Source organism: Camelus ferus, chromosome 7 (genome assembly GCF_009834535.1).
Source record: "Camelus ferus isolate YT-003-E chromosome 7, BCGSAC_Cfer_1.0, whole genome shotgun sequence".
NCBI lineage: Eukaryota > Metazoa > Chordata > Mammalia > Artiodactyla > Camelidae > Camelus > Camelus ferus.
The window spans coordinates 59,737,005-60,160,457 of record NC_045702.1 but is presented as its reverse complement, the minus strand read 5'-3'; the positions used below and the strand labels follow the sequence as shown (position 1 = coordinate 60,160,457).

The 423,453-nt window shown below is 39.0% G+C and overlaps 1 protein-coding gene across 3 annotated transcripts; it reads left to right on the top strand.

Annotated features, from left to right (window-relative positions):
• Positions 1–39,531: 39,531 nt before the first annotated feature.
• DYNC1I1 (dynein cytoplasmic 1 intermediate chain 1) lies at positions 39,532–417,573 on the top strand. 3 transcript variants are annotated; one of them, XM_006178522.3, is made up of 18 exons: positions 39,532–39,845; positions 75,387–75,506; positions 153,621–153,738; positions 160,244–160,358; positions 163,069–163,159; positions 178,097–178,156; positions 194,051–194,166; positions 288,696–288,785; positions 295,019–295,181; positions 297,373–297,472; positions 304,811–304,936; positions 337,444–337,590; positions 341,548–341,661; positions 344,449–344,582; positions 348,275–348,419; positions 383,999–384,139; positions 388,287–388,412; positions 416,639–417,573. In XM_006178522.3, the coding sequence occupies exons 3-18, from the start codon at positions 153,631–153,633 to the stop codon at positions 416,747–416,749; spliced, it is 1,887 nt and encodes a 628-aa protein (XP_006178584.1). In that variant the 5' UTR covers positions 39,532–39,845; positions 75,387–75,506; positions 153,621–153,630; the 3' UTR covers positions 416,750–417,573. The 3 variants fall into 3 exon arrangements, with proteins under 3 accessions (XP_006178584.1, XP_032339866.1, XP_032339867.1); XM_032483975.1 differs by lacking the exons at positions 39,532–39,845; positions 75,387–75,506 and adding an exon at positions 117,440–117,643; XM_032483976.1 differs by lacking the exons at positions 39,532–39,845; positions 75,387–75,506; positions 178,097–178,156 and adding an exon at positions 117,440–117,643.
• Positions 417,574–423,453: the final 5,880 nt, after the last annotated feature.

Genomic DNA, 423,453 nt, shown 5'->3' with positions numbered 1-423,453 from the left:
TATCATAAAGAATTCTACTGTTTAATCTGCAGAGGAAAGGCAATGGAAATGATGCATTATAAGCAGGTCTAATTTAGGAAAGCCTCACTGAGCACTTAGCCTGGCTTACCCAGCACTACTCCCATGTGTGTGGTGGGTTGATTAAAGATTAGGTGAAGTCATATGATGTTCACACAGATGGCTAAGGGCTAAATGTGAGCTGAGGTTACCACACTATTTTGTGCTTGTTATCCCATCCAATAATATTTACCAGGTTACTCTCACAGTGCATTACATTCTCCTAGGTCATTTCTCTATGACAGGAACTCTTGTGACTGGCAACGTTTATGGTAACTGGGCTGGAATAGACAGGTCAAGCTGTGTACCTAGTTGGCTAAGATGCTATGTATTACTGTGATTAGAATGTGACCTGGAAAGAGAGTTGCACTTTTTTCCTTAGGCTGACCTCAGAACTTGGAGGTGATACAGTTACTACAAAAGTAAAGCAAAGGTGCAGCCACTATGGAAAACAGTGTGGAGATTCCTCAAAAGACTAGGAATAGACTTACCATATGACCCAGGAATCCCACTCCTGGGCTTGTATCCAGAAGGAACCCTACTTCAGGATGACACCTGCACCCCAGTGTTCATAGCAGCACTATTTACAATAGCCAAAACATGGCAACAGCCTAAATGTCCATCAACAGGTGACTGGATAAAGAAGATGTGGTGTATTTATACAATGGAATACTACTCAGCCATAAAAACCGACAACATAATGCCATTTGCAGCAACATGGATGCTCCTGGAGAATGTCATTCTAAGTGAAGTAAGCCAGAAAGAGAAAGAAAAATACCATATGAGATCGCTCATATGTTGAATCTAAAAAACAAAAACAAACAAACAAACAAACAAAAACAAAAGGTAAATACAGGACAGAAATAGACTCATAGACAGAGAATACAGACTTGTGGTTGCCAGGGGGGTGGAGGGTGGGAAGGGATAGACTGGGATTTCAAAATTGTAGAACAGATAAACAAGATTACACTGTATAGCACAGGGAAATATACACAAAATGTTATGATAACTCACAGGGAAAAAAGTGTGACAATGAGTGTGTATATGTCCATGAATGACTGAAAAATTGTGCTGAATACTGGAATTTGACACAACATTGTAAAGTGATTATAAATCAATAAAAAATGTTAAAGAAAAAGTAAAGCAAAGGGAATTATTTGGGAGGAATGGGTATGGACAGATCTGCACATTCATTTAAGTAAAGGTAAACCATGAAAAGACTATTAACTGATTTTGTGCTAATGAGTAGGGAGGAGTACCATAGCTTCCCCCTTGTCCACAGTGCTGAAAACAGCCTCCCTACTTGAGGCACCTGATTCCTGCAATTTTCAGGAGCACATTTACCTAGCATCAAATGAATTCTGTCCAACCTAGAAAAATCTAATAACATAGGGCCACTGGTAGAGCTTCAAGAATGCAAGTCACACTTTTGCCAAAGGACTGGGCATGTTCAATTTAACAAAATGCAATAAAGTCCTGAAGAAATGCCAATTCAACTTTTCCACCACGAGGAGCATATTCCAAGGAAGCAATGAAATATATACGTAACAGGAACTTCAAAAGCCCTGATGGAAAGATGAATAGATTTGACTACTGAATATTAAAAAAAAAATAAACAGCAGACTTGGAGAATATATTTTCAAATGATTATTTAAGAAATGGCTATTTCAACAAGGAACAAAATAGCCAGGATCTGTTTCCTCATGGAGATTATAGACTTGTGGGGGAAACAGGCATTACAAAAGCAATTGGACAACAAGGGCTATAAAGAAAATTCATATGAAGATACAGTGAGGCTGGAACTACCTTAGATTTTGTGGACAAGGAAGGTCTTTCCAAGAAAGCAACAATTACAGGAGATGGTGCAGCCTTCCATTGGGATGTGAGAAGGGAATATTGGTGAAAGCATATTGGTGAAGAGATTGGGGAAAGCAGGCCTGAATCACTATTTGGTCTCTGATATTTCTTATAATCAGTGATTTTAGATGATACTAGGTGCCAGTAGCTGAAGGAGAAGCCTTGATGGGTGCAAAAACATTTTTCTCAAGTACCTCTGACTGATAGTGGGTAATGGAAAACAGTGGTCATTTAAAAAAAATAGGACTTTAATCCTCAGAGCAAAAGAAGTTGCAATTAATGCATTAACAGTTCATAAAAGATATTTGACCAGTGTGTCATGTTGGTGGTGATAGTAATGGTGCTGGACAGTGATGATGCTAACACTGCTCAGAGGTGTTTGGAGAAGAGCTATGTTGAAGATCAGGGACTACTTTCTTTGAGGACTGGCTTTTGGGATGATCTTAGAAGGATGAGGAATATTTTGATAAATTGTTGGTAGACAATGGGGAAGGATGTCTAAGCCTGAGCAAAAGCACAGCTGGGGATATGGCAGAGAAATAATAACTAATTTAGTCTGGTTGATGTTTAGAGTACCCAAAGGGAGGAGGAAATGGAAGATTGGGTTCTATACCATGAAAGCCTTAAATGCTGGTATGAGGACTTTGAGATTTCTGGAGTAGGCAATACAGAATTGCTGAAGCTTTTTAGGCAGGGAGCAATGTGCTTCCTGCTCAAATTTGTTGGCAGTTAAACAATTCAAAGCAACTAAACTTCAATGAACACCCATTGTGTACCAGGCACGATAGGTGCTGGGGTCATATAGATGAAAAAGGCATAATCTCTGTTGTCAAGGATGGGAGAAAAACATGTATGTAATTGAAAGAAAAATAGTGTGATGCATATAAGGTACGTGTTGGGGTCGAGGGAGGGCAAGCCATCAGCAAAGACTTCCTTGGCATGTCTGAGTTATAAAGGTAGAATGGAAGTTCCTAGGCAGGTGTTGGGGCAGTGGAGAGAGGAAATAAAAAGAGTCATTTTGTTGGTAAAATCTCTAGCTTTTGCCAAATCGAAGAAGGAAGAATTAAAAAAAAAAACAGTTCTCTGATGTTGTAAGCCTGTGCTACTGGGAGGGGATGACTTCATTAATAGAAGCAAGAAGACAAAAAGGGTCAGGAGGAGAGAATAAGTTGACTGAGGAGGGGGGAACACAAATAATAAGTTTGTTTGGGAATACTCTGAGTTAATGAGAAACTGCTGGGGAAACAGTCAAGGCTGTAATTACTGGTGAAGGGAAGATGAGAATTCAAAGGCTATTAAGCCATTGCTGGGAAGTGAAGATAGATGAGTAAGAGTCTCTCTCCAGTTTCTTTACAAAAGGTTCCCCTCTTCTATTAGGCTGCAGCTATGTCTCACTTTTTCCCTATGCACAGTACTTCCTTCTGGAGCAGTCTCTGGTTTCATTCTTGGCCTCCCTACACTTATCAAGGTCAAAATCCTTCCCTTTGTGAAAGCAACACCAAAAGAGTTCATTCTTTTTTTGCATCTGTAGCTCCAAAGTTATCAGAAAAAAGCAAGTGAATCCTGAAGCTAACATATACTACTTTTTGTGGGAAAACAAGAAGAATTTTTGCCTCAGCTCTAAATACAGGCTTAGCTTTCATTTCCCCCTAGAAATTTCTCAGTTGTGTTTAATGTTTGCTTTTACAAAACAATAAGAGAAGGTGAGCAAAGGGAATAAAAAATTAACCAAAGGAAAAAACGTAATAGACATATGGAGACATTCTGAAACTAATGAGTGTGTAGGAAAATGAAATTAATAAGATAATGAGACATCACTGTTCTACTGTTACCTTGGCAAATAATGAAAATGGGAAGTCCTGGGGAAATGAGCACTCTCCTATACGATTTGTGAAAGTGTAAAATTGGCAACATTTTTTGGAATCTATAAAACTTCTAAGGATACTTACCTCATGTTTCAGCCATTCCACTTCTAGAAACTTACCCTATGGTTTTTCCAACAGAGAGCATAAAGATGTGTGTACAAGATTGTTCATTGCAGCATTATCTGTAAGAACAAAAATTTGAAAACAAAACAACTTGTCTACTCATGTGGGAATGGATAAATAAATGATACATCCACACACTAAAATACTTGCTGTTAGTTGCAAGGAATGCAGTTAGCTGGCAGCATCTAGCTGCAGCACCTTTGGGATCCACAGAGTGTCTGGACCAGTGCCGCATTCTTCCCATGTAGCCCCCTGTGGTGGATAAGCACCCAGGATTGGCCATTTCTCTTCAATGTGAGACTCCACTAATGGGAATTCTTGGCTCTGAGGGCCTCTCTGGGTTGGCTGAGGTTTTGTCAGATTTACATCGTGGTCTGAGTCTGTCCCCTTTCCTTTCACAGGTGTCATACAGGCACAATAGTCTGAAAGCTCTCCCTGCCTAATACTGCTTCCTTCCCCTTAGCCTTTCACAGGCCTTCCCTCAGGCAGCCCATCTGGGCGCTCCTTAGCAAACATTTCGCATTGGAAGAATCCTACACTGGGCAGAGATAGAGATCATTTCCCTGGTCCTCGAATGTATAACTGGGATTTACATACTTGGCACTGGCATCTGGAATAATCCCACATTAAGTCCTTGGCTGATGGGGTCACAGCTGTCAAAGTGGGCAAAGTCAAGTATAAGCTTCTGAAACAAGTGTGAAACAATATGGTATCCTGGTGGGATTGATGGAGATTACCTCCATTCTCATGAGTATCTCAAGGGTGGTGGTTCCATCAGATTTCCGCTGAATTCATCTGTGGAAATGAGATATTTCCTTGAGAACAGCTATAGATTATTGTAAGCCAGTGGAGTAGTAGCCCTGATGGGAACTGCTGTGCTGGACATGGTGCTTTTCCTAGAGCAGATTAATATGGTCTCAGGTGTACACATTATACAGCCATGGATTTGGTGGATGTATGCTTTTGTTTCTATAAAAACAAATAAACAGAAAACCCCAAACCTGTTGCACTCCTGTCTTTGCATCTGCTTATCAAAGGACCTGCACTGACATTGTCTATATATTAGAATATTGTTCTTTATATTTTGTTATCTGTAAAAAGCATGTTGAAGACTAATATGTATATAGTATGGTCCAATTTTTATTTAAGAAAGAAAGAAAAATAATAAAAACTGAATATTTGAATATGGGTTGATATATGCATGTAAAGAGTCTGGGAAGGAACTACACCAAACATTCAGTCATGGTACTGTGGTGATGTGGAGGGAAAAGCTCTCACTTCTTACTTTATACTCCGTATTAGATTTTCCATGATGCATGACTCTGTGCTTTATACACGAAAGCCAGTAATAGTTCTTGACCAAAAAAACAGTATATGAAATAACACTGCTCTGGAAAAGGTTGTCCCTGTCACCTGTTTGCCCCTACATTTTTCTTCTCCTGTGGGTTACAGGATGAAGCAACAGTGGTTTGAAGCAGCTAGAAACTAGACCACTGCAGTTGCTACCTATGCTACCGTCAGTTCCAGCAGTCCTGTGTGAGACTGTATTTTCCCTGAGTGCAAAAGAGGGGGAGGGTAAGGTGGAGAGAACATTTATAGAAACAAATGCTGTGCAGTGAGTAATGATGTTCCAGCCCTGGGTGCCCTGGCCTACAGCCACTAAGTTGGAAGGTAGAACTGGGGCTCTGGGAAGTGCTATAACCCTACACAACCTAGCTGGTCATGTGGATGAGTTGTCTAACTCTCTGTCCTCATAGTTCCTTGAACTCTTTAATCCCCAGTGACCTTGACGCCTGCGGCATTTCTGTTACTCATTCTCATGGCCACTTCACATGCCTGATTATTGGTTGGGCTACTTCACCTCTGAGCACATGAAGGCCCTTGATTTTCTCCCTGATCCCAACCCACCATCTCCTCTTTTTCTATTTGGCTCATTTCTTCAGTCACTCTGATCCTGTTGTGGCATTCATGAAGCTCTTCTGGGTTTCACCATCCCTTTAGCTAACAATAGGCCATTCATCTTCTGTTTTCCATTTCTTCCCTACCCAGCCTAGATGCCCTGCTTCATTACTTGTTTCACTCTCATTTTTATCCTTTTCTTGTTCTTCTGCTGCTTCTGTTTTACTCTCTCTTAACCAAGGAACAAACATCTTTATTTTATCTGTGAATTTTTTTCCCCCTGTCTACCACACCATAACACTGCAGGAAATAGTAAGCTCCCAGGCCTTCCCTAAGTCTTGTGTTCCTGGTGGGATCCTACTCCCCAAGGCTGTCGTAACACATCTCAGTGCAGGAGTGAACCATGGCCATTTGATTCCACATAGTCCAGCTAAATGTCTCCCCAGACTCCGTGTTGTATGCTGGACCTCAGAGTCTACCGGAATCAGTCCTGCCATGGCTCAGGTCATGATTTAACTCAGGTACCACCTGACGTTCCTTCCTCTCAGTTCATCCATCCATTCTTCTCCAGATTGTTTTTTGTACCTCCCAGTCTGACCTAGTCTCTTATGCTCTTTGCCCTTCTGCCAGATACTTCCATTTTGCCTTCTGAGACTCAGCATTTGTCTTCAGATTTCCTGCCTCCTCAATTTCCTCTCTAAATACTTCCTTTATAGTCATGCCACAACATGTCTCACACAACCTCTTAAGTGTAGGTGGCTTTTTTCCTCAGCTCAACTTGAAGGTGAGATGGGTGCCCTCCTCTTTCCTCATCCTGTTTTTCACCTCTCTGCATCCAAAACATTAATCCTCCATTTTCCTTTAAAATCACAGGGCCTTTGAAGACAAGGCATCAGACAGTGCCACCTACTACTTTTTTTTTAATCACTGCCTTTTATGGAGTACCTGTTAACTTCCTTGCCAGTATGATTACTATTAACATTCTTGTTGATTCCAGCACTGCTGTGAATGATCCATCTACCCTTTCACCTCTCAATTCATCAGTGTCTTCACTTTATCAGTATCTATCTACAGCCCAACTCAGCTATCCATCCCCATGATCAGACCCTAGAACTTATCTTCACAAATAACACCACCACATCTAAAATATAAAAAACAAGTTTCTCACTCCCTGTATACTACTTCCCATACTCCTAGCATGTTTGACTCAACTGTCATCTCAAGTACAGTATCTCAAACTCGCTGAGACTCCCATTTTGTCTTTCTTCTTATGTCTTCTCTCCTCGTCTTATCCAGCATGTACTCCATCGTCCAACACCATAATTTGTTTTACTTACTGGTTAAACCAACCCTAGTTTAGCCATTCTAAATACATAGATTGGGTACAAATTTCAGTCCACAAGTGCCAAATGTGCAAGTGTTAACATTTTCTTTTCTATAAGTTTAATGTCTATTATAAGGCCCTTTGGTAATGGGAGATTTTACCCTTCTTTCCCCCAGGGCTGCATCTATGTTCTCAGGAGCTCATATAGACCCAAGGTCTCAGGGCAGGTAGAGATCTATTGCTTGGTGTTGTCTAGCCATGCTAGCTTCTATTGAGATACTTCTCATTATATCTAATCCCAGATTGGTTCATCTAAACTGCTGCAGCTTCTTCCCTCAGTCCCATCCAGAAGTCCTGTTTGGATCTGTTTCTCTTTCTCTCTGTGGCCTCTGTCTGCTCTTGGGTATATGGGCAGCATTTCATCTTGCTGTTCCTAAAACCTACTAGACTCCAGTCTCATCCCAGGTACCTCAGTGCCCCTCTGCTGTGACTGCACCATTCTGGGTATCAGGAGCCTCTGGAAGGCTGATTCATGCCTGTCCACCTAATCTCCCATGCAGCCATTTCTACTCCGGAAATGTTCCTAGGGTCTTGGTGCAGAAAATGAGTTTCAAAGTCCTAGGCCTTGAAGGACTTTAGAGCATAGTGAATATGTTATAAATCACTTCAAGTTTCCCACTATTATCTCTCAAGCTAGAAGAGATTCTTTGGTTTGGGGAGTACAGAAGAAAATAAAAGTTTAAGGAAACTTGACAACAACTCAAATGAACCTTAAGAAGGAGTTAGTGGTTGGATCATAGAAACTGCACATAGGTTTTATTGATATAAGAAAAAGAAAGCATACAGTCTCAATTTCTCAATGAAGCAAATCTCCCAAAATTGTGTAAGTATTTTTGGTTTCCTCTGTGAGTCACGGTCCAGATGCCCAAATGAGGGAGCAGATCATGGGATAATAAGAAATGGTGGAAAACATAGATGGTTAACATTTTGAATATTATATGCACAAACATATATATAAACATATGTATAAAGAAAATAGCCCAAACGGTCCACAGTGGTTATTTTTGGGTGGTAAAATTATCAGTATTTATATTTGCTTTATTTGTGCTTTTCAAAATGTTAAACAATGAAACGTGTTACTTCTTAATTATGAAGAAAATAAAGGTTATTTCAAAAGTTGAAATAAAACTATTTGTGGCAAAAGAACAGGCAGAAGAACTTGGCAGAGATCTGTTCAAAATAGTCTTTTGACCAAATTGTAAGGCAAAATCCTGACAAGGAATTGGGTTAGTTGCTCTCTTGCCTTCTATTTGCTAACCCCTTGAGCTACCGAGAGGCTTGGCGACACCAGAACTTGCAGCCCTAAATAATCTCTTTCTCTCCCTTATCTCTCCTGTCCATTGTCTTCTGTGGACTGATGCTGGGCTACTGTCAGCTGAAACTTTGCTTCTGGTTCTGTGACTTGTTTCTTTTCTCTGATTGCTGATCATTGCCTAAATTTCCTGAGATTATCACCAAACAGGATATTTCTCCTCCCACCCCCAGCCCACACCCAACAGAGTCCAAATAGAAATCTCTTACTTGGAAAGCTCGAAGTTTTGCCAAGGTCCAGTGTGCAGCACTGACTGGCTGCTTAGAGAACCTTTTTCTGGTGTTCCAGGTAATAAAAGGAACATAATCAGGCATCAGGTCATCTAGAAGACAAATTTTAGAGGTCACTTCCTTATGTGGTTTCTTTACTTATCCCAATGCAGGGTATTATCAAAACTGTATCAACATCCCACCGAACATCCACTTAAAAATGGGAAAATATCTTCAGTTATACAAACATCCCTTACTACCTGGTGAATTCAGTCAATTCACGTATATTGGCCTATTAGTATATGCAGTGCAGTAGTATAGCATTGCATGCTCTGTGCTTAGTGGTGAAAAGACAGATACCCAGATGTTACACTAAATTTTCTGTCTGTTTGAAAATACCAATTTAAGCAAGTACATATTGTACAAGTTGTTAGTCCCTCACTTTCCAGCTATAGCAGATACCACCAATAACAGATCATAACATCCTTTCCTGTTTGGTCTGCTTTGGCCTCAGGATTCTTTTCAACATAGCACCCCAGATATCACAGAAGCAGGGAGTCAGGTTTGGGAGATGCACCCCCTTGTTATTCCTGGGCTGGGGATCAAGCAGCGTCCATGTTTCAGCCTGCAGCTCCACCCCTAACTCTACCCTCTCCTTTCCATTTGGAAGAACTGCCCTTTTGTGAGACTGTCAAAGCCAGACTCGGAAACCATCCATTTAATCCAACACTTTCACTTACAGATAGAAAACTGAGGCAGAGGGGATATTAAGTCACCTGACTTACATAGTTAGTAGGAAACACGTGTTTTCTAAATCTCAGTTTGAACAGGAATTTTTGCCATGTTCTTCTGGGGCTTGGGAATTCTAAGACTTTTTTTTTTTTTTTTTTTTTTTACATTAGCCTTTCTGACCTTTTAGAAGTGAGAATGCCTGTTTGTCCTCTTGGCCAAAGCCAGACAACTGTGTGAAAGTGAGTTTGAAAAACAAAAACAAAAAGATGCTGGAAATTCAACAGCTTGTTTCTTCAAGGACATGGATTTTTTTTTTTTCTGGTGTCCTCTCATATGTAGGGCATGGGTTAGACTTTGCTAGAGAGAAAATTAGACTGTGTTTAGCTTTAACAGTAGTCATACAGACACACACGCCCTTCCCCTTTCAATCCTTGCCTTGTGAAAATAAACTTCAGGTTTGGGCGACCTGCTTGTGATCTTGGTTGATGAAGGGGCCTAGCTGTGTTTCAGTAGTCAGTGCTGGGTCCAAAGAGGGAAGGTGTGGGGCTCCCCATCTTTGTTCTTTCACTCCTTCCACAGTAGGGTTCTCCTACTTCTGCTTTCCACAGATGGGCACCTCAAACTGTACTGTGTATTGGAGCAAAACGATCGTTTTCCTTCGCTAAGGCACTAATTCGTAAATTCATTTCTCGTTTAAAAATAAAAATAAAGTTACTCTCTGCCACGCACAGTTCTCATCAACATCATGTTGGAAGGAAAAAGCCTAGCCTGTCTTGTGGAAACTAAGCAGATGCTGGGCCTCTTGATGGCAAGCTAACTGGGTGAGAGGTCAGCCCCATAAGCACAGCCTGGGCTGCCCCGCCTGGCAGTGGAGTCAACAAGGAGAAGTTTAGTGGGTGAAGGGTCGCCGCTGTGGAGCTGCAGTCACTTCCTATGCGTCACTCTCGGGCACCTAGTTTCTGTTCAGGGAAATAAAGCTCAGTAGGGAAAAGGTCACACAGACCAGAGGCAGCTCTATAACAGCCCCCTCCTGCCTTGATGCTGTGTCCAAGGCAAGAGGCCAAGCTCTCAGGCCTCTTGGCCTTTAGGAATTGTGCCGCTCAAGTGGAAAAACAGGGACTGTGAAGTGCTTTAAAGATCATCCTGTACTGAATATGGCAAACTGATAAACAACCTATTGAGTGGCTAATTCATATTGTGTAAAATAACATTATAGGAAGAGATTCTTTTTAAAAAACTGTGATAAAGGAACTTGCAGGTTCTCTGATTAGTTGCTCTAGACTACTGTGATGGTTCCTGATCCTGGCCACACATTGGAATTACCCGGAAAGCTTTTACAAATGACTGATGCTTCATACCCATTGAATCAGAATCTCTTGCTGGGGCACCTCACCATCTTAATTTTTATAGTGTCTGAGGTGAGGAGGGTCTAATGTGCAGCATTGCTTTAGAATCTTAAAACCATGGCCATTTGAAGTGACTCCAGATTAGGAGAGATGTTCTCCATGTTCTAGAGCAGTGCTGTTTAGACTGTGGGTGGTGACCAATTAGTGGGTCATAAGATCAGTTTAATGGATCAAAACCAGTTTTAAAATGAATTAGAATAGAGAAAAGCATGCTTGTGATAAGTGAAATTTTGAGGGGAGGGTGAAACTTTTGTTTCAGACCTCTCTGGATGATGATATAAGAAGACCAGTATTCTAGAATCTAGAAATAAAAGTTTTGCTGCCTTGAGCCTCCAATGAATTGTTCTAATTTGAAGTGGTTTTTGGCTTTTTAAACAGCTTTGTTGATTCCACAGGATGTTGTGGCTGTGAATTGGGAAGCCTGCCATGATATTATTTTGAAAAGTGCTGTGTAAACAGAGTTCCTTCCAGATGGCTCTCAGAGTTAGTTCAGTCTGAGCATTTCCTCTTGAAACATTACAAATGTAAAGAGAGGTCGTGACCAACATCCCAAGGTGAATTACTGAGAAGTTCAAATGAGAAAGAAGTTGGTTGCTTACAAGTCTGGATGGAACCTTGCCAGTGTGAGCTCTGCTCTAAGAAAACTAAGCTAGCTGAGAGGGAGCCATGATAGTCTTTCTGACCCATGGTATGAGGGGCGCTACACAGGCTGTCACTGACAGTGTCTAGAATCAGCCAAATGGTAGGATTCATACTCGGATAGGAAGGGGTGTCTCCACTGGAGATGATGAGTAACAGAAGAGAGGACTGTCAAGTTGCTATTAGAGAGTGAACCCAGAAATTGTATGGTGAAAATAGGAATATGGATGGCTGCAAGTTGTGTGGGTACAATTTTTGGATGGCCTCTTTTTCCCTTTCCATTAATGTCCTTTCTTCTTTAATATTTTTCTTTTGATTTTCTTTCAAATGAGTGCTTCTGTGTTATGCTACTTCCTTGGCTGCTGTGGACACTATGTTTTAGGATGGTAGCAGTTAGAGAATCTATACCCTACATCTATTTGAAAGGAAGTGGGAGGCTGCAAAATTATTAGATGTGTATGTGAGTGAGGTTTCCATGTTTTATCTCGATATTTTGACACAAAGTTTAAAGTAACTCTTACTTTTTTTCTTCTTCCTTTGTATTGAGGGGGAAGAATTAATATAATATACTCTGTCCTTCAGAGAAAGCTGTCTAATAGTTTGATTCACTAGTTTCAATATTTTGATTTATGAAAGAATTGCTCAAAAGCAGTGACTAGTAGTGTTTGCCCTTCCTTCTCAAGAAGAGAGGGTTTGCTGTTTCTGCAACCAAAGGAATAATTATAGCTAATTTCTTCATGGACCTTGGAAAAAGTGGCAACAAATAATGGGTTTGTCCGTGGCAAAATGTTTCAAGCAAACACCTTATCAGTCACTGATCAGCTGCAAATCCATTTAAGGCAGAACCAGACCAGCCATGGGTGATTTTTCTCATTACAGTAGTGTTTAAACTGTTGTTTCCAGATGACATAGGAGACATATCAGACAAATAACACCTGCAAAAAGAATTTGTGAAATATTGATTTTTCATCAGTCAAAAAAGTTTACTAAGCAGATGAAAAATAATTTGCCTTCACAGTGACATTTTCCTAAAGTCTTGCTTGTAGTCAGAGGCATTGTTTTTCCTTCAACACTCAAAACTTTAATTACCAGAAAAGGTTAGGATCAAAACCGAGGACATGTTGGTAAATTAGAGGTCACATCAGAAAAATAGATTCAGTTAGGTTTGAATGAATTTTTCATCTTGTCTCCTCCTCCCCCTGTAACCTCTTCTCCCTTCCCCACATGACCATACTTTCCTGTGTTCACATTAATTCTGTTAACAACGAGTGATATTTTGACATAATATTTTGATCTCAGTAAATTTTACATTTCTATCTCTATGTGAGATGGTTCAATTTGAAAGGGAGTCAGTATTTTATAATAGAGAAAGATGGGTTAAAGTAATGGGGGTCCTGGGTTCATTTCTTTTGATACTCACTGAGAGGCCCTCAAAAAATCATTTGATCTCTCTGGGTCATAGTTCCCATGTTGATAAAGATCAAGAGCTGTTGAAGATGACCTCTAATGGTCATTGCACTCCTAAAATCTCCTTGTTTGCCCATTATTAATTTTAAAATTCTCACTGAATGAGTCTGAGTAATTGTTTCCTTTTAGACATTGAGAAAGAATCTTTCATAACAGTTCAATTAGTATAAATATTACCGGATGCAAGTTCATGTGTCTGATGCACCATGAGGCCAAAGAAACCGAAATCTCATAGTGTGGAGCAGAGAAAGGTTTATTGCAGGGCTGAGCAAGAAGGATGGGGTGGCATATGCTCAAGAAAACACCTGAACTTCCTGAAGGGTTTCAGCAAAGCATATTTAAAGGCCAGGTAAGGGAGGGAGGTGGCAGGATACAAGATCAACTTGTGCACAGTTCTCTGATTGGTTGATGTTGAGATAACTGGGTGGTCAACCCTATCAGCCCCTAGCTGCCAGAAGGTCTGGGGGCCAGGTGCTCACCACCATCAAGTAGTTAATTTTTTCCCATCGGTGGTGTTTTTAGCATCTGAAAAACTCAGGTAATATGCATGAGGTACTATTATCTGGGTACTTCAGAGAGGAGCTACAGTAGAGGATGGAGGGCGGGGTTCTGTCCTGGGAAGGCCCACAGGGTCCAGCTTGGTTACATAAATTCTCTTTCCAGGCAGGGATATTCTTATATTGTCCCAGAGCAACAACTGTCTCCCTGTGGCTAGTTCTGTTCTCTGGAAGAACTCAAAATAAATCCAGCCATGGCTAGGCACAAGATTTTGGTCCAACTTATTGAATGTTCTCTAATGGGGTTTTGAATCTTGAGAGAGGCTGCAGCTGCAAGAACATGGAGACAGGTGCTGATCATCCATCATTAATGATAGTTGATGAGGTGTGGGGATAAGATTTTTCCTGGGTCACCCTGCTTGGCTTCTGGCTGCACTGTCCCTGAGCTTCCTCCATCCTTTCTGAACCTGATCCTCCTGTGTCATGTGGATTTTGTGAACAGATTTCCATTCTGATTAAGATAGTCCTAGTTAGATACAACTGGAGCTTTTAAAAAAAGATCTAGAAGGTGGCAATCAAGATGCTTGAGTGATTTTCCATGAAATTTCCCCCCAAATTTGGAGGCAAATACTATTATGCCCATGTATGCTTTTCCTTAGAATTTGAACACTCTTCCTTTGACATTCCTGGACCTTTCGCCATCTTGTAGATGTACAGTGGTACTCACCTACAATGGTTCTCTTACTTATTATTCTTGACACCATTTGCTTAGTTGTGTAAACTAATGTTGAATTTGCTTTTGATGACACAACATTATATTTTTGGTTGAGTTTATTGTCAACTAAAACTCCAATGCCCACTCCCCTCTGTCCCCCATAAAACATATATACACTTAATTGATTTTTCAAACCTAGTAGTTTTTTTCAAAATTTCATCAATCTTGCCTATCCAGATCTCAGTGAATTAAAATTCTATACTATTGCCTATCTTAAGAAAAATTGTTTAATTGCTTCTGTCACCTCACAATTTGACAATCCTATATTTGCTATTTGGCCAAGTTGCTTATAAGGAAGATTGAGTCAAGGACCAAGCTCTTTGTAAGAACCCTAGAAAACTGTTTTTGGAAGAAAATAGAGTAGAACACCAATTTTGCAAGATGCAGCTGAAAAAGAATACCATCCTCAAATACATGTGAAAAATGCTACATACTAAATCATACCTTTTGAGATTTAAAATACACATTGATGATTTAAAAACTCTGAGAAACTTCCCTCTAGATCGACACTGATCAACTAAATTAGCATTTCCCAAACTGCTCCACTAGGTATTCCTTGATAAAATAAGTTAAGAAAGGCATAAATAAAATTTATTTACCCGAGGACTTACAAAACCGTATTTATGGTAATGCATAATGTGAACCTGTAGAATATTCAGTCTTTGTACAATCCACTGGACCACAGAGACTTCTTCACAGAGCAGTCTTTCAAGACTGGTATGGTAAGTTTGGTAAAACCAAGTCAGTGAGTATTTTGGGGCCATGGTTATTTCATTGGTTCTACGTCTGCCTAGCTTTTTCAAGTCTTAAATTTTGTGAATTGATCTGAGTGACATGCCTCCACCAGTGCTAAGAGCAGACATTAAGGTCACTTTTTGAAAGAACTCACTTTAAAAAATCAAGTTTATTGAGTCAAAACTAACTTTATTATTATTTATGTACAATAAAATGTGATCCTTTTAAGGGTACATTTTTAGAGTTTTGACAAATGTATTTATCTGTGTAACCACCAACACAATTAAGATATAGAACATTTCTATCACCCCCAAAATTTCTCTCATGCCCTTTGCAGTCAATCTACTGTGACCCCTGTGCCCCGGCAACCACTGATCTGCCCTTCATCACTATAGGTTAGATTTTCTTTTTTCTAGAATCTCATATAAACAGTATCATACAGCATGTACTTTTGTTCCTGGCTTATTTTATTTAGGATATTTTAAAGATTCATCCATGTTATTATATGCATTAGTAGTTCATTCTTTCTTCTTTTGCATTTATTTTTTTTTTTTGCTGAGAAGTATTCTACTCTGTGGGTCCAATACAACTTGTTTGTCCATCTGTCTGTGATGAGCTGTAGGACTGTTCCTAGTTATGAACATTGTATACAAGTTTGTGTGTACCTCAGAAGTGTATGAGTTCCAGTTTCTCTACATCCTCACCAACACTTGATATGGTTACTCTTTTTCACCTTGGCCATTCTAGTGGGTGTGAAGAGATAGCTCGTGATTTTAATTTGAGCTTCTCTGATGACTAATGGTGTTGAACATTTTTTCAAGTGCTGTTAGCCATTTGTGTATCCTCTTTTGTGAGGTTCATGTTCTAATCTTTTGTCCATGTAAAATATGGGTGTTTGTCTTTCTTATTGATATTTAAAAATTCTTTATATGGTCTACATGTCCTTTTTGAGATATGATGTATGAGGCACACATACGTGCTATGTTATATTTATGTATACATACACATATGTGTGTGTATACATATATACACACATATTATTAGATGTACACACATAATATTTTCAATTATATTAGATATATTCTCCCAGTCTGTGGTCTGCCTTTTACTTTCTTAAATGGTGTCTTTCTAAGTGATAAAGCTTTGAATTTGGAAAAAAAAATCCAGTTTTCCCAATATTTTTCTGTAATATTCTTGCTTTTTTGGCCGTTCTTAGGAATTTTTTGCCTACCACATGGTCATAAAAGAAGAAGTGAGTTTTCCCCTTGTATTGTTGTATTGGCTCATTTTAGCCATTGTGTTAAGACATTCCCCTATTCCCTTCCCTTCCTTTCCACAGACTCATCAGGAGTTGTCTGGAAAAGAGAGTAATCTTCCAGTTGTTGGGAGTCTACATCAGCCAGTGTGGCAGAAGCATGGTTAGAGCCTATTTTAAAAGGACACAGGACATTTGTAATATGTAAAACTCTTAGAAGACTACTCTGAAAGACCTTTCTTAACCACTTTATTAAATGTCTCCTCAATTTACTCTCTGTCACACCTATCACCTTGGGAGTTTTCTTCAAGGCACAATTATGTCTGACAGTTTGTTTGTTTGTTTGTGTACTATTTCTCATCTGACTCTGACATTAGACTGTCAACTTTTCTGTCTTGTTCACATGTAGTGAATGAGTGGATGAACCACCCAGTAGAGGCCAGTTTGCAGTGTGGCTGGCAGCAATGATGTCGGTTTGGGTTTTGTGGCTTCCATCTCTTCAGCCTCTAGAAGCATCCCCTCCCTGTCACTTTCACTCAATACATTTGTAATTACTACATGGGGGTAAAGCCTTTGCATAGAATTGCTGAGCCCATTTCTTTACAGAGGCAATCTCTCTAATCCTCACCTTAAATGAGAACAGATTCTCTGACACCTCTGTGTTCACCCTTTCATGAGTAAGAGATGATTCAGGATGGGGTAATGGGGGGATTATTAGGAAGATTGCTTCTTTCTGTAATTTCCTCTCTAGCCTTTTAGATGGGTAATTAGCAACAGAATATTGGTTTTCTTAGACTGTTGCCTAGTAGCATAAACTTGGTTAAAGCAGTCCTGCTGGCATTCTAGGAAAGGGTTTCTTTTACTTGTGTTTATCATTCAGCTGCTGAAATTCACACTGGGTTAAACTTGGCATGACAGCTCTCAGCTCAGTTGCAACTTAGAAGAAAACAGATTCTGCTTTGCTTAAATTGTTTTCGATTGACTGGGTAAGAATAAATTAAAGGTTCTCGTAGGTAATAGCTTCTGAATTCAATTAAAAATATCATCAGGCAGCTGCTTTCTTTTTTTTCTGAAAGTACAGAAATGATTTTGAGCTACTTAATTGATTTTCTTATGAAGTTTTTTGACTGACAGATTTAGTTTAATTCTTCCTCAATATTTTTCACTCATAGCAATATAGAAATAGAAAATGGGAATCAGGAAAAAAAATTCTAATTACCCTGCTATGGTAAAAATCTCACAGTTACAACATCTTAAAGGTCAGTCAGTTCATCTCTTCATTTGTTCATTCATTCGAACATGGATTCATTGATCAAACATTTATCTCTTAATTTGTGCCAGGTTCACTGCACAAGTGTTTAATACTTGGCACACTTGGGATTTTTTTTTTCCTTGATTACAAGTGATGCTAGTTGCTAGTCTACAAATTTCAAGCAAGCTAGGGCTATGTCTGTTTTATTTGCTGCTGGATTGTAAGTACCAAGAAGAATGGGTGGTGAATAGCAGACTAGTGATAAACATTTAGTGGAAGAAAGAAAGGACAAAAGGAAGGGAGGAAGGAAGAAAGGAAAGAGGTGGCTAGGAACATACTTAGCTTACTTAGAGGCTAAGGTTAGCCAAACTCTTCTTTCTCTTCAGTACAGATCAAGGAAGTTTCCACAAGATGTTTCCTTCTTAGCCATGTAAGCAAATCATGTCTTTTTTAAAATATATTTTTTTATTTGAAAGTAACTTGTTCTGATACTATACTATGAAAGAGAATTGGAGAAAATTCTGCATGTTTCAACCCCCAAAAGACTATGTAATTGCCAAAAAGAGGCATTGTGAAAGAAGCTAATCCCCAAGCTTTACATACTATATGATTCCATTTATCTCAGTGTTAAAACCAGTTAAACTTAACCTTTACTGCTGGAAGTCAAAGTGTAAGGGACAGGGGGGACATGAGGGGTTTTGGGGATGTTGGCAGGTTTTATTTCTTTACCTGATTAATGATTATGATGACAGTTATATGTGATAATTAATTGACCTATACATTTATGTTTTGTACCTTTTCTTTATGTGTGTCATACTTCAATATAGAAGTTTAAAATATGATACAGAAAATGATTTTTAAAAATCACCCAAAATTCAACCACTTTGATATAACCACCATTAACATTTTGGTCTCTGCTCTTCTAAACTTTTTTTTTTATATACAAGTATATCTACATAGACACCAACCTCTTCCTTCCCCCAGAAAACTCCTATAAAAACATTTATAAACACAGAAGCACAGTTACACACATCTTACTTTTTTTTTTATGGAACAAGATTCTCCTACATATATAGTATTGTTTTATAACCCATTTTTAAAAATTAGTATGAAAAAGGCTTTGATGTTTTTCCTGATAACTAAAAAATGCTCAATAAAATATAAGGAATACAGAATACATGCAAAGAAGGTACTATTCACTTTTAACCTCATCACTCAGAAAAAAATGAGTCTTACAAATTTTCTGACAAATATGACATCACAAGTGTTTCCCAGAGTACCTTAACAAAGTAGAGTATCTGATTCTGTCCTTCAGATTGAATTCTGCAACTTACTGTAGTAAAGATATTTTGAAATAATAAGAAGTTCTTTCTGCTAGACATAATGGGATGTCTGCATCTGAGTCAAGTCAATAATGCATTCCTGAACTTGGCTCTTGGCTTTATAAGTTCACAAAGTTAATATTGTAAGTTAACTGGTATCTGAGAGCCAAATTCAAAAGACTCAGACTTCAAAGATGCAAACTATCTGGAATGCTAAACGTGCTCTCTCACTTGTGTACCTGATCGAGCTCTTTGCCTGCAGCTCTCTCCAGTTACCTATGTGCCTCTCTCCCTCCATTCAGATCTCTGCTTAAATGTCCCATATCTGAAGGCTTTCTTGACCAACCTTTGCAAAGTAGCACACCTCACTCCCCAACACTGTGAATCCCCTCTTTTATGTTTCCTCTAGGCACTTACCGTTACCTGACATTATATTAAGCATTTAGATTTTAGAGTATTCATTAGGACCTCTCTGTTTTGTCCACCCATGTCTGGCACACAGTATATGCTTAATCAATTTTTGTAGAATGAAGGAATTGTCCCCCTAAATGTTGCACAGCAAGTTAAGTGCCCTTTTTTGCTCCTTCTTTACTTCTTGAAAAATACCTTTGGGAAAAATGATCATGAGCAGGAGTTATGTGTCACCATAATGGTATCACCATGAAGCATGCACTCTACAGACAGTTTTGTTTTATTGATGTGATTTTAAAGACACTTTCATTTGCCAGTTACCAACTTGAGGCTCATGAGGCCAGAAAGGTTCTTGGAGCTCTTTTTAAAATTTCAAAACTTCTAATGAAACCCATGCAGTTATCTTTAATTAGGCTGTGGGGGAAATAGATAAATCCAGATAATCCAGAGGTTGCAAAATCTTCATAGGTCATGGTGATTTGGTATTTTTTTCATAGTATCATAAGCGAAAAAATTTCCTAACAGCCCTGTTTATTAAATATTTATATCCATACCACTTGTAGTAATTGTTTGTCTGAGATATGCTGCCATGGTTCTCTAGAAAATTTTAAGTATCTTGCAGAAGTCTTGTGAATTTGTTGCAGCACTCTGAGGTGACTTGGCACACAATTTGGGAACCATGGAGCTGACCAAAGCTTCTAAACTGTATGTTTACCATATTACTAAGACCAAGTTACTATAATTCCAGTTTAATTTGGTGATTGACGATATCATCAGAATTCCCAGCACAAGACTGCTGAGATAAATGCAACTCTCAGAGCACAAGTTGAGTGGTTATCATGTTTGACTTGAATGGGTTAAATCCTGCCATGGGGACAGCCAAGAGTTCTGTGTTCTAAGGAACTAGATTCTTCTTACTTAATATTGTTTATTAGTAGCCTTATGGTCCTGATACCAATTTATGTGATTTTATAATACTGTTATAAACTTTGCTGCTGATAAATCATTTGTAATTTGGATTAACATTGACCAAAAAAATAGTGATAATATGGGTAGAACAAACTGTTTATTGTTTAATGTATATGAAGTTAATTTGGTAGACAAAATCTTTTAAAGACTCCACTGACATTGGGTGGGGGCAGATGAAATAAATTTTTAAAAGTCCCATTGGTGTTGAAAAGTTGGTAAACAGTTGCTCTAGTCCTTTGGTTAAATGGGATGCACCTTAGCCTGATTAATGAAGCATTTATAAACTTACCTTAGAGGGAAGGTTGGAGGCCCTACCTCTGCAGAAGACTACTTGATTTCATTATGTGATGATTTTGATGAGGAGCACTGTCAAAAAGTAACATTTTTTGATTGTCCTCCCAGCCTTTGGATTCCAGACTCCTATACACATAAAAGATAAATAATAACAAGCATTGGAAAAGATGGGGAGAAGTTAGAACCTGCATACACTGCTGTTACGAATGGAAAATACTACACTTTGGAAAGCAACCTGAAAACTGCTCAGAAAGTTAAACATACCATCACCCTATGGCCCAGCAAGTCCATCCTACATCCAAGAAAACATATGGCCACAAAAAAAATGTTGTACATAAAAGATCATAATAGCATTATTCATAATAGCCAAAGAGTAGAAATAACCCAAATGCCCAACAGCTGATGAATGGATGAATAATAAGTGGTATAGCCACACAGTGGAATATTATTTGGTAATAAAAAAGAATGAAGTACTGACACATGCTACAACATAGATGAATGTTGAAAATGTATTAAATGAAGGAAGCCATTCACAAAACCACATACTGTATGATTCATATGAAGCATCCAGAATGGGCAAATCTATAGAGACACAGGTAGATTAGTGGTTACTGACGGCTGGGAGTGTTGGGGAAGTGATAACTAAAGAGAACATGGCTCCTTTTGGAGTGATGAAAGTGTTCTAAAATCAATTGTGCTGGTGTTCACACAACTCTGAGAAAATACTAAAAACCATTGAATTGTACACTTTAAATGAGTGAATTGTATGGTATGTGAATTATATTTTAATACAACTTCTGCCAAAAAAGTAAATAATGTATTAACAGTAGGCTACACTCATTAAAGAGGAAATTAGTGAACTGAAAGACAGACCTGAGATAATCACTCTGAATGTAGCACAGAAACATCAAGAAATAGAGAATATGAAAGAGATACATTGTTTGACAATCTCTGTCATATGTCCAGTGGAGTCCCAGAAAGAGAATATAAGGAATAAAGGAAAAGAAGATACTAAAAAGATATCATAGCTAATGATTTTCCATAATCTAAGATAGATCAAAAGCTCAAATGTAAAGGTGCTCATGGAGGAGGAGCTTTTGAAAAACACAAGCTGAAGGCGCTTTTGCAGAATAGGCAAAAAGAAAACCTTAAATGCTAATCGAGAGAAAAATCATATTGCTTATACATGAATGATATTTAAATTGACAAAACAATAATAATGGATGGCATAAAACAATGAAACAGCTTTAAGGCACTGAGGGAAAATCAACTTTTACCTATATGTACTTTAATACTCTATATGTCTACTTTAACCTACCATTGAAGAATTAAAACAGAGACATCTCAGACATCTAAGAAGTAAATTTTACTACTCATAGATTTTTGCTTTTGAAATACTGGTTGATGTAATTCAGCAAGAAAGGAAGTTAAATCTGAAAGAAAGCTATGAAGTCGAGAAACAATGGTAAGCAACAAAATTGTATAAGGTAAGCCAGACCCAACCATATATTTTATATCAAGGTATCAGGCAATATGATCAAACTTGATATTGAATGGATTTGGGGTCTTAGGCAATATGAAAAATCTTTTTTTCTGGCTTAAAAGGACTGAATTTTTACAAATAGAACTGAGACACATTTAAAATATTCCTTAGGGGTGTGTGTGTGTGGGTATCTGTGTTTCAGGGCAGGCATGTCCAGTTTGCCAACAAGTCTTTCCTGTCTCCACTCAGGGAGTTTGTGGTCAGCAGAAGACCGTATTATTGAAATGCAAGCACCAGTGTCGCCCCCATGGGTCTTTACCCCTACCTCCATTCTCTGGGTCCTCCACTTCACTCTTGTCACTCCCGTTCCCTGTTCTCTATCCCCACTGGTAGTGATCCCTACAGTGATTGCTAGGCACTAGCTGAGAAGGAAAAAAAGCCATTCATTATATCTACGTTGTGGGACCATTTTGGCAATTAGTCACATCTAATATAGAGTCACTGATAACTATTAAACGTGAATTTTTGCCTCTTTTTTAAAAATCAAAGCACATTCAATATACAACTTGAATAGGAGATGAAATGGCCACTGTTGGCCAGACTTTTGAGAAGCAAGTCTCCTGCAAATTACACAATATACCTTGCTCAAAGGCTCAGAGAATACACGGATCATTGCTCTTCTGATATGAATATGATACTGCTAAGTGCCTCTTCAGACCATCCACCAATCCCCTTTCAGGAAAACCCACTTTCCCAGGGTCCAAGCAGGGCCTCACTCGATGGTAACTGTTGGTACAGTGAAGTGTTATTCCTGCCTCAATGACCTAATGTATTGCCTCAAGCTTGGTTTTATTCAGGTCATATTGTGTACTTTTCCCTTTTATCTTGTGAGGGACTACTGCTTTCACAGCACATCCCATTCTGAGCACTGACGTCAATGATCTGATGGCTTCCATGCAGTTGCTGAAGATCAGCTTACAGTTCTATTCCTCATCCACTTGAACAATCACAAACAGAAAGTCAAGCAGACCCCACTTCCGTACTTGTACTATATTTATTCTTAGCACTCTACTGAGACTTGGCAACAGCCAGTGGAATCAGGAGTTACTTTGTTTGGATTAGGTCAACAGTCATCCTCCAAGTTTTTCATCTGTCTTGTTTGTTGTGGTGCAGTGGCCCCTGTTCCAACATTCCATCCAAAACACAAATGGCATGGATAAATCCATCTTGATAAATGACATAGAGAGCTGAATCACTGGTATTTATTTACTTTAAAATTCACATTTAAATCAGTCATTATTAATAAAATGACACTGATGTGTGCCTACCAACTTAATTTTCTTAGTTAAGAAAACTCTCAAAGAATTCTATTTTCTCCTAAACTGTCCAGAGATGCGTAAATATGTAGCTGCTTAGAAAGGCCATTCGCACTGCTCTTATAATTTCAATTATTCTAAAGAAGGTGTTAGTATTTTTTTCAAATATAAAGTTTGCAACTTTAAAGAAAGAGTATAGTTACAGAAATGAGGTAAACTCTTGTAGAATGAAGCTAGGCTCCTCTTATTAAAGTTCCTGCATAGATCTCTAACCATGCTTTGTATTTTGACTTTCATAAGTTCCTTCTCTTTAAAAATATAAGTTTTCCATATCAGATATTCAGATTCTTTCTTAAGTTCTAGTACCTTTGCAATATACCTCTCATTCCATCATCACACCACATACTTCCCTTATTGTACAGCACTTCACAGTTTTCAACCTCTGGTATCTACTTTGGTCTTCGCAACCATCTTGTGAGGTAGGGTCATCAGATATTATGTGCCTTTCCATTTTACCTCTAGTGTGAAATGTTTTTCATCTTATAATTAGTGTACTTACAGTAAAATTAATTATATTTCAATAATTTTGCAATGCCCTGTGAAATGGTGAGAAAAAATGGTAAGGTGTTGTAAAAAATAGACTGAGGAGTTTCTGACTTGAGTCAGAGCCATTTTACTTGTACAGTGAAATAAACCTGGAATCAAGCTAATGGGAAAGAGGGTGGCATCCAGTAAATGCAAAAAAGCCTGGAGCTACACATAAAACAGTGCTATATTTGGCTTCTTGGCTTCTTTATGTTTTTCATGCATGCCTTTCAGGCCACATGTTGATCTTTAATTACATTTTTTCCCTCTCCCCTGACCCCATCCCCAGGAATAGTGTGCTTTATTTTAAAAATTTTTTACCTCTATGAGAATTTGGAGACATAGGGTGTGGAGGAGTTTGAGTACTATATAAGTCAGGGTAAGTAACTGCTAGCTGCTTTAACAGTCAGACTTTAAAATCTCATTTACCTAATACAACAAAATAATTATTTCTTATTCTTGTCACAGTCGAATGCAGGCCAGGCACATTTTCTCCACTGGTATCCCAGAGATCCAGGCTGCTTCCATATTACATCAGTACTATCTGAAAAATCTTTGCTTCTAGTTTCATCACTGAGAGATGGAGAGGGAGAGAGAGAGAGATTGTGGAGAATTCACACATGCTTATAACTGTTTTGGACCCAAAGAAGCACATCATTTAAACCACAGAACTGATTATAAGGTCCCAAATTAATTACAATGCTGAGAAATGTAGAGGAACACATAGAGTATTTGGTGAGTACTAACTCTATTGCCTATGAATGTATAGAATGATTTCAATTCATAGAAAATTAGAGCTGAAAAAGATTTTAGAGATCATCTAGTTTATAGAATCAGAGGTTAGAGACGTTGAAGGACTTGGCCAAATTTGCACATCCAGGATGTGGCAGAGGGAAGAGTATATCATATTAAGTAGTATTTTGTAGGTTGTTCTTATGTACCAGGCACTGCGTTTACACATCTGTATACCTTATCTCCTGAACCAACGCACTAGCCCTGTGAGACAGACACTGTTCTTATCTTCATTTTAAAGATGAAAATTACAGTTTATAGAAGACAGTTGAAGCATCTCAGGTCACGCAGTTAAACTGCAGAATGGAGATCCAGACCCAGACTGCCTATCGTTAAAATGCTGATGTGCAGCTATCACTTGGTGTCCACCGTTTTTGCTCTGGTACCCAAATCCTTCTTCTGGTTATACCAACAGACTACGTAGCCTGGGGATCAAATATAGACGGCCTCATCAAAGAACTGTGCTACAGGGGCTTTACGACTGAAACTGCTCCAGTATCTCTACTTGTCTGCAAGAGAGGTTGAAGTTGCTTGTGGGAGCGTAGAGACAGTAATGCCATCAACATAGCCAGATCACAGTAGATTATCATGGTGAAGCTTGCTCCTGGCTTTGAACAAGGGTTTTCCCATAAAGCATATGAGTACTTTCTGTCATGTGAGAAGTAGCCAATACCTCTCAGAGAACCAGGTAAAAAACATTAACTTACACCTGCAGGGTAGATGAATGGAAAAAAACAGATGTTGCAATGTCTATTTAAGAAGCAAATATGAAATCAGATAGCATGATCATTTCTTATAGTTCTTGTTCTTCTACATGACAGCAATACTGTGAACTTTAACCATAATTGTTCACATCTACCCATTAGATCAGGTTTTAGGCATCAAAGCCTAGAGTTTCCTTTTTTTTTTTTTTTAAGTTAGCTATTTTATCATCAATGCGAAATTTTTCATTTCTAGTGAAAAAGACAAAAATAGATTTAAAAAATTGTTTCTAATTAAGGTTAAATAATGATGTGTTCAGCATAATGCCTGGAGTATAGTAAGCGCTCAGTAAATGGGATCTCTTGCTATTCTTCTCACTATGGTTACTCTTACGCATCTTAGCCAGTGAGTTGCTACGGGGCCAGTTTTTCATCACTTTCAATCTCACTGTTATTGCCAACTTCTTTATATCAGGAGGGAGTAAAAATTTCACCAGGGAGAGGGGGCGGTTGTGACAGAAAATTACCCATCCTATTTATTTAACTGAAATGATCGCTTGCTTGATTGACTTCGCAAAACTGCCAGGTTGTTTTAGACCCAGCTTGCCACCAATAGGAAGGCATGGACCCACAGTTTCTAAAACATGTGGGCGCAGGCCAGGTGAAACATGAGATAATTAACTGAATATAAATCCAAATAAGTGTTTTGGAGGCAAAATGAGTTACTGTTATCTAGTCTTGTTGAAGTCTTCTGGGGAAGGAAGCATGCTGTCCAGGAAGAATCAGTCTAGTTGCCATCAGAAGAACTAGTAGGAGTCCCAACTCTTGTTACTGTATTAAGTCCCTTACTTTCTTCACAAGTGTGAGATTTCTTTTCCACTGTTAAATGGGGTGATTATTTTGAGAGTCTAATACATGTTACAGGACTTAAAAAATAATTTCATATTCATATAAACTGCCCCCGTAACATGATATGTGAGGTCTGAAAATTAAGTTGCGTAAAGTATGAAGTCACTTTATTGCATAATTAATGAAATGCAGCATGTTCCAGGGTCCAAGTGTGCCATCCACACTACCCAGAACCTGCTGAAGTTTGGAGTTTTGTAGTTACCCATTTAATTGGCCAGTTTGAGATTGTTTATTGTTTCTCCTTCTGGTTTTGCCCTTTTTTCCTCCCACTCAAACTTTAGCTTTCTCTGACTCAGAAGGAGCTAATCAGAGGATGGAAGTCAGTGCCAATCATGTTATATACAAATTCATGTTTGGGTGGGAATTTCACTCTATTCCCTTAGATTTAGAAAGGTTAAGTAAGTTACCCATGGCCAGTGTGTAATGGAATAGAGAAAAGTTTATTCTTCTTTTTCTTAGGAAAAGCACTGCATTTACATGAAGAAATAATTTGAAGCACTATAATACATGCTATGATGCTATGCATGAACTGAGAGGAAGGGCTGGCTAGCATTGTTGCTGAAGGGATGGTTGGGCTTGAGGAGGAGTGCAGAGAGGAGAAAACATAAAAGGAAAGCAAGAAAAGAGAGTAGGAGGAAAGGGACTGGCAGAAGGCTATGCTGTGATCCCTGGATCTTCAGTGTGTGTACAAAACCCAAATATATACTTGAAGTCATTGGCATTCTTGTGGAAATCTGGGAAGGGGTTAAATTTTGAATCTGGGTTTTTACCGGGTTGATATAGGAAGAACATAGATGAACATAGGCATTTAGGTCCAGTTCTGACATTCAAATTATTTGTGATAGGTCCCAATACTACTTAATAAGATAATTGCTCATGTTCAAGTTATTAAAAATGTGCACTAGATGTCTCTGTGAAATGGCCTCAATTTAACATCAACTTTTGAGTCTGGGTCCATATAATCTGCAGAAAGATTAGTTTATGTCTTCTGTTTGATCTAATTCTAGAATATGGTTAAGTTGTAAGACTTAGAGCTGAAAACACCTCTTTTCCTTAAATCCCTTTAAGATTGGAAACTAAGCTGGAATTCATGACTGGTTCCTTCACTGCACATCAAATACGCAGGACTCTGTTGAGTAGCATTTTTAAACTCTTAGAATTCTTTGCATGAAATTGAAACTGCAGAGAATTTCATTTAATGGAAATAAATCCATCCTGTGGCCATTGCATGTAAGTTTTCCACGTTGTTCTTAAGCCATAAAAGGAACATTATTTTCAGCTTTTCATCTACATGTAGTTGATACATGGAGAAAAAAATTCTCACTTTGATAGCATATAAAATATTTATTATCTAGGTTATTAAAACATTACCCAAGAGCAGTGGTTCCTCCTTTGCTCAAATAAACTCTGAAAATTATCACACATTCTCATCAGTAAGAGTGGCTTCCAAAACCATGATACTCCATTAGGGATTGGGGCAGGCAGGGGAATAAATGTGTCCATTTTTAAGAAATATGCGAAGAGCAGGACAGATTTTTTAGGGCTTTGCGTGCAGTTGGAAAGAGCTCCTTCTACTTATGTTTAGAATCTGACTGTTCAGGGTTGAATTGCGCCCTTCCAAATTCATATGTGGAAGTCTCAACCTCCCCATTACTTCAGAATGTGCCCTTATTTGGAGATGGGGTCTTTATAGAGGTAATAATAAAGCTAAAATGGGATCTTCAGGGTGAACTCTAATCCAATATGACTGGTATCCTTATAAAAAGGGAAAAATCAGAAGACAGAAAACAATGTGAAGTTATAGGGAAAAAAACATACGAACATGAAGAGGGCCACCTATAAGCCAAGGAGAGATGTCTGGAATTGACTTCACTCACAGCCCTCAGAAGGAGCCAACTCTGCCAACATGTTGGTTTTGAACTTCTAGTCTCCCAAACTATGAGACAATAAATTTGTTTAATCCGCCTACTCTGTGGCACTTGTTAAGGTAGCTCTGGCAAACTAATACACTGACTTCCCATCACTGAGGAAAACAAGAGATATGAAGCTAACCCTGTTTCAGTTATCATAACTCTGAGAGTGGGAAACTGTTAGAAGGTAAATCATGAAGTTTGTCCCAGATGACTGTAGTCCAATGGGTAGACTATACTGGACTGGAGGTAAAAAAACAACTGACTCACATATACTTTACTCAAACCATTCATTGTTATGGCAAAAATAATACAATTGTAATATTCTGTTACTCCAATTCTGACATTTTTTCCTTACAAATTTTTATTTATTGAGAATTTATTTTAAAAAATAATTCAGAATCCCCCACCTTAGTAAATCAATTCTCCAATTTTTGTGTTTAATCTTTGTTCTGATCTAGACGTGTACTTAATTTCACTAAGATTTAATCATAGCATAGAAGCAGTTTTGTAGTTTGATTTTCCCCTTTAACAGTAGTTCTCAACCACAGACACTTTTTCCACACATCACTTACAGCCTGTGACTTTCGGCAATGTCTAGAGACATTTTTAATTGTCAGCTCGGGTGGTGGTGCTACTTGGCATCTAGTGAGTGTAAACAGGGATGCTGCTGAGAATCTTATGACACGTGAAGTGGCCCCTCACCCAAAACAGCGATGATCCAACCCAAAATGGCAATAGCACTGAGTTGAGAAGCCTTGCCTTTTGACACGATGTCATAAATGTCTTCCATGTTGTTGCTACGTGGTCTTCATAATCTTTACTTTTATGGCTGCAAAATGTTTCACTGAATTGGTAGATTATAATATATTTAACCAATAAACATGTAATGTGTTGTTCAGATAGGTTCTAACTTTTCACCATTATAAATACTGGTGCAAGTATTTTTTTAATATAACTTTTTAGATGATAGGGAAGAAGAATCCAATAATGGAATTTAGATTAAAGGCTATAAATAAGCTAAATGTCAATTATTTTACTTAACATCTACTTTACTTACAGATATACTTCACTTACATATATATATGTGTGTGTGTATATATATATATATATAAAATACATATACACATACACACACCCATATGCTTTCCTTTCTAGGGAAACACTTCTGTTTTCCTCATTTCTGAGCTGCCTGAAGACTTTCACAACTATGGTCCAGTTTTGGCCGTAACTCTTTTTCATACCTAAATAAAGAGTAGTCTTATAAAAATTTCCTAAGACCGTTAATTGCTCCTTACTTCATTTTAGAGGGCACCTTGGCCTGCTTCTCACTGATTCAACCTTGTAATCATCACTGCTTGTTGGCTCAGAATAGCCTTTCTTAAAGTGGAACCAGGTAACATCTATTGGATTCCTGTGCTCTTCCCATCTCACTCATCCAAAGTCAGGAGTTAAATTATCACAAGTTATCACAGACTACTTTCTTGAAGGGGTTTCTCCCTTTGCTTTTGGAACAGTGTAGAAGTTATTTTATATTATAAGAGGTAAGACAATTTATAGAGTGTTAAAACTCTTAAGTGAAATCATACGGTATCTCTCTTTCTCTGTCTGACTTATTTCACTTAGCATAATTTCCTCTAGGTCCATCCATGTTGTCACAAGTGGCAGTATTTCACTCTTTTATGGCTTTTATACAATATACATATATATCTCACATCTTCTTACCCATTCATCTATCATTAGACACTTAGGTTGCTTTCAAATCTTGGCTATTATAAATAATGTTGCGATGAACATAGACGTGCATGTATCTTTAGAATTTGTGTTTTCATTTTCTCTGAATTTCTAGAAGTGGAATTACTGGATCATATGGTAGTTCTATTTTTAATATTTATTTATTCATTTATTTTTGGCATGGGAGTAATTAGGCTTATCTGTTTTTTCATTTTTAGAGGAGGTACTGGGGATTGAACCCAGGACCTTGTGCATGCTAAGCATGCTCTCTAGCACTTGAGCTATACCCTCCCCCCCTTATTTTTAATTTTTTGGGGAGACATCATGCTGCTTTTCATAGTGGCTACAATACTGAAGTGAGGACCCTTTAATAGCATGAAAAAAGGACGAAGGTGCTCATTTGTGGTTACTAGAGGCAGGGGGTGGGGGGAGGTGGAATTGGATGAAGGTAGTCAGAAGGTACAAAATTCTAGTTATAAGATAAATAAATACTAGGGATGTAATGTACAACATGATAAAGATAATTAACACTGCTGTGGGTTACATATGAAAGTTGTTAAGAGTAAATCCTAAGGGTTCTCATCATAAGGAAAAAATACTGTTTTCTTTTTCTTTTGTTTTGTGTCTATATGAGATGATGGACGTTCACGAAACTTATTGTGTGTTATTCATGATGTATATTAAGTCAAATCGTTATGCTGTACACCTTAAACTTACACAATGCTGTATGTCAATTAGATCTCAGCAAAAGTAAAAAGAAAAAAAGAAAACAAAAGTACAAAGATAAAACAAATGCTTAAAGATGATAAAAGGTGAATTTTTTGTGTGGCCCTGAGAAACAAACTGCCACTTCATACCCTATCCCCACTGCAGCACTCTAAGTAGGTGAAAGATTGTGATGGCCAGCTCTCCAGGCAGGCGGTATCAGCACCACACTGAAAATATTTCCTTCTAAGTACAGCAGTAGAACAGGAGTGGTGACAGCTGCTGAATGATAAATATGAGAGCAAACAAATGTGGAGTGATGAAACAGGTACAAAGACTTGCCTTCACTGGCCAGGTGGAAAGGAGCAATATTCTCACATCCAGACTCGGAATGTTAGAGATACTTGTTACCTATTTACCCCATCCTCATCACAACTGACAGCTGAGATATGTCATAATTACTTAGTTTTGACTCTCCAGATCCCATTTCCACGGAATCCCAGAAACCAGGCAGCAGGCGCAAAGAATAAATCCCAAGTCTTGATTGTCCTCAAGCATCTCAGGTCTTTTCTTTTTGTTTTAAAGTATAACGAGGACAGGACATGCATTAACAGCCAGAATTTCCAGGAGGGCAGGAACTCCAGTAAACTTGACATCAGGTTCTATCAAAACCATCTCATATAATCCATAAAAACAAGTGCCAAGTATAAAACTAATTCAACAAACTATATAGGAATAAATATTAAGCCAAGTCTAAAGTAAAATTAAATGATAAGTGGAAAGTTCTGTTTACTTTAAATTGTCAGAGTCAATACCAAGTGCAAATATTTCAAACATCTATAGATTATTTTTTGAAATGCAAATGAAACAAATTAATTAGCAGTTAAATTGATCCACATGACAACATTTTATGTCAGGCAATGAAGAGGTGTCAAGGACAATCTGTCATGCCATATGTTTAAATTTAAATCCTTTCTGGATTTCTTGGGGGAGAAACTGTAAAAGAAGAACAGCAAAATAAACATCAAATTATTTTATTTAAAAGCTGACTGTTGCTTCACTAAGGTATAGTTTGCTTAGCATGATTTTCCCCTCAAAAAGCAAGGGCTTGTATGTAGACAGTTCATTTTGGGAAGTGGTCCCAAGAAACAGGAATGGAAGGCAGTGGGGAATAAAGGAGGGATGGAAGGAGAGCTGGTATTAGGGTGTGTTCTTGAGTTGGTCACTGCTCTGGGCAACTGGAACACTGACAAGCAGTGTAGACTGTGCCTCAGAGTGGACCACCCAGAAGATGGGAAAGGGGGCACTTGGCACTAATCCACTGGCTTGCATTCCCCATTGGTCAACAGTTGCCCTCGGGGTATTAACCCACTTTGTGCTTCCAGTCTGCACATGTGAGGTAGTGTGACAGATTCCCAAAGTGTCTTTCAAGGTGGTGGAAGAACAAACCACAGATGAGAAGGTAAGAGATAAATGGTGAACCTAATGTGAGGGACTATCAGGAAACATCTGTGAGCAGAGGCATTGGCTGCAGCAATGTCTGGAGTAAAAGGTGATCTGCAAGGAAGAGACAAGGCACAGGAGGAGTTCAGTACATCTCCCATGCCTGTTCTAAATCACTCATAGTCACTGCTGGGAGTCTGGTGCTGATAAGAACCTAGAAGCTGAGTCTGGACTTACCAACAAAGAACCCAATGTCTGTGAGGTGGGAGTTACGGCGTTTCCCGAGTTCAGCCTCATTTTATGTCATATGGATATGGAGAGTCATAACTTTGTCTCCTTACTTCCAGTTCTGAAAGGAATAAGGGAAGGAGAACTGTGGCTAATGGAGCAGCGAGAAGCCAATATAGTTCAGCTCTGTTCTCCCCTCATAGGAATGTCTAGATAGCGCCAGAAGGTGTAACGCAGAACAAGGTTCTTTTGTCAGTGTCGAACGAAACAAACCTTTCATGAGTTGGACTGGCAGAGAATAACCAGTTCCTTTGGATGAGTTTGCTTTTGATTGAAGAGAGTAAACCATAAGAAGCATGGCAAGGAGTGTTTCCCATATAAATATCATCAGAAAGTGAAAACATACTGACTTTTTAGAGAGGAAAGAAGAGATCTGTGTGTTATACATAATTCATCTCTGAGTCTTCTTGTATTCTGAGTGCGTGTCTGATCTCAGCTACATCCTCTTGCCATGTAGCTTTGGAGAGTTCAGTTCCTTGTCTAGTACTTGGGAGGCTCCTAGGATGGGAGAAGTGCACATTATTCTGGTTGTTCTTTGTCATCTGTGCCTCAGAATTCCTTCTGGCCTTGCCTTGGTCACTCTTTCATGTCTTGTCTCCACTCTTGCTGCCTGATCTTCTTTTCATCATCTTTGCTCCAAATGTGCATAAGCCGCCCTTTCCTTCATTCCCTAAGGCAGCTCTACCACACAGCTGCTATTGTCGTGAGTTTTAATAAAGACTTGGCGATGACAGAAGGATTACAGAATAGATGAAGAGGCTAACACTATTCCTAAAGAACTTGGCCAGTCTCTACACAGAGGAATCCATCAGAAGCCATCTTTCTCTTCAGCTGCAAATGCCTCAGGTTACTGGGGTCTTCAATTTCCCATTTTCCCACTTTCCCACTTCCTCACATTTCCTGGGGTCCCTAATACTTCCTTCCCCTCTAGTTGCCAAGGACAAGTCAAGAATCCCTGTAACTTCATGATGCAACACAAGTCAGCTCCTACTTTTTCTCAGCCTCTTTCTTCCAGACTAGCCCACAGGCAGTTCTTTAACAGAATAACAATAATACCCAGAAACAAGTCTTCCCAAATAAAAGAGAGAAATCCCGTTACTCATTAGAACACAGCTCCTGTATGTTTACTTTTTTTAAGAAGGCATTTTTATTTTCCTCATATATAAACAAAAATACAATTCTTTAAAATAGGCTTGGAGCTAGTTTAAGTTTGAAGCCCAAGGAGTATTGAGAGAAATGTCAGGATTTTGAATGGCCACAGAGGCTGAAGATGGTGGAAACAGATTTTTTAATGGAAGAATATTTAAACTTATGCCTAAGCCAGAACAAAGGAAGGACATAAGGATATTTTTCCAAAGTACTAGAGAAAACCCAACACCAGAATTGACGATTATGATGACTTGACTTCTGAATCTTGTGGCTTAGAGATGTCATATGTGGTGAAATAAAAGGTCATTTTAGAATAAATTGAATATTTAACCAGGCAAAGGAAATGGTGAATAGAAGAACCACAGACCAGTATTACTAACTAAAAGGCTTGAGTTATGCACCAAGACATTAAACCTTTTACACTGGGATTGGAAAATCCAGTTACTCCCCCCAAGAGTTTCTCCCCACTCTGACTTGAGATGGAATAAACTCCCTGGTGTGGGAGGTAGAATGTGAGGGGATTTCTTTCTTCTCAAGTTGCAGGGTATTTAGAAAAAGGAGACTTTTGTTATTAATGCTCAAAAGCATCCAGGTGATTTTTGGGGGGGCAATTCTGATGATTAATTAAAGCGATTACGAATGATTAGAGGAAAGAACTACTGGTCCTACCAAACGTATAATCAAAGCACTCTTTGGAGCCCCGAGTAGGGAATCATATTTAAGCCAAGCGATAAACTGCATCTCAGATCATAATGAATGTGCTGAAATTAAAGCGATAGAGTAAACCTAAGCAGCTGCAAGCAAATAGTTGCCATATTAGAACGTTTCTAAGGTCCTCAGTGAGAAGTAAACTAGGAAGAAAAACGATCTCGAAAGTTAATTCTGAAATTGGATTCATTTCCCATTCAAGGAATACAATTGTATTCCCTTCAAAATGATTTTCCAAGTCAACGATACGTATAGAACTCTTCACAGTACTTTGAAATGACACACTCTTTTGTACAGAGTTCTTTCAGGAAATTGATTTTTATTTTTCAAAGACCAAACTTGCATCCAGCATACTCAGGGGCAGACATCGCTGTAGATAACATTTTGCTCTGTCATTCTTAAGAACTAGTAAAGAACTGGCTCAAGCTAAGGCGTGTGGGTTTGGGACTGGGGCATGCTATGGGCATCAACTCCGCTGGGGGCCCTTATTGCCAACTTTTGCCATTCTGAAAATGGGGTGTGGTTGGCTTCTTGCAGATAAAGCCCCCTCATCTTTGCAACTAAGACTTGTAGACATCTGCACAGTGGTGGCAAACAAATTCTGTGACTTTGATTGTTCCCATCCACGTGTTATTTCTCAAGCCCCCACACATCCTATAAAATGCCATCTGTAGAAACCTTTGCTAGCACAGCTTTTTAAACCTGCTTTCCATCCTAATGCCTAGGACTCTGCCTGGCCCTGTTCTGGCTGGTGTAGCTGGCCGGCATCTAGGTTTTGTCCAGCGTGCTGCCTCACAGAACGTTTCCCCCTGCTCTGTGTACTGCAGCCCCAGATTAAGCAGTGCTCCATCCCCTTTGCCAGCATGAATTCCCCAGACATTATACCCCAAGTCAGCACAGAGCTCCTGAACATTCCTTTCCCAGAGGAGAGAATGATTACTTTAGCCTGGTTGGAACATTTAAGAAGCTAGAGCCAGCTCTGCATCTATCAGCTTTACACTGATCTTGTGACCTGTTGCTTTGACTATGTGATTTAATACTTTGGCTTATGCCACAGGTCCACCATCTATGTCTCCATCTTGGCTGACTTCCAGCTACACCTGGGTCAGAGTTTTTATCCTGGTCACCCTTCTGCTACTCAAGTTTCTCTAGGACTGACTGGCAGCAATGCTTCTTCCTACCCTTCTTTCCAGTGAGTAGAGATCTGTCCTCAGGTAGAAGTCTCCATGTCTGGGTCGCTGATGCCCACTTCCTCCTGACTTTACAATACGCGGCCCCTTAGAGCCAATGACTGCTACTCCTTCTCTGCCTTAGCTCATGCAATGGCCTATGCCTGTAACTATACCTCTTCCTTGTCCCAAGTCTCTCTGGCTCCATTTCCTAGCCATCTCTGATCTTGCTTTTTTTAATAGCAAATCAACGTCCAGAAACAATAATATTACACAAGCTGTGTTGAACACTTCCTAAGTGTCAATAGTGGGCTTATTATCTCTAAATCTCATGACTTAGAGAGGTCTCATACCCTGTTTTATAGATGAGAAAAATGAGTCTTGGAAACTAAATAACCAGAAGGTGGTGAAGCTGGAATCAGTCTACGGTCTGGCACATCAAAACTGAAACACCTCCATTTTACCAAGCTGCCTTCCTTTGAGAAGAGCTGCAGTATATTGTCTTTAATCATCACCAGTATTGTTAACATTGTTTACAGGAGAATATGTGGAGACATCATGAGTGAGGAAGTCAGTATATGAGTCAGATTTGACTCTGAAAACTTTGCTCTTTCCACTACAGAATGCTGTCTTCCACAATGGCACTTACTACTTTATAAATTATATATTGGCTTTGTAAACACTTAAGTTTCAGCCTGCAACCCGTTTAAGTGCCCCTATAATAAAGTCTCTTGTGATTGCATCTGAAGTGTGGCTTGGGTGACACCTTCCTCCCTTCTGCTTCTCTGCCTCCTTCTCAGCTTCTCCCTGCAATGATTCATCTTTCCATCTTCTCTTTGACAGGCATAGATTGTCCCTGAGGAAACTTGTAGAACTTGAAATAACAGCCAGAATGCCAGCTTTAAATTACGGTGAGGAGTGGAGCTATCAAGCTTTCTGGTGACTCATGTCTGTTGATTAATACCCTCTCTCCCTGTGGGCAAATCTGTGTGGGATGTTAAATTTATAATTGGGAGATGGATTGGCAAAAGAAAAATTGCAACATGAGAAATTAGATGAGGTGACTGGGTGTGACAGGCTAGAATGGTTAGATGCATCCATGTATGCGTTTGGGATTTTGGCAGTCACCAGCCTCAGCTGGTTGAATTCTTGGACCAGGGCATAGACTCTCTCAGGTGGTGCTACTGCAGAAGGTTGAAAAGTTATTATTCTGCTTGATATACTTCAACAATTTTTAAGAACTTTAAAACTGAGATGTTCAGTAAATACAAAAATATTTATGGAATATGTGTAAGGTGTAACGATTATATACAGTGAACATCTACTTATCCACTGTCCAGGCAAGAAACAGAACATGACCAAGAAGGTAGAAGTTTCTTATGTGTTCTTTTCTCTTCTGTGTCCTGTTTCCTTTCTCAAATAACTACAACCCAGCATAACTTCATTTCTTTCCATAATAGCATTACCTTTTCCTTGAATCTCTAAACAACAGATTGGTTTTAAATGAATGGAATCACCCCATACATATTTTTATCAAATTGTTTTTTTTTTAAGTCATGTTGTTTTTGTGTAGCAGAAATTCACTTAATTTCACCAGTCCATAGTAATCCAGTGCAGTAACACACAACTTATTTATCTATCATCTATCCAATTGTGGATAGGTATTTGGGTTATACAGAATTTTCTGAAATTATAAACAGTACTAACCATGTACATTTGAGGGTATTTCTCTTGATGCATATGTGCAAGGATTTCCAGAGTGGGGTATGCGTATTTTCAATTTTATTAGAAAATAAAAAATTACTGTCCTAAAGTGGTTGTAGCAACTGTGGACGTTTCTTTTAACTATAAAATCCATCTTTTCCCACATCCTCATAAGCGTGTAATGCTGCCGGACTTTAATTTCCATTGTGGGTGTGATATTTGCTATCTCACTATAGTTTGAATTTACACTTCATCATTTCTAATAAAGTTGAGCATCTTTTCCAAAGTTTATTTCCTTTTATTATTATTCATCTGTTAAGTTCTTGTTCAAAATGTTGCCCTTTTATTGAATTATTTTCTTTCTTTCTTGTGAATTGATTTGTAAAGGAGAATTTTTTATGTTTTTTATTTTTTAAAACATATTCTGGATACTAAATCTTTTGTCGGTTTTGAGTGTCAAAAAGACTCTTTTCCCAGGTTGAGTATTTTCTTGTAATTATTTTTATTCCTTTTGAATGAAACAGTTTAAATTTTCCTTTATGCTTTGTGTGTTTTAAGAAATCCTTCCCTATTTGGAGGTTATAAAGACATTTTCCTCTGTTGTTAGTTTTGCCTTTCTCATCCGAGAATAATTTAATGAAACTAGTTTTTGAACACAGTGTGCGAGAGGGATAAAATTTTATTTTTTCATCTGTGGATACCCAAGTGTGACAAGATAATTTATTGAAAAGTACATTCTTTCTCTAATGACCTGCTATATACCTTCTGTCATATATCAAAGTTTTACGTATGAGTAGACCTGTTTTTAAACTTTCTATTCTGTTTCATTTGAGTATACAATGACAAGACCCTCTGTCTTAATTATCATGGCTTTATAATAATTCTGAGGATGTGATAAAATAAATATCTTTTCTTCTTCTTCTTGGCCCTTTGCTCTTCCATATAAAATTTTTAATTAGCTTGTCAAGTACCACAAAGTGCCTGTTAGCACTTTGATTTTGTTGGGAATGTCTTTAAAATCACCAATCAGTTTGAGAATAATTAGTATTTCTATGGTATTAAGCCTTTTCATCCATGTATGTAATGTATGTATTTAGGTTTACTTAGGTTTTCTTTGTCTTTCAATAGAGTTTTATAATTTTCTTCAAAAAGTTCTTGAACAGTTTTGTTATCTTTATTCCCAGATACTTTATAATTTTGATGTTACTGTAGATAAATTTTAAAACTTTAATTTATGTTTGTTGAAATTTATTTTTGTATATTGAGTTTTAAATTTTGCAACTGTGCTGAATTTTCTTATTAATTTTAGTAATTTATCTGCAGTTTCTTTTGGATTTCTAATACACATTGTATCCACAAATAATGACAGTTTTCTTTTTTTTGATCATCATACTTTTTGTTACTTTTTCTTGCCGGATTACTGGCTAAGCCCTCCAATATAATACTATACAAATGATGCTAGAAGATAGCCTTGCTTTTTCTTAAGCTCAGAGGGAATGCTTTAAATATTTCACAATTAAATCTGATGCTAGCTGTGGTTTTTCTGTAGCTACCCTTTGTCTGTTTAAGGAAGTCCTTTTTAATTTCTAATTTATTTTCATTTAATCTAGAAAAGGATGGGGAATTTTATCAATTGCTTTTTCTATTTCTATTGAGATGATTATATGTATTCTCTTTTCATCAGTTAATGTTATGATACATATTAAGTGATTTCTTATGTAAAATCAAACTTGTACTCCTGGGATCAATCAATGTATTATCTCAAAATACACACACACTTCTGGGTTATGTTCGTCAATATTCTAATTTTTGTCTCTGTGTTCATGAGCAAGACTGAGTTGCAACTTTGTTCTCATGCTTCATTGGATTGTGTTTCAAAGATACACTAACCTAATGAACTGAGCTAGGGATATCCCTAACACTTCTATACAGTTTGTGTGAGATTGGAATTTTTTTCCTTGAATGTTTGCAGACTTGTTTCTTCCTTGACTATTCACTGGAAATTGCTAGCCCCACTGACTGGACTTGGTTTCTAGGTAGGAAGATTTTTAACTTCTGATTCAATTTCCTTTGTGGTTATATGACTGTTTACATTTCCTGTCTCTTCCTAAGTAAGTTTTGGTAAATGATACTTTTTTCTAGAGGTCTGTCCATTTTATCTGAGTTTTCAAATGTATCACATAAAGTTGCTCTTTGCCTACATACTATCTTTTTAATCTTTGAGGCATCATATATTTCTATTCCTAATATTATTTATTAGTGTCTTTTCACCTATTCAAAAATTTATCTTGAGAGATCTTTGTTCATTTTATTTGTTCTGAAAAAAAGTATTGATAATATTGATAAATTTTTTACCCTGGTATTTTTCCAGGCAGTGTTTCTACTCTTATAAAATTATTTCCTCTATCAAGTAATGGCATTCAGGATTTGATAGTATATTCGACACCTGAAATATCACTTTTTTTCCTCACAAGTTCTGTAAATGCTTCTGAAGTACAAATTTGGGTAAAACTCCACTTGGAAAAGTAGTTATGAAACCAGTTTAATTGAGGTTTTAGGATATTAAATGTTCCCTTGTACAGTCTTAAGAAGGAGACAAATTTGGTGTTCATACAGACCTTTCACTACTTTACCTCCATAAGCTTTTGCAGACAGGTCTGAACAGGTTGGTTTTCAAATCCTCTAAGCAATCTACCAGGACAAAACACGGCAACCATCAGGAAAGGACAAACAGAACCTTGGCTGCTTTAGCCAGGGGGCAAAGATGAAGACTGGGATTAGGTTTGAAGGTCAGAGAATCTGTTTCCAACCTTATTTTACACTGCATTCCCTCACTTTCCCCCTGTTGGCTGAAGAGAACCATGTATTGATATCCAGTCAGGACCTGCACTTGCTTGTTTTGCTTCTGTTCTTTCCTCTGTCTGGAATTCTTTTCTCATATCTCTTTTGCCCCAAACAAATCTATCCTAAGAATGTATGATGTTTACCTGTTAGGGTTTCTGCCTAGCGCATCTGGTAATGGAATTGGTTTTTGAATGTAGTGTATGATAGAGATAGAATTTTATTTTTTTCACCTGTGGATATCCATGTGTGCCAAGATAATTTATGGAAAAGTACGTTCTTTCTCTGATGACTTGCTATATATCTTCTGTCGTATATCAAAAAATCCTTTCAATCTGCTAAATCGTGACCTTTGCATTTGGAAAATTTCTCTTGTTATTTCTTTGATAGTATCTTCTTTTTTCCTTTTTCTCTGTTCTCTCATGGAATTCTGAGTAATTAAAGTTTGGACCTTATGAACTAACCCTCTAGTTTTCTTTTCTCTCTGTTTTCCACCCCTTTATCTTTTCAACTTAACTTTCTGGGAGATCTCCTTATCTTTATCCTCCAAGACTTCTATTGAAGTTTTAAAAATTTCTTTTCTCTCCACCTTTTTTTGAACTTTTATAGGTTCTTTCTTATTTATTTAATGTTCTTTTTTATACCATCTTCTTTCATCTTCTTAATATTTTATCTTAGGTCTTTAAGCATATTAATTATAGTTGGGTTACTGTGTATAGGTGTGAAGTTTAAGTGTGTAGGGTTTTGTGTATAATTGTTCATAGTAGAGATTTCCCTCAAATATCTGATGATCTTATTTTTATACGTTTAAGAGTGAGTTACTAAAAAGCTGATTTATGATTAGAAGCTCTGTAGGAGGAGAAGGGCTTGCTGACTAGTGGGACTCCCCTTAGGGCAGTGAAGCAAAAACTTGACTGTATTTTGAGAAAGTACATCAAATTTCCTCCTGGGCTGGTCAGTTTTTCCCAGGAGAGGTCTCCTAATATCCTGCTTAGGGTATAAACCTCATTGTCAGTATTCTGGAAATCCATGAAGCTTTTCCTGAAAACTCCTGTTTTCAGTTTCAGAACCTTATTCTTGCCTTCAGTTATGCCTGGAGTTCCATATCCACAGTCTTTTGATCCTTCTCACCAAAATATGTCTCTGGTTTTCTCCTGAGGTTGGGAGCAAGGGAGTTCAGGGTTTGGAAGCAAATCTGGGGATCTAATTGCTTTTTATGCAATCTTCAGCCAGTTCTGTTTTCAGTCCATCCTTCTTGGACCCATTTTTTAAAATTTGGATTTTCTCTTTATTACTGAGCTGTACAGTTTCTTTCTATATTCTAAATTGCTTATCAGATATATGATTTGCAGATATTTTCTCCCATCTGTAGGTTGTTTGTTTACTTTCTTGATGAGGTCATTTCAGGCACAAAAGCTTTTAATTTTGCTGAAGTCTAATTCACTATTTTTCTTTTCTTGATTGTGCTTTTGGTGTCATATCTAAGAATCTACTGCCAAACCCAAAGTCACAAAGATTTACATTTAACATGTATGCTTTATTTTAAGAGTTTTAACTTTCTGGAAGTTGCTTTATTCTAAGAAACGTGTATGCTTTATTCAAAAGTTTTATAGTTTTGGCTCTTACACTTATGTCTTCGATCCATTTTAAGTGAATATTTTGTATGGTGTGGTGTAAGGGTCAAAGTTCACTCTTTTGCATGTGGCTATACAGGTTTCTGTGCATCATTTGTTGAAAAGACAATTCTTTCTCCATGAATGATCATTGTATCCTTGTTGAAAATCAGTTGGCCTAGGTAAATGAGTTTATTTGTAGGCTCTTAATTCTTTTCTGTTGCTATTTATATCTATACATATGCCACAGCCTCTTTGTTTTGATTATTGTTGCTTTATAGTAAGTTTTGAAATCAAGAATTGTAAGCCCTCCAACTTCGTTTTTCTATTGTTTTGGCTATTTTAAGTTCCTTGAATGTCATATAAATTTTAATATGAGCTTATCAGTTTTTGCAAAGAACCCCGGTGAAATTCTGATAGATTGCATTATATTTGTAGATCAAGTTAACGAGGTCCTCAGCTCTTCTATTTTCTCCGTGAAATGTTTCTTGTCTACAGTAATATCTGTGTCTTCTTTTCTGAGATATTTTAGAATTAGGGTAGAAAAAAATCAAATTCTGTGACTTTAACATGTAAAACCTTTATACAGGGGAGAAAATTGTAGGAATAGAGAAATACATGTTTTTTAAAATCATATTTTAAACTAAAGAGATATTATTACATGATATTTTTCTAGGATCTTCCCTTTTCCTTAGGGACCAGAGTATGGAAACAGGGAAATTACCATATTTAACATGCAAATCCTTTATTGAGGGGGATAAATGTCCTCTATAAGAAAGAAGGATATATATATATATAATTTTTAATTCAGTTTCTATTCTGAATGAAGATGAGATGAATTTTTAAAATGTTCTTTTCACTTGAGTGGAATTCTAGAAACTTCATAAAGCCTGGCAAAAAATTATTTTCAAAAGATAGTAAATATTATTATTTACACTTTAATATTGTTAATAGTGATAACAATAACACCATTGTCTACATAACCCTTTTACAGTTTATAAACTAAGCTTACATATGTTATATCTATTCTCTATCTATTTTAAATTAATTTTATTTCACTACCACAGCAAATAATCCCTTTTGTGTTTACATTACTAAATTTCTGTTAATGTGTGTTTTGGAGCTGTTTGACCTATAATATCTCAGCATGTGGAGTTATTAGTCTACTTTGTGCTGTGGACCCTTTGGCAGTACGAAACAGGCTCCTAAATCAGGAAAATATATTTAAAAACAGAGTAAGAGACATAGGATTTCAAAGAAAACCAATTGTATTAAAATACTGCTATTAAAATATTAAAACCACATTTGTAGTATAGTACTGTATGTTCTTTTTAAAATAAATATTTTAAATAACAAGATTTTATGACAGGTCTAATAACTTCTGTGGTTTTCAGGTAGGAAATAGTACAAACATTATTTTAAAATATTTTCAAAAAGTTAGTATAATATGAAAATAGCTATGCTTCCTATTGGTGAAAAAGATGCAGATTTGTTACCTACATCCAAAATTGAAGAAAATGCTAAATTTCAGTTAGAGGTTAATGGAAATAATAATGTAGTTTTTTTTTCGTATTCAAGTTCATGGACCTCTGGATTACATTCGTATACCCCTGAAGAGGAAAGAGATACAGGAAGAGAAATTAATTTTGTTACAAATAAAATTCAAGAAAATCTTAACTCACCATTGCATTGCTCTGGGTGTGTGTGTGTGTGTGTGTGTGTGTGTGTGTGTGTGTGTGTTTTAGATTGAACTTTGAGATTTAGTTTGTACTCAGAAGGTGGTTTGCACAGCCATAGGAAATACTCAGGCTACTCTGTCTGATCTTTGTGAAAGTGAGATTCTGAGACAGACATTATACATATTAAGAACCACTCGGATGGTTGGTTTCCTCAACCGATTTGTTATGCAATTTTTGTCAACTAACTAGTTATGTTACCCATTACCCAGTAAAGGCAGTTAAAAGAGATGACTGCAAACCTAGAAAACTATCTCTAAGCATATCTCACATTACTGGTTGAAACATATTTTTTAATCTTTGCTAATTTCTTGCCTCTTCCCTTTCACTAGTGCAAAGAACTTCAGCACTAAATAAATATTTATTAGCTAGTGCAACACCTAGTGTTTCCTAATTTCATAATCCAAATTCAAATGTAAAGTCAAAGAAGATGTGATATATTTATACAAGGGAATATTATTCAGCCATAAAAACTGACAACATAACGCCATTTGCAGCAAAATGGATGTTCCTGGAGAGTGCCATTCTAAGTGAAGTAAACCAGAAAGAGAAAGAAAAATGCCATATGAGGTCACTCATATGTGGAATCTAAAAAAAAAAACAAAAAACATAAATACAAAACAGAAACAGACTCATAAGACATAGAATACAAACTTGTGGTTACCAAGGGCGGGGGGTGGGAAGGTACTGGGATTTCAAAATGTAGAATAGATAAACAAGATTACACTGTATAGCACAGAGAAATATATACAAGATCTTGTGGTAGCTCACAGAGGAAAAAAATGTGACAATGAATATATACACGTTCATGTATAACTGAAAAATTGTGCGCTACACTGGAATTTGACACAACATTGTAAAATGACTGTAACTCAATAAAAAATGTAAAAAATAAAATAAAATAAAAAATAAAGTCAGGGTGGCCTTTACTGAGGTAAGAAAAATGGAATGAAAGGGAGGAACTAGTAGACAAGAAATAAAATAAATAAATACCAGTTTAAACCTTTTCCCCATGGCATATATGCGCAATATTCAAAAGACACAGAAAATGCTGAAATTTGGAAATAGATCATGTTTCCCGGACAAAACCTTAGCTCAAATTGAAATATATTACAAGCAAGCAAATTAACTGAGTAAATGTAATTTTGGATTAAGACCCTCTGAAATTACATGTCATTGAGAACAGTATGCAGGATATCTCTGTAGGGTCAGGATTAGAAGTTTTGTGTGACATTAAGAGATTAAAAATTGCTTTATTTTGTTTTTGTCCCTCTTCTTTCAGACATACCACATAAAGTAATCAATGACTTGCTTTTGAGAATGTGAGTTAAGGGGAGCATTGGGTGGGGTTCCCTGGCTAAACATGTCAACCCCTACAATTTGTCCTTTGACAAATCATTCCTTTGGATCCTAAAGTATTTTTTTAAATGTTACCATTTTCCATATTTTTAAGTATCTCTGGGAAGCATAAGTCTGGACACCTCTCATTAGTTATTATATAACTACTAGAGGTTTAACTAACATAAAGAGCTGACAGACAGGTTCTAGGACCCTGAGACAGCAGAGCAGTGTCTGACAGGAAAGACACAGGATGCATATTAAAATTACTTGGATCAAATTCTTGGCTGCACTATTTTCTCAGAGCATCAGTTTCCAAATATTTGCAAAGATACTGATTACAATGTCTGCCCTCCCTATGTCATAAGGATATTATATAAAATTACACTATAATTAATAAATGTTACCTTGTTCTTTAGTGCTTAGTGTGGGTCAAAGAGTCAGAAAGGCAAATAAAAAGGGAAGTGAAAAAGAATATTAATTTTTTATGATTTTGCCCAGGATGGGCCTGCAGGGTCAAAAGTACAAGAGAAATTAAAAATGCAGTTTCTATGGGAAGTTTACATCTGGAGGATGTCATCTTTAATTTATCTACCCATTTAATCAAACTTCAGCAAATAATTACCAAACACTCATCCCATGTCAGGCGTGAAAGAACAGAAACTCATTAAAAAAAAACCTGTCCCTCACCCCCTGGTCTAGTTTTAGGAGTCCCAGAGTTAATGGGTTTTACTATCCTCATTTATTGACTTTCCTTCCATTTAGCACTTTCTTTTGGGGTGACTTTTTTGGGGGGGGGGAGAACACTGTTTCCCAAAATGACCTGACCCTGATTGAAGAGATTCTTCTCTGTCAAAAAACCTAGGTTTTCCTCAAGCCACAGAAGAGGTAATTTTGGTGGAAGAAACTAGAAAATTATCTGACCAATTGTAAATTCTCAATACATGCATGCAAATATTTATTATTTATTTATTTGGTAGGAGTGGCACAGCAAGTAGCACAAGCCTCTGACATGTGAAGGGTTGTATGGCAATGTGGTAGTAGGTCGTTAAAAACAAGCAACTGAATATTTTTACTTCAATGCCTTTTAAGGTGCTTACTTAAAGGTTACAGTAAAATTATCAAAATTAACTTAATTTTAATTACAGGAAGATTATTCAGTGGATACCATACGTTGATCTTAGTTAGATGATTATTCAAAACCAAATGTGTGAACACAGTACATTATAGTTTTATGCAGTTCAGAGAACACTATTTTAGCGTTTTCTTCTTGTCTGTCCTTAACACTTCACCTAGTCACAAACTCCATTTGAGAAGGTAAGACTCAAAATATTAGTAAAGCAACATAATCAGTGGAATGTTTTTTGTCTGCCTTTTGCATACAGAAATATTAGAAAGAGAACTAAAGTAGGAATCAGAGCTTGAGCAATTCACTTAACGCCTTAACTCCTCTAAATATCTGGAAAAATGGCAGTATGTGTAACCTGCCTACATACCGCAAGAGGTTGTGAAAATCAAAAAAATTCACAAGAAGGGTCTTTTTTCTTTTTACCAAAAAAATGCTGTACAAGTGTAAGAAGATATTATTATTAGTTTGACTGGTATCATCTGTGCTTCTCAGTCTGCTGTTTTGTTCAATATGTGTCTTCCTTATTGTAACCCTTTTGGAAGCTGCTCCATGAATAGAAACAGATCTTCTTTTATTGATTGTTATATCTAACTGTCTAATGGAAATGTAGTGACACGTGTGCTGGAGCACCCTCATTATGCCCAGGACAGAGTGGTGTAGCCTTGTTATAAAGAGTGTCACTGTTCACAGATTACCTGAGGATCCCACCCTGTCTTCTGTCTGCAGGATGATTTACAGTGCGTGCTGTAATGGGAGATTATAATGCTGCAATCAGAGAACAGAGCTCCCACTTGCATTGCAGAATAGGCCATACATTATTCTGTTCACAGGATGCACCATCTTCTCTTAACGGTCTGAATAATGTAGTAGCAGAACAGCACAAGAAAGTAATTTGGGAAATAAAACCAACCTGTTAATAAGTGATGCATAACACTGATAGTTCCCAAACTACCCTTTGTTCTCCTTATATTTTTATCTTTCTATGAGAGAAATTAACAACAGTAATACCTTACGCATGCATGCTATGTTGCACCTTATAAAGAGTTTTTATGAAATATACTTTAATCCTTAAAGCCTCTTAATAAAGTAGAAAGAACATAGTCTCATTTTAATTCTATAGAAAAGGATACACTTTAAAAATTAGATTAAAAAGCTTGCTCTAGTTTATATACCTCACTAGTAGTAATTGTGAATCAAACTCAGGCTTTTGATTCTGTTTTTGTTTTTATAGTTCCCCTGCAGACCATGCTCTAAAAGTTTGTACAACACTGTGAACATTCTGGGTGACCATTAATAATACATCCAAGAGTTCTTCCTGTTTGAAATAGAGAAGTGTCTAACATTTCTCCACCAGTGTTACAATCCTGAGCAAATTAAAAGCAAAGTAACCACAATATCACACAAAAATAAAACATCACTATAATAATTTTTAAAAATCATTTTGTCAAAAGGAAAAATTCCTGATTTTCTAGTTGGATATATATCAGTTCATTAGGGAAAGTATCAAAGTTGCTATCATCTTTTTCACTTACGGTTTAATTATTCTTTTTCTGCAGGTGGTACAAAATGTACTCATTTTATTTTAAGAGGGAGAGTTGCAGAAGATTTGCACTGAGCTCAAGTACATTCTTTGTTTCCCTGGTGATAAAAAAGCCTCAGCCCTGAGGACTGCTCTGTCAGCTGAAGTAGCCAACGCAGCAGTAGAGGGAGGATTTTGCCTTCCAGTTCAGAGTTGTTATTACAGGTACCACTAAGGCAATCTTGTCAGAGTCCCATTCACATTTGTCTATGATCTCTGTCCTTCACTACGTAAGAGGGCAAAGCAGAGGCACTACTTTTATTACATCAGAGAAACTAAAGGCTCTACCCCATGGTTATGTAATCTAAAGCAGTTCTAACGGTAGGGGCATGACAGAGAGGACTGCTTTAAAAATTGTGAAAGAAGTTTATGTGGAAAGGGTATGTTATGCATTAGGATACATTGTCCTTACTTTCACATTATGCTGCATTTACACCGCATAAGTAAGACGGAGATTTGGCAATTATCTAGCTAATGGGATCAGTGTTAATAGACAGTCTGGTTAATTTTGCTTTTATAAGTAGATTCTTAGCAACAAGAAGTGAAATGCCAAGAGAGCTCTGAAACAAATTTCCTTTAATTTTTAAGTTGAACTGCAGTTCCTGATTTTATTTTCCAATTGGCACATGATGTTTTCAATAGTATTGTTGTAATAATAACAGTTTGTTCTTAAAGAATCCCTTGCATTCAATTAGTTCAGAGTAGATTTGGGTATAAGTAGGTTATCAGTTTCCATCCAGCCTTACAAGTAGGTTATCAGTTTCCATCCAGCCTTACGAAATGTGTATGCACTGCAAACATTGGTGACTCTTCTTTTCACTATCCTTATTCATCTCTGAATTCCAGTCATAGTGATTTCTGATTTCCTTGGGAAATTTCATTTACTCTGTGAGTGTGTATATACACTGACAATTCTTCATACATTTAGAGGGATAAAATTAAATTCTTCTTATGAAAGTATTAAGCTAGACTCATCTTTCATTGTTGGACTTTTTTGCTTATGTTTGTCAAAATATTCATTCACTCACTTCAGTGAATATTAGGCACATACTAATTATATGCAAAGCACTGAACTAGGTTTTAGTTTGACTCGTATAAAATTGCCAATATACAACCACTTTTGACCTATATAAATGTCAATCTCATACGGTTCAGTCTGATACATAAGGGATGATATGAGTACTAGCAAAAAAAGGCTAAGGTGAAGAGGGAAGTTTTTTTGGAGGTAGTGACATTTAGTATTTGGCCTGCATCATTAGATTTCAAGAGAGATAACAGTAAGGACATGATTTCAGAACATAAATGGGATGTGCAAGAGTATAGAAGTAGAAAACTATGCAATGTGTTCAAAGATGTGCAAGTTGTTGAGTTGGCCTGATGTCTGTGTAGAGTGAAACAGAAGCCTGAAAAGAAAGCCTAGAGGGAGATCGTGTGGGACTAACACGACAACTGGTTAAGGAGCCTGGAGTTTCTCTATTGTGAAATGTGAACTTATGGAAGGTTTCTTATAAAGGGCATTCAGCAATGGAGGCAATGCCCAGAATGGACCAGAGAAGGAAGATCACAGAGCAGGGGAGCCCAGGCCAAGGGTCATAATGGTTCAGATGAAAGTTGACTAAGTTGGAAGATGTCAATCCTATGAAGGAACTGTTAGGCACTGATTATACTGGATGGAGAAGAATCGATGGTGATTTTATGTAATGTGAGTAATGCCTGAGAAAATAGTGCTGGTTCACAGATAACTGACAGGAGGAGGAACTGATTCATGACAAAAGACTCTGACTTCAGTGATAGAGGTGCAGGCATATACATCCACGTGGAAGGGTCTAACTCAGTAGAAGTCAGGAATGTAGCACTGGAGATGACAATTCAGCCATGCCAGTGTATGTTACCAAGGGAGAAAACATACAAAGAGAAAAGAATTCCAAGGACAGAAGCCTAGCTAATAATAACCTTGCAGGGTGAAAGAAGGGCTAGAGGGTACAGGAGAGAGAGACTTCCATTCTGGGACTAAGGTAGGCCAATTTGTTGTGACTAATACCTTACTGAACTAAGTAGTCTGTATCAAATACAAACATCTCCCACAACTGAAAATTTTAGATCAAATAATAATTTTAAAAAATCTTAAAGGCATTAAAAAGCTGATGATAAAATAGGGAATTATGAAGTCTATGAGGAAAATGGCAGCCCAGAGATTCAGTGCCATTGCCTTCAGGGCCTTTAGCCAGTTTCTGCAAATTTGAACTTTGATTTTGACATCAGGTTTTTGGGCTTGTTCAAGGGGGGAGTCAAATAGGATCCCTTCCCACATTAAGCTGAGATTCCAAAGGGCTGCATCATTGTGGTAGGGATGACAAGAGATAAACTCATGTAACGACCACCACCCAAAATAATCAAAGGTGCCTGTATTGGTGGTGACCACCCACCAGAGTGGAATAGAATCTTTCCCTTAGAAGCTATGATTACAGACTGGTCTTTGTGTCAGTTTGTAGTCTGCATTCACATCATTTAAGTAGTTCAAAAAATATCAAGCCATGAATTTAGTTTTAATTTTAATCTAAATTGGTCTTAGACTAGTAATGCCACTAGGTGCTGGTTAGAAATATAAATGAAAATGCTTTCTGCAAAAAAGTACTTTCATTCAAGTCCTCAAAGATTCTCCATAAATAATGTTTCAGTGAGAATATTCAGCCCACAGTCTAAAATCACAAAGCATGTAAGAAAATAAGTTATTATCCATGAGAAACAGTGAAAAATAGCAGAAACAGACATACAATAGCAGATGAGAATTACTAGCAAGTAATTTACAATAATTATGTTCCATAAGTTTAAATAAGTAAAGGAAAAGCTTGAAAATACCTGAAGGGAATAGGAAACTATAAACAATTAGCATAGCAGATTTTTAAAAAAATCAAATACAACTTTTAGAAATAGAAATTGCAGTAGCTATTAACAAAGTGGACAAACTTTTAAAACTCACTACAAGAAAATAAGTAACAGAATTAAAAAGATCTGAACAGAAATCTCACTAAAGATACGCAGGTGGTAAATAAACATATGAAAAGATACTCAACATCATATGTCATGAGAGAATTGCAAATTAAAACTGCAGTGAGATACTACTACACACCGATTAGAAGGGCCAAAATCCCAAACACAGAAATCCCAGAATACTGGCTAGGATGTGGAGCAACAGAAACTCTTTATTTTTTGCCAGTGGGAATTGATAGCCACTTTGGAAGATAGTTTGTCACTTTCTCATAAAACTAAAATATTCTTACTATGTGATCCAGCAGTCATGCTCCTTAGTATTTATCTAAATAAGTTGAAAACTTATAGCCTCACAAAAACCTTCACATGAGCGTTTATAGCAGATTCATTCATAATTGCCAAGACTCGGAAGCCACCAAGATATCGTTCAGTATGTGAATGGATCAGTACACTCTGATACGTCCAGACAATGGAATATTATTCAGCATTAAAAAATGAGTTTTATTCTGTGAAAAGATATGGAAGAAACGTTAAGTGGATATTACTAAGTGAAAGAAGCTAATCTGTAAAGGCTATGTACTGTATAATTCCAACTGTATGACATTCTAGAAAAGAAAAAAAACTTTGGGGACAGTAAAAGGATCAGTGATTACCAGGGGTTAGCAGGGAAGGAGGAATGAATAGGTATAGCACAGAGGATTTTTAGGGCAATGAAACTATTCTGTATGATTCTATAGCCATGGATACATGTCATTATACATTAATCAAAATCCATAAAAATGTACAACAAAAGTGAATACTAGTGTAAACTATGGACTTTGAGTGATTGTAGTTCATATTAAGACTCACTCTGAATATTCTGTTCTGGTGAGGTTTCTGTTCAGGTCTTCTGCCCATTTTTAAATTGTGTTGTTTATTTTCTTACTGTTGAGTTTTAAGAGTTCTTTATATATTTCGGATAATAGTCTTTCATCAGATATGTATTTGTGAATATTTTCTCCCAGTCTATGGATTGTCTTTTCATTTTCTTGGCAGTGTCTTTTGCAGAGCAGAAGTTTTTAATTTTAATGAAGTCTAACTTATCAATTCTCTCTTTCATGGGTTTTTACCTATGGTAATGTATCTAAAAAGACATCAATCACCTTACAGAAGGTTGTCTAGGTTTTCTCTTATGTTATCTTCTGAGAGTTTCTAACATTCTTTTTATTGGAGTTCAATTGGGGTAGGAAAGAGAGAACAAATTAAAGGCAATGTTTTGGGGGAAAATGACTAAGAGTTTTTCAAAAGTGAAGGTGGGGAAAAAAGATACCAGAGGAATAGAACCACTGACTGTGCACCCACTATAAATCACATCAGTGAAGGAATTAGGGGTGGGGAATGATGAGTTAAATGATAAGGACTGTTTTTTTTCTTTTCCTATTGCTTATTGAGAATGAAAGAGTTTTAACACCTGGTCTGAGATCCATTCATTCACTTTCTTTGAGGGTGTTGAAACTATACCAGGGGAAAGAAAAAGGCAGGTTAATCTATTCTATTCTCTTTGTCAAGTGGAACTCCAGATAAATAGACTAACAATATTTGCTAAAAGGAAGGGTTTTTATCCATAAAATGTCTTAGCATGGTGTCTTTGCTAAAGATTACTTAGTAAATAAGCCCAGAGTCTGTAGATCTATAATACATGGTTCCCTGAAGAATTTCTTGTAAGTTATGCAACTCTCTGGAGTATAAAATGGAGATTTCATAACTTAAAGACTCCACCTGCTATGTGGGGTAAACCTGTAAAACCTTATCTGAAGCTTCATCTGTTATTCTTGGTAAGGGAGAACATGTCAGGGACCCATGGGGTCACTGTTGATGTCCTTGACCTCTGCTTTGTGCCTCTTGATTGCCCATATGCTGAAATTATCAATAAAGCTTGTTACTCTTCAGATGAGTCTGATTTGACAATCTGATCTTGTGTATTAGCCTACTCATAAAATCAATAAAAGGAGTTTTAAAATTAAATGCATGCTGTAGAACGCTTTATTCTGTTAAGTCATGTGGGTAGACTAAGGTGAAATGAAATAGGCAGCAAATTACTAGCTTTTAGAAATTATTCTGCAACATTCTATAATCTGTGAATATCTGTGTTAACTCTGCTATAAAATCAATAGACATGATATAATAACTTAAGAAAATAGCCTAGAAAAAGATTGTAAAAACATATGCCAAAATATTAGTAGTTATCTGTGGGTAGTGCCATATGGGGGTAATATCCCTTTTTTCTTTATCTATTTTCCCAAAATATTTATAATTGCAGGCATATTTCCTGTTATAAATCATAAAAGATAAACTTTAAAAACTATAATTAATCTTGTCTTATGCAAATTTATTTCAACTGTGTTAAAAAGATACCCAGCAAAAGAGACTGAACAGAAATACACCATATGTTGCTAGAGATTTTCTTGAAATGGCTGGGATTTGAATGATTTATTTATATTTTTCATTGTTTCTAAAATTTCTGTAATGAAGATGAATTATCTTTGTAATCAAAAAAAGCTAATTTTTGATGAGAGTGTGCATTATGAAATAGATTTGAACAGGGTATTTCCCTCTTCCTTTCTGCCCGTTTTCAACCCAATTGCTCCTATAAAATAACAGTGTTTAATAGGCATAGAAAAAGTACAAACCTTATAGACTGCAGCATTAAGAAGTAATGATCTCAAAGCCACCAGTGTCCTTTTGTTCCTATCAGATTCTCTGAAACTGCTGTTAATTCTATAATCCTACATATACTTATTTAATCCTACCTACACGTTTTATTTTGGCTATTTACAATGATGAAGAAATTAAGAATTTAAAAACATGTCTTCTTCACCATCATCTTTACAATTGACTTTTTATATGCTTTCTTTAACCTTTTTGATCAGCAGAGAAGAAATGTGACATTTCTGGTTTTCATCTCCAAAGATACAAGGCAGAATCTCCTCTCTCTCTTTCATCATGCTCTAAGCACTACAGCAACTTCCTGAGAATTGTTAGTCCTGTGCTTACTTTTTATTTTCTTGCATAGCAGTTTTAGGGAAATGGTTCAGTGATAAACTAAAACTTCCAGTCTAGTGCCAGAGCCAAGAGCATAGACTCAAGCACATGTAATCATATAGCTTTGCTCAGCTCAGATATACTAACCTTAGCTGGTGTCTGCTTAAAAAGATGATGGAACTGCACACATCTGTCACTATTCTTTCATTCATTTATTCAACCAGTAATCCATAGCAACAAGTATGGGGGCAGGGGCAGGATTCAGGAGTATCCAGTTGTGAGTAAGACCAACACAGTCGCTGGTATTACTGAATCTTACATTTTAGTGGCAGAGGGGGAAATTAGATGAAGACAATCAAAAGGTACAAACTTCTAGTTATAAGCTAAATAAGTACTAGGGATGTAATGTATAACAGGATAAAGATAATTAACGTTGCTGTATGTTACATACGAAAATTGTTAAGAGAGTAAATCCAACTTGATCATAGTGCATGATCTTTCTTATGTGTTGTTGGATTTGGCTTGCTAATATTTTGTTGAGAATTTTTGCATCTATATTCATCAAAGATATTGGCATATATTTTTCTTTTTTGGTAGTGTCTGTGTATGGTTTTGGTATCAGGGCAATTATGGCTTCATAGAATGAGTTTGGGAGTGTTCCTTCCTCTTCAGTCTTTTGGAAGAGTTTGAGAAGGATTGGTATAAACTCTTCTTTGTATGTTTGGTTGAATTTCCCAGGGAAGCTATCTGGTCCTGGGCTTTTGTTTGCAGGGAGTTTTTCTTTATTATAGATTCTGTTTCACTTCTAGCAATCAGTCTGTTTCAAATTATCTATTTCTTCTTGATTCAGTTTTGGTAGGCTGTATATTTCTAGAAACTTGTCCATTTCTTCTAGGTTATCCAAGTTGTTGGCATATAATTGTTCATAGTATTCTTTTATGGTATTTTGTATTTCTGTGGTATCAGTTTTAATTTTCCCCTTTCATTTCTTAGTTTGTTTATATGTGTCCTTTCTCTTTTCTTCTTGGTGAGCCTAGCCACAGGTTTGTCGATTTTGCTTATGCTTTCAAAAACCCAGCTCTTGGTTTGATTGATTTTTTTCTATTATTTTAAATTTCTGTTTTGTTTCCTCCCTCATCTTTATTATTTCTTTCCTTCTGCTGACTTTAGGTTTTGTTGGTTCTTCTTTTTCCAATTCTTTTAGATGGTAGGTTATGTTGTTTATTTGAATTTTTTCTTATGTTTTGAGGAAGGCCTGTATCACTATGAACTTCCAGCTAAGGACTGCTTTTATTGCAACCCATAGATTTAGTGGTTGTGTTTTCATTGTCATTTGTCTCAAGGTATTTTTAAATTTCCTCTTTGATTTCATCATCAACCCATTGGTTTTTTTTTTTTTTTTTTTTTTTTTTTGTAGATTACAAGTTTAATTGGGTCCCATTTATTTATTTTTGCCTTTATTTCTATTGCCTTGGAATACTGCCTTGGAGAACGTCGCTAAGATTTATGTCATAGAATGTTTTGCCTCTGTTCTTTTCTAGGAGATTTATGGTATCCTGTCTTATGTTTGTCTTTAAGCCATTTTGAGTTTATTTTTATGTGTGGTGTGAAGGAGTATTCTAACTTCATTGATTTACATGCTGCTGTCCAGCTTTCCCAACATCACTTGTCAAAGAAACAGTCTTTCCTCCATTGTATATTCTTGTCTCCTTTGTTGAAGATTAATTGATTGTAGATGTGTGGGTTTATTTCTGTACTCTCTATTCTGTTCTTTAGATCCATATGTCTGTTTTTGTGCCTATACCATAGTGTTTTAAGTATTGTGGCTTTGTAATATTGTCTCTAAGTCTGGGAAGGTTATGCCTCCAGCTTCATTCTTCTTCTTCAGTATTGCCTTGGCAATTCTGAGTCTTTTGTGATTCCATGCAAATTTTAGGATTATTTGTTCTATTTTTGTGAAAAATGTCCTGGATAATTTCATAGGGATCACATTAAATCTGTAGCTTTTTTTGGATGGTATAGCCATTTATTTTAGCAATATTAATTCTTCCAATCCAAGAGCATGGGATATCTTTCCATTTCTTTAAATAATCTTTAATTTTCTTTCCCAATGTTTTATAGTTCTCAGCATATAAGTCTTACCTCCTTGGTCATATTAATTCCTAAGTATTTTTTTTTTATGAGATTTTAAAAGGGATTGGTTTACTTTCCTTTTATGGTATTTCATTGTTAGTGTAAAGAACTGCAGCAAATTTCTGTATATTAATCTTGTGACTAACAAGGGCTTAACTTCTAGAATATACAAACAGCTCATACAGCTCAATAACAAAACAAAACAAAACAACTCAATAAAAAAAAATGGGCAGATGACCTAAACAGACATTTTCCCAAAGAACACATACAAATGGCCAATAGGCACATGAAAGATGCTCAACATCGCTAATTATCAGAGAAATGCAAATCAAAACTACAACGAGGTACCACCTCACATCTGTCAAGAATGGCTATCATTTAAACGTCTACAAATAATAAATGCTGGAGAGAGTGTGGAAAAAGGAGAATCCTCCTACACTGTGGTAGGAATGTAAATTGGTGTAGCCACTATGGAGAACAATATGGAGGTTACTTAAAAAACTGAAAATAGAGTCACCATATGATCCAGCAATTCCACTCCTGGGCATATATCTGGAAAAGACAAAAACTAATTTGAAAAGGTATACGCACCCCAATGTTCATAGCAGCACTACTTACAATAGCCAAGACATAGGAGCAACTTGAATGTCCATCAACAGATGAATGGGTATAGAAGACATGGTATACAGACACGTATATATAATGGAATATTACTCAGCCATAAAAAGAATGAAATAATGCCATTTTCAGAACATGGTTGGACCTAGGGATTATCATACTAAGTGAAGTAAGTCAGACAGAGAAAGACAAATACCATATGATATCACTTATATGTGGAATCTAAAAAAAATGACACAAAAATGAACTTATTTATAAAACAGAAAGACTCACAGACATAGAGAACAAACTTACGGTTACCAGGGGAGAATGGGGGAAGGGAGGGATAAATTGGGAGTTTGTGATTGGCAGATACAAACTACTATGTACTGAACAGATAAACAAAACTGTCCTACTGTATAGAACATGGAACTATATTCAGTGGCTTGTAGTAACCTGTAATGAAAAAGAATATAAAAAAGAATATATATATAACTGAATCTCTATGTTGCACATAAAAAACTAATACAACATTGTAAGTCAACTATACTTCAATGAAAAAAAGAAAGTCTTCTATGGAAATGACATTTAACCGAGGCTGCAGGTGTAAGTAGGAGCAGAGAGAATGTCTGTGTCAGAGGGAAGAAGATTGGAGAAAGCCCAGAGAAAGGAAACACTGTAGAGTGTTGGAGGAGCCATGGAAGGCCAGAGTAGTTGGACCAAGTGAATGAAGGAACCTGGAATGTGGAAGAGTCTACGTGTTCAGGAACTCAAAGATGTTGGAATCTTTATCCAAGAGCAAAGGAAATTCAGTCAAAGATGTTGGTCAGAGGAATAACTTCCCTGGAGAAATAAAAAAAGTGAATGCCATCTTCATGTTCAAAGTAGCCTCATGTCAGGGTTGAAGCACCAGGCCCCATCTTTTTGAGGACATAATTGTATGTGGTCTGTACAAACATCAGACATAAAGTATGAGTCCCTGGAACTAAGTACTTTTTATAATATGGTGGTTAAGAATTCAGGCTTTGAGATCAGATAGTCCTGCATCTGCCACTTCCCAAAAGCGTGACTCTAGGTGAGCTTCTAAATATGTATAATGGGAATGATAATTTGTTGTTGTGAGAATGAAATGAATAATGCATGTAAAAGGTGAACATGGTGTCTGGTACACTGTAAATGATAAAAAATAATAGCTATTATTTCCTGACTCACAGACATAGGAAAATAACAAAATCATCACACAGTGGACCTTTATGCTCCTTACATAAGCTAACGCTGGATGTGTTTTTAGTGAGCTAAATTGTACTCAGTGTTTTCAGAGCAATGAGCCAAATACATTAACTGTTCTGGTAACAGATGAAGCCTGACTATTTTGACTAAATATAGAGATAATTAGAGTCTAGACTCTATCTGTTGGTAGGGCTTAGGGTAGCATAATGAGAATCATCACGCCATAATAGAATAATACACAAAGCTAAAACAAATCAGAAATTTCACAACACTGATGAAAAACAACTAATTTTATTGATGAAAAACAACTAATTTTATTGATATCAGAAGTGCATTGTTAGCTGAGTCATCTTACAATCTTATGATATTTGTTTCATGTTGTAGCAGCTTCCTAATAGTGTAATCAATTATATCTTTCTGTTTTGCTCCTGAAGCCTTTTCTTTCCCCCACACATAATTTTTAGTAAAATTGTCAAGTGTCAGATAAAACTTCTTCTCTGTAGTTTTATAATATGCTTTAGAAGTATTCATTCTTTGATGTAGTTGAGTATAGAGATGAAAGGTCCTTACAGGTACTCTTTATTCAAAGCCAGAGAACTATTTTCGATAGGATAGGTATTGATGATTTTGCCTGGTATCAAGCCCTGACTACAAGTGAGCATCTTGTTAATGGAGTAATTCACATTACCAGGAAAGCTCCAATGTTATTGGACAATCCATTTGTAAATAGTTGTATAATACCAATGTGTTGCATGGAAAGGAGAAAAGGACAGACTATAAAATATTGTACTCTGTCCAGCTTCAGGACAGAGAACCAGAAGGCAATGTTAGAACTTCAGGGCTCCTGTTCATGCCCAGCAGTGTAGGGGGAAGTGATAGGACAACCAATGCTGAGACTGTCTTCATTTTATACTTTAGTTTTTAGAATCAGGGCGCAGTCCACAGTCTGGAATGCTAAACCTGACTATGGAGCAAGTGAAACGATTGAATCAGGTGAGCTGCATTAGGGCTAAACTTGGAAACTGATTGCTATAGGGAGTACAGTGCAGGTTTGCAAATATCACTGATCACGACCAGTCCATGGTTAATTTCTCACTAGTCCTGGGTAAAATGAAAAAGAGAAAGAGGGTGAGATTTTTATAGTATAAATTCTTCAGGGGAGTTTATTCTGAATTTGTGCTCTTCTGCTCTTTCTTGTGTAGCATAGTGGTGGCAGAAGGTGATTTTTTTTTTTTAATTGATGGTCTTTACTTGGCAAGATAGAAAGTTGATGAGGTTATGCCAACCTGTAAAATATTTCAACGTCGATTTATTTATATATTTAATCTGTGAAATCTAAAACTCTAGGATCCACTGTTATTGGAAGATGTAGCAACGATGGTCAGGAAGATAGGAAGTCAAATGGGCCTTTTAAGCCAAAGTCTAGAGCCCCCATAAAATTAGATTTAAAATCTATATATATATATATTGGAAGCATTAAAGGTTGGAACCTGGAGGCTCTGGTTCTGTTAAAGCCTGCAGGCTCAAGCTAGGAATATGTAAAACATTTAATCAATAGCACCATCTGATCAGAACAGACTCTAGGTCTAGTGCTTGGGTAGGATTCTGGGGTTGCTGTGCCAGCAGTGAATCTTTATTGTTGAGAAAGAGAGATGTGAGTTGGAAGGTGTGGGGAAACTAAAAAGAGACTTAAGTGCCCAGGGCACTTTGAACACTCAGGACAGTTGCTTTTTACCGACTGGTACAGAAGTCTCCATGTTTTAGCAACTGGTATGGCCTTATAGTTGGCTGAATATCATCATCCTTAGGTATTCAGAACGGAGACAAATCCCTTAAAAACCAGCAGGGAGAATGCCTGAGGGCTTTCATAGGCTGGCACTAATACTTAGTATCAGCTCCTTTTCTAGACTGTGTTTTGTGAATTAATCCTTAATGTTTAATCCTTAATGTTGAGCCTTACCTTTTCCAAAAGGAAGCCTGGCTTGAGTTTGAACTAATTCCTGTTCTGGAGGATACTAGGCATGCCAGTTTGATTCCATGATATTATCCCTGTTCTTGGAAGGATTAACCTAACCATGGATCTAAACCCCCAAACAGACTCTGCCTTTGTAAATTATCAGCTCAGTTTCCCCATTCTCCTTCCTCTCCAGGTACTAACCGCACTAGGTTTGAGCTCATGATTAACAACAAATAATCTTTACAATGAATCTTATTTTTCTTTGTTTCTAAGGAAGGCACAGGAGAATATGATCTATCCCGGAGCCACTGGGACAATAAAGAGACTCCCGGGCCCCTAACCAAGATTATTTGTATAGTTAACTCCTTCTTACTTTTCTCAGAACTCTTCACCCTTCAGGCTTTCCCTTTAAATGAACCACTATAATTAATCAACTCATGTCTTGAGAAAAATGCTCTTCTCTGCACCAATAGGATAACACTCTAGAAATTATACTTATAATCTTTAAAAAAAAGAGTCAATAACACTTAATTTACAGTCAAATCTCAAATGGTCTTTTATTGTTCTGTGGTTGCTGGGTTGGAAACATTCATGGTCTCTTCAAGGAGTTATAATGTAGTTATAATACACTTTAATATCCTCAGATAAAATGTGTAATATCAATGCATTATAATTAAAATGCATTATTAGAGAATCTCTATTTGCTTTTGCTATATTTAACATTTTTAATTTGCAACATATTGCTATCTCTAATTGCTCTTTCTCGGAATTACTGTATGAGATGAATGAAAATTATACTGTGTACTTCATCCTTTTTTAATAGGAAAGGAATGGAAACTAAGAAGACTTATTTAGAGCATATAAAAGAAAGAAAAAAGCCGGGTGTGAGAGATTTCTGGTGCTGGCAATAAGGTAACACTAGAAGACCTTAAGAACCCTAGACACGCTGGATAGTTAAAGAAAGCAAATGAAGTCACTAGGTTCCAGAAATTTAGTGGAAACGGAAGACTAGAGCACTGGTGGTGTGAGCAGGATGTAGGGTGAGTGAGGGCCCTGCTTTTGGTAAACTAGGAGTCTGGCTCTAAAAGCCACAAGGGGACAGCAACAAAGGATTGGGTCTATAACCTGTTGAATGCTTGTGCCCCCCCCCCCCCAATTCATACATTGGAGCCCTAACCCCCAGTATGATGGCATTCGGGGATGGGGTATTTGGAGCTACTTATGGTTAGATGAGTTCATCAGGTCATGAGGGTTACATGAGGTCATGAGGGCCTTAGCTGGGTCAGATTAGTGTCCTTTAAGTCGAGACACCAGAGAGCTTAGCAAGTGCTCTTGCACGCGCTCTCTGTCCCCACCGCCTCCCCCAAGTCCGTACTCGGGCATGTGAGAACACAGCAAGAAGGGAGCCGTCTGCCAGCCAAGAAGGGAACTCTCCCCGGAACCTGATCATGCTGACACCTTGATCTTGTACTTTTCAGTCTCCCCAGCTGTGAGAAAATAAATTTCTGTTGTTTAAGCCACCCAGTCTATGGCAGCCTGAGTAATCTAAAACAGGGCTCAAATGAAAAGTAAAGTTGAAACTACTTCCTACATGAAGCTGATACCCTGAAAAGACTGTACCATCAGAGAAATGGTGGACTAAGAAATACATCTGTTCCCTAGTAAAGGGAGACAACAGATACATTTATATATGTTTCCACCCAGGTTCTGGGTAAAGAAATAAAAACAAAAGTATCTCTGATAATTTAATACCACACACCTGGGCCTCAAATAGATTTAGAGTTTGAACTTAGCTACCCAAGCAGGTTAAACCCTCAACCCCAAGTTGAGGAATTAATATAAAATTGGCCTTAGGCAAAAAATATGCCAAATTCCTGCCCCAAACCAAACACTCTAAAGAAACACTCCCACAATGCAGACCATATTGATTTCTCATGAGAAGAAATAGTCTTGCTAAAGAAGAAATCTCATGGGGAGAGGGAAATAGCTCAATGGTAGAGCGCATGCTTAGAGTGCACAAGGTCCTTGGTTCAATCCCCAGTACCTCCATTAAAAAATAAAATTGAATTAAATTAAACAACAACAACCACAAAGAAGAGAGTTCATTATAAAAAAAAAAATTGCAAGCCACACAAGGAAGGCATTCACTACAAGTGAGAGTGAGCAGAAAAACAGTAGAATTATTACCCCAAAACTTCAGATAATAGAATGACTATCTGAAGCAGAATATAAATCATATTTAAAATAATTAAGACATGAAAGAATTGAAGCTCCGAGAAGGAACAAGAAAATATTTTTAAAAAGGTACATTAGATAAAAGAATAAGAAAGAAAAATGTAGTGGATAATTTTGTTTACAATTGATTAATAAACAGTAGATTAGACATTTGGAGACCTGGTGAACCCAAAGCCCTAACTGAGGATGTCAGGAAGAATGGAGCACTGGGGATTATGAGGTGGAAATAGAAATAGATTAATATTTAAGAAACATGGAGGGTAGAATTAGAAGGTCCTGGTACACCTATCAGGAATTTCAGAAGGATGGAATGGAGAAAAGGGGGAAGAAGTACTCTTGAAAGGCTGTGAGAATTTTCCAGAAATGATGAAATATGTGAATCCATAGATTCAAGAACCACATGATTTCCAAAAAACATAAATAAGAAAGAAATCTACACCTAAATCCATCACAGTGAAGCTATAGAACCTAAAATCTTAAAAGCAACAATGAGCAAAAGACACTTAGCCAACGAAGGCAGAACAATTACACAGAAGAAACAAAAATGTGTCAATAGCAAAAATAAAGACTGGAAAACATTGGAATAATGCATTTAAAGTGCTATCAACCTACATTTGCATACTCAGCTAAATTATTATTTGAGAATCTGTTTCAGGCAAAGAACTAGAAACATTTATCACTCAAAGACCCTTGCTAAAAAGAACTACTAAGTGATATATTTCACAAAGATGGAAATTGAACTCATGCAGAATGAGTGGGATGAAAGAAACAGTGGTGAGCAATCACATTCATGAACACGTGCCTAGGCATCAGCAATGACAATAGAGACAGATTTGAGGATATAAAAATAAAACAAAACAAAAATACTGGAAGACTATAGAATGCAAAAGAAAATCAAGTGTGAAGTTAAAGCATTCTAAGATCCTTTTAATTTTCAGGAGAGTAAATATTGAGTTTTGGTAGTATCATGTAAAGAATTGATGTTAATAGTTTAAAGATACCACTAAAGGAAAATACAATGTATAACTTGTAAACCGGGGCAGTGATAAATAAAGAAAACTATCCATTAAGTAGAGTGCTGAAAAAGAGAAATAGAGTATGCTAAATATAATGCATAAGATGGCAGGAATCAATATCTACAATCATAGTAAATATAAATAAACTAAATTCACCAGCTAAAAGACAAAGCAGATTTTTAAAAAAATCTACTCCACTGCTTTTAAGAGATACACTTAAAATATGACACAAAAAAGCCGAAACTTAGAGGGTGGAAGAATCATTCTAAGAAAATGCTAACCAAAATAAAGCTGGTATAGCTGTAATGTACCTGACAAAATAGTTTTTAAGTAAAATTTAAAATGTATATATTAGGGAAACAAGCACACTATTTAGTGATAAGGAACAGAATCACCAAGAAGATAAAAAATTCTAAAACTTAAAAATAATAACACAAAACAACAATAATTATTGACAAAACCATAATGAAAAATTGACAAATCCATAATCATATTGTAAGATTTTGATATAAGTTTGTTCTGTAATTCATGAAATAAGCAAATAAAAAATATAAAGATTTAGAATATGTTTCAGGAAATTTAACAAGTCTGATGCGATATGTTATATTGAATCCTATATCTAACAGTTAAAGGGCACATATTCTTTTCAAACATGTATACATCATTTATAAAAATTGACCACATAATGCTTTCAAAGCAAATTTTAGCAAACACCAGTGGATCTAGATTTCTACATCATGCAGATACTATTTTTAAATCTCAATGCAATAAAATAAAAAATGAATAGCTAGAAGATAGTCATTCTTCTCTGCTGAGAAATTTAGAAGCATACTTCTAAACAATTTATGGGTCAGTGAAGAGACTTACATCAAAACTTGTGGATTTGGGCTAACACAATCTTTTAATGCATTAATTACACACAACAGGGAAAAAAGACTGAAAATTTAAGATACATCTGTATAAATTCAAAAGTTAAGGAAAAGAGCACTTACAAGTTAGCAGGCAATAGAGGAAAGTTGAGCTTTCCATGCTTTGTAAATTTGTGGTGGTGACTTATCCTTAATTAACAACTAAAAGCACTTGACCCACCCCCTACACTGCTCAATGGTTAAACACCCAAGTTAGACTGCTTTCAAATTCTTGTATCACTTAGGAGCTGTATGGCTGTGGGTACATTGTTTGGCTTCCATGGGCCTCAGTTTTCTCATTTGTAAACTAAGAATCGTAAAACACAGGGAGCTCTCATCATTCCAGTATTTATTACCCAAGATTTTATAGGGAAATAAAACATGTCATAATATGAAAATATTGACTAATAAGTTGACCTCTTCAATTGACTTTCCACTCAAGGACTTTGGCCCTACCTATCCATGTCTGCCTTGGTCAGACTCTCACTGAGTCAAAACTTTCTGCACCATTCAGATAATGGTAATGATTATGAAGAATTATAATGCAAATGACCGTAAAATGAAAATGCAAATAGTGCAAATGATGCAAGTTGTCATGAAGTCAATAAAAGTGGAGAACTATCTGAATTACACACAAAGCCACAGACAACTATTTGGCAGACTTAAACATATTAACACTCGATGAAAAAAATTAATCAGAACAATAATTAATAGGTGTTTCAAAGGAGAAAAATTTGGTATCAGAAATTTGAGGAAATTCATGAAGAATTCAAGTAATTTTGCAAAATCAACCTTCTTTATGATCATGTGGAAAATATAAAGAATATTATATTATTGCAATCATGCAATTTTCTTTAACAAAATATACCTCTCTCCCTCAAACCTCATTTGAATTATTCTTTCTTAGTTTTAAGAATTAGTACAAACTTGCAATATAATGTGTATGTGTTGTTGATGAAAGAAACTAAATATTTCTCATAATATTAATCAGTTTTAAAGATAATATTCCAGTCTTTCCCCTGTAATTTACTATGAAATCATGAATTCCATTTCAACTGAGACCTTTTAACTCGTCTTTCCCAACATTAATTACGTTTTGATAAGAAGGACCTTATGAACCTATATAGGGGTTACTGGGAAACTTAATTGAGGTAATTTATATAATTACAATGTGTCTGGCCCATAGTAAGCATTCAATAAATATTAGCAGTTAAATATCCTGTGCTAAATCATCTAAAACTGACTCTCATGCAAACTCTCAGTGTCCTTTTCCTACATTGTTGCTCAGTGTTATCCTTCATAAACTCCAGATCTTGTCCAAACTAAACTCTTCTGCATCTTCCACACATCTCCAACACAGAACACCTCAGTTCTTCCTTTGCTCTAAATATCTTTTCCTGAAATATGCACACATCCAGATTCTTCAAGATTCTGCTTAAACGCAACTTGCAAAAGTTCTTTTCTAATACTCCAACTGGAAACATTCCCTTCTTCCCTTGTATTCTGTATTCTCATAGTAAAATGTGTAACTCTGGGATGGCGTTTACCACGTTTTCTCAAAAAGGGTTATTTATGTCTCGATTCCCTTGCTAGATTGCAATCTCTGTTAAGAACAGTTTCCATGTTTGAGTTATTTTCTTATTCTCATAGCACCTTGAACTTTGGCACATTATATCACTCATCTACCCATTCATCCACAAACATTTTGGAATGCCGAAAATAGTCAGTTTTTAATTACTATATATTCATTGAGTGAATGAACTTAAGATAGAGCACTTTATTACGTGAGCATAATAGGAAATTTTCTTTTGGCTTGCCTGTAAGGTATCTTCCCAATTTTTTCTAAACTACGAGAACATACAGGACCCTGGATGTGTGGCATTCCATAGATGCTCTTGAGGGAGTATCATGTGTTATTCATTACACCACATATAACCTTTTCAAGTTTACAGTCAGTCTTGCTTAGGGGCTCTGGTGTCATTGAGAAAGTACGGCAGTGTGCTGGAAGGAGAGACAATCTGAGCTAGGTACAGTCTGTGAATCCAAATACCCTATTTAAAGGTCCAAACAGGGAGAAGGAGGATGCACTAAACACACCATTTTCCTTCCAAGTGATTGAAAAGGGATGGTCCACTGAAGCTTTGTTGAATTTCTGTGAATTGATTTTCTCACTACCTTTTTTTCTCAGGTTTGTCTGGTACTTAAGAGTCTATTTCATGTTGCCTGAGGACTCCTTTTCCCATGTTTCTTGAAACTATTTATGATTAAATCACCCACATTGTCTTCTAGGCTCTAATGATTCTCTTCCTGCTAACCTTGGCTTTTTTCATTACTTTATTCTGTTTCTCACATCTTTGTTTTCCAATAGGCAGCTTGCTTTTGGTATCACTATCAATTTTTCTATTTTTTGAATCTCTGTACATTCTCATATTTGTTCATCTATTTGTTTATTCATTCAGCATACAGTTTCTGAGCACCTTCCAGCATTTGAAAAGTGCTCTGGTCAGAGATAGGGTCCCTGCGCTTAGGGAGATTGCAGTCTAAAGTGGTGATGGGAGATTAGGGAATGCAGTTTCACATGACAGAAGGAACAAGCACAGGACACCACCATGCATGTAATCTTGTAAGCGTCTCTATCAAAATGCTGAAGAAGTACCTTAATTATGGAGTAAAACTGATAGTTGAGGGTTCTTGGAAGAATTAATTTTAAACTGGAATTTCATGTCAAAGTGGGTAAAAAGAGGAATTCCAGGTGTACCAAGCAGAATAGCAAAGGCAGTGGAGGCATTAGTTGCAAAGAGACCTGAGGGAGGACGTTATTTCTTAGTGCTGTCTGTGGACCCCCTGCATCACGATCATCCAGAATGCTTTAAAAGTCACAGCTATGTGGACTTCGTCTTCAGATCTATTGACCTGAAGTCTGTTTTTTTTTTATTTTGAAAATTTTTGAATTTTTAAAATTTATTTTTATTGTAGTATAGTTAGTTCACAATGTTGTATCAGTTTCAGATGTATAGCAAAGTGATCCAGTTACGCATATACAGATACATATTCTTTTTCAGATTCTTTTCCATTATATGTTATTACAAGGCATTGAGTATAGTTCCCTATGCTATACAGTAGGTCCTTGTTGTTTATCTATTTTATATAGTGTGTGTATGTTAATCGCAAACTCCTAATTTATCCTTCCCCTCCACCCCCTTTCCCCTTTGGTAATCATAGTTTGTTTTCTATGTATGTGAGTCTATTTTTGGTTTGTAAGTTCATTTGTATCATTTTTTATGGAGTCTTTGAAAGTAAGTAAAGTCTGTCTTTAATAAGCACCTTGGATTATATATAGGCATGGCAAAGTTAGAAAGCATTCCATAGAGATACGGAAGCATTTATCCCTATACTATACTATTTAGCTGGTCACTTGACTGCCTAGAGTAAAAACTGTATTTCCCAGCTTCCCTTGCAGTTCTGTGTGCCCATCTCTTGAGGTTCTGACTGATGGGATGCCAAAGGAAATGATATGTGTATCTTTGGAGAAATGTTCTAAAAAGGAGAGAGCATGCCTTTCTTATATTTTATCTCCTTCCTGCTGGTAGAATGTAGATGAAACAGCTCTAACACTGGCTTGGACCATAAGATGAATTTGGGAATGGAAACATACATGACATGGGAACAAGATAGAAAGCTCTGGGGAATTGAAACAATGGAATGCCTTTCCAGACTGAACTGTCCCCAGACTTCTTGGGCTTCAGTGAGAAATACACTTCTGTCTTATTTAAGACAGTTCTACTGGGGTCTTTTAGCATCAGGGTCCTAACTAATATTCTACAGCAATGTGCCAGTCCTCCTTCACTCCTGATGTTGTTCAAGCTAGCAGTGGTTTTTGTTGTTGTTGTTACTCCTCAAGGCATATAACACTGTTGACCACTCTTCTTTTTTCAAATACTCTCTCTTTTGGATTTTCATGACATTATATCACCTGAATTTTTACCCATAGTCTCCTCTGCCTCTGCTTACTCCTTAAATCAGAGTTCTCAACTATGGCTATATATTGCAATAACCTGAAAAGCTTTGAAAAAATGTTGGTGCCTAGGCAAGAGATTCTGATTTAATTGGTCTTGGGTGGGGTCCTGGCATCACTGTTTTTTACGGGCTCCCCAGTGGTTCACAGCCACTGCCTTAACTATTGTTGGACTCTAGACTCTTTATTTTCTGCTTTACGCATTAACCCAGACCAGGTCGCATCTGCTCCTAGTTTCAGTCAGCATCTGCATGCTGCTGACTTTCAAACTGATGTCTCCTGGATCTCTCTCTTGAGCTTCAGACCCACATATGTAACAGTCAGTTGGACAGCACCGAGACATGCCATTGACAACCTGTGATTATCTTATGCAATTTTTCACATTATTTCTTCAACCTCCCCTAAATATTCTTGTTGCTCTCCCTGTGTTTACTATTTGTGTGGATAGTTATAAGAGTAGGAATTTCAGCTTCCTCCCCTATTCCCCTCCTTCTCTCAGTGACTCTGTCTAATCAGTCATTACACTTAGTTTCTACATTTTAATGTCTCTCTCATTTATTGACTTTTCTTCATTTCCACTGCCATTTCCTGGTTGAAGCTACCATTATTTCTTGCCTAGACTGGTTTCTCTACAGAGTCTTGCTCCCTTCCAATCCTCTGCACAGCAGCTGGAGTGAGCATTTTGAAACACACAATCAATGATGACATTTCTTTGCGTAGAACCCTTTAAGGGTTCTCCTTGCTTTGGGGAAGAAGCCAAATGCCTTTGCCCAGACCACCAAACCTTCATGCTATACCCATGCCTTACCTCTCTGAACTCATGACTCCTTATTCCTTTCCACTTTTATGCTGCTATTAATGTATAGGGAATTGTTGGTAGTCCCCAACTTCATGTTCTCATCTGCACCCACCTCTAGCTGCACTAAAATGTTCTGTTTTCTTGTCTGGTTGCCCAAATAGTTCCTAAGCTTCCCTGGGTGCAGGGAAAACTGTGTCTTGATCACCACTTGTACATATAGACTTTTACACAATGTCTGTTGTCTCTATAACAAATATTATGCCTGCCTTCTACGTTACAAATGTCATGGAGCTTACATTGTGGTGGACTCAATATTTATGGAATGAAAATAGATTCTTAATTATTTTGTATATGGGCTCAGAGAGGTTTGATAATTTATCAAGAATTACCAAAAAAATGTGACCAAGGCTGTGTTTGATCCAAGTTTACTTCTCTAAAGCTCATATTCTTCCCACACTAATATGTGTTCAGCTTCTACACAAAGATGCTTTGTGAGGAGACTATGATAAATATGCCATTTAAAGCAAACTCCCCTAATGCTTTGAAATATTTTCTAGGCTATCATGGATTTCCTGTGTTTTTTCCTAATTAGTCTATGATCTCTAACTAGCTTATAAAATAGCAGTAAGGTTGTGTTCATCTGAAAGCAAAACAGTTGGTCATTTAAACCATTTTAGTAGAAAAGAAATAAACAACTAAATTTTGGAGAGACATCAGTTTTCTTTTCAAATACTTTAGCGTTAATGTGGGCAAAGCCTTACGCTCCGCAGTGTTTTTTTTCCTCCTTACACTTGCACTTGGAATTTGAAAGTGTGGTTTTTCTAGTACTTCACTTTCACAAATTATACAAAAGATTAACTATAGGTCACAAGAACAGGCAGCTATAGGAGCCACGTTAAGTAAAGTAAACAAGTGGAGATGGCTCTGTGTAATAAATACAACAGCATATATATATATATATATATATATGCATGATGATAAATGTATGTTGTGCTGATTTTTAAAAGAAATGCAAGACTCTGCGGGTGGAGGGAAGAGATGAGTGCCGAAATGATTGGCCAAAAAGAAAGAAAGAAAGACCCTATTCTGGGGAATAGAACAGACGAAATAGAAGAATTTCAGTGGATTCTAATTCTGCTGGGGTCAGATTAAGGAGAAAACCTTATCTTGGGGTGGCACCAGATGACTACAGCAACCATGCTGAACTGGAGCCCAGGGCTGAGTATATTCTCTCTGTGAGGTGCTTCCTCTACAGGTTGAAGAAAAGCAAAGGAATGGGTAGAAAAATCCACTCCTAAGTGAAATGAGTCACTTAGTAACAAGTTCATTCTCAAACCTCTGTGCAATCTGTGTGCTCCAGCATCGCACAGTTGGTGGTTACTGTCAACATTTGGGAGAATAACAACCCCCTGACCAAGAAGGTGTCATTGTCCCTTTGCAGAGGGGCTGAGGGGTAGACCAAATCTAGAGGCTTCCCAGAGAGCTCCTTTACCTAGGGGTGAGACCTCAGAAGTCTGAATGGTGAAATGAAATAACTACATAACTTTATTTAAAAAACACCATTTTTTTTCTTTTAGCTGAGTGGTGTTTGGTTTTCTGATGATTTCAATTGAAAAAGCCCCAACTTTTCAACTGTCTGTTAAACTTATAAAAGGTTGTTTAACCTTATCCAAAATAAGAGAAACAGAGATGCTATTTTTCACTTATCAGATTAAAAATCTGAACATTCAATAATGTACTATGTTGGACATGCTGTGAGGAAGTAGGTACCCTCATACCTATCTGATGAAATATAAGTTGGTTGCAATGTTTATGAAGGGCAGCGTGGGACTATTTGTTAATGTTAAAAATGTGTGAACTTTTGCCCCAGCAAATCCACTTCTAGAAATTTATTCTGCAGATGTACTTAACACGTCTGAAAAACATCATATGGATGAAGTTATTCATTACAGTATTGTTTGTAATAATAAGAGATATGAATCAACCTCTTGAGAGAGATGAATAAGCCTATCAAGAGGTTAAATGAAGTATGCCACATCCATATGTGGAGTACTATAAAGATGTTTTTTAAAACTCAAGCATTTTAATTTCAACGTGTTATATTTCTAAGATATGTTGTTTTGCTAATCAATTTTATGCTATCATTTGTATAAAAGGGGAAGAATATATTCATATATATGTAAATCTCTGGAAAGATATGCAAGGAACTAATGAGTCATTACATATTTGGGAAGCAGGCATGGGAATTTAGCAGATGGGGACATGTTTAGAAGGGAGAATTATTTTTTAGTGAATATCCCTTTATTCTTTTTATTTTGGAGCCATGTAAATATAATTACTTACTCAAAAATTCAATAACTTTATTTTAAAGAAAAGAGTAACATCCTAACTAATTCGCTGGGACAAGGACATGTGGAGAGATCCTGGCACTGGACTGTTGACAATGTATATTGACTAACCAGGCTTCTTCAGCCTTCTAGAATTTCTGGTCTATTGTAGCTCTGAAAGATCAGGGCTGCAGTGCTTAAAAGAAATATTCCTTGATTAAGGTGGTGCCTACAGGACACATGGAGAAATTTTTGTTACTTTGTTCCCCTTTTAAAGGCAGGGAAATTTAGAATATACGGTTGGGGATTGTGAGCATGGATTTCCCTTTGCTGCTGTTAGAAATAGAAATTTTGATGTAAGCACCTAAATCAAAGCCATTTTAGAGAGCAGATTGAGATGGCAGTGTGCAAAAGAAGGAAACATACCCGGATTCGGACGCTCCCCCTGTCTCTCATACCAAAGGTCCCTAACCTCTTCAAGCCCTGCTTTCCTCACTTACAGAATGTGGATAACATTACCTTCCTTACCAATGTGTTGCTTTTAAAGCTCACGGCTAGTAGAGGTCAGTGATGTCCAGTCCCTAAGACAAGCTCAGTTCCCCCTGAGCACAAACCAACAAAGACCACCTCAAAAAAAAAAAAAATCTTTCTAGAGAAGAAAACCAGAATGGCCAGATTATATCACTCAGGCACTCAAAGACATATTATGAGTGATGTTCTAGTTGCCACTGTTGTTTTTCTCATTTTCTGCATTTGCAATAGAGTTTTTTTTTTATTATAATGATACTGTCCTTTCTCTGTTGGTGAATAGTCTGGGTATTGCTTGAGGGTGATTGATGTTATGATTTACTATAAATTATTATAGTATTTTATGTATAGTAAATGTAATATTTACTATAAATTACTGTAATTCCTATACTTAGAAGGAGCCAAGGCTATATTCGACCAAGAACCCGTATCACCTACATATATCCCATATTTGAAGACTAGATTGCCTTCTTCTAGAAAGAGGGTGAGTGATTTTTAAATGTTTCCATAGACATGAGCATCTCTTGAGATGTACATATGGTAAGAAGGATAAGCGTCATACTGTGTACTCATTTCACTCCTCATTCCTTTTCCTCTCTCTTATACAACTCTAATTTTCCTCAAGAAAGTCATAACCCTAATCTCTGAATCTTAACCCCAACCCTCAGTCCACATAGTATGGGTAAAGTTGACTCCACCCCTGGCTCAAAAAGAAAAATTTGGCTCAGACCTGGACGATCAGACCACTGTAATCTTTATATCCAGTAAAATGAACATGCAATCCAATTCAAGTTAATGATAAGAAAATCTGGTTCAGAGCTTTTTGCTAAACTTGGAGCTAGGAGGTTATAAGTCTGAAACTGCCGGGGGTCACCACCTGAAAGAAGCCTGTTGAAGATAGAAGCTGGGGCAGAGGGAGAGATCTAGAAATCCAAGCACATCCATGCCCAGTTATGTGAATAACAAATTTCTGCTTTTTTTGCTTCAGTTACTGTGAGTTGGGATTTCTAAACTTTGCAAGTGAAAAAATCTCAACTAAATGCAGTGGATCTTCAATAAGTGAAAAGATGCTTAATCTCACTTAAAATATAGGAAATACAACCACACAGACTAGTTTTCGACTATTAGATTTGCAAATATTTATCCAATACCTTGATAACTCACTGTAACTGACCAATTCATGGAGAAATAGGAATTCTCATACTTTGTTGGTGGGAGTGTTAAGATGATACAATCCATGTAGCAGGTAATTTGGAAATGTTTATCAAAATTGGAAGTGCATTTACCTTTTAGCTCAACAATTTCACTTCTAGGATTTATTCTACAGATATACTTGTACATATAAAATGAGGGAACATTTATTCATCACAGCATTGTTTGAAATAGGAAAACATCAATGTAAATGTCTATCAATAAGGACTGAATAAATGAAAAATACGGTACATCCATATAGGGGAGTATATGAAGCTGTAAAAAGGAATGAGGAATTTCTTTTTGTGCTGATAAGAACACATCTTCAACATATGTTAAGAGAAAAGATTTTAAGTGCAGACTCTTGTGTAAAAAATATGTATATAAATAGGGCTTAAAGGAAATATCTTTTCCTGTTTGCTTGTATATGTGTGGATATCTCAGGAAAGATAGAAGAAACACTGAGAGGAGTAGTTATCCTTGGGAAGGGGCAGTGGAACACTGGAAAAGGGGATAAGATTGGGAGGGAGGTTTTTTTCACTATATAACTTTCATTTTACTGTATTTAATTTGTTTTGGAACTACGTAAACTCTTCATAAATATTTTCAATGTATATGTTTTAGAAAGAAAGACACGATAACAACATAGCAGAATTTCAGAACTCTAAATTACATGTGAGGTGCCAGCACGAAATGTCAGTTGCATAAACTGAAAGAGCAGATTTTCTTCCATCCTCCAGAATTTCATCCTTAAAGTAACCTGTGCAGCACAGCTGAAAAGAGGCAGCCCGTGGTCATGGTGGCACCTACAGGCCACATTGAGAATCTTTCATTTGTTTCTTTTTTTATTCTGAGAGTCCGTGGTCAGGCATGGATAGGGGTGGTGATTGATTTTCCACTGGACGTCTTGGACAAAAGTATTTTGTTAATCACTGTATATTCGAGTATCGGATGATACACCTAGATACAAATACTGTCCCTAACATTTACCATCTGTGTAGCTTTAGGCAAAAGCATGTATATCTTTTAAAAGCCATAGTTTCTTCACTTGTAAAATGTGGATGATCTCGACATTATTGTATTGTTGCTTACTAATATTTTAAGTGAATTGTGTCGCATAAGGAATCCTGATGCTTCTCCCGCAGTGGCGACCCTGGGCTTCTGAACCTGCATCAGCAAGAGGTTACATGCTAAATAAATGCAGCCCACAGAAGGGGCTATGAGGATGCAGTCCAGAAGCCCCCCTGGCCAGCAAATGAAGGGAGACTAGGGAGAGGGAAAGAGCGAGAGAAGGAGAGAGAAAGCAAGTGAGGGCATCCTCAGTTGAACCCTCTTGTCCAGGGACCCTGAAAGCTCTGAATTTACCCCCAACTTTTCAGTTGTAAAGACAATAAATCCCTTTTTTTAAGCCAGATTGAGGGGTTTTGTTTTTGTTTTGGTTGTAATTGAAAGACCCCCAGTCATTTCTAATGCTGCATATTAAAAGTTGCTTAACCTCAATCATAATAAAAGTATGAATTTTAAAATGACATAATGTTTTCCCCCTATTACATTGATAAAAAATGAAATTAAAATTGATCACGTATTATGTTGGCCAAACTGTGGGGAAATATTTTATTTTACTAGTGAGGATGTGAATCCCTAAATAAGGTAAATGAGACGTATTTGTTAAACTGCCAATACATGTATCTTTTGACCCATAATTACGCTATTGTGTGATTTGTCCTACAGATACATAGCCTCGCTTGCAAAATGAGGCATGGACAGGGTTATTCAGTGCAGCATTGTTTGGAAGTGCAAACAAAAGGAATCAAAGTAAATGTTCATCACTGGAGAATCGGTTTCATTCACATCGTGGAGGATTCTAAATCTCTTAAATGAATAAATTTATTTAGGACATGATAATGGAAATCTTCCCATAATATATATAACTATGTAGAAGAAAAAGAGAAAAGGAACAGAAAAATGTGAATAGCTGCCTATAACTGTCATTAAAAAGATGAGAAAAGGAATTTGTGTTCATATTTATTTGAATATGTATTAAAATCTCTGGAAGAATAGACAAAAAAAGAATTACCATCATAAAGGCTACACAGAGGAAATTGCTGGATAAGAGACAGGGATAGAGGGGGATTTTTTTTTTTTAAATAAGATTTTTTTGTACATTTTAATTTTTGAAACCTGTAAATGTATAACCAATTCAAAAATGAAAAATTTCGGAGGAAAATAACTCTAACTTATATGATGGAGCTATAGAACTTTAGACTTGTGAGTGAGGGGGGTCCTTAGAATTATATTTAGGCAGGACTCCATCTTCTAGAATTTCTGCTCCTTTCCAGCCTTAAGAGGCAGACTCCAGAGCTGGAAAGAAATATCCTGTGGTTACAGCGGCACCTACAGGAAAAGCAGAATATTTCAGTTTGTTTCTTTATGCTTTCTGGGAGGGGAAGGTCGGGGTGTGGAAGGGGACATCAGAAGAGTGTAGCAGGGCACAGGTGAGGAATGGTGATTTTTCCCATTAGAATTGCTAGTTACTGTGAACGTAATTTTTCATAAAATCATATTGCAAACTTAGACCTTAGAGCTGGTTACAAATAGTGGCTTTGTCACTCAGGTTCCTCCCCACCTACTGTATGACTGTACGTAAAAGCACTTAACATTTCTGAGCCAGTGTCTACTCTTGGAAAGTGAGAAATATGCTGTCTATATTGCAGGTTAATGCCTCACAGTGTTTTAAGAGACTTATCTTGCTAGAGAAACTCAAAATCTGGCAAACAACAGCCTGTGATAATTTAATCCTTAAGGCAATTCTAAGCACCGCAAACCCATTCCAACAGGAAGAGAGCTGCTTATGAGATGTAACCCACAGAAGCGACCTCCTCCTCCAGAGTCTCCAGCTCACAGGGGCTGTGGAAGTACAGAACAAAGGCAACGAATCCAGAGAATGGACCAGAGTGCCAGGGTGGCTGAGAGTCTCGCATTACTGCGCGGTCAGGGACACCTTGCTATTCCTGTCCTCCGTGTGCTGGACCAGAGACCGCTTTGCCATTTCCCACTCTCCTCCTTACTAAATGGATGTTTTGTTGAATTACTCTGTGATTTCTCTGTCCTTTCATGTGTGCCTAATGGTTTTACTGGAACCACAGGTTGCCGGGCCAGGAGGAGCCACATCACGACCTGACCAAGAAGACTGCGCATCACTCAGAAATCTTGAACTTGGAGCGATAACCACCTGAGTTGCTGTGTGGTCTCCCTTTGGGAAGAGGGTGAGTGCAGTTTCACAGCCTGTGATTATAACTTCATTACAGTTACAGGATGGGTGTGTTTTAGGGGATGTGTGTGAATAGTATGTGGATGTTGAGCTGTCAAAGGGGTGATTACGGCACAGATCAGTGGTGTTCACCAGCCAGTGCCTATCCATCCTTCTTCACATAACACACTTTCACCTCTCACAGGACAGCCAGAATCCCCACTCCTCACTCAGTCCATCTAGTTTGGGAGGATTTGGGCCCTATCACATGACTCGGGCCTAGCCAGTCAAAGCACTGCATCCTCCATCCAGTGCAGATCTGTGAGCATCCAGCAGTCTGTATGAGGAGAGGGTCAAGGCAGAAGACAGCTGAGGCAGGAGAGAGAAAGGGAAGGGGAAAGGGAGCAAGTGAGTGAGCCAGACAGAGAGAGAGAAAAAGAGAGAGTGAGAGAGAGAGGGAAGTCACTGGTCTCGGTGACGTTTAAACCTTTAGTTTAAGGCCCATTGGAAATTCTCTGTCTACCTCCAGACTTTTTAGTCATGAGAAAACAAACATCTTCTTGCAGATGCGATGGAGTTGGGCTTTCTATTACTTGAGATCAAAAGGATTCTAACTCATTTAAATGACTCTTAAACCAAAGGAGGTTCAAACTCACTTGTAATAAGAGAAACAGAAAATAAAACTGAGATACTATTTTTTTTCACTCTCAGATTGATGGGCAAAAATCCAAAAACACACTATATTGGCCAAGCTTTGGGGAAATAGACAGTTTCATACATGGCTGGCAGGCGCATAAGCTGGTCCAAGACCCACAGAGGGCAATTTAGAAGTGTCAGTAAACATTGCAAATGCATGTATCCTCAAATACTTTCAGATACATTCACACATATGCAAAATGAACTATATGCAAAGCTACTTATTTTAGCATTATTTTTATTGGCAAAAAATCGACCTACATATTCATTACTAGAGAACCAAGTGGATATATTTAGGTATAGCCATACAGTGAGAATACTCTGAAGCCATAAAAAGAGAGAGAATTTTTTAGGTACTGATATAAAGGATTTCCAATGGAATAATCAAGATGGAGAAAAAATATAGTGAGCTATCGTGCAAGATAAAATAAGGTAGTTTTTAAAAAACATTTTCTTGTCTAGGAATAAAACATACTCTGGAGGTAAAAAATTAACTAACAACTGGTAACTTTTGGCATGGACTTGATGAAATGGAAATTTTTTCAACTATATTCTTTTTTCACTTTTTATTTGTTTTTGAGCCATTATAAATATATGACCTCTTCAAAAATTAAATGAATTACAAATTGAAAAAAAATGCCTGAGCTATTCAGTCCTGAGAGACCTGTGCTGCAAAGCTGAAAATACATGTTCTGTGATGAGGGTGGCACCTGCAGGACAAACTGAGAATTTTTCTTGTTTTTTTTTTTTTTCCCCATTGTTTTCTTCTTCTGACTGACAGAGAAATTTAGTAGGCTGGAAGAAGGGCAGTGAGAATGAATTTCCCACTAGAGTTGCTGGATATGAAAGTTTTGCTAATAATGATAGAGATATTGCAAATAAAACTATTTTAACATAAAGTACACAGGGAAGCAGTATGAAATCGAGGGGTAAAGGTAGACTCTTCTGGTTACAAGTATTGGCTTTGTCACTCCCCAGCTGTGTGGCTTTAGGCAAAGCTGCTTCACCTTTCTGAGCTGTATCTACACTATGAAATGAGAATGATAATACTTACCTTACAGGGGTGTTGCTTCCTAACGTTTCAAGAGAGATTCACGGCCAGAAAAACGTTAAACCCAACAAAGAGTAGCCTGCCTTTGTTCAATCTCCAAAATCATTCCAGCCCCTTGAAACTACCTCTTCAGGAAACGAGATGCTAAACAAATGCAGCCTATAGAAGGGGCATCCTCGCCAAAGGTCCCACCTCAGATGAGGCCATGGGAGGTACAGAGGAGAGAACCTTTGGGAGCTGGTCACATTATATGACTAGTGAGCTTACATCCCCTTAGGGTCAGGGGTCTTAGTAAGTATTCAAGGTCAGAGACCACTGTGGGCAGCTTCCCACTCTCCTCTTTTCCAAATGGAAGATTTTATTTCATTTGTCATTCTCTCTCCCTATAAGTGTATAATGTGAGTTACGGTTTTCATTTAATTATAGTTTGCTGGCTACGAGAAGCCCCATTATGACTCAATTGAGAAGAATGCTCATCACCTAGATATTCTGGATTGGAGCAATAACCAGTATATTTATGAGTTTGGGGTTGTTTATCTCATCTCCCTCTGGGATGTAAATGAGCACGGTTTTTATTGTGAGTAGCATAGCTGCATTGTTTTGAAATGGACCTCTTTGAAGATACATGCATGGGTAGAAGGGTGCCCGATCCCGTGACACAGTCCTGGGCAAATAGAGCAGAACATCCTGCTGTCTGCAGTGATGGCCCAAGGACAGGCACGTAGTACAACTGAAGTCACTGAGAGGCAGGCCTAGGTCTTTGTGCTGAACTTGGAGCTGTGAGGATGAATGCCTGGCGCCGCCTGGGGTCACTGCAAGAGGAGAGAACGTCTGAAGAGTAGAGCCAAGTAAAGGGTACATGGAGAGAGAGAGAGAGAGAGAGACCAAGAGACAGAGAGAGACTGGGAGAGACAGAGATACAAACAGGCAAAGGGACAGTGAGACAGAGAAGACAGGCTAGGCTTGATGACATCCTATGAGTCCTTGAATCAAGGCATGTCTCTAGATACACTCACTGATTTGTCTTATTTCTTCTCTGTAGCTTAAGCCAGATTGAATTTTCTACCACTTATAATTGAATGAGCTCTTATTAACTTATATGAAAAGATATGTTATACTCCCTTATAAAAAGAGAAATGTATAATAAAACTACACAGAAATAACATTTTTCACCTACCATATTGGCAAAAATCTAAACTTTTGATAGCACATATGTGGACAAGCTGTGGGATGAAAGTCATTCACATACAGGACTACAGAGAATGTAAACGGTTAAAATCCCTAAGAGGGAATGAGAAAATCTATAAAAATTACAACCTGTATCCACCCTTTGACCCAGTAAGTCCACTTCTTTGAATTTAGTGTAAACACACACTTGTACCAGAGAAAGAGCAATGGTTATTCTCTGTCTTCTCCTCTGCCCCATTTCTATTTTCACTCCTTTTGGGCCACACTTTTTGGTCCAGGAGGCTGACCTCTATTGAATGTATCACCCTGGCTCCTCTACCCTCTAATTTCTTTTTAGGTTGGATTAATGTAAGGGTAGGTTGTCAGCAAGAGATTGGAAGGGAGAGGAGGAGAGAAGTCAAGATATATTCCACTGACTCCTGTCTTGACAAGAGTGAGTCTGGGAGAGATTTTGTTTCTCTGTCACCACAGCTAATATCAGATGTCCTCTTCCATGCATTGCCATCACCAGAGTCTGATGACATCAGTTCTTCCCCACTGTCCCTGCGGGCCCAATGCTGGTAACAGATTGCTGCTGCAACAGATCCCTGCACTTTCACCATCTCTCTTCAGTCCCCTTAACTCCACCCATCTGTGATGGCTAATTTTATGCTTCAACTACTTGACTGGGCCGTGGAGTGCCCAGATATTTGGTCAAACATTATTCTGGGTGTCTCCGTGAAGGTGTTTTATGATGAAATTAATGTTTAATCAGTGGTCTGAATAAGGCAGCTTCCCTCTATAATGTGGGTGAGCCTTATCCAACCAGCTGAAGGCCTGAGGAGAACAAAAGGCTGACCCTCTACCCCAGGTAAGAGGAAATTCTCCTGCCGAAGTTCTTCAAACTAGAAAACCATCTCTTCCTAGTTCTGCAGAATCTCCTGATCTTCAGACTCAAACAGGGATATTGGATCTGCAGATTTTGGATTTGTCAGTTTCCTTAACCATGCAAGCCAATTCCTTGTAATAAACCTGTCTGTCTGTCTTTCTTATTTCAGTTTCTCCGGAGAGCCCTAGCTAATACATCACCCTTCTTAAAATATTTCATTCATTAAATTTTCTTCCATGAAACCCCTTGAGTATGCCATTTGTTTCCTGTGGGGGCCTTGACTGTTATAGTAATTGGTATTAAAAGTGGCTCAAGGAAACTCTCAAAATGGTATTCCTGGATTCCATTGCTCATACCTTTGGTAAGCTCACAGATACCCTCTTCCAGGAGAAAGTAGGATAATAGTAATCCCTGATACGTAGCAATATCTTGATTACTCCAGATACCCCTGTTGTAGGATACTATGCAAGTGGGTGGCAAGGAAGATCAGATGACTAAGGCTCTTCCTAATTGCTCTGGCAGCAGTGGTGGTTGTCATTTGTAACCTGGCTGCTTCTGACTGCTTTGAAGAGCTTACTGAAAAGGGTGGAATTTTACACTTAAGGACTTGAACCTTCAATTCAAGGAACAGAAAATTAATCAAAAAGCCTCAATAGTGGCCTTAAAAAATATTTTCTAAAGGGCACATGTGACCAAAAATTATGTCCAGAGACTAAACGTATGTGTAACACAGAAATAGCACTAGTTCAATGTTCAACCTCTCCAGGTATCATGCCAGTTAAGGCACTAGTTAATGAGGGTGGGTGGGATTCTGAGGCTTAGAGTAGGGATATTTGGAAAACTAAACATGAGGCTGAAAATTTTGAACACTCTAATCTCCCTAAATCTTCCTTGCCTGAGTGAGCAGCCCATCTCCTTCCCAAGAGAGCTTGACTTGCCTTTCATAAATTTCCTTTGTTGGCTTAACTTAGGACAGTCATCTCACAAGAGGAGCTAGTTCCTCCCCTATCCAGCCTGACCATCCCTTATTTACTTCCAAACTCATAGTGAGAATTAAGTGCCAGCATAGCCCAAAGAAAGAAATGCAAGGTCTTCTGTAGGAGAGAGAAAGTATACTTGCCCATTTGTATTAGCAGGAGTCTAGGAAACAGCACAGGTATTGATTCGAATTGCATTAGGTAAAACATATGGCTGTTTCAGGCCAGATGTATCGATATGAATCCTCACAAAGCACTGTGGTTTAATGTGTTGGTTCAAGCACCTGGGTGTGGTTCCTTGAAGCCTAGGTAATGGGCCTATAGTTAAAGAGACTGTGATGCTGGAACTTGCTGAGCAGGCTGTACAGGGCATACTTCAAAATTAAAGTTGGTAAGAGTGGTGAAGTGGACCTATTTATATATAAGTCGCAGAGCCACCTCCCATCCTCAATCATAACCAGCAAGAAGACCAGAGGATGTTTTATTTACTGAAGCATTAAGGAACACCTTGGTGAAGGGAGCACCAGCATCATTGGAAAGCACTATTTATTTATTTATTTATTTATTTATTATTTTCATTGACATTTAGTTGCTGTACAATATGATATGTTATAGTTGTACGATTAACAATTTTTAAATGTTATATTCCATTATAGTTATTATAAAATATTGACTATATTCCCCATGCTATACAATATATCTGTGTAGTTTCTTTTATACCTAATAGTTGGTACCTTTTAAATACTTAACCTCTATACTACTCCTCCCCACTTCCCTCTCCCCACCGGTAACCACTAGTTTGTTCTCTATATCTGTGAGTCTGCTTCTTTTTTTGTTACATTCACTAGTTTATTGTATTTTTCAGATTCCACGTGTAAGTGATATCATACAGTGATTTGTCTTTCTCTGCCTGACTTATTTTACTTAGCATCATGCCCTCCAAATCCATCCGTGTTGCTGCAAATGGCAAAATTTCATTCTTTCTTATGGCTGAGTAGTATTCTGTTGTATGTATTACCACATCTTCTACATCCATTCATCTGTTAATGGACACTTAAATTGCTTTCACATCTCGGCTATAGTAAAGAATGCTGCTATGAACATTGGGGTGCGTGTATCTTTTTGAGTTAGTGTTTGAGGTTTTTTTCAGATATATACCCAGGAGTGGATTGCTGGGTCATTGGTAGTTCTATTTTTAGTTTTTTGAGAAACCTCCATACTGTTTTCCACAGTGATTGCACCAATTTACATTCTTACCAACAGTTTACGAGGGTTCCCTTTTCTCCACATTCTAGCCAACATTTGTTATTTGTGCTCTTTTTAATGACAGCCATTCTGACAGGTGTGAGGTAATAGCTCACTGTGGTTTAGATTTGCATTTCCCTGATGATTAACAATGTTGAGCATCTTTTCATCTGCCTGTTGGCCATCTGCTTTTCCTCTTTGGAAAAATGTCTGTTCAGTTCTTCTGCCCATTTTTTGATCAGGTTGTTTTTTTGATGTTGAGTTTTATGAGCTGTTTATATATATAGTGGATATTAACCCCTCATTGGTCATATCACTTGCAAATATTTTCTCTGATTCAGTAGGTTGTCTTTTTGTTTCGTTGTTGGTTTCCCTTGTTGTGCAAAAGCAAAAAGCCCTATTTAAAAAGCTGCATTTAGTAGGCATGTGATAATGATGAGATGTGCCTTTATAGAACTGGACCTGATTTCAATGGAAATAAGAGGATTCTGGTAGATACCCAGTGGCTCTGCTTGACCATCAGAGAGTAAATGGCAGTAATTATTTTAATAAGTCACAGGGTCCAGGTGGTAATCAGAGTATTCTGACTCACAGATCCATTAAGTTGATATGATGGGTAACTGGAGCTGGTGAACAGGAAGTAGCAAGCACTGTCAGTGCCTTAGTAAGCCACATGTATGCTGTACAGTAAAATGTATAGTAGAAGATAAACCCTGTGAAAGCACAGTAGCATGCTCTGTGGATGAAGTTTCTAGGGGTCACTGGTCTGGGCACCTGTGTGAGAGACAAGTGGTTACACTTGGCAACATAACTGCAAATAAATAGAGACAATGCATAGCGAGCTTCTTTAGTGCCAAGATATTCCATGTTTGGCTGCTTTGCTCTAGACCCCTTTTTTGGGTAACTCATAAGATTACTGGGGCTTAGAACAAGGGATGGTCAAAGCCAGTGGCATACTGGTAGGTATTTAACAACCAACTCTCCAGAAAAGCAAAGAAGCCTGATTTGTAGCATTTGCTATTTTTACGGTGTAAATACTCCCATTGTGGCTAATTCTGAGCTACCAGTGTGACATCAACTAGCTCACAAAAGTGGGAGGGGGATTATTATACACCTTTTTATACCTTCTGATCTTGGCATCATGTAAAATATTCCCTATTCAAAAAAATTAGAAATGCCTTTTAAAACAAGGAAAAATGCAATCCTAATACATATATTAGAGCTTCAAAACTCTAAACACTTGGGTGGGTTTACCAGTATGAACCATCAGCCACATAAATTGGCTTCTATCTTCTAGAATTTCTGGTCTGTCGCAGCCCTGAGAAATCAGAGCTAAACAGCAAGAAAGAGATTTTCTGTGGTTATGGTGACACCCGCAGAACAAACTGAGAATTCTGGTTTGTTGATTTCAGTTTTCCAGGAGAGGCTTACATTAGAAGGAAGGAATGTTGAGTCCCCAGTGGAATAGCTAGGCAGAAAAGTTTTAATGATGACTGACGAAACTGTCCCAAAGACATACTACACAGATCACACCAGGTAGAAACTGCAGAGTGGTGGGACAGACACAGGCCGCAGAGCCTCACGCACTTGGCTTCATATTCTCTGTGTCACCTCAGGGAAACGAACTGCCTCCTGAGCATTAGTGTCTGCTCGTGGTGAGTTTCTTCACGGGCCCAGACTTGCCCCTTTTGCAGAGTTGGTGCACTATGAGAAAGCACACATGGAATGTGCTGACTAGGGGCCCCAGCACATAGTTTTAAGTAGCCAGTGTATTCCCAAACTTTATGTACTCTTCAGTATCATTGCACTCACAAGGCTGAGCACCCTATAAGGCTCATCCTGTTTCAACCCACCCCTCAACTTGACGCATATTCAGCTTTTCTCACCTTTCCACAAGTAAGCTCATCACACCGAGCACAACTGCACTTTCTTGAATCTCTTAATATCAAACTCAAATAGCCCCATATCCCCACTTCTCACTGCATTCATGATGTGGGGCCATTTTTAAAAAACTCTTGGTGCGCCTGTTTCATTTTTCAGGAAAAAATACCACAAATTATGTTTAAAGAATTTTTAACCTAGCTGACACTAACATGTATTTATCCACATAATAATGTGACATTTTCTCCTCCGGGATCATAATTAAACTTGAACCTGACCTTTCCTCACCTTCAGAACTTGAAGGTTCTTCTGAATCTCTGTTGCCCTTATGTATATATGCACACATTTTAGAGTGATATGCTCCCATATGTGTGTAAGTCTAAAGCAAAATAGAATTTGAGGTGAAAGGCTGAAAGAAATTCATTAGTAATTTAAAACCATGAATATGTTTAAAATGTTTTGTGGTTCAGTGAAAAGAATATTTGCCAGGGTAACAAACTAGGCAGGTATGATTATTTAAAGAAAATAGAGAGTTATATTTAAGCCTAAATTGAAAAGAGTGGTGATTCCCTGTCCCCATGATGTTTAGACCAACTAGACAAGAGAAAACTAGACAGTAAAGGATATGACGATCATGACTGGAGTAGTGCAGGATCTAGACAGAGTTAAGGAAAAAACAAGGGATTAAAGAACCCAGTGTTTCCAAGCAGATGCTGCTGCATATCATAAATATTATGATGAAGTTAACGACCCAGGGAGTTCTGGGCTGGTCAAATGACACTCTAATGGGGGATTTCACCAATCCAGATGACAGGGATTACAGAGAGTGACTAGTCATGGTTACTGAAAAATCTATAGTGGACATAAAATAAGCTCAATCACAGAAAAATGAATACATCTTACAACAAATACAGTGGTAATATATTGATAATTATAAAATATTGGTAAAGAATCAAGTTGGAGAGTCATAAACCACATGGCAATATATGGATATATGGATATCATGTTCCTTGATGTTACTCCACTAAATTTAAAAACAAACAGAGGGTTGACATCCAGACACCATAAAGGTCACAAGCCAGAGACCGTCATCACTGGAATGGATATTTATAGAATGGTAAATTAGATGGCCGACCCCAGACAAGTTTAAGAGCTAAACCATGGAAAGATTATAGAAAAGCAAAACAATATTGATGAAACTAGAATAGACAGCACGGACGTAATGCACACATATAAGACAGAATGTTCAGACAAGTACAGATGAAATGAAGATTAAAACATTTATAAGGCAGGATCTCTCCAGGAAAGAATTACAATTACAGGAGCAACTGAAAGTGTGGGTCGGGTATAATGATGTCCAAGTTAAGATAAACATGGTTAGAACACAGACTACTGAAAGATACGGAGATTATTGCAAACTGGAGTAGATTTACAAGGAATGAAAGGAATAGAAAGCATATAAGAAATCTGTAAGAAAAGAAAGGAAAGAAAAAAAAGAAAAGGGAAAAAAGACCTCTGCACACATGCATTTTATTATGGACATGAAAAGCATCATATTTGTCTTATGGACAGTCACCTCCAAGAGACAGAATAACAGACCACATAGGGACAAAGGGCTGTTGTGCAGCCCCAAAGAGCCTCTACCTTTCCAACAACAATCCTCTACCTTTCCAACACAACCAAAGGGCCAGGGAAAACTCAGAACCAGGATAAAGAGAAAACTCAGTGCTCCAAAATATGGACCTGGCATTGTTTTCTTCCTAGATAGAATTTTTTTTTCAGTATAATCTGTTAAAATGTAGTTGAATTAAAAATTTTAGGATTACTAGATACATAATCACAAGTAGCAATAGTTTCAGGGGAAATGCCCAAGTATACATAAAGGAAATATCAGATAAGATTTAAAATGTTTAGAAGAACCGCATCGATAGGAGTTTCGGTAGAATGAGACCTAAGGTCAGGTAGTTGCCTTACTGGAATTTATGAAGTATCCCTTAATACTAGACACTGACTGGATCATTGGAACAGACATAATTAAGAAATTACAGGATATTGGAGAAAACAAAATCAATTTAGCAGTATATAGCTCTATTGGAAAGACAAATTGGCACCAATGACATTACTCACATTGAGTTGTGAAGTGTCACAGCTTTATTCCCTTGAATAAAGTCTATTCTTGAAATTTTGTAGAATTTGTTCAGTGCTTTTATTATGGGAAATTTTTCTAGAAATTTGCCCATTTCATCCAGGTTTTCAAATTTATTGGCATAACATTGTTGTTGAGGTGACAGTAGTCGTAGCATCTCAGTGGTTCTCTTTTGATAACTTTTTGAAAAAATTATAGACTCACAAGAAGTTGCAAAAATAGTACAAAAAGTTCCTATATACCCTTCCCTCAATACTAGGAAATTGATATTGGCACAATACTACTGACTAGACATAGACTTTACTTGGATTGCATCACTCTTTAAATGCACTGATTTTTTTCTGTATGTGCATAGTTCTGTAAAATTTTATCATTTGTATAGATTCATGGAGCTGCCATCACAATCAAGATATAGAACCATTCCGTCACACAACGGCCCTTTATTTATGCTAAAATTTTTATAATCATACCCTCTCCCTAACCTCTGACAGCCCCTGATCTGTTCTCCATCTCTATAATTTTGTCATTTCAAAATTATGTAAATGGAATCATATGGTATGTAACCCTTAGATATTGGCTTTTGTTCACTCAACGTGGTTAATGATATTGAACATCTCTTCATATGCTAATTTGCACCCATACTACCTCTTTGGTTAAGTGTCTGTTTCAGACTGGATTTGGTGTTTTGTTTTGTTTTTCTAACTGGGTTGTCTGTGGTTTTTACCGTTAAACTCAGAGTTCTTTTTATCTTTTGGATACAGGTCCTTTGTCAGATTTGCAAATATGCTTTTCCAGTCTGTGGCTTATCTTTTTAACCTCTTAAAAGGGTTTTTCACCCTTTTGCTCTTTGAAAAGAGCAAAAGTTTTTCATTTTGGTGAAGACCTCTTCATCAATTTTTCTTTTATGGGTTGTGCTTTTGATGTCATATCTAAGAACTCTTTGCTTAGATTTTATTTTTTAAGATTTTTTTCTAAAAATTTTCCTCTGAAAGTATTGTCGTTTTACTTTTCACATGCAGGCTTGTGCTCCATTTTAAGTTAATTTTTGCATAAAGTGTCAGGTTTACATCAAAGTTCGTTTTTCTTGCTGTGAAGAAAGACGATTTCCTTCAGCACCAATTATTCCAGCACCATGTGTTAAAAACTGCTGTCTTTCCTTCATTGAATTGGTTTTTGCATCTGTTCTGGCCTGCTGATCTATGGAGATATGTCCATACTTGTTTATACTTCTATAAACCTGTCTTGATTACCGCAACCATGTAGTAAGTCTTAAATCAAAGTATTCTGATTTCTCCAACTTTATTCTTTTTTTCTCAAAAACGTTTTCGCCAACTCCAGTTTATAAAATTCCATATGAATTTTATATTAAGATGGACTATATCTACAAAAAGATTGTCAGAATTTTGGTATGAATTGCACCAGATCTATAGATAAACTTAGGAAGAATTGATATTTTTAGTACGCTGAGGCTTCCAATTTATGAGCACATTGTTTCTTTTCATTTTATTGGTTCTTCTTTTACTTTATCAACATTTTGTACTTTGCAACATGTAGTCTTGTAAATCTTTTATTAGACTTATGTCTGGTATTCCCTTTTTGGAGTGACTTTGATTGGTTGTGTATTCCTTATTTTGTTTTCCAGTTTGTTCATTACCAATATATAGAAATAGGATTGAGTTTTGGGTGTTGACCTTGTATCCACTGATCCTGCTCAACTCACTTCTTAGTTATAGGGTGCTTTTTTTGGGAGATGGGGAATTTTTTTTATGCAGTCATGGGCTCTAAAGACCATGATGTATGTAACAAATTCAGCCCGTAGCCTTTGTAAATAAACTTTTAGAAAAACATGGTAATTTGTTTATGTTTTGCCTATGGCTGCTTTCATGCTACAGCAGCAAAGTTGAACAGTTGTGGCAGAGACCAGATTCCCTACAAAGCTGAAAATATTTACTATCTAGTCTCTTTCAGAAGCAGGTTGCTGCCAGAGTTAGCATGATGTAGACAATCATGTCATATGTAAATAGGGACAGTTTTATTTCTTCTTTTATTATCTGCATGCCTTTAATATCCCCCCTCACCTTTTTTGGCCTAACTACACTGCCTAGGACTTACAGCACTTGTCGAATAAGAGCGGTAAGGGCGAGCATTCTTACTACTCAGCCATAAAAAAGAGTAAAACAATGCCATGTGCAGCAACTTGGATGGACCTGGAGATTGTCACTCTAAGTGAAGTAAGCCAGAAAGAGATAAATACCATATGATGCCACTCATATGTGGAATCTTAAAAAAAAAAAAAGACACAAATAAGACTTACTTACAAAACATAAACAGACTCAGCCATAGAAAGCAAACTTTATGGTTACCGGGGAAAGGTGATGGAAGGTGGTGGGAAGGGAGGGAGGGAGGAAGAAAGGAAGGAAGGAATGTTTCAGCAGAAATATAATGAGTTTCAAGTTTTTCAGGCAAAAACTTGAAAATGATAAATATGTGGGTAACTATAGAAGAATTTTCCCCAATTTTAAATTTCTTCGAAAGAAATCTGATGTCTAAAGTAACGATAATAACAATGTATCTTAGAGTTTATAGCATTTAAAGAAATAAAATGCAGGACAATAGTAAAAAAAAAAAAAAAAAAAGAAGGTGCACATTTTTCTCATGTTCAGTTTTAGAGAGAAAGCATTTAGGTTTTCACCATTCAGTATGATGTTAGCTGTAGGTTTTTCTGGATGCTCTTTATGAGGTTGAGAAAATGCCCCTTTATTCCTAGTTTTCTGAGAGCTTTATTGTGAATAGGTGTTGAAAAAATTTTCAGTGCTTTTCTGTGCCAATTTACATAATTGTGTGGGCTTTCTCCTTTACTTACTAATACATTGAATTACCTTGATTTTCAAATATTGAACTACCCATTTTTTCTGGAATGAATCTCAGTTATAAGACATAATTCTTACACACATAATCTATACATATCTTATGTGTACGAAGCTTATGTACACATACCTTATATGCATAAGATACAGAATTCTTATATATTACTGGATATAATTTGCTAATATTTTATTGAGGATTTCTGTGTTTGTAGTATTCTTGTTTTGTACTGTCTGTCCAATTTTGGTATGAGGCTGATATAAACTTTATAAAATGAGTTAGAAGGTGATTCCTCTATTATTTTCTAGAAAAGATTGTGGAGGATTGTTAATTCTTATTAAATGTTTGGGATGTCCACAGACACCATCTTGGCCTGCAGATTTTTTTTTCTCTGGAGCTGTTTAATTTATAAATTAATTTATTTAGAAGTTATGGGACTATACACATGATCTGTTTCATCTCTGGTGAGTTTTAGTAGGCTGTGGTTTTCCAGAAATTGATTCACTTCATTAAACAGTTGAATTTTTGTGTATATAGGCAATGGTAGGGTTCTTTAACATCCTTTTAATGTCTGCAGGGTTTATAGTGATATTCCCTTTTCTATGCTGGATATTGGTAATTTGTGTCTTCTCTCTCTCTCTCTTTTTTTTTTCTCTGTCAGTCCTATTAGAGCTTTATCAATTCCACTAATATTTTTAAGCAACCAGATTTTTATTTGATTGATTGATTTTCTCTATTGCTTTTCTGTTTTCAATCCATTGATTTTTATTATCTTAATTCTTTTCTTCCTTCTGCTTGCTTTAAGTTAATTTTGCTCTTCCGTTCTAGCTTCCTGAGTGGAAGCTAAAATTACTGATTTGAGACTTTTCTTCTTTTTTAATCTAAGCATCTGTGCTAAAAACTTCCTTCTAAGCACTCTTTAGTTCCATCCCACACATTTATTCAAATATGTTTATTTTTATTTTTATTTAGTTCAATGTAATTTTTTATTTCCTTTAGAGTTCTTCTTTAACCCATGGATTATTTTGAAGTGTGTGGTTAAACTTACAACTATTTGAAGATATTTTAATTTTCTTTTTAATTGGTTTCCAGTTTGATTCCATTATGGTCAGAGAACATATTTTGTATGATTTCAATTCTTTTAAATTTGCTAAGTCTTATTTTAAGAGCAAGGATGTGGTCTTGGTGAATGTTCCATGTGCAATTGAAAAGAATTTGTGTTGTGCTGTTGTTGGGTGGAGTATCTGTAAATATCAGTTAGATCCCATTGATCGATGGAATTTTTCAGTTCTGCTATATCCTTTCTCTCTGCTAGTTATATCAGTTCCTGAGAGGAGTGTTGAACACCCTACTTGTAATTATAAATTTGTCTATTTCTCTTTTTCAGTTCTGTCAGTTTTTTTTAAATTTTTTTGTGGGGAGGTAATTAGGTTCATTTATTTTTGTCTTGTTTTTTTGTTTGGGAGGGAGGTAATTAGGTTTATTTATTTGCTTATTTATTTTAGTGGAGTTACTGCGGGATTGAACCCATTTCTCATCCTCACATACTTTCTTCCCTTTTTCTGGGACTCTGATGACACAAGTGTTCTATCTTAGGTGGCTGTCCTATAAGTCCCCAAGTTTCTGTTCGTTTTTTTCAATTGCTATTTTGTCTGTTTTTCAAATTGTGTAATTCCTACCGATCTATCTTCAGGTTTACTGAAGACTGTTGTATCTATGTTCATGAAAGCTGTTGGTCTCTAGTTTCCCTTTCTTGTAATGTCTTTCTCTGGTTTTGTTGTTGGGAAATATTGGCCTCATAAAATGTGTTGGAAGTTTTCTCTCTGATTTTATCTTCTGAAAGAGAGTATCTTGGTGTAATTTCTTCCTGAAATGTTTGATAGAGTCCACCAGTGAACCTGGTGACTCTATCCTTGGTACTTTCTTTTTTAGAAGATGATCAGTTACTGATTAAATTTGTTTAATACATAGAGGCCTATTCAGGTTGTCTGTTTCTTCTTGTGTGAGTTTTGGCAGGTTGTGGGTTTCAAAGAATTCATCCATTTCATTTAGATTATCAAATTTGTGCGCATTAAGGTTGTTTATAGTGTTCCTTTATTATTCTTTTAATATCAAGGCCCTCTGCAGGGATGTTTCCTCTTTCATTTCTGATACTAGTAACTTCTGTCCTCTTTTTTTCTTAGTAAGCCTGGCCAGAGGCCTGTCAGTTTTATTGAATTTTTCAAAGAGCCAGATACTGGTCTAATTTATTTTCTCTATTAATTTTATGTTTTCAATTTTATTGATTTCTGCTCTAATTTTAATTAGTTGTTTTCTTCTACTTATTTTGGATTTAATTTGTTGTTCTCAGATATACAGGCATACTTATAAAGTGTAATTCTGTAATATGATGGTATGTTAACCACTTAACTATAATATAAATGTTAAAGGAAAAGAGTATTAAGAACCACTATAGCTGCTATAACTTGTGGCAAACATACAATATAAAAAGAGGTAAATTGTGATGTCAAAAACATAAAAGGAGAAAGGACAGTTCAACATGCAGAAATCTATAGATGTGATACACCGCATTAATAGGATGAAAGATAAAAATCATATCATCATCTTAACAAATGCAGAAAAAGTATTTGACAAAATTAAGCATCCTTTCAAGATAAAAAATTTCAACAAATTAGGTATAGAAAGATCATATCTCAACATAATAAAGGTCGTATATGACAAGCCCTCAGCTAACATCATGCTCAACATGAAAGTCTGAAAACTTTTCCTCTAAGATTAGGACAAGACGAAGGTGCCCACTCTCACCACTCATTCAACACAGTACTGGATGTCCTAACTAGAACAGTCAAGCAAGATAAAGAAATAAAAGCATTTAAATTGGGAAGGAAGAAGTAAAATTGTCTTTATTTATAGATGATATGGTCTTAGTAGCGAAAACCCTTAAGTCTCCATCAAAGCACCCTTTTATGTTACTAACAGAAATTAATTTGAAATGGATTAAAAACTTAAACATAAAACCTGAAACCCAGAAACTCTTGGAAGAAAAGTTAAGGAAAAAACCCCTGACATTGCACTTAGCAACAATTTTTTGGATATGACACCAAAAGCACAAACAATACAAGCAAAAATAAACAAGTGGAACTACATCAAACTAAAAAGCTTCTTCATAACAAAAGAAACAACAATAAAAAAGGCAACCTATGGAATGGGAGAAAGTAATTGCAAACCATACATCTGATAATGGTTTAATGTCCAAAATATGGAAAGAACTCACAAGCCATGACAGAAATGCTTCAATGAGCAATAGTGAGCTTGATTAAAGTAAATTTTTAAAAATATAAAGCTTCAGGAAGGAAATGGATAGTCTCAGCAAAGAAATACAAGTTGGTAATTAGAACTAAAAAATACAATAACAAAAAGTTCAGTGGATAAGCCCAACACCAGAGGGGAGAGGAAAGATCTGTAAATTGAAGATAGAACAATTGAAATTACCCCAACTGAACAACAGAGAAAAATAGACTTAAAAATGAACAAACCAAGAGGGACCTGTGGGATTATAAGGAAAGAGCTAACATTTGTGCCAAATAAGAGACGGTATGGAGACGGTAAGGAGGGAATGGTTATAAAAGTACTTAAAGAAACAGTGGCTGGAAAAATCCTAAATTTGGCAAGAAACATAAATCTGTAGATTCATGAAGTTCTGTGAACCCCAAACAAGATAAACCTGAAGAAATTCACACCAGTAGACATCATAAGTAAATGTGAGTTTGGATATAAAAGGGCAAAATAATGGATCCTTTTGTTGATGGAAATGTTCTTTACTTTGACAATATCCTGGTACAATATTATACTGCATTATAGTTTTGCAAGACCATCTAATTAGGGGAGATTGAGTAAAGGACACATAAGATCTCTATCATTTTTACAACTGTGTGTGAATTTACAGTTATGTCAAAAAGTTTAATTGAAAAGGAATATATGATTACAACTCTCAAAACTCAATAGTAATTAAACAACCCCCCCCAATCAAAAATGATAAAAATATTTGAATATACATCTCACCAAAGATACACAGATGGGAAAAAAGTATATGAAAAGATGTTCAACATCATTAGTCACTAGGGAAGTACAAATTAAAAGCACAGTGGGATACCAGTATACATGTATCAGAATAACCAAAATCTGAAAAATGACAATATCAAGTGCTGAGGAGGAGGCAGAACAGCCTGAACTCTCATCACTGTTGGTGAGAATGCAAAATGCCATAACCACCTGGGAAGGCATTTTGGTAGTTTCTTACAAAGTTTAAATCCTTATCACACAATCCAACAGCCCTACCCCTATGTTTACACAAAAATTAATCATAAATGTTTATAATGTTCATTTATGATCACCCCAAATTGGAAACAACCCAGATATCCTTCAGCTGTGACTGCATAGTCAAACCATGTTATACCCACGCAACAGGAAGCCGTAGAGCAATGGAAAAAGACTCCTGATAGGATGGTGTGGCTGTGTCTCTGAGGCATTAGGCTAAGTGAAACCCTAACTCAAAGCGACAATACTCCGTAATTCCATTTAGAACACATTCATAAAAAGGCAAAACTGTGGGAAAAGCAGAAAACCAGTGGTTGCAGAGGCTGGGGATTGGGGAGGAGGTTTGACTACAAAGTGACACAAGGGAATTTTCGGGGTGATGGAGCTGTTCTACATCTTGATTAAATGAGTGTATTTATCAAAATATGTCAAAATTCACAGAACTATGTACTAAAAATACTGAGTTTTATTTCACAGAAATTAAGCCTCCATAAGCCTGACTTCTAAAAAAAAGTACACACACAACATTCCCTTGAGAGGCACTCCTCCCTTCTCCCAACATAGCACCAGGTTTGAGAAAGGCAGTCTTTTTCATTCTTCCCATCAGCGGAGTGACTTGATTTTTAAATTCAGCCTTCCAACTGAGGGTTTACCCCATTGGGGTCCCTGCTTCATGCAGTGGGATCCTGTCTGAATTTCCATCTTTTGAAGTCCTGAAGGTTTGCTTCCTGCTCTGATGTCTTGTGAGATCACCAGATAGAAAGCTGGAGGTCACCATAATTCTGAGATGTCCCTTGAGCAGGCTATAGCCTTTGTATTTCTCACCTCCTTGATTACCCTGTTCGTTCCTTTTTGTCCTCTGAAATTTTCTGATACTTTCCTGCCTTCACTTAAAATTTTTCAACTTTCGGTTTCAGAAAATTAACTTTCCTGAACTAAAAATTTATTTAAAAATATTTTATCTAGAATTTTTAGTTTTTTCCTAAGAAGTGATTTTTAAAAGCCATTCTGCCAGTTTGCTAGAAATGAGCCCTTCCACATTATTGTAAAGTAGGATGTATTTAGTTCCATGTAGTATAACTGAAACAGCTGGGGATTGAAAACCAGGAGACAGGAGTGCTAACCTTGGCTCTGCTCTTTACTAGCTGTGTAACCCCAGACAGTTTGCTCTCATTTCTGTGACTCTCTTATCCCATTTAGAAATGAAGAAAATGGACTAAATGCTATGTGCTCTGCACTTAGCATATACTATTTTTGTATTGTAGTATATTAGAAAAACTGCTGGCCTGAACATCCAGAATCCTAAATTTTAGATTTGGCTCTGCATTTTCTAGCTATCTGCTTTTAGACATATCACTTTATTTCCTGCATCTTTGTTTTTTCATTTATGAAATGGAAGTGAATAATATGCCATCATATATATACATATATACACCACATTTTCTTTGTCCATTCACCTGTCAGTGGACACTTGGGTTGTTTTTATGCCTTGGCTATTGTAAATAATACTGCAACAAATATGGGGTGCAGATATCTCTTCAAGATAGTTATTTCATTTACTTTGGATGTATGCCAGTAAGTGGGATTGCTGGATCATATGGTAGTTCTATTTTTAATTTTCTGAGGAACTTCCAGACTCTGTTATATAATGGTGTACCAGTTTCATTGCCACTAACGGTGTACAGGTGTTCCCTTTTCTTCCATCCTCACCAGCAACTTTTATCTCTTGTTTTATTGTTGTTGTTGTTTGGTAATAGCCATTTGTGACAACGGGGATGAACCTGTAGGACACCACACTAAGTGAGTAAATGACCCCTAGACACAAGAAGAAAAATACTGTAAGATGTCACTTATCTATGGAATCCAAAAAAGTTGTTGAACTCACAGAACCAGAGAGGAGAATAGTGGTCGCCAGGGGGTGGGGGAAATAGGGAGGTTTTGATCAAAGGGCAGAAACTTTTGTTACCAGGTGAGTAAGTTCTGGGATCTAATGTGTATCATGGTGATCATAGTTAATAATACCGTATTTTATACTTGAAATTTGGTAAGAGTAGACCTTAAGTGTTCTCACCACACAAAAGGTAACTATGTGAGGTGATAGATGTGTTAATTAGCTTGATTGTGATAATCATTTTACAATGTATATGTATATTAATTAAATCATCACATTATGCACTTTAAAAATCACAATATACAATCTAAATATACACAATTTTTTGTCAGCCATACCTCAATAAAGTTGGGAAAAATTTAAATAAAATAAAAATAAACATAAAAATAAATTTAAAAAATCAAAATGAAAGTGGTAATATTTACCTGAAAGAATTATTGTGAAAACCAAATTAGATAGTATTTATTAAAGTTCTTGGACTATAAAAGGTGAGTAATAAGTCTTAGGAGAATCCAGGTACACAGAATTAAATTATCTCTAAATTCCTTTCATATTCCAAAAATCTATGATATCAACCAAAGTCAGCTCTTCAAGTAAAAAATAAATAAATAAATAAATAAATAAATAAATAAATAAATAAATAAATATTTAAAAATGTTTTACTGCAGTTCTAACATGAGCTCTCTAGAGGTCTCTGTTACCAAACAAACCAGCATATGTTTTACTGTTGGTTGTGGAAGTTCAGAAACTGAAGTTTTTTTTGCACTTTTGAGGCAACATCATTGATTTTCTGATCATATCTATCTTGTCTCATTCAGACTAGTGAGGGAGAATCTTCTTTTAATGCTCACTCCAACTTTGTACTGTGAATTGATACGACACTATCTACAACCATAGCATGATTTTTAAAAAGGTGAATCTGATTCTCACTCCATTTCAAAAATCCTTAGCCCCAAATAATAGTCTGTTCTTTTCCAAACTCAGGTTATCTGTCAAAGTAAATAATCAAACAAAAAACTGGAGGGGTGGTGGAAGAAGGAAGAAGAGAAAGAAAAACAAAATTCCAAGACAGTGTTTTTCTTAACCACTGTTACTCGCCGTAAGCTATATGTTTCAGGCTGTGCCCACAGCACACACGTGTATTTATTGAAACAAACATTTCACAAAGCAGTGGTTATCTTTACAGAGGGAGATGCACTTTTACATTTTCTATTCTATCCTGTCCTATACTTTTTAATGGTGCTTTGACACACTAGTTAATTCCATGAACCGTTAAGGGATGCGACTAGTGGTTTTTAAAAAGCTACTTCAAGGAGATGCAAAAACTAAAAGAAAGTGGTTGGGTCTAGTGTACAGTATGGACTGACAGACTTCAGAAAACTTTGTGAAGTGACAAGTGAAAGTGGCAGACAATATGTACCATGTGATTCCATTTCTACAAAGAATGAATATACATATATACTTATCTATTTAAAGAGGCTGGGTAGGGTGCCGTGCTGGCTTGTGCTTTCCTTTCCAATCCAGGGTAGAGTTGTCCACAGGGAAACTTGTGTAAGATTTGGAAGGCAAAAGCAAAACAGCACACATTACCCTGAGAAGGTTGCCATGGTCAGATGGCATTAAATCTAATGCTATGTGTGACCTGAGGTTGGATATTGTTTCAAAGGGTCAGGGGGAAAGTGATAAAAGTAATTGGAGGACGATTAGGAAAGTGAGAATGTGGACTGGATACTAGAAGATACAAAGTTGATGTTAATTTTCATGTGGGATAGTGTTATTGTGTTATGTGGAAGAGTGTTTCTCTTCTTAGGAAAGGCATCCTGAAGCATTCAGGGTAAAGTGTATGATGTGTGCAACTTTCCATGATTTATAGATAAATTTCTCATGCTGTCTGTAATAGAGAGAGAGAGATACAGATATAAATATTTAATAATTTATAGATTTTCCTGGAAGATACAGATAGGTGAATAAACAGAGGCAGAGAATGGTGAGTAAATGACTCCCAGTTGCCAGCAGTGGAGGTGAGATGTGATGTGCTAGTTTGGAAATGACAATGTTGCACTTTACCTGAGCCCTATGCTCCCAAAAAACTGCAGGTTAAGAAATCTTCTCATCCCCTTGTGGTCAGGGAAAAGGCTTACTGCAGAGAACCACCCTTCCCATATGACTTAAATAAGACTTACAGATGACCCCCCTCCCCATTTACTTAGGACAAAACCAGACACAGACCCTCCAGCTTTCCATTCTTCACCATAAAGGATTAGCTGAATCGTTTGTCCCCACTGACCAATTTGAACAAAATGCCCACTGACTTACCTCGACCAAACTAACTAGATAAAAGGATTTGGAGGACAGTTAGGAAAATGAGACTGTGGCTTCTGCCCATCCCCAAAGCCCTGAACTTTGGCCTCCAGGGGCTACGCCAACATTGAAATGTAGAACAGTTCCTCCTTAACAACATCACCTGCTCAGCTGTCTGATGGGATGGTGCCACCTAACATCCTACTCCTCTAGTTCCAGTTCTTCCTGGCCTTCTTTGCACCTCCCCATAAAACAAACATTCTTTTTACCTGACCATTGAGATGCTTATAGATTTTAGGGTCGGGATCTTTGTTCTCCTTATTGCAAAGCTCCCTCTCCCTGCTGCAATAGTCTTTTTGGATAAGGTTTCGGGTTGCTCAGGTCCACATTTGTTTTTTACTTGACAGAAGATACTTTTCTCTGCGTAAGTAATAAGTGAGAGAAGGAGGCGCAGCCTGAGAGTTCCTCGGTCAGGGCAAATCTTGGAGCAAGGACACAGGAGTCTCAGAAACCAAGTGCTAAAGGGAAAAAGGCCCTGGATAGGATCCCTGTCACTGCTCAGGTGACTCTGCTTTGTGGCTCTGCAGTATAACCTCAAAAATTATGTTGTACTTAGTGTGATTGCATTCATTGGGAAGGTAGTAAAGGGGCTGATTTGCAGCAAGCTGGGTATTTGGCTAAAGGAATCAGTTCAGCAGATAGTGGCTATTAACAATACCAATAGCTACTAGTTATTGAACTCTTAGAATGTGCCAGGAGCTGAGCAATGAACCTGACATACCTTATTTCAAATCCAGACAACTCTGAAAAAAATGGGCCTCATTTTCCATATTTTACACCAGAAGGAACAATGTCTCTGAGGCTGTTAAATGTTTTTGTTTATAAAGACATATCTAGTGATTAGGAAGTGCTTTATCCTAGATGTCCTATATAAACAAATGCATTTGTTTGCAGTATTTCCATTAGTTCTTATACAAAATTCTTTGTTTAGCAATTCCAATGAGAAATCCACCATCACCCCTTTAGGCATGCCCCAGGTGTAGTGCTCTGCTCAGCAAAGGTAAATAATTCGACAAATTCTCAGTTTGTCCTGCAGGTGTCACCCTTGCCATAAGATAGGTCTTTTGAGCTCAGAATTCATCTCAGTATTGCAATTGATTAGAACTTTTTGATGAAGAAAAAAAGACTGATCGTGCATTTTTATGCCATCTAGATCTCAGGATCATAACTCTTACACATAGATTGAGGGTTCCTCAGCTCCAATGAATTAGTTGAATTCCCTCTTTTTAAATTTTTTTAATATATATTTTTATTGAAGTATAGTCAGTTTACAATGTTGTGTCAATTTCTGGTGTACAGTACTATACTTCAGTCACATAAGAACATACATATATTCGTTTTCATATTCTTTTTCACTGTAAGTTACTACAAGATACTGAATATAGTTCCCTGTGGGATACAGTATAAACTTGTTTATCTGTTTTATATATATTAGTCTCTGCAAATCTCAAACTCCCAATTTATCCCTTCCCACCCCCTTCCCCACTAGTAACCATAAGTTTGTTTTCTATGTCCGTGAGTCTATTTCTGTTTTGTAGATATGTTCATTTGTCTTTTTTTTTTTTTTTTTTTGAGATCCTATATATAGGTGATATCATATGGTATTTTTATTTCTCTTTCTGGCTTACTTCACTTAGGATGATATTCTGCAGGTCCATCCATGTTGCTGCAAATGACATTATTTTATTATTTTTTATGGCTGAGTAAGTATATTGTTGTACAGATGTACCACAGCTTCTTTATCCAGTCATCTGTTAATAGACATTTAGGTTGTTTCCATGTCTTGGTTATTGTAAATAGTGCTGCTATGAACATTGGGGTGCATGTATCTTTTTGAATTAAGATTCCCTCTGGATATATGCCCAGGAGTGGGATTGCTGGATCATATGGTAAGTCTATTTTTAGTCTTTTGAGGAATCTCCATACTGTTTTCCATAACGGCTGCACCAAAGTACATTCTTACCAACAGTGTAGGAGGGTTCCCTTTTCTCCACAGCCTCTCCAGCATTTATTGTTTGTGGGCTTTTGAATGATGGCTACTCTGACTGGTGTGAGGGGATACCTCATTGTAATTTTGATTTGCATTTCTCTGATAATTAGTGATTTGAATATTTTTTTCTGTGCCTATTGGCCATTGGTATGTCTTCATTGGAAAATGGTTTGTTTAGGTCTTCTGCCCATTTTCGGATTGGGTTGTTTTTTTTTTTTGTTATTAAGTTGTATGAGCTGTTTGTATATTCTGGAAATTAAGCCTTTGTCAGTCTCATCTTTGCCAGTATTTTCTCCCAATACGTAGGTTGTCTTTTTGTTTTGCTTATGGTTTCCTTTGCTGTGCAAAAAGCTTGTAAGTTTAATTAGGTCCAATTTGTTTACTTTTGCTTTTATTTCTATTGCCTGGGTAGACTGCCCTAGGAGAACATTGATGAAATTTATGTCAGAGAATGTTTTGCCTATGTTTTATTTCATAGGTTTATAGTGTCTTATCTTATGTTTAAGTCTTTAAGCCATTTTGAGTTCATTTTTGTGTATGGTGTGAGGGTACATTCTAACTTCATTGCTCTACATGCAGCTGTCTAGTTTTCCCAACACCATCTTTTTTCATTTTTAAGGCATTTCCTATATTTTTAAATAAATAATGCTTTTACATGGTTCTTAAATTGAAAACTATAAAAATGTACAGTGAAAAATCTTTCTCCCACCAGTGTCAGCCACCTGCCAAGTTTTTATGCCCCAAATAGAAAAACTATTATTAGCTTCTTGTGTAGCTTTCCCAAGCAATTTTACTTATATGCAAGCAAATATAGTCTATAATACTTTACCATAGTGTTTTACACAAATATTATACAAGCTGTTCTGTAACTTCTCTAGATTAATATATTTTATAAGTCTTGTTCATTTTGAAGCAACCTCATGGTATACCATTTTATGGCTGTATTATAATTTAATTAATAAATTCTCTATATTTTAGGTTGATTTGAATCTTTTGCCATCTAATAATAAGTATTAAATATTTTATTTATAATATAAATATATAATGTAATACTAGTTATTATATACTATTATGTAAAATATATTATATATAATATTATAAATATATTAAATATTATTCTTATCATTATAGCAAACACTTACTGTAGGTTTGGCACTGTTCCCAACACTTTACTTTTAGTAACCCATTTAAGCAAAACCACAGCCATATAAATTGTGTTTTTATTATCACCGTTTTTTAGATGAAGAGCCAGAGGTGAAGAAAGGTCAGATGATTGGCCCAAGGTTTGCAGGCCTATAAGTGGTGGTCCCAGGATATTAAGTAGGAGAAGACAAAGGGGGTCTGCCATACTTGGGGGTTGGAGCCCACTATGTCTATAGATGAGAGTGAGGCTAGAAAGGGGGAGCAATGGAATATGTCCTACCATCACCTGGGAGAGGACAACCTACCTTCTGAAGATGATGTTCCTGTAGGTTGGGGATTGCCAGCTCTCAGGACCCAGACCAGGGTCTGGACATAGATGTGCTTGGTTGTGTCAGAGAAGAGGGGCAAGCAAGAACCTTTCCTTTCCTGGAATTCAAAGTAGAAGAGCAAGAAACAAAATGTCTCAGAGGGCCCAGGGAACTCTGCCTGACCTTAAAATGCATCAGAAAAGATAGGGATGCTGGTGGCAAGTACAGCCAGGCACCAGCAGCCCCTCTCACTAAGGATATCACCTTCACACTGTTACCCCGCCTTCTCCTCCACGCCAGGGACTCAACGGTGTTGCTGTTTGGCTCAGGTTTCTCCTCAGCCATGTCCCACTGTCAGCCTTAATTACTCTGGTATCTATTTTGATGACTGTCTTAGTCTGTTCAGGCTACTATAATAAAAATACCATAGACCGGTGGTTTAAACAATAAAGATTTATCCCTCACAGTTCTGGAGGCTGAAAAGTCAAAAACAAGGTACCAGCAAATTCGGTGTCTGGTGAGAGGTGGCTTCCTTATTCATAGGCAGCCTATCCTCTCCTGGCAGAAGAAATAGAGAGCTTCCTGAGGTCTCTTTTAAAGGGCTCTAATCCCACTCGTGAAGCCTCCACACTTATGACCAAAGGCCCCACTTCCTAATACCATCATTCTGGTGGTTAGGATTTCAACACATGAATTTTGGAGGGACACAAACATTCAGTCCATAATGATGATCCTTCAAGCTCCTTGCCTTCTTGACCCCACTGACCTCCCTTTATGCCACTTAAATGGGTGGGACTGCTGCTAGCACATAGAGTGCCTTTGTGTGAAGTTGGAATCACAGCTGGCTACATTATAAACTTGGGATCCAGAAAAAGAAAGCTGTTCCTCTCTCTCTCACTTGGTCTTCATTTTTATGGAGTGAGCATGAGAACGACTTTGACTCTGGCCACTTCTTACATGTGCAGCTTGGCAGCACCTTGACTAAGGCCTGCCCCTCACACCTAACCATTTCCTGCCCAAGGGCTTTTTTATGATGCTGTGTTGCGGGAAGGTTGTGGGAAACTGCTGGACTTTCATGCATGTACAACTCAAAAGTAGAGGGCCGTGTTCACCCTTTGGAGTGACCTTCACTAATATGAGATGGGAGTCAGTGGATGAAAATTCTTTCTTTCCCTAGACATACACTCTTGAGTTGCATTTTAGGTGGCAAACTGTATTTGTTTTCTCTTACTGTTGAAACAAATTGCCAAAGCTTAGTGACTTAAAACAATACAAATTTTTTGTCTTGAGTTCTGTTGGTCACAAGTGCAGTTTGGCTTGGGTGGGTTTGTCTGTTCTGGGTTCCACAAAATCAAAATCAAGGTATCTGTTGGGTGGGACTCTTCTCTGAGTGCTCTGGAGAATCTGAATGCAAACTCATTCAAGCTGCTGCAGTGTTGGCCTTTTTTGGTTGTCAGCATAATCTCAGAACATGTTCTGTGTACTAGTGCCCATCATTGTACAGAAGATAGATAGAGGCAGGGAAGTTGTGGAGGACGTTCAGATACTAGTTTAGATGGTTTTGTCCTTGGTAATTCTTTGAGGCCCAAAGAAGACAGGGAAATATTAAAGGTAAACCTGCAATCTTTGAGAAAAGGAATATGAATTTATAATTGGTCAACACAATAGGAAATATGATTGAGAAAAATTATCCTGAGATAAATGATTTAAGAGAACATATTTTAAAATTTGTAACTGAAGATAGAAAAATCATGCCTTGGAATTTTTTGGGTAGAATTAATATGGTATGCGTTAACTCTGGAGAAATTAGGATTTGGTAGTTACCATGAACTGAACAAAAGCTTAGCTGATAAATTGTACTTTAAATTCAGAGTATCGTACACTGGCTGGCTGGGATCTGTGGTTTTATATGAGTTTGTTGTCAGATACTCATGAATTCAGAGAATAATGAGAAGAGAGATATCATGTCTGGTAGAATTTTCAGATCTTAAGAGAGTGGTTTGAGGTATTTCCAAGGCCTAGCAACCTTTCAACAGAAGGAGATAGGAACTATTTGAAACTCCTGAAGCCCTCAGAAGGACTTTGGAGGAGGCTGAGTATGTAGACTCTTGCAGGAGGCAGGTTTGGAACTGACATTGATAAGGACTGGTGCTGCTGCAACTTTGTGACATATGAGGAACACACTGTTCCTCAACAGGGGGTGAGCTCAGAGCCAGGGAAGATTTCTGAGTTAGGAATACTGCCCACCTCTGGATCCTTCAGAGAATAAAAGTGGGAAGAAGCCTGGGAGCAGCCAGGCTGAGCATTTGTGTTGTCTACTGAATTTTCTCAGCCCTAATAATGTTTCACATTACCGCCAACTTAGAAGGCTCGAAGTGGTATTATAACAGTAGTACCCTCAGGTAGAAAACCCATCGAATTGGCTAAGTTGATCCAGCCTGAAAATTCTGCCTCACTCATAAATTAAAATTCTTTGATGTGAAGAAGGATATGGTGGTTAACTTTTAAAATTCATATGAATTGCAGTACCCTTGATAGTGTAGGCCTATGTCAAACCACTGCTGATGGCCTTGCCGGTGCTGAACTGGGTGTGAACAGACAGCAATGGATAGCAGCTCTGGAAACCGTTCTTTTTGGTTGTATGATTGGTCGAGGTTGAGAAAGAGAAATGTAGATGCTATATTCCCCTGTCAGGCTCGAATCTCTGATACCCTCTCCGTTGCCATTTGGGATGGGGAAGACTTGCATTCTGAAGACTGTACTATCGATCAGCAGCCATGAATTAAGTAACCTAAAATTTTGACAGTCATCCCAAATGAGAGTGGAAGTCTGGCCAAGAGCCCAGTGAAAAGATTCAAGGTGACAGAGAGTAGTGGAGCCTTCAAGTGCAGAAAGGGCAGATCTTCTGTAAAGGCCAGCACCCTACTGTGGGAATGGCAGGGACTAACACCAATGAATGAGCATTTCCAGCAGGTATTGAAATGCCTCATGCATGGGCTGTGGAAAGCTCTAGCACTTTCTCAGCAGTAACATCTCAGGGTACTTAGGGAATGCATGGTGATTGTACCTCTAAACTCCGGATAAACTGAAGAGAAAAGGAATTCATTACAACATTACTGAGTAGCTCACACATGTGACAGGAACGCTAAAGACCTTGGCTCAGATAATGAGCAGGATTCCTGCAAGACTGAGAAGCAGACAACAGACCCAAGGTTGTACCACAGGATCAGCCTGTTAGGATCCCACCGCAGTGTCTGAGCACCATAGTGACTCCACCACGGTGAATTATCTCTAACTTTCTGTGACTTTGTGTTTCTTCCTCCCAAATAAGGAAGGAGACATCTGGTATTCCTTAGTTTTCTTGGTGGGATAAAGTTTCTGCCTCCTACAAAGACTCATGTGCTATGAGTTCTTTTTGTTTTAAATAGCATGGATGGGATTTACTTGCTGGGTAGTCAAAGGTCACTAACAAATATCTATTCGCACCATCCCACTGACTGCCCAATATCCCACATGCATTCTTCCTCCAATAATTGCACTTTACTGGAAAAGCTTGTGAAGTATTGGAGTTATTTGTTACTTAGCTTTCAAAAAATATAACTTACTTGCCTATCAGAGCCTAGAGTTTTCTTTCTGGGAAGGATTTATATTAATGATTTAGTTTCTTTATCATTAGTCTGCAAAATAGAAATTGTAAATATTTGACTTAGAGATCTATTTGGGTATCTGTTTCTTCTGTAGGTTTTGATAAGCAGTATTTTCTAGAAACATCTATAGCATCTACATTTTCATATTTATTTGCACAAAATTATTTATAATATCTTAATGTATTCTTATTTATTTTTAATGCCTTGATGATCTCTAGTGGAGTCAGCCTTTTTCAGCCCTGATTTTCTCATATTTGTACATTCTCTCTTTTTTTGATTAGTCATGTTAGATGTTTATCATTTTCTACAAACTAACTTTCTTGTTGTTGATTTTCAGTATCAGAGGCTTGTTGTCTATTTCATTAATTTCTACCTTGCTTTTATTCTTCCCTTGTGCTTCTTTGGGTTCATTTTACAGGTTTTAACCTTAACTTCTTGAGGCTTCTGGTTTCAGCTCTGACATGTCAAGAGCTTGAAAGTCATCACTCTTACCCTTACATCAAAAAAAAGGATATACAGGGCCCAAACCACACTAACAACCAACTTATCCTAATTGTCAGCTTACCCTATGCAGCAACCAACAATAGCAAAATATGCGTTATTTTCAAGTGCACATGGTGTTTACAAAGATAGGCCATATTCTGGGTTATGAAACAAATCTCAGTACATTTTAAAGGGATGAAATATTTTAGACTATCTTCCAATTTATGGATTATCAAAAAATATAAGTCTAGTTTTCATTATCCAAAAAGAGTTTCAAAGTCCAAAAAATTAGTAGCTCTCCATTCAGGAAAAAAGACAAACTCATAAATATAGTTCCGAGTCCATGAAAACAGTGCTGCTAAGAAGAGATTTCTCTAGTTTCCTTTTCAGTTTTTTAAAGTTGCACCAGCTTTCCTTTAAAGTCTGTTTATGAGAGAAAAAAAATAATTTTACTCCCAGGTATAACTAAATTAAAAGAAAACCCCAGGAGACTTAGAGGTTTCCTATTGCTGTAGGTCTGTATAAAACTAAAAATCAAATACCTGATCACCCAGGAACAGTGCGAAGATCTCAGGTAGGCATACCTGACTGCTAAGAGAGCGCCCTAATAGTAAACGAGTTAGAACCTACGTTACCAAATAAAGGCTGAAGTGCAGTTGGCTATGCAGAAGCTTCCTACCCATGAGGGAGCTGGTAGGGAGGGAAAACACCTGTCTTCAGGACACCGACACCAACATCCATGACAGAATTGATATACTCTTGATGACGTCAAAGAGGAGCCCCTCTCACCTGTGAGGAGATGTTAGAAGATGAATGGTAAAGAGGAGCAAGAAGAGAGTGATGTGGGGGCCATGAAACCTCCACCCTGGGTAAAGACAGTGTAACAATCACCCCAACAAGGAGAGGAGGCCAGGCCTCCCGCAGATTTAAATCTCAAGCTGTAAAATTGAAACTTGCTGGACTTAATCAGTGTGATATAGAATAGCGCAAAGGAAAAGGTGGGGCACTGCTGGAGATGGGTAGATAGTTCAGATTCTGAAGCAGAGGACAAAGGACGGCTCCCTGTAGGGGATAGAAAGATATCTAGTCAAGACCTTATCTGACCTGGAGTAAACTGAGTATGCCTTACAGGGGTCACTCTACACTCTGTTCCCTCACCTATTTCTAAACCTTGAGTAAGGTAGAGGAAGAGAAGGAAACTTTTCTTCTTTATAAGGAAAACCATGAACAAGAGTTATGTTGAGATGAAGTCAGCGTGGCAACACGAAGGACTGTTTTTTCACATGCACTCCATTTGCAGTACCTCACTCAGCCTCACTTCATCCGGAGTGGATCTGCATGAACCCAAATGATTAGCAGTATGCTAAGGAAACTAGATTCTGGGGAAAGGGGCAGAAAGGTAAAAATTACAAGTTACTGATTAAGGGAGGAAAGGAGGAGAGAGATTTTCCCCAAGGATTACTAAGCCTTGGGCATATGGAATAGCCCTGTCAGCCTAGATTAAAAAGTCATAAATGTACGAGGTAGCTATGAGGACAAATAGAGGAGAATAAAGGGGCCATCTCCAAACTCTGTGCTCCTCTGGATTCATGTCCTGTTGGAAGATACAGTTCCAATATGAAATACAGATTTTTTTTTTAAACAATCTGTGTGTTTGACAACCAAAAAGCAAAAGCTGTTTAATAAATGACTGTATTACCTCTACTTCCACTATTAAGGAAGTCATATTGGGGTAATTGCTAAATATCCCCCAGAAGATAACAAAACATATATACCTTTGAGAGTATATTGTCTGTTTATACAGCTCCTGTCATCCTATATCCTACACTTGGTATTATTATTCTTTCCAAAGGAGTTATTTGATCCTGTTTTTAAATATTTAAAAATTTGATCCATAATATCTAGAAGTTTACCAAAGTCTAGATTTAGAAACTAAGGCAATTTGACTAGAGACAGTTGATTGTCCCCCAAACTCCAGTCTCCCTTTTCTGTAAGAGAGACTTGCCCCTGGGGTCCACGGGACCCTACTAGAGACTACATTTCCCAGCTGTTCTTTTCGCTACGTGAGGTCATGTGACTGAATTCTTGCCAGTGAAGTGTGTGTAGATGTGACCTGTGCTGTTTCAACATCTGGACCATAAGTCAGTGGGCTTGCAAGTCCCTTTCTCGCTTCCTGCAAACTGTACGCCCCTTGCCTTGGTTTCCAACCTGCAGGTGAAGACCTGCTCTAACAAAGCAACAGGGTGCAAGGGAACCAAGTCTCTAAGTGAGCACCGAACAAAACCACCTGGTGCCCCCCAGCCTGGAGTGCTCACTGCAAGGATTTAATGTGAGATTGATATGCTTCCGTTGTCTTTAAAAAACCACAGTATTTTGGAACCATTTGATTTTATTGCTTCAGCCTTTGACCAAGCTTATCATACATATTTTAGTAAAAAGTAGCCAGTTGGCAGGTGGGAATTTTACTTTCCTTTAATTTTTTATTTTATAAATTTATAACCTAGATGACTGAGTTTTTTTTTCAGTTTAACAAAGGTATTGCAATTTTTTATTGTTAGAAACTGAGTAGAGGTGCTTAGCTCTATGAACCATGAGAACGATTCTTATCAAATCATAGAAGCATCAAATTATAGAACCTGGCTTCTGGAAGTGATGAAAGAAATACAGTGCCTTCAGTGAGGAAGTGACCTGACCAAGATCTCAAAATTTTGCTCAGAAATACGTATTACAGTGTTACTATCTTTCTACATGCTCTTACCAAGTGCTCATGCATTTGGCAGGGGGCACACAAACACACACACACACAGAAAGGAAAGGCCCCCATATCTGGGAATCTTAGAGAGATCAAAACTTTCCATAAAAAGATAGTCAAAGTTTATCACACAAATGAAAAAAGTAAAAATTGAAGAAATAAATGTAGAGTGAAATTAAAAGTAGCCCTATCCTAAGAGGTCATTTCTAACAGCTTAGTTCTCACAGCCTCTAGAGGCTCTGAGCATGTTCTCCACTGTCTTTGTAATGGTTACTCATTCATAATCAGTCGCATGCAATTCACAGCTAGAACTGATATGTTTTCCTTCCATTGCTACAAAAGAGTCTATACAAATTATTTGCGAAGTTGGCCATGTTTAGGAATCAGAGAACTTCCCATGAGTTTGAACAGCTCCTCCCATGGTAGGAATACAGACTTAAGCATTAGTGCCTGATTAAAGTCTTTAAAGGGCCAGTGTGCAGCAGCACAGAGCAGAGTTAGACTGCGGAGGGAGGGCGAATGCTCAAGGCATGTACATGTGGTAGTGGGAGGTCAGAGACCCAGCAAACCATAGCCCTGAAGATGGCTGCCTTAGGGACAGGAGCAGGTGGCAAGGAAGAAATGGCTGAGAATGAGTGCTGGGGAGGCCTCTGAAGATGTGATTGTATTATTACATCCTGCTCATTTCCCCCAACCCCTCATACTTATTGTCTTGGCCTTAATGTGTTGATTCATACCATCAACTACCCAGGTTTTGATTTCTGTAGAGACAGTTATCAGGGGGTGCACACATGTGTGTGTGTTACTGTAGGGTAGCTTTTAGAAACTCTCCTGACATGGGATATTCTTTTTTTCCCCCTTCCTTTTGGTATCTCTTGAAGTAATTATGTTTTCCCATTGCCTTTTTGTGCAGCTTTCTTCCTTTAACACTAACAGCTGAATAGCTGCTACTATTTTGGCTTACTAACCATCCCCAACATGAGAACTAGAGAATTAAAAACAAAACAAGACAAAGCAAAAATGAAATATCGATGTAGAAATGAAAATCCATAGGAACACAGTTCTGAGAACACAATTTTAAATAATAAATAGTTTACAAGATTTAGTGATAGAGCTCACTACGTAGATGACATTCTCTAATGCTTCGTACATGCTAACTTAATTCTCAGAGCTGCCCAGTGTGGTGGGTACTGTTAATATCCTCATTTGACAGATGAAGAACCTGACACACAGAGATCTCAAGTAATCTGTCCAAGGTCAAGTGAATATTTATCTAATTAGACACCCTGGCCCAAATTCTAATTTTAAGAAGTCTGAGTACAAAATTCAGTTATAACAGTCCTAGTAGACCCCAGCGTAAGATTTACAGTGGTTGTATAGCAAGTGAAGCACTTGGATTCTGACATCAGGTATCTTGATTTAGGGTCCTGGCTTTATTTTCACACTGTGAGAGCTTGAGGAAATTACTTAACCTCTCTGAGTCTCAGATTTCCCACGCATCAGCCATGGGGAGGATGATTTAAAAAATCTAACACATAAGGAAGAGCATAGCACATAGTAGGAAGCTGTATCCCTGGGTCCAGCACGTAGTAGGTGCTTGGAAACATTTATTGAATGTCAGTTGTCATAACAGAACAGCACATATTGACAAGAGGAGCAGAATTGTGATTTATTAAAGCCAAGCTGGATTGCCTTTTTAGTCTTTCAAAACCCCCTCATTTCTCTAACACTTGATGTAGATGAATGGATCTTATCCATAAAGCATAAAGTACACTGGTATTGCTTTGATGATGATGTTTCACCCAATAAAAATTGTCTCCCTTGCTCTCCTCTCCTCCACCCTGGCATGCTCATTTATAGGATATTCAAAGGTTTAAAGAACAGTTGACAATTTATGAATAGTGGTTAAAAATACTGATTTCCCCAACTTTTTTCCTGCCTTAAATAATGTTGATCCATAAATTATGCCTGCTAGAACATGTGTAGAACAAAAATCTATATCTGATTTGGAGAAAATGGCTCAAAATACAGATTCTGACTCTGACCTTAGGCATTATGACGTGAAATGTCTATGCAGGATTTCACACAGGAAAAAAGAAATAAGGAAATCTAAAGAGCCACCAAGGCCCTTTGAGTATCTAGTAAATTCTTGAAAAAACACTTTTAGTTTTGTGAATGTGTCAACGCTAAGTTATTTCTTCACACATGGATAAAATCCCTGGAATTCCATTGGAAAATAAATCTTTAACAATGAACCTTTATGTTTGAAAATTAAAGCAAACCGCATGCTTCCTAAGGTAGATGGGAACGTTTAAAAACTGTTAGTAAGCCAATTAGCGTTGATCCAACATACAAAATTGTTTGAAATAATATGTGATAGGGTACTTTATCTTACACAAGAGCTAATCTCAGAGTTTACTGACTGCCTGTCTCTATTTTTTCTTTTGTTTTATTTATTTATAATTCTTTGGAACTTCTGCCAAATTTCCAACTTTTGGAGGACTTTCTCTGTTTTACACACTCCACTATAGAAATGAAATGTAATACACTCTTGTTTGTTCACTTTGTTGAACATAACTTGGATATTTATTAATTTGTTGACTTGAAATGTTTCAAAAAGATTTTTCTCAAAATATACATATTTATTTGTAGTTCTTTATAAAGAAAAAGTAAAAGGTTTTCAGACTTTTAATGATGGCTAATCATCCCATTTAACATGCTGTTGTATGATGTTATTCATTTTTGACAAGTTAGAATGTTATGAAACTATTTGAACAGTTCCGCAATTTATCTCCATCAACAGGAGCCTTTAGTGGGGGGGGGGGGGAGTTTGACTTAAAAATGATAATGTAACATTAAGGATGTCAAAGTAATGAAAGACATACAATAGCTTTAGACAGCTTATGATATTTTATCTTTATTACTTTTAGTTCGTGTGGTAAGAAAACCTTAATAAGAAAAAATATTTTAGAAAGAGACCTGTTAAATATAATTTCACTAATAAAAGATGAAAAATTGAAATTGAATTTTTAAAATACTCTGAAAAAAAGTTTATTCACTACTGTTACTAAATAATTTCATGCAAAGTAAAAAAAAAATCAAAGCAAAAAAAAAAAAAATGACCCCAAGGCCCAATGGTAAACGGACATACAGCTAACTTTTAAAAATATTTATGAATCATCCTTTATCAACCTCAGACTGTTATTCAAAATTTGACTATACATACATGTATATTTGCAACAATAAAGAGTTCACTTTAAAATACGAATTTGGGAGTCTTTCAAAATATGGTAGACACAACCAAGAGCCAAGGAAATGCTCCAAGTGAACCTCAAGATCTTTTTCTTATATGAGGGCATTAAAACATTAAAGGCTGGGGGCTGGGTGTAGCTCAGAGGTAGAGCACATGCTTAGCGTGCATGAGGTCCTGGGCTCAAGCCCCAGTACATCCGTTAAAAAAAAATTAAAAGCTTTCTAATGTGTTAATTGGTTTTCATGCTAGAAACTTAAATGGAAGATGATCTCTTTCTTTGACTATCTTCCCATACACTAAGTACACTCATATTTTACAGTTAGGCTATATTTTTAGAAATTGTCTGGTCAGTAATGTGAGCTGTACTCTTTTGTTTCCAACTGGCTCTCAAACAGAGGGCAAAGAGAGACCAAAGACAGAGACCACTCCAGATTGGTAGGTGGCAGTTTTAATGAGAAAGGGAGCTTACATGTGAAGCTTATCTTCGTGGCCACAAGATGAGTAGATCTCCACATCTGCCAGGTAGAATCTTGTAAGTTTAAAGAGAGACCTTAACTAGGTTCAGTCACCTATTCAGTCCAGGTGGGCTCAACAGTATGTTGCTCTCTCAAGGCTGCATCCTTGAAATGGCTCCCATTATGGGAACAGTGAGCAGAATGTACATTCCAAGGACCGGGGTGATGGTGAGGAACCTACTATTGCCCAATTGTCTGGGTCCAGCTGTTGGGTCAACAGGTGGTCATGCCCTGTCTATGATCACCTCCAACATGTCCTCCAGAAAGAATTTTATCTGAATACTTAGCAAACATAGGGGAGTAAGGACCTGGAGGTCACAAGGGCACTGCTGGCTCCATGGCTCTATCCTATCATCACTAGCATGGGGGGCACCTCCCTGGAGGATAATCAAGGGCAGTGTATATTTCCAGTTCCAGAGAAGACTGTGGCATATCATTATGAAATCCCTGGGGAGGGATTCCTTCATGGTTTATTGCATCTCAGAGGGAACCAGAGTGACACAATAACCACCTAAGTGGCATGTGCTAGAAGTGGTGTGCGGACAGAGAGAGAGTGTGATAGTTGGTATTTATCCAGAAGGTGAGAGGGCACAATCCTTTTATTCATCCTCACTCCATCCTTATCCTGACTCCTTTTCTAGCAAAAAAGTGCAGGACATCATGTATCCACAGCTCATTGTTTCTAATGTCTAAACCATATATCGTAACCACTGCCAAGGGATAAGACTTAGAGTATCTTCAGGGAATTTCACAAGAAAGAAGTTTATAATATAAACACCTATTGTTTGTAAGTGACTTCATGCTGTTACTGGACTATCCCTGGTATCTAACAGGCTTGTTGGAGCACATAATGCATATTCATCATAGAGCATTTAGAAAGTAAGGATAAATTCAAAAGGAAAAAAAAAAATCCGCACTCTTATCACCCCAAATAGCCACTGTTAACATTTTCCTGTAAACTTTCATTCTTTTTTCTATGCAATCCACATGATAGTTAACAGTGTCTAACATTAATTTAGTGTTAACTTGGTGCTGATCACTATACCTAGTTCTTTATAAGCATCATCTCATTTAATTCTTATTATAAACTTAAGATATGGGCACTATTATGCCCATCTTACAGGTGAAGATATTGAGGCTTAAAGCGTTTAAACAGTTTGCACAGAATCACACAGCTAGTGAATTGTAGCTGCCAGTTTTAACCCAGGTGTGCCTGACTCCAGGGCCTGTGTTCTTTTTTTTTTTTTTTTAACATTTTTTATTGATTTATAATCATTTTACAATGTTGTGTAGGGACCTGTGTTCTTGACTCAGTGTAGTATTTCTGATTTATACATGCCTTTAATACTAGAAGATTGTATTTTATATCGACAGTTTTATAATTCTTCTTAACTATAACTCTATAGTGAAGTAAGCATATGAAGGAAGAGGAGTGAGAAGCATGTAATATACAAAATTTGTATTCTAAAATACATAAAATATTTAGATTTCTCTTCTCAAATAGTCAAATGATACTAAGAGTTAGCATGTGAGAAATAACAAATAATGAAGCCCCATTAAAAAATGCTCAGAATTGCTGGTTAATGGCAGAAACGTAGTATCAATGTATATATATTTAATTATTTGTTAAAAAAACACAGATGACTTTTTGAAAGTGTTGGGAGAGCTATTAGGATCAGTCTTTCCAAGGAGCAGTTACAAAGAACTACGAAAATATGTTACTAGGAAATAATCTAGAGAAGTAATTCACCAAAAATGTGGTTTCATTTCTTTTGGCAAGGTAGGTTTATTTGATCCCTAGAAATATAAATTTGAAATAACAAGTAACAAGGCAGGACACAAAGGAGGATACAGATACTGATTTCACAGCTGGGAAAAATAAAGATTTATATTTAGACACTAATGGAATGTGAATTTAAAATGACATAAATAATTTATATCTTATAATCATTGGATTTTTTCCCCATAAGTTTAAGTGCTTAAAATGATTTTTTAAGATCCAAATATTTTAATTTTTCCTCTGTAGATATTTGCATGGTTGCATTTTGTCATTGATAGTTAAAAACACAGGCATTCTGGCTCAGCATCATCCTTGAAAAAAAAGCTAATGAAAGGAACTAATGTCAGCTAAATGAAAGCTAATGTGAGGAGGAGGAGGAGGAGGATGCAAAGAAACACGAAGGCAAAAGTGAAGTGGGTGGAAATAAGGGTGATTATAATATGATTATATTACAAATATAGATAATTACAGTATAATTGGAGTTATATTTGGAAGTTACTCAACAAGCATTTAGAGAAATCTAAAGCTATACAGCAGACACCTCTGAATTCCTTCTTCCTAAATTGAAGACAGATTTTATGTGTGTGTGTTTATTTATTGCAGAGACTTCACACCTACTTTATCAAGACATAGGCAATGTCCCTTAATGAAAAGTGTCCAGAAGACAAAAAGCAGTTGTTTTAGACGTTGGAATCATTAATTCCCCTATAAGTCACTCTTTGATTTCTAATAAATCTTCAAACACTAATAACGTACCTGTTTCAGAAAGTCTATTATTGTTTTAATTTGGCACCAACAGACCAACTTCAATTGTACAATAGGAAAATACATAAAATATATCCGACCCGATACATATCCCATACAAAACTGTGTATGACTTTGGGCAGTGGTTTAGTTGCCTCACAGGTTGTTATTCCAAGCATGATGTACAACACATGTCATCCTAACTAGAGAACATCTTCAAGCATTTTTTTCTTTAGGCACTTTACATTCTTAATAGCTCACTCTGATGGTTTGCATTTCTTTTCTGTGGTTTTAGAGCCTTTGGACTACTGAGGTGAATTTTCTGTTTTATTTCTTGCAACTAAGATATAATGAATGGAGGACTAACTTCCAGAAGAGATCCTCAGGCAGACATCAGGGGATCTGGTGTATAAAAGTGCGTTGGAACCTGTATGAAGCGGGGCCCTAGAAAAGTAAGTTAGACAAGGGAGCCAGCTGTGGGGCCCTGCCTGTATTCAGCACTAGTGAATGACACGTGCACGAAGGCAAAAGAATCTCTGTCTTGAAGGCTAGTAGTGACCCCAAGGTCTGAGTAGTCCCTCCAGTCTGGTAATGTCAAGATTGGACACTGAATTTAGAGGGTACAAAGCTCTACTTTTTGTACTTTTCATGTAGGCTGTATTAGTCATAGCAAATTATAGCTAAAATTTATTGAGTGTTTTTAATTACATGCAAGGGACTGTGCTGAGTGATTCACGTGGATTAACTCATTGAAGTATCACAGACCCCAAGTAGTAGTATTGCCCATTTTTGCCTTCTAGGGACTTGAGTCTTAGAGGAGTCTAGTAATGTATGCAAATATACAAAAGCAGTAAGTGGTAGACTTAAGCTTACACGCCGAGCGTCTGATGCCGGAATAGGGGAGCTTAGCCACACTGTTGTCTCTCTGGAGGGCTCTAAAGCAACCTCCTACTGGCTATAGCGAGTTAGGAATTTGCCCAGTATGTTTTATGGTAGCCATTTAATCCATTCTTGAAGACCTTTTTTCAAACTTTGAAGCAATAACTACACAGAAGTGAAGCAGGTTGGTTGCAATAAGCAGTTCGTAATTTGTAGGGGGTATATGGGAACTCTGTTCTTTCTGCATAACTTTTTTTGTAAACCTAGAAGGCTCTAAAAACTTGGGATCTGTCCATAAACATAAGGTCTATGCTTCTTTTTCTGCCTGTTTTCTAACCCCATTCTCAAGTGCTTATCACCTGATGTGCCAAAATTTGCATGTAACTGTACACAGATACTCAGACCTCTTCACCAAGACCTCCAAATCATAAGAATTCCAAATTGGAATGCATTTTCTCCTTCTTGATCTCTTGGCAAATGTCTTAAGTTATTTTATTTTTCTTAGTCTCTTGGGTATTACAGGCAGTGGTGAATTTTCTTTAGATTTTGAGTCTCTGGAATATAGAAACCATGTATTTCTTACTCATTTCCAGTCTCACACCCAATATATCTACTATGTTGAGTATGTGATAATAAAAAATAATTATAACAGCTTTTTATTAATTGCTTAATTTGTGCCAGTTCTGTATTTCAGGCTATTCACGATGAATACAGCTTGACAAATTCAAGCCTTAATCCTGGCCTGGATTCTCACAATGAACTTCAAACTGGTCTCTTCTGCCTTGCTTGTTCCAGATATCATTTGCACATCCAAGTGTCATTTCCTGCTCAAGCATGTGTAATAATAATACTCCATTATCTGCTCTTCAGCATCCCTTAGGGCCCAAATCTGCTCCCCTACTAGTCTGTTATGCACCGAAAAGCTAGCCCACTGAACATTTGCTAAGTACTCATTATTGCTTCTCTTTTTTGGAACTTGGTTGATGTGTGAAAATGTTCTGCCTTCCTCATTTCTACTGTTAAAAACCTTAATTATCCATTTCAAATATTATCCACATTCATAATTCTAATTTCCTCCTACTGTCTCCCCACTCCTACCAGATGGGCTCTTATTTGACTTCTCAACACATTGTACTGCTTCGGCCATTTCCTTATTGTTGGCCTTTACCTCTCCTTCCACCTTCAACTAGATTAACCTTACTTGTGGAAAGGGATTATATTCTCCTCAATTTTGGACCGTCTGACACTGCCAGCACAATGTGTTGCAGGTAGTGGCCACTCAGCAACCCCCATATTGGAGAGACTGTAATACCAGGTGGGAATGTATAAGCTGTGAAGTCAGGTGGACAGGGATTCCAATCTCAGATAAATCACTCAGTAGCTGTGGAATTTGGGCAAAGTAGAACTCAGATTCCTTTTCTGTGGGCATGGCATTGTATCTGTTATACAGTATTGTTGAAAAATTTAAAAGGAAAATATACATGGAGTTTGACATATGTTAAGTATCTAATACTTGTCAGTGGCAAGTATTTGTCTCACAGAAATTTTCTCCTGGAATATCTTTATTTCCTTCTATCTAAAGACATTTTACCTCTCTCTTTGTAGTCATACTTATGCTCACAATAATTTGCTAGGAAGGCAAAATTGGAACAAGAAAGGCCATTTTATAGATAGATATGACAGTGTATTTACAATCAGATCTCTATTTATTTTGAAATTACTGTAGTACTTGTCAATTAAATAGAGCCAAAAATATTTATTGAGCACCTATTATGCATCAAACACCATTGTAGGTACTGGGGATACTGCAGTGAATAAGATACAGTGCTTGTTCTCTACTTTCATTCTAATGTGTACAATGACACATGACGAAAAGCTGACCTAAAAATGGTACCAAACCTGCATTGATTAGAACCCCAAACTCCATTTCTGTCCCTTAAAACTTAGCTATTAGGGAGCTTTGGGGGCAGTCCAAGAATGGTTACCCAGATTATTTTTATTTTTATTTTTCATATGTTCTTTTTTAAACAGAAGTATAGTGGATATGTAATTGTTACTGAACTTAGGTCTGCTTACCCACGTGGAGTAAAGCCAATCTACTGACACTTGGTTGTGGTGAAAGAAAGTGCAGTGTTTATTGTAAGACATTATACAAGAAAAAAAAAAGGAGTCCAGAAGACCTAGTGCTCAAAAATCCGGAACTCCCCAGTAGGCTTCAGGAAAATGTTTTTAAAGGCAAGGTGAGGGAGGGGAGTCCTAGGATATGTGATCAGCTCATGCACAATTCGCTGAGTGGTTGATGGTGAGGTAGAAGGGATGTGTCACAGGGGTTAACCTCTCAATCCCCTACCTTTATACTGCCCCTCCCCTCTCCCCACTGGTAACCACTAATTTGTTCTCCGTATCTGTGAGTCTGCTTCTTTTTTGTTATCTTCACTAGTTCCTTATATTTTTTAGATTCCACATATAAGTGATATCATATGGTATGTGTCTTTCTCTGATGTATTTCACTTAGCATATGGAGGATACTGTTGTCCAGATTTTTAAAAGCTAGGACTTTAAGTAGCAATGTTATGGAGGCAAGCTAAATATATATTTTTTCTTCTCGGAAAAACTAAGCATAAATCTATGTCTTTGTGTGTAGCAGATGGACCCGAGCTTTCTCTATTTCTATTTAAATAACCTAAAGTAGTTGTCAGGGAGTGAAAGTTGTTGCGTGTTGCCGTGTCAGCAGGAGCTTCCATCCTAGCTCTTCAGTTTGCAGCCACTTAGGTGAGTCCCGCCGATGGCATAGGGATAGACGGATTGACCTTGACCTCCCCAGGACTCCTGCAGCCACCAGCCTCTGAGCGGGCGTCACCCGCTCCTTGAGAGACCGGGTGCGCAGGGCCCTCCCGCGGGAGGAGCGCGGGGCGTGGAGGGCGTGGGCCGGGGGCGGGGCGAGCCCCAGACTGGGTGCTCGCGGGGAGCTGTCAGTGTCAGGCTCGGGGAGAGAGAGGAAGTGCCTGGTCCCGGAGGAGCGCGAGCCGAGCGGCCAGCGCAGCGTGAGACAGCACATCCTGCGCGGGCCGAGCCTGTCTCCCTCTGGAAACGCTCGGGTGCTGACGCCACCGCCGCTCGGGAGCCACCGCTGCGCTCGCGAGCCCAGTTCCGCTGCCGCCGCCCGCATCCAGGTAAACAGGAGGGGGGTCGCGCTCTCCCGGCCCACACCTCCCCGCCCCTTTCAACCCTCCCCGCCCGGGGGTCGTCGGCGCTGGGAGCTGCGGGACACTAGTGCGGCCGCTGCAGCCGAAGCCGGACCCTGGCCTCTGCCCACTCCCCGGGCTCCTGCGTGCTCCGCGGCGCCCGAAAGCGGCAGCCCCCTATGGCAGCCCCCTGTCTCAGCTCCCCCGGCAGAGCTGAGAGGCGAGGGTAGAGGGGGAAGAGTCGTGGTGTCATCACCTTGTCGTCCACCTTGTAGGCTGGGAAGGGCGTCCCAGCGCGCCTCGCTTCGGTTTTCGCCTGGGGAGCAGAAGGCTAGCGGCGGTGAAATCCGCACCCCTCTGGGCCACCAGCTGACGGCTCCTAGGGGAGGGGGGAGCTGCAGAGGGAGGGGAAAGGATGCTTTTTGACTACATTTTCAGCTGTCTGCAAAGCTCTTAGATGCTGTTGCTACCCGCCAAGTCCGAGAAAACGAATGCACTTCCAGCAGGTCATTAATTAAACACTCACGCAAGAAGGTACCAGTTTCTCCCACTGCTGCAAAAAAAAGTGTGGCTGAGGGGATGTGTTTTCGTAAACACCTTCGCGGCCGCGTGGCTCTCCTTCCCCCACTCCCACTCCGGAATCGCTCTGGCCTTACAAATCAGTGCGTTGTCATCATAAGGGCAGTGATCCTGGCGGCGCTGATGGGAACTGAGTGTGCAGGAGTCTCATGACTTGTACCTTGGGTAATCAGAATAAACAGAAACCCAGGATCAGGACAGGAAATTACTTAGGAAATCAGAGACTCAACAAAATGCAGAAGATGGAATATATTAGTTATCCTGGCCTTTCCCACATCTAGGTAAGGAGCAGAACAAGTAGCCAGCCATTTTCTTGCCTGGAATGCCTTTCAAGAGGGCATTGTAGACTTATTGTAGTCAGGGTTATGCAAAATTGCTTCCATATACAGAAAGCATAGCTAACCCTAAGACATGGTAACTGCAGAAGACATCATATGGCTAAGATTAGCACAGATATGGGTGTAGCCTATGTATCTATTTTCATTGCGGAAATTATAGAGAAAGACATTGATCATTGTTAGTAAATTTGAAATGGAGCATTCAGTACAAGTTGTGTCCTGAGGGTACTAATGAGAATGTGATTAATAATTCCTTTGACTATTTAAAATGCCAGATTTTCTCCAGAAGTCTTGGTGTTTATAAAAAGGACCCAAACTCTGCTTTTCTGACTGTGTTTCTTAGTGAAATAAAAGCATACACTCCTACCACTAAATAATCAAATGTTCTCTTAGAACCAATTCCCCAGTATTTCTTAAGGTTTGAAGATCCAAAGCTCCAAGAGCTGTTTCTTTTAGAGATCTTCTAGCACCACTATGGGGATGTTTAGATAATATGGTGGGGGTGGGCCCAATGTAGGCTTTTTTTCAGCCTGTCCAGCTCTGGGCCCAGTTTTTGGCCCATATCTCTCTTTTTCTTCCCTGTCTCGAGCTTCAGGCACCAATGCACCTGCTGCTTCTCCCTGTGGACCTCAGAGTTTCTGAGCCTCTGCTGCACAGTGCCCTGGAGGAGAGGAATGGGTTAGCCCCTCCCCACACCCAGCCTTCCCAACTCTCCTACTGAAAACATGTCCTGTAGTTTTCTGGTGGTTTAAGTTCTATATCATTGGGTATAATCACTGCTAGGGACATGGCCGGAGAAAATAAATTCAACCTACAGAAAAATGAGGTAGAATTCTGACAGTGGTGGTCCTGGTCCCCTAGTTTCTGATGAACTGAGCTGGTAAGAGCAAGTCACCAGGCATTTCTGTCATCATGTTTTATGTCTAAGAAGGGGCTCTATGAACTTTCTTCCCACTCCTTCTACTTCCCCAAACACTCCTAGCAGAGTCTACATTTAATAAATGAGCCTTTCCCTTGACTCTAGTACTGAGTCAAGTAATTCTTGGAGATCTAGCCTGGGTGCTGTTCTGTTCATATTTAGAACAGCGGTATAGACCAGTCTTGCAAAATATGTGCTAAGTTTTTAAACCCAGCCATGTCTCTTAGCCCAGACAGTGTGCATAGGCTTCATCAACTGTTCATTGCCTCAATGGGCCTCTCATCCTCCCTGGTCACCCTATTTCTTTCTGTCACTTAATAGCATCAAATGAAAAGGTCACCCATATCCACTGCAGACTTAAGTATATCCCCTCATCACTTTGTTCTCCCTATACTTTACCCCATCAAATAAAACAAAAGTTAATAATATATTGAGCACTTTACCATGCTCAACTCATTTACTAAGTATATTTCACTGCCTCTGCTACATGTATTACATTACCAATACATTTACTAAAATATACTGAGCACTTGACTAGGCATTGCATTTTAAGCTACTTCTCATGGATTAATTTATAAAATCTCACAAAAATCTACTGAGGTGGATATTATTTGTAATCCCGTTTGACAGGTGCCAACTAAGACACAAAGATGTCAAGTAACTTCCTGAAAATTGTTTAGCTAATAAGTTGTAGAGCCAGGATTTGAACCCGGGCAGTCTGACTCTTCTATAGGAGAGTTATATTGGTTAATTTTCGTATATTGAATACTAGGCTCTTTTCTTGCATTATTTTAATCTCTATATTAATCTTATGAAGTAAACCTTATTATCTATATTTTACAGATGATAGAACTGAGTTAAGTGACATACTCAGGTCATAGTTAATACATAGCAGAGGTAGGATTCAACAGGTTTGACTGTAAAACCAGGAATCACCCATTTTAGCTAGCATCCCTGTGAGAAAGAAAAAAAAAAAGCTGATCTTGTCTGTTTCTTTTGAGTTTGATGCCGATTTTCTCTGTGAGCCATTGTTATTTTCTTTAAGCCATAAGTGTAGTCATAGTTCTTTGCCAGCTGATTGGTAGGTGTGGATGATGTGGCAAACCCAAAGGAGGACCACAGCTCTTTTGAAATCATATATTGCATTTATTCTGTCTGCTCGATAAAACTGGCTAATTCCCCATAATACTTTATAGATCTCAAATACCTTATAAATAGTTGTTTCCTTGATTAGGGACCCTTTTTACTAGAAATTTTTGCAGCTTCTGCATTCCCTAGAAAATGTGAGACAGTATATTCTTTTGGGAACTTTGCTGGGATAGAGAACTTCTGGGGTTCACTTCTTTTGAGAATTAATTGAAGTTAATTCTTTGACGTTTATAAACGGTTGCCCAGGTCCATATAAAAAATGATTCCTCTCGTCTGGGAGCTTCTCATCGGTATCCAGGACTTATTTCCTTTGCTTCCTCTCTGTAGGAAGCCTGGCACCAGAATGTCAGAGCAAAGCTTGCATTGTAACATAGATGCCAGGTGCCAACTGAGGAGCCACATGTTCATAAAGCATCTTCTGAGTCTTTGTTTAGAGGAAGCTTCTTAAGCAGGAGTTGTAGGCACCATGGAGGGCAGGCATATGAGAGTTTTCAGGTGGTCACTGAACCTGATAAATTGATGCAAAAGTTTATGCATTTGTGTAAAATGCAGTTTTCTAGGGAAAAAATAGGGTATTTGTGACTAAAAAGAGATTAAGAACCACTGGTTAAGTGCACTATTTAGGAAAGGGGTGGGGGGAGGAGCAGAGGCCACTCTGCTAAAATGTGTTGGAAACAAAGCAAAACTGTCCTGTTAGAGCCAGCCAAGAAAAAATTTTCTTGGCTATCAGGACATTGTTGACATTTCACTACAGAGGCACGCTCAAGTTCCCAGGGGTGGGTACAACATACATGAATGCATGCTGCAACCAAGTGAGGTCTCTAGGACCTCAGGCAGCCCTCCCACTGCTTGCCATTCACTGCGCACTTATCTTGTTCACACTCAGGCTTCAGTGAATCTTCCCAGTGTAAGGCTGACATTTTTATCATCCTTTGACAAACAAGGAATTGGATGATTTGGAAACATTAAGCCACTTGGTCAAGGCCACACGAGGCCAGTTAGTAGAAGGGCTGGATTTCAAATGCAGGTTGGCCAGATTCCAAAGTCTGTTTATTCTCTTCCCAACATATCTCATTGTTTCTCTATGTGGGTTGCCAAAAAGTTCTCTTTAGTGTAACTTTATTGTGGCAGGACGGAGAGTTCCTCAAGAACACTCTCACATACTGATAGGAAAAGTTTAAATGTGTTATCAAAGGGGAGCAAGAAAATGAGACATTTCTCAATGTCAGGGAGGATAAGTGAGCCCTGCTTTCCCGTGGGTTGTGCTCATGTCCCACACATTTGATTCTCAAGTGCGGCCAGGTATCTTGATGAGTACCAAATGCATAGCAGTCTACAACTAGACAGCGCAGGAAGTTGATTTTGCAGGGGTAGCAGCAAGACTTTATTCATCGAAAAGATGCTTTTACTTCAAAGCTGAGTCTGAAGCTGCTCCGTGCGTTGTGATCTGGAACATTAACTTGGTACTTAATCCTGGGAGGACCTGTGCTTACCAGATGGCCTATGTGCCCTTTAGTTTTCAGTTCATTTCAATTCTGTGATTTTTCCCCACTTCATTTCATTTTGGGGTACAGACCAGCTAATGCCGTCAGTATGGCAAACACACAAAGCAGAAATTTATGTTAGAGTCAAGGGCATTTTTAATAATAAAAATGAGTCTCAGGCACAGTAGAGGATAACTGCCCTTGATCAGCGGATTGGCCTGGGAACAGTTACCAGTGTGTTTGCCTTCGCTTCAACATTTTTTTCTCTCCTATAACCTCTAAGGGTTTTTACAAACTTTGCTGCTCCTGCTCCCTCGCACATTTTAGGTTGGCATCTAATGTTTTTTATCATAAATTTAAAGATTCACAATGAATGTGATTTCCAGAATATTGTAAACTTTGACATTTAAAAATAAAACATTGGTATCATTCTTTGAATCCAGTTAAAATCTAAATTCTATACAAACCTCTATTTTAAAAGTACCTGAAGAAGCTCTTCTACAAGAGGGTATTTTTAAATTTTGTGGTCAAGCATCACAGTAAGATCTGAGTTTCCTTCCCCCAACTCCCACCCCCGGTAATGTGAAAGAAGGGCTTTTGTGAAAATGGAGATGGAAAGGAGGCCCTGAGTGATTGTGCAGCCACAGACGCAGTTTTTGGTGGGTCAGTTTTTGGAACACCTACAGAAAGAAGCTCTGGGTCTTGAAATTAAAATGTTATTAGCTCTTTGCATTCCTGCACACTCTTCAGAAAGCCTCCCGGATGCCAGGGGCACACGATGCCAGTGTGAAGAGCACATATTTATCTAGCATGGTTGCTGGGTGTTACGGGTCGCTGTGGGGCCAGTGCTGGGAGAAGTCCATGATACCTGTGGTTCAAACTCAAGGTGGGCAAGGCCAGAAGGTGCTGCAGAGCCACTGGTCCCATCTTGCGCCCTCAGGCAGGTGACTGTGTGGATGGTTGTTTCTCCTCTATTTAGTGACTTACAGTAAGAGATATTCCCGTTCCAGTGTGTTTTCAGATCAGTAGTGCTCAACCAGGAGTGACTGTCCTTCCCAGGGGGCAATGTCTGGAGACAGTTTTGGTTATCACATCTGGGGAGAGAGGGTGGCTGCAGGCATCTGTAGTGGGTAGTGGGAAGAGGTAAGAGCTGCTGCTGGATACCCTACAATGCACAGGACAGCCAAGGGCAAGAAGCCCTGCTTTAGATGTTCTGGTTTCCTATTGAAATCTTCCCTGCTGTAATTTAAGTCTATTTCCTTGGTCTTCTACAAGAAAATAAGAGCATAACATATAAGAGGCAGCATAAGGTAAAGGGAAGAAGAAAACTGGTATTCCATTTACTGCTTGTGTGAGCCTCAGTTTCTTCATCTGTGAAGTAGGGATAACAATACCTGGCTTGCAGAATTATGCTAAGGGTTTCAGATAATGAGAATACTGGGTCCAGTACATGACAGATGCTCAATGTGTGGAAGATGCTTTTATTATCCAACAGCCATGATATCACTCTCCAGCCTTCTCTTCTCAGGGACCTGTGTGATCTTGCCCTGCTTTGAACCAAAGGCATGCTTTAAAAACTCTTTTATCTTGAATTATGCTTATGTGCATGCCTCCTTCTCCTTTTAGACTCTAGGCTCCCTGAGGCATCCTTGTGTCTTTCAGCAGAGGGTCTTACACATGGCAGATCTCAACAAGCTATGTTGACCTGTGAAATACTAGCCAGAATAAATCCCACTTAATTTTCCTCTTATTACAAGATTTAGTTCATTCCCCTTGGATTATTTTAATGTGTTTAGTAAAACATTCACTTCCTGTAATGTAGTCCCTATGGAACGTCTGGGCTCCATATGAATGTGGGCTTGGTGATGCCTAGAATTCTAGACCCCTTGCCTTCGTGAATCAGGATCACATTGATGGTTTCTGTGGGAGGACGGGCAGGTCTTGAGGAAGACCACCTTTCATTCTAGAACTGATGGGTAGGATGGTTTGAGTCTTGTGTGTTCCTTGAGTCCCTTGGTCTAAATCCTTTTGATCTGGCTTTGATCTGACACTCTCCTCTGAGCAGTGCAGTACTTTGGTTCCTTTCTGATGGGGGGAGGGGAAATGTTGACGCGATTGTCAGATTTCTGTTTTATGCTAAGGTATAGAATGAAGCCAGGAGAAACACATGTATTTTAAATAGTGCTTATGAATAAATGATGACACAGTATTTTATATCCTCTGCCTGCAACTGGTTTCCCTTGTAGGATACAGATTTTCCACTCTGCCCTGAAATAGTACCCATTTCTTTGTTTGACAAGCTGAAAATTTTAGTAATTGAAATGGAATGAAGTCCTCTCCTTTTGAAAGTAGTTTGGATCCTGTCATGCACATATGGAAGCCTTTAAAAGTTGATCAAGTTGTTGAAGGTTGCAGTGAGCCCATGTAGAGGGGATGACCACGGGATTCTGTTTTAGAGTCAGCTTGTGGGATTTTAGTAGTTGGTGGGTTTGAGTGGCTGAAAGGGTAGCGGGCCCTGTGGGGAATGAATGTTTTGACAGCGTCCCCTTTTAAAATGAAGCACATCTCCTGTTTCCCTTTCCGCCCCATTGGTATCAAAATAGCAAGGGGTTGTGGGAATTGGTGTGTATTTTGTGGAAGAAAGAATAACAAAAAACTTCTCTACTTGTTTCCTTGAAAAGTGTGACTTTGTTCACTTTCAGAAGGTATAGGTTACCGCTGGTTTGGAAAGAGGATCTTCTCTCTTTGAATGCTTTCAGGCTCAGAGGAAAGTGAGAATCTATTTACGTAAGTTAAAATGCCAAACTAAATCTCCTAGTGCAAATACGGACCACCCAGGGACATTGTAAAGGCCAGGTCTGGGGTTTTGAACACAGGTTTTCTTGCTTCCTCTTTTAAGCTTTTTAATATTTTTCAAGTGCTGCTGAAAAGTAATTGGCATATCAAACAAGGGCGAAATCCCATATCCTTTTGCTGTAGACTTTAAAGGAAGGAACTGTACTCATTTCCTTTGAGAGCCCCTTGTTTTTTAAAAAGAAGAAATATGCATGACTGAAATTTGAAGGCCAAGAAGTTGTAGATTTTAGTTTAAAGTAAATAGAAAAGTTGGGTTACCAAGCAGTTATAGGGGAGGAGAAAGATATCTCTCTTTGAGCGTTCTCTTTCCCAAGTATGTTCTGCTTAGACGGAGCTGTTTACCTCAGTAAACTGGGCAGAACTTTGTTTTGGGGGATGGACGACGGTATTGGAAACATCATCCCAGTTAAAAAACAAAATTCAACTGAGAAAGTTTTGAAGATCTTATTGGCTTTTTCTTTTTTCCCCAGCAAAACAGATGGACACATCCCATCTAGCAGATAGGAAGGCGCTCTGAAGAGCTGTACAAATGAAAGACTTTCATAGGCGGAAGCGGGCAGGACAAGGGAGTTCCCAGCAAAAGTAGATTGTTTGTGGCAAGATCACCTTCCTTTAGGGGATGGCAGGGGTCTGTGAGGCTGGTTACCTCCCTAGTGCTGATCAGTAATTTCAGATAGATTGGTTTAAGTTTCCAGTCCTAGGACAGGTTGAAACTGTAATTAAGTTAGGTGTTAAGTCTCAGTTTGGTGATGTGAGTTTAGCACAAGTGATTCCTTTTGAGGCCTGCTCTCTCTCTCTCTCCCTCTTTTTTTAACCAATTCCTGCCTTTTGATCTGACTCTTAACTGAGAAATATGATCAAAATTTAAGGCATTAGCACCACTCCCAGTTGCTCTGAAGTTCTCACAGGTTTTTTGCTCATCCTCTGTGTGGTATTCACAGGTCATAACTTATAGTTTACATTTTTTAGGCTGGTCATTCTCTTTGTGGCTTTTCTGACATTTCAGTCTTAGAGAAATAGTTTCCTTGGTGGTTGGCAGCTGCAAACATGCATTTAAAGATTTTGAGAGAATACGTCATGCCAGGGAGGTTACTATGACTGTTACATAAACAGGACAATTCCTGATGTCTGGCGTGCACTTCAGAGCTGTGGTCCTCAAGACCCAAACCAATCAAAAGCAAAGAAGTCAAAGACCCCACTGAAGGAGTCACTTTCCTAAGCCACCCGACTTGCTCAGTGACTGAACTGCAGCTTCCCTAGAAGTGTTAACACAGGTACAGCAGGTGGTGTTGGCTGCAGCACAGACAACCTTCCTTCTTGTTCAGCTAAATGGTAATCAAGAGTCATCCTATTATCAAGAACAACGTTGGCCAGAGAGTCTAAGGATTTTTCTTGGGCAGCTCTTTGCTTTAGCAGTTGATTCTGCAATATTTTCAAGAATTAAGGAGAGGTTCCCGATCAGAGCCTCTTTTGTACTCACTCTGAACCAGGGAAGTAGGGACCTGCCAGTGGAAGCAAATCCTGATTTATGAACACCTGCTGGTAGGTCTTTTCTAACTCAACAATGTAACTTCTGGGGAACTGATCAGTGAGCTGTCTTGGTCTGTGAACATTTAGGGGCACAGTTGGGTAACCTAAGAGGCATTACCGAGGTATGTGCCAGCCATCCAGGCATTCATAGGCCCAAGGAGAATAATAACCACCACAGACAAAGATAAATCCTGCGGGCGCACGGACTGCTGTCACTGGGGTGGCACTGTGGATGGATTCATTCGCAAGGATTGTTGCATTTGCCCACTCAAGCCAGGAATCAGGTTTCCAGTTCATTTGGTAGGTGAATCTCCTAGCCTGAAATAAAAAAGTTGCTCTAAATTCCTTGCAAAGATGGGTGTTATTGGTGAGATCTTTTCATGACTGGGGAAGATCTGATTTAGATAATTGCAAGAACCATGGGGGTACATACGTACTACAGTTTGTGTAGTTATTTGTGTCTAATTGGACAAGTAGAGTCATACATGGAGAAAAGTAAAGACAAACACTAGATATTCTGGCTGTAAAAGTTGGACTCTGTAAGTGCCTTCTAAGGGGAGTCAACTGTAGTTTGTTGTGACAATGAGAATAGAAGAATAATTGGTCACAGGGAAGCCCAGGGAGTCTCTAGCATCATGGACAGATCAGAGATTTTGATGACAAATGCAACAGTCTGAAAGATTACCCTCCTTAGCAATGGCCTGGAAGATATAGATGTTGGTGTTATCGTTCCGGGCCAATGACAGAGTAAAGGAAAGAAAAGGAAGAAGAAAGGGTTTATGTTTATTTAAAGTATGAAATCTTGATCTGGCATCTTGGTGGAAGCAATCTGCCTGGATGTTGGCTACTTTTCTTCCTAGGCAATTTGATTTGCAGATCTCCAGTGTCTGTACAGGACCAGACATCAGGTGGAACCTTCTAAAGCTTTGGGATATGCACCCAAGGTTCAGTGGCTTCTAGTTTTGCAGCAGTGTCAGCAGTCAGAAGCACTTGGTAAGGTCACTTCTGACTGGGTTCAAGAGCTGTCTTCCTCTGATGATGTTTCCAGAATACACAGTCACCAGGCTCCGTACTGTGACCAACAGAATCCTCTGAATTGGGATCTGGAAGAGCTTTTTTAATTTGTTGGTGATAAGCTTCAGCATAAGATATTAAAGACTTATAGTAGCTGGTCATGTTAGAGTGAGATAACAAGGGATCAACAGAAAGTTGTGCAGCAATAGACCTTTGTCTGCCAGTGACTGTCTCATGTGCAGTAAGTTTATGTTCCCCAAAGAGGATACTGATAATAGTCCGCAAACCAGAGGCAATACCTTAGGCCAAAGCAGTCCAATTATTTCAGCAAGTTTAGAGATTTTAAGTTTGAGGATCCGTTACTTCTCTCAACCTTGCCTGACGATCAGGGGGGTTAGGGACAGTGATATTTCCAAGAATTTTGCAAGGTTTTGTAGACGCTTACATGATTTGTCCTGTGAAATGGTTGACTCAGTCACTGGAGGTTGTGGAAGGTACATACCAAGTAGGAAACATGGTTTCTAAAAATTTCTTTGCCACGGTGAAGGCATCAGCCTTGCAGCAGGGGAAGGCTTCAATCTATCCAGAAAATATACATACCATAAGAAGAACATATTGATAACCCATGCCAACGGGCAGCTAAATGAAGTCCAGCTGCAGGTGTTCATAGGGTACAGAGGGAGGAGGTTTGAAGCCCCTGGGAACAAAAGTAGTTTTTCCAGGATCAGGGACCTGACAGATCAGATATTAGTGGTAACCTATTTTTGCAGTTTTATAGAAGTCCCCCCCATCAGTATTTATTCCTAATTTGAGTCATCTTAATTGCACTATGGTCAGTGAAGGAATGCAAAAAACCAAAAAATGGAGTTTGCCGGGGATCCGGGAAGAACGAAGTACCATCTTGGGTTTTCCATAGCCCTTGACTGTTCCTTGAGTTCACAACCATTGTTTGCCCATCATGATTGCTCTGACTCAGAAGCAGACTGTTGTCGGTTGTGAGGACATTAGGATGGCAAAGTCTGGCAGCAGGAGGTCATTCTTCACAGAAGCAGAATGGACTTCATCCACATGAGGCACAACCTTATTCTGTTGCTGCTGCCTTTGAATGAAAGCCAGCTAGGGCATTTCCCTGGTGCTCAGGTTCAGTCTTTTTAGTATGAGCCTCAATTTTGATGACAGCTATTTTCAAAAGGTAAGAGAATAGCAACAAGAAGGTCATTTACTTCTCCATTTTTATTGGGGTCCTGGTGGGGTCCTTTGTTTCCATAACGTTCCAAAATCATGGGTGACCCCTTAGACATACTGACTGTCAGTGTAAGTATTAACAATTTGTCCTTCTGGTAACTAGCATGCTCTGGTAAGGGCATGGGTCTTTGCTTGATGGACTGATTTTGCTTATGGAAATGTACTCTCTCAAAAGTTCATATTGGGGAGTTCATATTGGGTAGTAACAACATAGCCAGCTTGGAAATTTTTTTGTTTTGTTTACAGTATGACCCATCAACAAACAAAATCAGATCAGGATTCATCAAAGGGGCATTTTGTAAATCAGGACATGGTGTCAGGATATGGGACATTGCTACCTCGCAGTCATGGGGCTCTCCTTCAGGCAGAGGTGGTAACATGCTGGGATTAAGGACGTCATGTTTAGGATGCAGCTTAGGCAGTAAAAGCAGAAGGATCTCCTAGGAGATTAGTCTGTTTGCAGAGAAATGTTGAATCAGTTGAGAATTAAGAAGACTTTGGGAAGTGTGTGGAGTCTGTAGATAAATGTCATTTCCTAGGGTAAATCCACTGAGGCTTCTACTAACTTTGCAGTGACAACTGCTGCCTTAAGGCATTTAGGATCCATATGAGCCACTGGCTCAAGTTGGATGCGGTGATAAGCGTGAGGCCTATGCTCCCCACGTTCTTGCATGAGCATTCCCAGGGCTTGGCAGTCTCTCTTGTGCACAAATAAGGTGAAAGTTTTTGAAGTTGGGTAGCTCTGGGGCAGGCAGTTCTTGTGCACTTGTTTTAGTCTTATAAAGGAATACTAATTTTTATCTTCCCAAGGAACTGGTTCAGGGACTGAGCTTTTAAGGAGTTCTTAGAGTGGGGAAGCCAATGGAGAAAAATTAGGAACCCATAGTCTGTGGTAACAAGCCAGGCCTAGAAATCTACAAAGCTGTCACTTGGGTGTGGACCTAGGGAATTCTTGGATTAGTTTAATTACTTTTGGAGGTAGCTGGATTCCTTCAGTGCTTAGATTATGACCTAGGTAATATATAGTGTCTAGAGATAATTGTAGTTTTTCCTTGGAGACTTTATGTCCTTTTTCAGGGAAGTGGTGTGGCAAATACATATTATTTTTTATGGACACCTTTTTAGTAACCGAACATAGCAGAATGTCATCTGCATACTGTAGAAGGGTTAATTTCCCTGGGGAATTGGAGGGTACATGAATCTTGGGGGAGCATTTAGGGGAAAAACAAGAAAAGTTTTCAGTGAACCCTTAATGCATGACTGTCCAGGTATATCCAAGTAAAGGTGATAGGTCCTGGCTGTTGGGGTCTACAGGGATGCTGAAGAGATGTGTTACAGGAGCTGGTGCAGGGAGTGGTTAGCCCCTGAGTGAGCTGGTCTTCTGCTATTGGTGTGAAGCCTTGAATGGCCTCAGGCTTTAACAGATATTGAGGCATCTTAGGAAGAGGTTTAGTTATGTCTGTTGAGATTTTTATCAGCTCTACACTTTTTATTCTTCCAATGTCAGTGTTAGCGGTAGCCCACGATTTTTCGGGCACCTCAATTCAATTAGAGGTCTTTTGCTGGAGTTCTTCCTCTTCTATATCAAAGACAGATTGTAAAGAACGTAAAAGATCTGGTTCAGGTTGTTCAGGAAATTCTAAGGTGAGGTCTCCATTAGAAGCAGAATGTATTTGCCCTTTTAATTTAGAAAGGAGATCTCTACCTAATAGGTTGACTGGAACTGTACACATAGCAAAAAGGAATGTTTTTCAGTGAAGGATCCCAGAGTCATTTGTACTGGTTGAGATAAAATTTTATTAGATACCCACTATAGAAACTTCTTTTTTACTCCAAGAGATTTGTTGTCTTATGAGAGTGGAGTTTAAAGTAGAGTATAGCTCTGGTATCTGTCACAATTTGGCAAGGCTTCCCATTAAATTTTAGTTTCCCCTGGGCTACTTAAAGGAATTACTAGTGGCAGTTTAGTAGAGACTCCCTCGGAGTCCTGTCAAATCTTGGAGGGGCCCATATGAGAGCCCGCTTTAGGGTAGAAGTGAGAGAATTTGAGTTGATGTTGAAGAATTTTTACGGCATCTTTGAGAGCAATTTTTCCTTCCCAGTGTCCCTGTTGATTACAAGAGACATCAATCCCTGGGCTGGAGTTTTGATGATGGACCCTCTAGGAGGCTGCAGTGTGGGAGGCCCAGGTGTTATTTCGGGTCTCTGGCCTTGGAGCTATCATATTTGTAAAAGCTAATAGTTTGGCAGATCTTTGTTTACAGTCTTACTCCAAAGTCCTTTCAAAGGGCTCAGCAGTTGTTATGAATTCAATCAAACCAGCAAGCCAGTGGCCTCCCATCCTATTTTCTACCTTTTTAGCCACCCACTAATTTCAGGAAATAATCTGTTTATAAATAGGGCAGCTACAGCAGGTTGGGTGATACCACTTGTTGTTTGGTACCCAGAATGCCTTAGGAAGAGCGCTGCCGGACGGGCTTTAAAGTTGCCCACAGATTCATTTTTCTTTGGCTTGCATGTTTGAATAATAGACCAGTCATTGTGGGCAGGGAAGACTCTAGAAATGGCTTTTAAGAGGTCAGTTGCACTTTCCCTGCTTTTTCTGCACTAAGGGGACCATGTAGAAAACCGAGGATCTCAAACATCATCCGTAGGGTTCCGCCGTTCTGCTTTGCCATGTCCTACCAGCATGTGCTCAGGCTGATAAAGATCTTGCCCTGGTCATTGGCCCCACTGAGGGCTCTAAATTCTTCAGAAAACTTTTGGGGGTCCTCCCTGGGTTTAGGACATTCTTTAACTATGGTTCTTAGTTCAGTCTTTGACCAGGAGTGAAAGATATCTGAGGAGGATCTCTTGCAGCCTCGGGTGTGTGCTTTATTTTAAAAGGTAACTGTTCGGAGCAGAAAGGCAGTTCAGATAGAGAGTTGGTAGAGCATGAGTACTCAGGTAAAGGAGGAGAGAGGGGAGCAGTAGGAGTCATGTCAGTATTACTGTCTTTTATTTTAGTACCTCTTGCATCTTCAATTTTTCATTAGCCTTTTGCAGTGAATTTTTCATTGAAGCTGTTTTGGGATCTTGAAGCTTTATGGAAGCTTCTGCATACCAATTGAAATAGGTATCCCATTCTGTTTGTTGAATTGGGAGCCTTTGCTTTCAAGCATACTTCTTCAGTGAACAATCTTATCTAATTGGAATGTTCCCCATAATGGCCATTGTAATTCTAAATTGCTTTTAGTAAGATTTTTGCCACTTTTGTAGCTATCTACAGCTTCCAGGACTATAGTTCTTAAATATAAAATAAGCAGGTGTGTAAGACGGTGGCATATTCAACTCATTGGAACTTAAGGATCCTCCGCCCCTTTTTTAAGCTATTTTTTGGGTCACTTGGAGCCAAATTAATACCTAAGAGGGATGTGCTACTGGACTATGTGGTGTTTTAGAGTGTATCTTGTTGGATGAAAGTTTTCTTAAGGTTGGCCGGTGACCTAGTGTCAATCTAAGCCATTCTGTGACCAGCTTATAAAGTGCAGGAATCTTAGAGTTAGGTAGCAAGCACTCTAACAGCTTTTAAGTGCTCTATCCAGGCCCACCAATTTTGATTTCCCTCAGCAATAACCTTTATCTACATAAAACAAGACAAACACACATGTGCACATTAACACACCAGCAGTAACCAAAGATAAGTTCCTGTGGATTGGCCTTGTGCATACCACTAACAATTCTCAATGTGAAACTGGGGACTGGGGGAAGGACTGAGCCAGCAGATGCCAACAAATGAGGACTGCAGACTGGGATTCCAAACAAATGGGGAACTGAAAACTGAACTACCTACAGTTCCCAGCATGGAATCTGGGGACTGAACCAAGGGCTGGAGATTCCAGTCAAATGTGGAGTTGCAGACTGAACCATCAGCAGTTCCCAACATGGAACTAGGGATTTCAATCAAATAAGGAACTGTGGGTTGAACCAAGGGAAGAGATTCAGGTTCTGGAAGGAACCATCTGCTAGTTCAAGGTGACCCTCTAAGCTCTGGACTGGAAGGATTGGGAGCTCTGTACAAAGACAGTGGGGCTCAGAACCAGGAGAAACTTACCTATAGCCCTCAAAGATGAGGAAGAAGACAGGGAAGTGAAAGGATTTGTGAGTACCATGCCTGTGTTTCTCACTGTCCCTAAAGCAGTCAGAAGTTCCATTTGGATTCCACTGCTGCCACCAAATCTGTTAAAAAACAGAATTCAACTGAGTAAATTTAAAAGATCTCCCCTGCACCTGCCCCAATTTTAAAGATCTTATTGGCTTTATTCAACGATTCATGGATCAGGCTATATCCCATTTAGTAGACAGAAAGGAACTCCAAAGAGCTGTATAAAATGAAAGACCTTTACAGGCAGAAGAGGACAGGAAAAGGAAGTTACTAGCAAAAGAGTGGGTTATTTGTGGCATGGTCAACTTCCTTTAGGAGATGACAAATGTCCATAAGACAGATTACCTTGCTGGTACTCATCAGGTAATTACAGATTGACTAGTTTAAGATTCTGCTCCCTGGAGAGGTTGAAACTGCAATTAAGTTAGATATCAAGGTTTGGTTTGGTGACGTGGGCTTAGAATATGTGACTCCATTTTGGTCCTGTTGTCCCGTTTTTTTTTTTGTTTTTGTTTTTTTTTTTTTTAAATCCCTTACCATTGTCAACACCACCATTTCCTTCCTAAACGCTGCAAGGTAGATCCAGGCAGTACATGGAAAAGAGGATTTCGTAAACTCTCTGGGGAAAATTCAGAATGAAAGTTGCTTTAACCAGGACACATGTTCTGGCACCCAGGTGGTTAATAGTGACTCTTAGTGCTTTCTTAGTTTTTATACCTTTTGAAGAAAAAGTTATTCATGACACTTGTTAAAGAAGTGGTAAGGCAAGCTTTATTCAGGGGGACGATCATGATAGATGTCAGGGCCACTGGAATGGGGTTTTGCAACAGGGGAGAAAGATTGTGTTCAACTCGGAATACAATAAGGAAAAGTGGGACTTTATACCCAAGTGGCAGAGTGGGGGTCTGGGGACAGAAAATTATTAAGAGGCAGCATCAGCGTTAAGGGCTAGGATTCAGGCCAAACGGACTTAATAAGATTCTTGCTAAAGGCAGATCAAGGTGATTAGCTAGCACTTGGGAGATGGTGGGGCATGAGGGACCCAATCTGATATCAGTCAGGTATTTGGTGATCAGATATTGAGGGTGGGGGATTCTGGCTAAACTACTTAGCACAACTCTTGCTGAAACTGGGCTCTTGAGAACATGCCTACCACAGACAAGGCCTAGTTGGAAAACACTCAGAGGAACCTGACTAAGGTTTGGTCAAGGAGAGACTCTTTATGACACCCTGTTCAGAGGGCACGCCACAGCGAGCTTGGGAGGGGATGGTAAAGGAGGGGTACTTGCAGCTGCCAGCACCAGATCAAGGAAGGTGATAAGTAACCAGAATGCTGGACCATTGGAGTGTATATAGATCAGGTTAGGCTGCATCACAGTGCAATAAAAAGCAACTCCCAAGCCTCAGCAGAGTAACGCAATGAAAGGTTTTTCTCACTCATGTTACACGTCTAGTGTGAGTCAGTCAGGGGCTCTGTTGACCATACTCACTCAGAGACATGCTGAGAAGGGCTTCATCTTGATGTATATGCCCCAGTCCCTCACATTTCATTAGCCTAAGCAAATCAGATGACCTTGCTTGACTACAAAGGAGTTGGTAAGCATAGTCCTGGAGGAGGGCAACAGGAATTTTTGTGTTTAACCCAAATGACTATGGAAGGGAGGGACTTGCCTGAGTTGTGCCTATTTGTGCTACTCACCACAGATTCTAAAAGACATCTCTAGGAAACCCACTGAGACTTGTTAACCACACATATAGTGGTTTCAACATCCAACTTTAGCAGCATCTGAAAGGATGTCCATTTAGAATATAAAATGCACTTGAATGATTTTAGCATCTTGAGTAATAACAGGGTCCTGGAATTAGTAGGCTCACAAGTCTAGATTTTACTGATAATGAATCAAAGAAATATGTGTAGGGGTGAAAATTAGCTTCCTTCAGTAGTTTTTCAGTTCAAGTCAAGAACATTTATTTAGTACTTGTGGAGTGCCAACCGCGAGCAAGACTTAGTGCTTCGTGAGCACATGAAGATGAACAAGGCATAGACCTTAATGACTGATGTCTAAGCAGAGAAGAATAGAAAAGTTTAATACCCGTAACCTGCGGTTTTATGTTATCACATGGTTATCATATAAAGGGAAATGTGATAAACACCTGATAGAAGTGTAACCAAGTACAACAGGGGTTCAAACAAGGGAAGTTACTAATAATTAAGTGAATAATCACTTCATTGAATGTGCAGGCTGACCAGACACCAGTGTTGACCAGGCAAAACTATTTGTACTGATGTGTTATCTTCATTCTTCCTCTTTTGTGCTTGGGCCTGATTTGATCCCAGAACAATTCGTAACAGTGATTGAGAGGTCGTATGAGGGCATGACCTCTGGGACCAGAGTTCAAATCCCGGTGTCACCACTTGCTAGCTATGTGACCTTGACTAGTTACTTTGCCTCCCTGTACCTCATTTTCTTCATTTGTAAAACAAGACTGATTGGGATAGTAGTCCCTTGGTGATGAGGTTTGACAGAATAAATCCCACTTAACTTTTTCATTTTTTAACAGGATTTAAGTGTTTCCCCTTGGATCAGTTTGGTGTGTTTAGTACAAACATTGACTTCCTCGCATGCATTGCTTGTTGAGTGTCTGGGCCCACAATGAACGTGTGCTTGGTAATTCCTAGGATTCTGAAAGCCTTGCCTTCCTGAGTCAGGCTCATGTTGAACATTTCTTTTCTTTTTTTTTTTTTTTTAATTAATATATTTATTTTTTTGAGGTGGGGGAGGGAGGTAACTAGGTTTATTTCTTTATTTACTTTTAGAGAAGGTACTGGGGATTGAACCCAGGACCTTGTGCATGCTAAGCATGTGCTCTACCACTTGAGCTATACCCTCCCCTGAACATTTCTTTCTGTGCCCAGCAGATCAGTGCCAGGCTTGGGCTAAGTGCATTGTAAGGGCCAGATGCTCAGTTAGCATTTTCCTGGCCTGTGAGGCAAGCTTAGTCTAGAGACCTCTAGAATGTCAAGTTGGTCTCTATTCTAATCTTGGAATTCAGGTCTGCTGAGGACCTATTTCCTAGCCCCCTTATAGTGACTCCCAGCACTCCAGAGTCATGTTAAATTGAAATCCAACATGGTGCAAATCCATTGTGGCTAAATCCTGGGGGCATTCTGCTTATTTGAATCCAGAAAGTTAAAAAGTCCATGTGCTTGGGACCAGAACCACGGGTAAAGGCTTGATGAGCTAGAGACTGTTACGATGGAAGGGAGGCTGTGTGGTCCATCTTGGCAAATGCACACCCTCTCTCCCCTCTCTCTTCTTTGGCTCTCCTTCCCTCCCACTACTTCTTGAATACAAAGTGGATGAACTTGAGGTGATGCTGCAGAGAGCTTGTAAGCTGTAAGCAGGTGAAGGGGTGGACATGAGGACCCTATGTTTGGCAAAGAGATATGAGGACACCTATCTATTGTAGCCCTAACTTCTAGAAAAAAGAATTCGTATCAATATGATGGAGAGAACCTTTGGTTGCTCCAAGCTGTTTGAAAAAATAGGCTGGACTGCCTATAAGGTAGTGAGTTCAGTGCAGATTTTCTGTGAAAGAATTATTGTACCAGTGAGAGGTGAGACCAGAGATTTCCTCTGGTAAACTTTTACTTTTCCTCCAAATTTAAGAAGCTCTAATTTTGTATATTAGATAGAGCCTTGCATCACCCTTATCTCTGGCCAGGTTTTGCCATTCACTTGGGGCCCACATAAATAAGAGGGCAGGTGCCAGACTAGAAAAATAAACATGACAATCTCTGTCTACTTCCTTTCCCATGTAACTATTCAAATCATAACATTCATTCATTCATTCATTCCTTCTTTCAGCAAATGTTCCTTAAGCTCTTGCCAAACAGAAGGAGTGCTGTAGCAGTGTCAGGCCAGGTTGAAGGAAATTTAACAGCTTGTGACAACCGTTAAGAACAAACAAACAAACAAACAAAAATGCTTGGATCCAGCTTCATTCTAAACTGGCCACACCATCATGCGTTTGAGGGCTCATGCTTTCATTTGCTCATTTATTTGTTCTTTCAGTAATCTCTTAATGTACCCTGATGAAGTTCAAAGTCTGAGCCATCCTGCCAACAGCAGAGGCTAGACAGTTATGTCATTTCAGTGGCAAATGCCAGAAATCCCCAACTACCATATTCCTTTTCCAATGTGAAGAACAGGAAAATACGAGATTACTTAGGGAATAGAGTTTCCACCCTCAATGCTTATATTATGCAAAGAATGTGTTACAGATGCTAAGGTGTCTGTTTTGAGCACTTAATTTCTCACTTTTTCATTATATACAGCAAAGGCGTGATATGTAAGGGAAGTGTTCATTCTCGTTGTTTGCATTGCTTAACACATTTGAATGGATTGAATTGGTTTAACATGGAAATGTTGTATTATTTTCTTCAAGACCCTTATGTGTGTTTTAAAAATAAATAATTTTCTTCTGAAGCGAGGCAAAACCAAAGGGCAGAAACAGTTGACCTGGGTCCATTAAGACTGGAGAGTACAGCACCAAACACACACGCTTCCAGCTTGTCTCTGCCCGCACCCCTCGGGCCGTTTGACCACACCCTACAGTCCGGTTGAACTGTTTTCCATTCCCCAAACATGGCTGCTGCCTCTTGCCTCTGCCCTTTTACTCAGGCCCACTCTCCTTCCACGGGAAATGCTCCCCTGGCCTCCTCACACTCCACACACATTTCCAGATCAGGCTCTTGTGGCCCCTCCTTCCTGAAGCCCCTGCCTCCTCCGGTTCCTGCTCCCTGTCCTTCTGGCTTTAAACCTTTATCACGTACTTACCCCGTTCTCCCTTGAGATGGAGCTGGTGTTTTCAGACCCTACTATATTACAAGCTTTTTGAGACAGACTCTATTTTCAGATAATTTATTTATTCAACAAATATTTATGGATAGGTAGGTCATGTAATTCATTGTTCAGATCATGACTCTGCCCCTTTTTTATATCTGAAAAGAAAGAAAATGGAAAACCAGAAGAGACAAAAGGATGACCATTGTATTTAATAAGCGCCTCCTAGGTCTGTTCCAGACACCAGAGATTCAGCTGTGACCAAGACTGCCCAAGTCTCTGCTCTCCAGGGATAAGGAGGGACAGATCACAAACAAGCGAGCGAAAGTTAACCTGTGAAAACACAGTTTCCTGTACATTAAGCATATTTATTACAGAAAAAGTGAATTTCATAGACTTCTGTTGTTGTTTTTTCCTTTTATATATTAGTGTAATGATGGTTAAGGAAGTCTAAAGCCTAGACTTCCTGGGTTTGAGTTCTGCCTCTCCCGATTGGAATACTAATAAAAGATTAAATGAGGTAACACACGGAAAAGACTTAAAACAGTGCCCAGCACATAGTAAGATCTCCACAAGGAATACGTTACTGTTGTTATTACTTGGGAGGGCACTTCTTGATAAATCCTCTGAAAACCTGGAAATAAGATTGTTTTTGCAACACTCCTTCCCTCTCTGTCCTCTACTTCCTTCTGCAAAGGGTCCCTATGCAGCATGGGTCAGAACAGTGGGGAGAAGCATGCTCTGATCTGCCAAAGGAATTTGGGGTCAGGTGACTGCACGTGCGTGTTTGTGTGGGTGCATGCTCCTGTGCTGAGAACGTGAACAGGCAGCATTCTTGGGCACCGACAGTCTTATCTGTAGTCAGCTGTCATGTTGCAGCTGTGGAGACAGGGCCAGGCAGCAGTCATCTAGACAGACAGACAGACAGGATTAAGATCTGACTCTTAGTTTTGAGGGTCTAGCTATTAGATTGTTCTTATGTAGCCAGAATTCTCCAGCAACTTAGTGATGAATTCACATAAGCCAACGGGAGTATAGGGTATATACTAGGCTACAAACATAACTTGCCAGGAGAAACCTAACTTCCCATGGATCTCAGTGCCCTTGCCTACGGGTTGGTACTCTGCAGTCTTCTGACAACATGGGTTCTTAGGCCCTTGGTCTTAGATGTCTGAGCTGGGCATGGCTGGGGCAGTACTGGCCTGTGGGCAATAAGGGTGATCCTGAAGTTAAGTCCAGAGGTCATATGGGCATTGACAAATAAAGCAGGTGGTCTAATTAGGTAATATGTTCAAAAGGGCCAGGAAGGGAGGCAGAATCTAGGTGTGGAAATGATGTGGCAACTGAGGACATCAGATCACAGCAGAACAGTGGAGAGGGAGGACTGGGGAGCAGACCTACAAGAATCCCAAAGCCTGTGGAGCCTTGACCCTTTTTATAGAGAACAAGGCTGGGAAGAGAGGAAGGCGCTCACTCAGGCACATTTTTGAAGCCAAATTTGTCCGCTCATCCAGCAAGTATTCATTGAATATCTATTATGCACCAATCACTAGATACTGGCAGCACATCAGTCAACAATACAGACAAAATCTCTGCCTTCGCTGGAGCTAGGAGGAGGGGAAAACAATGAGAAATACTTAAGTATGTTACAGAATACGTTAGGTGGTAACACATAAGGGAAAAAATAAAGCAGTGGGAAGGACCTGGGAATGCGTGTCCCTTGGGGGAGTAGTTTTTCTTTTTTTTTTTCTTGTAAGTAGAGTGATCAAGTAAGACCTCAGTGAGATGAAATTTGAACTGAATTTTGAAGAAGCAAATCATTCAGATTCTTTACGGGGGAGGACGTGTATCAGGCAGAGGGAACAGTAGATGCAAAGTCCTGGGAGGTGTTATACTTGATATGTTAGAAGAACAGCAAGTAAGTGTGCCTGGAGGTGAGATTAGAAAAGTAACAGGGCTGGACTGTGTAGAGCCACAGAGGCCATTGCATGTCTCAGGCTTTTACTTGGAGATGGGAGCCACTGGAGAGCTTTATGCAGAGAAGTGACATGATTTGACTGGTGTTTTAATGAATTACTGTTGCAGCTGAGAATAGACTGTAAGAGAGGCCAAGGGTAGAAACAAGAGACCTTTAAGAGGTTTTTGCAATAATATGATGCGGGATGATGGTGTCTTGGACAGGGTGATGGCAGGGGAGGTGGTGAGAAGTAGACAGATTCTGGAAATGCTTGGAAAGTAGAGCCCAAATAATTTTCTCATGGACCTGTGGGGTTTGACAGAAAGAGAAATCAGGGATGACTCCAAGATTTTTGCTTAGAGTTAACCGGAAGGCTGGAGTTGCCTTTAACGGGAGTGTCAAAGACTGAAGGTTGGATATATATGGAGCCAGAGCATGGGGAGCAGTTGTCACAGCTGGTGCTGCAGGGTGGTCGCCTGGCGCCATCATGGTGACTCTCCTAACAGATGCACAGGAAAGACGATATCAGCTGGCCAGGGCATCTGTTTCCCTGGACACACCCCTTTCCCTGTCATTTAAGACTTCATTCTCCTTTAATTGTAACAGGATTACAGTTGTTCACTGCTAATTATGTGGTAGTTTTCCATTGCCTTTGGTCTATCCTGGCTTTGATGGTTTGGTGCTTTGTGTCATAGTTTTGACTTGGGAGATGTCCTGTCTTTGAAGATAAGGTCTAGTTCAACTTTCAGAAAGTGACCATGCTTTTTTCCCATTATTTCCAAATTTTTAGAGACTTCCTACTATTGTCTCCCCCACTCCTAATGTCACTCAAATCTGGGAAATCACTTTTATGTCTCTATTCTGCTGCTTCCCAAGGGCTGTGACTGGGTGGCAGTGATTTCAGTCAAGGAATAGGGGCAGCCTAACAGGTAGAAAAGGAGATAGATGTGTTCATGTAAGTTCCTCCTTACTTTGGATGTTTTATTATCCCTTACCATGGTCTTGAAAGTGGAGATACAATTCTTCTTCCACTGTAATTTTTTCTGCCAAAATTGGTTTTCTTCAAAAGCTCATATATGCAAGCCTGCCTCCTATTTTCACTTAAAGAGACAGATGGTTGAAACTGACTCTAGCTAAATTTTAAAAAAGCCTTAAATTAAAAAAAAATGCACATGAGTATGGGAAGGGTTTAAGCCTTTTAGGACTAGTTGAGAAATCTCTTCTGAATACTGCTTCATTCCACTGAGTTATCCATTCATGTGCAGAATGTGGCGTGCTGGCCAGGCTCGGGACTCTGCAGCCAAGCTTTTCAGATGGGTATTTGCTTCCTAAGAGGAATATAAAGGTTGTGCTGAGGAGACAAATGGCAAATATCCAAATCCTAGGGTCATTCAACATTTGTGCTGACGTGGTCTGCAGGAAATATGCCATGGTCCTGCATGTGTGACAGTACTGATTTTCTGCACTCTTCTGGGCATACTAGGGTAGCTGGAAAAGCGGGATAGTCATTGCCAGTACATCCATCTTGATGTGTTGGTGCCTTGAAGTATCCAGGGACTTATTTTGTATTTTTTTTCACTTTCTTTCACTGCAAGGCTTAAACAAATGTTGCTGAGCTTGCTTTTGGTCACTTTGTTGTAGTGCATCCTCACCAGTGCCCTGCAGACGGATTGCAAGTTACGTGTGTACCCAGATATTAATCTCTTGGCTTTCAGAGCCCAGGTCAGACGCCTGTGGTTGTGAACAGCTTTCTCCGTTCACCTCAGTGTACTGTGCAAATATCGTGATGGTTCGTGGGTGTGCTGTCATGCAAAATGTTGGCTGAGAAAAGACAAAGGTAGAGATAAATTTGTAATTTAAAGTTGATTAATCTTACAATTGATGTAGCCCAATATATTTCAAACTCTTTTAACTGCAACTAACAATAATGCATAATAAAAATGGGTAACAATGAATGTGTGTGTATCCAAAACAAAGTGTCATGAAACAACAGTTGTCCTTACCATGTGCAGTGCATTCCAGTAGTTCTGTTAATCACAAACATTGCTACCTGTGACTACTAACTTGACTTTGTAATTCACCAGTAGGTTGCAAACCATGTTTAAAAAGGCTGTGTGTATCACGTGCTAGGAATGAATGATTGCACTTGCACTTGGTTGAATCCTTCAGTGTTTTCCTGCTGCCTACAGAGAAGTTCAGAGCACTTTAAAGCAGGGCATAGCAGACCTTTGGCTGTAGGGTGATCAGCCTGTCCAGGTTTTCCTGGGGCTTTCCCGGTTGTAGGACTTTCAGTCCTACATCTGGGGAACTCCCTTGCCTCTGTGCAAACTGGGACCACTCAGCTTTTGGGATCTCATCTCTGACTGCACGTCCATCTTCATCGTCCTCCATCTTCTTCTGTGTGGAGTGTTCCATTTATACCCAATTACTTGTCCCACAGACTGGCCATTCCCTTTCCTAGCTCTCCATCTTTGTCCATGCTTTCCTCTGCGTAGGATGCACCACTCACCTTCTGCAGTCCTCAGATCTGGTCTTCTTCTGTGATGGTTTGAGAAGACACCCAGTCTGGAGAGCCTTCTTACTGCCTTTTTGTGAGCACAGTAGTACCGCAGACCGTGTTGATACGTGAGATCTTTAGTAGCTCTGTGTAGAACAAACATGAGAAAGAAAACTTCTGATCTAGAGTGTGTGACAACGGCAAAGAAAGAATACAAGGAAAACAGAATAACCCAGTATAGATGGGAAGGCCAGTAGAGGGGGGACAAGGGAAGATGAGAAAAACGTAAAGCTCTGGGCATAGGCAGTAGTTCAGAGCATGTTCTCTGGAGACTTGAGTTTGAATCTTGGCTTTTCACATGTCAAGTTGTTTGCTTCGTGTGAGGATAGAGTGTTACCTAGCAAGGTCCTTTTCTGAGTGAGTTTCTCCACTCACCGTTAACTTCAGCCAACATCAATGGCCCTTAAAATTAGGTAGGCTTGATTACAAATTCATAAGTATTTTGTAGTTAATTGGGGAGGATATTGAATGAAGTGGTTTTAAGATGTAGAGATATTTTAATAACTTATATTTTAGAAGGTTAAAAACAAATTAGCTTTGTGAATGTCTACATTGCTGATTTATATCGAGAAAAATCTGCTTTGACTTTATTATTTAAGCTTTAAAATTTTCCTTCTCATTCATATGTCTTGATTTTATTTCCTTTAGTATGATAGTTCAAATTTGTTCTCATTTGTGCATTGCAAGAACCTCTAGGTGGCTTGAATTTGCCTGCATCCTCTATCAGGATAGTGTGCCCACATTAGGCAGCCCTGTTGGGCAGGGCTGTCTTGATTTAACTTTGCTGCACAGAACATTTGGCCCATTTACGGGGACAGCAGGCAAGGACTTGGAGTCGAAGCTAAAGCTAGTCATGTCTGAAGATTTGCTTGTTACCAGGTATTTTAAAGATCAGCCCCACGGGTTACCTAAGAGTCATTTATTTTTAGACATGTTCATTTATCATCTTAGCAACTCAGAGAAAACACCCTCAAGTGCAATAGAGGGCTCTGTTCTAAAGCACTGATATTTTTACATCACTTTTAAAGAGAAAGCCCAGCTATCAGCGTGATGTGTTATGCTCAAGGTGTTTTGGGCAATAGATTCTACATGTCTGAATTTTTTGGCTGAGATGAACAGTAGAGGCTGTCAATTATAAATTGAATGGATTTTGCTAAATAATCCTTTTAGAGTCAAAAAACAGAGATTGAAAATGCAAGCCAGGCTGGAAAACACTGTGTCAATGGGCATATGATGTAGTGATTTAGGAAAAGATAGTTCAGTGGATGAGGCAATGCTGGGATGGTGTGTTTGTTGCACATTATTCTATTAATGGCTGAAAAACATTCAATTCCCACACCCCCACCCCCATGGGAATAAAGATTTATTGAGCACTCAACTGCTGGGCACTAGAAGTACAGAGATAAAATAGATGTAGCCTCTCCTTTAGAGGAGCTGCCAGCCTAACAGGGCCATCTTTAACCCATGGATAGAGCAGCAAGTGCTCATTGAACACCTGTTCTGTGCCCAGTGTGAGGCTGAGGAGCCACCGTGCCAGTTCCAAAGGAAACTTAGGTCTGTGACGAAGCTGCCACTTTGCATGTGCTCTTGAGAGTGCCCGTTTCTATTTGCTCTAAAGTGCTTTCGAACCGCTAGGAGCTCAGATACATGATCTCCTGTGAAGTGCTGTGGCAGTGGTAGCCTTCTTTATGTGGCGTCTTTACTGATACCTGGCCCAGGCAGGTGATAACATCTTTCCCATCTATTTTGACTTGAGATTAGGTGTTTCTACAGGATCCTTGGTGTAAGGCTTCACTTCTTTCTTCACTCTAGTTTCCCTTGTGATAGTCTCCAGAAGGCTCTCATCTCCTTTCTTCTGATTTTACTTTCCAGTCTCTATTCTACCCTGATTTTTAAGGACCCAGTGCCAAAACACTGCTCTCCAGTTGCCAAACTGTTCCATCTTTAGTTTTATACTCTTTCAAGGATGGTCCTTGAAATGCTCGTTTCCTAAGGACTCTTGATATCATCTGAGTGTTTCCAAAGGGAATGTCCTCTAGGATATGAATGAATGATTCTCTTAATTGAGGAACAATTCCTTTTCCAAAGAGAAGCACATTGAGTCTTTAAATTGATGGAATGCACCGTAGGAGTCAGAAATAACTCAAAACTTTCCAGAACTTTTTGGCGAAATGAATGACAATGGGTTTTGGAGTCCTTTAAATTTTAAGAGCTCTCATCTCTATTCTGTTAACTAGATGAGAGGGCAGATACCCTATGGGTTGATTTTTCTCTCTCGCATAATGGGCCTCTGTGCTGAGTGCTTGAGAGCCTCTCCTGTTTAATGTGCTACAACTGCCCCGGCTCCAGTTACAGCTTAAGTAGTGCAGTTTGAATAGCTCAGAATGGTGAAGTGATGAAAGTAGGGCCGGAGACAATATGCAGATGCAGCAATCTTAAATATAGCTCATACATCCAACAAGAGAGATGCTAAAGGCTTCATGTGGAAATGTTGCCTGATTTCCTAGTCAGGAACTAACCCACTATGAGCAAAATTGAGAGGAGCCTAGAAAATTCAACATAGATGTGTTACTATGTGCATGTACTAAGATTTTTTTTCCCCTTCTAAACCTATAGTTTTCTGTTGACATAAATAGGTCCTTCATATGTAGATGAAACTCATGGGGTGCTTGGGACTACCTAGCACTGACTGAGAGGTGTGGTTGGGAATTTCAGAGGCAAAGCCTTTTCTCGTTTCAGTGCCCCCATGTAATTCACATTTGCTGCCACCAGGCGGCGATAGAGAGTGATTGGCAAGATTGGCCTGGGAGAAGGGATCAGGATCCACCCCAAGTGCCTTTTTTAAAGAGCTCTCTTGTGACTAAGATGAGTGAAATCTGGAATAAGTGGACACTTACAGAGAAGTATTATTTAATAAAGGTATTCAAGAGTAAAGAGATCTGGTGTTTCCAGCTCTGACTTGTCCACTGAGTGGCTCTGAGCTTAGATAAGTGCAGCCCTTTCCCTGTTTATGGGTAAAATGCTGGTACATTTCTTATCCTGAAACAAACATGTGTGATTGTCATTGTTAAAACAACAAAGTTAAAAGAATAAAAGCTTTTCACACCACAGAGAAGTCTACATTTTATTGGCAACCATCTTAGTTCACTACAGCAAGGCAAAGACCCTTTAATTTTGTGTGTGTGTGTGTGTGTGTGAGAGAGAGAGAGTGTGTGTCAGCGGGGAGGGAACAGGGCTGAGAGAAGGGTTCTCAGTTTGTCTTCCTTGCTTATTACCTGGCGTAGGCAAGTGACGAATGAGAAATCTCTCACACATACCTCTATGGAACATTTTCTTCAAGGCCTCATCTCTCCCTAAACCTAGTTTTCCTAATGCTCTATCCAGATGTCTTAGATCTTCCTCGGATTTCTAAATCATTCTAGTCATATATTTCTAAACCATTATGCTTTCTTTACCCTAATCTGAATTTTCTGTGCTCAGTGATTTTATTCCTGCGTCTTTTACATTTTCTTTTCTGCAAAAGGAAGGGCTCTAACTGCTTCTCTTTAGGTTCTTTATATAAGCACTTAGCAAAGTTTTGTTAAGTAAATGTCTCTATAGAATCAACTCCATCTTATCAGAAGTAGGTTAGGGCACAGTTTGTTTTGAGGATTCTTGTGAATCCCAAGACGTGTTCCGAGATTTGTCAGGTCAAAACTGTTTTCATTTACACTAAAGTGTTATTTGTCCTTTTCATTGTATTGACATTTGCAATGATGGTGTGAAAGTAATGGTAGGTGAAACTGTTGACACCTTAGCATGAACTGAAACAGGGCACCAAACTCCCAGTAGTGGCATCAGACTTCACTGCCACACACGTGTAGCTAAAAAGACAAACCGTTTTTATTAAAGAATGTCCTTCATGAAGCAGAAAAAAATACTAGTTATCCTAAATCTTTAACCTTGAGCACATGTCTTTTCTGTGTGACAAATGGGGACATATAAGGCACTTCTGCTGCTTACCAAAGCCCAGTGATTGGAGAAAAGCATTTGTGCAGTGTTTTGAGTTGTGAGCTGAATTAGCTGCCTTTTTTCAAGAAACACTACTTTTTACTTGAAAGTACAATTCATAGACAGCTGTGGTTATTCAGGCTTGGTTATTTGGCAGACATTTGCTCAGAAGTCAATGACATGAGCTTCACTTCAAGTACACAATTCACAGTATTTGTTGCTAATGATGAAATTTGAGCTTCCAGCAAAAATCAGAGTTTGAGGAAACTTATATCTGCCACCATGAGCTGGCCGCTTTACCATACCTAAAGACTCTTCTAAAGAGTTTGCTAATGATAGTACCAAATTTGAAATTTGGGTACTGTACAATGAAATGTGTCAATATTTGAGAAGTCTGCATAATTTTCTAAATAACCGATGCATGTTATCAAATCATACAAGGATGAAAGATGCTTTCAGAGTTTAAAAGAGACCAATGGATTTTAATGTAATGAAGTAAAAGATTCATTGGTTGGTGTGGTTTCAAATTGAGATTACAGCGAAACTTTAGGAAATTGTTGATTTGAGTGTAATAGCAACGAATATTCACAATTACTTCAAGAGGCTATTCAAAAAATCCTCCTTTTTCAGAATACACATATATGTGAGACCAGATTTTCCTCACAACTCAAATAGTATTTCACAGCAGATTGAATACATAAGCAGCTATGAGAATCTGGTTGACTTCTGGATCAGAGAAGTGAAAGTATAAAAGAAATACCCTTTTCTTGCAATTTTTCTTGTCTTGGAAAGTATGGGTATTTTTTCACAAAAGTTTTATTTTTATGTAACAATCTTGTTGTTATTTTAAAATTAATTATTAAGTATTTAAAGGTTTATCTGTTTTAATTTTTAACATGCTTAATGTCAATGGATGTAACCCATGTAAACAAAAGCTCCTTGAGGTCGCTGATAATTTTTAAGAGTATCAAGGGATGCCAAGACCAAACATTTGAAAATGCATCTACAGCATAAGTAGACCGGGCCTGGGCACTCCCCCAATGAGATGGATTTTATGAAGAATTTTGTTTTCATAGTACAGTGGCTGTACAAATTTAGCATATAACTCTCCCACATCTTTCATCAGCCATCTCCCTCCCTAGACTCCTCTCACCCTCTTTTTATTGACAGTGTGATGTAGTTGTAAAAATGGTTGTGGTCCCATCCACCCCTTTGGAGTGGAAGGAGGCCTCTGTATTATAGAAGAAGCCAGGCAGGTGAAATGAGGTTGTGAAAGATCAAATTTCTTAGGTGTACCTAGTGACAAATGAAAAGTTCAATAGCTGATAGTGAAGAGCTGACAAGAGCAATTGTTTTCAGGCAGGAAAAGAGAACTTGTTTCTGGGTAGTTTTTTCAACGAGTCTGGCAACAGCTGGGCAGTGATTTAAACCTCATAGGATTCTGACTTAAAGCTTAAAAATACATTTGCATATGCTAGTATTAGAAATGGAATCTCAAACTGCTGCCAGCTTAGACAACCGAAAGGAAATAAAGATCTAGACGGTTCAAAAGCTAAGCCTCGGTTCAAGTTCGTTACATGGCAGCTGTGTAAACACAGCTAAACCCTTTGCTTCTCCTCTGCTGGGCCCTTGGTTCTAAACAGGACCAAACCACCCCATGATGATATGTGCAGAAATGGAAGCGACGGGTCTCACTGCTGGGTTCCAGAAAAGCCAAACATTTTCCTTTCTCCGTGAATGTGTGTGGACTGAGAAATGTGGAGGAGATGCAGTGTTAACTGAAGGCAAGGGCAAGTGTACAATGACTTTTGTTTCTTCCTTCCTCAGTGTCCATGTTTTTCTCTTAGGTTTTCCCCCTTCCTTCCTCTCCCTGTTCCTTCCTCATAAGACCATGAGCCATTTGTATGATGGAACAGCAGGAGCGACCCTCCCTGTAACTAACTTCTTAACCAGAGAAGACACCATTTCTCCATGTGCCTCTCCATCCTCTGGGGGAAGTGGTAAGACAGGAGAGGAAGCCTACCTGGGATGGCTTGATACATAATTCCTATGTTCAATGGAAAACAGAAGAATTTTACTACTGTTAAATTAAATGACTACATTTAATTGTTTAAACATATTTTTTCTTTGAGTCACACCTCTTTAATCGCACATCTTCCATTTTATAACTTAGATTGAGAAGCATGCTATATACCTTTAATGTATTTCTCACTGTAACATTTTCATTTTATTTTTTAAATGAGTATAGTTGACATACAACAGTATATTAGTTTCAGGTGTGCAATATAATGGTTTGATATTTTTACATATTGTGAAAGGATCACCAAAGTCTAGTTTAACATCCACCACCATACATAGTTACAGAATTTTTTTCCTTGAGTTGAGAACTTTTCAGGTCTGCTCTCTTAACAACTTTCAAATATCCAGTACAGTTTTATTAACTACAGTTGCAATGCTGTATGTTACATCCCCATGAGTTATTTATTTTCTGACTGGAAGTTTGTATTGAAAGTTTGTACTTTGGATCTCTTTCCCCCATTTCACTCACCTCCTCCTCCTCACCCCCCACCTCTGGCAACCATCAGTCTGTTCTCTGTGTCTATGACCTTGATTTGTTTTGGTTTTTTATTAATTTTTTTTAGATTTAGATCATTTGCAGTGAACTTTGAGTGATGGCTTTGGTTATTGAATTAGTGTGGAATTAGTGATGGGGAAAGCATTGGTGGGGTCAAAAATAGTAATAATAATTTAAAGAAGAGGAGGACAAGGAGCAGGGGTAGAAAGAAGAAAGCAGAGGAGGAGAGAGAAGAGAAGAAGGAGGAAGAGGAGAAACAACTTTTTTTAGGTGTTCAATATTTTAACCACCTGGTTTTAAGCTCTTGACTTATATCGATTCATTTACTTGGATCAAAAGGATGGCAGTTTACTGAGATCAGAGATGGGCTGGAGCAAAATTTGTGAGAACTGAGTCCTTTGGGAGGGTGGGTGGAGAGGAGGAGGAGTCGTGAAACAAGGGGATAAAGGGTGAACCAGGTGGAAAAATGAAATCGGAAGTAGGGTGTTGAAATTTGAAAAAGGTTACAGGGGTTGGAAACTGGTGTATGGAGTCCAGAGTAAATGGAGCAGCTGATTTGAACCTGGAGATATATGTTGTCAGGTTGGGGCAATCTGGAGGGCAAGAAAAGAAAGAAAAGAGGTGAAATGGGATGGTACTCAGTGATAGTAAAGCTGGAGGACTTGCAGGAGAGAAGGCGCAAAGATGGAGGAGAGAAGGCGCGAAGATGCAGATGTGAGAGGAGATGTGAATCCTGTGTCGGGCAGGTGAAGGTAGGTTTCAGGGAATGTGGGCAACAGGAATGTCACCTGTGGAAAGCACATTCAGAACATGGGGCTCTGCTGTGAGGAGAGCTGAGCAGGCGTCATACAAAGTGCATCCACTGACCCAGGGATGGACGGAGCTGTGGTGAAGGAGCTGTACTTTCTCCTGGGTGAAATTAAGCTGTAGTTGGCTGGTGGGTGGGAGAGTAGTTTGATGATCAGACAGGGAGGAGACTTACACCTCGAGGTGGGTTCAATTTATCTTCTTGACCCCTTGCCATTTGTTAATGAAAGAGACCAGCTTTTTATGTGTGTGAAGTAAGTGAGCAATAATTAGCAGCAGGTAGCTCTGACTCTTACTTTCCTAAATGGAGAGCACCAAAGTTGCCTTTGCAATGTTAGCCACAGGAAGCTCTATAACTCATGTCCCCGGTGCTTGGCTCCTCCATGTGCTCGTTTGATGTGCAGGGAGATTTAGTGGGTAGGACTGGCAAGCCCTCTGGGAAAACCTATGGAGCTCAGTGCTGACACTGCATTTAGTGCCACTGTTTCAGGCATTTCACCGTGTGGAAAGGCCCATTCATTTACTCTAATGTGTACTTTCCAAGCCTTTTATAAGGCACTCTCTTGAGATTTCTTGTTCTCCCAGGGGTTGATGCAAAGTGTCTAGTTTGGAATAGATCCAAAAATCTGTTAAGTGGAAGGTGCTCTCTAGCTGTCTTTTAACATAGTGCTTCCACTGCCTTTAAAAAGTGAAGGGTTATTTGAAACGTCACTATGTAATATAATTTTTTAAAGTTACCTTAGAGTTTTCATTGTTTATTTTAAAAATATTAGCTGTCTGGGTGGTTATTTAAATGACCAACATTGTCAGAAACCTTTATTAGTTGTAAGAAGACCTTTGCCTTTTGCAGAAATGTACTAAGAACACACCTTACTTCCCACTGGTGAATGAAGTCCTTTGCAGGAAAATTATAACAAATACAGTATATTCTTGTGATGTGGTTTTCTCAGTAAGGACCATGATATGTAGATGAAGTCGTGCCAGATACTTTTGGTGGACTGAGAAAGGTAGATAAAAGTTGGCCAATGTGGAGGAGAGGGAAACTTCTTAGGAAAAAAACCTTAGCGTTTCAGCATAGGATGACACAGCTATTGCTTTAACACTAATTTTTCTGATCGGACATTTCATTTTTGATAGCAGAAGAAAGTCAGAAACATAGATTTGATTGGGGAAGAATATATGTTAACTTCTCAGATGGCTTCTGGGCTTAGGTTCTCATTTTCTCCTATCAGGATTTTTGGTGTTGAAAATTATTGGCAAAGAGTATTTTAGTGGTAAACGTTACTTTGATCAGTTCTATGGCTTCTCCTGGGGAAAAAAAAAAACAGAAGATCTAACTACTTGGGTCCATATTCTTCCATGCCAGCCATCAAATTGGAACGTTCCTTCAGGCAGAATGGTTGCTTTCCGGCTGGCCTCAGTCACTGGTTGGTTTCCTCAGGTTGTCTACCTGGCACCTCTGGGACAATGAACTTGTGACTCAGGTTAAACAGTGCTTGGCAGGTAGATGCCGTTGAGCTCCATCCCACAGCCCCAGCCCCCGTCCAGCTTCTCCCTCCATCCGCACTACTGTGTCTCTGAATTCTTCCTGCCTAGAAGTCCTGTTGATACTTAAATTATGACATGCTGGAAGTTTTTTCATCATTTCATTCTTTGACTTCTCTTCCCAATTTTGCTGCCATCTTCTTGACTCTCAGAGTTGAATCATTACTGAATCTTCCTCTTTTGCTTTCACATCTAAAGGCTACCAAGAATCCCTTCTGCCATCTTGGCTGTGCTCCCTTCGGTCCATGTTCCCTCCGCATTCTGTCTGTACGTTCACCTACAAGACCAGCACACGTGCAGTCGACCCAGGTCGATGTTGGCACTGGCCTCCCAGCAGCTGGCTTTTTTCTAGTTTCTGCTCCCATCTGTTTCCCATGCAGGAACAAGAATAGGTTTAGGCAAACTTGTATTCTGTTTTCACTTTGTCACTTTCCCTTTCAGAGAGCTGCTGTGATTTCCCCTCCCTCATTGCACCCACTAGAACTCACTTTTCTATTTTCTCAAGTCTTTACCACTTGCCTGCACCTGTCCATTCTTACCAACTAAAGTTTGTATTTCTTGACTTGGATTCATTCACATCTCTGTCTGTTGCATGCAGCCTGCTGGTTCTCTCCTCCACAGTCCTTTGCGTATCCTGTCCTCCCGTCCTGTGCTATTTCCTGACCTCATTCTATATCCAGTTCAAATTCTACCACTTCCTCAAAGCTCAGCCTTGCTCGCTCCACCAGATCTTCATGCTTCTTTTGTTCTTCATCCCCTCTGAACTTGTACACTGGCCATCACTGGGGCATACGTTTAGAGCATGGACATGTTGAATTTAGGTTCTGCCATGGATGGGCTATGCAGTCAGGTCTTGCTGAGTCTCCTTCATCTGTATTGTGAAAAAGGCATTAGTAATAATATTGGTCTCCTTGGATTGTTGTGCTTAAGTGTAAAAATGTGCAGGTGTCTGGCACTCAGTAATCAGTAAGTCAGTCTCCCAGGGAACATCTCCAGGCACGTCACATGCTCACAAGTTTGAGTTATGCACTCCTTGAAGGAAGGAATCTGGTTCTGCTCATCTTTGTACTCGGATACCTTAGAAAGTGCCTAGCACAGATTAACTATTTAGCAAATATTTGTTGAGAAATGAAGAGTGTGCATGAATAGCAGAGATTGGTCATTGTGATTATGATTGTTATTACTTCACAAATCTTTGCCATCAGACCATGAGCAAGAATATGTACAGTAGGACGGACAGTAGGAATATAGTACTTCCCAACTGCATGTATTCATCTGAAAGTGTCTTCTTGATTACCTTCTAAAGACAGTGACAGGAAGTGTGAGCATTTTTCATGCTTGGCGTTCTTTGGTTTTTTGCCTTCATCTCTGTCGTCTACTTAGGGATACATTACATATTCATCCTAGTTGCATGCAAGTAATATGCAAATGAATACTCATAACATTATGGTTAGTTTTTTTTTTTTTTTACTTTATTTTAGGAATTTGGGTCAGAGAGAGTTCTTCGTTTTTCAGTATTTTCATTTTCTTAGCTTCTAGTTGGGAGCACAAAAGAGACAAATTGGTAATTGGTGAGAGTCTTCTCCAATCTCATTTTATTTGAAATTTCTGGCACCATCACCACTAGGATCACCTTCACCATTAACATTAAAAATCTCATTGAGATAAATTTTCTCAAGAACTTGCCATGGTGTTATCTCTTAATTCACATGTTCGCAAACCTCTTTTGCTTTGAAAAGGAAAAGTGCCAGGATAAGCAATATTGCATTCAGTATGCAAATGAAGGTTTTATAGAAATAGGGTTGTACTGGAGATGAAATTAATTGTGACAGTTGAGGAGGAGTTTTACAGAAAAAGCAAGATTAACATGTTAGGTCTTCAGTGGCTGTCTTCCCTGATATCAGCATATAATATTAGGTGAAGTGAAATCTCCATGTGCCCCAGCTCAGTGGAGGAATGTTTATTGAGCCTGTAGAAATTTGAACAGGGCACGTCTCTGAGAGTTTATGGCAGCTGATTTTCTTTCCTCGGTGTGGGGATAAATTGGTCCATTGTTGTCTAAATGGGAAGTCATGATTTCCATTTTTTGATTCTCTTATTTATTTTTTGTTTATTTGTTAAGAAACTTGTACAGAAAATGTGTTACTTATTATGAAGTAAGTTGCTATTATTCTTCAGACCAGAATAGACTATAACATTGTATTTTTTTTCAAATGTTATGTCTATATAAAAAGGGAAGATTTTATATAGAGGGAGACCAGATCTAACTTAATTTGGTTTTTTTTTGATTCTTTGACATAGGCTAAGGTATACAATCTGTAATTGCCAAGAAGTCATATTTTCAAGCTGGATTTCCTTTTGAATGATTTTTACAATGATAATACAGAAAAGTTATTTGTATATATTCACTTTTTTTCCTTTTCCTCCAGGGAAACCAGCATGTCTGACAAAAGTGACTTAAAAGCTGAGCTAGAGCGCAAAAAACAGCGCTTAGCACAGATAAGAGAAGAGAAGAAACGGAAGGAAGAAGAGAGGAAGAAGAAAGAGGTAAATACTGTGTGCTGGGGTGTTGTGGGGGAAAAGGAAAATCACTTGATTCTGAGGAGCTGGTTAAATAGATAAAGAGGACCCTCTAAAAGAATGCTGTTACAATACCTGAATAAAATGAGTGATGTCTACACACTCAGAATAATAAGATCATTGCCATCTGCTGTGTACTGGTCAGGCATCACCTAAGTGGTAGATTGCATTTGGTGCAGAGGTCCCCAAGCTCCAGGTTTACACCAGACTGGAATAGAACCCTGAAAATAATCTGTGATATCTCTGTTGTTAGAAATTCTTTAGCCTTTCTGTGTCTGTTTTCTTTCCTTAATATGAGAATAGCAGTATATTTATTTTGTCCAATCATGAGGATTAAAAAAGTTAATCCTATAAAGCACTTAGCAATTCCTAGGATATAGTTAGTTCTTAATTAAGTGTTAGTGTTAAGGGAAGGTTTTTTTTAAAAAAAAAAACTATTGGCCAGAACGTTTTAGGAGAAAATTAGAAAATGATGCCAATGGACTAACATGATTTCCCAAGTGTTTACATTTTTCAGGGTAAATAAGAATCTTAGGTCTGGTAAAGGGAAAGCTGTATTTTTCTCCCTGGTGAGAAGGTGGATAGTTGAGTAGTTCCTGCTCCATGGACATAGAATTATGAGCTGTTAAATCTAGAAGAGATTTTAGAGACCTTCCACTGAGGCCCCTCTTTATGCCAACAAACCAGCAGAAACCAGAGGTGGAATGTAGATTTTCTGTCTGCTGGACCCAGAACCCGGGACTTCGATTCCCAATTAAATGCATTGGTGCCTGAGCATGTTCTTTTTCCTACTATCTCAATCCAACAAATAGCTTATTTTTAATTCTCCAGTTTGCTGTGGCAGTGTAGAAGTAGCCCACATCTTGTACAAAAGCCAGATGCCAAAGATATTTTTGAGTACTTTTCTAAGAAGGAAACTTCATATAGTGTGATATGCTTGCTTGTACAGAAACCAGAGCTGCTTCCCTACTCAGAGTTTTTCTTTCAGGAAAAAAAGAATGTATTTTGATGCCTTACAATCTAAGCAAGTGTTGTTTCATACTATAAGGCTGGGAGACCAAGGTAAAAAGATTTATAACAATTATCTTCCAATGAAGTAAAACATAATTGCTGTTGCACTCTAGCCTCCTGCATCTCGCATCTCTTGGTACTGTTACAATTTGATTGATGCCGTGGTTTGTTTGTCCTTGACAGGGAGCATAATGTTTTTCCTTCAGAGATCTTTGCTGTTACATAGGCAGTCTTGAGTGAAGTAGAGGTGAGAACTGACAAGGAATGGCTATTCATTTCCATGCAAAGCCAGAAAAAGCATTAAGTTATTATGCTCCCTTTCCTTCAAATGTCAACACTTACTGGAGTTTTAAAGCACCTGTTATCCTTTACTAATAACCGGTTTCCTTTTAAACTGACATTCTAATATCCAACTTGAATTCCATAGAATTACCACGAAATGCGATGTGATATGAGAAATCTGATTCCAAATTATGCTGTCTGCTTCATCTTTGTCATTTTACACATTTTGGTGGGGATGGGAATTACAGGCAAACAAGACTGATTGAAACAGGCCACCCTTTTTGTTCCTACACCAAGCAGCTTTGCCTGATGGGGATTTAGCTTGTTATGCAGCAGACAGAGCCCTGGCAGATTGGGGGTGGTAGGTGGTAGGGAATGTGGAACTCCTGGACTCTAGGCATTCCTGGGCCTCTATCTGGTTCTGGAATTAAAGTCACATAGTCTTAGTTTCCTCATTTCTAAACTGACAGGGTGGTTTAAGACTGTGATCGATAGCCTGACTCTCCTCTACGGAATCCTGTGGCAACAGAGTCCCAGCCTCCCATCCCCAAAGTTTCTGATTGGAAATATCTAGATAGGGCCGGATTTTGGGGTCCATTGAGCTACGGGATCTTTGAGGTCTGTCCTGGCTTTAAATTCTGTCCCTCCACAGCCCATTTCCCCTGCAAAAGATCTTTCCTTGGGTCAGACTGTGATAACTCGGTTTGTTCTGAGAAGCCAGTGCTGTGAGACAGAAAGCAGTAAAACTCAGTGGTTTTATACCAGTCTTCAGGCTGAGTGTGACTAGGACACCTGGCTCTCCCTCTCACAGAACATCCTTGAGGGAGTGTGGGACCTCTGTGAACCTATTTTCCCTTCTGTAAAGAGGACAGACAAGTGGGTCCTTCCTCATGGAGTTCTGTGAGGATCCAAGGAAGTACTGTGGAGGATAGAAAGACACAGAGTCAGGAAGAAACAGCTGTTGCTCTGCTTCTGAGATGGGCCCTGAGTGGGGCCCATAGAACGGCTGCGTACATAGGTCAGGATCACTGCTGGTGAGATCATTTTTCAAAAATGCCCCATTATTGGAAGGGTCTTACAATTCAAAGCCCCTAGTTGCCTGGGATTATAGCATTTAGTAGCCAAAAGAAACCTGGAAGTAATCTATTCTGATCCTTCTTTTTCAAATGCCCTTAGGCCCCTGGGTACTAAGCTTCAGAAGCAGTCCCCCTTTATCTCCAGTCTCAGGAAAGAATGCCTTTTCCAGCCAGTGGTCCAAATCAGAAACCTGGGTGCATTCTTTCACCACCCCTTCTCCAGCTTACACTGATCATGGGTGCTGGACAGGCACAACAGCTCTGCCCTTTCCCCTCCATTTCCCTTCTCCCTAAAACTACGCTCCAGCCTGGCTACTCACGGTTCAACTTGTGGGACACCCTCTCTCTTCTTTCTGCTTTCACTGTTCTGTTAACCACATTAACCATGTGAATGTCTCTTCTTCTAGAAAGCCTTCTCTAAAACTTTTTTCCAGCTGTGACTGAGTTAGTCCTGTACCCTCTCCTTGACTTTATCAACATATTTAGCACCATTTGCCTGTTCATTTGTCTTTCTCTCCTAACAGAGCAACCCTTTTGGGGACAGGGTTAATATTTTTTCATCATGGAATCAGTGTCTAGCATAGATCCTGCCACATTGTAGGCCTTCAATAAAGGGTTATAGAATGAATGAATGAGTGAATGAATGAACACCTAAACTAGTTAGGTGGGTCTGAGATGCTGGTCACAGACATTCTTTCCAAGCATTTGGAATGCTTTTCTGCAAATTTCCTTGGAAGCATCAGATCCTGTCTGTGAGATGCTTGTAAACTGGCCACTGTTATCAGTTCCTGAGTTTAACATTTTCTAGTTTTTTGTTGTTTGTAGAGAGTGAGAAATAGCCTTAAGCTTGTAAGTTTGATTTAAAAAAAAAATCTGCTTAGGCTTATAATTTAAATAAAACAACTTTAGAATAAAAAGGAAACAAAATGCACTCTAACGCCAATCTGAGTGACTGTGTTTGCCGTGACTGAAAACTAGTGTGAATTGGGACCACCCAGATTGACTGTCTCCACAGGATCCAGAAGACTGTGGACATGTATAAAATTACCACTTACTGCATCTTTGGATGTTAACTGCCTTCTTGGTTGTGGTGTTATGGATGAAATCTGATTTTAAAATAAATATAGTGGCCACCATTTAAGACACAGAAAAAATTTCATGAAAAATTGGCTTTAGTGCAATGAGGTGTGCATAATGGGGCCACCCTGAAATTTCGTCCTGTCCTTGGCCTTCTGTTGAATTGCTGCAAGGAGGGGTTGACAGGGGTTTCCTGGCCTGTCCTCACTTGTACCTCTAACAACTATGGAGCTGTCTTTGGGAAAAGTGACTGACAATTCTCAGTTGACGGATTTTCTTTCTTCAATTATGTTCTCCCCTCTGAGTCTTAGCTGTGATGACTCTTAAACAGAAATACCATTCTCTGGGAAAGACACCTAGCATATTTTAAATTATTAGTATGCAAAATCACTCCTTATTGAGTCATTAAAATATATTGGGACTCTAGTATTTACATGGAAAAAAATCAAAGATTTCATGACTAGGGCACTTGGTATAACTGTCTTGGATGAAGTAACACATTGTTTAGTTTAAGGCGCTAATTGGTAACAGGAACTGCCTTTATTTCCAATAAGCCCCAGTTGCCTAAGTTCCCATTTTTCATGGTCAGCTTTGAGTGTTGATAGCTTTCCTAAGCTTCTGATAAATCTAGATGGACATTTATCCTTACTAGTATATGTCATTTTATTGTCTCTGTCCTTGAGAATTAAAAAAGGCAGAAGGCAGAGAATGAGTGGTAGAGGCACCTTGTATAGTGGGAGTGGAATTTTGGTGGTGGCATTCAGGTGGGCTATTTTTGCACAGTGTCTGTCCATGCATGTTGACATGTGATTTATGCTCTAGTATGTTTCTAGAACACTTAATGATTAAAGTTAGAATAAATTAAAAAAAACATATTCATAGGACATACATGATAGAAGGTTATAGATAACATGCCCTATGTTTATTCAAAAGGAAAAGATCAGACATCTTTTTCTGTTCAGTCGTGTAAGCTCCATTAGAACTTCATGACCATGGGGACTCGTTGAAAGGATGAGGAAGGGTTAAAGATTTTTTGTTGTAGTTGCTAGGATGTAGAAGTGGCTTTGCTATGAGCACTGGGTCACTGGAAGATTGTGTGACTCCTTCTAACAGTGGTGTTGTAAAGGGGCTTCCTGAGTGGGGTTTAGTTAACGTATAATTCTTATATTTTACAGCTATAGAATAACAATTACCAAAGGCAGAGTATTTGTTCATTTAACACGTTTTTGTATTGAGCACCTACTAAGTGTCAGACCTTGATCTAGATGTGGGGATATAGTGGTGAACAAAACAGACAAGCATCTGCTCTCAGTAAAGCTCACAGTCCAGGCGTGGCTTAGGTCTTCACTGTAAAGCCATGCTACTCCGTATTGGCTTCCTAAGACGAATTTTGCTTGTCTAAGTTTTTTCATTTGTATTTCAGTAGTGGCAGCGATAATTCCCTTTTCTTTCATTTCTCCACCCACTCTTTTCTTTGATCCTTCTTTTAACTTTATACTATGTGAATGTTGATATAGATCCTCACTCTGCAAGGTCCTTTTTCTTATCTTACTTCTGTCTTTGCCTCTGTAGTATGCATTAACTTTGGAACTTGCTAGTGTAAATGTTGAAATGGGAAAAGAACGTGAACTTTGATATCTTCAAAGATCAAGCTGCCATTTTAGAATTTTGGATTACATGAGAGTGCCTGAATGTTCCAGTGCCCTCGTTAGCCCTGACTGACCCCCATAATGGCAGCTTTCCCTCTGATGACAGATACACTTAAAAAATACGAGTGCGTTTTAAGCCTGAGGCAAATAATAGTGGAAGCATTGAGCCCAGAACTATGTGCATAGATGCATTTTGTTTATAATTGGGGTGTAGGTTACCATTTGGGAGTAAGTCAAAAGTTGCATGAACTCTTTCTGCTTTAGATACCAGGATAGGAATTACACTTCACTGCTTTGAAATGTACTTTGTGCTCCTGAAAGAGGTAATGTGTCTCTTAGATGCCCAGCTTGCCCCTGGGGAGGAAGGTGTGTCTGATAACTGGATAATTGGTTTTTGACAAGCTTTAAGACAGCTTCACTTCTGTAAACTCAAAGCCTTGTCATGAAGTAGCTGCACATCAAATAGGTTGTTACCACATTTCAGATGTAGGGCAAACATCTTGTCTTAAGTAGTAATTGTGTTATGAAAAAGAAAAGAGACCCAAATATTTAATTCCTTGGGAATCCCACCACTGACTTTCTTTAACCTGTATTTTGACTTGTCACTATCCTGCAAAAAGACAGACCGGGCATTGGATCTGACTATAAGAGGCTCCCACAAGATACATTTTTTAAGCAGAACTTGGGGAAAGAATGTCTCTCTCCTAAATGATTTTTTGTTTTATGTTTTTATACACAATAATTTTCTCCTGTGAGTTAATACGTATAATGGAAGCCTATGAGAATCAGAATTAAGTAACCATACTTACATCAGTATTGTTCACATGCCTTAGTAAACATTTTAGTTTGGCTTATTTAAACTATGGTAAACTTAGATTGCTGGTACAATCATATGTTTTACAGTTACAAATTTTCATACCTAATTTTACTTTTTAGCCAAATCCCAGTAATTCCTTGCTTGCATAATCCCAAACATAGGCCATGAATATTACAAACACATACTCATCAAGAAGTGATAATATGTTTTCCCAGAAGGGACAAGAAATCTAAAACAGCAGACAGTTTTTTTTTTTTTAATCCAAATCCCAGTTAGAAATACTTTGCCTTGATGGTTTCTTCCAAAACCGAATGACAGAAATTCTCATAGCATGTGATAGAGGCAGGAAAAAGCCTTTGACCGAAAGAGAAAGCACTGAGTTAGTAATTATTAAATGGGCCAGTTACAGTGTTTTTTCATCCTTTATACACATGATTATATCTATTTACGACGTTTGCCTGGTCTTTGCTGCCATGCATTTACCATTTTCAGTTTCAGACGGGAAAAGCATACCTTTAGTTCTGTTACTCACCTTTCTTTCTGGCATTTACTTTTTGTAGGCTGATATGCAGCAGAAGAAGGAACCAGTTCAGGACGACTCTGACCTCGATCGCAAACGCCGGGAGACAGAGGCTCTGCTGCAGAGCATTGGGATATCGCCCGAGCCCCCGCTAGGTACTTACAGCGCTTTGTGCCTCTATTTCCTCAGATTTGACTTGCATGGGATATATACCATGTCCAGTAGTTTACTGTTCTTTCATGTCTTTTTTTCTTTAAAGAAATGCTTTGACTTACGGTTCAGGTGTATTTATTTTTGGAATTGAGGGGGCTGGAAGGAGATAGGGGGGACAGGTTGTAGCGTTGTTGACAATTTGCTGCTTGTTGGCTGATTTCTGTGGTCAGCCTTCTCTACCATGTTACTATGAGAGTGTTTTGTACTTGATAAATGAGTGGCCATATGGTAAACACAGGAAATCTTGGAATTAAAAAAAAATTGTTCTTTATTTCCATTTCTGAATCCCAGCCTCTCTCTGCCAACCTAAATACTGTGAATCTGGTTATGAATTTCATAACTACCACCGGCATAGAGTTATTCCATGATGAGAACAGAATGCTTCTTGGGAAATTTGAAGGAAAAGTTAAAATGGTGACAGATTAGCAGCTAATTAACAAGTTTAAATCTATTTGACTTTGTTGTATATCTTGGTTTCATTGCTCATTGGCATTTTTACCGCAGCACCCCCCTTTCCAACTCATTCATTCCTACTTAGTTATCCCTGATCTCATTATATCACCAGGATTTGAATATTGAACTGTTTGTTTTATTTGTGTTGAAGGTAGCTTGTGCATAACATGTTTATTCTGTCACTTAGCTCTATGTCTCTCATGTGATGTTATTTTTCTTTATCCATTTGCTTTCCATACATTTCAGAATAATCCTAGGGTGTCTGTAAAACTATGTGATATCCAATATAGTTTAAAAAAACTTTAAAAATAATACATAACATATAAATAAATACAGTATCAGGTCCCCTTTTATAAATGACTCATCTTTTAATTCTATCATTGGCTTCATATTAAAATAAATTATTTATTTCCATAGTTACTTAACAATAAAAATTATCCCATGTACAACAAATTTGCAAGTATTTATATCAATATAAATAAGAAAAAGGAATATATAAGTCTACAAATTATTAAATATTGCTGGGTATAACTTAATGTATGACACAAAACTAGAACACCATGAAAAAGCATTTTATACTCAACCTTAATTTGTAGTAGGTAAAATCATATGTCTATGATGAGCCAGCAATGATATAATAAATCCCAATAAGATGTTGGTTATTTTTGTTAGCTTCTTTATGGTGTAGAAGATGTAACCTATGGGATATTTGAGTGATGGACCTTCTTTGAGGAGCTGATAAAAATTTTTATTACTTAATTGACATGTGATATAAAGTAGACACTTTGCAATTATATTTTTGCCTCAAAATAGCCTTCTAAGTTTTATTGCAGTGTGAACACTGGTTAAACACAGTAATAGAATGTCTGTTCTCTCCTGTCCTGCATAAAACCAGCAGTTAAACCTTAAGAACAAAACGGTTAAACACCCCTAAACCATCACCACATTCTGAACTATCCCTGCCAAGGGGCCCTGGCAAAGGTGGACCCCTTTTTCAGTTTTCATCCATCTCTCTGACTTATAGCAGAGGATAATCAGTGAATTAATTGTGGGACCACATGAAAATTCCTAGTTTCTTGACAGATCTGCCGTTGTGTTACAGGATTTGGACAAAATAGTTAAACCCTTTACCCTATTAAATAAATAAAAGGAAATTGCACATGATTGAAACCAAATGGGAATCTACACTTATGTACTGAAGTTTCTTTCTGCCCATATGGCTTTTTTGGCATTTGTGATATTGAGAACCCGTTCTCATCTGGCTTGGAGCCATCTTGGCTATTTGGTGTACCTTCTATCTGAAGGACATTTGGCTTGTGTCTGAAGGATAAAGAAAGTACATTTGCATTTCCTTTAGCTTTTTTCTTTTATTATCTTTGTTCTCAGATTTTCAGCCTGCACTGACCTCGATCTTTGAACTTGTTTCTCCTGTCTGCAGAATGGCAGTTTGCTTCTGCACACACGGCAGTGCTTTCTAGAGCTGCTGGAGGTGGAGGCGGAGGAAAACAACTCCCAAACACAGTGAACAGTGCAGTGGGATGAAACTATTAATTAAGTGTAAAAATAAATCAGCCTGGCATTCTCCTTTGTTTTGAAAGAGATTTTTAAATTACCAGGTTCAACATTTACCCTTTCTCTGTCAGTCTCTCATAGCAAATGCAGTTTATATTCCACGGACAATAGATTTCCCTTCAAATGCAGGCATGTAGCAGACTTTTCTGACTCTCCTTGACCATTTAAAATTGTTCAGTATCACTTGTAATCTTTTAAAGTTTTATAGACACCTCACTTTATTTTTTAAATGGGTCACATCTATACTAACAAAATAAAGTGGAGAATTAGAATTATCTGGATAGTTCATGCTAGAAAGATATTTGACTTGAATTATCTGGATAACTATTTTGATTCTCCATTTTACTTTGTTAAGGTGGACATGGCCTTAGAATCCCTAAGTTAATTCTGGCTAAATTCATTTCAAATTTTAATTTCCAAAATATGAAAAATTCACTTGACTTTCTTCCTTTTCTTTTCTTTCCTTTTTTTTTTTTTTCCTCTTTTTTCCTTTTCCCATCTCAATCTCTCCTGGCCATACAACCACTTTAATTTGGGCCCATTTGTTTTGATTTGTCTGACACTGCTCTTCCCCAGTGCAGTCGCTGCATTTTTTAACATGGGATACCTGTTATTTTCATTATTTAGTCCCAACCCCTATGTCTCCCTCCTCGAAATCAGTGAGCACTCCCAGTGAAGCTGGAAGCCAAGACTCAGGCGACCTGGGACCACTGACAAGGTAAGAATTGTCCCTTTACAAAGGCCATAGTGGGATGTCAATAATGCAAAAACAAAAAACAAAAAACCAACAAAAAACACCAAACAAAAAAAGGCTTGAAAGCCACACCACCCTATTGGACACTGTTAAATGTGCATGTATCTTCATGTATCAGTCATTTTATGTTTATATCTATGGTGGCTTGCTATTTTTGGTGGCAGAGCATTGATTTTGAGCCCTAGAAATGATAAACATTTATTATCCTTCCATGAATGGGCTACTTTAGCACTATATGTCTTATTTGACAAACACAAGTATATCCATTAGCTTAGGGCTTAAAGAAAGCAGGGACTGACCAACGACAAATGAGATATATATCCAGCTTTTCATTCTACATTGGCTTTGGTTTCCATGAGAATCTTTGTGAATGGAACACTGAGATGTTCTAATCCTAGATTTAATTTTTCAGACGTCTTGTTGGTTTGCTTAATAGAGTTGACTAATTTGAGAACTTGGTCCCCAAAGTGTTTTTATGATCATCAGGATTGACTGCTCTGTTTTTGTCCATGGCCAGATTTTTATTACACTAGGTATACTCAAAGATTATGTAACTAACTTCTGAAAGCAAATATAGGCATTCTCTAACTTGACCCCTGAAGGAGCATCCAAAAGTAAAAATGTGAAGAGAGAAAGGAGAAGGCTCATCATATGCACAGAGTCACGGTAACTTTCCTAATTCAGTTGTCTTCAGCAGGGTTCCCATGTGCAGGTGCCCAAGGCAGGTGATAGAAATGAGTGGGGAGTTGAAGGGCCAGTAGCAACTGGTTCGCAAGCACTCCCTTTATAAAGGTCTGATGGTCTCCTCACAGCTCAGGCCGGTTGAGCTCAGGTGGGAACATGGACCTAGGTTCTGCACATCTTTTAAGTTTTCATGAGAAGCTAAAAATTTAAGTATTTATTCACAGTCTCCTAAATGTTAATGACTTTGTTAAAAGTAGTTGTGGGCCAGATTTGGCCTGTGAGCTGGCAGTTTGTGACCTCTGTTTTTGACTCATTTAATTAAAAAAAAAAAACGTAAAATATGTTAATAAAATTCCAAATAAAAGAAACAATTATCCACAGCACCGCCATTCTAGCAAATCAGCCTTTGCCTCGTCGATGGACCTTTCAATCCTTGTCTACCTGTGTACATTTCTTGTTGCCATATATGTTCCTGGTAGAGCGGTATACAATTTTGCGTTTTTCTTTTCTCACTGAACACGTTATCATGAGCGTCACCTTCTGAAAGTACATTGTTTCCATAGAGGCCTAGGTGATTTTGGTAGAGAAAAATATGAAAATGAGAATAGTCTAGTATTAGCCTGAGCTGTAGGGTCTTTTGCTTTCTGAAACCAACATGTAAGACTGAAATTATCTCACCAATGTCTGTCTGTTGGTGTGTTTCAGACTTGAGTGTTGTTTTTTTTTAGGGGCCTTTTGAAAGCAGTTGACACTCCTTTTAATTTGAGAAAAATGAAAGTAGAGGCTTTTGTGGGCACCAGGCTGGTTTAAGTTAGTAAATCGCCTTTGTGATTTGGGGCAGCACACGCCTTCTCTCATCTTTCACTTTGAACATTTCAAAAGGTCTTTGGCAGGGAGGAAGTAATAATAACACAGTTATGTAAGAGCTAACATTTATACAGGAGCTGGCCCAGAACAATCACATTCCCCAGGGGGTCCACCGGCCTCTCATTAAGTTAATGTATTTGCCTGTTTCTGTACAGCGATGGCGTTGTGTCAGTCATCTTAGTGACAAGGGGTGCAGCGGGCAGGCAGCATGAAATACTACAGCTGACTTCATAGCTGATGAGCCCTTTTGAAAACTTTCTAGAGGAAGCTGGCCTACGCTTTTAGCACTCTGGGGACAGCAGCAGTTACTCCTTCAGGGAGGACATCACTTCATTTCTTTCCCCTTCTTATGTGATTTTTTTTAACTTAATCACTTTGGAAGAAGTGCTGTCTTCTCCCACCACACACAAACTCCAGCTAGCTTCAGTTCTTTATAGGAATGTTCTAGCAAGAGTAGGCAACTAGAAGTCAATGAGTAGATCCCTTGCTAAGTGCAGTTTTCATGGGGATGCAGAGAAATTGGCATTGAGCAAATGATGATTTTCAGAAAGACTGAGCATAAAATTGACTTTGAGGAGAAGGCATTAGGAATAGCTTAGTAAATCTTGAGCTTGTTTTGAACTTAGGAATGTTCCACACAAGTCTATGTTTTTGCTTCCATAAAATACACAGGAGAGTTAAATTTCAGAAGAATGTTATATATCTTTTTTTAAAATTCCTCTTGGAATGACTTTTTCTGTAGAAGAAACATCTTTGAAAACAGTTACTGTTAACTTTAACACTTCATAAAACATGAGACTGAGAAAAGAGCTTGGTAATTCCTAAGAATATAACTCTATAGTCATAAATTTGCATATTTTTGTGGAATTTGGACTTTCTGAAAAATGGAAAATCTTTCAGAAGATAACTTAGGAATCAAATGAACACATCTGGTCCTACCTAAAGGTGCACATAAATTCTGTCATTTGTTTGCCAAAACTTCAAACTAAAACTACAGTTTTCTTTACAGATCCAAAATTGGCAAACATTTCTTACATAATCCCTGTAAGCGATTAATTTGAAAATTGGCATACTTAATGTACCCTATTACAAAGGAAAGGTTAAAATAGTGCTTTAAAAAATCAAATATAACAGAAATTTCTTTTATTGATTTTTAAAGAAGTTGGGTAAATTTTCTAGAATGAGTGAATAGAGTAGAAATACTTAATAATTTTTCAATTATACTAGTATGATTTAACTTTTAAATTCAAAGTGTCACAATTTGTTTTCCAGTTTCTGCTTCAGTTGTTATGGCCTGCTTCTCATTTACAATTTACATTTGTGGTGCTTTTCTCTTTCTCTTAATTAGTTCTGGTAGAACCAATTAATCATTGATCATGTAATCATACTGGACGAAGAACAAGCTCTTGGGTTTCAAAAAACCCCAATTATATTAATAAAATTTTTGAAAGACAAGTTTTACATATAAATGTAGATAAAAAATTCTAAACATACTATATGCAGCTAGAATCCAACATAATATTAAAAGAATATGTTATACTTAATTAGGATTGACTCAGAAATTCAAGGATACTTTAGTATAGGAAAATATGTTACCATAATTCAGCATGTAAAAGGGTCAAATACGGAAAAGTATGTACTGAAATGGTACTTGTCAAATTTAAACATCTATTCCCATATTTTAAACTTAGTAAACTATGAATACAAATGGTTTTCTCAATATGATAAAGAATATTAAATTCAAACCAATAGCCTACATCTTTTATACACAAGAATAAAACATTAGTACTTTATAGCTCTTAAAGTACAATCATTTATGTTTAACTGAATATGTCTCTCTTCCTCAGGGAATGACAGGTTCCTTGAGAGCAGGGAGTAAGTGATATTTGTAGTTATATCCATATTGTAGGTATTTGTTAAATGCTTGTTGAATGAATAAAGTATCATCCTACTTTCTATGAATGAGGACACAGGCACAGAGAGAATAATTTTCTCAGGTTCACGCAGAATGTTAGCTACAGTGCTAGTTTTAACATTATCTCTAACAATAGTTGATAAAAGTGATACATGACCTACTCTATAGATTAACAGTAAAAAAATTAACATCAGTAAAGCACTTGGAAAGAAGTCAGGCACATGTTAGATATGTGTGAGTTTTAGCTGTTACTCTTATTTTTGTTCATACTTTGATTTAGGCCAGCCTTTAATCCCTAGCATCCAGATATTCAACCAGAAATGAATCTGTCTAAGAGATAATCAGTCCGCATTTGTTCTTTTCACATGGATGGCTCACAAGGGGCTTTGCACTAGGGCTTTTCTCATGTTTGGCTGAGGTTCGCTTGGCTTCTCAGTGACAAAGCTGTGTTAGAGGTCGTACTGGCCTGTAGACACTAGGAAAGGGTACTGACATCAGAAAGTATGCTGTACACCGGGGCATAGGCTCCACCCTGTCCCAAACCTGCTTCAGGAAGAAAACTTTTGAAATGATTTCAAAGGTAAAATATGTCTCAGTGTGATAACATATTGTGCAATCTCTTGTTACAATAACACCCATCCCATAACATCCATAACCAAATACTCAGAGGGGAGATTACTAATGTTTGTCTTTTGTGACAGGCAGCATGGGTTGGGTGGATAGTAATACGATTAATTTCTGTCTTCTTTTTGGACCCTCTATGGTCTTAACACCATCACTAAGTTCTACTCTCCAATCAATCAAGGACACTCAAGCTCCCCCCCACACTTTATTTTTAATAATCTTTTATTATTATAGAAACAGTATCTGTTTATTTTATACAGTTAGAAAATACAGACAAGCAAAAATAGAAAAATATATTCCTACCACCAGAGATTAGCACTCTTAATACCCTAGTGTATATTCTTTCACACAATATATATATCATGTATATGATAAATGATACTATACTATACAAACTTGCTTTTTATTCAGTTATCTCTATTTTTTCATTTCAATACATTTTCATCTTATCTAGCATCTACACTATCTTCAAATTTCCCATTGTATTTAAACTTGATGCCTATCTTCCCAGCTATCAGCATCTATTAATCAAAACCCTTATATCCATTGATTTTTTCTAAGAAGCTGAGGCTTCCTCCCAAGGGGACCTTAAATGCAGCACCACAAGAAATGTCTTCCAAGGGGGAGGGTATAGCTCAGTGGTAGAGTGTGTGCTTAGCATCCAGGAGATCCTGGGTTCAATCCCCAGTACCTCCATGAAAAAAAAAATAAATAAATAAATGAGTAAATAAACCTAATTACTCCCCCCAACACACACACACACACACACACACAAACACAAAAAAATGTCTTCTGTAACACTTAGCAGGAATACAGACGTACAAAGTGAGTAGATTAGATAGAGGTCTTTCGGGCTTTCAGCCTCATGTGTACTCCAGATGTTTGCTTGCTGTTCTGTTTGAATGTTAGGCCTCCATATAATTAAGTTTTATGTTGACAAAATTCCTTGGTAAAATTCAGATATTTGATAAACTCTGCCTTTTCCTGATCTATTTACTGCCTAGTGAACTCTGAATTCACGAATAAGGAAATTAGAATAATTTATTCATGGTTAACTTGTGCTGACTGCACCTGGTCACCACCTTTTTTTTTCTCAGTGATTTGAGGAGAGGAAAATGTGCTCAAGGGCCACATGGGCTTAATGCCCAACAGAAAATCCTCAAGACTTTCAACTTTATCCACAATTGGATTCCGTGGGATACTCTGGCACTATATGAACCTCAAAAGATTTTTAACTCTTTTTGGTGAAAACTTCACCATCTTTTAAGGTTCTCTGATGAATCAGAGGCTAAAGGGAAGACATTAAGGAAATTTATTAACATGTTAAAATACTGTATATACAAAATTATTGTAATTATCATTATGTAAAGAGAAGTTGACAGGATGCTTCCATCTAATTGACTAAAGGGAGACTGAAATCACTGATTCAAGGCTGATTAAAAGTCAATGTCTTTGAAAATTAGAGTGTATACTATAGGTTTTTCACTTTATGTAGCGCAGCGGCTGACTAGTTAAAAATTGTTGATACCTTACTGCTCTGTGTCAGGCAGAACATACTGTATATACCCATATGGTTATAGTAGCACGGTAAGCATCTATTTTTAACAAGGGGTCACTGAGCTTTCTTCTAGAGAGACTGCTTATTTGACAAGATTTGGGGAAAACACATCCTTGCTCTGTAATGGGAAGTCTCACATTTGTCTTTGAATCCAGCTCAGATGGATTTCCTGTACGGCTTAGTGTGGCCTTTATCACAGCTCTGTATTAAGGCTTTGCTGTTAACCAATAGAGGGAAGATTCTCGCACAGTAAATTAAGAAAGAGGCTTTTTAAAAAGAGCGTGGTATAAATATGTATTGCACTGTTAAAATTTTACTCCTGACATTGGAAAATCTTTATCATTATCATTGCCAGTCCAAAGTACGGAAATCACCGGGGCTGGGAAGTAAAACATTCACTCGTTGTTTAAATGTCATTCTTAATTAATTGACATCATGTTAATGACTATGACAGATTAAGTGATATGATGGATTTTAAAATGTCCTTATTATTTAGTGTATTGCCTTTAGAAATGGCTCTTAGAAAGATAGAAGTTGGGGATGACATTGACTGGAGATTTTCTGTTCAGCACTATGCTCACATTGGCCCAAACTGTTTCTTTATCTGATTAGTGACTAGTGATTTGTTTGACAGAGAAGACATGTGGAGGAAGGGTCCAGAGAAACTGTGGGACTCAGAGGGACTCAGTATTCTGCCCTTGAGCTGCCTCTCCACCCCAAAGAGAAAAGGAAAATATGAAAAGTTGAGTTCCAATGCAATTGCTTCAGGGACTAGCAAAAGTTGCTAAGTTCATTTGGTAGAGAAGGTAGCTGGACTTATTTTTATTCTCAGCACAAACTAGCATTCTGGCCAGCAATTTTTTCCCATTTTTATGGAAAAATAATTGACATCCATTACTGTATAAGTTTAAGATACACAGCATGGTGGTTTGATTTACGTATGTTGTGAAATGTTTACCACAGTAGATTCAGCTAACACTCGTCTTCTAATATAGATACAATAAAAAGAAAATAAGGAAAAAAAGGGAAAACATTTTTTCCTTGCAATGAGAACTCAGGATTTACCATCTTAGCAACTTTACTATCTACCACACAGCAGTGTTAGCTTTAGTCATCATGTTGTACATTACATTCCTAGTATTTCTTTATCTTATAACTTGAAGTTTGTATCTTTTGACCACCTTCATCCAATTCGCCCTCTCCCCACCTTATGCCTCTAGTAGTCGTAAGTCTGATCTATGAGTTTGATTTTTTTTTTTTTTGGATTCCACTTATCATTGAGGTCATATAGTATTTATCTTTTACTGTCTGATTAATTTCACTTACTGTAATGCCTTCAAGGTCCATCCATGTTGTTGCAGACTGTAGGACTTCCTCAATTTTATGGTTGAATAACATTTCATTATATATACATGTAGGTATATATATATATACCTACTCTTGTATGTGTGTATACATACCACAACTTCTTTATCCATTTATGCATTGAGGTCAACATTTTCAAGATAGGCTTTCCTTCTTCAGTGTGAAAGTGAGCCTGAAACTTCTCCTGGGATTGCGTGGTGACATCATGCCATACAAGACTGTGTTCTTTGTAAGTGGCTTGGTAGAGATGAAGGGAGTCAGGCAGACATGCCCTGATTTATTCTCTCATTTTTTCATAAAGAAGGTAAAAACGATTTCTTTGGGAATCAACCTGCCCTTACATGTCACGTCATCTGCAGAAAAGGCAAATAAAGACCTTTCATCTGTTCATTCACTCATCTATTCTTTCAATGAATAGTTGAGAGTTTATTGTGTGTATAACAACACAAAATAAATACTAGAAACTGCAAGGAATAGTAAGATGAGGGAATTATTCTTACTTCTAAAGATCCTGCTTCCAGTAAATTGACATATTTAATTTGAAACCACCTAAGGAATTGTTTCTATGTAGTTACAGCTCTCGCATATTTGTACTCACAGGAGATGAGCAATAATGCCATAAAGCATTATTCCCAACTCATCTATAAGTAATCTGTATAGTCTCGTCGGACAAGTACTTTTGATTCTCACTACCCTACCTAAGGTCTTGACACATATTAGACACTTGGTAGCTATTTATTGATTTGTGTGTGTGTGTGTGTGTGTGTGTGTGTGCATGTGTGTACACACATTTATGCACATGCACAGCTAGCAGAAAACTTAATGGCATGGGTTCAGGATGAGTGGAGAGATGAGGACCCAGGTGAAAGCAAGATAGTTCAAGGTTGCTGAACTCATTGCCAGAAAGTAGACTTTGCTCAAGGGGAGCCACTGGCACTGGTTACAGGACCAAGGTACAAGGAGAAGATTTCCTCACAGAAATAAGGGAGAAATGCAGTTACTGGGCACTGAGCAAAAAGTTAAGATGGGGCTAACAGCATGCTTGGCTTGATGCTGAGGCCCCTTTGTAACAGTGGCTTTGTAACAGTGCCCATGACATCCTTCAGACCATCTTCAAACTTGGTCTTAAAGCCCGATGCAGGGCTACTGTTGAGGTCAAGTGGGTTGTAGGTTGGCAAAGAGAACAGTGAAATAAGAGGTGCAGGCATTTCTCTATATTCTTGTCCCATAGAGAGACAAGTTATTTATGAATAACGTTGTTGAGGACAAATATATTTAGAGAGCAAGGCATTTGAGCTGGGCCTTAAATAGTACATATGGTTTGCACAGATAAAGATGGGAGAAAGGGCATTCCAGATAACGGGAGAGGCAAGAACAGAGGGAAATGGGCGGGGTGGGGATGGGGGCGTAGGTAGGAGGAGTATTGGGCGTAGAATGCACGTTAAGAAGGCAGCTTAGAAAGAGATCAGAGTCTGGGAGACAAATACGGCCTTTGAGATAGATGAGATCCCTGGCTCCCATGTCTGGTGGCTATATGCTGAATTTACTTGGCAGCAGATTAAAAACACAGATACCTAGGGCTCAGGTCTGAGGTGAGATCTGGGCCACTACATTTTTATAATGCTTTCAAGGTTTGAGGACTAGTTTGGGGGAACCACTGGTCTGGTAGACAAGACAGGAGGTCTGAAAGAGGACTGTGGGAGTGGAGAAGGAAAGGAAAGACAGGTGAGATAAACAAGGGTCAAATGGCTTTGGCATACAGATGTATATATCCAAAAAGCATGTGAAAAGGTGGAGACTTTGGGGTGATTTTTTGCAGAAGATATATGGACATCTCTGAGATCACCTACAGTTAGGGTGCATAGGTGAGGGGAGAAGAAATAACCCTGGTTGGGGAATGTCTGTCTTTATAGAGATGGAAATAAGGACCCTTCCAAAATTATAGTGAGATAGGAGGAAAAGAAACAAGATTTTTAGGGTCAGGAAGACTAAAAGAAAGAGCATGCTATGAAGGTGCCAATAGTCACCAGAATTATAGAGACTGAGGATGAAACAAGAATCAGCCATGGGGTTTGATGATTTGGAGGTCATTCTCACCATCATCATCATCATCATCACCATCATTTTTGTTACTGCTTTGTGCTATTTTATTTCCATAGGCTGAGTTCCTGGAAGTGAAATGAGTCCTGGAGTAATTCTGTGTTTACGACTCTTGCTCCATATTGGCATATTGCTTTTCAAAAGAACTGTACCGATTTAAAATGCCACCAGCCGTGTGTGAGAGGGTCTCAGCCACACTGAATACTGGCATAACAAATGACACTTCTTAACTATTGCCTTCCCAGTATTTATCAAACATCTCTTTCTTATAACCAAAACCAAAACAGCAACAAAAAAAAAGGGTAAGAGTAAAGACAGTCTTTAAGAAAGAGTATTAAGGCTCTCCCCTCTGAAGGCTTAAGAAAAAGATGGGAAGAAGAATGGAGACCACCGACTAGCTGCTGAACGGGAAGAAATTCACCACTCATGAGAGAGCACGGTTTACACAGTATGGACCTCGTGTCTTTTACACCTAAGTTAAGCTTCCAACACAGGGCCAGGAATTGTTTTGTTTGAATTTTCACTTCTCTGTATCTAATAAATGGAAACTGAGCAAATAAAATTGGGCCAATGAAGGGAGACTTTTATAAGAAGCTGGATACTGATGAATTGGTAGAAGGTTTAAAACATAAATTTCTGTTAGTCTTTTAATATGTCACTGCTAGTTTGAAGAATTTTGGTGTCTTGTCCATTCTTTTTTTTTTTTTTTGAAAAAGAAATACTGAAAAACAAAGTGTTGCCCAAATTTTAAACTAACTGTTCCATGGTAGACCTTTTTAGATGAGGGACCAGAGGCTACATTGTTTAGCATGTTTAGGGTCAAGTAAGTGGAAGATTTCTCATGGTGAGGGAAGCTTCTGTACCTAGTATTTTGAAACAGAGTTGGGAAATGTGACATTAAAAGCATGTCCAGAACTGTCAATCCAACCATGGGACCATAATGCCATGATAGTACCCCTTAGGTCCAGATCAGGAAAAGAATCATTGGGTTATTTAGGATCTGTGCCAATAGCAGGTTCCCTATGAAAGAGATCCTCCCTTGGGCCCTCAGAAAGTTAACCTAAGAAATCAACCTAAAATTGATCAGAGCAGACAAATGCAACACTTAAAAATATGCAAATGAAGAAAACCAGGATGGCTTTCAGACAGGAATACTGGACAAAAATCTAATTGACACAATAAAAGAAAGGTTACATCAGTCAGAAAGGGTTACGTTGGTCATCCTAAGAATCAGGGAAAATGGAGGCTCTGGCAGCCATGAGGTGGATGTAGGGGTGTGTGTTTAGTCTTGCCAAAAGATGTGGATGTGGTGGTGGGCACAGGATAGGAAGGAGCTGTAGCAGGTAAGCATTCAGCTTCATTGTTTTGATTCCAAGGACAGTGCTGGTCTCCTGGCTTCCCAGGAAGCTGGCCTTCAAGGATAGAAGACTTTGTCAGGCGTGTATAATTGCTCTGCCTGGTAATTATTGTTTTCATGATAAATTGGTAAATTGGCATCTAAAATGTAATGTATTAGATCTAGTAGTCTTACTAGACCTAGCAGACTAACTCAGCTACCGAAAATAAACAAGGCACTGATGAAAATGAGTTGTTATGTCCAAATCCTATTCCATCTTTCGAAAACCAGGTTGAATGGAATCTCTGATCTTTTCAGAGGGAGGATTATCTTCCTGCTCTGGCTTCCAAAGGATAATGAAAATACAGTCTAGTGCCTGGCTAGCTGGCACAAAATAAACACTCATCGAAAGGAAAACTGTAACTCTCACTAGGATTAATCTTTCTTATGGCGAACATTGATTGAAACTTTAAACTGTACCAGGCCCACAGCAATTGATGAGAACTACTTTTCCCCATGTATATTATCAGTATACATATCATTAGGTATAAATATTCATAGGTCTCATTCCTTTACTAAAATTTTAAGATTCTTAAGTGCAAGTCCATGTCCCACAGCACAACTGTGGTGCTTATGTGGCATGTTTCACTTTCTACCTTGTTCTCCTAAACCATATGTTTTTATCTCCCCATAAGAATTGTAGTTTCCATGTAGAATCTTCTAATCCTCTAGCACAGTAGTTTATATTAGGCTCTTAGTAGGTATTGATTGAGTAAATTAATATTCTTATAGAAATATTTTCTCCCTGCATGCATTGATTGGTTCACTTCAGAAATGACTGATAGTAGAAATAGTTACTATAGTAAACAGAGTGATTTCTTTATGAAAATATTTTGTGGTAATATATTGTGTTCACATATATTCACTTACAATTTCACTACTTCTTTAATTTAAAAAATGAACTACCTGGTCAAACTTCCCAAGAAGCTGTGGGGAAACCATCATTTTATTTTCAGTGATACTGTAACATGATGATAAATAAGATGGTTAAAAAGTAAGAACTGTGTCAGTATTTAGAGAAGTATTCCAACTGGAGAAGAGAAAGCTGAAAGACATTTTAATAGTCATCCAGTATTTTAATCTATCAGGCAGAAAAGAACCTTAAAGGGCCTCCAGGCCCACACCCTCATTTTGCTAAGGACGGAAGACTTTCCTGGTGACACACAGTGGAGCTGCACCTAGAGCACAAACCAACACCCCTAAAATGGGGCGAGCCTCTCTCCAAGGTGCTGCTATCTCCGGGGAAGTTTTTCTGCAAGTTTGCACAGAAGGAAATCAGCAGATGTTTAATACACATTACTAGGCTACTCTCAGAAACATGAACAGCCCCTGCTTATTCATTGTATTGGCTTTAAGTTCCTTTTCAAAGAAAAAGTATGTTCTGTGCAAGTCTGACCACTCCACCGATAATGGTGGGGAAAAATGCAAGTAAAACTAGCACACTTGATAGCATCCTTGGCCTGACTCTTGCCACTCTGCTCGTTACTGACAGTAACTATGATTTCTTTTACTGAACAGCATATGTGTGGCTGGGGTGGAGGGCAGGACAGTTGTGGGTGAGATCCATAGCCCACTTCTGTTGTTCTGGTGGAGTACGTGCAAGCTCTGGACTGCTAGTCTGTGGCCTTCTTCAGCGACTGACTCTGAAAGAATTGTCATTTTTACTTCTTTAAGGGCACAGTGAGTTTAGATGAGCTGTCAGATAAATAACAGAACAGCTGTGACAACCTGGGAGCTGCCGCATTCTTTACCTGCCTGGGAGAAGTGGGAAAGGCGAATAAAGGTTGTCCCATTGGAAACCTGAGGGCAGAGGAACTGATCCCACCCCTTACAAGGGAACACTTCTCACAGTCAGCCGGGGCCAGAGTCTGCTCCTCTGTCTGTGGCCAAAGAAATATCCTTAAGGATAGAAGCTTTGATCCTCCGCAGAGATACGTGAATAGCAAGGATGAATCATTGTAATGGATTTGTTTACTTCCAGGGTTTGAAAGGAGGTGATGGAATCAGTGTCCTGAACCAGGAAGAGCTGCTTTCCTTGGTCAGGGCAGTAGTTCTCACCCCCGGCTGCACATGAGAACACCTGGAGAATTTTTAAAAATCCGGATGCGTGGGTCCCACCCTACACATTCTGATTTAATTAGTTTGAAAGTGGCCTGAGCCTTAAGCCAGGCTGGAGTTAATCACGGGTTTAGATACTGATGTGTTTGAACATCAGCGATCCTTTCTGCCTGCTGGCTGATGGAGGCAACGTCTAGTCCAGTCACTGTCTAAAGGTGATTCCAGGGTCAGCTGTTAGTATTACCTGGGAACTGGTTAAAAGTATAACTTCTCAGGCCCCACCCCAGAACTACTGAATCCACATTTCTGGGGTTGAGGATCAGTATCTGTATTTTAATAATACCTCCGGGTTATTCTGAACCATGTCTAGTTTGAAAACCACTGATCTAAGTCCAGACCTTGCTATGTGAAGTGTGGTCCCCAGACCAGCAACGTCTGCATTCCCTGGAGCTGATTAGAAATGCAGACTCTCAGGCTACCCCAGACCTTCTAAATCAGAATCTGCATTGTAACAATACCCCTGGAGAGTCTGTGCATTAAAGTTTGAGAAGCACTGGTCTAAGAAACAGTGGCCAATTCGTGTTCTCACTGTACTTTGTCATCTTTCAGAGCATTTAGGTATGAGGACAAGAGCTCAACCAGAGCTAGTAAGGGAAGCTGTGAAACTGCATTCTGATCCCTCTGCAGGAGGAACCTAGGTGGTATCTGTTACATCAGGAGGGCACCGACTCAGAGAAACATTGGGAGTAGATGCAGTAGACATGGTAGAAGTAAAAGCAGCTGCTGTTTATCAAATAGCTACTTTGTGCTTTACAGGTATAATTACATGTAATCCCTATAGAAAACTAGAGAGACACCATCCATCCATCCATTTTTTCAACTAATGCTGTATTATGAAACCTGTATGCCAGGCATGGGTCTAGGCATAGCGCTGTAATCTCGGGATAGAATTGCCCCTGCCGTTATGAGGCTTAAGTCCAGAGTCAAACAGCTGTCATAAGTAGAGTGATGTGTAATGAAGTCTTAGGTGAAGGTAAGCACTATGAAGAAAGTGAAGCAGGATGAGCGAACGGGATGAAGAGTGACGTGAATGTGCTGCTTGTGTTAAGGGGGTGAAAGAAGGAGAGCCTCTCTGAGCAGGTAACATTGGAGCCAAGACATAAACGAAGCAAAGTCATGAGCCGCACAGCTCTTTTCTTTATGGACAAGGAAACAAGCAGGGCTTCTCAAGCTTCAGCGCGCCCACAGATCACATTACCTGGGACCTTATTAAACTGTAGTGTGGAGTCAGCGAGCCTGGGTGAGATGTGAGTCTTGGCATTTCCAATAAGCTCCCAAGGGATGCAGATGCTCGTGGTCTGTGGGCCACACTCAGAGTGAGCAAAAGGATGTCACACAGTTGGTAAGTCACAGAGGCAGGATTTGAATACCAGATGCCTGACCCCAAAGTCGCTGCTGTCCATCGGCTGCATGTCATATGGATAGCTTCATGCCTGATTCACCTGTAACTACTTAGTGTGCAGGGAATTGAAAGGGCCTGCCAAAGAAAGGTCCTTGTGTGCACTCTGTTTATAGAAGTGCTACTTATCCGTTTTTATTCTGATGGAGAAATAAGAAAGGAAATTGATAATTCTTGGTAACCTTGGTAACTAATGATACTCTTGTGAGTATTTAGAAGATATAAGCCATCCCTGGCATCTTTAGAGACAAATGATATTATTGTTGATGACCATCTTCACTGTAATATATAAAATAAAAAAAAAAAAAACACGAAAATACCCATGAGCCTTGAAATCCAGTGTGTTATGCTTACAGTAACTGACCAGGGGAAGCCAGTTATTCACCAGGCCTGCGGCCATGCTCCATGTGGCCTGACCACCCTAGATGCTCCTGCTTTGGTCCATTGAACCCTTGCATTTGTTTCTCATCACTGCATGGGAGATGCTTGTTGCTCCCAGCTGCGGCTGGGCTCTGGGGTCTGCATGAAGCAGTTTACATGCTCAAATCAACCAGGCTTCAATACAAAACAAAAACTAAAAGGGTAGGTGTGTGGGCGGATGAGTATTTAGCTCTGGGCTTCCTTCCATGAAAACAACCAAAGCTTCGAGTATCAAACAGATGTTCAAAGGGAAGGACAGCTCCTCACTTCCTCTTGTATCTGTATTCTTGGGGTCTTCCTGGCACCTGGGGTTTTGGGGGTGACGAAGTGGGGAGATGTTCTGTGTATGTATTGTATATGCCATTGCCTTGATGAATGACATGGTTTGGTTTGGTTTGTTTCCCTCCCCTTTTGTTAATTCTCTGTGTTCTTTTTCCTTTGTGCTGCACAATTAGGACCCTGCAGTGGGACACAGACCCCTCAGTGCTCCAGCTGCAGTCAGACTCAGAACTTGGGTATATGTCTGCTCTTTTGTTACTCCTTTTATCATTTCTTTGCTACGGTTGTGTTGAAATGCTGGAGCTGTTGCTGCTCTTGTTCCCGCCCCTGCCCGCCTTCGTTGAATTTCCAGTTTGATAAGTTTTTTTTCCTTCTGTTAGTTTTCCTTATAAAGTTATGCTTTGAAGAAAGTCTCTCTTTGTGGCAAACACCACAAAAAGATGGCTTTTGATCTCCCCTTCTTAATTCTTCTTGTTACAAAACAGCACTCCCCCAGAACAAAAATTACGAAAACATCTCCACACTTCTGTTTCAAGGTGGGGCACCCGAGTTCTGTGATGGCAAATATGTTTCACTTGATTCTAACCATCCTTTCCTTGACTAATGAGTTGCCTTCAGTTAATTTTTGTCTAAAATCAGTATTCAAATGCCATGTCTTATTTGTCTCCTTTCCTTTTCACTTTTTCGGGGACTCACAATCAGTCTGTAATTTGAATCAAGTTTGAATATAAAAAGATTCCTGTTAAAGAAAAAGCAGATTTGTTGAATTCCTCAATATTATGAATCTCAAATGTTTGATGATGGCTTAGGTCTCCTATATCCTAAAGATCTTTTTTTTTCAGGTTGAAGTGTATGTTAAAAGATAGCTTCAGAGTTGAAAATTCACCCACGAAGAATAAAACACACAGGAATTTCCTAGAAACTTAATGTATTTCCCGTGTAGGATTGGAGTTAGCTATATTCACACCTGAGATACTTCCTGTGCTGTGCTTGTCCTAGTTGTGCTGAAACTCAGAAGAGCAGATGTGTGTGTCTCTTTTCTACTTGCTTCAGTGAATTCAAATCAGCCATAACGGGAATATTTACACCACAAAAATTGGCAAATGCTACAAACCAAGGCTTGCTTGCTTTCCCTAAGCCAGTTATTAAACATTTACTAACACGCCACTGGGTACCTGGATGTGTGAATGACAAAATTTTTTTACAGTATTTTTTGAGACTACTATTATTTTTCTTTCTAAATATAACCCAATAAATCTCAAAGCGGTTATTTATTCACTTATCATTTATTTTGAATTCTTGAGATTCCTGGGCACATGTCTGTGGGCCCTGTCAATTTCAGTGCCTACTGTAGGTGAACAAGATTGAAGGGCTGTCTTTATCTAATGCCATCTTCTCCTGTCCCTTTACGTACGCAAAAGTTCTCTGCAGACTCTCAACACTGCTAAACCAAGGACATATCCTAACACTTCAGGTACCTGATACACTGTTTTTTTTAACATTACTAAATTCTTGGCTGTTTAGTTATATAGTTCATTGTATGTTATATTTCAATTTTTACTATTTAAATAACCAAGAAATATTACTTAAACCAAGCAGAAAAACAATGAATACATAGTATGTTACTATTTGGTGGCATTTCAGAGTGCAGTTCTTCAATATTTCATTGCGTCAAAAAAAAAAAAAAAAAGGAGGCTAGAACTGGCAGAGACTTTACCTTGTGCACTTAAATTTTAGACAGATTTTTAGACAGATTGTGGCATTGCTAAATTACACTTGCTGATCTGGAACAGTTAGGAATTTTCCCATTTATATCTGTTTTCCAGGCGAAAACTCAGTTGACTTTGCAGATTAAAACTTGTGACTTATTCTAGGGAGATGATGTATCTGTGGCTTCCACCTTGCCTGCCATATTTTATTCAGAGTGGACCCCTTGAGTCAGGGAAAGATGAGAAATGCAATTTTTTTTGCTCACTGAGTGGTTTGTCTTAGAGTTTGGAAGGAATGTTCAGAGAATATTAGAGGAGGTTGTTTCAGTCATGTTACATTTTCAAATATTGATTTAATGTAAAATTCTCTTTTTTGATAGTCCTTATATACAGGCAGCCTTCCTCTCATACATGATTTTATGAAGTATCCCTCAGGCAGCAAGATTTTTCCAGAGACAGTTTTATTTCCTCTTCTTGATCCCTGGCGTGGGGTTGACCATAGCCCATAGCTTGCTCTGTAGCCTGATTTAACAGCTTTATTGACGTGTAATTAATATTCAAAAGCCACACACAGTTTAAAGCATTCAAATTGATATGTTTCAGTATGTATACATATCTGTGAAATCATCACCACAATCAAGATAATAAGCACATTCATCATCCCCAAAAGCTTTCTCATGCCCCTTTGTCATCCCCATTCCTGCTTCTCCCCCCTCGCCAAAGCACTGATCTGCCTTCTGTCACTATGCATTAGTTTACACATCCCAGAATGTCATATAAATGAAATCATGCAGCAGGTAGTCTTTTGACTGACTTCTTGCACTCAAAGCAATTATGCTGAGATGCATTCATGTGGATGAGTATCAGTAGTCTGCTCCCTGCTGTTGCTAAGAAGCTCATTGTGTGGTTGTACCACAGTTATTTTATCCTGTCACTTTTAGATGTACATGTGGGTTGTTTCCAGTTTTGCCCATTACAAATAAAAATGCTATGAAGATTCACGTACAAGTCTTTTTAGGCAATATGCATTCATTTCTTTTGGCTAAATATCACCAAGTAGAAAGGCTGAATCCTGTAGTGAGTGTACATTTAACTTAAACTGTCAAACTGTTTTCTAAATGTTTTTACCATGTTATACATTCTCACAGGCAGTGTATGAGAGCCTCAGTTCCTCTCCATTCTCAACAATACTTGGTTTGCACCTTTTAAAAATTTATTTTTAACCATTATTAAAGAAGTCTAATGGTATCTCACTGTGGTTTTAGTTTGCATTTCCCATAATGGTGTTGAATATCTCTTTATGGGCTCATTTGCTTTTGGAATATCTTCTCTGATGAAATGTCTGCTTTGATTTCTTGAACTTACCGTGTATGAATTGGTTTTTTTTGTGTAATGGAGTTTTGAGAGTTCTTTATGTATTTGGGGTATAATCTTTTGAGACATGATTTGTAAATATTTTCTCTCAGTTTGTCACTTGCCTTTTTCATTCTCTTAATAGTGTTTTTAAGAATGCAAACCTTTTTTAATTTTGACAAATTCCAGTTTTCAAATTTGTCCTTTTATGGATCATGCTTTTAGTGACATTTCAGTTTTTAATAATTCCTTAAACATTTGGTAGAATGTAATTCCCTGTGAAACCCTTTGGGTTTGGAATTTTATTTGGGGGATTAAAAATACAAATTTAAGAACTAGAACAGTAATGGAACTATTGAGGTTATCTATATTTCTCTGAGTAGTGTGCTTTGGCAGTTTGTATCTTTGAAGTAATATGCCCATTTCAGCTCCACTGGCAAATTTATTGACCTGAAATTGTGTGTGTGTGTGTGTGTGTGTGTGTGTGTGTATATATATATATATATTCCTTCATCATCTTTTAACTATCTCCTTCCTGATATTGGCAAATTTTGCCTTGTGGACATAGGACACATACTAAGACAGATTATACTATGAACCGTAAGGTAAATCTCAGTGAGTTTAAAATGATACAAATAATACAAAATATGTTTTCTAACCACAACAGAATTAAATTAGAAATCAGTAACAGAAAGATCTCTGAAAAATCCCCAAATTCTGTAGAAACTAAATAAACACACTTCCAAATAACTCATCAGTTAAAGATTGAATAAAAAGGGAAATTACAAAGTATTTTTAACCAAATCAAAACAAGAAAAAATATATCAAAATTTGCAAAATGCTACAAAGTAATACTTAAGGGGAATTTCATAGCACTAAAACACTATATTAGAAATAGTGCTACACACTTATATTAGTCTTAAGTCAGTGACCTCTGCTTCTACTTTAAGAAACTAAATAAAGCAAAGCATATGAACACAAATTAAGCAGATGAAAAGAAATAATTAATATCAGGGTAGAAATCAGTGAAATAGAAGAATAGGGAAAATCAGTGAAACCAAATGCTGGATCTTTGAGAAGATCAATAAAACTGATAAATATCTAGCCATACTTATCAGAAAAAAAATTGCATTTCTCTAATGGTCAGCGATGTTAAGCTTTTTTCATATGTTTATTAGCCATCTGTATGTCTACTTTGGAAATTACTTGTTCAGCTCTTCTGCCCATTTTCTAATCAGATTGTTTCTTTTTTGATATTGAATTGTGTGAGTTGTTTATACATTTTGGATATTAACTCCTTATCAGTCATATAATTTGAAAATATTTTCTCCCATTCAGTAGATTGTGTTTTTGTTTTGTTGATGTTTTCCTTTGCTGTGCAAAAACCTGTGCTGTCCCATTTGTTCATTTTTGCTTTTAATTATTTTTCCGTAGGAGACAGATCCAAAAAAGTATTGCAGCTATTTATGTCAAAGAGTGTTCTGCCTCTGTTCTCTTTTAGGAGTTTTATGGTTTCTGATCTTACATTTAGATCTTTAATACACTTCAAGTTTATTTTTGCGTATAGTGAGGGAATGTTTTAATCTCATTCTTTTAAATGCAGCTGTTCAGTTTTCTCAGCACCAATTATTGAAGAGATTGTCTTTGCCCCATTGTATATTCTTGACTACTTGGATGTATATTAATTGAACATAGGTGTGTGGGCTTATTTCTGAGCTCTCTACTATATCCCACTGGTCTATGTATCTGTTTTGTGCCAATACCATGCTGTTTTGATTACTGTAGCTTTATAGTATAGTCTGAAGCCATGTGGTGTTACACCTCCAATTGTGTTCTTTTTCACAAGATTACTGTGGCAAATCAAGGTCTTTCGTGGTTTCATATAAATTTAAGGATTATTTGTTCTAGTTCTGTGAAAAATGTCATGGGTATTTTAATAGGAATTGTTTTCAATCTGAAGACTGTTTTGGGTAGTATGGCCATTTTAACAATATTAATTCTTCTAATCCAATAATGTAGTGTATCTTTCCATTTCTTTGTATCGTTTTCAAATTCCTTCATCAATGTTTTATAATTTTCAGAGTATATGTCTTTCTCATGCTAGATATTTGGGCACCATCCCAAACTACTGTAGCAAAACAGGGAGATCACTCTGTCAAGAATAGAAGTTAAACCAACTGTATAAAGGCACCAGAAAAACATATATCCTTCAAGATGGTGGTAGGTGTTTGAGAAAATCTATCCAGGCAGTTCTAGAGGTCTCTTTATGTTTTAAAGTTATTTTCATTTGCCTAACAGAACAGTCATAAGCTCATTGGTCCTTGATGAAGTAGCCCTCTTTTGGCTTATTCTCCATGTTTTGTCAAATATTCTTATGCATTATGTTTAGATCTCTGGTCTGAATTAATTTGTAAGGCTTCCCATGTAACAATGCCTGGAATTTTCTTGAGAATGATGTAGGGTGTATTCTTGAGCTAACTGATGATCTCTGCCTTTTCAATAACACCTTATTACACTTTCTACAGAAATTGAAATATGGAACAGCAGCGTGTATGGGGGGGTGTATCAAAAGGTAATGGTAAAATTCACTTCAGAGTCTTTAAATATAGAATGAATTCTGACCCATGGAAAACTTCAATAAATTGGTTTTAACTGATCCAATCAAAACTTTGTCACAAAAGAGGGAGAAAGTGCTTTGTTTTATCTCTTATAATATTTATTTATGAAGTCCCCAAACATTTCTTGAGAAGCTATTATCTTCCAGTCTTTGTACTCTGTCCTCAAAAACCTTGAGTGAGCAATATTGGGGGTATTTTCTGTTCCACAGTCACAACTAGATTTTCGTAAAACAATATTCCTTTTTTTTAATTCCATTTCAGAAAAATTAATATGGCCAGTTGAGAAAGATGTGTACTTATACTATGGTACTCAGTGACTTGAAGATTTCTGTCATTTTATAGGCTTATGTTACAACTTCTATAGAAGGTTTTTCGTAAGTATCTAGTCAATAGAAGACCATTTCTATAAATTTTTATATCATCGTGATTTATATGTAATATTGTAGAAAACACACTTCTGTATCTCCTGATCTTATAAGTCAGAACTTTCAATTGCTTTTGTAGTGGACACTTGACAGCAGAATTCCCACCAGCTCTATTATAATCATGACAATTTTGAGTCTTTCCTCTCTCATCCCAGAAATTTGCAAGATTTACTTGTGTGATGAAATTTAAGGGAAACTCTTTGACCATCCTTGTTGACTGAGCCAGACTTGACATTTGCTTCTGTTTGGGAAAAATGCTTTGGCTGCCAAACTAATCTCTGCACAGTCAGAAGCAAATTTCATGGAAACGAAGTAAATACTTCCCCAGATGATTTTTTAAATATGAATATAGAAGATGGAAGAGGGTCCTCATCAAGGTCAGCCATCAAGCTGCTTCTCAGTCCTTGGAGAAGAGCACCCACTCTGAACATAGATGATAAATTGAGTGTGTGTGTGTGTGGGGGGTGCAACGCTAGGCCCCCTTCCTCCATGTGGTGGCACATCCTCACCTTTCCTCCATGTGGTGTCCCATGCCCAGTCCTAGGAACCAGTTCTGCAGATGTCACACTTTCACACCTAATTGTACTAACATAGAGTGTTTAGAAAACAGGTTGACCTTTTGTCATTTTTAAAAACTTCTGTACCTCATGAGTGTCTATGTCCTTAGCTCCCTACAGTGTTTTCTCATGTGACTTTAGGTGGGTGGCTTCCAGAACCGTATTTTCTGTTTTCTCTTCTTTTCATAACTTTGGTCTTAAACTTCATATAGTTAGAAAACCCTTCATCACAAACTCACCCACAGAGTTACTCATTTTTACCCCAACGCAGATCGTTCTCTGATTCCCCTGTGTCTTCTAGTTACGCCACTCACTTTTCTTCCCATAAGGCATGAAGCCTTGAAATAATCTCCAATTTATTCCTGTTCTTTCACCCTCTGTACCAAGTAAACTGCCTTAATTCTCTTCCAGAGTCACCAAACTTCAGCATTTCCTCTTTATTCCCAGTGTATCACCACTGAGCGCTTTCTTATCACCCTGAACCAAGTCTCCACATTTGCTAGACTGTCAGTTACAGTAATCATTTCTCTGGCTTCCCCCTTTGAATTAAATTCTCTGTTTAGTTACTGAACCCGCCTACCCTTTGTTTGTAGATCCTTTCTCAGTTCCATCTTTCCTCCACACTCAACTCCTAAGTTCCCATACGTAGCCTCTGGTCGCTTATTTGTCAAATGAGGGAGATAGACTTGGTTCTTTGTATAGTTGCTATACTAATATATTTTATTTTATTCTATGTATGTTTCTATTGAAGTAAAGTCAGTTTAAAATGTTGTGTCCATTTCTGGTGTGCAGCATAATGTTTCAGTCATGCAGATGCATACATATATTCCTTTTCATATTCTTTTTCATTATAGGTTACTACAAGATGTTAAATATTGTAGTATTCAACTGTGCTATACAGTAGAAACTTGTTGTTTATCTATTTTATATATAGTGGTGTGTATCTGCAAATCTTGAACACCCAATTTATCCTTTTCCCCCCAGTAACCATAAGTTTGTTTTTTATGTCTGTGAGTCTGTTTCTGTTTTGTAAGTAAGTTCATTTGTGTATTTTTTCTTTTAGATTCCACATAAGAGTGATACCATATGGTATTTTTCTTTCTGTCTCTGGCTTACTTCATTTAGAATGACGATCATCTGACCCATCCACATTGCTGCAAATAACAGTATTTTATTCTTTTCATGGTTGAGTAGTATTCCATTGTGTGTACGTGTGTGTGTGTGTGTTTAAATGTCATTGGACATTTAGGTTGTTTCCATATAATAGTGCTGCTATGAACATTGGGATGCATGTATCTTATATACTAATTTATTTTAAATAACTCTTTGAAGCTGTCAGGTTTTTAGTAACTTTCAATAATTCCTCATTGTCTACAGCATAAAGTCCAAGTTTTATAGCCTGTGATTTAAATCATCTGGTCTTAAAAAAAAATCATCTGGTCTTAGGGTATCTCTCTAAATTTATCTTCCACTGCCCATCAACATAAAACTTCTATTCTGAAAACCTGGTCTCTCAGGTGTAAAATGTGAATTTAGTCTTTTGTTGACTGTGTATATAGGGCCTCCTTGCTGAAATACACTCTTCAGACCTTTCCACTTGACTGAGTCCTGCCCATCCTTCAAGATTTATATCAGGCCTTTACTTCTCAGTGAAACTTGCTATATTTATCCAAACACATAGTAATGTTCATACTATAAACTCCTGTCACACTTACTACGTGAATTAACTCATGTTGACTCTTATTCTTTGCTACCTTTCATTCTTAGTTGCTTTTTGTCGTATATGTTCACTCTCCTCATCCTCTCTGTAAGGATCTGGCACAGTTCCATGCTTCAAAAATTGTTTGTGGTTGCTGATAATGATATTCGCTGAAGTAATTCCCGTGTCAAGGACATTGTAGATCCCCACATGACATTTTTGGACAGGGAGGAAAGTGGCACCATTATCACCCTTGCCATCTTAGGGGGCTCTTCTTTAAGAACCTCAAGGAATTTTATAAGCAGCCTAGAGAGAAAGTCACTGGCAGCACCATTAATGTGTGTTGAGGATGAAATAGTCACATATAAGTAAGCAGCAGTAAAACCCAGCAGGATTGAGTCTGGGCCTGATGTAAGACATTCTTTTATTCCTTGGCCCTGACCTACTTTGGCATCTGGCCAAATAACTCTTTGTCTCTGAGAATACCTGCTCCTGATTTTGTCTGCTTGGCTTCCAGTTTTCTTTCCTGCCCCAGAGACTGCCTGTTAGTGCAATGACCCCTTTTTGCTTCCTGGCTTCTGAGTGCCACACATCGGCTTCTGACCCAGGCCCCTGACTCTGCCATGCAGTCTTCCCACACTCTTGTCCTGCCACCAGGTTTAACCAGTATACCCTCAAGGTTATAATTCCCAGTCATCGAAAACTCTGAGACTGCTATTCAAAGACCATTATTGAGAGTCTTTTTTGATTCACAATTTGAAAAATTTGAAGTGTTTCTTAGATGCTTGGTATATTTTTACTGTGGCTTTTCTGTGTCTTCATATAGGCTCTTGTACTGTGACATTATAAAAAATAAATTCTATTAATGCCAGTCTCAGTCTACCTCCCAGTGTTGGTGATGGATCAGAAAATAACTCATTCACTCTGATATATGTGTATCTTTGAGGATTAGCTGATGGCATCTGTGAAATTCCAACAGCAGCCATCCAGTTTAGTTAACACTTTAGCTGTCCGGAGCCAGATCTGATATTATTGGGTTCCCTTATGAGCCCAATAGAGATAGTACCACGATATTAATGCAGTTTCCTTCACTTATCTTAAATATGAAATGCAGGAACATCAAGTTTACAGTATATAATTCACTCTGATCTGAAATTAGAGCCTCAGAAAATGAGTTGTATTGTGCCTAACTGACTCAGGAAGAATTTGATGATCCTTACGCCAGTGGTGGGTGGCCTGCTCGGGTGCTCTGACAGCTTTTATGACCCCGGAGAAGTGCTCAGGTGATGAGGTCCCTCTATCCTCCCACAGTTGGCTTTGGCTACTTGTTGGGGTCCGTGGACATCAACAGGGAGCAATATTCATGATAAAGTCTCTGCTCCCTTGCTCAATCTTGCCGCTGAACATTAAGAAAAATGAAGCATGGGCCAACTGGATATCCATATGCAAAAGAATGAAATTGGACCCCTACTTCACACACATGCAAAATTAATTCAAAATAGAGCAGAGATCTAAATGTAAGAGCTAAAACTATAAAACTTTTAGGAAAAACATAGGTGCAAATCTTCGTGACCTTGGATTGGGCAGTGGTTTTTTAGATATGACACCAAAAGCACAAGCAGTTAGTTAAAAAAATGGATGAATTGGACTTCATTAAAATTTAAACCTTTTGTATTTCAAACGGCACCATCAAGAAAGTGAAAAGGCAACCCACAGAATGGGATAGTATATTTGCAAATCATATATCTGATAAGGGTCTAATATTCAGAATGTATTTAAAAATCTCTTACAACTCAGCAATAGAAGGACAAATAACCCAACTTAAAAATGGGCAAAGAATTTGAATAGGCATTTCTTGAAAGAAGACATACACACGAAAAGATGCTCAACATCATTAGCCGTCAGAGAAATTAAAATCAAAATCACAGTGTGACATTACTTCACACTCACTCAGATGGCTGTAATAAAAAAGATATTAATAATAAGGGTTGACAAGGCTGTAGAGAAATTGTCATCCTTGTACACTGCTAATGAGAATGTAAAGTGATGCAGCCACTTTGGAAAACAGTTTGGCAGTTCCTCAAAAAGTTAAACATAGAATTACCATGTAACCCAGCAATTCCACTCGTAGATATACACCAGCTCAAGGAAAATTCAGTTTAATTCCAAGAGAATTGAAACCATATGCCTACACAAAAACTTGTACGCAAGTGTTTGTAGCAGCATTATTCATTATTCAAAAAGAAAACAACTCAAATGTCCACCAACTCATGAGTGGATTGAAAGCAATGTGGTATATCCACACAGTGGAATATTATTTATCAATAAAAAGGAATGACATTTTGATACATGCTATAACAAGATGAACCTTAGAACATTAAACTGAGTGAAAGAAATGAGACACAAAAGGCCTCATATTGTATTCTTCCACTGACAAGAAAGTAGACAGAAAGTAGATGAGTGGTTTCCAGGGGCTGGAGGAGAGGAGACCAGAGAGTGGCTCCCAATGAATACAAGATTTTTTTTGGAGGTGACGAAAAGGTTGTGTATTATATAGTGGTAAGGTTATACAGCTTCGTGAATATATTAAAATAAAACACTCAATTCTATACATTAAAGGGGAGATTTTTATAGTATGAAAATTTTATTTCCATAAAAAATTAAGACAGCCTTGATCTTAAGTCTGATCAAAGAGCTCTGCTTTTTGATCCTTCCATCCATAACCAGCTCCCCACCACCCACAGCTTTGTAGTGTCAAAATTATTCTCCTGTTTAATTCTTTAAGACAACTTGACGGTATTTCTTTGAAATCTAATTTTTTTAAGCACTCCACATGTAGGAATTCTCTCCATATTTCCAGGTCACAGATGCAGTGACTTGAGAAGCTGAAGTTCTGTTCATGGCTTTGAAAGGAATGCAAATCTTTTCAAAAATAGGGAGAAAACCAGGATATCCTGCTTTGGTAGATAACTCTATGCTTTGCAATTATTTATTCTCCATACTATTAAAAATAGTATTTAAAGTATTAACTGCATTTAAAAATACCAGTATGTTTTCTCCTGGAATTTCCTTCATCTTTGAAATGGGAGAAGAACCACAGAATTTATATTTATTAGAATTACAATGGCTGTGTCCATGTTTCTCATCCTTTTATTTGGGAGTAAGTCTTCATAACCCTAACTTTCCTCAGCTTTGGTAGACATCATAGACCATGATTAAGTCATATGTTGGGCTTCATCTTCTTTGGATAGTGAAACTTTGCCAAGGGGTCGCAAAGCCATGCTAACCTTATTGTGGGTGGATAGACCAAGATATCTCAAGTGAACCAGAAAGGGGAATGGGGACATGATTCATGCAAGGGAGTAGTTTTCTATTTCTGATGCATAATGTCTAACCAAGAACACGTGGACAAACCTGGGTAGGTTGGACTATGCTAGTGGTGGACTGGATATCTTAACACCCTGAGCACTTGGAAATAACCATTCTCAAATGTCAAATAGCTTCAGTTTTTATCCTTTATCAAGACCTGACTTTTCTGAAGGAATGTTTCAACTTTGGTATGGTATGGTTTTGCTCAGCCAACTTGCTCAGCTTAGTGGGGAGTCCAACCCCAGCCCAGGGAAAATGTGGGCCACTGGCATTTTAGGACCATGCCAAGTCAGCGAGTAAGGAATCCATGATTTCATTGCCCAGCATCTCTGGGATCCACCACTGCCTGACTTTTTAGTTTTAGATCTAGGATAGAGCCTGTGCCAGGCCCCTCACATTTTGTGCACTGCAGTCTGTCTCCTTTGCCTGACACCCATTCTCTTACCCTCTCACTCACCTTTGCTCCTCGCCTGTCTCACAGAGCTTTATAAGCTTGGATTGGAGATGCCATCCCTACTCAGTGGGACTGAGGCCTCATCCTCTAGGACTTGGCTGCAGGGTGGAGCGCCTCAGTGAATCTAGTTGAAGAATGAAGATTCTGTTTATACACTCTAATATTTCTAAGTCAGTGGTGCTCAGTCTTTAGTGAGCATCAGAGTCACTGGGGTTGGGGGGGGAATTAAAACACAGATTGGTTGGGCCCTATAATTTAATAATAATGCCATGTCCACCACGGCATAGATAACTGAATTTTTAATTTACATTTCTACATCATGCCTTCTTTTTCTTCTATTCTTCTCTTCTTCCTTTCCTTCCTTCCTCAAACATTTATTCAGTGCCAGGCTCTGTATGTGACGCAGAACTAAGCCCCAGTCTACAGAGATAAATCGGTCAGGGATAAATAAGTAAGTTTGTGGCCAAGTCAGACATGAAAAGAGAACACTGACATGTAAGCGGGGCTGTGGTGGAAGTATGCCTGTACAGTAGTGAGGCTGTGAGATTTGCAGGAGGGGTGGGGTCAGCAGGAAAGGTATCCCAGAGTAAGAACAGAGGAGCCAGTGTGAAACTTAGAGTCTAATTAGAAGATAAAGGAATTATAGTAACAGTAATTCTACAGTTTTTTCCCTCCTTTCTAAGTAGTTTAAGTTGCAACCTTGAATAGAAGAATTATGAGCTGGTAATACTGAGCAAAATAAGAAACACAGTGCTTAGTGTTTGTCCCTTTAAAGAAAAGAACTACTAGATAGTTCATCTTGTAGACAAAGTTACATGATATTTTTATCAGCTGATAAAACTGTAGAAGTATTTTAGGGAAGTTGAAGGTCTTTGTCACAGGATTGTATGAATGGATATACTCTGCATCAGCTGAGACGTTCTGGCCCAGGAGAGACCAGAGGTGAGGACACACAGTTGGAGAACACACCTGAGAGGAAGGTCTTTGCTGTGGAAGGGCGCCACCTTCTGCAGCCTTTCTGGAACGGCTAGGGCTGGGAACTGTTTGTGGTACTTACACCACTTAAAGCTAAGTTGTGAAAACTGAGAAATTTCACGGTGTTGATACTTGTACTTAAAGGAAAAGCAAACAGACACTCCCAGGCAGCCAAAACCTACCCATGTGCCCAAAGAAATTAGGTGTGTGATTATTATGTTCTATTGTCAAAGATAATCTTCAAATCTACTGTTTTAGGGAATCAATTTAGAGCATCCATAAATCTGCTGTCTCTGATTTTTTTGAAGAAATATAAGCATTATTATAATCAGTCAAAAAGGTAACAGTAGAGCCACCTACTGTGTGCCAGGCACTAAGTTAAATGTTTTATAAGCACTGGCTTTAGTCTTCACAGCAATTCAGCGACAGGTACCCATTTTACAAATGAGAAACATGAGGCTTAGAGGGGTTTGCCACTGGTCCAGAGCATTTACATTCGGCTGGTAAGTGACAAAGCAGGGACTGGAACCCAGTTTGTGTATGAGTACATGACTTAACCATTATGCTATACTGCCTCACGGGTTGGTTTCAGTTTGCTGTGGTGAGTTATCAAATTACAGATCAGCTTCCTGTTGCCCAGTGCCTACAGCTGGTCACCCGACACCATAGGCCTACGGCTTACGTCTCAGTAGCAAGATGTGATGGAATCCCTGCCTGCAGGTATGGGTTCCTCTTAATGGGACTGTGGAGATCTTGGGCCTCACACAGGTGCCCCTGGAAGTCCGGGGGAATCTCTCCATGCCAGGTGTGACACCAATCTGAAGCAGTGGGGGTATATTACCAGCCTGTGTTTCCTTTCCATCTCAGCCTGAGATGAAGATCAACCTCTTGGGGCCTCAGAAAGATGCTTTAGGCTATTAAACAGCAGGAGGGGCTTTGCCTTAAGCAGTCCCCGGTGTCTAGTCATGTTTTCTTCTTCAGATGCTTCAAGAAAGACCCATTCTAGGAAGAAAAAGATACTTCTCTGATCCAAGAAGGATTGAAAGTAATACTTGAATTTCTTACTTTGAAACTTTGAGCCTTTTTCCTTGTTTAATACTTTTGTTTCTAGTACATTTTGTGTGTTTTCCCCCCAGTTCTGTGTGAGAAGGTTGTGAGGAAGTGCTGGGTCTGCAGCCTGACCCTCCAGTTCACTCTGCAGTCCAGACACTGGAGTGAGAGAGGCCCATGTGGCCCAGTCCTGTGTGGAGCTTGGGCTGCAGCCGCGCTTAGTGGGGCTGCCGTCGTGCTTGGTGGGGCTGCAGAGACGGCCTGGGAGGCTTGTTCTCTAAACCAGCCTTTGTTTGTTTGGGTCTGCTCTGTGCACACCTTAGATTTCACCTCATTTATCTTCGTGACTCATGGGGAAGAAATTTTTGTTTTCCTAGACTGCTTGGGAAATTGTGCATAGAAATTCCTAGCTGTAGTATGCCTTTCTTTCGTCTTTTTATTATCACTACTAAAAAGATTTGAGTCTGTGCTTTTGTTAGTAATAATGAAAAAAATAATATGAAGGTGCTTCTATCGATCCTAGAGAGCTAGGGAATGTGGGATTTTGACCAAATGGTTATTTTTGCCTTTCTTTTTCCCTCAGAGGTACACACATACTCTATTTCCTGAAAAATTTAAAGAAATATGGTAAAATACATCCAATACTGATACAAAATCTATATACTAAAATAATGTTCCAGAAACTGTTTTAAGATGTACATGAGTGTAAATTGTGTACATAGGTACACATAATGTATGTGTGGTGTATGCATTATATGTATGTGGTACACATATATTACCCCTACTAATCCTAATAGTAAGTACTAGTAACATCTCCATGTGACAGATGAGGAAGCTGAGGCCCGGAGGGATTAAGTAACTTACACGAGATCTCACACACGGCTGGTAAGCGGTAGGCTAGAGTCTACGTGCTTAACTACCAGACTCCACTGCCTCCACGACTGGGTGTTTCCTGGGTGATGCAGGAGGCACGTCAGAACTGGGGGGCAGTTGAGAACTCAACCGTTAAGAACCTCAGGTAGATGTTTGACTTGGTGGCAAAGCACTGGACCAGGACTTGGGCCAACAGAATTTTAGCCCTGGTTCTACCATTTACAAGTTGCACATACTTGAGAATGTTTTTTATACTGAATCTCGCCTTCCTCGTCGATAAAATAGAGATGATGATGACATCTGCCCATAAGCTTCATGGAGGGGCACCTCGGAGGCAGCTGACGTGATGGGTGTGAGACGTCTGAGAACAGTTGTGCGCTCCATAAATATTCAGGAAGGATTTTTTACAGTGCTCACGGCTCATTTGGGAATCCTAAACTAAAACTCTGTCACTCTTGGCCCAGTACCCTTTTTCACTCACCTGTGCTGTATCAGTGTGTCTTTCGGCAAATGCACATGCTGGTCTGTATTAGTTTCTTTTCTGGAGAAGTGTGAGATGTTATGCTCTTCCTTGGAACATCATCCTCTCATTATCGTATTAGAGAACATGCTTTTTCTTTCCTTTTTTTCGCCACTAAGCAGTCAACTCTTTTCTTCAGATTTGAGAAGCGTTCTTTTTCTTTTGTCCCTCTTGCCTAAGAGACTAGAATCCTGTGTTACAAATGAAAATTTTCTCTATAAACTTTAATCAAGAAAAATCAGAGTTTCTCAGAATGGAAGGGGTCTCATTTGAACTCACCAAGACCTGGTTTGGCAGGTAGAAAAGCTGAGGTTCAGCCCGAGGGTCTGTCTGACCACCACTCAGCAAAATGGCGGCAAAGTGGGCTGAAAACCCGTATCTTGACTTGCGACCCAGGACCCAGGGCCCTGGTACAGGGAAGCTGCAGATGTTTGAAGTTTATTTATTTTAGTCCTTTGTTTCATTACTGATAAATCCTCTGCAAGGAAGACCTTCCCTCTCTAAGCACTTGTCCTTTGTTACTCATAGACGGAGACTGCATAAGCTGGGCGTGTCGAAGGTTACCCAAGTGGATTTCCTGCCCAGGGAAGTAGTGTCCTACTCCAAGGAAACCCAGACTCCTCTGGCTACGCATCAGTCTGAAGGTAATCTGTCTTTTTTTTACTTTCCATATGATCTCTGGACCAATTGCTGGGGAGTCACAGCCTTCTTGCTGATTTCTTGTCTTAACGTAAGCGATCTTCTTAGGACATACCAAATGCTTACATTTCCTTTGGCTCTGATTTTGAAAATGCTGGCGAGGAAACCCAGTAGTAATCCTCCAGAAACCCAGGCACTTGAAAATGGATAACTTAGAGAGGTCACGCTTTGTCAACACTGTGAAGAGGGGGAAGATCATCAAAGGATAACATGATAGAAACTTCTCTGAATTTTATTGGTAAAAAGTGTGTGTATGTTAAGAGTCATCATTTGTAGGAGTCAGCAAACTATAGCCTACCACCTGTTCCTCAAAATGAAGTGTTTTGGAACGCCCAGTCCTTCATGTCTTTGTGGCTGCTTTCTTGCTACGTGGTAGGGTTGAGTGCTTATGGCTCACATGGCCTAACATTACTCTCATGTGGTGCTTTACAGAAAAGCTTTGCAAAAACCCTGATTAGTTTTTCCAATTCAGAGGGCAATGTACTAGAGTTTATCACAATTTAAAAAGACTTTCCACGTGAGCTCCGTATGAGTGAATGGGAATTGAGCTCCATGCCTCCTTCGTGCATACCAGAAAGTATCAAGTGGAAAAAGTATGTGTAAATCCCAGTGAATCGTAAAAATGCACTAATAAGAGAGGCTGATGCTAATCAATCAAAATGCTTCCTAGAAGTAAAAAATTACACCAAAGCAAAATTGCTCCAGAACAGAAGCAGGAGATGTGTACACTTGGAATAGGGTAAGTGAAGCTTGCACTGTTGGGGAGAAGCTCTGTTGGTATAGCTAAGCACAGTCTCTTTTTACTTTGTTACTTTGTTGTTTGGTGTGGTGAAGAATATGTAAGAATTCTGGGTTCATTGTTGTTGTGTAGTAAATACCGAACAAAATCCATCAGATTGAAAAATGATTTGCATTCCCTGCTTGGTTTACAGTGTATATAAATCAGTGCATTTTGGTTTGTGCAAACTACAGAGCTTTTCAATTTTGGTTTTAAACACATTATGTCAAAAGCAAAGTGAAATCTGAATCCTTGAAGTAGAGCGCTGCCTGCAGGCCTTTTGAAGACCTTTCCTGTTGTGCCGACTGGTGTGGGGACGATTCTTTGGTGGCGGGGCCTCCATGTTTCAAGTCTGTTAGTGAAATGAATTTTAGAAGCAAACAAATAGCACCCTCTGGTGGTGAAATCTTAAACCAGCTACTTCAACAAGCTTGGAAATTGTGTATTAGTGTGGCTGAAAATACAAAGTTAGAAAAGCTTTTGGGAGTTCAACTTGGTCTCTCCTAGGGCCTCCAGGCAGATCAGGAAGATCGTTAAAAACAGCCTCTCCACCCAACCAAAACATTTGTCTGAGTTAATTTGCTGCCGGGGGTATTTGCAGAGCTATAGCCTGAGGTATGTTTATTTAGCCCCAAATTTGACCCATAACATAAAGTTACACAACTGAAACAGGAGAAGGAGTGAATTATTTTTTGAAAATGTGTATACTCCAGATATTGGAAATGGTACAGAAATATTTACAAGGGGAGATAAATTAAGGATGAAAAGGCATCAGCTCTAGACTTTTAAACTGGAATACATCAAAAGGAAAAGCCTGGGCATTCCATTTTATTGCTGCAGAGAGAGCTTGGGAGCCCTCATTATGCTGTGGTCCAAGCAGCAGGAAAGAAGGAATTTATTTCTCAGCTATTGGCACAAGTTCTTTCTGTTTTGTTAACAAGACTCATAGAGCTTTTTAGCGGTGATGGTCGTTTCAGTGGTTTAAATTCCACAATACAGATTTGAACTCAAAGCGAGCTACCATAGCTTTAGACGTTGAAGTGATCCCGGATGGGTTTAGACACAAAGAACTCTGGATTTGGGTTCAGCAAATTGCCCTCTCACCACAGACGGTTCCTTGACCTCTGGCTGCCCGAAATCGTCCAACCATCTGGCTGACGGGGTGCCCTGTGCTCCCTTCATCTGCTGTGTGTAGGGGAGGCTCTACCATGTGGCAGGTTTGGGTTGGCTTCCATTTTGGGGGCTTGGGCCATGGCAATATTTCCATGACGACTGTAGCCGTACAGAAGCAGGAAGCAGTGAACTACTGAATTTTATGGCTCAGTGTGGCTCTTGGATGGATAATATTTAAAGTTGTGGTGCATATAAGATCGATCCATTTTAGCTCATTATTGCTCATGGTGTATGAAGGAATGCTGATTATTTTTTAAGTCATTATGTGACTATGGAAGGTTTAACAGTATTCAGACTAATGATCTCAGAGCATTGATCTGTTCTACATCTAATGAAGTTCTTATGCATTCAGGTTTTGACATGTTCCTATTTTACTCTTTGAAATGAAAGGCAAAGTACTTTGGATTTGCTCAAGCTTAAGCCTCTTTTCTTTACTGTATGTACTATAATGAACATTCTGTTAATTTGTGATCATAATGAGCTGCTATGAGAAACACTCCAGAGAGTGATGTAAACCAGGGAGATTTAGGAATGACGTCCGCATGAACACTGGTTTTTCAGTACAAGTTTAGACCTTTCTCTGCTTAGGTCATTAGTTGCAGAGAAAGACGTCTGAGAATAGGAAACACTGATTTGGGAGCAGGGTATCTCTATTCCCAAAACATTTTAAACACATGCTTCTTATTCCAAGGTAATAAGAAAGGAAAAAAATAAGGTTCCCTGCCAGACTACTTCTGCTCTGTGTTATTAATATCTCTCTGGACTGACCGTCAGGTCCCAAGGTTAGTTAGGAATCCAGTCTTCTGCATCTTTATTAGAGCAGGGAAAGTGACCGGCCCATGACAGGCACCCAGCAGATGCTGCTGAAAGACAAAGATGAGGCCAGACATCTTAGAAACACCGAGGTCTGTGATGACCCCTGGGACAATGAGAACTTAACTTGCTGGAAGAAACGCAAGCCAATCTAGAGGGAAGAGGAGGAAATGTAAGTAACCTGTTGATCGTTTGAAGACCTCTCTGAGCTTCCTCTTCACTTCATGATACTTATACTGGGAACTTGGTGTCCTCATGTTGGCCACCCCCTCCCTTTGCTTCCCCCTCAAGCCTTGTTTCTTATGTCCAAGAGAGCCCCACCTGCTTGCATTTTCCGAGGTGCCATGCAGCCTCATGCCTTCATATGCTTGTGCACATTGTCTCCCTGCCTGGAAGGCCATCTCTCCTGTTTGCCTCCCTTCAGGACCACATCCAAGGGTCAGCTCCCTGGTAATTCCACTTCTGGTTGACATCTCTCCTCATACCATGGGCATAGTCCATTTTCCCTCATGAAGCTATTATTTAACTTATTTAAAGTATTTAATTATTACTTAAATGTCTACCTTTTAGACTTGAGGGCAGGATGTGTGTTCTTTATCTCCATGCCCAACAGAGCGCCTGGCACAAAGAAAGGGCTCAACAGATATATCAGTGGAGGACATGAAGAGTGAGATGATTCTAGACGAGTAAGAAAGAAGAGAAAATGCTCGTTGTGTTTTAGGTAGGATGGAGTATGATCAGTGTGTTAAGACCGCACTGGTTTTACGGGGTTTTTAAGGAAAAGCCATGAGAGTGAGGTTGGGCGAGGAGGGGAGTTCAGTGTTTCTGTTCAGTCAGGCCTCTATTTCGGTGCCCAGGCTGGGGCAGGTGTTAACAGCTGTGAACATGACAGAGTTATGAGAACTGAGGGAGAGAATCACGGAGGCTGCCTGGGTTGGCTCAAGATAGAGCAAGACAGTCATCAGGTTTTTACTGTGCAGAGATACTGTTTAAATGACTTTGAGTTTGGAACAGGTGTGCATGAAGGTGGCTAAGGTTGGCTCTCATTTCACCTTTGAACTTAAAAAAAGTATTTTCTTGGCTGGTTGAGGAGAATTTCTACCTTGGCTTCCCGTCTGCTCTGGCATATACGCGACATAGATGTTGCAAGTGAAGAGATAGTTTCCTAGGCTAAACTAGTCCAGCACTGCCCGGTAAAAACATAAGGGGCCATTGTTCATTTTAATAATGTTTTGTTTAACCCAGTGTGTTAAAAACAGGATCATTTCAACATGTAATCAATGTAAAACTATCAATAAGATGTTGTACATTTTAATATTAGATCTTCAAAATCTGGTTTTTTACATTTACAGCATATCCCAATTCAAACAGTAAATTTTCATTGGAAATACTTGAAGTGTAATGAGATTTCATAAAATTTACCATTGAAAAAGTAGATTCATATACCACTGTTAAATAGCAGTTTTTTACATTTAAACTTAAATAAATTAAAGGTAAGATTTCAAATGCAGCTCCTCAGTTGCATTAGCTGCCTCTCAGGTGCTCCATAGCCGCCCAGGGGCTGGTGGCTCCTGGACAGCACAGCTCAGGTCTGCCACAGCCCAGCTTGATGCTGGTTTAGAAGGTGAGACCCACAAAGCCAGCCTGACCTTAATATCAGCCTGGCTGGGCAGAGGGGCCAGGGACGCCTCCCTGGCTTGTAGAGAGCTCCACCAGGCCCGTGGTGACTTTGTAGACCCTCCTCCTTTTTGTGAGGTCAGCCATATCCAAGCAAGTGTTAGATGGTTGAACAAAAACAAAGTTGCACCCCCAGCAAAGTGAGTCCTCAAATAAGCCTCATCCCGTCATGTTCTAGACAGTTGTGGGAACCCCTCTGGTTTCTCCTTTCATAGTCTGTAGTTTAGACACTGGGATATTCACTCCTTTTGCTCTGTCTTCATGTTGCCCAAAGCACCACTCCAGACCAGGCATGGCCTCCGTGTTAGTTATCTACATCTCTGCTGCTCCCGTCTCCTTCTGCATGAAGTGGTGAGAGATCAGAATTAAGACTTGAGTTCTAAACTGCTGATAGTTGAATTCTAAGTCCTCCTACACCTTGGTGGCCCCAAGAGCATAATTCTTTAATACAAAATCACCAAATAAAGCCATCTTACATAGAATCTAAGTGGAAATATTTATTTAGAACCTTAAATTTGAATTCAGACAGTTCTTAGAGAGATAATTTCCTAATGGAAGCCAATCCTGAAACACCTGAAGATGACTTGGGAGGAAAGAGGCTGTGGTGTCACAACCTTTACTCAGGTTCTCCAGCTGGGTCTCAATTTTCTGGACCCTAACACACTTTCTCTGAACTTATTTCTTAAAGAATCACCATGCATTTCATGACAAGCCATGGTGGCATCTGGATGCAAATTAAAACTCTCTAGTGAAGATGACACACACTAATCTTATTTTTAGCTTCTGTTCCTTGGATAAGAACTGACACTATTCCAGAGAGATAGTGATATCTGCTGTGTTTTGCTTCCTTAAAATCTGCCCGCTATTTCCCTTTTGACACTTGGTTAAAGTGTTAACCCTCTCTCAGAACGAACTGTAGAGCTTCCAGGCCCATTGTTATCAAGGTCAGGGATGGAGGGATCCTCTCTGGGGACATTTGTTTTCTTTAACAATGTCAGTCTCGTATCATCTTGACAAGATTTTAGAAAGACAAAAAAAAAAAAAAGCGCTAAGGAACATAGACATTTCAGACTTTACTTTTTATGTATTATTTATATCAAATAGACAAAATTTTCTAGTTAAAAAGGTTTTTTCCCTATCTCTGAACTAACTTTTCAACTATTGGTCAGGAGAGTTTTCATGGTTTAGTTCTTGATTTATATTTGACCATAAAATATTGGCTTGGATGCTAGCCAGTCTCGGTATTCTAAAGTAGAAACCTCATGGTAAAAGTTAGCTTATTTTTAAAAAGCACCTTGTGAGAGTTCCATAGATGGTACAATGAAATCTCAGTCAAATAAGCTCATGTATCCAAAATATTTCTCCTGATGAAAAATAAATGACAACTAAAAATGAAACCAGAAATGTAATAGAAAAGACAAAATGCAGAGCGAGACTTGGTGCCAGTGAACATACATACGTATATTTCCTTTACCTCTGTAATCTCCAGGTCTGTCGATGGGAGATCACTAATTACTTCTCCCAAGTCCATTTACAAATCCAATTCCCTTGATCTCTCAAGGCATCCCATCTCATAGACCCTCATCCCTGGTAACAGGTACCTCAATTCTGTGTATCACTAGTGCCTAGCATAGTACTTAATATTTGGTGTGGCACTGAATGGGTGGCTTGGCTTAACTCACAGAGCCACCTCAACTGTCCGCCTTATGAGGTAGATGATGGAAGAAATTAAAGAGAAGTAGGTCAAAGGATAAGAGATGGGAGGAGGTGTGTCAGAATTTATAGTTTCAAACATTAAAAACTATCGGTTAATTTAAGCAGTAAAGAACTTGAATAGAAGGGTATTATGTAAGTCACAGAATCAACATGAAGATTGAAAAGGCAGGCTCAGAAGACAGGAAGCGAAGCTAGTTGTCAATAAGACAGCCAAAACTCACAGTACATAAATGTTCAGTAAGTCTATGCCCAGTGAACCTAGGGGAAGCTTGACAAGTTGGGAGCAGGGGGTGATTCAGAATAAGCAGTTGTTCTAGCAAAGACAAGTTGATTCCCCACTACATAGCAGAAGGAAAGTGGTCAACTTGGCTGATTTGTCTTTCAAGGTACGGTTCAATGCTGAGTTTAGGGTGACCTCTGGTTGGGCGGTAAGCAGCCTGAGTCAGGGCGTGTGAGTCCTTGTGTAGCCTGCACTCTTGTAGCTGTAGATGCTTTATGAGCTCTGAGCAAGCGCCTGTGCAGCTGGGCACAGGGGAATGGCTGGCGTTGTGGAGCGCAGCCACTCCTCCTCCTGATGGTTAAAAGCCTCCTTCGCAGTGCACAACTTCTGATTGTACAGGAATATTCTGTCACTCTAGATCTGTTTTGAAAGGTCCTGTCATATACCTCGTTCCTAAATCTTTTGCCATTTGTGTCCTCTAATTGTGACCTTCCAGTCATTGCTCATGGATTAGTTTTAGGTAGAGCCTTTTCTCAAACAATCTTTTCTTCCAAGTGGGTGATGAGATATGCCTGGTCAAAACTGTTTTCATCCAAGTGGAATTGTAACGGTTGTTCTTCTCCACCGAACTTCAGGCCTACACCTGAGTGGAGGTGTACTTTCAGCAGGCCACTTCTGGCTTTTGCCAGCCTATCACTTAGAAATCTCCAGGAGTCCAGGCTCAAATGTTTTCAGACAGCTCGTCACAGGACATTTTTCATGAGGCTGAGGGCAGAGAAACAAGGGCAGCAGGAGTATGAGTAACTGGCTCATGCAGGTTGTTTGCTACAGCTCAGTACATAGTGCTCGCCTGTGCTCATGTGAGGTAACAGTGGATCCACTTGACTTCATGGCCAGATGGATTGGGTGACACTCCAATTCTTAATGCATGGTCTATTTTCCATAGTCATTCAATATCTCACCATCAGGCTTTAATCTTTACTTGGGTCCAGTGGCAAACTAGCGTTTGTCTCTCCAAAGGACAATGACATAACTGAAGAGGCTACACTGTTGCTCTAAAATCTTAAGGACCCATTTTGTGATTCCCTTTTAGAGCTATTTGTGTGATTTGCTAAAGGCACTTTGTGCATCACTGGATCAGCTGGACCAAAATTTTAAGTAATATAACCGTTAAAAGTAGAAGTCTTTAGAGTCACTTGGTCAACGGATTGAATAAGTATATGCAGATGTTGAGTATGTTATCTGCAAAAGCCAGAACGGCCCACCAAGCGTGATGACTCTTAGTATTAGGGAAGCAAAGTATTTGTCATATACTTTGGAGTTTACCAGATCACTCAGCCCACAGAAACTTTCCTGAAGTAGCAAATATCAATATTTTCAAGGATTTTCCTCCCATCCTTTAGCCTACTTATGTCTTAAGAAAGTATTGAAGGTACCAATCCAGCTGACTCCCCAGGTTCTGCTGGCAGGTCTATAAATGGAACCAGCTCTCTGGCTCAACCTTGGTGTAAGGTTATGAAGATGCAAAGAGAAATGAGGTGGGTCTTCATTGGCTGTCAAGCAAGGATTGGTGTTGAGTGGGTTTAGGGGGTACTTCTAGGCGTCTCTATTCTCCTGTGTATTCAATTTTTCATTATTTCCTGACCAGTCTGTTGTTTCACATAAGTGATCTTGTGAGGACTTTTTGTGTGGCAATTCAGTGGACTTTATCCAGGCACCTACAGAATTCTAAATTTGCATGTGATTTCAGCAGACATTTATATAGACATTTATCCAAACCAGAGAAATTCTCTGAGTTTATGCCTTGAGCTAAAATATAGAGATGTGAGCTTGTCATCTCTTCTTTAAGCCTTCTAGTCTCATTAGTAGCAACCACCTCACCCTAGTGTCTTTAAATTCATCATGCCATTTGCACTCTTCAATGGCAGTGAAAATTTGATCCGTTAAATCCTTCTTTTCGATAGACAGTTCATTAAAGATCACCACAGAAGGCAAATTATCTAGTGATTTTTATGGCTGACAGGTTCCCATTCCTGAACTCTGAGTTTTCATTTTCTTTAGCCCATTATTAGGGCAAATAACCAACACTGATTCTCCAAGTGACTGTCTTCTGACACTAATTTCTGTACCAGTCTGGGTTCATGGTTACCAACAGTAGAAACTAACTCTGGTTCACTTAAACAGAAATGATACTTGTTAGAAATATAAGAGATACTTGATAAAATTGATTGAAAAGTTAGAGAATTAGGTCAGAAATAGAAAGAAGGCGGTGCTAGCCCCCAATGAGACTGTGTTTAGAGATAGAGCTTTTAGGTGGTAATTAAGGCTAAATGAGGTCATCATGGTAGAATTCTAATTTGATAGGATTGGCAGCCTTATGAAAGGAGGAAGGGAGAGAGATCTGTTTCTCTCTCTTTCTCTCTCTCCATGGGCTCACACCAAGGAAAGGCCATGTGAGGACACGGTGAAAAGGTACCTGCAAACTAGGAAGAGGGCTCTCACGAGACACTGAATCGGCTGGTCATTTGATCTTGAACTTCCCAGCCTGCAGAATTGTGAGAAAATAAATTTCTCTTGTTTAAGCCACTCAGTCTATGGCATTTTGCTATGGCAGCCAGAGCCAACTGAGACAGCAGCTAACACCACAAGGTGATGCCACTGGACTTAGCCGGCTTGGTAAGATGACCTGGACCTCCTGGACTTCCAGTCTTTGGACACTTGCTGTTACATTCAGGATTTAAACTCTGTTGTCACTGCTGCCTTGAAAACCTCTACTTCTCCCTGCACCTTGACTGTGATCCCTTGAGATTTAAAGAGCGGTATAAAAGTCCACTAGGCAGGCCTAGGTTACATGCTCTGCATTAGCTGGGAGGGGCAGGCAGAGCAGTAACTGTCCAGCCCAGCTTCCGTAATGTTAGGAGAGACCGTGTCTTTACTTTCATCTATTTTGGTATACTCTCCTCCAAAGGAGGGTATTTGGATGCTGAGCAGTCAAAAAAAATTATATTTAAAAAATGCCCACTCTGGTGTGAGAATAATACAGGGGAGATAAAGAGAAAAAAAATCTTTTAATATATTTTTATCTTTTTGTCCTTTTTTAATAGATTTGGGGGGGTAATTAAGTTTATTTATTTGTTTGTTTATTTTTATGGAGGTACTAGGGATTAAACCTACTGGGGATGTGAAGCATGTACTCTACCACTGAGCTATACTCTCCCTTCTAAGAAGAAATATTTTATGTATTATGTGCCCAGCACACTCAGCATCATTGCACTTGTAGTTTTCCTACAGAATTCACTCAACCTACAAATCAGAGGAGCAAAGAAGAGAATGTAGCTCTTTTATTTTGTCTTCAGTTGCCTCTAATACTACCGGCTTTTAGGGGAAGATGGAGAAAAGTGCAATGTCTTACTTAAATAGTCTAAGTTGATATGTTCAGTTAAAATTGAATGGAAATGCTCAAACCTCATAGAACCTCTTTCTTACCTGCTGTTCTCCCTAAGATCATGGCTAAGCTGTGGAGGGGAGAGAGATGAGGGTTACATGATCTCATGACCTTGGTGAATGGGGAGGGATGAGAGGGACTCTTGCTTTAAGCCAGGCCTTGACAGGATGCTGGCTGACATCTGCTGCTCTCTGACCTGAGCTCTGTCCACCTGCACAACGACATCCAGGACTACCGCATGGAGCCGGTGACTGTTGTGTCTGTTCTTTTGATGTGGCAATGTGCCCAGGGAGCCTGGGCCATTTTGCTCTTGATGGCTTGGTCTTTTCTTTGCTTTCAGTGTCTCCAGAATTTGAGTCAATGCTCTATCCAACCCCTGGACTAGAAGTCCATCTCCAGCCCATGCCGTGTAGTCCTTTTACCCACCACAGCAGACCCCGTGGCAGACTGGCTCTCAGTTTGGTGTCCATGCCTCAGATGATCTGATGGAGGCTCAGGAGCTCTCACCAGGTCTTCTCTCTGTCTTATCATGCCGACCACCCGCAATGAGGCTGGATTGCCTTGTGGTGAATGCGACCTGTTGCATAATGGTCTCCTTCTACACCCCCAAATAAGGAATGTGGTTCAAGGGTCCCTGTGTGCATTTTTCTCCTTGGTTTATTTAACACTCCATCCTTTCCAAGTGCTTCTCCTCAGAAAGTGGAAATCCAGATATATCTGAAAACTTCTCTCTTCTTTTTCTTCCTACATGCTCCTTTTCTTTACACAGTATCTAGAAATAAACTGCTATGTTTAACTTCCCCCATAGATTGGGGGAAGGAGTGGACAGAAGGAGGGATCTTTATGTTTTCCGATATTCTAAATGGTAAGAAAAAGAAACTTAGAATGTCTCTTCTCCCTCAATTAATTCTGACTCTCATCTTACTGTCAGGTTCCAACATCCTTTTTTTTTTTTTTTTTTTTTTTTGATAAGAGAGCTGAATTTTACCTTAGCCATTGTATTTTCATTCTTCTGCATCAGATTCTGATCTTTCTGTTAACAAATGAATGCCTTAGGTAGACTAGAGTGAAGATTATTATGTTCAGAAAGAAAAACAGAAAAGAGCATTAATACTTTTTCAATATAGCTTCCACTGCACATCAAAATGAAGAGGCTATTGTTTCTCTGCATCACTCTTGATCAACAATAGAGTTAAGAAATATCAGGATTAAAAAACATTATAGTGTATAACAAACTTTTTATTCCCTGGAGAAAAGCAATTGATATGCTGACTATATTCAAACCTAAGGACATCCTCAAAACAATGGAGGTCATGCTGGAAAGCAATTAAGAAGCAACTGATAGATGCATTTCATATATAAGCTAAATCATAGGCCAGCTAGTGCACTAGACAGAACCAGGGAAACTGACAATTAAGAAGAGCCTTCCTGGGATCAGACAAATCTAAAAAGCTGAGCTTAAAAACTATCCGTGTAAAGGAGCCTGCATTTAATCGGATCAGATTTGTATACCAGGGCATTGCTGACAACAATAGAGCAATCGGCCAGCAATTAGTGGAACTTAACAGCTAGGTGTGGTCAAGGACAGGGACAGTTAAAGGGACTGCGAAAGACTATCATCCCAAAATGACTGTAAATACCGGTCTGTACCATCTGAGGAGTAATATCAGAGGTTTAGCACTATGAGGTGAGAGGGGAGAATAGACTTCTCCAAAATAATCCAGTCACTAAACAAATGAATATGCAAATAACAGTAACCAACCCCTAGGCAAGGGAAAGGAGATCAACCAGTACCCAGAGTTATCGCTGCAATGTATTATCAAAAATAGCCAGTTTCTGACAACAACAACAAAATGTGACATATACAGAGAAACTGGAAAGTCTGACAGGGAGAAAACCAGGCAAAAGAAACTACCTGTGAAAACAGATAAAAACTTTAAAGTAGTAACATCTATATGCTTATTTATATCTGGATCTCTCCCTCTCTCTCTCTCTCTCTCTCTCTCTCTCTCTCTCTCTCTCTATATATATATATATATATATGTATAGAGAAAGCGTGCACACAAGTGAACAAGAAAGATTTTTTTCCAAAGAACTACAGGAAACTGCTTAAAGTAAATGAAAGTATGAGCACAATATTTCATTAAATGGGGAATATCAATAAAGACATAGAAATTATTCAAAAGAAAAGAAAAAAAACAAAAGTAAATTCTGGATTTGGAAAGTACAAAAACTGAAAAGAAAAATTCATTAAAGGGCACAACAGCATAAAGGAAAATGAAGAGATCCTCGGAGGATATGGGATGCCATTAGATGATTCAGCATACACATAATGGGAGTGCCAGGATTGGTGAGAGAGAAAGGAGTAGAAAAAATATTTTAAGAAATAATGGTTGAAAACTGCTCAAACTTGATGAAAAATTTAATCTACAAACCCAAGAGTCTCAACAAACTCCAAGTGGGATAAATGTAAAGCATTCTAAAAAAGACAGATTATAGTATAAATACTGAAAGCAGAAAAGTGAAAAATAAATGTTCACTTACAGGGGAACCCAGTAAGATTAACAGCTGACTTCTCATCAGAAACAGTGGCAACCAGAAGACAGTGAGATAACACATTTAAAGTTCTCAAAAACTGTCAACCAATAAATGTGAAGTTAGTATAATATTCCTGGCCTCTTGCCACCCTTTAACTCTTTCCACCCTACCTCCCAGCCTCCATCCTTAGAGGAAGTACAGTGACTTGTTTCAAGCCAGCTCCACTCTTTTCTTGGGGGGGTGAGCATTCCTATAGCATACAAGTTACCTTCTACTCCTCCATTTATCATACTCAAGTCACACTTAATTGAGGAGGCCTGTAAGGTCTGGTCTTACATGTAAATCTGCCTAATTCAGGAAATCAATCATCAAGTCCATTTGGCTTTCTCAGTAAGCTACTTTCTCACTCAGTCTTTATCAATGATGAAAGTGTTACTTTGGCCTTGCTCCATTTTTATCTTTGCCTTAGTTCTCATTTGGATGCAATTTATTTGTTCCTCAAAGAAGCTCAACAAATATTAGGAAACCATGGCAAGAGATCAGTTCTGGAGAGATTAAAGTACTGAAAATGATATTAATGACTGTAAGTAGTTAGGCAAAAAACAGTAACTGATGTCAAGGGAAGAGGTTTACATTGTAGCTGTGAGAAATAAGCTTATTTACAGAAATGGATTTCAAGATCAGAGTGGAACTAATAATAAAGTCAGCATAATGTTGGGCCCTTTTAATTCTCCGTAAGTGTGTGTCAGTGCTGGACCAGTGTGTGGCAGGACTAACCATACAAATTAGAAAGTGGTTTGTGAGGGCAGGGATTCAGGGAGGTTGTTACACTTGATAACTTGTTAAAACAAACAAACAAACAAATAAACAACAACAACAAAAACTGATCACTGTTATCACACAGTCCTAATGTAGAATAAGATTTCCTGTAAGGTTGCCAGCACAGGATTCCAGTTTTGATAACAAGTCAGATGATTTTGTGGCAGGAAAACGTGTATCTGATGGAGAAACTTTCCTTTTCATAAAATGAGGTCATTTTTGGATTGTGGGAGAATAGTTGATCTCATTGTAGATCCCAAAATTTGTAGCATGAAACTGGCTCCCTCGTGGTCAGTACGGCAAGTGGCTGTTCTCACTGTGAGTGTGGCATGCTGCAGGCTCAGGAGATGGCTGACACTGTTCCTCGTTTTCTGGCACTGGGAAGAAAGATTGAGTTGATGGCTCAAAGAAATTGAGAATAAGTTTTAATCTTCTCTACCTGATTGTTCTCTGGTGTCATTTGGCAGGCCCTGGCAGCCCATTCACACTTCCTGCTGAAGTAAGCAGCTGGGCACAGGCGTGTGGTCGTGTATGCATGGTACACTGGATAAAATTAGTTCCAGGACAAGAAGCAAAACATGATGAAATGTATATGAACATGATGAAGTGTGTATGTTTGTAATTTATTAACTCTTCACAGAGGGTTGGATTTGTTTTGTGCATCACTGATCTCATACTTCCCATTGGTTCCATACATGCTCTGGCTGCGGGCACCCACATTCGCATGTGTTTTCCTATCTTCAGGAATACCATCTAAAAATTTCCCTCCATTCCTATTTTCTCCATGGTAGCCTCTACTTACAAAACCATCATCCTTCTCTTGAACAACCATTTTGATTTGTTTAGACATCACAAAAGTCCTATCTCCTTTTAGCCCTTTCTTTTCAACAATGTTATGAAGATAAAATGAGAAAATAATTGGAAAATGTCTTTCCTTAAACTATTATTTCAATGATAGAGATTGATTTTGCTGCTGGAGGCCTAAGGAAATATATATGTGATCCCAGTTTTCCCCTCCTAAAATGGATCAGGACAGTGTTCTTGCCAAAATTGGTGGGGGGAGTGTTCTTAGTAATGATGAGTTTTGGGATGTGCCTATTTTCGCAAGAAAAAGAGGACAAAGAGAGATTCCATATTTCTTAAAGCACCTGGATAGAGCATTTGAGCAGCTGTTTCCTTCCCTCCTCAGTTCACGCACAGTGGTAACCTCAGCAGAGTGATTTAGCAGAACTAAATAGTGTCCCAGTCATCGCCAGGTGCTCCAGAAAAGCAGTAATTTTGGCTGCTGGAGGAATTCTTGGGTGGGCTGGTGGTGACCCATCTTCCAGCAACCATTACTTGAAGTGTCAGCCTAGGTAAATTTATTTTTATCTGGGTTCATTTTATCTTATTTTGTTTTGATGTAACCCAAATCTTGAGATCCACATGTTATGTTGAGCGTTAATTTAGTGAGGTATGGTGGAACTTAAAGAGGAGGGAAAAAATGTTCCTTGCCTCACTTACAGAGACAGCACACTGAGGGAAAAGGACTTTTCCCCTTCCTCTAGTTTGGTAATCTTCAGCTTGGCATATTTGGGTAAGAAAATGAAAGGTTTGCCTACATAGTTGAAATCTCTCGTCACATTATATCATCTGAAGCCTATTTGTACATTGGAATCATTTTATTTGGTTTTGGTTAGACATAAAAGTGTTCTGTGGTCTCTTTTTTTTTTTTTTTCAAGGTCTTCTAGCTTTTGGAAAATTGAGTGATTTCATCCCTGTCCGGGTTTCCTAGTGAAGTCTTGTATTTTTACTCAAATTACTTGATCAATTAGTTATGTCAGTTTCCCAAAATGTGCCTTTTTATTAATAGCACCTTTTATCAACTCATTGGAATTAGACTTTGCAACCAGGGTCTGAAGCTGGCAACATCTTGCAATAATTTATAAATATTACTTAAAAAAATAGCTCACAATGGCTCATTCGTGAACTTTCTGGATGTGTCCCTGTGTGAGAAATTGCATTTGTATTATTATTAGTTCTGACAAACTGGATTAGGTCTTGGCTATTGTTGTGTGGTTCTGTCTGCCCTCAAATCGACCGAGAGACACAGCGTTTTTAATGAATTTAATTAAAACTGCTTGCGGTTTATAGAGTTGCTTCTAGCCAGTATGCCATTCTTCTTGACTGAATGAAGTTTCTGCTAATGTGTAATGATGTCTTATATGAGAGATGTTTGAAACTGCTTCATAGTTGCCCCAAGGCAGTTTCTGTGGAATGACATGGTGATGAAATATTAAAATTAGGGGGAAAAAATCCTTCTACTAAAGTGAGTCATGTTTACACTAACTAATATATGCATAAATGTGTTAAATATATCTGTTGAAGCTGTGGGAGACATGGGTTGTATTTCAGCACCACCAGTATGTTGGCAGTGAAAGATTTTTTAAGAAATTCAAATCTGGCAACACTTTGGAAGATCTGCTATATGTATTATTCTTTGAAGTATTAAAAAAAAATAGGCCATTATGGAATTTCCTCTTGAAATTTAGTTCATTTGGCCAAGTGGTTTCAGTGATTCCCCACTAACAAACAAAAAATATATAAAGATGGTTCTCAGAATCAATTTTAAACATAGTTTTGGAAGATTTTCAATGATAGAACTTAATGTCCTTTTAAAATATAAAGACGTTTGCATTCTTAATATTTTAAAAGAATGAATTGTTTAGTAAAGACCTTTGTGGAGGGGAGGTCAATGAAGCCCTCTGATTGTGAATTGACTCAAATTCTGATTCTGGAAATTGATTTTTGATGATAATGATAAGAGAAGTAATACGCATCTTGACCCATTTCCCCCTATATTTAGTCTTTTAAAATGGCAAAACACTACTGAGGAATGCAGTCTTTTATATTATCTCTATTAAATACATAATTAAATATCTTAACAATTTTGTAGAACCCAGCAGGGGCCTCAGTTAGAAGACTTTGTAAAATTGTAGAGAGGAAGTGGTTCCATGACCATGGCAACTGGGACTGTGATTTCTTGAGAAGTCAGTGAAATATTCAATAGGCATAAACAATGAAGTAAAAGGATAATAGAGGCAAAAACAGTGTGCAGGCTGCATATACAGCACTGTCCTCTGTTACTTCTCTGAGCCTCAGTTTTTTTTTTAAGTAAAGAAACCTCATAGGGTTGTAGTGAAGATCAAATGTAATTCCTGTAAAAATAAAATTCTGTGCAAAATGCTTAATATGAAACTTTTAATAGGAAACTTTTAATCAATATACATAAATTTTAGCTTATAATTACTATTTGCACATGTTCTAAATAGATATCTTAATATTTCCATGAAATATTTCACATACTGATTCAGAATCACCAAATAGTCTTTCACGTCTAGAACCCCTTTATTTTCTCTAGATCTGAATGGCACACTATGTTAGAATTTTTATTTTGAGACATAAACCAGGTCTTAACTTCTTAAAACTAGAATCATTTTGGGTAGCCATATCTCTTCCAAAACTGTCATTGAGCAATAAGAAGGAAGACATTTAAAATGTTTATTCTTTGCACTTCATTTTTTGTCCCCTAACTTTGGGAGATGAGAATAATTTCCCTGCAGAAAGATGAGCTATCAAAGGTCATGTTATGAATCCTACTTTTAAGATTTGGGTGATACTACTAATAGCACCTACAATTTATTGAGCTTCTATAATTTGCTAAGTGTGACATGCTAGCCACATATTTTCTTTACCATCCTCACTCTTCTGCCAGACAGATTACAATATTCTACGTTTTACAAAGAAACTAAGATTCAGAGAGCTTAACTCGCAGACAGGTAACCAAGTCAGGATTCACATTCTGCTCTCCCTAACTGTAAGCTTCTTTCCATATCACTCTGCCTCAAGCCAGATAGCCTCTTTTCCTTGGGAAGAAAACATATTTTTTAAAGCATTTTCAGGCTTGTCTTATTTCAACCAGCTATGCTGCTTGACTGACTGTACCAACCCTTGCCAACGAGGCAACGTAGGAAAAAAAAAGGTTGAGGAAACTCCAGACAATCAAGGCATAATAGGCAAAAAGATACCTCAGTTTCACTGAAGAACATATGGAAGAAAGCAGCAATAATCACAAAGAACAAGTGGGAAACGTGCCCTTTATGAGTGATGGTATTCTGTTTCCATGGAAACTAGACATGGCAGGGAGAGTCAGTGCCCATTTCTGTTTGTGTTGAATATATATGACAGGGCAGCTTTCAGCAAAACATAATTCAAAAAGACAGCTCTGATCATGTCACCCCCCCAAAGCCCCCATCCCCACACCTAAAAACTTTCCATGACTTCTGGCTACATGCAAGACTGTGTGTGAACATGGGAGCCCTCCAGGGAATGACACTAACCTACTTAGTCTCATCTCCCACCCTCCACAGCTCAGTGTCTATGCTCTGGCCCAGTCCAGTGGTTCCTAACCATGGCTGCATGTTAGAATCACATGGCGGAGCTTTAAAAATATACAGATGTCTGGGCTTTACCCCCCAGGAATTCTTATTTAATTGGTCTGGGGTGGGGTCTTTAAATTTCTGCAGGTAATAAAATTGCACAGCTGGGGTTAAGGATCGCGGCTCTAATCAGAGGAGATTCTGAAAACTGTTTAAGTCTCCTGACTCTTTTACTGAAGTCCTTCCCTTCTCCTGAAATATCCTTTCTCAAACTTTCACCTCCTCTGATGAGCTACCTCTTTTAAATTCTTCCCAGCCAGTAAGTCCCTTCTCTAATGCCTTGAAGCTTTTCTTGCTGCCCCCATCCTTTAGTAGAATGTCATCTCTCATTTATAAACTGTTCTTGTGCCCCTGTGATAGCGTCTGTATCTCCTCTATCACAGCCTCCTATCACCCTTCCTCGTGAGCAAGAATTACGCTTTACTGATATTTTTGTACGCTGAAGTCTCAATAAAAAATTAAATATGTATATTTCAAATATTGCAGAAAAAACTTTACACAGATCCTTGGAGAAAAGAGTGAATATCATGCTCCCATTTCTGATGATGTCTGTATTGAATCTAAGACTAGACTCAAGGTCTATCCCATAACAATGAGAGTTTTATTTTAGGGCCTGTGAGCCCCCTGATGTTGTATTTAGAATGGTGTATGGGCCTGGTGCATTATTCTCAGGAAAGGTTCCATGGTTTTAATCAGAGCATCAAAGGTATCCATCTATGATCCATTGACTTGTTAAGAGCTACTAGAGAATAAATCTTCCTAACTCAAGATGCAGTGATGACAGTGGTCCTGTTTGCTGTTCACTAATGTTTCATTGCTCTTTCTGCCATGCCAGCATAGCTTTAGCATACCCAGCTCCGTTTAGGTTGAATACCTTCCTGGAAATATCATTAGTCTAAAGACTAGCAAAGCATAGCATCTGTCATTCGGATGATTAAATATTTTTTAAATAAAAATAAAGTCATATAAAGGTGTTTTGGTTATTGATCTGAAAAGGTGTGAATTCCTAGCTTGACTAGATGATAAAACAATAGTGGCTCTGCCTTTGTCCTCCAGTAACTCACAGGAGAAAAGTGCTCATGTGCATGGATGAGTGAATGAGTGTGTGTGTGTGTGTGTGTGTGTGTGTGTGTGTGTGTGTGTTTCGTATGAGTGCTTTGCCAAAATACAATTTTTCTTGGACAAAACTTGCCAAAGACCTGGTTGTCTGCAAAAGGAATAAAATTCACTTCCATGGGCCACCTCTGAGTTTCTTATGTTTCATTATTTGCTGCTGAAATAGGACTAAAACAACAACAATCAAAACATGACTTAGTAGCTGTTAGAAGTAATTTTTCTATTCCTGGGCACGAAATAGCTAGAAAAGCATCTGTCTTCTCAATTGAACTGATTTGTAATTCTAGAATGTAAGAGGAAAAAAACTGGAAGGACCTCCACTTAAATCTGTAATTTTGGTAATTCTGAGGTAATATGATGTAAGGAATTTTTATCGATGCTTAGTTCAGCATGGGAGATCTCCTTTCAAGGAATGAGAAATGCTTGGGAGAAGTAGTTGGAGGGAGCTGCAGTTGGCGTTTGACCTGAATAAATAGAAACAGAACATGAGAGACAGTAACTAGTGAACCTTGTAGAAATTAATAAGCTAAAGATATGGGTTAGCACTATGTATATAATCACGTGTATTTTATATATATATACCTCAAGATAATTGCCAAGAATGAACTGGGCTTAATCAAGTTAAGTACAGATGTGCCTTCCTATGAAAAAAGACAACATTAAAATTCAGAATTTCCAAAATCCAAAATCAGCAGGTGATTATTCTTGTTTTAAAAGGGATCTTTACTTTATTTTAAAAAATCTACCACAGTATTCCATTCAAAATACCTCTTATAGAATGTTTAAATTGTCATTTGGTTAATTCCAGTGGCTCTCAGACTTTAGCATCAGGATCACCTGAAGGGCATGATAAACCACTGTTTGCTCAGCCCTACCCCCTTCAGAATTTCTGACTCAGAAGGTTTGAGATGTGTTCCCCAAATTTGCATCCCTAATAAGTTCTCTGGTGAAGGTGATTCTGCTAGATTGAGAACTTCTTGTTTATTAAAATTCCACCTGAACATAGCTTTAAGAAACAAACTGTAATGTAATAGAAGGTGCACCTGCCAAGGATTTTTTCATGGGTTCTAGGGGTGAAATTGTATCACCCCCAAAATTCAGATGTTGAAGTTGCCTAACCCCCAGGACCTCAGAATGTAACTGTATTTGGAGAGAAGGTCTTTAAAGAGCTAGTTAACTTAAAATGAGGTCACTGGGGTGACCCTAATTCAACAAAACTTAGTGTACGTATAAGAAGATGAAATTTGGACACAGACACACACAGAAGGGATACTATGTGAAGACGCTGGGAGAAGATGGGTATTCACAGGCCAAGAACAGAGGCCTCCTCAGGAAAAACTAACCCAGCCAACACCCTGACCTTGGACTTCCAGCCTCCAGAACTGTGAGGAAACACATTTCTGTGGTCAAGCCACTCAGTCCATGGTGCTCTGATACGGCATCCCTGGCAAACTCACACAGATGGTGGGCTTTGAAAGGAGGCAGCTGTTAGAAAGCTTATTTTGCTATTCTGTAATTGGTCTAAGGAAGAATTGAAAGCAGTAGTAAAGTAAGAGAAGCAAACAGAAATGCAGTCTTGAAAGTTCTTAAGTTTGTTTCACCTTTTCTTTGCATCCTAATACTTCTTTATATACTTTGGCACAATGAGCTTTGAAAAGGGAAGATTAGAAAATAACTTCCTTGTTTTGGCTACTGAACCCTAACATGTTTTAGAACTGTCTCGTTGCAGGCTAACTTCCAAACGTAACTTTATCCATCCTTGAGGGCTATGACACTGAGAAGTCAGAGGACAAATTCGCCTATTTTATGAAAATAATTGGAGAACTATACATAAAGGAGTGTGTTAATTAGTATTTTCAGAATGGGCTTGTGACACAAGAAAGTCGTCTTCATATATTTCTTGATCCTTTTTCCTGTTTTTTTTTTAATAATTAAAAGGGAAGGATTAATTAATTAGAAAGGAAGGATGAGCAAAGTACATGAGGTCCGTTTAGGAGAAATATCAGTGATCCTGGATGAAAGGATCCTTTGGGTGGTCATACAATTTGGTTCGTAAATGGCTAGTCCTTTTAGGATTTTAAAAATGACAAATAGGAAACATCACTCCTGATAATTCCCTGAAAGTTCAACGTGGTAAGAAATGTTGCCTGGGCTTTAGAGTCTCATAAATTAGCTTAGCTGAGAGAATATGAGCCTTACTCCTGTTTCTACCCAGTGTCCATCACATTGCTGGCACTCCATGAATGTCAACCACCAAGCATACAGATTTAGCTATCAAAGACTGCTGATAGTGCAAAACCTAGAGATCTAGGAAATAACCGAAGAATAGCACAGCCAGACTCAAAGGATTTGTTTCTTTGACCTGCCAAAGCTAGTGATGTCAATGGAGAATATAGTTAATATAGACAGACATCAAACAAAGCCAAGTGGCAAGAACAGGAAACAGAAATATTAAATGAAACAGCAATGTGCTGACTGGGTTGGGACTTGGAGAATTGGGTTTGGAATCTCTTGAAGCAGTCTGCTCTGTGATAGGTTGAAATAAAGATTTTTGAAGTGAAATGAAAATTTATTTGGTCCCTCTGTGGATAACCATTTCCCAGGCAATATAGAATGTCTGATGTAGCCTTGGGTTTTGTCTTCTGCTGCTGCATATGAAGAAATTTGCTATTTAACATGTTGGTATTATACTACTATCACATGATATTGTAATTACCTGCCTGTCCCTTATCCATCTAGAAACAGCATCCTTGGAGACCCCAAATTTTTAGCACTACAAGCTTAGGGGTACAAGTATGTGTCTTCTTCTCAACCTAGTTAGTGACCATCCCTTCAGAGACTTCTCGAGGTAATAATAAGAGTCCTTTCTTATTCCAGTTTTGACTTGAGGGATTCATAATGAAATCAGGTCTGGCTGGTCCTGGAGAAGGAGTCCAAGTTCAGGGTCCACTAGATAGGGAGGCCAGAGAAATCGTCTTCTCCAGGCTCCCCTTTGTAGAGCAGTTATTTGCGAGAAGAGCCAGCAGGAGGCACTAAGTCTCTGCAGTCCTGGCTGGTGCACTAATTATAGGGGGAGCTGGACGCCGCAGAGAAACTGGGGCTGGCAGCAGTTCGCTAACTGGAGAGGGCTGCTTTCTCAGGCAGTTCCAGACACAGCATATATGGGATTTCGATGGGACTGGAACAGGAAGACCATTTGCTAAGAATTGCCCAGTGGAGAGCCTGAGCCCCTAAGCTAGAGTCAGTTTAGCTAAAAGTGAGGTCTTCATGGAGGAATGTACCAAGCTTGAGAACATCGTAAACATCACAGCAAAATACGAGGCAAGGAAGTAAACTGGAAAGGATTGTTGATATCAGCATTAATAACAGGAAGTATGATATTATCTCATGTCTGTTACATACTTGCTGTATGTCAACTCTTATGCCGAGAACTTCAAATCCAATGTTTCATTTAATCCACTCAGCATCCTAATGACTTAAATACTGTTATTATTCCCACGTTCAAAAGAGAGAACTGACAAAGACAAAGCAAGAAATTTGCCTGAAGTTACACAGCCACTGAAAACTTGGAACTGGGTTCAGCTCAGTCTGAATCAGAATCTTATACTTTTTTCCACTAAATCATGTGGCCTGTAAACAAACACAGGAATGGCCAGTGAGAAATCAGAAAGCAAGCTGCTTATTATTTTACAGTGTTGCTATATTTTGTAGGAACTACCAAAGGCTGTAAGTTACTCATACCCACCCTCCAGGAGCCTAGAGTGTCAATCCGTGATCTTTCTCATCAATTCTGTTTGTTCTATTTTGCCTCATACAAAAGCCAAAAAAAGTAAAACCTGCTTTCTTTGTATCCCACTGAAGGGCTTATTTTACAATTTCTAAAACCTGACACACGTCAAATGTTAGTAAATACTACTGCATGTACTGACTGTGTTGGTGTAACATACTTAGAATAGTGAAAATTACTTAGAAGTTAGATTTTATAATACGTATTTGATGCTATTGCTTCTAACTTGTAAGACCAGCATGGAAAATTTTCCATTTCATCCATAGAGGTTGATAAACCAGGACTTCATCAGTTAGAAAGGGAAGAATATGCTGGAGTCCTTGAAATTTTAGGAAAAAGGGGAGCCTTTAATTGGGTGAGGAAAAGTAGAATTTGAGTTATAACCTCTTCCATGAGCTGTTTATGAGCACACAGTCATTAACATCTATCCCCAGGTTCCTAAGCAGGAAGCAGGAAAGGCAACAAACCAGAGAAAGTTCTGAGCCCCCTTTGAACTTTATAGAGAGCACTTTATAAATCCTAGGAAAATGAATTTATGTTATAATTTGTCTAGAGTGACTGAGTTAAAACTCTTTTGAAGATAGAGCCTGTTTGATATACTGTGTAGAAAGTCCCCCCTCCCCCTTCCACGACAAGCTGTATGGACCGCTCTGTGTTGACTTGTTTGTTGTCCATGATTTCTTCTCGACATCCTTTCTTTTGGGCCTAGACTAAAAGTATTAAGAAATACACTATAGAGGGAAAAGAGACCCAAAGGGACGGACAGAAGAATCTAGCCCTCTGTCATGAAATGAAATGGGAACTCATCCCTAAGTGTTGATGAAGCATGATTTTAATTAGCTGTGGACAGTTGTGACTTAATTGTCAGGAGGATCTGCTTCCTGTGCAGGGGAATATATTTGTATGTATTCTTTTATTTTTTAATGCATTCCAAACCCTTACAGTTGAGTTGATTTTTTCCCCCTGTAATAATGATATGCTTTCAGTAGCGTGTCATTTTCTTTACCCTTGTAGAGAGATAACATGCAATTAGGCAGTGATGTCAGCCTGTAACATTTTGGTGTAAAATTTTGGTCACACCAAAATACCAGGCTCCTTAACAAAGCTGGCAGACACGTCTTTTGGCAGCAGCTGCTCGCCATGTGATTTAAAACTTCCTGTCACTATAATTGATGTGTTTTTATTCTTTCCATTTCCTGAAGCCTGATCAGAATTAAAATTGCTGTTGGAATTTCCTGTCAAAGCAACTCATTTATTCGCTGAGTTCTGCACTTTGATTGGCCATCGCCTTCAGCAACAGTCAGGTGGAGATTGCTGGGAATTATCCTCTCCGCGCAGGTTTGATGGCCATGCACACATCTGCGAATGTACACAGATTGTCTGTCATGTGGTAAACTTGTCCTATTGAAAACTCCGCATGCACAACGTTAATGATTTGAATATCAGACTTGGCCACCTGCTGGGGACTCTGGATTTTGTGTTAATTTAGGATGACTCACAGAGTTTTCAACTGATGGTCTCACTGTTGAATTTGGATTCTTGTTCCAAGACTCTGTTATATTTCTGATCTGTCCCTGGTTTAGATAAGATGACTAAAATTTAAAAAAAAATTTTCCTGAGCCCACTTCTCTATCTTTGCTGTGCCTCATGAGCTATTTACATATAGCATCTTGGGGTGATTGAGTATGAAGGATGAGTGGTTCTGTACTATACCCTAGTAGACACTTGCTCACAGATCTGTGGACTAAGACAGCTACAAAAATTCAAGGTGTGAGTAACATAGTAGGCTGTGGAAGAAAGCACATTGTGCTTTCTTATTGTTTTGCTTTATATCTGAAAGGAAAATTCAAAAAATTCTGCTTTTTCAAAGGAAAGAAACCCTGACTTGCCTCAGTCTGAGATTACATAGAAGGAATTATTTATTTACTAATTTGTGGGTTTATCTTCTTTTGAAAAGGACTACTTTTAGATTGAGGCAGGTAAATGGGAAAAACTTTTATGTAATTAAAGAAGAGATTGATTAAACTCAATGCCTTGAACAATAAGGACAGTTTTTCTTATCCTAGTGACTAGGTCCTAAGATTTCTTCCTGGAAATAGAAATCTCTTTTTAAAAAATACTCCTTTTTGAAAATAATCTAGCTACAAATATGTATTTTTTGTCCTCAAGTAAATGTAGTCTTTTTTTTTTAACTTTTTTTTATTGATCTATAATCATTTTACAATGTTGTGTCAAATTCCAGTGTAGAGCACAATTTTTCAGTTATACATGAACATATATATATATTCATTGTCACATTTTTTTCTCTGTGAGCTACCGTAAGATCTTGTGTATATTTCCCTGTGCTATACAGTATAATCTTGTTTATCTATTCTACAATTTTAAAATCCCGTCTATCCCTTCCCACCCTCCACCCCCTTGGCAACCACAAGATGGGAATACAAGGTAGTCTTTTAAGTTTGTGATTCTCCAAGCACTTTAAAAATATTTTATCTTCTAAGAATGTAAACTCCACTCCACAAGTCTGACACTTCATTTTTTTCATTGTGTATCTGCATCACTTAGGAAAAGTGCCTTGCAAATTATGGACACTCAATTAATATTCATTAAATAAATGAATTAACTCCTTTAAACTTTTAAACTGTCAAAGTGATGGAGAAGGGACCATGTTGTATCTGGTGTTACAGAGTCCCCAAGCATAGCAACCATTCTCTGAAACAGGGATCCCAACTCAGCTGGTAGGTTAAAATCACCAAGGGAGCTTTAAAAATAATAACTTGATGCCTGGATCCCCCCTTTGGCTATTAAGTTAGAATATTCTGTGGATTACTCTTGAGCTAAAATAATGTGAACATCTGATGTCAGCTTCTCCACACACCAGGCACCCTTGAGATTGAATCCTGGGGTTATTCCACTCCAGACTGCTGGGTCTGATCTATCGGTCCTACCAAGCCAGAAATCATTCAGGATGTTTTTAAATTTGTTAATTTGAGGCTCTTAAACAATATGTGAAAAATAAAGATGGGAACAGTAGCTGGTGGGGAGAGCAAAACTGTTCCCTTAGGCTTGTTGTGGGATGAGACAACAGACTAATTGAAAAATAACAGGGAAGGCAAGGATGGTTCACAGATCAGTCAATGTGATATACCACATTAACAAAATGAAGAATAAAAATCATATCACATTTCAATAGATGCAGAAAAAGCACTTGACAAAATTCAGTATCCATTTATGATAAAACTCTCAACAAAGCAGATACAGAGGCAATGTACCTCAACATAATAAAGACCATATATGACAAACCTAAATTATATGACAAGCCAACATCATACTCAGCAGTGAAAAGCTGAACGCTTTTCCTGTAAAATCAGAAGCAAGACAAAGATGTCCACTCTTGCATTTTTATTCAACATAATATTGGAAGTCCTAGCCAGAGCAGTTAGGCAAGAAAAAAAAATGCCTACAAATTGGAAAGGAAGGGGTAAAATGTCACTGTTTTCAAATGACATTATATGTATATATAAAACCCTAAAGACTCCATTTTAAAAGACTCCATTAGTTAGAACTAATAAATTAATATAATAAAGTTGCAGAGTACAAAATCAATACAGAAAAACTGGTTGCATTTCTATATGCTATAACAAACTATCAGAAAGAACAGTTAAGAAAATTATACCCATTTATAATTGCATCAAAAAGTATAAAATACCTAGAAATAAATTTAACCAAGTACATGAAAGACATATATATTGAAAACTGCAAGATATTAATGAAAGAAATTGAAGACACAAATAAATGGATTGGAAGAATTAATATTGTTAAAATGTCCATACTACTCAAAGCAATCTACAGTTTTAGTGCCATCTTTTTCAAAATTCCAATGGCATTTTTCACAGAATTAGAACAAATAATCCTAAAATTTGTATGGAACTACAAAAGACCCTGAACTGCCAAAGTAATATGGAGAAAGAAGAACAAAGCTGGAGACATCACATGCCCTGATTTCAAACTATATTAGAAAACAATCCAAAAAGTATTATATTGGTATAAAACAGACATTATAGATCAGTAGAACAGAATAGGGAGCTCAGAAATAAACTCACACATGTATGGTCAGTTAGAAGAAAGCACAGGCTACAGTAAAGCTCCTTGATACAGGTCTTGGTGATGATTTTTTAAAAACTAATACTAAAAACAAAAGCAACAAAAGCAAAAATAAACAAATAGGACTGCATTATAAAATCTTTTGCACAGCAAAGGAAATCATCCACAAAATGAAAACACAACCTACTGAATAGGAGAAAATATTTGCAAATCATACATCTGATAAGGGGCTAATAGCCAAAATATATAAAGAACTCATACAACTCAATAGCAAAAAAAAAAAAAACAAAAAAACTGATTAGAAAATGGGCAGATCTGAAGAGACATCTTTCCAAAGAAGACAGACATGTCATGAAAAGATGCTCAACATCATTATTCGTCAGGGAAAGTGCAAATCAAAACCACAATGAGATATCACCTCACACCTGTTAGGATGGCTATTATCAAAAAGACAAGGAATAACAAGTGTTGGTGAGGATGTGAAGGAAAGGGAGTCCTTGTGCACTGTTGGTGGGAATGTAAATTGGTGCAGCCATTATGGAAGACAGTATGGAGGTTCCTCAAAAAATTTAAAACGTAACTATCATATGATCCAACAGTTCCACTTCTTGGTATTTATCCAAAGAGAACAAAAACACTAACTCAAAAAGATACATGCACCATGTTCATTGCAGCATTATTTAGAATAGTCAAGATATGGAAACAACCAAAGTGTTCATTGATGGATAAATTGATCAAGAAATCTGAATATTATTCAGCCATAAAAAAGAATGAAATCTTGCCATTCACAACAAAATGGATGGACCTTGAGGGAATTATGCTAAGTGAAATAAGCCAGATAGAGAAAGACAAAAATACAAATACGATATGACCGCTCTTATGAGTGGAATCTAAAAAACAAAAACAAGCAGCCAAAAAAAAAAAAAAGCTCATAGATACAGAGAACAGATTGGTAGTTGCCAAAGGTGGGTCAGGGGGTTGAGAGAAATGGGTGAAGGGGGTCAAAAAGTAAGAAGAAAAAATATTGTTCTTTCTTTTCCTTCTGCAAAATTGATCTCCACCATAAAATAACTTGATGCTCTTTGGCTAGTGTACAATTTATGTTAAATGTCAACAAGAAAAGCTTATAACTAAATTTTCAATTTTTCTGTCAAATATTAATCGTCTTTAAAAACTGACATCTAATAGTCTAAACAAAAACCACTTAAAATTTAAATAACCTGGTAAAAGAAGAACAGATGAAATAACTGACTAGGGGTTAGATGATATCATTACTGGAGATGTGTTCTTGGTATGTGCTTCCATTTACCATCATATTTAAGACATTTCTTCTCCCTTGATAATTCACTTCTGCGAGACTGGGGAAAAAGCTTATTTTGGCCCGATTTTTTTCTATCTGTTTTTATAAAGGTATATTGTAAGAAACACATGGTGTGTTCTTTAAAACCCAATGTAATGTATTTTGATGTCCACTACCAATAACCATGGAATATAAGTCATACACATATGCGAAAGTAAACCACAGGTAAGGATAACCTGGCATGTGGAGTTTGTTAGAAATCACTACTTTCATCCAAGGTCCCCAGCATGTTAGAATATTCAGAGCAGGGGGAAGAAAAATTACATCACTAGTGTTTTTCTTAGAGCAAGTTTTGAATATTCTGTTTTTTCAATGAATAACCCCCAGATATTTCTAATTCCTCACTGTTACCTGACTGACTTCTCTTCTACTTCTGTCTCTCGCTCACCTTCTTATTCTTGAAAGTTCTGATTTTAGAGCAGCTGGCAGAAATAGCAGGTAAATAATACAGTTATTATCATGGTAGGGGTTCATCTGTGTTATGTACACAGAATATAGCTGTTTCACAGAGCGCATGATTTTACCCTGACAATGATCTAGAAGGAATGTGCGTGTGTATTTCCATTGCCTTCTCTGGCTGCAAGCTTGGGAAGTTCATCCATAGAGGGAGGGCGCCTGAGGCCACGTGGATTGGGAGGCTCATCCTACTTTATTTCAGTAGTTCTCCAGCGCCTGTGTTCAGCATACCACTGGAAAGGAATCCTAGTTTGTGTTTTTCTTCAAATTTCCCTTCCCTTCTAATTCTTGTTTCCTTCTTATGACATTCTGCTGTTCTTTGCCACAAACCATTGCAAAACAACCCATACAAAAATTTTGCCTCCGTCTTGGCTAGGGTGGAAGGCTCTTTGGAAACCACAAAGCCACATCTCCAGGGAACAGTAGCTTTATTAATATAATAATCACCATCATCATGGACCAGTTACAATGCACACATTACTTTAGAAAGCAAAATAAGGACAACCTAGAGTTTGCTGGAGAAGCTGCACTTGAGGTTAGATGTGTACAGTTAAATGTGGAGTCAAGCTGAGGTCATCGCTAAGGAGATTTGGAGTTGGAAATCTGTGTGGAAAATGGTTGCCTCATGGAAGCTATCCACTCACCAATAAAACTCATTTTGAATGATATCAGAGCAGGAAAAATACAAGGGTTTTAATCCCAAAACAGACTTGGGCTTTTCTTAAAGCTTTGGTTTATTTGGAAAGGAGGTTCTATGGTATTTAATCTTTGCACCCATCCTCCATTTCTAAAAGAAATCCTAGTTAACATTGAATGAAAAGCTTTACTGGGAAGATATATACCATGTATCTTCCACGGGAATTTCATCATAAACATATAGGGAATGAGCTGTACATTGTTCAAAGAATATCAGTTTATACTTCACTCTAGGTCCCTCCAAAGAAGCTGAATGTATTATTTTCCCCATTCTAAGTTGGTATAAAATATTAAAAATTAAGTCATTAATTTCCTCTCTGGTTGTTTCTTGGATGTAGAGGAGAGAGAAAAAGAAAGAAAGTGGGACAAACAAACTCAGCATCCTTTCTTTTTTAAGCAACCACGTCAGCTTGGATGCCAACGACTGGTGACAAAAGAGCCAGAATAAGTGTGCTGGAGCCTCCGGGAAAGGCAGACTGCTGACATGGCAGCAGCTCCATTTCCAGCTGATTTTAGGTCTAGATAACTATCCCTTTCAGCTTAAATGATGCTCTGCAGTAATTGACTGATGCCCACTTGGGTTGGAGCAGAGTTCCTTTGGAACCTGTTCAGACCAACTTTGACTGCCTGTGGAGTGCTGGCCGAGATCAGACCGGTTTCCTGGAGCCTGAGGTATTAAACAGGCTGTTGTCAAAGGGACAGAGTTCTCTGAATGTTTAGCAGAATGTATGGCTGCATCTGTTTGCTGTTTTAAAGAACAATAACATTTGCCATATTAAAGAATAATAGCAAATGAGTGGGAGCTCTGCTGTCTAATCTTCAGGCTGGAGCAGGATGTGCACAAAACATCACTTCTAACAGCCGGTCGGTTCAGCAGGTCATTTCATTTTAAGAATTGTTTGTACTCTTTTCCAGCCACCTCCAACCGCTCATCAAACAGTTGCTCTTGAACTGTTTTCATTAGGTTGCCTTTATAGGGACCTTAAATCCCCCTTTTAATATGAAGCTGGGTTTAATTGACAAAAGACACCATTTTCAAGATACTCCATTCTCTGCAACAAAGTTGCTTACTGATTGTGCTATTGATGGAGGCTGAGGAATCTGGATAAATGGTTGAAAGAAGCCTTACATGGTTAGATGAGGGCCCCCACCTGTGTAAGGGTTGGTTAAACACCTGGATAATTTGGGCTAAGAGACTAGTCATTTTTTTCATTCTGAATTTATACCAGAAGTTACTGCCATATAGACCTGGCCTCTGAACAAGAACTGATTTCCCTGGTGAGCATTTAGGAGAGTAAGAAGTGAGATCCCAGGCTGATTCTTCAGCTCTGGTGGACCAGTGCATGTAATGGCCTGGTTCCCTGAAGCCACACAAGCTGCCAGGTGGCTTGTTTAGAATAAGCAGTGAAACCTTTTGTTTCTTTAGCTGCTATCTGCAAATATTGGTATTCAAAAGTGGCCCTAAAGTGACCAAGGAAAGTTGGTGAAATTCAGGTGGCTGCCTTGTACCTTTCCCCCAAAATGACTGTGTTTAGAGTGTGAGTCTAGGGGATAATTGCATGCTGACTTCTTACTCTCTCACAGAATATTTTTCTGCCATTGAGAAGAACTGAAATGGTTAGCATGTAGAAAAATACATGGAATATTAAACTAAAATATGTCTGTCTAGGGATCCATTTAGTTCCCCTCAAATAGCTCCTTTCTTTGTGAATGCCAGCATGTTTATATATATTTTAAATGCCCCATTTGCTACACTGGTTTTAGCTTCTTGTTAGCATCACTTCTTGTTAACATGATGTTCTACAGCAGGAGGCAGCTGGAGAAATGAAACATGTGTTGAAGAATTTATGCAGTGTCCTTAGTTCCTTTCATTAAGAGAACCAAGACTAATAGGTGCATATTATAAGTTTGGTGGGTTAAGCAATATGTTATAGCTATACTTGACAGACATCTTATTTACATTTATATTATATATTGGGGAGACCATAGCATTTTAAAAAACATGGCATTTAAAAAGTAATATTTATACTGTGCCTCCATGCAAGGGAAACTTAGTCATCTAAAAACATGATATGCTTTAAATCCACTTGTCTCCTCCTCCTCCTGAGGAAATATTCCAAGTGATTTCTCCCCAAAGTAGGTAGTTCAACATGTTCTTTATTCAGGCGATTAGAATTACTGCCAAGGAAAAACCCAGCTGCATGCCCTCAGTTTATTAAAACAATGGGCTGTCTTATTTCAGTTTGGTTGAATTCATATGTGAAAACTTTAGCCTGCCATTCCTCCACAGAGAACAGTATGAAAGCTATCTTTCTAGTTTGTTCGGTATTTTTGTTTATAAAAAAACGCTGACTGTTTCCAGGCTGACTTGGGTACCTTCATTAATGTTGTGAGCATTGTGAAATTGTTAATAGGCATGAGATAGCCCAATGGTGCAGTCACATTTGTAATACACAAAATTAAAATATTCCACAGCCCTGTCTTGATAGCAAGGATTCTTTGCTACCTTTACCCTCACTGAGAAGAACCTTGAAGTATGGGACAGTTTAATTAATAGTTAGTGTTTGGGTAGTAAGTATATTGAAGGGGAGGGGGAGAAGAACATACCTACCTTCTCCTATTTTTCACATTTTTTGATCTTAGGTAAAACTTTACCTCTTCGAAGGGCTTTGCCCTGTTTTACTTTGATGCTGCAAACCTGTATGGAAAAGTCTTCCTTTTGTAGAGTGAGGCACCCTGTATTTTCTGAAGCATTCTTACATTTCTCCAGCAGAGAGTAGCAAGGCTGGGCATGCCTGGTTCTAGCTGAGGAGTAACCCATGCCAAGGGCTGGAAGCCAGATGAAGTGAAGATGAAGACAGAGCTGTGATAAAAGGTGGAACCACACACGAGGAGGCAGCCGAGAGGAGAGACTTTTAAGTGTTGCAACCCATGGAAAACCGGCTTTCATGGGATTATTTGTCAGAACAAGAAATGATACATTATCATTTCATTCTCACCGCAATTCACAGTGTATTGAATGCTTCCCTTTTACCGACCTTGTTCAGTGTTTTGTATCCCTTATTTAATTTTATCTTTACAACTCTGTGAGGTAAGGCTGATAGATCAGGAACCTGAAGCTTAATGAGATTGCACAGCTTGTCCAAGGGCACAACAGAAGAACATTCTTTTTGGATTTAAAAGTTGATTAAATCTAACTAGATTTATATTCAGGAATATACTTTTTGTACATGGAGGAATGCAGTGTGCTCTTGAATTTTTGGAAAATAATTTTATTGAAATCCCAAATCCCTGTAAAAACTTATGTATTCTAAAATTATTTTAGTCCATAGAAGGAGCTATCTGCCTACTTCATCAGTCTTTCCTCTTCAATCCATTGGCATAATATTTCCACAATGACTTCCCCAACTCTCTTTTGTCAGAACTTTGAAATTGCCTATTGCATTTGATAAGTCAAAATTTCTTATCATTGAAATCAACCCTTTTCATGAACTAGTTTCAATCTACATTTCAAGACTCATTTCTACAGATTTCCTATAAAAGTAAGTAATTTAAACAAATGGGTCAATTTATTGTTTCTGATTTTTGTTTAAAATGCTGTTTTCACTTTATAAGTGAAATAATACCTCCACTATTTTCTTTATCTAGTGCAATGGCAATTGGAGAGTAAAGTTGATGGCCTAGAATTATAAATCAGAGCAGGCAACATACAAGATGTAAGTTGGCTTGGAAAGTAGCTGAAGTTACACATAGCAGTTAGCTTGAGAGTGATTAAAGTAAACAAGTTCATGTGTTACACGTGCAGAAGCACTAGGACAGGCGTTGGTCCACTGGGTCAGAAATTGGGATAGAATCGGTCAGTACCCTGGATAGCTCCCAGGACTGAAAAATCTGAGTGCTGACAGGGTTCTATACGTGGAGTTGTAGACCTACTCAGCTGCAAAAAGAAGCCACTTGTTCTCTCGAGCTTATCAACTGTAGATCTGGAGATTCATTCTAGTATTGGCCCTTCTTCTGGCCTGACTTATGCGTCACTCACTCACTCAAATGGGGTTCCTGATCGTGTGAAGGATTTATCTTCTGTTTTATTGCCTGAGTCTTTCTCGGGGGGCTTTGTCTTTCTTGAGGGCTGAGACTGGGACTAGGCTTCTGAGAATGCTTCACTGTGTCCAAGCCTTTTCCTTTTCATAGATGACATTTCATTATCCTGCAGACGCTGAGTGGATTAAATTTTTGCCTATACTCCAAGGTTAAGCCCCAGTCTTGCCTTTACTTTGACCTCTCCACTGACCGGCCCCGTGTAAAAGGAGCACTCCTTCATCTCAGTTAGATCCCTCTTTATAGTCTGCACCACTCACTTCAGTATTAATATACTGTCTTTTATAAGCTATCCTTTAATCTTCCTGTGTCTCAATCTGCTTGTTACTTAATCTCTTTCCTTGAGCTACAGTCCCCACATTTGTAAGTGGAAAAACTGCACATGATAACCATGAAAATTAAATGAGAGGTAAGTAAAGGGTCTTGATCCCATGACACAGAGTGAGAACCCTAATTCTTACTGACACCTTTTCCTGTTTTTCACACCAACGTAGCTCTTCTTTTTTACTCAGACTTTTCTGATGGTTTTAGAAACACCATCTTTAGAGGTTTTCTGCCATGTGCTCATAATGGGTCTCTGATCATAGTGAAGGATTTATCTTCTACTTCCACTTATTCCTAGAATGGGCCTTTTTTCTTCAATATAAAATTGAGAGTTAGGGTTGCTATAGTCAACAGATGGGAAACAGACTTTAAGCTTTGGGGGTGGGGGGAGCAGGCAGGGTAACATTTATCTTTTTTGTAAATCAGGGTGGAACTAATTTGTTCTTGCTTCTTTTATTCATAGAAAACTACCTTATTAAGCAACCTGAAGGAGCACAGTCCACTAGACTTCCACGAAAATAAGATGCATGTGCCAAACACACACAGCCCTTAAGACATACAGTGGGCAACCCAGTCTTTCCATGACTTGCAAGGGGCTGAGTCTCAGAGACTCCTAAGGTGGGTGAGAGGAAGTCTCAGTAGAATAAACCTGAATATTTATGAAAGAAAACCAAAACATTTTAGCTGGGCTTCCACCCCTTTAAACAATACCACTCACAGAAATGTGGTTTCATAGTCATTTAAAATACAGTTTACAGAGGAATTAAGCTAAATCACTTAAGCTCTCCAAGCAGCTGCACTTCCCAGCTTCCTTACTGAGATCTGCTTGCAGAGCATCTCCTCTGAAATCTGTGGCTCATTCAGAGTCAGGGCTGTTGATCCTTGAGCTACTTGCTTTATCTTGTCCCATTCTTCTCAGGTAATGCAAGGACAGTGGAAAATATTTGGATATAAGCATATATTCTTGCCCCATGTCTTACTGTTTTAAGGGGCACTGTTCTCATGAGTTTTAAGTCAGTGAGTATCTGAAAATGAGTTAAGGTCATGTAATGAGTGCTTTCATAAGCCATCATGTAATACCCAGAATGACTCCATGCATTTCAAGAAGAAATGTCAGGGCTTCTGTCTTCCAGGAGAGTAAGCTGGCACTCTAAACCTTCTGCCGTTTGACTGTCTAGCCAACTGCTGAATTCCCACAAGTGAGCCCTTGGCTCCAACTAGTCTGGTTCCTTCACTCAAGTCGACGTACGTTTTTCTCGTTTTTCTTCCTGTACTTGTGGTCTTGCTGTTCCCTATTCTTCAAATGCTTTTCCCTCTGATGTTTACTTATCCCCAGCTCTGCTCATTCCATTGCTTGAAGCCCAAGACCCATCTCTTCACAAGGATTTCCTAACCTCCTCTAGTCCAAGTTCATGTCCCTATTCTCTGACTTTTACCACAACTGTGTCAGTTTGGTCTTTGTTCTATGAATTCTTAACTAGAATGTAGTCTACTTAAGGAAAAATGTGTCTTATTTAACTTTTCTTGTCCCAGAAAGTATTTTATATATTCAACACTCAGTAAATATGGTTTAACAGAATTATCAGAAAATTAGAAAGTATAGGCATATTGAGTTCAATTTTTTTAAAAACAAATTGTGCTTAAGATGAAGGTTAAGAAAGGAATGAAAACAGTCTTGCAACATATACAAGTGAAAAATTGAACTAAATGTGATACGGAAATTTTTGTAATAGTTGAATTTTTTTACTTTCTATAATTTATATTTTAGTAAATCTAAAATATTGTTGGGTAAATTCACTTAAACAGTCTATGAGTATCTTATTTAAGGAAGAAAATCATGAAATGTCCAACCTTGTTAAAGAAACCACATGCAGGGAGAGGGTTTCTGACAACTCTTCTGAAGTTTAATGTGAATGTATATACACTTTTGTGTATAGTTCCATAAAAAGGTTAAAGTCTTTATTGGACTATATCATGGAGAACTCTAGTTTAGCAAGTTATTTTTCCACATTTCAGCCTAAAAGCGAGCATTTAGCGCTCAAATAGTGATCTATAAATAAATTTGGCATCTATTATATTATAACATTAAGCATCTAATATTTCAAAAGCATTGGTAGGCACTACCGATGAGATAGTTAGGAGTTTGAGGAAAATAATGCAGCCTTTTGTGTTGGAAAGCAATAAAAAATAACTGACCCATGGTGTTCCTACAAAAGGAAGTAATACACCAAATGGCCAAATATTACGGATTGAACAGCTCTTCGTCTCTGACATTTCTAGCAATTTTCTAACTAATCTGTAGGCTTTAGACCAGTGACCTGGCCTCTTTTAGGGGGCAGAAGGTTTTCTCCCACACCCAGGTGCAGGAGGGCATCCACAGCCCTTGAGGATTCATAAGCAGCCCAGGAGTCTAGGATTCCTGGATGTGATTCTCCCTGGCATCTGTCTTAGAAAGAGTCTACGTGGGTTAAATACACAGTGAGCAGAGCTTTCTGCAGGGGACGCCCAGTGCAGCAGTGCTGGAAAGCCAGCATCCTGCATTGTCAAGAGTCAGCAGTAAAATGTACCTTGTTAAATGTGACCTTGACCTCTAAAAACACCAAAAGACTACTTTTAAGACAAGACGTAAACTGCATTACAAGACAGGGAGTAGGGGTTGAGGGAAGCTCTGTGGGACTGCAACGGGGAAAAAATTAAAGAGTAGGGCATGGCTCTCCAGACAGTGTCTGGACTGGGGCTGTTACTGGCAGAAAGAAAAGGGAGGATGTAAAGAATGAGGAAACACCAAAGAGACTTGGGATAAAAACAATTCTAAATGAAAGGGGGAGAATGGCAGGACAAAGGTTCATGGGGAGGAGAAGCGGAGCTCAGCAACCCCGCAGCAAAGTGAGCGCAGCTGAAAGCCCTAGGGGAGCTTGGCGGCTGGGGGGAGGGTTAAACTCTAAAAATACCCGCTTATGTTTTCTAGTAGGAATGAGGGTTTTTTTAAACCATATCCTTGGCTATAAAACCGTTATTATTGCAGATTGCATGTAAGACAAAGCTATGCTCAGGTTTGGTTTGTCACTTATTCACTTAATACATGTTTATTGAGCTGCTTCTGCCTGCCTCCCTGGGTGAGAGCTGGGGACTTGGGGTGGACAACAGTGACACACTCATGTTCTTTGCTCTCCCAGAAGGTGAAGGAATTTAGGTGCTAAACCATGACCAGAGAGGAAGGAGAGAGACCAGGAACTGGTAGAAGGCGAGGTGAAGCTGGAGCGATTTGTATAAAATATAAATAAATCACAGCACTGTCTTACATATAGCCCCTCCATGGTTTCTAGCTGCCCATGGAATCAAATCTAAGCTCCTCACCATGTCCTTCGAGGCCTGCGTTACCTGATTGGAGCCTTGCTCCTTCTTCTTTCACCTCTCTCCCTGGCTTACTGTCATACATCTTCATGGGTGTCTGTTTTGTTCCTCCTGCCTGCACCGAGTCCTTTCCTGACTCACAGCCTTTGCCCTGCTCCGCCCAACCTGATGTGCCCTTTCCCCAGCTCTCAGAATGGCCCACGATGCTCCTCCTTCAACTCAGTGGAGAGGTGACCTCCTTAGTCAGGTCTCATCAGGACACGTGATCCCATCAGGACAGGTGATCCCACCTGCATGTGGAGCACAGCTGGAGCTCAGCCAGCAGCTAGACTCATGGGGGCCAGGCACAGTATGAAAAGCAAGCAGACAAGATTGGATGGTCCCACATTTGTCAAACAGTAGGACAGGGCTGGGGTCTTGAAGCTAGGGAGTGCTCACAGGTTTGGAGGTTTGAACTTACCAATGACCAAAGTCAAGTAGTCTGCAACCAGAAGTGAAAGGGGAGAGACTACTCTGAAGCACATCTGAGCGGCATCGCGATTGCCTGGAGGCCTTGTTAGAACCACATTGCTGGTCCCATCCTTCGACTTCCATGTAGGTTGCCAGGTGGTGGTGCTGCTGTTGGTCTAGGGACCTCACTTTGAAAACCACTGCTCTAAAGAGGGGGCTAGACCACCAATAAGAGAAATTAGAAAATAAATGTAGCTAATGTTTCAAGGCCACTGCAACCAGTTACAAATCATCTTTAAGAAAACCTCACTGGTTCTGAAAGGATAGCCCTCCTCTTCAGGACAAATTCCTTGAATGTGTAATCCAAGCTGTTCTTAAGGTTTCTCATGTAGCACTCATCATTCGAAAATCCTGATGCCGAGAAAGGAAAGGAAAGGAAAGAAAAGGCGGTTTTAGAGCGAAGGAGTTATTGTGGTTTTTTCCTGTACCCCTTAGCATGAAGACATTTGCCTGCGGATGACACCAAATCCCTCCTGTTCAGGGTGTGCCATGCATGCGGCTCCGGTTGGAAAGCTCATCTTTCCTGCCTCTGGATTTGCAGTGGTGCAAAGAGTGCATCATTAATAATGAGACTAGTTTTGTGCTGATTTTGTGAAGATTCTCCCAGTGGAAGGATCTCCCTTGAGGCAGCTCTCCAGTGGGGGGAGCTACCCTAACCAGGCACACAGTCTTGCCCCTCTCTTTGGACCCATGTGAGGCGAGGTGTCAGCTTTGGAGGCAGGCACAGGAAATACGGCCTTTGTCTGTGTCTAGACTTTCATTAGCACCAGCCCTGATCAGGAGCTGACATCCCACAGCTGTTGTCCTGCCTCTGCCTTTGCATCGGCTTCTAAACTGTGGGAGGGTCATCCTGAGGGGAGGAGATCTGTGGGACGCAGGCTGAGTTGGACTTCCTGTGTGTTAGTGTTGTGGCCATGGATTGGTTTCATGCATCCTTGGAAGTAGCTACTCCCCCCTCTACTCATGAAATGAGAATCAACTTTGGCAAGTTGGTAGGAAAGAAACTACTTCCTTTGATTCATACTGAATCCCCATTGGCAAAGATCACCTATCAATATTTTTATATGGGCCTTTTTGTTTGCTTTGTTCCCTTAAGGCGAGCTCTTTCAGTGTCTCTTCTATGAATTGCATCTCTGGGAGCCAGAGTCTGGTTCATGGCTCTGTCATCCTGGGTGAGAAAAAACAGATGTGAATATGGTTGTATCTTCAGGTTCATAGGATGGACATTATTTGTGAGTTCTCTTGTAGTGAAATAGAACCTTAACCTTTATTCCATAAATTGACCCTTGCCTCCAAGTAAGGCAGTTATGATGTGAGAACTTGAAAGGGAGGGAATTCAAGTAATGAAAAAGAGCTTCCTAAGGGATACCAGGCACGGGCAACACAGAGAATTAAGGAAACAGTGTCCTAGCCAATCTTTGGGGTGACAAGTTTGACTTTCCCTCTATTCACTAATAAAGTGAAGGTTTTGAGCTCAGTGGTCTAGAGTTGTGCTTCCCGATATTTCTCACATCAAAATTACTTGTGTGGGACACTGGGGAACATGAAGGAGGTACCCCATCTTCATCCCGGGCTGAGGAGATCAGTAGCCTACAGCACACGCTTGTGAGTCACACACCAGCCAGGGAGCTCTGATCTTGGGTAGAATCATACGTTTGATCCTCTTGCAAGCCTTTCATCTTTGACTGTGTCATGGCCAAAACCGTATACATTAGCCCCGGTGGGTGGGGTTGATTGGTAAGAAGGCTAGGAGAAGCAGCGGACCTGTCACTCCTGGAAAAAAACAAATCAAAGCACACTTAATCTTATGGTCACCAAGCATTAACATTTCTGTTTCCTTAACCCATCAGAGGGCACTGAGCCACTTCCAGCCGCTGGATGGGATGGCACTGTGGTTCTTGTCCAGGGCTTTATGATTTCCTTTCATCAGCACTTCCCTGGTTTTTTTATTTCATTCTTTAGTATTTTGGGCCTTTTTATCAGCCATTTGAAATACTTTTTGTGGGTTGTGGATAAAAGAGGGAGCAAATAATTAAAAAAGAAAACTCAAAATGCATGCCTTACCCATCCTGGGTCAGTCGTGTCATTTTTGTATGCAGACAGCATATTTTCACCCATTCATAACATTGGCAACTGAATATGATATTAGTCATAATATGAAATGATGGTCTTTTTTAAATGTGATGATCAGTCTGCAAGATGAGAATGATAATTATCCCTTTGAAAAAATCATATGGTCAAATTAGTTAATGTTGGACAAGCATTTCTAATTGAAGATACCTAATAATTTATTAGTGGCTCCACTGGTGTGCAGTTTGAGAATGAAGCGTGCCTGTGAGGAATTGGTGTTTGCATTAATTTCTGTTTTCCCTGAATTCCTTATGAAGTCGACTCTGTATTCTCTCCTCTGAGTGCTAGCTGTGCCTGCCTGTGCACATGTCTTGTAGCCTAGAGCCAGTCCTGCTCAAGCAGAAGTCTGGTCTTCACGCCCTAAAAGGGAAACTGAGCAAATCGCATCGCCCACGCACTTCTTTGAAGTTGACTCACTTGCTTTCTTTTTCATCAGAATAAGACTTTAGATTTTTGATTCAAAAGGGATAATCTTGCAGCATTTTATTTCCTCCTCTACATCCTTCAAGATGCATTGACCCTGAGGTGAACGAGCTCAGTTATGTCCTAAATGAGACGAGTGAATGAGCTCTGTCCCATGTGCTTTCATTTCCGTCCACGGTAGTTAGATAATTAAGCTCTTCATAATTCAGAAAGCGTAAGATTTTTGTATAGTCACAAAAAGCCAGGGAGAACACACACATTATAATAGTAGATAGAGTAATAGCTACCATTCATGGAACACACAACATGCCAAAAGCCTTTCACATATTATCTCAATACAAAAATCCGGAGAAGTAGTCACAGGTCCAGCACCGGAGGATCAGGAGGGTCTGACCAACATGCGTAGACACACAGCTGTAATGAGCTGTAATGCTGGTATTTGAACCTCAGGGTGTCTCCAAAGCTTTCCTTTTTCTATTTAATTTGCATTTTAAGAACCCAAATTATTCATGAGTATTTATGTTTCATTTCTATAGACTTCTAAAAAAGCCACTTTTGAAAGAATTTATTGGCTATTAATATAAGGCTACCACATTCTGATGGAGGAGGACCAAAGGATCCTCCTGTTCCCCTATGACTGTAAAATTACATGAACCGACCTACCTGAGAAACTTTCAGAATATTCTATGTATTTTCTTGAGTGCTTCCTGTCTGCTGGCCTCTGGCAACTTGCAGTCAAGTAAAATCGATACACTCACAGAATAGAATTCCTTTTTGTCAATGAAATTAAGTCAGAAAATGTCTTTTCACTTTAAAGAGCTATAATATTGTATAATACAAATCTCCGCTTTAACAAAGTCTGAGTATTTTACTTGTCTGCTTTACAATTAGGTTAGAATATTTTTTCGCTTAAAGTTGGGGTGTGTCCATAAAAAGGATCCCCCATGCCGGCTCACAGGCAGAGAGACAAACTCTGCCTGGTAGTCTGTCTATTAGTGTGCGTTCAACAGCAGAAAAAAGTGATCTCACCAGAATGAAAGGAGATTGATTTGCCTTGGAGTAAATAGCCAGTTATCCCCACTCTAAGAATCTGTGGGCTTGGAAACTTTGAGAATTGATTTATCTCTGGGACTGTATGCTCAGTACTATACCATTGTGTCTGAACTACCTAACAAAGAACATTTAGAAATCATACTGGTCCCCATAGTTAAAATATTTATTTAAGAGAAACTAGCCACAGATGGAAATGTTTCTAACTAAAAATTATCTTTCTCAAGTATAAAAACATTTCTCAAAATCAAATATTTCCCATATAAAGTCAGTTAGCTGTGGGCTTTGTGACTTTATTTTCTATTGCCAATAAAAGCCTCTGATTGGCGAGCTTTTCTTTGCCTTAAATTTGAAACTGGAGTCTGTAAGCAGAGCTTAAGTATGAGTGGAAAAACTGGTTTAAGTTATGCGAATTTCAGAAATACCCCTATGTGTTTATTTGTACAGTTTCCTCTAAAGGGGGTAAATTTTGTTTAATATTTGGATATGTTTAGATAGAATAATCAGCAGACATTTGTATTCTGTTAGAAATATGTTGTTACCCATTTCTTGATGTAGTTTCTTTTCGAAGGGTCTAGCTTTCATATGTCTTATGGTAGAGTATTTACCTGAACATTTAGAAACAGCTGTGATTTCACAGTTAACCTTCATATGCGTGTATAGGTCATTCTCCGTGACATCTAAGTCCAGTCTTCCCTTGAACGTTTTTCTGTCTCTTAAACCCAGCTTTGCTGCTTTAGATCCTGCACACTACAAAAAAAAAACAGCCAGCAGAGGGCGCCGCTGGCTTACTTTTTAGAGAAAGCTGCTCGCTGCCTGTTGGCACTTTTAAAAACATACATGGAAATTATTTTTCTTCAGTCAAAGCAATCAGAATGAGAAAACTGTCTTAAATTTGTCAGAATTGTTTCTTCATGTATTTTGCCATCTCATCTCCCCAGAGACATTCAATAAAACTGGGCAATTCGTTCCTTCACACATCTGCAGAGCCCTTAGCTGACCCATGGTGAGGATGAGTGCAGGGCAACCGGGTGTGATTATCTAATTTTTCCATCAGCTTGAGGTTCTTCTGTGAAAGTTCTATTCATGGAGAGCCAAAAGAAGTGGAAAATAAAAACCTGTTTACACTTTCACTTTCCAACTAGCCTTGCCAGTTATCCCCTGACCTGGTACAATGACGAGAAAAATATCTGTGCAGCCTGGACCTCCAGGGTGTGGACCGGGGAAGGGGTGGGAGGCTTGGTAGGGAGAAGTCGGTGGGTGGTGGGCATGAGCCTGTAGGCTCAAGGGCATTCTGTCTTCTGCGGGCTCTCCCTTATGCACAGTGGCAGGGCTCAGAAGTGATCCGGGAAGGGACCTTTACATCTGTACCATCACCTTCTTCCTTTGAGATGAGCTACTGACAGCCCCTCAGTATTTTATAAACTGCTATGCAAACACAGCTTCGAGTCCACATTTCTAGCCAACTCTCTCCCTAGCCTCCTTCCAAAGAAAATGCTATACCTAAGCTTTTCCTACAAGGAAATTCTAGAACCTCCACCACCTATGTAGATATCTTCTGCAGAACCTCCCCTACCCCTAGTCACCCAGGAACTTCCACAAGTTGTTTAAGACGTCGTGGTGAAGTAGGAAATATCGAAATGCCACGGCAGTCGCGTCTGCGACTCACCTTTATGGTGGCGAGTGTCAAAACATCCTGATAAAGTTCTCGGTGAACCTGAACTTTGCTTAATGTGGTTTTTCGTCGCCATGTGGGCACTGGGCATTCGCTGTCCTTCATAGCTGGTAGGTGCCACTTTTGGCTGGCCCTGTAGCTGGCTGCCTTCGTCCATCCTTCCACAGGATGAAGAATGTCTTCCATTAGCTAATGGCTGTGTTCTCCATGAAGCATCCTGCCCCTTGGCCTGGGGCTGCAGGAGAGCATCAATCAAGTCTCTTAGATGAGGCCTCAGAGGACCGAGGGAAATTTGTATAATCCTGAACTGTAAACATGGGACCAGTGGTTGAGGTTTTGGATTTGCACAACATTTAAAAATGTCTATTTGAGTATCTAAAGTAAACCTTTATTTTAAAGAGGAGCTGAGGCCCAAGAGGCACTCTGGGTGGCCTTCAGAAGGTCGATTGACCTTTCTGCCTCAGTTTCCCTTTCTTCAAATCGAAAAGAAAAAAAAAAGGCAAAAGAAAAAAAAAATGCAAAAAAAAAAAAAAATCCTTACTTTTCTGTTCCACAGAAGACTCAGTTTAAACTGATTCCCAGCGAGAGGTCAGGTGACTAATTTAATCTTCACCAGCTGAGTTTTCTCTGGGCCTCTGCACACCTTATAGACCGTGTTACAAGTCCTGTGCCCCTCGGTTGAAGTGTCTGCTAGCCATCACTCCCTGGTGGTAGTCTCTGGCTGTGGGTTTGTAGCTTTCCTTTTGGTTTTTTCCTTTCTCGGCATCCTCTTCTCTCACCTACTAACAAGGAGGATGGGCTGAGGTGCTCCCACCCTTCCTGGTGGAGACAGAACACCTTCTGGTTCAGGAGGGAAATGGTGAAGATGTGGTTGGAGAAAGGCAGGAGCAGTGTGTTTGTGTGTGTGTACGTTCATGTGTGCCTTTAGCAGTTGGCTTTTTTTTGTCATGGTTTGTTACTGTTGGCACCTTTAAAAGCAGTCAGGCTGAAAAATTCCTTAGGAAAAAGAATGAACTAACTTCCTAGAGGTGAGAGGAAGGTTTCTGAGGCCTTGGGGGACATCTATGTAGAGCTGCCTTTTCTCTACGCTCCTTTATGTTGCTTATTTTAAGTTCTTTGCTATTAGAATTGTTAGAAAATTTTTTGTTTACTGTCTCCCCATTCTCCCATTTTTTTCCGTCAAACAAATATCATAAATGTTGTCATTTGGGGGACAGCTAGCATTCCTTCAGTTCATGCCTTTTCCACCTTAACAGGCAATGTACCAGAGGTTGAATCTTGTGGGATCTTAAAGTGTACTGCTCCACAGTTTTAGAGACTTGTTACTCTAGCCTTGAAAGATGAAATGGGGAAGGGGGGAGACACTGTGAGAGCTGTTACTCTGCATAGTGCAGGCAACCCAGAAATATTCATGAAACAAAAATGTAATAACACCAGGCTGCTTTTTTTCTCTATCATAAACCCAGAATTTTTCAGTATATTCTTATATATTTATATAAGGCCATGCATTCTTGTTCAATCAGCAGTTAATTCTTCTGAAATATGTAAATAATATTTTCTGCAAGGTACACTATCCCGAAGAAGTAAAATAAAATCCAGACATGAAATTTGATTACTGACTCAATGTCACTGATCTAGAGGTTTTTTCCAAAGAGAGGGAAAAAAGCTAGTTCTGGATTGTCTAGCTAGAAATATGCCATGTTAATGTCAGCTCTAAATGTCACGTGATTTCCATTCTGTTTTTACAAATATAGGTTAACTTCACAAACATAGGTTTATTTTTCATATTTATACGTTTAGTTTCATATTTGTAAACACTTGAAAGTCAGCTTCATTGCGTAGCCAACACTTCATAGGAAAACATACAAAACAAATGGGAAAAATTATGACAGTTTACAAGAAAGTTGGAATGCTCTAATGGTCCATTGTCTTCATTTTGAAGAACAGCTGGGCTCCAGGCAGGAATTTGATTGTCCACCACTAAGGAGCAAACTTGGCATAATGAACCCTCTGTGAGCCATCGATACCAAAGCTGAGAATCTGGGTTTGACATTTGCAACAGTACAAAATCAACATGAAAACTGGCATGTTATATAATTGGGGAAAAGATTAAGTGAGACCAGGGAAGATGTAGTTATATTTTTAAAAAGTAAAATTTAGGAGCAAATGGAAAGAGCTCCCAATGGCCAAAGCTGGAAAATTTTGAGCAACAAAATAAACAGTAAATCATTGGATTGAATCCAATTCATAACTCAAAAGTTGAGTATTGGATTATAACTCAGAGTGTAAAATACATATCCATGATTCCGTAGTGGTATAAATAAATGATGGAATAGCTAAGTAATCAGGGAGCATGGACAAATCTCCCATACAAAAGAATCCCAAATAATTTATGTAGATGCTACGTCTTTAGGGAAATGGAACATAACTCTCCAGTCATTGTGGGTCACGTGCAGTAACTTCCTTCTTTGGGATGTACTATGGAAAGGGGGCAGGGGGACGGGTACCCCGGCCAGGTGATCGGGGTCAACATCCACGTGATAAATCATGTCGACAGCATGTGCCATTACTGTGAGATGGTGGGAATGGCACGTTACCTCTGTGGGCTGCCTCCTCCAAACCCGTAACTCCAGTCTAATCGTGAGAAAAAGATCAGACAAATTCCAGTAGAGGAACATCCTACAAGATACCGGGCTAGTACACCTCGAAACTTCCAAGGTTATTAAAAACAAGGAGAGTCTGCTGAACTGTGTAGGGGGCTCTCCAAGTAACACGGAATCCTAGTTGGGCTCCTGGGACAGGAAAGCTCATCAAGCGAAAACTAAGGAGACTGAATAAAGGATGGACTTTAGAGAATAATGATGTATCAAAGTTCTTTTATTAGTTGTGACACCTGACGCACTGATGTAGGATGTTAGTGAGAGGGAGACGAGGTCCGAGATGTACAAGGAGACTCTAGTACCTTTGCAACTTTTCTGTAAAACTGAAACTGTTCTAAAATTAAAAGATTTTTGTTTTGTTTTGTTTTTTTAAAGTAATCCTCATTTTCATGTCTTAGCCCTATATCTCAGTGTAGTTATTTTCCTAACTCTTGCTTGATTTTTAAGAGACGACTTGCAGTTGGATAAAACATGTTTTCTAAGCTTTACTACTTCATATATTTCTAATTGTTAAAGGTTCCGTTTGTGAATATTGTGATTGCCTTTGCGTATAAGTAGACTCACTGTTCTGCTTTGTGAAAGTGTTTATTAGGGACCCAAGGTGTAAGAAAGTTTGTTCCCCGTACTCAGAACTGCCGTGACTACCCACGGGGGTAGGGGAGCTCTGAGTGACTTGGTGGTGAGGGGCCACTTGAGCATGCAGTTGAGCGTTAGATAGTTTTCAGTGGGTGGTTTAGAAATAATAATAATCAAATGGTCTCTCTCATTCTCTGTGCACAATCCCTGCTAATATGATAGCTACCTTCAAAAAATCAAGCTTATTACAGGCTTTATCAAAATCACACTGTATTTTCTTGTGTTAATAAGTCCAGTGTTTTTAAAAGAGAGCAAAACCTATTCCCTTGGAGACGAAGTAATGAATTTTTCATCCCCAAATTGCAAGTGTTCATAAGAGATGTAAAATTTATCATGGATATTGATACCAGAATCTTTTGAGGTTTTATTATGTCAGAACTCTAAATAGCATGCTCTCATGACTGCTGAAAGTTCAAATACATTAGACATCTCTAGACATACCAGACGCCTGAGGACAAAGAGGCATTTTGGGGAGAGCTCTTTTGTGTGGTCCAGTGGTCCCCCTTCACATTCATTATTTCTTTTGTAGTCAGAGGCTAATGCCTTTCACTTTTTCCATTTTAGTGTTCAGCTACAGCCTGGGACGGATTTTTCTGCCTACAGTAAGAAACACATGGTCTGGGTTTCATCCTCAAAACTCTCTGTGGGGCTTGGGGGTCTTAGAGGAGCCAGTGGGCTCCCTGGTTGTTCTCTTGTCTTCAGACACCTTGGTCATCTTCCAGAATGAACTCCCGGGAGCAGAATGTGCACCATATTTATGACAGTGTCGAATGACCAGGGTCTCAGGCGACTGTCACACAACAGCTGATAACGAGTATGTCGTTCTCCTTCTCTAAACGACCCTGTCAGCATCAGGCCATGAGCCTTGTGGTCCTACAGTTTCCTTTCCTTTAACCCAGTAAGTCCTCGCTGCCTTATTCTTCGAAGGAATATTTTGGTCATTTTGAAAGAACTGAGCGTGAGCAAGGACTGTGTGCAATTACTCTGTATTGTATCTAGCCTTGAGATAAATAATGTCCCAGCAGCTTTTACTTCACCTTTTAAACACACACAATAAATCCTTAACTAGAACACACTTGAATTTTCCCGTTTAATCATTAAAAAGGCAAAACTTAATTTCATCAAGTGCAATCAAAGAATTTTTCATAGTAGCAATTAAAAATATGAAACGGGAATTTCAATGACATGAAATTGAACAGCTGCTATGTTATATTTTTAATCTGCATTCAAATCAAATGGCAAATCAAATTTTCCGTCAGGATTTTATTTTTCTTTGCTTCTTAAGTATCAGTTGGTCAAAGGTGGTTTCAGTAATTTCAAAACCTCCTTAAACATGCTCCAGTGTTTTTTGACATGTACTTCAAATGTTACTCCAAAGTGAGTAACCTTTATGTTTCTGTAAGACACAGAAGGGAAACCTGACTGGGTAACTTGCTTTGGCATAAGGGGACGTCCAGCTCCACTGAGCTGTTTAACTGAGGAAACCAAAACCTATCTTGCGCGCTCTGGCGTTCTTACTCTTCTACACGTGTGGCATTTGCACCAAGAGAGAGTAGGAGCCACACATGAGGTTCAGGCCCTTCTCATTCCTTCCTATTTCCATGCTGGGGGAGAAGGGCTTCCCCACACTTCTGTGCATAAAACAGCAAGCTGGGGCATATGTAGCAGACAGACATATAATTAACCAAATTCACTCCATGCACAGACATGTTCCCACTGATCTTCCTCCTTGATTCCTAGGTGTAGAAAAGCAGCACTCAGCCAAGCCAAGGCTCTAGGTTCCGAACAATGTTTAAATACTTCAGAAAAATGCAGCCATTTAATGAACTATCTTATAATTTCAAAAGCCTTCTTTATTTTCCTATATACTTTTCCCCTGACAATAAGAATTCAGTTACTGGGTCTTGAGCACTATTAACATCCAAAAACTCCTGTTTTATACAGTGGAATACTACTCAGCCATAAAAAGGATAAAATAATGCCATTATTATTATATGCACATGGATGGATGTGGAGATCATTCTAAGTGAGGTAAACCAGAAAGAGAAAGAAAAATACCATATGATGTCACTCATATGTGGAGTCTAAAAAAAATGACAAAAATGAACTTATTTATAAAATAGAGACAGACTCACAGAGAAAACAAACTTATGGTTACCAAAGGGGAAAGGAGGGGAGGGGATAAATTAGAAGTTTGGGATTTCAAGATACTAACTACTATATATAAAATAGATAAACAAGAACCTGCTGTATAACACAGGGAACTGTATTCAGTATCTTGTAATAGCCTATAATGAAAAAGAAAATGAAAAGGAATATATATATGTATATAAAATGGAATCACTATGCTGTACACCAGAAACTAACACAATGCTGTAAATCAACTATACTTCAATTAAAACAATAAAATAAAATAATCATTATTAGGGCAACTCGAAAAAGACTCCCATTTACATTTCTTACTTCTTTTCATCAGACCTCTCTCCTGATTAATCTCACAGCAGGTTTTTCTTAAAATCTAAAGTCAGTCTTTTGACTTAAGAGATTTAATTTTTTCAAGGGCCTTTTATTTTCACACCCATGTTCTTCTTGGTGGGAGTAGGAGGTGATTGGTCAGAGGCTTAGCTGTTCCCACACCAGGCAGGACTAGGCATAATGTGACTTAAAGGTAAAGCAGTGTTTGGGTCAAGACTTCCTCTCACTGTTTTTTAAAAATTAGAATTAACTGAGTAATAAAGGAATTGCTTTATTTGAGTAGAATTTATTTAACCAGAACTGAGTAGGACAAAAAATTTGACTTATTCAGCGTGAATGTGAATTCAGTTTGACCAGTATGCTTATCAAGCAATTTGAAAGATTCGTTAATAGTACTTTCAAAAAAGAGAGAGAGACACTCCCTATGTTGACCTTGTAAATCGTCAGTGCACCCAAAGGAGCTAAAATGTCAGAAGAAAGCCTGTGACAAAGAACTTATATTTTGTTTGTTTTGCTGTCTATATCTAACCAGGTTCTCTTTTTGGTATATGTATATTTTTTATTGAAGTATAGTCAGTTTACGATGTGTCAGTGTCTGGTGTACAGCATAATGCTTCAGTCATATATGAACACACATGTATTCGTTTTCATTTTCTTCTTCACCATAAGTTACTAGAAGACATTGAATATAGTTCCCTGTGCTATACAGTATGAACTTGTTGTTTTATCTATTTTATATATAGTAGTGTGTATCTGCAAATCTCGAACTCCCAATTTATCCCTTCCCACCTCCCCTCCCCGCTCGGTAACCAAAAGTTTGTTTTCTATGTCTGTGAGTCTTTTTTTTTTTTTGGTGTGTGTGTGTGTGTGTGTATGTGTGTATATATATATATATACGGTCAGTATATATATATATATATATAGTCAGTTTACAATGTTCCTCACCAGGTTTCTTGTGAAACTTAATAAGACAGTGTAAACCATGCTTTTGTAAACAGTAAAGGACTATCCACTTGTGAAGTATTATTATTATTACTAAATTATAGGTTGTGTTATATGGAGGAAGACTGTACTTGAAAAATCATTTTTGTGGGATAGCAACATTTTACAGTTTATTTGCAAAAGCTCTCTACACAGTTGAAACAATGGTGTACCATTCTGGGGAAGCAATTTAAACTCATGCCTGTTCATCATGTTTTAAATTGCCTTGAACAAGATGCACACATTTGGAAATTGTGTACAATTCCTTGTACAAATGGCATTTGAGTGAAGGCAGACATTATAATGAAGTATTACTTATTAACACATTTCTAAAATTTACCCCTGCATGACAGTTGTTTCTAGGGCCTTAACGTTGGCATGATGGCTCTCAGGAATAGGCTCCGGGATGGGCTGGACACAGTTTTGTATGTTCCTCACCTCTGTGTTCTTTACATGGGGCACCACTTTACAGCTGTGCTCTTTGCCAAGGGAAAACATGAGAGGCTCATTGCTTTGCATTTTGGGGCTACTATTGAGCAAGGTTTCCCCCATTGGAATATGATGTCATCAGGCTTGTTAGAAAACATCTGTGGGCATTGGATGATTTCCAGAGCATCTCTCCAAGTTTCTTTGCATTGCTGTGTTTACAAAGTGAGCATAGTGGTCATGAGATACAGTCTTCTGTGTTTTACATCTTGAATTGTCCGTGTATTGTTCTGGTAGTCCTGATCCACATTTAAATTCTAGATCTGTGTTCCTTCTCACACTGCAGCCACTTAGGCATGTGGGGCTATTGAATACTCGAAGCGTGGCTAGTTCAGATATAGATGCACTGTAACTGTAAGTATAAAAGTCACGCTGGATTTTGAAGACATGGAGTGAAAAAAAATGGAAGCTATCTCAATAATTTTTATATTGGTTATATATTGAAATTATATGTTGAATCTATTAGGCTAAATAGAAGATACTATTAAAATTGATTTCACCCTTTGTTTTCAATTTTTAAATGTGGTTACTAGAAAACTTTAAATTACGTATATGGCTCACAGTATATTTTTATTGGATAGTGCTGGGCCAGAGAGTAACATCACCTTTCTGCTTTTGATGAGAATGGGGAAAGAAGAAACATTAGATCAGACATTAGTAAAAAAAACTTTCAGCGTTCATTAGATTTCAGCTATTCTTGATGGAAGTCTTAGAATTAGATCAAGTTCGGTTTTTTCCTTAGACAAAACTTGGAGCTAGCTCATGCAGAAAGCTAGGGCGGCACAGTGGTTCAGCTTACAGTGGCTGCAGCCAGAGTATCTGGCCCGTCTGGAGTCATGGCAGAATCAGCCCAGGCAGAGTGGGCAGGGACAGAGCCTACATCCTCGACTGACCCCAAAGCAGACTCTTCAGAGTCCCTCTGCTGACCCTAATGCAGCCTTAGCCAAACCCGTGTAACCACTGCAGACTCACATACATCACCAAGGAACAACTCTCTGATCTCGCAGCTAGAATGCAATTCAGCATGGACTTGGGCAACTGTAAATCTCAAGCCTAATCCTTGGTGACTTAAGGCTTCTGTTGGTATTCACAAAGATGCCATTTGCTTGTCAACTAGGGATTGCAATATTTGCTTTAGCATCGACTCACCATTCCCTCATTCTGAACGTGTTCATTACCATTAGGATATTCTGGGTGGCTGCTATGGCTCACATAAGTGGGGACAAGAACTTGCCAATATGTTATCAATGTCTTGAGCTTAAAAATACATGTTTGGATTTTCACCAGAGTGAAAATTTGTGTCTAATCACCCCCTTTCCACCTTCCTTTTGATGAAAATCATCAAAATGTGAGATGAAAGGATCTAATGGGTTGTCTGAATGTTTTCCCCAGCTCTGTTGGAAATGATTGAGGCATTGGCTCTTCAACATTTCCTCTGAGAAAGCAATTCCAAAGGTTGGTGTCAACTTACAGCTTAGTAATGGACTAATACACATTATCCTGTATGCAACTCTAAATTATAGCCTGCCAGCTGTGATTCTGGAAGTTTGGAATAGGTTCCTTCCCGAGATTCTAAACAGAAATGGCTTTGAATGTTGTGGGCATGAGTCTGTCTAACCCTTCTAAAGGCGGCAGGAATGCTGTAATGTTTCTATTGATTTTTAATGTTCAGCTCTCTAGAAAATAGAAAATAGCCAAAATTTGACAGGCACTTTACAAAATGATCTGATCTTTTGTAGATGCAGAGCAAGAGCGATGTTCACAAGTGACATTTGTGCTTAAACTGGGAACAAACCTTCCTTGTTTCTTCATATGCCTGTTTTATTATGTGCAGTGGAATTGCATTTTACTGGATTTGAAATGTGCTTTGAATATTAGTTTATCTTCTTCAGTTTTTCTTTTTATCATTTAAATACTTATGATCCCAAACTCACAAAGAGGATAGTACAAGTTTCCAATTAAGTTATTTAAGGTTTAACCTGATGTAGAAATCAGAGAAATCCGAATTTAAACAAGGAGCCACACTGCACCTATTTAATTGTCAAAGATATTTCCCGAGGGTACGAGGGAAGAGGCTCTCTCTGGCATTGCTGCAGGAGTTCAAATTGTCACGAAAAATAAATAAATAAATGAAAATAAAAATAAAATTGTCATGATGTTGCTGTGAAAGGCAGCTTAGTAACACTTACCACTGTGAGCTTTAAACCAGTATACAAACTGATCAGTTTCATTTCTGGGAATTACTCTTACAGGAAATCATCAAGGATGAGAGGAAAGGTTTAATTAAACCACAAGAATTCTCCTTGTAGCATTGTTTAAAATCTAATAATAGATGAATCTGGGGACAGAGCATGAGGATGTTCTTTGTCCTGTTTTTATTTTTTGACTTATCTGCTCATTTGAAGTCATTTCCCAATAAAAAGAGTTTTAAAAAGCCAGCTCTCAGGTAAGAGGCAACAGAGGATGGCTGTCCTTATTACTGTCTTCTGAAGGCCAGCACTAATAGCAGCTGCTTTTTTATTTCCTAACCACAAAATAAAAAACCTAGACCTATCTATTACTTGGGAACTAGTTACATAAATTAAGATGCATCTGTACAATGAGACACTATTTATCTGTTAAAAATGACAGCGTGTGACATACTATTAAGTGAAGAAAAAATAAAACAGGTTACAAAATTAACAGGTTACAAAAAATATATGTGAATGTGATTTGATGCTGATAAAATAATACTTATTTTATACATACGCAGAGGGAAGACTGAAATGATTATACTGAAGTGTTCATGGTAGTTATTGCCAGATTTTAGAATGGTGAGGGTTAAAAAAAAATCAGTTTATTCCTTCTGTTTGAGAAGGTACAACAGTGTTGACTCATGGACAGTTTTCTGAAACTCTTTCTGAAGACATAGAAGTTTTCCTCTTCCCTCTATATGTCATTGAATGAATGAAAGTTTCATAAAATTGTAGTAAGGATGAAACAGGTGAGGGATAGAAGGAACTACATTGTGATTCAAACCACCGTTTCAGGCTGGTAGTTGCCTTAATAGCCGCCTCGTGGACCTTGGTCTTCTGTGACTAAAATGACCCACCCACCCGCTCCTGAGGCTCCGCTACGGATTCTACTTGCCGTCCTTCCCCTGTGGTACTGTCTTTAACCCACTGCTCAGGGCACAGCCAAGTACCTACCGTGTTGTTCAAAATACGACTTCGACTTGTTAGGGTGCTATGGAATTGTAATCTCTCCTCTTGTATACTCAGAACATACAACAGTACTATGAAATTTTTGTGAAAATATTTCCACAAACTCACCTCATGAACAAACACTGTTGCCAGTTTAATAGTTCTGTTTAGGGGTTATTATTGCGTGTGAATCTTCTTAGGCTAAGAAACACAAAAAAGTATTCATTTTTTTTTAAATGACGTCGTGGAAGTCTTAAAACATCTGATACAAATTAATTAACTCTACAGCCATTAATACTAGTATCTACACACATACATACACACACCTGGCAATTCATCCAATTGATATCTGCCCTGTCTTCTGGAAGCTTACAGTCTAGGAGAGGAGGTAAATGGCCATGCCATGCAAGGAAGGACATAACAGCAGCCCTGTGAGAAGTAAATCTGAGTGCTAAAGAAGTATCACAAATGAGAAGAATGTTAGGGGAGAGAAATGTTAGGGATGGGATGATGGCAGAGGTAGCATTTGTGTTGGGCTGGAAGGACATTGGTGGGCTAACTGATAAAATTGAATACGAACGATAGGTAAGTATTATATTAATGTTGAGTTTATTGAATTTGAGAACTGTTGTGTGTATGTGCAAGTATATCCTTTTAATTAGGAAATACACAAAGAAGTATGTTGGGGGGGATGGAGGTGAGAGAGACAGCGCAAATGGTTAAGTACACAGGATAAAATATTAACAGTAGATGAATCTGGGTAAAGTGCATTTGAGCGTTCTTTGTACCATTTTTACTCTTACAGTGTATCTGCTCATTTGAAATTGTTTCCCAATAAAAAGTTTTTAAAAAGCCAGTTCTCAGATAAGAGGCAACAGAGGATGGCTGTCCTTTTTTACTGCCTTCTGAAGGCGAGCACTGATGCCAGCTGCTTTTTAAATTTTCCCTAAATGTGGTTCATTCTAGTTATTTGTTGACTTCACCAAACCACCGCATAGTTTCACACAACCCAGGAAGAGGGCAGCGGCGTCTGTTTTTTGGAACCTGAGGCCTGAAATAGCGGGAGGGTTGTGTTGGGGTGGGGTGGGGAGGGTGGGCGCTGTGTCCTGTCCAGACACATTTGGCTGGTTTGAGCAGTTTGCTATCAGACCCCTCCTTGTGGGAAAAACAGCCAGGACAAAGACAATGGAGAATCTAGCAGGAAACAAAGCTTTCTGCCTTCCGTTTGAATGTTGCCTTGCCTCCTCCCTCAGGATAGCACACATTTCTTTAAAGACATTTCCCAGATAACACTCCACTCCCTTCCGTGTCATCATTGTTAAATGATGAACTTCAGCAAAAGCATGCCAGGTCCTCATTTCTGGTCTCCAGACAACCTTCTCCAGGTATTTTCTCAGTCTGGCTCAGACCTGCGCTGTTCATACACGTCACCTTTTCAAGCCACTTCTGTATTCAAGAAACACATTATCCAGGGTGCTGCAGATTTTAAGGATCCATCAGCAGTGTGTGAGAACAATGGGAGTGAGAATGTTTCTGGTGAGAAAATCAGCCCCCATCTTAGCCTGAGGAGGGGTAAAAGCTGTGGCCGGAAAGAGGTGTGTCCAGTCCCCATCTTCCCCTCCCAGCTGGTAGCTCCAGGAAGCAGAATTAGAAACACTGAAGTTGGTTCTCCTGTTCAGCCTGGGAAGGATGGGAATAGAGGGTGTGGAGGGAAGGAAATCATCACCAGCCTCTCCCAGTGTCTCCAGGGTGGTCTCTTGGTCACTTGGAAGCCCTAAGGCTAGAGAAACTGCAGTCCTGGCTGTGGCAGGTTTGCAACTGTCCTGAGCTTGCCCTCCACGTGCGCCTCCCACCTCCCGCTGCACGGGCTGCAGAGAAGGAGCTGGTGCCTGACACCCAAGGCTGGTGCCCCTGCAAGGGCATTCACTCAGCAGACCAGCCTCAGAGTTAGGCCCACCAGCTTCCAGCACTGGCTACATGACCCTGGGCGGTTAGTGAGCCTCACTAAGCCTCAGTTTTGGCATCCACCAAATGGAGATGAATAGAGTGCCAAGCTCCTAGTGCATGAGAGTTAAATGCGTCAGACCTCGCGTATCAAGTGCAAAGCATAAATAGTGGTTATTGCCTTGTTGTGCTTGTCAGGAGTATCGATGTTTGCAGCCTGGCTTCTGTCGTTTCCCCTCCCTTCCTTCCCCAAACTTACGGGTGTGGCTTAGTTGATTCAACTGTCTTTAGAGATACTGCTCCTTTGAAGATGAGAGCCTTGCAATTGGATATGAATAAAGTGCTTCTTGAAAAACTGTGAAGGACTCAGCTAATACGTGTTCACCCAGGTGGGTGGTTTTTGTTTTCTAACACGACGTGTATCCTGCTCTTCCATCCTGCCAGGCCCTGAGCTCCATTGGTGCCCAGGCTGGAATGCCCTTACCCTTTATTGATGCTCATTGAACTCACCGCTCAAGGGGTTGGCCCAGTGTCACCTGTGGACTTCCCTCACCAGGAGGGCAGAGGAAGTCACTCCCATGGTGCCTTTCACCTAGCTCTTTAACAGCCTGTGTCATTCAAAATAATTTGGTTTTGCTTTGTAAATTCATCTCCACTACTTGAGTGCAAATTTCTGGAGGATAAAGATGGTCATATTTATCCTTCCGCGGCATATGCTGCTCAATACCTGTTGTATTGGGATCGTTTGCTGTTACTGTAAATTCTTTGAAAGCGTAATAAGCATACGGAATAGGACTCTAATCAAGGGTATACAGCTTGGTAACTTTACAAAGCAAACATACCCGTGCAGCCAGCCTCCAGATCAACTATTAGGAGAAGTGTCAGGAGACAATAAGGAGAAACCTGGAAGTTCACCTTCAGTGTCTTCTCCCCCGAGGGGAACCACTGTCCCACTTCCTAACATCACAGATTACCTTCACTTGTGAAGGAACTTTCTACAAGCGTCGTCACACAGTGTGCATGCTTTCGTGGCTGGCATCTTTCATCCAGTGTTGTGTTTGAGATTTGTTCATACTGTTGTGTTTGGTTGTAGCTCATTTACTTTCATGGCTATGTAGTACTCCACTGTGTGATTGTGCTCTTTATTTACCCACTCTACTGCTGATGTCTCACCGGATAGCAACTACTGTGTGAACTAAACTGAATACTAACATCTGCCCCTTAAGAAACCTTTCCCAAGGAGAGGGTGACAGGGTGGAATGTTAAATTCATGAATGCTAGAAAGGCAGCCTGATCCCTCACCCTTTGAAAAGAGCAGTGACTAGGGGCTCCCGATTTCTGGAGCTGGCAAGGTCTTTCAGAATCAGGATGCCTCGGTTTCTCAGCCCATAAGTTCTTTACTCTGCTCTGGCCAGCCAGTTGCAATGTCAGTAAAAATCAGATAGAGCTCTTTTGGCCGTGATGGCGTTCCTGGGATTCTGTTTTGCTATTAAGTATTGGCGTACAAATACATAGCTAAATGTGTTTTACTAATGATTGTGGTGGCATTAATTGTAATTACTTGTCAATCTAACTTGCTTCTGGTGTGTTCATTTCCAACATGCCTGAAAAGGTTTTTAAAGGATTTCACTAGCAGTCTTATAAGTCATTTGTCAATAAATGATGAAAAAAGATTTGGCTGTTTATATTTTGATGTTATCGTTTTAACGGGCAACTGTCTACATGCCACCCACCACAGAAATGCTTTTCCTTCTCTCTTTTTTTTATGAAGAAGGTGTCTAAGGTGGAGGGAGGCCTGGTTGCTATGGATATCTGAAATTTCATGTTTACATTTGAAGAGGTGAGCTGAAACCTTCACTATTTGGTCTCCACCTGAGTGGCATTTACATTTAGAAATTACAAGATTGTTATTGGCTATCTCGAGCTCGAGGATGTGGCTGAGTACTGGCAGTTAATTAAAACGTGGCTGGCTTTCAATATCAAAATTCTGCAGCCTGTTTTTGTAGGATGCCCCTGAAGGCTTCACTCCCCCGCAATGTGTTTTTGATGTAAAAAAAAATATTTGAAAAGGAAACATAACACAGGGCAGCTTGTCCTCATTCACTGCAGAGGCTGGTTGCTGTGTGAGCTTTTCAGAGTGGGATTCTGCCCCAGTGTTCTCTGTCCTTTAGCTCTGCTGGCTCTGGGCTGCCTTCCTTTATTTAATGCGTCCTGGAGAGCTGATGGGAATACCAAGCCTTGGCAGGAAGATGGCTTCATGGGATATTTATTGGGAAGATCTTAGAAAAGTCTGTCAGATCTGAGTACTGCTACTTAAAGTGGCAGGTGAAGTTATTTTTAATTATTCTTTTCATTACTGTATTATTATTTCATATATGTTTTAATTATACAAGTAATTCACGAATACATTCTCAATATAAAAGCAATATCTAACAACGCTGATAAAGGAAAACATTCCCTTGGTAAAAGGTAACACTTTCATCAGTTAGTATGTATTGTGCTAGATCAGGGGTCAGCAAACGATAGCCCAGGGGCCAGTCCAGCTCCCTGCCTGGTTTTGTAAATAAAGTTTTATTGGAACACAGCCACGCCCATTTGTTCACGTATTGTCTCTGGCTGCTTTCACTATAGTACCGAGTCAGACATCAACAGCAGAGACCACGTGGCCCACAAAACCTAAAATATTTATTAACTGCCCATTACAGAAAAAGTTTGTGGACCTCTGTACTAGACGTGTTTTTCTCCTTAGCAATTTTATATACTTAAAGTAATATGAACTTTATATGTAATGTTTATGTACATGTGTAATTTTGATTACTTTACATAAAAGGCTTCATATAGTACATACTGTTCTATACCTCACATTTTTTTCATTTGACAGTTGGCATTCATGATCTGTCATCCATATCGACATACTGCTCTCTCTCATGGTGTTTATTTACCTGTTGCATAGTAGGACTGAGTTAAACTTATTTTATCACCCTCTGTTGGTGAATATACAGCTTACGTTCAGTTTTAATGTTAAAAAGAATGCAGCAATAAAACTTGGCAAAAAAAAAAAACTATTTTTCCCTGCCTGTGTTGGAAAATTGTGTATATAATATGGTAATGCATTTTCACAACTGAGAAGTTGTGTGGTGGTCATAGCAAATATGAAGGAAAGGGGGTTAATTAACTTAGTCAGGGACTTAACACATGACAGTGTGTCAAGCTTCTAGGAACTTCCACAATGGTCAAAAGAGCCTCTTGATTTTTTCAGATGAGGACACCTAGCCTCACAAAGCTCAGGTGATTTATTCAAGGTCATAGTAGTAGGTTTTGACCATGACTTAGCTTGTTGACTGACTTCAACTCCAGTGGCTTAGAATTGAAATATCTGATTTTCATAACTCAGGAGGAATAAGACTTATAGCTGCATATCATTGATAAGTTTTATAGTTTGTCAGAGTATTTGTATTTGGAAGTTTTAAAATCCATGATTTAAGTGTGGAAATTCATATGAGAGTAGTTTTGTTTCTGATAAAATAAATGTTAGGTATCATCCATTCAGCCATCACAGCAAAGAAGAGTCCACATTGGTCGGTGAGACGTCTCAGCTGTTGGGAAGTTCCCGTTCCCGACAGTGCCAGGTTATTGTTCATGGACATTAAGGTCTCACTGGAAAAGAAATAGACAACCTCAGCTGAAGTCATTGTAGCACACTGATGTGACTCAAAGTGTTAATCCAATTCAGGAACAGAATATCTTCCAGAATTGCAAAGAAATCTTTGTTTCTGGTAAAGCAAACATAAGTTGATCTCATGTGAATGAACATTTCTGGCAGCTTAGAAATGACACCAGCATTTGCATGAAGAAATATCTTTAAACATGTCACAATTTTTGATCAGGATAGACGCACCATTTGAATCCAAACTCTTAACAGAGGTGATGTGAAACTGCACTGAAGGTAGTGACGTGCTGGGTTTTTTGTTTGGTTTTTATTTTAGTTTTTTTCATCTAGTTTTGTTGAGATATAATTGGCATATGGCACTGTACAGGTTTAAGGCATGTAATATAATGATTGTCTTACATCCATCATGAAGTGATTGCCACAGTAAGTTTAGTGAACATCCATCACTTCATATAGATACAAAGTAAAAGAAAAATTGAAAGAAATGTTTTCCTTGTAATGAGAAATGTTAGGATTTACTCTCTTAACAATTTTCCTATATAACATACAACAGTGTTAATTATATTTATCATGGTGCACATTACATCCCTAGTACTTATTTATCTTATGACTGGAAGTTTATACCTTTTGGCCACCTTCATCCAATTCCCCCTCCCCGCATCCCCCGCCTCTGGTAACCACAAATCTGATCTCTTTTCCTATGAATTTGTTTTTGAAGTATAATTGACCTACAATACTAAGTTAGTTCCTGTTATACAACATAGTGTTTCAATATTTCTATACATTTCAAAATGATCACCATAATAAGTCTAGTTATTATCTGTTACCATACAAAGATGGTACATTATTACTGACTGTATTTCCCACACTGTACATTTCATACCCATGACTCATTTATTTTGTAACCAGAATTTTATGCCTGTTACTCTCCCTTACCTATTTCTCTCATCTCCCCACTCCTCTCCCCTCTGGCAACAACTTGATTGTTCTCTGTATCTATGAATCTTTCTATTTAGTTATGTTTGTTCATTTGTTTTATTTTTTTTTATTACAGATATAAGTGAAATTGCACAGTTTGTCTTTCTCTGTCTGATTTATTTCACTTAGCCAAAAAGCTTTTTTTTAAAACCTCACATAAAATCAGATAAATATTTAATGTTAATGAGACTCTCACTTTCAAGTTTCTCTGCTGTAGCTTCTAACCGCCTTTTCTCCTTCACTATTCTTAGCTAAATTTATTTTGACCCTGGTAGTAGTAAAAGAAGTATTAGGAAATGAAACCCAATGCTCAGAACTACCTATGAATTCACAAGTTCAGTCTGGAGTCACTGTTGGTGCCAATGAAAGATTTGCCTGGAAAACAATCACAATTCGTATTCTTTACAGTAGAATAGAAGAGAATTTTGCTGTTGATAATTGTCTTTCTTTAAGTGCCAGCAATAATTGCCTGGTGGTCTTGGAACAGAGAAAAAGAGGGAAATGACTAGAGCAAACTCTGCTATTCAGTTTCTTGGCTTAGAGATCATGTGGAGACAGAGAAAACAGAGCGAATACAACCAACTATGGTTAGTCGCAATGACTGGAAGACGCGAAACAATGTTGGACATTTTGTCAGATTAATAGATGGTCACTGAGTATTTCTAGAGTTCCTGTAAGGTACATTATTAGGTATTAGAGGGCACATATTAAATTACAGACAAGAGCTTTGTTTCCTAAATTATAGCCCTTGCTAGGAAAAGCAAGGCAAACAAACCATAATCAACATCCAAGTAGGAATTTCTTCTTAGTAGGTCTAGGAGCAAGACTCTTAAGGCTTCCATTATTTAAAACTGCAGCTGAACATATAAAATAATGAAACAGCTCATTGAAAACCAATCAGTTATATACCCACAAATAAAATGGCTTGATAAATAGTTCTTTCTTGTGAACACAATTATGTTGTTGTTTTGGCTTCATGTAGACAGAGAATGAAGGCAACCATTCATAGAGTAAAACCAAAGTCATAGAATAAAATCCTGAAGTCATAGAATGAAGGACCCCCGGAACTGGAAGGGACTCTGAGGTCACCTTGTCAAATGCCTATGTCATCAAAAATATTATCCACCTGGTAGATTTTACTTGTAAATTTTTAAGATCCCAGCCTGACTTCCCCCTGCCTCTCCTTGAATTTTAAAGCTGCCACCTCACAGCATCACTGGAGAATACACACCCTTTTTAATATTAGCATAAGAAAACTCTAAGAAGTTAAATATACATGAAACTATGATTTTAAAAAAGCTACACATAGCATCTCAGAGTTTACAAAAAAGTGAAGCTTTTTGTTTGCTTTAAAAAAAAAACTGAACTGAAGTATGCAGTAGCACAGATAATCTATTCCTCCTCTTCGTTAGGGGACCTAATGCCATGTGACCACATACGCCTCAAATTTGCCATGATGCTTTTCTCCAGTTACTAAATAGGCAAGCAAATATTAAAGCCAGGAATGTGTATGTGCAATAAAAATAGCTATTGTAGGAAGTAGTTGTCGAGAAATTAATGAAATATGTGTGTTTGCTCTATAAAGGAAGGAACCTAAAAGGAGTCAAGTATATACACGGCTTATATGCTGAGAAGGAAAGAGAAATGATTGGAAACCAAAGTGCCAAAGTGGTGGCTGAGTTATTAGCAATGAAGCATTTCCCTGGACTTGTATCAATAATAATCAAAAATAGCTTCAAGCTAAACAGTTCTTCTTAAAAATAGGATCCTGGAATGTTCATAGACTCTGAGAAGGTGGCATAAAGGTAGTGCCCAGATTTATAGAGACAACCACAGCAGGATGAGTTTTCATCCGTAGCTGGTTTTCAGGTGAAATGAGGTGTGTTTAAAAAACATATACCCAAAGCAGAGGCAAAAACAAATTGAAAAAAATAATCTGGAGGAAAAAGATATGCAGCAACAGAAGAAAATTACCCAAAAAGAGTGCTTATAATGAATGTATTTTGAATAATAAGAGATAATCTTACACTCAAAATGAGAACAAGATGCTGTGGGGGAAAAAGCACAGAGAACAAAAAGAGTTTTAGAAATTAAAAATACAGTCATTCCATAGGGAAAAAAAAATCAGACAGCCAGAATATGAAACATTCTATATGAGCGTAGCATTGTATTGTATGCATGAGCTGTAATTTATTGTACTGATGTCCTCCAGTGAAAGGAATTTTACTTGCTGTTACTAGGGTACCTCTCTTCCTCCTTGTGCCTGAGGCTTTCCTTAAGTGTGCGTAACTTAGAGTGCTTCTGAATTCCCTTTTGGTGAGACATTAGCAGTTTGTTATGTTTCCTTATCATCCATGCTGTCAATGGCATTTTTCTCTCATTTACATTAGCCCAGAAGGGCAAGGAGTGTTTTTATCTAGATGGGTAAATCTTACACATAACAAATTGGCTGCATATCTTTGCTTGCTGATACTTTTTTTAGCAGGCTAATCTGATATACTACCTATTTCTCAAATTAGAATAACATTCGTGGTGGTGGTGACCTTGATAAAGTTCCTGAGTCTCCAAAGACAGAAGCCAATTGCTGGCGGCTACATTGCATTTTAGCTAATGCAATAAAGGATTGCTTTCCGTAGTGCAAAGATAAAGACTCGGGGTAAGGGGCAATGGTTTAGCGCATTAGGGGAAATGCAGAATAATCACACGTGGCACTTTATTGCTGTAGAATGTAGAGTCTTTTTATGATAATATTCTCCTTTTGAACAAGGCCACTTGGCAGCAAATAGACCCAGCTTCAGATCATGGCTCTGCTACATTTTTAACATTGGGCAAGTTACAGTTCTCTCTGCCCAGTTTTCTCATCTGTAATATGGATTGTGAGGTATGTGTGGAAATCTCATAGGTCTGTTGTGAGGATTTAATGAGTTCTGTATTGAAAGCTTTTTTTGTAAACTATGAAGTGCTAGTGATGGTGGGGGAGATGTGGGTTTGGGCTGTGACAGCAGTAGTAGGAGCAAGAATTAGTGGTCGTGGCATAAATAGGAATAGTAGCAGGAGAAATATTAGTAATGAGTAGTCCTGCTGGGACAGTTCTGTTTTAAGACAAATTCCTTGTGGATAAAAGTCAGATCTTAATCAGATGCATTTATGATAGTGTCTTTTAACTGCAAAGATTTTGTATGTATTTGGAAGTAGAGGGGGAAAAGAAGAGGTATTACTTGCCCACAGAATTTTATAATGAAAATGAGTGTTTGCTTTGTATTTTATTATCTCTGGAAAGGGACTTTATTATAAATTACAATAGCAGTTTTTTTTATTAATAAAGTTTTCTAAATAAAGTATTTTTACTAAATTGATGGCATTTTCAATCTCTACTCAAGATTCCTAATTTTGCAATTTAAATTTTCTTCAATTTAAATTCATATTTGTTGTCATTCTTGAGTCTTGATTATAAAGGAGAAAATCTACTCCTTTAGAGGTAAGTACTCTGAAAGAGTCATGTGTAGGATTAGCTGTCTTCTGTAAGCGCGTTCTTGTTTTTTTCTTTATTTGAAAAGATACTTTTGGGAAATGGACATGTTTCCAAAGCATTAAGTTAGCACCAATCTTTTTCTTAGCATTAAACATCAGGTGTTTTGTAACCCAAGAGACACAAGAAACGAACACATCTTTTTGTGATGGGGAATTAGTGGGATAGATGTTGTGTTGTTGTTAGTGAAGAATTAGGGGGGTGAGTGTTTAAAAAAGCAGCAATATATCAAAATATATATTTAAGGCACAGAAAGATATTCTTCCTGCCTGTTAGGATTGTTTCATTTTAAATTAGAGTGTTTAGAAAAGCACATAAGCATGACAATATGAAGTGATGAATCATACGTATAGATAAATATAACGAAGCTTATAAAGTGCCCCCTCCTTCTCAAAATCTTCATCGGCACCCTAGAAGAAGCTGTGATTCTTGTCACTTGTAATCCACTACATATTCAAGCATATAAGTGATATACACCTCATTCATAGAATATGAGGGCACCATTTGAAAATAAGTTGGGGTAGAGCATAAAGAGTCATGGTCCATGCCACTTACAGTTCATTCATCAGTTCATTCAGTAAATATTTAGTAAGTGTCTACACTGAGGCAGGCCCCATTCTAGGTGCTAAGGACACTACAGTGAACATGGCAGACACAGTCCCTTCCCTCAAGGAACTTATTTCTTGGTTGGAGGGAGGGAGAGAAATGCAATAAGTAAGTTGAGCAAGTAGATACAGAGTATATCAGATGGTAATGTATGCTATACAGGAGAAAAAAAAAACAGGATAAAGGAGACAGTGAAGTCCAGATGGAAGGAGGCTACTCTTGTATAGGATAGATAGCAAAAATCTCACTAATCTGCTAAAGTTAGGGCAGAGGCATGGAGGAAGGAACTAGGACAGCCCTGGATTACTGCAAGCAGTGGTGATGCGAAGGCCCTGGTGCAGGTAGCAATCTTAGTATCTTTGCAGGACAGCCCAAGTCAACTTCTCTGAGTTGCAGTTTCCTCTGTGATCAAAATGGAAATAGCAATGCAATAGTGAAGGATGGTTTAGGAGGAATAAATGAAATAGTGTGTGCAAAAAGCCCAGCATAGAGTGAGTGCTTTGTCAATCTTCAGTGCCCTCCTTTTGTAAATATCTGTTCATGTTGGTATATGTGCTTGTCTGCATCATTATAGTCTCTCTTCCTTGACACTTGACCCTTTTAAACACTAAGGCCAAAACCATTATCAGATGTCTGTTACAGAAAACACTAAGGCAATGAACTGTGTTATACAGTAATGCTATCCATGAACTACCTTCTGGAACATGTCTTCATGCTTCACTTGTCTTTCTCAGATCCTGCTACCATTGGTCCTACTGCTGTGGTCTTCTACTACATATGGCAGGTTTTGTGGTAGACTATGCTCAAGGTAGCTCCAGACAAGCTCCCTTCCATTCGTCCCTAGGAAACTCATGCCCCCGTAAACAGGGTGGGACAGATACTCCATCCCCTACTCCTTTAAACCCTGACATCATTCTCCAGTTTCTTCTTTTCCAGCTTAGGCAGGCACAGGAATCAGACAGCTGAAATGCTCTGCCTAAAAGAGTAAGAGAAATTTAGGAGCAGGGTTGGGGTTTAAACCTAAGAAGGGGAGAAGAGAAAAAAGACCTTCTCCAACCATTGTGGCAGAGTGGCTGAGATGCTTTTATGAATAGAAAAGACCAAAAAGCATTTCTAAGTGGTTTACATTGCTCCACTGTAAATTCTTTCCATCTCATCAAACCTGTGATAAAGTCTCCTACAAAAACGGGTCCTGGTATATGGCTCCTTTTGGGTAGCAGTTAAAGAAAAGGGGTGAGTTCCATTTGGAGGCCAACATTAGGGCAGAAATGAATGAAAAGCCCTGTGATTAATAGTGGGGGGAAGTAAGAAATTCTCAAAAGTTTCTCAAGGGCATTAAGAATTTCAAGCCAGTAGTATACTCATCTTCAGGAGCAGCATAACCTCAGGTGACATGCGCATGTGCATGACACTTGCTTCGGGCAGCATTCCAACAAAGACTGCACTCTCTGGGATGGTGACATGAAAGTCAGGCTGAAACTGAACCCTGAGGGGGCCTTTGGGCCTGGACTGCCAGAGAACGGGTACAACAGACAGAAGGCGTCCACATTTGTCAGTGTCCTTGAAGGGACCAGTGCTCTGTCATGCAGCATATTCTCAAGCTGCATTGTTGAGGTCCCAAGACCACACTCAAACACAGTGGGAGTGGCTTTGTTAACTTCAGCAGTTCAGTGGCTTGGTCTTGAGTCAACACCTTTGATTCCATAGAACAGAAAGAGTTAGTTTAGGGTAGCTGCCTCGGACTATATGTGTTCAGGGCCATACATAAGTTAGCTATAATATTAAAGCTAACATTTATGGGCACCTAGTGTGAAGAAAGGCTTGTGCTAGGCTTTTACGTAGATTAACTCATCTAGTTCTCACCACAGCTCTTTGAGGTAAGTACTAGGATTGTTACTTCTAAATGAGGAGGCATAATTTGACCCAGGTACAGGTTTTGGGAAATTGAAACACATGGAATAATTAAGAGAACTAAGGCAGAATTTTATGATAAGAAGTGGGAGTTGAAGAAGCAGTCAATTCAGCTATTATTTTTTCTTTTTTTAATTGAAGTATATTTGATTTATAATATTATGTTAGTTTCAGGTGTACAGTGTAGTGTTTCAGTATTTTTGCAGATCATACTTCATTATAGGCTATTACAAGACAGTGGCTGTAATTCTCTGTGCAATGCAGTATATCCTTGTTGCTTACCTATTTTATGGTTAGTAGTTCATATTTATTAATCCTTTATCCCTAACTTGTCCCTCCCCCCTTCCCTTTCCTGTGGTAAGCACAGTTTGTCTTCTATATCTGTGAGTCTGTTTCTGTTTTACATATAAGTTCATTTGTATTACTTTTTATATTCCACATATGAGTGATATCATACAGTATTTGTCTTTCTCTGTCTGAATTATTTCAGTAAGCATAGTATTCTCTAGGTCCATCCACGTTGCTACAAATGGCAGTATCTCATTCTTTTTATGGCTGAATAATATTCCATTATACACACACACACCTCACATCTCCTTAATCTAATCATCTGTTGATGGGCACTTGGGTTGCTTCCATGTCTTGACTATTGTAAATAATGCAATTCAGCAATTCTTTAATAGCAGATAGCTGTTAGCTTTATATAGATGCTTAGTGTCTGCTTCAGGCTGATAGGATGATGATGTAATTTCATTTACATCTGTCTAATATTTCTTTTTAGACCATAAAGTCTCCCAATTCATGTCATCTTGGGTCCTAGGTCTTCCTCTGTCTTTGCAAATTCACTCTGCATGGGTGGGTATGTAGCTCATTGCAGGAAGCTTGGGAGATGATGATGATGATGAAACTTGAGAGCAGTTTGGGCTTTGTGGAGAAATAATGAGGTCTGAGTTCAAGCAAAGATCAAGTTGGGGTGAACCAGAAGGAGAACATGGTCAAGGTAAAAGAGTTGGTGTTTAAAGCAGGTGTTTGTATGAGTACTTAGGCAAAAAATGTAGCTCTGGAGATCCATTTCAGGGTCTGGTCTTAGAGTGTGCATATATCTCTTCTTTGGAATTTACACATTTACTTATGCACATGTATTAATCCTTAGAACAACTAGCTACTCATTACTGCCCTGGGTAGGGGCCAGTGAGGGGTGGAAGAGTGATGCATATAACTTTTGGAAACACCATCTTCAGAAAAAGCTAATTTACTACACTCTAAATGGCCATTAACTTAAGCCCAACTCACTAGAGTAGCTGACTTTTAATGAAGAATTGCTTTCCTGCAAGAAAAATTCTTAAGATTGCTGGAAAAGGAAAGAGTAAATCCCAGGAGATTGTTACAACTGGTAGATGAGGCCTGTTGACTAGCCTGGCTGGATTTCCTTTAAATGCCAAGATGAAAGTCATTCAGCATGGAGCTCTCACCAGTGAGGATTTAAGAGGTGTTTGTTCTTGTTCTATACTACTGCCAGGAACTATAATTAGCAGATAAGTGTAAGAGATGGAGATGCATTTTTTTCAGTCTACATAAATACCCTCCTTCTTTAACCCACAGCCATCATAACCAAGTGGACCTGAATAGTGGAAGTCCAAATGGACAGATGTCGTCTATAAATCCATAAGAACAGTGCACCTGTTAGTTTTTCTTTTGGCCTGAAGATTAATAAAGGGCCTTGAACTAGTTTGCCATTAATCTTTCATCTTTTTTTTCCAGTAATCTTATCTACAAAATGCTTAAACTGGTATGTTAGAAATCCTTGGTTTTTAGATGTGTTCACCCTGAATTCTTTTCTTTTTTCCCTTCTTGGCAAATGTTTATCACACTCCGAGGCAACTTGATACTTCTTTCACAGAGAGAAGTGTTCCAGAAAGGAAATAGGAAAAGTGGTTGCTTAGAAAATGTAAGGGCTCTGCGAGGCTTTTATATTTCTAAAATATAATAATAAAATAAAATATTATTTCTAATAAAAGAGCATTAGGGAAGTATGCTAAACACTCGCCATCCTTAGAATATGAAGATGTTACTACTCACCCCTTTTCAGGCAGATTTTGAAAGTTTTGTTTTGCTTCAGTTCACTTTGGGTTTTTTTGGGTTTGTTTGTTTGCTTACTTGTTTTTTTCCCATGAATATGAATGTATTTACATTAACTCATCCACAGCTACTTCTTTTAACCAAAAGTATTCTTTAGTGTGGGAAAATCAATGTAAAAGCTGATTGATGCACCTGTTCAATATGTAGCACTGAGTCTTACATAAATAAGTAGCTTATGTTGCCAGTAAGGAATGATGATCCGTGAGTTTCCTTTATTATCGTCCTGTTCTGACATCTCCAATTCTCACAGCAGAAGGCAAAACTGAATTATGAGTCATTATCAGTGAATCAACAGGTCACATTCAGTCTAAGAGACAAGAAAGGATGAAGAAGCAAGGCTGTGGTCAGGTAGGAAAGGTACGACTGCAACCATAGTCATTAAAGCAGTCCTAAGAGAGAAATTTATAGTGATACAAGCCTACCTCAGGAAACAGGAAGACTCTCAAGCCACCTAACCTTACACCTAAAGCAATTAGAGAAAGAAGAACAAACAAAACCAAAGTTAGGAAAAGGAACGAAATCATAAAGATCAGACCAGAAATAAATGACATAGAGACTTTAAAACAATAGAAAAAAAATCAATAAAATGAAAAGCTATTTCTTTGAAAAGAGAAACAAAATTGATAAATCTTTAGCCAGACTCATCAAGAAAAAAGGGAGAGCACTCAAATCAATAAAATCAGGTATGAAAAAAGAGAAGTTACAACTGACACCACAGAAATACAAAGAATCATAAGGGACTACCGTGAGCAACTAAATGTCAATAAAATGGACAACCTAGAAGAAATGGACAAATTCTTTGAAAGATACAATCTCCCAAAACTGAACCAGGAGGAAATAGAAAATATGAGCAGACCAGTTACCAGTACTGAAATTGAATCAGTAATTTAAAAACTACCCCCCAAAAAAGTCCAGAACCAGATGGCTTCACAGGTCAATTCTACCAAACATTTAGAGAAGAGTTAACACCTGTTCTTAAACTCTTTCAAAAAATTTCTGAGGGAGGAACACTTCCAAACTCATTCTGTGAGGCCACCATCACCCTGATGCCAAAACCAGACAAAGATCACAAAAAAAGAAAATTCCAGGCCAATATTACTGATGAACATAGATGCAAAAATCCTCAACAAAATACTAGCAAACCAAACCCAACAATACATAAAAGGGTCATAAACCATGATCAAGTGGTATTTATCCCAGGGATGCAGGGGTTTTTCAGTGTCTGCGAATCAATCAATGTGATACACCACAATAACAGATTGAAGAATAAAAACCATATGATCATCTCAATAGATGGAGAAAAAGCTTTTGATAAAATTTAACATCCATTTATGATAAAAAATTCTCAGAATGTGGGCACAGAGGGAACACACCTCAATAAAATAAAGGCCGTATATGACAAACCCACAGCTAACATCACACTCAAGGGTGAAAAGCTGAAAGCATTTCCTCTAAGAGTAGAAACAAGAAAACGATGTCCACTCTCACCAATTTAGTTAACGTAGTTTTGGAAGTCCTAGTCACATCAATCAAAGAAGAAAAAGAAATAAAAGGAATCCAAATTGGAAAAGAAGAAATAAAATTGTCACTGTTTGCAGATGACATGATACTGTCTATAGAAAATCCTAAAGATGCTACCAGAGTTTATCAGTGAATTCAGTGAAGTTGCTGGATACAAAATTAATAAATAGAAATCTGTTGCATTTCTATACACCAAGAATGAAATATCATAAACAGAAATTAAGGAAGCAATCCCATTTACCATCACATCCAAAAGAATAAAATACCTAGGAATAAACTTACCTAGGTATTGTAATAAAACTTAACAAAAGACCTGTACTGTGAAACTGTAAGATACTGATGAAAGAAACTGAGGACAACACAGACGGAATGATATACCATGTTCTTGGAAAACTCAATATTGTTAAAATGGTCATACTACCAAGGCAATCTACAAATTCAGTGTAATCTCTATCAAATTACCAATAGCATTTTTCACAGAACTAAAATAAAAAAACTTTAAATTTGTATAGAAACACGAAGGACCCCGTATAGCCAAAACAATCCTGAGAAAGAAGAGTGAAGCTGGAGGGATCATGCTCCCTGACTTCAGACAATGCTACAAAGCTACTGTAATCAAAACAGCATGGTACTGACACAAAAACAGATACATAGGTCAATAGAGCAGGATAGAAAGTCCAGAAACAAACCCATGCACTTATGATCTATTAATCTATGACAGAGGAGGCAAGAACATACAATGGTGAAAAGACAAGTCTCTTTAATAAGTGATGCTGAGAAAACTAGACAGCTACCTGTAAAAAAAGAAATTAAAACATTCTCTAACACCATATGCAAAAATAAACTCAAAATGGATTAAAGACCTGAATGTAAGACCAGATACTCTAAAATTCATGGAGAAAACATAGGCACAAATCACATCAGTATTTTTTGGCTCTGTTTCCTGGATAATGGAAATTAAAAACAAAAATAACAAATGGGCCTACTGAAACTTAAAAGCTTTTTGCACAGCAAAGGAAACCATAAACACAATGAAAAGACAACCAATGGAATGGGAGAAAATATTTGCAAATGACGTGACTGACAAGGGATTAATTTCCAAAATATACAGACAGCTCATACAGCTAAATATCAAAAAGAAAAGAAAAAAACCCCAAACAACCCAATCAAAAAAAAAATGGGCAGAAGACCTAAATAAACATTTCTCCAAAGAAGACATCTAGATGGCCAACAAGCACATGAAAAGATGCTCAGTATTGCTAATTATTAGTGAAATGCAAATCAAAACTACACTGAGGTATCACCTCACACCAGTCAGAATGGCCATCATTAAAAAATCTACAAATAATAAATGCTGAAGGGGATGTGGAGAAAAAGGAACCCTCCTACACTGTTGGTGGGAATATGAATTATTGTAGCCACAATGGAGAAGAGTATGAAGGTACCTTTAAAAACTAAAAATAGAGTTACCATATGAATCAGCAATCCCACTCCTGGGCATATATCCAGAAAAAACTAATTCAAAAATACATGCACCTCAGTGTTTATGGCAGCACTATTTACAATAGCTAAGATGTGGAAGCAACCTAAATGTCCATTGATAGATGACTGGATAAAGAAGTAGTGTAGTGAGAATGAATACACACACACACACACACACACACACACACACACACACACACACACACACATATATATTAGAATACTACTCAGCTATAAAAAAGAATGAAATAATGCCATTTGCAGCAACATGGATGGACCTAGAAATTATCATATTACATGAAGTAACTCAGACAAAGACAAATCTCATATGATATCATTTATATGTGGAATCTTAAAAGATGATACAAATGAACTTATTTACAAAACAGAAACAGACTCACAGACATAAAAACAAACTTATTGCTACCAAAGTAGGAAGGAAGGGAGGGATAAATTAGGAGTTTGGTATTAGCATATACACACTACTATATATAAAACAGATAAACAACAAGGACCTACTGTATAGCACAGGGAACTATATTCAGTATCTTTTAATAACTTATAATGGAAAAGAATCTGAAAAAGAATAGATATACATATTCATGTATAACTGAATCAATTTGCTATATACTTGAAACTAATACAATATTATTAATCAGCTATGCTTCAGTTAAACAAAAAGCGAAAATCAGGACCAATATCAGCCTAGAAACACCAGCAAAAGCATACCAATGAAATGCCCAGCAATGAAGATCATAACAGTTAACCCAACATAGAATAATCGTAACATAATAAAAGTTCAAATCACCCCTACTTCAAAATATGTGAAAAATTCATTACCTGTTGCAAAAGCATCACTGTTTATTCTAGTCTTTCTCTCCATGAGACTAGTCTCATAACTCTTCAAAATAAAATGGTCTGCTGAGCTAAGAGTGAACAGGGTTGAATGAGATAGACCAGTGTATTTTGGTGACAATGATTATACCTTTTAAAGTTTTCATAACTAGCACTTTACTATTATCATTATTTTCTGTGCAGTAGACAGCACCAGTTCCAGAAGTTTTGTGGTATAATTGAAATAGATTTTTTTTTTTTTTGCTAAGCAGCATATTTGATATTTCTTCAGTGAGGCTACAGCTGTTCTCCCCAATCCCGCCCCCAAATTTATGGTGAAGAAACATGACTTCACTCTATCTGGTTTTTAACATAGCCTTGGTTTTCCTCTTCACAAAACTCTTAAGGCCTTAAAGGTCACGGGCAGTATTTACAAAGGCTAAGATGTGCTACAGGAGAGGCAACGATGCTTATGTTTTCAGAGTTATGATGAAACATGGGATGGTCCACTGAGAATCAAGTTCGGATAGTCTTCTCTGAACTTGGCTTTGAAAGTTTGCTTGGAAACTGAGAAGGTTTTGTTTGTTTGTTTATTTTTTCTTGTCCTCATTACCAATACTTGTCTGTTATAGTTTAAAACAATGCATCCAATGTAACCTTTTTATTAGAGGTTAGGTTTAAAAAATCTTTTCTTATGGCACTGTCCTTAGCTCATGCTTTACCCACTTTTCAAATGCCTCCCACTCACAAAATGAGAAGGAAAACCTTTCTGTGACATGGAGGTATCACCATCTCTTTTCAAGTAGGAGGAACACACGCCTCCACAGCAGATTTTCTCCATATTGTGGTGTTTATGCAGCAAAGAGCTGCACTTCTGAAGGGTTTCTTGTGAAGGTGCTTTTATGCTTCTTGCCTTGGAGACTTCACCAAGTGTGTCAGGAAGTACCCCCGCCCTGACGCTTCTTTTCAGTGTATGTATTTCTGTGGTTCTCCACAGCCTCATGGAATATATTCCTTTCAGTTTCCCTCAGAATCATTTATGTTTTATTATTTGCAGATGGAAAAAAAAAGCAAATTGACAAACAGGAAATGATCTCGTTATTTAATAAGCCTTCATTCCCCTACTTGATTCTGAAATGTGTGCTCTGAATGAGTCTGATCCTAGACTGTGAGCTTCTTTCTGTTTTCTCCTTCCATTTCCCTTTGTTCCCTGTCCTTGTCTCCTTTCCTCCTTTCCTGTTCTAGCTGTTTGAAGGTCAGTTTGCCCCCCAGATTGCCCACTTAGGTTCTTTCCCTCGTGATGGACTCTTTTCATCCTTCTGACTCTCAGACTTGTTCCCAGTCACTGTTAATGCGTTTATCACTTCTGACATAAGGTGGTAGATTTTTTTTAGCTTATATTTTCCTCCTCTTTGCAACTCCCTTCCTTCACTAACAGCGGAGAGTGACAACTAGTGATTAGAGGAATCTTGAAAATGCCACTGGGAACTCAGCAAGGAGAGGTGCCTCATCAAGACGCAGGCATGTGTTCAAGCTCAGATCCGCAGATGTCCCCTCCTCCACCCCTTTTATCCCCACTTTACTAGCAAAACCTGAGTAACCTCTTTCTACCTCCTGACCCAGAGGTTCTAGCTGAAAACCTCAGCAAGCCCAGGGGTACGTGCGGCCCCACTCAGGGCTTTTACTCTCCCCTCCCTCATGTAGTCTGTTTTGAAGCAAATGCGATGTTATTTCTCTACCAGGGAAAAAACCTTTTTCTGTAAATGGAGATATAGAATCTGTGGGAGCTACAGAATAAGCTCTAAAGAAGCAAACGTTTTCATGTATTTCTGCTCACAATCCTATTTCCTCTTTCCTGTCCTTCCTTGGTCCTTCTTTGAGTTCTCAAGTTGCCCTTTGTATCTTTCTTCATTTCTGGCCTTGCTGGTGTGTGTGGCTGAGTTCAGAGCGAAAGCCTAGAGAATGATTGATCACTTCAGACCTTTAGGATCTGCTTGTCCAACAGAGCTCAGCTTAAAGCCAGACTGCAAAACTACTCTGGTCTCCACAGAACAGAACTGTACTGGTCAGAGCAGCTGATGGCCGTCGATAAGCGCTGTGGTGAATGGCAACGGTTGGTCCATCTCTTAACAAGTTCATGCATTCATTCAGCAAATATTTATTTTGCACTTACCCTGTGCCTGGCTGTTCTAGCTTTGAGGATGTTACAGGAACAAAACAGATGAGTGTCCCTTCACACACCTTCCCATGTTAGAATACATTTTCATAATCTCTTGGGCAATAGCAGTTTTTACAAGTGACACTAGCATCTTTCAGAAATAAAATCCAAAAAGTTTTAATGACTATAAGCATCTTGTTCAATTATCGATATCAATATTGATATCACTACTATATCTATACATGTATATACACACATACGTACATATTTAAAGAAGCAGATGCTGCAAAACTAAAGTAAAATACTTTCGTCTCTTTTTATGTTAGTGGAACAGCTTCTTGCAGGATGTGTTGTACTTTCTCTCCTTCTCCCATTCCCTTGCCCCCATCAAAAAAAGGAAAAAAAGAAAGAAAAAAGAAACATGTTTGGATTTTCACCACCTGGTTATGGTTAGTTCTTTATTTTAAAATCGCTTTCAAAACAGATCAGACATTACAATGTTAAAAACAATTTTCACTGTCGGCATTGAATATCATACTGCGCTTGTAGTAATAACTGATAGATATCTAGAATAATCTTCAATAGGACTGAGACTATAAAGAACTGTCAATCACCAAGTTTAACTTTAAACACAGATGATTTGAATTCATGTTAGCGTGAGGAAGCCAAGAAGATGGAATAGTGCTCGTTGGAGAAAAGATGATAGGATTACCTCTGCAGTTTGCCTTTCTTGCTGGTTGCTTGAGCCACTAAATCAAGGCAAAGTTTATGAAAAGCCTGTGGTTGGGGTCTCCAACTCTTTATTCCTGCTGAGATTTTCCTATTATAAATCTGCTGTCAGAACATAAGTGCTTTACTTGTGACTTAATTCTATGCAGACACAGATACCTTAGTTCAACACTTGGGCCAGGCGGCCTTAACTGTCTTGAGAGCAGCAGAGATCTCATTAATTTGAGCTGCTGCAAAGAAAAGGGGTTCACATGCTCTCTGGTCACCGTTTACTTCTCTGGCAACCACCCTGTGGTTGCTGAAAGAAACCATGAACTCTGAGGCAGTGAGAGGGCCAGAATGTTGAGGGCTAGGAGGGAACAGCAGACTAGGGAGGCGGAGTGGTAGGCTTGGATTCAAAGCGTTATCCTTCTAGAAAGAAGCAGTTTCACTCTTAATATCTTCCATGTCACCTCTTTTTAAAAATTGGTCATTTAAAAATATTTCTGCTACTGTCATCATTAGCCAGACTTACACTGTCCAGTCTGGGATCCACTAGCTGCATGAGACTATTTACATTTGAAAACCAAATACAACTTCAAATCCAGTTCCTCAGTTTGCACCAACCTCATTTCAAGTGCCAGATCACTGCATGGGCCTCTGTGTTGACAGCACAAATAGGACATTTCCATGGTCACAGAAATTTCTACTGGACAGTGCTGGTGTACACAGTGTTTGTAGAATATCTCTTGGGCTTTGGTTATTTGACACCTTTACATTGGTCGGGCACTTAAAACGTGTGGGCAGCAAGAGCTGAATGCTAACATTTAAGCATATTTCCATTTTGGTTATTCTGATTTTGAATCTTCTTGTTAAAGATTCATGGATGATTACTTTCTTTGTTGTCTTTTAGATGTCTTTGAATATCTGTATGTCAGTGCTCTGTAATGTGTGCTTCCCAGAGGGCCCAGTCCAAAAGCTGCTAGTTATCAATGTGTAGTGAAGATGGGAGAGAAATTGGGAGTAAGCATTTGGACATTTTTGTAGGGACTCAGCATTGCTGCAAGCATCCAGTCATTCATGTTGATTGTATTTTACAAATAGGTCAGTCTGCAACAGAATAAAATTTTTTGAAATAGAAACTGGCCCTTCACCAGAGTGTTCGAGATTTGCAGATACTAACTACTATATATAAAACAGATAAGTCTGCATAGCGTGGGGAACTACATTCGATATCTTGTAGTAACCTCTAATGAAAAAGAATATGGAAAGGAATACATGTATCACTTGACAATTCTTGCCTTGTAGAGAATCTGAAGATAAATCATATTCAAAATACATGAGTAGAAATTAATGTTATCTCTGTCTTAAAATGTGCCCTAAAGAGCTTGTCTATTAATTCATCATGCAGAAACATTTATTGAGCACCTACTATTTGACCAAGCACCGGCAATAAGAGACAAATAAAACATAATTATTGTCCTTTGGGAGTTTAGAGCATAGTGCAGGCAGACATACAGTCATCAGTCACAAACAGTGAATGGCGAGATTGCTCTACATGGAGGAGAAGCAGTTAAATCAGACAGTGTTCAGGGAAGGCATTCTAGAGGAGGTGAAATTGAAGCTATGAAAGCTACATTTTGAAGGATGAGGTGATGATGAAGTGAAGTGAGCAACTACACCCCAGGCAGAAGGAACAATGTGTGTGAAGACTCAGAGGGGTGAAGCCCCACAATATACAGAACTACAAAGGGCTCTGAATGCCTGGGCAAAGGGATCTCATGGGGCAGGGGTAGACGGTGAAGTGAGAGAGTTTGAGCCCTATCATGCAGGTCTTTGGGTGCTGAACCTGAAGCCGCAGTGGAGCTGCGCTGGCAGAATTTTAGCAGGGGCAGGACAGGGGCTTTTGGCAGTTCCTTCCAGCAACATGGTAGGGAAGAGATGGGAGGGCTCAAACCAGCAACAGAGTTTCTAGTTAGAAGACAGCAGCAGAAATTCAGGAGGAAATTGATAGGGACTGAAATCAAGGCAGGGCAGTGAGTTAAGGAGAAGGAGGAGTGGGTAGGAGATCTCCCAGAGATTAAGAAGATCAAATCTATCAGCTGATTGGAGATAGGAACTTGGCACAGAAGGGACATTTCTGTTGGATCCCAGGCTTCTGGCTAAGGTGGCTCAGTGGCTGGTTCTTAATCCCAGAGATGAGAGAATCCAGGAAGAAGATACTTTAGGGGAGAGAACAGTGAGACAGTATGCTGTGGTGGTTCAGACCTTAAGTTCTGAAATTAAATCTGCCCTGGGTCTTAGATGTCTCAGTTCTCTTATTTAGCAACTGCATGAACTTGCTTGGACTCACTTAACTTCTCTAAGCCTGGGCTGCCTCATGTTAAACGCTAGATTAATATAAGGATTACTTGCTAGATCAATATAAGGATTAGATGAGATGACCATTAGGAAGAACAGTGCCTGGCACTTAGGCTCAATTAACATTAGCCCCAGGCATGTCCCCCTGGAGTTATGCAGTGCAGCATCCCTGAGTCCAGGCAGCCCACCTTGTACTCCCAGCCATTCCAGTATACTGCCAAGTGCAAGTAGGTTGCTGGTTGGAGCATAGCCTGCATGAGGGGGAACAGTGCGATGTAAGGAAGACAAGCTAGGTGAGGGTTCAGTCACAGGAGATTTTCTATGCCAGGCTAGAGAATTTGGCCTTTATCTTGTGTGAGGAATGAGGAAATTCTGGGAATTTAATCAGGGAGATGGCATGTCCCAGTATTCGTGTCCCAGTGATCAGCAGCAGTGCGGAAGGGCTGGACTAACAGTGTAGGTAGGAGTGATAGAAAAGTTCCCATGGCCTTTCTCCTTCTGATTTCCCTCCTAAGTGTACAGCAAACTCAGTTTGCCAACTTGATTTGCTTGCTTCACTTAAAGGGAAAGTAAAACAGTGATAGAAACTTGAGTGTTCTCAGTTTATCAGCATGAAATATTCTTTTCCTCTGATGGTCTGTCCCCGCAGCTGCAGGTGATGCGGCTCCAGAAGGTTTCATTTTGCCTTAAAAGGCCAATACTCAACCCTGCAAAGCAGGGGAGGAAGCGCCTTTGCAGATGGATAGGAGCAGCCAAGCCTGTGGGACCACAGTAGGCTCCCATCCAGATACTAAACCCTGCTCAGCACCGTCTAGACCTGTTTGAGTGATTTGGCCTAATTAGTCTGTCCCAAAAAGAATCTTCGAATTTTAATGGTGCATAGTTGTGCTTGCAAACTGCCCTCTGCCAAGCATGGGCTCTAGTAGCGAGGGTTTGATGGCCCGCAGTGGCTTGACCAGAAGCCACAGGGTGCTTTGATGACTTTGTGTAATTTGATGACTTCATTCAAAAAGAAAACTCTGGATTCGAGAAGGGGAATAAATAAATGAGGTAGTAGCCATCTTGACAGGTGAGGCTTGCTGAAAGTGTGTCAGATAATCCTCTGCTGAAACATACTTCTTCAAATCTGATTGGAATTGGGGCTTTTCTTTGTCTCTGGGACAGTCTTACTGCCACAACAGGAGGTGTGGGGAGAGCACTGGAGAGAGAGTCGGCAGATCTGAGTTCTAATCCGAGCTCTGCCACTAGCTGGCTGTGCGAACTGGGGGAGACTTTAGTTGCATGGATGGCAATAGCTCATCCATTGGGTGAAAAGACTAAACTAGATCATTAGGAGGGAGGAGAAAAAGGAGAAGAAGGAGAAGGATGGAAAAGGGAGAGGAGGAAAAGAAGAAGACATTTCCACTTAACCTTGTTTTTTTTTTTGAACCCAGGACCTTGTGCATGCTAAGCACGCACCCTACCACTGAGCTGTCCCCTCCCCCACTTACCTGGTTTTTAATCTAATTTTCTGATCATTGTGCTACATGATTTACACACTTCATCCCTAAATCTCACAATATTTCCATAGCCGTCTCTGTGGATGTTTCCAGCTGTGTATTTTTATGATTCTGAGTTTATATGAAAGCTCTAGGGATATAACAGAATGGCAGAAAATGGAGACCAAGTGTTCCTGTGTAAGAGGAAGTGATATCTTAAAACCTTGCGGCTGCCTCATCAGTGACCGAGAACAGGAGTGGGGACTGACTGGCACATGTGGTGGAAAAATAAATTTCACTAGAGTACGGTCATCAAATCATGGTAGTCATGGTTTTGGTTCTTTCTCCTTGGTTTGTCCACTTGAAGACTGCATTATGGCCAGGGGCTGAAACTATAGCATGTCTAGAATATAGCTACCATATAATACTTATTTTAAATGTAATTATTTCCTGTTCTCTCTGCTCCATCAAAACTCAAGGCCTTAGCCTAGCTTCCAACCTGTCTTTCACATGGCTTCCAGCCTTACCACAATTTCTGTCCGGGGCTCCCTTCTCACATGGCTTTTCTTCCCTTTCCCTTGAATGTGCACGCATTCTCTCCTGACTTCACACCTTCCTTCATCAAGTACCTAGACTGATTTAACACACGCATAAGGAGTCCCTTTATGGGCCAAGCACTGGACTGAGAGCTGGGAGTAGAGAGAAAAATCAACACTTAATTTAATGCCCCAGGTTTATGTGCCCTTAAAGACGGCAGTGTAGGGTTCAGTGGGAACTCAGAACATCCAACAGAAAAAATATAGAAGTGAGCACCCTCTCCCCTGCCCATCATACCCTCACCTGTCCTTTAAAGCCAAGCTCATGCCTGCAGTAAGCACTGATTCCGCCTAAATGCCTGTCCAATGACCCATACCTTACATGCTCTTTATAGTCTCAACAAGACTTTGAGTCTTGAGAACCTGAACCCTTGCTTTGTATTCTGTTGTTTGAGGTGCGCTAGGTGCTGTAACTCTTCATCCTCAAATCCTGCCACAACCCAACAATAGCTGTCTCTGTGGGTATTTCCAGCCCTTTGCTTGTATGATGAGTCCTAACTAGAACATCCCTCTTGTCTTTTCTATTGCATAACCTTCTTCCTACGTTGCACATTTTTGTGGCTGGGTGGGCTGTTGGACATCAAAAAGCTGTAATTATTACTACAATTACTCTCCCTTAATAACTAACACCTAATAGCCCTTCACCACTGACGAAGCATCTCTATCTCCGTTATCTCATTGTTTCACACAGCAGCTTTGTTATGTAAGTGGCTTAGAAGTTAGCATCCCTGCTTTACAGATGAGAAAATAAATCTTAGAGGAGCTAAGAAATCTGTCTTTCCCATATCATATAACAAAGTGTCATGAAATAAGACCATGTTTTTCTTATGCTGTCTCCGGGGAAAAATATGTAGATACTCTACCTGCTGCCACACTTCTGATGGGAAAACTGTTCTCTTGGGTCATGGCACTGCTAGGTACCTAGGGACCCTTAAAACTCTCTTTTGACATGAGCTGAAGCAGTGTGGATTCACAGTGCTTCTTCTCAACAGAGCTGAGTGGATTAAATAGCAGTTGTGTATGACCCTACTTATCCTGGTATTTTAGGTTTTCCATTATTCCCTCTATTGAACTACCTGACTCTGTACCCATCTTTCCATTGTTCTCCTCTCATACATGCTCGTTCCTCTCCTTGAAATGATATAATACTCTGCATTCCCATCTCTATGTCCTTGTCAAGACCCCATCACCCCTCAAGACCCACCTCAAATTAAACTCCATGAAAAATCTGCTTCCCTGTCCTCTCTCTCTGCCCATACTTTCCCTTGAGAAGTTAACTTTACCCATCCTGAATTCTCAGAGCACATCTCCAAGCATGCTCGCTTCTCATATAGATATTTACATATAGTTTAGCCATTTCCCTGCCCAGATGCCAAACTCTTTGAGTTCAGGCATCTTTCTTGATTCATTTCTGTGGCCCCATAAGATGGAGCCTATGCCTTGCACATGGTAGTTTCTCAAGACCATGTGTCCAAATATACTGAATAGAAGCATTATTATTAAAGGCGGCAGTTTAGGTTGGGTGAGGACACCCAGACGGAACAGAAACAGCTGAGGACAGTTAAAAAATTCAGGACTTCATGCTCTAACCGCTGGACCATGTTTCCATTCTGAATAGGACAATAATGGCCATTATTTTTGTTTTCACAGTTTCCTTCTCACACTCACATTGAGCCTTTGAAGAGAAATCTGTCCTGGTACCACTGAGGTGATTCTTCTGTTTGAAGGGGGATTTAGTAGAAGGTTGTGAAGTCTCTGGAGAAGTGCTGCTCAGTTTATTCTCTAGAGATTCAGATTCTTTTGACCAACTCGATGTTTCAACAGCTTGAAAAATGAAGGAAAGAACCATGTCTGTCTAGACTGACCAGAAAGTAAAAACAAGGGGCACTTTGAAATCTGTGAATCTGACCACAACTGAGACTTGTATTTAGTCCAAGTAACTGGAAAAATCAGTTTCTTGGATTAGACAAATGCTTCCCTTAAGACTCTCAAACTGCTAGCTTTCTTCTTTTATAATTAATAGAAAATTATTACATTGACAGACAAGGGGCTTCATATTTGAGCCAATGGGAAAACTTGATGTTGAAACCAGGGGAAATGAATTAGCCCCAAATAGAGTTGTTAATGCCAAGATAAAAGCAAACAAATGTGCTAATGATCCTCCCTGAGAATTGGACTGTGATGAATTTTGATGTATTTCCAGATGGAAAATATATCAGTTCTCCCTGGGCTGGGGGTTTGGACACCAGAATGAGAAAATGCTGAAATGGAAGTCAGCAAAAAGCACTCCGAAGATCTCATTTCCATTTTCTACAGAATAAAAATGCTAAAGAGATAGAAAATTCCCATTTCAAGGAACCCGAGCTGTGGGGTTGTAAGCATTCATGACAAGGCTGGGACAGGGTTGGGGTGTCCCTGATTTCCATACCAGGGACTGCCACCACTCTGTGGGCTTGAGGAATTATCTGTATGTTGGTTTCAAGATACAGCGCTGCCTTGCTGTTATTTTGTGCATTCAGTCATTTTATTATCCAACAAATATTTATTGCCACCCACCGCATACCCAGCTATTCTCTAGGTGCTTTGGATACAGCAAAGGAGAGACATAGTCACTGACATTTTAGAATTTCCATTCTGGTGGTAGGTGACAGACAATAAATACATACATACATAAATGTATTAAATCAGATAGTTATCAGTGCTGTGAAATTTTTTTTAATCAGGGTAAGGGGAAAACAAGTGCCTTGTGCCAATGTGGTGAGGCATGTGGCTATTTTATATAGGTTGCATAGGGAAGACCTCACAGATAGTGTAATATTTGACAGGGATTCTGAAAAATGAAATCATGAGAAAGACACGTGAATATCTGAATAAAGAGCATTCCAGGCAGAGGGCACAGCAAATGTAAAACTCCGTAAGATGTCAAAATTCTCAGTAAGATCAAGGAAAGCCAAAAAGCCAGCTCAGTTGAAGCAGGGTCGGCAAAGGGCAGAGTGACCCACGCCGGAAGAGATGGAGCAGAGCACGTCACGCAGGCATGGTCTTGAACTGGAGGAGACAAGATTGCCCAAGTAGACGCACCTGCCGCAGACATGAGCACCTGTGAATCTGCACATGGACTGGGAAGCAACCCGCTTACCGTGCTAAAATAATACTGAAACTGGGATGGGCAAGAGAAGCTGGGCTCTGTCTGATAGAATATGGGTAGCAAGTTCGTTTCCAGCTGGGCTCCAAAGCCTTTGCCGCATCCAAGCCCTTTCCTTTCCACTGGCCATGCTTATTCTCACCCCTGAATCCGCTGAGCTTAATCCTCGACAGCTTAGTTTGAGCAACTGGGAGACAGCGTGGACACAGTTGAAACACAGTGGAATTTAGGGGCTCAAAAGCTTGGGTTTGAAAGTCTGCCTTTATAATTTAGTAGCTATCTGACTTTCAGCAACTCATTTAACCTCTTTGAATCTCGACTTCCTCATCAATAGTAATAAAAGGTTCTTTAAGTGTATTAAGCCATTAAAGAATCACTATTAACCAAGGGAAGCAATTCTGTAATCAACAGACAAGAAAACTGAGGCACAAGGGGTTAAGTAAGTAGCCCAAAGTTACTGCTAAATGGTAGAACCAGGATCTGAACCCAGCAGCCTGGCGGCAGGACTCATGCATTTAACCCCATGGTGCCTTGAGGATAGAGTGCATAGAGAAAGCACAGAGTCCCTACAAAGGAGGTGCTCAGCAGTTCCTAACCATTTGTCCTTTTTTGGTTGCCAGTGACAGAGAAACCAACCCAAAACTACTTAAGCCAAAAGAACTTTGGTTGGCTCTTAACAAATATAAATCTAAGCCCTAGCTTCTAGGCACGTGTTGGCTTCAGCTACTGCTCAATTTAGGTTTCAAACTGTTAGTTACCACCATCCGTCTCTTGGCTCTGCCTTATTTGTTGATTCTTTTTCAAGTTCCTTAGGGGGAGCCAGGGCAGCTTTCGTTCCACGTTAGCTAGTTCCACCCAACCCAGTGGAGGAGAGGAGTCCACTTCCCTGAGATTAGGGTAACCACGTGTCCTGATTTAGCCAGAATAGTCACACAGTCCAGCATGAGAGAGGAAGGAATTCACTTCCCTGTGGTACGGGTGACTGCACATCCTGATTTGCTCAGACAGTCCTTGTTCATACCTGCCAGTCCTGCTTAAAGATGAATTGCACCTCCATTCCCTCTCAGAAGTATCTCAGTTTGGACAGTGGATTTTGTGGTCACTCCGCTGATAGTCCAAAGAGAAATACTGAGATTTAGTCTCATTGGTCATTGTCTCAGATACAAAGTTTTCCCCTAAATCTTAAGAGGGATTTGCTTAGCTGAGAGTGGGGAGGGGGTGCGTCCACCAAAGAAGAAAGAGACTGTTAGTTGAAGAAATGGGGTGGTGGATTCTGGGTGGTCAAAGCCACAACATCCGTTACAGCTCCCTTTTCTTCCTTTACACTGTTCGGTGTGACTTAGCAGTAAATTGAGGGGGTTAGGGAGTTGGAAAAACATGGGCTTGAATCCTGGCTCTGTTCATCCTCTAGCTGTGTGACCTTGTAATTCATCTTCCTTTCTAAGCCTCATGTATAGAGAGAACTAATTGTATCCGCCTCCGTGAGTTGTTAGGAGGAGTAAATAGGCTAATGGAATAAAACCTTTACTACAAAACTTGACATATATGATTCAGTAAGTCAATAACTGTTGTTTTTCCACGAGGCCTAGAATAGATCTGAGCACACGTTAGGTGGTGAGGAGATACCTAGTGACCCGTGACCAGGACAAGAAGCAAAATAAAGGACCATGAACCTCACAGGGAGTGTCAGGGAGTCTTGGGGTAAGTTTAGACAAGACTTGCTGGCAGTGATGACGAGACCTAGTGATCAAGGAAAGGAACCTTAACATTTAAAATTGAGTGAAGAGGTTTGTGATCCAGCTAAAACACTGGAGAAACCACTGAGAAAAGGCACTTTTTAGAACATGGGAAAATGAGATTAACATTTTAAACAGCCAAGAGTATTTACTTAGTACCCATATTGGGGCAAATAAATATGAATAATTAATGCATCCTACTCCCAAGAACTTCAGAATTGTAGGTGGAGAAGAAAACTCAGAAAGTTATAGAGATGTGTTCTACTTAAAATGCATACAATAGTCCATAAAGTAGAGACTGAGAAATGCCATATTCATACACATAATAGTTCTCTGATTGGTTAAAAAAAGTTGTTAAGACAGACTCAAGTGTTATGAAGGGTTAAACGAGGAAGAAATCCCTTCTAGTGGGGCCGGACAGGAGAGATTTGGGAAACGGGGGTCATTTGAATAAGATCTTAAAGTATAGCTGGATTTGACATGCAGGAAAGATACATAGATTTTCGAGGCTTTGATCACTCCAGGTAAAATCCTGCCCACATGCTTTTTTTTTTTTTAATTATAGTACAGTCAGTTTACAATATTGTGTCAATTTCTGGTGTACAGCATAATGTTTCAGTCATACTTATACATACATATATTCATTTTCATATTATTTTTAATTATAGATTATAAGATATTGAATATAGTTCCCTGGGCTGTACAGTAGGTCTTTGTTGTTTATCTATTTTATATATATATATATTAGTCAGTATCTGCAAATCTCAAACTCTCAATTTGTCCCTTCCCACCCCCTTTCCCCCTTGGTAACCGTAAGTTTGTTTTCCATGTCTGTGAATCTGTTTCTGTTTTGTGATTTTGTTTCCTCTACCTAGAATGCTTTCCCCAGATATCCACATGGCTTGATCGTTGAGTCTTTATCTTTAATGCCCTCTCTCGGCAAGGCCCTCCCTAGCTACCTACATAGAGTTGTGATACCCATCTCTCCCCTGCCTTGCTTTTCTCTTTAGGGCTTGCAACTCTCTAACCTACTATATACTCATTTATGTGTCTTGTCTATTTCTGTCTCCACCACTAGAATGCAGGATCCACGAGGCAGGAAGTTTTTTGTGTTTTATTCACTGCTGTTATCTCCAGCACCTGGAAGAGTGCTTGACACAGATTAGGAGCTCATATTTGTAAAAGGAAGAGAAGGAGAGAGTCTGGCCGAGGGAGCAACATGAACCAAAGGACAGCTAGAATGTGGTACAGGGTATCAGTGTAGGCTGACAGGAGTGTGTGTGGAGGTAGGGGTGAAAGGGGATGAACATAGTAGAGGAAATTCGGCAGGACACAACGTGTTGGCTCCAGACCCTAGCAGACTTGAAGACAAGGCCAAGGAATCTAGCTTTTATTTTTCATGTCCTGGGAACTATCAAGGGCTTTATATGAACAGAGTTGTGTTTTAAGAGGCTTACTCTGGCAGTGTTGTTTGTAGCGAGGGTAGAGAGCAGCTGGAGGTAGGAATGTCAGCTGGGAGACCAGGATTGTAAGCTACGTAAAAGGCTGTGGTGGCCTTTACCAAGGCGAAGGAGGTAGAAAATGGAGAGGATGAGGGGAGCTGTGCAAGTAAAGGGGATACAAAGAGGTAGAATTAACAAGATTTGATCCTATTAACAGAAAGGGTGCCAGAGAGCATGTAATAGTGGGATAACCTCTATGTGAGTGATTGACGTGACAGCCACTCTGACGTTAATGGTCACAGCTGACGATGCTTAAAGATGGAAAGTACCATTTTCTCCTTATGAACAGTTCCTTAACAAGTCAAGGAATGTTTCTAAATGGTTTTGACTTATTTTACTCTGTTTTTACTAGTTAAAATAACACAATAACCATTTTAGTACCTGGAGACCTTGAGGTTTGCTTTTTTTTCTGGGACATATCTATAGCAGCTGGGGAGAGTTAGGTAGGATGACATCTCTGTCCCTGTGACCCCGGTTTTCTTTTTCACCAGCCATGCTCCCCCTAAGAGGAAGGGCAGGCTTGCACATCTGGAAGAAAGGATAGAGGAAACAAAGAGTAGGGTATGGGATTGTCCAAAATCAAAAATAGATAGCGAAAGGACTTTAACCTTTCCAGACAGCCAAGAATTGCATTTTCAAGTGTTTTGAATTATTTCCCTGTGTGTGTGTGTGTGTGTGTGTGTGTGTGTGTGTGTGTGTGTGTGTGTGGTGTGTATGGGCCTCTATACAAAGAAAGCTGCCAAGAATAGACATAGAGCCTGTGCCCTTCACAAGTCAAGGAGGCCGTATTCACATATAGTACAACAGAAGTGCGCTCTCTGGAGTTGTGCAATGTTTGGCTCTGCTTCCCAGAATGCAGAACAGAGGACTGATCTGTACGTGGGGGGAGGGGAAAGTGCCTGGCTCTTCCAAAAGCTCTCTCCCTCCCAGGCCCTGCAAGAACTGCGGTCTGCCATTGGAGATTACTTTATTGGGGTTACCAGTCTCTAATCCATTAAAATGAGTCAGTTCATCTAGTTGATCTCTCCTGTGGCTGAGGGTTCCATGACTCCCTGAGAAACCTTAGGAGATTGGGGGCCTGAAAAATATAAAAGAAGAAAGAAAAGAAAGAGTGGGAAGTGGTTTCTGGCGGCAAATTTGGCCTATTTCATACACAGGAGGGTCAAGAACTCTTCTGCTCTGAGCAGTCTTGGAGAACTAAACTGGAGTCAGCGAACGCTGAGCCTTACATGCTGAGCTAATCTTGGGAATGGGGAGCCGTCGGTGGTTTCTAAGGAGGGAAACTTATGGAAATAGCGATCAGTCAAGTTTTCCCATTGCCAAACATCAAATGCTGGAGTCACCACGGGCTCCTGCCTGGACATCTCTGAGGAGGGCATTCTCTTCCTCGTCCCTGTCCTTCCATGCAGGCTGACTGATCCCGTCAACTGAATTCAGCACGTATTTACTGCACCCATGTTATATGTCAGCACAGTTAGAAGTTTCAGAAACAGCTGCTAAAAAGTACTGTTCTATGGTTTCCTCTCATTTTGAATATTTTCTTTCATTTCCTCCCATTTGCAGTGCCTTGGGTGACATTCCATCAGGAAGTAAACTTTCCAAGTACTGTCATGTTAGAGCCTTAGGAGAGAACTGATGTGGCCTAGAGTGTTAACAGGAGTGCTCTGTACGATGAGAAATGTATGTTTTCTTTACTCTGGCCAGATTTTTCTAGACCAGAAAGTGAAGGTTTTTTAAATATTAGCATGTAGTATATTTAACAAAGTGCTTACTGAAAATCCCACAAAATATGTCTTTGCTGCATATTTTTACAGCACGGAGGCGCTCACCTTGATCTGTGTAAGCGTTCGGCAGTGCATGTTATACTTTATTTTGGCCGCTGTGATACGTATCGGGAGGGTGGCTCTCTTTGGACTCCTGGAGAAGTTGGCAAACTGTACACGAAGCTGGTCCAAGGGTAGGGTGACTTGAGTGAGTTCTGTACGAGAGCCCTCACTGTCTGCTGTGCAAACACATGTCTGCATTCACAGTCCAATTCATCACGCCTACTGGCAACAGAACCGTCCTAGGCCCAATTCTCATCATCTGTCGCTTGGATTGTGGCTGTAGTTTACCTTCTGACTGTCTCCCTCATTCCAGGCTTTCCCACTCTCCTCCAGCCCCCATATTGCCTCCACGTTCTTAAACAAAATCAAACCTTGTCTCTTGTATTTTTAAAAGCCTCCAGTTTCTCTGCAGGGCTGGATGGCAGCAGTTTTCATCGAGAGCCAGGCTGCCTCTTAGAGATACCAGAATGTGCGTAAAGGGCTGGCTGGGAGGGAGATTAAGTGAGGTTTCAAAAGCTGTATTTAGCTTTTGAATTCCTCCATGCCTTGAATTCCTCTGAAATTTTAAATATTTATGGATTAAATGAGATGTATGTTGAGTAAAAAGGGGGATACTGATCTCCAGAAAGAAGTCCAAACTCTGTCATTCAAGGTCCTACGCAGTGTGGCTCCTACTACCTTTCCAGAACAGTCACTGGTCTTGATATTGCTAGTGTCCTCGATGACACTAACAAGCGTAGATTTTTGAGGGACTTTTCATCTGGTTTTGGAGATAGATGCCAAACCTGATTTTAAGTGGTCTAGAAAGTGTTATCATAGAGATATATACAGGGTGGGGTGGAACAGTGGAAGGGGTCAATAAATCTGCTCAAAAGGAAGTGTTAAAGCTCTGCAGCTGTATCACAAAGGGTTAGTAATAACCACCCCGTACATTGGAGGGAAGACCAAGACAGGCAGAAAAAAGTCATGAGCGACGTACAGTGCCTTTGGGGCATGTACCTACTGGGATTGTGGGTGGTTGCGCATTGTCTGGGATGCAAACTCAGTTAGAAGAGACAAGAAGGAGTTAAGGGGTTTTATACTGAAATTTATGGGGAGCTATAGAAGACTTTTTGGTGGAGAAAGGATACATAAATGTATTTGTTAAATAAAAAAGTGGAACTACTAGAAATATAGATCAAGGCTGGTAGCGGTAGGAAGAGCAGTCCAAAAGCACTTGTAATACTTCAGTCAAGAGATGCTACCAGCCTGGACGAGGGCAGTGCAGAAAAGACAGAGGTGGATTTGAGACGGATTTTGGAGGAGGGGTTGAAAAGACTTAGAGACGCCTTCTTATAGGCTCTGATGGAAAAGAGGAATTAAAGGTGGTACTGTGATAGCCAACTGTGAACCCAGGTGAAAGGCAGTATCCTTAGTAGGAAGGAGAATGCAATCAAAGGAGCAGATCTCAGCAAAGAAGGGAGTTCTGTTTTGGACATGTCGAATGTGAAGTGCCTAGGGGACATTCAGGTTGGAATGTACAACACAGAACCTGGAGCCTAGAAAGGACACCTTGGCAGGAGATACCCATTTGTAGGTGATGATGGAAGACAGTGTACATGTTATGCAGAGTGGCATTTGATACGAGAAAACTTGAGGCCAAAGACAGAACTGCAAAGAATGTCTTCATTAAAGTAAGTTATTTTTTAAATCAGAAATAAATTTTGAGAGATTAACTTTTTGATTTTCTATAGGAAATTTTAAATACGTTACAAAAAGAATCACTATCTGAAATAGCCATACATAGAATTATATAAAGTGGCTGGGGCATTTGTTCTTAGTTGAAAGCAAGACACCTAAGATACAAAGAAAACAAACAAAGGAAAAAGCTTTTGTATCTCTCTAAGTTTGTTCACCAACAGTAGCACGATGGTAAGTTTGGTTTAGAGTTGACCCTGTGTTCTTGTCATCCCTTTTACCTTTTGGAAGCTAGTGTTCTGTTCATTTCTAAGCCCAAAATTATTTCATCAGTTCCAACATTCACAGTTTTCCACATTAGAATCAATAATGCGTTACAGTTTAATGAGCAGTAATTGTTTTTCTTCGTGGTACAAAAAGTAATGGTGCATCTTATAGTCGTTGGCCTGTTTCGATTCGAAGTCGTATGGTACTTGCGTCCTACTTCCCACTGTGGGAGGAAGCACGATGCCCTTTGGAGGCAGAAGGGTGGAGTGAAAGGGCGCCTGCTGCGCGCTACAGATTGGACTGAGTGGTCCTCCATGTGGCGGCAGGCGGAGGGGCCACAGCCCCCTTGTGAAAAGCCAGCCGCAGGGCAGCAAGGGCTTGGGTGGGACACTCAGACCCTCTTATTCCTGGGTTTTGCAGGCCCTCAGAGACCCAGGGAAAGTGAGAACCCATTGACCTCATAAAACACAGTCCCTTTTCTTCACGGAGGGCCACCCCGGGTCACTCAGGGTTCTGGTTGCAGGCAGCAGGCACAGAGTCCAGTGGGATTTATTGGAAGGAAATCTGGTGCTGACACCACCTCCAGTGAGATTTATTGGAAGGAAAGCCTGGTGCTCACAGAATCAACAGGAGGCAGAAGGAACGGGCTTGGAAAAGCTCAAGACCACGGGAACCCAGCCGTGGAGCTCTGGAGCAACCTGGCCAGGATGTCAGACACCACTGCAGGCTGGCCCACATTAATCCTGACTGTCCCCTCCACTTTGCTTCCTGGCTTCAGAGAGAAAGCCCCCATTAGGAGCATTTGGTGCGACTGCCCAGATCCTGCTGTGTCCTGGTCACTGGAAAATGGAGAGCAGCAGGGAAACGTCTCCCGGGGCTTTAGGAGAAGAAAGTAGGGTCCAGCATGTCACCAGTACAGCAGTACTGCAAGGGGGATACCCCCGGACTGAAAGGGCTTTTGATGTTATATTGCCAGTGACGAATGTTCCCCTGCACTCCCCTTCCAAAATCTCAAATTTGTGAGGCCATCAGAGCAGCTGAACAATCAGATTGGCATATTCAAATTGACAACATTGGCTTCATTCTGAACCACCAACTGGCTGAGGGAAGTAACCTTTCTGGAGCTCATATAAAGGGTCAGGCTTTGTGCTAAGTATGTTCTATGCAATTGCTGCTCAACATGCAATTTTTCCTACTTAGACCCTGAGAAAATCTTAAGGAAAGAGGACAGTGGTTACCAAACATTTTTCCAGCTAGAGAGAAAGAAGGCAACAACTGTAGACTGCAGTTTGGGTGCTAAACAAAATAATGTCTAAAAGATGCCATTGTCTGAAATTAGCCCCTTGGACTGACAGGCAATTAACTTCTGCCAGTGGTTTAATTTCTCGTGTGTACCTGGTACAGGAAACCATACATGGGTGGTAATTTTTTCCCCCTCCAATCTCAGAGGAAATGTAACCGGGTATGAACTAGCAGCACAACTCATATATCAGTAGTCTGGAGTGGTTCTACATAAATCCTTTTCTTTAAACTTATTTAACTGTTTTGAAAATGTCCTCAACAGAAGTAATTCCAGTTGCACCAGAAAGGAAACCAGAGTCTTGAAGAAAAATATACTCTCTTTGCTGAGCAAGGCAAACATATCAGTATGCAGAGAAACAAACCAGTCTCGTGTGTTTTACTTCCTTAGCAAATCCACTGAAATGCTTACTTTATGTCTTTAAAAGGCTGATAGACAAAGAATTCTGTGGCCACTAACAATTAATGCCTACAACTAACTGGTTTGTAACCACTTTAAAATGGCAGGTACTATTTTTTGTATTGGTTTCTCTTTTGTTCACAGTATCTCATTATGGAACTTGGCACATATTATAAATACAATAAATATTTGTTTTTTAAAAAAATTCATTGAAAACATGTTCTCTGGGGAAGTATTTTCTATTCACAGAATTAGATAACATGCTGTTTTCTCACCTACTTAATGCATAAACCACACTTCTATCACAAACCCAGCCTTTTTTATAGTGAAGCCCTCATAGAATGATGTATTTCCAAAAAGCTCTACGCAGCACTTCCTTTCAGGCTGTTGCTTTTTGATTCTTCCAGGAATTAATTTGTAAAACAAAAATCTTTATATCTGCAAAAGGTGAGAATGTGATAGGATTTAAAGCTGACTAGTTCAAAGTCATTTGATGAAACTGACTGCATTTTCAGAACAAAAAAATGTGAATGTACAAACTAGTTGGCTCTAATGAAAGCACAAGTGTTTACCATAGTCAGTGGAACTGGTCATAAATTAATTTAGACTTTGACCTATGGAAGGAGATGGAATAATCTCTTTGTTATTAGCCTTAACTTCTATAAGATTTTCACATGGCTCATTCCTTAATTCCTTGAAGTTTTTGCTCAACTGTTAACCTCAGTGTGGCCTTTCTTGACCACTCTATCTGTCTGTCTGTCTGTCTATCTGTCTATCTATCTACCTATCTATCTATTTTGAGAGGAGGGAGGTAATTAGATGTATTTATTTTTTATTATTATTTTTCAATGGAGGTACTGGGGATTGAACCCAGGACCTCATGCATGTTAAGCACATGCTTTGCTACTGAACTATACCCTCCCTGACCTGACCACTCAATTTAAAATTTCAGCTCTTCCTCCCCTTATCAGCATGCCTGATCCCACTTCCCCAGCTTTCTCGGTCCCCGTTCCACTTAGCGGACATAGTGTATGTTTTGTTTATTTATTTGTTTGCAGTTTCTCTCCCTAACTCATGGAAGCTCCATGAACACAGATTTTTTTTGTCTATCTTGTTCCCTGTCCTGTGCCCAGCACCATACATAGTAAATGCTCAATAAACATTTGCTGACATACAAGCTAAGGCAATGTTTGAAGCTTTCTCTATACGGGTATTTGCAACTCTCTTAGTGATTTGAAAAGCAATTTCACATCAATAATTTTATTTGTTTATTCTTTTAATAAATTTGTGTTTTAAGAAAGGGTCGTTACCCCAGTTCATCAGATGACAAAAAGAGCCTCAGAGAGTTTCTATGAATTGTGTAAATCAGAGGCTGGCAAGCAGTGGACTCCAGCCTTGAACTCAGATCAGTTTCTTTCCCGAAAATACTGCTCCCATCCAATCTATGAATCTTTCTGGCCAAAGAAATACAGCAACGCTTTGTGTTAAATGTTGCTCGTCAGGTCTTAGGGAAGTGGATTCCACAAAGTAAGTAAGAACAGAGTTTGAATACAGCATATGTATTCTTGGTAAATAAAGCAACCCACCATGTATAGCTCTCAAGGATGTGAAACCTAACTTCTCCTCAGCAGTTACCTCTTGGAACTGGAAGAGCCATCTGTGTGGAGGCCATGAGATGTCCACCTCAGAGAGTCTCCACAAACCCCTCCTTACACTGCAACTGAGCATCGCACCTGCTGTACTCCAGGCTTTTCTCCATGGCATTTCTATTTCATGACAGCTGTAGGTAGGGAGGTGGTACCCATAATGGTTAAAGATCATAGACCCCAACATAAACAGAACCAAACAGAACTTAAAGCTCAATGTGGTTGAGAGTTTCTTTGGGGGCAATTACCATCTCCTCATCTATAAAATTAGGTGATAGTACCAAGTTCTGATAAATAAATAAGATTACACAAGGACAGCATTCATCACTGCTCCAGGTGTCATTATTGTGTGTCTCCTTATCTCTTCTCACAGATGATAAGATCACAGAAGGGAGGGCTTGCTGCTGGCTTTCTTAGTTTGCTAGGGCTGCCGGAACAATGTACCATAAACTGAGCCATTTAAACAGTAGAAGGTGAGTGTCTCACAGTTCTGGAAGCTAGAATTCCGAGATCAAGGTGAGATGGCAGGGTTGGTTCCTTCTGAGGGCTATGAGGAAGAATCTATCCTATGTCTCTGGCAGTTGACTGGCAAGCTTTGGCATTTTTTGACTTGCAGAAGCATACAGATTATTGTATTTCAATGAAAATTCACATTAAAAATTTTCAGTATCTAAATTGCATTACTATATATATCTTTAAAATTGATATTCCTTCCACAAATCATTTGCTTAATATAATCAGAACTATTGGGGTTGCTTTTCAGGCTATAGATATATATTTGGGCATTTCAGTGTGTATTTATAATGCATTCTCCAAGTGCCTAAGCTGAAGTTTTGAGTTGATAAAAATCTCAGGATTTATTGTGATGGGAATAAAACTCTCTGTAGAACTTTGGATCTTATAGAAGGTCTATAAGTATTTGTTGAATGAATGAATATATGAGTGAATGATGGGGATGGAGGAAGTGAAGTCATTTCTCTTCAACTCCATTTGTACCGATGAAGTCCATAACCTAAAGTGAATATAATACTTAAGAGTGAAGGTAATAGATTTAAAAACCATGAAAGCAAGTTTTAATTTTTTACATTGTTTTGTCTCTGTAAGTTGGATTTTCTCGCAACATCTTGTCTTGCCCCTTCATCCTCTGTACTGCGACTGATGATTTCAAGCACTCTGTAATGAAAGGGGACCTCCAAGAAAGGCAGGATGGGAGGAGAGAGTGGATGCACGTTTGCATAGGGCAGGAAGGGCACTGTAACATCTGGCAGTGGTGGCCGGCTGGGTCCATTTGTTGGTGCTCATTAAATTCACATTCACGCACGAACTGTTCTGAATGTATAAACGCTATTTTAGGCTGGTTGCTCTCTCCAGGCCCATGGCGCTGACTTTGGGGCCCTATCCCTGGTTGTTTACTTGCCAGTGACATTTGACCTGGGGTCAGACCTGTATTTAACCCTTTCCTACAGGTCAAAACCAAATTAATTTGGTGAGAATGAAATTGGAAATGAGTCGTCTGTACAGCAGGTGTCCCCTGTGGAGAATGTGCCCCAGGTGGAAACATTTTAAGATTGGTTCCTGGCCCATCTCCGAAGAAGCTTCAGAGGTCACAGAGGCAATTCCAAGACATCCCATGTGGTGAGGGCCTGGGGGTGGATGTAGCAGGTGCCGACACAGGGCGGCTTTCTCAGCAGCTTGGGGAGATTTTCAAACAGGCCTCTTTGGAGATAATGTATTCATACATTCATGAACATATATCTTTTGGGCATTCATTGTGGACCAATTGACTTAGAAGTTGCCCTAAATGATTGGAACTTGACCCTTTGCCCCTACCTCCCACCATCAGCCAGAGACTTTGATTCGTAGGAAAGGAAATAATGCATTTTTCTCTTTCTTTTTTCTAGACGATGAGGAAGATGAGGAAATGGTGGAACCTAAAGTGGGCCCAGATTCAGAACTGGAAAATCAAGACATAAAACAGGAGGTGAAGGAAGGTATGGTGTGGGAAATGAATTGGGTCATGATTTTATTGTGTTTTTTTTAAACCAATATAAGGGATGATAGAGGTAAGTAAAAATTAAATGTATACTTCCTGTGTAGAAGGTTTTCTGGGATTATTCAATATATTACATTTAGCAACGTAAACTGTAATCTCCAAAGCAAGAGCCCTTTATATTTTTGACTGACAGAAGCCAAAAAAAATACAAACCATCTGCAATTCCATCAACAAGTCTAGTCACGATTGCAGTAAGGCTATTACTAAATAGCAATAAAACAAGACACTTGTTATCAATTGTCACATTATGTAGTTCACTCCATCGTATATTCCCAGTGATAAGAGTAAAGGAAAGGAGCAGATAGAATTATTTTGTCAGTATTTCTGGAGTTTATGCATGTGATCTACAGAGAAGTGTTAACAGTGATCATCAGTATTAACTACACTGTTAGATGTTTTCCTCCACAGCTCTGCCCATATCAGAAGGAGCCCCCTTTACACGTTCCAATGATAACAAAGACTCACATTTATCTAGGCCTTACTATGGACTTGACTTTCTCCTTAACACTCCAGAGATATGATCTGCCCTTCACAACTTCCTTTTGAAGCAGATACTATTATTTTCCCTACTTTATAGATAGAAAACTAGGAAAAGAGGGGCTTAAAGACATACCCATGGATACATAATGTGTAAGTACACGAGCCAGGATTTGGAGTTGTCGCCAAAGCCTGTATGCCCTCCTCCTGTAATAGCACTGACTTCAAAAAACAAGAAAGCAAGAACAAAAAAAGAAAAGAAAGGGAAAGACAAGAAATATTATGGGTGATGTTTCACTAAAAATCTCACTTTGTATCCCTTTGAGATTTTCAGCCTATGGAACAAAAGAGAATTTTGAAATTGTCCTTCTTACTGAAAAATGGAGTGTCCGTGAGAACTAAGTGTGGACTAAAAAGATCTTTCCATACTTCCTTCCTAGTGTCCCAAGTACAGATCAACATAACTTCAACTAGAAGCTCATTTGATTTTTAAATTTTAAATTTGCCTGTGGCTCTGGCACAGTGCACAGCACATGGTTGTCTGTGGGGACTTTGTAGGAATGGGGACGCGCTGGTCATATGGGCTCACTTCCGCCTCTGCGGGCATTGAGGGAGGTTGATTACTGCCAAGTTTAGGGTACCACTGAGGCAGGTGGCAGGTAGATTCAACATCTTTAACAGTGGCATCCACAGAGGGCAAAAGAGTTACTTTTTCTGAGACTCTAGAAGTATTTGAAGAGATTTCACATTTAAACTTCTGCTAGAAACATTTTTCTTTTAAGCTAGTGAATAGAATATTATTAACATAGGTATAGCAAGAGACGAAATAAGTCAGGATTTACTAAAATACCCTCTTTTTTTTGGTAAATGATCCTTAAGATGTACTGGGTGATAAAGAACCAGGGTATATTTTGTGTGTCTTGCCTCGGATTCCCTCCCACGTCCAACCCAAATCTGCAAATTGTCTTCTCTGGCAAAGCATTGTAACCTCTGTCTTAAGTTCTGAGCAGAAACACCCTCTAGTTGTAACTGTTACTCATGCTTCATGGAATTGATTAAAGTCCTGTTAAAAGTCCAAAAGAAGTTTGAAAGTACATTTCCTGTTGCTGCCGCGCTGTGTGCCTTAGTCTCTATTAATGGCTTTTCTGCAAATTAGCACATAATGGGTTAAAAGCATGTTTATGTTGGCATCATACTCTCTCTGGCATTTTTTTTTAAGCAAGACAGTATTTTGCAAACTTTTTAAAGAATCTCTAGCAGATACAATTGTGGCACCATTCACACGGCTGCGTGGTAGTCCGGGCTGTGTCAGCACTTCCATGTGAACCCTGAGTTTCAAGGATTTATTACTTAGCCATAAACATTTGTACTAGGCTGAAACTTGACATACACAGTTTCAAACCAGGGGACACATTTTTGAGGAATCGGGCCTTTTTTGGAGTTAAAAAAAAAAAGTAGTGAAGGAGAAATGGGAAAAAAAAAATCAGTGCTCACTCGCTTTTGACATTTTTGCCCATCTGACATCAAAACGCATTAAACAGTAAAGAAATACGGGTTCGATTTATTACTGTTCTCACTTTTTTCTGCAACAGTGTAGAGAAAAACAGCAGGTACATTTTAGCTTTTAATCAAATTTTAGGGAATTTCTGTATGTGACTGTCCTGGTATCTTCATGTTTAGAGATTTAAAACAACAGAATCATAAATGCACATTAACTCATAAGCCTCACATTAACTTCAGAGAAAGACATCATTCTTTGTTAGTTTGGTTTGGTTTTCTCTTGTTTATGAACTGATTTCATTGTAAAATTCCATAAGAGCCACTGTGCCTATTTAATCTATTTTAACATTTAGGTTATGTGGGTTTACTTTTAATTTTTTTTTTTATTTTTTAGATATATTCTTAAAAAATATTTAAAAGATGTAATTTTTTATATGGAAATTTAAAGCTTCATTGAAACAAGACAAGACATTTCTGAAGTGGATATTTTTAAACTTACTTTTGACCTAAAAATGAGATTGTAAACTACTTAATATAAATTAGGAATTTAACTACCAATTTTATATTTTTACAGAGAGAAAAATTCCAGGGACTCTCTAAATCAAAAGATACAGTATATAGTAAATAGAGTAAATAAAAAAGAAATTGAAAAAGTATGCATTCAGATCAATAAGAAAATTCAAGAAAGCATAGCATAGGATAGAATCAACATGAGTAACACATAAAAAAGGTATTTCCATATGCAAAACCAAGAGAAATGAACATTTCTGTAACAAAAAGAAAAAAAAGTAGACCCTATAAAATTCACACTAGATTTTAATTTTGCAGGCCACGAATTCATAGAATTAGGCGGTTTTCTAAACTTGGAATTTCATGACTCCAGTACATTGTTTTCATACTTGTTATTCAAGCTAAATATGACTGTTCAGGTACATTTTGGTAAGTTTGAAAATTGCCTTGTAATTTGTATCGTATGTAAGTTATATCCATGTGTTCTACTTTTCACAAAGAATCTTTATTCTTTAAAAAAGGTCACCTTAAATGCATAAAATACTGTTAGCTCCTAGCAGAACTACTCCATGTTGTGAAAACACCAACAAACCTGCTTACTAGCACTTCCTGCTTGTGACTCTTAAGAAAAATCAAACATGATCGTTGCCCTTGTTTTGCTCTGGTATGCCTTTTGCTATTAAATTAATTCCTACATTTTTATACAGTGAACATGTTGAAAATAATTCATTGGGTTCCAGGGATAGGGAAAGGCTGAAGAAACAGAGATTTCAGGGAGAATTTGGGTTGTGTCCTGGAGTAATACAGTTCTGATTCTAATAGTTTATGCTTGTATTTTGAGTTTTGTGGATTCTGTTAATCATCTAGTTTTCTTTCATGAAATGTAATGTCTGGAGAGGTTTTAATCTTTGAATCCCAATTTTGGTGGTTGTTCCTGGATAGTCCGTTATGTTTTCATTACATTGTAACAACACATCAATTTAAGGATTTTTAAATATGGGAGGTTTGGGTTTTTTATCCAAAATAACCATGGCTCTTTTTAACTCCTAAGTTGAATGTTGTTTATGACTTAGAAAAAGTACTTGTCTGCACATGCATCTTATTATTTTGTGCTAACAAATCATGTCATTTGATCCCTGTTAGACATCAAAGCTTAATATAAAATATGGCCTTTGTTTTGCTTCAGTAGCAATTTAATTTCAAGCCCAAATATTGTATTGTCAAACATAATATCTGGAGAGGCTACTGCTTCACTTACTTGAACTTGGCCTCTGCAAATACGCTTTGATCAGCCATTTATGTTTCTCTTAGAGGAGAAGTTACAGTCTTGAAAGCTGAGATCAAACTGACAATGAACTACAGGGAAGAAAAAAAATTACAGAAAATTACACACATACTATTTTTTATTCCAGGTAATGGACCTGTAAGGAAAGACACAGGTGAAATTGATGCAGCTCAAAAAGATAAACAGAGAATAGAATAGATAATTTTTTAATATCATAAAAAAAGGATAAAGGGAAAAAAATTCCTGTTTCTCTGCTTAATTTCAAGTGTGTCTCAAGTCACCCATTAGCAGTGACTAAAGCTGGATGAAGCTTTTAAAATAAGACATTCTTTTTCGCCCTTTGGCATCCTTGCTTACTGAAGTTTGTTTATTTATATAATAGTACTGACCACAGCGAAATGAACTTAGCGTTTCCCCTTTGCCTGGCTACATTTAGTAGTTTCACTGTTTTCTTGGACTTACATAAGGATGAAAAAATTCAAATGCCTCATTTATGGGCGTTGTAGACAGGAGACTAATGAAGTATACGTAATTACTAATTACTGAATGCTTATATTTGCCCAGTATAGTTTTTAACCCTTAAATCAGACTTACAGTTTAGCTAGCATTATCTCATTTTATAGATAACATTGCTGCTTAGAGAGCTTTCACTGATAAAAGGATTCAAGCTAGCAAATGGCAGAGTGACTCTTGGATTCCAGGTTGGTTTTGTAGAGTTCTTGTTATTTACGGTGTACACACTGCCCACGTCACCATTTCTCAGACTTGTGTGTGGACAGCATTGCTCAGCAGATGCTGATGGCGGTTCTTGGAGAGTCTCGATACACTTGGATGGACTGCTCTCAGGCTCTGGACTTCAGCAGCAAAGCTGGATTTCTAGTTATATTCCGGGCTGCTAAAAACACTAGGGTGGACTGTTTTTGGAGAAGATCTTCTGCCATAGTGGATGAATCATGTTTTTGTTATAGTGTTACCTGCAGAGCATTTCTCAATGGTGTAAACCAACTACATTATAATCATTCTGGCTTCTTGTACAAATGCAAGTTTGTATTTGTACAAGAGTCCCTCCAGACGCCCTGCATCGTAGTGTGGGGCAGGAAAGGGGAGGCCGGAAGCGGGGAGATTTTATGAACATTAAATGCTTGAGATCCACTGCCGTGGCTCTGCAGGAGGGCTTCTTGACAGTTCAGATTTCTCAGGACAGTGGCTTCAAGATACCATTAATCAAATCAAATAACAGTTCCATAAAACATCATGCTACCCGTGATTGCACCGAAATGATTCTGTGACCATGTGGCCAGGTAGAAATCTGTCCTGATTATGGAGATGGTCATGGAAGTGTTTGGGACACCATGTGGGTGAGTGATTCCACCAGGGAGCCCTGTGGTTTTAAATGCGCAACCCTCCTCCTGTAGCTTAAACTTCAGGAGCTTCTGCTCCTACTAAAAGAGTAATCAATCAAACGTTTATAGACGTCTCTCTGCTCAGGAGTTGAGCTGGGGTTCCTGAAGAGCCACAAAGTTTCAGCTGACAGTTTCTGCCCTTAGGGGTTTCTCACTCTGGGGGAGTTCCTAATCCTTTCTCTATAGTTTCATGTAAACCCTGCTACTGAAGGAACAGTTTGTGTAACTTAATTGTGACTCTGAGGTGAGCTGACTTTCAGACACTATGACCTACTGCTACTTACTTAATCTCTCTGCCTCACTTTGTATCTTCACATTTATTTTTATAACATTAATCATGCTAGAAAAAGAAGGCATAAAAACAATTGTGAGGTGTCTCATAGAATCATTTATTTGTTCCATTTGTTTAAAAGCAGAAGATATCTTGGGAGAAGGCAGGTTTAGAAGGACATGTTTCAGTTTTTGAGGGGAATCTGTGTAAGTTAATCAGCCTTAAAAACTAACTGGCTAAAATAAAATGAATTTATCTAGTAGAAAGAGGAAAAGTGCTATCTGGATCCTATTATAGAGAGCTTTTAATTATTTAGTAGGTACAGCTTTATAATAGCTTTACAACCTAATATACATAGTTTTATAGATTTCTCTATTATATACTGTTTGAACTGTTTTTCAACTTTAGTTCTAAAGAAAATAACATTCAGAACTGATTGTTAAAACACACCAATCTATTTTCATTTGTAATCTTTTTCAACTCTTCAAAATAGTAATTAGTCCAGATACGAAATCGTTTTGTAAAATTGGCAGTGAAGACATCTGCAAAGACCTTTGGTGTGAATTTAAGAATAATTTTGAATGAATATTAACAGTGGCTTATTCCACGGTGGTGTTACCACTCTTTTGATAAGCAGTCTCTCTCAACGGTTGGATTCCTCTTGAAATGTTCTAATTGTCCTTTTTCTTTTTTCCCTTTCCTAACAATCTCTTGTATATAAAAAGCACCTCCCAGGGAGCTGACAGAGGAAGAAAAACAGCAGATCCTTCATTCAGAGGAATTTCTCATCTTTTTTGATCGCACAGTACGGGTAATTGAAAGAGCGCTGGCAGAAGACTCTGGTATCTTCTTTGACTACAGCGGCCGAGAGTTAGAGGAAAAGGACGGGTTAGTTTCTTGTGTGTATTTTTTTAAAATACTGTGATAAGTTGTCTGTTGATTCTAAATTCATTTATGTATTGACTAGGCAAGTCCCAAGCCTAACAAATCAGAGGAGGATGAAATTCCAGAGCTGATCTTGCTGAACAGCTTTGACTAAGGGCTTTGGTTATGAATTCGGGCTTAGAGTTTCCCTGTAATTATCATGTGCTTCCGTGAAATGCTTTTGAACTTGTTATCTGGGGAACAGTCCAGGTGATAGAGACTGGCAGAGTCATGTACATTGTCCTCTGAGAAAACATTCTTATAAGCAGCAAAAGGAGATTTATGTTATATCCAGTAGATCTATTTCTGATGTGTAAGCAAACAGGAAGCAGAAGACAATAAACATGAGATGTGGGAGAACTTAACTGATGTGGGAGACAGCAGACAGAGACTGGAAACTTTTTCCTCTTTTGATACTGTAAGATTATGTGTATATCCCTCTTAGGAAACACATGTGCAGGGATATATTTACAGATTAAAAAAAAACAACAACCAATAAAAGTAAAAGGCCCCAAATGACTTTCTCAGTGACGGTATCATATGCGCTGTATAAGGCAGCGGCTTTCAGCCATCTTCATGGGGATAACAGGAGGCACTTCATAAGCTCTGTAAGAGGTAGATATAGCTGGTTTTCAGCTACTGATTTCTTTCTGCCAAAAACAATATGAAAATATGAGAACACGTGCCTTTTTCATCAGACCTGACATTTTACTACTGTTAAAATTCAAATGCATTGTCAAAGGACAACGTATCATCATTGAGAATGCTCAAAGCACTGTAACAGAGGCTCCTAAAACAGTTTCAAAAGGGAGTTCTGAAAGTGTTCTGAACAATTGACAGCATCGTTAGATGGCATCAAAGTGAGAACAATATTTTGAATATACTTGTTATAAGATGTTTGTGTTCTTTTAAAAGCTATTACTCTATGGCTCAGTTAATTTCCTGAGTCCTTTTTCCCTCTAGGTACCTGGCCCAGTGTTATTCTGGGTTCCTGGCAAGTACTTAGGCACATGTACCTCTTGCCTGAGTTTGCAGTGGTGGAGCTGAGGAAGGGTTTGAAGGAGGAGGGAGGGAAGGAAGGAAAGAAGGAAGGAAGGAAGGAAAAGAGAAAGGAGGGAAGAAAGAGGAAGGAAGGAAAGAAAGAAGGAAGGAAGAAAGGAAGGAAGGAAGGAAAGAAGGAAGGAAGAAAGGAAGGAAGGAAGGAAGAGAAAGAACAAGAGAAAGGGAGGAAGGAAAGAAGGAAAGAAAGAAATCAGCTTATTGGAGCCCAAGTAAATTGTTTGAAGTCAGGTCATCCAGTCTGAACAAGAGCTGTCTAGGACAAGTGAGGCAGGGTGCCAGGCAATGGAATGAAGCAAATAAGCAGAAAAAAGGAGAGTGTGGAGGAATTCCTGAAGCCCAAGCAGTATAGGCAGCTTTTCATGCAGATTGAATACCTCCTGTCATAGAACAAACATTACTCAATTTAAACACTCAGTCTTGTGGAGCAAATTCACGACCAGTGCAGGGTTCTTCAGAGGAGGTTTTGTGGCCAGTCGAATATCAGCCAAGTAAACACTGGCCGAAGTATAGTCCTCCTCCACTCAGATGCTCTTTTGGCCTGTGTTAAGTGTCTAAGACTCTTGGTGAATCCCCCACACCTTAGCAGGCTGGTCTCAGGGTAGAACTTTTCACATGCTATTGAGCAAAGACGCAACCACTGCTAGTCAATCAGAAATGACAGGTAAATAGAAACATGCGTTCATCTCTGGTCTAAGGTCAGATAAGGTTGTATTTATATCAAAGAAACTCCCAGTGTGCTGTGCTCCCTTGATAGCTGGGAGATTTCTTGTAAACTCTGCTTCAAGGCAGAGCTTATGGAGGGAGGAGAATGCTTTAGAACTGGTCAAGATGGGAATCTGAAACAAATTTGACATTTCATACCAGGCTTGGAACAACATGTGGAAACTTTCTGGGCCAGGGTTAGAGGGAGTTTTGCATAAAGGAGACCATCTTTAGTCTTTCTATAATCAGAGTTTGCTATCTAAATCGATGCTTTGGCTTCAGAGAGTATTGTGTGCCATGCTCTTGCCATTTCGTTCTTTCAATATAAGCAGTAGAGATAAAACCTTATTTTGAAGCATCGTTTTTTTCTTTGATGTTTAAACCCTCCTAGGGATGTCCAGGCTGGAGCCAACCTGTCTTTCAGTCGTCAGTTCTATGATGAGCACTGGTCCAAGCATCGAGTAGTCACTTGTATGGACTGGTCTCTCCAGGTAAGAATTGTTGCTGGGATGGGACAGACTTGACTGTGTTCTCATGGCATTTGTTTAAAAAAGAGAGAGAGAATTGCTCTACTACTCTGGATATGTTCCCTAATGTCTATGCCTGTTGGTTTGCTTTCTCATTTTGCTGAAGTTTCAGTTTAAATCTTACCCTCTATTATTCATCTACATTGAGTGCTTACTACGTGCTGGGTCCCAGACAAAGAGCCAGGCCATTTTGTGCATGAAATTGCTCTCACTAAAGTCACCAGTGATGTCCTATTTGTCAAATCCTGTGGATATTTTTAAGCCTTCATCTGCTCTGACCCCTCTTTGCCATCTAGCTTAGTGACTTCACCATACCTCTAAAAACGTTACCCTTCCATTGAGTTCTACAACTGTACTACCTTCTAGTTCTCAAATTCCTCCAAGACTTCTTCTTCTTCTTCTGCCCTTGTGGTCCCTGTAGTCATGTCCTCAGCCTCTACCCTTCTCGACGTGCTTGCTGAGGGCCATCTCTTCCACTGCTGTGGAGTACCCCCAGCATGTGGGCAGCCTGTTTCTGTCCCCACCCAACCTCCCTCCTGAATTCTACTTTACACGCCAGATGGATCCATTAGGTGTCCCTTAGAGTCTCAAACTAATCACTAACTCATTATTTCCCTAAAGCTGAAATCCTTTCCTCCTACTTTCCATGTTAACTCTATCACAACCTAGCCAAGGGCCTAAGGCAAAACTTTCACTATTAATATTAGCACCTTCTTCTCCTTATCTCCCAGACCCAGTCTTCACCCAGACTGTCCATTTCTCCTCTCACATATTCATCATCTTATACCTGTAGTATTGCTTACCAACTAATGGTCTTTCTAAGTCCACACTCGTTCACCTATAATATTGCCTCTGGACATCTATAGCCAAATGATCTTTCAAAAATGTAAATCCGATCATTTCACTCCCTGTATTAAAACTCTGCATTGCCTGTAAGAAAAAAGTCGAAACTCCCTAGTGTAGCTTTCAGAGTGAAAGCAGGCAAATTTACCAAAAGCCAGTTTACTGAATGACTAACTCAACTAGTGTACAATTTACCCAGCACTCAGCAGTTAAATAACGTGCATGAAGGCACACAGCCTAACTGTGGTGAGGACAGAATTTGAACTCAGGTGGTCTGACTCCTGAGCCCATGTCCTTGATGACCGTGCTGTGCTCCCTCCTGCAGTGACAATGACATAATAGCAATGAGGGAAGTAAGAATGATTAGTCTGGGCATTTATGCACAGCATAGTTTCCGCTGTCGTGTAGTCCATGCTTTTATTGAGAAGAATAATCATGGCTAGCTTTTATTTGTGCTTTGTATACGCTAAAACCTGTGCCAGCTGCTCTGAAGACAGTATCTTCTTTCATCCTGAATAACATCAAGTGAGGCGGTCACTGTTAATGTTTTCATTTTGTAGCTGAAGACACTGAGGCTCAGAGAAGCTACGTAACTTACTAAAAATGACTCAGCTAGGATGCGGTAGAGCAGGGATTTTAAACCTAAGTCTTCTAGCACTTCAAGGCATACACTCTTCGCCAGGGTCTCCCCAAAGGGCTTATGAATCCGAACCGAGAGAGGTTCTAAGTGCTGAATGACATGGGGCAGACGGCAAGTGCTTTCAGCATTCAGTGGCGGTTGGGATCTGCTTCTGGTGGGACAGGGCTTCTTAGAAGACTGGGATTAAGAAAAATGGAGGGGAGAGGAGAGTGTTCTAGGCAGAGCAGTAAAGCAGATGATGTGAAGAGCCCCGTTTAGTCCTCGGGAGAACAGGCGTACCGAAGAGGGGTGTAACCCCCGGCAACCAGACTGTCAACAGCCACAGAGTGGGCGCGAGTGTTCTCTCCTCTTGACTCTCCTTTTATATCCAAACAAGAGAGCACGCAGTGCATGGTGGTGCGGAGGCTAACGCAAGCAGGGTTTACCCTGCCGCTTCCCGCCAGTGTGTGGGTGGTCTGTGAGCATGCTGGGCTATGTGCACAGAAATCAGATCAAGGCTGAGGAAACACTTAGCTTGGCTTGTTCACTTGTTCAGAGTCTGGAAGTGACACAGGAACCTTATCTGACACATTCCTCAAAGGCAGCTTTTACTGAGTTCCCGGGTCGGCTGATAACCCTCCCTTAGGAGGCAGCGGGGCCAGCATCAGCGGGGCTGGTCCCTGCCTGGCCTCAGCGTGTGGTGGGCCCTACTGCCCATGAATGGGTTTGCTTCCACACAGGATCCTGTGTATTGTTTTTGTTGCAGAAAGTGAAATTGGCAAGGGGGGAAACTCTGCTCTGGAGAGACCACATTTATTTTTCCCCATTTTTATGTAATCTGCGCATCTACACTGTGGGGAAGGGGTTTGCAATTCTGAAAAATGTGTTTTATGTGGACCGTAAGAAAAAGGAATTGGAACCCTCAGCTCCTACAGCATAATCATTTTTTGGGATTCAAATGACCAGGTTTACCTGCTTGTGAGATGAAGAGACTTTTGGGGTAAATCTAGATGCAATCCAACGACATGAAGAAAGAAGTAAAGGATAGCGGCATCGTTTGGGAGTCTAGTCGAGGCATCTCTGCCTGGGATGATTTCTTGAGTGGAACAGAATGAACAGAGAGGGGAAAAAAGGAAGAAACTATAAGGTTTTTCCATCACTTTGCTTTGCTCTCCTGGGCTTCTTAAGCAAGAACACTTTAACTTTGCAATATTTGCACAATATCCACCAAACATTATTCCCTGGAAGACATTTGGGCACTTGGGGAATTATGTCAACTTTGCCGTTCATTGAGGATTGTTTAGCACAGGGGGTCAATGATACTGTCTATATACCACATGATAGGTTTGGCAGATGTGTATAAAACCAGACTTATGATCTTACTCCCACCATGTATATTCTTCTCACATGTAAATTGCATCCCCTAACCTTGGCATCATCCAAGGTACAAACCCAAGTAATCTTTGACAGGTCATTTAATTGTCAAACCCAATCAAATTTATAGTAGCAAAGAGACTCCCACTATCACCAATTCAAATCCACTTATATATGGATTTGACACTGACTTTATGTCATGTCCTCTGCGTCTTGCTTATGTTAGGAAATAGCTCCCTAACTCGTCTCCCTACCTCAATTCTCTACACTGTTGGGTCATTTTAAGTACTTTTTCCAGTTGCATATTTGTAGAGATTACTTACATGTTCTCAATGTCACCTTGGGCAAGTTGGCCTGACTTCTCTTGGCTCAAGTTTCCTCATTCATAAAATGATAATCATACCTAGCTCACATGCTTATTGTGAATATTAAGTAATTTAATGTATTTGAAATACTTAGAATTTTAAAAGTGTCTAGTACATGAAAAGTCAACAAATGTGACACAGTAGTGTACGTAGTAGTAGCAATGGTGTTAGCGGTCATGTGATGCCTGCCGTCCCTAGAGTAAGGTCTAAAATCACTAGTCTGCCCTCAGTGACTTCTGTGAGGATGCCCTGAGGCATCTCCAGCCCTTTCTTCTTTTTAATCTCTTCACATAACCTGCCTCCCAACCAGGTGAACCTGTGTTCTGAACCTGTTCTCCACTGCATACATTAAGAAAACTTTACTTCTGGCTACCTGAGGCAAAAAGGGAATTTACTTGAGAGCCACTAGGATACCCAGGGAACCCATGGAAAAGATGAAGAACTGGGACTCAGGTGTATAAATCTTGAGAGGCTTCACCAATAGGACGCCACCATAACCTGACTCACGTGCCAGCCCATGGCTTCTGTGTCCTCAGTTCAGAATTTATGGCAGCCAGGTTCGAGAATGTGATTGGCTCAGCTGGGTCACATATCAACCCTGCAATGAATTAATTATCCCTGGGCAGTTATACACCTGTGTATTGAGGTAATTGCCAGAGATTGGGAGAATCACTGTGAACCAAGCTGATACCCGAGAGACATCACCTGCATCAGTATTTGTACCCTTGTCTATACTCTGCTCCCTCTTCTCCCCTGATAGCCTGCCCATCTGACAGGGCCCAGTCAAGTCTCATTTCTTCTCAAGTCCTTTCCAGTATGTCTCCCTGCCACACCCCATTCCAACTAAAATGGTTATTTTCTCCTCTGTGCTTTTCCGGCACTTCTTTTATATCTCCACCTTAGCACATACCATGTTCTGCTTTTATATTTGTGTGGTAGTTGCTCATGCCTGTATCTTACCTCCCGCTACTTAATGATGAGTTCCTAGGAAGCAAAGTGTGTTACCGTTGATATTCTTGTCCCTCATTTTACCCAGTACCAGCGCATACATGGTATGCATAAGGGGCCACTTCGACGCATGCCACTGTGCGCCGCAAGGGACGTGGCCTTTGAAACCAAACAGACTTCAAGCAGGGTCTCACTTTATCATTTATTAGCAATATAACTTGGAACAAGTTCCTTACCCAGCGACCCTTGGCTTCTTCATCTGTGAAAATGGGAAAACTGTTGCTTATTTTAGAGAATTGCAAGGACCGAATGAGTTAATATCTCATCCAGCTCAGTGTCTGGCACATAATGGGCACTTAAAACATGTTAGTTCCTTTCTCTCCAATAAATACATGATTTTATTTCTTTATAAGAACGAACAGTTGAGAGCAGATCTGGTGATGCCCAGGTAAAATTTCCAAGGTTAAATATTAGATAATTCAGCCCCTTGAGTAATCCAGACTTCCCAATGGTTCATATTCCCTTAAAAATAATGATTTTAACATACAGGGTTTGTAATTTTAACTTTTAAGGTTTGTAACAAATAATTGTTTGGAGATGTGTTGCGTTTTATTGGAAAATAAGAAAATATGACTAGTCATGTTTAGACACACATAACTAGAGGAGATTTTGAAATCATAAAAACTTTCATGAGATAAGAGTTATTTAATCAATATCTTTAGGCCTTATGAGCCCCGGTATAGAACTTACACCAAAAGCGTTTCACTGGTAATTTACTAAAACTCTCCTTGTTTTCTAAAGGAGTTTTCAATTCAGTAATTTTTAAAAAAATTAAGAAAATTGCAAGTGGGAGCCAGCAATGAGACCCATATGTGAAGCTGTGGGATGTTACTCTAGACACATCTGACTGCCCATTGGGCACTATGGTAGTGGTGCTGATGTTTACAGAGTTGCCTTCTCACATGGGACATGGTTAAACTTCAGATGGGCAGTCTGGAGTCTTCTGTGTTTATCTGGATGTTAGTTTCTTTGAATGGGCTTTGAATCAAAGACCTATTAAAAAGGCCTTTGATGCATCCACTGAGGAGTGTTTTCTAATAAAGAATGATTGCTTCCCCTGCTGGCCACATACATGTGTATTTTTGTAGGCTTCTCCTTCCTCTGCACCAACTAGCAAGTTGTAACTCTGCAGCTTTCTCAAGTTGAGGGAGTTCAAAGAGTGAATAAAGCCACATAGAAGACTTAGGTTTAATTATTTTTGATAAGAAAAAAAATTGATGTTTGAATTTATAAGGACAGTCTTATGTTAAATATATGCAGTGTAGTGAAAAAGAAGGAAAAAATTAGGTTGCCTATGAGCAAAGAGTGATATGATCTGGTATAATCCTGATGCTGTTTTGAATGGGGCTGCCTTCTGGGAACCCCATATAGGGATGGCATTTCCATGAAAGGTACTCTAATTCATAAATACCTGCCATAAGAATCAGCCTCAGTTTATTTAATAACACTCAGCATAGAGTTTGTGTGTGGTGAGCATATATTTCTCCTTGCTGTAGAGTCCTCTTTGTTATTTTACTAGTTGTGTTTCTTTGAGTCTTTAATTGCTGGCATTATTTGACAACAGAGGACTGAAGATAAGGTCTTTCCACTGAGCACAGTGTTACTAAAATAAAAAAGAGCATCTGTAATTCAACAGATTTTGGCACAAGTTTATCATGTGCTAGGACTTACTAGACCTTGGATTCAGAGGTTAGTAAAAACAGGTCCCTGCACTCAGAGAGCTTACAGTCTAGTAATGGACATAGACTGGGAAAAACCATAATACAATTTGACAGGTGCTTTAATGGGCACACACATAATGCTAGGGGAGATGAAGAGAGGCAAGGAGGGGTGGCGGGTGATCAGTTAGGATTATCTGGAGGACCTGATACCTGCGCTGAGTCTTAACGAATGAGTTAACGATATAACCAACACAGAACAGGCATTCCAATGAGAATAAGTATCAGAATCATAGGTACAGAGGCTGTACCTGTGAACCTCAGAACTGGACCAGTGAGGCTAGGTCATAAGGTGGGTTTGGGAGGAGAGAGGGCAGGTTATAGGAGATTAAGCAGAGGAGGTAGAAAATAACAGATCATGAAGGATCTAATGTGACTTGGATTTTATCTGGAAAGTAATGATGAACCATTAAAGTATTTTAAGCAGAGGAGTGACTTAGCCAAGTGTGTATTTGGTAAAGTCATATTAACAAAGGATGGAGAGTGGAGTAGGTGAAGGTAGGGCCTGGCAAGCCTGGGAGCAGGAAGCAGCTTAAAAAGCTCTTGTCTTCACTCAGACAAGAAATTCATTTAGGAGGCTCTGACCTTAAAGATAGAAAGAAAACATGCATTTGAAAGGTGTTGAGGAAGTAGTGAAACACAGTATATAGGGGTGAGAAAGAAGGAGGAGTAGAAATGAATGTGCAGTGTCTGGTCTGGAAAGCTAGGTAATGTTAGTGCAAGGCATTCACAAGGTGAATGTTGGAAGAGCAGTAGGTTTCTGTAGAAGGCAATAAACTCATTTTTCTATGCATCTCATCAGATGTGTCTATGGACAGCCTTGAGAAATACCCAGCAAGCAGTAAGCTGTAAAATCTGTACCTCTGAGAGAGATCAAGCCTAGAGAGAAAGATTTGAACGTTGTCAGTATATTAGTGCTTAGTAAAGTTATATTTATTGATGTGATCACCCAGGGAGAATGTGTAGACAGAGACATAAAGAGGGCAGAACACAGCCCCCCTTGGAATATAGGTAATAGAAAGAGAAACTGTAGAGACTAAAAAGACTGGTTAGGGAGAAAATCAGGAGAGAAGGTTGTAATGGAAGCCAACACAGGAGAAAGGAGTAAGTAACCCAAATGTCAGACAATACAGAGAGGTCCAGCAGTGTGGGCAGTTTGGTAGTCATTGGTGACTATGGCAAGCACATGTGGAATGTTGAAGATAAAAGCCAGACTGCAGTGGGTTGAGGCATGAAGTTGGTATTAAGTATGCCACAGCTTCAGAAGAAAATGCCATTTAAAGTATGTAATGTAGCTTGTGCCTGTAGGAATAAGAATGATTTATTTTGTGTTATCATCTTGACGTAATCCGTCCTTGTGACCTCTTCCATTCAGTACCCCGAGCTGATGGTCGCCTCCTACAACAACAATGAAGATGCCCCCCACGAGCCAGATGGAGTGGCCTTGGTTTGGAACATGAAGTTTAAGAAAACCACACCAGAATACGTCTTCCACTGTCAGGTAGGAGTCAGCATTGTAAAAATAACTCAACATCTCCTACTAGACCGAATATAGTTCATGCTGCCTTGCATCTCTTATGTGGAGAGGAAGAACTGGGTTTAAAAATGGAATTGTTGACAATTTTGGAAAATTCCCCCACAGTAACCTAATGTTTTGGGAAAGTGGCAACCCTCTCCAAACAGTTAGGAAGCCTGGTTGGGGACTGTGTGTCATTTTCTTTCTATTTAAAACAGCCCTCATGAGGGTAAGTTTATAAAGACCTCGCACTTAGGAAGAAATCCTGGTGTACCGCTTCCTCTGCTTAGCAGCAACATATGCTCGCCCACCCACGCGGACATCCTCAGAGCACTGCCATTTCAAGTTCCTCCTCTCTCTGAAATGCAGTTCAATGGGATTTTGCCAATTTTAAGTTTACGGGCACCATCTTGCTTTACAGATAATAATATTTTTTTAGCTACTTTAGAGAAAGGCGTATCGCCATCTTTCTTGAATTATTGAGAAATATAAATGCTGTTCCTAGTTTGCAACCATTTTAGATACTTTACTCCTTGTGTCTGTTGACACATTGGTCTTCTCTTCCATGTAACACACAATACAGGCTGAAATTATGTTTCACTTGCACATGGTCAGCTTTGCTCCGTTGGCATGACTCTGCCAAAGTAATAGTCCTTGGTAGTGGCCAGTACATCAACTCCTGTATTATAATGCCCCTCCATTCTGATTACACATCGGAAAATGCAAAACAAACATTCTTGCTCAAAGTTTCAGTTCCTCAGATGTTACAGTTCAGAGGTCCTAAGTGGCAGATTGCTCTGAAAGCATCAGTTGAAGAGTGGGTAAACCTGTTGATATTTGGAAGCTTAGTGCCATTTTATATATAAGAGCTGAGAACCTTTTTGAACTAAAATATGTTTAGACTTTAGAACATTATCAGATATAATTTGGGGAACAAGAGCTGCTGGAGTAAAAGTCCCAGCTTCAATCTGATTGAGGAACCTCTAACTCTGGCCATGTTTTTCTAATTTGCTGTCTTAAAAACAACAAGCAGTCTAGGTCTGCATAGCAAATAACCTTTATTTTTTGAACCTTTGAAATAAGAACAGGTTTTTCTTTCTTTCTTTTTTTTTTTAGATTATCAAATTTGTTAGTCTGATATGCTCTTTCTGTAAACACAGAAGCACAAAATCCTAATTTTATTCAGTTTAAAGAGTTTTGCTGAATTACCAAGCAAATACTAAAAGGATTATGGGATAAGCAGAAGCACATTTTTGAAAAACAGTGCGACTTAAACTATTTTGACGTTGTATAAAGCATATGTTGAATTTTTAAAAATTTAAGGTAGCACATTTTTAGTCCATGCGCTTAATGTTTATCATAATTCAAATATTTTTGTTATTATAGTAATAATATTATATTAACTCACTATAGGTAGCCTGTGACAATAACAATTTGATAATGAACTTAATATTCACAACATTGCAAAGTAACAGGTCAGTAGGAGCGTAATAATGCTGAGTGAAGAAGCAAATTTTAAAAATCTTTGGAATTAACTGGAATTTTAAAATTACCTGTTTCATTGCACAATAGTTAATACCAGTATTGACGGAAAAGAACATCCTTTCTTTTGTCTCCTGGTATCTTTGGGATCATTTGCTAAAGACTTCACCAAAATGCGTTTAATCTTATTTTTAGTTTCTCCCTTAAACGATGCAATATATATATTTTAGAAGAAAATACACTCTGGATTTAAAAAAAATAGTCAGAAGTACTCTGAATATCCTACCAAAAAATGCTGAGTAAAATATCTCTGTACGCCGCAATTTCCTACTATTGTTTTCACTTCATCTGGTGACCAGAGCAGACGGGGGTTCTAACATTCTCACTGAGAAAGGGGAGAATTCTAATGCTGTTAAACATTGGGGTTGATTAAGTGACATGTGCAGAAGACCATGAAGGCCCTGAGACGGTAAGTATCAAATGAAAGCCACTCAATTTAACCGCACATACTTAAAGATATTGGAAATCATGAATGTGCTACACATATAAATGATAAGTAGTTCATATAAATGGCCCTTAAGATTCGTGAAATGGACGTTTAGAAAATCTTAATGAAAACCTAAACTGCTGAATCCCACTATATACCTAGTTTTTGTTATTAAGTTATTTATTTTAAACTGATCTAACTCTAGGGGACAAAATGTATCACTGGCTTTGGGAAGGCAAAAAAGGAAAGAGCTTTGATCCCTCTCCAGAGAGGAAGAAAGGGGAGAAGTGGACACAGCAAATGTTAATTATGAAGCCCTTCTGAGGACACCTGGAGTATTAGGGTTTTCCAGAGAAACAGAATAGGTGATATATATATATGTAGAGAGAGAGAGAGAACGCCAATAGGATGGATATATAGAGAGAGAGAGACAGACAGAGAAATGACAGAAAGAGACAAAGAGTTACAGAGAGAGGCAGGAGAGAGAGATTTAGAATTGATACCTCTTTAGGAAACCTCAGCCTTTGCTCTTAAGGCCTTCAGCTTATTGAATGAAGCCCACCCACATTATGCAGGATAATCTACTTTACTCAGAGTCTACTGATTTAACTGTTAATTATATCTAAAAAAAACCCCTTCACACCAACGTTTAGACTTGTACTTGACCCCTAGGTCAAAAAACTAGGTACCATAGCCTAGCTAAGTTGATACATAAAATTAACCATCATACCTCGATTTCATGTCAGAGCAATCCAGCAAACTAGTATCTTTCACAACTTTTAAGTCCCACTAATTCCAGATCACTTTGGGCTAATAAGCAAATATACCTACAGTAATCAACTTTGAAATAAATAAACATTGAGTGAATGGGAGCTTTCCTAAGAGGTGAGAAAAAAACAGTAATTTGAGGACATGTGAAATGGCTCTGTGACATCATATATACGTATGAAAAAAAGATATTAACATGTATTGAGAACCTACTCTTTACACATGTATTGCCATAAGCTCCTATACTCCCCAGATGAGAAAACGTGGCTCAGAGAGGCCATGAACCTGGGCAGGTGCCTGTAAATGGCAAAACCGTGTTTGAAGTCAGCTCCGAGGCCCACGTATTGCCTCGTGCTGCCCTAGCTGGGGATTCAGCCAGGTAACACCATGCAGGTGTGTGGTATGGGGTTGGGGCGGGGAGGTGGGGAGGAGTGAATAGAGAAAAAATGGAAGAGATGTTTTTTCCATCTTAGCTGATTATTGCAATCACCTGGGTGACTGTAACGACCTACTGATTGATGGCTGTGTTTCACCCAGAGATTCTGATTTAGTTAATCTGGGGTGTAGTCTGGGCATTTTTAGAAGTTCCCAAGTGACTTGAATGTGCAGTAATAGTTGAAAACCACTGGAATGTAGAGGAGAGATGAGGAAGGGGGATGAAAGGTGATGAAACTAGTCGCTTTCTTTATTTGTAAGCGTGCTCACCATTCCCTTTTCTTCTGTGGCCCAAACTAGAGAGGCGTGTCTTGCCTTTATGACTCTGAGGCCTCTCACCTGACTCTTATTTGAGAAATTTCCTACCAACTCGCCGCCCCTTCCCTCCTCTCTCCCCACCCCCGACGCACACTTATTTCCGCAAGTTACCTCAGTGCTGGGATCTCCTTTAATGGCGGACGGTCGGAAGACGCAGAGTTGTTTTCCCAGGAGTGGGCTCAAGACTGCTTGCAACGCGACACACTGTGCGTTGAAGAGTACCATTTCTTTTGGGATAAAGACACACTTTGCCGTAGTTCATCTCCATGAAGCTCAGATAACCACCAGGTAAATATTGGTAGCTGCCAAAAGGAAACAAAAGTGCTGTAATCTTGAGTATGCCTGAGCTGTTGGGAGACCAAAGCAGGGAAGCTAGGGAAGATGGAGATGAATTAGTGGATGGGGGTGAGGTGGAGGGAAAAAGTAACAGGGGCAGTTTGGTTGCCATGCACTAAACTCTAACAGCCATAGTGGTAACTACATTTGTCTGTACTTTGCATTTTCCCAGCACTTCTGCCTTCATGAGCTCACTGATCCTTGCAACAGGGAGGCAGAAAAGATGTTATTCTCCTTTTCAAGCTGAAAGATTTGACACTTCAAGGGTTCCCCAGCTGGTGAGCAGTAGAACCAACACGGGAACATTCTGTCACCTACGTTGCACTCACCTGGCAGTGATGGGGCAACGTGGGGCTTGATAGCAAAGGCCGTGCAGTTCACTGAAGGTGTATTTTTGTCAGCCTGCTACTTACAAGACATTGGTTAGACCTGGTCCTAGAGGTGGCTGTCCTTACCATCTTCCTAGCCTGGTGGCGGATTTGGAGAGCCCACAAAATTAAAATACAAAAGAGAAAACCAAAACCCCGCTGCTCACTGGCCTATCAATTTCCTTCTACATCTTTTCTGATTGTTGGTAAAACTTGTTTATTACTGCTGGTTCCTTCTAGACACCATTTCACTGAAATCCAGTAGGCTGAATGTGTTTCGACATCTCCGTGATGCTGCAGTAATTTCAAAGTTAGACCGTGTGCTTAGTAAGACAGAGGCCTGGGGGTGGAGAGACGCTACGGGTGCCTTATGCTGATGGTCCTGTTACCATTTTGGAATAATCGCATTAACTAGCCATTTATTGCTGATCTTTGCTGATTCTTCGTGTTTTTCACAAGTGTATAGTTGCAAACAAATCTGATGGCTCAGAAAAGCAACGTTTCAGGCACTAGAAAACAAGTGCACAAGACGCAGACATCAGTTCAGTGTGCCTTTGCAAAGACTGACAGGCTTTTAGCCCCAGTCGTAAAAAGGTTGCAGTAGGAAGGTTTCTTACTCTCTGTTGAGAGGAGCAAGGCCACATACCTTCTCCTTTCGCAGGCAGTTTTCTGTCTTTACTAAAGTGAATTTTTAGTGTGGGCTGTGGTCCTGCATTTTCTACTTTCATTTCAATAAGAGCTGTCCGTACTTGGAAAATCTCGGTGGACTCTGCATAGAAATCAGCAACTCAGCCCCACCGCACCATCTGGCAGGGCTCCCGCCTTCTCTGTAGTGGCTTCCACACACTGTCATTAGATTATGCATCTGACCGCCCTGCCTTGCTTACCCTGGTGTGGTCTTTCTCTTTTAAATGCAATGAATAGAATCAGAAATATATATCTTAGAATTATCTGCATTGAGGTAAGTGGAAAAGCTATATTTAGAGGCTTGGATTGGTCAGAGGTTTTTATTTTTGCTTTTTTTTTTTTTTCCCCTGATTTGGTTTCTTTGTTCTTAGCATTCTTTTTTTTTTTTTCAAGGATTATTTGACAATGACCTGAAACTGACATAGACCTGAAACCCTCCCAATTTCAGGGGGAAAGCAGGGTATGAAGTAGGGTGATACCAACTAACTTCATTTGTGCCGTGTTTAAAGTCCACAGCTGACTTTCCCCACGTGCGGCTTCGCTTCTCATTAAGATCCTATTAAGTTTACAGATGAAATTGCAGCCACAGCTTTAACTATACAGCGTTTGGTTCTGTGTGAGGTTCCTGCAGACCTCATCGCCCCCCCACCGTGGGGGGTGAGGGGAGCACCGGAGCAGGTGTGGGCGGCTGATGAGGAGAGCAGACAGAAAGGCAGGACTTGCAGCTCTGTTCCTAGCTGGCCACGCTGCCGAGTGACCCTGGGGCAGTCGTTGAGGCTTTGTTGTCATGTTGTGGAAAGACTTCCTCCAGTCTCTGGTGAAAATATGAGGTTTATTCCAATAAATGTGATTTCTTCTCCCATCAGTTTTTGTCCCTCTTCCAGCCCAGATTGTGATCTATAATCCAAATGGACAAAACAGCTATGAACACAAAGATATAAATTAATGTAAATAAATTTTCTAAGGTATATTACGACCAGAGAAGTGTCAGAATTTGACTTAAGGCTTCTTTTTTAATTAAAGGAAGGGTAACTTTCTTACGGCCTGATTGATGGGGTGGGGGGAGGCGTTTTATAAGCTTTTTTCTTGGATGTGGCAAGGAATGTTTCCTCAGTAGAGGTCAGAAAAGAGAAGGCAATGAATTAATAGAAAATTCTTTGACAACTAGGGCTACATAATCATTATGAGTTCCTGGGATAACAAAATGAAGGCACATAATAGGTGCTTAGGGATCGGAGAACAAACTCCTTGGACAAGGACATGCTAACTAATATAAGACCCAGTTTTCAAAGGCAGTGCTGTCTGGACGGCAGGATGGAGAAACCCAAAAGAGGAAACCTCAACCATTGTTGTAGAGGTTGAGATACACATTTCAAAGAATACAGTTGTGAGTAAAGAATCCATGTGACATAAAGGCAAAATTAAACTCTTACCTAAAAGGTGCAAATCTGATGGATCAGACAAGAACAGCAGCGTCTTTTGTGTCTTTAGGAAAAAGCGTAAGGGAGTTTAAATGTACGTGCTGAAATGAAATGCAGACACTCGAAAACACTTCTTTTATGCCAATTGAGTGTGACTGGTCTGACGATCGAGGCTTGAGCTAGACACTGATTCTTATTAAATCGAACAGCAGGAACTTCTTTATCTGTTTTGGCCCAGGAAGCTGGAAGCGGAGAAACTGCCTTGCCAGCTTTCATTCTTTATCTGCCCTCTTTCTGGAATCTTCTTCAAAAAGTAACCTAAGAAGAAGCAAAATTGATCACTGGTATACATCTAGGGAAGTTAGATTTATCAGCAGGAGTATAGCAAAGAGATTGTACCAGAGACAATTCTGCATCTGAAAATGGCAGTGAAGGAGCTGTATACCTGGCAGGTGACTGGGTGAGCTCTTAGGTGCAGAGGATGCCATGAGAATCCACCTTTGTCCAAAAGTGTTTTTAAATTGTTTCCTTTGTCTTGCCGTGTTATGTTGCAAGTGATCAAGCTGAAGTTTAATATAATTACCAAATCTATCTAAGATTTACTAGCATTTTCTCTGCCCCAACAATGTGCACGTAGGTTGAAGGCACAGGACCCAACACTGTAGATTTTATTCAGTCCCTAAATGCCCTTCCCTCCTCTTGCCATGCCCTGTGCTAAAATAGTCTGAACTGGGCTTTCTGCGGTCGTGCCTCAATAAGGAACTGCCCAGGAGTTCTCATTGCTGTGCAGTGAGCACAATGATAATGTGAGTTTTCTGGCCGGTCACTCCCTTTGTCCTCACACCCTGCCACCTGGTCATTCACTAAAGTCACAAAAGCTTGGTCTAGGGGAAATGGGGTTGAATAACAGTGGGATTCTACTTACCTCTTAGGATTATTGTTTGATAAAAGAGATAATATAGGTATATTAGTCTGCTCATGCTGCCATAACAAAATAGCATAGACTGGGTGGCTTAAACAACAGAAAATGATTTTCTCATAGTTCTGGAGCTGGTTAGTTCAAGATCAGGATGCCAGCCCTTTTGGTTTCTGGTGAGGACCTTCTTCCTGGCTTACAGATGACCACCTTTTAGGTGTGTCCTCACATGGAGAGATAGAAAGCAAGTTCTTCTGGTGTCTGATACCATCACGGGGGCTTCACCCTCATGACCTCACCTAAACCGACTTGCCTCCCAAAGACCCCGCCTCCAAATACCAACACAATAGGGGGTTAGGGCTTCAACATGTGAATTTTAGGGGAATGTAATGTCATGCATATCAATAGACGAGCATGCTTTGAAAAGATAAAAATATTCTCTTTACACTTGGTTGTTTTACTATTATATGATAGTCCATCCCATGGAAGGAAGCTTAAAATTTGGTATCCTTATTTTCCTTGAATATATTTGCAAAGAAATTTCACCTAACTTAGATACAGTCATTCACTCATTCATTTATTCATTCGTTCAACAGACATTTGTGGGTTACCAACCGTGGCCAGGTCTTCACAGCAACAATAGGTGAGAGCCAAGGAGAGGCTGTCCCCTCTCCACAAGAACTCTCCGGTTTGCCCCAATCCCCACCATTCCCTAATTCCCATCACCTGGCCAGCCCCGCTCTCTTTGGTCAGATCCCTGTGTGTGCTCATTACGTACAAATGCCAAGTGACGAGGAAACCTGAGGCAATTCTAAAGTCCTGTCTTCCCAATCATTTAAACATTTGTTTCATGACTAAATGAGGAGATATTTACTGGGTCCTAGGAGGCAGTGAAGCACATAGTGGGTAAGAGTGGGCTTGAGGACCATACAGCCTGGGGTTATAATTTGGGTCCCACCACTTAGAAGCTGTGTGACTTTAAGCAAGTCATACATGGGGGTCAAATAAATGAATACATATAAAGCACTGGGTGTCTGGCACAGAGTAAGTACCTAGTGAATGTCAGCTACAATTATCATCTAATATGCAGGACTGAAATTCAAAACATGTAACAATCTGTATGGCACTGTCCAGATAGCATGGATGAGGACCCCATTTATGTCAGGCATCGCATCTTTAGGTGCTGAGTGGGGGATGTCATGACTGAAGGGTTCAGGGTGGCTGGCAGCAATGGGAGAACATGGGGAAAAAAGTTTTTCAACAAGCACAAAATGGTCTCTATTTTAATAACTGGTAATATTGTACTGGCACACATAGCTTAAATAGTATCCCTGCCACTCTGCTTGTACAGATGCATTTGCTTCCACGGCTTAATAACACTGATTGCCTCAGGCACAGGCTTCAGAAAGGGACCCACTGGTTTCTACATAGTTTGTGTGGCTGCACTGAATTCTGTATAGATTCGCGGCCATTTGCATGCGGAGCTCACTGCAGAACTTGGAGCAAGAGTGAGGCAGATGGGGCTGGCCTAGGTTCTACTTTCATCTAAGACTAGATTAGCATCTCTATGAGCTCTCTCTCCTAAAGATCTATGATCCAGGCCCCCCAGGTGGGGCTTCCATTGTCTGAAGTTTCAAATTGTGCTTTTCCTTTATCTTGTAATATAGGCAGAATCAGGTTTAAAATATACCAGATGGTCTGAAAGGAAGAGAAATCTCAGGCAACCTTGTCCATCAGAGGTGTAGGTATAGGGAATCCCATCCCAGGAACAGAGGCAGGAAGCCCAGAGGAGTGGCCTATGTGGTGCCCCAGGCCACATTAGCCTTGAGGCTGCTGCCTCCTCTGAGGGGTGCCTGTGCATTGCTTCGGTGTCTTTATATTCTAAACATAGACCTGCTTCTGGATGTCAGGACATCTATTTCTAAAGAACAGATCTTTTTCTCCTTTACAGAGTTGACCAAAACCTAATTTGTGTTTGTGTCTTTAAGTTGCCTGATACTGCAGGATGAAAGCAGTTTAATAAGTACAGATACGTTCATATTCCTCAATAATCACATTATTAGTTTAATTCATTGCAGATAATGACTCTCAGCAAGAAAGCTAATCTTTCCATTTTTTAAATCAATTTTTGAAATTATTTGAAAGCCTTATTGTCAAAGAGCATTTGTAGAAGAATCCTCGTTCTTATTTCTGAGGAAAATGTTTTACCCTTTTTGTGACACGTAGTCTACACTTTGCATTTACCATGCTTGTATTTGATTTATAATTTTTAAATGATCATTAGTAGCCAAAGAATTAAAGATGATGTTGCTTTTCTTGGGCAAAAGATTTAGCTTAGTCAGTTTTTAATTGTAACCTCCTCATAAATGCATTGAGCTTCTATCTTACATGCTACAAATCATTGTTGCCATGATCGTTTTATCTATACTTTTTGTTGTTGCTCTTCTCCAAATCTGCTGTGTTTTCTCCTTTTGACTTCTTTAAAAAGTATTTCTAGCACCTGTATATACTAATGTGTGTTTTTTTACCTTGCTTTTTTGCTTCTTGGTAACACTGTGTGGCATTATGTTGAGTAGTTGAAATTAAACTCATTCCTTATACACAGCAAAAACCTTTATATCCTTAAAGTAAGTGTGTTGTAAATATGGTCTTTGAAAAGAGAAAGGGACAGAAGCAAAAAGTGTACCCAAGTGCCCACGCTCATAGAAATGCATGCACACACCCAAGACTCTAAAGTCCTAGTCAAAAGCTATATTTCATAAAAGAGAACTGTAGTAATGTTGATGGTTTGCCAAAACCTCAAGCAGTGACAAAATCCACAGAGTGTCCTGGAAGGGATGCCTTTGCAAAACCATGCCTCTCCAGATGGTTTGGATTAGAGATGTTTAAAAACACATGGCGGCATTAGTTTGGTTTAGAATTCATAGTTAATTCAGTAGATAAAATAATGCAAATTTGAAACTCTAGCCTGTGTATCAGAAAAATCATCAAATCTTATGATTGCTCTTAGGGGAGGTTGGTATGTGATGTGTTGATTTTTAAATGATCTAATTGAAATAATAAAATTAAGCAAGAAGGGGTAAGAAAAGGATGGAAAATACAAGAGTCTAAGTAAAAGCTTTCTTCTCTGCAGAATATTTATTCTTTTAAGCTGTCATATCCAATCAATTTGTGTGAGTTTCGACAGCCAATTGTCATTTCCTGAGATAATCTATGTAAAGAGGTTGTGTTACAGAGGCAGCATGAAGAAATGGAAAAAAATAATCCCAGAGCATGATGCAGAGAGAGGCCAAAATGCCCTGACAGCCCACGAAGTGTGACCAAGATCCCCTCACCTCACGAAGGATAGCTAAGCCGCGTATACACGAGTTTTCCCTTTGACGTATTCAGCTTTTCCCTGTACATGTACTATTTCTAAAGGAAAGCTCACTTGATCTACATTTTAGTAAATTGTTTGGCCTTATATGTGGTTTTTAATCTTGGTGGGGCTCTGTGTGAACAGTGATGCCGCACACTGTGCTCTCTGGAGTGAGAGGTATAACAGTTTCCCCAGGGAAAGGCCCCCTCGCTAACAGCCGGGCTCCCACTGACCCCTTCTTTAGGTCTGAAATCAAAAGTCTCCCACCCTCTGATGCCACAGCTGGGCACGGCAAACAACTCCTAGAAAAGAACTTCTTTGTGGGCACAGTATTCATTTAATGATGTATATTATCCCGCGTGCTACCTGCCGCACAAATAAAAGCATTCAGTTATGTTAAAATTGCCACTAGAAGAATGTTCATGCAAGAGCTCAAAGCCCTTCAGAAAAAATGGGACAAAGACTCTACAAAAATAGAACCAGAGGTTTCAAACAACAGTTGATGGGTTTCTAAGGTCTTGACTCCCCAAGGTGGCACAGTATTTAGTCCCCCCAGAAAGGAGTACATTTTGAGTATTTTCTAAGTGTAAGAGCTAGAATTGTGGCTTTTAATGTCTGGAAAGAGCTCCACAATCAAAGCAAGTGTGCTCCTTCAGCCACAAGGTGCACGCACGCGCACACACACAAAGATGTGAGGGAGATTGGGCAGACCCTGTGAACAGAATCTGTGTGGGTTCGTGGAGATTTCCATAATTAAATTTTGTTTTAGCAACAGCGACATTAGCCAGTCTTAACTACTGGTCATAGTTCTGCATCTATACCCACTTAGTATCTATAACCAGAGATTGTATTTTTGTTTCATCTTCTAATCGTCTTTTTAAATGAATGGACATGGAAACCCCAGCCAAGTCCAGGTACCATTGTAAGACAGGTTAACCATATTCTGCTATATTGGGTGAGGAGGGGATTGGTTTTTTCTTTTCATTTTGTTTTTTTGGGTGTTTGTTTCTCATGTATGGGTTAATACTTTTTCCATGAGACCTATTGATACAGTTGTAGAATTTCAGGGTTTGAAGGAATCTTCATGGTTTTCTGGACCAACCATCTATTCAAAGACTGCTTTCTCTCAAATGATTCCTTCTTCCCCGGCCAAGTCACCCTCTTCCCCTGCTTGAACACGGCTCATGCTCCTGACCCAGGGCCAAACACCCCATCTCTGGCCAGTGCTGCAGTTTCCTCGTGTGCCTGCAGCAGGATGACATTCCATCCTGAGGCTTGCCCATCACAGACACAGGCAAAATCGCCTTGGAATGTCAAGAGGCTCAAGTCCAGGAGCAGGGCAGCTGGCTTTGGGTTGCTTTGGGAGTGGGAATGCACTTAAATACAATACTGTCTGCCCTCCCCACTGCCTTCCTCATGTGTCTCTTCCTCTTTGTCCTCACTTGCTTCCTTTCACATCATTTCATCAAAGGCAAATCAACCTGTTGTCATTAAAATTATTGAAAAGACTTCACTTTGGAGGAGGGTGCTCAGGGGAGGCTCTCCTTGCTCCCCGCCAACCCAGTGCTACCTGTGCTCTGCCTCCTCTCCCGCCTCACCCTCTCCACCTGCCAAGCCACACTTCTGATCATGCCCTCTACCTGCTTCATGGCATTTTCTTTAATATGCTTGGTCAAATTGGGAGGACTTGCTAAATTTCAGAACTGGATTTCACTGGATTTTCCCCTTTATATAGTGAAAGTTGCTTACACAGGCTTAACGCAAACCTGCTGCCTTTAGAACATTACAGTATGTTTTCCCCATTGTAAGAGGGACATTTGAGCCAAGTTCGATAAAGCATCACCAATTCAGACAGCTTGGAGAAAGAAGGCCAGTTCTTCAGTCAGATGTGGCTCACTAGAGGAGACCTTGATAACTAACTAAATTTTTTGGAAAAGTAAATAACTGTACCCTTCAAGCTATCCTTTGTGTAAATAGGAGTTTCCACATAACAGGTCCTCTGATATGTTATCTGCTGATTTGGGACATTGTTACAGGAATTAAGGTATATTAACACCAAGAGTATGTGAAAAAAACCTGAATTAGTAATCAAACATATGGGACCTGATTGCTTTAGTGAAGAGTTAGGAAGATTTTGTTGTTTGTATATTACAGTTCATAAATGGACATTTACAAAATGCTTAAGAGACTTAGAAACTGTTTATTCCCTCACATTATTCATCTAGTTAGCAAGTACTATTTTTCATAGACAGTGTAAAGGGAAACCAGTTAGCTTCTACTCTTCTGTAATTTGCAGCTAGTTAAGCAGTTCTTGTGTTCTAGGAATAATGTCAAAATAATACGGGTCTGAGAAGCTCCTTTCCCATTTATTTCAAACCAAATTAAAGATATTTCCTTAAAAACCTTATGAGTATTTTAATGTTGTCCATATCATGGAAACTTGTCCTGAGAGACCCAAGGCTGTTGAATCTTGCCTATCACTGGAATGAATTCAATTCATAAACATCATACATCATTGCTCTCAGCCTCATTTATATATTTCCTCTAATGTAAGGAAATATATAAATGAGCAAGTAAATCATACATTGCTATTCTACATAGTTTCTACTGAAAACCTTTGAGTATGGTTGTGCCTAGTTCCTATCAGTAATATTTGGGAGCATAATTCTGAGACATCAGAGCTGCAAAATATGATGGGAAGAATGAAAGTGCAGAAATAGGGCAAATCTTTTCATTTTCACCTACAGAATACAATTTGCTGTGCCCCTGGGGCAACAGCGGGTCAGCCCAAAGAAAAGCACTCTAAGCATGTGTACAGCATATTTTTTAAAAGGCCAGTGGATTTTTGCTGCCTAGTCCACAGGCATCAAGGTAAGAAAGATGATGCCCTGGAAAACAGGCGATATCAGTTAAAACAAACTTTGGTATGAGTGCCAAGAGATATATTAGAATTTTTTATGCCCAAAGCCTGATTACTTGGAGCCTTAATTCTGTTCTCTCTCTCTCTGGCACTGAGCCTGAGGGGCCACGATCCGTTTCACTAGTTCAGCGAGTTCAGATACCACCTGTGTTCCAACAGTGAAGTCAGACCGAGAGGAAAGGAAGCTCGCTTGGCTGCTCAGATCCATCTCCATTCAAGCCGCTCTATTTATTATTCCACTAGGGAATTCTCTGCCCTTGAAGGCTGATCCGATGAGGGTGGGATCGTAGGCAGCAGGTATGCCATGAACAACAAACCCATATTCTTAACATATGTTTAATTTGAGTAACTCTCCTCCTTTAAAATACCTCTTGATTTTAAATCCACATCCTGATTTGCCCACTCTTGTTACCATTTTCTGCTGCCTGTTCTGAATTAATCCTTTGAGGTGGTCATTCCCCGGAAAGAAAAAAGGAAAATGAGAACAGGGATGCAAAGTGGGGAATGTGAATGAAAGAGAATGGGAGAAAGCAGAGGGAAGGGGGTCATTAAGTAGAGTCTGTTTTCATGAGCTAGGTTTGCTTTGAGCTGTGTGAGACGGGAGAGGTAGAAGAAGGAGAGAAATACAAGGCAAAGGCACTCGAAAGGTTATCCGTTAACATCCCTACTGAAGAATGGAAATCATTTTTCTGCAACAGAGCTCAATTTACAAAGATTATTTTCATTCTCCGTCGTACTTCATCTCAAAGAAGTGATACAATCTAAAAAGTGGTTAAAATTATTAAAATAGTTTCCGTAGTAGAAAATTAAATGATTTTACTAACTGTCAAAGTCAGTCTTTAAACTGAGATAATTTAAATTATATTTTATATAGTGATCATGTCACTGGGATGTCTAAACATTCTTTGTAAAAGTAGTAATCCCTGATTCTGATTTTTTATCAACAGAAAACTGACTAAAGGTTAGATATTAGCTACCAATTGCTGTTATTTGTAAAAACCTACAGAGAAGGCTGGTATTATTGAGGAATTCTGAGTTGAAATACATTCTTTACTTCAGAATTATTAACCCTTTAAGGAGACTTTCTGCATTTTTCTCAGGTATATTTTAAGTTCAGAGGTTCATGAAACTTCTTCAAATACTTGATTTAGAATATATTTAAAAGTGCAGTGGCGATATCTTACATTATTAAATATATTATAACATAACAATATATTACATTGCTTGATATCATCAAATTCGTTTTCCCTGTTTCTATCTATGTATTAATTCATCTGTCTACCTATTGAATCCGAGTTTTGCTGGTCCACACCAGACTGGTTAAATGAGGGTTGTTTTTTTAAATTCAAGTATAGTTGGTTTACAATGTTGTGTTAATTTCTGGTGCACTGTGTAGTGATTCAGATATATATACCTATTTATAGGTATATATATATTCTTTTTCATTATAAGCCATTACGAAGTATTGAATATAGTTCCCTGTGTGACACAGTAGGACCTTGTTTGTCTACTGAGGTCTTGTTTATAGTATAAACCACACTTCTACAGTTCCTACCTGCAATTTAAGATTTCTGAGTTCTTTAAATTCCACTTTTTTTCTGGAAGCTTCTAGAGGAGGTTGCAAGTATGTGCATGAGTGAGGTTTCAAGGACTGACGGCCTGTGACTCTGAAGGCGGCTTGCTGGGACGCCAGCACCCAGGCTCCACTGCCTTCCCTGTGCTCTGGCCCCTCAGACACCTCAGGGCTGGCCCTCGCTTCCTCCAGAGCGAGCTTCACAACCACGTGCTGGTTTCTAGCTGCAGCATCACTGTTGCTGTCATGCTCCAGAGCCCTGAACAGTCCAGTGACTCCTAGAACTGAAGCCATTCAGGTCAGAGTATGTTCCATGAAGAAAGAGACAAAATGATTCTCTCCCTTAAGTGTGTAGTCATTGCATCAAGGAAGCCTGAACAGGGCAAGCTGGTGCCCCTGTATCTCCAGAGTTCCTAGCATATACAGTCTTCCTTTTGTGCCAGTCACACCCTGATGTGGATAGGGTGCTGGGGGACCTGTCCCACTAGTCTGCTGTTTGTAACTATCCGAACTGTAAACACTGGTTGGGTTCCAACCTGACTACCTGTTTAATTTTATTTCAAATTTGAAATACGGTAATCTTCACTTCAACACTGGAGCAGTCTGCATTTTTATCCAGAACAACCTAACATACTTATTAGCCAAGGCTACAAGGATGAACGGGGTATGTACCCTCCCTATGAGGAATTTACCCCCCTTTGCCTAGGTCAAAAGCAAGAGTGAATGATCTTGAGGTAATTGCAATCTACAAAACTGAAGTAATTGGTGCATATTTTACCCAGAACTCCCCCACCGTGGTGCAACCCGACTTAAGACTTAGTGTGAAAGGTTGAAAGTGGAGTGGAGATAGGGATGGTTGGGTTAGTTTGTGGAAAAGGCCTTTGGAAATCTGAGCCGGCACACACGAGGAGGGAGGCGACCTCACATGAAGAATACCTACCTCCTACCTCAGGATCCTGCAAATGGTTTGGGGATGGTTGGTGAACCACAGGTATTTCTAAGGCTGGTTCCTATTAGACAGGGAAAGCTAGAAGCCTCGCTTTTTCCTCATCCTTGCTGAGGAATGAAACCAATAAAGTCAGTTACTATTTAGACGAGTGAGTGAGTGAGTGAGTGCTGATCGTTTTGGGAAGAATGTTGCTGGGGAGGGACTGACCAGTAGAGGCCACTGAAGGGCTTCTTGGGGCCGGGGGAGAGCACAGCTAGCCAGTAGTTGAAGGAATGCAAGAATCAATGGCAACTCTGTTAACATCGTTAGGGGAAATCTACCTAAATCAAAATCATAAGGAAAACCTTGCCTTTGCAGATATACATATATATATACATATATATATTTTGTCATTCCACAAATAAAACATGTATTTCAAAATCTGGCACAATGACCATCTTTGCAAGACTGAATTCTATAGATGAAAAATTCTTAAGAGAAGTTTGTATTACCAGATGCTTGGCATCATGCAGTCCAAACATTTTGAATGTGTTTTAAAATAATCTTCCAGATGTGTGACAACTTGTAGCTAGCTACATAGCCCTGTCTGTATTTTGGAAGGAGAGGCAGTGTGTGGAAAACTGAGGTAAGTATTCACATTATACAGGAAAATGAAACTCTTACTGCCTTCATGGTCTGATCGCCTTGGAAAAAAGTGGTTTAATTTTTTTTTTTTTTTTTTTTTTTGCCTTTCAACCAGTTTCTTCAACTCTGCATTTAACCTGGCAAATATAGACACAGATAGAACTTTCCACAGTACCTTGTGTTTGCCATATGAAAGGCATTATTGGTACCAGGTTATGACATTTTCTGACTCCAAAAGCAGTTACTGAGAAATTCAACTTTATTTTGTGTTTATTGGTCCTGCTTCTTGATAGTAAATATATATATAGTTTTCCCAGTTTTGTTATAGTTTAAAGCTCATGTTTAAGAATATGGAATTAAATAAGAAGAAGAAAAGAAAATATAGTAGAGATTTGCTTACCTTTGAACTGGATTTTCCCACAGAAATTCATTCTTCAGTGAGAGCTATGTGCTGTGTTAAACCCACCTCAGGAGGCTTAAGCTTGCAAACAATAGGTGCTAAATATTCAATGACCTACTGAAACTGTGGGAAAAATTGCTCAGGAGCATTTACATCTTGGGAGTTTTGCACAGTTATTTCCTCTAGGTCACAGACATTCTGTCTGTACTTAGATAATCAGTAAGTAAATCTATGGACTCTGTCTTTGATATAATATGGTATCTTTGCTAGGTTTAAAGAAAGAGAATGCCTAGGGTATCAAATTCTAAAGCATTGTTTCACATGTCAGTCTAGTTCTCAATACTTATCTCTTTCTATCAGCATACTTAAGTATAGTGTTTGCTTTCCAGTTATTCCCAATTACTCTTTATCACCACTTATATATGATATGTTGATAGAACTGGGCATTGGGTGAAAGTATTGGGTTGTCGTCCCTCTCTGAATGCTACAATTAAATTAAAGGTGACAGTGTTCCTGTACTTGTTTTGACCAAGAACTGGTAAAAGTTTGTCCAAGTGACACAGACTCACAGGCATGAAATGTCAGTTGTTTCAAAACAGCTGAAAAACTTGAACATGCATAATTGTCCATCACCAAAGTACCTATAGATGACCTGCCAAAATCATCCTGAAACTTTACTTCCATTGGTGGGAGGAGGGTTGGGGGACAGTTGGAGGTAAGATTATTGTCATATGTATTTTAATGCCATAAGGACAAATTTGAAAAAGGTTTGACAGATGGTGAATGAATCTTGATTGACATGATGGCTGGTAGATCTCTAATGGGAGAATAGTTCAGTGATGGTGATTTAGATTTGAAGGGTTTATATCGGAGGGGGAATATACGTGATTCAGGGTGTTAATCATGACATAACTTGGGTTTTTACTGGTAGGATTCCAATACCCTCTGTGCATCTTTACTCCTGAAGATTACCACCCCCTCTGTTTTGTTGGTTGATCTGTCTGAATGGGTAATTGGAGAAAGGAGTTTAGTATGAAATGGGTTGCAAGGGAAGTAGAAAGGCTGTATCTTTGTCTCTATGTGACAGTGAGCAACTTACTTAACTTGGTTAGGAGAAATCTGTCACAACAGATTATATTCTGTCTACGAGGCAAAAGAGAGTAGAATAGAACCAGAGAGCATTTTGTAAGTCAAAACAGGGTGAATTGAACATGAGCTTGAATGAGTATGAACTTTGAGGGTCTGGGAGGGATCAGACATGTTTGCTGCACCTGTGACCATGACTTTGGCTAGTGATGAGCCATGAGAATTAGCTAACCTTACAAGTAATTCAAAGTGTTTAGCTTATCATTTTCTCAAAAGACTTACAAGTTGATCAAATATTTATTGAACACTGCGGTAGGCAGAATAATGGCCACCTACTAATACCAGGAAACTATGAATGTGACCTTACATGGCAAAGGGACTTTGCTGATGTGATAAATTAAGGCCCTTGAGAAGGGGAGGTTATTCTGGATTATCTGGATGCACCCGAAGTTATCACAAGGGCCCTTGTAGATGAAAGAGGGAGGCAGGAGAGTCAGGCTCAGAAGGAAATGTGATGATGGGAACAGAATCAAAGTGATGTGATGTGAGCAAGACTCAACGAGCCATTGCTGCTTTGAAGATGGAAGGTGGCCATGAGCCAAGGAATGAGGCCACCTGTAGAAGGCAGAGAGAAGGCAAGGTAATTAATTCTCCCCTAGAGTCTCTAGAAAGGAGTGCAGCCTTGCCTACCCCTTGATTTTACTCCTAACCTCCGGAACTCTAAGATAATAAATTTGTATTGTTTTAAGCCACTTGGTAATTTGTTACAGCAGCAATAAGAAATGTATACAAGTACCTCCTAGTTCTCAGGAACTGTCTTAGGCACAAAGCAGAACAGAGAAAAGAGAAGCACATCTCTTGCCCTTGTGAGTGAGGTGCTCAAGTCCAGGTTGCCCACTGTATGTCGCCTGATAGAATGAACACGGTTTTCACAGAGAAAATCATCCTTGATTACCAGCCTGTGGAACTTTACACAACAGCATCTGTATCTTATGAACAGGAAAAAAAGCCCACCCTGCCCTTCCCACACAAGTTTTTTGTGTTACCCTGAAGGCTGTTGTTCTCTGACCACAACAGTTTAACCCCAATCCAATCTCTTTTATATGTGAAGGATCTTCTATAGAATTACAGTCCTGCTTTTGCATTCGGAAGAGCTGGGACTGTCTAAGGCCATGACTTGAAAAGGAGGTGGCCTTTTCTTGAGGGCAGTGGTCCTTCACCTAAATGAGGAAACCACATCCACAAGGAGTTAAGTCACACTGCTGGAGTCACAGATCCTGCTAGAGCTTGAGTTTCCTGACCCACTTTTCAGTGTCTTCTCATTTTCCTAACAGACACTAGGGTGCCTGGATCCACATGCTGTTTCAAAATCTGAAATAGGGAATCAAGTCCATTTCACTAACCAACTTCCCAGCACACCATGTGGATTACAAAAGGAAATTAATGTGGAAATAAACCCTTTGGAAGCTAAAGGAACCATGTTCTCTTGCTGTAGTGTTTGGCGGGTCTCACTATTGGTGTCATTTTCAAGTGTGGGGCTTGATTTAGTAGACACAGCCAACAACTGTGTATCTAATCAAAGGGCTAGAAGCACATAACTTTCAGTGTTGGGGAACTGTGAGAAGCATTTTCAAGTTTTGGAGTGATATGTCAGGAAAAAAGGCGAAAAGCATCCAAAGGGAGCTGGGAGATCAAGCTTAGAGATCTTGTTTTTCAGGTCTGGTATGGTCACTTTGTAAAGTATTGCAGACAATACGTTATGATTTATCACACTGATACTCTTAGATTGGATGAAGCCCAAACACAAGGAGTTAGATGCATATTAAATTACCTCTTACTTAAAAGGAGGGTGGTCTCACCAGGGCAGGATGGAGTTCATTAGCAGCCTGAGAAGCTTTTTTTAACTCTTCATTATCTGGTTTCATATTATTCCTGTTTCCCCAGGACCACAGGACACTTTTCCTTTTTTAATTCTTAGAAAAGTACACTGTGCATTGTATGAATCTCAGTAGCCACCCTTTCCAAAGATAAAGTACCCATCATCACAGATATAAACCAAACTTGGATTACTATGAAAACTGCTCCTATTCTTTACATAAAATCATTTATTTTTCCTTTTTAGGGAAAAGCAGAAAAAAATGGTTGTATTGGGGGGAGTAGTTTATTTTTAGAGGAGGTACAGGGGATCGAACCCAGGACTTGTGCATGCTAAGCATGTGCTCTACCACTAGAGCTATACCCTCCCTCCTGTGTTTTTATTTACACATTCCATTATGATAATTGACTGACACACCTATTGGGTATAGTCTAATGTGTTTGGGAATTACGATCACATTTCTTGTAGCTTACCAGCTTTATCATCGATAGAATTCACTGAAGGGCATGGTTCAGACAGGATTCTAATGACAGAAGGCTTTGAATATGCCTCCAGATTCTTTTTCCAGAACCAAGAACTTCAAACTCTATGTAAATGGCTTTTAATTTGTGCATTCTAAGTCTTGTGAGATAGTTTTCCCCTGGGGGACAAGAAGGACAGAGAGAAACCTCTGTAGTGCTGTAAATTTAATCATTTGAACCCAAAGGAATTTTTATTTTTTATTTATACATTTTTGTTTGTCTCAGTTTATTATTTGTCCTTCTTTGAAAAACCAGTTCAGGTTGAACAATTGGGAATTTGATACCCATTTATCCATTGGTCTTCCAAGTATACATAAATGTTATGTTAAGAGAGGATTTATCTCAGCTTAAAAATGAACCACCAGGACAGACTTCTGTCCCTTTCCACTCTACTCACACTCCCCCTTTGGGTCTCTTGTTAAACATCAAAGAATCTTCAGTGGAAAAAGCATCAGTGTAGAAATTGGGGGATGGGTGAGACTTGGGATTGGGTGACAATCACAAAAATCAGTTTACCCTTGTCTCTTGCATTGATCTTTCAGCAAGCACTTAAACCCAGTTTTTTTCCAGTCCTTTTTTAGTACTTCAAAGTAGCAGTTTATCAATAGAACCAGCAAGCTAGACACAGTCCTAGGAGGTCATCTGGTTCATCTCCGTGCCTTAGGCACAACATATCTAAGTAATTCCAGGCAGATAACAAGAGACAAAGACTGCTTCTGCCTGTGTACCACAGAGCTTCTGGGCTGTAGGACCTCACTTCCCATTTGCTTCCTATATAATTTTAATGTGAGAAAGCACCTCTTCTTGCCAAATTCTTATACTTACATGCTAAATTTAGAATAATCCAACTGCTTTCATGCAGCATCACAGCTGGCAAAACCACCACAGTAACAAAAAAAAAAAAAGCATGTGAAGAAACCTATGTGTAGTGGAACAATTTAGTTTTTTTTTTTTTTCCCTTAATGGTCCCCCTGTAATTTCTGACCTAAATGGCTCAGTAATGATCTAATGTGGGATATTCCATGACTCTTTGGGTGGATCCTCCAAATGTTGATTTACTTTATTAGCAGGGGTTTGTCGAGTGACATATGGAAACTGCATTTTCTTTCTCATTTTTTGACCTCTACTAGCACAAAACTCGAATCCTATAAATTCAGAAAGAAATTGGCAACAGAGCAAGAGACAGGTCTATTGTGCAATTGTTATTAGACATTCTTGCCAGTACAATAGTCCTGAATCTGATTAGCTTATTTATTATTATTCATTAAAAAAGTACATGATAACTGAATTCTAGTAATTTCTGTAGCTGAAAGCTGTTGCCTTTTTTGTATAGCCGAGGAAGAATTCATAGACTAAGAAGCTGGCTCTTTTTTTTTCTCCACATGGCTTACTCCATTAGGATGGGGTGTGAGGCACGGAACTGGGGAAGGACCCATATTCCTGAATGCTGTGTCTGTCCCCTTTATAAGAACTCAGTACTTTTTCAATAGAAACTAAATTTAATTTGTGGCTACACTTTAAGTAAGATGGTTTGATGGTAAAGTGGAGCAGTCCCAGCCCTCGCGTGGCCAAATCCCTTAGCATCGCTTTCATGTGGTCGGGTGAGCCGTTCTCAGAAACTCTGAGCGTTTTTGAAGATATTAAACTGGAGACATTCACAGTTCTTCCCTCCCTTTTTGCTATTAATCCTTCATGTTTTAACAAGTACTGAAGCTAATACTGCCTACACTCTTTCGTGTCAAATTGGAACTTTTTTCTTCTCTCTTGAATAGTCTGTTGTCTCTAGTTCATATTCACATAAATGAAAGGAGTAGATGTTAACACATGCCCTATTCAAATATCAACTTCCTTTTTTTAATCAAGCAGGACTGAGACATTTAATTTGAAGAAAGCTGGTGTTTTTTAACATAAAACAAACCATATATTCATCTCTTCCTATTCTTTCTTGTCATTTTTATAAAGCAAAATTTTGCTTTCAGCTTGCACCAGACCCTTATTCCCGCTGGGGCAGAGCAACCTGGATATCATATTTCCCCAAAAGCAGACCCTAAAAGGTTAATAAGTGATTGGAAGTCTATACTGCAAAAGCTTCTTTGACCTGAGCAGGTTTCATTGAGCATTATTGTCAAAAATGGTAGCGTATCTCCACCTTGCTTTACTCACAGTAAAGTTTTGGAATAATTTAATTTGTAAAAATTGAATGTGGGTGTGGGTGTCTTATGATCCCCTTTCACCAGCCCCCCTCAAACTCTTGGGTTTTGTTGTTCAGATGTTTTCTAAGACCTGGGATATCTATGTCTAGGCCTAATTATGAGGGCCCAAATTGACACACATTCTAGGAAATAACTTGACCACCAATACTCCTCAGAAAATGAAGATCATTCGAAAAAAGGAAGTCTGAAAAACTACCCCAGCCAAGAGATACCTAAGGAGACATGATGTCTAAATGTAAGGTGGTGTCCTGGGTGGGATCCTGGAACAAGAAAAGGACTTTGGGTAAAAACTAAGACTCTCTGAATAAAATTTGGCCTTCAGTTATATTGTATCAACACTGGTTCATTTGTTGTGAAAAATGCACTATACTGGTGAGTGGTGTGACAATCGGGAGGATGTTCACATTAGGGAAAACAGCCTATGAGGTGTATGAAACTGTACTGTCGTTAGCACTTTAGTGCAAATCTAAAACCATTATAAAAAGTTTGTTAAGTAATTTGTGCTGATTTCTCTACAGAACTCTTACTGTCTGTTAGGATTGAAATAGGAGTAAGAGCCACTTTTCCTTTTACAAATAAGTTTCTGTGGGAGGCAAACTTTCCGTTTGAAATGTGAAACTCAGGTCATTTGTTGACAAATTTCCTGGTTGGTCTGTAGTGTAACGTGGTCGTATGTAGTCTGGCGTGTGGCATAAGGAAGATCTCCACTATGTTGTGTGCTTGATAATGTGAAGTTATTTTGTAAGAGTAGCTTTGCATTTTATAGAACTTCTTCCCAAGATTTTCCATCTTGCGGTTGAGTAGTTTTACACACAAAAAATTGTGTGTATAAAGGGCTCATTGTCACCTTAAATTTTTGGTGGTGTGTCTTGCCTTTTAAGGTTCTGTTAGTCTCTCCTAGTATAGGTAATGGTGGAATGCATCTCAAAATTTTCACTGATTGTTGTTTTTTAACTTTTTTCTTAACACAGGCCATCTTTTTCTTTCTTTTTAATTTTTAAATTTTTATTGAATGAAAGATTCTTTAAAATCCATAGTGCTTTACAATTTTCAAAAGTTTCACACAGATGATTTCATATAATCCTATAATAACCCTTTTTTCTCTACTCTTATATTGCCCCTCCCCCCTTCACTTAGCATAATCCTTTTATTTCCAAAATGTGACAATTTTCGCCAAGATGACCCCATAAACCTAATAAACCCCGTATTTTAAAAATATAGGCATATTTCATATTTCTGGAGTTCAGAAGAATGCTCCCCAGGTCCTGTGTCTGTCTCTAAGTAGGGAGTCAGTTTTGTTTGTTAAAGCACACAGGGGCATTCTCCCCTTCTCACAAGAACTAATAACAGTTCCCATATTTATTTACGGGCATAAACACTCATTTAAGAAGAACTTGTATTGAAATGGCATTTTTGGTTTAGTTGCATAGTGACAAGCTGAAAACAAAGCATTTCCCCCAAAGCAGTGACAGTAAACGCAGGGCTTGTCAGATGTGACCCAGGTGGTTTCCAGGTGCTGGCTGTCCAGTAGAGGCCCATGAAATGATTAATAGGTCTCGATCAGTTCTCAGCAGGAAGCACCCACCGCATGGTAAATGTCACCACAGTCGGCACTAATTAGTTCTGTTGTCAGCTGTCGAAACTGGTAGGGTAGGAGCTGTAGAGTCCAGTGATCGGTCCCACCCCAGCAGCTGAGGTCCAACTGGAGAGGGGCTGGAGACTCAGTGCCAAAGCCACTGGGACTGACAGGGAGCCCCAAAGCCCTGTCTGCCCCGAGGGGATGCATGAGGTTGTCTATGATCATGTGCAGTCAGAAATGTGGTGTTCAGGAGCGTGGACTTTACACTTCAAAGAGAAAATGCACTTACGTTCAGTCGATGCAAGATTTCGCCGTATATTGACTTCTGAATCAGCCAGGACATAGTTCAAATCCAGGCTTTGTCACTTACTATTCTTTTGACCTTAAGTCCATGACTTTACTTGCCTGAGTCTGGGTTTCCTAATCTGAAAAAAATGGAGGCAAAATTACCCAGCTATTAGGACTGATAAAGAGATGTGTACAACATGTTTGGCACTTAATAGGTGCTCAAAAATTTTGGAATGCCCCCACAAGTAAATAACCACGTAACCTGGTGTGACAGTGACGGTGTTCATTAGCCCTCCTAATAATAAACAAGCAGACTCTCAGCAGTTCAGTGTCGGCATGGAGCATGATGCGGAAGGGAACTTAGGACCTCAGCCTTCACTGTCCCTCTCATTGATCACTTCCTAAGAGCCTGCTCATTTAGGAGAGGAGCGGGAACAGGAGAGATGTAAAAACCAGCAAGTCAAATTGAAGGAAGTTAAGCAATGGCACGTTAGCAGAGGACCATTTATTGTATCACACGTGCCTCATTTGGCCGGGTTGTGAAAATGGGCACATGACCCCATAAAGGAGGCATCCCAGACCTGGCCTACATGGATGCAAAATGAGATTCATCCCACAGTGACTTTGGGCCATACTCGATTAAGTCACTGTTATCAAATGGACCTCCAGGCCTCTTCAAATTCAGATTCAGTAGATCCAGGCTGGGACTCAAGAATCTGTGTTTTTAACAAATTCTCTGAGCACTTCTTTTGTTCATATAAGTTTGAGAACCATTGATTTATAACAGTACTGTTCACTCAACTGCACATGGGAATTTCCTGTGCAACTTTTAAAAATCTTGGTGCCTGGGTCCCACCCCCAGAAAATCTAATTTAATTGATATGGGATGTGGCTTGAGCATTGGGGAGTTTAAAAAAGCTCCTTAGATGATGCTAAGGTACAGGCAAATGTGGAGTAATACTAGCTTAGAAAATGGCTTGAGGGGTCCACGCACATGCCAATGATGAATAAGTCACAATCAGATGTAAAGTCACATCGCAGATAAGTAGGTTCCAGCTCGGTTTAAGGTATGAGATGTTGGGGAAATCTGCAATTAGGATGCTTACTATAAAAAACAAAAAAACCCCAAACACTCATATTTATAGTGATATTATTCATAGTAGCAAAAAAGTGGAAGCAACCCACGTGTCTCTTGACAGATGAATGGATAAACAAAATCTGGTATATGCATATGATGGAATGGTATTCAGACTTAGACAGGGAGGAACTTCTGACACATGATACGATGTACTAACACTTGTAGTGCTACGTGGCTTTAGTAACAACTTGAGGACAAATGCTAGAGAACTAAACCAGTCACAAAAGACATATATGATGTGATTCCATTTATATGAGGTTCCTCAAGTAGTCAAATTCATGGGGACAAAAAGTAGAATGGTGGTTGCCAAGGGCTGAGATGAGGATAGGAATGAGGAATTAGTGTTTAATAGATGCGGAGTTTCAGTTAGGGAAGATGAAAATGTTCTTAGGTGATGGTGATGGTTACGCAACAATGTGAACGTACTTAAGGCCATTAAGTAGTGTACTTAAAAATAGTTAATAATTTTGTAATGTGTATTTAACCACAATTTTTAAGTAGTTTGCAAATGTGCCAAAAAAAATGAAGGCTTAGAGGATGTATACAACTAGTAGACATCAGAGCAGGAATCAGCTCTAGAGAGTTCACGTGTGTCCACCTCAGAACCTCTCAGGGAGTAGAAACTAAAGAAGCCATACAGGGGGAAGTAAAGAGAATCAAATAATTATTAGAGGAAAGAGTGATCAGAATAGTCCAGACAGTTGTCTTGAAGAGAAGAAATAAGGTTGGTAAGCTTCATGAGATTAGAACTATGACTGCACACTAACTTTCTGAAAAATCGAGATTTAATTCACACACCATAAAATTCACCCTTTTTAAGGGTGCAGTTCTCTGGATTTTTTGGGATATTTACAAAGTTGTACAACCGTCACCACCGTCTAACTCTAGAACATTTTTATTACCCCCGAAATAAACTCAGGCCCATTAGTAGTCATTTCCCATTCTCCCCCTGACCCCCATTCCTAAGCAACCAATAATCTATTTTCTGCCTCTATGGATTTGCCTATGATGTACATTTCATATAAGTAGAATCATATAACATGTGATTTTGTGATTTCTTTTACTTAGCATCTTTTCAGGATTCATCCATGTTGTAGCATGTATCAGTACTTCATTCCTTTTCATTGGTCAATACTATTCCACTGTATGGATTCACCACATTTTGTTTTTCTATTCCTCAGTTGATGGGCACTTGGGTTGTTTCTACTTCTTGGCTATTATCAGTAATGCTGCTAGGAACATTCAGGTACAATTTGAGTAGCTACATGTTTTTTGTTATCTTAGGTGTGTACCTAGAAGTGGAATTGCTGGGTCAGATGCTGCCTCTATGTTTAACACCACCAGACTGTTTTTCAGAGTGGCTGCCTCTTTTTCCATTCCTACCAGCACTGTGTGAGTGTTCCAGTTTCTCCATAGCATGTCTGACACTTGTTATTTTCATTTTTTGTTTGTTGCCCCCCTGGCTTTATTGAGGTACAGTGGACATGTAAACATTTTAAAATTACTGCCATCCTAGTGGGTGCGAAGTGGTACTTCTTTGTGGTTTATGCACTAACTTTTGTGTCTTCAGCACACTGCCCAAGTTTAGGCACACACAGTACTGAAAGGCATGAAAATTCCAAGGGATTCTAAGAAAGGTCATTGGAGTGAGTGGTTGCTGATCTCCCAGAAATCAAATTTTATAATCAGCGTATTTTTTTTTTTTTTGGACACAAACTGAGTCAAGAATTAGCAAGCAAATGAATTCAGTCTCTGCACCTGAACACCCTGTTACTAATGAGGTAATAACTTTCAGTAGATGGTCACTCTTAAAGTTTAGAAGAATGACGTGTGCACCCTAGGATGGAGACTTAGATATAGGAAAAGAGAGCTCTGAAAGAAGAAAGACCCTTTCCCTTTACAGCAATTAAAGCTTAGAGTCCAACTCCTGACTCATGTCTTAGTTTTACCACCTTCACACCTTCTACATTGTCAGATGCCTGGTTCTGCACGATTGCCTGTATGCCTGTAAGAGTTGTTTTCCAGAGCAGTGTTCGCCAATTATGCTTGTTTCCATTAACAAAAGAAGTATCTTTGTGGGTTTCTTAGGTACTTGCAGAAATACATACTAGCCTACTCGTAGCCAGAAGCAACTGATCTCTCTGCCTCACAGCCCTCTGACAATTAAGCACTTGGTTTTAGGCAAATAAAATGTCAGCCACCATTAAACTGCATATGGCAACAATATGGCCATTCCCTCTCTGGGACCAGTTCCTTCCCAGAAGAGATGCTTTTGAATGCAGGACCCCTAGCCCTCCTGCCCAGGCACAATGGCTAGGGAGCAGGCAGAGTGCCACATACAGAAGGACATAGGCAGCCAGATCACATTTGAACCTACGGGGCCAGCTGCCAACCAGCAGTGACCAAAGGCTGTTTGCCCTGGGCATCTGGGTCTGTGGTTAAGGGAAAGTACCATCTTTAAGCTGGCCTGGGTTAACTCCATAAAATAGAAAACAGCCCCCACAGCCACTTAAAGAGGGGTTGGGGCTGACTGGAATTGAATGCAGTTGGCGTGCAGTGAGTAGAGGGAGACGTGGAGGATGGGGTCCCCCACCCTGACTCGTCTCTGTGGAATTCCCTTGGTGAATGGGGTAAAATAAACTGCCTCCTCCCAAAGCAGGTGAGGAGGCTGTGGAACCCTGCTTCAGTGGGTCAGCTCATGTGCAAGTGGCCATGTGGCAATGTGGATAAGGAGGAGGGGTGCCTTTGTGGGGATGGCCAGTAACCAGGCCGTCTGCTCAAGGTTAGAAAATAAAGTTTCCTGGGGAGCCTCTGGGCGACCACGTCTGTGGAGGGTGCCAGAAATTGTCAGTTGAGATAGCCTGATCCTGAAAACCTTGTTTGTCCTGATTTGGGGGAACTGTAGGATGTAAATAATCAAAATGAGATGCTTGTCCTGTTGGAAATGGTGGTTCCTCATGTAATAATGTCTGTGTTACTTGTGTTGGAATATATACAGGTAGCCTCCCTAGTTTTACATGAAACTTTTAACATATGAGCTTATCATATTTCCGGGACCCTAATTTGACTATCAACATGGCCTTATCAATGAAATCATGAGCCTTGTAAAAGCACAGTTCAAGTGTAATACCAGGAAAGCTTACTTTGATTAGACAGTCAGCATTGTCCAAAAATTCTTGTTATTTTTCCACTCATGTAAGCTACTTGATTTGAATGTTTAAAGGCCATATATTCTCCACAAAAAAAAAAAAAATTCCAAGGCCCTAATATTTTAAAGAATAAAATAAAATAGGTAAAAAGTTAAAATTACAAAAATGTCTATATACACATGCATTCTTACAGAGCCAAGAGTAACAAGGTGGGGAAGCTTCTTGTTTCCAATTAATCTTGTTTCTCTAAATGGTATTAATCATCAATGCTTTATTATGGCACTGAATAACTTAATTAAGACACAATTTTAAATTCCCAGGGAAGTGATGAAATTTTTAGTAACATAAGTATTATTAATGCTTTTCATAGAATATGTCTTCAGAAAATGTGCTATTGAAATGAGAGCAACAAAAAGCCACATGTTTTAGTGTTGTCAGTCAACTTTTCTGGAATTCTTTTTCACTCTGCCCATTAGATGTAACTCAAAGGATGATGCTGTCCTTCGCCTTGATGCTGACAGTCAGTAAATTCCATGACAGCTGGCAACAACAACTAGATCAGTAGTTGTGTGAACAGCACGAGGTTGCAGGGATCTTTCTAAGACAGTTTACTCCTGGGGGGGCTGATGCAGACTTGCTGCCTGTCAGGGCCGTAGTGGCTTCGGAACTGTTCCCGTGTGTCTTAAAGGAGCCTACACATTTAGATGAAAAATAAATTCAGCCAATCATCCAAATGTTTGCCACCATTACATCAAACATCAGGGTACTTAAAAACATCTCAAGAAAAAACTAAATTCCAAACTTCACATCTAGAGAACTGAGATCATTCCACCTTCGATTTTCCATATGAATGATAAGTATATCAAATGTGGTACACCCCGGGAATCTAAGCATTTACAGTCTATAGTACATAGAATATATATTAAAATTAACGTAGTGAGCTTAAAAAGTAAGTGAAATTGATGAATCACATAACTGCTCCACCATTCCTAATTTTCCAAATAAAAAATAAAAGTACTCTTTTTCCCTCATGGAGATATTGTAAAGATTAGTTTGCAGCAAAACAACAAAGACTGGTGCTTGAAAGTGTTGTTACTCCTTTTTAGCATTAATTTGACTTTTTAATCAAATATAAATAGGATTCTGAATTTGAGATGGGCTTTTGTGACATTAAAAATTTTTAAAATGATTTTTAAAACTTGGTGCTATGTGTTTGAATGAATGAAGTGTGGACAAACTAATGAATGAAAAAGTAGGAATTAGAGTTCTCACCTTGCAAGATTGAATTCTAGTTGATCAACTGTATTTCTGTTTTGTAGAAATACTTCTACTGTTCATTTTTCTCTAGTTTAGTCTCTTAAACTATGCAAGGTTTGGAGCAGCATTTGCTGGGATTTAACTGAAACACGGAAGCAATCAAGTGGTTGAACTCTGGATTTTTCAAATTTAATGGCATTCCTTTATCCATATTGATTGGAGCTTTGGTAAATTCAATTGTTGATGCCACCTGGATAATTTTAAGACTTTTCTGAAGTTTTAAAGAAAATGTTTCCAACATAGCTCAAGCAACATAAGAATTTCATCAGTTGAAAACTAAGAATCGTTTCTGTGGGATGTGTAAAACAAGAAGCTGACCAGCATTATTTTCTTTTTCTTTCATTTGGTATCATTATTGAGAGTTATTCTTGAACTTTATGAAAACCAGATTGGGGCACAAGTGTGTTTGCCATCGATTGCGTTCAAGGAATTAGAACTGAAAATCATTCAAACTAGGAAAATGTGACATTGAAAAGTAGTCTGCATTCTCCATTCTGCCTCAGGGTATCTGAGACTTTCTGACTAGGAAGGCTTAAGATGATTGTAGATCTGATTTTTTTTTTTAATGGACAGTTAGCTTCCCAGTCAGAAAGAGGTCATCATTTCTTTTTCAATGACTACTTTGCTGGCTTATCAATTACAACCTTTGATCCTTTGTTGTTGTTGTTGCTTGGAAAGCTGTGATTTCTCACTATTGCCCACAGAAAAAAATTCAAACAGTGCCTGCCATTCCAGGCCCTCTCTTGTCTGGCCCAGACGACCTCTTCAGCCACATTTCCTCCTCCGTATTTTTTCCATGCAAGCTTCTTCCCAGCCAAACCAGACTGTAGCTGTTCACCAGACTCTGTTTTGATGCCTCCAGTCTTTTTTCCCATTATCCCATCTCTCAGGAATCGCTGTTTCTTTTCCTTTCCGTTATGCCGAACGTTCCACATACATCAGGGGGTAATGCATCCCCTTTTGTGAGGTCTTTCTAACCATCCCACCCTTTCCACTCTCCTCTTTTCTCCCTTTTCCTAGCTGAAACAAACCTTCCTCACCACTCCCATCGCACACACAAAGACTCACATCTGTACCCTCACGCACACACACACTCCTATGATCTAGTCATGGCATGTATCATCCTCAAGCCTGCTGCTTGTGTGTGCAAGTTGTGTGCAAGGATTTCAAACCCAAGGGACAAGTGATCACAAAAATCTACCTTACTCTCCACTTGCCAAACCAGGTACCTGCTCACATGACTGTCCATGCAGACAGGCATCTTTTTCTATTCTGTATAAAGGCATGGACTAGCATTTAGGAATGAGCAGCATGAATGCCTTTTCATTCTGTTTTCTAGGGCAATGAGCACCTTAATGTTCCCCTCAGTGCCTTTTTTACCCATAAGATTATTCATTGAACTGAATTGAAAGGGTGAAATATTTATTAAAAACAATTACTTCCTCATAGAAATGCAACCAAGGAAGGTAGAACAGGAATCAAGATGGACTTCTTAGCAAATATGGAGCAGCCAAGTTGTCTGATTTTAAATGTATCGTGGTTCTGTCTCAGCTAAGTAATTTCCTATAATATGTAGTGCCCAGTAGTCTTCTGTGGAATTTTAGAAACCACATTCGTGATGCTATGACAGACCATGGCAGAGTTGGACTGAAACCCATTTCTGACTGTTTGTTAAAATAGGCAAAGAATAACATTAAGAATTGTCTGAAGTGGGCAGGCTAAGGGTCAGGAGAATGCCTGTGGGAGGCGAGGGGATTTAGGGAGGAACCAGTTGGATCAGTCTGAGGTCAGTGTACTTCCTAGAAGTCTACATTAAGCCAAAAACAAAAGACAGAAAAAAGCACCCCCTCTCAGAGTCCTCAAAGCCTTGCCAACACTGTACAGAGTATAAACCAGCGAGGACAGGCCCCCAGAGTCAAGAATGGCTTTGTAAAGGCTTTAGCGGAGAATTAATATTAGTTCTGATGCAGTTTTATTGATAAATGGGAAATATCCACAAACTAAGGTTTAGAGACCACAAAACAAGGATGTACATAAGATAGGTTTTATGACTATTGGGTGACATGGCCAGGACTTCAAATTTCAAGTTTCAAGGGGTAAACATTGGCCAGCCTCTCCAGGGAAAGTCTGTGTCCATGTACAGTGTCCTCCTAACTCTGCACCTAACAGTTGCTCTGTGTTTGCCAGCATGGGTTGAGTTGATGGGATCAGATGTTTTTGCTTCAGAAAGAAGCGAGCCTCCAACCGTTTAACAGTATACCTTTCTCCTCTTTCCCCTCACAGTCGTCTGTGATGTCAGTCTGCTTCGCTCGTTTCCATCCCAACTTGGTCGTTGGTGGGACTTACTCGGGCCAGATTGTCCTGTGGGATAATCGCAGTCATCGGAGGACCCCGGTTCAGCGGACACCCTTGTCAGCGGTTGCACACACGGTAAGTCACATCCCTGTCAGCCACCCAGGCCCCACAGGAGGGGATAATGGACAGAAGTCTGGATGTTGTTAGTCACCCTGAGTGAGACGTAGCTCATTTATAGTGACTGCACCCTCACTGACTAAAGGAAAGGTGAGTGGAAAGTACGTGAAGGAAGCACTGGGTTTAGAGAAGTCTCTTAATAATCGACAAGTTTTAGCACGTAGAAGGGATCTCTTTGGATATCCCAAAGGCTACCAGAGAGGATAACTTAAAACAAAGAAAAGACACAGGGAGAAACCTTGGAGGAGGCATCGGTGAGATTGTTTTCTCAAAGAAACTTCACGTTTACATGTTAAGGTGGAAACTTGTATTTTCAAATAGGCCATGAAGAGTAAGCATTTTATGTCTAGGGATGGTATGTGGGACTTGGGCCAACAGGCCTTTTCCGTTTGTGTTTTGAGGGAATGCTACGACTTTAAATTCTGGAATGCATGGTGTAAGTCTCAGTGGTAAAGTCTACAGTGACAATATAATCCCTAGGGTTAAAAGTCAACATCTCAAAACCATTACCCATAATTTAGCAGAAGAGGTTCAGTATAGTGTTCATAAGACAACTACTCTGTCATTTCCTTTAAGAGAATGACAGGTGTGTTTAGCAGTTAGGAGGAATGAGGAGACAGGCATGTCTCCATCAATCTTTGCTACCCTGACATTCTGGAGAACTGATGTCCTTTTTCTGAAATGCCCAAATTATGCCCAAGGATACAGCTCTACTATTGTTTCGATTTCCTTAATGTGGTTGCCTCATTTGTTTCATCTGCTGGCCTCAGAACCATCTTGCTTTAAAAAAAAAAAAAAAAAGGGCTGCTAGCTGCTTTAGCTGAGACCACAAAGAAGAAAATTTCTTCCACTCTTGTAAGATTGACAATGGGAAATGACAAATACCAAGTCAGCCTTAATTCTGATTGACTTGGACCTAAGACACATGCAGGTGAAACTAGTTCTTGAGAATCTTGGAAAATTGCTGTTGTCTACCCAGTTTCTCCAAACTAATAACAAAATTGTGACCCAGGAGGAGACGGGCTTGATGCAGGTGTCTGCTCAAGGAGTGCGAAACCACTTCTTGGCTCTCTGTGCATATCTGGTGTGTTTGTGAGCATACCTTCTAAAATTTCAAGAAGTTATACAGCCAAATATTAAAACATTTAGCTCTAAGCTTTAGGGGAGAGTCTAAATCCAGGAACTCTTCCAAAGTAGTCATCTTTTTTTTCAAGTAACTTAGGACATGATCACCACAAGTAAAATACTCTTATTATCAGAGTGACGTTATTTCTGTTAGAAAATAACGTAACATTTTTTTTCTCTTTTGCTGTGTTTTGTTGAATCCACAGCTCTAAGTGCACAGTTAAGTTTGTGACTGTCTTTCAACTTCCACTAATGCCTGGCTGATTGGTACCAGGATCAAAAGTGGTTAAGAAAAAAGAGGCCCACCACAGATTACTAACTAATTTCCTTTCACACCCACCACACATATGCATTTGGGACAACAGGAAATCCTAATTAAAGCCAAAACCTCCTGCCCCACAGTAAGTTTATTCCTAAAATAAATAAAAACAATCTGGCATCTATACTGGAAAAATGAGCTGAACCGTTGCTTTTTTCTTCCCATTAAGTAGAGTGATGTGTGTTTGTGTGTGTGTATGAGTAGGCATGCCCACGTGTCTGCTTCTGTTCTGGTTTCTTTACATCTCTCTCTTTTCTTTTAAACTGAGTTTTATTACTCCTGAAAGCACAGGCCAGTAGTCCTGATTAAAGCCAGGGAGGGGCTACCACACGCATTCCTTCCTAGGCCTTCGGGGCCCTCTACATCCTTCTAACTGCCTTCTTTCCCCCTAGACCCACCCTTAGGAGTCCTGATCCACTAGGGTTTTGGTGATTTGTGTTGATGCTCTGGGGTTAGCAAAAGAAACCCCATTGGACTCTGGCTGAAAAACACTAGGTGGATTTGAGGTTCGTAACAATGGCCCTTGCTTTCCCATTCTCTAGCTTCCTGAGTCTCTCATTTTCAGGTGAGAATTTTTCCCATCCATTCTTCCACTTGATTTGCACGCAGAGCATGTGTGATTTGCATTTGAGTTTGCCCGTGGCTGTAGGTTCCACATACGCCAGAGACCTGGGGAAAAGCACTGTCCACAGTCCCACCCCACCTCATTAATCCTCTTGATAGTTAGAGACCTGATCAGGACAGTGTTTTAGGTCCTTGTCTCTCCTGTGCTCACCACTGTCCAGACTCATTAAGGCTCATTCATTTGCAAGTTTCTGGAAGGATATGGTACAAAAAAAGACATGGGGATTTGGTTGACCGTCCATCAGCATGAGTAAAAGAGGTGATACAGTTGCCCAAAAAGAAAGTGTCATCTTAGGATGCATTAGTAGAGGCCTTTTTTTTTTTTCTTTAATAAATCACATGAGAAGTGACAATTCAGTGCTCCCTGAATTTCTATATTCTGTTAGTCAGAATATAGATAGACAGTTGTGTTTCATTCTCAGAACTTCACTGGAAGGGGAACTCAGACAAAATACAGCGTATTGAAAAGAGAGTGACCAGGATGGGGAAGGTGTTGAAAACCAGATACTCAAGGAACAGCTGAAGGAGTTGGTGATGATTAGTCTGGTAAGACAAGACTAGGGGAGAAGGAGTAAGATAACAGTGGTCTGTAAATATTATTTTGACTTGATCTATGTGATGTCAGAGGGCCCTGTACTAAAAGTATCTCCCTGAGCTTTCTTTATCCCCACTGGTGGAGGAAGAATTCCCCAGGAATTTGTGCTAAAACTGGCTGAGAAAGGTGTTCAGGCAGAGTCTGGACCACCTCTTGGTCGAGACAGATGAGTAGCTGCCCTTGATGACTACAGTTCCTTCTGACCAGGAGTTTATATGATAATAGTAGTTTGGGAGCCATCTTTTATACAGTATCAACTTTCCAGTATTGAAGATCGTTTCGCTGTTGTTCTGGCTAGGTATTATGGACAGTAACTTACCAAGAGAGAGACTGTCCGCTCTCTGCACGGAGAAGCGTCAGCTGAGTTGTGGTTTGGCCACTGATGGCTAAGCCGCCTGAAATCTAACCCAAATTACTGTAAGATTCTGCTTATGCTAACCTCCCATTTAGTATTTAATGTGCAGCTGCAAATGATTTTAGCCCACCATTTTGGATTCTACGGAGTGGGATAACCTTCCTGAGTTATGATAAAAGGTTAGAGCATCTTGCTGACGATTCCTGGGATGTTTAAATGACCTTTCTCAAAGCCCTGGCCAAATCTAAGCTCTCCATGCTATCCTGAATAACATTTTGAAAAATATATCTATGATTACATCTAAATTTTGCAGCAACATCAAAGAACTTAATTTTTTCTTACTAGGTGCATTGTGGCAATAACTTCCAACACCAATATCTCTCCCTCCAATCAAAGAGTTAAGATGAATATTAACTACTTTTGATAAAGAATGTTAATGAATGTTTGCCACTGTGGTTGTAATGCACTTAACTCCAGATTTAGTAACACTTACTCCTTCCAAAAAGTCAATCACTCTACCCTTTTGAAGACTATCTTTTTCCATCACTCACGATGAGTTTAGAAGCCAAACTGTGCGGTGGAGCCTCGGTCAAGGAATACGAGGCCCCCTCCCGTACCGCTGCTGCCCCATCAGCCCTCTCTTGCTCCCACTTTCTTCAGCTCCACTGCACTGTATCTGACTGAGCTAGGTGAAGCTTTGTGTGCCATTGCTCTGTGTTGCTGCCGGAGCTTTTAAAAAGAAATCAGATTCAAATCAAAAGTGGGAAATGACTTGAGGCTTGTATTACTGCAGGATTATGTCACTCTTTAATCCTTGTTTTGGAATTGTGTTTGACACTCACATGTAAGCATTTCCTCTTGGATCAGTGTCTGACCCTCCACATTTGTTTTTTGCAGCATCCCGTGTACTGTGTAAATGTAGTGGGGACCCAGAATGCTCACAACCTCATCACTGTCTCCACTGACGGTAAAATGTGTTCCTGGAGCCTGGACATGCTTTCCACTCCACAGGTGGGTTTGTTTTCCCCTACACATAAGAGCATCCTGGTTAAAAGAGATACCTGCCTAATGGAACATAGTTCCTTAAAAGCCTAACCCTCACATCCTATAGGAGCTAAAATCAAGGGGTGCACTTGAAAGAGTGGGGCCGGTTTTCAGCAGTCTCCTCTCGAAGCCAAAACCCATTTCCTTTACCACAAATCATGTAATTATTGTAATACGTTAATCGTAGGTCAGTTTCAAGTGAAAATGAAATAATCCATTTTAAAGCATAGTAATTATGAACGTTGCCTGTGGTATGAATTGTATGAACCCTACAGTATTGTTTAACAAATGCAAATGGGGTTGCAGCTCAGCAGAGCAATCCCTGACGGGTCCTTGCCTTGGAGAAGAGGTATCCCCGCAGAACAAAAATCCAAGCCCTTGCTTGTGTCCACAGCCTAGACAACTGCCTGTGTGCTTGAAGAATTTGTCCAGCCATCCATTTGCTCCTCTGGAACGTTTGTTAGTGTGGCTCCTGCCATTCCTTGATTAACAAGTGAGAAGTCAAAAATGAAGACGTTCCAGCGTTTCCAAACCCCTCCTGATGACAGTAATGGAAGCCAAACTCAGGAGCAGAAGTGGAAGAGACTGTTGTGGGGAGGCTTCAAAATGCAGCTTTCAGAATATATGTGTGTACACACACACATACAAGACCACACACGCACACATGACCATACATACATACATACATACAACCACACACACATACACACAAGGCCATACACACGTACACACACAAGACCACACACACATACACATACACACGACCACACACACATATGCAAAAGACCACACAAACATTCATATTCTTTCAGCATTTCTTTGTGGGGGAAAAAAGTACTTCACTCACCTCCAACTAAAAACAGAGAAGAGTTTTCCTGTTACAGCTTTTGACCAAACTATGAGGAAACATCAAGGATAACTCTCAGTGTTAACATTTCTATTGCCTTTCCTGGAATAACAATCCTAGACTGTCCCTGCCACAATATTAGAAGATACCTGAAGTTTCCAGATACATAAGGAAATGTGGAAACTGAAAAGAGCCTCTCATAAGTCTCCACAAAATGCAGGTGTAGAGAATGCTAAGACTAAATAGGTTCTCTTTATAATTTTAGTTGGTGGAGAGAGAGAGCTAATAGGCTCCTTACAGTCTAAGTCCCTCTGTTTTTGCTGATCTTTAACATTTATACAAGTTGGGGGTCGTGTGTGGGTATTTTATAGCTTTGTATTAAATTTCGCAGCAATCTGTTGTTTTCTTTTAAGAGCATGGAGATTACAAACAGATATGAGGGAACCCTCTAATTAGGAATTTTTAATTGCCCATTTTGGTGATTTAAATGTATGTGTTTAGGTTAAAGCCAGTCGTACGGGACTACATGGCCATTTTTATTAGTTGTTGCACGGCCGCAGACTCCTGTCTCTATACAGAGGTGGAGCATTTCTGGGCATGGCTGCGCATGCAGGCAGACCTGGGAGCAGACAACAGTTGCTCTGTCCCAAGTGGGTGACTGTCCCTTCCTGCTGCTAAGTATAGCAGTGAAACAGACCACTGGAAGGTCCACTTCCCTGTCTTGCATTGTCACAGCATCCCCTCACTAATGCACTCACTGTGTGTGGATCTCAAACTGCGAGCACATCACATGACCATGTGGTCTATGCTTCCCAGACTATTAGCATGGGCTTGCAATTTATTGACTCCCAGGCAGTGATGACTGGGTTTATTTGCTTGCATGAAAAAGACTAAACTTCCAAATACAATGACAGGATCCCCTAGAACTTTTTTTAAAAAATTACTTAAGTTGCACAAAGCAGTCTGTTTGGTGTGAATAGCCAGAAATATCCAAGGACGTTGGTTGTAGTTAATTACTCTTCACCATTATTAAACTTAATTCCACAAAATGTCTTTTAAAATATACTTTAATTCCTGATTTTAAAAAACTTAATAATTTATTTAACCCGATGTATCCAAAATGTTATTATTTCAACATATAAGTCAATATAATACTTTTAATGAGATACCCCACAGTCATTTTTCCATAGTCAGTCTTAAAAAGTGCATAATTTACATGCTGACTCACCCACACTAGCCACATTTCAAGGACTCAGTGGCCATCATGGTGTGCAAGCACATCCTTATTCCTGGTTTTGAAAATCATTTTAGATAAGATAAAGCTCTCATTTACTATTTTAAAGACTGATTTAAACGCTAGTTTTTACAGACTTACAGCCTACATACTCAGTGCCCTTCATGAAACCCAGTCCCTGTTGAAATCTGGTTTTTATGACCCAAGTGACGACGTTCTGGTTTTAGTCCAGTGGAGGACACACACTCCTGCTTTGACAGATGTGCTTAGTACATCTGATATTAATACATGTGTATTCTCACGAACAATTGATTTTGAAAATGTTTGTAAATACGAGGGTATTGTGTGTTTTATTAAAGCCTGGGGCTGACAAGTGTAACCATTACAGTATTATCTTTAGTTTCTGCACCATTAGTTTCAAAATTCTCACCTGTCATCTCTGCCTGACTTAAGAAGCAGCAGCACACGCTGATGAAATCCAGCCGGCCTGAAACCAGAGATACACAGAAGCATGAATGTCAGGGCAGTAAAGCGTGGTTTCTGGCACAGCCGGGGTCTTTTGTAACGCTGTGTGAAAAGCAAACAGACGATTTAGTCAAATGATTTTTCCGTGCTATCTTTGGCATGGCAAGGAGTTGACAGAGGGAATGTAACACATGCCGTGTTTTGGTAGGAGAGCATGGAGCTGGTGTACAATAAGTCCAAGCCCGTGGCTGTTACTGGAATGGCCTTCCCGACGGGAGACGTCAATAACTTCGTGGTTGGCAGTGAGGAGGGTATAGTCTACACGGCCTGTCGTCATGGAAGGTGATTTTCTGTTTTCTTGCCGATGACGCGTTCTTCATTTCCGAAAGTCTTTTATCACTTTCTGGATTACAACCACTTTGTGTTATGAGAAAGACATTTCTGGAGAAATGCAAATCACAGCCGCACATCTTTGTTAGTTTATAGCATCCATCTGCTCTGGTCATTAGCCATTGTAAGCCTCTGATGGTTCACATTGCCTTGAGGGAGAAAGTCCACGCTTAGTGCATCATAGAGGATTCCTGATAGCTAGCCCTTCCCAGGCTCAGCCTTCAGGCTCCAGCCACATCCCCACCCCAAAGATTGCTGATCCCACCACACCACACCTCTGAGTTTGTCCATTCAGTTTCGACTGCTGGGTCTGGTGTTTCTTCTTGGCCTAGTTAACTCCTCTTCATCCTTCAAGAGCTGGCACAAAGGTCTTTCCACATGGAAGCCTCTCCTGTCTCTCTTGGGCAAAGAAAATCATTTCTTCCTTTATGTTTCAGTAGAATTTTCATTCCCTTCAGTCACTCATTCTTTCAAAGAGTGTTCACTAAGAACCTCCCGTGTGCCAGCCTCCATCACATCATAAGGACGCAGTAAGGAAGGAAACAGACCTAGCATTCATATTCTGGTTGAGAGTAAATGACAATAAGCTAGTAATGATAGATTAATAAATAATTAAATAATTTATTAAAATTGATAAAAAAATAAACTAATAAACAAGTAAATATGTGGTTTAAGCACTGTGGAGAAAATCCAAGTAGAATAATTGAGGTAGATAGGACTACAAGCTGTCAGATAGGTTTATTATTTCATATATTTTTATATGTGTTTCTACATTAGCATTAATTACATTTTATTTCAACTATTCACTTATCTGCCACTTACCTCTTACTAAACTTTATCCATTTCATCATTAATTTCCTGCCCGGTGCCTGGCACCGAGTAAGTAAGGAGCTACAAATCTATATCTACATACAAATCAATAACCAAACAATACAGAGAAGTGCCTTAGGGCCCTGCCTCCCAATCAGAGGCTGGGGTAGTATGAGATACACAAGGCACCTCTGAGATTCCAAGTGATAAGAACTGTGTCTTGATTGAGAGATTGGCAGATGCTCCCGGGAAAACATCAGGAAGAAGTAGAATCCAATAATTTAGACGAGGTCGTGACATTGCAGGCAGGACTTCATGAGAAGACTTGTGTCTTCTGAAAGGTTTTCCATTCTCACCTTGGTGCTTGATTTCTCTTTCATGTTAGTCGTTCTAATTCAATTGATTCTTCATCTCTTGCACTAATCACAGGGTGTTTAGATTTAATGATGCACTGGTGCAAGTTCATACTCATGTTTTTTGTAATTTGTAGAAGTAACAAGCATCCTTGGCCCAATTTAAGGTGTTTCCACTCATGCAGTACGAGCTGTGATGTTCTTACTGTGCTGCACGTAGACACAAGTGGTATTGTCCCTGCTCACGTGACTAAAAATGACTAGGATGATATGCCTCATAATTCCATGGCCAGTGGTCCTCCTTCCTAAGTTCTGGCTAAAGCCACGCATTAAAGTGATGAAAGCATAAAAAATCTGACAAAATTGTTCATTTATGCAAACACGGCATATCCACTGTCAGCAAAGCGTGTTGCTACATGTTGCCAGGCATGCAGACATCATTTACACCTGTTTCTACCTTCAGGAATCTGATGACGGTGGGAAAGGTAAACACAGAAATGTCTGCAAGACAGGGAGTAGTGGCACGAGAGAGGCACGGAGGGCACAGTGGGCCAGACAGGGATTCACAGGTTTATCTCCGTGTTTGTTAGAATCAGTGGGGCATAGGTTCAGTTGACTTAACCCAGGGACTTAATTATTTGTGAAGGCTACAGAACATGTTCATTGATCATTTTCAGATTAAAAAAATTTTTCTCTAATGTGAATAACTGTTTGCATGATAAATATTTTTGCTCTGTGGCTGCTGTCCTTTGCAAGCACCATCAGAAGATGCGCTGTGGTTCAAAAGAAGGGTACCTCCGGTACAAACCAGAGCTCATTTTACAATAAGCTTGATGTTGCTTTTTACATCGCTCTGTCCGTCTGAAATATAAAATACAGATCTTAGGAAAGCTGTAAAGTCACAGGCCTTAGGCTTCATAGTAATCTTAAGTGGGCCATACAGGGCTGCAAGAGAGAGGTGAGGAATTTCAATTTTTCACCTAACAGAGAAGGTGCAAATCCACTTCCATAAATTAAATAAGGTCCTCGTTTTGCACCCTATAAACCCTTTCAGGATGCTGTTAAGAGCAAGTGGAGTCTCACTAGGGGCCACTTCAAAGATCAGTTTCTCACGTTCTCTTGAACAAATGTAAATGATCACGTGTGGAACTGCTGTTAGCAGTTTCGCTTGGCATAATTCTGGAGTGCCTGTTACATGGAACATGTGCTGCAGCACTGGGCTTGTGATTTCCAGTTCTGCTCAGTGTGCTGACATGTATTGGTGCTCCAGAAGCCCACGTTTCAATAACTTAATTCATTTGCACTCTTAGTGACATAATATTTAGATTCCACAGTCCCTCAGTTGTTGGTCTTATAACCTCATGCACATTAATTTTTAAAATATAGCATTTTGGTGTATTTTCTAACTGAGTGCGATTTGGTGCAGACTATTGTGTCGTAATCGGAGGTTGGAAATAATCCCAGTTTAGCTAAATCTACGTCAGTGGATAACTTTGAAACTGTGTATCACTGTTTCTCAGATGTGCTCCTTTTGGGGAAAAAAGGCATAAGTTTGTCTCTTTCTTTGCTGTTTTGTTCAGCAAATGTTTATTAAGCACTTCCTGTATGCTACACACTTGGCAGTAAGAAAAACAGCACCAGCCCTTATGGAATATACATTTAGTGGATTTGTAAATGTCTCTTGTGCTTTCAGTGAAAAACATCATTTTCTCCGTATTACATTTATAAATAATGCCTATTATTTTCTAGTGACAAGGGTTGCCACTAAGTTTTACATTTTCAGGTATGTCAACTGTATTTAAGAAATTTTCTTGAAAAGATAAATGCAGGTATTCAAAAGACATATGGAGTGTTACAGCCAATAGGCTCCCCAAAAGGAGGCAAAATGGAAGTTGTGTAAAATGTATCACAAGAGTAGAATCATCTTATTATAAATATGAAAGCCTTGAGATCTAAGTATACAGGTGACTTGGTATCTAAATCCCCAGGGAATTGGTTCCAGGAGCCCCTGGGGATACCCAAATCCAAGGATGCTCAAGTCCCTTATCTAAAACGGCGTAGTACAGTCGGCCTTCCACACCCGTAGTTCTGCATCGTGGGTACAGAGCACCGGCTGTACATTTTCCATCAAAGTAGCTGCATCAGCAGTGATGGGGGGAGGCCCATTAGTGAACATTTGCTGAACAAAACAAAGAAGGAGACAAACTTATCTGAGAAGTTTGAGGAACTACTAAAAAAGGATTAAATGGTAAAATTTGATGCTAACTTCTGAAAATTGAGAAGATGTTATTGCCCCATATTGTTTTTTAATCACCAAGAGTAGTATAGCATTTTATTTCTTTCAAGATATCTATGAAAGTGGTTTCACATCTGGTTATGGAGAAGTAATCATAGAGAGACAAGCTTTTTTTTTTTTTTTTTAAAGCAGTCACTGCTTTGCCAAGGTCACTGAATTTCTGCTTGTGTGTGGTCTTCGTGCAGCAAAGCAGGTATCGGGGAAGTCTTCGAAGGTCACCAGGGACCAGTGACGGGAATTAACTGCCACATGGCAGTAGGCCCAATCGACTTTTCACACCTGTTTGTCACATCATCATTTGACTGGACCGTCAAACTGTGGACCACAAAGGTAAGAAAACCTTGATTTAAGTTCTCAGGTAATACATAGGTGAAGAGGACAGTTTGGTTTCCCGGGAGGAGTTGTAGGGAAACTGAGGTCTCGTCCAGGAGACCTGTTGTTGGGAATTCGTATGGCCTCTGGTGAACCCACTCTGCCTCAGAGCTAGGTAAGGCTCACTTTCTCAGTCCACTTTATTTCTTCTAACATATATAAGTAATACTTGAGAATAGTCTCTTTATAAAACTTGAAGCAATTCAAACAATGAAAAAATTAAGTCCTCCTTCAGCAACACTAAGCTGCCCGCGACACCTCCGCTGTTTTCTGTTGATTGCCCGGAGCGCGGCCACACTTAGGTTCATCTGTACCTAGTGAAATACAGGGCCTGGGACTTGGGTTTCTTGGGTTTTGGCGTTTGGGTGTTTGTTTTTGTTTTTGAGCTTTTGGTGGTTCTTAAGCTAGTAAATGGCACTGTCTTATTTGTACTTGCAAAGGTGACTGACCATGCTTGAGAGCAGCTAAAACTAGGAAAGGCCACCTGGAAGGAAAGTGCAGGGAAGAAATGATAGTGGCTTAGATGAGTAGTTTGGGATGAAGAGAAGTAGATGGATTTGAGAATCATTTATGAGGTAGAAGCCACAGAAATTGGTGATTGATTTGATACAACAAAAATGAGAGATGGAGTCAACAGGAGGGAAAAAAAAAAACCCAGGTTTGTGACTGGAGATCTGTGGTGACGTTCACTGCACTGGTTGGAGAACACGGGAGGAGGGGCGTGCTGGGGAAGAGCAGTGCACAGGTTGGATTCAAGGTGCTTGGGAGGCACAATTCACCATCTCCCCTAGGCAGTTTGATATTTGGGACAGAAGCAGAGGGATTGCCCTGGGCTGCAGGTACTGACTTAGTAGTAATCAGAATAATAATGATTATTAAGGTCAAGGGGTAGATTTTAAAAGAAAGACTAAGACACAATCCAGAGAAAGAGGAATGTTTAGGAAGTAAACAGGAGAATGGAAGAAGAAAAGGAGATTAAAAAATAACAGCCCAAGAAACAAGAAAAGAAAAATTAGAATCTTTTTAGTGTGTGGCTTCCTGGGTGTTAATGGAGAGGGGCTGTATCATGAGGACAGACTTGGCTCTTAACTGTGAGAAAAACTACCACACTTCAAGATTAAAGCTAAAACCAAGTTGAGAAACCTCTTTTGAACTATGAAATTGACACAAAGCCAGAAGATAAAACATACTCTGTAGAGAGACTGAAAGAAACCAACCATTCTCATAGTGTCATTGGAACTGCAAATGGTGCAACACTATGGAGGGGAATTTGGCAATATCTAAACAATGAATGCGTATTTATTCCTGAGAGAGCAATTCCTGCTTCTAGGAATCTATGCCAAAGGTTATACTAATAAAAATAAGAAAGTGATGCATGCAGAAGGATAGTCATTGAAAGACTACCTTGAATAGCAAAAGACTAGAAAAAAAAGCACAGAAGTCCATCAGTAGGACACTGGACAAGTCAAAAGTAAGGTACATCCACATGAGGGAGTGCTATTCAGGTATAGTGAGAAATGAAAACGTCTGTTTACTATTATGAAGTAATCTCTAGGACATATTTTTAAATAAGAAAAGTGAGGTGGAGAAAAGTGTAGAGTATGTGGTCATTGATATTTTTTATATATTTTAAAAGAACTATAAACCACGCATAAAAAATTATAGAGAGACAGGAGGCTGAAAGGAGCAAAGATAATAGCTATATTTCTTTGAATATACTTTGTCTATACATTGAATTTGGGAACCATGTAAATATTTTACATAATTATGAAACAAAATAGGAAAAAATTTTAAATTGTTTCTTAAAAATTTTGAAGTAACGTGAAATGAATCAACCTTAGTGTGGTTCAGATTGGAGGCAAAACCTTACAGTATGGAACAATTCTAAATGACTTTAAAACCCTGTATTTTTTTAATTGAAGTACAGTCAATTACAATGTATCAGTTTCTGGTGTACAACACAATGTCCCTGTCATGCATATTCAAACATGTATTTATTTTAATGTTTTTTTCATTAAAGGTTATTACAAGATACTGAACATAGTTCCCTGTGCTATACAGAAGAAACTTTTTTAAAATCTATTTTTATATATAGTGGCTAACATTTGTAAATGTCAAACTCCCAGATTTATTCCTTCCCACCCCCTTTCCCCAGTAACCATAAGATTGTTTACTATGTCTGTGAGTCTGTTTCTTTTTTGTAGATGAATTCATAGTGTCCTTTATTTTTTTTTTTTTTTTTTGATTCCACATATGAGTGATATCATATGGTATTTTTCTTTCTCTTTCTGGCTTACTTCACTTAGAATGACAATCTCTAGGTCCATCCATGTTGCTGCAAATGGCATCATTTTATTCTTTCTTATGGCTAAGTAGTATTTCATTGTATAAATATACCACAACTTTATTCAGTCTTTTGTCAGTGGACACTTAGGTTGTTTCCATGTCTTGGCTATTGTAAATAGTGCTGCTGTGAACATTGGGGTGCATGTATCGTTACAAATTAGAGTTCCGTCTGGCTGTATACCCAGAAGTGGGATTGCTGGATCATATGGTAGGTCTACTTTTAGTTTTTGAGGAATCTCCATACTGTTTTCCATAATGGTTGCACCAGACTACATTCCTACCGGCAGTGTAAGAGGGTTCCCTTTTTTCCACACCCTCTCCAGCACTTATCGTGGACTTTTGAATGATGGCCATTTTGACTGGCGTGAGGTGATACCTCATTGTAGTTCTGATTTCCATTTCTCTGATAATTAGTGATATTGAGCATTTTTTCATGTGCCATTGGCCATTTATATGTCTTCACTGGAGAATTGCTTATTTAGGTCCTCTGCCCATTTTTGGATTATAAAGCCCTGTATTTTTGACTGTAGATTCCGAAGGAGGTATATTTTAGGTATAAAAAGGACTACCAAAAAAATCTGTAACTACTTCTAGTACTCCTATTGCTGGCGGCCATATTGTTACTAAAACTATGTTACTTTTGTGTTTGTATCTTGAGATAAATTAAATGACTGTACTGATATCATTGAGAATTGATATTATCAGCTGCATTGAAAGTAGATAAAAATGTACAAAGTTAAGTAATCCTAAATTTGAGTTGGACGTGTCTGTAAGAGATCACGGTGTGTGTTACCTCTAAACCTAAAAGAACACGTATTTACACTGCTATCCGCCAAAAAGGTCTAGAGACAGTGATGAATCCAACAGCAGTGATTTCCTTGGTGTCCAGATTGTGCTTTCTAAATACCAGTTTCACTCAAAAAAACTAGAGAGCTGGAAAGAAAATACTGATTCTCTATCTGGAGCAGGAAACGTACAAAGTGAGCCTGGAATATTTCATCATCATAGAAAGCAAGGAAGCTACCAAACACTACAAATTTGTTGTCAAAGGACTTAGAAGCCAAGCTGAGTAAGCTTCTGTTGTCCGAAGGGTATCAATACGAGTAATAGATTAGTCAGTTCATAATGATACTGGAAAAAAAGAATAAGACCTCACCGGTCATCTTTGGAAAATAGTAGGGAAACCAACTCATTATTTTAAAAAACTAATAACTAAAGGAAAGGATTAATCATGTCATTTATTCTGAAAGGATCAAAGATTTATTCTGTCTTTTCTATATGATTTGTATTTCAAGGTTACTTAATAGTTGATGAGAGTAGTTTTCATTCATAGAAACATCCCAGCTAATATGGGGAGAAGAAATAATAAGATTTGAATATCACCCTTTTGCAACCCCTGATGTTCTAAGCAATGATTATTGCCGATAACATCTTAAAAATAGAAACCACCTTTGTAATTATAGAGGTATACAATAGCACCTTCGAAGTAGGCTTTTTTGCCCAAATCAAATCTGAATCTCAATGCACTAGATCTCTGAATTTAGAGGCAATGGGAGATACAGATGCAAAATGTTAAATAATACCACAGGGATACACTCAGCCAAATCCAGACTGTGGGGAAACCTACAGGAAGGCTGATCTCATTTCAGCAACAAAACCAAAACTTTTCTTCAAGGGAAAAAAAGAAATGGAGGTGGAAGCTACATATCAAAACTTGAGACATTCCAACCAGTCTCAAAACATGGATCCAGTATAGATCTTGATTCCAACAAATAACCCATTAAAAAATTAGAAGACTAGGGAAGTATGAATACTGACTGAATATTTGCTGATGTTTATGAATTATTAGGTGTCATAATGATATTGTGATCATTTTAAGAGATTTGACCTTGTAGGAGGTACACCAAAATGTGTGCTTGAAAATAATCTGCTGGGAAGGGGAAAGCTTGTGGAGGGAGATGACTAAGATTAGCCATGTATCGATAAATATTGAACTTGGCGATTGATACTATTCTATTTTTTTAATCTATTTTTTTTTATTGAAGTACAGTCAGTTACAGTGTGTCAATTTCTGGTGTACAGCACAATGTCCCAGTCATGCATATACACACATATATTTGCTTTCAGTTTTTTTCATTTAAGGTTATTATAAAATGTTGAACATAGTTCCCTGTGCTATACAGAAGAAACATTTAAAAATCTATTTTTATATATAGTGGCTAATATTTGTAAATTTCAACTCCCAAATTTATCCCTACCCACCTCCTTTCTCTAGTAACCATAGGATTGTTTACTATGTCTGCAAATCTGTTTCTGTTTTGTAGAGGAGTTCATAGTGTGCTTTTTCTTTTCTTTTCGATTCCACACGTAAGTGATATCATATGATATTTTTCTTTCTCTTTCTGGCTTCACTTAGAATGACAATCTGTAGATCCATCCATGTTGCTGCAAATGGCATTATTTTATTCTTTTTTATGGCTGAGCAGTATTCCATTGCATAAATATACCACAGCTTCTTTACCCAGTCATCTGTCGATGGGCATTTAGGTTGTTTCCATGTCTTGGCCATTGTAAACAGTGCTACTATGAACATTGGGGTGCATGTATCTTTTTGAATTAGATTTCCCTCCAGATATATACCCAGAAGTGGGATTGCTGGATCATATGGTAGGTCTATTTTTAGTTTTTTTGAGGAATCTCCATACTGTTTTCCACAATGGCTGCACCAAGCTATGTTCCTACCAGCAGCGTAAGAGGGTTCCCTTTTCTCCACACCCTCTTCAGCATTTATTGTTCATGGGCTTTTGCATGATGGCCATTCTGACTGGTGTGAGGTGATACCTCACTATAGTTTTGATTTGCATTTCTCTGATAATAAGCAATTTGAGCATTTTTTCACGTGCCTATTGGCCATTTGTATGTCTTCATTGGAGAATTGCTTGTTTAGGTCTTCTGTCCTTCTTTGTTTTTTTGCTGTTAGTAAGTTGTATGAGCTGATTATATATTCTGGAAATTAAGCCTTTGTCAGTTGCCTCATTTGCAAATATTTTCTCCCATTCTGTAGGTTGTCATTTTGTTTTGCTTATGGTTTCATTTGCTGTGCAAAAAGCTTGTAAGTTTAATTATGTCCCATTTATTTTTGCTCTTGTTTCTATTGCCTGGGCTATACTATTCTGTTTCTGAGTATGTTTGAAATTTTCTACAATAAAAAACTTTCTTAGTTTTATTTAGTTAGCTCTTTAGCAAAAGAGGAGGAAGTGGTCAACACGAACAGATACCGTAGGCAAGTAACATCAAGACTGAAATATGTCCCTTGTACTTAGCAATTCCACTGATGCCCATGGCCAGTATAGTCCCACTGAAGAGTATGTTGAGAGTGGAACACAGATAACAATGGGTTAAGGAGTCAGTGGAAAACAGGACGTGCTGAAGAAAAATCGGTAAGTTTGGCTATGAGGAGAGGAGGATGAGAAAGGAAGAGAGGGTTTTTCTTCTCTCTTTCTCTCTTTCCCTCTTCCTCTCTCTCTCCCTCCCTTCATCCTTCCCTCCTTCTCTTGAGGATATTGTTGTGGAAGAGCCAGTAAGAGTAGAAAAATCTATTAAGTGTAAGGCAGAGAAGTGTCCTGAAAATGTTAGAGTGAGTGGTGCGCATAGCATAGGCACAGGATGAGTTTTAAATTTGGGCAGTGACATTTTCTTCTGTCGCTAACAGAGGAACAGGAAAGGATGGGGGCAAATATAAGGAAGTTTGTAGGTTTGGTGAATGAGAGCACAGAGAACTCTCACTTGGTCCTGTTTTCTCAGTAGGTAGGAGATGAAACATCCCGCCAAGTGGGAAGCGGAGGCGCTGAAGGGAGCAGGTTTCAGCTGGTCACAGAAGAGAACAGGGAGGGCTGAACAGAGACAGACCCTGGGCAGTGTGGAGGACCCAACTGGGTTGGAGACCAGAATGTTTTAGGGGCATCAGTCTTCAGGGCTGACTTCCTTTGAGCTTGGCAGCTCAATTATGGATATGGATGATGGATGAGGAACAGTTAGATGGACCCTGGGCTGGAGCTTTGTCGAAATGTGATGAAAGGACAGCAGAACATAGGATTTGGAGAACAGACAAAACGGCGTTTGATGTTAAGAGACTGAGGAATCTAAGCTGGAGCAGAAAGGAAATGAAAACAGGAAAGTAAAGGGAGCAAGAGGCTGGCAGTCCCTATAAGATCACAGAACATTATAAAGACAGAAATTGAGTAAGAGAATCAGTAAATTTTTAGAAATTGTTAAAATGAGTAAAATTTTTAGGAAGTGGGATGTTTGGATTTAGTATTTCACAACTGAAATAATTCCAAGTGATTTTTATTTAAGAGGTCTAGATGCAATCATGTCTCCAGCTGAAGTCCAGTGGAGGTGAAGTTTACTGGAGATGAGGGAGTCAGAGAACTAAAAGGTCAGGGTTCTAGGGTGCTATGTGCTTCAACGTGCACTGGGATAATAGTGGCAGAATGGGGGTAGAAAAGAAGACAGCGATCCCAACACTAAATTCTTCAGTGAATTAGGAAGAGATACCAAAAGAGGGAAAGGATGCTATGGAAAAATGGCCTGAGTTTAAAAGAAGCAGAACTTTCTCCTGGAGGACTGAAGAGCTATGGAAGAGCCCTGGAGACTGAGTGAGGAGCTCTCTGCCCATTCTGAATGGAATATGCCACGACGAACAGCTTCTACTTGAGGGACGGAGGGGAGGTCTCGCTGAGCTTATGAGATGGGGAGTCAGTCGAGGGAGCTTTCAATGAGAAAGCTGAACATGGAAGCAAATGAGTTTACCATGGGATGGGAGACATGGAAGGCACGGTGGAAACATCTGGAAAGGAGGGGGAGCAGTGAGTGGTTGGTTCAGGTGGAATAAGTACTAACAGAGGTTTCTAGAAAATGCTGTGAGACCACCAAGATTGGAGGGGAGAGATGTAAAAAAGGGGGCCTGGAATTCCAAACAGGATGCTAATGTTTGCAAATTCTAGTGAGGATAGCAGGAAGGGAGAGAGAATTAAGACACATTACATTGCCCTCCCTCCACCCCCCCATCATACTGAGTTTGTTCTTAAAACCACAGTCAGGGAAGGCTTCGCATGAAGCAGAAATTTTGTTGGAGTCATTTACCTAGCAAACAAGGACCTAGTTGCATTCCTGGCAGCGAAATCAACAAACGAAGAGCCGTTTTCATCTAAGTGGCTGAAAGCAGGGATCCAGTTAGGAAACAGCATGCAGTGGGTGTGGAAAGACAGGTCTGTACTTGATTGTGTAGATTTATTTTCATTTTATAAACAATGAGAAGTCATTTTAGGAATGAATCAAAAACTTAATTTTAGGGAGTCTTCTGTGGAAGGTGACTTACAGGGGTGGCAGGGGGACCAACACTTACTGAGGTCACACTGTGTGCCAGGCACAGTGCTAGATGTGTTACATACATTAGGTTATTAAGTCCTCACAGTAACGTTATGAGTAGGTAGTATTATCCCATTTCGTAGAAGAAGAAACAGACAGAGCTCAAAAAAGTTGCCCAATGGGCTCAGTGAGAAAGTGGAGAAGCTGGGATTCTGACCCAGATTTGTGTGACCCCACAGCCCGCGTTCTGTTCCACACCAGCGTTCTAAGCCTAGAGACGGGAAAGCCAGGCACAAGGCTGGTTCTGTCACCCAGGGGAGGTCCAGAATTTTGGCAGAGGCAGAAATGATGAGCTTGTGCAGGAAAACACAACACAGAGAGGAGATCGAGCACATGTAGTGACCAGCAGGCTTGAGGGGGAACTCAGTGACGATTCTGGATTTTGATATGTCTGCCTTCGGCATCCATGTCAGCGGACGATGGTGCCAGTGACTGAGACAGGAAATAGAGCAGGAAGAGCAGGCCTCAGCTGGGGTAGAAAATTAGCATTCTGGGGCACGTTCCACCTAAGGTGCCTAGAAATTTCTCCAAGGTAATTGAAAAACAGTAGCTCAGGGGTAAGAGTGGAGTTAAAAATATAAATATGACAGTGATCAGCATATGGTTAGTTATTTATTCCAAGGGAGAAAATTATGAATAGCATGTGAATTGAAGACAACAGGGGGGCCACCTTGGAGCCACTGATGCTGCAGGATTAGAAGAGGTACACGGGTCAGAAAGGCAGGAGGAGGGTGGCATGGACTTCAGTGAGCAATTTCAGTGGAGGCATGGGGACAGATGGCGATGCTTGCAGAGTGAGGACGGAAAGCAGTGGACCCCAAAATTATAGATGACTGTTCCAGCCATTAGGCTGTGAACTGAAGGGGACCCAGTGGCGGCTAGCAGGGAAGGCCAGGCTAAGGAAGGGTTTGGCTATTATACTTTTAGAGAGACTTGAGCATGTTTGTGGCCTAAAGAGAAGGAGCCAGTGAAAAGTGTAGATTGACAGTGGGTTGTCTGAAAAGTCAAGAAAGGTGAAATCAGATGCCCATGTGGGGTTCAGGGTGGGGAGAAGAGGTAGAATACGGGGAAGACTGGAAAAATGGTTTGTGCAGAGATTAGGTAATGGCAGTGGGGGAGAAGCAGAGAGTGAGAGGAGGTCCCTATTTTCTGGTGAAATCAGAGGCACATGCACCTGCTGACAGTGATGGCAACTGGGATGTGGAGGGGAGAGGCGGGAATGTAGATCGGGTCCTGTGAGAGGTGGGGCGGGGACCTGACTCCAGAGAATATCTGAACGGCACCACTTGGAGGACCAGCTGGAGCTAAATATCAAAGATGCATTTCATAGGGGGTATCTAATTTCAGTTTTACAGAAGTGCCAGGACTTGTGTAGAACTGCTGTTATTGAATCTCTTAGGTCTTCAGAAAACCCACTGAATCTGACATGCAAAACTGTCCACAGTGTGTCCCCAACTTACCATGGCAGGTTGGCAAATTCAGGTGTGGGAAACATACCACTTCTCTACAGTTCTAAGCTAAGAGTTTTCAAAGCATGGCCCTTGATCAGCACAGGCAGCGTTACCTGGGACTTACGAGAAATGAGAATTCTCTAGCCCCACCCCAGAACTTCTGCATCAGAAACTCTGGGAGTGGGACCTGGCAATCTGTGTTGCAACAAGTCTTCCAAGTGACTCTGATGCTGCTAAAGTTTGAAGAACCCTGCTCTAAACCAGTGTGAAGTTCTGTTTCAAACTCCCCATCCTATAGTGCTGGGGGGCAATTCAGTTAGTTTGAGGGGTCTCTCTCCTCAGGGTCCTGCTAGACAACTAGCAAAAACTAGTTCTGGATTCAGGGAAGAGAATGAAAACCAGTGTCCCACTCCCCAACCAGGTTTTGTGATATAATTAATACCCTACCTGTTCTGGCTAGAGGTTTATACTGTAAATATAGTTGAAACCCCAAATTAATCATAGCTTTTCGCCAGTGGTGTACTGGGAACAATGGTTATACTTAATATCTTAACGACATTGGCTACAGTCTGTCTTCTCTTCTTCATGTGAACACACATAAAGTTGAAAGGAAACAGTAGCAATGGCTCCTAAAATTCTTAGTCACCTTTGCAAGACTACACCTGAACATACCTTCTTCATCTTTGTAAAAAGAGCAAAGTGAAAGTATAAGTGTTGTTTTGAAAAGAAAGATTGGAAATTAAGTTTTGGGGTTTTCTTTTTATTATTGTTGACAATGAGAATTCCAGGTAGGTGTAGAGAGAAAAAAATAAGATGGGTAATTATTTTTTAGTTCCTTCTGACAGCACTGGTTACCTTAGTAATCTTTATTTTAAACTCATTGGGTTAATTGGGGTCATCTGATCATTTAATAAGCAAAGGTGAAAAATGTCATGGTGGCACCTTACTCAATAATCAAGTAGTGACACCTTCACACTTAAGATTGTGTCTTAAGTCCTTTTAGGCTGCTGTAACAAAATGCCACAGACTGGGTGGCTTACAAACAACAGAAATGTATTGCTCACAGTTCTGGAAGCTGAGAAGCGCAAGATCGAGGTGCCAGCATGTCATGTTCTGATGAGGTCCCTCTTCTTCCTGATCCATAGCCGGCCACTTCTCCCTGTGTCCTCACTGGTGAAGGGGCCTGGGGAGCTCTGTGGGATCTCTTTTATAAGGTTGCTAATCCTGCTCACAAGGGCTCCACCCTCAAGACCTCATCACCCTCACAGACCCCACTCCCCTAATACCATCACGTATGGTGATTAGGATTTTAACATATGAATTTGGGGTGGGGACACACTTAGACCATAGCAAATTGCAAAGTAAATAAAAAAGAAAAGATCCTTGGAATCATAGAAAGAGTTGATGTTAAGAAATAAGGCTTTGAATTAGTCCAAAGTCAGATTTCTAAAGTGGCTTCAATATAATACTTTCTGCAGTAAAAACAAGTATAGCTTATAAAGATAACCAAAACAAAAAGATTTAAAGGAAAACCAAAAAACAAGAGAATTTGGCAACACAGATGTGAATTTTGTACATTCTACTGACCAAGAATTTGCATTTCTAACACAAAGATAAAATATTAGGAAAGAAAAATCTGTATTCCAAGGGAGACCGTGATGCTGGAATTAGCACCCTGAGTGAAATGAATCTAATCTTGAAGCCTGTGGCAAAGTCCCTATCAATTCACTTTGCATAAGTAATGTGATTACCAAAGAGACAATCACACTTCACACAATTTTAGAGAGAAGCTATGATTTTCAAGATCAAGACTGAAAAATAAAATTTCTCTACACAGGATTTTAAAAATATTGTAGTTAAATGAAGTATATTCGGAGGAAAATGCAGTCATTGTAAACTCTTTGTGATTTGAAAAAGTAATATTCCCATTTAACTTTATATACGATTTTATTTAAAGTTGGGGGAAAGGCTAAAGAGAGAACATAATATGGCATATTTTTGGAGATTTGGGCTTCTAAACAATCCCCAAAAGAGTGATTTAGCTCCTGAACACCAAATAGACACTTTGCTTATAGAATCTTGAAATGTTTAAATGATTCTTCCCGGTTTCATTCATTTAGTTGACTTACTGAGAGAAAATAAGTTCAGTTGATCCTTGAACAGCGTGGGGGTGAGGGGCACCCACCTCTCCCGTGGCTGAAAATCTATACTGCTATTTCTACCTCAGAAAAAGAGGGAATTGATAAATGACTCACCCAGGAGCAGTCAGGAGGCTGAAACCAGATAGAATCAGAACTCAAATCCTAGTTCTTTTGATTCCACACATTTGTGCTCCCTAATCAGACATAAACTTTCCCCCACACTTAGTTAATTTGAAAATCTGTAAAGTGAAAATACAGGTACAATGTTGAAAAAAAAAAATCCACAATTAAGTGTACCCACACTGTTCAAACCTATGTTGTTCAAGGGTCAACTGTAATTACATATTAGCTGACAGGGGCATTGGGATTTTTTTTTTTTTTTTTTTTTTTTTTGGCTTTTGGTTTGGGGTTCTTTTTTGGTTAGAAATTTAAGGCAATAAAATCAAAGGCATATTTTTTGGTCTTAATTATTACATATTTTTATTTGAAACGAATTCTCGAGGCCCTCATCAAGCAGTGTATTTTTTTGGTATATATATATATATATATATAATATAATATATATATATATTTATTTATTTTATTGAAGTATAGTCAGTTTACAATGTGTCAGTTTCTCTTCTACAGCACAATACTTCAGTCATATAGGAACATACATATATTCCTTTTCACCATAAGTTACTACAAGATACCGAATATAGTTCCCTGCGCTATACAGCATGAACTTTTTGTTTATCTGTTCTATATATCAGTTGGTATCTGCAAATCTTTTAACTCCCCAATTTACCCCCTCCCACCTGCCTTCCCCCTCTGGTAACTACAAGTTTGTTCTCTATGTATAGGAGTCTGTTTCTGTTTTGCAGAAAACTTCCTTTGTCTTTTTTTTTTGATTCCACATATAAGTGACATCATATGGTTTTTTCCTTTCTCTTTCTGGTTTCACTTAGAATGACAATCTCCAGGTCCGTCCATGTTGCTGCAAATGGCATTATTTTATTTTTTATGGCTGAGTAGTATTCCATTGTATAGATATACCACAGCTTCTTTATCCAGTCATCTGTCAGTGGACATTTAGGTTGTTTCCATGCCTTGGCCATTGTAAATAGTGCTACTATGAACATTGGGGTGCATGTTTCTTTTTGAATTAAGGCTCCCTCCAGATATATACTCAGAAGTGAGATTGCTGGATCATATGGTAAGTCTGTTTTTAGTCTTTTGAGGAATCTCCATACCATTTTTCATAACAGCTGCACCAAACTACATTCCCACCAACAGCGTAGGAGGGTTCCCTTTTCTCCACACTCTCTCCAGCATTTACTGTTCGTGGATTTTTGAATGATGGCCATTCTGACAGGTGTGAGGTGATACTTCATTGTAGTTTTGGTTTGCATTTCTCTGATAATTAGTGATAATGAGCATTTTTTCATGTGCCTATTGGCCATTTGTATGTCTTCATTGGAGAATTGCTTGTTTAGTTCTTCTGCCCATTTTTGGATTGGATTGTTTATTTTTTTCTTATTAAGTTGTATGAGCTGTTTATATATTCTGGAAGTTAAGCCCTTGTCCATCTTATCTTTTTGCAAATATTTTCTCCCATTCAGTAGGTTGTTTTTTTATTTTGCTTATGGTTTCATTTGCTGTGCAAAAGCTTATAAATTTAATTAGGTCCCATTTGTTATTTTTGCTTTTATTTCTATTGCCTGGGTAGACTGCCCTAGGAGAACACTGCTGAGATTTATGTGAGCTAATGTTTTGCCTATGTTTTCTTCTGAGAGGTTTATAGTGTCTTGTCTTATGTTTAAGTCTTTAAGCCACTTTGAGTTTACTTTTGTGTATGGTGTAAGGAAGTTTTCTAACTTCACTGATTTACATACAGCTGTCCAGTTTTCCCAACACCATTTGCTGAAGAGACTGTCTTTACTCTATTGTATGTTCTTGCCTCCTTTGTCAAAGATTAATTGACCAAAATTTTGTTGATTTATTTTCTGGGTTCTCTATTCTGTTCCATTGATCAATATGTCCATATGTGTCTCAATACCATGCTATTTTGATTACTGCAGCTTTGTAGTATTGTCTAAAGTCTGGGAGGGTTATTCCTCCAGCTTCATTCTTTTTCGTCAGTAATGCTTTGGAAATTTCTGGGTCTTTTGTAATTCCATATAAACTTTAGGATTATTTGTTCTAGTTCTGTGAAAAATGTTCTGGGTAATTTGATAGGAATCACATTAAATCTGTAGATTGCTTTGGGTAGTATGGCCCTTTTAAAAATACTAATTCTTGCAAACCAAGAACATGGGATATCTTTCCATTTCTTTAAGTCATATTTAGTTTCCTTAGTCAATGTTTTGTAGCTCTCTGCTTCTCCTGCTGACCTTCTGGCTGGAGAGGGGCCCCCCAGGGTGAGGGTGCTGCTCCCTCCCTGTAGGATGGGTCCTGCACTGATTTTTTTTCTTCTTTCTTTCTTTTTCTTTATCCTCTTACTAGATTTTGTGAGAATCCTCCTGTATTTTGAAGTGAGAGACACTCTGCCAGAGTTCAGTATGTGTTCTGTGTGATTCATTGGGTTTGTAGATGTAATTATTGGTGTGTCTGTGGGAGAGGGCGAACTATGAGTCTCTCTACTCAGCCATCTTGGCCAGTCCTCCAAAGGCATATTTTAAAAAGCATAGTAATGTAGCCATTTTTAATAGTGAGAGAAGCTTTGTTTATCAGCATATTTTAACTCCTTACAAGAGAAGTAAAGGAAATAAACTATATGACCCTTGCCTAGGTGGATAAAGAGTGGAGGAAATATAACCATATGTAGTGAATAGTTTCATTATGGTTGGTTACCAAATAGGCAGTATATGGAGAATCCAAATGAACAGTAGGGCAATCAGATGTGTCTAAGCTGGGGTGTGGGGTCAGAGCATGGACGACACAGAGTGTAGGTCCTCTGTCTGTCCCCAAGGAGGCCCCCCACTGGAGATCTTCCAGTGTGAATTCCCACAGTCAGCATCATCTGTCTCTCTTCTCTCCATGCCTTCCCTCCAACTTACTGGAAAAATAAAGCAAAACACAGACATCTCCCTTTGACCTCACTGCTCCTTTCCCATCTTGTTTGTCTTCTGCCTTTTCCCACCAAACTGCAGTTTTACCTCCTACACTCTGTCTTTATCCCCACCAAACCTGCTCCTTCAAATTGCCCTGACCTCCTTGCCTATTCCTATGTCATTGTGCCATTTTCATTTCCTTTCATTACTTGGCTGTTTCAGTAATGTTGATTAGTCCCTTAGAAAATCCTTCTTTAAATATATCAATGAGGCTGTTTTTAAGAGAACAGTAAAAAGCTGCCTACTTTAAAGTCTATCCTTAATGACTCTTTTAAACAAAAACTACATTGCCTAAATAAATTCTATCGAGTACCAACTCTTACTTTTTACTGTATCTTAGCACATTAAATTTCCCATCCATCAAGAAATGCTGGAATTGATGCTGAGAAATAAAGTATGAACTCTTGGCTGGATTAAAACATTCATTATTCCACTCAGCTTTTCTGTTTGCTGAGGTTTGGGATAATTTTTTTCCTGTACTGTAGTTTAGTTTAGTGGCTAGACAAGTTATGAGTCTTTGGACATTTTATCACTGCATCCAGTTTGGAAGTTTCAGTAGATTCCAATTAAACATTGGGTGAATATTTATTTTGGTCCTGGTTCAGCTTCATGAGGATTTGGTTTCTTGATACTATTCATGCATTTGCCAGGTCAGTCCCTTCCTTTAGACTTCAAAGGGTTTGTGTTTCTTCCACTTGTATTAATAATATTCTCTAAATCGTTTTTGCACTAGAACTTTTGTTCTCTAAAATTCAATTCCTTTACATGGACTGGTCAGGTGTATGGCCTGACTTCACCCGTGTGTCAGGATGTCAGTATTGAAGTGGCTCCTGGACAGGACCCTCGGGTGCTTTTATCCAAGGACTTTTCATGGCACACATTTGATTGATGGAAATCACTAACTTCCTCCAAAGGTATCTTGACATTGTATAATCTGTCCTAGCAGTTAACATACATCTCAGTACACCAAGCTTTTAACAAAACAGTGAATCTGAGAAGGAAATTTTCTAAGTGACTGAAGGGCGATGACTTTGCACAAATTTGAAAGATAATCTTCAATTTTCAAGCAGTACTGTGAAATAAATAAATATTACCTATTTCACATATATATATATATATTCTCTGCCAGGGTTAAAACATAAAATAAAATCTCAGCTGAGGTTTTTCCCTTTTAGTTACTAGCAAGGAATGGATAATTTCAATTTTTTATGAAAAAAAGAAGTTGAAAAAATTTTGTTTCTAAGGAAAACATTGGTTATTACCTTTAAATGGATTCATTGAAAGTGATTAGGTATGGTAATAAATTATAGATGTGGCTGTATCATAGATAATGCAGTAAAAAAAAAAAAACCCAGCTTTGTCTTGCTCACTGAATCACATTTAGTGTGTTAGAATTTCCACCCTTTCCCTGGTAAGACCTTGAGCTCCTTGAGATTAGCCCCATATTATTTTGTCTGTATCCCCAGTACCTGGCATAGTGCTTGGCACCTGGTGGGCACTTAATAAATCACTGAATTAATGCATGAACAAATAATCCCTGGGTCTTTGAAAGATGTACATTAAAGACATACTGTAGCAAATATTTAGTTAGCAGTGGTTTTGAGCAATAAAATTAATAACCATAATTTAGAAATACAATAATTAGAAAACTGAGGTTAAGCTCTAAAAATCCTATTAGGAAATATTTAAGAAACTATAATTTTGGGGGAAAAAACCTAAGGCAAACATCCCAGGAGTAGAGTGGCCTCCTAACATTTTTCTTACAAAGTAGATGATGAGAATTCCAATTAGTTTGGGAGAATGATCCGAAGAGCCAGGTAACCAGAGTGTGTGTCCTCAGTCACTCCTGCTGCTCAAGATAGTATTTGTTCAAGTGATCGAGGGAAGTTTTCCCAGCAAGCCTAAGAGTTGCCTCTTGGTGCACTGTAGTCCAGTTACATGCAGGAGTACTCTTTCTAAAGCGATCCCTGGGGAAGTCTTTCTCTTGTGGGATGTGGTTCCCTCCAAAAGAAGGGAGCTCAACCCTTGTCTAAATAATAGTTTATAAGAGAAATTCCTAACTTAAACTAAAGCAGTGGAGAGGGGATAGAGAAGGAAATGTGCTAAAGAAGCTTCTCAAAGTAGGTGACATCCAAGGGGGAGGTTTGAAGGACTTCAGTGTGTGAAGGGAGAAAGGGAAGGGCATTCAAGCAAAAGAAACAGAGTATTCAAAATCAGCAGCATGAAAGAGTTGACACTAGCTGTGTGACTTCAGGAAAGTTACTTAACCTCTCTGCTGCAGTAATAAACTGTCGAGTGAATATATCTATATAATGAGGATTAAAATACTACCTATCTCATTAGGTACTTGTGAAGATTAAATGAGTCAGTATATATAAAGCTCTAGAACAGTGCCAAGAGTGCAGAGTAAACACTATGAAAGATGTAGCAATACTATTATTACTATTAAATATTATTATTGTTGCAGTTGTTGATATTTGGATATTAAAGTGGTTTAGTGGGACTGGAGCAGTGGTACGAGGTGACTAGAAGGAAATAATGAAAGGACGGCTTGAGAGGCAAAAAGGGACCAGATGATGAAAGGCAGTCTGCGATGCCGTGTGGTGGAGTGTTAGACTTTCTTCTAAAGATGACAAGGGCGGTGGCTTATGATAAAGTGGGGTCCCATCGCCACTTGTTTGATGTCATACTCAGTGAGACTGGACACTGAAGATATCTCATCTTCCCCTCAGGATTTTGAACCACAATGTCAGCATAATGTTCTCCATCTGATTCTGCCTCATCAGAATACCAGCAATCCTTGTGTTCCACATTAACCCCTCAATACATCCCATAGATCTTGCTTATCTCAACATTAGTTGATTGGATTATTCATGAACACACTCACAATTCAACCACATTTCAGTAGTAGCATCTTGACTGACCAGAATGTTTACTTTTGCAACCCTTCGTGGGACTTCCCTCTCAATTCATTACTGCACTTACTCAGTTTTGGAGCCCAATCGTGATAATAAAGACTATAATGGTAATATTGTTATAATGATAGAAGTTGCACACAGCTGAGCACCTCGTGTGCCTGGCATCGTACTAGTGCTGTCATCTAATGCTAGGTATACTTTTGTAACCATGCTGCTGCTTACCCCGTCTTGAATGGATTGTCACAGAATTGTCTCATCTGACCTTTCCACTGGCTTTAGGTTTACTTGTTCTTCTGTTGTATCTACAATTGAACTTTTTTTTATCAACTTATATTTGTTTGTTTTTAAATTTTTGAGCCAAATTTCTATTCCTTATGCTTAGCTCCAACAAACTCTGTCACTGTTGCTTCTAATCCTCACCCAGAGCCCCATGGTCTTTTCATAACTGTCCCCTGCCCCCCACCAAGTCCTGATGTTTTAAAAGGGATTTAAATAGGGCAGCCTAGAAAACGGATACACTCTCATCTGTCTTAGCTCTAAAGAAAGCACAAGTAAGGATTTTTTTCTTTGTGTATTCTAGTATCAGTTACTTTCACTATTTCTAGATTATTTCTTTAATCTGTTTGACTGTTTAGTACCTGTTGATACACTCTTCTTTTCAGAGTGGGAGGTTGCTTTGGCCACCTTTATCCTGTGTCTGATACGTGTTAGCTTGCTGGCATCACACACAATATAGAATGAGGAGAATTTGACCATTAGGACAAATTACTACTGTATCAATTTGGGACAATAAAAATTGGGAGATTGTTCCCGTTCTTCTAGTACTTTATAAAGAATAATACAAGTTTTGCAGAGGAAAAATAAATACAATTAATCTTTGAGAACGCTCATTTTTCCTTCCAAAGTAGAGTAGCAGGCCCTCCCATAAATTCTGGGGAAACAGACCTCAGTGTTTACTACTGGAAGCTCACCAGCTCTGTGGACGTTTCTGGAGAGGAATGCTGTGGTATTGGCGGTGGCGTGAAATAGTTTTCTCTCCTGTCCCCTGTTCACTGGCTTGAACTAAGCCCAAGTCAAAAGTAAGAAGAAGTCTCTTATAAGTTGTCAGTTTCCTTCTCACTTAGGACCTTCCTTAATGATTAAAAACTTAACTTTTAAACCAGATTTCCCCTTTACCAGTCTGCCAGGCTCAGCTGCATTAAGAGCTGTAATGCGTCCCCAATCCAGGAGGGTTATATTTGAGACTCTTGGCTTCCATCCACGTAAGGAACTTAATTTATGCCTGATTGGTTTGATTTTTCTCTCCCTCAGTCGCCCTCCTTCAACAAAATTTAGTAAATGAACTGAGTTTTCCTAGTCTTTTGCTGTTAAGACTATTTTTTCAGTAGGGAAATCCATGGACCATCAAAATGAAATATGTGTGTCTCTGTGTCTGTGAGTGTGTGTGTGAGATCTTGTTTCTTCTTTTTACAGTCTTTTGTGTTGCTCTAGATCTGTAATAAATTAGAACAGGCACACTCTTCTCTAAGAATGCCTTCCCCCAACCCCTAAAGGAATCTATTTGAAAAAATAGTTCCTTAAAAGCAGAGAGTGACCATGTCTTTTTTTTATCAAGTTTTTGACAAAAGTATTACCAATTACTCTGAGGTTGGTCTCTCCCCATGCTCATCCTTCCTACATAATCCTCTTAGATAATCTTCCTAAAATAAAATAGACCTTTCATCATGCCATCAACTACAACATATAATAGTGTTTGTATTCTGTGAAATCTTAGTAGGAATTTTTTTAAATGCAGGAGAAGAGGTTCCTTGATTTAAAAGCAGTACAGAAAGAGTTAAACAAAGTCAACAAGTATCTTTATCAGAGAGGCCTTTTTAACTTACTCTTCAGGAATGGGCTTATTTAAGCCATGCAGGGGCCCCCAAGCTTGCCTGGATATGGGACTCATTTTTACCTAAGCGTACTGGGAGGACAGGATTCATTGGAACATACCTTTGGAAACTCTGACAGACACTCATTGCTCAACTTGTTCCCCTAATCATGTCAGACACCTCAACCCGCATTTCATGGTTTTCCACTCTTGGACAAGTGTCTACCTGTGAGTCCCACAAGTTCTAAATAAAGTCTTCCCAATTTGCATTTTCCAGTAATCATGTCAAATAAGTGAACCAGGAAATCAGTAAGGATAGAGATGATTAATGAACTTCAATATATCTATAGAGAAAATAGACTGAAAGGAAGAATTAATTGTCCAGAAATAGTATTTAGAGATGGAGGTGTGACAGGGCTCTCTGAAAACCATGCAGGGAGCTTTCCATGAAGACGGGTACGATGCCAGCACGACTTGGAATAGTGGTTAAATAAATATACCACTTATTTTTTTATGAAGTCTTTATGTCCTTTATGGAATCAAACTCCATGGGTGGGAAACAAGGAAGAAGAGTATCAAGAATGATTCAAGTCACGACAGCAGACCCGAGGAGTACTTTACAGATCCCCTACTTAATTCCCCAATTTTACAGAAAAGAAAACCACTGTATGGAGAGGAGTGATTTAGGTATCCTTTTAATTCCTTATTTTTTCCTTCTCGCGTTGATTGTAATTGAGTCAGTTAGAAATCAGTACGTACTAAAAAATGGTTTTAGTATTTTGAAATGTCCACCTATTTTTATGTGCCATTTAGTAGTGGACTGAAATGCTGAAATAACTTGCAGTTTTCTCTTGTTTAATACTACATCACTGTATTGTCATAAAACTATTCTTATAATAATTTTAATCAGTACCAAAAAATCCAGGACTTGAATATACTGTCAGTGTCTTTCAATGTACTTGTTAATTGCCTCCGTCTTTTTACTGAGCGATGAGGTTCCTGAGGACAGTGGCCACATTTCACATCTATTCTATATTCCTCACAGCTTCTAGTCAAAGTAGTAAATGGCTAATATATGATATATGTTGATTATCTTATTGACCAAATACATGTAAATTAAGGCACCAGCAGTTCTATTGCTGATTGGTGATAGGATAAACTCTGAAGTTTTATATTTATTGCAAATTGATTTTAATCCCTATTCAGGCATCCCAGTGACCGAAACACAACTGCACTTCAAACACAAATGGACCTGCAAAGACACCTCTGTCCACTCTTGATATTTTCACCACTGCCTTCTTCATTTATCACTTTTTCCTACTCCACTGATTTTTTCCTCTTCTGTCCAGTTGTGCAAACATGAACACATGAATGTTTACATTATCTACCTACATGTTATCATTGCAAAAATGCAAAGATGCAGCTATACAGTGCAAATTTTTTATGTTCACTCAAAGTCCATAATTTAATTAAGCTTCACTCTTACTGTTGTACATTCTATGGGTCTGCACAAATGTAACATATATCCATCACTGTAACATTATACAGAGTACCTCACTGCCCTAAAATTCCTCTGTGCTCTGCCTATTCATCCCTGCCTCCTCCCAGCTCCTGGCAACCACAGATCGCTTTATTGTCTCCATAGTTTTGCCTTTTCCAGAATGCCCTGTACTTGGAAGCATATAATATGTAGCCTTTCCAGATTAGCATCTTTTACTTGGTAATATGCATTTAATGTTTCTCTGTGTCTTTTCATCACTCCATAGCTCATTTCTTCTTATCGCTGAATAACATTGCTTGGATGTATTACAGTTTATCAGTTCACCTGCTGCAGGACATCTTGGTTGCTTCCAGGTTTGGGCACTTAAGAATAAAGCTTCTATAAGTACTTGCATGCAGATTTATGGGCCTTCATTTTCAGTTCCTTTGGGTAAATACCAGTGAGTATCATTGTAGGATCATATCGCAAGAGTATGTTTAGTTTTGTAAGAAACTGCCAAACTGCCTTCCAAAGTGGCTGCGCCATTTTGCAGTCCCACCAGCAATGAATGGAAACTAGACCCCCTCCAGGGATTAAATCCACAGCCCTCCAGGATTGTTGAACAAAACTCGCTCTAACAGAAAACATTTAGGGCAGTAAAGCTACTCTGTATGATTCGCTTCACAATGGTGGAGACGTGGCATTGCACATTTGTCACAACCCATAGAAAGTACAACACGAAGAGTGAACATGGAGATAAGCTATGGACTTTGGGTGATGGTGATCAGTGCAGGGTCACTGATTGTAAGAAATGTGTGGGAACATTAATAATGGGGGAGACTCTGGGGGCAGGAGTACATGGGAACTTGCTGTCCCTTCCTCTCAATTTTGCTGTGAACCTAAAACTGCTCTAAAAGATAAAGTTAAAAACAAAAACAAAAAGCCTTACTATTGTGGAAGACCAAACAACATTGCAGGAATGAGGTAAAGGTGTATTTAAATATAACTACACAAGACAGACTCAAGGCAGCTGCAGACAGAGCACCTAAAAAGAAGTAAAAAAACAGTGACTGAGGCCTGGGGAGAGGAGACACCCCTGTGCCTGCTGTGGGTGTTTGTCAGGGGATTGCTCCGGTAGGCAGGCCTTTCGGGATCTCAGGATTGGACAATTTGTGAGAAGGAGAGAGGGTCATTCTTTCTCCAAAGGTTGAAAGCAGTGTGAACAAAGGCTTGAAGGCCAGACGGGCTCCAGTGTGCAGAGAGGGTTGTGAATGCAGCACTGGCTGGAGCAGAGGGTTTTGATTAGGGGACGAGAGGGAAAGCACATTTGGAACGCAACGTCCTGCCATTTCAGCACCGGTCTGCCCCAGTGGGATCCAATGGTAGAATTCATAGCCTGGGACTGTCTTGTTAGTGCATTGGCTCTAGGCTCTGTGGTGTGGAGGTACTTTCTCAAGTAGCCATTTGTACTTAGCCTGTGACTAGCTCGGCAGGAGGTAAAAGTTGCTTGACAGTCTCTCCTGGTTCTCACCCATCCAGAGCGTGAGGGGGAGGCGGGTGTCAGAGTAGGTGGGCGCTGGGGAGAGTGAGTCCTTAAGAGCTGAAGCTTTCAGTGAAGGAGGGTGAAGGGCATTGAGAGGCTTACCCACGGGCTGGGGACCCCCATCCAGGCCAGCGGGCCCCCACAATGGAGGCCCTGTGCCCTCCACCCTCCCTGTGCCCTCCACCCTCCCTGTAGTTGGCCTTTCACTCTTGAAGTATTTGGTTCCATGTGGAAATACCTCTTCTCTCTCCTGTCTCATTTGTTGTTCACGTGCACGTGTGTGCGCACACACGCAATTACTATCAAAAACCACTTTGAACTTTAAACTCTCAACTAAGGATTCTTCTCCTAAACAAAAAGCTACAGTTTAATACATTTCTGTTGGTTCCCAGTGACATAGCAAAAGTGGAAGGGAACCACTCGCCCTCCGCAATACGTCGTTAAGCCCATTTGACTTCTCAAGGCGAGGGTGCTTACAGTTTGGATTTCATTTTTGTTTGTCCTATAAGAGTCTTGAGTTTTGGCCAAAAACCCAGGCCCTGGATGAATATGTGCTTCAGACCTCACTTTTTGTCACGAGGCCAAGTGGACTTGGGAGGGAGGGTGGAGCTGTCTATTCAGACAAGATTTTTAGTTTTGCCCTTTGCCTCTGGAGCCAGGGCCCTGGCCCACATCCAGCCGCACGAAGAGAAGATTATGGTATTTTCTAGGTAATTTTAAGGAGCATAAACCCAAAGTAAAGTCAGGTGGTTTCAAGTCTGCACTGAATTTTTCATGTGAGGGATTTGTCCCGATTTGGGTTTTCAGCAGAGCTGTTTTAAATGATGGAGGGTGCTGTATTCTTCTGCAGACAGGCATGTTTTGGTTGTTTGCTAATGACCTCTGGTTTTGCTTATGGGGAATTTTGTTAACAAATGGAAATGTAGCAAAATAAAACACTCTCTTTTGTGCTTGCTTTTTTTCCCCCCTTTTTCTTCTTTTTTAAACAATGGGCACCCTTGCAATAAACTGTCAAAACCAGGCTATAGATATTAGTTATTGTAGCATCATTAATACTGTGTAAAAATAAATTAGTCACTTTGGCAATCAGACGCATTCTTCTGATCTCCTGTCGGTGCTTTTAAAAAGAGGCTTCCCCTTGCTGTTTGATAGATCCTATTATTAAGAGAAGAGGCTGTAGAGATGTATTCAAAAATTCTTTGAAATTTTTCCAGCCTCGGGATCCCATTCAGCAGGAATTAGCCTTTAAGGAGGCTGATAAGGAGAGCTCGGCAGGAGCCTGCCTGCTCTAAGCTGCAAGTTTAACCCCAGCCCCTGATAAGCGGGCTCAGCTTTTGGGACCTCCTCTGTCCACCCTGCCTGCTCACCTTGCCCTGCCCTCTCACCCCATCCCCCACTTCGCCCTCCAACTATCTTTTCCAAAAGAAAGGGACTTCAGGACTGAGCCTGCCGAGCTTGACAAAATTAAACCAAAATAAACTCTCATCTCAAGCACAGAAGACTTTGTTTTGAGGGATGCGGTAGGGAAACAGCTCTGTATTCAGGCAAGTGACTGGCTGAATCGAACAGAACTGTAATTTCTGGTTCAAGTTTAGCTGGGGTCCTGCAGGGGTCTGGCACATGTGTGTTGACATAGCACTGAGTTCCAGAGCTTTCCACTCTCCATCTTCACATGTCCCCAGTTATCTCAGCAGCACTGCAGGACTGGAGGTGTGATGGAGAGCAAGGTTGACGGTCAGAGGCTCTGCCTCCTCCAGGAAGGGGTGCACTTCATGTCCAGTGCTTCCCCTCCCAGGGGAGGCTGCACGGGGCGCGGGCAGGGCTGCTGGCGCTGACTGCACGGGGAGGTTGGGAAGCCGTGTTCTGTCTTGCACTCCTGGGGGGAAGCCCACACGTGCAGACTCATAAGGTAACTGTGCCCGTGCGGGTGTGCAGTAGAAGCCGGGGGAAGCGAGAGCCTTCCTTGTTTGAGAGCAGTGTTCGTGTGCTAGGGCTGCCATGACAAAGCACCATAGATAGGGGGGTGTAAACAGCAGAAGAGCATTTCCCCCCAGCTCTGGAGACTAGAAGTCCAGGATAAGGTATTGGCAGGGCCGATGCCTTCTGAGGCCTCTCTCCTTGGCTTACAGATGGCCATGTTCTCCCTGTGTCTTCACATAGGCATCCCTCTGAGCATGTCTGTGTCCAAATCTCCTCTTCTGATAAGGACACCAGACCTACTGCATTAGAGCCTATCTGTATGGCCTCATTTAAAGGACACTCTATCCAAATAGTCACATTCTGAGGCAGTGGGGGTTAGAGCGTCAGCATATGACTTTGGGGGCCAACACAGTTCAGCCCATGACAAAAGCTAAGGATATTTCACTACCATAGTTGACCCTTTGTGATGGACAAAAAAAAAAGTTAACAATAACGAGCTTACCGTGAAGTTCTTTAACACACACCCCACCCCTGGTGCCCGAAGGGCTCTGATCCCTCCACGGCTGGCTCCCGGGGTAGCACAACCCTGAAGGCCTGGGAACGTGGAGGGGAAGGTGCAGCACGGTTGACCCAGTGTGGTTAGTGCGAGAAGTCAGTCTGCGGGTGCTGAGTCTGAAGGCCTGTTTCATCCTCACAGCCGTGTTCAGAATACATTACTGACTGGTGCAGGATGTCCAGCTGCTGTGGCTTTGAATTTAAATTTCCTTATAGTCAATATACCATCTTCCTGTTTCCAGGCATCACTTCTCCAAACAAATCAACAAATAAAAATATTCCATGGAAAAGTATGTTAACCTCCCTCTTAATCAGTCTCTCTCTCACACACACACACCCCAATTGAAATTTATACATTAAAAAGAATCTTAGTTACATTCTGGTGTTTTAAGTCCAATGATAAGTTTTGTTTGTTTTTAATGAGATAAAATGCATAAGACATTTAATTCCTAATACTTTTGTTCCTGTGGTACACGGGAAGTTCCTGGCTAGATTTCCTACTGTCCAAGCCTATTTTTTATTACTATTTTTCATATCACTTTCTTACACAAGAACAGTCCCCTGTTCCTGATTCCTTGCCCGCGGTGGACAAACATGCTGAAATCTTTGCCATGACTGGGTAGCAACCATGCCTTCATCAGAGTTTCATTTAAGGTAGCAGAGTGAAGGGAAAGGTTCTGAATCAAAGTATATGCTAGAACAAAAGAGAACCCAATGAGGATGCTGAATCAAAAACCAATCAGAAAAAGCAGAGGTCCGGCCCTGGGGAAACTAAGAAAGAACCACAGCCCAGAGAATCAGAGGAAAAGTTCAAGGCTCTACTCACAGGTGTCAGGCAGAAATGAGACTGCACCCAGATGCTACCTGCTTTAGCACACCTCACTTTTAATGCATCTAGTCTGCCTCCTATTTGCCAGGTTCAATGCCAAATTTGAGATATCAAACCACATAAGAAATCATCCAAAATGTCATGGATGCTATATCAAAATGGCAAGTTGGGTGGTCATGAGAAATAAAGAAGGCAGCCCTGGACACAAATACCAGTAACATTAGGATCCTTTTAGAGATTAGTGGTCTATGATTGGATATGTCGGCTGAAAATATCACAGGCATGTCCTAGAATTTGGATTAGCTTGCCAAACCACTTGAAGAGCCAACATGCATCCAGACCAACCACTGCCATATTTCCCAACCACTCCTCAACCAACCTTGTTAGTCTTTTGACACTTCTCTCTCCAAGGCCTTTGGTGAACCCCTAATTGCTAAGTGCAATGGCTGCTTTTTAGTACTCATCTTATACTGCCTATTTCTCATTCTTGCAGCACTCTCTCTGCTCCCTCAGCACCTCTTATGAATGGTTCTTTGTCACAGACTTCAAGCTTGAGCCATCTCTTTCAATTTCATTTTGACTGCCAGCTTCACCTGAGTGTCGTCTCCAGAGACTCAAATGTACCATGTTTAAAATACAGATCAGATCTTCCTCCTCTACCCTGCTGCTATTTTCTACTCAGAGGTATTCGTCGTTCAGTAGAACACACTAGAAAAGCTGAAAACACTCATAGGAATGTTAGATATCTCTGAACCTGTTCAGCACATAGCACAATGTTCTGCACATTTATCAGTACATGTATAATAAATTAGCAGCCTATTGCATAAAAAAGTCTTAACTCTATACTCAGGACCATTCATAACATGTCCTCACCCCCATCTCTACCCAAACCAAAATTATTTCCTATTATTCCTTAGGACAAATCCTCAGAGTCCACTGGGCTGTCCCCACTTCTCACCTTCCATCTAGGAATTCTGTGCTGATTTACACAGCCAGGTCTTTGCATGTTTTGCTTCCCACCTCCACCCCCACCCTGCCCCCGGCTTCCTTACCATCTATCAAAGTCTATGCATCTTTCAAGGCGGGTCCCATCACCTGTCCTTGATAATTCCTTCCTTGACCACATCAGACTAAGGTAACCACCAACACGCCATCCCCCCAGTCTCCAAATTCCTCTGGCACCTAACATCTGTACCACAGAATTTAGCACCTGGCTACATACTTGTTCTCTTTCTTTGGTATAAACAAGACAGAAAGCCAGTCTCTTTTCCAGGGATTCACAGACATGGTAAATTCCTCCTTGAGTTTTTCCCAAGAATGTGTCTTTGAGGAGGAATTTATCTTTTCTCTTTCTTTGGTTGGTGAAATCCATGTACCTCCCTGTGATACGATGTGTTTCCCCCTCTGTTTCAGTTGTCAGGAAGTTTAGAGCTGTTTCAGTACCAGATTGTGATAATAAGCTTATCTCAGGATCCTAGGTATTAGCTGTCTATTCTGCCTGCCCTGTTGTGTGTTTATTCTTAATTTTGCAGTATATTTAACTTGTAAGACAACGTTAAGTCCTTTTGGAAAAAGTGAGAAAATAGACTCTCAAATAAACAATTTTCTCCCCTTATTTTTTCATAATTTTCATTTTACTACCTGGATTTTGAGTCCTTGAGAACAGTCAGATCTTGTATTTCTGTTGATTTGCCGAAGTAGAAAAATGGCAGGTCCTTCATAAATCATTGCTGAAGAATGAATACTTTTGGATTTCCAGAGTGAAATAATGCACTTTGTTAAAGTAGGTTAGGTTATTTTAAATCGTGATGGAAAGACTTCCTAAAAATTACATAATTCTGACAAAGGGCCCTGAGCATGTCTGTTTTTGCTAGCATTTTGTTAAATATTTAAAATATCAGAAGAAGAAAAACACAATAAAAAGCTAAAGTTTTAGCTGCTGTAGTATCTAAGCATAACACTGAACACAGGCAGGAAGATTAATTAAATCAATAGTTTACTGCCGTTAACACTTACCGGATGACAGAGCGCTTTTTTTCCCACAACCCCAAAGCCCTGCTGGCTGCCTCTCTGAGAAACAGCATCAGGTGGCGTCAGACTGACTTTTTCTTCCCTTATCCTCCTTTACACTCCCCCTTCCCCTCCCTTCCTAACACAGGTAGCAAACATTAAAATTGGCTTTTAATAAAACTACCTGTGCCAGTCATCAAATTCTTTTCTTCCCTTTTTTGGGGGGGAGGAAGAAGGGGGTTCCTTTTTTAAGCTCACCCAGGGAGAATACTCTAACTTTGAAAGAAACCACAAGAATGCAGTCATCAAGTCACAGCCAGACTTCGCCAGTGTTCATCCTTCCTGTCCTTTTACCCCTGTCCCAGCCCCAACGCGCCCCCCCACCCCGCAAACAGTCACCCAGCAACACATACCTGTAGCTGCGAAGTATTTATACAGGCATGTGTGAATAATCCATGTAAGTACAAACGCTTTTGCGACTTAAAATTCAGCCAGCTGACGGGGCTTTGTCATTGTGTGAGAAGGGCTGGGTGAATCCTTTCTTCTGCGCTTTCAGCCAGAACGGGAATGCTTGCCTTTTCGTCTCAGAGATACCCTGCACGAGCTGCCTCCCCAGCCTTTTACTTCTAAGCACTACTGTTTGAGGAGAGAATGAGAATAACAAATAATAGACACAACTGTCCACATAATTATGAGATTCAAAAATACCTCTATTGCCCCTCTCCCTCATCTAACCTGCATTTTATGCCTGAAGTTGGAAGATAAACTAAAACTCACCTTTAGCCCCCAAAGTAGCTGTGTTTGGACCAAACCAATATAGCTCCAGCGTGGCCATCCTCATATGACCTCTTAAGCTTGCAAATTGTCCAGGGGTTCATAATTAACACTAAGTTATTTTCCCATGCCCATTTCACCTCATGCTTAGCTGGTGTTTCCATTTTGAATAGAAATTAATTTAAATTTGGCTTAGGTAAAACAAAATAAGGTAGGCAAAACTGTTGCAAAGCAGGAATTGTACCAAATATATTCTACATTTGAACTGAATGTTTTGAACTTCTGCTGCATGAGATTCTGTGCCAGTTCTCTCCACCATAAAGTAAACACTAGTGTCAGCTACCCTACTTTTAGATGTAATATAAAAGATGCATTGCATTTAAGACCAGGAGACACAGGGGTGAAGACCCACAACAACAACAAAAAAACTTGCCTTGGCCCTTTGACAATGTGCCCTTCACAGGTATGTACGACGTATATACAACAGTTGAATGTATGTGGTGTACGTTCAGTTGCTGAGCAAGAAGTAGAACTGAAAACTTAATTATTTAGATAATTTTACCATTAGACTTTAAACTCGCTTGTCCTTCTAACTTTTCAAGTCTTCAAGGCATGGATACAAGCACACTTCTAGCTGCTTCTACGTCCAGCCCATTATCATCCCTCCACACCCGCTAACCCTCAACGCCGATACCCATCCCTTCCCTCCTGCCTCCTGATACTGCCTCTCGCTGCCCTGACCAGTGTCTGTGTACTGAATGTTTCTTTCTCGAACTAACATTGTGCAGGATGGTAGAAGTAGAACTGGGGCAGCTCTTCTGAACTTGCTGGCATCCTTCTACAGCCGCGGAGCCTTCCAGAGAGAGACTGTCAGTCCACAGAACGGCCACTTGAATGGTGCTCATGAGCCGGTTGTACAGAGACCCTCTCTGTCCTGCCTCGACTCAAATATGCCAGGAGGCAGCACCTACTGAGAGAGCCCTAGCAGCTGAGATGAATGCAGACGGCAATTCAGAAGAGCACCCCTGCTTGCTGAGTGTTTTCACAATGATTCTGTACAGATTGACTTCACTGAAACGCCCGTTTTAAAGAACCACCTTTAGGTGGAGCTGATATTCGTAAAAATTGTGCCAGTGCAGGAAGTACTCCTTTTATGAATTAGGTAAAGCTTGTTTTTTCCATGGCTTTTAACACTTGAATACTAGTCAAAGCCTGTGAATATGTATACATTCTTTTATATGGATAATTATCCTCTTTATTGGTGGCGCCTCCTGGATTAGAAGGATTCTTCCATGCAAATAAGCAGTAGAGGAAGGTGGTGCAACAAAGAACACCTTTCATGTGGCTTCAGTACTTACTTTGCAGAACTTCTACCTTTATAGAGAGGCAGATGCCAAATTCTTGGATTTTTATAACCTTCTTTCTATTAGTTATTTTAAATTAACTAATTCAAATTGAAGTCCTTAAATGTATTTTCGGCACCCAAAATGCACGCAAACAACAGACCCATTACACACACTCTGGTAGGGATCGCTCACCCAGAGTGTTTGTGCCTGATTTCGAATTTCTCACCATGGTAGAAGCAGGTAAAGATATCAGTTGGGCATCATGAGTATTATTTTAATATTAGAAATTAAGATAAATACATGACACTTTCTGCTTTAGAGAAGGATCCTAAATTAAGTTGCAAATAATGTTTTCCAGCGATAGTACCAAATTCACACCACCTCTTTTGGCCCAAAAAAGATTTGGCTTATTTGGTTTGGTTTCTGAGTTTTGGTTTGTTTGCTTAAGCACTTTCTTTTTATGGTAGAGGCATCCATTTCTGTGTGAGCCTGAAGTTTTGGGGTCCTTTGGTGGTTTTTTTAAAAGTGATATTGTGGTCTCACATTGTAATATTTCCTGGAAGAACCAGCTGGCTGTTTATTTTAATTACTTCACAGGAACCCACAGGACAATTTTTGAAGGACATTTTCTTATTACTCATTGTTTAGTATTTTGGTTATGATTTTTTGCCCAACAGGATAGAATTTTCAAGGTAAGATTCCATTGGTTTTCCTTTTATTTCAGAATAAAAATGTAGAATTCTGTTAGTTTTCCGCATCCTCCCCACCTACCCATGTAAAACCCCGGCCCCACTCCCTGCCCCCTCCCCGACTCCAGAAGAAAGGTTCATGGTTTGGGTAAACATTTCTACTAAGTCAGCTCTGAAAGCTAATCATTTAGAGGCAAATGCAGGCCTCAAGAAGCACAGTGTTTGGAGGTGTTAGGAGGCATTTAACGCGAATCTTCCTACTCACCAACCTTCGAAACACTGAGGCCTATTAGGATGCCTAACGCTGCCTGGTGAGAGGGAAATAAACAGTATAGAGGAAAGTAAAACAAACATATTCCCTAGATGTGACTTTGGTGCACTTCTAACATCAGAAACACAGATTCACCTCTCATGAGATCATTTTACAGTTAACTGATTGGAAAAATATGCAGCTCTATTCATTGTCAGAAGTATACTTATAAAATCAGAGCTCAACCTAGAGATCGAGTCTTTATTGTGAAACGTTGATGGATGTTGTAACATTTCATTTTGAAGAGAGTTCGCCACCTGCCCCTCTTACATAAGTTTAATATATTTATTCCATCTCCAACTGGTCAAATAGGTGGTCTCTTACTGCTTTTATAATTTTACTTTCTCCCACTGAAAACCCCCCAGTACATTTCTATATGTGTATTTTGATGAAATACAAAGTAGGAAAAAAAATCACCGCGATATGAATCCCACAGACCACCAAGGAAGATGGCTTTAATTGTAATACTTAGTTTTGAATAACTCTTTGTTAAACTTCCACATGCTTTATTCCATTCAGCCCTTAACCACAGAACAGAGTCATAGAGTCACAAAGCCAGTGAGAATCCTTGAGGTCAGCTGCTCTGGTTTTCCATCTTACAGATGAAAAACTGATACGCAAGGATATTAAGCTAAATTCAAGTTGAATTTCCCAAGGTCTGTAGTTTTCCCACTTTCTCCTGCTGCTTCTGGTCCATGTGCTGCTTGTGTCGTCCCCATCGGTCAGGCAATAAAGTTTTAGTCCCTCACCCAAAGCTGTGGAGACATTCAGTGAGCTTGAACTGAACTCTTCGCCTTTTAGCATCGTTTTAGTCTGCTCTCTAAAGCTTAGCCTGCTTTAATAAACTCTGCTGCTAAAGGGCCAGGCCCATCCTGTCTCCTAGTTTTCAGGAGGGAGGGGTTTCTGTTAGTGTCACAGGGTGCTCAGGATGCCTGGAATTGTCTGGGGAACACCTTCAGGATCATATTTTTTAACTCTTTCTACAAGTTACATGGTGTGTGCTTAGTAAGTATTGGTTGAATTGAATGGGACAGCAGAGAGGAGAGGGAACAGATCTGCTCTTGCCATGAAGACTGAAGACCTTCCCTGAGTTTCACAGAGGACCACACGGGTCCAGCAAATAGAGGATGTGCTTAACAGCTAGAAAAACCGGAGAACCAAATGCGGCACCACCACTTACAACCTTCGTGGCCTTGGGAAAGTTCCTAGCTTTCCTGACTAGAATTTTCCTTTCTGTAAATACTGTCTACCTTACAGAGATTTTATGTGGATTAAATTAGACAATGTGTGTACAGAGTGAGGCGCACGCACACACCCAGCAATTCACCTTTCCCTGCCCTTCAGGTCTGTCTGGGAGGTGACTGAGAGCCTGCTTCTCCCCTCTGTCTGAGAGCCAGGGCGTTAGAAGCACACTGATCTGTGTCTGGATAGTCTAGCATTTTTGGCACAGCCCGGAAACTCATCTAAAACACCGGGTGTCGCAGTTTCACTTCACTGGCGTGTGTCACACATGCAGCAGTTTTCCTTTGCTTTTTTCTCTAACAGGCCCCTGATAGCAAACATGGCATTGGACAAGAGAACACACTGGTGAAGGGGGTTTTGCCTAGTGAAATTGGATTGTTTTGAAAAATGCTTTATATAGTAACACACGGTGGAATGATACTTAGTTTACTAAAGGGCCTTGAGTATTTTGCAGAGTAAATATTTCACATCACCAAGCTTCTGTAGCTTTAATATATACAAATGATAAGGATCCTTAAAAATCATTGGTCAAATTTGCCCCTACATTCTCCAGCTTTTCAAAACTTGCAGTGTTCTAAAGTCTGTGCTAATACAGTTATCAAGCTATCACAACTTAATGGATACAAGCGTATATGTGCCAAAATTCAAAAACAGAATCTTTAGACCCTTTTGATATATTTTATGAAAATGTTAATATTTCATGATATATGTGTTTATTATGAAATACTTTATATTAAGCATTTGAGACACATTTTCAATGAGATAGATCCATTTTCAAAGATAGAATGGAAAACTCCTCTAGCAAAAAAACTCCAATTTAATATTCAGAATAGCACTGCTAACTGTTGTAAGAGTGGCATCGCCCTGTGCCTGTACCCCATGCCGTTTTACCTTGGGAACTAGTGCTTCATAGATGTCAGTCCCCTTGGTTCCCTTAAAAGACTTCAATCCTAACCAAGACTTCTCCATCCTGTGAAATTATCAAGGTTAAATAAAGCCTTTGAAAACAGAAATCCTTCCCCCTTGCTCCAAATGTGCACAATCTGTAACTTAGAATTACTTGCACAGTGGCTTTCATAATGGAAGATTGTCTTGGAGGTTGGCTGGGGGGTGATAAGGTAGCTGAAAAGAAAAAAAAAAAAAACCTGGAGAATAATAGCATTTCAGTACAGTTCTGTTAAACATGAGAACATTGGGTTTTGGTAACATGAACAAAGCAGTTATTTCCAGATGTTTAAAATGTAGACTCCAGGATATCATACAGTTTTGACTAAGTTTCATAGCGAAGAAGCTACCAAAAGAAGAAAGAAACAACACTAGAGATGAACAGGATAATTTGAGAGAAATAACATCAAATAATATCAACTCCTTAGAAAACAACTCTTTAAAGCTGGATGGCTTTCAAATTGATGGAAGCGAGGACTGTAGATGAATTAGTTGTGTGTTCACCGCGTGTGTCTGTGCATCTGTGACCGGACCTGTGTGCGCTCAGTTACACCACCAGCTGGGTTATTGAGTGAAGATACTGAGAACTGACTTCTGAAAGCATGTATAACTCTTTCCACCCTTTGATTTTAGAAAAGTGTGTTCTGTTCTCTAATTAATAGTGACTGGCTAGCCATAACATCAAAAATTTGGGGCAGGAAAAATCTATTAAGAGTTAGAATTTAATATTCACAAGTGGTCAGTGAAGGACCAGCTACTCCACATTACCTTTTTTAATATTAATTTTTTAAAAGGGTATAATCATGCTACTTTAAGGTGTTATTGGGATATTCAGATTTTCTCAAAAAGGTCTGTTGAATCACCTACTCCAAACAGAGAGAGGAAGAAAAAAAGCCACATAAATAGCAAATAGGCAAATAATTTTAGCTCCAAATTACAGTGCACACATGGGATGTGATAAAAAATGTTGGCATTCAGGAGTTACAGAATGTTAAAATGTTACACTCTAAGGCTAATGTCCCTTTAATTTCTTTTGAGAGCTCCATGTCACATACTCTTTTTCAAAATATTTTCCCATTAGGTACTTCTTGAATTAAAAATCAGACTACATCCACCACTACACACATGCAATTTCCCATCTAAAATCTGTTGCTTTAATAGTCTTAAATTTGTGTTCGCTTTTAAGCAATACCAAAGCAAGGTAATTCATGGAAAGAGAAGTAGTCACTTATATAGTCACTACCTTAACAAATTTTTGCATTAGGTTTAGGGTTCGGGAGTTTTATTGTCTTCTCACTGATTTTTGTCACCTTGATTTCAGCACATGCATTTTGTGCATTTTACTTTCACTCACAGTACATCTTGGGAGTTCGGTTGAATATTTGGAGCTGATTCCCCACAGATGCATTCTTAGAACATTTTCTGCAGACAGGATTTGATTGTTCATGTTGTATGTTATCGTTTTTTGATCTTATTACTCTGGCCTGTACAGGCATTCACTTGAACCCATGAAGAGAGTACAGACAGCTGACTGGATGAAGAAGACATTGGGGAAAAAAACTCCCATTGTTTAGATTTCTGTCAGAGGATATAAGAATACTTAATTTCTTTTATCTCTAGGGCTTTCATTATCATTTAAATTTCATTTTACATTAATTGATCAGGGATTAGTAAAGCCATTATGCAGAAATTAGAATAAGACAAGCCAGATGGAATGAATAATTCATGAAATCCAATTACGTTTTATTTCTGGTATACTTTCAAACTTGCCTCTGACTTCTGTGCTATTTTGATGTGACAATATTCATTGGAAATGAAGAGTGCCATTTTAATTTATTGTATCCCTCCGGGGTGGAAGCATTTGTATGCAGTGGGGGTGTGCTAATGCATTCCCCACAAAACACCAGTTTCAGTGCTCTTAGAAATACTGGGAAATCTGGAAAATGTGGTTCACCTTTATGAAATTTCGGGGCAGTGTACTGAGCCCCACCAGTCCACCTGATTTGGCTGAACTGACCCTAGATAGAAATAGACCAGTCTCAAAGCGCTGAGATTTTTTTCACCTTTCAGAACAGCTACAAATCCCTTTAAAATACATAGCCCCATTCCCGCCGCAAAGGAACCATTCAAGAATATGGCCTAGAGATAGACTGAAAGCAGAGTTGCAGCTACAGAAAACGACCACGAGGTGGCAGGCGTTGCCTTCAGTGCAAAGGGTTCCGGGTCCACGGGACCACCGGGGCTTCCAGAGCCTTCCCAGTGGGTCTGATCCCGGCAGGCAGAGCGTGGTTGGGTTCGGGCCGCGAACGATTCTCAGAGCCTAGCCCGGCGAGAATCCCAGCTAATGGGTATCCCCGTCCACCTGTCTAGAATGTCGCGCACGACTGTGTCTGAAACCTCCTCCCCCTGCCCGTCCCAGCCCCCAGCCCCTTAAGAGTCCCTCCCCCCATCCTCCCCACCCCCGGTATTTATTTATGCCAGTGGACAGTTCTAGTAACATTAAAGCTGCGGTTCACCTTCTCTAGGACTTTCATCTCGGGAAGTTTTATGACACTTTGTGAATGTGCAAAGTTTTTAATTAGGCTCGCTAGACAGCCCGAGGCAGCAGCAGCGCCACAGAGTCTTCACGGTCTCTCTGCTTTACAGCACAACAAGCCGCTCTACTCCTTTGAAGACAATGCAGACTATGTGTACGATGTCATGTGGTCCCCTGTGCATCCCGCGCTCTTTGCCTGCGTGGACGGGATGGGGCGCTTGGACCTCTGGAACCTCAACAATGACACCGAGGTGAGCGGCGGCGCAGGCGCCGGGCCGGGCGGGCTGGGAGGGGGGCGTCGTCGGCCTCTCTCCCATCTCCCTCTCTCTCCAAAAAGGCCTATTTTGGGCAGACCCTCCAATTGCAGCCGGGCTGCCCGACCCCCCATCCTAGACTGCTCTGTAGGGAATTGGCAGATGCATTGGCCAAAAATCACTTAATCTCACTTCATCCCTAAACTGTGACAGAATCCTGGACAATTGACGACCCTTCTTTGCAAAGAGCAAAACCATACGTGTTCACGCCTTTCACTGCGGGAAAGGACACTCAGGCAGATTTCAGAGCGTGTTGAAATAACTATTGGCAAACACTTGGGAAAGTAAGCTCTTGTGGACGCTGACTTGAGATTGGGCTTTTAAAAAGGGCTATTTGCCAGTGTTTGCTATTTGCAGGATTTCTGTTTTAAATCCAAAAGGTGATTCTGTTGACTGTTTATGTTTAGATTTGTCCTCCATTTGAATTTTACAAGGTGAATAATCCTTGTCTAAGATATTGGATTCACAGGCAGACTTTTACAGTAGTTTCTAACTCTGAACATGCATGTTAAACTCAGTATTTTTTAATGAAGATTTTATCGTGTCGCATTTAGAGTACTTCACAAGTGAAAAATAGCCAGTTTTTTTTTCCCAAAAATCAGTTGACAATAAGGTAACATTCTTTTAAAAAATTATGCTGTATATATATTTATGTCGTAAAAATTATACCATGTGCATTTTTCCTTTTTCTGTTCTCAAAATTGTTGAGGTGCTAACTCAGCTACTAGGGTTTTTGGTTGGGTTTGTTTTTTTTTTTAAACATGAATGTTAAATGTCCTTAAGTTTAATACAATAAAATGGTCTTGTCACCGTCTCCTGGTCTGTGATTCAGGGCAGTTCTCCATCAATAAGAATAGACAGGTAAGAAGAACAAGTGTTGAAAACTACATGTCAAGTGGAGAACAAGAGAGGGGTCTTTTGAAGTGTTCTGAGCAGGAAGCGGCTCAGCCTTTTTAATTAGGAAGCCTAAAGCTGGAGGATATGAGGAGGAGCGGGTTCCCTTGTATTTTTTGTGGGAGGGGGCAGGGAAATATCCTTCAGGTGTTATTGTTGAGTCATTGTATCTTGCAAGATTACATAGACTTAAAATCACTGCCACATAGTTGTCTTTAAAAAAAAAAAAACCTTTCAGTTTAGGACCTGTGTCTAATAAACATGTCTGGTTTTGGCTTTTTGGCTGCACGAACTGAGTGTAAGGACAAGAGTTATGTGAGGAAGCATCTTTGAAAATAATCAAAAGGCATGAATACGTGCAGTGCCCATCATTTCAGATGCTGAAATGTTTATAACATTATTGCTTTTAATAGAGGGTGTTGTTAGTCTACAGGGTAATGGTTTCCCATAGTCTTTCATCACTATTGATTAGAGTCATATTGCTTCTGTTTACTAGAATAAACTCATTCACCTAAAACAATGAAAAAATAGAGGCTTTCCAAATTGATTTAGGAGACAACCCCCACCCATTAGAAATCAGTTTTAGTAGAAGTGACATTAAGGGTGATGTTCAGCTACGATGCAGTGGAGTGAGTGTTCTACCAACTCCTTAATAATTTCTCCATAAGTGTTTTTGTTTAGTTTTTTAATTTGCTTTTTAGGTAAAACAAAATTAATGCTCAGCATCACCTAACGTGATTTTTCCCTTGCCTCCCTCTAGACAACCACGTAAATGCTTTATAGCTAAACATTTAAAAAAATTGTTACTTAGCATGCAAATCCTCTAGTTTTGCAGTGAACATAATTCTGATTTCACAATAATAGTAGATATATTGAGCCGGATTCAAATCCTGTAATAACTAAACACTTTTAAAAACCCTCATCATTTTTGCCTTCTATCAGGTTGAACAAGATTTTTCAAATATTTGTCCGATTAGGAACTAGATTTGCTTTAAAAAAAAAAAAAAAACAAAAAAAAACCCCAGAACCTGAATTCTGTGTTGCTTTGCCGTTGTTCAAAATACTGTGCTTTTAAACTGAGTTGTCCCAGCTGCTCCTAAGTAGGGATAACTTCAGTATCACTGACCTCTACAAATGTAGTGAGGTGTGTGTATATATCCTGTCTTTGCAGTTAAAATGATTGCACCTTGAAAAAATGAAAATATTTGTAAAACTGCAATACGAGGATAAGAAAGAAACAATATATATATGGGTTATTTTTATTACAGATTCATCAGCTTTTGAAAGGTCATTACCGGTCAAACTAATGAAATATATTTTTGTTATTTCCTTCATGCATTCAATAATTCTTATAGCACATACGTCAAATAGATTGAATCTTTTTTTTTTTTTTTACCATTTACTATATCTATGAAAAGAAATTTTTAAATGGTTAAAATATTAGTTGCTTCAGTTTGCTACATTACTTAATTCCAAGTAGATAAAATTCTTTAAAACATTTTAGGCATAATTTAAAATGTATCAAACATGAGTTTATTTCTTTTTATCATATTTATATTAAGATTAAATACTTTTTATTCAATTTTAGTGGTTGTTCATAGATAAAATCTGGTATTGACTAGAGTTAGGTAACTATGACCCTGTATGAGCTCTCTAAATTATGGAGTTAAGAGTTAACTCTGAAAACCCTACAGCTGAATCTCAGATTTGTTTCTGAGTTGCACACTAACAATACAGTGTATTGACAGAATTATGGCCCATCTAAATTCACATTGTTTTGGCCTTTGAAGAGTTTGGTTAAAAATTCAGGCTCTAGCCCTGCATAGTAGGTACCTTTACTGTAGAAATTGTGTATTTAAAAAAAATTAATGAGCTGGGGACTTTTGCTTTACATTTCTGCTCACAATTGACATACAGTGATTTAAGCAGGTAAAAGAATTTTTATTGATTTCAAGATTAAGTTTAAACATAGATTCTTACATATGATGGAGTTTTTATTGCTATTTTAAAGATAGGCATTGGGTCAATACTCTCATATAAACAGATGGTTTCAATTCCCTGAATAACAGAATGCCGGGGGAGCTAAGGCACAGTACATGTCGTGTTTCCATCCTAACCGGACATGTTTATTAGACACAGGTCTTAAACAGTGGTGTAAGATGATGTTGGTGGCCGTCTTTTCACTATGTATTTTTTTTTGTTTGTTTTAACATTTACCTTGTTCTTTTTTAATGGCCTGCTGTCATTTCCTATTCAACATTACAGTAGAAGGCTCAGAGATCTGATCTTTCTATCGGTTATAAACCTCCAGTCTTAAAGACAAGAGTTTACACAACTGATGATGAAAGAGAGGTAGACCCACTAAAATTCTTTTTCCAAACACTAAGGTTCTTGTAGCAAATACTGTAGGTTCCATTTCAGCACCTCCGGCTCACTTTCATAACGATTGTTACTGTAATTAGCAACGTTGTCCGATTTCAGGTGTTTATTAAAGGAGACAGAAGGCTTTTTCTACAAGTGAGTGCTCCATTCTGTCAGGATATCACCCTGAGGACATTTCCAAAGTTATGGAGCACTTCCTACACCTTGGTGTTGCTGGGAGGAAGAAAAATGGGGGGAAAAAGAAGAAAAAAAAAAGAGGGGAATTTGATTTTTTTGAAGTTTTTCACCTGCTTACTTTTCCTCCTTCTGAGCATCCCCTACCCAATGAGGTTTTGAGGCATCAATAAATCTTTTTCCCCCTGAAGATACATATCAATATGACTTTTATTCCATCATACACCCCATTCCTGCCTTTTATAGTATCCTTAATCTTCGTAAATCCCGAAATCTCCCTCTCCACCGATCCATAAATCATGACCTGATCAAGAAATAATCACGTTTAGCTGCTGTTTGTATGTTGTGTGTGTATTCTGCATAATCTGAAGGATTGATGTCACTTGCTGCCCACTGACTGTGGAGAAAGACTCTCCCTCTTTTCCTTTTTGTTAAAGTGTCTCTTCTCTCAACCCCTTAATTCAGTGGAGCATATGATTTAAGAACAATGAATCCTTTTCACCCCGCACAGGGGATGTACGTTACTTCATGCACATGAAGGCAGTGGTGACTCACCAGCTAAACCTATCATTGTCAGTTCGTATATTTAAATTCATATTCAGAGGTTCTTTGTTTCTGTTGTCCCCTTTGGCAGGTTCCGACAGCAAGTGTGGCCATTGAGGGGGCGTCCGCCCTAAACCGCGTTCGTTGGGCTCAAGGTGGCAAAGAAGTTGCTGTTGGGGACTCAGAAGGCCGTATTTGGATCTATGACGTTGGAGAGGTACCTGTTACTTGGTTTCGGTGTTTTTTGGTTTTGGGGTTTGTTTGTTTTCTATTTGTATATCTAGTTGAAAGACGTAGAGAAATTACTGACAAGACCTCATGGGCCATGAGAACCCTCTTGAAGTGCGTTTGCAAATTTCCACTGACTTCAGCGGGAGTTTAGTGAGACCTCCTCAGGGCCTAATCTGGTCTTCCGTCCCCACGCACAGGACCCTTTAGTTAATGATCTAGGCTCCTTCCAGAATGCTGTGGAATCCCCAGCTACCCTGTGGTGAAGCATGCACTTCCCACCAATTTCATGAGAATGAGAAGTTTGCCAGATCATCATGCTAACATCGACAGTGGAATTTGTTGTTTACTTTGAAAAGTCAAGCTTTAGTGGGTATGTTCAATTAAAAGGTATATCATTACTCTTGAATTAAAATGTAGTCAGTTAAGGCTACGGCAAATCAGAACTTCATACCGTCTTTATGATATTCAAAGTTTTATTATATGAAATGTATACTCTGGTATATCTTGTTACATGATATGTAAAGTATTTCTGAATATCTTGGCACATATCAGAAAAACTATCTTTTATTTCAGATAAGTCTTCTTGAATTTTTATACTGTATTTAATATTACATTATCAGTCATACACCACCATATCTATTGATTTTTACTCTCTGAGAAAGTGTTGATAAAAGCCTTCATTTCTGATGAGGTTAAAGAATTTTTTCTGAAAGACAAAGAAAATATTGACCTTTAAAGGAAAAAAAAAAAAAAGAGAGTGTTGTGTAATGCTTTTTTGGTGTAATATGAATCTAATGTTTGCATTCTGGGGGAAAATGTACCACATTTGTATGCATAATGTCCTAGACCCAGGAAGTGCTCTGTGAGTGCCTGGTGGATGGGCTTAGCTGGTCACGCTGAGAAGGATTCTTTATGATTTTATCCATGAGGTTTGTTCTGTAATAGAACTTTTTGATGATCTATCCTGCTGTGTGGTAGAGATAGTTGTGTTGAAACAAACTGGATTTTGTGTGCGTGTGTGTGTGCGTGCATGTGTATTTTAATTCGGCCAGAGACAGAAACTGAATGACTTCAGAAATGGGAATTTTCTGTTTGGGAATGCACAACTCTTAGGTAAAACAGCTAGAAGAGTCTCTTGGTTTTACTGCGTGCTCCCCCCCTTAACTCCTCCTGATGCCACAAGCTGAGTCATTCGGACAGTGACAAAGACTCTGTTAATATTTATCTCCAGCGGTGAGGGTGCAAATGGTCCGATGACTACTGACGTAGTTTGGAGTCTTTGGGAAAGAGAGTATAACCTCTGAATTGAAAATATTGCCAGTAGTTTTAAAGCAGTATTTTCTTCAATGAATATTTATAGTCAATGCATCTTTTTATTAAAATAAAATTAAACAACAAAAACAAATACATTGGCTCATTTACTAAAAAATTTAAAAGGCAGCAAAGAAGAATATAAAGAAACAAAAAGGTTTCTCTCTTTCTCTGAAACAAGTATAACTGCAAGAGAGAAATAAATGTGGAGACACACTCAGAGATGAAATGGCAGAAAATAGATGAAATTTAAAAACTCTTTTCTCTACCTCCCTTGCTTATACATAATGTCCCTTAACTCTCAAGATTATATGCAGCATTAATTGTTTTATCCAAGAGGGCTGAAAAGCAGAATAGTTTAACAATCTGGTTTATTTAAAGAAAGGCATTTTGACAGTATCTGTTGACCACAAATAATTTGTGGTCATGTATACATGTATATAATATATAATATACATTCACACACCCCATCTCTAGGCAATAAGAAAACACAACATAACATACATATATAGAATTTTCTGCAGTAAAGTGATTTTATAGCCGTTGGACAGAATTACTTGAATATGACTCATATTTGGGGAGTATATATGATTTTGCAGAAGTTGCTTTGGCTGATATGTGGTTGCTAAAATGTCTTTCTGGGTCACTGTCATCATTTCTAAATGGTAAAGTGTTGTTACACTCGTATTTCTACTCTTGTACAAGCAGGTCAGGCTGGTTTTCATTTTTGTGTTATTGCCCTTACTTTCCTAAGTGATATTACAGACTATAGAAATGTCTGCAGCTCTGGGCCGGTCTCCCCTATTGTCTGGAGTCTAGACAGGCCATAGAAAAATCTCCGTGGCGTACAATAGGCTGAACAATGTGTAGGCTTGTTTATCCCTACAAATTCACTACCAGGAAAAAAAAGGGGGGAGGGTTATACTATTTTATTGAGAGTAGGTAATATTATAATCTTCTAGTCCTTTTCTGAAAGACCAAAAATCAAGGCAGGCTTTACGTTTGAACAGTTCTGTTTTGTCTGATCTTATACAAAGCAATCTATAGCTCAGAAAAACTCAGGCTTAATAATTTTGTCATGACTAGCTTTTTTCCTAAGTATTTTTGTAAGGCATTTACAAGTTTATCTCATATTTATCTGGGGGGAGAAATAAAGGGGTGCTTTTCTGTTTCTGCTTGCTCACTTCTATACCCTGTTCTAAATCTCTGAAGACCAGTTCTATGGAGGTTCCACGTACTACGAGGAAAGATGACTTTCCTCCGGCTGAGCTTAACTGAAGCCCACTTCTGAGAGATGGCAGGTTGCTTCATAGCAAACACCGCCATTATTGTAATTACTGCTGTCTTGCTCACCAACCTAGAACTGACGGAGCATAACTGTACTAGGAGGAGAAGGGCACCCTGTAAACAGTGCACCCCTCTCCCAGCCTTCCAAATCCCCTGCCCTGCAGAAAGCCAGACAGAGTGCCTTCACGGCAACCTGGCCCATTTAGAATTCAAGGTCAAATCCAAGACTGGCATACAGCTGACAAGAGGGAATGAGCTTGAGCAGGAAGGGATTTCAAGAAGAAAAAATATAGAGGAAAAGAAAAAATATGTTATCGAGGATCAAATTGCCAGAAGACTGTGCTACCATTATCTGTATTCAAAATTGGTCCTCCGGTCTGCATTAAAACAGAACCTCTCACCAGGGTCATGCTGGCCTTTGGATGGAAAGCCTTGCTTTGTGGAACCCTCTAGGAGAAGATGAAACACTTTCAGATAAGCCTTATAATGCAATGTGTATAAGAAAGGAAGTGGTTGTTTTTAGAGGACACTTTGTCCATCCATGTTCCTTGGGACCTCAGTACTTTCAATCAGTGTCTGTCTATGGGAAGACACCTCACATTCATTCTTTCATGGTTTATTTGACTGAGAACTCTGTTAGGCTGAGGAGAACGGAGTGGGCAGCAGGCTATCTTTTGCCAAGGTCTCATTTCAGAGTGAGGTTGGCTTCATGGTTGTGCCCCGTGCAGAGGAGCCCTGAGCTTCGTTTCATATTCTGCTGTCATTGTCTTGCAACTGTTAAGACATTTTTCAATAGTGTGCTTATCTTTTCATTTTTGCACTGGGCCCCACAAATTCTGTAGTCAATTCTATCCACAAGAGTATTGCTCTTAATACACTCACAGTACAAATCAGAAATGAAAATTTTTGAGATATGGTTACATGTTGTACATGCCATATGATCTTGTTATTATTACCTATTCTTTAAGACTTTAAAAATGTTGAATGAGACTAGGAATGACTATTTTGAGATCCATGAAAATAGAGCTGAAGCGATACTGGATATTCTAATTCACCTCCCCAGAACTCTTTTGATCACATCATTCTTTTAACTGAAAGTGTAATACAGTTTTGGGAAGGACCTCTATGATGCCTGCTTCAGTTGGAGTTGAGAGGGACAGCCCTTCTCCATCCACCTGGTTGTCTAGAACTCCCTGGTAAGAGACTCCTGTGACTGACAATGGAGACACCTCCATTCAAGTCCAGGTAGATGCACCTTCCTGTGAGACCTGACACTCAGCCAGAAGGGCACTGCAGAAAGGGACTCTGGTGTCACCAGCCGTTAACAATCGTCTGCCTCATCTGTCCCAGCTGAGGCTGCAGCTGCTGCAGGGAGTCCCAGCACGGTGCCCCCATGATCATGCCTCCTCCATTATGTACGATTATCCTCCATGACTTTTAAAATGATGGCAGAGAGCAGTGGCTTGAATCCAGATTTACTGATGCAATTTATTATGAACTTCTGAAGTGGTAAACAGAGGATTGTCTACGAGCTGGCTGAAATCACCAGATTGAGTTTGTCCATCCTCTTTTTTTTGTTGTTGTTACATTTAAATGGCAGAGGCATGAGTAATATCTCAGGGCCTATGACTAAGGAGGTAAAATATAAAACCACAGTGTTTTCAGGTAGGCCACATGATGCTTTGTTTATATAGCACACATTTTTGGTTGTTTGATTTCAGCATTGTGTCTGGAAAACATACTGTACACATTTATTTTCACAGATAGGGGTCTATTTGTAGAACAGGTGCTCAACTCCTATTAGCATAAATGGAAGTTACGTGAATTCAGTGGAAGACAGAGAAGACCCTTTTTATTATTTGGCTATAATTTTTATTCTATTCATGTATCTTAAAAGTGACTTAAATACACAGTGGTTGCATGCACCATTTAAATTTTCTGAGATCTAAATTTTAAAATGAGCCTAGCTCTTGAATAAGTTTTGAGGATTGTGCTCCCCAAACTGTGAGATGTAGTCTATTTGTTTTGGAGCTGTATGGTCCCATTCAATTAATTGAAAGATGGGTAAGATAACAAGTCATAAATTAACTACAAATACAACCTGAAAATGTTGGGTGCGTTCTTCTTCAGAATACACTCATAGAGACCTGTTAATCATTGTTGGATTTTTTTAAAATGATGTGTGAACACACATATTAAGAAGTAAAAATAAAAATTACTCACTGCCGTGGCTCCTTTACCGAATAGCAAGCTTTTCTATATATACACATATATATGGAACTATTGTAACAGCACATGGGCCAATGAATATAGAATTATACATGTGTCCTAATGATTGACAGTCAGCCTATCTACCTGTCTTTCTTGCAGATGTGTTTTAGAGAAAGCCCGTTGTCATTGTCTCTGCTTCAGTGCTGTCAAACAGATGCAGCTGTCATAAATATCCCCTAACAACTATGTTTGCTGCTTATCTGAATTAGTTAGAATGCTGTTTGCAGCTCCAGTTTTGAAAGAAGCAGTTTATCTTCCACCTCCTATTCATTCCTTTTCTCCATTAACCTCTTCAAGGGAAGATTTTGTTTTCAGTTATGATAAATACACATAAGTTTCAAATCCCTGGTTTTATTTCTACAGTAGTCAAATGATAAAATTCCAAAATCGTTTTCAGCTTAAAGTAGAATTTGAAAAATAGAATGGCAACTTAAAACTGTAATGTGGGAGATGACTAAATCTTCCTGTGCTAGCTTTGTTTGGTATCCCATTCACTAATCACCCAAGGAAATGTGCATTAATCTTTAAATTTTAACCCTGAACTTTGGCAGCATTTCATGTAGCTTGTTTGATGTGACTGGGGCCAAAAGAATGACAGTCATTTTATTATAGATTTCAGTAAATATAATAAATTGGACATTTGTCAATGTTAAAATGGCCTTGAAAAACTCGGAAAAGAAAAAAATGCAGAATATGAGAGATCAAATGCAACTGCTAACTCCATAAAGCATGATTTTAAATGTTCACTTGAACATATTTTAAAGCTGAAATTGAAAATTAGAATGAAAAGTTTATTTGGAGTCTCAACAGGAAAAATGACCCATGATGTATTTTAGAGTGATGGTCAAGGTGCAGTGTACAAAGACTATTAACAAGTGCCTCAAACTGTTCTCCTAGCCAGCTAGAACAAGAATAAGAGGAGATTTGATGAGCCATTTTTCTTGTACTTTAAATAGCAGTTCAATATAGGAGCATCTGATAAACTTAGAAGTATTGGCAGTTAGAGTGGGTTTGAGTGACACAGAATAAGTACCATTTATGGTTTTTAAGTGGATTACACTTAGGCAGTAACCGTTTGCTTTGTGGAACTACTTCGTGTTTTCCAGTAGGACAGTGCCTGCATCCACTTTCCACAGGAATTTGTGCCCTGAATATAAATAATTACCCTCCATGGGGTGTGGGTGGGGGTGCAAGACACAAAGTAGGAAGTTAAACTGAAATTTGGGGGTTAATTCAAATAAGAGTTCCTTAATAAAAAAGAACCGCACTTGAAATCAGTCGATTTAATTCTTGTGCTTTATGAAGGCCATTATCCCCAGCTGAGGACGAGCCTGACAGCCTCCAGAAGAGGAGGGCAGAGCTAGGCTCAGCTTCCCCTAGTCCAGGTATAATCACCCGAAAGTCTTGTGTTTCTCATTAAGTGAGTGTGGCCATAAGTTGCCAGACTTTTGAAGGTCTTTGCAAGTACTGGCTGCTGCTTCAGTGGATAAACAATTATGTTTTCATTAGCTGATGCTAAACACGTCTTTTGACTTTTCCCTCCATGGAAAAGCCAAGACTTTGGCATAAAGGATTCTGTGATGACAAACATTCAGATAAAAACTGAAAATCCAACTTAGTTCTACCAGTAATATCTAGATATTTGATGATATAGAAACAAAACATCAGGACTTTCCAGTTTTTAACCTGGACTTTTATTATCATAGCCACAAACTCGTGCCGTTAGCTCAAAAAGCACAAAGGCATATTTGTGTGGGCAGATCTGGAGTGCTAATATAATTATATAAAATAAGCTACTTTCAAGTAATATATTAATTCATTTCCTTGTCATAATAGATTATATATATTTGAAATAAAGTAATCTGGTTTAAATGTATGATTATAACTTTAGCACTAACTTGATTTCTTCTAGGAAAGTGTTTAAAAAGAAAAAAGTGCTATTCCAATTAATGTTATAATTATTCATCTTATAGTGAATGCAAGAGCAGTGGCTTTTATTTTGATAGTTACATATGTAAAAGGCCATGATTAAACTAATTATTATATAGTGTGCTTATTCAGGTAGCAACAGTTCATAAAAATGGATTTAATATTTTCAAGCCACTTTTTTTTTCTGAATTGATAAGAAAATACTTATGACTTTTATGTATTATGGAGTAGTTGATTAAGTGAAAAGAAAACTCTCATATCTAATTTTATAAAAGCCAAATTAATGTGTACATGGTAATTTGCAATATTCAATGAAATTAATATATTCCCATTTTGGTGATAAATGGTCTGTGAATATAAACCTTCTGAAACAAGTATCGGTTTGTGTAATTAATCATCTTTATGATTCTTCTATGGTTTCAAACTGTCATCTTCAATAGCGGTTTGGATTTTCAAGCAGTTGTTAATTATAGTGTTAATTTTTTTTCTGTCTGACAAAATTGTGTTTAGTTTTAGAATTTCAAAACTGCTAAATTTTATCTTGAAAAATTACTGCTTAGAACAGTAGCCTCAAATCACAGCTTAGACCAGCCAAGCATGAAGCTGCTTCAGTCATATGTGAGTCTCGATGAACATGGGCCTGTATTGAAATGAAGTTATTTGTTTCTTCTCTGTGTGTATTACTCTCGGTATATCGAAAACATAACATGAAATCAAATAGCTGCCTATAAATGTTTATGTGTAAATATTTATATGCCATCTAGGTTGGAGTTACAAAGTGAGGAAGTAAATGAATCATTATATTCTACTTTCAAGGGAAGTTTTCATGAATTTTTGAGAATGTCAGCTATCAGAACATTTTATTTTAATATTTTTATTGAAGTATAGTCAGTTTACAGTATCGTGTCAATTTCTGGTGTACAGCACAATGCTTCAGTCATACATGAACATATACATATATTCGTTTTTATATTCTTTTTCACCATAAGTTACAGGTATTGAACATAGTTCCCTGTGCTATCAGTATGAATTTGTTGTTTAATATCTGCAATCTCGAACTTCCAGTTTATCCCTTTCCACCCCCTTCCCCCACTGGTAACCATAAGTGTGTTTTCTATGTCTGTGAGTCTGTTTTCGGTTTTGTAAATAAGTTCATCTTTTTTTAGATTCCACATATAAGTGATATCATACAGTATTTTTCTTTTTCTGGTTTCACTTAAAATGACATTCTCCAGGTCCATCTATGTTGCTGCAAATGGCATTATTTTATTCATTTTTATGGCTGAGTGGTATTCCATTGTGTATAAATATACCACAACTTCTTTATCCAGTTATCTGTTGATAGATGTTTAGGTTGCTTCCACGTCTTGACTATTGTAAATAGTGCTATGAACATTGGGGTGCATGTGTCTTTTTGAATTAAGGTTCCCTCTGGATATATGCCCAGGAGTGGGATTGCTGGATCATATGGTAAGTCTGTTTTCAGTCTTCTGAGGAATCTCCATACTGTTTTCCATAACGGCTGCACCAAACTACATTCCCACCAAGAGTGCAGGGGGGTTTCCTTTTGTCCACACCTTCTCCAGCATTTATGGTTTGTGGACTTCCGAATGATGGCCATTCTGACTGGTGTGAGGTTGTAGTTTTGATTTGCATTTCTCTGATAATTAGCGATATTGAGCATTGTTTCCTGTGCCTATTGATCAATGGTAAGTCTTCATTGGAGAATTGCTTGTTTAGGTCCTTTGCCCATCTTTGGATTGGGTTTTTAAAGTTGTATGAGCTGTTTGTATATTCTGGAAATTAAGCCCCTGTCAGTCTCATCTTTTGCAAATATTTTCTCCCAATCTGTAGGTTGTCTTTTTGTTTTGCTTATGGTTTCCTTTGCAAAAGCTTATAGGTTAAATTAGGTCCCATCTGTTTATTTTTGCTTCATCTCTCCCATTTTAAAACAAGAATTATTTATCATTTAGAGACTATCATCAAAGCTTAACATTGTAGAAGAAATTCTGTGCTCTTTTTAGGCTGGCAGGTAAAACCGATTAGTGGTCCATTGCTTAAGATCTTTATCCTTATGGCCAGCCAATACTTTCCAACATTTAGATAAAATCTTTTGTCTTAGCATTAGGGATCCTTGGGTAAAAAGTGAACATCTTCTAGTACCCTAAAAACTAGTCATGCCTTTGATTTAGGGGGAAAAAGCAGTTTGGCAGCCCTTGTTTGGTTAATCATATTCCTCAGTAGTTTTTTGATCTCGAGTGCCACGTCCACAGAAACACACAGAGTAGCTGCTTGCCAGTTGTATGTTTGGACCGGATAACCTGGCCGAGCACAGTGCCTGGCACATTCCAGGCACTCAGTGCACACTTTGGTGAACGGATGTTTCACATGTGAAAGAAAAGCTTTACTGTGTGAATTGTTCAGAGAGCAGCCTCCAAGTTGGCTGCAGATTGATGGACAGGAAGACATAATCCATGTACCTTTATTTGCACGGAAACAGATATGTGGAAAATATATTTAGAAAAGAGCCTGTCCTTCCTCCCCAATCTCTATCCCAGTCGCTCTCCCCTCCTGTGCTTTTAAAAGTGAGCAATTGGCCACTAGTGTCATGAAAGCCTAACAGTTGACTCAAATAGTTGTCAAACCACTGGAAAAATGCTTCCTTCCCATTGTGCTTTTTTTGGACACTATAGATATGGTAAATCATGAACTACATTATAAAAATACCTCTTTTATGCCCAAACATTCAGTAGGAGGGAGTGACATTTCTTTTATTACCTTGGTAAATGTTTTTAAGGTGTTTAGCAATAAGCCGCCTTTTTGTCAATACTGCTAAGATGTGGTGCTTGATAGGAATTTACTAGAAAATCTATAGTTAAAAATACCAGAAAGAGAAGGGCTATATGTTTAGTCAGCTAACATGACAGATCAGTTTGAGTAGCACACGCTTTTTCGTTTCCCTGTGATTTTCTTGATCTTTTGTGTTACGGAAAAAGAGTGGTAATGACGTTTGAAAAGTTTATTTTCCGTTATTGCCCATCAGCAAATGTTTGTAGCATTTTTTCCCATCTTTTGAATAGAGAAATAAATTGTTTCAAATAATAGAAAAAATAATGCTTAAAACATTTCTGAAGAAAGGAGGGTAAGATTTTAATACAAATGTGAACATGAACAAGGTCATTGTTAGGGCTTAGAATTAACTTTCTTTTCAGCTGTGGGATATTTTTTCCTCCTCCACAGGTAAAAACTTCAGAATTCTGTCATGTGTCCTTTAACATGAAGACTAGTTTTAAAAGTTCATTTTTTAAAGAATAGTGTTTAGAATTATTTCCTTCTGCGTTTGCTGGCTTACTGATACAGACCCATATTTGTTACTGTTTACTTTTATGTCCTACCTTTCTTTCCTTAATTGAGTGATAATGGATTTTTTAAAAGTATTGTTCTAACAGACATGCTATAAAAGTCAGCCACTCATTTAAAGATACTAGGAAGAGAACTTTACCAGAGAGATCACAAGCTTCATGAGTGGATGAGGGTTCCCTTAGATGGCATTTTCAGATAAAAGAAACTCTTTCTTTCTTAACCAAAAAATAGATATCATCAGACTAGTATGGTTTAGCACGCTGCTAAATTTCACAGAAATTGTAACCTAGAGTGGTAATAGCAGATGCTACAGGAGGAAACTAATGTAACTTCTCCTTTCTGGACTTGTGGAAAAACTGCTGCAAATACTAAGTTACCACACAGTGTATCTTTTTGTGGTGGAGCACTGTAGTATATTTATGCCCTCTGCATACTGCATTCTGGCTTGGAATTTTGGTTCGTGGTTTCATCCATTGTTACCAGTGATGCTAGACTCTACCGAGAGTTAAATACAGTGGAGCTGTATTTATGTAAAGCGAGTGTGCTTGGTTGTTCCAGCGGCTGTTTCCTTGCTGCTTACCTCCCACTTTGCTTCCATCTGTGTGTGTGGCAAAGGGATTGTCCTAAAAAATACAGGCTTCCTCTGAACACAGATGTGTATTTGTACACCACTAAGTCTGCAATCTCCTGAACTGGGGTGCCGTTAATAATTGTACTTTTAAAAAAGCTTTTAGAGCTTAGACGGGCTTAGCAGTTGTTCTGGGGAAACCCACGTTTGCGTTCCCGATTTCTGTAAAGGCAGTAACAATCACAAAAAAAAAGAAAATTAACACGTATTAAAGTGGAAAGGTAAAAATCTGTAAGGTATCTATTTAGAGAAGACTTTCATTTTTAGGTCAAGACAGGAGATGAATTGTCGTGTATCTGTTTGGAATCTATGGTTAACATAATCGTCCCAGCCTTTTTTTTTTTTTAATGACTCCACTTAATTGAAAGATTACAAAGATGGTGATGCACCACACATCCATGGAATATTCATCCTGAAACCTGGAGTCCTGCTCATTTTAATTTGTTTGCCATGCTTAATGTATCTGAGAAGCCAAAGTGAAATTACAGAATACTTTTCTGTCTTAATTATACAGGATTTTTTTTTAAAGTAACCTACTTTTATACTAAGCAGTGCCTGAGACAGATATTTTTACCATAAAAAATAACAGCACTGGGCTGGTAGTTCCTGCAGATGATGCGGCTATTTAAAATCAGCCGCTAGGTACTCTTAACCCTTTAAAATTACTAACAAATGAAGGAGGCTTGACGGAAGACTATTCAAAATGTTTAGCCATGTGCTTATAAAAAGGGACACATGAATGATATTTGTGTGTTTAACAAAAGTCATTTGATTTTTCTAACACCATATTCAGTGGTTACCAAGCCTTACATCTTGACCTAAAAATGTAGAATGCCACTATAGAAAGTGCCACAAAGAGGAAATAGCTAGATAAAGCTGTATTGGTCATATTTGAAAACTGAAAAAGATACATTTGTATGTGTATATTTACAAGAAATAATTAGACTTTAAATTTGATTTTTTTAAATTAGCAGTAAAAAGTACTGACAGGAGAACTGTGATCTGAAAGAATTCTTTCCCCACACCCTGCTCATGAAACATAGCTATTAAAAGTATGACTTTCTAGGAAATGATTGGTGTGGGTTTTTAAGAAAGCAAATGTGATAAAATATATGCAGCTTCCTATAGGCGAAAAGAAGAAAATGGAAGAAAGAAAAGAGAGAAGGGAACCAAAAAAAAAAAAAATTTAGAGGCAAGGGAATTAATAATAAGAAGGAAATATACAGGAAAAAACATTATAATGTGCCAAGCTCTTTATATATGAGGAGAGGTCTGTCTTAATATTTGCAGCAATCCTAGGAGATAATCACAAAATTCCTTTCTCATAAAGCAGGAAGTAAAGATCTGAAATGTTTAAACAAATTTCGTAAAGACGCATAGCAAATTAGTTTTCAGAGCTGTGAAAGAAACTATGGCTGATGTCTGAGGTGGAAAAAAGGTCAACCCTGGCTCCATTCTCTAAAGCTAGTTACTGTGCACGAGAAGCCCAGGCAGGCCACCCAGTGGTAGCCTAATGCGTCTTCTGGGCTGTGGAAGGGCAGGGTGCAGGCGCCCTCCACTCCATGCAGATGGGAGGGGGGCAGAGTCATGGCCCAGCCTCAGAGAACAGAGGGGAGGATGAAAATGATTACTTTTCATGAATTTTTCCACAACTTATTTCTGACCTTTCATCTTCCAAGAATCTTAGAAGATTGAAAACAATCTTTAGAATCTTCTAGCAGGTGTTTCCAAACACATGTCCTTCTGCCAAGGTATGCTGGCATTGCCTAAAGGGGTAAGGCTCCCAACGGCGCCATCCTACCGTGTGGTAAGTTGTGTGGTCTTGTGCAAATCATTTAGCTCCCTGTCCGTCTGTGTGCTACCTGTTAAAAGAGAGCAGGCCTTAAGTCTCCTGTTTGAATCTGAGGTTCATTTTATCTCCTCCTTATGGCCAAGTTGCTACCTTAGAAACTGCCTTTAACCTTAATTCCTTTAGCTGTAAAAAACAGTCATATCATTTCTATAAAAGGCAGTTATTCTTAGGGCTAAGATTTTGTTCTCTCTGGAATTGGAGCCATGAGTGCTATTGGCATATAAAAATGCTTTATACATTTAGCAAAAAAGTTATAAAAGTCATCCAACTATAGAGATGGTGGTGGTGAACTGGCTATTGTTGAACCCTGTATATGAAGCAGTAGGAAACTCAGAGTCATCCCTGACCCCAAGTGGACTTTGGCAGATGACTCTGAAGGCAGAAAATGTTTCCAGATCCACTTTGATTCAGTACAATACTGGCCAATGTTTACAAGTCCTTCCTTATGGCATTTCCTTGAGGTAATTATGAGCTATTTCCTTCAAAGTATTTCTCATATTTTTTTTAAATTAATTGACATCATCACCATTAGAAACTTCTGAATATTTTTCCTACCAGAAATGTAAATTGTTTGACAATTATTCTGAACTATTTTCAGGAGGAAAAAGAATCTGTAGTGATGCTCTAGATTTAGCCTTTAATGCCTTGATAGAAACTTGAAGAGATGCTGAAGCTGTGTCATTAACATGCCAATTACTTACCTGGTCCTGGCTTGACACACAGCAGCATACCAGGAAATGTTGCAGTTGTCACTGTAAGAAGGTAAATTTTAGGCCGTTAGCTTTCTGAATGTCAGTAATGTTTAAAAAAAAAAGATGCCAGTATTCATAGATTTTTACCTAAGAAAACAGGATAATTTTCATCTGTATTTCATAGTCATCATATGCCAAAATAATTGACCACTGTGTCTTTAATCTCTACCGTAGTGCCTGGCACAGAGTTGGTACTCAGTCCATGCTGACTGAATCAGCACTGAACAAAACAGATGCTACTTAGTCAAAGAAAAAAACTGCTGTCATGCCCTTCTAAGAAACATGAGCAAAGATGTTTTTTCTACTTAATGACTAAGGTACTATTGGATTAAGTTTCAGATGCATTTATGCTCGAGCTTCCTTTCTAGCCATTTCTAATCAGAGAGAACCAGGTAAGAAGAGTTGGGACCAGAAGCGGGTAAGGAGGACAGTTCTGTCCAAACACATGCCGTTTGCAGCTGAAGCTGTAAAATGAAGAGTGGTCTTCTTGTTTGTTAGGACACCTGTTTGGTCTTACCTGCAAGTAATTCAAGTGCCAAAAATTATTACTTTAGGTGTGGAAACAGTTTGTGAATATATATTCACACATTCAAGCTAAGATTATACTTAAAGTGCTTCCTGATGGTGACATTTAATTCTAAAAAAGGGGCAGTGCGCAGCTCACATTCTAAATCTAACATTACGATCACTTCGGTTTTTTTTTTTTTTTAATAGTCAACTTAGATGAAAAAAGTGTAATAGGATGAAGCAGATACATTTAAATTTCTAGAAGCAGTTGTGTTTTCATGCTGTTCTAATCAAGAATTTGTTGTGTGTGTGCAGTAAAGTGATCTAACGTTTCTATGAAGATTATGGTATTCTAGAGAGGAAAATACTTGGCAGAACAATTTTTTTTAATGAAATTTTCACAGATCAAAAAAGCACCAAGCTATATTAGAATACTGTGAAACCTTCTGTGAGGGGGATTCTGTATTTTAAGGACAAATATAGCACTGTTATTCCCATCTCCATAGAAAGGGGCGTGTGTGCTGACACCTAGAGGGCGCCCCATCTGAAAGCAGCAGAACACACACTCAAGTGTGCGTGGAACATTCTCTAGAGCTGACCACATGCTGGCCCACAAAGCTAGCCTCAGTGAAGTTAAGAAAATTGAAATTGTACCAAGCATCTTCTCTGACCAGAATGCTCTAAAGGTAGAAATCAAGTATAAGAAAAAAATTGTAAACAGGTGGAGGCTAAACTATATCCTACTAAGTAACCAATAGATCACTGCAGAAATCCAAACATACTTTCACACAAATGAAAACACAACAATTCAAAACCTCTGGGACACAGCAAAAGCAGTTCTAAGATGGAATTTTATAGTAATACAAGCCTACCTCAGGAAACCAAAAAAAAACCTCAACCTAACTTTACACCTAAAGCAGCTAGAGAAAGAAACAAAATCCAAAGTTAGTAGAAGAAAAGAAATCCTAAAGATTAGAACAGAAATGACTGAAAAGATAACATTGATAAACCTTTAGTCAGACTCATCTAGAAAAAAAGTGAGGGCACAAATTAACAAAATCAGCAGTGAAAAAGGAGAACTCATCAATGAATTCGGTAATGTTGCAGGATACAAAATATACAGAAATCAGTTGCATTTCTATACACTAACAACAAAATAGCAGAAAAAGAAATTAAGGAAACAATACCATTCACTGTCGTACCAAAAAGAATAAAATATCTTGGAAATAAACTTACCCAAGGAAGCAAAAGACCTGTACTCTGAAAACTGTAAGACACTGATGAAAGAAATTGAAGATGACATAAACAAATGGAAAGATATATCATGTTCTGGGATTGGAAGAATCAAAACTGGTAAAATGGCCATACTACCCAAGGCAGTCTATAGAGTCAGTGTAATCCCCATTAAATTATCAATGACATTTTTCACAGAGCTGAAACAAAAAATGTTAAAATTTGTATGGAGGGAAGCGTACATAGAATCTAAAGTGTCCCAGGTCCAAAGGCAGAGGCAGTGATTTCATAGGAACCGGGGCCAGGCCTGCCTGCTGGTTTTGGAGGCCCACCGGGGATGTAGGTGACAGTTGCAGCTCACCCAGAGGACATAAAAGCTGGTGGCAGACATTCTGGAAGTGTTAATCTACATGAGCTTGCCGGAGGCCAACATCTTGATTGGGTCATTAGCACCAAGACCCAGCCCTACCCAACAGCCTGCAGGGAAGCCTCAGGCCAAACAACATACAAGGTGGGAACACAGCCCCACCCATCAGCAGACTTCCAAAGCCACAAAGGCCTTTCGACAGGCCCTACCCACCAGGGGTCAGGACCAAGTTTCACCCAGCAGTGGGCAGGCACCAGCTCCTCCTGCCAGGAAACCTGCATAAGCCTCTAGTCCAGCCTCATCCACCAGGGGGTGGATACCAGAAATAAAAAAACAACAATCCCAGAGCCTGTGAAAAATCCTCAAATACAGGCCAGACTCTACATTAGGACCTGCTGGACCCTAGCCCTTGGGTGACAAAAGAGTAGTGTATTGCTGAGACGCATGGGATGTCTCCCACAGAGAGCCTCCTTTCCAAGGTCAAGAAACCTAACTAAGCTACCTAAAAATACAAATAGAAAGATAAACAATATGAGCCAGCAGAGGAATATCTCCCAGGCCAAGGCACAAGATAAAATCCCAGAGGAAGAAATAAGTGATGAGGAGATAGGCAATTTATCTGAGAAAGAGTTTAAAGTAATGATGGCCAAGATGTTCAGAGAACTCAAGAGGAGTATAGATGCACAGAGTGAAGTTTTTAGCAAGAAGCTGGAAAATATAAATAATATCCAGAGTTAAAGAATAAAATCACTGAAATGAACAACACGAGCAAGAATAGACTAAATGAGACAGAAGAACGGATCAGTGAGCTAGAAGACAGATTACTGGAAATCAGTACTTCAGAACAGAAAAAAGAATGGACAGAAATGAGGATAGTTTTAAGAGAACTCTAGGACAACATGAAGTGCACTAATATTCCCATTATAGGGGTCCCAGAAAGAGGAGAGAGAGAAAGGACCTGAGAAAATTTGGCGTGAGATAATAACTGGAAACGTACCCAACTTGGGAAAGGAAACAGTCACCCAAGTCCAGGAAGCACAGAGAGTTCCACACAGGATCAGCCCAAAGAGGAACCCACCAAGGCACACAGTCGTCAAATTGACAAAAATTAAGGATAAGGAGAAAATGTTACAATTAGCAAGAGAAAAGCAACAAATAACATACAAGGGAACTCCCATAAGGTTATCAGCTGATTTTTCAGCAGAAACTCTACAGGCCAGAAGGGAGTGGCAAGATATATTTAAAGTGACGAAAGGGAAAATTCTACAACCAAGATTACTCTATCCAGCAAGGCTCTCATTCAGACTTGATGGAGAAATCAGAAGCTTCACAGATAAACAAAAGCTAAAAGAATTCCGCACCACCAAACCAGCTTTACAACAAATATTAAAGGAACTTCTCTAGTCATCAAACCATAAGAAAAGAGAACAAAAAGAAAAACGATTAAAAAAAGACCTACAAAAGATTGCTTTGGGAGTTCAGGGTCTTTTATGGTTCCATATAAATTCTGGAATTTCTGTGAAAAATATTATGAGTACTTTGGATGTGTAGCTTGCTTTGGGTAGCACAGCCATTTTGATAATGTTGATTCTTCCATTCCAAGAGCACAAGATATCTTTCCATTTCTTTGTATCATCTTCAATTTCCTTCATCAGTGTTTTACAGTTTTCAGAGTATAGGTAACCTCCTTGGTTAAGTTTATTTGTAGGTATTTTATTCTGTTGGATGCAATGGAAATGTTTATGCCAGTTATAAAATTCCAGTTTTTGAAGTGGAAAAAAAAAGTGAATAAAGGGCTGCAAATGGCAAAATATCCTTCTTATATATGCTACATCTTCTTTACCCATTCATCTACTGATGTGCACTTATGATGCTTCCATATCTTGGCAATTATAAATAATGTTGCTGTTAATGGCAGGGTGTATGTATCTTTTTGAATTCTTATTTTGTGGCTTGCCTTATTCCTTTAATAACTATGTAAGTTTAAAAAGCTAAAGCTCTAAACGTTCTTACAAACAATGAACAGTCTATATGTAAATTTTAAAATGTGGTACCTTGTGTATATGTATATATATATAATTATATAATGCAATACATTATATATGTGCAAACAGTAACAATTTCACCTAATAAAAATGAAAACTGAAAAAACACACACAAAAAAGAATCCAACTCTGCACAACAATGTGAACTTAGTACAGTTAAGATGGTAACTACTTTTCAGTGATGTGCAGCTGATTTACAGTGTTAGTTTCAGTTGTAAAGTAATTCAGTCATACATACATACACACACATTTTCAGATTATTTTCCATTATAGCTTGCTTAAAGAAATTGAATATAGTTTCCTGTGCTATACAGTAGGTCCTTGTTGTTTATTATTTTATGTATAGTAGTGTGTATCTGTTAATCCCTAACTCCTAATGTATCTCTACCCCTCTTTCCCCTTAGGTAACCATAGTTTGTTTTCTATGTCTGTGAGTCTATTTCTGGTTAGTATCTTTTTAAAATATGTATCTGTGTTTTTTAGATCCACTATAAGTATATCATATGGTATTTGTCTTTCTCTGTCTGACTTATTTAACTTAATATGATAGTATCTAGGTCTAAGATGGTAAATTTTATGCTATGTATTTCTTTTACCACAATTACATTTTTTAATTTTAAGAAAAGAATCTATCTCTTTTTCATTAAGCCAAACATTAAAAACATTTACAGAAAATACAGAACAATGCCACTCTTCTCCCTGATCTTTTGTTTTGGGAAATATAGCTATTTTTGTTAAAATGTTTTGTATATATAAATGTGAGTTATTACTATTAATTTTAAAATAATAGTTTAAAAAAGTAATATATATTTTTAAATTTGTTTAAAAAAACTTTGTATGGAAACACAAAAGACCCTGAATAGCCAAAACAATTTTGAAAAAGAAGAACAGAGCTGGGAGAATTATGCTTCATACTACCCTACAAAGCTACAGTAGTTAACACAGTGTGGTACTAGCACAAAAACAGACAGATCAATGGAAAAGGATAGAAGTCCAGAAATAAACCCACACACTTACAGTCAGTCTACCAGAAAGGAGGCAAGAATATACAATGGAGAAAAGACTATCTCTTCAATAAGTAGTGCTAGGGAAACTAGACAGCTACCTGTATAAGACTGAAATTAGAACATTCTTTAACACCATATACAAAAATAAACTAAAAATGGATTAAAGACTTAAATATAAGACTGAATACTCAAACTCCAAAAGGAAAAGATATGCAGAACATGCTTGGACATAAATCATAGCAATAGATTATCTGAACCAGCTCCTGGAGTAATGGAAATAAAAGCAAAAATAAATGAGATCTAATTAAACTTAAAAGGTTTTGCACAGCTAAGAATACCATCAACAAAATGAAAAGACAGCCTGCAGACTGGGAGAAAATATTTGCAAATGATGCAACCAACAAGGGAATAATTTCCAAAATACACAAATAGCTCATACACCTTAATATTAAAAAAAAACAAGCAACCAAATCCAAAAATGGGCAGAAGACCTAAATACACATCTCTCCACAGAAGACAGACAGGTGGCCAACAAGCACATGAAAAGATGCTCAACATCATTAAGTGTTAGAGAAATGCAAATCAGAACTACAATGAGATACTACCTCACGTCAGCCAGAATAGCCATCATTAAAAAGTCTACAAACAATAAATGCTGGAGAGGGTGTGTATAAAAGGGAGCCCTCCTACACTGCTGGTGGGAATGTAGTTTGGTGCAGCCATTATGGAAAACAGTATGGAGATTCCTCAAAAGACTAAAAATAGACTCACCATATGCTCTAGCAGTTCTACTCCTGGGCATAGATCAAGAGGAAAAAATAATTCAAAAAGACACATGCACCCCAGTGTTCACAGCAGCACTGTTTACAGTAGCCAAGACATGGAAACAATTTAAATGTGCATCAACAGATGACTGGATGAAGAAGATGTGTGTGTGTGTGTGTGTGTGTATTTACATGCAATACATTATACACACACACACACACACACAGTGGAGTACTACTCAGCCATAAAAATCAAATAATGCCATTTGCAGCAACATGTATGGACCTGGAGATCATGATTCTAAGTGAAAGAAGCTAGAAGGAGAAAGAAAAATGCCATATGATATTGCTTATATGTGGAATCTTAAAAAAGATAAAAATGAACTATTATTTATAACTTAGATTTTCAATTTCTTGAATATGTATAAGCATATTTGACTGTCCTTTATGACTGGATTACTGCATTCTGTTGATTCTTATTTTGCAATTGGCTTTATTCCTTTGATAACTATGTGAGTTTAAAAAGCTAAAGTTCTAAACTGTTTTTAGAAACAATGAATATTACATATGTGTATATTTTAAAATGCTTTTATCTCTCAATAAGTTGCACTACCTAGAGTAAACTTTGTTTACACCCCCCCAAAAAAGAAAGAAAGAAAAGGTCATATGTTGCTCTTTAGGGTGTTTTTATCACAAACATTTAAATTTGATAAAATTTATTTTAGATTACTATACATAAATCTGTTGAATTTCTTTACACTAACAATGAAATACCAGGTCAAGAAAGTAAAAAATCAATCCCACTTAAAATCATGTCAAAAAAAAGAGAATACCAGGAATAAACTTACCCAAGGTAAAAGACCTTTATGCTGAAAACTATAAAATATTGATAAAGGAAATTAAAGATGATTCAAAGAAATGGAAAGATATTCCATGCTCTTGGATTGTAAGAATTAATATTGTTAAAATGGGCAAGCCACCCAAAGCAATCTACAGCTTTAATGCAATTCCTATCAAGATACCCATGACATTTTTCACAGAACTAGAATAATCCTAAAATCATATAGAACCACCAAAGACTCAGAATTGCCAAAGCAATCTTGGAGAAAAAGAACAAAGCTAGAGGCATAACTCTTCCAGACTACACTATAAAGCTACAGTGATCAGAAACAGCATGGTTTTGGCACCAAAACAGACATTATAGATCAACAGAACAGAATAGAAGGCCCAGAAATTAACTGATGCACCTATGGTCAATTAAATTAATCTACAACAACAGAGGCAAGAATACACAACGTAGAAGAGAAAAATCTCTTCAAAAAATGGTGTTGGGAAAGCTGGACAACTGCATGTAAATCAATGAAGCTAGAACACTCCCTCACATCATACACAAAAATAAACTCAAAATGGCTTACAGACTTAATAAGACATGACATCATTACACTCCTATAAGAGAACATAGGCAAAACATTCTCTGACATAAGTCATAGCATTATTTTCTTAGGTGAGTCTCCCAAGGCAAAAGAAATTAAGGAAAACAAATGGGACCTAATCACACTTAAAAGCTTTTGCACAGCAAAGGAAACCATCAACAAAATGAAAGACAATCTATGGAATGGCAGAAAATATTTGCAAACAATGTGAATGACAAGGGGTTAATATCCAAATTATATGAACAGATCATACAACTCAATCAAAAAAATAACCCAGTCAAAAAATGGGCAGAACCGTCAACAGACATTTCTCCAAAGACACAGATGGCCAACAGGCACATGAAAAGATGTTCAGCATAGCTAATCATTACAGAAATGCAAATCAAAACCACAATGAGCTCCACCTCACACTGGTCAAAATGGCTGTCATTAAAAAGCCTACAAATAATAAATGCTGGAGAGGGGTAAGGAGAAAAAGAAACCCTCCTAAACTGTTGGTGGGAATGTAATTTGTTGGAAAACAATATGGAGGTTCCTTAAAAAACTAAAAATAGAGGAACCACAGGATCTAGCAGTCCTACTCCTGGGTGTTTATCCAGAAAAGACAAAAATTCTCATTCCAAAAGATACATGCACTCCATATTCATAACAGCACTATTTACAATAACCAAGACAGGGAAGCAACCCAGATCCCCATAAACAGGCGACTAGATTAAGATGAGGGGCATATAGCCATTATGGAAGACAGTATGGGGATTTGTTTAAAAACTAAAAATAGACTTACTTTATGATCCAGCAATCCCATGTCTGGGTATATATCCAGTGGGAACTCTAATTCAAACAGATACATGCACCTCAATGTTCACAGAAGCACTATTTACAATAGCCAAAACAGGGAAGCAACCCAAATCCCCATAAATAGATGACTGGATTAAGATATGGTGCATATAGCCATCATGAAAGACAGTATGGAGATTCCTTAAAAAACTAAAAACAGACTTACCATATGTTCCAGCAATCCTACTCCTGGGCATATATATCCAGACGGAACTCTACTTTGAAAAGATACATGCACCCCAACGTTAACAGCAGCACTATATACAATAGCCTAGACATGGAAGCAACCTAAATGTCCATCAATAGATGACTGGATAAAGAATCTGTGGTATATTTATACAATGGAATGCTACTCAGCCATAAGAAAGAATAAAACAATGCCATTGCAGCAACATGGATGGACCTGGAGATCATTATGCTAAGTGAAGTAAGCCAGAAAGAGAAAGAAAAATGCCATATGATATCACTTATGTGTGGAATCTTAAAAAAAAAAAAAGGACACTATGAACTCATCTACAAAACAGAAACACTCCCAGACATAGTAAACAATCGTATGGTTACTAGAGAAAGAGGTGGGAAGGGATAAATTTGGGTGTTTGAGATTTAAAATTGTTAGCCATTATATATAAAAATAGATTTTTAAAGTTTCTTCTGTATAGCACAGGGAACTACATTCAATATCTTGTAATAACCTTTAATGAAAAAGAATATGAAAACAAATGTATGTATGTATAAGCATGACTGGGGCATTGTCCTATACATCAGAAATTGACACATTGTAACTGACTGTACTTCAATTAAAAAAAAAATATGGGCAGAAGACCTAAACAGCAATTCTCCAGTGAAGACATACAAATGACCAATAGGCACATGAAAAAATGCTCAATATCACTAATTATCAGAGAAATGCAAATCAAAACTACAATGAGGTATCATCTGACACCAGCCAGAATAGACATCATTCAAAAGTCCATGAACTAAAAATGCTGGAGAGGGTGTGGAGAAAAGGGAACTCTCCTACACTGCTGGTGGGAATGCAGTTTGGTGCAGCTGTTATGGAAAACAGTATGGAGACTCCTCAAAAGACTGAAAATAGACTTACCGTATGATCCAGCAATCCCACTCCTGGGCATACATATCCAGAGAGAACCTTAATTCAAAAAGATACATGCACCCCAACGTGCATAGCAGCACTATTTTCAATAGCCAAGACATGTAAGCAACCTAAATGTCCATTGACAGATGTCTGGATAAAGAAGTTGTGGTATATTTATACAATGGAATACTACCCAGCCATAAAAAGAGTATAATAATGCCATTTGCAGCAACATGGATGGACCTGGAGATTGTCATTCTAAGTAAAGTAAGCCAGAAAGAGAAGGAAAAATACCATATGATATCACTTATATGTGGAATCAAAAAAGAAAAAGACAAATACACTTATTTTCAAAGCAGAAACAGACTCACAGATGTAGTACACAATCATGGTTACCAGGGAAAGGGGGTGGGAAGGGATAAATTTGGGAGTTTGAGATTTGCAAATATTAGCCACATATATAAAAATAGATTTTAAAAAGTTTCAATAAGCATTAATGAAAAAGAATATGAAAGCAAATATATGTAGGTATATGCATAACTTGGACATTGTGCTGTACACCAGAAACTATACATTGTAACTGACCGTACTTCACCAACAACAAAAATTTTTTTAAATGTGGAATCAGAAAGGAGTGAAATTGATTTTGAAAAACAGCCATTTGATCTAAATGAGCAGGAATGCTTCACAGAGTGATACGTAATTGAACCTTCTACAACTGCATGTGTTATCTTCTTAAAATGACTACAAGCTTATAAAATAAATGGTGATGCTTTTTAGGGAAAAAAAAGATGTGGTGCATATATGCAATGGAATATTATTCAGCCATAAAAAAGAATAAAATACTGCTATTTTCAGCAAAATGGATGGACCTAGAGAATATTATGCTTAGGAATAAAATAGGTCAGACAGAGAAGGACAAATACTATATATCACTTATATGTGGAATCTAAAAAGTAATACAAATGACTGTATATACAAAACAGAAACAGGCTCACATATGGAGAAAACAAATGTATGGTTATCAAAGGGGAAAGGGGGGAGGGATAAATTAGGAGCATGGGATTAACAGATTCAAACTACTGTACATAAAAAAAGTAAGCAACAAAGGTTCACTGTAGAGCGCAGGGAACTATTTTCAGTACCTTGTAATAACCTATAATGGAAAATAACCTGAAAAAATACATATAATCAAAACAGCATGGCATTGGTACAAAAACAAACATACGGATCAATGAAACAGAACAGAGAGACCAGAAATAAACCGACAAACTTTTGATCAATTAATCTTTGGCAAAGGAGGCAAGAATATACAATGGAGCAAAGACAGTCTCTTCAGCAAATGGTGTTGGGAAAACTGGACAGCTACATGTAATTCAATGAAATTAGAACACTCCCTCACACCATACACAGAAATAAACTCAAAATGGTTTAAAGACTTAAATATAAGACAAGACACTATAAACCTCTCAGAAGAAAACACAGGCAAACGTTATCTGACATAAATCTTAGCAATGTACTTCTAGGGCAGTCTACCCAGGCAATAGAAATAAAAGCAGAAGTAAACAAATGGGACCTAATTAAACTTATATGCTTTTGCACAGCAAGGGAAACCATAAACAAAACAAAAAGACAACCTAGGAAATGGGAGAAAAAATTGGCAAAAGGTGAGACTGACAAGGGCTTAATTTCCAGAATATATAAACAGCTCATACAAATTAATAAGAAAAAAATAACACAATCCAAAAATGGACAGAAGACCTAAATAAGCAATTCTCCAATGAAGACAGATGACCAACAGGCACATGAAAAAATACTCAATATTGCTAATTATCAGAGAAATGCAAATCAAAACTACAATGAGGTATTACCTGACACCAGTCAGAATGGCCATCATTCAGAAGTCCACAAATGATAAATACTGGAGAGGCTGTGGAGAAAAGGGAACCCTCCTACACTGTTGGTAGGAATGTAGTTTGGTGCAGCCGTTATGGAAAACAGTATGGAGATTCCTCAAAAGACTGCAAATAGACTTACCATATGATCCATCAGTCCCACTTCTGGGTATATATGTGGAGGGAAATCTAATTTGAAAATATACATGAACCCCAATGTTCAAGCAACACTATTTACAATAATCAAGACAGGGAAGCAACCCAGATCCCAATAACAGATGATTGGATTAAGATGTAGTTCATATAGCCATCATGGAAGACAGTTTGGAGACTGATTAAAAAACTAAAAATAGACTTACGGTATGATCCAGCAATCCCACTCCTGGGCATACATATCCAGAGAGAACCTTAATTCAAAAAGATACATGCACCCCAACGTACACAGCAGCACTATTTTCAATAGCCAAGACATGGAAGCAACCTAAATGTCCATTGACAGATGTCTGGATAAAGAAGTTGTGGTATATTTATACAATGGAATACTACCCAGCCATAAAGAGTATAATAATGCCATTTGCAGCAACATGGATGGACCTGGAGATTGTCATGCTAAGTGAAGAAAGCCAGAAAGAGAGAGAAAAATACATATGATATCACTTATATGTGGAACCTAAAAAATATCTTGTAGTAACTAACAGTGAAAAAGAATACGAGAACAAATAAATGTATGTTCATATATGACTGAAGCATTGTGCTGTACACCAGAAATTGACACAACATTGTAAACTGACTATACTTCAATAAAAATACATATTAAAAAAAGGGCTTAGTCTGCTGGACACCTGAAACCAACAAGTCTTATAAATCAACAACAGTTCACTTAAAAAAAACTCAGCTATTGCTGAAACCTACTTATAAAACCCTCTAAATTTAATGTTTTATAGGGAAAGTATTAAAATTACTACTTCCATTTCTTTAAGGATAATGAGACTTCAAAAATTCATTTTTGAAAATTAGATGTGCAGCTTTACATGTCATAAATGATACTCAGTTCTGTCCCCAGTTTTATCTGGACACATTCAAACCTTAATGCTTCATAATCTTTATTAGGGGATTTCTTAACAATCTTGCTATTGCCATTACCATTACGTGGAACTATGTAAATATATTGACCTGTTTTCTTGGTTTAATATATAATTTCCATACATTGCTTTTAGTAAAACATTACATATGGAATTATATAGTAACTTAAATTCATGCCATTTTAACCAATAATAGAGTGTTATGTTTAGGAGCCAAACCCCTAGAGTATACTGCTTTTATTAGTGAGACTTGCTTTTCCCCAATATTTAATATTATATGAAGTTACATGCTGTTTTAGCTTTAGCTTGATTCTCATCTTGTGTAAGAAAAAGTTACAAACATGTTATCATGATCGGCTTTTGTCTCTTCTTGAGATTTTATTTTGTGGTTCTTTTTGGGAGGACTTGGTCAGGAGTTGAAGAGATAGGAAATAATGGACCTGTTCTTTCATAGAAATATGTTACCAACCCTTTGCTACTTATACTTTTTGTTAGCTCTTTTGTACCATTTATTTTGAGGGCTTCATTTCCCCAGACCGGTATTTTCTAAAATCGAAGAGAAAAGTGAAGAATAGGTGGAACGCAGATAGGAAAAGAGCTCGAAGTAGACAAAATGGACTCGGCAAAGGGGTAACAGTGCTATCTAACAATATGGTGAACTTGTGTCATTATCTGAAAAGAAATTTGGATTCATTTCAATAACTAAGGAAGTATTTAACCATTCAGAACTCATTCATATGACTAAGTGAGAATTCTTGTTAGTACTTCATTTCTCAAAATAAGAAATACCAAATAAGAAAGTAAGAATACCAAAATAAGTTGTTAAACAACTTACTTCCCCCACCTGTATATAATTTTCAGAATTTTTTAAATGGAAGTAGTCAGTTACAATGTATCAATCTCTGGTTTACGGCACAATGTCCCAGTCATACATACACATACATGTATTTATTTTCATATTCTTTTTCATATTCTGCTATACAGAAGAAATTTGTTTTTTAATCTGTTTTTATATATAGTAGTTAATATGTGCAAATCTCAAATTCTTGAAACATTTAACCTTAGTACCAGAATGCTAACTGAAGAACATACTTTGTAGCATGATGACGCTGCTGTCCAGTAAGTTATCTTGGAGAGACAGTATCTGAGAATATTATCCCTGTAAGAAAAATTTAAAGTTCTAATTGTTTGGCTCTCTATATAAGAAATTTTTCAGCTGTAAGAGTGATCTCAAAGTTTAGGTTTATTTGCTTTTTTATTTTTGAGAATGTATATTGATAAGGATGAATGCATATTATTAATGTTTATGGAATATGTGGATAGCATGTTGTAGCACTAGTATCTACAGATGGATGTCGGGTAATCCTCCAAGAAAATGGCTCTACAGTCTAAATAAATTTTATTCTGTATGAAAACCATTCAGACTTCTGCTTGATCCTGCTTCTCATCTTCAAATAATTCACTTTTCTATTCCAAACCCTTGCATGATGTTTTTAAGCAATTCATTTTTGGATACTATCTAGAGAAATCATTATCCTTTAAATCAGCTAACAAAAATTCACACACACAGTTTGTGTCAGGTGGGGTTAATTTTCTCCTCACCAAATTGTGCACGGAAGAAGACATTTAGGGAATTTTATAAATCCTCCCTTCTTCCCTTTTGGTGAGTCAGTACAGCATACTGGCTAAAGATGCAGATATTGGAACCAGATGACATTGGCACTGGTATTTGCTACCTATGCAACCTTGGCAAGATGATTTTCTGTGCCTTAATTTCTTCTATAAAATGGAAATGCGATTATCCTGCATAGGATTGCTGTGAGGAATGAGTATAATACATGTAAAGTACTTAGAGCAGAAGTCTTGGTAAATAGTAGTTACTATTACTGTTATTCATAGGCATAATCATATACTGTCTTGCTGGAGAAGCCAAAGCACCATATCACAGTAGTAAAATTTCTTTGAAGATGTAAGCTATACTTTTGTCATATATAGGCACATTAGCAACACTTAAAAAAAAAGGATCAATATCATTGACTTAGAAAGACAATACCACAGTTATTTAAAATTCCTCTTATATTTTTTAAAAAATGGAGATACTAGGGATTGAACCCAAGATCTTGTGCGTGCTAAGCATATTCTCGACCACTGAACTATTACCCTCCCCCTAAATACCATACTTTTCCTTTTTTTTTTTCTTTCAAAGTCCTAGTCAATAATGCAGTATTTATTTGCTGTGTTCACTGTAAGTCTGGTGATGAATTTTCAACAGTGAAGGTCCTTTAACATGGCTACTGCAATTGCATAGTTTACATAAGTTTTAAATGTTTTATAAATTCCACAAGTGATTTTGCTTCTAACAGTGACATTATTCCGTTAAAGTGTCAGTTTAAGAGCATTACTTCAGGGATCTAAATGATTCAAGGCAGAATATCTGGCTTCCTTTACATTCCAAGGGGGTGTGTCCATTTTAGGAGGAATAGTCATGCAGGCTTCAAGACTTCAGTCGTAAAAGGTATCTTGTTCACCATTTTCCACTAATTTGCTTTGCAGCTTGCAGTTCCCCACAATGATGAGTGGACCCGATTTGCCAGGACCCTCGTGGAGATTCGCGCTAACAGAGCTGACAGCGAGGAGGAAGGCACCGTCGAGTTGTCAGCCTAGTGGAAATGAGATGCCCCCACCTTGACCTTCCAGAGCTCAGCACCTGCAGTCGTCAAACCTGCTCGTATTCAGTGTCCACTCAGTATCAGTGCTGCCGTGACATTTTGGGTGCCATGTTGTGCCAGCTTTGCTCCAAGTATTCCAGATGTATCCCACCCTACTGTCTGCTGACCTGAAATTCACCAGAGCATTTCTGTCTTTATATTTCTGTCTCAAAAATGGGGGTGGGAGCCTTTACGGGTTTAGTTGTTGCCTTTTAACTACTTAGTAGCTGTATTTAATAGCTGGAAACCTCTGGTTAAGTTTGTGCTTACATGCACTTCTGGCACAGTCCTATTAAATCCGTATGAAGCCGGATATGATTAGGTGCAGATGTGGTGTGCTTCATGCTGCGGCGCAGGGCCAGAGACGTGAGCTGTGGTGTTTTACATGGTGACTCAGACTATGAATGGATTTACTAGAAGAACGTTGCTGCTCCTTAGTTATTGTGGTGTGCTGCATGGAACATATTTATTTGAAAGCATTAAAATAAACGATCCTAGAGCATGTGCATAATGAGAGGACTGCATTGTCTCTCTGCTGCTGTTGAGTTTATATTAAGTTCCAAATAACAATTACAGTATGAAGGTTCCACTGAGGACACGAAATCTTTAGAGGTTTGCTTGCAGTAAATGGAATGAATTTTAATGCCTATTATTTCTAGGTACTTTAACAATATTTCAAATATAGTTGATCACTGATACTTGTCATTCAAGCTAACCTGGTCTGACGAAAGTCTATGGTTCCTAAATATGACACCAGTATTGCCAATAAAATGTTCCAAACGGAGTCTACACCAGTGTGGATAAACCCTTTGCTTGGGAAAAGCCTGATTAAAATTCTGCTGTGACCAGGAGGTAAGGGAGATATGTTAGGGCCATGTTAATGACTGATAATGAATTTACAGGCACCCAACCTAGCTGGACTTAAACCAAGGCTCTTGATTTTATTTTTAAGAAGGAGTGTATGTGGTATTTCTGGAAAGGTCTTTTTTGTCTCCTTCATCAGAGTCACTCTTCCCCAAAGACGTTGGAGGAGAAACAGGTTAAGATGAATAAATGCCAAGTGTTCCATACATTTCATTATTTTTAAATTTACACCAGAAAATTATGTTTATTATTATTGGAATAGGAAATGTGTCTATAAACAACTTTATAGGACTTTTTTTTCCCCCAAAAGTCATTTCATGCCTAGAGAGAATTAAAATAAATAGAGGTTGAGTCATGAAAAACATTTGAAGACAAGCTTTTTGCTTTTTAAGAAGTTCCACGGTGCTTTGTTGGTACGGATTCCTTGAACTGTGAGATTTCTTTTATTTTTGAAATAACAATATGCTTTTCTCTAAGTGCCAAATGGTGTGTTAATATTGACAGTCTTTGTACACAGTTATTAAATTTTTAAAGATAAAATATGAGTGTCTAAAATAGGTTTAAAAGCAGTCCAATGAAAAGTACTGGGGGAAAAAAAGTTTCTTAGACGTACACTAAAGGACCTAGAAACAAGTCAGTAACTCGTGAGCTGTTAATCTGAATGATTCAATGAGTTAAGGCTGAAAAGTGCAAAGGCCAGAGTCACCTGTAGTAGGCACATGAAGAATTGTAAGAGCTTGTGTGAGTATATATCCCACCATGGTAGCCAGTGTCAAAGACAGTCTCCCACTTCTTGTGTAGTGTTGTCCCATCACCAACCTGGGCTGACCTTGTGAAATGATAGGATATGGGGGAAGTGATGCCATGCAGGGCTCGGGACAAGGTTATAAGAAGACTCACAGCTTCCTCCTGGGTCTTTTGGCACACTCACTCTTAATCCCTGAGCCACTGTGTAAGAAGTACAAATACCCTGAGACCTCTGGGCTGTACAAAGGTCTAAGCTCATCATGGAGTGGCCATGTGGATACAGAGGAAGCCAGCCAGCCGACAGCCACTCAAGTCATCCCAGGTAATGTCCCAGATAGAATGTGGTGGCCATGAAAATTTGCCTCTAAGATCTCTTATTGCAAAGAACATAAATGACTGCTCCAGCTGCTTTGCTCTGAAATCCATCACCATATTTGACCAAGGCCATGCTTCCCACAGGCTGCTCCCAGCCAAGACTAGAACATGGCAGGGATACTAAGGCAGGTAGGTCCTGTGAGATGTAAGATTCCTGAGATTTAACTGGCTCAATGACTCCTTGTCAGAACGGCTAAAACTTTCTTGGAACTGTACTTAAGTCTAAGACAAATCCATATTCCTTCTCCCTTCCTCTTTTCCATCTCTCCTTCTTAGGGTCAGATTGACATCACTCTCTGATGGCTCCCCCAGCATAACCTGGCTGGGGCCGTGCTGGGCCTGATAAGGGAGTAAAGAGACTAAACACCCAAAGAGTTCACAGGTGCCATTAGGGGCCAGGGGAGTAGCCCTGGGGCTGGATTTTGAGGAGTTTAAGGGGCCAGAATATAAGACTGGATAGGTAAGAATTCATTGACTTTGGGGCTTTTTTTTTGAGATATGTGATTTTATGCTCTGGCAAGGACCCCAGGGCATAGGGTGGCTATTAAAGTGGCCCTTACAAGTTGGAAAAGCTCCACACTTAATGAAATGAAAATGTTTGCGTTGCCCTGACTGATAGCACAGACAGCAATAAAGAGGTTGAGGGAACTGGGTATGTTAGAATAGATACATTACGTAAGGCTGGAAGACACATCCAGGAGTCAGGTTGGATAGGACCGTGCAGAGTGCACACCCTTCACCAAAGCCTGTAGCAGTGAGCGAGTGAGAGAGGCATAAGCATGTCTAGGAATTTTAGTGGTGGCTGCCTCTGCAGGCCAGAGCAGACAGTAAGAGAGACAGTCACAGAGCAAGGCTTTTTAGCATCTGTAGGGATGATAAGACTTCAAAGTAATAGTGGCCAGGCGGTTAACCACAGACCCAGAAAGTCAGTTACCGTAATGCTGCATCTGTGGGCCCACTACTTTACTTCACTGAGTTTGTCCTTATGCCACACTGTGTTGACTGCTATAGCTTTTACTGAGTCTTAAACTCAGGTGGTGTAAGTCCTCCAACTGTTACACATCAGGGAAGGCTCTTTTAGCTGTTTTAGGCCTTCTGTGTTTCCACATGCATTTTAGAATCCTTATGAAACTCTTAAAACCATACTGCTTGGATTTCTGTTGAGATTTCCTTAATCTGTATGTTAATTTTGAGAGAACAGACATATTAACAATTTCAAATCTTCCACTATGTGAACAGGGTGTATCTTTCCATTTATTGAGTGTTTTTTAATCTCACTAATGTTTTTAGTATATAGGTTGTGCACCTCTTTTTTTAGATTCCTAGATATTTTAATTTTTTCTATTATGTTACTGTTAATGTTTTAAAATTTTATTTTCCAAATGATTTTTGCTAATTTTCAGAATTAAAATTTATTTTTGTACATCGACCTCATATTTTGCTAAATATAATTATTTCTAGTGGATTTTATAATCCCATTTGTGATTACATACACAGTCATGCTTAGAATAATGAAGACTTCCTTTCTTTCTTTCCAGTCTTTGTTTAGTTTCCTTCCAGCACTAGCTAGGACTTTCACTTCAATGTTGTATTGAAGAAATGAGATTAGCATCCTTACCTTTCCTGATCTTAGTATCAAAAAAAGAGTTTCAAGATGAAGGAAATTCCATTCTATTTTTAGATTGTTAAGAAGCTTTATCATGAACAGGTGCTGAGTTTTTTCGTATGCTTTTCATCTGCATCTTTTGATATGGTCATATAATCATATAATTTTTCCATTTATTCTGCTAATGTAGTCAATCACCCTAGGTGATTATTCTGAATATTAATCTAACCTTGCCCTCCTGGGATAAACCTTATTTGGTCAAAATGGTATCCTCTTAATGTATTGCTAGGTTCTATTTGCTAATAATTTTTAAAGGCTTTTCCCAGAATTGTTCCTTAGGGATACTGGTCTGTAATTTTCTATTCTTGTAATGTCTTTGTCAGGTTTTAGTCACATGATTATGCTCATATGATGAGTTGAAAAGTGTTCCAACCTCCTCTATTTTGTGAGTGTAATACTTGTATTATTTCTTCCTTTAATGTTTGGTAGAATTCACTAGTGAAATCACTTAGCCCTGGAGTTTTATTTGTGGGAAGGTTTTTGTTAACAAATTTATTTAATAGAATAGGGCCATTCAGATTTTTTTTTTTTTTGGGTTCTATTTTGGTAAGTTGTATTTTTCAAGAAATGTGTCCATTTAAGTTGTCAAATTTATTAACAAAAGTTGTTCATACTCTCTCTCTTATTAGCTTTTCATGAGTATAGAATCATAGTGATGTCTTTTTAATTCTTGATATATAGGTAATTCATCTTTTTTAAATCAGTCTTGCCAGTTATCGGTTTTATTCATTATTCAAAGAACTAGCTTTTGGAGTTGATGATTTTCTCTATTGTTCGTCCACTTTTCTTCTTTCTGTTTTGGATTGAATTTGCTTTTTTCTTATTTCCTAAAGTAGAAGCTTAGCTCAATGTTGTAGAACACGTCTTCTAATTTAGGCCTTTAAAGTTATATATAAAAAAAACCCCTCTAAGTACTGCTTTTACTGTGTCCCACAGATTTTGATATGTTATGTTTTCATTATCATTCGGTTCAAAGTATTTTCTAATTTCCATTGTGACAGTATTTGACTAATTTTTTTTAAGAAGTGTGTTTAATTTCCAAATATTTGGAAAACTTTCCAGATATCTTTGTTTTCATTTCTAGCGTGATTCTGCTTGGTAAGAAAAACAGAGTAAGAAATACTCTACTTCAAATATTTTGAAATTTATTAATGATTTATTTTATGGCCTAGGATATGGTCTGGCTTGTCAGTATTCATTCCACGAACACTTAAAAAGAATGCGAATTCTTCATATGTTGGGTATGTGGTTTTAAAAATGTTAAACTGGCTGAGAACATTGTTTCAACCTTCTGTAATCTTACTGATTATTTTCTATGTGTTCTATCAGTTACCAAGGATACATTAAAATATCAAGTTATGGTTGTGAACTTGTCTGTCCTTTAGTTCTCTCCATTTTTATTTATGCATTCTGAAGCTCTGTTACTAGATACATATTTTGTTTATTATCTTTGATAAACTGACCCTTTCATTTTTATGAAATTTCCCTCTAGTGTTCTTTCATTTCAGCCTGAAGGACTACTTTTAACATCTATTGTAGGGCAGGTCTGCTGGTGACAAACTTCCAGCTTTTGCTTATCTGGGTATGTCTTAATTTCTCCTTCAAATTTCTCCTTCATCTTTGAAGAATATTTTGTTAGAAGTTGAGTTTTTCAACGACAATTGTTTTTACTCTCAGCAGTTCGAATCTCTCACCCCACTGCCTTTTGGTCTCTGTGTCAAGATACCAGCTGTTCATCTTATTTAGGATCCCTTGTATATGACGAGTTGCTTCTCTCTTGTAGCTTTTAAGATTGATGTTTTTCATCAAATTTGGGAAGTTTTCAGCCATTATTTCTTCAAGTATTCTTTCTGCCCTTTCTCTTGTTTCCTCTCCCTGAAACTCCCATTGTGTGTATGCTGCCATGCCTGATGGTGTCCCACAGGTCTCTGTTAAATTTTCTGTTCTTCAGACTGCATAATTTCAACTTACTCTTCTTTGTTTCCTTATTCTTTCTTCTTCCTATTCAAATCTGCTGTTGAGCTCCCCTAGTGAAATTTTCATTTATTGTGCTTTTTGACTCCACAATTTCTATTTGGCTTCTTTTTATAATTTCTATCTATTGATGTCTTCTATTTGGTGAGACATCATTTTCATACTTTCCTTTAGTTATTTTAGACATGGTCTCTTTTAATTCACAGACATTTAAAATAGCTGATTTTAAACATTCATCTAGAAAATCTAATCTCTGGTCTTTCTCAGGGACAGTTTTTATTGTTTTTTTTTCCTGTGTATATGCCATACTTTGTTATTTCTTTGCATGTGTACTTTTTGTTGTTGAAAACTTAATATTGTAATGTGCCTAGTAAATGTAATATTGTAATGTGCAACTCTGGAAACCAGATTTTCTTCCCTCCTCAGGATTTGTTGTTGTTGCTACTTACTGGAACTGTTGTTTATTTAGCAAATTTTCTGAACTAATTCTGTGCAGTCTGTATTCTGTGTTATGTGTAGTCCCTGAAGTCTCTGTTAATTTGATGTTTAGCTCATGATTAGACAGAGATTTCCATAAAATGCCTGGAGCCAAAAAATCCTTGTAGTCTATGCCAAAGGACTCGTGTGTGTTGACGTGTACCTTGGCCACTCAGCCAGGCAGTTTACAGTTCTGCATTAGCCTTCATGTCTTGTTTCCGCAGAGCCTCAGTGTCCGCAGGAGATGAAAGCTTAGGGCCTTCTCGGGGCTTTGCTGAGTACATGCACAGCTCTGAGAGTGTGCATGTGTTTCTCAGATTCCCAGGAACATCTCAGAGCTGTTTGTAGCCCTTACAAACATTTCATTCCCTAGCCTGTCCTCTCAAGTTTTTGGTTAGCCCATTGTTTGCCATATATGTTATTTATTATCTCATACGGCAGCAACTAAGGTGTTAGCCTGTGAATCCTTTTGACAAATGCCCCCCAGGAAGCAGCTTTAGCACTACATCAGTTCCAAGCTAGGTGCAATAAAACAAGCATCTTGTCTGCCAGGGAGG

Excerpts from the sequence above, each read along its gene's own strand:
- DYNC1I1 (XM_006178522.3), top strand. The coding sequence starts at position 153,631 with ATGTCTGACAAAAGTGACTTAAAAGCTGAGCTAGAGCGCAAAAAACAG. Across the intron at positions 288,786-295,018 it reads AAAACAGGAGGTGAAGGAAG|CACCTCCCAGGGAGCTGACA; the intron begins GTATGGTGTGGG and ends GTATATAAAAAG. Across the intron at positions 384,140-388,286 it reads ACCTCAACAATGACACCGAG|GTTCCGACAGCAAGTGTGGC; the intron begins GTGAGCGGCGGC and ends CCCCTTTGGCAG.